This window comes from Chiloscyllium plagiosum, unplaced genomic scaffold, assembly GCF_037043375.1.
Source record: "Chiloscyllium plagiosum isolate Xiang-an unplaced genomic scaffold, Cpla_swu_hap1 HiC_scaffold_20, whole genome shotgun sequence".
Classification (NCBI taxonomy): Eukaryota; Metazoa; Chordata; class Chondrichthyes; order Orectolobiformes; family Hemiscylliidae; genus Chiloscyllium; species Chiloscyllium plagiosum.
In genome coordinates, this window is record NW_028270158.1 from 37,794,005 (window position 1) to 38,236,832 (window position 442,828).

A 442,828-nucleotide genomic window follows, 5' to 3' on the forward strand; every position below is an offset into this window, starting at 1 on the left:
TCTCTAATGCATTATGGGTGTGCCTATAGCTAACACACTTCTGTGGCTCAAGACTGCAGCTCACCACCACCTTCTCAAGGGCATCTAAGGATGATCAATGAATGCTGACCCAGGCAACAATGGCTACACCTTGTGAGTGAATTTTTTTAAAAATAGTTAATTGATGTAACAATCTGATTGACTGTGAGTAATCCTCCACACATTCCATCCTCCCCCTCTGAGAAAGTTTTCTAATTTCCTTACTCTTTTACTCCTCTCTTTTCTGCTTGATCATCATCCTCCTCCACCTTATATTTTTAGCCTCTCATCTAGTCTTTTCATGCCTTTCAGTACCATATCTCTTCATCCTTTATATCTCTTTCCTTCCCTAATACCTATTTCTCTTCTAATACTCCTCCTATCTCTCCACTCAATGTCTCTTTGTCATCTTGATCGTCTCTCCACTCTGTATCTCTCTCCTTCCATATAACTTGTCTTTGTCCCTTCAACCCCCTCCCTCACCCTCTCACTTTCTCTCTATATATATCTTTTATCTCCTGCTAACCTTTCTACCTCCTCCTCCTATCTTCATCTTCCTTGCTAATTCCTCTTCCCCTTTCCCATCTATTATTGGTTCAGTTATCCACATCACCCCACATTGTGATCCTTTCTGATTACTATAGTTGATTATAATTTGGGCGGCACGGTGGCACAGTGGTTAGCACTGCTGCCTCACAGCGCCAGAGACCCGGGTTCAATTCCCGCCTCAGGCGACTGACTGTGTGGAGTTTGCACGTTCTCCCCGTGTCTGCGTGGGTTTCCTCTGGGTGCTCCGGTTTCTTCCCACAGTCCAAAAGATGTGCAGGTCAGGTGAATTGGCCATGCTAAATTGCCCGTAGTGTTAGGTAAGGGGTAAAATGTAGGGGTATGGGTGGGTTACGCTTCGGTGGGTCGGTGTGGACTTGTTGGGCCGAAGGGCCTGTTTCCACACTGTAAGTAATCTAATCTAATCTAATTTGCCACATACATGGCTATGAGAGGGGGGCAAATATTGAAATATTCCAATGGCTTTCAAATTATATTTATTTAGTTCAGTGTTCCTTATTTATTTCATTTACACAAAGAAAATGGGTGGGAAATCTCAATTAATGAAATGTTTTCTGCCCACCTCCTAACCACTGCCCCATTGAGCTGGATAAACTCTATTTACCTTTAAGGCTCAGTATTTGGCAGCCTCACTCATGGACTTTGGAAAGAACATGGTGTTTGACACAGAACTAAGATCAAAGTCTACAGGGCAATGGTTCTTGTGTCTCTTGAGATACACTTGTGAGACTTGGACAATCTACATGTGTCACATAAAGCAGTGTTCTGTCTTCACTGTCCATAATTCATTTGGAACATCAAGTAGCAGGTGAAAACTCCCAGCACCAATGTTCTTTAAAGGCTTATGTGCATTTTTACTGGGTCGGTCATTTAGTTCACATGGTGGATTCCAGAAAAGAATTACCCTACAGTCAGCTGAGCATGGAAATTAGGCTTGGACAGACCTATATGAAGAAAATATTTCATCATTTGAGGGGAACAGAGTCAAATGCCTTCAGTACCATTGAGCCTGGGACAAAGTCAATGCCTCCATCCATCCCTTCAGCAATGATTGCATTTGCAGTACTTGCAACTGGCTATGCAAATGAAACTTAGTCTACCAACATACATGAGGTGACATCAACTTTGGGTGTAAACTGGACCTTGTTAAAAAAAAACTTGCTGAACCACTGAAGCAGAAACCATCACTTTCAAAATTTATGAAGTTGTTTGAAATGAAAAGAAGTTGAAATAGGCAATAATCATTGCAATCTTTCATGGATTTTTTGTTCTCTCCCTCTTGCTGACATACAAATGCTGATTGTACATTTTGCTTGAACAGCCAGATAACAGGAACTACTTTGAACTAACAAAATGATTCATCAAGGCAAAAATATTGTACCTAAGCCTAGGCTTGTTGAATAGTAATCCACTACCACGAAATATGTCTTTTTTTTTATTCTTATTTTAGTTTGTTTACAGATGGGAGAAATAAAAAGTGAAAACTTTTTTCCCAAGAGCATTCTAAGTTATTCCGCTGGTCAAAAAGCTGTGAGAATGAAAGGCATTTGATTCATATTTAGATAGGGTTTTGCTATTACGTTTATGGTAGCTAATTTAATGTATTGACATAAAATATATTACTGTAAATGTTAAATGCTTGGTGTTTACCTCAAACATTGTCTCAAATAAAGATTCCTGGTGACCTTCTATGCATGGCTTGAGCAGCCTATGTTCAATAATGCATATATTCTGTCCAATATCTAATAATCCTTCACTGTCACTGAGTCCAAATCCAGGAACTCTCTCCAAAATGCCATGTGGATCTCCCTATGGCACATGGACTGCAGCAGCTCACAACTGGAAAGACAACTGGGGACAGGCAATAAATGCTGGCCAGTCAGCAACATCTGTGTGATTATAAACAAGGATCCCATTTGATCAGAACTGACTATCTTGCCTTTTACTTGTGTCCTCAGCAACAGTTCTCCAATCACTTCAAAAGCTAGATTCGAATCCCTGAGCCATTTTATTTCATAATCATCGCTCATACAAAGTAACTGTCAAGCCTATGCCACTTCCTTGTATTAATCATGTAACAACTGAAGCACCCTCATCTCTGAATTGCTCCAGGATCCCAACACACAATCCCAGGTTAACATTCCAGATCATTAATGAGAGAATGTTACTGTAATGCAGGTGCCAGCTCCCAAATGAAGTGTTAAATCCAGGGACTATCTGTCCTCTCAGATGGATGTAAAAGTCCTATGGGCATATTTGGAGATAAGCTGGGAAATGATGTTCTAATCAATAGTTATTCAATCATCACAAAAATGGATTATTTTGTCTTTCTCGCGTTGCTATTTTAGGAAGCTAGCCGTGTGTATGTTAACTGCTAAATTTCTTACATTATAACTGATCATACTTCAAAAGTACTTATTTGGCTACAAAATGCTTTAAAGCGTCTAATGCTTATGAAAAACTCCATAGAAAATGCAAGTCTTTTCTTTTTATTTAACTTAATTTCACATCTCTCCTGAAAAATAATGTAACCAGCTATTTTAAGAAGCTTTTTCTTTTAAGCTCCAAATTTCTTTCAAAGCAATTATAACTTAAGAGTTTGATACCCACACGTTTCTCCTAAAACCTACACCTCACTACCCATGTTTCTTTTCCTGATCTCTCATGATTCAGCCAGTGTAAGACCTGTGCCACTCAATTCATTCTTGGAGTAATGATTCATTTGCGGGCCTATCAGTAAAACACTTATCTTTTGTCCATCATTGGGTTATGAGATTCAAGAAAAGATGGTCCCAAAACTGAACCATCCTGATGAATGGTCCTTGGATGAGATCATCATAGTAACAATTTGAAATGGCATGTGATCTATGCAATTCCATAAATTGATCCATGAAGCTTGTAAATTGTGCTGAATTCATTCTGTTCTAAAATGTAATAAGCCCATCCACCAATGTCAAGCTAGTACTTTTCTCTGACTTCTGTCTCCTAGTGACTGACTGTCATGTACAGGAAGTACAGAAGGGTGGCAGGGGGACATGGAAACTGAACGTGAGTCTGCTACTCCCAGAAAGCATTGAGGAAATCAAAGGTGATTTCAAAGGTAAGGGAAAGTAAAACTCTTCTTTGAGTCTCCAAAGCTTTGGTAGAAAGCAATCAAGACAAACACTTAAGAATTTCTTCATCTACAAAGAATATTCGGGAGGTCAGAATGTACAGAGGGAAATGTATGAGAAGGCAAAGCATACGGAGTGAGCTCCAGCTGCAGTCAATGAGCATTGAAGTCAAGCAGGAGGTCTACGAGGTGGAGAGCTGGCAAGCCTTGATCTTTGCCTCAGACATTTCCAATGCCATCTCCCAGTCCAGAGACCACTCTGTGGAGCAAGCAAGATGTGCTCATATTTCTTCCTCCAGTCGGTACACTGACAGAGCTCTGTGATCAGCAGCCTGGAGGAAGGAGAAAACTGAGTAAAGTCTTGGCAGTCTGACATTTTGACACAGGCTCTATTCAGCAATGATCAATGTCCTTGAGGCTGGGTTGGAAGAGGATATGGTAGCTACTAGGAGAAAGTGAGGACTGCAGATGCTGGAGAGTCAGAGTCGAAAAGTGTGATGCTGGAAAAACACATCAGGTTGGACAGCATTCGAGGAGCTTTAGACATAACCCCTTCATCAGAATGCTTTTGGTTGGTTCTCTGAGCAGACTGTCAAAATAATTATTAACAGGCATCAAAATGTAGCCTGGCTAATGTTGAGAAAGACCCTTCATTTCAGATCCTTTCTTCCTGCCCTTTTCACATTGCCATTGAAGTGGCTGTAATGGAGAGGAGATTGTTGTCCCACTCCTTGTGGAATGCTTTTGCAAAAAGGATCTGGAGGGAAATTATATTTTTTCGTTAGATTCAATCCAAGCAGCTCTGGGACTAGGATCCATGCTTTACAGGCAATTCCCAGGAAAGCTCACAGAAATAAACATAAACTGGAGTATCATCAACTCTATGAGATATACCCTTTGGTCTGATTAAAACTTGCTTGCCTTCCAGTGTGTGGAGCTACCCTTGACCAAAAATTGCAAACTGACACATTCCAAGGTTTATGTCAGTGTCTGAGGGATGCTTGAAGCAGCCGCCACAGAGGCACAATGGGGAAAGGTCGCTGCCTGTGGCCTTTCAGTCATTTCAGTATATGTTGAGAGGCTTCAAACTATAGAACCTCTCTGGTTGTGTGTCTCACAAAAAATGCATCGTGAATCAAACGTTGCAAGTGTATTGAGGCAATTCAGAGTGAACTTGGTGTATAGAGGATTTTTAAAAAATCTCTTGCATATTCTGTGATTTCCAATTTGAAATGTTTTTGATTTCAGGCTCTACATCTGAATGTGGAATGTAGCTTGTAAATATTAAGACAATTTCAATGATAATGAGTGGAATGTGCTTTCTTTTTGTTTCCTGTCTGTTTTCTTCTTCTCCTTGAAAGATAATCAATTGGGGTTAATTTCGAACAAATGCTAGAAGTTCTTTATACGTGCAGATAACTGGAAATTGTTGCTTCTTCTAACTAGCAGGACTAATCTGCTTGCAATTCAGTAAGTACAGAAATCATTGACCTTACTTCAATTTAACAGCCCACGTTATAAAATGACTGCGCATGGCTTTATCAAATTTTAACAAATGGCCATAATGATTTATACTGTAACTGATCAGATTTGTCGTCTCATGTCTTGAAGACGATGTTGCAATAACACATTGAAGCAAAGCAGGCCAGTATTTGCTGCATCATGCATTTTGCAAAAAAGTCAAATATGAACCATTCCATTTCTTTTTCCAGGGTAACCCTTGTAGAAGAGTAAAGACGTGCCAATACTCGCACAAATATGATTACATTTTCTTGCAAACGGGGATGATAAACATTTTCGAGAGGAAAGGAAGCAGTTTGTTGCAGCTCGCCACGTTTTGCATGGATAGATAATTGCATTTATCGTTTTGATGCACTGGGATGTGAAAATCTTGATAGATGTATACAATCTTCCGATATTGTTAAGGTAGCATTCACCTTAGTTTAGATAAACGGATGATAAAGTGAAATGTACTCAAGACTATTTTATGTTGAACCTGCGTTGTGGGACGGAGGAGACACAGCAGGCTATTTGTTACAAAAGCAGTGAAGTGACAGTGGGTTGTTTTGTCACTCACTGCAGATCTGAGATCTCATTGGCTAGGCTACTCTTCCGCCCAGCTCGTAGTTTGACAGTCGATTGAATATGTGCTGAGACTGGAAGCTAATCATTAAAAGGCGCTGGTTACAATAAATGCCGTCTTACACCTCGCACATTCTAATCTTTTTAGCAGCAAATGCTGCTGATTCACGCCGACAAGGTAAGCGCTGCCTGCTTTCTATGCTGCTAGGAATCTTTTCCTCGCTTCGTATGCAGCGATCATGTTCACGCAAGAAGCTGCTAAAAACATCAGCCGGGAACTGGTTATTGATGCTGACCTTTTCTTCTTTATTTTGGGGAGACGGCGGGGGGTGGGGGGGGGGAGGTCTTCAACCCGGCGCGCGTTAGGCTTTATCTCTCTCCAAGCAGCAGGATCTGGCTGATGGTGGTGCCAGGGAAAGGGGCGGACTGTGAGATGTGTACTCCTTAACAGCTCAGTTGCATTTCAGTTTTGTCGTTAACGTGAGCAGAGAATTCTGGCTAAGCCCTGCTGATGAAATGAAATTGGTGCGAGCCGCTGATGAAACCTTTTCCCCCGGCCAAACATGGGGAATGAGGGTAGCCCTGATCAGATCTAGGGAACCTTCAGTGTCCATGTGATAACATAACGCTTTAAAGAGACTTGATGTATGAACAGGATTGTTTGTTTTTAACATTCTTCCAAATGTATATCTAATGCGTTGTGGAAATGCTCGCTAAAGCACTGTCACATCACAGTTCGAGCTGTCCAAGTCTTCTTGCAAAGTGCCAAGCTTTCTTGAGGTTATTTACAAGGCTTAAACATCAAAATATCAGATAAAACCTCCATGGAGATGGTCGTGCAACCAATTCTGCCTTCAAAATGCACTTGTTTTTCTCAGCACGTCTCGACCCCATTTTGTACATAGCAAAAAAAATTCAAGTCATTTCTCTTTTCGCTCCCTATCTTCTCCAACTCCAAGTCCTGTCTGTCGGGGCCACTTCTTCACCCCATTCTCATGTTACCCAACTAGTTACCCAGCTTCCCTCATGGATCAACAGTGTGGGTTCGCATTGTTACTGATCTGCTTTGCTCAGGTGCCATCAATCCTCCCTTTCAAAACCTCAAACATCTCACCCTCCTCAAAAACATATCTGTCCACTCTTCTTGCCAACAGCCACATCATTTTAGTCTTCCTTTTCTCTCCAAACACTCTGAGCTGAATTTTACTAGCCCTCTCCTGATGGGCGGGGAAGGGGAAACTTTATAAAATGGCATCGGGAGAGATAGCTGGCACCTTCCTGCTGCCATGGGATATTCTCAGTGACGGAAGGAGAAGCTGTGGAGCTTCATGCCTCCATTTAACAGGCAGTCAATTAAACTGATTATGTGACCAATTAACGACCACTTCTCCCTCCACCAGTACTAGAAAAACTAGGGCCCTCTTGGAATAGAGCCTACAACACAAAAACAGATCTTTCAGTCCAACCAGTCCATGCGACCATAATCCCGAACTAAACTCATCCAATCTGCCTGTACTTGGTTCATACTTCTCCAAATATTTCTTATTAATGCATTTATCTAAATATCTTTTAAATATTGTAACTGTACCTGCATCCACCACTTCCTCTGGAAGTTCATTCCTCATATAAAATACTTTGTGTAAAAAAAAGTTGCCATCTTTTTAAAATCTTCAGCTGCTGGAATCCAAAACAGACAGGCAGGAAGCTGTAAGAACACAGCAAGTCAGGCAGCATCAGGAGGTGGAGAAGTCAACATTTCAGATATAATCCTTCTTAGTCCCAGCCTATTCAGCCTCTCCTTATAACTCAAAATCTTCATTCCTTGCAACATTTGGTAAATCTCTTCATTGCCCTCTCCCGCTTCTTATTTTCCTTCCTATAACAGGACGACCAGAACCTGACACAGTACTGCAGAAAAGGCCTTAACAACATCTTGTATACCCTCAACACAATGTTCTAATGCCTATATTCAGAGGTCTGAGCAATGAAGGCAAGTATGCTAAATGCCTTCTTAACCACTTTGTCTGTATGTGACTCAAACATCAAAGAATTATGCTCAGGTTCAAGAATTATGCTCAGGTTCAAGAGATGTGTGATAACATCTCTAGACAGGTTTGATGAGAAGAATAGGTTAAATAAAGAAAAACTATCTATTCCACTTCTGAAATGTTACCTGTCAGCTCTCTACCATCTGTTACAAAACCATTTATCCATGTTTTTATCATTACAGACTCAACTCTTCCAAAGTTCTTCCCATTTGCCTCCTGACTACCAGAATTCATAAATATTATCTAACCCAGATGTTATTGCTCATGTCTTAAGGATTAGATTTTTATTTTCAGAAATTTTCGGTTGACTTGTTTTCCTATTTCCACCCCATTTAACTCTGCGGCCTACGAATCTGTGCTTGGGTCCCACTTAATCTAATCTACATGCTACCTTTAGCTAACATCACGTAAAGGCACAGGCTTGGTTTCACATGGGTCGGTTAGCTCATTTGGCTGGGAGGCTAGTTTGCGATGCTAATAGTATGGATTCAATTCCTACATTAGCTGAGGTTACCATGAAGAGGTATTTTTTTCAACCTCTTCCCTAAAGTTGAACCACCACCATTCATCTCTCTTATGAGAGAGTAGCATTCTGGGATGACAGTACTTTACCTTTGTTTAAAGGCCAAGGCTGCCTTATCATTTCTTTGGACTCATCCACTGTTGTAAAATTATCAGTGTGCTTATCTGACATACAGTACTTGATAAGCAAAAATTTTCTTCAATTTAATATTGGAAAAATTGAGGTCATTGTGTTTGGTTGCTGCTCCAAACTCCAATTCCTAAATAGCAGTTCCATCCGGTCCCTGGCAGCTGTAGAAATGAAGCCAGTCTATTCAGAACTTTGCATCCCATTTAATCCTGCAACCAACTTCTAATCTCATATGTGCCATCTTGAAAACTGTCTTTTCCCACCTCCATAACATCACTCAACCTTTCCCTTGTCTCCGTTCATCTGCTTCTGAGATGCTCATCAATGTTATTGTTATCTCTAGACTTGATTATTCAAACGCACCTTGGATCAGTCTTCCACATTAACCCGTGTAAACATGAGATCAGCCAAAGCCTAGCCGCTCTTGCCTTAATGCAAGGCAAATCCTGTTCCCATATCATCGCTGTGTTTGTTGACCTTCATTTGCTACTGATCAAACAATGTCTTGATTTTGAAATTCTCAACTTTGATTTCAGATCCCTCTGTGACCTGGCCCTTCCCTGTATCTGTAATCTTTTACAGCACCACAGTCCCCTGAGATATCCTCGAATACTGGCCTTTTGTACATTCCCACTTTTCATTGCTGGACCGTTGGCTTAAATTGTTCAGTTCCAAGCTCTCCATCTAACTTCCCTCCTATAAGGCCCTTATCAAAATGTATGGGATGATCAAACGTCTGGTCATCTGACCAAGTATTTCCTAAAGTAACTGATCTTTTGTTTTATAATGCTGCTGGAGGTGCTTTGGAAAGGGAAATGTGCAATACAAAGTAGGTATCATGTCTTACTGTTTTGTTTGAAAGTAATGCCATAATACATTGTCAGGGAGGATGCTAAATTGGATTTTAAACAAAAGTAGATTATTTAACCCATGTCAGTTAGCTACAGTGAAGATTGCAAATCGACTTTGTAATGTCTGTTCATCTGTATCAAGTTCATCTCTTCACTGATTAAACAAACCAGCAGAGCCTGAATATTCAGTGGTTAGCATCGCTGAATGCACTACTTAAAACTAGCCTGCACCTCTTAAAAAGGAAGGTTCATTATAGTTGGAGCAGGCAGAAAGAGATGTAATGAAGCAAGTCTTGAAGAAAGGGAATGTGTGAGTAATGGCACAATAGGGTGTGAGGGTAAATCCATGGTTTTCAGGAACTGTACGAGGACTTAGAGGAGATGCTAAGAAGGAGAGATCCTTATATCTACAGTGAGAAAGAACCTCTATTAGATATATGGTCAGAAAACTTTGGAAGCAGGTGGCTTATGGCAGACAATTCCAGTAGAAAAATCTTAATGCAATGTCACAAGAAATTCAATGACCAATTGAGTAGTCAGAGATTAGTGAATGCACCCTTAAAAACCATATTCTACCACTAGCAGCAATAACAGTACTGTACAATTCATCACATTCACTACTAACAATCTCTATGAATCAGGCCTTAATCTAACATCCATTTGTACCAACTAACAGACATACATTTAGCACATTGCCAGCTGTTCAATAGTCACAGCCTTAGCAGCCAAACATATTGCACAACATTCACTGGCACAGTCCCCCTTCTTTTGCAGGAGAATCATAGTCATAGAGATATACAGCATGGAAACAGACCCTTCGGTCCAACCCGTCCATGCCGACCAGATATCCCAACCCAATCTAGTCCCACCTCCAGCACCCAGCCCATATCCATCCAAACCCTTCTTATTCATATACCCATCCAAATGCCTCTTAAATGTTGCAATTGTACCACCCTCCACCACTTCCTCTGGCAGCTCATTCCATACTCGTACCACCCTCTGTGTGAAAAAGTTGCCCCATGGGTTTCTTTTATATCTTTCCCCTCTCACCCTAAACTTATGCCCTCTAGTTCTGGACTCCTCGACCCCAGGGAAAAGACTTTGCCTATTTATCCTATCCATGCCCATCATAATTTTGTAAACCTCTATCAGGTCACCCCTCAGCCACTGACGCTTCAGGGAAAATAGCCCCAGCCTGTTCAGCCTCTCCCTATAGCTCAAATCCTCCAACCTTGGCAACATTCTTTCAATCTTTTCTGAACCCTTTCAAGTTTCACAACATCTTCCCGATAGGAAGGAGACCAGAATTGCACGCAATATTCCAGCAGTGGCCTTACCAATGATACCAAACAATGAGGCAGCAGGAGCTCTCATCCCAATGGAGGAAATACTTCTGGCCATTGTTGCGAGTGCATTAGTAAGATCAGGATCAATCTGTCCTCCAAGAGATCAATATGATTTTTATCTAATACTGTCTTCTGATTTACAAGCTGCTGATGGTATAATCATGCCTCTTTCACAGGTATAACCCCCCCCCCCCGCCCACTTTCCCAAACCTGTCTAGACCACAATCTTAACTCTTTGATCTTTTTCCTTTTTGATACCCCAAAATGCTTAATCACTTCAGGCAGTGGAGTAACATTAAGAAAAGAGTAGTGATGAAGGACGAGGGACTGAGGCTGTTTTCGTGAAAGAAATGGTTGAGAGGTGACTTAATTGAGACATAGAAGATAATCAGAGGATTAGATAGGTTGGACAGTGACAGCCATTTTCCTCGGATGGCGATGGCAAGCACGAGGGGATATAGCTTTAAATTGAGGGGTGATAGATATAGGACAGATGTCAGAGGTAGTTTCTTTACTCAGAGGGTAGTAGGGGCATGGAATGCACTGCCTGTAACAGTAGTAGACTCGCCAACTTTAAAGGCATTTAAATGTTCATTGGATAGGTATATGGACAAGAATGGAGTAGGGTAGGTTAGTTGTCCTTCAGATTGGATCCACAGGTCGGCGCAACATTGAGGGCCGAAGAGTCTGTACCATGCTGTAATGTTTTATGTTCTGTGTTCTATGTACGCATACTACCAGCACTTCAGTTCACACTCAAAGAGTGTGACCTTATAGATGTTTACAAAATTGTGAGGGGCATGGATAGGGTAAATAGGCAAACTCTTTTCCCTGGGGTCAGAGAGTCCAGAACTAGAGGGCATAGGTTTAGAGTGAGAGGGGAAAAATATAAAAGAGACCTAAGGGGCAACTTTTTCACACAGAGGGTGGTACGGGTATGGAATGAGCTGCCAGAAGAAGTGCAATATTTAAGAGACACTTGGATGGGTATATGAATAGGAAGGGCTTGGAGGGATATGGGCCGGGTGCTGGCAAGTGGGACTAGATTGGGTTGGGATATCTGGTCGGCATGGACGGGTTGGACTGAAGGGTCTGTTTCCATGCTGTACATCTCTATGACTATCTCCGTAAAATTCAGCCCAAAATAGATTGCTGTTTCCCCATTTTTTTAAATGTATTTTCTTGCATTGTTTTTCCTCCAAAGTATATCACTGCTCATTATATTGACCTGTACCTGCCATTTATCTCATTACTCCACAGTCCAAATTTTGTTCGAATATCTTGTATGCTTCCTCAATGTTCTTCATATTTTTTAACTGGTGTCATTCACAATCTCCAGCATCATACCTCCAGCTCTTTTGTTCAAATTATTTCTATAAATCGAAAACCCAAATGAAATCCTATCACAGGTCGTAGAGCCAGATCATATCCTTGGCTAATGTTAAAGGATAGGTATTAAACAGAATCTTGTCAGCTTAGCAGATGCCCCATCCCCAAGCCAGAAACCCTATTGCTTTATCTCCAAGAGCTGTCAACCAACTGGATATCCAGTAGGTCAGCAATCTCAGTAGTCCCACTTGAAGCAGAGGCCATTGTTGGGATTGTGTCTAGCACAAAGAATGCTATGACTGCAGGATGCTGTTCCATTAACGTAAGTGAAGTAAGTCAAGTAGGCTCTGGAGAGAGGAGTAGGTTTGGTCCGGGTAGGGTGAGAGGAATGTCCTCCATGGGCACAGACTGCCTGAGTTGGGAAGCCCTCTCCAACTCTGATCCAGCAGGAATGTGGTGAGGGATAATCAACTGCTCTCTCATGTAGTAGAGAGCCCACTCACCTGTAGCAGAATGTCACTGGAGGTGGGAAGACGCCCTTAATTGAGCAATTAAGTGACTCAGTTAGCCGCCAGCCTAGACAGTAGTCTTCACCTTCCCACTACTGAAAATTGCCATGGTAACAGGAGGATAAAGCACCTTCCCCCAGAGTTTTCTTTTGGCCTTCCTTCACCATTTTATACCCTTCCAGACCATCCAGAAAGCTGGTAAAACCCCACTTTTCAGGGTAGGAACCGTGATTAATCTAGACCAAGAATATTGAGGCTAATTTTAATACCTTCATTGTAGTTTTGGCCTGGGTCAGCCATCACAGCACACCGCAAATGTAGGATCTGATTGGTCTCAATGACCCAATAATACACTGGTGTACATTCTCTGTATCTCCTGCCACCACACTGGATCAGGAAGATTCAGTCACTGACCCCATTCAGATCTTGTGTACATTGGCGAACAGGACAATAGTAGCAAGTAAGGCAATGAGGAAAGGGCCACTTCAGCTGCCTGTAGTAAAATTGCCAAGCTTATCCTGCTGCTCTTGAGTGCAGGCTTGGAACAAGGAGTCTGTACCCAGCCCACCTGTAGGTGTTGCCGCTAATGTCATCATGGTGTGCCTGTTATCGCTTCAGTCTACTTACTTGCCCTAATCGAAACCCACCTTGCCATTTTGCGCAACGTCCTGCTTGCACATTTCCTCGACACAATGCTTGCTTGCCTGCTCATCATCCTGTCAAGCTCCTTTGGTGCAATAGTTGCTGCCCCCCTCGTGATTCCCTTGATGGCTGCTGCCATTGTCATCAAACCCATAGTGCTTCCCTCAACACTTATCTTGCTGGCCCATTATACCCATGATCTGAATATTTAAATAAACAAAGCTTGAACCTCAGTACATATAAATTATTTTCAAAAAAATCTCTGCTTTCTGCATTACAATGAGTAAAATTTCAGAATTCTTTAATGCAGGAAGCCACCTGTGACATCACTGATGTCACGGGGAGTGAAACAACATGGCAGGTGAGTACACTCGCTGCAGACGTGGTGGCAGCAAAATCAGCTCCAAAAATTTAATAATAACTGTTAATATCTATAGATAATAATTGTTATTATCTATAATGGAAATGTGACCTACCTCCTAATCTCAATAATTCTAAATGACATGAGCTGGTTAAAAAATGGAAAAGAGGCTTAGATCCCCAATATAAATAGGCAAACATATTGAAAATGTTATAAAACAAAACATGTTTAATTTTCATTAGCTCCTGGTAAAGGAAATAGAGCGTTATAACTGGATGATCCATCTTGAAGCTCTGGATCCTTTCTAAATATCACTTTGACTTTCAAATGTCAATGCACTAGTCTCCTGTCAGAATCTTAACTTCTAGACTGTGATGTTTCTGCTCCTGTGCCCTGATTCAACAAACATTGAACACATAAGAAAATGTATCTTCACATTTAAAAAAAAATCTATTTTCTATGCGCCATGACTATGCATTTGCACTTGCTACACAACATGCTTCGTCAATTTACACATTATTGGAGGCAGCATGATGTGAAATCACAAACTGTTGCTCATTTATTTCGGTTAAATTATTCCACATTTCATTTTGAAGTCTTCAAATTTAAAATATCCCTCATGCACAGGTTCTATTGATGATTTGATATGGGTGCTACAATAATTTCATGGTCTCTAATCTGGAGAGGAGGTAAAAGGCTTGAGTCCCAGCAAGAAAGCTGTCAGTTGACTCAGTTTGGATTGATAATGATGCACCACAACTGTAGTTTGTGTAGGAAGATGAAAATGACACTGCCAAAATGCCACTACAATTTCCATGCTCTGATTAGAATAATCTGACCACAGTATATGTGTGATATGAATGAATAATCATATTTCAGAATAGTATTGAAATTCTGCTCTGGCAATTTTTTGAGACTCATTCAACTTCCAGCTGGGTTTTAATTGTGCCACCTGATTTAGTTATCTGTTTTAACATCCCCGGAGGGTATTTTTCACAGCACTGCTTCAGGAGCAGCAGTCGACAATGTGAACATCAAATTCCATGTTAATAACTTTACTGTATTTTTTTTGATTGTGTGGCCTATTACAATCTCATCTTTTCCAAACCACAACAGTTGTAAATGTTCCTGACACAACTAGAGAATAAAGGAAGCTTCAGTGCTTACCTCTAGTGTCTGCTGGATGGATGTGCTGCTGTGTTTTCTGTCACGTTGTGTGCTCTGACCCGATGATACTTGAGAAAATCTTTGTCATTGTGTCCAATTAAGGAATCTGCAATTTGGCATAGACTATGATCGAGTTGCTATGCTGTGTATTCAAAATGAGTATGAACTTTGATACTGTTAAAGAGGTCATAGCACAACACAATGTCCTTGCCTAAGCTCAAGGCATAAGTTCCAAATGAAGCCACGTAAGAGCTCTGAATGAATGACAATTAGTTTGTAAAATATAGGATAATTTATGTTAGGTTGTATTATAATTAGTGTCAATGAGTTAAAATCGGCAGTGAAATCATGTATAATTTCCTAAGCTTGCCATCCATTCTCAAATGCACTGTGGTTCCATCCAGCTGAACATTGCTTTCATTTCAAGTCCCTACAATAAATTCCATTTCTTTTCTGTCAATTCCATTCTCTTCCTCAGACACCATCCTAGAAAGGGCTAATCTGTTTGTTATGCCTGAAGTGACTTCTAAACACATATTCTCATCCTTTCAAAAATGATCTATTTTCACCTCTGTGACTTTGCTCCCCTACTTCAGTCAATCAAAACAATCCATGCATTTATCAGTTCCAGCACAACTATTCTGATACATTTCTGTCCAATCACTTGTTCTCCACCTTCAGTAAACTTCAGTCCATCCAATAACGTTGAAGCTCAAATGATATGCCACACCAAATGCTCTTGTTCCATCTGTTCTTACCTTTCTACATATTTTTTGTTTACTTTTTGGTTCCAAATTTTCTTGTTTTTCACATTTAAAACTTTCATTCTTATTTTCAAATCTTTGGCAAGGCATGGTCATCCTCCAACTTTGTAACTTTATCCACAATTTCCAACAAATTCTATGAATCTGGCCTTTTGTGTACTCCTAATTTTTCAGTAAGTGCATTAATTATTCACCATTTTGTTTTAAGACTCAGTTGGCTAAACCACTGAATGCCGAGTAATGCAAACAGTATTCGTTCACTTCCATACCAACTGACCTGACCACGAAAGACTCACTTTCTCAACCTTGCCCCACTCCTGAGGTGTGATAACTCTCAGATTTTACTAGCACCAGTTATCTGTCTCTAATGAGAAAACTATGGTTGGATAGGACTATGGTGACTTTACCTTTCATTAAGAGACTCATACTGATTCAATGTTTTTAAGGGATTCCAAAATCTAATTGAAGTGATGATATTTTGACATCAGTATAATGCTCTTTCCAATGATATATGTCCAATTACTAAAAGAGTAATGTTCTTTATTTGGTGACAATTATGTATCAGTTGTATTGATTGGATAGAGATATAATGAAATAATTCAGTAAATGTGATCACCATACTGTATATAATTTGTTAAATTTATCTCATAGTCATATGGTAGTAAAAATCTTGAGTATTTCAGTAAAAATAAAATCCTATTGAAGATTTTTATTTTGCACTCAGGAGGATGGACGCAAGAATGCTGAATTTCAAAGGGAACAGTAATTCATATTACGAGTGGAAAAACTAGTTTGGCAAGTTTATTCTGAGTAATGGAGCTGTAACATTAGAGAATGTAGAAGGGAACAATTGTCTGCATTCTTGTGCTTAATTTTTTTCAAAAATAGTGCAATTCCTGGATAGTTTACTTCTGCCTGCAGAGGACATGAGTAAGGATGAATATATCTAGGGGCAATAATAAATGTGAGAGTAAGATTAAAAACTTATGGACGTTTGCAGTTTTCAAAACCAAATTTGCAGTTATTACATCTTTAATTCATGATTTGAAAGACTTAAATTGAACAAAATGTCTCGGTCTAACGACAGGATTAAGTGAAATATATAATCCAGTGCCTAAGATAGCATAATATATTTTTAAAAATAATATTATTTTGCAAACTGTGTTCAGAATAATGACAATTGTGTTCTACAAGTGAGCATAGTTGAGAGAATCCTGATGCTGACTGCATTCTTTAATAGTATTTTGATTTTTCACCAAAGAATTAACTAATTTGCACGTCTTACAAAGCTTTGATGTAATTGCAATTCTGATGACTGTAGCTTTTTCCTTGGGTTTTTCCATAATGTTTTTGTTACCATGGACACCATAGAATGACCTTGTCAGGAGTCACAATGTCAACTGGAAAACTTGTCTATGTATTTTTATGGTATATTATTTTTCCTCTTTGTGCTGTGGTCACCACAGTGATGCATTAGTGATACTGTCAGTTTCTGTCTCATTCCTCTGGGCACCAGTTAAAGGACCAAGATTTCCATTTTTCATATTACAGAAAATCTTTCTGGTGAGGAGGAAGAGCAAATTTGAGTTTTTGTTAAGAAAACCTAATCAAAATTCTCCTGTAGTTTTGAATTCTATAATGTTGCATTTGGTGTAAAGCAGTACAATATTTATGTAGTAACGTACATAGTTTGATACCTAGAGAAAGAGGTGTTTTATAGCAGTTTGCCAGTCATGTATTTTGACCATTTGTAAATACAGTTGTCACTATAAGATTCCTTGGCATTGCTCATGGTAAGGAACATAAGAAAGGAATATGTGAAACAACTCGGATCATGTAACCTCTCCTGTCTAATTGGACAGCAGCTTCAGTTTACATGAAGAAGGACTTTCTTTCATTTCTTTTATCTAATTTTAAAGTTTTTATTTACCCTTCTTCTGGATTCAAACCAAGGTTATGCAACCTGCTTTCATAATGTAACCCTTTTATCAAGACTGTCATTGTTGTGAATTTGCATAGCACCCACACCCAAGATAATATATTCTTCCTGAAGTGCATTGCTAAGTATTGACCAGAGCTCTGAACATAACTTCCAGCCTCGAAGCTAATGCTAACATTCTGTTCACCTTTTATATTATTTTTGTGCTTGTCCATACTTGTGCTTGTCCTCTGCTCCTCCACAGTTCCTAGCTTCTCACCCTTTAGAAAGTGTACTCATTTAACTTTCTCAGATCCAAAGCCTCACATTCCTATATTGACTCCCAGCTGTCACAATTTGGCCTGGTGATCTAATCTAACAATCTGCCTTTTCAACATTCTGATAGCTTCGACACTATTTATGGTTAGACCAACTTACTGGTATCAGTGAAGTTATATTTATATAAATCTGTCAGTAATAAATACTAAGGTCCCAGTATGGATCCTTTGAAAATGCACTGAATCACATTTATTTATTTGAGCATATAACCATTATGCTTAATCACTGTCTCCTTGCTCCTAGTCAGGCCAATAAGTTCTAAATACATAGGTGCTGGAGAAACTCAGAGATCTGGTACCATCTTTGGGGAGAGTAACAGAGTTCATGTTTCAAGTCCAAAGCTACTGCCCTTCTTGTTCTTCGATGTCATTCCCAGTATTATTTTCTTGTCAAGGCAGAACTATCTCTGTGCTTGCATATCCAAGGCAACATAATACAATTGCTGTAACTAAACATCCTGAGACTTAACTGCTTATGATGAAGAACATGAAAAAGAGTCCTACCAGACTCAGTTTTTCACTCCACAGGTACTGAGAGGCCTGCTGAGTTTCTCTGACAATATCTGTTTCTATTTCAGGTTTCTAGCCTCCACAATATTTTGATTTTATTTAAACCAGTAAGTTACCATCTATTGCATGCCATTTCACTTTTTGTTAAGTGTTTCTTATATATAATTTTATTGATTGTCTTCTAGAAGTCAATATAAATAACACCCATAGACACTACCTTTTCTATCACATTAGTTAACTATTGAAAAATCCAACTAGGTTCATTAAAAAAAAATTATGACTTAAAATCCCTGCTGAATCTCTGATCAGCTTATATTTGTTAAAATGCTCAGTGACTCTGTTGTTTAATAAGCAATTGTATTATTTTAAAATAAAACTTAACAAGTTAGACAGCCCACGGTAGGCATTAACAGATTCCAGGTTTTTTTTAAAATCAACTTGTTCAGACATGTTGTGACATTTCTAGAGTAGGTGGGACTTGAACTGAAGGAACACTGTTACTTCTGCCAGGAGACACTCCAATTTCAGATTCTAGACACATTTTCACAATGTATGTTATCCTAATGGGCCTATAATTTCTACTTTACCCCCTTACCCTCTTAAATAATAGAGTGCCACTTCTCCCAAATCAAATGGGACAGTTCCTAATCAAGAGTTTTGAAAGATCATGAGGCAGTTACCATGCCTACTTATTGTGTTACCCTGGGTGGAATCCAAATTGAGGATATGAATATTATTAATTAGAGGTCTTCTGGTATATCAATAGTAACATCTCTGAATAGGTCAGTTTAAGAATTTCTTTAAATCGCATTCAGTAAACCTTTTGGTTTTTTTTACAAGCAGAGAATTCTTATATCATGTCACTCACAATATTATTCTTCGCTGGCAAGATGGAACAATTTCTGTGCTTTCATATCAAAGGCAACATGATACAATTACTGTGACTAAACATCCTGAGACTCATTAGAAACTAATTGTTGTGAGTTATACTCTGAGATCAATCACAGGTGAATTGCTGCGAAAGCTTCCCTGCACATTGGCAATTGCTCAGGTCCCATCTGTGCCAGAGGTGCGTCATAATATATCTGAACAGGTTGTTTAAAAATATTGTTTGGGCTTTTGTGGTAAGTGGCAGTATCCCTACCTTAGGACTAGATGATTCAGGTTCATAATGCCAGATAGAGGGAGTGTACTGTTAACCTAGGCAATGTTCTGGGGGCCTGGGTTCAAATCCCCCCATAGCAGATGGTGGAATTTGAATTCAGTGGAAAAATGTCTGGAACTAAGATCCCCATCGTGACCACGAATCAACTGTTGGAAAAATCTATCTGGTCACTAATGTCCTTTAGGGAAGGAAACATGTGACTCTCTATACCCACAGTCATGTGACTGACTCATGGCTGACCTCTGGGCAATTAGGGATGGACAATAAATGTTGACCTAGTCAGTGCTGTATTAAAGTTGTAGTGACAAGGCAGTGGTGGGGGTCTTTTTGAAGATTCTTCTCTCCTACAACTGGAACTCATCTTGGTGGGCATTGAGAAGGTTTTTTAAAAAAAATCCTTCATCCTGCTGCTAGAATTATTCTAACTTTGGTCAGTTTGAATCCAATTCAGTGGTGAGGGGGCAAAAAGCATTGGCACAGTAACACATAATTTGTTTCTCCATTAGCAGTCTTCATTGATACGTGCTTTTGAGACTGAGGGAGTACTTTTTAATATTATAGGTGTGTGTTATTATAGAGTATTTTGAGGCAGTGTAAAGGAATCTTTATACTGGATCTGATCTGTGCATTATCCACACAAGAATATTTTGTGTTGATGCATCAGTGTTGACTTGTGGAGGAATGGCGTTCTGTCTCTGAAATTGATATATCCAACGTTGATGAAATCAAAAACTGGTTGAAGTATGTTTCATTCTCCTAATCTGTAATTTGAGGCATAACGTGTAGCAAGTAAGAAACAAAAACGCTGCAGAAACATAAATGTTAATCACTTGTCAAGCTACATTGCATTTAAAAATATGCACACTGATCTTAAAAATCTGCTGAATAATACAGTTATGCATAAGCATATGTATCTTTTGATGTGACGGTCTGTTTTCATTTTTTGTAACCATATAAAGCCGTTTTTCATACATCTTCCAAGGTTAATATACAATATGATTTGCACGTTTGTAATCATGTAAAAGTTAATTTTTTAAATTTATCTGATTTGCTAGAATATATGCTGGTTACCCCCAATTACTAATACTAATAAGGATGCAAGGGAGCTTGGTAGCAGGTGGTAAATGTTGCAAGCTGGGGGATGCAGAAGCCCATGCATCTTCATGGCTGAGCCTAGAAAAATTAAATGCAACATCACACAAGACATCTGGCCAATTGACAGTCAGGCGGGCAGTCCAGTGCAAATATTTGTGGCAAGATGCGTGGGTTAGTCAGGATGCGTGGGTTAGTCAGTGCGGAGATCTGTCCAGGTTTGGGTTAAAGATTGTAGCCAAGAGCAGATTGGCCAAGGCTTCCTTGTCGAAAGACAAAATAAAGGTGGAAGATGAAAGCCCTCAGCCCCATATCTGAGAAAACAAATCTGATAACTTCATCCAGAATAACAAAAAGATTCACACCCCGGCCCAATCAGGTATTTATGCAGGTATATATTAATCACATATCTTGTGATTAAAGCATGGAAAAGGTTCACTCCTGGTTCATAATTTGTCAATGAACTAATTGTTATTGTAATTGCAGGGAGATGAAAAGGTACCAGACCTCTGTCATAGAGTCATACAGCACTGAAACAGATCCTTCGGTCCAGCCATGTCGAATATAATCCCAACCTAAGCAGTCCCGCCTGCCTGCTCCTGACCCATATCCCTCCAAATCTTTCCTATTCATATATTTATCCCAATGTCTTTTAAACATTATAATTGTACCCACATCCATCCTCAGGAAGTTCATTCCACATACGAACCATCTTCTGTATAAAAATAATTGTCCCTCATGTCTTTTTTTTTAAATCTTCCTCCTCTCACCTTAAAGTTGTGCCCCTACTCTTGAAATCCAACATTCTGGGAAAAAGACAACTACCATTAACTGTATCTATACCCTTCATTATTTTATTAACTTGTATTGGCCTCTCAACCTCCTATGCACCAGTGAAAAATGTCCCAGCCTATCCAGCCTATTTTTATAACTCAAACCCTCCATTCCCAGCAACATCCTGGTAAAGCTCTTCCAAACCTACTCCAGCTTAATAATATACTTCCCACCACTGGGTGACCAGAACTGGACACACTATTCCAGAATAGGCCTCACCATTGTCCTGTACAACCTCAACAAGATTTCCTAACCCCGATAATCAAATGACTGAGCAATGAAGGCAAGCATGCCAAATGCCTTTTTAACTTTCCAGTCTATATGTATAGTTTTATTCATTCACAGGGTGAGGGCATTGCTGGCCGGACCAGCATTTATTGCCGGCCAGGCCAGCATTTATTGCCCATCCCAAACTATTAAAAGTCAACCACATTACTGAGCGTCTGGAATCACATGAAGGTCAGACCAGGTAAGGATGATAGTTTCCTTCCCTAAAGGACATTAGTGAACTAGATAGAGTTTTCCTACAATCAACAATGGATTCATGGTAATCATTAGATTCTTAATTCCAGATATTTGTTGAATTCAGCTTCCACTATCTGGCATGGCAAGATTTGAACACACCTCACCAAAATATTACCTGGGTCTCTCAATTAACAGCCCAGCAATAATACCATTAGGCTATCACCTAAATGACTCAAACTTCAAAGAATTATTTGCCTGAACCCCTAGGTCCCTCTGCTGTACAACACCACCCAAGGCTCTACCATTAATTGTATAAAAAGATACATCAGTCACCCAGCATCCATCCTACCTTGCTATAATATTAATCAAAGGTAGGAGATCATCCACCTTGCTTTAGAGCACTAAATGTCAACTTGCAAATCACTGTATGGATGTGCATTTTATTTCAAAGGTTGACAACCCCATGAAAAGAGAAATCTCTAACGTTGTAACTAGCTTTTTGTTTATGTAATTTATATGATCCCCTATCCTTCCTACCTGTCAATTAAAATTGCCTACAAATGTGAACTAAATCTAATCGATACATTACCTTAAAGGACTTAATCAATGTCTGCGTTTCCCTAAAACTGACCTGGCAATTTAAATTGCTGATCTACAGTTCTATCTACAACTTCTTTTTCCCCAGCTCATCTAGAGAAGATCCCATTTATTCATGTTTAGTCGAGTTCCTTTTTTATTTTTCTGTGACTATACTCAGCCTAATTAATGTTGTGCTCCCCTTTTAAATCTTTTTAGGGCTTCCAAATATTTTCCCTGATTATGATGTCCTCAGCTTAGCCCAGTTATATATTTATTGTTTCATCTAGATGTCATCTAGATGTGATTCCTTTCAGTGATGGAGTTCAGTGTCACACAGAGAATGTGTTATGAAATAGCACAGGAATTTAAGGAAAATGTTACTGGTTACATAATTTTACTTGAATTTATTTCATTACATATGTCTGTCTAGGAATAGATACAGGCTATTTAGCTTTACTAACTTGTTCTTCTATTCAATTAGATTGTAGCTGATTTGTCACTTAGCTTTGGTCCATGTCCCTTCATATCACTCCCTAACAAACGTCTATCAATCTCAGGCCTGAATTTTTGTAAAAATGGGAAGAGCCTTCAGCTTAATGAAAACCTCATTTCTGGAAGCCCTACCTGCAAATGTAGTGTCCATCATTTTCACAGCAGTGGAGATATGGGAGATAGAGAAAAATTTGTTGCTTGCACAGAAGTGATTTGTGGAGGCAACTGCACATGTTAATGTACATATGCCTTCAAAAAAATCCAGTTTTCAAAACTGGGATCTTTAAACCATGATTTAGTGATTTTAGACTTTAATAAGAGGTCTAAAGCTGCCTAAAGTATTTGGAGAGGTAGGGCACACTCTTGGAGGGTGACAGTATCCTTCTGAATAGGTCAGCGGACAACTTTGCAAGAGATCAAGTCCCCTTCAGGAGTATTAAAAGTATACATGACTGTATGTAAAAGGTGGATAAACTTATTGAAACTGATAAGCTGTTGGAACTCTCAAACTATCAAGGCGAATTATCATTGTTTCAAGCCATTGAAGTACTGCCAAGTTTAAAAAGATACTGCATCATATTTGCTATTTCACTCTTAAAGATGGCGTAAGCCAGGGAATAGGTTTAAAATATTTACGCTACATCACTGATTTCACATCCTATCATTATCACAATGGGACTATGAATGTAAATGCTTGCTTTTATAAGGGATTAAGTACACCAAATTTGTTTTTGATTTAGTAAGGGGCTATGTTAAGCTGAAGGAATGTAAATGTTGTGAATGGATTTCTTATGCATGAGTTACTTTTTATGATGAATAACTTAATCATGGACTCTTAGAACTTTATTTTGTTTAATCGCAGCATGGGTCCTGAGGTCTTCATTTGGAGCATATTGGGTGAGTTAGCATGAAGGATATAGTACCAAAAGGTGGTAGGTGGGAAGCATGGGTTGGCATGGTTTGATCTGTGGTCTGTAAAGGGTCATGAAGTAAGTGGGCACTTAGTTGACATGGAAGGTACTTTGGGCTGTGATGGTGGCATGGATAGAGCATGGGGAGGTGATCAAGTGTGACTGTTGAGGACTCAAGAGCTGTTTTTTAAGTTCAGATGAAATCCCAGATTGCCAAAGCAGGGCATTCACACTGACTGCCACCACCACACTTAGCAGACACTCTGACTGCCTCTGAACAAAGCTGGGCCCAGCTCAAGATAACATCTGATCTCCACTCCCCCCGAATGAAAATCCAAATGTTAGGGCATCTTTTCCTGAATCAGGTTTGCAGAGCTGGGAATTCTCATGGATCTATGCTACTGACTTGGGAATGAAAATTAAGGCCTTGGTATTGAATTTGAACGAGAGATTTCTAGATGCTCACAACCATTTGTTTTTGAAGCAGATCTTCCTGTTTTCACTCGTAAATGGTCTCGATCTAATTTTTATGATTCTTCCTTTATTTTCTGGATTCAGAGGAAATACTTTTTTTGAACTGATCTCTTCAAATCCCATTGCCATTTTCAGTATTTTTGAGTTCATCATTCTTAACCCTCTAAACGTAATGGAATGCAAATTATGTATATGCAATCTGTCTTCATAATTTGACCTTTTAAGCCATTGTATCAATCTAGTGAATCTGCTCTTTAACTTAAACTGAGATTTGTGTCTTAAACTTGCTGTCAGTGCTCGAGATAGCATCTGACTGAGACTCTGTACATCTGAAGGATCATTTCCTAATGTTTGTAATCCAACTACTTCAAATAAAAATCACATTACATTAGCATTTTTGCAGACTTTAAGTAGTGGGATGTGAGGTTTTAATTATTTGTTTACATATGCATCTAAATTCCTTTGTTTCTACACAGTTCCTAGTCTTTTGCCATGAAGAAAATATTATGATTTGTCTTCCCAAGGCTCAAAGTGGATGTCTTCACACTTCTCTACATAGAACACTGCCTGACAGTGTTCTGCCCACGCATGAGACTCTCGATCTCAATGTAACTTCATGCTATTACACAATTTACAATACCTCCTAACTTAGTGCAATCAGCAAACCTAGCTGTTTTAATCTCTATTCCTTAATTCAGGTCATTAATAGATAATGGCAAACAGCTGAGCTCCTATAGGATCCATTGGGAACATTTCCTAGTCACAAACATCAATCAGAGTAAATTCCTTTCATCCCTATTCATAGCTTTCCTCCTTCCCAACCCATTAATAAACAAGGTTACCTTGAATTTTATGATTTAGATGAGAAAATGGCAGGCATGGGCTGTAAGTTTGCAGATGAAACTGAGATTGGTAGTATATAGACAGTGAAGAAGATGATCGTGATCAACTGGATTCAATGTTCTGAGGAGTTGCAGATGGAGTTTAATTTGGATAAATGCGAGGCATAATAGTTTGATAAAATAAACAAGGCGGGACTTATACAATTAATATCGAGAGCGTGGTGCTGAAAAAGCACAGCAGCTCAGACAACATTCGAAGAGCAGGAGAGTCAACATTTCAGTCAAAAGCCCTTCATCAGGAATGAGGCTGTGAGCCAAGGGGTTGTGAGATAAATGAGAGGGGGGGGGGGGAGGGTAGCTGAGAGTGTGATAGGGAGATGGAGGTGGGAGTTTTGGTGATAGGTCGAAGAGGTGGATAGAGCAGATAGGTGGGAAGGAAGATGGACGGCTAGGACAGGTCATGAAGACGGTGCTGAGTTCGAAGGTTGGATCTGTGATAAGGTGGGTGGAGGGGAAATGAGGAAACTGGTGAAATCCACCTTGATGCCATGGAGTTGGAGAGTCCCGAGCTGGAAGATGAGGTGTTCTTCCTCCAGGTTTCAGGTGGTTAGGGAGTGGCAGTGGAAGTGGCCCAAGAGCTGCATGCCCTTGGCAGAATGGGAGGGGGAGTTGAAGTGTTCGGCCACGGTTCGGTGGGGTTGGTTGGTGTGAGTGTGCCAGAGATGTTCTCTGAAGCGCTGTGCGGGTAGGCGTCCTGTCTCCCCAATGTAGAGGAGACCACATTGGGAGCAATGGATGTAGTAAATGACATCTGTGGAAGTGCAAATGAAACTTTGGTGGATGTGGAAGGCTCCTTTGGGGCCTTGGATGGAAGGTGTGGGTGCAGGTTTTGCAATTCCTGCGATGGCAGGGGAAGATGCCAGGAGGGGAGAGTGGGTTGGTGGGGGGCCGTGGACGAGACGAGGGAGTCATGGAGGGAACATTCTTTATGGAAAGTGGATAGGGGTGGGGAGGGAAATATACCTCTGGTGGTGGGGTCTGTTTGTAGGTGGCAGAAATGGCGGAAGATGATGTGATGTATACCGAGGTTGATGCGGTGGAAGGTGAGGAGCGGGGGGGTTCTGTTCTTTTTGTAGTTGGAGGGTGGGGTTCGAGGGCGGAGGTGCGGGAAGTGGATAAGATGCACAGGAGGGCATCATCAACCACATGGGAGGGGAATTTGTGGTCTTTAAAGAAAGAGGTCATCTGGTGTGTTCTGTGGTGGAACTGGTCCTCCTGGGAGCAGATGTAGCAGAGGCGGAAGAATTGGGAATAAGGGATAGCATTTTTACAGGAGGCAGAGTGAGAGGAGGTGTTGTCCAGGTAGCTGTGGGAGTCAGTGGGTTTGTAGAGGATGTCAGTGTTGAGTCAGTCACTGTTGATGGAGATTCTAGGAAAGGGAGGGAGATGTCTGAGATGGTCCAGATGGTCCAGTCAGAATGGAATGTGTTGGTGAAGTTGATGAACTGTAATTATAGAAGCTGGACTGTTCCACGTAACCGACAAAGAGACTGGCAAAGCTGGGACCATGCAAGTGCCCATTGCCCACCCCTTTCGTCAGGAGGAAGTGGGAGGGTTCAAAGGCAAAATTAATGAGAGTGAGGACTAGTTCAGCTAAATGAATGAGAGTGTCAGTGGAAGGGTACTGTTGGGGATGTCAGGAGAGGAAGAAACAGAGGGCTTGGAGACATGGTCATGGTGGATGATGTGTATAGGGACTGGATGTCCATGGTGAAGATGAGTTGTGGGGGCCAGGGAAACAAAAGTCTTAGAGAAGGTGGAGGGCGTGGGTGGTGTCCCGAACTTCTGTAGTTACATCGGCACCCGTGGCCGAACACTTCAACAACCCCTCCCACTCCGCCAAGGACATGCAGGTCCTGGGCCTCCTCCATCGCCACACTCTAACTACCTGACACCTGGAGGAAGAATGCCTCATCTTCCGCCTTGGCACCCTCCAACTTCATGGCATCAATGTGAATTTCACTCATTTCCCCACCCCTCTCCCCCCACCTTATCCCAGATCCAATCTTCCAACCAGTCCTACTTGTCCATCTTCCTTCCCACCTATCCGCTCCACCCACCTCTCCAACCTATCACTGTTACCCCCACTTCCATCTACCTGTCACACTCTCAGCTATGTTCCCCCAGCCCCACCCACCCCTCCCATTTATCTCACCTCCCCCCACCAGCTCACAGCTTCATTCCTGATGAAGGGCTTTTGCCCGAAATGTCAACTCTCCTGCTCCTCGCTCGGATGCTGCCTGAGCTGCTGTGCTTTTCCAACACCACACTCTTGACTTTAATCTCCAGCACCTGCATTCCTCACTTTCGTCTTATACAATTAAAAGAAGAGCCTTGGGTGGTTAAGAAGGTGTTGGGCATGCTTGACTTCATTGCTCAGACTTTTGAGTATGTTCAAGTTGTACAGGACATTGGTGAGAACTCTTCTGGAGTTGTGTCCAGTTCTGATTGCCCTAATATAGGAAGGATATTATCAAGTTGGAGAGGATTCAGAAAAGATTTACCAGAATATTTGCCAGGAAAGGAAGGTTTGAGTTACAGGGAGAGGCTGGATAGGCTGGGAGTTGTTTCTCTGGAGGCTAGGAGGTTGAGGGGTGACCTTACAGACCTTTTTAAAATCATGAGATAGATAAGGTGTTAGCAGATGTGTTTTCCCGAATGTGATTTCAAGACTAGGGGGCATATGTTTGACTGAGAGTCTAAAAGCATGGTACTGGAAAAGCACAGCAGGTCAGGCACTGTCCAAGGAGTAGGAGAATCGACGTTTCGGAATAAGGCCAACACGACATGAGAGGCAACATTTTACATAGAGAGTGGTTCATGTGTGGAATAAAATTCTAGAAAATGTGGTGGATGCAGGTACACTTTAAAAGACATACTGATAAGTACATGAATGAGAAAGATTTGGAGGGATATGGGCCAAGCCCAGGTTTAGTTTTGAATTATGGTCAACATGGACCATGCTGTATGACTCCTTGACTCTGTAAATATCACCTGAAAAGCTTGTTGCCTGAAAAGAGTTAGTCTCTTGTGTGACAGACAAAAAGCCAGGAACTGACTCAGACCTTAATTAAACAAAACTTTCTTTATTTTAACTCTTTAAGTACCAATACTCAATGTAAAACATGCACTCATTGCAATATTATCACCTTATTCCATCAAGGTGCTCATTTTCTCTCCCCCCCACCTTATCAGAGAACCACCCTTCCAACTTGGCACTGCCCTCTTAAACTGTCCAACCTGTCCATTTTCCTTCCCACCTATTTGCTCCACCCTCCTCTCCGACCTATCATCTTCGCCCCCACCTTCATCTACCTATCGTATTCCTAGCTATCTTCACCCCAGCCCCCCATCCCCCATTTATCTCTCAGCCTCCTTCGGCCACTAGCCTTATTCCTGATGAAGAGCTTATGCTTGAAACATCAATTCTCGGGTGCTGCCTGACTGGCTGTGCTTTTCCAGCACCACACTCTTCGAACAAGTATGCCTAGAGACCACCATAACCCTTGACTTATTTGGTCAACACTGGGAAGCATAGGTCCCAACAGCTTTAACTGAGGCCAGAGTTTAAACCAGCTTGCTTCATTATAGCTCTTAACCACTCTCTTATGCATTCTGCTGCTGACCACCTGACCACAGTTTTGTAGACAACATCCAGAGAACTCTGTTGTTTGTAGAAATAAGTGATTTTCTCAAACAAGACATGGCCAACCTTTAGTCTATACTTACTTGCTTAAATCAGTTCATTGTTATTCAAATTCACTGTCATTCTGTCTCTGGTGATAGATCCCAGTAACCTCACCACAGGAAACAATAAATTGCTGGGTATGTAGTCTTGTGGTTGTCCTTCTCCCCTGTGAGACACATTTTAATATCAGCTGCAAGGAAGATGTTCCCTGTTGGCTCTGTGTTAGCGATCTTTTAGCCATTTTGAAACCAGTTTTAAGGACACTGTAAATCTTTTTAGAACGTATTTATGATTAACTCAAAAAAGCAAATACAGAAAATCATCTGTTGTTAACACATAGACTCTCTATTGAGCACCAATTTTCAAGTTTTGCACAGAAGGGCTGAAAAGTGATGAGCATCATGGCTAGTGGCCAGTTTGAATTCAGAAATTTGCAAATATGCAAGAAAGCATTTTTATACTGATCTAAGAGATTTTACAAGAGAAGAAAGTTCTGTTTATTGGCTTTAAAGGTCCTATTTAAATGGTTCCAAAACATAGTTATTCTGGTAACTGACAGTGAATAGGAAGGTGCCTTATTACTAATAGCATGGGGTATGAACAAGATATAAATTGCAATCAAATCTTTACTGCCTTAATTTTGAAAAGTTTGTGCTATTTTCTGTGGTGCTTAATTGTTATTTGCAAATATGCGAATTTGAGATGGCAGTCCTTTTTCAGAATTTAAACAAGGATAAAATCAGTTAAGTAGCTTTAACATGAACATGCACCAGTAACACCACAAAACAATTTATTTTATTCTGGAGCTGTTGTTGTGGCTACTTTCGTAAGTGTCATCTTCGGATAGGTCATTTCATGTCTGGGTGATTCTGGCTTAGATGGTAATCATCAATCAGTAATCTTTCAAAAATGTATTCTTACACAACACAAAAATCAATATCTGCTACAGATGCCAGTAAACTTCAAATCAAATAAATAGAATCTATGTAATATGGCATTCCATTGAAATTTCTCAGAACACTTTACACAATTATTTACTTCTGCAATGTTAGGATAAATTGAAGCTCATGACAGAAGGATCATGGTGAAAAACGTTTTCAAATGCCATCTTTCATGGTCTGTCACCCAGGAAGTTCATCATCAGTCCCCCAGTGGGCCAGCTTGACTCCAAAGCTAACCAAATTTCTAAAGGCTGTAATGGGCAAGATACAAGAGGTTGCCTCATAGTCGTTATAATAAGGTTTATATTTTTAAACCACATAAACTTATTTGAAAAAAAATGCAAGTCAAATTTACTGATTTAAAAAGCAAGCCATTGAATTGCAGAATGCTTTTGAGTTGTAATCTTAGTTTTCTGAGTTGTCATTTTAGATTAATTTTCTTTCCTTCTCATTATTAACATGCCTTAAAAAAATGTACGTACAAATTTGGATTTGGAGCAGAACTAGGATATTCAGTATCTGGAGATTTGTTTGTAACTTCAACTTCTCTTTGCTGTCTAGCCTCAATATCAGGAATCAATCTAACTCGCCCTTAAAAATGTCCAAAGACTCTGCCATCACTGCTTTCCAGATAAGAGAATTCCTCAGATCAGTGACCCTCTGTGAAAAAAAATGCTCGCCATCTTAAGTGGGAGAAATGTTATTTTTAAACTATGTACCCTAGTTCTATGCTCTCCCACAAGATGAAATATCCTCCTGGTATCCGCCCTATCTATTCTCCTCAGGATTTTACATATGTTGATACAATCACATCTCATTCTCCTCAACTCCAATGGATAAACACCTACAGCAAAGCATTCAACGCTTCTTCGTAAAATAAGCCCTTCAACCCAACAATAACTAAGTGATCCTTCTCAAAACTGCTTAAACCACAATTGTGTTATATACTTCTTTTCAGATAAGGAGATCAAATTGCATACCGTACTCTAGATGTGGTGTCATCAAGGACCTGTACAGCTGCAGTAAAGCTTTCCTACTTCTATATTAAATTTCACTTGTAGCAAAGGACAACAGTCCATTTGCCTTCATAGTTACTTGTTGTATTTGTTGTATACTAACTAAATGTGATTGATGTACAAGATCCCTCTGTACCACCATAGAATCATAGAGATGTACAGCACGGAAACAGATCCTTCAGTCCAACTCGTCCATACTGACTAGATATCCTACCTAATCTAGTCCCCCACTTGGCCCATATCCCTCTAAACCCTTCCAATTCATACAGCCACCCAAATGCCTTTTAAATGCTGTAATTGTGCCAGTCTCCACTACTTTCTCTGGCAGCTCATTCCATACATGCACCACCTTCTGTGTAAAATGTTGCCCCTTATGTCCCTTTTATATCTCTCCTTCTCTCACCCTAAACCTATGCCCTCTAGTTCTGCTCTCCCCCACCCCAGGGAAAGGACCTTGTCTATTTATCTTATCTATGCCCCTCGTGATTTTATAAACCCCTCAGCCTCCAACACTCCTGGAAAAACAGCCCCGGCCTCTCCCTATAGCTCAAATCCTCCAACCCTGGCAACATCCTTGTAAATCTTTTCTGAACCCTTACAAGTTTCAAAACATCCTTCTGATAGGAAGGAGACCAGAATTACACGCAATATTCCAAAAGTGGCTTAACGTAAATGTCCTATACAGCCGCAACATGACCTCCCAACGTCTATACTCAATGCTCTGGCCAATAAAGGAAAGCATACCAAACTCCTTCTTCACTATCCTATCTACCTGTGATCTACTTTCAAGGAACTTTGAACCTGCAATCCAAGGTTTCTTTGTTCAGCAACACTCCCCAGGACCTTAGCATTAAGGGTATTTGTCCTGCCCTGATTTGCTTTTCCAAAATGCAGCACCTCTCATTTATCTAAATTAAACTACGTTCTGCCACTCCTCAGCCCATTGGTCTATCTCAACAAGATCCTCTTGTACTTCTTCGCTGTCCACTACACCTCCAATTTTGGTGTCATCTGCAAACTTACTAACTATACCTCCTACGTTCAAATCCAAATGACACATTATATAAATGACAAAAAGCAGTGGACCCAGCACCAATCCTTGTGGTACACCACTGGTCACAGGCCTCCAGTCTGAAAAGCAACCCTCTACCATCACCACCTGACTTATACCTTCGAGCCAGTTCTGTATCCAAATGGCTAGTTCTCTCTGTATTCCATGAGATCTAACCAGGATTTGCAATATCCATTGAAATAGTAAACTGCTTTTCTACTCTTCTTTGAGGAGAAAGTGAGGTCTGCGGATGCTGGAGATCAGAGCTGAAAATGTGTTGCTGGAAAAGCGCAGCAGGTCAGGCAGCATCCAGGGAACAGGAGAATCGACGTTTCGGGCATAAGCCCTTCTTCCTGAAGAAGGGCTTATGCCCGAAACGTCGATTCTCCTGTTCCCTGGATGCTGCCTGACCTGCTGCGCTTTTCCAGCAACACATTTTCAGCAGTTTCTATTCTTCTTGTCAACTTCGACAAGTTCACATTTTTCCACGTAATACTTTAGCTGCCAATGTACTTAACCTATCCCTTTGCAGATTCTCTCCACCTACTCTTGATAAATTAATTTCCTTGTTACTTTTGTGCCATTAGCAAATTTAGCAATCATGCATTGAATCCCTTCATCCAAGTCATTTTTATAGATTGTGCATTGTTAAGGCCTAGTCACTACCTGCAAACCCAAACATAGGCTGGTGTTATTTTTCCTTCGAGCAGAGAAGGTTATGGTAGGAATAGATTGAGCAGTACAACGTTCTGAGGGGCATAGTGAGGGTAGATAGGGAAAAGCTTTTCCCCTTAGTAGAGGGTTAATAACCAGGAATCACAGTTTTAAGGTCAGGAGAAGGAGGTTTTGAGGGGATTTCACACAGATGGTTATGCTATCTGGATCTCACTGACTGAAGGGATGGTAGAGGTGAAAACCCTCAAAACATTGAAGAACTATTTAGGTGAACACTTGAAATGCTATACCATTCATGGCTATGGGCCAAGTGCTGGAAAATGGAATTAGAATTGATAGCTGACATGGAGATGCTGGACTGAAGGGCCTCTTTCTGTGCTGAAAAAGCCTTATGAATCTTTGATCCATTTCTCTATTTTCCGCTTCCTGCCAGCAAACCAATTTTTTATTCCTGCTATGGTATCACCACTCACACTGTCAGCTCGTACTTTGCGCAGTAACTTAGGTGTGGCACTTTATCATAGGCTGAAAATCCTGTACACCACCTCCACAGGTTTCCCTCTATTTACCTTGCTTCTTATTTCCCTAAAGCACTCTAATGACTTAGTTAAATATGATTTCCCTTTCACATGTTGACTCACCTAAACCTATTCTAAATTTCCAAATATCTCATAAAAACACAATTAATAATGGATGCGCAATTTCTTTATGGCAGCTATTAGGCTAAGTGGCCTGTAGTTTCCTCTTGCCTGTTTCCCTTTTTTCTTGAACAAAGGTGTTATAGTTGCTGTTTTCTAATCAACATGAATCCTTCCATAATCTAAAAATATTGTGACAACGTAATCAATGGTGTTACAATTTTTTTAGACTACAAGCATTCAGGCCACTCGATCCTGGAGACTTGTTAACATTTAGACATTATCATTTCTCAGTACCTTTTCCCTGGTAATGTTAATTGTTTTAATTTCCTCCCTCCTTTTTGTTTCTTGATATTCAAGAGCTTTGGAAAGTTTGCTAACTTCTAACTGCCTAATTAGTGTGGCTGGTTTCTGATACTGTTCCCATTTCCTGATGCATCATATTGTCTGTGCTCAACATCCAGCTCAATGACTCTGAGCTAAACCTCCTCAATCTGCCGCTGCTTACTGTTGATGTGGTTGCCTTGGATCTCACTGATATCCACATTCTCCTACATACTGCAGCAGCAACACATCATCTGACCTGCTATTTTTATTGCATTTCAATGAACAAATTAGCATTTATTTCTGAATTAAAAATAATGCATTGAGCCTGTTTGTACTTAAAATTTTATTATGTCCATAAATGTTCGACTTAACTGAACTACTCTAGTAAATATGATCAATTGGAAATACTCAGCAGCCGATCACCTACTGCTTCCAGTGATTTCACACCTTGATACTTGTCTTTCTATGTGGCTGTGAACCCACAGACTGTCTAACACCTCTGTCTGGTAAGCTCAATCAAACTCTCTTTGCTAGGCTTAATCAAATTCACTCCTTCTAAGCTCAACCAAACTTAACTTGCAAAGTTCAACCAAACTCTCCCTGCTAAGCTCAACCAAACCCACTTTCACTGCTTAAAGTCTTCAGCTATTTAAGAAAACAATTTGCTACCACATTCTTCAGGTCAATTAGGGATGGACAACAAAGACCAGCCTTACCAACTGTATCCACATTCAGTGAACAATTAAACAAAATCAGTAAGTAAGTTAGATATGATTACACACCAGCTGGACACTGAGGAATTCCTTTCAGGAATCCATCTGATGGATCACAGCATTAGTGCATAATACCCACAAAGTGGTTTGCAAGCAGTCAATGTTACCATGCATCATGAGGTAGCCTGTAATCTTGTAACACTACAGTCTCCTCTTCACTGCTTCTCTCTAGCAAGAGATAATTAAATGTATTTAGGTCTTGTGGAACACAGGGCCACATTGACCCTTCCCCCATTTTCCCCCACCCCACACATAACAGTACACAGCAAACAGTGGGATGTTGAAATATCATCAGATCCAGCATGGAAGGAGCCAGGCACACAAAAGTTCATGACCACAGTCAGCTTTATTGTCAATGCCATCCTTGTTCTCCATTGAGACCGTAGTTTTGCTCCCCAAGTTTTGCTGGGTGCATGTAGCCTCCTACAGTGAACCCTTTCCTTCCACCTTCTTCAATCACCTTGCCCTGCTTTGTGTTATTTGTGTTCATTGTTCTCTCCTACTATAGAGCAAGGGGGATACATCGATGAGTGGGAGCAAGTGCTGTGTACAGAATCTTTGATTTCAGGACAACATTCAGCAACGCATGACTCACCACTTGGCTTCAGCAACTTGAAGCAATTCTGGAAATCATCATATACTTTGATAAACTCAGCAAAAAACACAACAACCACCTTAGAGGTGGATTCCAAATTGCAAAGTTGCCATCAAATCAGCATAACAGGACTATCTTTGTTACAGTCTGCCTACTCTGAATACTTCTGGTGGTCTCTCCTTAAATGAACTACACCGTCAACTAAATGGTGCACAGGTTAGCTAGCACCAAAAGTGTGTTCATGTTGTGAATGTTTTATTTTAAGCAAGCACAACACCTGTATTGCTGAAAAATCACTTGTTGCTATGTTGCATTTCATGGCACAATCCTCTGAATACTTGGAACTAGCTAAATTTTATCTCTAACAGCAGTTGCCATAGGCTGGCTCTTCCATTATGGCTGAATGAAAACATTTGATATCTAACCTAACAGGCAGTTCTGGAATCCCGAGGAGATTACCCAGCTGGAGAACTTTATTTATGACGAGAGATTGGATAGATTGGGTTTGTTTTTCTAGGAGGAGAGGAAACTGAGTGTGAAGCATGGTTGAGATGTATAACATTATGAATGGCATAGATAAGCTAGGGACTTTTCCCCTTGGTGAAGGGATCAATGACCAGATACAAAGATTTAAGGTAAGGGGCAGAAGGAAGGTTCAGGGAGATGGGAGGATTTTTTTTTTACCCAGAGTGTTGTGGCTATCTGGAATCACGGCCTATAAGGATAGGAGAGCAAAACTTTTCTCAACACTTAAGAAGTATTTAGATGTGCACTTATGATGCCAAGGCATACATGGCTGTGGGCCAAGTGCTGAAAAATGGAATTAGAATAGCTAGATGGTTGTTTTTGGTGTAAACTCAATGGACCAAAGGGCTTTATTCTGTGCTATACTCCTCTATGGCTCAAAGCTAATGAAGGGACAGAGTTATGTGCCTACTGTTTTTCAAGATAAGAGAATTTTGTTGCTTTCATTTCTTAAGTTTTGTTTTATAAGCCTGGAATTTGTTTTGAAGCTGCTAACAGAATTAACAGCAAATGTTTAATACTTGTGAAAACTGAAGCTAATTAACATTTTAATGAGCTATGTGTAATCGCAAGGCATGCAGAGATATCTGTCTCAATAGTTACACTTTTCCAAAATATACCTATGAAAGATAAAGCCCAGTTCTCTTGCTGATGGAGGAATTTTTCTGACATGTCTTATGCAGTTTTTTGATTTCTTTCCTTGCCTGCACTTCATCTGAGGATGACAGCAACCGTCTCAGTGTGCTGCTTGTGTTATAATTTTCTAAGCCATTACATTGTACTCCGTTAAATCGTTTCCCAGCAGCACAGGAATCGTGTACACAGCTTGAATACAAAGCAGCCTGCTGTATCTTTTCGAACAGCAGCAATGCTTTTCTGTCACTTAGCTTTAACAGATTTTAACCAGGAGTAATCCAAAATCAGGTGATAGCATAAACATTTTTGCAGGATCTAGTGATATATTTGATATTCAGTGATTTTGCATTATCAGTGGACATGTAAGTGTTTCAATTATCACAATGGCTTTTTCGCATTGATTTATCACATGCCTCAGAATACCTCTACCTGTTCTGTCTGGAAAATCTGAATCTGTAAAAATGTTGGGGGTATAATCACTATTTACTCAATACTTAACAAATCTTAATTCATCCATAGTTAGCACTACCGAAGCAATACTTATCTATGCAATCATATGTGTGAGAAAATGAAATGTTATTCTGATGCATCATAGAATAGAATTTTGACAGGTATCTTGGAGTCCTCAATATGCCGTGTCAGTGGAATGTGTTTGTGATGTAGATACGATGTACTAAATTTCTCTATACTGTGAATTTTGATTCATAACCGGAACCAGTAACATTGAAGCTATTGTACATCATATATTGAATTTGTTTTCCAGTGTTTTTTTTGGATGTGTCCCTTTAGAAAATACCGATGTTCGACACCTTAATTTATGTGGTTTTTATTATCCAAATGCAGTCTCAGGATTTTACCACATAGGTGAGAGAATGCATCGCACAGGGCTGTATTTAATAAATCTAAAAGATAAGATGCATATTTTATTATATAGTATATTAGCATAGAAATACTTGCTTCTTGACTGTCACAATAAAACAGTAAATTTTTGATCACTGAATTTACTTTTGGTGATATTGGCATGATACTGTTTGATATTTGATATGTAAAATAGATTTACTTCGGAGTATTCTACAAATGCAATGAGGTGCCTGTGTTACTAGCAGTAATTTCAGATTAACATTGATGTCACAATCCAATGGTATAATGAAAAGATAACCTAGAATTACAGTAACTACCAAAAGGTGAATCTTTTAATTTTGAGAAAAACTATATATTTGGGTGATTTAAGGTCTCGTGTTCTTGGAGCCAGAATCTGATCAACTTCTTTAAATATGTATTATCTATACATCAAGAGAATTACGCTGAGGAATAGATAACGACTATCCATAGTTGTGGGATGGGACTGGAGTGAGGGGGACATTGCATGGAGGTTTTTCCAGATCTTGCAATCTCCACCATCACCTTTTGGTATACAAGTTTCTTCTAGCCCAGTGATCATTGATTAGAAAAGAGGAAGCCTTCACCCATTTGCTATCCTTCGAGTCTCTGCCTCATATTGAAATGTAAATTTATATAAGAACACAAACATGGATGACCCAAATGTTCCAATGGGTATCTATTGCCACTTGTTTTTCCTTTGCGCAGAAGCTCTCTAGCCATGTAATTGGAATTGGTTTGCTTCTTTGGAGGTCTTTGAAGCAGATCCTCAAAAGGTTACAATCTATACAGCACTCAAGAGCCAAGTAGAGGCTATCAATGCATTTTTCTTAATCTGTGCAAAATCCTTGTAACTTTAAGTACACTGTGCATGTATGTTGCTCTTGTCAACAAGAAGCTAGCAATGTAAATGTAACAGAGGTAATCTGTCTTGAACCTTCACTGACTGAAAGTCTATGAATCGGTGCAGAGAGAAGCAGAGCTAATATCTTTTATCCCTGTCTGATGATGCCATTGTACCTATAGTTTTTTTTGTCTATTCACTCATGGGACATGGACATAACTGGCTGGTCAGCATTTATTGCTTGTTCCTAGTTGTCCTTGAGAAGGTGTGGTGTTCTGCTGCTTTGAATCACTACAGTCCATATGCTGTAGGTTGACTCACAATGCCATTACGGAGGGAATTCAAGGATTTTGACCCAGTGACACTGAAGGAAATTTGATATATTTCCAAGTCAGGATGGTGAGTGGCTTCAAGGGCAACTTGAAGATGGTGGTGTTCCCATATATCTGCTGCACTTCTAAAATGTCATGGGCTTGGAAGGTGCTGTTTGAGGATCAATGGTGAATTTCTGCTGTGCATCGTGTAGATAGTGTACACTCCTTCTACTGAGCATTGGTGGTGAAGGGAGAGGATGCTTGTGAATGTGGTGCCAAATCAAATGGCCTGATTTGTCCTGGATGGTATCAGGCTTCTTGAGAGTTGTTGGAGCTGCACCCATCCAGGCACATGGGGTGTATTCCATCACACCGCTCTTCTTGTGCCTTGTAGATGGTGCATAGCCTTTGGGGAGTCAGGAGGTGAGTTATTTGCTGCAGTATTCCTAGCCTATGACTTGCTCTTGTGTCTATTGTGACAAGACCAATTGAGTTTTTGGTCAATGGTAACCCCCAGCATGTTGATCATAGAGGATTCATTGACGGGAATACCGTTGAATGTCAAGGGGTGGTGATTAGATTGTCTCTTATTGGAGATGATCATTGCCTGGCATTTGTGTGGTGCATATGCTACTTGCCACTTGTCAGCCCAAGCCTGGATATTGACCAAATCTTGTTACTGAAGCAGTCCATGTTCAAATGTATCTGAGGAGTCGCAAATGGTGCTGAACATTGTGCTATATTTGTGAACATCCTCACTTCTGACCTTATGAAAGAGGAAAGGTTATTCATAAAGCAGCTGAAGATAGTTGGGCTTAGGTCACTACACTGCGGGACTCCTGTAAAGATGTCCTGGAGCAGAGAATACATCTCCAACAACCATGACCCATCTCCTGTATATCAGGTATGACTCTAAGCAGCTGAGTGTTTTACCCCTGATACCCATTGATTCCAGTTTGCCATGTCTCCTTGATGCCACACTTGTCAATGCTGTCACTCCTTTCTGGAAAACAGATTTTTTGTCCATGTATGAACCAAGGGTGTAATGAAGTCAGGAGCTGAGTGGCCCTGGCGGAACCCAAACTGGTCATTACTGAGCAGGTTATTGCTGAGTGGGTGCTGCTTTGACTGGGTGATGCTTGATAGCACTGTTGATATTTTCCATCACTTTACTGATGATCGAGAGTAGATTGATGGGGTTGGATTTGTTCTGCTTTTCATTTACAGGACATATTGGGCAATTTTCCACATTGTTGGATAGATTCCAGTGTTGTAACTGTGCTAGAACAAGGGAATGGCAAGTTCTGGAGCACAAGTCTTCAGTACTATTGCTGGAATATCATTTCTTGATATCACATGGAGTGAATTGAATTTGCTGAAGACTGGTATCTGTAATGCTGGGGACTACTGGAGGAGGCTGAGGTGGATCATTCACTTGGCATTGTGGCTGAAGATTTCTGCATATGCTTCAGCGTTATCTTCTGCACTAATGTGTTTGGCGGGGGATATTTGTGGAGCCTTCTTCTGTAGTGAATTGCTTATTTGTCCACCACCATTTATGACTAGATGTGGCAGGATTGCAGAGCTTAGATCTGAGCCGACAGTTGTGGAATTGCTTATCTCTGTCTGTGACTTGCTGCTTATGCTGTTTGGCATGCCGGTAGTCGTGTTTTGTAGCTTCACCAGGTTGACACCTGGTTGAGTATTTCCTAAATATCCAATTTTTATTTGTATTTTGCATTTGTCTTTATGTCTTGACAACTGCTTTTGTGGTCAATGCAGCAATATGGACAAAGCAGGTAGTCTTATGCTTTCAGACTACCAACAATGTCGAATGGAGATGATTTCATCTGTAAACTTGCTTTTTCTCAAACATCCAGAATCTGCTTTACATCAGCACACCTAAATGGTCTTTTTTGGCAGTCCTTCATACAGATTTGTACAGTGTACTATCTCTACCCTTTAAAATGATGCATTAAATCCTCCCACTCTCAAGATCCAAATATGCCAATTTAGAAAAGGTTTCCAAAAAAAAAACTAGCTCAGAAGCTGATGGCATAAAAGCAATTTTAAATGTATGTTCATAACTTGAGAACTAGTTATTTAATATAATGCTATCACTTTGTATATAAGAGAAAATATACAGTACACAAACACACAATACTTGATTATACTTGATTTAAAATCTTTGCAGGTAATGCCTGAGCCAGGGGTTCCTAAAACTTTTGCTATTCCCCCTTTGGAAATTCATGGATGTTGCCAGGGTTGGAGGCTTTGTGCTCTAGGGAGAGGCTGAATAGGCTGGGACATTTTTTCCCCAGAGCGTAGAGGCTGAGGGATGACCTTATAAAGGTTTATAAAGTCATGAGGTGCACAGATAGGTGAATAGCAAAGGACATTTATCCCAGGGTAGGAGAGTCCAAAACTAGAGGGCATAGGTTTAAAGTTAGAGGGGAAACATTTGAAAGGGATCTGAGGGGCAACTGTTTCGCACAGAGGGTGGTACATGCATGGATTGAGCTGCAAGAGGAAGTGATAGAAGTGGGTACATTTACATCATTTAAACAGCACCTGGATGGATACGTGATTAGGAAGGGTTAGAGCGATATGGGCCAAATGCTAGCAAATAGAACCAGATCAGTTTAGGATACCTGGTCGACATGGATGAGTTGGACTGAAAGGTGTGTTTCTGTGCTGTATGACTCTGAGTCTATGGGATTTCTAATCAAACAGCGGCATTACACCAGACTGACTGTTTTATATTCTTACTAACACAATGTTGGTTAAAGATAACAGCTTTAACAAAACACTGCCGCTACACTACAGCAGTATAAACTTGAACTTCAAACAGTGCTCGATTCACTTTTGTCTTGGTGTGTAGGCATAAAAGCCTGCTTGTAACTACATAATACATGGCACTGCAGATTGAGTAGAGTTTCAACTTGTTTTGATTCAAATAAACAAAAGAAAACCCACCTTCTACTCTGATTTTGTTTTGGTAAAGCTCTATACTTTCCTTATACAGAAGTTCGTGCAGTACTTCTTTTGCATTCATTCAGCTAATGTGCAAATCACTTAGTAGTTGTAGACTAGCAATAGGGCCATGTGATCTTCTGTAGCTATTCTCGCTTTAACACCTCATCCAAAAGATAGCACCTTCATCTGTATTGTATTTCCATAGATTAGGCTTTTTCTGTGCTGAAATGTCTGGAAGGGAGTCTTGCACTGACCATGTTCTGATCAGAAGTGAGAATGCTGCTGACTGAGCCAAACCTGACAACATGGACTGGATTTTACATGTTCCTGCTGAGTTATTTTTGGCAGGATGAGATGCATATGAGGTATGTAGAACATGCCATTCCCTCCAACCCCAGTAGAAGGTGGATGGGCAGTCTGTCCGACATATGTAAGTAAATGATTAGGGTTCCAGCGAGTTAGTGGAGAACTCAGTCAATCCCAAAAGAATACACCAGAAAAGCCTTAAGACAGCTTGGGCAGCCCATTTTAAAAGAACAGTTTCTAAAAGGGCAGGAATGGGGAGGGTCCTATCACTAGGAGGTTCTCTGCACACATCAGCGGCAAGGATAAAGCCTCCCCACCCCTTGTGCACCCCTCTGTCCTCTGAAAATGCAGTTCATGTTACCATTTATCATTATGAGATTGAAACACTGCAAACATACTCTAACAAAGCTGTGTACCAATCTTGGTCCATTTTAATATTAACAATCAACATAGACTGAACAAATTTAACATCATTGCAAAGCTAAAGCCAATTAGTGCTAATACTAAACTTATTGTGTATAGTTTGTAAATGTTGTTTGTAAAGGTGAATGCCTCGCATTCACATTCACAAATACAGAAACTAATTTAGCTTCACATGTACAAACGTGCTGATGATCACTAACTGGGAAATGCTAATAGTTGCCATCTATGTCTGCTGTCTATAATTATGAATTATTTTTGTATATAAACCCTATATTTGTAATTTTGTATTTTAGTGACACTTTTTATATATATTCTAATACATTTTCTAATGTTCCTTCTATAAAGCGCACACTGTGTTCACAGTGTAAGTCATAAAAAACTGCAGCTCCTTCATCTCTCTCACTGAAGTTCGTAGACTGAATTAAAGCAGTTGCACCACATTTCTTGAAATATCCTTTATTTTTATTTTGATATGCCCTGTTAATTAGTATAAATCCTTTTGTATCAAGCATGGTATCCACAAAATGTTCTTTGCAGAATTGGTGGACTCATCATTCACAAGATTTGGAAGTCCCCTGAACTTCAAAGCATTTGCTGAAGAAATGTTAAGATTGGACAGGATTGTAAGTTAAAATATTAGGTGTAAATTTAGCTTGGTGCTTCCACAAAATTGGTAACAGTTACAGCAAATTTTCTTTACTATTAACATAACTGTAGTATTGGCTTTGTTCCAATGCTAACGTCTTTTGAGTCATTTTGACTTCAGATGATGATGAAGTCCACTGAAATCATTAGAAAGGAAAATTGGGCAGAATGTAAAGTGAGGGTCTGATTCGAGATTGCCCATATATTACTGTATGCATAATGTAAATGGAGTGCCATAGCGTGAATTGCCTCTGTGGTGGTTGAGTGAAACTATATTGATCAGACGATCTCCTTTCTTTGGGTTGAGTCACAACTCAAGATCTAAACAGTATTTAGACTGAATTTGCATTTGGAGTACAGAGCATAAGTGGGAAGCATCAATACTGCTTTTGCAGTGTGTACACAGCCTGACAGATATTGCAGATCAATTTTAATTTGTACCTCGCTGAGGATGTTTGAAATGGAGACTGGATGTAAACATTGTAAAATAGAATCCATTATAAGCATTAAAATATACATTACAGGATTTAAAAAAAATACATTATAGCAAAAAAAGCATGTGAAGAATGAAATTTGAGGAACCTTTTATCAGAAATGTATATGTGTCTGCACTTGTTTTGCTAAGAATACATTCATAAGATTTTGCACGAACAGGTTTCTTATCCAATAAAAATGTTTCCTCTGCTTAACCTTGTGACTGATCTTCATATATCTTTTATTCGTTTATTGAGAGCAAAGCAAGATCTGCAAATGTTTATTACAGTTTCTTCTTTTCTGTGTTGACTTTGCCAGATTATCTTGAATTTTTCTGAGTGCCCTACTATAATCTTTCCTAATAATCACTTCTAAGATTTTCCCTCTGCCAGATGTTGAGCTAACTAGTTTATAGTTTTTGTTTACTTATCCACCTTTTTTTGAACAAATGAGTTGTATTCACAAATTTCTGACATAATGGAAACTTCCCCAAATTTAGCGAATTTTTGAAAATTAAACATGACAGTCATCTCACTAGACATTTCATTTGAGACCCGAGAATGAAGTCCATCAGGACCTGGGGACTTGTCAATCTGCAACTCTGACAGTTTTCTCAGTACCTAGTAAATGTAATTATCTTGAGTTTCTATTTCTGAGTTGTTACTTTTATCGTCTATAATGAAGACTGATGAAAATAATCGGTTTAATTTGTCTGCCAACTCCTTATTTTCCATTATTAATCCCCAGATTCACTTTCCATAGTTCCGATACTCACTTCTGTTAACTCTTTTCTTTCTAAAATATGAACTCTCACTAATGTTTTCATATTTCTAGCTAGCTTTCTCTTGTACTGTAATTTTGCATTTCTTTTAATCTTTTACTCATTCTTTACTGCTTTTTTAAAATAGTCTGTCCAATTTTCTCACCTGCCAACCATTTTTGAGCAATTTGTTTTTTCTTAACAGTTTAATGCAATCTTTAATTTTTTTTAGGTAACCACAGTTGGTAGGTCCTTCCCTTGGACATTTTTCTTCTTGTTAGAATGTATTTATTCTGTGTATTTTAAAGTATCCCCTTAAATGCCTGCCGTTGAATCTCTATTAATGCACTCCTTGATGTAGTTCACTTTAGCTATCTCCACTTTGATGCCCTTATAATGGCCCTTATTTAGGTTTAAACTACGAGTGTTGGATCCACCTTATTCTCTCTCAGACTGCTTGTAAAATTCAGTTTTTTTGATCATTGCCACCTGGATTTGCCTTCACTATGAGGACATTAATTCATCTTACCTCACTGTACAATACTAGGTCATTTTTAGCCTGTTCTCTAGTTGGCTGCAGAATATGTTGTTTTAAGAAATTAGCCAGAAACTTTATGAACTCATCATCTAGGTTACCTGTATCCATCTGCTATTTCCTGTTTATCTATAGCATAAAAAGTTCCTCATGATTATCACCGCATAATTCTGACAAGCTCCCACTGTTTTTCCTTTACGTTACATCTTGTGTACTTACTGTGAGAGAGGTTATACACACCACTCCCTAAAAGTGACTCGTCTCACTATCCAAAAGCTTTTACATCCTTGTTACCTGAATTTAATATCATTAATTAACAGGCCCATCACTGCACCATTTTCCCAGCTTTATGTCCTTTCTAAATGCCATATACCTGTCATTAGTTACATCCCAATCTATTTCTGGATCAGTGGTGCTGGAAGAGCACAGCAATTCAGGCAGCATCCGACAAGCAGCAAAATCGACGTTTCGGGCAAAAGCCCTTCATCAGGAATAAAGGCAGAGAACCTGAAGCGTGGAGAGATAAGCTAAAGGAGGGTGGGGGTGAGGAGAAAGTAGCATAGAGTACAATAGGTGAGTGGGGGAGGGGATGAAGGTGATAGGTCAGGGAGGAGAGGGTGGAGTGGATAGGTGGAAAAGGAGCTAGGCAGGTAGGACAAGTCCGGACAGGTCAAGGGGACAGTGCGGGCTGGAAGTTTGAAACTAGGATGAGGTGGGGGAAGGGGAAATGAGGAAGCTGTTGAAGTCCACATTGATGCCCTGGGGTTGAAGTATTCCGAGGCGGAAGATGAGGCGTTCTTCCTCCAGGCGTCTGGTGGTGAGGGAGCGGCGGTGAAGGAGGCCCAGGACCTCCATGTCCTCGGCAGAGTGGGAGGGGGAGTTGAAATGTTGGGCCACGGGGCGGTTTGGTTGATTGGTGCGGGTGTCTCGGAGATGTTCCCTAAAGCGCTCTGCTAGGAGGTGCCCAGTCTCCCCAATGTAGAGGAGACCGCATCGGGAGCAACGGATACAATAAATGATATTAGTGGATGTGCAGGTAAAACTTTGATGGATGTGGAAGGCTCCTTTAGGGCCTTGGATAGAGGTTAGGGAGGAGGTGTGGGCACAGGTTTTACAGTTCCTGCGGTGGCAGGGGAAAGTGCCAGGATGGGAGGGTGGGTCATAGGGGGGCGTGGACCTGACCAGGTAGTCATGGAGGGAACGGTCTTTGCGGAAGGCGGAAAGGGGTGGGGAGGGAAATATATCCGTGGTGGTGGGGTCTTTTTGGAGGTGGCGGAAATGTCGGCGGATGATTTGGTTTATGCGGAGGTTTGTAGGGTGGAAGGTGAGCACCAGGGGCGTTCTGTCCTTGTTACGGTTGGAGGGGTGGGGTCTGAGGGCGGAGGTGCGGGATGTGGATGAGATGCGTTGGAGGGCATCTTTAACCACGTGGGAAGGGAAATTGCGGTCTCTAAAGAAGGAGGCCATCTGGTGTGTTCTATGGTGGAACTGGTCCTCCTGGGAGCAGATACGGCGGAGGCGGAGGAATTGGGAATACGGAATGGCATTTTTGCAAGAGATAGGGTGGGAAGAGGTGTAATCCAGGTAGCTGTGGGAGTCGGTGGGTTTGTAAAAAATGTCAGTGTCAAGTCGGTCGTCACTAATGGAGATGGAGAGGTCCAGGAAGGGGAAGGAGGTGTCAGAGATGGTCCAGGTAAATTTAAGGTCAGGGTGGAATGTGTTGGTGAAGTTGATGAATTGCTCAACCTCCTCGCGGGAGCACGACGTGGCACCAATGCAGTCATCAATGTAGCGGAGGAAGAGGTGGGGAGTGGTGCCGGTGTAATTACGGAAGATCGACTGTTCTACGTAGCCAACAAAGAGAAGGCATAGCTGCGGCCCATGCGTGTGCCCATGGCTACCCCTTTGGTCTGGAGGAAGTGGGAGGATTCAAAGGAGAAATTGTTAAGGGTGAAGACCAGTTCGGCCAAACGAATGAGAGTGTCGGTGGAAGGGTACTGTTGGGGACGTCTGGAGAGGAAAAACGGAGGGCTTGGAGGCCCTGGTCATGGCGGATGGAGGTGTAGAGGGTTTGGATATCCATGGTGAAGATGAGGCGTTGGGGACCGGGGAAACGGAAATCTTGGAGGAGGTGGAGGGTGTGGGTGGTGTCTCGAACGTATGTGGGGAGTTCCTAGACTAGGGGGGATAGGACAGTGTCGAGGTAGGTAGAGATGAGTTCAGTGGGGCAGGTGCATGCTGAGACAACGGGTCGGCTAGGGTGGTCAGGCTTGTGGATCTTGGGAAGGAGGTAGAACCGGGCAGTGCGGGGTTCCTGGACTATGAGGTTGGAAGAGGTAAAAACAATGACTGCAGATGCTGGAAACCAGATTCTGGATCAGTGGTGCTGGAAGAGCACAGCAATTCAGGCAGCATCCGAGGACAGGCAAGGATGCTGCCTGAATTGCTGTGCTCTTCCAGCACCACTGATCCAGAAGTATGAGGTTGGAAGCTGTAGGTGGGAGATCTCCTGAGGTGATGAGGTTCTGTATGGTCTGGGAGATGATGGTTGGGTGATGGGGGGTGGGGTCATGGTCGAGGGGCGGTAGGAAGAGGTTTCCTCGAGTTGGCGTTTGGCTTCAGCGGTGTAGAGGTCAGTGCGCCAGACTACCACTACGCCCCCTTTATCCGCTGGCTTAATGGTGAGGTTGGGATTAGAGCAGAGGGATTGGATGGCTGCGCGTTGTGAGGGTGAGAGGTTGGAGTGGGGGAGGGGGGTCGACAGGTTGAGGCGGTTAATGTCCCGGCGGCAGTTGGAAATGAAGAGGTCGAGGGCAGGTAATAGGCCAGCGCGGGGTGTCCCGGTGGATGCAGTGTGTTGGAGGTGGGCGAAGGGGTCCTCGGAAGGTGGGCGGGAGTCCTGATTGTGAAAGTAAGCTTGGAGGCGGAGGTGAGACGGAACATCCCAATCTATGTCATGCAATCATGTTTCTGTAATTGATATCAAATTGTAATTGCCTTATTTAAGTTTAATATACAAGTCTTGGACCCACTCTTCTCTTTTTAAACTCAAGGTAAAATTCAATTGTATATGATTGCTGTCCTTAAGAAGCACCTTCACCATTAGATCATTCATTAATTAATTAGGTTGGAAATTTTGAGTTGAATGTGTGAAAGAAATAAATTAATTAGTCCAGATTTGAAGCTATGGTTACTGAAGCAATCTGGATTAATCATTACTGCTGCATGAATATTAGTTTTCTAATAATCTAATAGTCATTCTTGGAAATGGTAATGTCATTCTGAAGCAGTATACAAGGGTTCATTAGGCATATAATTTTTCTTTCAACTTGAGCCAAAGGCTGCCAGACCTTTGTGCTCCCACTATGCTTCGTGGAATGCACTTGTGGAGCCAGGCTGCAGGATTTCACAGGGGACAATTACATCCTCCCAACCCAGTCTGTAGAAAGCAATGTTTGGACAAAGTAGAAGGAGGTTCATTCAGAATTCAACTCACTGGGAATGTTGCTTCTAAAATTAAATGGCTAAAGTGAAAAGGTATTTCTTTCTGTGCCTTCGATATCCCTAATGATTAATTCGAAAGTATTGCCTTTCCTTTTCACCAAAGATTGACGTTTATTTGTTCTTCACTGAGGACTTGCCTCAGTTAATTATTTTTGAAAATATTATATTAATTTACATCATCCTTGTGTGAACAAAATGTATAGTTATACTAAAATGGATAAAAAAAACTTGACAAGATGACCATCATTTTTAATAATTAGCTATAAATAATAAAACGTATTATGTTCTGATTTATTGTTGTTAAAAAAATTGATTATTTAACAAGCCAAAACAACTTCTGGTGCATTGATGGAAATAATTGTCATAGGCTTTTCTATAAATGTATTGTTAATGTGGAGGTTTATATGACTGCAATTCCAATTTCATTCTTGCCTAAAACATAAAATTGATGCATTTAGCATCAGGCTGCCACTGAACAGCATGGTTATGTAATTTACTTTGTTTTCTCTAATATAGGAATTATATGCAAAGTTTTTATTAGTAGAACTGCTTGAGGCACAAAGCCGTGTAGCACAAACAGCAGCAAAGTAACATGAATGGAAAATGAAAATCTTTCAGTGCAATACAGATAACTTAATGAGTCCCTCCTAAATTGATGTCTGTTTTCTCTTCTGCAGGAACTATTGGCTGGGAGTTTAAGTTGCATTTCCTGTGAACCTTCAATCCTTGAAATTTAAGATGGCTTCCACTCTCCTCTCTCGGCAACTAACTTACATACTGCAGCAGAACATAAAGTTTTCACTGCCCCGTGAGTATTCTGTCATTTAGACCTAAGGAATTATATAGGAACTAACTAATTGACATTTACAGTTCTTCCAGCTTCAACATTTAGATGGTCACTCCAGTGGTGTGTGCCACAATGGATATCTCAACTATTCATTCTTCCAGAGATTGCATTTTCTGTCTCATGGTTAATTACAGAGCTGAACTGACCTATATGCAAAACACAAGAAATGACAACATGAATACTTTCAGCAAAAGACAAGTGTTTTGTTCCCAGCACATTTTGTTAGTTGATCAAGAGTAGTAATAGAATGGTTTAAAATGGGCAAGAACTCAATATAATACAACAGCTACACTAGTCTGTTGTTGACTGCTGTATACTATATGACACATTTTAGTACCTGTTTAATTTTACTTTAAGCTTATGAATTATTTTACATTTTAAGTGACTATTTGGTAGATTTGGAAGAAAGGATACCAAATGTTTTTGTAACTATCGAATTTATTTGTTTGCGCCTAACTTTTCAATGTCATAAAATTCTGCTCTTAATGGTGAAGAAAATTAAGAATGTTGTGATGACTTGCTTTAAAATAGCACCTATCGCAAAACATATATTGCTTCATCGAGATGTTTGAGCAACAGATCTCAACAGAAGGAGAGGTTGGGGTGAGGGAATAAAACTTGATCAAAGTGGTAGGTTTTAGGCTCAGTCTTAAAGGGAGGGAGTTGAAGAACTCATTAAAGGAGTAGCAGTAATTGAGCTGAAGATAAATTCAGCTCAACTAAATTCTGATGTAAATTGAGATAACATCAAAGACTCTGTGCTGTTGAGAAGATTACTGTTATACTTAGAACTTGCTACATTTCAGAATAATTTATTTCTAACATTTCACAACATTGCACTATCCTTACAAGAGACATCGTGAGCCCTAATTTCCTTCTGCTTTTCTCTGGTTCAAGTAAAGACAATATTCAAAGAAGAGCAGGAAGCGTTCCAGATTTTCAGATCAATAATCCTCCTGCAAAAAAAATGGACCAAAAAGGGATTATATGGTTCTGGCTGTTGAGTTTTACTGTTAACATAGAATGCTTGCTGCATTTTCCTACATAGCATATCATCTTGAGTGTCACTAAAAGCAGCTATAGTGGGCTACAACACCCAACCCAAAGAAACTGGTGAGATCAGAGAAATACAGAGCTGCCAGGTTTATTTTGAACATTATTGTATTTGATCTTATAAATAAGCTGTTAGAACCGGCTCCACAACCACCTGATGAAGGAGCAGTGCTCTGAAAGCTAGTGCTTCCAAATAAACCTGTTGGACTATAGCCTGGTGTTGTGTGATTTTTAACTTTGCATACCCCAGTCCAACACCAGCACTTCCACATCACCTCCACCAGGCAGGGGCCCATTGTCATTGATAACTGGACAGTAGTCATAGAGATGTACAGCATTAAAACAGACCCTTTGGTCCAACTCGTCCATGCCGTCCAGATATACTAACCTAATCTAATCTCATTTGCCAGCACTTGGCTCATATCCATGTAAACCCTTCCTGTTTACATACCCATCCAGATGCCTTTTAAATGCTGTAATTGTACCAGCCTCCACCACTTCCTCTGGCAGCACATTCCATATACGCACCACCCTTTGCGTGAAAAAGTTGCCCCTTAAGTCCGTTTTAAATTTTTCCTCTCTCATCCTAAACCTATGCCCTCGAGATCTAGATCTCCCACCCCAGAGGAAAGACCTTGTCTATTTATCCATGTCCCTCATGATTTTACAAACCTCTGTAATGTCACCCCTCAGTCTCCGATGCTGCAGAGAAAACAGGCCCAGCCAATTGAGCTGTTTGTTGCCAGTCAACTGTCCATGCATCACACTCTAACTCATCTATAACTCGACCTTCCCCCACTGCTAGCACAAACAACTGTGTAAAACGCACTTACAATGAGTATCAGGTTACTTGCTTTTGAAAAGCACAATAATTCTTTAACAATCCTTAGCTTTTAAAACAGCTTTTTCCCATTTCAGTCCACAATCAAAAATATGGAAAAATAAAAAGATACGATCTTTAAATGGGAAAATTTGCCTCTAGTTCACAACTGTAACTTTTTCTGATACTACTCCAAAGTTCATGGAGTTCCTCAAGCACACTTCAGCAAATAGTCCAGTGATGCAAATAAAATAATTAAGGTTTAATTCATCATACCTTCTCTCATTGAGGCCAGACAATTTCAGGTTAGAAGATAATGTACTAATAACTTGAGGTCACTAATAAAACCTCTTTCACGGATATGTTTCCATGTCAGGAAATGTTCTTTTATTGTGGGCCTCAGAGGTGACAACCCATTCTTTTTCTGTTTCATTGTGTGGCCATGTCTCAATTATATATTCATGTTAGTCATATTTCTTCTATCTTTAGGTTGACTTAATAGACAGCCTGTTGAAACAGATATTCACCTGAACAAAGAGCACTGCCTATGCTTTCATGAAGGTCCCAATGGGTTTGGCAGACCTCTCTGAAATCAATGGATGGCATTCGTCCAAGACTAGATTGCATGGGAATGTTGGGAATGTGTCTTTATTCCTCATATTAAAGTTACCTAATAGATCATGGACATCTAAGATATGAAATTACACTTAGCTCATTTTTATATTGCATTTTCCACTAGGAATTGGAAGCATATGTTAATTTTCCCTGTCTTTTTGGATTTTTCTTAAAGTCTGTTAATGTAGAGGTAAATATGTTTCATAATACTTAGTTTAAGATGTATAGTTTCAGCATCTAAGGGAAGTATTGGTGTATGGAAGAAGAGTTTTGTTTTAAAGATACCTGGGTACATGTGCAGGTAAGGCTTGTATCATTTCTGGAAAGTGAGATGTTTCCAGTTAGAATCCAGCTCATTGATACCACTCCAACCCATAACTGGGTTGATAATGATGCTCATGAACCAGATTTATCAAAGGAAAGACCTTGTCCAATCAGAATGAGAAATGGGTAATCTGAAGGGAGAAGCCATCAGGAGGACTTTGCTCTGTCTTCCCAATTGTTTGTGCCAGGAAGCCTGGGTTCAACCCCCACCTGCTCCTGAGGTGTGTATGAACACCTCTGAAAAAGTTGATAAGGAAAATATGTAGATTTCAGATATCCCTTCATACCATATTAGATGATAACAGTATTTATTTAGTAGAGGTATTCAAATTCATGAGGGGCATGGACAAAACAGATAGAATAAAACTGTTGCCACAGGTGGAAGATTTGAGAGTCAGAGCCATTTTGCTGTTGTAAGGTAACTAGGAAAAGAACTAAAGGCAGTACGAGGTAAAGCTAATTAGTGAGCTGATAGAATCTGGAAGTCACTGGCTGAGAGCATAGTAAAGAGGGGTTTACAAAGAGAATTAGATCATTTTCCAACGAGAAATAGTTTGTAGGGTTACGGGGAGAGGATGGAAATGTTGGACTATTTCAGTTGCTCTTGCAGAAAGCTGGCAAGGGCACAATGAACCAAATGATTTTTTTCGTCATTGTAACCATTATATGACTTTCTGGGCTGGGGTTTATGTGGCACCAGGCTCCCACAATCCCCCTGGGGTTAATGATGGACAGGTGTAGCTTGCCCCAGGGTTTAAGGTGAGACTGTCATTGCCATCCGAGATCTGTTGAACAATCAGACAGCTGATTGCACTCCTGCCCCAGCAGTGCCAATGGGAATCACGACCACTACTAGAATTGCATCCAGCCCCCAAGAAGCCAGCGTGGAGTATGGGAGCCATATAAGTGTGGGGTTATTTCTGGGGCTAGGCTGACAGATTCTGTCGAGGGAGGAAAAGAGGTTTTGCGGACCACGCTAGATGGACCTTGTCATAGAGTCATAGAGATGTACAGCACGGAAACAGACCCTTCGGTCCAACCTGTCCACGCCGACCAGATATCCCAACCCAATCTAGTCCCACCTGCCAGCACCCGGCCCATATCCCTCCAAACCCTTCCTATTCATATACTCATCCAAATGCCTCTTAATTGTTGCAATTGCACCAGCTTCCACCACATCCTCTGGCAGCTCATTCCATACACATGCGTGAAAAAGTTGCCCCTTAGGTCTCTTTTATATCTTTCCCCTCTCACCCTAAACCTATGCCCTCTAGTTCTGGACTCCCCGACCCCAGGGAAAAGATTTTGCCTATTTATCCTATCCATGCCCTTCATAATTTTGTAAACCTCTATAAGGTCACCCCTCAGCCTCCGAAGCTCCAAGGAAAGCAGTCCCAGCCTGTTCAGCCTCTCTCTATACCAAATCCTCCAACCCTGGCAACATCCTTGTAAATCTTTTCTGAACCCTTTCAAGTTTCACAACATCTTTCCGATAGGAAGGAGACCAGAATTGCACGCAGTATTCCAACAGTGGTCTAACCAATGTCCTGTACAGCCGCAACATGACCTCCCAACTCCTGTACTCAATACTCTGACCAATTAAGGAAAGCATACCAAACACCTTCTTCACTATCCTATCTACCTGCGACTCCACTTTCAAGGAGCTATGAACCTGCACTCCAAGTTCTCTTTCTTCAGCAACCCTCCCTAGGACCTTACCATTAAGTGTATAAGTCCTGCTAAGATTTGCTTTCCCAAAATGCAGCACCTCGCATTTATCTGAATTAAACTCCATCTGCCACTTCTCAGCCCATTGGCCCATCTGGTCCAGATCCTGTTGTAATCTGAGGTAACCCTCTTCGCTGTCCACTACACCTCCAATTTTGGTGTCATCTGCAAACTTACTAACTGTACCTCTTATGCTCGCATCCAAATCATTTATGTAAATGACAAAAAGTAGAGGACCCAGCACCGATCCTTGTGGCACTCCACTGGTCACAGGCCTCCAGTCTGAACAACAACGCTCCACCACCACCCTCTGTCTTCTACCTTTGAGCCAGTTCTGTATTCAAATGGCTAGTTCTCCCTGTATTCCATGAGATCGAACTGCTAATCAGTCTCCCATGGGGAACCTTGTCAAACGCCTTACTGAAGTCCATATAGATCACATCTACTGCTCTGCCCTCATTAATCCTCTTTGTTACTTCTTCAAAAAACTCAATCAAGTTTGTGAGACATGATTTCCCATGCACAAAGCCATGTTGACTATCCTTAATCAGTCCTTGCCTTCCCAAATACATGTACATCCTGTCCCTCAGGATTCCCTCCAATATCTTGCCCACTACTGAGGTCAGGCTCACCGGTCTATAGTTCCCTGGCTTGTCTTTACCGCCCTTCTTAAACAGTGGCACCACATTTGCCAACCTCCAGTCTTCCAGCACCTCACCTGTGATTATCGATGATACAAATATCTCAGCAAGAGGCCCAGCTATCACTTCTCTAGCTTCCCATAGAGTTCTCAGGTACACCTGATCAAGTCCTGGGGATTTATCCACCTTTAACCATTTCAAGACATCCAGCACTTCCTCCTTTGTAATCTGGACATTTTGCAAGATGTCACCATCTACTTCCCTACAGTCTATATCTTCCATATCCTTTTTCACAGTAAACACTGATGCAAAATATTCATTTAGTATTTCAACCATTTTCTGTGGCTCCACGCAAAGGCCGCCTTCTGATCTTTGAGGGGCCCTATTCTCTCCCTGGTTACCCTTTTGTCCTTAATATATTTGTATAAACCCTTTGGATTCTCCTTAATTCTATTTGCCAACGCTATCTCATGTCCCCTTTTTGCCCTCCTGATTTCCCTCTTAAGAATACTCCTACTTCCTTTATAGTCTTCTAAGGATTCACTCGATCTATCCTGTCTATACTTGACACATGCTTCCTTCTTTTTCTTCACCAAACCCTCAATTTCTTTAGTCATCCAGCATTCCCTATACCTACCAGCCTTCCCTTTCACCCTGACAGGAATGAGGAACTGGGAAGGGTGTCGACGAAGTCTGAGAGCAGCACACTAGTTGGTTCAGTGTCAAAGTTATGGAAGCATTCCCCCATTCCCTGCCATTAGACCACCCAGTGAAAGCTGCAGGACTGGACATGTGGCATAGGCCTCTCCCAGTGAGTAAATCCCAACAACAGAGATGACCCCCCAAGTGCCCATTAATTCATCACTTAAGAGGCTCAATTAGCGCATGGTCAGATTGGTCTTCCAAAACCTTACCCCACTGCTGGACAGGTGGTAGCCAGTAGACACAGTACAGGTCCTCCACCTGTCCAGGGCAGGTGCCATAAAATTCAGCCCTGTTGCTGTATGATCTGTGCTCGATGTCAGTGCAAAAGTCACACTTGTTGCTTTAACTGCCTGTCCACCTGTGCAGTATGGTTCAAATCAACCATATTGACTTAGCCTTTCCGTAGTGCAATGAAACTTAGCTGTTCCCATTTTGATTTGTTGTTTGTTAATCTTGTTCAGTTATTACTGCAATATACTTATATAAAAACTGCCCACCAACTAAGCCCTTTGAAACTGAGAATTCTTGGTGCATCTTACATTGCTGTAAGTGTAAAGAAGGGAGTTGCAGAGATTTGAGCTGATGCAGCAGAAGCCGCAGCCGCCAATGGCAGAGTGATGAAAATACAAATGTATGAGAGAGACAAAAATGAAAGAAACTCAGTGATCCTGGAGGGTTTGCGTCTGAGTGAAAAGTTTAGGAAGGCAGGAGCTCATCGGTAGCTTTGAATACATGATGAGAATTTTAAAATCAAATTCTTGCAAATTAGGATTCACTACAGCTCATTGATCACAGGAACAACAAGTTAACAAAGGTTGGCATGAGTTTGGAGCTGGGCAGTTCCACTTTGAATGAGTTCACACTTACAGACAGTGGAAGGTTTTTGACTGGCCTCATGCTCCTTGGCATAACGAGTCTGAAGCAACAGAGGTGTGAAGAAGGGTTCATCAGCTGATCTCCAGCAGGCTGCAGACAAGAAATATTATGTAGATGGAATTAGGCAGTCTTGCTGATAGAGAGGAGATGGAATCAGTCTGAAGAATAGCATCTTCAAGGATCATTTGCATGCGTTTGATAGTTGGGCCCATTTTATGAAATATTCTCTCTATAACATATCAAAATTTCCCTTTGTTTCCAGTATTTAAAACATTGTAAAGTACCAGTCAACACAATGATGTTTACTCTACTCAGTCTTAAATCCTCAAAGATACTTACAGCACAGAAAGAGGCCAATTGGCCCATCATTTCTATGTCAGTCAACCAAGATCTGATGACAGTAATCCTAATTTCCAGCCCTTGGGCATATAAGGTTGGAACCTATGGCACTCCAAGTTGACATGAACATACTGCTTAAATGTTACAAGTGAGTCCATCTATCAAACATATTAAATGATCCTTCAAGATGTTCTGCTTGGGACTGGTTGAGACTGGATCCATATGTTTCCCAGTTTATAAAATTTGATTTTAAAATTCTCATTCTGTGTTCAAAGCCATCAATGACCTCTTGCCTCCCTAAATCTTCTACGTTTTCTAGCTCCACACTTTCTGGGATCACTGAGGTTTGTTAATTATTAGCTCTTACATGTACTTTTTTTGATCAGTCTACCATTTGGGACTTTACCTTCTGCTGCATCAGCTCAAATCTCTGGAACTCCCTTCCTTAAAACACTCTTCCTGTTTCTGCTCCTTTAAGATGCTCCATGAAATCTGACTTATCTGACCAAGATTTTGGACAACTTCTAATATCTCATTATAAGTTTCGATCTTGGAATTAATTTTACGACATTCCAATGAAATGATTTGGAATGTTCTTACCACAGTAACCATGCTAAGTAAATTCCAAGGTGTTAATTCACATAGACTCAGAGACAGACATAATGGAAATAGACACTTCGGTCCAACACATCCATGCTGACCAGATATCCTATCTAAATCTGGTCCCAAATGCTAACGTTTAGCCCATATCCCTGTAAACCCTTCCTAGTCATATACCCATCAAAATGCCTTTTAAATGTTGTAATCATCCCAGCCTCCACCACTTCCTCTGGCAGCTCATGCCATACACGCACCATCTTCTGCATGTAAAAGCTGCCCCTTAGGTTCCTTGCAAACCTTTCCTGTCTCACTTTAAACCTAAGCTCTCTAGTTTCCCCATGCCAGGGAAAAGACCTTGTATATTTACCTTATCCGTAAACCTTTATAAGGTCACCCCTCAGCCTCCGATGCTCCAGAGAAAATCTCTCTATGGCTCAAACCCTCCAACCCTGGCAACATTTTTGTAAATCTTTTCTGAACCCCTTCAAGTTTCACAGGAAGCCTTGTTAAAGAAAGCTCCAATGTCTACAGTGAAATTGTAATTAACTTTCTACTAAAGAAGTTCCTCCAGATACTTCCACAATATTGAAACTGTTGAATATTGGGGTCCCTTAAAAACTGAATTTTCCCGAGAATTCATTTAACAGCTATTACAGCAGTAATCAACTTCCCAAACATTGAGCATGGAAAATTAAAGGGAAGATTACAAGAAACATGGAGTTCATGATTCCCCCTACACCAAACACACCCTAATATAAACATATTGTTATTGAAAAGAAGAATGTTTTGTTCTTAGAAAGAATGCTAAACTAACCCTCAGATGAAGGTGTACAAGGGGACAACGATCATCCAACAGCATGAGTGGCTGTCCCATGGCCTACAGCCGAAAGGGTTCAAACAATTGATTGACACAGAGAAAATACCTGCCCTGAGAAATATGATATAACAATAAATGCCAAGGTAGAGAAAGTGCTCTCAGAGGGCAGTCTCATCAAACAAAACTTGTAAATATCAGTTCTCAAGTGGACCGCAGAGAGTAGTCTTCACCAGGCACAAGGATGACCCATAGAAAAGAGAGAGCAGGATATGCATCCACTAATTTAATAAGACCAAAACACTCCATATCAAAAGCCTGTGTCCCCTCTGGTATCAGTGAACCATCCTTAATTGTCATGGTTGGAATCACAGAATCCCTCCAATATATCGAGTCTGCACCAACCCTCCTACTCTTTACCCATAATCCAATTCCCATGGCTAATCCACTTAATCTGCATGTCTCTGGATATGATGGGCAATTAGCATGGCCAGCCCACCTAACCTGTGGGAGCAAACTGGAGTACCTGGAGGAAACCCACACAGACCTGGGGAAATGTGCAAACGCCATCACCCATTGGAATTGAACCTTGGTCCCTGGTGCTGTGAGGCAGCAGTGCTATCCACTGAGCCAACATGCCAAAGTTGTATATATTCTTTGTCTAATTAACTAATGTTTTCTATCTGAACACCATTTTCTTCATAAACTCAATGAACTTCCAGAAAATTATTAGCTAACCGTGAGAGCAAGCCCCTATAATGAACAAAATGGTGTGGCCGCACTTGGAGTATTGCGTACAGTTCTGGTTGTCACGCTGTAGGAAGAATGTGGAAGCATTGGAAAGGGTGCAGAGGAGATTAACCAGGATGTTGCCTGGTATGGAGGGAAGGTCTTATAAGGGTAGGATGAGGGAGTTGAGGCTGTTTTTGTAAGAGAGGAGAAGGTTGAGGAGTGACTTAATAGAGACATACAAGATGATCAGGGGATTAGAGAGAGTGGACAGTGAGAGCCTTTTTCCTCAGCTAGTGGTGGCTAGCACATGGGGACATAAGTTTAAATTGAGGGGTGATAGATATCGGATAGATATCAGAGGTAGGTTCTTTACTCAGAGAGTAGTAAGGGCGTGAAACGCCCTGCCTGCAAAAGTCGTAGACTCACCAACTTGAAGGGCATTTAAATGGCCATTGGATAAATATATGAATGATAATGAAATAGTGTCGGTTCGATGGGCTTCTGATTGGTTTCACAGATCGGCGCAACGTTGAGGCTGAAGGGCCAGCACTGCGCTATAATGTTCTATGTTCTAAAATAAATTTATTTTTCCAAGCACACTAAAGAAAGTGTCTTAGTAACTTTGTCATTGTTTATTCTGGGTAGGCATCACTCCCTGTTTCTATGATCCATTTGGGAAAGTGGCTGATTCGCAAATCTCACTAACTCCCGGAGTTGCCACAAAAGTTAAAGATTTTATTAAAATATATGAAGTTCCTAATTTACCTCTCTGATGGAATCAGGGTAGAAAGCACTGATAATTTTCCTGTACTTAACAGGAACAACTGTTTCTTACAAATAATCACCTTCACCATCACTTCTGGATTTAAGGTTAAAGCTGTTTTATTACTTGTTAAAAAGTTTAGTGCTTTGTCCATTTGTAGTTTGTAAATTTAAATTGCGATGTTTGTTTCTGTAGGCTAATTTTTCAGACTATATATCCTTGTATTCCCACCGACTGTCAGTTTTACTTTGCATAGTCATGCAATCTTGCTTTTAAAACAGATGCAGCAGCTCTGAATCAATTTTTATTGGTGATGATAATTTACCTGAACAGTATATTTAACAGAATTGCTGAATAAGAAGATTTGTTTTATACCAGAGTTTTATCAAAATACATTGCAGCTCAAAACTGAGTGACAGTAAAGATTTAAAACTTTTAAAAGTTATAATAATTGATAGACCTTATGTGGCATTCGCCATGGGTAAACTGGGATTTCAATAATAAACTTTGATATTTAGATATAGTTTAGCAACCAAAATATAACAGTATTTCACTTATTATTGTAATACAGAAAACATATTTAAGCAGCCACTGCTATCTCAGGGCAAAAATATTTGCTTTCCTTGTTGACACTGTAACATAGAGATCTCACTGCTGCAATTTTTGTGCGACCATTTACCAAGTACTTTGGAAAATTGAAAGTTCAAATAGTTTTCTTCTTCACTCTGGTTAGTGTATCTACATGTGCCCTCTACTTGAGCCTCATGCATATTTGCTCTTCTGGGAATATAGATTTTATTTGTCTGACAGGATAGTCCGGCAAATTTAGGCTAGTCAGTTTTATTTGATGCGGAAACTTGGAGAACCAACAATTCATTTCAAAACTATTGCTCCCCTGAACCAACATGGGTTGATTATAGAAAGCCAGTATTGATATATTAAGGGAAAATCACATTGACTAATCTGCTGGTGTTTGTTTGAAGAGAGAGCAAAGAAAATTGTCGTGAACAATGTAGTTGATGCAGTGAACACAGACTTTCAAAGGAGATTGAAAGAATGCCACATAATAGACTTATGGACAAAGTTATAGCTCATAGAGTGAAGGGATAGCAGCAACATGGCTATGGAATTGGCTGAGATTTACTGCATATTTTAAGGCTGGAGGGGTTCTCCATCCCAATATATGTAAATGACCCATATCTTATGTATAGGGAACAATTTCAATGTTTGTTCAGGACATTGATCCCAGAAGCATTGTGAATTGTGAAGAAGACAGTGAGGACTTCAAAAAAGCATACAAATGTTGGTGGTGTGGGCAGATGAAGTTCAATGCAGACAAATCTTAGTAAAACGAACACAGAGAGTCAACTTGAAAACGGTTGTAGGTGTGGAGGGACCTGAATATCTTTAACTGAATACAAAAAAACAGATTGAGACAGAATTTGATAAAGCATACAGTAACCTAAGCTTTGTTCATCATGACATAACATACAAGAGCAAGGAGGTTGTGTTGAACTTGTATAAAACTTATATAAAGCACTGTTTCGGCCTCAGCTACAGCATTATATCCAATTTATGGGCACTGCACTTTAGGGAAGATGTGAAGGGAATAGCGAAAATTCAGAAAAGACACAAGAATGCTTTGAGAGATGAAAAACTTCAGTCAAGAAGATTGATTGGAGAGGTTAGGACAGTGGAGAAAAAAATGCTGAGGGGATATTTGATAGAGTCAGTCAAAATCAAAAACAGAACAATAAAGAGAAAATGTTCCTGCTGGTAAAGGATCAGGAGCAAGAGTTTAGATTAAGATAATTGGTAAAAGAAGCAAACCAAACATTAGAAAACCCTTTTCATGCAGCTAGTCATGAGGGTCTGGAATGCACTGCTGAGGTTTTGGTGGAGGTACTTTAGTCAAGGCATTCAGAAAGGAATTAGATAGTTACCTGAAAGGAGATATATGCAGAGCTATGGGGAGAATGTGCAATTGATTTAGTGCCATTCAGTGAACTGCTGCAAACATGACAGGCCGAATGGTCTACTTTTGCTCTATAATATTTTGTAATAATAACTTGATCTTTTTTCACTTTGTAACACAGTCAACTGTAAATTTTATGCCCTATCTACCCCTTAGGTGGTAGAATACCTCATTCTTTTCTTCCTAGTTACACTATAAATTTGGCATTGCAGTTGCATTGGAGCAGAAGAAAGATTGCAGCACTCCTGATTCATACCTACTTTCTACTCATGCACGTGTTCATGTTATTTCTTGCTGAAGGTGCAATAAAATTTGGCAATGGTTTCCAAATTTACAAACTCATTATTTCTGGCATGTACATCGTCTAAGCAATGAAGAAAAACAATATTGAAGAAATGATTTAAATTATTTGATCACTTAACTTTCATCAACAGGACAAACACAAATAATAGCCTTACAGAGAAAAGGGTTAAGTCAGATAATGGAAATTGTTCATGCAGTTGTAGTGTTATATGTGTTTAAAAACCAAACCTTGAATTGGTCAGAATATTGAGTACAGGAGTTGGGAGGTCATGTGCAGCTGTACAGGACATTAGTTATACCACTGTTGGAATATTGCGTGCAATTCCGGTCTCCTTCCTATCGGAAAGATGTTGTGAAACTTGAAAGGGTTCAGAAAATATTTACAAGGATGTTGTCAGGGTTGGAGGATTTGAGCTATAGGGAGAGGCTGAACAGGCTGGGGCTGTTTTCCCTGGAGCATCGGAGGCTGAGGAATGACCTTATAGAGGTTTACAAAATTATGAGGGGCATGGATAGGATAAACAGGTAAAGTCTTTTCCCTGGGGTCAGGGAGTCCAGAACTCGAGGGCATAGGTTTAGAGTGAGAGGGGAAAGATATAAAAGAGATCTAATAGGCCACTGTTTTCACACTGAGGGTGGTACATGTATGGAATGAGCTGCCAGAGGAAGTGGTGGAGGCTGTTACAATTGCAATATTTAAAAGGCATCTGGATGGGTATATGAATAAGAAGGGTTTGGAGGGATATGGGCAGGGTGCTGGCAGGTGGGACGAGATTGGGTTGGGATATCTGGTCGGCATAGATGAGCTGGACCGAAGGGTCTGTTTCCATGTTGTACATCTCCATGACTCTATGACTCAAAACTTGTATGTGGTGTATAAGACAGTATTAGAAATTATCTTAATATTGCAATATGTAGCTGGTGGTTAAATGTTCAACCAGCTATGATAAAAGAGACCTTCAAAAATATTGATCTCAAGCATGGAATGAGATTTTAGGGTGTAACAAAAACAAATTGCTGGAGAAACTCAGCAGGTCTGGTAACATCTGTGGAGAGAAAAAGTCAAGTCGGGTTGCACCTGAACCAGAAGGGCACCAATATCCTGGGGGGGTAGGTTTGCTAGCAATCTTCGGGGGGGGGGTTTAAACTAATTTGGCAGGGGGATGGGATCCGGACTTGTAGTCCAGCAAGTTGACTAGCTGTTTGTCAGGATGTCCAAGAATGTAGGGAGGCTGTGAAGAAGGTAGTACTGACAGGGAATACTTGCGGATACAGAGATGGGTTCAAGTGCGTATACTTCAATGCAAGGAGTATCAAAAATAAAGTGGGTTAACTTAAGGCGTGGATCGGTACCTGGGACTACGATGTTGTGGCCATCACGGAAACGTGGATAGAAGAGGGACAGGAATGGTTGTTGGAGGTTCCTGATTACAGATGTTTCAGTAGGATTAGGAGGGTGGTAAAAAAGGAGGGGGGGTGGTGTTGCTAATTAGAAATGGTATAACGGCTGCAGAAAGGCAGTTTGAGGGGGATCTGCCTTTAGAGGTAGTATGGGCTGAGGTCAGAAATAGGAAAGGTGCAGTCACCTTGTTGGGTGTTTACTATATGCCCCCCAATAGCAGCAGAGATGTGGAGAAACAGATTGGGAAATAGATTTTGGAAAGGTGCAGAAGCCACAGGGTAGTAGTCATGGGCGATTTCAACTTCCCAAATATTGATTGGAAGCTCTTTAGATCAAGTAGATTGGATGGGGCGGTGTTTGTGCAGTGTGTCCAGGAAGCTTTTCTAACTCAGTATGCAGATTGTCCAAACAGAGGGGAGGCCATTTTGGATTTGGTACTCGGTAATGAACCGGGACAAGTGATGGGCTTGTTAGTGGGTGAGCATTTTGGTGATGGTGACCACAATTCTGTGACTTTCACCTTGGTTATGGAGAGAGATAGGTGCGTGCAACAGGGTAGGTTTTACAATTGGGGGAAGAGTAATTACGATGCTGTAAGACAGGATCTGAGGAGCATAAGTTGGGAGCATAGGCTGTCAGGGAAGGATGTCTTGGAAATGTGGAACTTTTTCTAGGAACAGATACGACGTGTCCTTGATATGTATGTACCTGTCAGGCAGGAAAGAAATGGTCGTGTGAGGGAACCTTGGTTGACGAGGGAGGTTGAATGTCTTGTAAGGAGGAAGAAGGAGGCTTACATAAGGTTGAGGAAAGAGGGTTCAGACAGAGCAGTGGAGGGATACAGGGTAGCCAGAAGGGAGCTGAAGAAAGGGATTAGGAGAGCTAAGAGAGGGCATGAAAAATCTTTGGCGGATAGGATCAAGGATAACCCAAAGGCCTTTTATGCGTATGTGAGAAACATGAGAATGACGAGAACGAGGGTAGGTCCAATCAAGGACAGTAGTGGGAGACTGTGTATTGAGTCGGAAGAGATAGGAGAGGTCTTGAATGAGTACTTTTCTTCAGTATTTACGAATGAGAGGGACCGTATTGTTGAAGAGGAGAGTGTGAAACGGACTGGTAAGCTAGAGGAGATACTTGTTAGGAAGGAAGATGTGTTGGACATTTTGAACAACTTGAGGATAGACAAGTCCCCCGGGCCTGATGGGATATATCCTAGGATTATGTGGGAAGCAAGAGAGGAAATTGCAGTACCGTTGGCAATAATCTTTTCATCTTCACTGTCAACGGGGGTGGTACCAGGGACTGGAGAGTGGCGAATGTTGTGCCCCTGTTCAAAAAAAGGGAATAGGGATAACCCCGGGAATTACAGGCCAGTAAGTCTTACTTCGGTGGTAGGTAAAGTAATGGAGAGGGTACTGAGGGATAGGATTTATGAGTATCTGGAAAGACACTGCTTGATTAGGGACAGCCAGCACGGATTTGTGAAGGGTAGGTCTTGCCTTACAAGTCTGATTGAATTCTTTGAGGAGGTGACCAAGCATGTGGATGAGGGTAGAGCAGTGGATATAGTATACATGGTTTTTAGTAAGGCATTTGATAAGGTTCCCCATGGTAGGCTTATGCGGGAAGTCAGGACGCATAGGATAGAGGGAAATTTGGCCAAGTGGATAGAAAACTGGCTAACCGGTCGAAGTCAGAGAGTGGTGGTAGATGGTAAATATTCAGCCTGGAGCCCAGTTACAAGTGGAGTTCCGCAGGGATCAGTTCTGGGTCCTCTGCTGTTTGTAATTTTTATTAATGACTTGGATGAGGGAGTCGAAGGGCGGGTCAGTAAATTTGCAGATGATATGAAGATTGGTGGAGTTGTGGATCGTGAGGAGGGCTGTTGTCGGCTGCAAAGGGACTTAGATATGATGCAGAGCTGGGCTGAGGAGTGGCAGATGGAGTTCAACCCTGCCAAGTGTGAGGTTGTCCATTTTGGAAAGACAAATAAGAATGCAGAATACAGGGTTAACGGTAGGGTTCTTAGTGAGGTGGAGGAACAGAGGGATCTTGGGGTCTATGTTCATAGATCTTTGAAAGTTGCCACTCAGGTGGATAGAGCTTGTAAGAAGGCCTATGGTGTATTAGCGTTCATTAGCAGAGGGATTGAATTCAAGAGTCGTGAAGTGATGTTGCAACTGTACAGGACTTTGGTAAGGCCACATTTGGAGTACTGTGTGCAGTTCTGGTCGCCTCACTTTAGGAAAGATGTGGAAGCTTTGGAGAGGGTGCAGAGAAGATTTACCAGGATGTTGCCTGGAATGGAGAATAGGTCGTACGAGGATAGGTTGAGAGTGCTCGGCCTTTTCTCGTTGGAACGGCGAAGGATGAGGGGTGACTTGATAGAGGTTTATAAGATGATCAGAGGAATAGATAGAGTAGACAGTCAGAAACTTTTTCCTCGGGTACAACAGAGTGTTACAAGGGGACATAAATTTAAGGTGAAGGGTGGAAGGTATAGGGGGGATGTTAGGGGTAGGTTCTTTACCCAGAGAGTGGTGGGGGCATGGAATGCGCTGCCTGTGGGAGTGGTAGAGTCAGAATCTTTGGTGACCTTTAAGCGGCAATTGGATAAGTACATGGATGGGTGCTTAAGCTGGGACAAATGTTCGGCACAACATCGTGGGCCGAAGGGCCTGTTCTGTGCTGTATTGTTCTATGTTCTATGTTCTAAGTCAAGGTTTGGATCTAATGACAGTTCTTCAGACTGTCAGCAATTTCTGTTTTTGCTTCACATTTCCAGCATCCGTAATTATTTTTTTTTGTTTAGATATGAGAATTTGTATTTTCATGTACAAAAATAATGCAGGCGCATTCTTCCTGCCTATATCTGGCCTGTCCAGCCCCATGAGGATTTTATATGTTTCTATGAGATCCTACCTCAATCTTCTAAATTCTCGCAAGTACAAGTCCAGCCGATCCAGTCTTTCTTTGTAAGTCAGTCCTGCCATCCTGAAATCAGTCTGGTGAACTTTCGCTGGTCTCCCTCAATAGCAAGAATGTTGTTCCTCAGACTAGGAAACCAAAACTGCACACGGTATTCAAGGTGTGGCCGCACCAACGCCCTGTACAACTGCAACAAGATATCCTTACTCCTATACTCAAATCCTCTCAGTATGAAGGCCAGTGTGCCATTAGCTTTCCTCACCTCCTGCTGCACCTGCATGCCGATCTTCAGTGGCTGTTGCACCATGACACCCAGGTCTCATTGCACCATATCTTTTCCTGCCACCATTCAGATAGTAATCTGCTTTCCTGTTTTTGTGACCAAAGTGGATAACTCCACATTTATCCACATCATATTGCATTTGCCAAGTACTTGCCCATGCAGTCAGCCTGTCTAAGTCACCTTGCAGCCTCTTAGCATCCTCCTCACAACACACACTGCCACCCAGCATAGTGTCATCTACAAATATAGAGATATTGCATTCAATTCATTTGTCCAAATGATTAATGTATGTTGTGAACAGCTGGGGTCCCAGTACTGAACCCTGCGGTACCCCACTCGTCACTGCCCGCCACTCTGAAAAGGACCCATTAATTCAAACTCTCTTGCTTCCTGTCTGCTAACCAGTCCTCTATCCATGTCAATACATTATCTTTGATACCATGAGCTTTGATTTTGCTTCCTAATCTCTTGTGTGGAACCTCATCAAAAGCCTTTTAAAAGTCAGATACACAGCATCCACTAAAAGGGTTCTGTCCTTGTGGTTTATGTGAAGGTTGATAGGGTGGAAGGTGAGGACCAGGGGGGACAGAATCCCCCCTAGTCCTCACCTTCCACCCTACCAACTTTCACATAAACCGCATCATCCGCTGACATTTCCGCCACCTACAAACGGACCCCACCTCCAGGGATATATTTCCCTCCCCACACCTTTCTGCTTTCCACAAAAACCGTTCCCTCCGTGACTACCTGGTCAGGTCCATGCCCCTAACAACCCACCCTCCCATCCTGGCATCTTCCCCTGCCACTGCAGGAATTGCAAAACTTGCACCCACACCTCCTCCCTCACATCCATCTAAGGCCCCAAAGGAGCCTTCCACATCCATCAAAGTTTCACTTGCACATCCACCAATGTCATTTATTGTATCCATTGCTCCCGATGCGGTCTCCTCTACACTGGGGAGACTGGGTGCCTTCTCGCAGAGCGCTTTAGGGAATATCTCCAGGACATCCGCACCAATCAACACCACCGCCCCGTGGCCAAACATTTCAACCCCCCCACCCCCACTCTGCTGAGGACATGCAGGTCCTGGGCCTCCTCCACCGCCACTCCCTCACCACTCGACGCCTGGAGGAAGAATGCCTCATCTTCCACCTCGGAACACTTCAACCCCAGGGCATCAATGTGGACTTCATCAGTTTCCTCATTTCCGCCCCCCCCCCCCCCCCCCCCCCCCCCCCCACCTTACCCCAGTTCCAACCTTCCAGCTCAGCACCATCCTCATGACCTGTACTACCTGCCAATCTTCCTTCCCACCTATCTGCTGCACCCTCCTCTCTGACCTATCACCTTCATCCCCCCCTCCATCCACCTATTATACTCTTGGCTACCTTCTCATCAGCACCCCCCACCCTCTATCTCTTCACCCCATAGGCTCCCTGTCTTCATTCCTTTGATTTGGAGATGCCGGTGTTGGACTAGGGTGTAAAAAGTTGAAAATCACACAACACCAGGTTATAGTCCAACAGGTTTAATTGGAAGCACACTAGCTTTCGGAGCGACGCTCCTTCATCAGGTGATAGTGGAGGGCTCGATCGTAACACAGAATTTATAGAAAAAATTTACAGTGTGATGTAACTGAAATTATGTATTGAAAAATTGATTGTCTGTTAAGCCTTTCATCTGTTAGAATACAGTGATAATTTCACTTCTATCATGTGTAAATCACAAAACGCCTTTTTTAAAAGTTGCATTCTCGGGTTAGCTGTTAACAATGGTGATATCTAGACAATATGTTGAAGGTGTTGGCCCCCTGTGTTCTCTGTCTATGCCATGATGTTTAGATTGATTTACGGGCGGCACGGTGGCACAGTGGTTAGCACTGCTGCCTCACACCCGGGTTCAATTCCCGACTCAGGCGACTGACTGTGTGGAGTTTGCACGTTCTCCCCGTGGCTCCGTGGGTTTCCTCCGGGTGCTCCGGTTTCCTCCCACAGTCCAAAAATGTGCAGGTCAGGTGAAGTGGCCATGCTAAATTGCCCGTAGTGTTAGGTATAGGGGTAAATGTAGGGGAATGGGTGGGTTGCGCTTCGGCGGGTCGGTGTGGACTTGTTGGGCTGAAGGGCCTGTTTCCACACTGTAAGTAATCTAATCTAATCACCATTGTTAACAGCTAACCCGAGAATGCAACTTTAAAAAAAGGGTTTTGTGATTTACACATGAAAGAAGTGAAACTATCACTGTATTCTAACAGATGAAAGGCTTAACAATCAATTCTTCAACGTATAATTTCAGTTAATTCACACTGTAAATTTTTGCTATAAATTCTGTGTTACGATCGAGCCCTCCACTATTACCTGATGAAGGAGCGTCGCTCCAAAAGCTAGTGTACTTCCAATTAAAGCTGTTGGACTATAACCTGGTGTTGTGTGATTTTTAACTTCATTCCTTTGAAGGGCTTTTGCCCGAAATGTCAATTTTCCTGCTCCTCGGATGCTGCCTGACTGGCTGTTTTTTTCCAGTACAACAGTTTTTGACTATTATCACATTATATGGGCTACATTGAGGCAGGCAGAAGTGAGTACTGCAGATGCTGGAAATCAGAGTCTAGATTAGAGTGGTGCTGGAAAAGCACAGCAGGTCAGGCAGCATCCGAGAAGCAGTAGAATCATGTTTCGAGCATAAGCTCTTCATCAGGAATGTTCCTGACTGCACTCATGTAGGATCACAGCAGCAGGCCTGGGATCACGATAGTGTGTTGGTGGCAGGTAACAGGCAGTGTTCCAGCAACCCTCAGTACAAGCTCAAAGAACAACATTTGATGCTTGGGGACCCTACAGCCCATTAAACAGAAGGGGTCAGGGCTGTAGATCACAGGGAACATTCGTGATGAAGAGTTTATGCCCGAAACGTCGACTCTCCAGCTCCTCGGACGCTGCCTGATTGGCTGTGCTTTTCCAGCACCATACTTTTTGACTCTGATCTCCAACGTCTGCAGTCCTCACTTTCTCCTAATGTGATAATGGATCTAGCGGTAGGTGAGAATGGGTAATTGTGCTAAAAGCAATCCATGGTGTAGCCAGACAAGATGTGGGATGGAATAAAAATCATAGAAGGATAGAGTCTGGCTCAAAAGTTATTGAACTCGATGTTGAGTCCTAAAGGCTGCAGGGTCCCCAAGCATAAAATATTGTTCTTTGACCTGGCACTTAAGGTTGCTGGAACACTGCCTATTGCCTGCTTCTTCAACACACTATCGTGCTGAAAAATGTGTTCGTGGAAAAGCGCAGCAGGTCAGGCAGCATCCAAGGAGCAGGGGAATCGACGTTTCAGGTATAAGCCCTTCTTCAGGAATGAGGTTGAGAGCCTCGGAAGGTGGGGGAGATGAATGGAAGGGGAGTGGGACTGGGGGGGAAGGTAGCGGAGAGTGCAATAGGTGGATGGAGGTGGAGGTAATGGTGATAGGTCGGAAGGGAGGGTGGAGCGGATTAGTGGGAAGGAAGATGGACAGGTGGGGCAGATCATGAGGCCGGTGCTAAGCTGGAAGGTTGGAACTGGGATAAGGTGGGGGGGATTGGGAAATAAGGAAACTTTTATTTGTTTATTTATTTGGTCAGGTCATGCACAAAACATGTACATTGTTCCACCTAACCAATGCTACATATTTTTCCTTATCTCTTCTAACTGTACAATCCCAGGATGGTTGAAGCACGTAGATGCTAATTATAAACGCACATAGGTTAAGACTCAGGTTTCTGACAATGTTTACTGCGTAACTCTTCTGCAAGTCTGTATTATTTGGTTTGCTGGATAGTTGAAATATTTTTAACTGATCACAAAGAAAGGGTATCGAGAATGAAATTTAGGCATTATTTTATTAGCTTTATTTTATTTAAATATATTTGCATACATCCTAAATTAATGGGCAAGGATTTGGTTTCTTCAGTCACAAGATTGTGCTCAGCAGTTATGGCCTTCTTGGATAGCAACCACGTAATGTCTTGGGGTTTTCTGTTTTCTGAGAAACTTAATTTGATATGAAAGGAGTCACTTTGCAGAAATGGCTGTAGTGTAAGAGTTTAACTGTATTCTCATGTTGTTACTATAAGTGCCAAGTAATTTGAAGAAAAATATGTTTACATTGATTTCTGTTAAAGTATTATCACAAAACTTATTTATGATGTACATTCTATGAAGAAACCAATGTTATTGATGTATTTTTGTACAGTATGTATGTATATGTATGGTTATATATTTCCAATGTGTATGTACATATGGAATTAGTCATATAACCTGGCTAGTATGTTGTCGTTATTGGTTATACTACAAGAGCTTTCTGTGTGTATGGTGTTTGTCTCTGGATCACTGCTAAATAGAGCATTTTATTTCACTCTGAGAAATTGTGGTAATGTGAGAGCAATAGAAACACAATCTGCCTGCTTTTAGAAATCAAGTGAAGTTATTTATTGAATATTTTTTATTACTTCTTAAACAGGGGCTTAAATCTCTTGTGGCATTGAACTGTGACTCAGATTAAGCTGGGAGATAAAAAGAATGTAAAATGGAAGGGGATTAAATATGAGTTCAAACACTCCAATGTTTTGCACTCATCATAACACTCAGCCACTCCAGCATCCCATGATTCTTATAGTTCAGCTAAGACCTTCTTATTACTTTATTGAGCAGGTATTTTTTAACTTTAAAAATATACTTTATTCCTAAAAATATTGTTGTGGGGAAAAACACCAGTCTCGGAGTCAAATGACAAAGTTTACTGCACAAGGAAATACCGGAGCTCCGGGGAGAGAAAGACACCAACAGCTCAGTGGTCAGCTGCAAGTCTTCTCACGACCCGGAGCACATGTCAAGAAACTTTTATACCTCTTGTGATACAATAGGTCAGTGATGAGATTATTGTCTTTATAACATGTTTTGTTTATGGCAGTCATTGCAGAATCTTTGATAGTTTTGATACAGTATTTGTCAGTTCCAATACAGCCTTTGTTAATTTCCAAGTGGTCATTGTCAGTTTCAGTGTAGACATTGTCAGTTTCAATGTCTGTACGGAAATCCTTTGCTGTAGTAATGGGTGCTAATTCCTCTTCTAGAGAAGGACGATTACTGCAGCCCTGGCTATTAGCATTTTGTATTGAGTCTGTATCAAGCTGTAATTATTTCTATCAAAGGTATTGGCTCATGTGTATTCTCTCCACCACCCGCCTGAAACTAATTAACTGGGTTGTGAGTGCATTGTGCTGGCCACAGGCAGTGTCTGTATCTTCTGTGCTGTTTCTCTCCATATTGTGATCCGGCGGCCATCAAGTGTGTCAAGTTGACCAACTGATGGCTCAGCGCACATCTTGTGTGGCCGTTTGCCTAGTGTCACCCTGTCCCGTGCCATCTCCCTCTTCAATATCTTTATATACATATAGTCACCAAAGCAATTCAGTTCTGTACAGTAGCATATGAAGAAACAACCAAAAAGTAGGGTTTCACTTTATCCAGCAAAGGCATTCCATAGTTGTATGAGACTATATTTACATATATTTGTGCCACCGGAGTCCGATAACTGAATGGACCCCCATTTACCTTCAGCAGAAAGACCTTAGATGGTGGTCTTTCCCCACTGCGCCTTGGTGGCAGCTGCCCCAAGCTTTAGTGTGTCTCACAGAACGTAGTCCTAGACCACGGAATGAGCTAGTCTGCAACTCTCTGTTGGGGTCAACTCCTTGATCTGGAAGACCAACAAGTTTTAGGCAGACCAAAGAGTGTCTTTCACTGAATTGATGGTCTTCAAGTGCAGTTGATGTTTGTCTCGGTGTATCCCTTGGAACAGATCATAGAGCATAGAGTCCTGCTTCATAGAGCTGCTCAGGATGAACCTCAACAAAATCCACTGCAGCTGCTTCAAGGACAACGTATGGTGGCATAGACTGACCAGGTATACATGAAGGACGTCACAGGTAATGCTTTTCACGAGCCAAGTGATGACCTGGTACTTTGTGAAAGGTTCTGGATGATGACGCATTCTGCAAAATGACTTTGACAGGCTGATCATGGAACAACTCGTCAAGATCCACCCGCTCCTTTTCCCTCAGGGTCTTGAGGATGCTACATGTTGACCTATTCCTGATAGCCATGTGAAAAAAGATGTTTTTCTTTGCAAATTTCTCCACGAAGGACAGGTGATATGGAATAGTCCAACTACTTGGAGTGTTCCATGACAACAAGGTGAGACCCATCCTTTGCAACATCAGGAACAAGTGAACCTTAGCACAAAATGATACTAAGTGGTTGCGTACTGAGGTTTAACGCACAGCCTGATGCAGCCACACACAAAGGTGGCCACCAGGATAAGGGCAGCACTGGGTACAGCCCTGCCCCCACCCCCGCCCCACATATCCAGAGTTTTGTGCATGGTGTCACTGCGGACACGACCCATCTTAGATCTTCAGATGAAGTGCAAGATTGCTTGGGTGATTGCAACAGCACCGGGAGTGAATTAATTTATGAGTAACGCAATTACAATTGTCCCACCTGTTTGTTGAAGTAACCCAGAAAAGATTGCTGGATAAGTCACATTACAGTATAGCTTAGTAATGTGCTTTACAAGAAAATAGACTGCAATAACCATGTAAGAAGAAGTATTTGTTAGAAATTATTTTAAAAATAGCTGATTTTCTAAACTCAAAAAATACTTGATATTTCCTCTTTATCTCTTTGTACATATTTTCTGCCCTCTCCTTTTCGGATCCCAGACTTGCTAGTAGCTTTTTGGTACCTCACCCAATTAGCTATTCTTGAGGAATAAAAAGGTTTATCAGTATTCGGTCATCCAATACCTTAGGCAGCTCTGCCACTGGAGACAAGGATGGTTTAATGTATTGTGGTTATTTAATTTACAAACAAATAATAAGGTATAGAATTTCTAAAGTACATTATGTGGATAAAAAAAGGCTCCAGAAAGTGTTAAAAAATAATTTCAGTATTCATCAGATACTATTTATTGATATGTTTATAATAAAGAAATGACAGTGATGTGATTTGTCTAATATTAGATGCCACCAGTTTATAGTTATTGAGAGAGGATTAACACAAAATTGACGAGAAACAATTAATCACGGTAAAACATCACAAAATTAGCTCTGAGGAAACCAGGAAATTTGGATTATTTTCACTTTCCCACGTATCACAGACATGTAGCGTCTCGCAATGCTCAGTAGATGGCAATTACGAGTCCAAATTGGGGTAAGCCCAGTTACAACTGAACTGGGAAAATACTGGATTCCATTAGCAGTGTACCAGGACATGCATTTGCCCACTAAGAGTTTCCATTTATCCCTCCAGGAAAGGCAATAATTTGTTTTTCTCCATAATGTTCCAACAAGATAAGAAGAATGGGTGTGGGTGGATTACTCTTCGGAAGGTCAGTGTGGATTTGTTGGGCCAAAGGGCTGTTTCCACACTGTAGGGATTCTATGATTCTATGAAAAGATTTCACTGTTGGTTTGGAATTTGACTGAAGTATAACCTGTAGTGTTTCCATTTGCCTAACAGAATTGATCTTAAGATGTCTGACCTGTGGGAAGCCCTCAGATTAAGCAGAAAATAACAGCTCCCTATTCTACTTCCACCCCAATCCATGCCATAGCCTCCCATCCATCAGCTAACATACATAGCTGTTTTGCCATCTAGTCATGAAGAGTCCATCGAGAATATTTCTGCACTTTATCCTCGTACTCCTGCAATTTTATTTATCTCAAGTGCCCACCCAATTTCCATTGATCGTCTCCACTTCTCATTGGCGCTGAGTTCCAGATTGTTACCACACTCTAATAAAAATTAAATCTTCCAGTTTGTGAATTGCAATTCATCTGATTATATGGTGGACGCCAGTCACTAAACAATACAATTGACACTGTCTCTGATTATTAAATCTTTTACATTTATGTTTTTGTTGGCAGGAGTAGTTGATCAGCAGGTGCCTGTTGAAACTTCTACTTTTTTTGGGTTTCTGAACTTAAGGAGGAGTCAGAAGCACATTTTCTAATGCAGCTGCCACCAGCGCAGTTAAGTTAGCTTTTCACCATTATTTGCCATGGCAGAAAGAGCTGCTCTTTTAAATTACATTCCATCCTTCATCCACAAAAAGTATGCATGCATTGGTGGTTGCATTCAAAATCACAAAATATAACATGGAAATGTCCAAAACCCAAATGTTGTCTGCTCTCGTGTGCCTTTTTATATATATTATTGTTAGTTATGTTTTCTAAACCTCAATGCAAGTGTTCCAGTAGGTATTATCAAAATATTACAATTGAGTTAAGAGACTATTATATTTAATTTTGTAAAGGATCTCGATATGTTAGTCAGCCTGCGAACAAGACAGACGTGGATGTCGAGTTTGAGGGACCATTGATGAAAACGGAAGTACCAGGACCGAAATCGCGGGTATGTCAATTAGACATATTCTGAAATTATAGCAAATAAATTTTCAAAAATTGATGCATTAGTGTCACAATATCATGCTTCGTATTATCTGTTCAATATGGAATTAAAATTCCAGAACTTCAGTTGGTTCTTGGTAATAAGTGATGGTGAAAGTCAGCTTTTAAAACTGTCATCTAGTTAAACTTGAAACTCTTAACTATTGCTGTAAGATTAATTTGAATCCACATTTGAATGTGTAAAGATACTTGGAGCACATTGATTAATAGAGTGATAATGAGATCACTGATTAATGCTACTTTCATGTCAATTTGCTGATTCCATTTGGTTGTTTGTATTTTTAAAGTATTTTTTATCTCTCAAGGTCGTTGACTCTCTTGCTGTAGTGGGATTGTATGTTTTTCATATATTGCAGGATCCATACATCTGGTGAGAATATGTTAGTGAATTAACTTTGACATGGCAGAGCTTCACAACATATATAGATTATATTTCATGTGTGATCTTTAAGTATCATCATGCTATTTGATCACAGGAACATCACAGATACATTTGATTTCTACCAGATATCCACACAAGATTCTCTTTAAGGAGACTTCAAATTCCACTTGTTTCCACTTGTTTTCTTTTCCATACTTAACCAAGTCACTTAACATTATTTCAAGTGAGATCAGGCAACTTCGCAAAGTCCAGGACTGAACCTGGGAACTTTCTAGTCAACACAGTGCAACAATTCACTGAATAAGTTCATTAGATCATGAGGGCAGCTGGTAAGTCACCTATTTATGGAATGAATTTTGATTCTGACAACAACAGAACCAGTGCTCATGTGCAAAGTGTTTGTTCCCACTTGTGGATCTAATTAACCTTCACTTATATTAGGAGAAAATGTCAGGAAGGCCAGCTGCATTGGTACAGCATCTTGTGACATTGTTGAAATATATGGAAGTGTCCCACATGGTAGACTACTTTTCTGAAATATTGTAGCAGATCTGACAGCGAATGCCCACAAACAAGAATAATCAGCTTGGTTGCGGGAAAGATGTTGGATGGGAAGAATGCCCTGTTCATTTTTTGTTAGTGCCACCGGATCCTTCAAGACCACCCTGATCAAGCAGCTAATACAGGGCTGCATTGTTGACTGAACACTGTGTGGACCTTGAAAACTAAAACATCTGACCCAGAGGCAAGGGTATTACCAACTGAGCCCAGCTGACACACTGTAGATGTCATCATTATTCAAAGCTGTTTTACAGTGTGACTGAGTTTGGCTGACTTGGTTTGAAATGCTGCCAGCCTATTCATTTAGCCATTTGGTGGCAGAAAATGAATCAGTTGGTGGCAGAAAATGAATCCCTGATCATTGACAGTACCACTACCTTTAACAACAATAGCACAGTGTTTTCACATATCTGATTTCCTCCCAGTGTGCTTTTAAGTTTTAATAACATTTAAATTTGTTATATGCTATTAAAACTTTTGCATCTGTTCTAGAAATTCTCTGTGCTATGCATCATTGTCTTTCCCATAAGTAAAGATTATGCCAATAATGACCAGGAGTTTCTTTAAAATAACTAACCTCTAAATGGAGAATCACATGGCTGGGAGCTGAATGGATGAGATCTCTCAGCTCTATGAACTAAGCTCTACAATCCTTCCTATCAATCTTCCAGTCTTCCAAAAGAATATGATGCAATAATAAATATGAAATAACATGTGGAGGTCTGGTTGGCTTAGCTAGCACGTGATTCACAATAATGCCCACAGCGTAGGTTCAGTTCCTGATCTGGCTGAGGCAGACTTAGGATCTGCCTCTTTGGCCTGTCCCTGAGCATGGAAAGCAATGGCACCCACCATTGACAAAAAAAAACAGTGCCATGGAAGCACGTCAGGCTGAAACCTCAGCAGGAAGTGAGCCAAAGACCTGCCTTTAGCTCCAGCACTCGTGAATGAATGAATCTCACATATAGAATATCAGTTATAGCAATTCTTCAACATAAATTCAGTTGCTACTTATAATATAAAACATTATAGGGTGCCTCATGACTACAGTCTCTGGATTTAAAATATTAATGAAACAGACAATCTGAGCTCGTTGATTGCTTAAATCCTTATACTATTTTATTCCAGCAGAACGTACCAATTTGACTGGGACAAGGATGGGGTTAGCAATTGACAGCCTTCTTGCCTTGAGGCAAGCCAGTAGATATTCAAATTAAATTAATTGTTCCTATAAGCCCTTGGTAACTAACTTGTGTTGATTTTGAAATAAATTGTTATTCTAAAACATCATCAAATAAGAAGACATCTTCTCCCCCATGCTCTTCGAGTATTGGCTGGACTGTGCACTCATTTGCGTGGAGCCCAGGCATTCTGGCAAAATGGCACGAAAAAAATCCTGAAGCATCGTATATGCATTGGAAGATTTAAAAAGCTGCATTAGTATCAGTGGCAATACTGTAATACCAAGCACTCCTTTGGAGGTATCAGGATTCAACTAAGAAGGAACATTGCTTGTAGTGAAATGGTAGTTAGCACCCCAACAGCAAATGTAGCAAGTACTGTTGGACCTGCAGCCACTCATTGCGCCTAAGCAATGTGGCCTGCTGCTGTTTGATATGTGCATATCTTCCAGGAAGGGCTGGTAGCTGGAAATAAACTTTGACAGAGGTACATTACAAAGCTATTGTTCTTTTGGGGCTGTTTGCAAAAAAACTGCTTGTGCAAGCAATCCACATTTTGCACACAAGCTATTTTTAAAAATTTACATATGTTTTCAATTCTCAGGAAATGGTTTCCTGAATAAATTTCAGCTGGGTTCTGAGGGCAATGCCTCCCAAACTAGTTCCCTCTATGGTCCCATTTTGAGGCTTGAAAGATGTTGCAGCTCCTCAGTGAGGGCTTTCAGAATGGGAGAATAGCCATAATAACTTGGTCAGATTTCCACAGTTGTACATTGCTACCTCAGAGTTCACCATCTCAAATTTTCAGCTTGGAACCCCTCTTGAAGTCCTGATCTACACCTCTCCTGGGCAATTCCTCAATAATTGCTTTAAAAGAAGACAAACAGGCTGGAATTTTATGCACCCATCCCAGGAGAGGTGGCTGGATTTTGAGGGGCAGGTGCCAGGGATCCATGAAATAGAGTGGCATCTGAGGGGTATGTGCCAGTTCACCACCACTTCCTCTGGAATTTTACCAGCAAGCGGGTAAGTTGTCACATACCTGCCCATGTTTGGGCCAATTAAGGCCCTTAACTAACCAGCTAATGCCCAATTGAAACCTCACCCCCCCCGCAACCACTGTTCCAGGGTTTTACACCTTGTATACAACAGAGGACACTACCCCTTCAACTCCTTCCAACCAGCAGTTGCCATCCCATTTTGTCCCTCATTAGGATCCCAGTAGTGGCCCCCCAGAACCTCGCTGGTGCCTGCATTTCCAGTTCCAGCAAAACCACCCTGTCTTCATGGTTATCTGCCCCTTCTATTTTAAATGACCAGTAGCTCAGGGCTTGTGGAGGTGGAATATCCGCCCACCTGGGACAAAAGGCGCATGCTCAGCCGGTTAACAACCCTACCCATTGTTAAATCTGAGCACAACTTGCTGGCCTGGCAGAGACAGGCCTTCCCAAATTTTTCCCACCTGGGGCCAGGCTTGGGAAACAAGGGAGGCGTTAGTGCAGATGGGTGGGGTGGAAGAGCCAATGCCTCCAATACAAATTCTTAAAATTTAAGAGAAATTTATACATTGTTTTTAAAAAATGTTTCCAAAGACATTAAGCTGATCGGCCATAACATTTTGTGTGTCTGACTAGTAATCTGCTGCACAAAGAGTACAGTCATACAGCCAAATGTTAGCTTTCCTGATGGACCCAGTGGGCAAATGATGAGAATGATGATATAGTATTAAATTCTGTGAGTCAGAAAAACTGGGTTCAACTGCTGGTCCTGTGTTTGTCTTTATGAAGCAAATGACCTCGAAGCTCAGTATGTAATAGCAGTGACCTGCACAGTTATAGGCAAGATGTCAGGTTTACTCTTACTCTGTGTTGTTGGCAAATCTCAGACTGGAAAAGAGTTGAGATTCAACTTAGAATGGTAACCTGAGACCTGAGCAAGGGAACGTTGGTATTCTCCCTGCCAGGCAGTCCTGCAAGGAATCGGAGTCAGGAAGAGAACAAGCTGATTAATTCACGTTGTTTATCATAATTTTAATTTCCTTTTAGACCAGGAGTACTTCTTTGAGATCGACAAGAAAGCTTTAAGCCTCCCCTACTCTGGATTCCTTCTCAGCCTGGGACATTTTCATGTCCCTTCTCCAAACCATATACTTTCTTTGGTGCTGGTCACTGATCCCTTTGGTTTTAACAGCCATATCATTGCCTCTCAGCTTCCCAGCTGCTTTGGTCATGAACTGAGCAGTTAAGTCAACCATATGGGTGCAAAATATGTCAGACCTGTCTACTGTCTCTCCTGAAGGCACACTTCACCTGCTACACTGTTTTCCCACCTGGAGTAAAGTTCAAGGCCAATTGTTGTACAACATGGGAGGTGACAAAAAGAAAAGTTGCAATTCCTCGGGTTACTCAAAGCAGAGACTTTGCATGAGACATGACTTTGCATGAGAAGTCTTTTAAGTAACTGTTCAGGAGATAACTTGTGTGAAGCAGGGTGATATGGAAGAGACCAGATTGCTGCCAGTGCCTAGAAAGCATAGTGTGTGTGCAGGCAAGGAAGGACTGTTCTATGTTGTTTCACATTTTTGTTATTTTCTGTACTGATGTTTTCTCAGTTCTATGATTTTTATGTGTGTGTCTGATTATTTACAGGAGTTAATGAAGAAGCTGAATGAGTTACAGGTGAGCTTATTGATGTTTTATAATGTTAATGATAACGTTATTTGCTTGGGAGAACTTTGGAATTGGGGAAAACTTTGCATAGTCATTATGTTTAATAGCTGACGTGAATCAAGGCTTTTGCATCAAAATGTCATGTGATTAATTAACCTGAAACTGTACAGTTAATTTAAAATGTTACTTCTAGCAACAATTTATTTCTCACAAAAATGTATTTTATTTTGCCACAGCGTATTAAGAATACAGCCATTGTTTTTAATACTCTAATTGTATTACAGCATATTTTCAGGAAATCAATTGATAATGTTCTTGGAGACTGCCAGTGGAGGCTATCTACCTTATTTATTTCTTTTAAGACTGAATACACAATAGAAAAGCAACAATATGGTTCTTTTAAGTCACAAATTTGGGTCTTCCATTTGCTCTCCCATTGTCAGTGCCTGGTGCATATCTGTATAGATAGTGAGTGATAAAGGACACTGCATTGTGCACAGGTGAGCTAAGTCATTCCCCTACTTGTGAAGATGGCAGATTGTGCTCCTCACGGGTCCATGTGATATCTGTGGGGAGATGGATGTTGCCGCCAATTCTCTCTGCTTGACTGGATCTAAGATTTTATTAGTTTAGAATGAATTTTAACAAAAAGAGCTCGTCTTAACAAGGTATAGTTTATTGTATAGTAACATGACAACTTGAGTGAAAACTAACTTTAATATATATGTGTACATTGTGACAGTTTTAAAAGCACATTAAACAGTTCAACAAAGATGGCTACTATAATAGCGTGACAAAACTGAGTACTAACCTTTCAGCATTCCATGTACTTTCTGATGTTTTGGAAATGCTAACTCTTGTGCTATAACCTACTACAAAGACAACTGTCTCCCACTGCAACAGAATTGCAGGTTACACACATCCTAGAAGATATGTTAACTTTTCACTTAACTACTGGTTACCTTAAAAATAGGGACATTGTTAATCTTAAATAGCAATAACTTGCATACTGTTTAATAATGTCCTGGTTTTCAGGAAGGAGTCCAAATTCCAAACCTTGAATTAGCGCTCTGACTTGTGAGGATTGTTAATTAACTAATCTGCAGTGGAGGAGCTGTAGACAGTTCTTCTCTTTAAAAATCTTTTCAAAAATCTTCTGAGGACCTTTTCCTCAAATGTAATTTCACTTCACTCAGTTTTACTAGCAGTGAATACAGATTGGTGGCTGTTTCTTAGACTGGAGGCTTTACTTTAGTAGCTTGAACTTAGAGGGGGTTGATTTTGTGATTTGCAGCAGCACTAACCCTAAATTGACTCCTGTTTCAAAATTTAAAACGGTGAACAATCACTTTACCTTCTTTGACTCTATCTCTCCTTGTATGTTTGTAATAGTGTCTATGTTGCAAATCATACACTCCATGTCAATGAGTGTGTGAAATTAACCATGCTCCTGGTTTAACTTTGTTGTAGTGTTGTAGTCAACAGACGAAGTGGGAGTAATACTATCCAACTGTTTAATGAAAGGGGAAAATTAAATCACAATCTGCTAACAGGTAGGTGGTGAAAACAGGGAGAGAGATTAATTTGAAAATGCACAATCTGTATATTACAACAAGCTACATTAGCCACTGAGAAATTATTACTAAAACTATGGGGAACTGTAGATGATACCTCTGTCCCCTTCATTAACCAGAACTATTCTCCTGATTTAAGATCTTAAATGTTAAGATCATCCCTGTTCTCTTTGAACAAGCTGTTGGTTACCTGTCCTAAAACCCCATCTTAGGCTCTGAATCCATTTCCTCGATTATTCTCCTTATCAAACTTTGGAATGGTTTCCTTTGTTGTGAAGAATATATCAGTTCAATTTCTTGTTGGAACAGAGAAGGCTGAGAGAAAATTTAATTTAGGTAATAACATTATGAAGCATTTTGATAGAGTGAATGGCAAAATGTTATTCTCTGTGGTGCAGGTGATAAAGTTTCATCTCTTTGAAATTAAAATTTAAAAGAGCTTGAGGAGAAAGGTTGGGACAGTACCAAAGCAAAATGTAGTGGATATTGAAAATGTAAAGCAAAAATGGAAAATTCTGAAATATATATGAAATAACTGCAGAGACTGACATCCTGTCACCAAGTCACCCTTTATTTATTTGTCCACAGTACACTGTCTGTGGCCAGCCAACTCAGAGTCAGTCCCTGAACTGAGGAGATTCTGAATCCCCTGTTTATATTTTTTTCTCTACTACAAATAGGGGATTCAGAATCTCCCATGTTTATGTTGGTTAGGCAGGGCTTCCTGATTGACCTAGGTTAACAACCCCAGTCAAGGATTTCCTCAATGAGATCCACCTGGTTCCAATTGCTACAATTCAGAGGGCCAGGCAGCATCTGAAATAAAAATTTAATGTTCCAGGCCAATACTTCTCCCTTTCAGAGTCTAAAATCCTGACATGAAGAAAATGTTTTTTCACAGAATGGCTAATGCAGAATCCATTTCCCATTTAAAGGGAAGATATTTGAGGTAATGGAAGATACAAAGCTGTAGAGACAAAGGGTATTGGAAGCTGTTTTAATTTTAATTCATCCTGGAATTACTGAAAGGTTTATAACAAAATATTTGCTATGTGATCGATAACCTTTCGCACAGGTGTAGTGTATTTGCACTGTTTCTAGAATGCACAACCTTGCTTTGTTGTTTTACTTATGGTTCATTTTCCAATCTTTAATAGGTTAATGATTTCTAGTTTGTAAGTTTGCCATTTGACCAAAGTAACTAAATACAGTTAATAGGTTTGAAGAACATTGAAAGAATCAACGTGTCTTGTCAGCATGTTGCAGAACTATTCCGATTGTGTAAAATGAGTACAGGGTCAAATTATTTTGTCATAATCATGAAGCAGGGACATGGCCAGGGTCATGTTTTTCCTCAGGAAAACATGATTAACATGTTTATGATGACAATAGCTACTCATGTTTTCGTTAATTTGTTATATTGCATAGTATGTATATTTCAGAAAATCATTTGGAAATTAAAATCCTTTCCAATATCCTTATGTCATTAGTTTAGCTGACATATTGTATATTGGGCTAGGATATGGATACATTCTCCAGTTTCCACAAGATGTTGTTTGAGGCCCAGCTTCCACTCAAACCAAACACAGTCCTTTGCACCAAATATGAAATGACTGGGAAAGGAATCCACTGGCATGTTCTTATGCAAACCCTTAAGCTCCAGCCTAGAAGGATCATAGAACATAGAACAGTACAGGCCCTTCGGCCCACGATGTTATGCTGAGCATTTACCTTAATCTAAGATCAGCCTAACCTACACACCCCTCAATTTACTGCCATCCATGTGCTTGTCCAGCAGTCACTTAAATGTCCCTCATGTCTCTGACCCTACTACCACCACTGGCAATACATTTCACCCACCCACCACTCTTTGCGCAAAGCACCTACCTCTGACGTCTCCTTTATATCGTCCTCCAGTGACCTTAAAATTATAACCACTAATTACAGCCATTTCTGCCTTGGGGAAAAATTTTTGGCTATCTACTCTATCTATGCCTCTCATTATCTTGTACACTGCTATCAAGTCACTTCTCTTTCTTCTTCGCTCTGGTGTGAAAAGCGCAGGGTCACTTAACCAGGCAGCAGTTTGTTAAATCTCCTCTCCACCCTCCCAAAAGCATCTGCATTCTCCCTATAATGCGTTTACCAGAACTGGGCACAATATTCCGTGTGGTCTAACCAGGGTTTTAGACAGCTGCAGCAAAACTTCATGGCTCTTAAACTTAATCCCCCGTTAATGAAAGCCAAAACACTCTACGCCTTCTTAAAAACCCTATCAACTTGGATGGCAACTTTGAGGGATCTATGTACATGGACCCCAAGAGTTTTCCCTGGAGCATCGGAGGCTGAGTGGTGACCTTATAGAGAGGTTTATAAAATCATGAGGGGTATGGATAGGATAAATAGACAAAGTCTTTTCCCTGGGGTAGTGGAATCCAGAACTGGAAGGCATAGGTTTAGGGTGAGAGGGGAAAGATATATAAAAGAGACCTAAGGGGCAACTTTTTTATGCAGGGGGTGGTATGTGCATGGAATGAGCTGCTAGAGGAAGTGGTGGAGGCTAGTACAATTGCAACATATAAAAGGCATCTGGATGGGTAAATAGGAAGGGTTCGGAGGGATATGGGCCGGATACTGGCAGGTGGGACTAGATTGGGTTGGGATAACTGGTCGGCATGGTTGAGTTGGACCGAAGGGTCTATTTCCATTTCTGTACATCTCTATGACTTGATAAGATCCCACTGCTCTTCCACACTACCAAGAATCTTGTCTTTAACCCTGTATTCAGCATTCAAATTCAACTTTCCAAAATGAATCACCTCTCATTTATCTAGGTTGAACTCCATCTGCCAATTCTAAAGCAGCTCTGCATCCTGTCAATGTCTTGTTGTAGTGTGCAACAGCTCTCAATGCTATCTATAACACCACAGACCTTTGTGACATCGGCAAAACCTACTAACCCACCCTTCCACTTCTTCATCCAAGTCATTTATAAAAGCTACAAAGAGCAGATCCCTGCAGTATGCCACTGGTCACTGATTTTCAGGCAGAATACTTTCCATCCACTACCACTTACTGTCTTCTTTCGGCCAGCCAATTCCATATCCAGACAGCCAAATTTTCCTGTATCCAATAGCTCCTAATTTTCTGAATGAGCCTACCCATGGGGAACCTTATCAAATGCCTTACTGAAATCCATATGCACTACAACCACAGCTCAAACTTTGTCAACTTGTCTCATTACACTGTCAAAGAACTCAATAAGGCTTGTGAGGTATGACCTGCCCCTCACAAAGCCATGCTGACTATCTTTAATCAAACTATGTTTAATCAAACTATGTTTTTCCAACTAGTCATAAATTCTATCTCTCAGAATCCTTTCCAGTACCTTGCTTACCACAGGCGTAAGGCTGACTGGTCTGTAATTCCCAGGGATTTCCCTATTTCCTTTCTTGAACATAGGAGCAATATTCACTTCCCTCTAATCAGCCAGTACTACTCCTGTAGAGATTGAGGATACAATGATCATTGCCAGAGTAGCAGCAATCTCATTCCTCGCTTCCTGTGGTAACCTTGGATATACCTGGTCTGGCCCTGGGGACTTATCTATCTTGATGCTTCCCAGAATTACCAGCACATCCACTTCCTTAATATCAATCTGTTCAAGCATACTAACTTGGTCCATGGTGTTCTCACTATCGATAAGGTCCCCCTCTCTCGTGAATACTGAAGCAAAAAGTTCATTTATGGCCTCCTCTAATACTTCAGATTCCAAGCCCAAGTTCCCTCCACTATCCCTGATCAGCCCTAACCTCTCTCTGATCATTCTCTTATTCCTCGTGTACATGTAGACTGCCTTTAGGGTTTTCCCTAACCCTTCCCGCCAAGTCTTTTTCATGCCCCTTCCTAGCTCTCCTCAGTCCATTTTTGAGTTCTTTCCTAGCTCCCCTGTAATCCTCTAAAGCTGTGCTAGATCCTTGCTTCCTCAACCTGAAGTAAGCTTCTTTCTTCCTTTTGATGAGAAGCTCCTCCACTCTTGTCATTCAAGACTCCTTCACCTTACTATTCCTTGCCTGTCTCAGTGGGACAAAGTTATCCAGTGCTCCTTAAACAGCATCCACATTTCTCTTGTGCCTTTCCCGTAGAACAGTTGTTCCCAATTTATACTCCATAGCTCCTGTCTAATAGAAGTATAATTTCCCTTCCCCCAATTAAATACCTTCCCATACTGTCTGCTCCTATCCCTCTCCATGGCTGTGGTAAAGGTGAGGCAGTTGTGGTCACTGTCACCGAAATGCTGCCCACCGAGTGATCTGATACCTGGGCCTGGCTCATTGCCTAGCACCAAATCCAATATGGCCTCCCTCCTCATTGACCTATCTATGTTATTGAATCAGGAATCCCTGCTGGACACACCTGACAAAATCAGCTCCATCCAGACCATCTGCACTAAGGAGGTTCCAATCAATATTTGGGAAGTTGAAGTCACACATAACAACAACTCTGTTACACCTGTACCTTTCCAAGATCTGCTGTCCAACCTGTTCTTCCAGCTCTCTGCTGCTATTGGGGAGTCTATAGAAAACACCCAATAAAGTGACTGTTCCTTTCCTATTACTGATTTCCACCCATACTGATTCAGTGGACATACCCTCCTCAACAACCTCTATTCTGTAGCTGTGATGTGCTCTCTAATTAACAATGTTTCTCCCCCTCCTTTTTTAACCCCCTCCCTGTTCTTTTTAAAAATACTAAACCCTGGAACATCCAGCAACCATTCCTGCCCTGTGATATCCATGTCTCCGTTATGGCCACAACATCATTGTTCCAAGATCCATGCTCTAAGTTCATCACTCTTATTTCTGACACTCCTTGCATTGAAACAGGCACACTTTAATTCATCCCTTTGCCCTACCAACTGTGTTTCCTTCCTGACAGACTACCCTCTGCAGCTCTGGTTCCCATTCCCTGCCAAACTAGTTTAAACTCTCATAAAGTGCCCGAGCAAATCTCCCACCCCGGACATTGTTGCCCTTCTAGTTAAGTGCAACCTGTCCTTCAAGTACAGGTCCCATCTTCCCCAAAAATTTTTCCCAATGATTTACGTATCTGAAGCCCTCCCTCCTGCACCAGCCCTGGAGCCATGTGTTTAGCTGCATTCGCTCCCTGTTCCTCGCCTCACTAGCACGTGGCACCAGTAGTAATCCTGAGATTGCTACTGTGCTCGTCCTGTTTTTAGTTTCCAACCTAACTCCCTGAAATCACTTTTTAGATCCTCATCCCTTTTTCTGGCTACATCATTGGTGCCAATGTACACCATGACTTTTGCCTGCTCATCCTTCCCCTTCAGAATCTTTGGATTTGATCAGAGGCATCTCGGATTCTGGCACCTGGGAGGCAACCGTTTTCTATTCTCCACCACCCTACCTTCCCTTCTGAGCCACAGAGTCAGGCTCACTGCTAGAGATCTGGCCGCTATGGCTTTCAGAGATGGAAATGTGTTGCTGGAAAAGCGCAGCAGGTCAGGCAGCATCTAGGGAACAGGAGAATCGACGTTTCGGGCATTAGCCCTTCTTCAGGAATGAGGAAAGTTGGTCCAGCAGGCTAAGATAAAAGATAGGGAGGAGGGACTTGGGGGAGGTGCGTCGGAAATGTGATAGGTGGAAAGAGGTCAAGGTGAGGGTGATAGGTCAGACTGGGGTGGGGGCGGAGAGGTCGGGAAGAAGATTGCAGATTCCACCCCGACCTCAAATTTACCTGGACAGTCTCAGATTCCTCCCTCCCCTTCCTCGACCTTTCTATTTCTATCTCAGGCGACCGAATCAACACGGACATCTACTACAAACCAACCGACTCCCACAGCTACCTGGACTACACCTCCTCCCATCCTGCCCCCTGTAAAAACGCCATCCCATTCTCCCAATTCCTTCGACTCCGCCGCATCTGCTCCCAGGAGGACCAGTTCCAAAAACGCACATCCCAGATGGCCTCCTTCTTCAAGGACCGCAATTTCCCCCCCGACGTGGTCAACGATGCCCTCCACCGCATCTCTTCCACTTCCCGATCCTCCGCCCTTGAACCCCGCCCCTCCAACTGCCACTAGGACAGAACCCCACTGGTCCTCACCTACCACCCCACTAACCTCCATGTACAGCGCATCATCCGCCGCCATTTCCGCCACCTCCAAACGGACCCCACCACCAAGGATATATTTCCCTCCCCTCCCCTATCAGCATTCCGTAAAGACCACTCCCTCCGTGACTCCCTCGTCAGATCCACACCCCCCCACCAACCCAACCTCCACTCCCGGCACCTTCCCCTGCAACCGCAGGAGGTGCAAGACTTGCGCCCACACCTCCCCCCTCACCTCCCTCCAAGGCCCCAAAGGAAACTTCCATATCCGCCACAGATTCACCTGTACCTCCACACATATCATCTATTGCATCCTTTGCACCCGATGTGGCCTCCTCTATATTGGGGAGACGGGCCGCCTACTTGCGGAGCGTTTCAGGGAACATCTCTGGGACACCCGGACCAACCAACCCAACCACCCTGTAGCTCAACATTTCAATTCCCCCTCCCACTCCACCAAGGATATGCTGGTCTTTGGACTCCTCCATCGTCAGACCACAGCGAAACGACGGTTGGAGGAAGAACGCCTCATCTTCCGGCTAGGAACCCTCCAACCACAAGGGATGAACTCAGATTTCACCAGTTTCCTCATTTCCCCTCCCCCCAGCCTGTCTCAGTCAAATCCATCAAATTCAGCACCGCCTTCCTAACCTGCAATCTTCTTCCCGACCTCTCCGCCCCCACCCCAGTCTGACCTATCACCCTCACCTTGACCTCTTTCCACCTATCACATTTCCGACGCCCCTCCCCCAAATCCCTCCTCCCTATCTTTTATCTTAGCCTGCTGGACCAACTTTCCTCATTCCTGAAGAAGGGCTAATGCCCGAAACGTCGATTCTCCTGTTCCCTAGATGCTGCCTGACCTGCTGCGCTTTTCCAGCAACACATTTCCATCTCTGATCTCCAGCATCTGCAGACCTCACTTTCTCCACTATGGCTTTCCCCTGGTAGGTCATCCCCCCAAACAGTATCCAGAACAGTATACGTATTATTGAGGGGAATAGCCAAAGGGGATCCCTGCACTGTCTGCCTGTTCCCTTTCCATCCCCTAACTGTAACCCATCTACATATCTCCTGTACTTGAGGTGCAACTACCTCGCTGTAACTCCTCTCAATTACCCCCTCAGCCTCCCGAATGATCTGAAGTTCATTCAGCTCCAGCCCCAGCTTCCCTAATGCGGTTTCTGAGCAGCTGGGCTTGGGTGCATTTCCCGCAGATGAAATCAGTGGGGACACTAGTGATGACCCTTACCTCCCACATTCGACAGAAGGAGCATGCAACTGCTCTAACATTCATTCCCACTGTTCTGAACTCCCAAAGAGACCATTGAAATTAAAAAAACTAGTAACCTTACCAAATCGGCGCACAGAACCTTTTCTTGAAGTGAAGCAAGTCATGGCCATGGTCACCTTCACAGCCATCAAAACGCAATACCACTACTATGCTTTGAGGCTGCAGATCTGCCTGAAAAAGGTGGCAGATTATTACAAATGACTTGTTCATGAAGTAGAAATGACACACATACTGCTCCTGGGTGAGTTGAGATAAGAGCAATGCTCCCTGATGATTCAGGTGACAAGGCCTCCTCTGAGATGCCTCCTCCCCTTCAGTCCATATCCTGTCCATATCCCTCTGCTCCTCCTCCTTCTTCTGATTGTCCTCCTCTATACTGTCTCTGCTCAGTGTCCCTTTCAGTCTTCAGACCAGGGCAAATAATGAATGGTCTGACCACTCACTGAAAACTTGCTGAACAGCAGTAGAAAACTGACAGCACTTTACAAACTCAATTATTAAACATCAGCCGGCAAATAACCTGACAATAGTTGATGACCCTTCTAAATTGTGCTAGCGTGGCAGAGGTGGTGGAAGAAGTGTCTGTCTTGCTGCTGAATACATGGTTAAGAGAAAGTGTGTAAGATAGACATTAAATTTGGGAGTCATATATTTAAAATTGGGTTTGAAGTTATAAGTAGTTTAAAATTAGTTTATCGAGTATTAAGTGGTTTGTTAACCAGGAGCAGATTAAATATGATGTATAAGCTAAATAGGCAGGAAAGCATAGTACTTGTGCCAGGTAAAAGCAATCTTGGTGGACAAATAGATTGATGGCAACAGATTGAGTGCTTGTTCTGTGTGGCATGTGGCAGCAGCCATCTGCTCTCTAATTGAAGTGTTTAGAAGCTCTTACCTTACTGTTCCTCACACTCTTTGGGGCGGCACGGTGGCACAGTGGTTAGCACTGCTGCCTCACAGCGCCAGAGACCTGGGTTCAATTCCCACCTCAGGTGACTGACTGTGTGGAGTTTGGACATTCTCCCCATGTCTGCGTGGGTTTCCTCCGGGTCCTCCGGTTTTCTCCCACAATACAAAAATGTGCAGGTTAGGTGAATTGGCTATGCTAAATTGCCCGTAGGTGAATGGGTCTGGGTGGGTTGCGGGTTGGTGTGGACTTGTTGGGCAGAAGGGCCTGTTTCCACACTGTAAGTAATCTAATCTCTTATTCTGGTCTTCATCCATCTGAGGAAGGCAGCTACCTGACCAGCACTGACCCCTCTAACCTCAAGCATCCACTAGAATCACAGAATCCCTACAGCATGGAAACAAGCCATTCGGCCCATCAAGGAGAAGAAAGCGAGGACTCTATGCCTGAAACATCGATTCTTCTGCGCCTCGGCCTGACCTGCTGTGCTTTTCCAGCAACACACATTCAGCTCATCGGGTTCACACCGACCCTCCGAAGAGCATCCACTCAGAACCATCCCCCTACCCTGCAACCCTGCATTTCCCCTGGTTAATCCTGAACACTATGGGCAATTTAGCCGAGCCAGTGCACCTAACCTGCACATCTTTGGACTGTGGGAGAAAATCAGAGCACCCAAATAAATCCCACACTGACACAGAGAGGATGTTCAAACTCTGTACAGTCACCTGAGGGTGGAATTGAACCAGAGTCCCTGGCACTGTGAGGCAGCAGTGCTAACCACTGAGCTATCTGCTGCCACTAATATATTTTATTTCTAGGGCTCAGTTGTTCATCCTGTGTCAACCTTTCTTCCACTCCATCTGACCAAACACCGCTAAATAGCTCCTTAAGTCGTCCCAGGCAGTCCACCACACATTCTCTCTCACTCTAGGAGAAAGTGAGGACTGCAGATGCTGGAGATCAGAGTCGGGAGTGTGTTGCTTGGAAAGCACAGCAGGTCAGGCAGCATCTGAGGAGCAGGAGAATCAACATTTCGGGCATAAGACCTTCAACAGAAATTAAGAAAGGTGAAGGGCTTATGCCCAAAATGTCGATTCTCCTGCTCCTCAGATGATACCTGACCTGCTGTGTTTTCCTAGCAACAGACTCTCACACACAGACCCACCACTGTGACTGAGGTCACCTTTTATCCTACTTCAGGCTTGGTGCCAGACAGGTACTAATAAGAAGATACACAACATGAGAGCATGATTCTTCTTGGTTACTTCCTTTGTTATACCCAATTGTCTGGCTGCAAAAAATGCTTTCTTCGTTTGTGAACTAGTTCCAAGAGAATTCATCACACTTAGATAAACATCAAATGATGCCAGAGGTATGTATGCTTTCAAGATGTGACATTAAAGTTGAAAACCCTATGGAGGCAAAGTGTATGGCTTTTGTATCTATCTGTTTGCCTCTAGGGCTGTCTTAACTCTCATCTGTTATAAAACTGGTAACTGGTCAGATTTATGTCAAGTCATTGGATTTGATGATTCTTAAAGCAACAAGAAAGGAAATCTTACAGTGAGAATATTTAACCTAGCAGATAGTTGTAGAGTGCATTGAGAAAAACCATCAGTTACAGAAGGACTGAAGTATTGAAATTTTGCAATTTCTGCTTTGGGTTTTGTTTATCAATTTCAGTAAAAATGATCTGAACTATGAGATTTATGATACAATCAGTTAATTGTTAGATAAAGATCAAAGTTCAATCTCATTAAATCCCAACTTTCATTCTGGATTTGCAACAGCATAATTCAATAGTACAAAGGTGTCTTTGTCAAAAGTTGGCAGTGCATCAAAATTACGCAACACGCCTTCCCAAGTTTTGATGAACTAGTTATTTTATGTTAAATAAAATCTGCAAGAATAAGTACCTGATCATCTGAAATGCAAAGTTTAAAAAAATGTTGGTAACACCATTACGAGTGGGTACTGTGTGTAAACAATCTATTGTCCTGGCTTGAGCTTGTTCACAATACTTCTACAGATTTCCCTAACCTATCTGGGCAACTGATTTGGGATCATCAATTCTGAGTAATGTTTGGCAAAATACTGAAAGGTCACATACATAGATACAATTCTGGTGATAAATATCACAGATCTTTTTATTGGGTGGAAATACTTTGTTAATCTTTACTATCTGCTGTCACCGCCAATTTTGTAAAGACATAATGAGCTTTACTATCAACGCAGAACTAGAATAGAGGAGTAGAAGGACGGGAAGGAATAGGAGGTCTTGGTGTTCATGTGCAAGCTGGAGTATAGATTGGATGTACAAATGGTTGAAATAAACATGGATTGGAAGAGAATTAAGAAAAGAGATAGAGAGAGAAGAGTGAGAATTAAACTAAAGTGGCACATCTCAAGCAGTGGAATGGAAAAGAGGCTAAGTGAGGAATGGTGCAGGAGACCAAAGAGCAGGTTTGACCATTAGACAAACTGTAGTCAGGCTGAGAACAGACGAAGAGGACTAAGTCGGGAAAAAGGTGGCAAATTGGGATATTGAGATCAAGGTAAATGGCCTGACTGGGGACAGCAATGCAGAGGGACAGACATTGTATTTGGAATGGAACAGAAGGTCAGAGATTGGCTTGGGGAGTAATATTTACTGTAAACTTTACTGTAGTTCCAGCCTGACCATTAAAAGTCTATTTGTTCCGGCAGAACTTTATTTTAAGGAAATATAGATCAAAACCATTTGCAGACTGAACTGCAAGTTATCTCTGGCTCGTCAAATGAAACACTTCTGTACATCAATTTGATTGAACCAATTTAAACAGAAACTGTGAAATAGTAAAATGACTTTTAAAATGAGAGTAGCATGTCTTGATATTACAAAATAAATCTTTTTAAAATGATGCGGTACTAATTAATTAAACATACAAATCTTTGTATGTACCAGTTGAATGTGATGCTCGCTAGCTGGTAATTTTCGATTTGGGTTTCCCAGTATAGCAGGATCACAGTAGAATTGGTCAGCAAGGCAGGGCATCAGCATAATCCGATTGCAAGGTTAAAACTGAAGCCAGCTGTACTTCGATGGTAATGTGAACTTACATTTTTAGGCAGCTGTCTGACCGATTTTCACTTGTTTGACTGTGTCATGTCTCTGGTGCTTGTATCCAACAGCAGGGTGTAAGTAACAGCCTCCATGCTGCATATTGCAGTTTGAAAAACACATTTTATAAAAGCAGTGCTTATGTGCAAGCAATCAATCCCTCTGCAGTGATTGTGAATGCCTTTTCTTTTAAATCTCTTCACATTTATTGTAAATCTGGATTGTCTGTACAAACCACAATCAAGTCCAGCTGTGGTGCAAACAAGAGAAATGTCAGAGGATTCAATTCTATCTGTGAAATAATGATGTTTGGGTGCATTCTCCAGATGGAATTCTTGGATATGTTGTAGGAAATGTGATTCAGAAAAAATCCTACCTCCATCCTCTCGGGTTATTGCTGGGGGGGGCCAAGTAATTCAAGCAGAAAATGTTAACTTTTTAAAGCATTTAGTCAATGTGATTGTTCCAATCTCATTAAAAAGCGACAGTTGGCCACAAATCTATGCAGGTTATTTGGCCTAAACCTTTCCCTAGTGGCTGAGGGATTTTTGCCCTCCTGACTCTCATGCAGATTTTACAGATCAAGATTCTGCCTGTGTTCTGTGGGCTCAGGATACCATCTGAGGTCCAAAATGGCATTTGTGATGCACTTGTCATCTCCTGACTGAAAATGCCGAAGTCTGCAAGTAATGGCATGTGCTGAAGATGTCAGCTCTGCCTCCAAATGTTTTGTTCAGACCCATGGTTCCTGTACATAACTGTAGGACAGGAAGAGCGACTAGAAGCATTACTAAGGAGGGCAAGCTGCTTGAAAGAGGAGGAAGAAGAAGAAGAAGAAGAAGAAGGACTCTCAGCAGTACTCCATATCTGCCATAATTTTTATCGGGGAAGTATCCAAGTTTAACCCAGCCTGAGGTAAAATGTTTCTGAACTCTCCACTTCACTAGGGAAATGTTCGTCGAAATGTGTCAGCTGTTGCAGCAAGCTGCCCCAGAGTGGGGGGGAAAGGACTGCTATTGCCTGCAAAGGTGACTGTTACCATGACCTTTCAAATATTGGGCTCATTCCAGAATGGTGCAGATGATATTTACGATATCTCCTAGGTGATTGTCCACGGTTACACTAGGGGGTTCACTGTGTTCTGTTCAGAAAGGGACAAAATCAACTTAATACAAAAGACTGCTGGAGAACACAAAAAAAAATTCCATTTAATGTGCCACTCTGAAGGGTCTCTGTAGTGTTTGGCAAAGTGTGTTCCAAGATTTGTTGTGATAAGCAGCATCCTGTGCAACAGTGCCATCATGAGGGCATAGCCCTCACAATGGGCAAAGCAGGAGGAGGCAGTGAACACATGCCTTTTGGGGCCTGGCTGTTCATGATTGATGCAGTGCTGGTGAAAGCGATCGTAATTCACCATCTACCAACAGTCCTAAACCTTAGCTTCCCTCTGTTTCCAACCTCATGGCTGCAATACCACCAGAAAAGCTGCCACGGGGCAATTATTCAGAACTCAATAATCAGAACCTTTCCATATTCCATTCAAAAGACACATAATCCCTTGTGCATTCGGCATGCTTGTTTTCTATGTGTCTTTTGCCTGTGCTACTGCTTCTGTGTAGTGCTAACCCAGTGGCTGCAACATGGCAGCTGCAAAGCTATTGACATTGCACATGGTCCTGCAGAATGATCTTGAGCAGGTTTGGCTATACAAAGCCCAATATTGATGTTAACAGTCTGGGCTGTCTGATGGACAACTGCAATGAGAATTGGAAGAGTTACAGTGCTGGGAGGACGGTGCTGTCATCCTTGCAAACTGTTATCTGCCATTATGTCAACAGTAAGGTGAGCTTACATGATTTCAGTTTCCCCAAATCACACAGACTTTGTGTATTTTCTGCCTGTATTCTGAATAAAGCTCAACTGCTGGCTGTCAGAAAAGGAGAGGGACATTAATCACAGGCCTTGTGCTGTTCCTGGCCCCTGGCCTTGCTCCCAGCCCCACTACCACTGGCCCTCTGAAGTTCCAAGCTGCAGTTATTGGGTGTGGATGTAGCATTGTCTCCCAGGTCCTGGCCATCAAATGCTGCATCTGTGTTTGATCTGCAAGTATTCCTGCGGAATTGGCTGCTATTTTCATGTTGAAATGGATGGGCATCAAAGCCTTGTTGAACACCCTGTACTAAGTTAGAGCCAGGCACCTCTCTGTTCCTTTAGTGGCCACAGGTTTTCTCTTAGGCCCAAGCATTTCAACGTGCAACATTTTCCAAAGAGAAGTCTGCAGTAGAAATCATAGACATCATTGCCCTCTGGTTAACTGGCACCTCAGCTACCCCAGCTGCTGATACTTGCGGCTGTTGTTTATCACATGGAAATCCTATCATTGAGCAACCCTCTAAACGACACAAGGCATCTGTATTTGGGAGAATGAGTGACAATTTCTCTTCATCATCATTGTCTTGCAGTTTGCTGACCCACTACTGGCTGTGTAGTATCCTTGGTTTCCTGAAATGTGACAGACATGGGTATAAAGGTGTTTTGAGGGAAGGAGAGTTGGGGTCAGTGATAAATACTCACACCAGCTGCAGCTGAACCGATTGAGAAAGGAGAAGTGAGTAGATTGAGAAAGAGTATTAGGTGTGAGTACACAGTCAGCTTTGATGGCTTTACTTAACCCCGCCATTGACCATGGCCTCAGTCATGCCCCCTTCAAAGATGGAGATTCCCCCATTAGGGTAAAGACGTATTGGGTTTTCTATCCCCTAGTCCTTAGGTGCTGTTCCCTCGAGTTATGAGCCAACATCTACTGGAGAGAGCAAAGTATGTCAGTGGGTGTTCTAAATCTCTTTCAGTGTGTGTGCAAGATGTGAACTGTAGCTTGGGGGCCTAGAGTAACAGTAAATGCACAGATGAAACAATGAATCCAATAATAAACCACAATTGATGGTGATTATTGGTAGATGAGGTTATTCTCTGATCTTGAGCATATAAGTCAAGTAACTTAACATCTTGTGGAACCAAATCTGGATCCTCGGGTTCTTTACTGTGATCACAATGTGCATCTGCCCCCATTCCTTCTCACAGTTTATCTCAAAGACCTCATGGTTCTCTGTGGATAGTACCTGCAAGAAGATCTTCAGTACTGCGATAGGAAAAACTTGATCACACTGTTGCACTATTTATCCTGCTCCAGATATCTTCCTCAGCTCTTCCATCACTTGCTGCAGCAATTGGACAACATAAAAATAAAGTCATTTGTTGTCTGTATTGTAATAAGCAAGAAGACCTGTGATGATATTTGTGTGTTAGAGTCATAGTCAGAACAACAACAGACAAAGTGCAGTTGCCAATTAGTGACTTATCCATTCACAATAGTAAATAGCACCACAGTCACCAGCACAATTTATAAGCCAACTCTATTGAGGTGAGTGGTGCATCTTCAGCATCCAGGTGGCAAACTTTAAAAAAGTTAAGTTGCATGCTGCCAAGAAGACTCATGGTGAATTAATGAGATGAAACAGGGAACCATTTTAAGGGAGAGCTTTCACTGCATCACCCAGTGCATTAATGTCAGACTAATACCATAAACTCTTGGTGCAGGTTACAACAGCTGTTTTTTTTTCTCAATCCCACACCAGCCCTTCATATAGATCACTCATACGATATTCCTGTTCTCCCACCTATCAGGGAAAGCTTGTGACAAAGGAATCAAAGTCATCATTTGATGGTAGCTTGTTGTCTCAGATGTTCTGGAATCAAGTAGCAATGCTGAAAGTCTATCTTCCATCACCAAAGAACATTCTGGAAATGCAACATTACCGATCAATGTAGATTTAAAATGAGAATTACTTCTGACTTACTGAAATCTTTGGCACAACCTGTAGGAGTTAAGAATCCTACACAATACATAAACATGTTTATATCTGGGAAGGTTAGCCATTTATTTAAAAGCTCCTCACACCTTGAACATTTAGGAGATTTATTTTGAGTAACTGTGCTGCCTAGAGTGCTAAACATTTCTCGCACCCTTTCCACAGATAATCAAAATCCTCAGTAAACTCTGTCAGTGTTGAAACGCTAATGAGTAAGTGAAACAAAATGATATCCTACCCTTGACCTTGAAGAATAAATAATTATTATTCAAGCTGCAGTCTGTCTCCAATAGACACAGCTGACAAGTCACACCAAGAATAGCAATGACAACTTAGTGAAACCCTAAGGCACTGCACTGGAGAATTCTAAATCTAGTATCATAGAATTATAGAATCTTACAGTCCAGAAGAGGCCCTTAAGCCCATTGAGTCTGCACCAACAGAAAAAAACTACTCCAGATCCGTACTGGTCAGGACCGAGGGTGGTGGTGGAGGGTTACTTTTCAGACTGGAGATCTGTGACCAGCGATATGCCACAAGGACCAGTGCTGGGTCCACTATTCATCATTTATATAAATAATTTGGATGTGAGCATAGAAGGTATGGTTAGTATGTTTGCAGGTGACACCGAAATTGGAGGTGTAGTGAACAGTGAGGAAGGTTACCTCAGAGTACAATGGAATCTTGATCAGCTGGGCCAGTGGGTCAAAGAGTGGCCGATGGAGTTTAATTTAGATAAATGTAAGGTATTGCATTTTGGAAAAGCAAATCAGGGCAGGACTTATACCTTAATGGTAAGATCCTAGGGAGTGTTGCTGAACAAAAAGATCTTGGAGTGCAGGTTCATAGTTCCTTGAAAGTTGAATTGCAGGTAGATAGGATAGTGAAGAAGGCATTTGGTATGCTTTGCCTTTATTGTTCAGAGCATTGAATATAGCAGTCGGGAGGTCATGTTGTACAGGACATTGGTTCAACCACTTTGGAGTATTACATGCAATTCTGGTATCCCTGCTATAGGAAGGATGTTGTGAAAGGGTTCAGAAAAGGTTTACGAGGAGTTGCTAGTTGAGCTATAAAGAGAGGTTGAATAGGCTGGGGCTGTTTTCTCTGGAATGTCGGAGGCTGAGGTGTGACCTTATAAACATTTATAAAATCATGAGGGGCATGGATAGGGTAAATGGATGAGGTCTTTTCCCCAGTGTGGGGGTGTCCAGAACTAGAAGGCATATGTTTAAGAGGAGAGGGGAAAGATACAAAAGACATCTCAGGGACAACGATTTCATGTATAGGGTGGTGCATGCACAGAATGAACTGCCAGAGGAAGTGATGGAGGCTGGTACAAGACAACATTTAAAAGGCATCTGGGTGGGTATATGAATAGAAAGGGTTTAGAGGGATATTAGTCAAATGCTGGCAAATGGGACTAGATTTATACAGGATATCTGGTCAGAATGGACGAGTTGGACCAAAGGGTTTGTTTTTATGCTGTATATCTATATGACTCTGGTCACACTTTCCAGCATTTGGCTCATAGCTTTGAATGTTATGACATTCAATGTCCATCCAGTACTTTTTAAAGGTTGTGAGGCTTCCTGCCTCAATTACCCTCCCATACTGTGCATTCCAAACTCCCAACACCCTTTGAGTGACGAAAGGTTTCTGCAAAACCTCCTACCTTTCACCTTAAAATTACATCCCTTGTTATTGATCTTTCAATTAAGGAGAACAGTTGCTTTCCATCCACCCTGTCAATGCCCCCATAACCTTATACACCTCAACCATGTGCCCCTCAGCCTTCTTTGCTCCAAAGAAAACAATCTAAGTTTATCCAGTCTCTTTTCATAGTTAAACTGCTGCATCCCAGGCAACATCCTGGTGAATCTCCCCTATACCCCTCTCGAACAGTGCAGTGACCAGAACTGTACAAAGTACTCCAGCTGTGCCCTAAACCTAACCAGATTTCTGGACAGCTCCAACATCATCTTCCTGATCTTATAATCTATATCACGATTGATAAAGGCAAGTGTCCTGTATGCCGCCTTAACCAGCCTAACATCCTGTCCTGCTGCCTTCAGGGATCTCTGGACAAGCACTCCAAGATCCCACTGTTCCTGGTGTGCTGCCATTCATTGAGTACTACCTTGATATGTTATTTGTTTCGAAGTGCATCACCTTGCACTTATCAGGGTTATTCCATCTGCTGCTGATCTGCCCATCTATATCCTCCTACAACCTAAGACCTTCTTGCTCACTGTCAACCACCTGGCCAATCTTTGTGTTACACAAATGTACTTATTATCCCTCTGATATTTTCTTCTATTTGGTTTATATCTATCACAAACAATTTGGAAACCAGCACTGATCTCTGTGGTATACTACTGCACACTAATAACACAAACAGCATTCTACCATCAGCCTCTGTTTCCTACCATTAAGCTAGTTTTGGATATAACTTGTCAAGTTCTCCTGGATCCACGTGCTTTTACCTTTTTTATCAATCCCCCATGTGGGACCTTGTCAAAGGCTTTATTGAAATCCACATAAGCAGCAACAACTGCACTACCCTCATCTATATGCCTGGCCACCTCCTTGAAAAATTCAATCAGATTTGTTAGGCATGATTCCTTCTGACACAGTCATGCTGACTATCCCTGATTTCCCTGCTCTATCTCAACCATCTTTCTTGAAGAGTAGAACTACAGTACCTGTCCTCCAGTCCTCTGGCACCTCCCTGAGACCAGAGAGAAGTTAAAAGTTTGGGTCAGAGCCCTTATAATTTCCTCCCTCATCTCCCACAGTAGCCTAAACCCCGTCACAGAAGGAGACATTGACATTGATGACCGAAACCTTGGTCAAAATAAGTTTCAAGGTGTGTCTGAAACTGAAAAGGGATGATAGAGAAGCAAAGATGTTTAGGAAGGGAATTCCAGAACTTAGGGCTGAATTTTACCAAAAATCAGCTAAGTGTTAACTTTGGGGAGCTTTGTGGAGTGTTACTCTCTATGAGCTCCATCAGGCTATCTCACAACCTTCTATGCAGCCATATGTCACTGTGGCACTGCACTCATGCTTCCTTGTGGGTGACAGTACTCAGCACTGCCAGGAGCTTATGATGTGACAATCTCAACGAAGTGTTTATACAAACTACAGTTGTCTGCACCTTGGGACAGCCAGCAATGCTGTCAAATTCCACTGTTTAAGCTGCATTGACATGGTCACAGGTAAACAAATGGAACAGTGTGATCTGATGCAAATTGCATCAGTAATGACCTTGATTCATATTCTAATTGAGAGATTCCACACAGGTACACAGTGGATCCTTGAAGCAGTCAGTTGCATACAAAGTTAGTGCAGCTGTTACCTTGATGGCCTTTGGTGGGATGGCCACCTACCCTTAAGGTCCTGATCCAGCAGATGATACCATTCTTTCACAATATCTTGGGTCATCCTCAGTCTGCAACAGAAACAGAGAAACTCTGAGCCCCATGTATCTCCTTGGCACCTAGAGGACCTTCTGCTATGATTTCTTCATTTGGAGACTAATCATCTGCCACTGGAAGTTCCTGCTGGTCCTCGTCTGTCTACCATAGTTGTTCATCCTCAATTTCTCTGCATCTTCAATGTTGCCTGAATGATGATAATCCTGTGACTGGATCCACAGGTCATGGATCCAGTGAACCTGTATGAGGAATATCAGAAACAGAACATGTTCTTAGTAATGTGGGCAGCAAACATTCTCAGAATACATGAGTGACAGTTAAACATAGTTCTCTATGCAGTGTGGCATGGAGGATTGTGATGAGGAGAGCCATAGAATGTGTCTATTTGGATTGTTGACATAGTGAATTGATTCTAATGGATGAATATAAGCCATAGCATGCAAATGTAGTCAGAGATTGTAAATACATTAGGATTACTGAAACTTTGATCCCCCTGCCACCCCTTGCATCACCCAAGAAAGACAGCTTTACAAAAGATCATTTGGCAAATACTTGCAGTCCAAAGTGAAAGTAAATCAGGCATAATCCTATTGGTACTGGATAATTGTTTGGATAGAAATAATGCGCAATGGTAAGGTGAAAAAAGCAGGAGACTGGCAATAGTAATGATGCTCATTTGAAGAACTGGTAGACTCACAATGGACTGAATGGCCGCTCTGCGCCAAAATACTTCATTGATCCTATGATTCAGTAAAAGGTGTCAATATTTGCTCGAAACTGCAGCATTAAAATGGATAACTGTATTCCAAGTGAGTCAGAAATGTGCTGTCATGGTGCGATGAGGCAGGTGCATGTGTGATTTCAATCTCTGAGGTAGGAGAGGGGTAGTGGTTGCTGTTCGTGGCCCATGTTTGAGGTATCAGGGAATGCTGGTCAAGGTGGAGACCCAGAGGCGTGACTGGTGAGTTGGAACCACTGGGTGTCTGCTTTCATGTCACAAATTGTCGTTGTCTAGACTCTCGGCCACATCGGAAAATAGCAACTGTATCTAAAAGAGGTTTTTCTCTCACCATCAAGAACCTAATTTTAATGATTTTCCCATATTTTATCAATGGATTAACTGTTGCCATGACATTTGGAGGCTGGGAAAATTCGACTCTTAATGTTCAGGCAGCTAAAAGGATGGTCACCAATGGTGGAGCAGTTAAAATTGGGAATGTTGAAGAGTCTAGGATTAGAGAAATACAAATATCTCAGAGGATTGTGGAAAGGGGGAAGATTATAGACATAGAGAAAAACCAGGCTATGGAGGGATTTGAAACAGGCGAACCTTAAAATCATGACTTTGCTTAACTGGGAACTATTCAGTTGGAAGAAAGTATGGGGGAAGGTAACGGGTCTCATGGGCTAAATGAATTGGACCGAGCCTGGAAAGAGAAACTGAAGAAAGATAAGAAGAATCATGGCTGTTAGTTATTTTTATTTTATGTAACATGCTGTTTTTTCTACTTCCTCTTGAAATGATTTGCAAGAAACACCTAACTTTCCTTAGATATCCCTTTTGATGCCTCATTAAAACCAATACTCTCCATATTTTATACTTAGGGGTTGGTTAACTCAGTTGACTGGAGAGCTGATCTGAGTAATGCCAACAGCAAGGGTTCAATTCCTGTACCCAGCTGGGGTCATCATGAAAGTCCAGCCTTCACAACATCACCTCCTACCTGAGTTGTGGTGAACCTCAGGTTAAACTCACTACCAATTCTCTCCCTACTAATTATTTTGTAAATTAAAATGATTAACTAATTTATGAAAGGACAGTGGCGACGTTACCTTTCATAACTGCACTAAATCTAGCTATTCCATTTTGCCCCCTTCAGAACATAGATGCCGTGAATTTCTTTTGTGACTACGAGGAAAGCCGGGGAAATTACTTGGTGGACGTTGATGGCAATAGGATGCTTGACCTTTACACACAGATCTCTTCAATCCCCATTGGTAAGGACTACATTTTATACTAGAAACTCCATTCAACAGAAGAGGTACTTTTAAATCTGATTTCTTAGATAAATGTCTTCAGGTAAAATATCATTATTCACGGAGATTACAAATGGGCTAATTTGCAGGGACTTAAATCAATGATGTACCTGTACCAACCATTGAAACTTTCATATACTGTTCTTCTATTTTTGGAACATGATTGAGATTACCAATTGTGCTGAATTGTTCTCAAGGGAGTATGACTATGAGAAACCATGGTGATTTTTCTGATTAACAACTGCTGGTAACCCATCAGGTGTCCATTGAAATTGGCCTGTAGACTATACTGGTATAGGAGGCAGCTATAGGGTTCTGGGCTAAAGTGTTTCTCATTTGTATTTCATTTCTTTGCCCATCTTCTCTACACTGCACAATACTTAGAATTGCCTGCCAGCCAAATCATGGGCTATTTAATGTTAATCTTGGTTTTAAATACTCACGTAGACCGTTAGTGACCTACCATGATCTCCTTCTAGTCTTTTAAACTAAAAAGACTTGACAGCGTACCCATCAAACACTGCCTGGACAGGGATAGCACGGTGTTAGATATAGAGTAAAGCTCCTTCCACTCGTTGAACTAAAAGTAAACTGAAAGTAAAGTTCTCTTGATTCTTACTAAAACAGGAAGTCAAAAATACTAATAATGAAGCTGTGCTGGGACACCGTATCGAAATCAAACATAAATTAATAGTTGAATGGAAGCTTTTATAGAATAAAACAGAAATGCACTAAATTAAAATAACAGTGTAGTGTGATGCTGCACTTCAGTCCCTGAGTGCACACCAGTCTCTAAAGGTCTCTTACCTTACCAGTGATCATCGCATGCTCCCTCTCCAGGGACACCAAGCAAAGTTGAGTTGATGAACTTTTCAACTAGGGAAATTCATGTATAGGATATGGGTGTCACCAACTAGGCCAACATTTATTGCCCATCCCTATAGCACAGCTAAGAGAAATCCACATTTCTGTGGGTCTGGAATCACCTATAGGCCAGACCAGGTAAGGGTGGCAGATTCCCTCCCTGAAGGACATTTGTTAACCAGATGGGTATTTCCCCCAACAATTCCATGGTCATCATTAGACTCTTAATTCCATATTTGTTATTGAATTCAAATTCCACCATCTGCCACCAGTCCCAGAACATTTCCTGCATCTCTGTATTAACAGTCTATTGATAATACCACTAGGCCATCACCTCTGCTGCTTTTGTTGTAGGTCTTTCTGCCCTGACACCACTAGCTGAAGTGTGAGCCACTCCATGAACATTTCAAAATGGCCATCACAGCAGCTGGGAGCAGGATACAGCCTGTCTTTCCCACCCCATTTGGATTATATAGTGTATTTCTAAATATACCCTTGCTTGTTACTGTAATTGCCAATGATAAAGGAGAAATAAAACAATGATCAAATCTGAGAACAAGCTCTGAACTGGCAAATATCCCACTATGACTAATTACTGGCTGTGGAAAAGTCAACTGCTGCAGCCTCCTGAAATAGTTATGATCAGATTTGACAGCCTGAGTCCAAATACTAAACCCTATGGCAGGTGCAAAAAATGTTTTTCTCTAAACATGTGTTTAACAAAACTGAGAGTATTTAAATATGTCCAAACTCACCATTTCTGTCAATCTTAGTACTTGGTTAAAAACACTCAAATTCTTCATTTGAGTCAATTCCATTTTTATTTAGAGAATGCAAACCTCTGAAGCCAGGTGATAACCTCCTCATTGGCAGAGTCTAACGTAATCCATAAAGGGTCTATTGCACATTATTGTTTGTGTCTTTCCACAAGTCTATGAGGGGTTTGCACTGAGTCCTGGTGGTGGAGGGTTGGATGCACAGAGACCCTGGGATTTTTGTACGAGTTGAATATGAATGTTAACATGAGGTTTTTCTCATTCTCATGGAAATCTGTCCAAACTTTGTGAAGAAAATCTGTTTTCACATCAATATCCAACACTGTCCATGACAGACAGGCAACATTAACTTTCTATAGAGTATAACTTTCTATAAAGTAGACCATATTCAGTTTCTGAATTTTGGAATTCCTGACGGATCATTTTTTTCAACTATTCATCTATCAACCTAAGCAGCACCATCAGTCTGTAACTGTCCATAATCATCAGTGTCATTCAGTCTGTCGTTATTCTGCAAATAAACAAAATAACTAATTAAATTCAAATCTTAAATAAAAATCCAAGATATAATAAAGTTCAACACCATCTCTCTTCATCCAAAATAAAATATTGATTGGAAAATCTTATAAGCAATGTGGTCTGTGGCAAGATCTGTGTTACAATCAGATAAGATGGTCCCTTTGCCCAAGCTGCATGAGATTCTCCCTTAGGCAGAGACAAGTTCTCAATTGACACTATGTTGCTTGTTAACAATCCCACGTGTCATAAACAGCAATCTTACCAAACCTGCGGTGGGAAAACTCAACATGAAATTCAGTGAGGCACAGCAGGTGGGAGAGAGGAGAAGAAGGGCTTGTAGGGCCCACAGCTGACATTCATGGACATGCTTTGACTTTTTCATGAAGGCTTGCTTGTCTCTGAGCTTGTTAATGAAATTCCTCATCACCAGGAACACAGGGTCATCTCCTGCCAGGGTCTGAGCAGGTACCGCCTGTCTGATTGCTAATAGCCTGAGGTGTTTATCCCTCAGCTATCCATGCAACTGTCGGTGTGAGTTTTTCAGCAGTCTCCTGTTCAACACTCCCTTCACCTATTGAGCCCACTGACATTTTGGTAATATCACTGGTGAGGAGTCTCATCCTTGCAATGGTTCCTCCATGCCTTGAATGGCGTCTTACTCTTGAAAAGATTGAGGAGGTCTCCCTCAAGGACATGGATGCCTCTTGGCTCATATCCATGGCACACTGACTGGAAACTGCAAAAGGCAGAAAGTGTCACAGCCAATGGTTAGAGATGGCAACCACTACAGATCGCTGTGTACCTGGAGAAAGTCAGCATTTCAGTATTGCTACAAGCTGTACTTATTCAGTGATAGGAACATAGATGTCAATACACTTCCACAAGACCCAGTCTTCTCCAGCTAGGGCAAGTATCCTCTCTCCATGAGGGAAAGGACTCTGAATTGGAACCTTTCCACCAGTTCATCTTCATTTGGTCAGTTGCTAGAATGACAATATGGGCAGAAAAATGGAAAGTGAATCAGTCTGCATTCTATGCTGTGATAATCATGTAAACTTTGGGTTCTACACAAGTGAAGGTGGCACATCTGTTAGTGGTGTTCTACATGAGGTGTTTGAGAGAGTGAAAGGGCAATGTAGAGGGTTATTAAAGTGGGAGGATTGGGGGTTAAGGGAAGTGAGTAAGGGAAGATGTTGCATGCAACAAAGAATGTGGCAGAGCAGAAGCCTTGGTGGGAGTCAAGTGTAGTAGCAGAAAAAAAAAGTGAATGTGAGGTAGCACAAAAATAAGTATGGCACTTACCATTGTAGAAGAGAAAAGGTCATTGATCTTCTTGAGGCACTGCTGTTCAGCCCTCCAAACTCTGGACAGGGTACTGACCTGGGTGGCAATACCTGACCAGGCAAACGTCATGTGGTAGTGCATGCTCCTCTGTCTGTCCTACAGGAAGAGGACAGCTCTCCTGAACATGATCCCATCAATCAGGACCTTCAGATCCCATCAGAGAAATTCAGGGCCACATTCCCCTGTCCAGTCACCAGCCACGAGCAAGGCACATGCCAGCATTCCTGCAGGTGCAAGCTCTTGCAGATGGTGCAGCCACAAGGAATGCTGGTATCTTGATGAATGTGCGATGAGTGGAAAGCTCTTGTAAGAGTGCATAGTAAGATGGAACAGAGGCAGCATTGTGATACACAGCATTGGATCAGCAGCAGCAACTAACTTGATGTGTTTGGTAAGACAGGTTGAGAAAACCCATCTGGCCTCACTCCTCCAAATCTGACAAGATTTTTACTGAGCCAAACGAAAATTAAGATTCCATCCGATGTCATAAGACTATCGTTACACAATCCTGAAATTTTGCTTGATTAGCACTGTATAGAATGCAGAATTGATTTATTTTCCATTTTGCATAGATGAGTGGAATCCTGCTGGAATTCACTCTCTCAGCCTCATACTGAATAATTTAAATAATTATTAAATTATTTACTAACTTTACTAATGTAAAAATCAAGAGATATTTATTTTGATCTTGAAATTCAAATCTTCCTGTACATTAACTTTGACTCAAAATATTTTATATCCCATAGTTCTGTTTTTTGCCACTATGTAGTGCATGATAGATAAGATATTCACCCAGAAATTGCACATTAGATGTTTGAACAAATCAGGCAGCATCATCATCTGATGGATCTAGTGGAACTCTAAACAACAATTTCTGCTACAGAAAGCACACATCTGGTTCAAGCTGAAAATAGGATCTCTTTGCTCCAAGTTGACAATTAAAAGTCAAATCAATTTGTTTTCAGTCCTGGTTATTTGAGGAGTGTGAATGGTGTATTCTTTGGATAAAATGTAATGTATGCCGATTGATAAGCAACATCTTGAATTTAATATTCTCATCAGTTTGCACATCCTTCCAATGCCTCACCTCACTCTACCTCTGCAATCTTCTCCAAAGCCAGTGACAGACATTTATCTTGACCACACCAAGATATCTGTACTCCTCCATTTCTGTCCTGAAGCCAGAGGTTTGCTGTAACTTTATTGTGTATGAAAATGTCCATTTTAGTTCACTCAGGATAAAATCGATAACATTTCATTTAAACATGCAAACAACATACAGGAATGATAAAGGGAATTCTGCACGCACTGTCACCTGTTGTCTGTTTTTAAAATGATCTCCACACTTTTTTTTATTCACTAGTGGGATATGGGTGTTGCAGGCTGGCGAGCAATTATTGCCTGTCTGTAGTTGCCCTTGAGAAGGTGCTGGTGAGATGCCTTCTTGAACCACTACAGTCCACATGCTGTAGGAAGACACACAATGTCATTCGCAGTGGATTCCAGGACTTTGACCTAGCAACACTGAAGGAACAGCAATTTATTTCCAAGTCAAAATGGTGAGTGGCTTGGAAGGGAATTTTCACATGGTGATGTTCCCGTGTATCTGCTGCCTGCAATGGAAGTGGGCATGGGTTTAGAAAGTGCTGTCTAAGGATCGTTAGTGAATTTCTACAGTGAATCATGTAGACAGTACACACTGGTGCTACTGAGCGTCAGTGGTGGTGTTAATCAAGCGGACAGCTTTGTCCTGGAAGGTGTTAAGCTTTTTGAGTATTATTAGAGCTCATCCAGGCATGTGGGAAGTATTCCAACACGTGCCTTGTAGTTGATGGACAGGCTTTGGGAGTCAGGAGATGAGTTATTTGCCACAGTATTCTTAGCCTCTGACTTGCTCTTCACGCCATTGTGTTTATGTGATGATTCCATTTGGGTTTCTGGTCAATGGTAATTCCAAGAATGTTGGTAATAGGGTATTCAGTGATAGTAGCACCATTGAATACCATGGGGCAGTGGTTAGATTGTCTTTTGTTGGAGATGATCATTGTCTGGCAATGCGTGTGGCATGAACGTTAGTTTCCTCTTGTCCACCCAAGCCTGGATATTGTCCAGGTATTACTGCATTTGAACATGGACTGCTTCAGTATCTGAGGAGTTATGAATGGTACTGAACATTATGCAATCATCAGTGAACATCCTCACTTCTGACCTAATGATAGAGGGAAGGTCATTGAAGCAGCTGAAGATGGTTGGGCCTAGGACACTACCCTAAGAACTCCAACAGAGGTGTTCTGGAGATGAGATGACTGACCTCTAACACCCACAACAATCTTCTTCTGTGCCAGGTATGACTTCAACCACTGGAGAGTTTGCCCCCTAATACTCATTAATTCCAGTTTTACTAGGGCTCCTTGATACCACACCCAGTCAAATGCAGTCTTGATGTCAAGGGCTGTTACTCTCAACTCACATCTGGAATTCAATTGTTTCACCCATATTTGAACCAAGGGCGGTTTGAACCAATGCAATGAGGTCAGGAGCTGAGTAGACCTGGCAGAACCCAAACTGGGCATCACTAAGCAAAAAAATCCCACAGTAGCCCTGTGGGTAAATGCAGTGTGTAATGTGCTATTGAGCCAAGAATTCAGCATTGTTCCTTGGTGGTCAGACTTGTCAAATGATCTCAACTATGTTAATAGAATGTAAAAGTTAGTTGCAGTATCATTTTGCTGAATGGGGAAAATCTGCTTAGGTTCTTGCATTTACTTATTATCTACATGTCCACTGCTAGTATATGTGCATGAATATAGGATTCAAGGATATTGAATTCATGCATTTTCTTTTAAAAATTAAAATGACAGGATAGATACTATAAGCTGAACATTCTTATGTAACTTAGACTAACTGAATCTGATAGGTGATGCTTCCAGTTTGTTATGTAATTTTAATCAGCTGGGAATGTTTTCAATGTTTACAGCATAATAGTTCCTGTTTCATGGATTGTTAAATAGAAAAGTCACCAGTGAAAGAGTAGGCAGTGACAATAAAAATAAAATCACTCACGCATCACAACTCAATGAGAGAGGACATGGTACACTGCACCAGAAGAAAAACACAGGAGAGAGCAGTGTCTAACATTAGGCTGGACTACAGAGAGGAAAACAGAGCATTGATAGACAAATGTTAGGCGTTTGGCAATATTAAATATTATGTATTCAGCCCTAGTATAATAAAGCATGGCAGGCCTATTGATAGATAATGCAACAAGCTGGTGTATGTTTCAATGCACTTTGTGTAGAGTTTGGAGTTTAGTCATTGGTGGACTTATTCTGTTTCATCATGTTGAATTCCTAATTACTACACACCTAAATCCAGCATAAAATTAAATAGAATAACTTACTGTAGTTATTTCTCCCACAGATATAGAACATCGTACTTTTCATGGTCATAATTAGTTGGCAAAGTGAAGCAGTGATAAATGTGATTCTTTTCTTTGGTAGTTATTGGCTTCACAAACATTACTCAACCAAGGTGAAAGTTCCTTCAGGCTGTCAGGTTTGCCTGATTTTCTTTTCTGGACTTACATCACATATTAGCCATGATCCCATTGAATGATAGGCTCGAGCTATCCCTCTCAAAAGTGGAACATGCTAACTGAGGATGAAGTAAAGAGACTCATGAAGCTGAGTTAAATGATTGCATAAGCTAGCTTGCCAAAGTTAAAACACAGTTGTTGAACCCAACAGTAGAGCTATGAGATTGCAGTGCAATGTTGCAACATTATACCTCCAGCTGTAGTCCAGTATTTTCCATAAGAAGAAAAGGTGGTCAAGATTCCCACTTAAAGGATAAGCACCAACGTATGAACTAGGAGATTAATCCATTCAGTTATATTCAATAAGATCATAACTGATCCCTGTTTGTATTTTGAATTCCAAATTCAGATATACATCAAATAGTTTTTGACTCCCTTACCTAACAAGGCTCTGCGACAATAATATAAAACTGCAGATGCTGGAGTTCTGAATCTTCTCTACCTCTGCATTGAAGATATTCAGTGACACCTTTGTCACCATCATCTAAAGTCACATAAACCTTGAATAGAATACTCTGTACATCTCCTTTCTGAAAGGGAGACCTCTAATTTTTAAATGCTGCCCCCCGCCCCCAGTTCTGTACTGCCTCAAGAAAAAACATCCATTCCATGTTCACCTTATCAAGACTGATCAGGATCTCACATTTCAATAGAGTCACCTCTCTTTCTAAACTCCAGTTGGAATAAATCCTATTGGTCCGACATTTTCTCATAACATAATCTATTCATAGAACCTAGAACTGTAAAACATAGGAATGGGCCGTTTTGCCTACGATGCTGTGCCAAACAAGATGCCAAATTAAATTTACCCCTTTTGCCTGCCCTTGTTCCATATCCCTCCATTCCTTGCATATTCATGCATTTATCTAAAAGTCCCTTAACCTCCCCTATCGTATCTGCCTCCACTACCACCTCTGGCAGCACGTTCCAGGTGTTCCAGCTATTAATCCAGTAAACCTCCTCTGCATTAACGGGAAATGGAAGAGGAGGGATCAAAGGAGGCAGAGGATTGGATTACTGTCAAAAGCAGAAAGAGGAAACCTCTCAAGGGCCCCAAAGCCACCCAGCGAAGGGGGAAGCGACACCTACACAACGAGGATACAGGCAGCTCTTCCGACGGTGAGGACGGGCGCAAGGAGGGTTGTCACCAGAGGAAGAGACAGAGCGCCGTAAAAAGGGAAAAAGGAGGGCAGCACTGCCCAAGCAGGAAAAGACGATCCCTCTGAGGGGATGGGTAAAGGCCTCCCCCCACCCGGTGAGAACCAAGAGGTACCCACCGGCCCACAGCTCCAGGTAACTGGGAGCAGTGGTCCTGTGACAGCCCCGCTGTCAGATGGAGAACTGGACCATGCGGACTCTGGGCCCGACTCAAAGACACCAGAGCGGGGAAATGGCTCCAGCGTGGAGCCGGACAGCTACCTCAGCCCTGGGAAGGTCTAGCAGTTTGCCGTGACCACGGGGATGCACACAGCCACACCAGAGGGGCAAGACCAGCAGCAAATGGACACTTAACCTCGTAAACTGTTAAAATGGGGTTAAAAATTGCCAGCATCAATGTGCGTAGCATCAAATCGGCTACGCGATGTGTTTCTACAATGGCCTTCCTGGCCAACATTAAACCCATGTCCTGTTTCTGCAGGAGTGTGGGATACCTCACCTCAGCAGCTACAGGAGATGTTCGAGCTTGTGGGCCCATGGGCCATCAGTTTGGTCGGGGGGAAACAATAGCCGTGCCTCCGGCCTGGGTATCCTGTTGCGAGGAGGCAACTTCACCATCTCTGAGGTTAAGGAGGTGCTGGGCGGGCGCCTCCTCGTCACCGACGTCATGTACAGGAATGCTCCCCTGAGACTGATTAATGTGTACGCCCCAGTGGGTAAGAGCGAACGGTTGGCCGTCCTGCAGCAGCTTCCACTGTTGCTGGCTACATCCAGGCCGGTCATTCCGGCCGGAGACTTCAACTATATTATTGATGCAGATGGACGATCTGGCGGGGGAGGGACAGTAAACTGGACGCCACGTCCAGAGCCCTGATGGACACAGTAAAAGATGCCAAGCTGCACGACATCTTCAGCACCCCTGCAGATGGAGCGTAGCGTAGATACACCTGGTCACGGGCAGACGGGTCTATCCGCTCAAGGATAGATTACCTGTTTGCGTCCCGATCGCTCTCCGTCAGATCCACCGACGTCAAGCCGGTGTTCTTCTCTGTCCACTGCCTCCTGCTGGCCGACTGTCACCTACAGGACGAGCAGCGGGCTGGTAAGGGAACGTGGAAGCTGAACACAAAGCTGTTGACCCCGGGAAACATTGAGGAGCTCAAGAGGGACAACGCAGGTTGGAGAACCGTGAAGCCCCTCTTTGAGTCCCCAGTGGACTGGTGGGAAACAGTAAAAGGGAACATCAAGAGGTTCTTCATCCTCAAAGGTGTTCAGGAGGCTAGAGAGTGGCGGGGAAAACTGTCCCAGCTCCAGGAAAGTGTGCAGAACTTGCTCCTGCTGCAGACGATGGGGGTGGAGGACCTCAAGGAGGTGAAGGGCCAGCAAGCCTCGCTCTTTGCCTCCGAGGCCTCCAAGATAATCTTCCGGTCCAGGGTCCGCTCGATGGAGCAGGGCGAGACGTGCTCACGTTTCTTCTTCCAGAAGGTTTCACAAAGAGAGCTCCGTGCTCAGCAGCCTGAAGGAAGAAGATGGCTCTATAATGTCATCTCAGGCTGACGTCATGAGGATCAGTAAATCCTTCTATGCCAGTCTGTATGACGCGAAGCTGACTGACAGTGCGGCCTCCCAGTCGTTCCTGTCCTCTATTATGGAGGTCTTAGACAACAGAACATGGGAGAGGCTGGATCAGCCACTATCTCTGGACGAGCTGACCAAGGCCCTCGAGTCCTTCGAAAAGAATAAAACTCCCGGAAGCGACGGCTTACCGGTCGAGCTCTATTCCGCTCTGTGGGACTTGATTGGCCAGGACCTGCTGGAGGTGTATGTCAGTATGCTTCGGGCAGGTACCATGAATGAATCCTTGAGGAAAGGCATCATCACCCTCATCTACAAGCGGAAAGGGGAGAGGGAGGAACTCAAAAATTGGAGACCAATCTCACTGTTGAATGCGGATTACAAAATTCTGTCAAAGGTGATCGCCAACCAGGTCAGGTCTGCTCTGGGGTCGGTGATTCACCCTTACCAAACCTGTGCTGTACCGGGCAGGAAGATTGCTGAGAGTCTCGCGCTCCTCAGGGATACGATCGCCTACGTGCAGGACAGAGGGTTGGTCACCTGCCTGATCAGCCTGGACCAGGAGAAAGCCTTTGACAGGATATCACACAGGTATATGAGAAATGTTCTCTCCAAAATGGGCTTTGGGGAGGGAATCTGCAATTGGATCAGACTGCTCTACACCAACATTGTCAGTGCAGTCTCAATCAATGGGTGGGAATCAGATAGCTTCCCAGTCAGATCTGGAGTCAGACAGGGCTGCCCTCTCTGTCCTGCCTTGTTTGTGTGCTGCATAGAGCCATTTGCCGAGTCCATCAGGAAGGATGCGAGCCTGAGATGGGTGACTATTCCTGGCAACGAGGCCCTGCAGGTTAAGGCCTCCCTGTACATGGATGATGTCGACATTTTCTGCTCGGATCCGCTGTCCGTGCGCAGACTCATGTGCATATGTGACCTCGGGGCCAAGGTAAACCGAGGCAAAAGCGAAGCCATGCTCTTCGGGAACTGGGCCGACCAACCCTCGATCCCCTTCACTGTCAGGACCGACCACCTGAAGGTGCTGGGTATTTAGTTCGGGGGGGCTGGGGCGTGCGCCAAGTCTTGGGAGGAGCGTATCAGCAAAGTGAGGCAGAAACTGGGCAGATGGAAGCTACAGTCGCACTCCGTCGCGGGAAAAAACCTGGTCATCAGGTGTGAGGCACTGTCATTGCTATTATACGTGGCACAGGTCTGGCCTATTCCCAGAACCTGTGCTGTTGCAGTCACCCGGGCCATCTTCCAGTTTATATGGAGGTCAAAGATGGACCGGGTCCAAAGGGACTCGCTGTACAAAGATCTGGGCAACAGGGGAAAAAATACACCCAATGCCACCCTCACCCTGATGGTCACCTTTGTGTGTGGCTGCATCAAGCTGTGCGTGGATCCCTGGTACGCAAACACCAAGTGTCACTACGTACTGAGGTTCTACCTGTTCCCGGTGTTGCGAAGGATGGGCCTGGCCTCGCTGCCGCGGAACACTCCGAGTAGTTGGACCGTTCCATATCACCTGTCCTTCGTGGAGAAGTTTATGAAGAAAAACACCTTTGACCACAAGTCCATCAGGAAGTGGTCAGCACGTAGTATCCTTGAGACCCTTTGGGAAAAGGAGAGGGCGGATCCTATTGAGCGGTTCCCTGAGCAGACTGTTAAAGCCATTTGGCAGAGTGCCTCATCGCCAGAACTTTCTAACAAGCACCAAGACATGGCTTGGCTGGTGGTGAGAAGGGCTCTGCCTGTGAAATCCTTTATGCACGCCCGGACTCTCAGCCGCACCGCACGCTGCCCTCGAAGCGGCTGCAGGGGGGACGAGACTGTCACACACCTCCTTCTGGAATGTGCCTACGCAGAAGAAGTCTGGAGAGGAATGCAGTGGTGTTTGTCGAGGTTCGTCCCGAGCAGCGCCATGACGCGGGACTCCGTGCTCTACGGCCTGTTCCCTGGGACGCACACCGAGACAAACATCAACTGTGCCTGGAGGATCATCAACTCGATGAAGGACGCTCTCTGAGCGGTCCGAAACCTGTTGATCTTCCAGCTGAAGGAGTTGACCCCGACTGAGTGTTGCAGACTGGCACATTCCAAGGTCCAGGACTACGTGTTGAGGGACGCGCTGAAGCTTGGAGCAGCTGCCGCCAAGGCGCGGTGGGGAAAGACCACTGTGTAACATCTGCCTGCCTAACAAAGAACAGGGGGCCCACGCAGTCATTTGGGCTCTACTGACGCCTCAGCTAAAAATGTAAATTGTGCTATCTCATTTGGTGACTAGGTCTTCATACTGTCTAAACAGAACCACTTTCCCTCTCCTGCCTATGTTATTGCTGTCTACATGACCCACAACAGCTGGATTCTTCCCATCTCTCTCCAAGTTTCTGACCAGCCCTGAGCAGATATCCGAGCATTGGCTCTAAGTAGGCAACATAACCTTCTAGATTCATGTTTTGGTTGCCCAGAATACAATCCCCCCTCACCATATTATCCTCTCCTACCACCACGTGATCCCTTTTCTCTCCTCCAATTGAATGGCTTCCTGTACCAAACTACCATGGTCAGTGAGCTCATCCATTCTCACTCCTATCCAAACAAGAACTTTAAAATAGACATTTTAAAAAGCTGCTGTTCCTATACTCCAGCCCCCTGGGCCCCCTTGCCTGTCTCACTGACATCACATCCTCATTTCCTTGTACACTGATTAAGTCAGGAGACCCTATCCTAAGGGGTGTGACTGCCTCCTGTTGCATGATATCAAGATAACTTTCTCCCTCCTTGATGTTTCCCAATGAGCTGGAGGCTGAACTACAGATATTAACTCCAACTGAAGCTCCGAGGCGTGAAACATTTGCAATAGATCTGTTTGCCTTGGATCATAATGGCAGCCAGGAGCTCCTACATACTGTAGCAGTGGCACATCACCTGTCTTGCCTGTGTTTCTTTAATTTAACCACTTAAATAATTTATTAAATTGGTCATTCCTTTTTAATAAATGTAAATATTATTAACCCTACCTTCAATTCTTGCATTGTTTTGAATATTAAGAATAGAATAGGCCATAACTACTTAATTGATGCTCAACACTATATATTCACAAAGTAGTACAGTAAGAACCATTTCCAAACTGCCAGTCCTCTACCAAATCCTCTTTTTGTTTGTTCTTCTAATTAATATTGACTATCTCCAGGTCTCCCTCACTCCATTTTCTAACTGTGTCATAGTATATTCAATATCGCCCCTGCAGTGATTGTAATGAGGTCAGCCAGGTGACCTCATGAATATGAGCTCCCTGGTTACGGCTGTTAATCTGGTCCAATCAGGGAGCCGGGCTGACAGATAATAACAGGAGTATCGCTCCTGGGCCTGGCCAAACTGGACATAAACCGGCCCAGGCTACGGGCTGTGGAGGGGATCATTAGGATTGAAAAGAAAAAGAAAAAGAACAGGAGTATCAGACATCCTATTCACTCTGAGAGCTGTAAAGGACTCTCCATGTGAAAACAAAGGATGACTCCGCTTGGTCTCTGATCCATCACTTACGATTGTTTGTCTAACCCCACTACACCTCACCTCTCCAACTTCCATTCTGTCTTGTGATCATTGCCAGTGAATGTGCCTAACTGCTGGGTGGGTAACAGAATATGGGAGGGATGGCAAGGTCCTTTTTTTTAATTCAGCAGGTGTTCACATACCGGGAATTTCCAGGTTTCTACCTTTACCGGTGTATTACACTGGAATCTGTGCTGCGAGAACATTGATTTATTTTTGCTAAGTTTGTAATATTACTGATAATCAGTTGATAACTACAAATTCTACCTGACAAATTATATTGAAGTTAATGTATTGAACTAATTTCAAAGTTTCACACTGGACATAACTGAAATCTATACACATGGAGGAGCTGGGCTAGGAGCTAGTATAAGGTAATGTGTTTTTCAGTGATGCTTTTATGTAAAATCAACATATGAGACATGATTCTTAGATAAATCTGAATGGAACTAAACTAACTATCAGTATGAGTAATCTATTTAGGGGAAAATGAGTACTTAAGATGCTGGAGATCAGGGTCAAGATTAGAGTGGTGCTGGAAAAGCACAGCAGGTCAGGCAGCATCTGAAGAGCAGGCTGGGAGCCTCCTATTTATCTCTCCACCGCTGAGGCTCCCAGCCTCATTCCTGATGAAGGGCTTTTGCCCAAAACATTGATTTTCCTGCTTCTCAGATGCTGCCTGACCTGCTGTGCTTTTCCAGCACCACTCTAATCTTGGGTAATCTAAGTGTAGAGACCAGTTATTGAGACTGCAGGTGCTAACGCTACAAGAACTGCTAGAAAATACAGGCTCCAAAAAATCCTTATGAGAGATGAATATTGTCTATGGAAAGATGACTTGAAGCAATGCAGGTTACCCTAACTCTATCAGAAAGCTGCTAAGGTTGCAATGAGATTAAGATTTGGATAGAAAGCGTGATTTGATTTTGCCATGGAGGACACACATCCCACAAATCAATTTTTCAAACAAAAAAAAGAACTTCGTCAACTCAGACCAGACCCATGCTAAATACTTCTCATTCTGTGTGAGTGTACAGCAATTTCATTGATAACTGAGCTGCTGGTCAACAACTAAAGCCAATCTAAAATCCAATAACACACCCACACGCTATCTCTAAGCCATTAAAGATCCTCAGGACGATAATATTTAGTGGGATATATATTGAGTCTCACTGGTATCAGTTTTCCAAAACATCTCTAACTAAGCTACTGTCAAGAAATGCCAATGATGCATGCCTGAATAATGTGAGACCAATATTAGTATGAAATATTTACAAGTGAATTTTAAATTTGAAATGCCACCCATGCCACTTGAGCTCTCAGTAATGCTATGTTTCTGGCAAGTTATGGCTGTGATACAGATTTTCACCAACAGAAAATTTAACAGCCACGATTCTTGCATATACCCCACAGGCACTTTCAGTTTCAATTCTAATCATGTGGAAACCACCAAAAAGCAACGGACTGGGAGGGATGCTCACTTCTGGCTCCACGAGCACAGTTAAATGCCAACCTATTGATAAGGGATAAACTTTTTTTTAGATTAGATTACTTTACAGTGTGGAAACAGGCCCTTTGGCCCAACAAGTCCACACCGACCCGCCGAAGCGTAACCCACCCATACCCCTAACCTAACACTACGGGCAATTTAGCATGGCCAATTCACCTGATGTGCACATCTTTGGACTGTGGGAGGAAACCGGAGCATCCGGAGGAAACCCACGCAGACACGGGGAGAATGTGCAAACTCCACACAGTCAGTCGCCTGAGTCGGGAATTGAACCCAGGTCTCTGACGCTGTGAGGCAGCAGTGCTAACCACTGTGCCACCGTGCCGCCCACTAGTTAGGGAGATTGTTAACTCTTTAACAATCTCCCTGAGTTTTCACGGACAGAATGGCCTTGCATTTTAACTTTGCTGGAGTCTCAGTTCTGGAAGTGCTGTCTCTGAGCCCAGCACCCAACAGTTTTCCACTCAGAGACTGTGGGAAAGTCATACTTTGCAAATCCATATTTCACAAAGGCAGCTGCACATGTGATAGAAGTTGGCTTCAAACAGATCCACTTTTCACTAATAGGATTTATAAACGCTTGGCTTTAGGTATTTGAAGAAGAGGTCTAAAGCAGTCAGTTATTTGGCAAGGTAAAGTACCCTTATGGAGAAATAAAGTGCCCCCTTTTGGAGACACAGAATGCGCTTTGGAAGAAGTAATGTGTCCTTCAGGACAAGTCAGCTAACTCTTTGGAATTATTCAGAGTAAGTAAAAGACCATAGGAGCAGAAATTAGGCCAATCAGCCCATCGTGTCTGCGTCACTGATAAATTTCTCAACCCCATTCTCCTGCTTTCTCCCCATAGCCCTTGATCCCCTTTACAATGAAGAACCTGTCTATCTCAATCTTAAATATACTCAATGATCTACCTCCACAGCTTTCTGTGGCAGTGAATTCCATAGACTCACCACTCTCCAGCTGAAGAAGTTTCTCTTTATCTCCATCCTTATCTCCTTTATTCTAAGGCTGTGCCCTCGGGTCCTAGTCTCTCCTAACAACGGATATTTTCCCAACATCCATTCTGTCCAGACCATAGTATTCTGTAAGTTTCAATTAGATCCCCCCTCGTCCTTCTAAACATCATCGTTTATAGACCCAGAGTCTTCAAATATCCCTTATATAATAAGCTATTCATTCCTGGGACCATTCTTGTGAATCTCCTCTGAACATGCTCCAGGACCAGTATATCCTTCCTGAGATATGGGGCCTAATACTCCACACAGTACTCCAAATGTGGTCTGACCAGAACCTTATAGAGCATCAGAAGTACATCCCTGCTTTTATATTCAAGTCCTCTCGAAATAAGTGAAATCATTGCATTTATCTTCATAACTACTGACTCAACCTGCACATTTACCTTGAGAGAATCCTGAACTAGAACTCCCAAGACTCTTCACACTTCAGACTTTTGAATTTTCTCCCCATTTAGAAAATAGTTCATGCCTCTATTCTTCCTACTGAAGTATATAACCTCACACTTTCCCACATTGTACTCCATCTGCCACTTCCTGACCTGTCCAAATCCTTCTGCAGCCTCATCACTTCCTCAATGCTACCTGTCCCTCTACCTATCTTTGTATCATCTGCAAACTTAGCCAGAATGCTCTCAGCTCTTTCATCTAGATTATTAGTGCACAAAGTGAAAAGTTGTAGTCCCAACACTGAGCCTTGCGAAACACAACTTGTCACTGGCTGCCACCCTGAGAAGGACCCTTTCATCCCCAGTCTTTGCTTTCTCCCAGACAGCCAAGCTTATATCCATGCTAGTGCCTCTAACACCTTGGGCCTTATCTTACTCAATAGCCTCCAGTGTGGCACCTTGTCAAAGGCCTTCTTGAAGTCCAGGTAGATAACATCCATTGATTCTCCTTAGTCTAATCTGCTCATTACTTCCTCAAAGAATTCTAGCAGATTTGTTAGGCATGATCTCCCCTTGATGAAACCATGCTGACTCTGCCCTATTTTCCCATACCCTTCCAAGTATACAAAAATGTCATCCGTCACAATGGATTCCAGGATCTTACCCACGACCAAGGCTAGGCTAATTGGTCTGTAATTTTCCATCTTCTGCCTTATTCCCTTTTTAAACAGGGGTGTCACATTAGCAATTTTCCAGTCCTCTGGGACCCTACCCGACCCTAGTGATTCCTGAAAGTTTACCACTAACCTCTCCACTACTTCTTCAGCTATCTCCCTTAGAACTCTGGGGTGTAATCCATCTGGTGATTTACCCACGTTCAGGCCATTCAGTGATTTATCCACATTCAGTTATTTCAGTTCAGGCCATCTGGTGATTTATCCACGTTCACGCCTCCTTCTTGGTGATGGCCACCATACTCAGCTCTGCCCCTTACTCTTGAATTTTTGGGATATCACTCGTGTCTTCCACTGTGAAGACTGATGTGAAGTAATTATTTTTAGTTCCTCAGCCACTTCCTTGTTCTCCACTGCTATCTCTCCTGCATCATTTTCCAGCGGCCCAATATCCACTATTGCCTCTCTTTTGCTCTTTATATATGTAAAGAAACTCTCACAGTCTTCCTTTATATTACTGGCTATTTTCCCTCATATTTAATCTTCTCCCTCCTTATTTCTTTTTTTGTTGCCCTCTGTTGGTCTTTGTAAGCTTCCTAATCCTCTGGTTTCCCATTGCCCTTGGCCACATTATATGCTTTCTCCTTTTCATTTATGCTATCCCTGATTTCCCTAGTCAGCCATGTTGCCTCATCTACCCTGTATCATGTTTCGCTTTCCTCAGGATGAATCTCTGCTGTCTCCTAAATTACACCCAGAAACTCCTGCCATTGATGTTCCACTGTTTTTCCTGCTAGGCTCCTCTCCCAATCAGTCCTACCCAGGTCCTCCCTCATGCCTCTTTAGTTGTCTTTATTCAGCTGAAATACTGTTACATCTGATTCTATTGTTTCTCTCTCAAATTCCAGAGTAAATGCAATTATGTTATGATCATTGCTTCCGAAGGGTTCCTTCACCTTAAGCTCCCTTATCAAGTCTGCCTCATTGCACAACATTAAATCCGGTATTGCTTGTTCGATAGTGGGCTCCATCTCAAACTGCTGCAAAAATCCATTCCATAGACATTCCACAAATTCCTTTTCTTGCGAACCACTACCAACCTGATTCTCCCAGTCCACCTGCACGTTGGAATCCTCCATGATCACTGTAACTTTGCCTTTCCTATCTCCTGGTGTATCTTGCACCCCAGCTCCTGACTACTGTTTGAAGGCCTATACATAACTCCAACTATGGTTTCTTTTATCTTTGCAGTTCCTCAATTCTACCTACATAGATTCTACATCATCTGACCCCACTTTATTTCTTACTACTGATTTAATTTTATTTCTTACAAATAGGGCAACCGCACCCTCCCTGCCCACCTATCTTTTCGAGAGGAAGTATCTCCTTGAATATTCAGTTTCCGATCCTGATCCCCTCGCAGCCACGTCTCTGTGATGCCCACCACGTCATACCTGCCGATTTCAATCTGCGCCACAAGCTCATTTACCTTATTCCTTATACTGCTTGCATTCTGATATAACACCTTCAGTCCTGTATTAACTGCCCTTCTTCGCATTGTCATTCATTTGTCCAGTGTACGTGAAGTTTGATTGCTAATCTTTTCCAGATACTCTGTCCTATTTGTATCAATGCTGGAGATTTTGATAACCTCTCCTGAGTTCTGCGCTCTTACCTCCTCTTTTAATTCAGGTTTTCTAATTTCCCCTATAACTGAACCCTTCCCCCTGCATTTAGTTTAAAGCCCTGTCTGCAGCCCGAGTTATGCAGTTTGTTAGGACTCTGGTCCCAGCACGGTTTAGATGAAGACCATTCTATCAGAACAGGTCCTTTCTTCGCCAGTTCTGGTGCCTTATGTCCCACGAATTCAAACCCATTTCTCCCACACCAATCTTTGAGCCACACATTTACTTGCTTAATCTTATTGACCCTGTGCCAATTAGCTCGTGGCTCAGGTAGTAACCCAGAGATTATTACCTTTTTAGTTTTGCTTTTCAATGTAGCTCCTACTTGTTCATACTCCCTTAGCAGAACCTCTGCCATAGTTTTATCTATGTTGTTGGTATCTATATGGACTACAACCACTGGGTCTCGACCCTCCCACTCCAAGTTCCTCTGCAGTCCAGATGAGATATCCCGAACCGAAGCACCAGGCAGGCAACACAACCTTCAAGACTCTCGATTCTGGTCACAGAGAACAGTGTCTATGCCCCTAACTATACTATCCCCAATTACAACAACATTTCTCTTCTGTCCTCCCACTTCAATGGTTCCCTGCACCATGGTACTGTGCTCAGTCGGCTCAGCATCCCTGCAGTCCCCATTCTCGTCCACACAAGGAGCAATACTCTTGAACCTGTTGGACAAGGATAAGGGCTAAGGCTCCTGAAACTCTACTTCCTGGATCCCTCTACTTGCCTCACTCACAGCCGTACCCTGCTGTTCCTGACCACTGGCCAAATTCAAGTTAGTTGGTCCAATGAGTGTGACTGTCTCCTGAAACACAGCATTGAGGTAACTCTTCCCCTGCCTGATGTGTTGCACTGTTCGAAGCTCAGACTCCAACTCATCGACTCTGAGCTGGAATTCTTCCAGCAACCAACATTTACTACAGACATGGTCACTGTGGACTACAATAGGGTCCACTAGCTACCACATCATGCAGAAACAACACATCACCTGAGCCTCCACCCTTATTTTATTTAATTAATTTTGAATTGTTTTTATTCATTTTTAATTGTTATATCTCCGCTTATTTTCTCAGTGTGAATGCAAGTTGTAATGAATAAACTAATAAGATTCAATTTAACACAGATTCAAACTTACCAGACCCCTTATTATCCAATCAAATCGCAGCCCTCCTGTGATGTCACCTGTCAGTTCCCCACTCAGAATTACTCACCTTCCCAAGTCGTTCTCTGGTCAGTTGATCTTGTGAAATGAAAGGCCTAAATCTACGCAGTAAGTTTTTATAACACCCACCTATCCAAGTTGTTCTCCAGTCAGCTGCCCTCCTGAAGTGAAGGTCCCAAATCCACATAGTAAATTTTTCTAACAAAATGGATAAGCTCTGTGATGCTATCTATTTATTTAAACCACTACACACTATGAATTTTTCAAATGAAAATCCAGGAGGTAGTTGAAATAAAAAAATCAGTGCAATAGAGATTATGCTGCCTAACTCCGTCCAAAACCTATCATTATCACAATGGGGGTTAGAAGAAATGGGATGTTGTTTGTTCACAGCTTATTGATAATTCCAAGTGGTTATAAAGAGTTCTCAAGTAATAAAGCTGTCTTTGATTTGGGGTTTTGGGTACAAATGGATGCTTTCATAAGAGCTTATGTGTTAGCTCAGTTGGCTGGACAGCTGGTTTGCATTACAGCTGAATGCCAACAACATGGGTTCAGTTCCTGCACCATCTCAGATTACCATGAGGGATTCTCTTCTCAAACTCTCCCCTTGCCTAAAGTGTGGTGACCCTCAGGTTAAAGCACCACCAGTTATCGCTCTCTAACAAGAGAATAGTCTTATGGTGCTGTAAAACCACAGTAACTTGAAATGTTTGTTTTCATATGGGATTAACAGTACTATGGACCACAACGGAGTTGAACATGAGACAGGTTTTTCGACCACAATGGCTGCCTCCACACATTTTCTAGGTTTAGTGGCGTGACTTCTGTTCACATCTGCCTTCGTAAATGAAAATCTGAAAAATCAGGCTTCCAGAATCAGGAATCTTCTTAATTGGGAAGTGAAAGTTTGGTCCTTTTTTGATGCTGATTCAATGCCTTCTGCCTGTCAGATAAGACATTTGATTTTGTTTTAGATATGCAGATTGAAATAATCACTGGAAACTCTAAATTTACAAGGGTTAACTGATTTTATTTTTTAAAGATTCAACCTTTCCTTATTTGGTGATTCTTTTCACTTCTTGTTTCAGGCTTCAGATCAAGTTTTTTGTAACATTGAACTTTCTATCCTTGAAATTGCAGAAGTGTTAGTGACACCATAGCTTTCAGAATCTTAACATGTTGTTTTCTGTTCCATTATAAATGGTATGTTATCTCTAGTTGCCATGGCTTTCCCCTTTTGTTGTAAATGGTTGTTAGTATAAAAGGAAAGAATGGAAAAGAAAGAAATTTGTGACTGAGAATGGAGACCATGAAACATCAGGTGTGTTCTAACAGAAATGCCATATTACAGTATCAAAGCCTTAAGCTTAATAAAATGGTACAAGATAGCATCACAAGGCTGAATCTTAGGTTTTGTTTTAGCTAAATCCAAGTTGGATGAAGTGTTTTTGAGGGTTTTTCACTGCAAGGCCCAGTGAGTGCTCTTGCTGCATCTTACCAAACCCACAATATTAATGAATCTTCCCTTATGGTATCTCTGTGTCCAATTTCCAGCCCATCTAACCACATCCTGTTCTGACTCTGGTCTGCTGTTGCTTCCGGCTGGATCTCCTGCATCTGCTTTCACTTCTTAAGAAGGCAGCGGCCGAGACCAAGATCCCATCAGCTGCAGGACTCCTCACTATCTGTGGAAAGGGTCTAAATTGAAAGAAGCAAAAGAGTGTCTTTGATCTCAGAACAGTCATCAGTGGCATACCCTCTCTGATGAGGGCTGGACACACTTCACACAATGAGACATCTGGATATGGATAACTGGAGACGCATTTCCATCATTCACCCACATTTTGCCTCAGCATGCAGAGTAATGTAATGAAGATGCCACACCAGCTGAGTGACCAGCACATAACAGCAAGAAAGGAGAGCCTGCAGGCACTACCACCCTCTCAATTCTACACTCACATCAAATGCCAAACTACCCAATGCATTCCACACAGGCAGTTTTTACATTTACATGATAGACAAGAACTGAAACCTGACAGGGAATCCTGGGAAATTGCACAAATAATATTCCACTTGGGCCACCACTGGCATTTTGTACTTCATTTTTACTTACTTCAACATTATTGTAATGGTCAGATTCAATATGCTAGCCCTAGTAGGATGTATCTAATTGCCTTTGAACAGCATCTGACCCCTGAGCACCCTCAAACTAAATGCAAGTTTAGGGACACTGCAATGATTGTAAATCTGCTGGTGCTTCACTTTGCAAATGGCTGCTTCATGTTTTTATTGCTACAGCTTCGTGGAATCCAGCAAGTATGGATCACGTACTTTTGGCCATTAAACTGACAGTTACTTTTGCTACCTTGAGTATTGTTCCAGCTATTTCCAAGAAGCAATTCAGATCCATAGAAGGGAAAGTTACGGCTAGCAATGCAGATTACACTGAGCACCATCAGCATTGGGGTCTGCCTGGTGGCCAGGTACCCCACCTGATCCTGCATGTCTGCTATTCCCACAATCCGTTTTCCAATGTGGAGACCAATGACATCGAACATCACTGACAACTGATCACCGACATCAGTCACCGATGCTCCTGCCGACTTCACCTGCAGGAAGTGCAGCCAGCTCCAGCTCCTCACAGACCGCGTTAGGGAACTGGAGCTGGAGTTGGATGAACTGAGGATTATTCGAGAGGCTGAGAGGGTGACAGATAGAAGCCACAGGGACATAGTTACGCCAGAGAACAGAGGTAGCTGGGTAACAGTTAGAGGTGGGAAGGGGAGGAAGCAGGCAGTGCAGGGATCCCCTGTGGTCGTTCCCCTCAACAATAAGTATACCGCTTTGGATACTGTTGGGGGGAACGGCCCAGCAGGGGTAAGCTGCAGTGACCGGGTCTCTGGCACGAGGTGCGGCTCCGAGGCCCAGAAGGGAAAGGGGGAGAGGAGGAAAGCGCTAGTTATTGGAGACTGTATAGTTAGAGAGACAGACAGGCGGTTCTGTGGACATGGGCGAGACTCTCGGATGGTTTGATGCCTCCCGGGTGCCAGGGTCCGAGATGTCTCGGACCGTGTCTTCAGAATCCTTAAGGGGGAGGGTGTGTAGCCTGAAGTCGTGGTACACATTGGCACTAACGACATAGGTATGAAGAGGGGTGGGAGCTCAGGGAGTTAGGCTGGAAGCTAAAAAGCTAGGACGGACAGAGTCGCCATCTCTGGGTTGTTTCCGGTGCCAAGTGACAGTGAGGCAAGGAATAGGGAGAGAGTGCAGTTGAACACGTGGCTACAAGGATGGTGTAGGAGGGAGGGCTTCAGGTATTTGGACAATTGGACTGCATTCTGGGGAAGGTGGGACCTGTACAAGCAGGACGGGTTGCACCTGAACCAGAAGGGCACCAATATCCTGGGAGGTAGGTTTGCTAGCACTCTTCGGGGGGGTTTAAACTAATTTGGCAGGGGGATGGGATCCGGACTTGTAGTCGAGCAAGTAGGTTAGCTGTTTTTCAGGATGTCCAAGAATGTAGGGAGGCTGTGGAGAAGGTAGCACTGACAGGGAATACTTGCGGACACAGAGATGGGCTCAAGTGTGTATACTTCAACGCAAGGAGTATCAGAAATAAGGTGGGTGAACTTAAGGCGTGGATCGGTACTTGGGACTACGATGTTGTGGCCATCAAGGAAATGTGGATAGAAGAGGGACAGGAATGGTTGTTGGAGGTTCCTGGTTACAGATGTTACAGATTGGGGGAGGTGGTAAAAAAGGAGGAGGGGGTGGCGTTGCTAATTAGAAATGGTATAACGGCTGCAGAAAGGCAGTTTGAGGGGGTTCTGCCTTTGGAGGTAGTATGGGCTGAAGTCAGAAATAGGAAAGGTGCAGTCACCTTGTTGGGTGTTTACTATAGGCCCCCCAATAGCAGCAGAGATGTGGAGAAACAGATTGGGAAACAGATTTTGGAAAGGTGCAGAAGTCATACGGTAGTAGTCATGGGCGATTTCAACTTCCCAAATATTGATTGGAAGCTCTTTAGATCAAGTAGATTGGACGGGGCGGTGTTTGTGCAGTGTGTCCAGGAAGCTTTTCTAACTCAGTATGTAGATTGTCCGACCAGAGGGGAGGCTACATTGGATTTGGTACTTGGTAACGAACTGGGACAAGTGATGGGCTTGTTAGTGGGTGAGCATTTTGGTGATGGTGACCACAATTCTGTGACTTTCACCTTGGTTATGGAGAGAGATAGGTGCGTGCAACAGGGCAGGTTTGACAATTGGGGGAAGGGTAAATACGATGCTGCAAGACAGGATCTGAGGAGCATTAATTGGGAGCACAGGCTGTCAGGGAAGGATGTTGTTGAAATGTGGAACTTTTTCAAGGATCAGATATGACGTGTCCTTGATATGTATGTACCTGTCAGGCAGGAAAGAGATGGTCGTGTGAGGGAACCTTGGTTGACGAGGGACGTTGAATGTCTTGTAAGGAGGAAGAAGGAGGCTAACATAAGGTTGAGCAAACAAGGTTCAGACAGAGCGTTGGAGGGATACAGGATAGCCAGAATGGAGCTGAGAAAGGGATTAGGAAAGCTAAGAGAGGGTATGAAAAATCTTTGGTGGGTAGGATCAAGGATAACCCCAAGGCCTTTTATGCGTATGTGAGAAACATGAGAATGACAAGAACGAGGGTAGGTCCGATCAAGGACAGTAGTGGGAGACTGTGTATTGAGTCGGAAGAAATAGGAGAGGACTTTTCTTCAGTATTTACAAATGAGAGGGACCATATTGTTGAAGAGGAGAGTATGAAACGGACTGGTAAGCTCGAGGAGATACTTGTTAGGAAGGAAGATGTGTTGGGCATTTTGAAACACTTGAGGATAGACAAGTCCCCCGGGCCTGACGGGATTATGTGGGAAGCAAGAGAGGAAATTGCAGAACCGTTGGCAATGATCTTTTCGTCTTCACTGTCAATGGGGGTGGTGCCAGAGTGGCGAATGTTGTGCCCCTGTTCAAAAAAGGGAATAGGGATAACCCTGGGAATTACAGGCCAGTTAGTCTTACCTCGGTGGTAGGCAAAGTAATGGAAAGGGTACTGAGGGATAGGATTTATGAGTATCTGGAAAGACACTGCTTGATTAGGGACAGCCAGCACGAGGGGTAGGTCTTGCCTTACAAATCTTATTGAATTCTTTGAGGAGGTGACCAAGCATGTGGATGAGGATAGAGCAGTGGATGTAGTGTACATGGATTTTAGTAAGGCATTTGATAAGGTTCCACCTTGGAAGGTTTATGCGGAAAGTCAGGAGGCATGGGAAAGTGGGACGTTTGGCCATTTGGATAGAGAACTGGCTAACCGATCGAAGTCAGAGAGTGGTGGTATATGGTAAATATTCAGCCTGGAGCCCAGTTACAAGTGGAGTTCCACAGGGATCAGTTCTGGGTCCTCTGCTGTTTGTAATTTTTATTAATGACTTGGAAGAGGGAGTCAAAGGGTGGGTCAGTAAATTTGCAGACGATACAAAGATTGGTGGAGTTGTGGATAGTGAGGAGGGCTGTTGTTGGCTGCAAAGGGACTTAGATATGATGCAGAGCTGGGCTGAGGAGTGGCAGATGGAGTTCAACCCTGTCAAGTGTGAGGTTGTCCATTTTGGAAGGACAAATAAGAATGCGGAATACAGGGTTAACGGTAGGGTTCTTAGTAAGGTGGACTAGCAGAGGGATCTTGGGGTCTATGTTCACAGATCTTTGAAAGTTGCCACTCAGGTGGATAGAGCTTGTAAGAAGGCCTATAGTGTATTAGCATTCATTAGCAGAGGGATTGAATTCAAGAGTCGTGAGGTGATGTTGCAGCTGTATAGAACCTTGGTAAGGCCATATTTGGAGTACTGTGTGCAGTTCTGGTCGCCTCACTTTAGGAAAGATGTGGAAGCTTTGGAGAGGGTGCAGAGGAGATTTATCAGAATGTTGCCTGGAATGGAGAATAGGTCGTACGAGGATAGGTTGAGAGTGCTAGGCCTTTTCTCATTGGAACGGCGAAGGATTAGGGGTGACTTGATAGAGGTTTATAAGATGATCAGGGGAATAGGTAGAGTAGACAGTCAGAGACTTTTTCCCTGGGTACAACAGAGTGTTACAAGGGGACATAAATTTAAGGTGAAGGGTGGAAGGTATAGGGGGGATGTCAGGGGTAGGTTCTTTACCCAGAGAATGGTGGGGGCATGGAATGCGCTGCCTGTGGGAGTGGCAGAGTCAGAATCATTGGTGACCTTTAAGTGGCAATTGGATAGGTACATGGATAGGTGCTTAAGCTAGGACAAATGTTTGGCACAACATTGTGGGCCGAAGGGCCTGTTCTGTGCTGTATTGTTCTGTGTTCTATGTTCTAACTGTTCTCCCTGTTCTGTGATTTGAGGCACCACACATCGCTGGGGCCCAACCTGCTCCTTTGTGCTCCTCCTGTGATGTCAGGGATGTGGCCACAGTTAGTAACACACCCCTCCCCATAGTCTTCCATTCCCTGTCAATGCTGTTCCATGTTTTCCCTGTTTACCTTGAGATTTATCCATCACTGTCTTTAACCCCCCCCCCCAAACACAAGTACCTCTGCTTCCCTCTGTCATCCTTTGTATCATTAATCTCTACGATGTCCCTACAGAGACCCACCACCCCTACATAAGATTGACAGCCAGACAACCAGGGCTGTATTCCTCCCAGACCTTTCACTGACTTCAATGAAAGCCCCGAGATATGACTGACCAGACCCTGGGGGGGTTTGCAGCTGCCCAACAAATAATATGCATCTTCCCGACTGCTAGAACTGACCCTACAACTGAGCACTGATCTGCAGTCAAACGGATCCCCTGATGACGAGCCTGCCAGCTTCACTTCTCAAAGTTCCTGCATTTTGTACAGACAGTGCCTGTCACTGACAGTCCTGGGACCCCTGACCAACACCAGACCCGTCCTACACCCGACTGTATTGAAGACCACACACACCTCAATACCAGTTTCCAACTTGGCCTTTTGGTTGAATAAACATGGTATGTTTGCTGCAAGATTTACATTGCTGTCTTGGTGTGCTGTTCACAATGCTGTGTCCCCACCCCAGTCCACCCCCAGGACAGATCAACATTGACAAGCAGCCTGTCTGTGTGTCTGCACTAAAGATGGCCTCAAAATGGCAGTGTGAAATCCTGTCTCTGGCTGAAGTAACAGTGCATTAAAGGGCATGATGCGTTTGGCATGTATGGTGCAAAAATGTACGTGGGCACAAAGTGGGTGAATGCTTAGACAGCAAGCAAGCAGCCCTGAGACACAGCTAGATCCAATCCTTTAGCTGGGCGCTTGTCCATGCAGCAAAGCTTAACTTTAGTTGAGAGATGGGATGCTGAGAAAAAACTTGGTATGACAAGGCCTCTCCCATTTTTCCATCTACTTTTATTTTCTGACTGAAACACCTGCAGAGGTGAATATATTTAAGTAAGTAGATGGTGTGGGTATGGTTAGGCAAGTCATATTTCTTCTCTGCAAAGTTGGGAGATAAAAGAATTCTTCACCAGAATAGGTGTGCAGCATTGCTAAATGTGGAACAGTGACAGAAAATGTTTGTAGAGCCAAAGCTCTTTATTCAAATGTGTAAAATGCTTTTGTCCCTCAATGCCTCTGCTCTTTTCAAATTGCAACATTCATTTAATACAACACTATGCTTCACCGATTGTATCAGGCTTTTCCCCTCTAGTGTTGGGTTCCCAAATGCAGTAAGAAATAACAGCTGAAAAATTAGTGACTGACTCAGAAAAATGTTCAGATAAATAGTCGGTGTGTTAGACATGCCTAGGCCCTATTTCTGCTGTTGATTGTAAAGAAAACCTCATCTTGTCTATCCAGATTGTGATGCAACCAAAGCAATGCTACAAGCAAACACATTTTCAACTGTGTGAGTTATTAATATATTGTGCAATTAAATTTTCAGGTGACTAATCGTTTCTCTAATCTCTGTAATTCAAGCAGTTCAGGGCCATTGATCTAGCTGGAGTCTGTCAACAAGATTGAATCTGTCAGACAGTTTTCACCCTAGATTTGCTTGTTTCCTTAAGACATTTATCAGTAATGACAGGAAGTTAATAGAAGATTGTGCAATGTGATAGAAGCTAGACTCCAGTTGCCTGGTGGCAGGAATGAAAGAATACATATGAATAGAATATTAAATCATTCATTCTATGCTTCTGCAAAATACTTTATTTGTTAAACTGTCAGTTTGCACAGATGTTTTGTAACCAAGTTGAATCATGATGAGATTTTCAAACTTCATTCACGGAAAGTGGATATCACTGACTAGACCAGAGGGCAGTTAAGAGTCACTGACACTTCTGTGAGTCCAGAGTTTCATGTAAGCCAAACCAGGTAAATATGGCAGATTTCCTTTCCTACAGGACATTAGAAAACTACATGTGTTTTTATGACAGTTGACAGAAATTGTCATTTGGTTAGCTTTTTATTCTAGATTTTATAGAACTCAAATTTCACTAGCTGTCATTGAATGTTTGCCTGGGGTCCTAGATTGCTAGTCCAGTGACATTGTCACGAGGCCACTGCCTCCACCATCTGGTACTCAAATAAGTAAAATGGTTGTGCAGGGATAAAGTATTTTGGTAATACACACAATTGAATAAGCTACATATCAGCAAAGAAACCTGATATAGCTTTCTGTTTATTGCCAACAAATTTTGAGTTTCCCTCCGGCCCCCACCTTAACCCACCAAATGGCGCTGTGAGTATGAGCAGCATCTAGAGTAAACCAAAGATGTATGATCATAATATTTCACGATTTGATTCTCCATCTGTGCTGAGTTACCTGCTCTCAGGTGGAACAGCAGGTCTGGCATGACATCAGTTCCCTCCCTACCTCGAGGCTCTAAGTACAAACAGCAAACCTCACATTCCTGGTAAGTACTTTGTTTGCCATGTTTAACAGGTCCACTGATGTGGGACTTATTTTCCATGGTAAAGTTACTTACTTTTAGGCAGTGTAAGCTGTGACAGGAATGATAGTAACTTGTATAACGTACAATGGATAGTCAGTGGCTGTGGAATTATATTTTCTGTGTGAGAGGACAAAACTGGTAACAACAAAAGTTTTGTTCCACTTGTGAAATAATTGGAAAACCACACACAAAAGACATCCGCACATAAAATCAAGTGGAGTTGAAAAGAAGTAAGGTACAGCTGTAAGGTTCATGGTTGTTGACCATTGAACTCTCACCTCGAGAGCTATATTTTTATTCAAATGTAAAAGCCTGTTCTCGACGAGACATCTGGTACAGGATAGCACTGATTTGGGTTGGTGATGGGAGAAAGGAGGTAAAATGAGGTGGGGTCAATTATTCCTTTGTGGAATTGAATTGCACTGCTGTGCTGGGGATCCACAGATGAATACCATACATGAATCAAACATTCTTTTACCAAGAGTGGACTCAATTAAATTGACAATGCCAGTGCTCTTATCAGATTTACAATTGAAATACAGATTCATATTACTTTGGGTGAATAATATTGAAGCAATATTATTCCTTAAACCTTTTTATTTAATGAGGCTTGTTAGCCATGCCCTTTGTAAAATATATGTCCTGACAATCTCTTTTTAAATTACGTTTCAATGATAAATTTATGACGCTTAAATCTGACGCTGTATGACCAGAGTGGCTATATCTCTGTTGTCTGCTGTTGTAAATCTGTTCAATTCAAGTGTTTTATGGCACTACTGGGAAGCTTATAGCAATCATTTCTGTGACTGCTACTGATTCCAACCACAGACCCATCACTGTCTCAGGCTGAGCCAGATTCCTTAAGACCCTGTTCACAGTGATGCTGATTTTTAGATGCCATTGCAGCCCATCACTATAATTACCAACTTTCAGTGCCCTACACCGTGGACTGCTGCTGCACTCCTTACACTAGAAAATCATTTCCAGTCCTATATTTCCTCACTACCCCACGTAATTCTGTGTTCCTTTATACTGGATTCTTACACATTCTCCCTGCTCTTTATCTATTGGTAACATAGTCTTCACCTGCCTGCATCTTATTTGCTGCAAATCTCTCCCTTAAGCTTTCTGCTTCGGCCTCTATCTGGTCCTTTACAAGCCCTTTTTTCAGAAAACCCTTTTTTCAACTAAGCTTTTAGTCATTCTTCCAATTTTCACTTTTCTCATTCAATATACTTGTAAAGTACTTGCTTCATAAGGAGTGTTGCCAAATCACAATATACAGCAAGCAGTTCACGTTAAAATGATACTTGAATGAAATAACCTGATCCATGAACTCATTCCTTTGAATAAGCTGCAAAATGGGGTTTCCCAGTCAAGATAATGGCATCAATTAACCCATACATACACTTGACAACTGATTGACTATTTCTGAAAGTTTAAAAAAATTTTAATTCACCAGTATATCATTGAAAATTAGTAATTTAGTAAACAGTGGCTGCTGTATTTTATGCAGCAGAGCAAATTTGAGGAAGATTTTCCATGTGGCGCAGAGGCTCACTGGCAGCAGTCTTCCCTCAGGCTATCAATCTCACATCCTTGATTTGCAGTACGGCCAGTCTTTCCGATGAGATTTTAAAGTCACTGTTCGGGACAGAATGAGAGAAAACTGCTGAAATCCAAGTTCCCCTCCCAACTATCCATAATCCTGATAGGAAGACATGTACATTCTGAATTCATAACTGCATCTCCTTTACCAAAATAGCCCCTTGAAATAGTAGCTAGTTGGTGCCTGGTGAGATTATGTTTTCAGGTTTGATGTTTGCCGGCAGGGCTTTCAATGGTGCAGTGAAGGAGTGTACAGAAGAGGTCAAAAATCTCTGCAGTCTGGATAGTGTAGGGCTGGAGGGGGCTGGAGAGATTTTTTTAAAATGAGGGCATAAAGGGAAATAAAATAGGGATAAGAATTTTGAGTCCTTATAAATCCAGAGCTAATGTTGACCAATGAGAACAGGATGAACTGCAAGCAGTACAATTGAATAAACTAATGTTTGTGTGAAGGGTGAAAGATGAAAAGCTGGCCAGGAAAATGTAAGCACATATTCAGAAAATGTAAATACTTTGAGAGAATTAGGCTAATCACAAGTACTTGGATAGATGTCAGAGTTAACTGTTCGGGTCAAGTGACCCTGCCTCAGAACTGAGGAAGGGTGACTCGACATAAAACATTAACTCTGATATCTATCCAAGTACTGTATTCATGATTTCTCTGCACAGATGTTGCCAGACCTGCTGATCTTTTCCAATAATTTCTGGTTTTGTTTCTGATTTATGGCATCCACAGTTCTTTTGTAGTTAGATTAGATTACCTACTGCATAGAAACAGGCCCTTCGGCCCAACAAATCCACACTGACCCTCCGAAGAGCAACCCACCCAGACCCCACATTTACCCCTGACCAATGCACCTGATACTACGGGCAATTTAGCATGGCCAATTCACCTGACTTGCACATCTTTGGATTGTGGGAGGAAACCAGAACACCCGGAGAAAACCACGCAGACACGGGGAGAATGTGCAAACTCCACACAAACAGTCGCCCGAGGCAGGAACCGAACCCAGATTCCTGGTGCTATGAGGCAGTAGTGCTAACCACTGAGCCACCGTGCATATTTGGATAAGCATCAGTGTCACTGCCTGATGTGATAATAAGATGTTCAGGAAGATCACAATTTTTTTATGGGTGCATTATATAAAGTGATGTAGATTGTAATTATTTAACCATGCTGCATTTGAGTAATTATACCTAGTTCTTGCTTGATTGCAGTTTCTGTTATAGAATGTATTTAGGGACAGATTGATTAAGATGACTACTACAGATGGTATTGGATTTCAGATTACATATGTAATGCCCTTTTTTTGCTTAATTAAAATTAAATTTGCAAGTCCTGAATTTAGTTGTATGTACTTAATGTAAAAAAAACCTGATAGAGACATATCAATAATTATATAGCTGCTCAGCATCTATTTTACCAATTATTAATGTTTGTTCATGTCTGAAACTTAAAGGGAATTAAATTATATTTTGTTGAAAACTGATTTTGCTTTGATGTATAAATTGCAGTTTCTTGATTCAAATTGTTTTTGAGCATTTAAAGCTAAAAAGCAAAATCAGTAATAAATAGAAATTCAAGACATATTGACAATTTGCCTTTGTTTTAATGTTCCAGGTTACAACCATCCTGCATTGATTAAAGTGCTGCAGAATCCACAGAATGTGGTATGTATGTGCTTTTATAAATTGCTCCTTTTTAAATTTCTTGTCCACTTTCATACGTAGCACATTACTGAGAGGCTGAACTGTCTAGTGTAATGCCGTGGCCAGTGAAGTGAATAATATAATAAGCACCATCTTTAGAATAAAATGACCTTCCAGCTTTTTTTGACTGTCTTCTTTTGATGTTCCGCATGAGTGTGGGAATGTACTATTTAGAGAAATGGATACATCCATGTATCCACTCTATGACGCGACAATAACATATTGTATCGCAATCTTTTTATATTTTGAATCAAAACAGACCTTAATCTTTTTGCAAGTTCAAAAACAATATTTGATTGCTTTCTTATGAGTGCAGAATAAAGATTGGACAGACTGGGTTTGTTTTCTCTGGAATTTAAAAGAATGAGGGATAATTTGCTTGAAGTTTATAGGATCCTGAGTGGACTTGACAAGATGGATGTTGATAAGATGTGGATGAGTCCAGAATTAGGGGGAACACTGTTTTAAAATTAGGGGTCACCATTGCTGGATAGATGAAGGTAAAAACATTTCTGAGGGTTGTGCAACTTTCAGACTCTGCCTCAGAAAGAGGTTGGGGATGGTCATTTAATATTTTTAAGGTGGAGGTAGATAGATTCTTGCTAGGCAGGGGATGCAAAGGTTATCAGCAATACAGAGTATGTGGGTTTCGAAATACAAACAGATCAACCTTGATCTTATTGAACGATGGACCTGGCTTGGAGGGGGAATGGCTTACTCATGTTACTAATTCATGTATTTATATGTTTGTGAGATATAAGTCATTCTGCTACAACGCACATTTCGTCAACACAAATTCGCTGTAATGTGATTGATGCGTTGGGGACACTGTTTCTAAGGTGCGATCTTTTAAAACGTGTTGACAGTAACGCGATTACATCACCAACATTTTAAGCGCTGTTTCTAAAGCGCGATTTTTCTCTAATGTGGGGTTGCACAAGAACACAACCAACGCATTATAGAAGTACTGCCTGTATGCCAGTTCAATGCATGTGTGTGAGTATCTTACTCCAAGTAATCACAGAATTTGCAACGTAGAAAATTTCAGAACATTTTCTTAACCAAGTTGGAGACTACAGTGTGAGTTTTAAAACTTCTTAAATTAGATGTGGTCAGATAGTGTTTGTGGCACTGGACTAGTAAAAGGAGGTCATGCTTATAACTCCCAGCATGTAATTTCAAATTGAATTTGGCCACTAACCTGTGGACTACCACCAGGATAAATAAATCTATCATGCTATCATTAAAAAATCAGATTGGTTTACTAATGTCCCCAGGGAAGGAAAGCTGCCACTCCTACACAATCTGAAAGATATATATCTCCATTCCAGCCTTCATGGTCAGGCAAATACTCGGGTGATTTTTAAATCTTTGGCAGAGTGAAAAAAAGTCCCTGTGTTACAGACCCATCATTAACACCCTTCGGGAATCCATTGTTCTGAATATTATCTACTTTACAGAGCTTGAAGTAAGGAACCCACTCAGAGCTGGAGGCTGCTCCTTTAACTCTGCAAATTGTAACTGGTTGCATGAATGAGACATATTGTCATTTTCAAGACTGCAGGAAACCAGGCTGTGGCCAGAAGAGGCCCAAGCAGGCACTCTCCAGGAAAGCTAAGACATCCTATTTTATGGACTTACCCAACTTTCCGAACAGAAGAATCGCATCACTCGCCCCAGAAGCTGAGGCTACCACCTACATTATATCAGTAGATAGTTGCTGGTCTGTGTCATTTTCCCCCTATTTCTGGCAGGGAGTTTATTAGCAGGATTTCAATTCTGGAAAGACCACTCCCTCCGTGACTCCCTCGTCAGATCCACAACCCCCACCAACCCAACCTCTACTCCCGGCACCTTCCCCTGCAACCGCAAGAAATGCAAACCTTGCACCCACACCTCCCCCCTCACTTCCCTCCAAGGCCCCAAGGGGTCCTTCCATATCCGCCACAAATTCATCCGGACCTCCACACACATCATTTACTGCATCCGCTGCACCCGATGTGGCCTCCTCTACATTGGGGAGACAGGCCGCCTACTAGCAGAACGTTTCAGAGAACACCTCTGGGACACCCGCACCAACCAACCCAACCACCCCGTGGCTGAACACTTTAACTCCCCCTCCCACTCCACCAAGGACATGCTGGTCCTTGGCCTCCTCCATCGCCAGACCATGGCAACACAACGCCCGGAGGAAGAGCGCCTCATCTTCCACTTAGGAACCCTCCAACCACAAGGGATGAATGCAGATTTCTCCAGCTTTCTCATTTCCCCTCCCCCCACCTTATCTCAGTCCCAACCCTTGGACTCAGCCCCGCCTTCTTGACCTGCAATCTTCTTCCCGACCTCTCCGCCCCCACCCCCTGTCCGGCCTATCACCCTCACCTTAACCTCCTTCTACCTATCGCATTCCCAACACCCCTCCCCCAAGTCCCTCCTCCCTACCTTTTATCTTAGCCTGCTTGGCACACCCTCCTCATTCCTGAAGAAGGGCTTATGCCCGAAACGTCGATTCTCCTGCTCCTTGGATGCTGCCTGACCTGCTGCGCTTTTCCAGCAACACATTTTTCAGCTCTGATCTCCAGCATCTGCAGTCCTCATTTTCTCCAAGTGGTTAAAATAGTCTGGACTTCAATTCTGGAGCTACGGATGAGTTTCTAACTTTCCTCACTATTCACATGCTCAAACCGTGCCCTGTATTAAAGCAAGAGTCACTGCTGACATAGTGTCATGCTCAGTTACAAAGCAATTTCAACGAGTGGTCAGGGTTCATGAAGTGAATGGCAATCAAGGTGGCAGCTGGGATGCAGAGAGGGTTTGTGATGGGGAAGCAGTGAGTGGGAGGATCAGGGAAGAGAAGCAGTGACTGAGAGCGGCGAATGACGGGAGCAATGAATGGGAGGATCAGGAGACAAAAGCAGTGGGAGGAAGACAAGAGAGAAGAGATGAGAATGAGGGCTGAGAGAGGGAAACTATAGAACATTGCAGTGCAGTACAGGCTCTTCGGGCCTCGATGTTGCGCCAACCTGTGAAACCACTCGGAAGCCTATCTATCCTATACGATTTCATTTTCATCCATATGTTTATCCAATGACCATCTAAATGCCTTTAAAGTTGGTGAGTCTACTACTGTTGGAGCCATGCCCCAACTACTCTGAGTCTATCACCGCTCAATTTAAAGCTATGTTCCCTCGTGCTAGCCATCGTCATCCAAGAAAAAAGCTCTCACTGTCCACCCTATCTAACTCTCTGATTATCTTACACGTCTCAATTAAGTCACTTCTCAACCTCTTCTCTCCAACGAAAACAGCCTCAAGTCCCTCAGTCTTTCCTCATAAGTCCTTCCCTCCATACCTGGCAACATCCTAGTAAATTTCCTGTGAACCCTTTCCAAAGCTTCCATATCCTTCCTATACTGCACTGACCAGAAATGTACGTAATACTCAAAGTGTGGCCACACCAGAGTTTCTTACAGCTGCAACATGAACTCTTGGCTCCGAAAGTCAATCCCTCTACAAATAGAAGCCAACACACTATATGCCTTCAATAATAACCCAATCAATCTGGGTGGCAACTTTCAGGGATCTATGCACATGGACATCTGCTCATCTACACTGCCAACAATCTTACCATTAGCCCAGTACTCTTTATTCCTGTTGCTCCTTCCAAAGTGAATCACCTCACATTGTTCCACATTAAACTTCATTTGCCACCTCTCAGCCCAGCTCTGCAGCTTATCCATTACCCTCTGTAGCCTCCAAATCCTTCGACACCATCCACAACTCCACTGACCTTAGTGTCATCAGCAAATTTACTAACCCATCCTTCTATGCCCTCATCCAGATCATTTATAAAAATGACAAACAGCAGTGGACCCAAAACAGATCCTTGCGGTACACCAACAGTAACTGAACTCCAGAATGAACAATTCCCATCAACCACCCACCCTCTCTCTATCTTCTTTTAGCTAGCCAATTTCTGATCCAAACAACTAACTCACCCTAAATCTCATGTCTCCGTATTTTGTGCAATAGCCCACCGTGGGGAACCTTATCAAATGCCTTACTGAAATCCATATACACCACATCAACCGCTTTACCCTCATCCATCTGTTTGGTCACCTTCTCAAAGAACTCAGTAAGGTTTGTGATGCACAATCTACGTTTCACAAAACCGTGTTCACTATCCCTAATCAACTTATTCCTCTCTAGATGATTATAAATCCTATCTCTTGTAACTTTTTCCAACACTTTACCCACAATTGAAGTAAAGCTCACTGGTCTATAATTTCCAGTGTTGTCTCTACTCCCCTTCTTGAATAAGGGGACAACATTTGCTATCCTCCAGTCTTCTGGCACTATTCCTGTAGATTATGAAGACATAAAGATCCAAGCCAAAGGCTCGGCAATCTCCTCCCTGGCCTCCCAGAAAATCTTAGGATAAATCCCATCCGGCCCAGGGAATTTATCTATTTTCACACTTTACAGAACTGCTAACACCTCCTCCTTATGAACTCAGTCCTCTCTAGCCTAATAGCCTGTATCTCAGTATTCTTTTTGAAAACATTGACTTTTTTTTTAGATTACTTACAGTGTGGAAACAGGCCCTTTGGCCCAACAAGTCCACACCGACCCACACCGAAGAGCAACCCACCCAGACCCATTCCCCTACATTAATCCCTTCACCTAACACAACGGGCAATTTAGCATGGCCAATGCACCTAACTTGCACATCTTTGGACTGTGGGAGGAAACCGGAGCACCTGGAGGAAACCCATGCAGACACTGGGAGAATGTGCAAACTCCACACAGACAGTTGCCTGAGACGGGAATTGAACCCGGGTCTCTGGCGCTGTGAGGCAGCAGTGCTAACCACTGTGCCACCGTGCCACCCCTTGCCAGTGTGAATACTGACGAAAAATATTTATTTAGAGTTTTTCCTATCTCCTCGGACTCCATGTACAACTTCCCACTAACGTCCTTAATTGGCCAAAACCTTCCTCTCATCATTCTTTTATTCTTGATATACCTATAGAAAGCTTTAGGGTTTTCCTTGATCCTAACTACCAATGACTTCTCATGTCCCCTCCTCACTCTTCTTATTTTTCCTTTTAGGTCTTCCCTGTCTAACTTATAACTCTCAAGCGCCCTTACTGAGCATTCACGTCTCATCTTTACATAAGCCTTCTTCTTCCTCTTGACAAGTGATTCAACTTCTTCTTTAAACCACGTCTCCCTCGCTCGACCCCATCCTCCCTGCCTGACAGTTACATACTTATCAAGGACACACAGAGGTTGCCGCTTGAATAAGCTCCACATTTCAAGTATGTCCATCCTATGCATCCTAAATCTTGCCTAATTGCATCATAATTCCCTTTCCCCCAGCTATAACTCTTCCTCTGTGGTATATACCTATCCCTTTCCATCGTTAAAGTGAACATAACCGATTTGTAGTCACTATCAACAAAATGCTTACCTACCTCCAAATCTAACACCTGGCCAAGTTCATTACCCAGTATCAAATCCAATGTGGCCTGCCTCTTGTTGGTCTGTCTATATAATATGTCAGGAAGCTCTCCCGCACACATGGGACAAAAACTGACCCATCTATAGTATTCCCAGTCAATATTTAGAAAGTTAAAGTCTCCCATAACAACTACCCTGTTACATTCACTCCCATTCAGATTCATCTTTGCTATCCTTTCCTCTACATCTCTTGAACTCTTCGGAGGCCTATAGAAAACTCCCAACAGGGTAACCTCTCCTTTCCTGTTTCTAATCTCAGCCCATATTACCTATGCAGACAAGTCCTCAAACGTCCTTTCTGCCACCGTAATACTGTCCTTAACTACCAATGCCACACCTCCTCCTCTTTTACCATCTTCTCTGTTCTTACTGAAGCATCTAAATCCCAGAACCAGCAACAATCATTCCTGTCCCTGCTCTATCTATGTCTCTGAAATGGCCAGAACATCGAAGTCCCAGGTACCAACCCATGCTGCAGGTTCACCCACTTTATTCCAGATGCTCCTGGCATTGAAGTAGAAACACTTCAAACCATCTTCCTGCTTGCCAGTGCACTCTTGTGACCTTGAAACCTCATTTCTGACCTCACCACTCTCAACCTCCTGGACACTGGAACTACAATTTAGGTTCCTATCCCCCTGCTGCATTAGTTTAAACCCTCCCAAAGAGCATTAGCAAATATTCCCCCCCCCCCCCCACCAAGATATTGGTACCCCTCTGGTTCAGATGAAGACCATCTTGTATGTAGAGGTGCCACCTACCTCAGAATGAGCCCCAATTATCCAGGTATCTGAAACCCTCCCTCCTGCGTAATCTATGTAGCCACATGTTTAATTCCTCCCTCTCCCTGTTCCTCACCTCGTGGACAGATTCATGGAGTGCTGTAGCTGTTGTCTGGGGTTTGAAAGAACCAGACACAACAACTGTTTGTTCTTGCTCTAAGCTTCCAATCTAGCTCCCTGAATTTCTGTCTTAAATGCCTATCCCTTTTCCTACCAATGTTGAAAGTGCCTATGTGGGCCATGACATGGGGCTGCTCCCCCCTCCCCCTCCAGCATCCTGCAAACACAATCTGAGACATCACGAACCCTGGAACCTGGGAGGCAACTCACCAACCATGAGTCTCTCTTGTTCCCACAGAATGTCTATCTGTCGTCCTAACAATGGAGTCCCCAATGACTAATGCTCTGATCATCTCCCCCCCCATTTCCTTTCTGAGCAACGGGAACAGAGTCTGTGCCAGAGACCTGTACCCCATGGCTTATCCCTGGTAAGACATCCCCCCCAACAGTATCCAAAAGGATATATTTGTTATTGAGGGGAAGGATCCCTGCACTGCCTGCCCGTTCCCTTTCTGTCCCCTTACTGTAACCCATCTGCCTTTTACTTGTACCTGAGATGTGACTACCTGCCTGTAACTCCTTTCAATAACCCCCTCCAACTCCCAAATGATTCGAAGTTCATCCAGCTCCAGTTCCCTAATGCAGTTTTTGAGGAACTGGAGTTGGGTGCACTTCCAGCAGATGAAGTCAGCAGGGACACTAATGGTGACCCTTACCTCTCACATTCTATGGGAGGAACATTCAACTGCCCTAACTGCCATTCCCACTATTCTAAATTCCTAAAGAGACTATTGAAAAATAAAGAATGGGAGTTGGAGGGTTGTGGGAGGGAAGTGGCAAGTGGGAAGGTTGAGGAACAGAAGAGGTGAATGTGAAGATTGGGAGACGGAAGTGTGAGTGGAGAGGCAGGAGAGGGAAATGGTGAACAGGAAACAGTTTGGTTGATAAAAAGGACTGAGCATGTTAGTAACTGCGTTAAAAGGGAGGTAGAGAGATTCTGGAGAAGGTACAAAACAGATTTTCAGGCAATTTTTCTTTCAAACCCAGACAACAGCTACAGCAGTCCATGAATCTGTCCACAAGCTGAATCCTGCAGATATGGTCTGTTTATATGGGGAAATGGTGAGCTGTCATAGTTTACCATCAAATGCCAAATTCCCTCCCCATCCTTTGCAAAATCTGGGCCAATATTCATCAATTAGTTTCCAACATCACAGTATTAGGTGGAGGAAGCTGGCGCTTCCAAGCCTGGATGTTAATCAACTTGTCTGTAAAGACAATGAAAGGCAGATAAAACTCAAAGACGGAATGTTGGTTCAAGAGGTAGAATGTAGGTGAGGAATACTGGTCAGCTAAGGATAATTGGGAGGCACGTTGGCACAGTGGTTAGCACTGCTGCCTCACAGCGCCAGAGACCAGGGTTCAATTCCCGCCTCAGGCGACTGACTGTGTGGAGTTTGCACGTTCTCCCTGTGTCTGTGTGGGTTTCCTCCAGGTGCTCCGGTTTCCTCCCACAGTCCAAAGATGTGCAGGTCAGGTGAATTGGCCATGCTAAATTGCCCGTAGTGTTAGGTAAGGGGTAAATGTAGGGGTATGGGTGGGTTGCGCTTCGGCGGGGCGGTGTGGACTTGTTGGGCCAGAGGGCCTGTTTCCACACTGTAAGTAATCTAATCTAACCACTGGAAAAAGTGGGAATATAAACCATTGAGAGAGATACACAATGTAGAAGCAAATGAGAACAGTCCCTGTAATGGTTAGGACAGTTTGTATTTCTGTTTATTTGCTGAATAAGACTGGTTCTCAATTGTCAGCAGGATATTGTCCTTAAATTTTTTTATTTACTGATTGACTAGTGCAAACAACTAGACTTATTTGAGATCTTGACTGTATTTCCTGTCTGGTCTCTATTTTCCATCGGTTACAGAAACCAGGTTCTAAATCAAAATGATTCACATTATGATGACTTTTATCTATTTGTCAGAATTATCTGTTTAATTAACCAACTGACTTCATTTAGGTGTTTGAACTTGTCACCAGTGATAAAGTATGATGTTGTAAATCAGAATGATATATTACAATTCAGACTGTGGTTACATTTTCTGCCAGAAATCTATCAACAGCATATTTATATCTAACAATTTAAACCATGTGACCTTTTAAGTTTCCTGTTAGGTTAAATGTATTTGATGCTTAAAATTTTGCTATTAAGTTTTTAATTATTTAAGTTATGATTTTTTTAATTTATGCAACCTCAATCAGAACTCATCCTGCTGCTCTTACCCTCCCACAGACATCAAATTGCCTAGTAACAGCGAATATATCGCTAGCCAGTTTGAGAACTTAGTGATCACTTTGCTGAATTTGAAAAAGTGATAGTTTACTGTTCTTTAAAAAGTGCCCAGGACAATTCCAAGTGCGGGGATAACCAATCAGTCATGGAATAATGGCAGCATGTACAAGCTGTGAAATCGTGAGATTTGCAGTAATGCTAAGCATATGATGATGAGACAATAGGTGCAGGAGTAGGCCATTCTGCCCTTCGAGCCTGCACCACCATTCAATATGATCATGGCTGATCATCCTTAATCAGTATCCTGTTCCTGCCTTATTTCCATAACCCTTGATTCCACTATCCTTGAGAGCTCTATCCAACTCTTTCTGAAATGAATCCAGAGACTAGGCCTCCACTGCCCTCTGGGGCAGAGCATTCCACACAGCCACCACTCTCTGGGTGAAGAAGGTAAGAACAATGACTGCAGATGCTGGAAACCAGATTCTGGATTAGTGGTGCTGGAAGAGCACAGCAGTTCAGGCAGTATCCAAGGAGCAGCGAAATTGACGTTTCGGGCAAAATCCCTTCATCAGGAATAAAGGCAGTGAGCCTGAAGCGTGGAGAGATAAGCTAGAGGAGGGTGGGGGTGGGGAGAAAGTAGCATAGAGTACAATGGGTGAGTGGGGGAGGGGATGAAGGTGATAGGTTAGGGAGGAGAGGGTGGAGTGGATAGGTGGAAAAGGAGATAGGTAGGTAGGACAAGTCCGGACAAGTCATGGGGACAGTGCGGAGCTGGAAGTTTGGAACTAGGGAGAAGTGGGGGAAGGGGAAATGAGGAAACTGTTGAAGTCCACATTGATGCCCTGACGTTGAAGTATTCCAAGGCGGAAGATGAGGCGTTCTTCCTCCAGGCATCTGGTGGTGAGGGAGCGGCGGTGAAGGAGGCCCAGGACCTCCATGTCCTCAGCAGAGTGGGAGGGGGAGTTGAAATGTTGGGCCACGGGGCAGTGTGTTGATTGGTGCGGGTGTCCGGGAGATGTTCCCTAAAGCGCTCTGCTAGGAGGCGCCCAGTCTCCCCAATGTAGAGGAGACCGCATCAGGAGCAACAGATACAATAAATTATATTAGTGGATGTGCAGGTAAAACTTTGATGGATGTGGAAGGCTCCTTTAGGGCCTTGGATAGAGGTGAGGGAAGAGGTGTGGGCGCAGGTTTTACAGTTCCTGCGGTGGCGGATAAAGGGGGCAGTAGGAAGAGGTGTCCCCAAGTTGGCGTTTGGCTTCAGCGGTGTAGAGGTCAGTGCGCCAGACTACCACTGTGTCCCCTTTATCGGCTGGCTTGATGGTGAGATTGGGATTGGAGCAGAGAGATTGGAGGGCTGCGCGTTGTGAGGGTGAGAGGTTGGAGTGGGTGAGGGGGTAGACAGGTTGAGGCAGTTAATGTCCCGGCGGCAGTTGGAAATGAAGAGTTCGAGGGCAGGTAATAGGCCAGCGCGGGGTGGTCGAGGGCAGGTAATAGGCCCCAGCTATGCCTGTCTCTGTGTTGGCTACGTAGAGCAGTTGATCTTCCGTAATTATACTGGCACCACTCCCCACCTCTTCCTCCGCTACATTGATGACTGCATTGGCGCCACCTCGTGCTCCCGCGAGGAGGTTGAGCAATTTATCAACTTTTCACCAACACAATCCACCCTGACCTTAAATTTACCTGGACCATCTCTGACACCTCCCTCCCCTTCCTGGACCTCTCCATCTCCATTAATGGCGACCAACTTGACACTGACATTTTTTACAAACCCACCGACTCCCACAGCTACCTGGATTACACCTCTTCCCACCCTACCTCTTGCAAAAATGCCACCCCATATTCCCAATTCCTTCGCCTCCGCCGTATCTGCTCCCAGGAGGACCAGTTCCACCACAGAACACACCAGATGGCCTCCTTCTTTAGAGACCGCAATTTCCCTTCCCATGTGGTTAAAGATGCCCTCCAACGCATCTCGTCCACATCCCGCATCTCCGCCCTCAGACTCCACCCCTCCAACCATAACAAGGTCAGAATGCCTCTGGTGCTCACCTTCCACCCTACCAACCTTCACATAAACCAAATCATCCGCCGACATTTCCGCCACCTCCAAAAAGACCCCACCACCAGGGATATATATTTCCCTCCCCTCCCCTTTCCGCCTTCCGCAAAGACCGTTCCCTCAATTACTACCTGGTCAGGTCCACGCCCCCCTACAACCCACCCTCCCATCCTGGCACTTTCCCCTGCCACCACAGGAACTGTAAAACCTGCACCCACACCTCTTCCCTCACCTCTATCTAAGGCCCTAAAGGAGCCTTCCACATCCATCAAAGTTTTACCTGCACATCCACGAATATCATTTATTGTATCTGTTGCTCCTGATACGGTCTCCTCTACATTGGGGAGACTGGGCGCCTCCTAGCAGAGCGCTTTAGGGAACATCTCCCGGACATCCGCACCAATCAACCACACCGCCCTGTGGCCCAACATTTCAACTCCCCCTCCCACTCTGCTGAGGACATGGAGGTCCTGGGCCTCCTTCACCGCCGCTCCCTCACCACCAGACGCCTGGAGGAAGAACACCTCATCTTCCACCTTGGAACACTTCAACCCCAGGGCATCAATGTGGACTTCAACAGTTCCCTCATTTCCCCTTTCCCCACCTCACCCTCGTTGCAAACTTCCAGCTCAGCACTGTCCCCATGACTTGTTTGGACTTGTCCTACCTGCCTATCTCCTTTTCCACCTATCCACTCCACCCTCTCCTGCCTGACCTATCACATTCATCCCCTCCCCCACTCACCCATTGTACTCTATGCTACTTTCTCCCCATCCCCACCCTCCTCTAGCTTATCTCTCCACGCTTCAGGCTCACTGCCTTTATTCCTGACGAAGGGTGTTTTCCCGAAACGTCGATTTCGCTGATCCTTGGATGCTGCCTGACCTGTTGTGCTCTTCCAGCACCACTAATCCAGAATCTGGGTGAAGAAGTTTCTCCTCATCTCTGTCCTAAATGGTTTACCCTGTATTTTTAAGCTGTGTCCTCTGGTTTGGCACTCACCCATGAGCGGAAACATGTTTCCTGCCTCCAGAGTGTCCAATCCTTTAATAATCTTATATGTCCCAATCAGATCCCCTCTCAGTCTTCTAAACTCAAGGGTATACAAGCCCAGTCGCTCCAGTCTTTCAGCATAAAGTAGTCCCGCAATTCCAGGAATTGACCTTGTGAACTTACGCTGCACTCCCTCAATAGCCAGAATGTCTTTCCTCATGGGGTTGGTGGGGGAGGGAGCTGTGAAAATCCAACTGCCAAATCTATATGCTGGTTGGTATGAATGGAGATGGAGAAGGGTGATAATCCAACATTGCAACCCCATTTGATATTGAAAAAGCTGAGAGAGAGCAACAGATCTCAATTGGGATTTTTTTCTGTATACAGAGCCAGAAAGAAAATCAATAATTTATTTATTTTTCATCTCAGTCAATCTAAAAGGAAATCCAACAGCAACTAGAATTTGTGTGTAATTGATACCATGATGTTCCTTTTATAAATCATGTGATCACAATAATGATAGAATAGGCTTAAAGAGACTACCAACTTTGCAATTAAATTGCTATTCATTCTCCAATAAGCACTGTTGCAGATGGTTAAATTATTTTATGAAACTGCAGTTGTCAAGTTGAAATGAATGTCAATATAACATTGAAGTGTATGGTAATTTTATAACTGCATTATAGAATCACATAGCACAAACAGAAGCAATTCAGCCCATCATGGCTGTGCAGCCATTTGAAGGTATTTGTTCGGTCCTACAAACTTGCTCCTTATCTAAAGCCCTGCACTCTTTCTCTCTTCAAATATTTATCCATCTACCTGTTTTGAAAATTACAACTGAATCTGCCCCCAACACTCTTATGTGAAGCATTCCAGATCATAACTCATCAAGGTGTTAAAACATTGTCTCCTCCTCCTCCCTTTTCTGGGTCATACCAAGTACTTGAAACCTCCTCTGCACCTTCATCAAGTCCTTGACACTTTTCCTAAAGTGTGATGCCCAGAATTGGACACAATATTCCAGCTGAGACCTAAGACCTAAAGGTATAGGATAACCTCCTGTCCTTTCTACTCCATACCTTGTATTTCTAAACCCCAGGATCACACATGCATTTTTGACATTTGTATCAATTTATCCTGCTATCTATAAAGATTTGTGTAATTACACACAGTTTTCTATTTCCATTGCCCTATAAAATTACCAGTTAGTTTTTGCTGCTTCTTCATCTCATTCTTCCCATTTCCTCTCATATAAAAAGTAACCTAAGCTTCTTGTTTGCACATATACTTGTTTTAACTGCATTACTTTTGAAAGGTCTATTAACTATTTCATGTTGTGTTCTGTCACAGAGTTCGTTCATAAACAGACCTGCCCTAGGATGCATGCCTCCTGAGAATTATGTTCAGAAACTATCTGACACTCTGCTTTCAGTGAGTTTAACTATGTTGCGGGAAGGAAAGGGACGGTAATGTATGACAGCATTTCAGGCTAGTTGGGGCATAATTTAATGGATTAAAAAATGTTGTTCTATTTAATCTCTCTTTGTGAATGCTGTGTAGCAGACAGTCATAGAGATGTACAGCATGGAAACAGACCCTTCGGTCCAACCCGTCCATGCTGACCAGATATCCCAACCCAATCTAGTCCCACCTGCCAGCACCCAGCCCATATCCCTCCAAACCCTTCCTATTCATATACCCATCCAAATGCCTCTTAAATATTGCAATTGTACCAACCTCCACCACATCCTCTGGTAGCTCATTCCATACATGTACCACCCTCTGCGTGAAAAAGTTGCCCTTAGGTCTCTTTTATATCTTTCCCCTCTCACCCTAAACCTATGCCCTCTAGTTCTGGACTCCCTCACCCCAGGGAAAAGACTTTGTCTATTTATCCTATCCATGCCCCTCATAATTTTGTAAACTTCTATAAGGTCACCCCTCAGCCTCCAATGCTCCAGGGAAAACAGCCCCAGCCTGTTCAGCCTCTCCCTGTAGCTCAGATCCTCCAACCCTGGCAACATTCTTGTAAATCTTTTCTGAACCCTTTCAAGTTACACAACATTTTTCCGATCAGAAGGAGACCAGAATTGCTCGCAATATTCCACCAGTGGCCTAACCAATGTCCTGTACAGCCACAACATGACCTCCCAACTGCTGTACTCAGTACTCTGACCAATAAAAGAAAACATACCAAACGCCTTCTTCACTATCCTATCTACCTGCGACTCCACCTTCAAGGAGCTATGAACTTGCACTCCAAAGGTCTTTTTATTCAGCAACACTCTCTAGGACCTTACCATTAAGTATATAAATCCCGCTAAGATTTGCTTTCCCATAATGCAGCACCTCACATTTATCTGAATTAAACTCCATCTGCCACTTCTCAGCCCATTGGCCCATCTGTTGTCACCTAAGGTAACCTTCTTCGCTGTCCACTACACCTCCAATTTTGATGTCACCTGCAAATTTGCTAGCAATACTTCTTATGCTCGCATCAAAATCATTTATGTAAATGACAAAAAAGAGAGGATCCAGTTCCGATCCTTGTGGCACTCCACTGGTCACAGGCCTCCAGTCTGAAAAACGACCTTCCACCACTACCACCCTCTGTCTTCTACCTTTAAGCCAGTTCCATATCCAAATGGCAAGTTCTCCCTGTATTCTGTCGAACGCCTTACTGAAGTCCATATAGATCACGTCTACCGCTCTGCCCTCATTGATCCTCTTTGTTACTTCTTCAAAAAGTTCAATCAAGTTTGTGAGACATGATTTCCCACGGACAAAGCCATGTTGACTATCCCTAATCAGTCATTGCCTTTCCAAATACATGTACATCCTTTCCCTCAGGATTCCCCCCAACTTGCCCCACACTAACATCAGGCTCACTGGTCTATAGTTTCCTGGCTTGTCCTTACCACCCTTCTTAAAGAGTGGCACCACGTTAGCCAACCTCCAGTCTTCCGGCACCTCACCTGTGACTATCGGTGATACAAAAGACTAATCCAAAATATGTGGAATTCTGAATACAGTAGTATTTGTGTTATCCAACACTGGACCTACCCGAACTTTCTACCAGCTGGCATTTCCAAACCTGGACTACTGTGTTTTGTTGCTTTAGCAAGAAAAGGTAATGTTGCTGGGCAATTAAAATTGAAGTACACATGAGTTATTATGAAAAGCTACTTGGATTCTGCTCAAGAATGTTTTTATTATTCAACCATAGGCCTGTAATAAAATTGAAATGCTATTTAAATAGTTAAAGGCAGCACTTCTGTGCTGCAAATTGCCCAGTGCTGGCCTCTCTGTCAGACCCTGGCTCCCAAGAGACGAAGAAGCCAGTGAGAGAGGGTGGGGGATTGAAGGAAACACAGGCTTGGGTTTGCTGCTCATGTATTGATTATTTTGGTACCTATTTTGTCACTAATGGCAGTAGCCAAAAGTATAACTGACAAATGTTCCAAGATTGTTCGATGCCTTTGCTATTTGTCTATTAACTATGAAAAGAAAACATCTGAGGTTTGAGACTAGAATGCCCAGGACATTGTTTATCCTACTGGACCTATTAAACATGTTCCCTTTGACAAGAAATCCCTTTAACCAGCATTTTGATTAGCTAGCACCACCAATTTTGAGACTGTGCTGGATAGTGCAAGTTTTAAAGTATTACGATGTGATTCAGTCTTTGTTACCTCTTACCATGCTACAATAGACCCTGTACACTAAGGATTAATTTGCTGCAGGTTTTATTTCATTTGGAAAATTGCATTGCTAACGCAGAGTAAATCAGAGTCATTAGGAGCCTGGATTTCATAACAATTTTTTCAAAAAAATATATAAGCCTCCACCAGAACCAACACCGATACCAGTGAAAACTAAAGTGTGCTATGAGGCAAAGCTAAGGCTAAGCACCTAAGTGGAAAGCTATGCCTAAGATGACTGTCTTTAAATTGTTTCAGACATTGGGATTTCGTTGATGCACAACCATGGTGAATATATTATTATTGAGGCCCAAAATTTGTTCCTAAACAGGTCGCTCCAAAAGGTTTGAAGCAGGTACAAACTATGTCATGTGGCTCCTGTTCCAATGAGAACGCCTTCAAAGCAGCTTGCATCTGGTATCGAGTAAGTCAAAACATTGCCACTTTATTTTCAAAATTTGTCCATGTAAAGGCAATATGTTAATACACTTGCATCTGCATCATACAGAAGTACTGAAAGAATCATTTTGACAACCCCTGTTTGGCATTTTGACAATGTAGTGAAAATTATGCAGTGAGCCATCATTAAAAATAAAGATCACATTCTGGATTCTGACAAGATTTTGGACGGGCCGATGGATATCTTCAAGGTGAAAATGGAGTTTCATTTATCGAAGGTAGCTGGTTACAGAGGAGCAACTCATAGAACCACAGGGGGGGGGGGGTGGAGAGGGATTCTGTTTCAAAAACTATCTGCGCGTTTTGTTAGAACATTTCAATAGTGAACAGCTTAGTTCTGCTCATTAAATTAGTTCTGGTTTTGAAGTTTGGTAAATTGTGCTTGAATATAGCACTGACTGAGATGAAAGCTTCCACTCTGTTGGTTTTAATGGTCCTAAATAAAATGAGATTGAGCAGCTACAATCCAACACAAAGTGAGCAACACCATCATTTGAGCAAAAGACTTTAAGCATCATCAGTGAGAGAAACATAAAATTGCATCTTCATTGTCCCCACATTTTTGTGCAATGGTTTTGGATGATGATTTTTCTATTGCTATTTGCACCGCCTTTACATTCATCTTTAATTTTGTCACTTGATCAATTACCATCTTCTTTCATTTTCCACCATTATCCCTTTAGTCATTTAATCTTGTCTGCCTTTCACTCTAGCATAGAACCTCCATGTAATGCTCTCTTCACCCTATCCACACCCACTCCCACCACTTTTTTCCTACCTCTGAATTTTGTTAGAAACTGTTACACCTGTTTCCTGTTCTGAAGAAAGATCACTAAACTGATACATTAATACTGTTTCTCTCTTTAAAGAAGCTGCCTGACCTGCTGAGTATTTCCAGCACATTGTGGTTTGAAAAAATGGAAGCACTGTTAAGAATATGCAGTTCCTTTGATGAAACTGGAATTGAAGGAGCTTTATTCTGGACCTGGTCATGTATTATCTGCGCTAAATATACTTGATGCTGAATCTATGTCAAAAGCAATAAAATATGTCATTTCCCAGCAGCTCAACAACATAATTATTCACCAGAAAATTCAATTCACGTTCCAAAATACATTCTAATAAAGTTGTGAAATCCTGATCAATAACAGATATGCATTGATCATGTCATTAAATGATTTCATGATTTACAGAATAGTGTGGAGAGAAGAAAACATTACACTTATTGGTCATCGGATGATAGAAAGGACACTAATTATTTTGTCTTTAATTGTGTCCATTTGCTTTAGAAATGTAAGAATCAATAGAAATATCGACACATTGCCTACTTTCTGATAAACTCCTAGAGTCACTTGAAAATCATAATCCAGAATATACTTAGAAAATAGGAACAGGAGTAGGTCATTTGGCCCATTGAGCCTGCTCCACCATTAGTGTGATCAAGGCTAGTCATCCCATAGTTTTACACCCCTTTAACCATAAAACCAATATCTATTTCCTTCTTGAAAACATTTAATGTTTTGACTTCAACCATTTTCCGGCAGAAAGTACCACAGCATCACCTCTCTCTGGGTGAAGAAGTTTCTGTATTCTCAGTTCTAAATGGCTTATCAGACTGTGACTTCTGGCTCTGTAATCTCTAGTCATTGGGAACATCCACCCCCTCCAGTTCTGTTAAAATTTGAAAGGTGTTTGAGATTCTCCCATCATTCTTCTCAAGTCCAGTGAATATTGTCCTAACTGATCCAGTCTTTCTTCATATGGCAGCCCTGCCATCTGAGGATTCAGTAAACCTTCAATGCATTTCATTCATAGCCAGAGCATCTTTTCTTAGATAAGGAGACCAGAACTGCACATAATACTTCAGGTGTGGTTGCACCAACATTCTGTACATTTGCAGCAAGACATTCCTGTTCCTGGACTCAAATCTTTAACTAATAAGGCCAATATACAATTTGCTTTTTTCACCACCTGCTGCATCTACATGTTTACTTTCAGCGACTGGTGTATAAGCACACCCAGGTTTCATTGAACCTCCCACTTTCCCAATCTATTGCCATTCAGTTAATAATCTGCATTCCTGTTTTTTGCTCCCAAAATGAATAGTCCCACATTTATCCACATTATACTTCATCTGCCATGCATTTGCCCATTCACTCAACTTCGCCAAATCACATTAGAACATCTCTGCATCCTCCTCCCAGCTAACCCTTCCACCCATCTGCAATATTTTGTAGATATTGCATTTAGTTCCCTCATCTAAATGATTAATATATATATTGTGAATAACTAGAGTCCAAGCACAGCGGTACCCACTCGTCACTGGCTACCTCTCAGAGTTTCCTGTATACCAACCAGTTTTCTATCTATGTCAATAAGCTAGCCCATGCACTTTAATTTTATATGCTAATCTCTTATCTGGGACTTTATCCAAACCATTCTGAGTGTCCAAGTAAACCACATCTACCTTATCACACTACAAGTTACAATCTTGAAAAAGATTTGATCTGTGGTTGGTGAAACTTTCTTAGTGAGTGAGAAAGGTTTATGGAGGTAGCATTTAAGAACTTACATCATTGGCTTGTACTGACCTTTCAACCCATTTAAAATCAAAAGTGGCAGTTGACACAGCAAAAGACAAAGCTTTTGTATAGCAGCTCCATCACTGTTACCTCTTTAGGCAGTTCTCAACAAATGTAACATCTGGAATATGCTGTTAATAGTCTGCTCTGACAGACCCTCCAATGCAGAAGATAAATGAGTCATTAGGTATCATTTTCCTTTTGCTCTGTAGAACAAAGAAAGAGGGAACGCTATACACACAAAGGAAGAGCTGGATTCTTGTATGGTCAACAAGGTAAGTGCTTAAGGTCTGAGGATATTCAACTTTAATGTTCCTTTCATGCCAACTCCTTAAAGCTGGTAGCTGATTTTTTTTTTCATTTTGTTTTTGTTATACTCTCCACTAGAAAAACTAAGTAAATAGGTGTTTCATTCCAGCTGTAAACTGTCTTATTAAACCATTATTTGTTGCTTTCCTGGTGTGTATTTTCCAGTGTTTTTGGTCTTTTTTTGTTCAATACATCTGAACAATCGTGAGAAATGGCACATATTCAAGACTTTCATTGATTGTGCATGTTAACAAATGTAGGCCTATAAATTTTTCCTCAGAGTCATAGCGTCATAGAGATGTACAGCAGGGAAACAGACCCTTCAGTCCAACTCGTCCATGCTGACTGGATATCCTAAACTAATCTAGTCCCATTTGCCAGCACTTGGCCCATATCCCTCTAAAACATTCCTATTCATATACCCATCCAGATGTCTTTTAAATGCTGTAATTGTACCAGCCTCCACCACTTCCTCTGGTAGCTCATTCCATAAACGCACCATTCTCTGTATGAAAAAGTTCCCCCTTAGGTCCGTTTTATATCTTTCCCCTCTCACCCTAAACTTATGCACTCTAGTTCTGGACTTCCCCCATCTCAGGGAAAAGACCTTGTCTATTTATCCTAATTTACACTGTGATGATTCTGCTGGATATTTTGTATTTTGACTATTCCTTTGAACTGCTGGTGCCCTCCCAATCTCAGCACTTATCAATATTTTATCCCACAACAAATCCCTCAAATCCACCATCCCAAGTGATTGCTGAACTATGTCAGCCCCTAACATTCCAAGACTTCAAAACTAAAATTTTCATCCTGATGTTTAAATCCTTCCAAAGCCTGAATCCTTCCAAACCACGAGAACCTTCCTTGGCCTGCTGCAATGTTCCAGTGAGGCTCAACGCAAACTGGAGGAACAGCATCTCATCTTCCGACTAGGCACGTTACAGCCTGCCGGTCTCAACATTGACTTCAACAACTTCAGATGATTATCCCATCTCGACCCCTCTGTTTTCATTCTGCTCGGTAATTTTATTTCATTTACTTTTTTTAAATTTTTTTTTCACTGTTCTGTTCCTCTTATTTCTTGATTATCTCTCTTTCTCTCGCTCCCCACTCTCTCATCACCTTTTTCCTCTCCTCTTCCCCCTTTGCTACCCTTCTCCCCATTTCCCATTTTTGCCTCTGCTTCACCCATCCCCCCATGCCCCACATATTTTGTCACATTGCACTGGCTTCAGCCTTGGTCATTCACAGCTCCTAATCTCCCTATAATCTCTCTACGCACTGTCATTATCACCTCTTTATTGCTACCTTTGCTTCTGGAGCCATGACTCACCTTCTCTCTGCCTCGTATAAATACCTCCCTATTTCTCCCCTTTTTTTAGCTTTGACAAAGGGTCGGTTAGACTTGAAATGTCAGCTCTTTTCTCTCCTTACAGATGCTGCCAGACCTGCTGAGATTTTCCAGCATTTTCTCTTTTGGCATGAGAATCTTCTCTTGTCCTAAACTACACCACCCCTACTCTGAATGGTCTGTGCCTCTAACTCTACTGTTGTAGTAGTGTCCATTAATTCACGGTACATTCGTTAAAAATAAATTGATAATGACCTGGTCATTAGACTTATGCTAATTGAAGATATAGCTGTCTCCTTTTGGAATATAGAAACTAACAAATGGGCTACTTGTCTCATACTGTAGAATAGTACAATGGGCAAAATGTAGAGTGAACTCTTGCCCCACCAACCCTCAAAGCTGAGTTTCCAGGTGGGGCTTGTGGTTTTATGGTGGGTGGGGGAGAGGGTGTGGAGTAGAGAAACCACCACCTTTCCAACTGGCCCCAAGTCAAACTTCAGGCAGGAAGGATGAGGGTTAGTTCAGCCCCTGAAACCATTGAGGGCCTTATTCTACCACCACTGGTATTCGACAGGCAGGACACTCTCCCTCCAGCAAGACTGAGCAGTAAACCTGTTGGGTTTGCCTGCAGCCTAGAAAGGGGAGTAGATCATTCTTCCTCTTCAGACACCTGTGCAGATCAAAGGACTGGCATTCTCCTGAAGGAAGAGTGATCAATGTTTTCACTCCCTCTGAAGGGGGAATATTACTGACAACTCAGTGTTACCAGCTTTCTGGTGCACCTCTGTGAACAGGTTGCATTCTAAACCTAGTTCCGTTAGGAATTGTGAGATGTGTAGAACCCAGTGAAAGTCTGGGAGGAAAAATAATTCACAAACTTTCAGCCTGGTTGCATAGTACTACCAATGAATCTGTTAGGCTGGCAATTGAAAATGGAGACAATCACTGGACCACAAGGGAGGGAAAAGGGGTTGTGATTGACATTTCCTCTTTCTCTGGCATCAGTTGAAATCCCTTTTCCTCAGTCCTTCAAAGTGGAAATATCCCCGGTTTCTTTTCTGTATGTAATTGTCAAAGTAGATAGATTGATAAACTCATATGTTATCGGATTTGCAATGAATACATTGAAAAGGATGTAAGGAGCCAAAAACCAGACCATTCAGGTGTCATGTGAAACAGTGTCACCTAGTGGTGATACATATCTAATCTTGCTGCTTCTTTCTTCAGGCACCTGGTAGCCCTGACATAACTATTCTATCCTTCATGGGCGGTTTTCATGGAAGAACATTTGGTAAGGAAAATGCTGTTAAATTAAAATTACAAAGAAACTATGGTCAGGAATAGGCCATTTGTCTTTGGAACCTACTTTGCCATTCAATATCATCCTGGCTGACTCCATATCTCAACGTCATACTCCTGCTTTCTCTCCATATCAACTGATGCCTTTCATTTCCAAAAATGTATCAATCTATTTCTTAAATGTAATTGGTCACCGGTCTCCACAGCCTTCTGTGGTAGCAAATTCCACAGGCTGATCACCTTTTGAGTGAAGAAATATTTCATCATCTCAGCCCTAAATGGCATACTCAGTATCCTGAGACTGTGATTCCTGGTTCTAGACTCCCCTATTAGAGGAAACATCCTCCCTTTCACTAGTCTGTCTAGCCCTGTTACAATTTTGCATGCTTCAAACTACTTCCCTCACATTCTTCTAAATTCTAGTTAATACAAGCCTATATGAACCAATCTCGCTTCATGGGACAGTCCTGCCAGCTTTGGTGTCAGCTGAGTGAACCTCCACTGCACTCTCTCTATGGCAGATATATCCTCCCTGAGGTAGGGAGAGCAAAACTGTGCACAATCCTGATGATTTGCCCCTTAATGGGCTTTGCATGTAAATTATTCAATTGGAAACATGGTTATTTACTGATCGTGGTTAATAGATGAAAAAAATACCATGGATGGTTTGGTAATGGGAACAAAAAAATGTTCAGTTGTATGTAAGAGCACTTTTGGATATGAAAATGAAAAAAACATTTAAAATGCTTCCAGGCCATCAGTGGTACAGTGGTTATGTGTACCAGAAGTACAATCCAGAAGTGTATAATCACATTTCTGAGCAAGCTGATTTGAAAATATTTTAAGCAGATATAAAGAGACAAGCACTGAAACTTGAAAGTTGCGTTTGAAAGTGGATGCTTGTAATGCTTTACACTACAAATTAATGTTGAATTGTGTAAAGATTAGCTCCAGTACTATCTTTTACCAACTAGCTTCCTTGAATTTAGGGTTGGTTAGCTCAGTTGGCTGGACAGCTGGTTTGTGATGTAGAGTAATGCCAACAGAGTGGGGTCAATTCTTACACTGGCTAAGATTACCATGAAGGACTCTCCTCCTCAACCTTTCCCCTTGTCTGAGGTGGGATGACCCTCAGGTTAAACCACCACCAATTGTGTCTCTCTAATGAGAGAGCAGCCCTGTGGTCTGGTAGGAGTATGGCAACGTTACCTTTTACCTTCTAATGTAACTTAGTGGAGGCAGATATCTATTAGGAGAACAGTGGAAATACTTTATAACTGGTCTCTTGTGGCAAAGTGGTAGTGTTGCTACCTCTGAACCAGGATGCTTGTGTTTAAATCCCACCTGTTCCAGTGGTGTGTAGTAACTTCTTTGAACAGGTTGATTCGAAAATATCTTTGTCCTAAATCTGCGGTAGTATTTTCAATGTGTTGATTCTTCAAGTCTGAATAGGAATGTGCAATAAATGCTGACCTTGCTAGTGACTTCCACATCTTACAAAAGGTAGGAGGGCTCTTGTCGTGCAATGGCAATGTCCCTGCATTCAAGTCCCACCAACTCTAACGGTGCGTACTAACAACCCTGAACAGGTTGATTATAAAATATTAACTTACAGCAGCTGTTGATGAGTCTAAATTAGGAAGTACCAAATACTGCATTACAATATATTAGAAGTTTTGTGGCCTTGTAGTATTGACCCCACCTCTGATCTAGGAAGCGCAGGTTCAAGTTCCACTGCTCCAGATGTGTACAATAGCAGGTCTGAGCACATTGAATTTGAAATGTCTCTCCACTGGGATCTTGAGCGAACCTCCTGTGTTCACCATCCAAGACTGATATCATCACATTGACTGAAGCTTAATGCAGCCTCCAACATTAATGATCTTTAAAGATACTTCCAATCATAACAATTGTGCAGACCTTATCCACTCTTCAAGAGCATTTAGATCTGCTCCATCATTTGTAACTCCTACATTGCAATTAAGACCCGTATGACTACCAAAATGGGCCCTATCTCAACTCTCAACTTCAAGTCAACCATCAAATTCATGCCTGTGTAAACGTGCCTTGGCCTCTTTTTCCTGCAGATTTTTTTACAGGAAATTAAAGGCAATACTTCCAAATATGAGTCCCACCTACCATTTCTAAAGATTTGCAGTCTTCCCTTCTCCTTAAAAATCCAGCACAGAACATTCAGGAAAGATAGAGAACCCAAGGAACCAGGCAAGATGAAAGTATTGATCAAGGAAAATATTAAAATGCTGGAGAGAGAGAATGTCCTAAAAAGGCAGTATCAGAATATGTTTGGTTAGAGTTAGGAAACAATTAAGATACCTTTACACTGGGTATATTCTATATGCCACTAATTAGTGGGAAAAAGATAACGGCAAATATGCAGGGATATTGAAGAGAACTGCAACAACTACAATGTAGTGATAATGGGTGAGCTTTCTTCCTAAAATGACACAAAATGTAGAGCTATTGTGAGGTAGATAACAATAAACTTCAAGAGGACTCATATGCTGGTGGAATGGATGGACATATCACCAATGAACTTTAATGCTAATAAGAGTGAAGTGACACTGTTTGTTGAGAAGAATGGAGAAAGATATTGTCAATTAAAGTGCACAGTTTTAATAGGAGAAGAGGAAAAGATGATCAAAAAGTGCACAAGTGATTGAAGATGACACAGCAGATTTAGAAATTCTTGAAATAGATAGATGGGATCCTGAGAATTATAATTAGGGCACAGATTCAAATTCAAGCAAGGTATATTGGGCCTTTAAAACACTGGTTTTGTCTAAAGTGTTCAACACAGCAGTGAGTTCAACGTGAGGACTTGATTGAAGTAAAGCTTAAGATGTCTGCTTCCAGTGTGTGTACCTTGTGGTAAGACTTCCCATGACTTCAGACTAGGATTGCATTGCACAAATAATTGCATTTCATTCCAAACATTCCTGATTTGTTACAAATAAAGAAAAATATTGGCATGCATTATCATGTACATACTTTAGTTATGCAAGCTATCAATTATACATAGCATTGTTCTCATGTTTTAGCAATTTGTTAATTCCATAAGTCACTGTATTTGCATTCGGCACACAGTCCTTAAATCATGTCGGTCTCTTAATGGTACACATACATGTTGCTTTCATTGGCTTTTCATCTGGTGAAGTTGCTTCTTCAGGGAGTTTCATTTCCATGTCATTTGTTGTTGCTGTGATAACTGTCATTGTTCTATTTCCATTGTTGGGCTCTTGAAGACCTCTTGGTCTGATGTTTGATGTATTATCTGCATTGGTGGTGCATTCACCTTTTACTGATCAGCTGCCTCAAGCTGAGGAACAGCTTCTGCAGTTCGCTGTTTTGCACCTGCTATTGCAGTTGTCCGTTTTTCTGGCCATTCACTTCCACAACGTATAATTGAGGTGACAGCTGCCCCGTGTAGGCGCCAAGTTAACATTAGAATTGGCTTTTGTTGAGATTGTTGAATATTTGTACCCTGATTATTTCTCCAACACTCAATATTGGCAATGGGTTTAGCAATTTTGTCAAAATGTAACTTGCCATGCTGCCATCGCATCCTTGAGTCTATCACTCGTACTTGTTACTACATCTGGATTCAGTAGATTTTGTTTTGCTTGTGTGCAGCATGATGTTAGTGTGTGTACTAGGTTACTTTCCATACTTTCAATATGTGTATTTCTCCATTTGAGGATGCCTTGTATACATCTGCTCAATATCTTTATGCTTCCTTTGACAATTTTCACTGATGTCTCAACCTTTCCGTTGAGTGGAGGTAGTGGGGAGATGATAAGACCGTAAGAAATAGGAGTGGAAGTAAGGCCATTTGGCCCGTCAAGTCCACTCCACCATTTAATCATGGCTGATGGGTATTTCAATGCCACTTACCCGCTCATCCCCGTATCCCTTAATTCTTTGCTAGATTAAGAATTTATCAATCTCTGCCTTGAAGACATTTAACATCCCGGCCTCCACTGCGCAGCATGGCACTGAATTCCACAGGCCCACTACTCTCTGGCTGAAGAAATGTCTCCTCATTTCCATTCTAAATTGACCCCCCTCTAGTTGTAAGGCTATGCCCACGAGTCCTAGTAGCCCTGCCTGACAGAAACAGTTTCCTAGCGTCTATCCTTCCTAAGCCATGCTGTGTGGTGTTGAATTTCCCAATCTTTCAGGAAATGACTGAATTCTTCACTTGTGAACTGAGGGTCATTGTTGCTCCTGACAATGTCAGGAAGGCCATAATGTCTGACATCTGCTTTTAGTTATTCGGTAGTCTCAACAGTAGTCATTGAGGTCTACCGGTCCACCTCTCAGTTGTCAGAATGGTCATCTAGTGTGACAAAATAATCAGTTCTTGCTAGGATTAAGAGATTTATTGCCCATCCTTATTGCCCTTGAGAAGGTGGTGGTGAGCTGACTTCTTGAACCACTGTCGATCATGTGCTGTAGGTAGACCGACAATGCAGTTAGGGGGGAATTCCAGGATTTTGACCCAGCAACAATGAAGGAAGAGCAATATATTTCTAAGTCAGGATGGTGAGTGGCTTGGAGGGGAATTTGCAAGTGGCAGTGTTCTCATCTATCTTATGTTATTCTTGTCCGTTAAGGTGAAAGTGCTCATGGATTGGGAAGGTACTTTGTAAGAAGTTTTGGAAAATTTCTGCAGTGCATCTTGTAGTTGGTATACTTCTGAGTGGTAGAGGAATTGAATGTTTGTTGATGTGGCAATCAAGCAGGCTGCTTTGAGCTGGATGCTGTCAAGTTGCTTGAGTGTCGTTGGAAACAGCATGGATCCAAAAATGTGGCGAGTATTCCACCATAGCTCATCAGCCTTTTAGATAGTGGATAAGCTTTGGGGAGACAGAAGGTGAGTTGCTTTCTGCAGGATTCTAGCCACTTATCTGCTTTTATAACCATAGTATTTATATGCCTAGTCCAATTCAGTTTCTGATTCAATAGTAATCCCAGAAATTAAGCGATAGCAGTGTCAAGAGGACTTGGTGAAATTCTCTCTTGCTAGAAATGATCATTGCCTGGCACATATGTGGCTCATCTTTTACCTGCCACCTGTCAGCCCAAAACAGGATTTTGTCTAGGTCTTTTTCTGTTTGTTGTCACATGATGCGGAGGTGCCAGTGTTGGACTAGGGTGGACAAGTCCAAAGTCACACACCAGATTATAGTCTACCAGGTTTATTTGAAATCACAAGCTTTCAGAGTGCTGCTCCTTCATCAGATGGAGATTTTGTGGAAACGTTAATGTGTTCTTCCCCCAACTAAATTTCGGACACTCTAAGTACTGTAACGACTTTAAGGATTGCCAGATATTCAAGATCTGTATATTCTTTTAAGTTGAACAGAAGCATACAATTTATATATTGGCATTGGATACTTCTGACTTGCAATATTTTTGTAATCATGTAATTGGATTTAAATTAATTTATTTGATTACTGAAGTAAAATGTTGGTGTGGACTATCTTAGAGCTGATTTTTGTTCATGTGTCTGCAGGTTGTTTGACAGCAACCCATTCTAAGGCTGTCCACAAATTGGACATTCCAGCATTTGATTGGCCCATAGCACCATTTCCAATACTGAAATATCCTCTGGAAGAGTTTGTGAGAGAGAACGCCCAGGAGGAAGCTCGGTGCTTGGAGGAGGTGGGTCACGATGCTCACTCTATTTGATATTTGTCAAAAATCTGCACTGGGATGTAACTTCTACTTGGCTACTTCTCGTCACGCAGAGTTTAGCTTTTATGCACCGACAATTCTTTCTAATGTAAACAGTTACTTAATTTAATATTTATTTATATTGTCTGTGACCTGGTCTATATTAATACAAGAAGTATTTGTGTTATTGATGAATGAATTCTGGGCCATTAAAAGTGAAACATTTGGTCAAAGCTTCAATTTCATCCTAACTCATAACATTAAAGAAATTTCTGCTGGATCCACCAGTAGAGTTTTCTCAGGTCTAGAAATGAGAGAGAAATCATAGGAATTCTGTTTGAAATTTCACATTCGACATGTTATTTATTTACACCTCTGTGTAGTCCTGAATTGGGTGTCATAGAACATAGAACATTACAGCACAGTACAGACCCTTTGGCCCTCGATGTTGCGCTGCCCTGTCATACTAATCTGAAGCCCATCCCACCTACACTATTCCATGTACCTCCATGTGCCTGTCCAATGACGACTTAAATGCACTTAAACTTGGCGAATCTACTACTGTTGCAGGCAAAGCATTCCATACCCTTGCTACTCTCTGAGTAAAGAAACTATCTCTGACATCTGTCTTATACCTATCTCCCCTCACTTTAAAGTTGTGTCCCCTCGTGTTTGCCGTCCCCATACTTGGAAAAGGCTCTCCCTGTCCACCCTATCTAACCCTCTGATTATCTTGTATGTCTCTATTAAGTCACCTCTCAACCTTCTTCTCTGTAACGAGAACAGCCTCACGGCCCTCAGCCTTTCCTCGTAAGACATTCCTTCCATACCAGGCAACATCCTAGTAAATCTCCTCTGCACCCTTTCCAAAGCTTCCACATCTTATAAAGCAGTGACCAGAACTGTACACAATACTCCAAGTGTGGCCGTACAGCTGCAGCATAACCTCCTGGTTCCGGAACTCAATCCCTCTATTAATAAAGGCCAAAACACTGTATGCCTTCTTAACAACCCTGTCAATCTGAGTGGCAACTTTCAGGGATCTGTGTACATGGACACCAAGATCTCTCTGCTCATCTGCACTCCCAAGAATCTTACCATTAGCCCGGTACTTTGCATTCCGATTACTCCATCCAAAGTGTATCACCTCACATTTGTCCACATTAAACTCCATTAGGCACCTCTCAGCCCAGCTCTGCATCCTCTGTATGTCTCTCTGCAACCTACTACATCCTTCCTCACTATCCACAACTCCACCGACCTTAGTGTCATCTGCAAATTTACTAGCCCACCCTTCTAAGCCCTCATCCAGGTCATTTATAAAAATGACGAACAGCAGTGGACCCAACACTGACCCTTGTGGTACGCCACTAGTAACTAGACACCAAGATGAACATGTTCCATCAACTACAACCCTCTGTTTTCTTTCAGCAAGCCAATTACTGATCCAAACTGCTATGTCTCCCACAATCCCATTCCTCCGCATTTTGTATAATAGCCTACTGTGGGGAACCTTATCGAACGCCTTGCTGAAATCCATATACACCACATCAACCGGTTTACTCCCATCTACCTGTTTGGTCACTTTGTCAAAAAACTCAATAAGATTCGTTAGGCACGACCTACCCTTCACAAAACCGTGCTGACTGTCCTTGATCAGATTATTCTTTTCTGGATGGTTATAAATCCTATCTCTTATAACCTTTTCCAACACTTTACCAACGACTGAAGTGAGACTCAATGGTCTATAATTACCAGGGTTGTCTCTACTACTCTTTTTGAACAAGGGAACCACATTTGCTATCCTCTAGTCCTCAGGCACTATTCCTGTAGACAATGATGATTTGAAGATCAATGCCAAAGGCTCGGCTATCTCTTCCCTTGCTTCCCCAAGGATCCTAGGATAGATCCCATCCGGCCCAGGGGACTTGTCTATTTTCACACTCTGCAGTATTTCTAATACCTCTTCCTTGTGAACCTCAATCTCTTCTAGTCTAGATACAAGTATCTCTGTATCTTCCTCACCAACATTTTCATTTTCTATAGTGAACACTGTCGAAAAATATTTATTTAGTGCTTCCCCTATCTCCTCTGACTCCACACACAACTTCCCACTATTATCCTTGATTGGCCCTAATTTAACTCTTGTCATTCTTTTATTCCTGACATACCTATGGAAAGCCTTAGGGTTAACCCTGATCCTATCTGCCAACAACTTCTCATGTCTCCTCCTGGGCCTTCTGAGCTCTCTTTTTAGGACTTTCCTGACTTCCTTGTAACCCTCAAGCGCCCTAACTGAGTTTTCACATTTTGTCCTAACATAAGCTTTCTTCTTCTTCTTGACCAGGGATTCCACTTCCTTGGTAAATCACGGCTCAGGCGTTCTATATCTTCCTCCCTGCTTGACAGGTACATACTTATCTGGACCCACAAGAGCTTTTCCTTGAATAAGCTCCACATTTTTAATGTGCTTATCCCCTGCAGATTCCTTCCCTATTCTACGCTTCCTAAATCTTTCCTAGTTGCATTGTAATTTCCCTTCCCCCAGCTGTAACTCTTGCTCGGTGGAGTACAGCTATCCCTTTCCATCACTAAAGTACGCAACCACGCAAATATAAACTGTTCTACTTACCCTTCCAGAAGTCCTTTGCTCGCTCCTCCCTCGCTGGCCTGAAGGTAAGAAGTTTAAATATACTTACCGGCCTTCCCAACAATCACCTCGCACCAATGTCACCTCCCGGCTCCTGCCTCTCGCTGCTCCAAAGTTGAAAAAATCCATTTATAAACGTTTTGTAGCTGATTGCTGATTGCCTGTCTCCGTGTCACTGTACTTGCCACCTGTCAGCCCAAAACAGGATTTTTTTGTCCAGTCTTTCTGCTTATAGTCACTGGAGGTGCCAGTGTTGGACTGGGATGGACAAAATGTGAAGTCACAGAACACCAGGTTATAGTCCATCACATTTATTTGAAATCATGAGCGTTCAAAATCTGAACAAAATAATTTGTCTGAATAATCAAATTAGGAGTAATTTCAATTAAAAAGTGCCTTTGAGCTTTATTCAATGCTTAGATATTCTGGTAGTGTAAACAACTGACCATCTGTTTCTATACTGAACAATCAGATTCCAACTCAGGAATAGAATCAACTATCACAGTTGGACTCAATTCACGGTAGTGTTCATCAGCTGAGCAAAGGAATACTGATACAGTATAAGAAATCAAAATATATATTAACAATTGATTCACTGCACGCTTTGCTGGTTGATCAATAAGGTTGAAGAGAGAAGTGAAGATGTTTCTTTGCAATCAGAGAGAAATTGATTTTTTTTAATAAAGGGAAGAGATAAGAATTTTCAGGCCAAGATTTAGAGGCTGCAGAATGTATTGAGCACCAGGAAATAATAGAAATTGGTTGTTGTGCCCAGACTAGATGTGTGGAGTTGTAGCCCTGAAACTCACTTGTTATTGGGCTTGGTTCTCATCTGCAAAAATTGGCAATTTGAGAGTGCCAATCAGCTGTCTAAATGCAGGTTGCAACTCAGCATCTCAATAAAATTGTTCAGCTTTTTTAATGAATTGGTCCATAGGATGTTCCTAGGTGGAGGTACACAAGAAATCACCACAGGAAATGACATCACCAACCCAAAGAAACCTAAATATATAAATAGAAAGCAGGAATTATCAGCAGCTTTGCCCAGAGGCCCGCTGAAGATGTTACCTAGTATGGTGATGAAACGTCTGTAGTGAGCAAACCTACATCCAGAACCTCAACCTGACCTACAATACTTCTCAAAACTCATGGAGGTAAAAGTTGGGATTTCTCGTTACAACTGCAGAGGGTGTTGTTTGGACCACACCCAGAGAACTGTGCACAGTCTTGGACTTCTTCGTTAAAAAGTGATATGCTTGAGTTGGAGGCAGATCAGTGAAGATGCAGTAGGCCAATTCCTGGGATAAAGAGATTGCCTTAAAGGAAAGGCTGAGCAGGTTGGATCTTTACTTATTGAATGTAGAAGAATGAAACATCTTATTGAAGATATATTTTAATCAACATGTTCAGTAATGTTATTACACACCTCTGAAGCAGGTGGGACTTGAACCATGCCTCCTATAGAACTCCAAGAAATTTTGATAAGTTAGATGCTGAGACAATGTTCCCCCTTGTGGGGGAATCTGAGAGGCACAGTTTCAAAGTAAGGGGTTTCCAGTTAAAGATGGAGATGAGGTTGATTTTGCTTTCTTAGAGAGTCATTAATCTTTGGAATTTTGTATCCCAGAAAGTGGTGAAAGCTGGGTCATTGTAAATACTCAAGGCTGAATTAAATAGATAAAAATCACACAACATCAGGTTATAGTCCAACAGTTTTAATTGGAAGCACACTAGCTTTCGGAGCGACGCTCCTTCATCAGGTGATAGGCATCCTTCATCAGGAGCGTCGCTCCGAAAGCTAGTGTGCTTCCAATTAAACCTATTGGACTATAACCTGGTGTTGTGTGATTTTTAACTTTGTACACCCCAGTCCAACACCGGCATCTCCAAATCAGAATTAAATAGAGGTTTGATCGACAAGACGGTGATGGTTTCTGAAGAGCAAGCAAGAAAGTAAAATCAAGGCCACAGTCAGACCAGCCATGTATTTATACAAATCTCTGAGCAGACTCAATGGGCCACATAGCCTACTTCTGATACTGTTTATTTTATTTTATTTTGTTCACATGATCATGAACAATGAAAGTTGTATATGGGTGTATATGGGTGGCTTGTGCTGTCAGAAACCTACAATATTGTTGTGGGACCAGGAGGAGGGCTTCCCGGTCCCACACAACAATTCACTTCAGGACAAAGTTTTCATCTGTGGCCTCCAGTGTTCACTTCAGCAACCTTTTGTTAGTCAAAGGAAGCCTCAGAAAACTGAGCAGAGCGTGTGCAGCAAATACTAGTTTCCTCAAATAGACATTAGAATCCCGACTAAAATATTCATAGCGTCCAGCATAGAGCTACACCTATCAGTCAGTAATGGGAACGCACAACAGACACAGGAGACAGATCAAATATTTGTTGCATATAAGTTATGGGCTGAGGGTTTGGAACTGAACAGTGTGATCAAAAGTGGGTACTAGAGAAAGTTAGAGTCAATTGGTTTTGCTAATTTAGCAGCACTGCCAATTTTATTTTTGTTCATACATGTGGGAATCACTGGTGAGGCCAGCATTTATTGCCCATCCCTAATTGCCCGGAGGGCAGTTAAGAGTCAGCCATATTACTGTGGATCTGGAGTCACATGTAGGCCAGTTCAATAAGGATGGCAGTTTCCTTCCCTAAAGGTTATTAGTGAACCAGTTGGGTTTTCCTGACAATCAACAATGGATTCATGGTCATCAATAAGACTCTTAACTCCTGATTTTTATTGGATTCAAATTCCACAATCTGTCATAGCAGCATTTGAACGTGGCTCCCCAGAACGTTATCTAATTCTCTGGATTAACAGTCCAGCATGGTTCAGAGGCAAGCATCTTTTCTGTACCCAGCCGCTGCAGTATAGAGCCAGTGGGTGCAGCCAATACTCCACCCAGCTGTCGATTAGTCCTGGTAGGGAGGAGATCAGGGATAGGGGTAGGATGTCGACTTTCAGTGTCCCCCAGTCTCTTGATTAGATAACAAGTGCCATTGAATGAGGAACCGCCCCTGGGAGCCCACAAGCAAACACACTGGGGTCTGTTTGTCATGTTTCCCACACCATGAGCCCCTGACCACTGGAGAAAGGTCACTGGACTCAAAATATTAACTCTGTTTACAGGGGACGAAACGTCTGCAAACAAATCCCAGCTCGGCGAACAGAACCACAACAACGAGCACCCGAGCTACAAATCTTCTCACAAACTTTGAACACTCCACAAATGCTTTCAAAGTTGCTGGGTTTCTCCAGCTGTTTGTGTTTTTGTTTGTTTCCTGATCAAAGGACACAAGGCAGGAAACTTATTCTCGGTCCTGCCCCACTAGACTGTCTGCAAAGATAGGAAAATGATGGGGGTTCCCCTAACTTGAAACTGGCCAGGAGAAGGCATAAGATTCCATCCTCATTTTTGCAGGATATCTATAAAATTACCCTAAACGTCCATGATCTATAAAATTACCCTAAACGTCCATGATTAATATGCATTTTTAGCCAGGTTTTAATTACATTTTTTCACTTTCAACCTACTTTTCATGCTTTACTAAACAATATGTTAATTGTATGAACTTTTGATTTTTTTTTTTGCATTAGGACTCTATGCATTTGACTCTTCCTCATTGACTAAATCTGCTTCTCACAGATTTCCACTGTTTATTTCAAATAATATGAGGTGTAAGTAGTAAATCTTGATGAGTGTTGCTCTGTCCTGGCCAGTAGGTGGAGACATTCAGCATAGCCAGTGGCTGGTTTAGAATGTGAGCTTGGAAGATATTTGCAATATTAAATAAGTTGATGACAAAACAAACGAAAGCAGACAGTACCAGAGTGGAGACCTACCTTGGTTAGCTAGGTTGGCGGTGCTTGATCCTGGCAAATTGAACACTGAGCAACTTAAGAAAGAACTAGCACATTATGTTTTGAAAAAAGCCCTGAGATTTTGGGCTAACTTACCAATTCTGCCTGGTATGAGCTGATATTATGCTGGTAAGTGCATAAGATGGGGCCATCCGTAAGAATGGATTCTACTTGTACTGACCCATGCTAGATATATCACAGCCCTCTAAAACAGATTTAATTGCTGTTGACACATTCGTTGGCAAGGTCAATATGGATTGAAGCTTCAGTTATAATTCGTCAATTGTTATCTTGTAAATGAATAGAAGTACCATTGGAAATGAAAATATATCATCAACTCTGAATAATGGAGTGCCCAGTAACCACTGTAACTTGGGCAAATGCTGGAGATGATGGTGTACAACTGAAGTGTTTATATCTGCAATACTCGTGCAGTATATAGTGTATCTATGTAGTGAAATGAAGGTACTTTCAGCAGTTGAGTTACAAAATTTGTAGTTTGTCAGTGGATCAAGAATGTAAAGATCCTCTACAGTAATTTTTTTTTAAACAAATGCATACTCTTACTCACTCCTAGGTGGAAGACTTAATAGTAAAGTTCAGAAAGAAGGGTAGAAACGTGGCTGCAGTTATCGTTGAGCCAATCCAGTCTGAGGGGGGAGACAACCATGCAACAGATGACTTTTTCCGGAAACTTCGTAACATTGCCAAAAAGGTAAAAAAATGCCAATAATTGCCATTTATTGAATCTATTCCTGAAAAACAGAAATCGAGTCAATTGTTTTCTGGATATTCATGTCAGGCATTATGACCACTCCGCAGAGATGGCAGAACTAGCAAAAATTCATGACAGGTGCCATCATCCTGCCAGCCGTGCCTTCTTCTGACGTTGGTATAAGATGGAGGGTTTGGGCACACTGTGGCTTTGATCAGAAATATTCACAAAGAGATGGAGACACTGTAGAACCAACTTGAACGCCAAATTTCTGCTTAGCTTTCCATGTACATGATCCAATATGTCCCCAAGACAAGGAACGTCAGGAGCTGAAAGTACAATTGAGGAAAATGATGCCGTGGATTTTAGTCTATCACTCAAGGTTGCAATCTTTTTATTCTTTAACCCAGTATTGTTGCACACACTTCACCGTTTTACTTTTGTGTACCAACAGTTTCAATCATTTTCTGATCTAGTCAGCATGATTCTGAATTACGTAAATTGTAAATTGAAAGTTTTTAAGGAAATCAGGTTACTCTGATGGCATCATGAGAAAGTTTCGTGATTAACTATGTTTTTTATAAAGAGTACTTACTTTTATTGATATCAGCTTTATTTAAAAATATATCTGGATAGTGAAATAAAGAAAAAAAAAACTATGTTTGCATTCTGCCTATCACAGTGTCAAACATTATAAATCTTTACAGAATGTAAAATATAGAAGCAGACATGAGTCACATTGTCCATTGAGCCTGCTTTACCATTCAATATGTTAATGTGACAATCTTTTCTATTTTTATTCATTTATGGAATGTGGATATTAACGGCTGACCCAGCAGTTATAGCAAGTCCCTAGTTACCCTTGAGAAGGAGTCTGTGAGCTGCCTTCTTAAGCTACTGCAGTCCATGTGCTGTGGGTAGACCCACATAGCTATTAGGGAGGGAGTTAAAAAATTTTGACCCATCAACTCTTAAGGAAATTGGCTTGGAGGAGAATTTCCAAATGATGGTGTTCCCATATATTGACAGCCCTCGTCCTCTGGACAAGCCATGTAAGTACGTGGGTACAGGAGCAGGTCAGAAGCTAGAATCCTGCAGCGAGTACTTACCTAAAAGCCTGTCCACCATCTACGAAGCACAGTCAGGAGTGTGTTGGAATACTGATCACTTGCCTAAATGAGTGCAACACTCAAGAAGCTTGACACCTTCCAAGATGAAGCAGCCTGCTTGATTTACATGACATTTTCAAAGCTCACTCCCTCTACCACTAATGCTCAGTAGCAGCAGTTTATACCATCTACTGATGCACTTCAGAAACTTACCATGGCTCCTTAGGTAGCACCTTCTATACCCATAACCACTTCTCACACCAGGGATTGCAGAACTGCTGGCCAATGAAATTGTCCCTTCCTGATCCAAATAAGGCTGTCCCCATTGCTGAGCAACGTGATTTCACTATCCTTTAGTTCAAATGGGGTGGTAACCTGTCACCCCTTTAAAATTCACTCTGTACCTCATTTCAGTAATTGATTTTTCTATTATCAATTTCATTTTATGTAACTTAATAATATGGAACCTCGTCAGACCCAGTCTGAATCCCCACATTAAGCTTTGGTCATTTCATCCTGGAGAGATTTACTGGCTTTGAGCAGGGTGTAGTATAGATTCACAAAACCTTCATGAGGGTTTAAAGGTTTAAATTATGAGAATCGGTTGTACAGTTTTAGCTTATATTGCTTTGAGTGTGTAAGGTCGATGAGTGATTAAGGTGCTGAAAATATTTTAAGGATTTGAAAGGTAGGTAGATAGGTACAGGAAAGGTATTACCTCTGGTGGGGGAATTAAGAATGAGGGAATATAATCTTAAAGTTAAAGCTACCCCATTTAGGAGTGAAATCAGGAAGCATTTTCTCACACCAACCATAGATAACTGCCACTTACTCCCAATCAGATTTGTGGTTTTGGGGACAATTGGGGCTTTCAAAAGGCTGAGGTTGAAAGATCTTGTTAAAGGTGATTACCAGGGGATGTGAGGCAAAGTGTGCAAGCTAGCCATGATCCAATTAAATGTTGGAGCAGATACTGGGGGCTGAAAGCCATGATGTGGAGATGCCGATGTTAGACTGGGGTGGACAAAGTTAAAAATCACACAATACCAGGTCATAGCCCAACAGGTTTATTTGGAAGTATTAGCTTTCAAAGCACTGCTCCTTCATCAGGTAACTAGTGGGGCAGGTTCATTAGACACAGCATTCATAGCAGAATTCATAGGGGGCTGAAAGGTCCACTGCTGTTATTATGCTCTGATTTCATAATGTAAATAACTAATGTTTTTTATTTGAAATATGGCATGTAATGAAATGTTCCAGTGTTCTACTTGTACCTCTGTAAACATTGATATTCTTGATCACTCAAAAATTGTAGAGCCTCATCCGATTTTATGAGCATCTTAACCTTGCAAAATAGAGATTTTGTTTAAACTGCTTAAGATTTAATTAATGTCTATATTCATAAACTTGGATTTATCACCTCCCTGACTAGTTAAGCATTTAATTGGATAGTCACTAGATATGTTAAGCTATTTGATTTCATTATACTTCAAGCGAGAGAGTAAATATTCTAATCATATCATAAAACAGTATTAGTGAATTTTGAGAAGCTTTGTAGCTCAGGTTGCATTTTGAATGGAAATTTGCTCACTGAGCTGGAAGGTTAGTCACCATACTAGTTAACATAATCACTGAGCCTCTGGTGAAGTGCTGGTGTTATGTCTCCCGCTTTCTATTTATTTGTTTAGGTTCCTTGGGTTGGTGATATCATTTGCTGGGTTGATGTAATTTCCTATGTTAGCGATGTCATTTCCTGTTCTTTTTCTCAAAGGGCGGTAGAATGTGTCCAAGCTGATGTGTTTGTTGATAGAGTTCCAGTTGGAATGCTGTGTTTCTAGGAATTGTTGTGCATGTCTCTATTTGGCTTGTCCTAGGATAGATGTGTTATCCCAGTTAAAGTCATTTTTCCTCATTTGTACCCACTATCACTTGTATCCTTACATACAGATGAGGAAAGACACCACTTTGACTGGGACAACACATCTATCCTCGTACAAGCTAAACAGAGACAATGAGAATTCCTAGAAGCATGGCATTCCAACCAAAACTCTTTCAACAAACACATCGACTTGGACCCCATCTAACACACTCTGAGAAAAAGAACAGGAAATGACATCAACACAGGGAATTACATCACCAACCCAAGGAAACCTAAACACAGAAATAGAAAGTAGGACTTAAAACAATCACTTCACCAGAGGCTCACTGATAATGTTACCTAGCATGGTGACGAAACATCTGAAAACAAACCTTCCAGCTCAGTGAGCAAACTTACATCCATAAAACAGTACAATGCCTATTATTACACAAATTGATATTCAATAAAACAAAATCACAAAACAACTTAACATAAATCATTCAAGTTTAGGGCGATATTTTGTAAACATTTCTACTGTTTACTTGCAGTAAGACAAATTATTACAATACTTATGTCTAAACCAGTGACTCTTTGAATCAAAAGCTTAAAGTTCATTGTAAATACCATTTGAAGACTAATTTTCTACTTCTAAGATTCCCTCTGAAAGTCAAAAGAAATGGACACTGAATAATGGAAAGGTTAAGGTACCGTCCCTTCACTTTCAGAACATTGCTGGAGTTTAATCTATCTTGATCTGGGCGAGTTTGTTTCCACGTGAAAAAAGGAGAAATAATGCCCAGAATACAGAATAAATGACAGATTCATAAGTGATAATGAGCACAGAAAACTCTGCCAAAGGTGTAGTGTTGAGAATTCAGTGGATATTTTCTAATCAGCTTCTGGAACAGGTGGTACTTGTACCTAGGTCATCATACTCAGAGGTAAAGACACTACCACCGCACCACAGGAGCCCCTTAGGAATTCAAATACGATAAACTGCCATACATCATCTGAAACCAGTTACAAGTAATTGTGACTGAGAAAAAGAAAACATTGTATCATTAAACTTAAAAATTGATCATGATTCTCAATTGTAGAATTATTTTGCGACTGTTCCCTCTGCAATGCTGGCCTAGACCAGTCTGAACCGCGGCTGACTGTATTTGGTGGCATTGTCTCCTGTGGCAGTCACAGGATAAACTTCTGCCACTGCATCCAACAACTTCTCCAGGTCCTTCTGCAGAAAGCAGGGAGCTAACTTCTCATGCCGCACAATACCACAAAGATGGCATCAAAGAATCTATTTGCATAATGAATGAGGTGGAAGAGCAATAGATTGCATGAGAAAAATAACCTTGAGCCACAGTGGACTGGGTGCCAGGAACCATACTAGACAATACACTAACTGAAAATTCAGTCCCATGTAGATTAACTATGTATCCCAATTAACTAAATCCTCAACTAAAATGTAAAGCCCAGATTTATGTATGCTCTCAAAACTCTGCATGAGTTTGAACATCATTAAATCTCCTTTCCATTCTTCCCTTGTCGACTTTCTCCATAAACTGAAATATTACATTCTACATTTTGATAGATCTGCTTTGTACCTGTTTGAAACCTTGAAATCCTTCGTAATATTGGATAGAGTATTCCAACTGAAACCAAACCAGTGATTAATAAAGGTTTTTGATTAATAGGTTTAATCTATTGGCTATTGTACTTCATGTACATCTTTATGAAACAAAAAATCCTGTATCTTTTTTAACAGCTTTCTCAACTTGCACTGTCCCCCTGGATATGTACACCTCCAGGTCCCTCAGTTTCTGGATCCTTAGGTCCTTTGATGGCTGCAGTATCTGTTTTAAATAAGATTAACACCTGAAAATGGATTTTGTCATTTAAGACTTTGCTATTGCCTTAGTTACTTTTGTGGGGTAAAGGGTCAAGGAAGAGGGTGGAGTGGGAAGGGTTGGTTTGAAGAGTATGGGGGATGTGTAGAGGTCAGTGAGAGGATGTTGTTCCATAAGTTATCTTGCTATGACAGAAACAAAAAGTTAGAAACTGTGATGTACTGCTGCATGCCCATGATGAGCAATTATTCAAAATGATAATTTCTATTAAGCTCATTCTATATACATACCACCCCCTGCGTGAAAACATAGCCTTTTAAATTTTTACCATCTCGCCTTAAACCTATGCCCCTGACTTACCTTTCCAAAATGCAGCACTTCACATTTATCTAACTTAAACTCCCATCTGCCACTCCTCAGCCCATTGGCCCATCTGATCAAGATCCCGTTGAGGGGTCCTTTTGAGGTAACCTTCTTCGCTGTCCACTACACCTCCAATTTTGGTGTCACCTGCAAACTTACTAGCTATAACTCATCTATTTACATGCAAATCATTTATATAAATCATGAAAACAGTGAACCCAACACCGATCCTTCTGGCACACCACTGGTGACATGCCTCCAGTCTGAAAGGCAACCTTCCACCACCACCCTCTGGCTTCTACCTTCAAACCGATTCTGTATCCAATTGCTACATTTGAAGAAATTAGTTTATTTGTGTTAAAAGGCCGAATTAAAGATCAGTATATATGCTTGCACTGTTGATGTAAAGTATGCATTATCGGTTACATACTCCATAAACAAAGCCTTCTTACTGAAAGACATCATTTTATTCCAAACAACAAGTAACCTCCTCTTTCTCTTTCATTGTCACGCACAAGGCAAAACCAGATAATATTCTACTTGAAGCTCGACTCCTGCTCACATAAGAGACTGCATGATCTCCCTACCATCAGTCAGCCCCACATATTCCTCAGCCCATTCGTTTGCCACTGATAATCTCACTTGTGCCTTTCTCAGCTCCAGATTCAACGTTTCTTGTCTCTTGTGGATAGCTTTCAATTCGCCACCTTTTTAACGTCAATTCATCCAAAATTCTAGTTTCAATTCTATACTACAAAAAGCCTAGCTGAGCATTCATCCTTGCCCCACGTTGGGGCCAGGTGAAAAAGCATACATTCATCGTCCCCTCGGATATTTCAGCCTGAGTCCGTGAAGTGGTGCCATACCAGTGTAAAGCTTAGAACTCTAAGAAAAGGCATCTGGAAGAGTATGTGAATAGGAAGGGTTTAGAGGGATATGGGCCAAATGCTGGCAAATAGGACTAGATTAGGTTGGGATATCTGGTTGGCATGGATGAGTTGGGCTAAAGGGTCTGTTTCCATGCTGTACATTTCTATGACTTTATGACTATTAATTTTTTAAAGAACATACTTTCTTAGAAAATGAGTGCCACTGGAATATATATGTTTTGTATCCTTTTGGTGAAAGTATACACTGTCACAATACAATGGCAACACTCTTCCGGAGAACAAAGGCACACCTATTAACCAGCCCATCCCAGCATTTGAACACCAAGTGACCACCTACACTCCATTTGCAAAGACAGAGGGTTCTATCCTGCACCAATCCACCCTCCTAAAGCAAACATTTTGAGACCATAACAATTCAAACTATCCAACTCAGGAGCAAAACTCCAGGCCTGTATCTTTCACAAAGACCATTGTGTACTTTGTTAGAACACATCACTGGAGCAGGTGGGACTTGAACCCTGCCTTCAATTCAGTGTACCACCAGAACCATAGCTTACTGAGAACTGGTAATATAAAGGTTTTTGCTACTTAATATGCTGTTGCATTGTGGAACAGTGAGCAAACAGATCATTAATTGAAGCAGATTTCACTCAATCAGACCTTTGACCTTAAAAATTATTGAAAACCATAAATGACTACTTCATGAATTGATTCTCTTGTTTTTGTTTTTATTGCACAGCCTCTATCTGGGAAAAAAAATTATCTCCCACCTATTAACATTCAGTTCCACGGTCCTGGTATAAAGCAGATCATTCAGTTCAGTTCGCCGGTTTGTGATGCAGACAAATACATGGGTTTAACTCCCACACCAGCTGAGGTTACTATGAAGGTCTGACCTTCTCAACCTCTCCCCTTCCCTGAGGCACAGTGATCCTGCAGTTAAACCACACCATTCATCTCTGACTTAATGAGAGAGCAATTCTACAGTCCAGTTACATTATGCTAACTTTATACATCTGAGTTTATACAGTCCAGTTACATTATGCTAACATCTGAGTTTCCTTTTATGAAATCTGGTTTATCTTGATTTCCGCCCACTCAGGAAGACCGAACAACATTATGACTTCAACTCTATCTCTATTCTCTCGGAGAACTTTATTCAATCGTAACCACCCTCTGTCTGATGTATTTACAGCAGACACCTTAAGCTAAGCTCACACAAAAAGATTTATCTCCTGTTTACTAGACATGATAGCTTTATGAGGCCATTACAGCTGAAATAACAAGTTGTTTAATGATATAGAAACGTTTCTGCATTAAAGGTTAAATTTGCTTTTAATACCAATGATAGTCGCATATTGTCCATTTTTGATACATGCTTTGCACTAGAAAATATTTTCAGTATACCATTTTTCGAAAATATATTTACCATTTGTAAAATGTGAGCTTCCATGCCTCCTAAATTATTATGGGTAGGTGATAGGAATTGATAATTACACTGATGGTGCCTTTATTTCACTTCCTTGCCTACCATTTTGTTTTCCTGTTGCTTGACCCCTGCCACATGCAGATCACCCATTGTCACGTTGTGTTTATCATTGCCACAAATTATGAAATTCTGGCTTTTTGTCCCTCACCTACCTTACCCTGTCTGCCTGAAACTGCTCAATCAGCATGGCTGTGCTTTCTTATGTGACGAAGTCCAGACGGGAGGTGGTGCCACTGGCAAGTTTTGGGCTCACGAACACTGGGGCCTGGATGATCCAGCAGATATCGTCACCTTCAGTAAGAAGTTGCTGTCAGGAGGCTACTTCTACAAGGATGAACTAAGGCCTGACATGGTGAGTGCATATGATAAGAAATTGGTTGAAATGGTTTATACAGTACTGTCCAAACAACGGAAGGAGCTTCTTTACTTGAAACATATGATCACATTCAATCATTAATTAGATTTCAAGTGAATTGTGTTAAAATATATCGCGGAGGGAGCTTTTAGCTCTTCATGAAACAAGCAGGGAGGTCGGCCAGTGAGAAAAGTTACATTGCCAGCACCATACTTGCCCCTGATCTATTTCTCATGGGTGGGGGGTGGGATGGAATCAGCAGGGGATAACAGGACGGCAGAGCTACCTGGCCAAAAGTTGCAGGTGGCCAACTGCGCTTACTAAAATTTGATAAGGCCTATTATCAGAGCTGGCCAGCAGCAGATCTGGGGGCTAATACTCAATCTTTAGGTCTTCCCCACCTGCTAGCTTCCAGCTGCAGCCACAAACTTCTTTTTAGATGGGTTCCACATCAATAATGGTAGCTGAGGGCATTTATGTAGGGCATTTATATTTTCATTATTTTATTATAGAATTAAAGAAGTTAGAGAGAAGGCATCTCCATCTTGGATGCCCTACCTGAAAAGACAACTTGCTGGAGAACATCCAACAGGTCCTTCAGCTTGAAGAATCTGCCTGTCATTCCTAGTTTCACGGAAAGCCGAACCTCTGTCATTAATTGTTCTGCTCAGGGAATCTGTTTACTGGGTGATTGTTCCTCTCACACTGTAACTTCTTACACTTGACCCTTACGTTGAGGGTCCTGAAGCCATGGCAAAAGTCCAGCCCCTAGTTATTTAAAATTCTATTCAAGGGTGTGGTGCTGGAAAAGCACAGCAGGTCAGACAGCATCTGACGAGCAGGAGAGTCAACGTTTCAGGCATAAGTCCTTCATCAGGACTGAGGCTTGTAGGCCATGGGGGGGGCTGAGAGATAAATGGGAGGGGGTGAGGCTGGGGGAAAGGTAGATAGGTCAGAGAGGAGGGTGGAGCAAATAGATGGAAAAGACAATGGACAGGTCAAGAGGGTGGTGCCAAGTTGTAGGGGAAATGAGGAAACTGGTGAAATCCAAATTATTCCATTGGGGTTGCAGGGTCCCAAGGTGGAAGATGAGATGTTCTTCCTCCAGGTGGTTGGGGTTTGGCGTCGGAGGAGGCCTAGGATCTGCATGTCCTTCAAAGAGTGGGATGGGGAGTTGAAGCATTGAGCCACAGGGCGGTGGGGTTGGTTGGTGCGGGTGTCCATGACGTGTTTTCGGAAACGATCCGCAAGTTGGTGTCCCGGCTCCCTCATGTACAGGAGACCACATCGGGTGCAACAGATACAATAGATGACATTTGTGGAGGTACAGGTAAATTTCTGTTGAATATGGAAGGATCATTTGGGGCTTTGGATGGAGGTGAAGGGGGAGGTGTGGACGCAGGCTTTGCACTTCCGGCAGTGGCAGGGGAACGTGCCGGGAATGGGGTGAGGACTGGTGGGGAGCGTGGATCTGACAAGGGAGTCGTGGAGGGAATGATCTCTCCGGAATGCTGATAGGAGTGGGAGGGAAATATATCCCTAGTGATGGGGTCCATTTGTAGGTGGCAGAGGGTGATGCGATGTATACAGAGGTTGGTGGGGTGAAAATGAGGACCGGGGGATTCTGTCCTTGTTACATTGGGATGGGTGGGGTTCAAGGACAGAGATGCAGGAAGTGGAGGAGATGTACTGGAGGGCATTGTCGACCACGTGGGAGGGGAAATTGTGGTCTTTGAAGACGGAGGCCATCTGGGATTTCCTTTGGTGAAATTGGTCAATTCTACACCCATTAAAAGGATTTAAAGGAGATAGGGATAACACTTAAAAGGAGAACCATTAACAATATCAAGTAAGATGTCAAGGTGCCAGTGTTGGACTGAGGTGGACAACGTTTAAAAATCACACAACACCAGGTTATAGTCCAACCGGTTTATTTGAAAGTACAAGTTTTCAGAGCGCTGCTCCTTTGTCAGACAGCTACCTAATGAAGGAGCAGTGCTCCGAAAGCTTGTACTTCCACATAAGCCTGTTGGACTATAGCCTTAATTGTGAATATCAATTAAGAGGAAGTCAGCACTTTACTGGGAAGAGTGAGCATAATGTAGATGGATCTCAGTGTCGAGAAAGCAAGAGGGAAGATAGGAGAGAAACTGGAGAAAGATTTGAGTTCTGAGCTAAGGTAGTGAGGAACTTTAGAGAAAGCGTGGTTCTAGGGCTAGTGAAAGGGAGAGAAGGGTAGAAGCTGCTAATTGGATGGTTTCAATTTTAATAACAAAGAAATTATTGAGTTCCTTATACTTACAGTTGAAATATGGGAGAGGAAGCAAGAGCAAGGGTAAGATGACAGCTTGCAATAGAAAAAAAGAAACTCCTATGGTTAACTATGCATTCCAGGATAATGTTGAAATAGTGAACAGTTTCAGCAGATGAAAGCAGGACCTGATCGTGCTTTACATGGTCCAGCCAAGTCTGACAGTGGATGGCCAAACAAGTATCTGCCATATCCGTTCAACTTTGCATCCCTTAGACTTAAAGGAGCAGAGTGACAGGCTGTACTGATGAAAATCAGCCACTGAACATCAACCAGGAGAGGAAATTCTTATTGATTTATGATTTGGATACGCTGGTGTTGGACTGGGGTGTACAAAGTTAAAAATCACACAATGCCAAGTTATAGTCCAACAGGTTTATTTGGAAGCACTAGCTTTCGGAGCACTGCTCCTTCACCCGACAATCACCTGATGAAGGAGCAGTGCTCCAAAAGCTAGTGCTTCCAAATAAACCTGATGGACTATAACCTGACGTTGTGTGATTTTTAACTTATTGATTTAGTCTGCCTCAAAATTGAAGTTAATTTCATTGTTAGTGGATCATTACAACTGAAATTAACTAACTCAACTCAGAGTTAGATCCAAGCCTTGGGTTTGCCTGCAATCTGTTGTCAGTTACTCATTCTTTACTCAGCTGAAGCTCCCTTCTAAATGGGAATAATTTACAATTTTTGGTTTTTAAAAGTACTTTCCATTTTTGGGAAGATAAAACAAACCCTGTTAATAATTAATAGTTACACGGAGCAGTGCACCCACACTACTATCTGGTGTGATTTACTGAAAGGTATGTGCATGCAACACGGATGCTAATCCAAATTTTCCACTATGTTAAACAAACCAATTATCAGTTCACTGTTATAATTATGCAATTTTAAAAATAGTTTATTTGCTTTAAAGAACCAACAATTCACTACAGTATGTTTCTAGGTTTTATTGTCTGCTGCTATCCTTAGTACTGAAAGCATTAAAATTAATTTAATTATAACAGGAAAAACTCTTTGCTGCATAGCCTTTGATCTTGAAAGTCAGAATGTGTATTTGCATGACAGTGAAAGGTGACATTCCTGCTTCTTCCTGCCATCTCCTGCCTAGCACCACCTCATTGGGATGCTCAGGTGATTGAACCTTTTGAAAGCTGCTGTGAGCTGTGGGATTGTACCCCTGCATAACCCACTGCTTCTAGAATAAAAGGAAAATGTCAAATAATAGAAAAAATTCATTTCTCTGAATTTTATACTTGTTAAAAAAGTTGTTGGAACCTTTTCTTGAAGATCTTTGATGTAGTTGCTTTTCAATATAGAACTCTGAATAAATTACAAATGTTAATGATAAATTCTACTGATTACTAAAACAAAGAAACTTACAAAGTAATGCATTTTATTTCTATTACAAGTTATAATCTGTATAATGCATCTTGTTACAGGCCTACAGGATTTTCAATACATGGCTTGGAGACCCTTCAAAGAATCTCATGTTTTCTGAAGTACTTAATGTTATTAGGAGAGAAAAACTCTTGGACAACGTCATTGAAAGTGGCAAGGTCCTATTACAGGGTCTTAAGGATTTACAGGTAATAATTAATTGGGTACTTGAAAACTTGCAAAAAATAATTGTTTTACTTTACAATTGGATTTCTTACCATGCCATTCTTTTTGCATCCAGCTCTTATTGTATTAAGATATAATTTGTATTCTTTACCTGAAATAATTTGAGAATTGATTTAATGACTGCTGGTGCGATTAATCAAATGAAGGTGTAATTTCAGTGGTAATGGAGCAATTCAATGGAACATCACATAGTGTCACAGAGTTGTCACAGACTGTGTGAAGTGATTAGGAACACAGCGTTGGTATGAAATATAGCCATTGCATATTTTCCAAAACCACTGTTAATGTTGTTGGGTTCATGAAGTCATCCACAAGCCAAATAGAAAAACCCTTTGACTCACTAAGACCCTTAGGAAACCCATTTTAGTACGGCAGTTCTGCATTTAACTTTGAACCGGTTGTTTGGAAATCTTGCATCTGGATTGCAACAATATTATGAAAGCACAGCAAGTCACAAAAACATTATTGCATTTAACAGAGGCCAGATTATTCCTGCAATTTCTCATCCCTTTTATGGCACTTCAGAGTAGTATTGTGGAATTCTAAAATCATTTTACACATAAATCGATCTGTTATGTTTTTGTATGTGGCCATCGGACATCCGGTAACTGGAAGGCACTATGTTAATAGTTGATTCTGAGATGAAATTAGAGAGGAGAGTCAGATCAAACATGGTCCTTTTTTTTAAACAATATTTTCACTCTTTTCCATAATAACCAGGTACCAACGTTTTTAGTTCTCTCTTAGCAACAGCAGTGAGAAATTATCAGAATAGACCTGGAAGTTGTCATTATTGACCCATTAAGTCATGTGGCTTTAAGTTCAACAGAGTACTGTAAATCAAATCTCCTGATAACCAACCAAATCATTCCATCACTTCCACCACCTGGACCAGCAAATCATGTTAAATATTATTTGGAGGAAGCTCTGTGGAAAGCAAATATATTAACTGGTCTCTAATGGGATGATTTAATGTGTGCCAGGCCTGACAAATGTCCAGGCAGATGTAAATTCCAATTGGGCATTGAGAGAATGGTGCAAGAACTAATACAGGGAGGTATTTCAATAAAAGCAAAATACTGTGATTGCTTGAGATCTCAAATAAAAACAAGGTGCCAAAGGAACTCAGCAGATCTGGAAAGAGAGAATTAATGCTTTGAGTGCCATGACACGTTTCCAGCATTCTGAACACCTACGTGACCTTACTGTAATTAATCTACCTGTCACAGATGTATCTGTACATGATAACATTGGAAGAAGTGGTCACCAATCATAATTCTTGTAAAGACTATGAAGACATCTGCATCATGTATACTACCATGTAGAACAAACTAAAGACAGATCTACAACCTAAAGCTGAGGGTAGCAATCCTTAAGCTCTTAATCAGCATCAAGGAAAGGGGAGCAAACCTCATCAGTAGTAGAACTGCATGTACTTGAGAATAAGGTATATAGTACAGTTATAGCATAGAGCGATCCACTACCATAAACAGGCGTATAAACAAATAAAATTGTCCCATACCAAGGGCCACAAAACTTTATTCTAACTCATGTCACAATCTCTTGGGAATGGCAGCAGACCACAAGAGAAAGAGATGCAGAAACATTTAAGTTCAAAGTACATCTCTAGTTCAAAACTGTACATTAACTTACATCAAAGACATATCAGAAATGACTTCCAGACTACTCAGACCCCTTGGCATCAAAGAAGCCCACAAACCTACTAACACACTTAAACAGCAACCAATGAACCTAAAAGATCCATTAGATACTACCAGCAAAGCTAATGTCGTTTACAAAATACCACGCAAGAACTGGAAAAAACATGACATCGAATAAACAAGCAGGAAACTTGCCACCAGGATACATGAACACCAACTAACCACTAAAGACATGACCCACTCTCATTAGTTTCCTTACATACAGACAAAGAAGGACACCACTTTGACTGGGACAACACACACATCCCAGGACAGGCGAAACAAAGACACACAAGAATTCTTAGAAAAATGGCATTCTAACCAGAACTCCATCAATAAACACATTGACTTAGACCCATCTACCTTCCCTTGAAAAAAAGAACTGGAAATGACTACCCACCTTAAGAAACCAAGACTTATAAATAGAGAGACAGGACATAGCACCAGCATTTCACTGGAGACTCTCACTGATGATGTTACCTAGTCATAGTGATGTTACCTAGTCATCTGAAAACAAACCTTCAAGCTCAGCGAGCTAACTTACATACTTATCATCAACCAGAGCTACAAATCTTCTCAAATATCGCTTACATCTCTATGTAAATAAAATCATACTCAAACGTGATAGGTACATCGGATGGGAGTACTGGCCACTTTTGTTCATGTGCAAATTGTACTTTTAAAATGAAAAAGAATTAACATTTCAATTGTTTAGAGGAATGCACAAAACATTTTCAGGATTAATTTCAGTGGAACTCTTGTAAAATATATTATTCTCATTATTTATTGCTATTTGTTATTGGCATCACATCAACACATTAACGGACTTTAATTCCTATGCTTCTTTACAGATTCTCTATCCACACGTTTTGAGTAGAGCCAGGGGGAAAGGTACATTCTGCTCTATAGATGCACCCAACGATGCAATAAGAAATAAACTTGTGTTGAAAATGAGAAATAAAGGTAAGATAGATCAGTATCAAATGCAAGACTAATTTATTCAATTTAATGTTTTAAAATTATAGCAATTATTCTGGCCTTGAGGTTGAGGTTCAAAAATGCAGTACAGTGACATTTAGTACTGCACAAAGTAGAGGCAGCTATATAATCTGACATTATAAATCAGTCTATATAGGGGTAACATTTCAACTGCCCTTGTCAATGGAATAGCATTGTAGATGGAGTAGAATTTTCTACCATCAAATTCCCTTTTCCTCCATTTGTCAGTTTCCAATCAATAGTAGAGGCATGAGCATCAGGCCAACAATGGGTGAGATTCTGGTGTTTGTAAATAAGGGGACCACAATGCAAATTTGCAGTATAAATATTACATTGCTAACAAATCAAGGGATAGATGTTAAAATGTAAAAGGTGAGTTGCTATGTTTAGACAAATGCAAAATGGAGCCCTTCTTCATATTAGAGGTGGGACAGCTAACACACAGCATGACGCCACTTGGAGTGAATGGTGTGGATGCCTGATCTTGTGAAGTAGAGCAAAATGGAATCTGTGAAGTGAAAGTTTGATTCCAAGCCACACTTGTTTAACCTCCTGAAAGCCATGCAGAATAATTTAAGCAGACTAGGCTAGACTAAGTAACTAGTTGATCTGGGAATTGATATTGATGGGTTTGACCACTCATTTTTCTCTCATTAGGTATTGTACTTGGAGGCTGTGGAGAAAAGTCTATTCGATTCCGTCCTGCTTTGATATTCAAGCCACACCATGCACACCTCTTCCTTAATGTTTTCAGTGATGTTCTGGCTGCCCACAAATAAATCCATGACACAGCAGGCAGCACAAAAGCATCCACAAGACACAACCTAGATTACATGATAGTGTAATTTCCCGACCATTTGTTCAACGTTGACATCAACCATTTTGCCAACTTTTTAAAAAATCAATAATGGCGAATTTGATCTCTACAACCCTTTCAAATGTGTAAATTGTGTATCATTTAACAATCTGTGAATAAAACAGCAAATAACATTACATATAATGTTAATTTTCCATCATAATATGCTTTGTGTATAATGTTGCAAGTTGAACAATACCACATTAATGTAACTTCAGTTTAATAAATAGTCACCATTGAAATTTTTACTGATATTTTGTATGTCACCTATGGCATTTATGACCTACAGTAGGGAATTTGTGATCTGTTCTAAAATGCTGCACACACTACCTTGTGAATTAATGGTGGATTATTTCAAAATAATTTCAGTTCAATTTGAAACATGTCATGCATTTACTATGTCAAAATAATCAGAAAGCCTAGTTGCTTGAGTAAGATGTCTTAAGCTTGGTCAGTTCACCGTATATAGAAATTGATATAAATTTATTCACCATGGCCATCTGTATCTTCCAATAAAACCTAGTTTCTTTAAATGATATATATTGTTGAAAAAGATGATCGACAATTTTACTCTATCATTAAACTAATAGGATACATTTTTGTTAGTGTCTTTTTGTGTAGGTGTGTGAAATGAATTAGTGTTGGAAAAAGGAACATTTTTTTGCTTCAAGCACTTTCCACTTCACATTATTGCAAAGGACATTATTGTCCTGTACAGCCGCAACATGACCTCCCAACTCCTGTACTCAATACTCTGACCAATAAAGGAAAGCATACCAAACTCCTACTTCACTATCCTATCTACCTGTGACTCCACTTTCAGGAGCTATGAACCTGCACTCCAAGGTCTCTTTGTTCAGCAACCATAAATGTAAGTTATATGCAGAATTTTAGAAAATAGCATTTACACTTTTGGGTCATGGTACAATTCAAGGGTCTAAGTGAAAGTAGTAATTTTTTTTTAAATGCAGTACTTGGATGTGGGCAACACCGTTTGGGCCCATTCTTAATTGCCCTTGAGTGGGTGGTAGTGAGCTGCCTTCTTGAACTGCTGCTGTCCATTTCCTATAGGTACACCCACAGCACCAGCAGGGGTGGGGGGGGGGGGGGGTGATGTTGGTGGTGGTGGGTTCTGGATTTTTACCCAACAACATTGTTCATTCAATAATATATTTTGAGATCAGGGAAGTTTATTATTTAGAGTCATAGAGACGTACAGCATGGAAACAGACCCTTCAGTCCAACTCGTCTATGCCAACCAGATATCCCAACCCAATCTAGTCCCACCTGCCAGCACCCGGCCCACATCCCTCCAAACCCTTCCTATTCATGTACCCATCCAAATGCCTCTTAAATGTTGCAATTGTACCAGCCTCCACCACTTCCTGTGGCAGCTCATTCCATACCCGTACCATCCTCTGTGTGAAAAAGTTGCCCCTTAGATCTATTTTATATCTTTCCCCTCTCACCCTAAACCTATGCCCTCTAGTTCTGGACTCCCTGACCTCAGGGAAAAGACTTTGCCTATTTACCCTATCCATGCCCCTCATAATTTTATGAACCTCTATAAGGCTCCGACACTCCAGGGAAAACAGTCCCAGCCTGTTCAGCCTCTCCCTATACCTCAAATCCTCCAACCCTGGCAACATCCTTATAAATCTTCTCTGAACCCGGTCAAGTTGCACAACATCTTTCCAATAGGAAGGAGACCAGAATTGCATGCAATATTCCAATAGTGGCCTAACCAATGTCCTGTACAGCCGCAACATGACCTCCCAACTCCTGTACTCAATACTCTGACCAATAAAGGAAAGCATACCAAACACCTTCTTCACTATTCTATCTACCTGCGACTCCACTTTCAAGGAGCTATGAACCTGCACTCCAAGTTCTCTTTCTTCAGCAACACTCTCTAGGACCTTACCATTAAGTGTACAAGTCCTGCTAAGATTTGCTTTCCCAAAATGCAGCACCTCACATTTATCGGAATTAAACTCCATCTTCCACTTCTCAGCCCATTGGCCCATCTGGTCAAGATCCTGTTATAATCTGTGGTAACCTTCTTTGCTGTCCACTACACCTCCAATTTTGGTGTCATCTGCAAACTTACTAACTGTACCTCTTATGCTCGCATCCAAATCATTTATGTAAATGACAAAAAGTAGAGGACCCAGCACCGATCCTTGTGGCACTCCACTGGTCACAGGTCTCCAGTCTTAAAAAACAACTTCCACCACCACCCTCTGTCTTCTACCTTTGAGCCAGTTCTGTATCCAAATGGCTAGTTCTCCCTGTATTCCATGAGATCTAACTTTGCTAATCAGTTTCCCATGGGAAACCTTGTCGAACGCCTTACTGAAGTCTATATAGATCACATTTACCGCTCTGCCCTTATCAATCCTCTTTGTTACTTCTTCAAAAAATTCAATCAATTTGGAGAACTTGCAGGTGGTGAGAATTTGACAAGTCACAATAGTTTAAACAAGAATTGAGAAATAAGACAACAACAAAGCTCAAATGAAACAGTACTATCTTTACTAGAATACTTGTTAACAATATAATTCACCTGTTACAGTATATATTAGCAATAAGCGCATTAGTCATAACTTACAAGAAATTATATATAAAATTCAACAATGAATAGTTAACCACCTGCTGATCATTCTAATTTGGGAAGGATGTTTTACTGACAAGATCATATCATCCTACAAAAAACCTCCAGTTGATTAATGAGACTTCCAATATTTTGTTCAAACCATAATGTAAGACACTTCTTGACAATATATTATGGCCAACACCTGCTTCAGTAATTTCCCATTCCTCATGACTGTTGCAGAGCTTTTCAGTCCTTCTTTCCGATCATTTGGCAATAGAGCAATTTAAGTTCCTTAAGTTTAGTGATTTCTTACAAACCATTCTTTGGAGAATTAAAATAAAGTACACCTGACAAAAGCCATAAACTAAAAATGGTCTGCTTTTTTCACTGTACATTTAAAAAGTGATGTTGTCAATCAATGCTAGCTTGTGTTCTCTTTTACAGGCTTCAAACACTTAAGGCTGATTTAATTAAGCCTTTAAAACATACCAATTCATTACCTTAATATCAGAGATAGGATTTCTCCAAAACTTGTAATATATAAAACTCTGCACAGTTCAAAACGTATATTAATGCAAAGCATAACTTTTAAACACGATCACGGTTTTCATTCCTTTTAGAACTTTTATACTTGTTGCTAATAATTATAAATTTTGGGTTTTATAGATCATTGTCTTATAATCAGTAATGGATGAAATCATCCTGCAGCTGTTGTACACTGCATGCAATATAGATTTCCATATTTAAACAAACACTTTTCCTGGCTGGAAAATCCCACTAGTTTTAGCCGTAAATTATGATTAAAATAATATTGCCAACTCATAACAGTTCAATAGCAGTACTGACATTTGGGTGAAATTCATTGTTAGCGGGTCATGGGTTCATTGATCATAGGACAAAAAAAAATTGGATTTTTATTAATCTGCTGTTTGTCTGTTCTAAAATACTGGAAACTTAATCCATATTCCCAGGCTCTCTTTGGTCATGGGTTAAAATTGGTAATGTAGGACTAGGCCCCTCAAACCTAATCCGCCATTCACTATATCATGGCTGATGGGTGGCCTAACCCCATATCCCTAAACGTCTATCTCAAATTTAAAACTAACAATTGATCCAGAATTCACTGCCATTTGTGAAAGAGTTCCAACATCAACCACTGTGTGTAGAAGTACTTCTTAACATCTCTCCTGAATGGTCTGGCCCCAATTCTCAAACTATGAACATACGAAACCACCTCCAAAAGATTTCTCATTGAGGCTTTTAAACATTTATGTTCATTTAGTCACTACACTGCTTTCTATTGCTCAAAACAGCATCTGAGATTTACATGCACACTTCTGATGGGCAGTGCATGAGACATCTTGACAAAGGGACATGCACAGTGAATGACTGCTAGCATCAGGTGGAGGTTGTAGACTGTCAGTGTATCTGAACCTCTCACAGGTCAGCATGTTAAATGTCATTAATGCCCCCAATAGGATTATTTAGGGGGTTTTTCATGATTTACATATTAGTCATTGGGTTATTGCTTTTGGCTGCTAGTACAATTGAATTGGGGCTTTCTATAATAAAAGGCTGAGTAAATGTGCAGGGCTTTCTGCTGTTTTTGGTCATGTAAGTATTCGTGGTGATACAATTGCTTCCAGGCACTTGTAGACCTTTCTCTGGCAATTGAGCATAACTTGAAAAAGAAACACCACCACAACTCAAAACAGAAAAAGATACTAGAAGAGGAAAGGAACAGTGGGAGATTGGATCAAAAATTGCCAACTGCTACAGCCTTAGAATAAAGGCAAAGCAGGCCAAGACTGCAAATGCTTACAGCTCCCAATGTTTATCCTTACAGCCCCTGGGCTGCTGCAAGAGACAGACATGACATCTTCACAGAATCGCTCCAGTGTGGAAGCAGGCCATTTCACCCAGGGTAGGGAGAGAAAGTTTGCATCTCAAAAAGGTTAACTCCAATAACTGAATTAGGAAATACATGAATCATAATGACAATGGGTCATACATTCATACTGCAGGAAAGTGTGGATCTAAATACTTAAGGTCAAGTGCCTGCTTTCACCATGTCTTGGTTTATTTCAACATTTAAGCATATGTTAAATTTGTCCAACATAATGTTACAAATTTCATCAGGACGCTAATGAGTGAAATGATTTAATTAATTATTACCAAATACTTGAAGGAATTTTTGCTTATCAACTACCTGCCCAAACTTAATTGTGAAATAAAAAACCTCAGTTTTATTATATTGTTTAAATTGTAGAATACTTTCATTTGCTGTGTCCCCTGTATCTCCAAGAGGCATGACATCTTGAACAGCAACATAAAAATCATTTCTTCTTCCCCAAAAAGTCAAATGTGAAACCTTTAGAGTGGTTCCAGAGTCATTTAGATACAGCATTCCTATGAATCGTCTTAAATAATAACTCATGAAATAAAGCATGACTACAGCAAAACCTGATAATCCGGTGATATAAGCAAGGAGAACATATTGCACTTGTTCCTGCAAGTAAAAATAATAAAACGTGGGTACAAGTGTGACAGTTATGCCAGTCTGAAGTACTTTTAGCTGTGAAACAGCTCTCAGAAACCTTATTCCATGAAACCTATATATCATTGTGAAGTGTTCATTATCTGGACATTTGGGCTTTGGCTCCATCCGGTGTTCCTGGACATTTACAGACATTTGCCTGTGTTGCATCTGTACTTGTGACATAATACATTTTTCATATGCTTTAAGATGAAGCTTCGTTGCTTGAAGATATTGTACAGCACAAGTCTTAAAACACCAACCAAAAATAGCAAACCTTTTCTGGGTACTTGATGTATACAGTGGTAATAAAGATTTTGTCTGGCAAGATGTTTGCCAATAACGGAGCAGGCTATTAAAAGTCAACACCTTCAAGAAAAAGAAAATCCATGTGAATGTTAAGCTTGAAAGTGCAATTCAACCTTCTACTTGTACAAATATCAAGAACCGTTACTTAAATAAATCACATCCCCATCATAACCAAGTACCAAGTAATTTACAAAATCTGAAAAGCAGAGACTGATAATGCATGAGTTTAAACTATTAATTTTGTCAATGGTGCAAGCAATTTCATGTTTTCCAAATGAAATTGTCAGTATGAAATTTGGAATAGATATTGGTTGTTCCTTTCATGGCCCAGATGTAATGCATTTGCGATAAGTCAAATTTCTTCTTTTCAAAACTATTTCAGTACACTACATCACCACTACTTTCACCGTACCGAAAACACAATAAGCCTCAGCTCATCAGACTTCTGTTTTCTATACAAAATTGTGGCGCTGGAAAAGCACAGCAGGTCAGTCAGTTTCAGAGAAGCAGGAGAGTCGATGTTTTGAGCATAAGGAGAGAGATACTCCTACTCCTAGGATGCTACCTGACCTGCTGTTCTTTTCCTACGCCACACTTTTGAGTCTGATCTCCAGTTCTCACTTTGTCCTTCTATTTTTTATGCACAGACCCCAGATGAGGGGCGGCACGATGGTTCAGTGTTAGCAATGCTGTCTTGGTTATTTTGTGCAGTTTGCATGTTTTCCCCGTGTCCACGTGGCTTTCCCCTGGGTGCTCCGGGCCTTAGGTTGATTGGCTGCAGTAAATACGAAGCTGTGCTGTCTAGAGATGATTTGGAGATGCCAGTGTTGGACTGGGGTGTACAAAGTTAAAAATCACACAACACCAGGTTATCGTCCAACAGATAAGACTATCACCTGATGAAGGAGCGTTGCTCCGAAAGCTAGTGTGCTTCCAATTAAACCTGTTGGACTATAACCTGGTGTTGTGTGATTTTTAACTTTGTCTAGAGATGTGCAGACGAAGTGGGTTAGCCATAGTAGGTGTGGTGTTACAGGGATGGGGTGCTGGCCAGAGAGTCAGTGCAGATTCGATAGGTCGAATGGCCTCTTTCCGCATTGTAAGAACGTCTGTAAGGTGTTAAACCTCTGGGAAATTGTCGTTAGACAAGTCACAACATGAATGCCTCAATAATCAAGTTTTTAGGTTCGATGAAATATATCTCCCCTTTAATCAATGTACTGGAATGTAGGGGATAGAGTAGATAACCATTAGAAATATTTAAATAATTTATATTACTATTAGCTACAAAGTTAACAAAAACGGAAAATGCGGAAAGGTGTATTTTTGTTTGTTTTAGCAGAATTAATTTACGATGGGCACATCTAAAGAGAAAGTGAGGACTTCAGATGCTGGAGATCAGAGCTTTAAAAAAATGTGTTGCTGGAAAAGCGCAGCAGGGGAGGAGAGCTTCTTCAAGTAAGGCATCCTTGCAAGAGGATTCGCAGTAGGTTAAAATCAACCAGGAGAAAGTGAGGACTGCAGATGCTGGAGATCAGAGCTTAAAAATGCTGCCTGACCTGCTGCGCTTTTCCAGCAACACATTTTTAAGCTCTGGAAGAGGCACAACGGCGAGTTACACGCTAGAATAAAACGGAGAATAATGCTGGAGAAACTCAAAAGGTAGAGATGTCACGGTCTGACCGGACTCCCGCAGGGCTGGTTCACACTCTGCGGTTCCCGCCTGAGCCTCAATGGGACAGGGACAGGGACAGGGACACACACGGAGGGGGGGAGGGGGGAAGAGCACTTACCCGGCTCGGCGACAGCGGCCTACAAACACCGCTCGTGGGAAACCGCAACATCGTGTTACAGCCGACAGCGACCCGGGATCGGACACTCCGGCCGGCGCGGTCACACCCGGGATCGGACACTCCGGCCGGCGCGGTCACCGACCCGGGATCGGACACTCCGGCCGGCGCGGTCACCGACCCGGGATCGGACACTCCGGCCGGCACGGTCACCGATCCGGCCCCAGCGACGCCATAACGGCCACTCATGTCCCACTTCTTCAGTAACGCCTCAAACACAGTGCATGCCGGGATTTGTAGTTCAGTGTCTCGGCGATGTCCCGCCCAGCTCATCGTCAGAGACTACAACTCCCAGGACTCAGCTTGATGGCGCTTACGCACTGAGCCTTTCCGGTGGGTAAACGAGCAGCAAAGATGGCAGCGGCGGAGAGGGGCGGTGATGGAGGTGGCAGGGTCCTGTGCCTCTTTGATGTGGATGGGACCCTCACGAAACCCCGGCAGGTAGGGCCTCAGACTGCAACAGTGTGCGGTGTCCTCGGTCAGACCAGTGGTGATAATAATCCCCCAACAGGTTTGTGACCGGGGGGAGAGAGGGAGGATCCCGGGGTCGGTCTGTGGCGGGGATTAGATCCATTCGTTTTGAGTTCCTCATAATTGATGCTTTCTCTTTAATGAAACCACAGGTATTGTCTAATAAATAAAATCCCTCTTTAGAAACAAAAAGCTAATGAAAAGAATTGAACTTAAGAAAAACTTTTAAAAATGAATTAAATGCCCTGTCTAACCTCCGGTGGATGTTTTGAGACGCATTTGTTTAAAGCCTTGTTTCAGAGAGCTTGCCATTTAAAATATGTGTCTATACGATGGATATGTATTTAGTTCGGGAATTATGGCCTTTTTATGCAGCATCTTTCATTTATTTACACCCTGCTGTTTCCTTACCCTAATGTCACCTTTAGAAAATCACTCCGGAGATGGATGAATATATACAACGTTTAAGGGAAAAGGTGAAAATTGGAGTTGTGGGCGGTTCTGATTTCGATAAAATCAAGGAGCAGCTCGGAGCTGATGGTGAGTCTTTGCTTTTGAACAAGACCATGGGCGAGAAGGAGTCCAGCGCTAGATTTTGTACACCTTGCTCCAGATCAAAAGGCGATCGCTGTAGAACTTGTTACTAACCCTAAACGCCTGTGACCTATCTATGACATTCGATTTTGAAAAGAAATCTCTCTGCCCTGTGCAAAACTGAAAGTTGGTTCCCCCTAAATGATGGTGAAAGCAGTGTGCTGATATAACCAATCAGAATAGCAAAGATGACGTGGCAATTCCGGGAGCTGGGTTTACAGTGTACTAATCAGTAAATAGGACATTTTGGAGGCACACTCCAGTTACAAGTGAAAACACCCTGGCAGACGGACACAGCTGTATGCTGTAATTATTCAGCATGAAGTTTCCAATTGGTCAGAGCCCAATTTGTGCTATCTGCCTCAAACTGCAGTTCTGCTTATCAAAGGTTCAGTTTTATCTGAATTTACCTTTCAGAGGTTACAATATGAATATGATAATAAGAAATAGGAGAAGGCTATTCAGCCTAAGCCTGCTCTGCCATTCGATAAGGTGGCTGATGTTGTTGCTGCAACCTCAAAGCGACTTTCTTGCCTATTCCCGTTACCCTGAATTCCATTGTAAATCCTAATTTCGCTAATATATTCAGCCTCCATAGCCGTCTGGGGAATAGAATTCCAAAGACTAGCATCTTTGTTTCCTCTAATTTCTCATGCCACTGTGCAGACCTCCCAATACATTGGTACATCAGTCAGCATACGGCTTTGAGGGAACATTGCTGACAGCCATCCTCATCATTGTCTTAAAAAGATGACCCTTTATCTTTAAGCCACTGTTCAATGTGGGAATTCTCTACTTATCAATATTTAAATTAATTTTGGCTCGAATTGAAATACATCGAGGACAAAATAGATGATTCAGTCTTTGAGAGAAAGTGAGGGCTGCAGATGCTGGAGATCAGAGCTGAAAATGTGTTGCTGGAAAAGCGCAGCAGGTCAGGCAGCATCCAAGGAACAGGAGAATCCGCGTTTCGGGCATAAGCCCTTCTTCAGGAATGAGGAAAGTGTGTTCAGCAGGCTAAGATAAAAGGTAGGGAGGAGGGACTTGGGGGAGGGGTTTTGGAAATGCGATAGGTGGAGGGAGGTCAAGGTGAGTGTGATAGGCCAGAGTGGGGTGGGGGCGGAGAGGTCAGGAAGATGATTGCAGGTTAGGAAGGCGGTGCTGAGTTTGAGGGATTTGACTGAGACAAGGTGGGGGGAGGGGAAATGAGGAAACTGGAGAAATCTGAGTTCATCCCTTGTGGTTGGAGGGTTCCCCGGCAGAAGATGAGGCGCTCTTCCTCCAACCGTCGTGTTGCCATCGTCTGGCGATAGAGGAGTCCAAGGACCTGCATGTCCTTGGTGGAGTGGGAGGGGGAGTTAAACTGTTGGGCTACGGGGTGGTTGGGTTGGTTGGTCCAGGTGTCCCAGAGGTGTTCTCTGAAAAGTTCCGCAAGTAGGCGGCCTGTCTCCCCAATATAGAGGAGGCCACATCGTGTGCAGCGGATGCAATAGATGATGTGTGTGGAGGTGCAGGTGAATTTGTGGCGGATATGGAAGTGTCCCTTGGGGGCCTTGGAGGGAAGTAAGGGGGGAGGTGTGGGCGCAAGTTTTGCATTTCTTGCGGTTGCAGGGGAAGGTGCCGGGAGTGGAGGTTGGGTTGGTGGGGGGTGTGGACCTGACGAGGGAGTCACGGAGGGAGTGGTCTTTTCGGAACGCTGATAGGGGAGGGGAGGGAAATATATCACTGGTGGTGGGGTCCGTTTGGAGGTGGCGGAAATGACGGCGGATGATACGTTGGTGGGGTGGTAGGTGAGGACCAGTGGGGTTCTGTCCTGGTGGCGGTTGGAGGGGCGGGGCTCAAGGGCGGAGGAGCGGAAAGTGGAAGAGATGCGGTGGAGGGCATCGTCGACTATGTCTGGTGGGAAATTGCGGTCCTTGAAGAAGGAGGCCATCTGGGTTGTACGGTTTTGGAACTGGTCCTCCTGGGAGCAGATGCGGCGGAGACGAAGGAATTGGGAATATGGGATGGCGTTTTTACAGGGGGCAGGGTGGGAGGAGGTGTAGTTTAGGTAGCTGTGGGAGGAGGTCGGTTTATAGTAGATGTCAGTGTTGATTCGGTCACCCGAGATAGAAATGGAAAGGTCTAGGAAGGGGAGGGAGGTGTCTGAGACGGTCCAGGTGAATTTGAGGTCGGGGTGTTGGTAAAGTGGATGAACTGTTCAACTTCCTCGTGGGAGCACGAGGCAGCGCCGATACAGTCATCGATGTAGCGGAGGAAAACGTGGGGGGTGGTGCCAGTGTAGCTGCGGAAGATGATTCAGTCCCAAGTCACCTGAGACATGCTTCCCCCAGAGGCCATGTGCCGCTTTGTTGTGGATTTTAGAGGAACAAAGCTTACATAACTTTAGTCCAGTATTGTGAAATCACTAAATTATGGTTCCTAATAATACACATATGGATCTCATAAATAACTAATTCAAAGATAAAGAGACATATACAATAAATAGTAGTTACTCTTCGTTATAGTCTTGGTAACTGAGTCTGCACTTAAAATATCTCATTAAAGATATCAAATATAGACTCATTGGTCTTGACATGATGCACCAAGTCAGGAGGTTAATACCAAGAGACCAACCCGTTCCCTCCTGTTCCAACTTTGAAGTTTACCTTCAGATACAGAGAAGCTGAAGCTTTAGGGGTGCCCAATTAGCCAACCAAAATTGTGATTCGATCAGTGAAACTTGAACAGAAATAGAGGTTACAAGACAATAAGATATTGGAGGAGGAGTAGGCCATTCAGCCATCTACTTTGCCAATCAATGGGTGATCTGATACTCCTCAACTCCAATTCCCCATAGCTCTTGTATCTATGCTTGGATATACAACTGATAACAACTGAGCATGTACAGCCTTCAGCAAAGAATTCCACATATTCACTACCCTCTGGGAGAAGAAATTCCTCCTCATGTGACTTAAATGTCCACTTTTGGAATCATAGAACCCCTACAGTCGACCAACACCCTGGAGTTGTTCAGGGAGAGGTGGGCGCCACAGGGAGTGGAGTGCATTATTTCTCCCTCCAACTCTATTTTGATTTAGTTCCTACCCTCCCCTTCACTGTTTTGATCACACAGCACTGCCCTTTGATGAGAAGGGCAGTGTTTGTCACTGGCCACCCGGGTGTTTTCCTGTCTTCCTGGTGGTGGAATTTGGATAAAGATTTGTGCACTTTGTGTCTTTCACTGTGTCTCACACCTGCACACACACACCATGGGTGCTGGGGAAAAAATAAGCACTACCGCACTTAGGTGGTAGTGTGGGAAAAAAAAAGAAAAAAAAATAGAACCCCTACAGTGTGGAAGCAGACCATTCGGCCCAATTGTGCCCTCTGATCATATACTCTGCCTTATGGGGAAACAACTCTCTGCATCCACCCTGTGAAATCCCTAAGAATCTTGTATGTTTCAATGAGGTGACCTCTCATTCTCCTAAGTTTCAATGAGTACAGGCTTACCCTTGCCGCACAAGAAGTTCCTTCCATGCCTGAGATCATTCTCATGAACCTTCTCTGGGCTGCCTCCTCTGCTGATGTATCTCCTCTGCTGGTGTATCTTTTATAGAAAAGAGGATCAAAATTGTTCATAGGATTCTAGGTGTGGTCTAACTAGTGCCTTGTATTCTTTTAGCAAGATTGCCCTGTTTATATACTCCATTCCATTTGAATTAAGGACCAACATTCTATTTGCCTCTCTGTTCCCTGCTGAACTTGTGTGGTTGCAGTTTCTATGCTGCAGATTTCTGCAGTCCTTCTCCATTTAACTAATATTCAAGTTGTCTATTCCTGTTCAAGTGCTTAACTGTACATTTTCCCAAATTATCTTCCACATGCCAATTTTTCCCACTCATTTTACCTGTCTACCCCTCCCTGTAGATTCTGTGTCATTCTCACTATTTGCCTTCCTACCTATTTTTGTCATATATAATTAGTACATTCACTTCCTTCATCCAAGTCATTAATCTCTATATTCCAGAAAAGTTTCAGGGGATTGGAAAACTACCAGCATGACACCCTTATTCAGAAAGGGAGGAGACAAAAACACATAATTATATGCCAATGAGCTTTGATTGCCCCAGCACTGATCCATGTGACACTCTGCTAGTTATAATCTGGCAACCTGAAAATGCTTTTTTTAATCCCACCGCTCTGTCTTCTATTAATTAGCCAATCCTTTGTCCATGTTAATTTACTATGCCCAACCCATTGGCTCTTATTAAGCAACATCAAAGCCCTCTTGGAAATCTAAATGTATTATGTCTACTGGTTCCCCTTTGTCTATTCTGCTTGGTATCTCTTCAAATAATTCAAAGAAATTTGTCAGGTATAGTTTCTGCTTCATGAAGCCATGCTGGCTCTACTTGATTATGTTACTTATTTCTAAATGCTCTGCTGTTATATCTTTTACAACAGACTTTAAAGGTTTATCAATGACAGAAGAGAGCTTATTTGCATATAATTATCTGTGTTTGTTTCCTCCCTTTCTGAATAAGAGTGTCACATTGGTAGTTTTCCAATCCCCTGGAACTTTCCTGGAATCTAAGGATTCCTTGAAGATTACTACCAGTGCACCCACTACATCTGCAGCTACTTCCTTTAACAAGATGCAATCTATAGCCCCATTAGGTTCCCTATTACATTTTCTGTAGCTATTACATTTTGTATTTATTTCATCTCCACCTTTTTCCCTTAGTCATTTAGTATTTTTGCTAGCAGAGATCTTCTCCTAGTTCCTGGTTTCTCATTATTATTTCTCCAGCCTTGTTGTCTGAGGGATATATGATCACTTTGGCTTCTCCCTTCCTTCTTTGTTTATCTTTAAAGAAGCTTTTATTGTATGTTTTTAAATTACTTGCTCAGTCAACCCAATCCACCACCTTTTCCTCCCTGGCTATCCTTTGAAAAAGTCACATATCCCAGAATGTTTAGCTCCCAGCTCTGATTCTAACAGTCTGAAGATCGTATTCATCAAGCTCTATTTGTGGCATTAGTTTATTTTATTCTGAAAACAATGTGCAATTAAATAAACAGCCATTAATTTTACCTTTCTAACCGTTTTTTGGCAGTGCAGCAATAACAAAAATAGGGAAAGGTAGGAAGAGAGGGAGAGGATTAAATTAATGCATTCCAACCTCTGAGGTGCCCACCTTCCTCTAAATGCTTTGAGGACGTTGGTGAAGAATTTAGCTTATTTTAAAATTTTTAAGAACTCACCTCTTAACACCAAATCACTTGTCTCCTTAATTAAATAAATTATTTAGATGGATATTAGTGAATCAGGTAGGTATTATGACAATCAATATGGTTACATTGTTGCCATTAGGCTGGCTTTTCAGATTTTTTATTGAATTTAGATTTCACCATTTGCCATGGTGGAAAAGCACCTTAAGTCCCCAGAGCCTTAGCTTGAGGCTCTGCATTACAAGTCCAGTAACATGACTGCTATGCCACTGTCTCCACTGAGAACTTGGGTCTTTTTTTATATTTTCTGATTCACCAGTTCAGAGTTGTTGTTGTTACATATCTCTTGAGGTGGGAATTGCTCCTAGGACTCCTGGCCCCATTGTAGGAACACTATCACTGTATCACGATCCCTCTAGAAATCAGCTTTTTTTTTTCCCCTGGAGCAGATCTGTTTGAACATTAAACAACCTAGTTTCTAAATCTTGGAAAAACTAGAATAGAAAGGCAGGCTGTCAAATCAAACCTCGATAGATTGCCTTCTTTGCCATACCCAACCTCGTTTATGCTACTGGCACTCAACAGGATATCTCCACAGTTTATACAATTTACATTCCTAGATAACTATGTGCAGCCAAATGTTTTTTCAATATATGCAATCAATATTTGTTGCTGTTATGGGGTTAATGGTGTAATTGGTTTTATTTCCCCTTGACTCAGGAAGCAGGATTATCAATCATTTCCTATATCTCATTACTTGCTAGTGACCATGGCATGGAAATGTTCGTGTGTGTCTTTGGGCAATTGCTTGATCTTCCACGCATCTTTGTAAACCTGAGTCTAGATTAGAGTGGTGCTGGAAAACTACCAACTTTACAAAGCTCAATTATATTGAACATAATGTGATTTAATTTGCAGTTGTATGTTACAGGATATTTTTAATGCAACGTATTTAGTGACTGGTCTAATTTTTTTGTATTTCATCTTTAAGTCACTGGTCAATAGGCGGTATGCTGTTCAGAGTTGAATCAACAACTGAAGCAAACTATGCCATTTAATTGGTCGTCTGTACAGAGACTTATTGCATTATGGCCTCAGAAAAATGAATGGCTCGGTTGTTATTCTAAAACATCTGTTCTATTTTCCTTTCAGTTGTTTGCAAAGTCGATTACGTATTCGCTGAAAATGGCTTAGTTGCATATAAAGCTGGCAAGTTTTTTGCGAAACAAGTACGTTTTCTCAATACTGAAATTCACCTGCATGTGTTTAGGGTGAAATAATGCCCTTTTTATTATTAATATATGCTTATCCCCAGGAGATACTTATTTTTGATTTGTTGAACTAGCTTATTCTGATCCTCTTTTCTCAAATACAGAAATGTAAAAGGAGTTTGTTTAATCTTTCACACTGACACAGCACTGGAAAATGTGTGTACAAAGCTTTCAGCTGAAAATATGCAGCAGCAATTTATGCACCCAGCATTACTGATCAGCTGGAAATTGAACGAATATTTTCTTTTGAAAACTCAGTTATGAAACTTTCAACATTTGTCCTATTTTAATAGACCACTTAATCTCTCTCATTCTTGAATGCCAATATTATTTTTGCTGCTGATCAAATTTTATTTGTCTCGTTCTCTTACTTTTGTTTTATTCATTATTGGAACATGGGTGTCGCCGGTTGGCCAGCATCTATTGTTCATATCAGGTTCCGCATAAATGAAATAAAAACAGCAAAAAATTGCTAGTGTAAATTAAAATCTAAAATTCGCCATATATTAGATTGTAACAAAAGTATATAATAATGATGTAAAATCTGTTTTCTAATTTTCATCTTCGTCACTAATTTTATATTCTCCTTCATTCAGTCGTGGCTGTAAGTTTCTCAGCACCATTCTCCTGCCTTCTCTATGTAACCCTTGGTCCCCTTACAAATCAATAACTTATCCATCTCTGTCTTAAAGGTACTCAATGACTTGGCCTCTATAGCCTCTGCGGCAATGAGTTCCACAGATTCATCACCCTTTGGCTGAAGAAATTCTTCTTCTTCTCAGTATTAAAGGGCCGTCCCTTCACTCCAAGGCTGTCCTGTCGTGTCCTTATCTCTCCAACTAGTGGAAACATTTTCTCCTCTTCCACTCTATCAAGGCCTCTCAGTATTCTGTAAGTTTCAATCAGACTCCCCTCTCATCCTTCTGAATTCTACTGACATAGACCCAGAGTGCTCAACTATTTCTCATGACAAGCCCTTCATCCCTGGGATCATTCTTTGTAAACCTTCTCTGGAACTTCTCCATGCCAGCACATCTTTCCTTAGATATAGGACCCAAAACTGCTCACAATATTCCAAATGTGGTCGAATCAGAACCTTATACAACCTCAGAAGTTCATCTCTTGCTCATGTCCTAGCAGTTTTGAAATGATGTTACACTGCATTTGCCATCCTAACTTCCAACTGAATCAGTATATAAACCTTAACAGAATCCTAAACTAGGCAGATAGGACCTTTGTGCTTCAGATTTCCAAAGCTTTTCCCTATTTATAAAATATTCTATGCCTCTATACTTCCTACCAAAGTGCATAACCACAGTTTCCCCAGGGAAGTAAAAACATTCATGACAACTGAAGCTAACACAGGTTCTGTTTTGAACCCCTGTTCATTAATGGTCAGGGGTGAGCCTGCACTGACACAGCCTGCCATCCAAGAACATCAGCGTCTTCCGATTGACTAAGAAGCCAGTGAAAGGAGGATATTCTGTTTGGAGCAAGATTACTGAGCTCTAATGAACACATTATCAGGATCAGAGGATGTCAAACAGGTTTTAGTTCAGATCACAAAAATGTGAAATGGAGAAGTATTACTCTGCTGGGCAACCTAAAGAGTTTTATTTTAACTGAATGGGAATCAAATTAGGAGACAATTTGCACACCTATTGTTTACATGTTGCACTGATAACTTTAAAAACAGCAAATTGTAACGGTAGATATATCTATTATACTGTTGTACTGTGTTTAAAACTGTGCTATTACCAGGGACCTGCTTACCAGGAGTCAAATCTTTTTAAAAATTTCATATGGAACTATTGAGTTGAATTCTAATTTGCAGCCATGAATGACCGATTAAAACCGTTGAAATTGACAGCATATGAAGAAGCCATCCCCACCTGCTGACTTGCAATTTGAACTGCAACACATTAGGCTATCTACAAGCGATGTCCTTGGAAGAGGTGGGAAGTCGATTACAGTATGCCAACAGGTCAATTCCAGCAATATTAAAAGGCTTCTGCAATTTTACTCAAATGCCAGGGGCTTTCCAGAACTTGCCATTGAAACCAAGTTAAAATACAACAACAGGTAAAGCAGTTAGGTGGGTTGCCCATGGTATTCTGGAAGTCTAGGTTAGATGGATTAGCCATGGGAAATGCAGGGTTACAGGGATAGGGTGAAATACTGTTTGGAAGGTTGGTGTGAACCTGATGTGCTCCCACACAGTAGAGATTCTATGATTTGGAACAAATATCAGGGAAATATGCCAGTAAATCCTGAATCCTCGCATGCTCTTTTGTATGATTGTATTAAAGGCTTTGCTCACAATACTTGTGCTGAGGGAGAACTTTGTTGATTTTGGAGATTTCCATGGACATCTTTGCAGATCCATTAGATCAGCATCAGAGTTTGGCTTATGTAGTGTTACTCTGCATCTCAAATGAGAATCAAGATTAGCAACACTAACAGCAGGAGGAGCGACAGCCTGACACTCGTAAAAGTGCAGCTCCGTAGAAGAGAGGAAATTTGAAAGGCATAACTTATAAGAGGTAATAACCACCTCGTAGGTCTGAAGGCAGAGGGTAAGCTTCCTCCGTTGGCACAACAATAGCTTGGTAGATCTATGATCTCGCATAAGATTTGTAGAAACAAATGCTAGAAATGAAAAACCTAAGCGAACTAGGTAACTATACTTTACTAGGCCTGTTGGAGATTAAAAGCGTGAAGTAAAACTGTCAGGGTAAGAATGTTTTAGGTGATCATTATTCACATGGTTATTGGCTATTGATGTCAAGCCATCATGAGTGGGTGTTCTTTGTCATGTGGCTGCCTTCAATTTAATTGTGTTACCATGGAAGCCTCTATTGCTGTTGCAAAGTATGCTGAGGCTCCACTAATGTCTGGCCTTCCCAGCAGTTTAGTTGAGGGATTGATGGAAAGCCACCTTTGCCCTTTACCTCCTGTAAATGTTCCTTCTCCGATAAGAGAGAAAAGGCCCATGAGTCAGAGTAATGTCGTTTGTTGACAGATGAATGGATGGGAAACATGGTCAAGAATGGTAATGAGGAAGGATTGTGACATTGGATAAGGATAACGTTGAATGGATAGTTGGGGATGTGAGAAAGGATGAATGATGTGCTGGACTAGGTTTGAGAAGGCAGAATGAGGGAGTTCAGGGGACACATATCAGCATGTAGTTGACTGTATCACTTTTCTGCCTTACGTATATCATTAAATGGCTTTCAGCATTGAATTCATGGGCAGCTGTCAACAATGTATTTCATGTTTCACTAGATTTTCTCCACCAGTCAGTGAGCAAGTGTATCTCTCTGGGACCTTAAGTGGGCCATTTAACAACTTCCAGCTTCACAAACAGGCATCACTAAAGTCAGATGCGTCCAAACCCCATTCTGCCAATTCCTTCAGTTGTGCTCTCAACTCCAGACTACATCAAATCCCATGTTTGCAATGTCTTTTTAAATACTTTAAACGGGGTAGTATAGTGGCTCAGTGGTGAGCACTGCTATCTCACAGTGCCAGGGACCCAGGATGACTGCCTGGTGTTTGCACATTCTCCCCATGTCTGTGTGGGTTTCCTACAGGCACTATCAGGCCTCTACCCACCCAGGTACTTTGAACCCAGCCCATTGTTTTTCAATGAAATAAAATATACTTCACGAGTACTTTTGTTTTATGTCATAATTTTTAGACCATCCAGAGCCTTGTTGGTGAGGATATTCTGCAAGACCTGATCAATTACTGTCTAAATTATATGGCCAAGATTAAGCTGCCTAAAAAAAGGTAAATGTTTTTTACCTAGAATAACCTTTTTCTCTCTAGTTTGCATTGTCTTCTTGTAGCAACATTAATTCAACCATTCTACATGAATTCTTACATTTTTATTATTAACTTTGTTGACAATGTATTCAAATGAATTCTAATGAATTAAAGAAAAGTAATAATCAGAACATAATGGAAATAGGAGTAAAAACTGGACCTCATTACAACTGTTATTGGCCTCTACGTTCCACCTTATTCTGTCTCATTATCTTTAAGTATAAGTTATATTTGACAATTTCCAGTTTTTTTATCCCTAACATGTTTGGAAGACTAGGATTATCCCAGAATCCTCAGACATAAATATGAAATTTATGTTGTTTAATTTTGACTAACTTCATTTGTACTGTATGACATTATACTCACCTACAAATTCTGAGTGATTGCACTTATTTATTATTTCTGGCAATCCCTCCCTTTCAATTACAAGCTTGTCACCATAATCTCTCGCTCACATATCGCTTCCTTGTTTATTGCCTGATGTGCTTAGCATTAGTGATTTTATCGCCCATTAAGTGCTAATTTACATTCATATTAGTTTTTCTAATCTCTTCTTCTGGAGGCTTTCTCCATTTATGTTTTTCTTTTTTAAATTAAAGTCCCTTTTAAGGGCTCAATTTTAAGTTTGAAATTATCTCGTCTCTATGCATCCAGAGAATCTCAACTTTCAAAACATCACTTTTATCGCCTACTGGAATATATTTAATTATATCTCTTTCCTCTCTATCCCTTTCCATCTTATTTAAATATTCCATTTTCTGATCCACAGTCATTTTACAAATGTTTAAACTGTGAATTGTTACTGTTGAACATTATAAATTATACTGTTATAATTCTTATCCTCAAACTTTCTGAGCAAATGTACATTGTAACCACTGATTTAGATGTTCTGTTAACTTTGGTTACCTGTTAACTCTACTTCATTATCTGGAAGCAGCACAAGTAGTGCTTTCTTTCCCTTGTTCAAGGATAAATATACTGACTGAGAAGACAGGCACAGACATTGAAAAACGTTCCTTTCTTTTCCAACCTCCCTATAATGGAATAATTAAAAGCCCCATAAATTGTACACTTTGTAAGTACATGTTTATTTAACTTGTCTATAAATAATATCTTTGATTTCTTCACTGGCAGTATATAATGTATTTAATGTGACTAAATCCTCACAATTTCTCAGTTCAGTCCAAATGAGTACTTATGGAATCATTTCTTTTATATATTCTTTATGTTCTAGTTCATGTCAGAATGGTCCTATTTCCTTGCTGAATATTTTATAACCTGGAATATTCCATTGCTAATCCTGACTGAGCAATAATTAGGATTCTGTAATTATTGTAATGCCATGATTTTCTATTTTAATGAGTCCAGTTCTCTGATTTTGAATCTTGGTAAACTTTAGTTTGGCTTCACTTATTGGACACTTAATTCATCCCATCTTAAATCCTGACCCATTTTTATTATCACGTTCTATATAACTATTTAGCCATTTAAATTTCAAATTATGCATAACTTTTTTTCCAAGCAACCAAGTCTTTTCCTTTACCCAATCCAATATGATATTAGTTCGATCTTCTCCCACAACTAATCACCCTCCTTTAGGCTTTCTCTTTAATATAATTAAGTTTTACCCAGTGCCAAAAGAGCCTGAACGCACTCCCTCCTGTCCCTAACCTATTCTGACACCATGCCACGGATAGATGTTCATTTTTGCTTTTTAATCTGCTCATTTCAGTGCTGTTTTGGATGTAGTTCTCCTTTTTTAAGTTCTTTGGTTGAATAATTTTGTAACAGACCAACTTTTAAGATTACATTTCCTGAATAGATTACAAATCTTTTTTTAAAATGTATTCAATATATTAATCTTAGGAGTTTTCAAAGTGTTTAAATCCCTCCTGGCCAATGAATTGATAATCTGTAATACAATAGTTTGATGTGCTATGCAATTAAAAAATTTCAATAATTTAAACACTAGTGATGATTAGTGACTTAATGATGCTACATTTCCTTCACAGAGGCACATTTATTGAATTCCGTAATGGAATGCTGAACATCAGTCCAATTGGGAGAAATTGCAGCCAAGAAGAACGTATTGAATTCTTCGAACTTGATAAGGTGGGTTCCTTGGAAACAATGCTTAATTCTTCAATAATTTAAATGAAGATGTAGAAAAGCGACTTGAGGACAGCCTGTTAATCTTTAGCAAATTAAAATAATTTCAGATTGAAATACTGGTTTAAAACTGCAGGGTTTCTTTTCACCAGTATGGTGAAACAAAAACGTGTTTATTGGATACAATGCTATTAGGCATTAAGTGGATACAATGCTGTTGAATATCTGGATTTATATTACAATTTTAGTCTTTATTGTTTATTCCCATGATTTTAACTTGCCTCCATGTACTAAACAAGACCTGCAGGTTTGGCTCCGAAATGCTAATTTGATATATTTTTTTATCGGCTCCTTTCATCCAATTCCACTGAAGAGGACTCTGGTTAACAGATGCAGTAAGATGCAGTTTGCTTAGAAATGGAAGATCTTCACTTTAATTTTGTTTTGCTTGTTTGGCAAGTTGGACCCTTTGAAACCTTCCCACAGACCTCCGGGCTTAAAGTATTCAATGGGAATCACCACCTTTAGTTTATTATACTTTTAACAACTTCCAAATTACCAAATGAGAAGATATATTTGAAATAGTAAAAAAAACTCATTAGCTATAAAATAATTTGTTCAAAAAATGTTAATCACCCCATAATTAAAATCCAAAATGGATACATCCATGTACTGTAAACAGTTGAAGACAAGTATTCAATTAATGCTGTCAAAACACCCAAGGATGAATTGAGCAAGGTCCAGTGCTCATATGGCCAATCAATGTGGCACATCAAGCAACAAAGCCAATAGAATGTAGAACTATATTGCTAGTAAAGGAGAGACCAATCATGTTCCAACTGTATCATGTTCTGATCAGATGACCCCTGGGTGATGCATTCATTTCTGGTCATGCAGGGGAAGGGAGATATTCAGCCTGGAAGTGTTTCTAAGAATAGCTGAATGTCAGAGAATTAGATACATTTTTAATTCAGACTTGCCTCTGGAACAGGTGATATTTTAGCTCTAGGACCAGAAGAACAACATTCAAAGGCTATGATTTGTCTACCTTGTAATTTTGTGCCAGCCAAAAATCTTACTCATGAAAATGTAACTTATCATACAGTATCTAGTCATTGCCACATGGTGGTGCTGTAGAACGGGACAATGAAAGTCTGCACTGTTTCAGTAAAGGATTAAATGTACTTTCAGCTGTTTCTGTTATTACTAAGTTTCTTAAAGCATCCGCTGCAGTTGAATACCAGAGCACTACAGTATTATCAGCCTTAAACAGCAATGTACGATATCTTTTGTATCGGTAATATTGGTGCCCAAGCATTGCAGCAAGCAATGATAATCTATGGATTTTTTTCCTTGGTCCAAACTTGGATTGGAACATTTTTTAGCTAAATATTTCACCTGTGGTTTTTCTTTTGTGAAGAAGCATTTCTCTTGATGTTTCAGGAGCTTGCAGTAACTGGACCTTATATTCTATGGTCTGGTTAATGTACTTTTTCTATAATTTGCTGTCCTGAAGTTGCTGATCTGTAAGGTTAACGGTATATTTGTCCACGTAAGAGTCATTGATATATCCAGCATAGAAACAGACCCTTTGGTCCAACTCATCCATGCTGACCAAATATCCTAAATAAATCTAGTCGTATTTGCCAGCATTTCGTCCATATCCCTCTAAACCCTTCCTATTCATATACCCAGCCAGATATCTTCTCAATGTTGTAATTGTACCAGCCTCCACCACTTCCTCTGGCAGCTCATTTTGTACACGCTCTGCATGAAAAAGTTGCCCCTGAGGTCTCTCTCATATCTTTCCCATCTCACTCTCTAGATTTGAACTCTCCCACTTTGGGGGAAAGACCTTACCTGTTCACCCTATCCATGCCCCTCATGATTTTATAAACCCCTATGTGGTCACCCTGAGCCTCTGACTCTCCTGGGAAAACAGCCTCAATCTATACAACCCTCTCCCTATACCTCAAACCTTCCAAACCTGGCAACATCCTTGTGAACCCTTTCCAAGTTTGACAACATCCAATAGCAGGGAGACCAGAATTGCATGCAGTTTTCCAATAGTGGCCTAACCAATATCCTGTACAGCTGCAACATGACCTCCCAACACCTATGCTTAATGCTATGACCAGTAAAGGAAAGCATACCAAATGCCGCCTTCACTATCCTATCTACCTGTGACTCCACTTCCAAGGAACTATGAACCTGCACTCCAAGGTCTATTTGTTCAGCAACACTCCCCAGGACCTTACCATTAAATATATAAGTCCTGCCCTGTTTTGCATTTCCAAAATGCAGCACCTCACATTTAATTAATCTCCATCTGCCATTCTCAGCCCATTGGCCAGTTTGATCAAGATCCAGTTGTAACTCTGAGGTAACCTTCTTCGCTGTCCACTACACCTCCAATTTTGGTGTCATCTGCAAAGTTACTAGTCATACCTCCTCATGTTCACATCTAAATCAGTTATACAAATGACAAAAAGTGGTGGACCCAGCACATAACAAATTGCAACGCAACAGGAATAGCTATTTAACCACTTGAACATATTCTGCTATTCATTTGACTAACTTGTGCCTCAGCTTGATTTTCACACCTTTGATTCATATCTCTTTATCCCTTCATGTTATGCGTAACAAAAAGAGTCATATAGGTTCAGACAGTAGGGAAACCGATCCTTCGGTTCAGCCAGTCCTTGCTGAGCATATGACCCAGTATACAAAGTCCTTCACTTTCAGATCCCCACTATCATTTATGTAGAACAAAATTCCTGATTTAATTCTTAAACAAGCTTAATTCATAAGCTGTTTCTTCTGGATTCCTTCTTCAGGAAATAGTTTTAGTTCTGGATCTACTCTATTAAATCCCTCATTCTGAAGTTCTGAACTTAGAGGAATATGAACCAAATTTAAGCAACAGTCCCCATAATTTAACTTTATACACTCTGGTTCATTCTGGTGAATGTGCACTGTACCTTTTGCTGGACTGGCCCCTAATCACTCATGTACCCTTGACCTGACTACTGCCTCACCCATCTACCACTTACCTACTTTACTCTCTCCCTCAGTCCCCAACAGTTCAATCATCCACTAACATTCAAATGAATCAATAAACTTGCCACACAGCAACTGCAGCTGTAAAAGTGGGTGTGTCCTCTCAACCCAGATTCCACTGCACTGTGCTGAAGCTCTCTGAGGGGGGGCCACACTCTCCCGTTTTTGGAAAAGCCAGCCTCCGAAGGTCCTGGAAGAAATGTGGAAATGTCATGTCGGGGAATGTTCGAACGGTGAGCCAATCCAACATTGATTGTCACTTCTCAGAAGATCCAGGCCAATGTATTATTTTGAGAAGGAGTATTTCTTGATAGAAACAAGCAAACATTTTTATCAATCACTGTGCTTCTACTGACAAAACAAAGTGGACATTTTAATGTTTTTTTAAAATACATATTATTAGAGGGGATAGCCTACAGAAAGTGATGTAAGTACTGATTAGTTTTGAACACAAATGTGCATGTCACTAGACAAACACATTGAAGAAGCATTACCTCATTCAAGCAATAGAAAACTGAATGCAAAAACAAGCATTAGCAAATTAGATCAGTAACAACAATCAGATCTTTATTTTCAATCAAGACAAATAAACCATGCACATTTGTAATGCTGTTTACAAATTCACTGCCAGCTTTTGGCAGGATTGGAAATCTGACTTTCAAACGGCTTTATTAAAGACACTAATGTATAGGTCATGATCATTTCCTAACATTTATTTCCTTTAAGTTTGCTTGTCATTTTTACATTTGTAACAGTCTACAGTGACTAGCCATTCCCACGTCTGTGTTGTACTGTACTCAAATTGTGAGAGTTTGTGTGGCTGCTTTTTTTCTTGCTGTTGCTCATGCTCCTATGAGAGACAGCACATTTTTCTTTCTTAGCAGTTCCTTCAAAGCTCTGACCACTGGATTGTGAACTTCTTAGTGAGAACTTGCACCATGTCAACTGCTTGTCACCATTTGTGGATCGACAAGTGTGTAGCTCCTACAAGACTCTTTTCTCAATGAACATAATGTTTTAAATCAAATTCAAAGAATAACCTAAAAGAATTATATCTGAATTAAAAACTGCAGCCATTTACAGATTCCATTTTGCTGCACAGATTTTTCTGAAGAACAGAAATAAAGTTGATGTGGAATTTTTTAGTTGTATGAGCTTTAATGATGTTTTAACAGATTATTCTTTCAAGTTAGTGCTCATTATGTGTGCCCATTTCTAAATGGAGAGTGAATGCTTTATATTGAATTGAATGATTTGTTGTCACTTGCATTTTAGTGAATAATACATTAAAATAGAGAAAAGCTTCAATTGTCACCACATCTGGTGCAATTTGAGTAATTTAAGTAACAAGATATAACTGAAAGAGTCTATCTTCGTTCTGCCACCTCCACCATGAATCCTGAGCCGGATTACCAGTGACATCGGTACCTCTGCCCCTCCTCCAAAGAGACCCACCAAAGTAGGAGTCACCATTCTTTAGATGCCATCTGTTTGCCGCTGGACCCATCTCACTGACACCGCCACCGAGTCCCATTGCTGAACCCACGTTCGCCCTGCAACCAGGAGCCTGTGGCTCCACTTCTGCCGCCACCACCACCACCACTTCACCGATAAGCAGGACTCCCCGGCCCCAATGCCGCCACCACCTCACCGAAAACCAGCAGTACCTGGTTCCACTGCTGCCTCAGTGACGCCAGGAGTTTCCACTCCTGAAATACTGCCTGCTGCTGCAGCAGCTGCCACCACGTTGCCAGGGCCAGGAGTGCCCACTCTGGGCCTGCTATAGCAGGCTCTGCTGCCAGGACAGGCCACGACTGCCCCAAATGCAGGGAGGGTCACCTTGCTGCCACAACCTCCAATCACCAAGACCTGCAGTGTCTCCACTGCCTCCAACCCCAATCACTGGGAAGCTGCTGCCACTCCACAGTGGCCAGCTGTCACGGCTGTGCTGCTGCTGCTGCCAACTAACCAGCCAAAGAAAAACTAAAGGAAAACAGCAGATGAAACCTGGGCAAGAGCCCACACACAGCCCTCCACCACTATCTTGAACTGCAAAGAAATATCTGCAGATGAGCAAATTGAATATCCATTTAATTTCATTGAATGATAAATGTCAAGTTTAAATTTATCAAGTGGACCAAATTATGAAGTGAAAAAATCTCCAAAGCTGTCAGTGCAACTGACACCAAACCCATATTTTGATCCAGTTTACTGACAACTATGGAAAACTTTTGATCCAATTAAATGTTTCTTACTGCGTGCATTTCGAAACTAGCGACAATTGTGCCTTGTTTTACAACAGGAGAAGATGATCAGAGAAAAATTTGTGGCCGATTTACAAAGAGAATTTGCAGGAAAGGGCCTCACTTTTTCTATAGGTAATTTCAATTCTTTTTCTATTAGCATGGTTGTGCAGTTGGGGGGTGCAGTAATGCAAAATGTTTGTATTTTCAGAAAAGCTGTTATAAGAAAAATTGAAAATTCTGTTGATTCTTTTACAGATTTTTATTTTATCAGTTATTCATTTTTTATGTTCAACAAAATTGAAGATCACACTGCAGTTCAATATGTTTGAGGTTTATATCTATCAGTTCGATATCAATGATCTTTTCACTATCTAGATAGCAACAGCAATGTGGGCAGATGTATTATTGAAGACCAGTTTGCTTTTACACAACAGAACTTTGTGCCATGTTCCAGAAGTAATGAAAATAATCCCAGTTAAAAATTAGTTTGGACTGGATTAATGTACTTTAATGTACTCTTATTAAATACATTTATGCACTCTGTTGTAATTCATCTACAAATGAGTTTTGAAACCTAACCTCCAGATGAAATTTCAGTTGTGCTTTTTGTCTCAAAACACCAGATACTAGAGTTTTAACATTCAGGTCGATAAGATATGAACTCACTTCAATCCTGTTTACACAACAACAGCAACTTCACTGCAGCATTAAGCAAGTAATTAGGAACTGCCTCTGGACTCCGCCATAACTTCCATCATAACTTCAAAAGAGTTTCAGAAATCCAATTTATCCATCTGTCCAGAATTTTGGCTGGTTGGAAAAGCCTTTGAAGAAATTCCAATTGGTTCTATATATATATATAGAACCTTATGAGATGCAGGTCTACATTAACTAATTTGCATAACCCTTGTAGTAGAGATTGGATAAGCAACTGAACTTGATCAGCAAGTAAGAAAGGAATATTGCTGACTTTAAAAGTTTGCTGCATTTGTTATTTATGTTTTCATCATACTTTACCTGGCAGCAATGTTTGGAACTGATTTAAAAGTCAACATTCCACACATTTTTTTGTTTTTATTTCTAAGATACTGGAGTTTCATGATTTGCTTTGTCAGGTGGAAATGTGTAACTAATTTTTAATATGTTTTCATCTCTCCTTTAGGTGGACAGATCAGTTTTGATGTATTTCCAAATGGGTGGGATAAGCGATACTGTCTGGGAATCCTGGAGAGTGACAACTACGAGACAATCCATTTCTTTGGTGATAAAACCTCACCGGTACATACGTAGGGAAGATTGGGGTACAAATGAGGGGTTGGGGATGAAATGCTTATCAGAATCTGAATATTTCCATATTTGTGACGGTAGGGCAAGGGACTTGATAATGAATCAACTGTTGGGAGGTGAGCGATCATTTAAACATTTTGATAAGGTCAACAGCTTGATTGAACCTGTTTTCTAGGTTTTTTTAGTGTTGAACATCTGAGTTTTCCAGGGAAGACAAGCTCAGCTTCAAGGAGAAGCAAGTACTTTTACTTTTTGTAGGACTGGAGGACAGGTCTGGCAGCTGGGAAGAGCATTCCTATCTTCTGATTTCCAGGCAAAGACCAATTAGGACCAAAGAACTCTACAGCATGTGGGGGAAATAGATCTTCCAACTCTGAATATCTACTCCATACGTAAGAAAGCAAGAGCCACCAAAAATTGATATTCTTGAAGTTAAAGTGACACTCCTTTCTCTCAAGTTTTTTTTTATTCGTTTAGGCAATGTGGATTTTGCTGGCTAGACAGCATTTATTGCTCATTTCAAAGTAGAGTACTATAGTGTAAATGAAATATAGCAGCAGCCATGGTCACAGAACAAAAGGGAGGGAAGCTGGTACAAAGTACTTTTAACATATGGTTTAACAAATATTTCAATTTCATTGCAATAGTGTATTGGAAACCTTTAAATGGTTTGGATGTTTCAGTGACTGCCATAGATTCACTTCATAAAAATAAATAATTCTTTAGTGCATTAGACCCCTGTTAAGAGCCTTTAGAGACGATCTACACGCCCTTATCTTTGGCCAGCTCAATTGCATATTGATTGCAGTAGAGATTGGATAAGGGACTGAACCTGTTCAGCACATACACTTCAACAGCAAGTAAAAAAGGATTACTGCTGACTTGAAGTTTGCTGCATTTATCAATATCTTCTTCACATTTTAATATGCAGGATTAGCAGCACATCACTCTAAAAATTTGCAAAGACATCACTCCTTCAGACCGCTGAGCCCTCCTGGGAATTGATGGAAGGATGAACAATTTCATTGTGCTCACTGTTAAACTACCCATATTATCTGGAGGTGCCACTACTGCCAATTTGCTCAACTCAAGTATTAACATGGGTGAATCTCTGTGCTGGAAAAGGTTGGCTCGAGGCTCAATACCAGTTGAGGCGCAGGCCATGTTTATATCAGACCTGTGAACTTCATACCTGCTGCAAGTTGAGAAGGGTGATTTAAAAAAAACAGTAGCAGTCATGTGGAGCTGGAAAGCACTGGTCTGTTCATTGTGGCTCCACCTTTGAAACTCATTCCATGTTTTTCAGACATTTTAATAAGTTGCTAGTAGAGTTTCCTTTAAGCCCGAAATGTCGATTCTCCTGCTCCTTGGATGCTGCCTGACCTGCGCTTTTCCAGCAACACATTTTCACCTAAATATAACCAGGTCATCTCAGACCTGGAAACTCATCTTCAGCATCCAACCCACGAACGTGAGAGAATTGGGGGGAGGGGGGGGAGGAAATCCCACATTAAACATTTCTTCTTGTCTTTTGTAAATTTCCTGCATTCTTATAAATAGCCCAGGAACCCACTGTAAAATATCACCAGCCAACCATGACTGGAAATGTTTTAACAATAAATTATTTCTTTTCTAAACAAATTAAATCTATTTTTTGTAGGGTGGGAATGATTATGAAATCTTCAATGATCCAAGAACTATAGGCCATTCTGTGACATCCCCAGAGGACACCAGGAGAATCTGTGATGGATTGTTTTTCCACTGAGCAATCAGCATTCCAACATAGTTGTGGACTTTTTTCCAAGTTCACATCATCTAGTTGAAGAATTATGTTCGAATTGAATATTTTTTCCTTCTGATTAAATTTTTTTTTTCCAGAGCACTCAGCAGTAATGCTGAAAACTGTTTTTAGTACAAATGCAACTTTTAATTTTTTTAATGGTGTAATACTGAATAACTAGGTGGGTTCTGAGTGTCATCTCAAAGTACAAGAAAAGATTAAATCTGAAAATAACCAGTAGATTTTTATGGCTGAATGGAGTCTAAAGATATTGTTACAATGATTCTGCAAATGCTGAAAATCTGAAACAAATACAGAGAATGTTGGAGAAACTCTGGCAGTTTCCGTGGAAAATGAAACAGTGTTGCGAGTCCAGTAGGACTTGACTTCAGACTTGAAGTCAGTTTTGAAGAAACAAGTCTCACTGGGCTGACTTGTTTCTCTTTTCACAGTTGCTACCTGATCTGCTGAGTTTCTCCAGCATTCTCTGCATTTGTTTGTACTGGAACTACTTACCTCAATGTACAATATTCAGGAAACTAATTTAGCATTTAGTGTACATAAAAATAAGGCAATTGACAAACAGTACTCTAGAAAGATGGTATTCCTTTTTTCAAGTTGATATCATCTGGTTAGCTAAATTACAAATAAAGAAGCTCTAATAGATACTTAATAATTGTACATTCATACGGGGCTTTATTTTATTGCTCAACTTTTGATTCAGTCAAGGACCTATACTCTGCATTTTCCCAATTGTGCTGGTCACTGAGATTTACAAGGATGTAGTAAGATATAACTGAACTAACAGTAGCAACCCTGCAGAGATTTTGCTAATTATATCACAGGTTCTGATTTTAGAATAATGTTCATAGCCCATCTACAGAACCATCTATTGGTGTGTAATCTTCATTTTTAATTATAACTGCAATTTTCCACAATGATGATTCATAATTATTAGATTTTTGGGAAGCCATAATGATCTATCTTTGAATTAATACATTTCCCAATTTGGAAATCATTACATTTCCATCTAAGGATAGCTGTTAATCATATTTACAGAATTATTCCTGCGCAAAAGGCTATTTGACCCATTGTGCCTTGCACCAACTCCACTTTCTAGCCTATTCCTCATATCATTGCATCACACTATCCCCAAAAGGTCCCATACCCTCTTGAATGCCTGAATTGAACCCCGTTTGAATAGTGATGAGCAATTGCTTTTTAGATTTCAAGAAGGTGAACAATATGGATTCCAGAGTTAATACCAGGACCAATGTTTCTCATAATCTATAATAGAGACATAAGAACATGGTACAATAACCTAACTTTCCTACCTCTAACCATATCTATTAAGATAGATACCGTACAAATTTTTTTAATCATAGATATTTATCAGTGTGGGCAAATCATTTTAAATGGTTGTAGCTTTTCTTGTGTTCATTAATTCGAAAAAGGCAGGAATGACAAAACTAGAACTGAATGAAAGACTTATTTTTTAAAAAAGCATCTAGTGAAACGTGCTGTCTTTTCTAACATTTTAATAATTTTGACATCATACAGCATTCAATTTTACATCTTCGTTGAAATTTCTTTATCATAATTGGACATGATCAAAGGTTTTTGTGCATTCTGATGTGATTCTGTACACTGCAAAGCATATTATACCTTTCAAATCAATAAAGCTGCGATCAAAGTTCTTTTAGAAAAAGCTGGCTATAGTCACATCTTTTTGAAAACCTGTTCAAGGACAGATCTACTCCCAGCGTTACATTGAGTTTGTCGTTATCAGACATCTTTTCATCTTCTGTGACTCTCTTCAACCTGTTGATGGCTTGGACTCTAATACATGGTCCAGTTTCTAAATGAAATGTTTGAGTGACCAAAATAGTTACTTACTAATTTAATACTGCAAAGAAAGATAAAGCATTCAGATCCATAAGATCACAATTTCCTCTAATTTGTTTTCATAATATATTAGCATGTTCAATTGTACATTTGAAATAAAAAAGATCAATGCAGTACTCAAAAACATACCTGTCTGGTTCTGTTGCCTTCATTTAAATGTTCTAAAAATATGTAGATTTGCTCCTTCAATCTTGCCAACTAGTCCCATTGACTTCAAAACGTGCATTTTGCAAAATAAATATTTGAAAACTGTGTACCAATTAGAAGGGGAGACTGGTTGTTTTTTACTGGAAAAATACTAAGGAATGAATGAATTCAGATATCAGAGTTACATTTGAGAAGTTAAATGTAGAACTAATAAAATGACAAATTTCTCACTTTGCTTCAAGTTATATTTGTAATGGATAAATTGAACCAGAGGTAATCTTTTATGCTATTTTTGATGTACAATTCTGATTTAGTACTAGTTTTGCGTGAGTAAATGATACACATTTTTTCCCTTTGGATCCCATTTTCTCTTTGAAATGCCTGCAGTTCAACATTTTAAAAAGTTCCATACATGTGTTTAAGCCTGTACAATTCACTGTCCATTAATTAGAATCTGGGGTTTAGTGCACACACCTGTCATGGCTACCTTTCAAGTCCCTCCTCGTTTCAACAGACTACAGCTAGGAAAAGGCTCAGAGGGCTTTAGCCTGTTGGTGAAGGAAATTGGAAACATTTAGAAAGGAAGCAGTATATGAAGGTTGAAGTTACTCACTAAAAGAGAAATTGGTATCAGAAACAGAAAGTGAAGTTAATCAAAATGGTGTAACAGCCAAGAAAGCCTTTTAAACTGGAAGCCCATCTGCAGAATACTCACAAGACACAGATGTCCTTTATTTAAACCTATACAGAGCAAAAAGGTGAAAAATTAACTTGAAATACTGTAACAGATCTATTTAAGAAGAAAGTTTACATCTTAAAGAAACATCACTGGATAGCATCTTTCACTACTAAGTGGATAATAAGTGGTTAAAAAACTCGACTTTTTAATATGGTGGTACTGCATAAATTATTTTTAAAGTTAAAATTATGATGTACAAAGAATGGCATTCTCAATTTGCCTTTATTAGTGATCCATTTGGGCTCTGTAATACTCATATCCAATATGTCAAATATTTCTCGTACTTATGTAAATGTAAAATCTTCAAGGAGACATAAATTCTGAAGAGCTTTGTTTTGTTTACTCAATTTGATGATCTGATGTAAAATCATCCATCCAGGTACGGAAATGATCATTCTCCAAATATAATTTTGATCTTTAACTATCTTGCTTTACTACCATCAGATATTATTGGTGCCCGAAAAGGGTATGTTGTTCAAAAAGTAATGTCAATATCTATAACATTTCATAATTTAAGTCCTGGTGTTTTTTTTAGTGAGTCAAAAACGGTTTCTTTAAATCAATGCAAGAATTGTCATTTATTCAAACATTTTATACTTTTATTTGCCCCAAATAATCAAATGCATGAATAGCAGTTTACACGTAAATATCAAAAGGCACGTTGCTCCTCAAAGTTAACTCAGATTCTAATTTTATAGTTCAAATGTAACGGATTGTAGCTGAAGTACAATGCACAATACATCAATACAATATTCATATGTATAAATATAAACTGAGGACTGATTTTGCCATGGGGGTAAAATGGATTCTGCTTCTGTTTTGTCCAAATAGTGTTAATCAGAGACTAAGGCACTGAAGAATAACCAAATTAAACATTCTTCACAAAAAGCAAGATGTTTGAAGAAGACACAGCAACATAATTAGTCTCTTCTACATCAGATGCCTTTTGCAGGCAGTGCAATAAATTCTGCCTTCACTGGTATTTTCCAATGAAAATACAGGAGGCATCCAGGATCCAGACCTTTTCTGGTAACAGCAATGATTTGGGTTTTAAATCAATATGCAGAGCAAGTTTTTCATTGCCTTCTACTCATGAATTGAGAGTTTTCTACATTTAATATTGACTTAGAGCAGTTTAAAAGAAAGGGAAGTGAGGGGGAGACTTGTGGAAAAAAAAAATCAGTCTCTAAACCGAAATCAGTTGACTAGAACCCTCGACTCTTAATATAGCAGAGAATTAAAGTCAAGAAGAATTTATTGAAATAGACTTTTAACCTGATCTTCTGGTAGACACTAACAGTTAGACACAAAATTGTAATGTTTAACCAGAAAAAATGGTAAAATTTTCTTTTCCAAATAGGTTCCACAACATGACAGTAACGTTTGTGCACAAATCCTTAAAAGCTTATCTTACACTACAAACCAAACATCTATTAATTTTAAATGTAAATTCATTTCTTCATTATACTGTTAAGCTTTTGGTAACTTTGAATAAGAAACAAAGGCAAATTTGACAAGGAATGCCTCACTAGCAGGATAAATACAAGTAATCAACCTCCATTTTTAATTAAATGGATATGAACATCAAGTGGAAATAATATTTTCCTATCTCAGACTGTCACTCACTATAATTCCACCACCCATTCGTTATCCATTTGAGAATCACAACATTGAACATAGTTTGGTTTGCTTGATTGATTATCTTGATGAAAGGTGTCAGATTTAAAAGTGTGCAAGACAATTACAGCACTGAAAAATTCAATTTTAATCACAGATTTGCAAGAGCTTATGTTGTCTTGTAAAAAGGCACAGGCAAAAAAAAATTGTCAAGCTATTTTTGCCATATCACTTATAAGGACAACTTTTTATTTTAAAAAGTTGCCCAGTTACTAATTACTGCAATATTCTAGATGGTTGACCAAAAATAAAAACTCATAAGAATGTGATGGGTGTGCCATATTTTCTTTAAAGCCAAATACCTTCCAGATATCTATGTGTATTTATACTAATAATCTCAGTTGGTATATGCAAGTTTCACAGCAGTGAACAGCCACCTTATTCATACTTGTATTCCCAATCAGGCAATACACCATAAAGTTATAGTAAGAATATCTGTTTTCTTTAAAACTGTACTGATTAAAAACATTATGTGCTGAGTGGTTAGATCCCAGCCAGCCAGAAATTAGCAGTGTTGAATTAATATGGGTACAACTGTCAAAGCGTTCTATGTATTGAAATATCATAAACCTTTTAACTAATGTACATTATAGAACATTGACAATACTGAGTGATAAAGCATGATCACATACTCCATTGAGTTCACATAAAGATTGAATTGAAAGAGGGGAAACCGTAGTGCTCTTTCATCTCCTGCTGGCTAGTTTGGAGAGGGTTATGGCACAGGCCGATTACCTGCTCACACGATGAACCTTGAGCAATGGATCATGCAGACCAGAGCAGAGCTAAGATGAAAATGTTAGAGGGTAAATACATTTTTAAATGATTAAATCAATAAATTACACGCATGATTGACTGTGTAAAAGATTCAAATGGAATTAAGGCTAACTAAGTGTGTAGGGCAATGCAGTTTGAAATACATTTCCAACTCACAGCTGCTTCATAATAAAATGCAGCTTCCAATGTGCTTATTTCTGAGTGACTTAACTATTCTCTGCACACATTCTTTAGATAGAGAGGGGACAAATCATGATTCCCTGATACAAAGTTCTATGTGTACATTCACCAGCTCAGAGACTGTAGTGGAAATTTTGGAAGGTGTGAGTGATGTTGAAACTGATAACCAATTGTCGTTTAATGAATAATTTTTATATGTTTAGAACACGCACCTTGTAAAAGAAAGTTTTAATCTTTCAAATACTCAGATAGAATGCCTACTGCTCAAACACTTAACTCTGATATTTGCTCATACTTAAACCTCCGTGCTGGATAGCAGGTTAGGATAGTTGACCATTCTTATAAGTTGACATGTCCAGACCATGTTTCATGCTTTGTTCCTGGTGCTTGGTGGGTGATGACCACTTCGACAGCCTGTACCTTCTCATTTTTGGGAGGAATGGAACAGAGCTTGTAAGAGACCTCATCCCCCTCCATTGGGACATATTCTCCTTCGATACTGACATGAAAAAGAAAGAACACATTCAACTTAAAGTGCCCACTTGCATGTTGTAATACATAAAAGTAGGGCCAGGAAACAATGTAGCCACTAGGCCTAGTCTGACTTTTCACATTCAAAAAGATGGGGACTCAGTAGCAGACTTCCAAGATTATCCACAAAATATTAGTCACACGATTAGTAAACACGCACTTCTTTATGCCACTGTCTATTACCATAGTTCCGCTTTCACAGCACCAGTCCCCATCTGAAGTCTTGTGCATTTAACAATAGAGAGACAAGCAGATTCTGATACAAACTGGAGCTCCTGTGACCACGATGAAAATATTTGAAATCGATTTGCTATGTAAAAGTGAAGGCACATGTGAACTAACTAGTGTGAAGTGTCCCAGATTAGGAAAAAATATCATTAGCAGGTTCTTCCCCCACCCTCTTTTCATTCCAAGCGAGAATACCAAAGTTAGCAACACACCCACACACACATTTATCTAGCTAATAATTTCAGTATTTGAAAACTGGAAAGTATCTGATTAGAGATGATAAGACCCTTTGGCCCAACAAGTCCACACCAACCCTCCGAAGAGTAACCCCACTCAGACCCATTCCCCTACCCCATATTTACCCCTGACTAATGCGCCTAACACTATGGGCAATTTAGCATGGACAATTCACCTGATCTGCACATCTTTGGATTGTGGGAGGAAACCAACAAAGACACAGGGAGAATGTGCAAACTCCACAGTCTGCCGAGGCAGGAATCAAACCCAGGTCCCTGGTGCTGTGAGGCAGCAGTGCTAGCCACTGAGCTATTGTGCTGCCTGGTCTCCTGAAATACTTTAAACATTTTTGGTCCCATTATCCAATGGAGAGACATAGTGACATTGAAGGAAGTCCAAAGAAGATTCATTGGGTTGATTCCAGGTATGAATGGATCTTCTTATGAGAAGTAGTTACATAGGTTGAGTTTGTGCTCATTGGAGTTTAGATGAATCAGAGATCTTATTGGAAGATACAGGATACTTTGGGGAACTGACAGAATAGATGCTGAGAGATTGTTTCCCCTTGTGGGACAGTGTAGGACCAAAGGGGTCAATCTCAAAGTAATCCAGTTAGGACAGAGATAAGGAAGAACATTTTCCTCTTTGCAGGGTAGTGAATGTATGGAATTATTTGCTGTAGACGTTAAGTCATTGAGTATAGTCAAGGTTAAGATAGACAGATTTCTGAAAAAGGGATCAAGGGTGATGGGAATAAGACAGGAAAGTGTAGTTGAGGATGATCAGATTAGCTATGATCTCGTTCAATGGCAGAGCAAACTCCATGAACCATATGGCCAACTTGTGCTTTTACACCTTATAGGAAGAGCAGGCCATTCAGCCCTTCAAACCTGCTCTGCCATTCATGGCTGATCATCCAATATTCTCCCATATTCTTTCATCCCTTTAGTTCCAAGTGCTAAATACAACTCCTTCTTTAAATCAAACAATGTTTTGGCCTTGACTCCTTTCTGTTGTAATGAATTCCACAAACTCAGCACTGTGTGAAAAGAATTTCTCAACTAAATGATTTATCCCATTGCCTTAGATTGTGACCCCCGGTTTTGGACTCCCCACTACCAGAAACAGCCTTGCTGCATTACCCTGTCTAGTCCTGTTAGAATTTCATAAGCTTCTATGTGATTCCCCACCCCCTTATCCTCCTGTGTGTTGGGTCTTATCAGTGGGTTAATGCACAAATGAAGATGCCCTGGTTAATGAAAATATAATGATCAGTGAAAGACAGCAGGTGTTAACTGACAATGGATGGCAAACATCAGAGATAAAAATCAGAAAATGAACTGACTGTTCAAACAAAATAAAAAGATAGTGAACAAACAAAATGTAAGCAGGAGATGTGGAGAACAGAGGGGTGGATTCTTCCCCAGTATGACTGTAATTCTGAGTGAACTGAATGGGTTATTTCTCTATGGTAACCACAGTATTAACACTGGCCTATTATATTTCTAAATTTGTAATGTCAACTTGGACCTTACAGACCAACATTTCTAAAAAGTAGCATTGGATTTCCACCTGACATTACAAAAGATGGTCATAAATATATAACCCACATTAGAGTACCTCCTCAGAATTCTACAATTAGAACCTGCTATTTGTTACAGTAAACTTCTTTTCTAGAAATTTCTTGCTATTAACAGGCCACTTTTTTTGCAGTAAGGACATACTTTAATTCTACTAATTTGTTGCATTGTTCTGGTTGTTTGTACAAAATCGATACCAAGGGAACATTCAAACGTTTGCTAACATTTATTAGCAGGAATGGCCAATATTTTGCAGCATCACAGAAATTGATCTTGTCATATGGTGCACCTTAGATTGAGCAATTACACTTGCATTAAATTTTATTACATTCTGAAAGAGCTAAATTATCCCTAACATTCACAACATAGGCCATTATGTAAAATATATTCTTCATTATTCTTCCCTGCAGACCAGACATTACACTTGCAAGTATTTCAACAAGATTAAACCATTTCCCTTCACCAACTAAAGGCACTTGAATGAAACAACTTTCTTTTATTAATAAAAATATTATTTTGAAGTTTGAAACATTAATGTCTTATTTATTGAATTAATTTCATCCTCTCTCTTTGCTGGAACAGAAACGTTTATCAAAGTTAAGTGCCTTATCCAAGATTGGCTAATATGGAGCTGGGTCGTGTGGGGATCTCGAGACTCTGTGGCTTTATGGAATTCAACTCTCGCAACCAGTTTTTCTCCTGTTCGCAGAACCACAGAAACCCTACCGTGTGGAAGCAGGCCATTCAGCCCTTCAAATCCACACCTCCTACAAGCTTCTGAGAAGAAACAAAATCAAAATTGCTGAAGAAACTGAGCAGGTCTGGCAGGATCTGTGGAGAAAGCAGAGTTAATGTTTAGGGTCCAGCAACCCTTCTCCCAAAGGTTCTGAGAGGGCTCTGACAGGGTAGATGTTGAGAAGATGTTTTCACTTGTGGGGACATCTTAAGCTAGGGGACATAGTTACAGAATAGATGCGTAGAATCAGAATCCCTACTGCTTGAAAGCAGGCCATTTGGCCCATTGAGTCTACACCAACACTCCGAAGGACATCCCTTCTAGACCGACTCCCCTACCCTATCCCTGTTACCCTTGCACTTTCCATGGCTAATCCACCTAACCTACACATCCCTTGACACTATGGGCAACTTAGTAAGGCCAATCCATCTAACCTGCATATCTTTGGATGAAACCAGTACACTCAGAGGAAAGCCACGGGGAGAATGTGCAAACTCCACACAGTCATCCAAGGCTGGAATTGAACCCAGCTCCCAGGTGTGGCAGCAGTGCTGACCATTGAGCCACTGTGCTGCCTTTGATAATTATACACAATAATTATAGGAGTTATTTATAAGGCAGTAGGCCCTGGGAAATGTTTTCAATGCATTCAGGACTGTTAACTAGGTCTGTACATTTCAAATCAAACAAAGAAAGTAGTTTGCTCAGTTCATCAGCTGTTAATGTGTGCACCACCCTTGCAAGGTCAGATTATGAGTGCAAACTCCAATGTAGAGACATAACACATAAACACACAATACAGGCAGACACCAGTCCACAAAAGAACCCTCATGGCAACATTTGCAATTCAACAGGGGAATTCTGATCAATATTTATCCTTTATTTGCATCAGCAAGTAGCTTATCATCAGACTGCCTGTGGAACCTTGTTGGCTGCTGATTTTCTGCATTAAAACAGTGACTTCATTTCAAAAATTACTTCAACGCTTCTAAATCATCTTGGTTTACAATCAGAGAAAATGATGGGCAATACATATAAATACAAGTCATTTCTTCCTCTTTAGTTTGGAAAATAAAGTGGAGCAAATAACAGGTCCAAGTAGGAGAACAATTGAGAAAGTGCAACTGCAAAAGTCCAATCCATGAAGATCGATGGGGTCATTAAGAGTCAAAGATAAAGGTGCTATCTAGAAAAAGGTGGTTTGTCTCTTTGAATATCTGGCTCAGCAAGAAAGTTAACAAATGTGGAATAGCATGAAAAAACTTAGGGGCACAAAATAAATATATTCTCAGAAGGCAAACAAAATGTTTAAAGAGTAGAGCTCATTGGTGGGTAGAAAGATTAAAATTAAACTGAATCTTTGAAATTCAATTAAATTATACTCATGACGCTTAGGATAATTCAAAAACGTAGTGGTAGAGTCCCTACCTCCAGACCAGGTTCAAGTTCCACCTGCTTCAGAAGTGTGTAATAACATATCTGAACAAGTTGTTTAGAAAACAAAAGGATAATTTGAAGTATGAAAAGTCGAGTAGCGAGGTGAAAATGAAGACTAAAAGGAAATACAAATCAGGCTAATGTACAACTTATGAGGAAGTTACTGGAATAAATAAGGACAGAGTCACTGGGCTCTTGATAAATTTGAGCTGATTACAGGAAGCTAACATGGGTTTGTAAGGGGCAATAAACTTCTTTGAAGCTTTTGGGGAAATAATTACAGAAATCTACAGGGAAATAAATGTCAACGGATGCAACTTATTGAGACTTTCTGAAGGCAGTCCACAACGTTCTACATGAGAGACTGAGGTAAAAAGGATAGTGCATGGAATTGAAAACAGATTTAGATCCGATTAGAAGTAGATCAGGTGATCAAAGTAATTACGGGTATGCACCTGAAATGGGATCTAAGTGACGAGAGTCCCACAATGATCTGTGCTGGGGCCTGACTATTCATTGGACGTGGAAGGAATGCAGTGCAGATACACAAGAATATCACCAGGGTTCAAGGGTTAGATCACGAAGAGTGATTGCATTTACAAGGCTTGTATTTCCTTGAGTAAAGAAAGTTATTGAGGGATTTGAAAACTTGAAATAGCTTAATTAATAATTTTAAATTGAGATTGGTAGAATGTTTCTTACCAAATATATTCAGTAATAAAGCCAAGACAGTTAAGATGGACTTCAGATACAGATCCATAATGATATTCAAAGATTGTAGAATCAGCTTGTGAGGTACTGAATGCCCAATCCTATTCTTCTAATGCTATGATGTGATCTTAAGCAGCATGATCCTGGTGGAACATAAACTGAGCATTGTCAGCAGACCATTAAGTGGGAGGCACTGACATAGTGGTACATTCACTGGACTAGTAATCCAGAATTTCAGGCTAATGGTCTGAGGGCATAGGTCCAAAATTGAAAAATGGTGGTGGAATTTGAATTCAATAAAATTCTGGAAAGAAGGCTAATCTATCAATGACCATGGAACTGCTGTTGATTGTCACAAAAACATATCTGATTCACAAATGTCCTTAAGGGAAGGAAATCTGTATTTACCTAGTCTGGGCTACAAGTGACTCCAGACCCACAGCAATATGGTGGACTTGTAAATGCCCTCTGGGCAATTACGAATGGATGATAAATGCTGGCCCCAGCCAATAACTCCCATGTCCCATGAATCAATATAAGCATATTGTAGTTTGACTATTGTTGAATCTTCCTTTCATTTCACTGATTATAGGGAGGTGGCCATTGGGTAGCATTTGGCCTTTTATTTTTATGTGAGATGTACATGGGCAATCTTCCATATTGTCAGGAAGATTCAAGACTCTGATGGATTGGAATACTTTCACTGGGGGACAGCTGGTTTGGACCATAGGTCTTAAGCACTGCAGGGTGGGATATTATCAGTGTTGAGCTTATGCTGTGTTTTGAGTGCTTCAGTGATCCTTAGTGCCTGAATCAAATTGAATAATCCACTTGGCAGGTTTGTCTGAAAACACTTGAAAAGGCTTGAACGTTGAGGTTTGCACCCACATGCTGGGCTCCCCTCTGGTGAAGAGTGGGTTTGTGCACAGAGCTGCCTTCTCTTGTTGGTTGTTGGTTTACTTTTCTCCAACCAGTCCTGTGAGGTATCATTTCAAACACCTTTGAAAAATTATTTCACACTCCTCTGAACATCAATATGTGGTGCATCTACTGCATTTCCTTCTGTAAGTCACTTGTCAAAAAAAGGTGTTAAATTTGTCAAACATTACTTTCTTTTAACAGGTTCATGCTGACTGTACGATTAATGTATGCAATTCTAAATGCTCACCAATTTTGAATTGGGTTTCCAGCGATTTTTCCCCCACAATCGCCCTTAGATTAGTTTACCTGTTCTTGCTTCTTTTTTGCTTCTTTTGTGAATAGGAGCAGTTCTTTTTCTGTGGTTCTCTTACTAGATAACTCTCTACTAGACTTGGATTTTTTTTCTTGATCATCATTTGTAAAAGAAAACAATGCAAGGTTTTTAGCATCTCCTTTATATTATCATAACTTTTTAAACTTCCTTCTTCATCTTGAGGTGCTTGTGAAACTCATATACACTAGTCAATCTCGTATTTCCTTGAAGACATTAAGGAACTTGAAGGGAGTCCTGGGACATGGGATTAGGACAGGAAAATTGAGTTGCGGTAAGTCAGCCTTGATCTTATTAAATGGCCATATTTTTCTTAAGTTCTTAGAACTGTCTTTATTTCTGGATTTGACGCTATCCTGCAAACAGCTGGTCACTTTCGCTCAAACTAAATTACCTTCCCTACAAATAATGAATTGCAAGTTGCTCCCTCTAAGATGAGGAGTGGCAGCAGTGCATGAATCGCTGATAAGCAGTGAGAGGAAGCAGCCTTGGTTGCAGAAGATGGTAGAAGTTATTTAAGAGGCCGCTGTTGTGTCAGAGGTTGTGGGAAGGGAAGTAATTGTTGGAAAAGTAGACCAGGTCATTGAATATTTTTAAGGCAGTGACAAAGTGACTGACCCCCTTGGTTTTAAAAAAAAAAGCAGAAGTTTCCTGGGGTCAATAGGAATTTGGAAGTGAAAACTGTTACGACACAACGTTGAACCCCCTCTGTTAATTGAACCAAACACCTAGAAAAGCTCACCTCACCTCGTTATCTGTTCAAATATGAATGACAGAGAACTCCCAAATTCTACTATTTTTTAAAAAATCAATTTTTTTAACTCTAAAAGTGAACATTAAACAACTATTCACAACTCTAAGCCCCTCATTCTCTGAACTGTTTATTACCTACCTCCAACTCTACAAAAATTTGCTGTTCCAATAAGACATTTATTAAAATTACATCAACTTAATTTCAAAATCACATAGCCGTTGTCATCTTCTGTAACTTCACTCTTCTGGCTTTTGAATTCCCTGAGTCATCATCTTTCTTTTTACTGTGAATATGTTTCATGTGAAAAGGTACCTTTGATACAGAGTGCTTCCTAATTTCTTGGATCTGTCTCGATGGCAGTTGCTCTCTCTCCAATTTTCAAAATGCTCACATTTCTATACTCCCAATGTCAGATTGTCTCATTGGTCTGATGTAGGCAAAACAACAAATTCAAACTCGATTGGGTTTTAGTATCCTGGGGCATAATTTAAACTGATTGGTTGAATTCGAATTGTTGTCAAAACAGCAATCAAAAATCAGGTACCCATTTCACACCAAATGTGACATATTTTCAATTTTACAGTACACTATGGGACTGCCATTTCATCATATACACAGGTGCTTGTATGCTCTCAGTTCAAAACAGCATTCACCCTCTCTTAAAGGTACAGTACACACCTTCAACTTTATAACAAAATGAACAGATTAATCTTGGTCTTAATGAAGTTGCAGCAGGTTTGAGGGACCAAACAACCTACTTCTGCACCTATTTTGAATGTTCGATGTCACAAAGGAAATGGCTCTTTTGTTCTACTGAAAGCAAATGGGAAGATGAACTTTGTGTCATTGAGCTACAGGTGACTGAAAATGACCTATTCAATGCTGAGGCCATTTGAGGCTGAGAGAGCTATTGAACAGCCTGGCTACCAAAGAGGTGATAATGGTTGCCTCTACAAAACCTACCTGAGGCTTGGTGTTGTTGATGGTCCCAGGCCACAGTGAATGATAGAAAGATGTCACTTACACCGCTTCTTATGAAGTCTTACGTTTTTAACCAATCTACCATGTGGGACCATGTCAAAATCTTGCTATAAATTATTTAGGAGTGCATCAAATGTGCCACACTCTTTGATCTTCTTTGTTGTGCTCCTCCTCAAAAGTTCAATAGCTAGTCAGACATGACCTTCACTTAACAAATCCATGCTGACTCTCCTTGATTAATTTGTCATTTTAATTTGATTTATCTTTGACTTTTTTCCAGTGATTTGTTGACCACTGAGATTACAGTGACTAGCCTATAATTGCTTGAATCATCTCTTCCTTTTTAAACAACAGTGTAATGTTGGCAGTCCTCTGGCATCATGCCTATCACCAGAGAGGATTATCTGGGCACTACATAATCAGGAAGAGCAAAAGAGGATCTTTTTATTTCTACATGAACTCAATGGGGCAACAGGTTGCAGCCAGAAATAACAGTAACATGAACAAATGTCTTGAGGATTTGATCATGGCGGTTGCTTACAGCACAAAAAGACAAGGAAACGTTGCACACCAGTCTCAATATCTGACCATCTAAAGATTGAACTCAATAAGCAGTAATTGCTAAAGATTTGCTGTTAATATTGTTAATCATGAAGTATCCAAACAAAACCTTATAAACCAATTGAAAATCTCTCACTTCTCATTTCACAGGTTAGTGCGTGACTAACATTCAACCTCATCATTAACATTATTGTTCTACAGTACTTTAAAAACACAAACAGGTTTGCCATACACGATCCTTGCAACCACGAGGGGTACATTTTGCTCACATATTCCATTTCCAATTTTTCCCACATCTAATAAGAAACACAGAACATGCATTCAGCAGATTTTTTTATAACTGCTCTCATGAGGAATAAATAGGAGCAGCCCATTTCCTCACAGTCTTTTCGCTCTCCTTTTGTCAAGGAAAAATTTAATTGTTTCCGTCTTCTCTTAGGTCACCTTACACAATCCACCATTTCCTTTCCAAATGGGTGGATAGGCCTACTGTCAATGTCACTCTACTTATGGCCACAAAATAGTAATTTACCCATTGGCTTTCCTTCCTATTCACCTTGTAAACACAAAACATTCTGCCATCACCTTCATACCAGCTTATCCCCAGTGTTCAATTATTCAGCGCGTGCACACACACAAACACACACAGGGACAACTTTGATGGTAATAGCAAAATAGAAGCTCATTTTCATAATGAATATAAAACAATTTTGTATAATTTCTTCAAGGCAAGAAATTATAATTCCTCCATTGTGAAAAGCAATAGACAATTAGTTTTTGCATTTATAAAAGAAATATCGAAAGCCTTTTGGATATTGAGGAACATGAAAGGTTTATGGGGATAGGACAGGAAAATTGAGTTGAGGTAAATCAGCCATGATTAGATTAGATTCCCTACAGATTGGAAACAGGCCCTTCAGCCCAACAAGTCCACACTGACCCTCTGAAGAGTAACCCACCCAGACCCATTCCCTTACCCAATATTTACCCCTGACTAACACACCTAACATTGTCGGCAATTTAGCATGGCCAATTCATCTAACCTGCGCAACTTTGGATTGTGGGAGGAAACCGGAGCACACGGAGGAAACCCCATGCAGGGACTGGGAGAATGTGCAAACTCCAAACAGACAGTTGCCTAAGGTGGGCCTCGGGTTCCTGGCGCTGTGAAGCAGCAGTGCTAACCACTGAGCCACCATGCCACTCCATGATCTTATTGAATGAAGTGCCATATTTTTTTATTTGATCTTAGAACGGTCTATATTTCTGGATTAGGTGCTACCCTGTGAACAATTGCTTACTTAATCTGAAATTAAATTGCCTTCACTAAATTTCTTCCTCCAAGGCAAGGAGTTCTATAGCATGCAGTATGAATCCAGAATATTCAGTAGAGTCTCTATAAATCTTTTGTTACATTTTTGCTCACTTCAAGAGTATTCTAAATATGAAGTTTCTTGAATGAAGTAAATCTTAAATTGTGGCAACAATTTGAAAATAAAGTACAACATGGCACTCTGACGGACACTCTGAGCTGAACCTCTTCCTTCATTGCGTTGCAAAGAAAACCCACAAATTAGATCCCTAAATCAAATTCAAAGAATTAAGTCTCTGCTCACTGACAGGCATAAGCTTACATGAACTAATTCCATAACAGTCCCTTATCCCCAGTATTTCACATTGTCTTATGGCCCTGATTTCTACTGATGACAACAATGTCACGCTATTTATTTCAGAGGCATATTGTCCTCAAATGCAGATCTCAAGCATAACTGGAGTCCTTCAACAGTTTCTACCATAAATCAGCAAAAAAAGTGCCATGATAAACTGGCAAGAAAATCACCCAATAGAGGCTTAATGAAAGCTTGAACATGACACAGACTATTTGCATTTGGAAAGTTCACTGCAGGATGCATCACACACTGCATCAGTATAGAAAACGTGATTAATTAGTTTGGAGTTCCTATCAAATCTGAAAAGTGTGCTTTAAAGAAGTCTTTATTCTCCCCAGAACATGGTGGATGCCAAATCTTTATTCAAAAACAGAGCATGACTATCAGCCATAGAGTTTTAACTGAAATCAAAATGTTGTGCCTCTTGCCTCATTATAAAATCCATTTTAATTGCTCTCCAATATAATTCTTAGGTTTTGACATTTTAACAATGGTATCATCTATTTTCACATGGAATCTTTCTTTGTGAATTGTAAATTACTGCACATTTTTGTTCCACGTGTAACATAGTCCACGTGTAACACAGTCTCTACAGTCACTGAACTCGACTAACGTCAGTACTTCAGTCATATTCACTGATTAGATTTCAGTGTACATCATTTGGTAGAGATTTTCCAGTACTCGACTTCATTTCCATCAAGATCAGCTTTGGAGCTAATCGACATGGAGGGGGAATAAATATCTTTGGACAGTCCGAATTTTGGTCTGCAGGTATTAGACAATGCTTGCTGAATAAATGTTAAATTTTCCTGCCCAGATCATGGGAGGTTCAGCGAATCTCAAAACACTGGCCATAATTTTGTTACTTCTAAAGAGAAATAGGAATATTATCCCTCTTCGTTGTTCCTTGCCTTTATTTTGTAAAAGTTAATAAACCCAAATTAACAGAACAATGTTTTTGCAAAGTTTGTATTTGGCAAACAAAGACAAGAAAATTTGATCTGATTGACATTGTCCATGTCAGTACCAAAAAGAGAGGCAAGGCAAGGAAAGAGGTTCTGCACAGTTAGTACGAGGAACTAGGCACTAAATTGAAACAGCAGAAAGTCAAACGCAATTCATTCTAGATTATTATCTGCACCACAAGCAAAATTGCACAAAGCAAAGCAGACTAGAGAAATGAATGTCTGCCTCTAATGGTAGTGGGGTAGAAGTGGTTTCTAGATGGTGCAGCAGTGCATCAATACAAGATCAAATATCATCTGTTCCTTTGGGACGGTCTACACTCGAACCTTGCTGGGACCAGTGTTCTACTGAGCTGCATAACTAGAGATGTATAAAAGGATTTTAAACTAAATAGTGGAGATAAGAGATCAAATTTGGGAAGATGCGGCAACTAAGAAAAAGTGTGACATGGGAAAAGAAACAATAAAGAGGGGATTTGATTGAAATGTGGAAGATCCTGGGGAGAATTGACAGGGTGGATGCCAAAAGGATGTTTCCTCTTGTAAGAGAATCTAGAACTCGGGGTCACATTTTAAAAATAAGGGGTTACCATTTAAAACAGATGAGAAGGATTTGTTTCAGGAAGTGCTGAGTCTTTGAAATTCTCTTCACTGATAGGTAGTGGAAGCAATGTCTTTGAATATCGTTTAGGCAGAGGCAGATAGATTCTTGATAAGGGAAATGAAGGTTATCAGGGATAGTCAGGAAGGTGGAGTAATCAGATCTATTATGATCTTTTTGGGTGACAGAGCAGGCTCAGGAAGCCGAACAGACTACTTCTGTTCCCACTTCTACGTTTATATATCCATATCATCAGCCATCACAGCCTCAGGAGCAGTTCAGAATAGGAATAAAGCAAATGCTACACGGCTCAGACCTGCAAATTTACCTGTAGCTTCTCACATCAGCCTTCTGCAGATTAAACATTTAGAATGTCTGCTGTCATGTGTGGCAGCAATTGCATAACTTGTAACCAAAATGCAGCTCATTAAGTATCTGCAGCCATGGCAACGAACATAAACCACTCGTCAGAGCAAAAAGGCTGCACTACAGTTCAAACATTTATTGAAACTTGGTACAATTATTACTTGAACGATCAGAAAAAAATGTTAGTTCCTGCCTTGGTAAACAGAACAAAGTTTATAAAAGATATTGCTGGAAAAGCGCAGCAGGTCAGGCAGGATCCAAGGAGCAGGAGAATCGACGTTTCGGGCATAAGCCCTACTTCAGGCTTATGCCCGAAACGTCGATTCTCCTGCTCCTTGGATCCTGCCTGACCTACTGCACTTTTCCAGCAACACATTTTTCAGCTCTGATCTCCAGCATCTGCAGTCCTCACTTTCTCCTTATAAAAGAGATTGTCCAAGGGGTGCTCATCCTTGTATTTTTCAGGGTTAACATTGATCTCAAGCGTTTGTCAACAAACGTGTTTTAATGATTTGTCCAGCAGCAACTGAGGGAGACAAATTAAGAGGATTGAAATAATGTAGAACACTGCAGAAATTCAACAGGCAGCATTACAACTTTTCCAGTGTTCTCAGTTTTTGTTTCACTCTTCCAGCATCCACAGTATTTCGCCTACATTAAAATGCTTGTTTTAAACTGAGGAGATCTGAGGAATGTTTTAAGCAAACATAGACAAGGTGGCTGTTATGGCTGCTTAAAAATATCTGTGTTGGTGACTCAAGCTTTCATTTCGTGATGGGAACATATAAAATAGTTAGTTCCAGGCCTTTCTGTAAACTCAAATGGAGCATCTGCACTCTGTGGTAAATCTGATCTTCTTCTTAGATACTCACCAGTAAATATATTCAGGTGAAAGCATTAAATAGAGGAGGACCTGGTCACATTAATTATAAAGCTCCAAACATAATATTACTTACACATAGAGATTTAAGAAGAAGCCTATGAGGACCTATGTTGTGACTTCAGTTGTTTCCCATACACATAAATGATGTGTATTTCCATAAACATAAATGATTTCAGGGAAAATCATTCTCATAGAATCCCTACAGTGTGGAAACAGGCCCTTTGGCCCAACAAGTCCACACCGACCCTCCAAAGAGTAACCCACCCAGACCCTTTCCCCTACCCTGACTAATGCACCTAACCTACACATCCCTGAATACTATGGGCAATTTAGCACACCAATTTACCTAACCTGCACATCTTTGGACTGAAGGAGGAAACCCTAAGACCCGAAGGAAACCCATGCAGACACAGGGAAAATGTGCAAACTCCACTAAGCCAGTCGCTCAACGCTAGAATCCAACCCAGGTCCCTGGTGCTGTGAGGCAGCAGTGCTAACCACTGAGCCACTGTGTCACCCTGCTTTTTTTTGATTGACTTCTTGAAGTTGAGACAGTAGCAAGCAACATAGATAAAGGGGAACCTGTAGATGTGCTGCAATATGGCCTCCAAAGACATTTGATAAGTTGCCACACCCAATGGTTACTTTTCAAAATAAGACTTCATTACGTAGGATCCAGCACAATATTATGGAGAGAGAATAGGTTATTTAGCACGAGGCAGAGAATAGGCAGGAAGGGATCATTTTCAGGTTAGCAGGATGTGATGGATGGATTGCCATAGGGATCAGTGCTGGGATCTCAACAATCTACAATTTATATCAATGACGTGACTGAAGGTACCAAATGTATGGTTGCTAAATTTCTAGATGATATCAAATTGGATTATGATACAGAGAAACGCACCAAAATACAGAAAGATAATCCCAGCTTGCAGAGTGAATCGGAAAATTATATTCAACATGGCAAAGTATTTTTTGTTCAAGAAAATGAGGAGACCACATGCATGAATGGCATGAAACTAAAATGAGGAAAGAGACAGCAACAGAGATCTGGGAATACATAAGACAGCATCAGCTGGTAAGGAATCAAATGGAGAATTTAGAAGGAATTTCTTCACACATAGTTGTGAGGAAGTGGAATTCACTGTCATATAGATTGATTGAAGAAGCAAGCAGCACCACACTAAAAGGAAAGATTTGATGGATGTGTGAGGAAAAGACAGGGTCAGGAGCTGAGTGGCCATTGTGGAAACAAAACTGAGCAACAGTAAACAAGCTAGTGCTGCTTGATAACACTATCGACAACTCCTTCAGCACACTGCTGTTGATCAAGAGAAGACTAATGTGATGGTGACAGATTGGAGTTCTCCAGTTATTTGCAGGAGGACACGCCTGGGCAATTCTTCACACAGCAGGTTGGATACCAGTATTGTCACTCTACTTTCATGGCATTGCTAGGGTGGGCTACTTATTCTGCAGCATGCCTTCAATACCATTGTCAAAATATTCTGAATACCCATACTATTGACTCTACCAGCTGAAATATGACCTCCAAGAGCGAAAGAGAAGGGGGGGAGGGGGAGAGAGAGAGTCAGACAGTGTGCGAGAGTGAGTGTGAAATAAACAAAGTGAGTTTTATGGGTGGAAGTAACAAAAACTGGGAACCATAGTTTACCAGCACCAATCCTTAGGGTTCCCTGAGGTGACCCTATTGACTTGACAGGACTTCTGGTTCTTCAATCTCATTTCTCCAGGTTTCTTCACTGCAGGGCAATAGGTACCCAACTAGGAACTATGATACTTTGCAGTCAAAGGCTACAGTTGATAGCAACTGGTGGTTTTCTTCAGAATGCAGGTAAGCTTACTACAGGAAGAGAGAGACACACCACCTTCCCTTACAGCAGTTCCAAGGCTTCTCCCTGTATTGTTCACACCCATGAGCAGTTCAGCTGGCCAGGAACCGTACAGGGAGTGCTCACCACGGTATTGACTTTTGCCATCCACGGCTGGTCATATTTGCACAACCTGCATGCTGCTTGCTGAATCTCACTCGATAAATACCTTGACCCCTCCACCATCAAGCCCGTCACAAACACCTTTCCCGACTGCTTGAACAAAGTAGTTGTATAAACATTGTATAAATGAGTTTCAAAAGCTTGTTTTTATAATAATGTGGCAATTCCCTCCACAATCCTTGGTTTTAAAATAGTTGCTGCTTTTCCCCCTAATTAGTCCACAATCAATAATACAGGGAAAAAAAGTATGGTCTTTATAACATGTGAAGAATTTTACCTGTTTCTGCCCCCCAAGGCACCAACTCAACTTCTATTATTTCCAAATATTTGAGTCTTTCTAATTTCCCCCAATAAATATGTACTGTTTAAAAGTACTGAATCAGTTTTTTTAACATTTCTCCTATTTACCCAATCTTAAGCTGGCTTTCTATTCACACCTACGGAATTGTACTTAAGTTTTAAGATTCTTGCTTTGGACTCTGCTAATGCCACTTTCAAAAATTTAAGATGGAATTAAATAGTGTTTTGATCACCTCCCCTGCCCCAGGATGCTTCATTGAGAGACTACAGATTAACCCCATCTCATTACATAATACCAGAACTAAGACAGTTTCATCCTAGCTGGTTTTGCAACTTATTGTTTTAAGAAACTGTCATGACAGCACTCTGCAAGGTCATCGTCCACACATCGTTCACCATCTCATTTGTTCAGTTGTTATGATTAAAGCTACCCATGTTTATTACACTGCTTTGTTAGAAGCTCTAATTATTTCTTGCTTAATGCTGTGTTAACAACTCTTAGGGGGTGAATATACAGATTCTACCAATGCTTCCTGAATGCAACCATTTGACTGATTTTTTTTTTCATAACAGTACACATAAGGACCATTTTAAAAATAGGAATATCTATAAGATGATGTCAGTCCAAGATGCCTATCGCTACTGAACTGACTGGTTATCAATCAATGAGTCACTAATTTGGCCTAGGTTTAAAGGAATTCTCTTTCTTTCATTCTCTTAATAATATTTGTTTACGTTAGCCTCATCATATAATTCAGACAAACATACTGAAGACAACTTACTCAGAGATGTGAACAAAGATATCTGGTCCTCCATCCACAGGGGTGATAAATCCATGACCTTTCGAACGTGAAAAGCATTTACAAGTTCCTTTGAAGACTGGTCCTTCTGCTGCTCGAGCAGTTCTGTAACAGAATTAGGAATAATGATAGCTCTTTAGCTGCATTATTTAGACTGTGAAGCAATCCTATTAACATGATACAAAACTTATGCTCCATAATACATAATTACTATGCTATTTTGCAATTTCATTATCGGTCACATTTTCACTGGTAACAAATTTGTAGCGAGTGGATCAGAGCCCTGCTCTGAAACTCAGATCAGACTCCATTGTATAAAATATTCACCAAGAGTCAATTGCTATGCTGCAGTATGTTTACATAAACCCAACAAAGGAGTATTCAGTATGAGATACTTAGATTAGATTAGATTAGATTACAGTGTGGAAACAGGCCCTTCGGCCCAACAAGTCCACACCGACCCGCCGAAGCGAAACCCACCCATACCCCTACATTTACCCCTTACCTAACACTACGGGCAATTTAGTATGGCCAATTCACCTGACCCTGCACATCTTTGTGACTGTGGGAGGAAACCGGAGCACCCGGAGGAAACCCACGCAGACACGGGGAGAACGTGCAAACTCCACACAGTCAGTCACCTGAGGCGGGAATTGAACCCGGGTCTCTGGCGCTGTGAAGCAGCAGTGCTAACCACTGTGCCACCGTGCCGCCCACTGTGCCACCGTGCCGCCCACTTGCAAACACGTTTTTTAAAAAATTTGGAGCTTACTGATTAGGGTTTAAATTTAACATCAGCTAAAAACTGAAGGGGAAGGCAAAAAAATTATCTAAAATGTGCAACACAAAGGCTGGTGATTTGGCTCCAGTGGCTCATTTTCACAGTATTCTCCTCCCATTTGACTTTGTCTCACCTTATTGGAATATTCTGTACTCCTTTATCCCTCACATACCTATCTGGATTCCTCTAAAATGCACTCTGTGATAATTGCCTCAACTACTCTATGTGGTAATGAGTTGCAATTTAGAACCTCTATTTGTGGAAGACTTTTCCTCATCATCTGTTATTAGTTATAAGTTATATTAAAGAATGCTCCAAACCTCAGCTAATTGTACAATAACTTGGTTAAAAATTACACAACACCATGTTATAGTCCAACAGGTTTATTTGGAAGCACTAGCTTTCAGAGTGCTCGTCCTTCTTCAGGTAGTTGTCTAACACCAGCTCCTCCACATCATTGCTACAATAAGTTGCACCAGCGTCCATTCACCCTGTGCTCACCAATATACACTAGCTCCCTCTGGTAATGCACATCAATTTTGAATTTTTAATTCTGGGTTTCAAATCCTTCTTGGCTGCTGGTCAACTCTGTAATCTTTTCCAACTGTAGAAACCGCACTTCTCTGCACTACATCAACTCTGCCCTCCTCCTATCCCTGTCCCTGTGTAAAAAATGAGGAATTAACATTATACAGAGTTTTTTAAAAAACACTTAATTGACATTTCAGAGTTTTAAGGAGTGAAACTATTTACAAAACAACAAAATACAGAAAAATTAGAACTAGTAATGACTTCTGAAAGCAAAAGGATCAGATTTTGCGATTTCTGTCAAGTTATGAATTAAGGGACTGTAAACAACTCAAAAGTAGCAGACATATTAGGTCAATGCATATTACAGTACAAATGTCATTCTGGTCACTTTTCAACTGTTAGTTTGTTATTGTCCATGTTAACTTAGAGACACATCTAGGGGTTCTCTCGCAACAAACTTTTTTAGTCAATAAAACAATGTCCTGCATATCATTTTCTTCAATGCCCAAAATATCTCATTTTGTCATTTGACTCCACCACTGCCATTGACAAGAGCTTTGACAGTACTTTGCATTGCAAATTGTCCTCAACTATTATCAACTCAACAAACATCAAACACAACAGCACATTTTGCAAACACACCCCAAATTCAAGCTAGCCCAACCAAAGACTGGCCTAACTGAGCAAACTATGGTCCCCATTCAGGCCACATGGAGGCCTGAAAATATTTATGGCATCTCAAGTCCTCTTCCAAACTCTGCTCAAGCAGTACATGCACAGTTCTCACAACTACTGGCCAGATGGACTGTGGTTCTCCCCAAGCCCAACTTCCCACAGAAACAACACAAGCAGCAGTTGGTGCTGGAGTTATCCCAAATGTGAGGATGCCCTTCCTATGACTGCAATTCAGCTGGTTCATTAGTCAGTACTTATATCAGGGCACAACAAGGATTAAATTTTTACGCAAGCTTTCCACTTTGTTGTAATCATCTGACACACTTTGTAAATAACATCACTTTCTACAACATTATTTCTGACCAGTGAAATTGCTCACAGGTGGTCTGGGTCATCAACTTAGCTGCCATGTTACCTGGTAAACTTTACTTTTCTATTTTGGTCACTGCTCAAAGACTCACCCTTAGATTCAGAGGTTCCAAAACACATGCCATCAGGTTGGACAATGGTAAACATCAACAGAATGTGAGGTGTGTGGATCAGGATCTGAGGGCTTTATTACGTGCCAGTGAAATCAAGAGTGAAAGTGTCTCAAGTGGACCACAGTGAGAACAAAAGTGAGCACAGGAGCAAACAAACCCAAACTCATCATACTCTGGTTTTTGCCACATTTTGTCAGCAGCTGCAGCAGAGACTTTGAATGCTAGCCCGCTAGCCTCAACAATGCTGATTAAAATACTAATCCCAAACTGACAAAATGGAGTTTGTAACATTTAATCGGTTTTTATTGTGTGTATTGTTACTTAAATGAAGCATCTTTTTTTCTCAAAAAAGAAGTTTGAGGCCTCTTACTTTCTTGAATCTAACAGTAATCCATATAGTGACTGTACTCAAAGAACAATGCAGTTGTATACAAGAAACAGCACAGCACAGGAACAGGCCCTTTGGCCCACCAAGGCTATGCTGACACATGGCACCTTTCTAAACTTTAAATCGTTTGCCTCTATAGGGTCTGTATTTCCTGCCTAGTCATATATTTTTCAAGATGCTCTTAAACATTGCTATTATATCCGCCTCCGCACCTCCAACGGCAGTGCATTTCAATCACTTAGCACACTCTGTGTAAAACAACTTGCCTCATCCATTTCCTTTAAACTTCCCCCTTTTACCTTAAAACTTATGTCCCTTTTTAACTGACATTTCTACCCTGGGAAAAAGGCTCCAATTATCCATTCTATCCCATGCCTCTCATAATTTGGTAAACTTCTACGAGATCAACCCTCATCCTTCAATGCTCAAATGAAAACAAATCAAGTTTGCCCAATCTCTGCTCATAGCTAGTAACTTCCAACCAGGTGACACCCTGGTAAATGGTTTCTATACTGTCCCCAAAGCCTTCACATCCTTCTGGTAGTGTAGCGACAAAAACTGTACACAATATTCCAAATGTGGCCTGACGCCCTGACCGATGAAGGCAAGCATGCTGTATGTCGGCTTGACCACCTTATCCATTTGTGTTGCTATTTTCTTGGAACTATGGACCTGTACACTTAGATCCCTCTGTATGGTGATGTTACTACGAGTTCCGCCATTAGATCTCCCAAAATACATCACCTCACATTTGTCCAGATTTAAATCCTTCTGCCATTTCTCCGCCCAAGTCACTTGCCTGTCCGTATCCTGTTGTATTCTCCGGCAATCCTCCTCAGTATCTGCAGCTCCCCGGATCAATGTGTTCTCTGCAAACTTACTAATCAGGCCACCTACATTCCCCTCAAAGTCATTTATATATTTCACAAACAACAGCGGTCGCAGCACTGATCCCTGCAGAACACCACTGGTCACAGATCTCCAGTCAGAAAAACACCCTCTCACTGCTACATTCTGTCTGCTATGTCTAAGCCCGGTCTGTATTCATCTTATCCATTTACTGTGGATTCAATGTGACTTCTACTTTGTGTATCACCCTGTGTTGAGGAACCTTATCAAAGGCCTTGTGAGTCCCAACAGACAATCAATTGCCCTTCCCTTAATCATCTTTGTCACTTCCTCAATGAACTCAATCAAGTTTGAGACACACCTACTTCCCCACACAAAACCATGCTGCCTATTGCTAATAAGTCCATTTTTTCCCCCAAATGTGAGTAAATCCTATCCCTAAAAATCACCTCCAATAATTTTCCTACCACTGACATAAAATCCACTGGCCTGTAATTTCCTGGATTATCCCAGTAAAACATTTTCAAAGTCCTTAACTGTTGGTGTTTAACATCATCAAACCCTTCCTTTCAACCTGACCCTACCTTGAAAACTGTGACCACATTGCAGATTTTCACTGAATTAAAGAAAGCTTCTTATATTCAGGTTATTGTATTTGTGATCTTTAGACTTGTGACTTCTTTGCATTTTATTGATTTCAAATCAAACAATTTTCAAAAAAATTGTTAAATTGAATAAGTAAACAGAAATTAAACCTGGCATTGTCTGCATATTTAAAGTGGCCAGCGCAGCAAGATCAGTTGTCTGAGCATGGAAGGGGCTAACTTGAAATTGGAATCCATCTTTAATTGCCTGTTATTGTTTGGCAGGTCCAAGCCTTAAGCATTGACAAGCAAACATCTTTCATTGGTACAGCAGTGGCAATGTGCTGTTTATACTATAAGCAAGATGTTATGTTAGCCAAGACTTTCTGCACTGTAGGGATTATGATTGTATGATAAAATAAAAACATCGTAACTAATACAGAAGTATTGTTTCTTATTAAGAGGGGGCACAAATTGCTGAGTTCTATTCCATACTCAAAGCAGTTTTGGGAACCTCTGATCAAAACAGGTCTTGGGGATCATTTATCTAAAGTCATTAATTAGTGTTAGATGTTGCTCAGTTTGTCAGATGTTGGCTATCTCAGTTTTTTGTCAATAATCTCTCCTGTTGCCGCTACGTTAGAAACACAGCAGGAAATGTGGATATCTCTCTCCCGTCTGTACTTCTAATGATTCCTTAGCTGTTGAGCTATACAAGATGCAATATTCAAATGGGAGATGGGACATAAATTCAATAAAACATGCAAAGCTATTTGCTTCAATCGATTCTCAAATGATCTATCACAAGGATACTTTTCAAATAAAATTGACTTTCCTTATGACTCATCCCATGGTGGACTTTTTTTTTAAATCTATCAAGCCACACAAGACCAGGAAAACCCTAAGGAAGCAGCGAGGCAATAGTGGTAGATATGGTGGAATAGAGTCCCCTCAGTAAGCTTGGCAATTAGAGAAAGGGGAAAGTGAAAATAAACATCAATCAGAATCCTGCTCCTGTTTCCCATCTGATGACTCACGGAAAATTGCTGTCAGTAATGATTCACGTCAGCTCTGTTGTTACGAAAAGAATAAGACTTAGGCATTGACTTCAAGTATAGCAAAGATGATTAATTGTCACAATAGGCCAAGTGCATCAAAAGAACAGAGATCCAATGATAAAGAAAAGTTTCCTTTTATTCTAAAGCCATGCACCAACTGATGTGAAACAAGATTTCAACTGTTGTTACATGTTCTGCGTGTTAATTATAGCTTGATTACAATTGAGAGATCAGCATTCCAACATTAAAATGATGTTATTTCGGGAAGTATTTAGCACTGCTTGTTAACCTGTTCTTAAACAGGGTTTAATATTAAAGATTTGCATGACCAGCCGAAACGCCAGTTACACTACACTAAAAGATGGCTACCACGCAAATAACAAACCAACCCAAGCAATTTAACTTCTACAACTCAGTTGAAGGATCAAATGCAAAAGTGTAAACTTTGCTACTCTCGCAATTAATTTCAGAAGTTTCCCTCAGAAAAGTACACAAATCATAAACATTCCCAAAATAGATCAAAACGTAGATCCAAAACTCAACAATTTACATAAATTATTATTATTTTGAGTTATGTTTATAGTTTAGCTTTGCTTTATTCTAAGCACAGGTATACAATCCTTTATCCGAAATTCTGAAGTCTGAAAACCTCCAAAATCCGAAGTTTCTTTTGTGAAGTATTTTTCTGTATAACAAGGTTGTTTGGCATGTGAACAGGTGACCCACCTCCACGAAGATGTGACATGGCACAGCATTGGCAGGCCTCAATGCTTGTACTGTTCACACATGGGTCTGCTGTTTGGTAAGTTTTTTTTTATTTCACTGAAAACGTCATTTATTCTGAAATTTGAAAAATTCCAAATTCCAAAAAACTGGCTCCAAGGACTTCAGATAAAGGATTGTGTGCCTGTAGTTATGGGAAATGATGATCCTAAAAAGCTCCTCACTAACTCAATTACAACATTATTTCTAATTAAGCCTCCAACATCTGAAAACATGCTGATGGGTTAAAAAAAAAGTCTATATGTGTTAGACTGTTTATGCTCCACAAACCAGGTTAGCAAATACTATCCAAGTACATATTGGGTTCTACAACCAAACTATTGACATTCCTCGAAGGAAACTTCACTGTTATCGAATCTCTAAAATAAAAGGGCTCAGACCTGGGCATCGGATTCAGACTCAAAGGCAACCCACCGCCTGGTCAACCTTGCAAAGTCATTCTCAGGGCTACCTGGAACCAAGTGCAGAGCTGTTCCAGTAACAGGAAGAGTGACTATCTGATCGGTGATGGGTCAGTGCTCCATGATGAACACCACTTGAAAAAAAGTGTTAAGTAGCTGGCAATATGACCACTAACTGAGCTGGCAGAGTCAAAAAGTCATTGTTGCCAAATTGCCATGGAGCAGGTAGGGAGACAAATAGTGCGAGGGAGTAACCTTGCTATCTTTGTCATCCCCCATCTAATTGTCACACAAGTAATCTGGCCATGTTGGTGTTGGATAGAAGTGACCAGCAATTCACGTGCAGTTCACAACTTATCTTTATATAGTGTCAACAGTGTTGTGTTGGGGCAGATGACGAGCTCATTTAAATCATAGGCAACAGCAAAAATGCAATTCATTACAATCACACCCATTACATACCTCAGTCCTCCATCAAAAAATAATGTTAATTCTGGTTCAATGACAGCATAGAAATGCTTCCAGCAGCAGCAGCAGGCATAGCTGAAAATGAAGTGTCACCCTGATGAAGCGTCACCCTGATGAAGCTACAACGCAGTTTTTCTAATTTGGTTGTATGCACTCCTATCAATAAAGTCACGTGGTTCCTGAAATCATTCCAGAGGCCAGAATCTCATCACAAGTCACCCCATATTTACAAGTGGAGAGTCCTCACACTGATCCAAGTCCCCTTAGAGTGAACAGGATGTCTGACACTCCTGTTCTTACCTGTCAGCCCGGGCTCTCTGATTAGATCAAATTAACAGCCCCAATCAGGAAACTCATATTCTATTAAGTCCATCTGACTCACCTCATTACAATCACTGCAGTTGCATGACCAGCAAATCAGAGCAAGGCTTTGCAATCTGCATCTGTTTCATGATGCTGCCCACAAAAAGGAAAAATCTCATTTGCCCAATTACCACTCATAGTTCAGCAAAGTGACTGAAAGAAGAGTTGACAGTACTATCAAAGGAATTTATTCAGAAGTACTTTGCTCACTGATGGCCAGTTTGGGGACAAAGTGGGCAAGGATTACAACATGTCAGGTGCTGGTGTTTGTCATTGCTTAGACATAGGAATGCCGTGGTAGAGCCCCCATCTCTGAGCCAGGTGGCCTGGGTTCAAGTCCCACCTGTTCCAGACGTGTGTAATAACATCTCTGAAGAGACGGATATAGAAATATCAATAGGAATTCAGGGGATGGCTCATGTAGTCTGAGCAAGGAGGCCTGGGTTCAGGTCTAACCCTGCTCCTGAGGTGTGAAATAACATCTTGCACAGGTTCATTGGAAAATATTTTTTGGTTCAGTGATAGTGCGTTGACTAGACCAGCATTTATTGTCCACCCAAACTGCCCAGAGGGCAATTCAGAGTCAATCATATTGCTGTGGGTCTGGAGTCACATGTCGACCAGACTAGGTAAGGATGACAGTTTTCTTCCCTTAAGGGCATCAGTGAACCAAATGGGTTTTATCCAATAATCGACAATGGATTCATGGTCATCATTAGACTCTTCATTCCATATCTTTACTGGATTCAAATTCCACCATCGGCCATGGCAGTATTCAAACCTGGCTCACTAGATTAATAGTCCAACGATAATACCACTAGGCCATTGCCTCCCCTAATACTTCTCTCCCCTTCTTTTAACTTAGTGTGCACGCGAATATGTGTTAAATGTGATGTTTTACTATTTTCTTCAAGTTAGTAGGTAATATAATTCCTCTTTCTTTCACTCAAGAAACCTCTTGAGTAGGGGAAACACGGTAGGGCACTGTAGGTCTAGAAGCTGCTATAGGGTTAGAGGAGGATAAGGCATTACAGGTTTAACCACGAGCTTGAGAATTTTAAATAGGTGGTGTTAAGGAATGAGGATGATGTGATTGAATTGAATTGAATTGAATTGAATTGAATTTATTGTCAGATGTACTGTGGTACATTGAAAAGCTCTGTCTTGCGAGCAATACAGGCAGATCACATAATTAACTAGCATAGATAGGCAAATAATAGGTAAACTGCAGCAAAAACAAAAACACAGGGACAGGCGAATGTTAAAGAGTTTCTGAGTCCATTCAGTACTCTAACAGTTGGGTAGAAACTGTTTTGAAACCAGCAGGTGCATGTGTTCAGACTTCTGTACCTTCTCCCCAAAGGCAGAGGTTGTAGAAAAATATTGCCAGAGTGGGATGGATCGTGGAGAATGCTGGTGGTCTTTCCTTGACAGTGACCCTGGTAGATGGATTCTATAGTTGGGAGGTTGGCCTATGTGATTGTCCGGGCCGAGTTCACCACTCTCTGTAACTGTCTCTGATCTTAAATAGTACAGTTGCCATACCAGGTAGTGATACATCCAGACAGAATGCTCTCAATGATGCACAAACAAAAGTTGGCAAGGATATTCGCGGTCATGCCAAATTTCCTCAGCTGCCTGAGAAAGAGACGTTGTTAGGCCTTTGTAACCAGTGCATCCACATGAAGAATCCAATAAAGCTTGTTGTGGATGACCTTTCCACTCGTTCCATCTCTGTGCTGTTAATTCGTAGGGGGGCATGAGTAACATCCTGCTGAAAGTCAATAATGAGTTCCTTGATTTTGCCAGATTTGAGAGCTAGTTTGTTCTCAGTGCACCATTTTTCCAGGTCTTTCACTTCCCAACTGCAGTCTGTTTCATCGCCATCTGAGATTCGACCAACTATGGTGGTGTCATCAGCGAATTTGTAAATGACATTAGTCTGGTATTTGGCAACGCAGTCATGGGTATACAGTGAGTACAGTAGGGGGCTGAGTATGCACCCCTGGGGTCTCCAGTGTTGATTGTTAGTGAGGATGAAATATTGTTCCCAATCTTCACCGATTGTGGCCTGTGGGTCAGCAAACTGAGGATCCAGTTGCAGAGAGTGGGGCTTAGTCTGAGATCACTAAGTTTAGTAATCAGTCTCGAGGGGATAGTAGTGTTGAAGGCTGAACTGTAGTCAATGAGTAGGATTCTTATGTAGCTGTTCTTGGTGTCAACATGTGGAGGAGTGAAGGGCAAGTGATGTGGATCAGTTGGTCCGACAGGTAAATTGGAGTGGGTCAAGAGTAGTGGGGAGGCTGGAGTTGATTATTGCTATGACCAGCCTTTCAAAGCGCTTCATGACCATCAAAATTAGGGCCACTGGACAGTAGTCATTGAGACATGTTGCATGAGCCTTCTTGAAACAGGCAGGAACAATGGGAAACATCACAGAAGCGCTTCACAGGAGGCTCCCAAGCACTGAGGATGTCACCTAGACAGGAGACGAAACATCTGCAACACAAATTCCCAGCTCGGCGAACAGAACCACAAAAACGAGCACCCGAGCTACAAATCTTCTCCCAAACTTTGAACAATGGGAAGAGTTTGAAGATGTCTGAGAAGGATAGTAAAGAAGGCATTTGGTATGCTTTCCTTTATTGGTCAAGAGTATTGAGTACAGGAGTTGGGAGGTCATGTTGCGGCTGTACAGGACATTGGTTAGGCCACTGTTGGAATATTGCGTGCAATTCTGGTCTCCTTCCCATCAGAAAGATGTTGTGAAACTTGAAAGGGTTCAGAAAAGATTTACAAGGATGGGAGTCCAGAACTAGAGAGCATAGGTTTAGGGAGAGAGGGGAAAGATATAAAAGAGACCTAAGGGGCAACGTTTTCACACAGAGGATGGTACGTGTATGGAATGAGCTGCCAGAGGATGTGGTGAAGGCTAGTACAATTGCAACATTTAAGAGGCATTTGGATAGGTATATGAATAGGAAAGGTTTGGAGGGATATGGGCCGGGTGCTGGCAGGTGGGACTAGATTGAGTTGGGATATCTGGTCGGCATGGATAGGTTGGACGGAAGGGTCTGTTTCCATGCTGTAGATCTCTATGACTCTAAGACCTCTGCCAGTTGATCTGCGCATGCTCTGAGTGCACGGCCTGGTACTCCGTCTGGTCATGTCGCTTTCCTTGGATTCACATGAAGGAATACTGATCTGACCTCTCGTGCAGTGACTGTTAGGATAGGTTCGTCAGGACTGGTCGGAACAGGTGTTACCTCTCTGTCAAAATTCTGATGAGTGGTACAACACAGGAGACATAGAGCAGATTTTGAATAACCTGAAATTCACAGAACATGGGAGGACAGCACTGAACTAGAGGAGCTAAGAAATGAATGACAGTTGAAGGAGCACACAGGAGGAGGTTGCACTAGAAACAGATGTTAGCATTGCAAGTTGGTAGTGCTTGTGAGTGAGAATATTTAGATTAGGAGCTCAGCACAGTTCACATTCAAATAGAATGCCAACAGGTCATGAACTGCCTGTTTCAACCCACAGTCAATAACTGGGGTCAAGCACAGAATAGGGAGAAAAAGTAGAGTTTGTGATGGCTTCACCTACCAAACATTTACTTGAAGGAAACTGTATCTGGACCAAGCCTTGATATCAGACAAGCAAATGGAACAAGTGGTAAAGGTACAGAATCATTGGATAGTGACAACACAAAGGAGGGCACTCAGTCCATCATTTCCTTGCCAGCTGTCGAGAAGAATTCACACCTGCCTGCTCTTCCTCACAGCAGTATCATAATTATAATTGTAATATGGCTGGATATTAGATTAGATTACTTACAGTGTGGAAACAGGCCCTTTGGCCCAACAAGTCCACACCGACCCACCCAGATGCATTCCCCTACACCTAACACTACAGGCAATTTAGCATGGCCAATTAATCTAACCTGCACATTTTTGGACTGTGGGAGGAAACCGGAGCACCCAGAGGAAACCCACGCAGACACAGGGAGAATGTGCAAACTCAATACAGTCAGTCGCTGAGGCGGGAGTTGAACCCAGGACCCTGGCACTGTGAGGCAGCAGTGCTAACCACTGTGCCACCCATTAAGATATGACTGTCAGGAGTGGGATCTTCAATGTATGTAAGAAACTTAATCCTGTGTCTTTATATGATGCCAAATGTTAAATGGATGAGAGCCAAGGATGGATATGGAGTGGACTTGTCTAGTTTTGACAAATTGGATTTGAAGCAAACCAATTGATTGCTCTTAAGCTTTGTAACAAAGGAACTCCTCAAATTTCTTAGAAATACAAGAATCACATTTTACAGCACAAGCCAAAATACCTGGAAGCTCAAATCTCACTAAGGTTTCTCCAAGCCACAGACTAGAAAGGAAAATTAGCACAATCTGCACATAACCTTCAGACCATCGCTTCCTTTTAGAAGCGATGCTGCTATTTACCAAGCTTCTTTGTGCCCTCTCTACGTCATCAATGTCATTCTGTAATGTTTTGGCACTAGCTTACACTTTTATTAAAGAAAGGATTTAGATGAATTAAATGAGTCATCAATTACACTGTCAGTTTCTTCAACAGGGAGAAACTCTAACCGTTTTGTCTCTCTGTTATGCTGATTACTGCCTAAGACAAGTGACTGTTTTAAGAGAGTATAGCTTACTGTTAACAAATTATTTTCAAGCAGTTTTTAAGGGCACATAAAATTTTATTTTATTCAGGAATTTTTCTGTCAGAATGTTTTCTTTACGAATTTCATTTCGTAATCAAACTTATAAATCAGGAGAACTGCTAAAATGCACCTCTTTGCCCTGTAAATAAAGGCGAGGGGAAGAAAATTGGCCTGGTATCAAAATTTGCCATTCCCCATTTATATTGAACATCCCTGAGGGGAAAGCATAGACACATCAACCAGATGGGAGAAGACAAAGTGATATTTCCTATGATTAAATAGCTGAACAATTACAGTCTATACTGCTGCATGAATAGCGGTCACTTGAGCAAGATATTGATTGCAGAGTTTGTGTCTGCAATTCAAGAGCTGGTAATTTCAAAGGAAACAAGACCAGTGGTGTAAAAAACAAAAGCAGTAGTAATTTAATTAGCACGTCTAATATTGAATTTAAATAAATAACACACAAAAGGAACCTCAAATTAGCTCTCTTGACAACTAGAACAGACCGTGCGTTTCATGTACAGAATTGATGTCTTTGTTCACAAAAGATTGTTTTGCCATTTTAGAAGATGGATAAACTCAACTGTTTTTAAAGAATGAAAACCAGTAAGAGACAGATAATTTTACATCAGCACTTACATCCTTCCAATAGGAAGGATGTTGTGAAACTTGAAAGGGTTCAGAAAAGATTTACAAGGATGTTGCCAAGGTTGGAGGATTTGAGCTATAGGGAGAAGTTGAATGGGCTGGGGCTATTTTCCCTGGAGCATTGGAGGCTGAAGGGTGACCTTTATAGAGGTTTATAAAATCATGAGGGGCATGGAAAGGATAAATAAACGGTCTTTTTCCTGGGGTGGGGGAGTCCAGAACTAGAGGGCATAGGTTTAGGGTGAGAGTGGAAAGATATAAAAGAGACCGAATGGGAAACCTTTTCACGCAGAGGGTGGTACGTGTATGGAATGAGTTGCCAGAGAAAGTGGTGGAGGCTGGTACAATTGCAGCATTTAAAAGGCATTTAAAAGAATAGGAAGGGTTTGGAGGGATATGGGCTGGGTGCTAGCAGGTGGGACTAGATTGGTTTGGGATATCTGGTCGGCATGGACAAGTTGGACTGAAAAGTCTCTTTCCGTGCTGTACATCTCTATGACTCTGTGACCTGCTGCAGGGCCACTCACACACACACACTCATGCTCTCTTCCAGACTCTCTCACATGCTCGCTCGCTTACTCTAACTCCCTCTCTCTCTCTCGCTCTCCATCTCTCTGTCTATCTTCTTGTAGAGCACTACATTGTCAATGTACAGATGAAATTTTGTGGTGGATATGTTATTTTTGTGAAAGGATAAAATCAAACAGGTTTGAAGTGTTGTCTTCATTCAAGATTATATTGATTTTGTGACTATTCCTATCAGTACAAAATCAGTAGGATTCATAGAGTCAGAGAGAAGTACAGCACAGAAACAGACCCTTACCGACCAGATATCCCAAACTAATCTAGTCCCATTTGTCAGCACTTGGCCCATATCCCTTTAAGCCCTTCCTATTCATGTACCCATCCAGATGCCTTTTGAATATTGCAATTGTACCAGCCTTCCTCTGGCAGCTCATTCCATACATGTACCATCCTCTGCGTGAAAATGTTGCCTCTTAGGTCCCTTTTATATATTGCCCCTCTCACCATAAACGTCTGTCCTCTCGTTCTGTACTCCCCCACCCCAGGGAAAAGACTTTGTCTGTTTATCCTATCCATGCCCCTCATGATTGTATAAGCTTCTATGAGGTCACCCCTCAGCCTTCGACGCTCCAGGGAAAACAGCCCCAGCCTATTTAACCTCTCTCTACAGCTCAAATCCTCCAACCCTGGCAACATCCTTCTAAATCTTTTCTGAACCCTTTCAAGTTTCACAACAAATATAGGAAGGAGTCTGGAATTGCATGCAAAATTCCAAAAATGGCCTAATCAATGTCCTGTACAGCCACAAAATGACCTTCCAAACCCTATACTCAGTGCTCTGACCAATAAAGGAAAGCATACCAAACGCCGCCTTCACTCTCCTATCTACCTACGACTCCACTTTCAAGGAGCTATGAACCTGCACTCCAAGGTCTCTTTGTCTAGGACCTTACCATTAAGTGTATAAGTCCTGCTAAGACTTGCTTTCCAAAAAATGCAGCACCTCGCATTTGTTTAAATTAAACTCCATCTGACATCTCTCAGCCCATTGCCCCATCTGACCTGAGGTAACCTTCTTCATTGTCCACTACACCTCCAATTCTGGTGTCATCTGCAAACCTACTAACTATACCTCTTATGGTCACATCCAAATCATTTATGTAAATGATGAAAAGTAATGGACCCAGCAATGATCCTTGTGGCACTCCACTGGTCACAGACCTCCAGTTTGAAAAACAACATTCCATCACCACCCTCTGTCTTCTCCCTTTGAGGACACAGCAGGCAGCAGTGAAACACAACACCTTCCCCAATTCACACATGCCCAAAGGACAGGGACATCAGGCAGGGTAAGTAACCATTGGCCAATACACTACTGCCTGCTCTAAACCCCTGGAACTGAATTTTAACACCATGTTCCCAGAATAATATCTTACAATGTTTTGCAGACATTTCCAGCAAATCAGCCTATTCCACAGATGTCAATTTGCCATCATCTTCGGAATCCAGGTTAACCCCACAAACTGCAATGAAAAAGCAGTCCAAAAGGTTGATCTCCACACTTCTAAAATTCTCATCTACCTGCCTCCTCCCGCACCCATGCATGTCAGAAAAAATGATGAAAAGCTTATGGGGGTTACTAGCAAGACATCATTCACTGGGGAAACTGCGCTTCGCGAGGCTGGACAGTGAGGTGAAGAGGATAACTAAGATACAAGAACGGAGCAGGAATTGGAATTAGTTTGGGATGCTCTAGCAGTAGAACCAAATTACCTCCTCGATGCTGTAAAGTCCAAGATTTTTACAACTGATTTTGCTGCTGCTGTTTCTAGACAATGAACTGCCTGTCAGCTTATCTAATGTTGTTGCATTGAAGTTGTATATTGATTCTGCCAATCATTCCTTATGAAGTAAAACAAGGGACTGTGGATGCTGGATGCCTGAAATTAACAAAAACAGAAATTGCTATGATCGAGAGACAGGAGAGATATGAAGAAAAGGCAAGCAGACAAAGGGATTGTTGATAGGAATTCAGGGAAGAAGACGTTACAATGGAGTCTGAAAATGTGTTGCTGGAAAAGCGCAGCAGGTCAGACAGCATCCAGGGAACAGGAGAATCGACGTTTCGGGCATAAGCCCTTCTTCAGGAAGGGCTTATGCCCGAAACGTCGATTCTCCTGTTCCCTGGATGCTGCCTGACCTGCTGCGCTTTTCCAGCAACACATTTTCAGCTCTGATCTCCAGCATTTGCAGACCTCACTTTCTCCTACTTGAAAATGGGTTGGCCGTGCTGAGAGCAACCCATTCACAGGGCAGGGAGTGGGGGCATGGGGTTAGATAACTGATATGGAGGGAGGTGTTCACGTTCTGAAATTGTTAAACTCAGTGTTGAGTCCTGAAGGCTGTAAGATACCTATGCAAAAGAGGAGGGGATTGTTCTTCCAGCTTGTATTGAGCTGGATCACTGTAGCAGGCCTGAGACAGAAACGCTGATATGGTAACATGGTGGCGTGCTCAAGTGGCAAGCAACTGGAAGCTTTGAGTGACTTTTTTTTTAAAACAGACAGAACGTAGGTGTTAAGTAAAACTGTCACCCAGTTTGTGTTTCGTCTCCCCAGCGTAGAGGAGATCACTTTGTGAGCAGCGAATACAAGACAAGATTGAGTGAAGTCACTGCTTCACCTGGAAGGTGTATGGAGCCTTGAATAATGAGAAGGGAAGAGGTAATTGGGCAAGTGTTGCACAGACATGTTGCAAGCAACAGTAGTTGCTCCACTGTTGCCAGCAACCTGCTCCATTAGTAAAACTAAGGACCCCCTGCAATGGATATCAGTGGGCAGCCCAGCCCCAGAAACTGAAACAGAGATACCATAGAGAGTTGGAGAGGTGTACAGCACAGAAACAGCCCCTTCAGTCCAATTCATTCATTCCAACCAGATATCTTAACCTAATCTAGTCCCATTTGTCAGCACTTGGTGCATATTCCTCTAAACCCTTCCTATTCATATGCCCATCCAGATGCCTTTTAAATGCTGTAATTGTACCAGCCTCCACCAGTTCCTCTGGCAGCTCATTCCAGCCACGCACCACTCTCTGTATGAAAAAGTTGCCCCTTAGGTCCCTTTTAAATTTTTCCCCTCTCACCCTAAACTCTAGCCCTCTAGTTCTGTAATCTCCCACTCCAGGAAAAGGACTTTGTCTATTTATCCCATTCATGCCCCAGGAAAGGGAGGTGATGGACAAGGGGAAGGTGAGGGAAAGATGGGAACTGGAAACAAAATTGATATTTCTTTCCAATTCCAACTGAAGGGAAGGAGCACCAATGATTGCATCAACATGCCAAAGAAAAGAGCTGTGGAGAGGGATCTGAGTCAAACTGAAACAAGGAATGTTCCACGTACCCTACAAAGAGTCAGGCATTACTGGTGCACTTTTTGAAATGGACCTTGGAGTGTAAACACTACACCTCTACACGTTCAGAAAGCTGTGCCTGTTGCTAAATAATCACAATTTTTATTACATTGCTACGTTTTCTTCATAATTGTTTTTCCCCATCCAACAATAACCAAAGCATTCCATTTCCTAGTCTGACTTAATTTAGCACCAACCCAGAAAACAGCTTCCAAAAAGATCCAATAACCAATAAGAGTCAGTCTCTTCTAACCATCAGCCAACATGAACCTCACCCCAAATCCTACGGATTTGGTTTACCACATCATCTTACATAAACCAAAGGAAGCAGATGGCGAATCACAGCCTACGGCAGAAACTGTCATTCTCAGAAATTCCAAGGTCTTCTCTTTGCATCTGCTTCAAAAATATTTGTTCAATTTTCATGGGGCAGATTTCTTCATTTGTATAACTCTCACTGGCTTAAGCACATAATTCTCCTCAAAATCTAATGGATGAGGATTTTGAAGTTCCTGATATCTGAAATTTATAACATGAATGTCTCTTTACAAAGCAGAACACATTGTTAAAACCAGTTTATCTACCATCGACGTTATCATGCATTTCCTGTACTTGGTGATGAGTGTTATGATGCCACCTGACAGCAAGACTGGGTAAATCAGATCCAGAGGGGAAACTGGCTGGATTGAGCATAGATTTTATTTTTCTTTTTGTTTACAATAAGGTCAGTCTCTGAACATATTCACAAGAGGCTGTTCAAGTCATTTTAACCAAAGAATGTAAAGGTTTATTACATAAACGATAAATACAAGTAATTTTAAATTTCATAAGAACCACAGGAAAGATCATGCGACAATCATCATAAAGAAAAATATAGCCCTTTTCCCTCAGCAATAACATTACAGAGCCTCAAGTAAAGAGTTATCCTTATCTTCAAGCTAAAGCTTCTAGTTCAGTTGGAATGGCTGTAACTGGTTTTCTTTAGACATGTTTCTGAACACTCAACATTGTTTTTTTCAGTTAAATGTCCATCTACAGGACCCTTAAAAGAAACTGCTAACTCAGCTGGCTTACTACTGAACATTGGTTCCCTAAACTAATGTCTTCAACAATCTTGTTCTGACAGTTCCACAACCTTCTGCTTTGGCAAATTTCTTTTTCTCTCTCTTTCTCTCTCGTAACATTCTCCTCAGCAAACAACCTAACAACCATTGCCCCAGTGGCTTGTTGATCATTTGACTGAAACCATGTGACTTCCTGTAAGTAAAAGATGTTGAAGTTCTGAAATAAACAGCAAGTGTTGGAGAAACTTAATGGGATTGACAGCATTTGTGAAGAGACAAATAGAGTTAACATTTCAAGTCCAAATATGACTCTTCCTCGGAGCTGTATTATTTGCAGTTTGAATTCAAAATTCAAAATTACTTTTTAAAAGAAAGGTTAAATTTTCACGGGACTGAAGAGCTAAAATCCTTCACTTTAGAACTCAAATTCTCAAAAATACTACATTGTAAACTGGCTATACACTGGACGGGTTCAGTTCATTTTACAACTTGCATGCCTCAATTCAGAAGAAAGAATAATGCCACTAGAGATTACTATCTGTATCTTGCACATGCTGATCTTCCTGTACAAGTCATCCAAACCTTCTATCAGATTCCCTACAGCATTTTGTTGATAACACGCCAATTGTTACAAAACAGGAACTCCTCCATCTCCACTAGCAACACCACATATATCATGCTAAAACATACTGCATTATATTGGTTAAGATCAATCAAGAATTCTGTATGCACTGACCCAGTCATCACCATGGGAGCTGTATTCCCAGGTATTATTTCGATAATGGGATGCTGTGTTATTAAACAATGCCCTCTACGTTTGCTACTGCAAAAAATAACTGATCAGACCACTAATCAAAAAATAAATAAATAAATAAATAAATAAATAAATAAATACAATCCTCAATGTTAAAGAAGCTTTTCACACCAGGAATTTGGATATAATCATTTAAATTTTATTAAGATGTAACTGTAAACACAGTCTTCAACTAAAGAAAAATTCCAGGTTGCTGACTGATCCTTTATAAAAGGTTTAACTGCAGCAGAGTTATGTAGTTTTAGAAAAGGTGCATGTTTCCCACCTTGTGTACTTCCACAATATGTACTTACGCAGATTTAGTCCGGGCCCTCCTGGTTGGTAAAGGGCTGGGGATAAGGAACCCCCTCATTGGCGAAGGAGAACGCTCCCTCATCTTAGTATCTTCGGGAGAGTGGAGAACTGCAGACGACGGTGATAATGGGGCTGACTGGGAAGGTGCAGCAGACTGTGGTGATGTCGAATGAGAGGCCATTTCCAAAGGACCAGGGATCGCAGGTCTTACTTAAATGTTTGGAAACTGGAAAGGAAAAAAATACAGTTACGATGTATATAGGACACGTCACAGGTCAATGAATGATATACAGGCTGTCTTTCTTTAGAGTATGTGGATTTGAAATCTGCACCAAGGACCCTGAAAATATCACCTAAATAAATGCATGCATAGCTGACATTTGAAACATGGCAAGCTAACAACAACAGCATCAGAGAGAATGGACACAGCACAGAGGATGCCTGATCTCAGAGAAAAATGGAATCATCTGACAGCCTTCAGTCTTTGAAAGCTCATGTTTGGAAAAACTAAAAGTACAGAAATTATTGGCATACTGTTAATGAAAATACATTCAAACAAGAACTTTGAATGACTAGCTTAAAAAAAACTCAGACTGGACTACAGTTGATGTTGATACTGTAATTAGACATAATCCAGTGCATTAATGATCATTATCAATGCGAGTCTCAAAGGCAGAACCAGTTAATATTCACATTGATTCTTTCATGAATTTATTTCACCCCAGTGTTCCGTGACCAACGAATTACTTTGCAGTCCAATGCTGTTGGGTTAGCAGCCAACATGGCAGTTAATTTGCATATACCAGAATCCCACAATGTAAAGGTAAATAGTTCGTCAGTTGAATTTTAATGCTAACAAAAACAACTTTGTGGCTGCTCTTAAAAGTAGTGCCACAGGACCTTGAGCAGGCAAGCCCAGTGTAATCTCTCTCTCCTGAAACATGGCCTTTGTCTTCAATGCAACTCTTCCTGAGCACACACTCAGTCTTCCAATTCAAACAAAAATGAGAATATTACCATTGGTCTTAAACCTATCTCCAATCAGGATAACTTGGGTCACTTAATTCATTATTCAACAGGGAAGGACAATGGTGAATCAATTAAATACCCAGTTTCACTACACACATTAGGGTAAGGCTAAGACAGGGCAAAGGATATGGCTGGAGTACCATACTATACTTCAAAACTGGCAATATTGCCTGCCAACAGTTCACAAATTGACACAGTACAAACAATGGATCGATGGTCTCCTGTCTACAAAAAGCAGAAAGAAATGCAACCGAGCCAAATACCTCTTATCAGCCGAGTACCAATCAGCAGCAAAGTGATGGAATGACGCATCAGGCGTGGGTTCAAGTCCCACCTGCTCCAGAGATGTATAGTATCATCAGAACACATTGATTGGAAAATATTGACACAGCAAGCAGCACTGAATCCCAGCTTCTTTAACTTCAGCCAAAAGCACTCAGCTTGACTAGACCACTACCTTAGTACAACCAAACAGAAGATCTGAGCCATAGAAATTTGTTTCAAAACACTAAGACAGTTTCTGGATGCATTACCAAATGACCCCAATAAAGGAAGCTATTGAGGAAAAATCATGGAATGGCTGTAATTATATTTGGTGCAAAGACGGACAGCTGCAGTTGGTTACAGACATCTCAGCCCCATAGACATGCCTGCAGAAAAATCCCTCAGGGTCAATATCTCTCATCAACCCGTTCAGAGATGTTATTACACACCTTCAGATCAGCTGGGACTTGAATCCTGGCCTCATGGTCAGAGTTAAGTACACTACCATGCCTTCAGATATTAGGCTAGGTATCATACCAGTTGCTTCATCAATGAGTTTCCACACAAACACAAGGTCAGAAGAGGTGCAGCTGTTTGCTACTGACTGATGATCCATTCATAAGTTCTCAGATAAAGAAGCAATTCGCACCCACATGTAGCCAGAGAGACATTATCCAGGTTGGAGCTGATAAATGACAAATAGCATCTGCGATGTGACTCCAGTCTCCTTCTCTCATTACAGACTCACACACCACGGAAACACTTCAGTTTCCCAAAGTAAACTAGTCCAATCTGCCTGCATTTGGCCCATATCCCTCTGAACCCTTCCTATCATGTACCTGTCCAAATGTCTCTTAAATGTTGTAACTGCCTCTACCTTCTTAATAAAATCCCCTGAAAATAAAAAAAACACACAAACACACCACAGGACAACTATTTAAAATATTTAACTAATAAAATTACCAGACATATTACTAATAATAGAGGGACTTGAAAGGAAATTGGACACACCACGTAAACGCCATGGTTACCAGAGTAAAACAGATATTGGATATTCTGTGATAAATGGTCATTTCCCCTTTCCTGAAAGCTTCCACTACTTAAACAGTATAAGACATAAATATAATGGATGGCAACAACATACAAGAAGCTTGACACTCTGCAGAACTAAACAATCCACGCAACTGGCAGCCTCTCCATCTCTACAATCACTGACGTACCATAGCTCCAGTCCTCTAGCATCCACAGAATTCACTGCAGCAACTAATCACCTTCAACGGCACCTCCCTCATGTACAGTTTAAAGGTAAATTAGACTTCTGCGGTATTCCATACTTATTTTTATCCAGGTTAATCAATAGCTGACATTAATACAGTACTTTGAACGTTTAAATAAAACAACGTAAGCACACAAAATGTGACTGCTAAGCAAAGATGGTATCAAGAGAGGCAGCTAGAAGCTTGGTCAAAAGTAGGTTTAGAACAGAGAGGCAGTGTTAGTTTAATGCAAGAATTTCAGAATTTAAAGCATGGCAGGAATGGTGAAACATTCTGAGGAAGGGCCCCTGGACTCAAAACGGTAACTTTAATTTCTCTTGTCAGATGCTGCCACACCTTCTGAGCTTTTCCAGTAACTTCTGTTTTTGATGGTGAAACGAAGGTCATTGAAGTGTGACTCCTGTCTTATTCTCCATAGATGCAGTCTGATCAACAGACTGTTTGTAATATTTTCTCAATAATATCAGCAGCATTTAGACGCAATTGTATTTTTCAATTCAATGCCACTTTTTAAAATCCTGATCCATGTTTCTCAGCAGAGCGTTCCCCTAGAGCTGAACTCACACAGCCCTTTACTGTGATCATCCATTTCCTGCTCTGGCGTCATTACCTTTCTGTCTCTCTCAGAATCACGACTGGATCATCCTTGTCCATACACCATACCATTTGACAGACGTCCATGCCATCATGGTTCAGAAGGGACTGTCCCCTTAAGCAAAACTATACTTTTCCATCAAGCAACCAACCCGTTAGAAAAGTTTCAATACTGGCATAACTTACTCAGTTACGTACAGGAAGTTCTTTATGTTGCTCCCATAGCCTTGGAAATGTCTGTACAATTGTCAGCTACTTACTGACTGTTGACTGATTAACACAAATAACGTAGAAAAGTCCAACTGGTGGTGCTTGCTCACTTTTTCAGCTCAACTCATTCAAAATTTGCCAAACCAACATACGAAAAATTAAGGAACTGAAAATACAAATCACGCCCGGCACAAACTATGTTTCCTCAATCCTCTGACTGAGTTTGGCAGTGTTTGTTATTTGTTTAATCGGGTTAATTAGTAAATGGACGATGGGATTTAAAGGCTGATTTTCTCCAGTAATGGGGGAGGAAGATCAGGAAGGAGAAAGAACAAACCAGTGTTTGTATTGAACTAAGTTTATAAACAGAGTTTTTCAAACAAAGATGATGGTGATGACAATCTGAAATAAGAACAGAAATTGCTGGAGAAACATTTCAGGTCTAGTGATCCTTCAGAGCTTTTGAAAGACAGATCAACTCTTGCTTCCTTCTTTAATGAGTGGCTGACTAGCAGTTCAACATGTGGTACTATTCCTACAATGGTTAAGTATGTTGAACAAGGCTTGTTGAATTAATGCAGTGAATCACGTACACATCAGAGTGTATTATTTATAAGATGCATTGCAGGACCTTGGCAAGGTTCCTGCACAGCACTTTCCAAATCTGCCACCATCCCCACCTAAAAGGGCAAGCACAGCAGAAAAGTGAGAACACCACCATCTGCAGTTCCCCTCCAAGCCATCGACCACCCTAGCTAGGAAATATATATCATCATTCCTTCACTATCACTGGATCAAACACTGGAACTCCCTTGCAACAGCATCTTGAGGGTACCAACACCCCAGGGACTATAATAGTACAAGAAAGCAGGCCATCAACCCCTTCTCAAGGGCAAATAGGAATAGGAAGAAAATGCTGGCCTAAACAGCAATATCCACATCTCAGGAATGAATAAGTTAAATAAAAACTTCAAGCGTATGCAAACATAGTAAAATTTAGACAAGTTCTGAAGTGCACTTCATCTGTTCATCCTGTGAATACTGAGTCATAACCATGGAAAGCTGCTGTCAGGTGGACCCAAAAGATCAGGTTGATATGTAAATAAAGCTAAATTTCCATGCAGGCTTTCATAATCATCTAGTGTAAACAAGTCTCATTCAAAAGACTGGATCAAAGGTTCTCGAAATTACACTTTAAGCATTGGCTCCCCCATTAGGGGCTTGTTCCTATTCTGCCTTGCCTTGTGTATGATGCTCCAGCTCTAATGAATGAAGTCTTCCACATCCATAACAACAAAACTCTGACTGACACCACCAAACACAGCTCTCCTCACAAGTCACAAGCATGAAAAGAGGGCCCGTCAAATCTGGCACTTACTACTCGACCAATTACTGCTGTCCTGCCCAAAGCACCAACCAATCTAGAGCATAGAGCATGCTTGACTGCCTGGTTGCCCTTCCGACAACTGTTGTGCTGGTAGTCTCCAAAGAAACAAATGAGTATAGTAATGGGCAAGAGACGAATATAACTTGCACTGGACTCTGGACACAAGCAGCAAAATGAAAATTATTATGGATGGGACAAATGGACAATAGCAAAACATTAGAAAAGGTTCAAATCCTCCCATATTCTGTAGAGTCTAATCCAGTCCTTATAAATGTCTGTGGTTCTTCAAGGAATTGGGCTTCTTTTAGAAATTTCCATTTAGAAAGTTCTTTTAGAACTTTTGCAGGTTTCATAATCATACAGAAACCATGCTGATCTGCTTCCCCAATAATACATCCATTCTATTAACTTCAACTTCATGTCATAACAAGTTCCACATTCTCAACACTTTATCAGCAAAGACAGCTCTTCTGAATTCCCCACTGGATTTCTTGATGACTATTTTGATCGTCTCTAGTTACTTGCTTTCATTCTCTGTGCCATTTTAACAAATCGTTCATAATTTTGAAGGCTACTATTAGATCACTCCTCTTGGTTGCAAACTCCCAAAGAAATTAATCTAACAATTTGTGAAGATACCCTGGACCTCTCTTTCTGCTTATGATGTCAGCTCTTCCAGTTTCTAAGCAGATCCCAAAGCAGGTCAACAGTTTTTTTTGGGAGTACCAGTCATCCACAACTGGGTGAATTCCTCTGTTAGTCTAAATCAGACATCATAAATGAGCCTTAACCCATTGCAAGTGCAACCGCTCCTTCAACTCTCGTCGCCACCACTCCCCCCATTCCCAACCAATGCATATAGTCCAAAAATTCCTGCTGACGTTCAGTGGTGGAGGCATTTACAATACAGGAGGCCATTTGCCCCACACTACCTACACTGGCTCTCCACACATCAACAGCAAGTCCTACTCCCGAACATTCCCATTCTCTCCCTCCCCAACCCAGCATGTCAATTTCCTTCCCATTTAATTTCCTTTTGAAATCATAGGTTGCTCCTGCCATTTTCCAGGTCATTCTCGCGCAGACTCGCTCCCCATCTCTGCCCAAGATTTGATCCTTGTCTACCTTGTTAAAAACTGTACACCTATTCTTTAATCTCCAACCTGACCCAATAACTAAAATCCACCATTTGCAGGAACTATTCTGGTAATCTCCTTTAGCGCCCACTCAAGGATTCTCCTGGAACTGAACAGTCTTCCTTATCTTTTCAAATTCTGTGAGAAAGAGAAGTTTTATCATTAGCTAGGTCACAAAGAAAGGATTCTGCAAATTTAATTTGGAATAGTTTCTGACAGGGAAGCCTGTTGCCACTGAGCCTGTGCAGTGTATTACTGATTTGGAGATGCCGGTGTTGGACTGGGGTGTACAAAGTTACAAATCACACAACACCAGGTTATAGTCCAACAGGCTTAATTGGTAGCACTAGCTTTCGGAGCGACGCTCCTTCACCAGGTGGTTGTAGAGGATACAATTGTAAGACACAGAATTTACAGCAAACGTTTACAGTGTGATGTCACTGAAATTATACATTGAAAAATACCTTGATTGTTTGTTAAGTCTCTCATCTGTTAGAATGACCATGATAGTTTCACTTCTTTCATGTGTAAATCACAAAACATTTTTAAAAGGATACATTTTCAGGTTAACTCTAACAATTGGTGTCAGCGCAGATAAGATGCTGTGATATTGAAGGTGTTAGCCCCCTGTGTTCCCTGTCTGTGCCATCATGTTTAGACTGATTGTAATCTAAAAAGTGAGTTAACAGAGTCTTACATGGATTCATGCAGTTTTTGAGCAAAGTACAATGTAAACTCTGCAAGTACAAATTCACCCCACAACCGTACGTATGTGTGTGTGTCTGTCTGTCTGTCTGTCTCTGGGGGGTGGAGATTTGAGTGTGTCTGTGAGGGAGAGTGCATATATGTATGTGTGTGAGTGAAAAGTGGTCTAAGTCTGTGAGAGGATTCATGTGACAGTATGGGAGTGTGTGTCTGTAGGGGGTGTATGTGCGCGCGAGCATGCGCGTGTGTGTGGGGGTTGAGAGTGTCTGTGAGAGAGTATATATGTGTGTGTGAGTGTAAAGTGTCTAAGACTGTGAGAGGATGCATGTGAGAGTGTGGGAGTGTATGTGAGTGTCTGTGTGCATGTCTGTGTATAAGAGTGCCTGCATACATGTGTGCGTGTGCGCGCACGTAGGAGTTTCTCTGTTTGTGTGTATAGTGCAATGGTGGTCACCTGTAGTGTGAAATGAACCCAAGGTCCCGGTTTAGGCCCTCCCTGTGAGTGCCGAACTTAGCTATCAGCCTCTCCTCGGCCACTTTTCGCTGCTACCTGTCCCGAAGTCCGTCTTGGAAGATGGTCACCTGAAGGTCTAAGGTTGAATGTCCTGGACCACTGAAGTGTTCTCCAACTGGGAGTGAACACTCCTGTCTGTCGATGACTGTGCAGTGCTTATTCATCCGTTGCCGTAGCCTTTGCTTGGTTTCACCAATGTACCATGCTTCAGGGCATCCTTGCCTGCAGCGTATGAGATAGACAACGTTGGCTGAGTCGCATGAGTACCTGCCGTGTACAAGGTGGGAGATGTCCCCACGCATAATGGTGGTATCCATGTCTACACTCTGACAAGTCTTGCAGCGCCTACCATGACAGGGTTGTATGGGGTTGTTCTGAAAGTGGAGTTTGCTACGAACAATGATCTGTTTGAGGTTTGGCGGTTATTTAAAGGCGAGCAGTAGAGGTGGGTCCTCAGCTTCTGTCACGACACTACGGATGTTATAGAGTCATAGAGATGTACAGCATGGAAACAGACCCTTCGGTCCAACCCGTCCATGCCGACCAGATATTCCAATCCAACCTAGTCCCACCTGCTAGCACCCGGCCCATATCCCTCCAAACCCTTCCTATTCATATACCCATCCAAATACCTGTCAAATGTTGCAATTGTACCAGCCTCCACCACTTCCTCCGGCAGCTCATTCCATACACGCACCATCCTCCATGTGAAAGAATCGCCCCCCAGATCCCTGCTACACCTTTCCCCTCCCACCACAAATCTATGCCCTCTAGTTCTGGACTCCCCCGCCACAGGGAAAAGACTTTGTCTATTTATCCCATCCATGCCCCTCATGATTCTACAAACCTCTCCAAGGTCACCCCTCAGCCTCAGATGCTCCAGAGAGAACAACACAGCCTGTTCAGCCTCTCCCCATAGCTTAAATCCTCCAGCCCTGGCAACATCCTTGTAAATCTTTTCTGAACCCTTTCAAGTTTCACAACATCTTTCCGAATGGAAGGAGACCAGAATTGCACGCTGAACCAATGTCCTGTCCAGCCGCAACTTGACCTCCCAACTCCTGTACTCGGTACTCTGACCAATAAAGGAAAGCATACCAAACACCTTCTTCACTATCCTACCTACCTGTGACTCCACTTTCAAGGAGCTATGAACCTGCACTCCAAGGTCTCTTTCTTCAGCAACACTCCCTAGGACCTTACCATTAAGTGTATAAGTCCTGCTCAGATTTGCTTTCCCAAAATGCAGCACCTCGCATTTATCTGAATTAAATTCCATCTGCCACTTCTCAGCCCATTGGCCCATCTGATCAAGATCCTGTTGTAATGTGAGGTAACCTTTCTCGATCTCCACTACACCTCCAATTTTGGTGTCATCTGCAAACTTACTAACTGTACCTCTTATGCTCGCATACAAATCATTTATATACATGGCAAAAAGTAGAGGGCCCAGCACCGATCCTTGTGGCACTCCACTGGTCACAGGCCTCCAGTCTGAAAAATAACCCTCCACCACCACCCTCTGTCTTCTACCTTTGAGCTAGTTCTGTATCCAAATGGCTAGTTCTCCCTGTATTTCGTGAGATCTAACCTTGCTAACCAGTCTCCCATGGGGAACCTTGTCGAACACCATCTATCGCTCTGCCCTCATCAATCCTCTTTGTTACTTCTTCAAAAAACTCAATCAAGTATGTGAGACATGACTTCCCATGCACAAAGCCATGCAGACTATCCCTAATCAGTCCTTGCCTTTCCAAATACATATACATCCTGTCCCTCAGGATTCCCTTCAACAACATGTCCACCACCGACATCAGACTAACTGGTCTATACTTCCCTGGCTTGTCTTTACCACCCTTCTTAAACAGTGGCACCACGTTAGCCAACCTCCAGTCTTCCAGCACTTCACCTGTGACTATCGATGATACAAATATCTCAGCGAGGGGCCCAGCAATCATTTCTCTGGCTTCCCACAGAGTTCTCGGGTACACCTCATCAGGTCCTGGGGATTTACCCACCTTTATGCGTTTCAAGACATCTAGCACTTCCTTCTCTGTAATATCGACATTTTGCAAGGTTATACCATCTATTCTTACAGAAACTCAGCACCCACGGACTAGTCGAACCAGGAACATTCCATGTCACAATGGACGTTTCAGCACTCTACACCAGCATCACCCACAATGATGGCATTGCAACAACAGCCTCAGTACTCAACACTAATAACTGCCAATCTCCAAACACCGTCCTACAACTCATCAGTTTTATCCTCGATCACCTTTGACAACCAGTTCTTCATCCAGACACATGGAACAGCCATGGGGACCAAATTTGCACCCCAATATGCCAACATCTTCATGCACAGGTTCAAATAAGACTTCTACTCTATGCAGGACCTCCAACCAACATTACACACCAGGTACGTTGATGACATTTTCTTCCTCTGGACCCATGGCGAGGAGTCACTGATAAAACTACACAGTGACATCAACAAGTTTCATCCCACCATCGAACTCACCATGGACTACTCTCAACTGTCTGTCTCATTCTTGGACACATGCAGCTCCATCAAGGATGGACACATCAGGACCACACTCTACCGCAAACCCACAGACAACCTCACAATGCTACACTTCTCCAGCTTCCACCCAAAACATATTAAAACAGCCATCCCCTATGGACAAGCCCTATGCGTACACCGGATCTGCTCAAATAAGGAGGAATATGACGGGCACCTGGAAGTACTCAAGGATGCCGTCACAAGAACGGGGTACGATGCCCAACTCATCGACCGCCAGTTCCGACGTGCCACAGCAAGGAACCGTAATGACCTCCTCAGGAGACAGACATACTGCAACCGACAGTGTACCCTTCATTGTCCAGTTGATCCCAGGAGCTAAAAAAACCACGCCATGTTCTTTGCGACCTGCAACACATTATCCATGCGGATGAGCACCTTGCCAAGACCTTCCCCACACCTCCACAGTTCACCTTTAAACAACCGCTAAACCTCGAACTGATCATTGATCGCAGCAAGCTGCCCAGCTCTCAGGACAACTCCATACAACCCTGTCATGGTAGGCGCTGCAAGACGTGTCAGAGTGTGGACATGGATACCACCATTATGCGTGGGGACATCTCCCACCTTGTACATGGCAAGTACTCATGCAACTCAGCCAACGTTGTCTATCTTATACGTTGCAGGCAGGGATGCCCGGAGGCATGGTATATTGGGGAAACCGAGCAAAGGCTACAGCAACGGATGAATGGGCACCGCATAACAAACAACAGACAGGAGGGTTCCCTCCCTCTTCAGTGGTCCAGGACATTCGACCTTAGACCTTTGGGTGACCATCCTCCAAGGCGGACTTCGGGACAGGCAGCAGCTAAAAGTGGCCGAGCAGAGGCTGATAGCTAAGTTCAGTACCCATAGGGAGGGCCTCAACCGGGACCTTGGGTTCATGACACATTACAGGTGACCACCATTGCACTATACACACACACACACACAGACACTCTTACACACACGTATACACAGACACTCTCACACGCACCCTCTCACAGACTTAGACCACTTTACACTCTCTCTCTCTCTCTCTCACACACACACACACACACACACACACACACACACACACACGGTTGTGGGGTGAATTTGTACTTGCAGAGTTTACATTGTACTTTGCTCAAAAACTGCATGAATCCATGGAAGACTCTGTTAACTCACTTTTTAGATTACAATCAGTCTAAACATTATGGCACAGACAGGGAACACAGGGGGCTAACACCTTCAATATCACGGCATCTTATCTGCACTGACACCAATTGTTAGAGTTAACCTGAAAATGTAACCTTTAAAAAAAAGCTTTGTGATTTACACATGAAAGAGAAACTATCATGGTCATTCTAACAGATGAGAGACTTAAACAATCAAGGTATTTTTCAATGTACAATTTCAGCGACATCACACTGTAAACTTTTGCTATAAATTCTGTGTCTTACAATTGTATCCTCTACAACCACCTGAAGGAGCAGCGCTCCGAAAACTAGTGCTTCCAATTAAACCTGTTGGACTATAACCTGTCGTTGTGCCATACGTATTACACTCATGATGGAGACAGAACAGGAACAAATTGAGATAAAGGAAATAAAAAATGGCTACATGTTGCAAGCTAACCAAAAAGATTGCTTTGTGCTTGAATCCATACATCATGTTGTTCCCTCAGTTACACTGGCTTGAAATGCAATCACTCATTTTTTAACATTTTCTTTTCTTCAGGCTGGCAATGGGAATGGAGCAGGGAAGGTATAGAATCCATCAACTCTACTTCAGGAATATGTTTTGTAACACCAACCTGACAATCACCACCCATTAAGCAAGTCTGGAATTCCTATTTCCCACTATAACCTGTGGTTCGTGAAGTCAATGCAACAAGTCATCCTTTATAAAAATGTGTTCAGAAACCTCTTCCATGCAGAGGGAAGGGCAGAGGGCAATCTATACACATCTAGTCTTGGTTTAGCAAAGCTTCAACCCATACTGTTAATTTTTAAAAATGATTTTGCCAAAATTAAAATTTGTAATTAATGCATTCATCAGAAGTCTAAAGTAAATGCCCAGCTGAGAGCATGTGTCAGATATAACAACTTAACACCCTACCACCTTCTTACACAAACACATCAAATACCATGCACAGCCACAGCTGATGCCCTGCTCTTTGCAGACATGCTTCTAACAGAGCAAGAAAGGTGGGGGAGGGGGGTAAAAGTTACCATCATCATTAAGATTATTATAACGTGGAGGTGCTGCCGTTGGATTGGAGTGAACGAAGTCAGAGGTCACACGACACCAGGTTATAGTTCAACAGGTTTATTTGAAATCACAAGCTTTCAGAGCACAGCTCCTTTGCCTACACTCTGAAAGCTCGTGACTTCAAATAAACCTGTTGGACTATAACTTGGTGTCATGTGACTTCAGATTATTATAAACAGCACAGAGCATTCAAATTACTTGTGTGATTTAAACCTATTTTTAAACAAGTTATTTTGACACAATGGCTTGAACAATGAAAGAAACAGGAGGGATTTCCCCAAATGGGAAGAACTGTGGGTTGTAGCTAGAGACTTTGCCCAGTTGGAATAACACTTGGAATCATGTCCAGTCACGAACAAAAACTACTTACCACACTGTTCCAGGACATTGCAAAGCCCTGTCTGGCCTCACCAAAGTTTTGAGAGGCAAGACCTTCTTCATAGCCACATTCATCCCCCTCCATCGAGTGAGTTTGGGGTTGAAAAACCAAACAAGCAGCTGTGCCTGATAGACTACAGCTCACCATTGATGAAAGGCCAATACGGGGAGTAGTGTAATGGCTCCAACATTTAATGTCATGATGAACTCAGCACTTACCTGCTTCACTTTCTCACTTAAATTCGGGTTTTGAAAGGCAAACCACCTTTGAATCCAAAGATGACTCAGTTTCTCCTGCCTTTCCTGAAACAGGAAATGCATTGTAACACACAGTGACATCCTCATGGTTATTTGCCATGGATCTACAAAACAATGAAGGAACAAGCACAGACAAATAATCTGTCCCAAGCATCAAGCTGTTAGGAACCAAGTCACATTAGTCTGTTGCTGCCGGAGCTGACAGACCAAGAGATGACGTGAAAATAGTTGAGAGCAATTATCTGCGTCAATGATGGGAGGTGGATCCGTTGAGGCATTGTCCTCTTACATCATTCACACGTTCATCACTCTACAAAAGAATTAGATGAAATGCCAGAGAATAGGCCAGTGTTGACAGCCTTGCCCTCAGATGTAAGGTGTGATATGAATCTGCCCCAGAGTTTCAATATCAGAAGCATCCCAACAGGTTACATCACTCAACAACCCACCCACATGTTATGCTCTCAGAAAGGTGTATATTGTAAAGTCACAGTAATAAAGCATGAGTGAAGAGCTAAGGTAGCAACGGGTAATACATCAAATTCAATACTTTCAAATCTTGTTTTTGCACAGAACCCACTTCCTGTTCAAGACCATGGAAGGGTTTTAATTGCTGGCAGAAAGCTGAAAGATGTGTGGACTGATGGTGGTGAAGGTGGGGTTTCGTATGCTTGCCTCCATTGGTCAGAACATCGTATAGGAGTTGGGATATCATGGTGCGGCTGTACAGGTCATTGGTGAGGCCACTTTTAGAATTTGTGTTCAATTCTGGCCACCCTTTGACAGGAAACATGTCGAACTTGAGTGGGTGCAGAAAAGATTTACAAGGATATTCCCAGACCTGGAGGGTTTGAGCTATAAGGAGGTGTTGTACAGGCTGGGGCTTTTTCTCCCTGGAGCATTGGAGGCTGAGGGGTGACCTTATAGAGGATTACAAAATCAAGAGGGGCATGAATAGGATAAATAGCCAAATGTCTTTTCCCTAGGGTACAGGATTCCAAAACTAGAGGACAAAGGTTTAAGGTGAGAGGGGAAAGATTTTTAAAAAAGGGCCTATGGGGTAACTTTTTCACGCAGAGGTTGGTGCGTGTATGGAATGAACTACCTGAGAAAGTGATGGAGGTTGGTACAATTACAACATTTAAAAGGTATCTGGATGGGTACATGAATAGGAAGGGTTTAAGGAGGATATGTATCAAATGCTGACAAATGGGACTGGGTCAGATTGGGATGTCTGATCAGCACGGAAGTGTCTGTTTCCGTGCTGTATGACTCTATGATGGTTTTAGCGTCACAACAATTAAGCAAATTCTTTGCACCAACTGGTCTGCAGGTGAAAGCTAATTTTGCATTTCTTACACAAACAATTCTGAACTATGATGCTCCCATTGATATTGATATGGTACCTTCCAGCTCACACTTCCTAAACTTATAATTCATCAGCTAAAAGGGCTTTTGTGGCACAATGGCATTGTCCCCACCTTGGAACAAGGAGGCTCAGGTTCAAGCCTTACCTGCATGGAAACGATCTCATCTCTGAACATGTTGATTCAAAATACTTCTGCTTTGAGCATTCAGGTGGCACTGTGACTACCTTTGGCATCAAAGACCTGGGTTCAAATCCCACCTGCTCCAGAGGTGCGTCAAATGCTAATGAAAAGCCATAACCTGCTGGGTGTATGCATAATTGGAACTCTGCAGCAGGCCAAGGTCAGAGTAGGAGCAGGATGGAAAATTAAAGCAACAAAAGACAGAAAGGCAAGGGTTCCCCTTATGGAATGAACAGAAGTGTTCCTCAAATCAATCCCCCGTCTGTGCTTGGCATCCACACCATGAAGGAGACCACATCAATAGAAGAATTGCAAGTGTCTGTGTGTTGGGTTACGTGGAAAGGTGTCATAGGATAGCAGCAATACAGCAGGGGGGACAGATTTGGGGCGATTGTAGAAGTTAAGTGGGAGGGTGGGGGAGAGGAAGTGCATACATTGACAAAAAGAGGGTGACCTCTCAAAAGCACCGATATTGGAGAAACTGGAGATTTTTTAAAAGTTCTTACATGGAATGGAGTGTTACAAAGTGAAGTCAAAGAAGGGGTTAGAATCCATGGTTTTAAATGATTTGTGCTCCAGAACTTGCTGCTCTCCTAGCCAAGCTGTTCCAGTGCAGTTACAACACTTGCATCTCCCCGACAATGTACAAAATTGCCCATGTATGGCTTGCACACAAAAAGCAGGACAAATCCAACCCATCCAATTACCAACCAACCAGTCCACTGTCAATCATCTGTAAAGTGATGGAAGGAGTCATTAACACTGCTATCAAGCAGCACCTGCTCAACAAACACCAGTTTGGATTGTGCCAGGGCCACTCAGCTCCTGACCTCATTACAGCCTTGGTTCAAACACGGACAGAAGAGCTGAATTCCAGAGACGAGGTCAAAGTGACAGCCCTTGACTTCGAGGCCACATTTGAGAAAGTGTGGTATAAAGGAGCCCCAGCAAAACTGGACTCAATGGGTATCAGGGAGCAAACTGTCTGCTGGTGGAGACAGACTTGGCACATAGGAAGATGGTTGTGGTTGTTGAAGATCAGTCAGTCAGTCATTGCAGAGCCATGATTCCTCTGCAAGAGTTCCTCAGGGTACTGTCCTAGGCCTAACCATTTTTAGCTGCTTCATCAATGACTTTCCTTTCATCATAAGATCAGAAATGGGAATGTTCACCAATAATTGCACAACGTTCAGCATCATTTGTGACTCCTCAGATACTGAAGCAGTCCATGCACAAATGCAGCAAGTCTTGGGCAATATCCAGGCTTGGGCTGAAAAGTGGCAAGTGGCACTTGTGCTATACAATTGCCAGGCAATGACCATCACCAATATGAGACACAATCTAACCACTACCCCTTGTCATTCAATGGTGGTACCATCACTGAATCCCCCACTATCAACATCTTGGGGGTTACCATTGGCCAAAAACTCAAATGGACTCGCCATATAAATACAGTGGCTACAAGAGCAGGTCAGAGGTTAGGAACACTGCATCAAATAACTCACCTCCTGAATACCCAAAGCCTATCTACATCTACAAGGCACAAGCCAGGAATGTGATGAAATACTGCACAATTGCCTGCATGTGTACATTTGCTTCTCACAGCAGAGAGCGGCACGAGCTGGGCGGAAGTGAGGTTGGAGCGCAGAGCTGGTCGGGAAGGTAAGTGACTGATATATAAAGAACTTACCTCGACGCCAACGGTCTTCTCACAGCAGAGAGCGGCGCGAGCTGGGCGGAAGTGAGGTTGGAGCGCAGAGCTGGTCGGGAAGGTAAGTGATTGATATTTGAGTGGGTGTGTTCTAGACCCCAGGCCCTACATAGTAGGGCCTCCCTCCCATCCTCCTCCTCTAACCTAATTTTAAAGTCCACAGGTAAGCTACTCAGTGTTCTTGTTTTCGGAGGCGAGGTGTAGAGTAATGGCAGTGGAATGTTCCTCCTGCAGGATGTTCGAGGTAGGGGTGACCACCGATACTCCTGCCGACTTCATCTGCAGGAAATGCAGTCAGATCCTGCTCCTCACAGAACGTGTTAGGGAACTGGAACTGGAATTGGATGAACTGAGGATTATTCGAGAGGCTGAGAGGGTGATAGATAGAAGCTACAGGGACATAGCTACGCCAGAGAACAGAGGTAGCTGGGTAACAGTTAGAGGTGGGATGGGGAGGAAACAGGCAGTGGAGGGATCCCCTGTGGTCGTTTCCCTAAACAATAGGTATACCGCTTTGGATACTGATGGGGTAGCAGGGGTAAGCTGCAGTGACCGGGTCTGTGGCGCGAGGTCTGGCTCTGAGACTCAGAAGGAAAAGGGGGAGAGGAGGAGAGCGCTAGTTATAGGAGACTCTCTAGTTAGAGGGATGGACAGGCGGTTCTGTGGACATGAGCGAGACTCTCGGATGGTTTGTTGCCTCCCGGGTGCCAAGGTCCGAGATGTCTCGGACCGTGTCTTCAGAATCCTTAAGGGGGAGGGTGTGCAGCCAGAAGTCGTGGTGCACATTGGCACCAACGACGTAGGTAGGAAGAGGGGTGGGGAGGTCATTCAGGAGCTCAGGGAGTTAGGCTGGAAGCTAAAAGCTAGGACGGACAGAGTAGTCATCTCTGGGTTGTTGCCGGTGCCACGTGACAGTGAGGCAAGGATTAGGGAGAGAGTGCAGTTGAACACGTGGCTGCAAGGATGGTGTAGGAGGGAGGGCTTCAGGTATTTGGACAATTGGACTGCATTCTGGGGAAGGTGGGACCTGTACAAGCAGGACGGGTTGCACCTGAACCAGAAGGGCACCAATATCCTGGGAGGTAGGTTTGCTAGCACTCTTCGGGGGGGTTTAAACTAATTTGGCAGGGGGTGGGATCCGGACTTGTAGTCCAGCAAGTAGGTTAGCTGTTTTTCAGGATGTCCAAGAATGTAGGGAGGCGGTGGAGAAGATAGCACTGACAGGGAATACTTGCGGACACAGAGATGGGTTCAAGTGTGTATACTTCAACGCAAGGAGTATCAGAAATAAGGTGGGTGAACTTAAGGCGTGGATCGGTACCTGGGACTACGATGTTGTGGCCATCACGGAAACGTGGATAGAAGAGGGACAGGAATGGTTGTTGGAGGTTCCTGGTTACAGATGCTTCAGTAAGATTAGGGAGGGTGGTAAAAAAGGAGGGGGGGTGGCGTTGCTAATTAGAAATGGTATAACGGCTGCAGAAAGGCAGTTCGAGGGAGATCTGCCTTTGGCGGTAGTATGGGCTGAAGTCAGAAATAGGAATGGTGCAGTCACCTTGTTGGGTGTTTACTATAGACCCCCCAATAGCAGCAGAGATTAGATTAGATTACATTCCAGTGTGGAAACAGGCCCTTCGGCCCAACAAGTCCACATTGACCCGCCGAAGCAGATGCGGAGAAACAGATTGGGAAACAGATTGGAAAGGTGCAGAAGCCGCAGGGTAGTAGTCATGCAGGGAACCTTGGTTGACGAGGGAGGTTGAATGTCTTGTAAAGAGGAAGGAGGCGGCTTACATAAGGTTGAGGAAACAGGGTTCAGACAGAGCAGTGGAGGGATACAGCCAGAAGGGAGCTGAAGAAAGGGATTAGGAGAGCTAAGAGAGGGCATGAAAAATCTTTGGCAGATAGGATCAAGGATAACCCAAAGGCATTTTATGCGTATGTGAGAAGCATGAGAATGACGAGAACGAGGGTAGGTCCGATCAAGGACAGTAGTGGAGACTGTGTATTGAGTCGGAAGAGATAGGAGAGGTTTTGAATGAGTACTTTTCTTCAGTATTTACGAACGAGAAGGACCGTATTGTTGAAGAGGAGAGTGTGAAACGGACTGGTAAGCTAGAGGAGATACTTGTTAGGAAGGAAGATGTGTTGGGCATTTTGAACAACTTGAGGATAGACAAGTCCCCCGGGCCTGATGGGATATATCCTAGGATTATGTGGGAAGCAAGAGAGGAAATTGCAGTCTTCACTGTTAACGGGGTTGTACCAGGGGACTGGAGAGTGGCGAATGTTGTGCCCCTGTTCAAAAAAGGGAATAGGGATAACCCCGGGAATTACAGGCCAGTTAGTCTTACTTCGGTGGTAGGCAAAGTAATGGAAAGGGTACTGAGGGATAGGATTTATGAGTATCTGGAAAGACACTGCTTGATTAGGGACAGCCAGCACGGATTTGTGAAGGGTAGGTCTTGCCTTACAAGTCTTATTGAATTCTTTGAGGAGGTGACCAAGCATGTGGATGAGGGTAGAGCAGTGGATGTAGTATACATGGATTTTAGTAAGGCATTTGATAAGGTTCCCCATGGTAGGTTTATGCGGAAAGTCAGGAGGCATGGGATAGAGGGAAATTTGGCCAATTGGATAGAAAACTGGCTAACCGGTCGAAGTCAGAGAGTGGTGGTAGATGGCAAATATTCAGCCTGGAGCCCAGTTACAAGTGGAGTTCCGCAGGGATCAGTTCTGGGTCCTCTGATGTTTGTAATTTTTATTAATGACTTGGATGAGGGAGTCGAAGGGTGGGTCAGTAAATTTGCAGATGATACAAAGATTGGTGGAGTTGTGGATAGTGAGGAGGGCTGTTGTCGGCTGCAAAGGGACTTAGATATGATGCAGAGCTGGGCTGAGGAGTGGCAGATGGAGTTCAACCCTGCCAAGTGTGAGGTTGTCCATTTTGGAAAGACAAATAAGAATGCGGAATACAGGGTTAACGGTAGGGTTCTTAGTGAGGTGGAGGAACAGAGGGATCTTGGGGTCTATGTTCATAGATCTTTGAAAGTTGCCACTCAGGTGGATAGAGCTTGTAAGAAGGCCTATGGTGTATTCAAGAGTCGTGAAGTGATGTTGCAACTGTACAGGACTTTGGTTAGGCCTCATTTGGAGTACTGTGTGCAGTTCTGGTCGCCTCACTTTAGGAAAGATGTGGAAGCTTTGGAGAGGGTGCAGAGAAGATTTACCAGGATGTTGCCTGGAATGGAGAATAGGTCGTACGAGGATAGGTTGAGAGTGCTAGGCCTTTTCTCGTTGGAACGGCGAAGGATGAGGGGTGACTTGATAGAGGTTTATAAGATGATCAGAGGAATAGATAGAGTAGGCAGTCAGAAACTTTTTCGCCGGGTGCAACAGAGTGTTACATGGGGACATAAATGTAAGGTGAAGGGTGGAAGGTATAGGGGCGATGTCAGGGGTGGGTTCTTTACCCAGAGAGTGGTGGGGGCATGGAATGCGCTGCCTGTGGGAGTGGTAGAGTCAGAATCTTTGGTGACCATTAAGCGGCAATTGGATAGGTACATGGATGGGTGCTTAAGCTAGGACAAATGTTTGGCACAATATCGTGGGCCGAAGGGCCTGTTCTGTGCTGTATTGTTCTATGTTCTATGTTCTAACCCTTACAACAATCAAGATGCTCGACACCATCCACGACAAGGCAGCCCACTTGCCTAGCACAACTGGGGCAGCATGGTAGCTCAGTGGTTAGCACTGCTGTCTCACAGCACCAGAGACCCGGGTTCAAGTCCTAACTTGGGTGACCGTCTGTGTGGAGTTTGCACATTCTCCCCATGTTTGCATGGGTTTCCTCTGGGTGCTCCAGTTTCCTCCCACAATCCAAAGGTGTGCAGATTAGGTGAATTGCCCATAGCATTAAGTGCATTATTCAGAGGGAAATGGGTCTGGGTGGGTTACTCTTCAGAGGGTTGGTGTGGACTTATTGGGCCGAATGGTGTGATTCCACACCTTAGATAATCTAATCTAATCTACATTCACCCCCTCTCCAAACGATGCATGGTAGCAGCAATGTGTACTATCTACAAAATGCGCTGCAGAAATTCGAAGATCCTCACCCAGCAGCTTCGAAATCCACAACCACTTCCATTTATAAGGACAAGGGGAGCAGGTACAGGGGAACACCACCAATAGCAAGTTCCCCTCCAAGCCACTCACCATCTGACTTGGAAATATATCACTATGCCTTCACTGTCACTGGATTCAAATCCTGTAACTCTGTTCCAGTGATATTGTGGGTACAGTATATAGACTGCAGTATCCCACCACCACTTCTCAAGGGCAGCTTGGGACAGGCAATACATGTTGGCCAACCAGCAATGTCCCCATCCAAGGCGATATTTAAAAAAAAGTGATCATTGGTTTATCACCTCTCCCTAGACATCTATTATTCTGCTTAAATAGCTAGATCCCAGAAAACATTGATTGATTGATTGATAGTTCTTGCTTTGTGATCTACTCTGTCAATTGCACAGTTTCAATTTCACTTACACAAGATTAAGCAAGTATCAGGTTGTCGTGGTTTCTGTTATTGATAACTGAAATCATCTGGATGATCAATGCTCAGAGGTGTGGTTAAAAGCAGTTTTTTTTAAAGGAAATAGACAGTTAGGAATGAATTACTTTTTAAAAAGTTTTATTTCCCCCTACATCCTGTCTTTACTGTAGGGTCATTAGTTCTGTCCAGAGTGCAAAGTTGGTGACTGGATATGGAAATGCCAGAGTTTGGCAAAGAGTGTATTATATATAAAATGTATTAATATCAATATACATGGGATGGTGGTGTTAGAGGGGCACAGGGAGCATGGGCAAGATCTTCTGAACTTACCTTACAAACAAAGGTTCTTCATCCAGACTGTGGTACACAACACGTGTGAGGAGATGTGCATCACAAGTCCTTTAAAAACTGACCTAACTCCATGAAAAATGCAGGGAATTAGGAGATGCCTCTCCAGGATAAATGGAGCTGGCCAGATAGGAAGTGCAGGGTGGGTGGGCTCGGGATTTTCTCCACTGCACCCTTAACCAATAATGGTAAAGTGATAGGGGTGCCAGGGACATAAACAGGAGTCACAGAATTCAGTGCTAACCACTGATTTTTCCCAAGTCCATGAAAATCCTGCTCAACAGGTTCGAGTGGCTGGATACTCTCAGTCCTCCTGTGCTAAAAATTACATTGTAACAGACCAAGAGAATAAATTGATCTCCAGAAGACACTGATGCAGTTATACTGCAAATTACTCACAATATACTTTTGGGAAAGTAGTTACAGAAATATCTTCTGTAAATTCAGACGTCGATAACCCTACTTTACGCACATTCTTCCAAATTTTATTGATAGCACCTTAAATTGCTTCACCTTTGTTCTGTTCCCTTGTAGAATGGGCACAGTTGCTAATAATTGCTTATATCCTACAACGAACACCCAGTTGAAATCCCTTACATGACTGTCACTCAGCTTTCTGTACAAGTGACTCCCCTACTGGAACTGAAATTTCACTACAGAAATTTCAAAACCAAATGAAACGTTCTATGCAAATAGTGAGCTTGGAAGTAACATGGTAGGTTTGCTCATTTTCAAGAAATAAAATTCAAGGACGTTAATTGCCAGAGGTGAGGAGATTAATGGAAGCTTTACCAAAGCTGCAGCACCATCAGTTGAGGTTCTCACCTTGAGGTCTGAACACTTATTTGCGTGACCTACTTTTTGTTTTTTTTGTCCTGGGTTTTCCTGACCTGAGCTAGTGGCATGGTAAGCAGCAGTCAGAAAGCCCCACCGACTTTAAGATTTATTTGATAGTTGTAAAAATCTTTGCAGAGCTGCTGCAACTGCTCAGGCTATTCAAGTCTGAAGGGGATTCCAAGACCAACACCTTCGCTGTAGGTATCTCATAGCATTTGCGCCAGGTGGACACATAAAACACTTCAAGTGATACCCTCAAGAGCTCACTGGCAAAGGACAGCATTCCCACAGACACCTGGGAATCACTGGCCCAAGATCATCCAAAGTGGAGGGGCAGCATCCGGGAAGGCACCGAGACCTCAAGACTTGCCATTGGGAAAAAATAGAAGCCAGGCGAAAACAGTGAAAGGATCATGCTGCCATATCAACTGCCCCCCTTCCCATGACCACCTGAAGCCCCAAGCATAACAGAACCTGTGGTAGTCGTAGCGGTCTGTACAGCCGTCTACGGACTCACCTGGAGAGTGAAGAGAGCCACCCTCATCTGCGGGGAACTGTCAATGAATGAATGATGAATGACTAGAGAATGACAGCAGGCACAGATATGCAAATTTCAGAGGTTGAGTTGTGAAAACCACTTCAACTGAAAGCTCTAAGATCTCAGATTATAACAACAGGGTTCTCATTTATGTCTAACCTAGCAAGGTTGAAACAAATCATTATTTGTAAATCAATCAATTTATTAAACTTATTTTATTACCTCAGATTACAATGCGATCTTGACCAGATGGGCCAATAGGCTGAGAAGTGGCAAATGGAGTTTAATTTAGATAAATGCGAGGTGCTGCATTTTGGGAAAGCAAATCTTAGCAGGAATTATACACTTAATGGTAGGGTCCTAGGGAGTGTTGCTGAACAAAGAGACCTTGAAGTGCAGGTTCATAGCTCCTTGAAAGTGGAGTCGCAGGTAGATAGGATAGTGAAGGCAGCGTTTGGTATGCTTTCCTTTATTGGTCAGAGTATAGAGTACAGGAGTTGGGAAGTCATGATGTGCCTGTACAGGACATTAGTTAGACCACTGTTGGAATATTGCGTGCAATTCTGGTCTCCTTCCTTTCAGAAAGATTTTGAGAAACTTGAAAGAGTTCAGAAAAGATTTACAAGGATGTTGCCAGGGTTGGAGGATTTGAACTATAGGGAGAGGTTGAACAGGCTGGGACTGTTTTCCTTGGAGTGTTGGAGGCTGAGGGGTGACCTTAGAGAGGTTTACAAAATTATGAGCGGCAATAGAATTATGAATAGACAAAGTCTTTTCCCTGGGTTCGGGGAGTCCAGAACTAGAGGGCATAAGTTTAGGGTGAGAGGGGAGGGATATAAAAGAGAACTAAGGGGAAACTTTTTCACACAGGGTGTGTTATGTGTATGGAATGAGCTGCCAGAGGAAGTGGTGGAGGCTAGTACAATTGCAACATTTAAAAGGCATATGAATAGGAAGGGTTTGGAGGGATATGCGCTGAGTGCTGGTATGTGGGACTAGATTGGGATGGGATATCTGGTTGGTATGGACGGGTTGGACCGAAGGGTCGGTTTCTGTGCTGTACATCTCTATGACTCTATAACTCTAAAAACTTCTCGAAAACAGTGAAAGCAAATGTGGAAGTTTCTCATCTCTCAAAGACTAAAGATTCCTGGAAATGTTGCTGCACGGACAATACCCAGCTTCAGTTTCTAACAGGAGGTTACCTCGAACTGCGTCTCAGAACAATTGCTCCACAAAACTGGGCTGGAGAATATTCAATTTTCCAACTTGCATTCCTAAGTCTTAAGGTTTTCTCATGTCTTATTAGAAACTAGTCCAAATTAACTCTGCTGAGTTTGTTTTTGGGCGGGGGCGGTCGGTGTGTTATTGAAGTCTCAGAAGCAAGACAAATGTCCATCTCTTTTTTTTTTCGTCCCCAGAAGTTATATTCACGGTGAACAAACAAATATATTCTTGTACAATGTTATGTTCTCTTATGAAACTGATTCATAAACCATGTACCTAAACATTACCATAATTACTAAAGCTATTAAAAACAAAACATTCCGAGTGGAATATTAGGAGCTAACTTTTTTAAATTACGTATTACGTAGGTGTTCTGTCCCAGAGATACAATATAGATCAAGGCAGTCCATAAACTAACACCCATTTAAAAAGCACCGTTCTTGTTTGAGAAACAGTGATACTAAATTCAAGCAAACAAAGGTTTTGAATTATGACAACTTTAAAACAAAGAAACAAAGAAAATACTGCAGCTTCTCACCTAGCAGACAGCAGGCCTTTATCAGTGCACAGTAGAATTACAACAAATGTGGCGGTTTTGAAGTAGACAAGCTGACACCAGGCTGCAATGACTGCTGTCAGCCTGCTTTTCACTGGTTCATTATCTCACCTCGGCAAACGGAAACTCAGAACATGGCTACTTAAAAACTTGCTAAAGAGTGAAAATCTTACTTCAAAACTCATACACAACCCTAAAACCAAGTGGTATTGTCAAATCTCACACTCTCCTTGCCTAATTCAAATGGTATTTTGAGCTGCATCAGTTCTAGTCATGAATATTAACCAGTCTGGAAAACCCCAAAAATGCCCACACAATGTAAAAAGAGTAGAGATCCAGTTTAATAAGTCTTTCTCACCCTTCATCCTAATCTCTGGGTGCAAGAAATAGCCATCATTTCTATTTATTTGTTTGTCAGATGTTGGCATGACAGGTTGGGCCAGCATTTGTTGTTCACTCCTAATTACGCTTGAGCCACGTCTCTTGAACCGCTGCAGTCCATGGGATGGTTATAACTGGGGAAGTCCAGGATTTTGACCCAAATCGTATTAGATTTCCAAGTTAGGTGAGTGGTTGAAGGGAAACTCGCAGGTGTTGGTGTTCCCATGTATCTGCTGTCTTTGTTCCTCCAGGGACATGGATTTGGAAGGTACTGTCAGAGGATCATCACTAAGTTACTAAATTGCATCTCACACATGGTACACACGGGCACCAGTGGTCGATGGAATGCCAACCAATGGGCTGCCTGGACAATGCCAAACGTGTTGAGACAGCAGACTTGAAGGTGCACTTACCTGAGCGAATGGAGGGGATTCCACCACACTCCTGCCTTCTAGACAGAGGAGAGATGTTGGGGAGTCAAAAGGTGAGGTACTAACTACATTCCCAGCCTCTGACTTGCTCATGTAGCCACACGCTGGCCAGTCACGCTGTAGTCAGTAGGAAACCTCAGAGTAATACATAAATGGGAAATGCTTAGATTTCTTCTCCTTGGAGACTGTCCAACATTTGTGTAGCAAAATTGTTATTTAACACTTATCAACCAAAGCCTGGAATATGTCCAGTATTCCTGTATGTAAACAGATTGCTTTAATATCTGAGGAGTTGCAAATGGTAAACATTGATTAATCCTCAGAGAACACTCTCAATTTTGACCTAATGATAGTGACAGAGAGAAGACCGTTGATAAAGCAGCTGAAGATGGTTGGGCTGCGGACACTAACCTGGGGATCGGGGACCCTTTGGTGCAGTGCAAGTGTTCCTACATCGGAACCAGGAGGCCGGGCTCAAGACCAACCTACACCATTGGCATTTAATAACATTGATCAAAAGGCTGGTTCAGAAATATCTGTCCTAATGACCTTCTGCACTGCTGTCCTGGGATTGAGACGATTGAACTTGAATGACCAACACCATCATCCTTTTGGCTAGGTGCAACTACAACCAGTATGGAGCTTTTCACCCCAATACCCTTGGACTTCAGTTTTATGGGGGTCCTTGGGTGTGAATTGAATTTAATTTATTGGCACGTGTACAGAGGAACAGTGAAAAGCTTTGTCTTGCAAGCAATGCAGGCAGATCACAGTTAACTAGCAAAGATAGGCAAATAAAAGGTAAACAGCAGCAAAAACCAAAATACAGGTAATGGTATGCTAAGAGTTTGAAAGTCCATTCAGCATTCTAACAACAGTAGGGTGGAAACTGTTTCAAAACCAGTTCAGGTGTGTGTGTGTGTTCAGGCTTCTATACCTTCTCCCCAATGGTAGAGGTTTTAGAAAAACATTGCCAGGGTGGGATGGATCTTTGAGAAGGCAGGTGGCCTTTCCTTGACAGCTGGACTGGTAGATGGATTCTACAGATGGGAGGTTGGCCTTTATGATTGTCCGGGCCGAGTTCACCACTCTCTGTAACCGTCTCCGATCTTGAATGGTATGGTTGCCATACCAGGTAGTGATACATCAAGACAGAATGCTCTCAGTGGTGCACCTATAGACATTAGCAAGGGTATTCGCATTCATGCCAAATTTTCTCCACTGCCTGAGGAAGAGGAGACGTTGTTGGGCCTTTTTAACCAGTGCATCCACATAAAGTGTCCAACAAAGCTTGTTGTTGATGACCACTCCCAGGAGCTTGACATTCTCCACTCATTCCATCTCTGTGCTGTTAATGCGTAAGGAGGCATGAATAACATCCTGCTGAAAGTCAATAATGAGTTCCTTGGTTTTGTGGGCATTGAGTGCTAGGCTGTTCTCAGTGCACCATTTTTCCACGTCTTCCACATCCCATCTGCAGTTTGCTTCATTGCCATCTGAGATTCAACTGACTATGGTGGTGTCATCAGCGAACTTGTAAATGGCATTAGTCTGGTATTTGGCAACGCAGTTATGGGTATACAATGAGTACAGTAGGGGGCTGAGTATGCACCCCTGGGGTCTCCAGTGTTGAGTGTTAGTGAGGATGAATATTGATCCTAATCTTCACCAATTGCTTAGTCCGAGATCACTAAGTTTAGTAATCAGTCTCGAGGGAATAATAGCGTTGAAGGCTGAACTGTAGTCAATGAGTCGGATTCTTACGTAGCTGTTCTTGGTGTCAAGATGTTTTAGGGCGGAGTGAAGGGCAAGTGATATGGTATCTGACATGGATCTGTTGGTCCGACAGGCAAATTGGAGTGGGTCAAAAGTAGTGGGGATGCTGGTGTTGATTAATACCACGACCAGCCTTTCAAACCATGTCATGACCACCGAAGTTAAGACCACTGGGCGGTAGTCATTGAGACATGCTGCATGAGCTTTCTTAGGCACAGAGATGACGTTGGCCTTCTTGAAACAGGCAGGGACAGTGGCCTGCTGCAAGAAGAGTTTGATGATGTCCGAGAAGACCTCTGCCAGTTGATCTGCGCATGCTCCGAGTGCACGGCCTGGTACTCCGTCTGATCACATCGCTTTCCTTGGATTCTCATGAAGGAAAACCATCTTACCTCTAATGCAGTGACTGTTGGGATAGGTTTGTCAGACTTGTTGGAATAGGTGTTACTTCTCCGCCGCAATTCTGCTCAAAGCGAGCATAGAAGGCATTGAGATGATCTGGGAAGGATATGTCATTGTCTACTATCTTGCACTGTCCCTGTTTAGAACCTGTGATGTCATTCAGTCCTTGCCATAGTCGCCAGGCATCTGTCTGGTTCTCTAGCTTGGATCGGTATAGGTCCTTGTCTGTTTTAATGGCTCTGCGAAGGTCATACTTGGATTCCTTTATCTCCTGATCGAAAGACCTCACCTAGTGTGACACTAAAATGGTGCCTTGAGGTCATGGGCCGACACCATCATCTCTTGAGGCTAATACTTCTGTAAATATTTGGACCAAGGTTGGAAGGAGGTCAGGAAAGGAGAGGCTCTGAAAGAATGTAAACAGAGCATCAATAAGCGGGTTACTGTTATACGCCTATCAACAGCTCTGTTGATGACCGCTTCCATCATTTCTGCTGATAATTTTGAGTAGACGGATGAGGTGTAACTGTCCAGATCTGATTTTTTTTTGTGGATAGTACAGACCTGGGCAATTTTTCCATTACCAACAGATGCTGGTGTTGTAGCTGTATGGCAGCAAGCAGTCAATTCAGGAGCACAGGAACTTAGTGCTATTGCCAGAACGTTAATCAGTGCCCATAGCGTTTGTAGCATCTAATCCTGTCAGTTTCTTTCTTAATGGAGCAGTTTAGCTATGGAGAGAGGCTGTTTTCTCCAGAGCAGAGAAGGTCATGAGGAGAGCTGTTAGAGGCAGTGACAGAGTGGAGAGAAAGCAGCAATTCCCTTCAGTTGAAGGATCAATAATGAGGGGCACAATTGTAAGATGAAAGGCAGAAGGTTTATAATGAATTCAAGGAAAGCATTTTTTCAGCCAGAGAATGGTGGGAATCTGGAATGCATTGCCTGTAGAGCCAGGAAACCTCACAACCTTTAAAACTATTTAGATGAATAGAGTCATAGAGATGTACATCATGGAAACAGACCCTTCGGTCCAACCTGTCCATGCCGACCAGAAATCCCAACCCAATCTAGTCCCACCTGTCAGCACCTGGCCCATATCCCTCCAAACCTTTCTTATTCATATACCCATCCAAATGCCTCCTCAATGTTGCAATTGTACCAGCCTCCACTACTTCCTCTGGCAGCTCATTCCATACACGTACCACCCTCTGCATGAAAATGTTGCCCACTAGGTCTCTTTTATATCTTTCCCCTCTCACCTAAACCTATGCCCTCTAGTTCTGGACTCCCCGACCACAGGGAAATGACTTTGTGTATTTGTCCTATCCATAGCCCTCAATTTTGTAAACCTCTGTAACGTCAGCCCTCAGCCTCCGACGCTCCAGGGAAAACAGCACCAGTCTGTTCAGCATCTCCCTGTAGCTCAGATCCTCCAACCCTGGCAACATCCTTGGTCTATAATTCCCTGGCTTGTTTTTACCGCCTTTCTTAATCAGTGGCACATTTGCCAACTTCCAGTCTTCCGGCACCTCACCTGTGACTATCGATGATACAACTAACTCAGCAAAAGGCCCAGCAATCACTTCTCTAGCTTCCCACAGAGTTCTTGGGTACACCTGATCAGGTCTTGGGGATTTATCCACCTTTAACCGTTTCGAGACATCCAGCACTTCCTCCTCTGTAATAAGGACATTTTGCAAGACGTCACCATTTATTTCCCTACAGTCTACATCTTCCATTTCCTTTCCACAGTAAACACTGATGCAAAGTACCCATTTAGTATCTCCCCCATTTTCTGTGACTCCACACAAAAGCCGCCTTGCTGATTTTTGACGGGTTAAAAATGTGTTGCGGGAAAAGCGCAGCAGGTCAGGCCACATCAAAGCAGCAGGAGAATTGACGTTTCGGGCATAAGCCCTTCTTCAAGAAACCCCCTTTCCTGAAGAAGGGCTTATGCCCAAAACGTCAATTCTCCTGTTCCTTTTATGCTGCCTGACCTGCTGCGCTTTTCCAGCAACACATTTTTAAGCTCTGATCTCCAGCATCTGCAGTCCTCACTTTCTCCTAGTTGATCTTTGAGGGGCCCTATTCTCTCCCTAGTTACCCTTTTGTCCTTAATATATTAGTAAAAACCCTTTGGATTCTCCTGAATTCTATTTGCCAAAGCTATCTCATATCCTCTTTTTGCCTTCCTGATTTCCCTCTTAAGTATACTCCTACTTCTTTTATACTCGTCTAAGGATTCACTCGATCTATCCTGTCTATACCTGACATGTGCTTCCTTCTTTTCCTTCATCAAACCCTCTATTTCTTTAATCACCCAGCATTCCCTATACCTACCAGCCTTCTCTTTCACCCTGACAGGAAAATGCTTTCTCTGGATTCTTGTTATCTTATTTCTGAAGGTTTCCCATTTTCCAGCCGTCCCTTTACCTGCGAACATCTGCCTCCAATCAGCTTTCGAAAGTTCTTGCCTAATATCATCAAAATTGGCCTTTCTCCAATTTAGAACTTCAATTTTTAGATCTGGTCTATCTTTTTCCATCACTATTTTAAAACGAATAGAATTATGGTCGCTGGCCCCAAAGTGCTCCCCCACTGACACCTCAGTCACCTGCCCTGCCTTATTTCCCAAGAGTAGGTCAAGTTTTACACCTTCTTTAGTAGGTACATCCACATACTGAATCAGAAAATTGTCTTGTACGCACTTAAGAAATTCCTCTCCATGTAAACCTTTAACACTATGGCAGTCCCAGTCAAATGTTTGGAAAGTTAAAATCCCCTACCATAACTATCCTATTATTCTTACAGATAGCTGAGATCTCCTTACAAGTTTGTTTCTCAATTTCCCTTCGACTATTGGGGGGGGGGTCTATAATACAATCCCAATAAGGTGATCATCCCTTTCTTATTTCTCAGTTCCACCCAAATAACTTCCCTGGATGAATGCCTGAAATGTCATAACCTTCAAGACCATGAGTCAAGTGCTGGAAAGTGGAACTAGCATAGATTTAGAGTAGTTTTTGTTGTTGTGGACATGATGGGCAAAAGGGCTTCTTGTGTACTATTTGATTCTGTGACCAAAGTGAAGCCAGAGATGGATTCACACCCCTGACTGAAGATGGATTTAAATATTTCAAGACTGGACTTTTCCATTGATTTGCTGGGCTGCCCCATCATTGAGAAGCAGGGTATTTGTCAGACTGCCTGCTAGAATTTGTTGTTCAATTGTCCACAACCATTCACAACTGGATGTGGCAGGATTGCAGAGCTCGGATCTGATTCACTGGTTGTGGGATCGTTTAGCCCCATCTCCCACATGCTGCTCTCACCTGTTTGACATTGAGGTAATCCTGTGCTGTAGTTGTACCAAGTTGATATCTCACTTTGTGATATACCTGATACCGATCCTGACAGGCTCTTCAGCATCTTTCATTAAAAACCCACAGATCTACAGATAAAAAAAAAGTGTGGCAAAGCTGTCTAAACTGTTACAAACACTGACTGCTGAGAAGCCACAGTTTAGATTTCTAAAAAAATCTGGTCATGAGAATGCCGCTGGAACCCCCATATTATGTGGTAGAAACAAAAGAAAAACTATATACCAAATGACTTTTAGTTGTGGTGCAGCACAATAGGAATTCCATTATGAACCAGTTCATTTGGATCTACATAGTAGTACATCTTACATCATGTCAAAGAACACCACAAAACTAAAATGAAACAATCAAAAAGCAAACAAACCAGAAAAAATTTAACTTAAATTTATGTCTTTCATGGATATATGAATGCTATGATCTAAATGATGAGCTTTGTGTTTAATTGACACCTCTATTAACATATGTGCCAAAAGCAAATTAGGCAGGATGTTATTCCCAAAGAGAATAATGGATCCGGGCAGGATTTGTGCAGTTATGCGGAAATATTAGATAAACACCAGAACTTGGAATGAAAGCTGCCTTTTAACATTCAGTGTAGCAAGATTAATCTCATTACTGCAATCAGAAAGGTCATGCTGACCAGACTGTTTTTTCATATGGATTGTTTAGACTCTCCAGCAATAATTGCTAACTGCCACTCAGTGCAAACAAAACGGTGGTTATTAATCAGGGCTGCAAATGTGCATCAGCAAACAGAGCTATAAAGCAAACAATCATTTAAAATTTTATTTTAATACTCCACAATTTTAACATGGTAAAATGCCAAATCACAGTCCTGCTGACATTTTACTAAGTATTAGTCAATGTAGGAATATATAGCTCTACATCTTAATACTTCAGGATACTGACATAGCCACAAATGGTTTATCTGAAATTCATTTCATATTGTATAACAAGTTAAGTGAAATAAGATCTAACCAGCTATTCTTCCAGTTTCCAAGAAAATCAAATTCAACTCTCAAAATGTCCAATGTAGTTGAAACATTTCTGCAATTGAAACACCTCATGTTTACAACATTATCCACCTGCTAAATCAGGTCTTCTGGTGGATGCTATGGGAAGCTTCCCTACCTCTGAGCCAGAGACGAGATGGTCAAGAAATGGGCAATCAAATGGGTTTTGAGTATCAATTGGTAAACTTTTCCAACACACACCAACTGCCAATACCAAGAGTGGTTCTGGAGCGATTTTGAGTCAACCACGATACAGAAAGAATGTCAGTACATCAAACGTCTTGGCTCCAGTGTAAAACAATCGTGAATTAGAGAGTGTTCCCACAGCAACACACGCAACCTGACATGACCCATAAGATGCCACCATCACTGCACCAATTCAATAATGGCCCAGTTATAGCCCCAGCTATGTCCACAATTTACCAAGATGAACCTCAACTTTTTATCAAACAATTCATTCATATCAGAAGATATTCTAAAATACAAATTCAAGCAGTAAACAGATTACAAACACCACTGTTGCTGGAAGCTCTCAGATCTGTGCAGAGAACAGGAAAATATGAACACAGGACTCCCCAATTTCAAGGAGCTCTGAGGCACCAATGGCTACCAGGGGGCTCTGAACAAATGAAGAGCTGAGAACCTCACCCAGTTTTCATCCAGAGGCCAGGGCAACCTACAGCCCTGAAATGTAGTCAAGTGGGAAATAGTAAGGGAACCCCTGGAATGAACAGTTCAAACGCTGACAAACTCTTGCTCACAATGGCTCCACATGTAAAACATCAACTCCTCAGGTTTTTCCATCTAACCTGCCAGACCAGAATCCTGCTTTATTTATGCTCAAAACACTTGCAATTTTTTTTTTAAAACCCACTTTCATCTCAAGCAGTGCAGAAACTATGATTCCATACTACTTCCTTAGTAACTCTTTCCACAACAAAACTCACCATCGTGAAAACGGACTTGGGCGACATGGTGGCTCAGTGGTTAGCACTGCTGCCTCACAGCGGCAGGGACCTGTGTTCGACTGCAGCTTCAGGCGACTGTCTATGTGGAGTTTGCACATTCTCCCTGTGTCTGTGAGAGTTTCCTCCCACATTCCGAAAGATGTGCAGGTTAGGTGAATTGGCCATGCTAAATTGCCCACAATGTTCAGGGATGTGTAGGTTAGGTGCATTAATCATGGGAAAATGTAGGATAATACGATAGAGGAATGGGTCTGAGTGGGTTACTCTTTGGAGTGTCAGTGTGGACTTGTTGGGCTGAAGGGCCCATTTCCATATTGTAGCCATTCTATCAACTCTTTCGGCACTGATTCTAATTTTCAAACAGATGCTTGGCAAGTCTTTGTTGCATTCTTTCATCAATACTCCAGAAGATGATGCAAATATTTATGTTTCAGTTCACATAACGGTCACAATACAGAACAGAAAAGGAGACTAGCACACGCTTTTAAAAATTGGCATTCTGCATCATTGTTATGGTACCTTTCCCCTGCCAAAATAAGATTTTTTTTTAAAAGTTTGAAATATTTAGAACTAAACATTTCATTTGTATTATAAATTATTTCATGACTCCAAAAAAGGTAGTATCTTCTTTAATAACTTTTAAAATAAAGGGGGAAGAGGAATTATCCAACGACTGGTTGACTGATTTGATAATTAGTTAGATCAAAGAACAGTCTTTCTTGGCGTCAACTGAATTACACATGATCGAGGGATTATGATGGCAAATGATGCACTACCTATCACAATGCGTTCGGATCTCAGAGTTATTTTTAACATGGTTTCTCCAAGTATGGCTGATGAATAGGTTATACAATTCTGACCCTGAATCACTGCAGGAAATACATGGAAGCAACAATAAGCACTCACTTCAAAGTTTAAATTCAAATTTTCAGTTTCTTAAGTCAAGGAAAGGGACGTAATATGAAAAGTATCATGCATATTCATGTAAAAGTTGTTTCTTGGACTAAATTGTGAGCTGAAAGTGGTAGTAATGGAGGGTCAATTTTCAAAGGAGTAAAGTTTGTGGAGACTGAAATCCCCTCATTCCCACCACTTCACTATCACAGCTGTCAGAGACTGTCCCACCAACCCCGTCCTTCTGAAGCAACGGAAAATACTTTAATTAATTGTCCATTTATAAATGAATAGTAACCATCTGGAGACGGTAAATTTTTTAAAAATTAGTGCACGGAAGTAAAATTCAAAAATAACCATTATTTATACAAAACTTCAGTCAAATTTTTCACAGTATAGAAAAAGGTTTCTTACCAGCAGAGCATGCACTGAATATGTATAATCCATAAAACTCACCCCTCGCCTTCACAGCCAAATAACACGTACTAATCTGTTTTTTGAATGGCATTATTGAGATCATGTTCATAGCATTCACATTATCAACTACACCATTCCACAAATAATGACCTTTGTGTTTTCAAGGACATTGGATAGTCCACATCTCATGAATGATATAACAACAATCTCCATCCCGATTTCATCCTAGGCCTCAACCAACCTTTCACACAGGATTGCTAACATCTGAGCCCATGTACTGCCTCTTCTGGTGAGTGTCTTCTCTCCTCTGATCATCGAGTCCATGATTGAATAAAGCCAGTTAGACCTCCAGGATTAGTGGCAATATCACATTTTGCAAACGAAATTCAGCAACAAAAGTACAATCTGATCATGGACAAGAAGCCTTTTTATCTTTTACATGATCCAGCTGATTAGATGTTACAAACTGTTCTCTGCCATATTTTCAACGCATCCTTTAATCACCAGAAACACAGCAACCACTCCTCTTGGAAACTGCACTTTATGAAGAGCTTTTCCTTACATATTACTGCTGACTTAGGCTTTGTCCCATCGACATACACAACTATCTACTCTTTCAAAGGCCAATTCTCTTCACAAACACTTCTTCCTCTGATCTTGCTCACTTTATTTATTTAAACAATAAACAATATAAACAATATTTATGAAAGACTCCTCTTTGTTTTCAATACCTCTTTATCCATTCAACTGCTGACATTTAATTATAAACCAGCAAAATACAGTCAGCCTGTTAGGGGGATGCTGTGAAATACTGGTATAATGTCACAGTGCAACATTGTTTCTCTTTATAAATATTGAAGACCAACTAGGACTACCTTAAAAAATGGTTTTGGTAAAGATTCGGGCAGCTCCTCAAGTAATTGAGAGTCACTTTGGGTAATTTTCATGAAAAATTTCACAACTTCATTTCTGACTAGGGTTATATGGTGGATGCTTGGGCATCAGCTTAAGCTGTATCAAGAGCTTGTTCCCACCTCGAACATTCTTCTCCAATATCTTGAATTCTCCAGCAGCTGCACCATTATGGTCTACTCTGCAATCTCGACAACTTCAAACAACTTTTAAATTGAGCAACATATCTACCAAACCTTCTTGATAAGCTTCTGCTATATTAGAACAAGTGAGTGGCAGGAATGCAGCGTGCCCAGTGAGTTCATAGCTTTAACATCGCGTGTTGACATATGTTTAAAAAAACCTGAACAGCCACTAATGGTGTACTGTTCCATGATTCTAACAAGTAGAACTGCACAAAGATGGTAAGTAAGATAAAAGTTCTCAAATTTGTTGACTCAAAGTTGGGGAGGGGCATGGAGGCTTAATTTGCACAAAAGGCATATATCAACAAAAACAAATACACTTTTGGCCAAAAGAGAAGGGCCAACCTTGACACAAGATCAAACATTACTCGAGTATATTCAGCATAAATCTCTCAAACTTTAGTCCTGGTATTTTTATCTGAGGGGAACTAAAATTCCTATCAGGTAACAAACGGGCCTTCATTCAGGTGTTCGCCACAATCCGCTCTATAAAAGGAGACCCTAACTCCCTCTAGGCACAAATAATTTTTCAGAGCTTGTTAACTCTGTGTACTGACTCATACAAGAATCTAATGGAACAGCTCATTGTTCTGTTGAAATGACTTGGTCCACCTTTTCACAAGAGTTGGAATGGAGTGATATGACCACTATCCCATTTGATCTCATGCAAATAATGTCCAATGATTAAAGCTGCACAGGTTAACCCAGAATCAGGAGCGCAGGAGGGCAGATTTTTGGCAGACAGGACATTTGGCTTATAGGAACTTCAAACAATGAACATTTACATGGGTCGAAGCTTGAACTGCATCATCTGATACAGATACAGTGGAATAAATATCAAGCGTATTCCAAATATTAAAATCCAAGTTTTATCAAAAGCATGCAACAGTTAACTCAAGCATATGTTCAACTATCAAGTTTGACTGTTGTTTCTTCCAGTCTGGTTTCAGCACTTAGTTTCAAGAGAATGTGAATAATGGGAATGTATATTAGCCCAAAGTACTGAAACAGGAAATTAGAAAAGCCAACCCAGTCTCAGGAGATTCCTTTAATCTGAACCCCAAAGTAACTCTGATTATTCGATGAAAAGGAGTGGAGCGCCCACATTCATTCATGACATTTCATTCTGAAAGCTCTTCAGCAACTCTCTCTCAATTTGCTCTCCCACGGTGGAGTCAAACATGCTTTGAACAGGTGACTAAAATCAGAAAGAAGAGATTCCAAAGAAGGATGGATAAAACAAGTTTTTTTTTAAGATCCCACATTAGGTAAAGTAAACATCTGACTTGAAAATGATTAACATGAGACAAAGTTCAATTTTTTTAACCAAAATAAATCTGCCATTATCTGCCACTGGGAAGCTTAGAGAGCGTTCAAGAATCACAGAGACCCATACTAGGACACAAGAAATGTGGAGATGGATGAAGCTATCGATCGACTAGGAAACTTTTATTCTTATTTAGGACTGAGCATATAAAAAATGGGAAAAATAAATACAGCACTCGCTAGTACAACATTATCAAAACATTTGCTGATGTGGTAAGGTAGACACTATCAGTACAACTGCCACATGCACACACAATGAATAGAATAAGAGAACAGAGAAGACCACTGATGGATGAAACACGTCACTGCATTCTGTTCCAACTCTAAAATTAAAGACTTGTTCAAACACCAGCAATTATCAGCACTTGTAAATTGTGGTAAACAACAGAAACGAACGTACAGATGCAGATCATGCTCAGATGGCTAATTCATCAGTTTGACATTGAGAACAACACGATCATAACTATACGCACCTCTCTTCAACATATTACATTAATTCAAAACCTAATTATAAAATTTTCCCTCGGGTCTTGTCCTTGTGAGTAATCATACTATCATAACAACAGTAACTGGATAGTAGGGCCTTCAACAGTCTATTAAGTATATTAAAAAATTAACATTTATTAGCATATTAGGCCACAGATAGAAACTTAATATAGTCATTAAATGTTTCCATTTCCTGTAGTAACTCAAGTCTTGTAGGAATCTAAATATTAAACTAAATCAATGCAGATTTTTGCTTAATGGAGGCAAACTTATGATTCAGCAAACAGATTAATTCATAGTTTCAAACAGCCCTTAAGTATAATGCTACACAAGACCATCACAAAGTTAAGGACAAATAAAAGGTCATTAGAACATCCACGCTCACCTCTCCAATATCTTATTTTTGTCTTATTCTAGTAGCAATCAGCTTTTCGATTGTTGAGAATATTCAATGGCAGGATGTCAACCTGAGACTAAGATCAAAGCACTAAATCTGTTGTATGGGTGATGGTGTTCTGAAGCCTGACACCAGACTTCACCATGTATTCAGAATGCAGTTGCAGCAGCAAACTCCCAGGTTCTCAAAAACATCCTTGAAGAAGCCAACCATCCCCAAACTATGGGAGACCGCAACTTGCGACATTACAAAACGGAGGGAGAAGGCTCACTTAGGATAGCACTAAGCACAGCACAAGTCTTCAGGACAATATGCAAAATCAAAACATTGAAGAGAGTGCACCAATGTCCAAAACAACTCATCTATCCAAAGCCTGCTCACACCGATGTCCAGATTACAGAGGAGGAAGTGCTGGATGTCTCGAAACAGTTAAAAGTGGATAAATCCCTAGGACCTGATCAGGTGTACCCGAGAACTCTGTGGGAAGGTACAGAAGTGATTGCTGGGCCTCTTGCTGAGATATTTGTATCATCGGTAGTCACAGGTGAGGTGCTGGAAGACTGGAGGTTGGCAAACGTGGTGCCACTGTTTAAGAAGGACGGTAAAGACAAGCCAGGGAACTATCAACCGGTGAGCCTGACCTCGGTGGTAGGCAAGTTGTTGGAGGGAATCCTGAGGGACAGGATGTGCATGCATTTGGAAAGGCAAGGACTGACTAGGGATAATCAACATGGTTTTGTGCATGGGAAATCATGACACACAAACTTGATTGAGTTTTTTGAAGAAGTAACAAAGAAGATTGATGAGGTCAGAGCAGTAGATGTGATCTATATGGACTTCAGTAAGGCGTTCGACAAGGTTCCCCATGGGAGACTGATTAGCAAGGTTAGATCTCATGGAATATAGGGAGAACTAGCCATTTGGATACAGAATGGCTCAAAGGTAGAAGACAGAGGGTGGTGGTGGAGGGTTGTTTTCAGACTGGAGGTCTGTGACCAGTGGAGTGCCACAAGGTTCGGTGCTGGGCCCTCTACGTTTTGTCATTTACATGAATGATTTGGATGTGAGCATAAGAGGTACAGTTAGTAAGTTTGCAGATGACACCAAAACTGGAGGTGTAGTGGACAGCGAAGAGGGTTACCTCAGATTACAACAGGGTCTGGACCAGATGGGCCAATGGGCTGAGAAGTGGCAGATAGAGTTTAATTCAGATAAATGTGAGGTGCTGCATTTTGGGAAAGCAAATCTTAGCAGGACTTATACACTTAATGGTAAGCTCCTAGGGAGTGTTGCTGAACCAAGAGACCTTGGAGTGCAGCTTCTTAGCTCCTTGAAAGTGGAGTCGCAGGTAGATAGGATAGTGAAGGCGGCGTTTGGTATGCTTTCCTTTATTGGTCAGAGTATTGAGTACAGGAGTTCGGAGGTCATGTTGCAGCTGTACAGGACATTGGTTAGGCCACTGTTGGAATATTGCATGCAATTCTGGTCTCCTTCCTATCAGAAAGATGTTGTGAAACTTGAAAGGGTTCAGAAAAGATGTACAAGGATGTTGCCAGGGTTGGAGGATCTGAGCTACAGGGAGAGGCTGAACAGGCTGGGGCTGTTTTCCCTGGAGCGTCGGAGGCTGAGGGGTGACCTTATGGAGGTTTACAAAATTATGAGGGGCATGGATAGGATAAATAGACAAAGTCCTTTCCCTAGAGTCGGGAGTCCAGAACTAGAGGGCATAGGTTTAGGGTGAGAGGGGAAAGATATAAAAGAGACCTAAGGGGCAACATTTTCATGCAGAGGGTGGAACGTGTATGAAATGAGCTGCCAGAGGATGTGGTGGAGGCTGGTACAATTGCAACATTTAAGAGGCATTTGGATGGGTATATGAATAGGAAGGGTTTGGAGGGATATGGGCCGGGTGCTGGCAGGTGGGACTAGATTGGGCTGGGATATCTGGTCGGCATGGACAGGTTGGACCAAAGGGTCTGTTTCCATGCTGTATATCTCTATGACTCTATGACCTGTAGATCACATATTGGGTCAACGAATTCTGCATTGGCGGACGAATTCAGGGTGGAAACTCAATGCTACAAAACTGCTGAAGATACCATTCCCTTACTCATGCCTGGCAGATTAATCCAAACATTTACCAATTTGCCAGGCAAAGATTTTTTTTTCTGATATCAGTTTTTGACCTGCATGGATACACATCTAACACCTCTGATTTCTAAAACAAGACTGCCTGTTTCTCAACCAACACGTGGATCTGTTTCTCAACCAACAGATAAGTACGAAATTTGAAAAAAAGGATCAAAATGCTGTTTCTGTTTGATAAAAGGTCTTTGAATTCAATGGAAATGTTTGAAGAGCTGAACACCAGATGAATTCAATATCAATGCACAATCCAGCTTAAAAGGGAAAAACAAAAAGGAGTGCTGCAAGGACTACAAATAACTTCTGAGCAAGTTGCTGGGAAATTAAAAAAAAAAGCTTTCAATCCAAACACAAACACTGAATAGTTTACTTAGGAAGGACTGGCAGCTCCTTTTAATTTTCAAGGTCTTCCACAAACAGCATTCAGTATACTTAAAAGGGTTACAGCATTTAGTTAAAGCTTTAAAGAGAAGGAACAGGTCAGTTACCTCCTGTCATCAGCAGGATTAAATGAACAGAGGAACTTTCTGTGCACATTTTAATACAAAAGTTAATCTTAAAATGACTTGATTAGAGATTGCTTCCTTGTTTCAAGGAGCAGACACAGACCAAAGTCTATGGTTAATCACTTATTCAATTTTTATTAACTTATTACATTTGAGACAGTTAAAGCATGAAATGCTACAATGCTTCTGTCTCCCACTACTAATGTAAGCACATCCTCAACTGTAATACCTTAGTATAAATCATTGCTTTTGTCCATTAGTTGCATTTCAAGCATATGTCAGATGGAAGATATATTCCATTGCGCAGTCACTCTGTTATGCCATTGACCGCAGTGACATTTTTAATTACAATTATTTCTCCTGTGCCAGCAGTCCAAAGGTCCTTCTTTGAAGAATTACAGTTCGTTAAAATAATTATGATTCCATCTGGACAAAAGTAATACTCATTTTCAGTTGCACATTAAATTTTGCAAGACTCAACGATCTGGGAAACAAGCACCATCACTGATGGAGGATGACAACTTGGAGAACTGCGTAGAAAATAACAGTCAAAACAGAGCATTGTAAAAGCAATAGAGAGTGCCGGATTTTCTTCTTAAGCAATTCCTTGGTCAGAGAACAACTTGCTTCCAACTCTGCAGTAATTGAACGGTGCAGTGCTGGGAAGGTTGGTGTTATAAGAGATGGATGGGAGGCAGATCTGCAATTCTTTCATGCTCTTTTCTAGGTTTGTGACTGGTTTCCACCCAGGTCTATCAGCAGATGCTGAAGAAGAGAGCGATGGTGCGATGGCACAACTTTACACCTATTGGGAATGTGTTGGATCTACTGATGATGATTAAGGCTAGTCTGCCATTGTGCAGCAGACAGTGGATAACATTGAATTTCTGTGGGCAGCCAAACAGCAGGAGGTCTCCATAATCCTACCCAAATGAGAGTCCTTTGTGAGGTCGAACATGCCATTTGAATGGTCTTGAACAAGAGTTTCCTATGAATCAATGAGAGAATTATATTTTTTTCAGTCAAGCTTTGAGGGTGTCTCCGAAGAAGTTTTATTCTTTCCTCCTGGTAACCACTTGTAGCAATGACGCTTAGAGTAGAGAATTGGTTTTAGAGGTCTCACCTCAGACATATGGACAATGTAGCCCACATAATGAAGTTGATTGGATATATCCAATGCCTCAATTCTGGCATACTGACCCAAGAGAAAACAATGATAAAACAGTACCTTTCCACACTGGATTTGCAAGAATTTTCTAAGTCATCACTGGTGATATTTCTCTAGGGACTTTATGTATTCTCTGTACATTATTTGTGTTTGTGTACAGATAGAAGGGTAGATGGCCCTGCAGACTATGAACTTGGTGCTGAGTGTAAGGCCTTTGTCATCAAACACGCACTGTTTCTCAGATGACCAAGGGTCATGTTGGTATACTGGAGGCAATGTTGAATTTCATCACTGTCTGGCCTCATTCGCAAGGTATGGAATTGATCCACACTGTCAGTGGTTCACTGTGGATCTTAATAGTCAGGGGACACCGTACGGTACAGCAAGAGCAGGCTGATAAAGAAACTGTCTTGATCGGATGTTGACCCAAGGCCCATTCTCTCCTATACTTCTGAGAACACATCACTGGCTTGAAGCTCAAACTCAGTGTACACAGAAGCATCAATTGAGTATTGTGGCTCAATGGTAGTGGTTGGTTCTGGACTGGGGGTGGTGCATCCTGAAAAGGAAGTCCACCGCAGTGGAGAGATTCATGGAGACATAATGGAGTGTTTATCAAGGAGCAGCACGGTGGCTCAGTGGTTAGCACTGCTGCCTCACAGCACCAGAAACCTGGGTTCGATTCCAGCCTCAGGCAACTGTCTGTGTGGAGCTTGCACATTCTCCTCGTGTCTGCGTGGGTTTCCTCCCACAGTCCAAAGATGTGTAGGTTAGGTGAACTGGCCATTCTAAATTGCCCGTAGTGTTAGGTGGATCAGTCAGGGGTAAATGTAGGGGAATGGGTCTTGATGGGTTGCTCTTCAGAGGGTCAGTGTGGACTTGTTGGGCTGAAGGGCCTGTTTCCACTCTGTAGGAAATCTAATCTAATCATGTTGAAGAAGAGAGTGATGGTGCGGTGGCACAACTTTACACCTATTGGGAATGTGCAGGATCCACTGGCGATCATTAAGGCTCGTCTGCCATTGTGCAGCAGGAATTGGATAGCATTGAATTTCTGTGGGCAGCCAAACAGCAAGAGGGTGCTCCATAATCTGACCCAAATGACAGAGTCAAATGCCTTTGTGAGGTTGAACATGCCATTTGAAGAGCTTGCTGCTGCTTTCTGTACTTTTGTTGGACTTGGATTGCTGTGTATGGCAAGAAAAAAAGCACTGTCAAAGAGGAGATTTCTGATGATGATAAAATGGAAAGAAAGAAGAGAGAGCAAGGGGAAGTATCAGGGCAGCTGGCATAGAGTAGAAGAGCTTCAGGTAGGGAAGCATTTTCAAACTAAAAAGCAGGGAACAGCATGAAGAGATTTAAAAACAAGAAGTAGAATGCTGTGAATCAACATCAGGACATAGGAAGCCAGGGGAACTTGGCATAAGAAAGCAACGAAATTTCATGTAGGTGACAATGTTGACTGCAATGTTTTGGATGAGTAGAAATGTGGTACATTGATATTGAGCTACAATGAACTGTGCCAACTGAGCCATTTGCTTGGATTGTCTACAGCACTCTCTGTTTAAAGTTAAAAATCACTCAAGACCAGGTTGCAGTCCAACAGGTTTATTTGGAAGTACAAACTTTCGGAGCGCTGCTCCTTCATCACATAGCTAGTGGGGCAAGATCATATGACACAGAATTTATAGCAAAAGGTCATAGTGTTACACACTAATGCAAAATATTGAACAAACCTAGATTGCTGTTGTTAGTCTTTCCTCTTTTCGGATGCGCTGCAGGTTTGGATTCATTAATATGTAAATCACAGAACTTCTTTCACATCACATTCTCCAGATAACTTAAAGTTTTATATTAAAATAAAGTGACATCTCAGCTCAGACAATGCATTAAAAAGTGCAAGGTTAGAGTCTGTAAGTTATCCAATCTTGAGTCAGACTGGTTCTATTTCCAAAGTAAGAGTTTATAAAATGTCACAGATTATTAAAAAATATTGAACTGCCTACAGATCCTGTGCTGAGACGTCACCCTAAGTTTTCTCGGGAATGTGACTTGAAAGTAGTTCTGGGATTTATAAATTAATTAATTCAAACCTGCAGCACTTAAAGATAAAAAGACTTAACAGCAATCTGGGTTTGTTCAATGTATCGCATCAGTGAATGACACAATGATTTTTTGCTATAAATTCTGTGACTCCACTAGCTACCTGACAAAGGAGCAGCCTTCTGAAAGCCTATACTTCCAAATAAACCTGTTGGTCTATAACCTGGTGTCATGTGATTTTTAACATTATCCACCCCAATCCAGCATCAGCTCCTCCACATCATCTCTCTGCTTAGAAAATCTTGACAGTGAGGCACCCCATCAGTCCACAAAAGGATTATGCTGAAGCACTAAAGTGTGCTTCAACCTACAATCATTTTAAAAAGTAGTTTTGCTTTGTTTTTACCACAGCAACTTCCAAATAAATCTCAACATGCAGGTTTTTCTGCCTGACAAGCCTGTTCCATCATTCAATTTAACTTAATCCTAATTTCCAAGTTAATGCACTCTCTCCCCCCATCCCAGCCCCCCAACCCCCAGAAGAAACAGATTCTCTCCATCCACCTTATTAAATCACTTGATCTTAAACAACTGCAATCATATCTTCCATATACGAGAGTAAGAAAAAAAAGTCTGTTCAACTCATCCTTATAAATTCAACCCTTATTATCTTAGTACCACTTTGCTAATTCTGCACTGCACATCCTTCAAGTACAACGAACTGAAAGTCAGAACTGAAGGTAGTAAACCAGATGGATTCTAACCAGAGCTTGATACAACTATACATAACTTTCACTTCTTTGTATTCAGGCCCTCAAGATAAAGCCCAACATTCTATCAGCTTTCTTTCAGATGGAATGTCCACAGGCCGAGTATTTTCTGCATTGGGAATCTCTTTGCTTTGGTCTTCTCACTGTTTGGATCAGTTTCTTAGGTCCAAAATGAGTAATCTCAGCTTTCCCACGTCAAATTCCAGCCACCATAGATTTTCTACAGCAGGCGCATATAGAGGGGAGCCGGAAGGTAAGCGGACACCATTTAAATTAACGTTTTTCTTTTCGCAGTCTGCGTTTTTTTTTCAACTAGGAGCGGGAACCTGGAAGTCGTCAACAGAGGCTTCTGGGAAGGTAAGAAGTTTGAGTGGAGAAGGAACCCGAGACACTACACGTGTAGTGTCTCCCACCTCCTTCCTCCTCTAACCTAAAACAAAGGACTCAGTCGGCTGAACAGGTAAGCTACTTAGTGTTCTTGTTTTGGAGACTAAGTGTAGAGTGATGGCAGCGCAGGCAGTGGAATGTTCCTCCTGCAGGATGTTTGAGGTAGGGGTGACCACCGATGCTCCTGCCGACTTCACCTGCAGGAAGTGCAGCCAGCTCCAGCTCCTCACAGACCGCGTTAGGGAACTGGAGCTGGAGTTGGATGAACTGAGGATTATTCGAGAGGCTGAGAGGGTGACAGATAGAAGCTACAGGGACGTAGTTACGCCAGAGAACAGAGGTAGCTGGGTAACAGTTAGAGGTGGGAAGGGGAGGAAGCAGGCAGTGCAGGGATCCCCTGTGGTCCCCTCAACAATAAGTATATCACTTTGGATACTGTTGGGGGGGACGGCCTAGCAGGGGTAAGCTGCAGTGACCGGGTCTCTGGCACGAGGTCCGGCTCAGAGGCACAGAAGGGAAAGGGGGAGAGGAGGAGAGCGCTAGTTATAGAAGACGCTTTAGTTAGAGGGACAGACAGGCGGTTCTGTGGACATGGACGAGACTCTCAGATGGTTTGTTGCCTCCCGGGTGCCAGGGTCCGAGACGTCTCAGACCGTGTCTTCAGAATCCTTAAGGGGGAGGGTGTGTAGCCAGAAGTCGTGGTGCACATTGGCACTAACGACATAGGTAGGAAGAAGGGTGGGAGCTCAGGGAGTTAGGCTGGAAGCTAAAAGCTAGGACGGACAGAGTCACCATCTCTGGGTTGTTTCCGGTGCCACGTGACAGTGAGGCAAGGAATAGAGAGAGAGTGCAGTTGAACACGTGGCTACAAGGATGGTGTAGGAGGGAGGGCTTCAGGTATTTGGACAATTGGACTGCATTCTGGGGAAGGTGGGACCTGTACAAACAGGACGGGTTGCACCTGAACCAGAAGGGCACCAATATCCTGGGGGGTAGGTTTGCTTGCACTCTTTGGGGGGGTTTAAACTAATTTGGCAGGGGGATGGGATCCGGACTTGTAGTCCAGCAAGTAGTTTAGCTGTTTTTCAGGATGTCCAAGAATGTAGGGAGGCTGTGGAGAAGGTAGCACTGACAGGGAATACTTGCGGACACAGAGATGGGCTCAAGTGTGTATACTTCAACGCAAGGAGTATCAGAAATAAGGTGGGTGAACTTAAGGTGTAGGTCGGTACTTGGGACTACGATGTTGTGGCCATCACGGAAATGTGGATAGAAGAGGGACAGGAATGGTTGTTGGAGGTTCCTGGTTACAGATGTTTCAGTAAGATTAGGGAGGGTGGTAAAAAAGGAGGAGGGGTGGCGTTGCTAATTAGAAATGGTATAACGGCTGCAGAAAGGCAGTTCAAGGGGTATCTGCCTTTGGAGGTAGTATGGGCTGAAGTCAGAAATAGGAAAGGTGCAGTCACCTTGTTGGGTGTTTACTATAGACCCCCCAATAGCAGCAGAGATGTGGAGAAACAGATTGGGAAACAGATTTTGGAAAGGTGCAGAAGCCACAGGGTAGTAGTCATGGGCGATTTCAACTTCCCAAATATTGATTGGAAGCTCTTTAGATCAAATAGATTAGATGGGGCGGTGTTTGTGCAGTGTGTCCAGGAAGCTTTTCTAACACAGTATGTAGATTGTCCGACCAGAGGGGAGGCCATATTGGATTTGGTACTTGGTAACGAACCGGAACAAGTGATGGGCTTGTTAGTGGGTGAGCATTTTGGTGATGGTGACCACAATTCTGTGACTTTCGCCTTGGTTATGGAGAGAGATAGGTGCGTGCAACAGGGCAGGTTTTACAATTGGGGGAAGGGTAAATACGATGCTGCAAGACAGGATCTGAGGAGCATAAATTGGGAGCATAAGCTGTCAGGGAAGGATGTCGTTGAAATGTGGAACTTTTTCAAGGAACAGATACGACGTGTCCTTGATATGTATGTACCTGTCAGACAGGAAAGAGATGGTCATGTGAGGGAACCTTGGTTGACAAGGGAGGTTTAATATCTTGTAAGGAGGAAGAAGGAGACTTACATAAGGTTGAGGAAACAAGGTTCAGAGCATTGGAGGGATACAGGATAGCCAGAAGGGAGCTGAAGAAAGAGATTAGGAGACCTAAGAGAGGGCACGAAAAATCTCTGGCGGGTAGGATCAAGGATAACCCCAAGGCCTTTTATGCGTATGTGAGAAACATGAGAATGACGAGAACGAGGGTAGGTCCGATCAAGGACAGTAGTGGGAGACTGTGTACTGAGTCGGAAGAGATAGGAGAGGTCTTGAATGAGTACTTTTCTTCAGTATTTACAAATGAGAGGGACCGTATTGTTGAAGAGGAGAGTATGAAACGGACTGGTAAGCTAGAGGAGATACTTGTTAGGAAGGAAGAGGTGTTGGACATTTTGAACAACTTGAGAATAGACAATTCCCCCGGGCCTGACGGGATATATCCTAGGATTATGTGGGAAGCAAGAGAGGAAATTACAGTACCGTTGGCAATGATCTTTTCGTCTTCACTGTCAATGAGGGTGGTGCCAGGGGACTGGAGAGTGGCGAATGTTGTGCCCCTGTTCAAAAAAGGGAATAGGGATAACCCCTGGAATTACAGGCCAGTTAGTCTTACTTCGGTGGTAGGCAAAGTAATGGAAAGGGTACTGAGGGATAGGATTTATGAGTATCTGGAAAGACACTGCTTGATTAGGGACAGCCAGCACGGATTTGTGAAGGGTAGGTCTTGCCTTACAAGTCTTATTGAATTCTTTGAGGAGGTGACCAAGCATGTGGATGAGGGTAGAGCAGTGGATGTAGTATACATGGATTTTAGTAAGGTATTTGATAAGGTTCCCCATGGTAGGCTTGTGCGGAAAGTCAGGAGGCATGGGAAAGTGGGAAGTTTGGCCAGTTGGATAGAGAACTGGCTAACCGATCGAAGTCAGAGAGTGGTGGTAGATGGTAAATATTCAGCCTGGAGCCCAGTTACAAGTGGAGTTCCGCAGAGATCAGTTCTGGGTCCTCTGCTGTTTGCAATTTTTATTAATGACTTGGAAGAGGGAGTCAAAGGGTGGGTCAGTAAATTTGCAGACGATACAAAGATTGGTGGAGTTGTGGACAGTGAGGAGGGCTGTTGTCGGCTGCAAAGGGACTTAGATATGATGCAGAGCTGGGCTGAGGAGTGGCAGATGGAGTTCAACCCTGTCGAGTTTGAGGTTGTCCATTTTGGAAGGACAAATAAGAATGCGAAATACAGGGTTAACGGTAGGGTTCTTAGTAAGGTGGAGGAACAGAGGGATCTTGGGGTCTATGTTCATATATCTTTGAAAGTTGCCACTCAGGTGGATAGAGCTTGTAAGAAGGCCTATGGTGTATTAGCATTCATTAGCAGAGGGATTGAATTCAAGGGTCATGAGGTGATGTTGCAGCTGTATAGGACCTTGGTAAGGCCACATTTGGAGTACCGTGTGCAGTTCTGGTCGCTTCATTTTAGGAAAGATGTGGAAGCTTTGGAGAAGGTGCAGAGGAGATTTACCAGGATGTTGCCTGGAATGGAGAATAGGTCGTACGAAGATAGGTTGAGAGTGCTAGGCCTTTTCTCATTGGAACGGCGAAGGATGAGGGGTGACTTGATAGAGGTTTATAAGATGATCAGGGGAATAGATAGAGTAGACAGTCAGAGACTTTTTCGCCGGGTACAACAGAGTGTTACAAAGGGACATAAATTGAAGGTGAAGGGTGGAAGGTATGGGGGTGATGCCAGGGGTATGTTCTTTACCCAGAGAGTTGGGGGGGGGGGGGGGGGGGGGGCATGGAATGCGCTGCCTGTGGGAGTGGCAGAGTCAGAATCATTGGTGACCTTTAAGTAGCAATTGGATAGGTACATGGATAGGTGCTTAAGCTAGGACAAATGCTCAGCACAACATCGTGGGCCGAAGGGCCTGTTCTGTGCTATATTGTTCTATGTTCTATGTTCTTATTCAATCAAAGTGATTGAGTAAGTGACGTCCTCTGATAATTTCCTGTCGTCACTTAGTATCATCAGTAAATTCATGAATAAAGGAATAATATGAAAAGCAGATCTCTGATCTTCAATAATTTCAAATTCGAAAATGAACATCACTTTTATTCTCCTAGATAACCATCTCACAAGGCAGGCTATTGCAACATGGCTCATAAAATCACTTTCAATGAGAACCGCCATTTTCCAAATGTGATAGGTTAAATTCCTACGTTCTGCAAGAACACATGATGAAGCCACAAAATATTGCTACATAATTATTGTATAGACAAAACCACAAGATATTGCATCATAATAACAGTATACAGCACTGTGACTCATCCCATAACAAAACTGGACTTATTTTCACCCAGGTCTCCACAGATCCATTTTAAAAAGCTGGATGTACTTTGATCGAAGGATCTTTAATCAAACTGGCAATGAGCACAAACTTTAATGAAGCTGTTTGAATTTGCCATTCACATGTTATTTACTCAAAGACTCACAGACTCATTTTCTCCAGATAAATATGGTTCATATAACAAATTACATATATACAGCCCTGTCAAAGAATAAAAATGTCTCGAGGCACTTAGCAATTAGAATGTTGCTTCTAATCTACAAAAATAACCCAGGTATTAAAACCAGCTCTACCCTGGTCATATACATTGGTAATGCTGACATTTTGAATTAGATTAGATTATTTACAGTGTGGAAACAGGCCCTTCGGCCCAACAAGTCCACACCAAGCCACCACCCACCCAGACCCATTCCCCTACATTTACCCCTTGACCTTACACCACGGGCAATTTAGCATGGCCAACTCACCTGACCTGCACATTTTTGGATTGTGGGAGGAAACCGGAGCAACCAGAGGAAACCCACGCAGACACGGGGTGAATGTGCAAACTCCACACAGTCAGTCGCCTGAGGCGAGAATTGAACCTGGGTCTCTGGCGCTATGAGGCAACAGTGCTAACCACTGTGCCACCGTGCCGCCCCAGACCAGTCACAACGCAGCAAATACAAAAGGACTTTTATGCAGGTTTGCAAAAATATATACACTCAATTTAACGTCAATAAATGTATGCTACATAAACTGGAAAAAACAGTGGAATATAATGACAAGAAATGGAACTGAATAAACAATCGATCACTCACACGAAGGAGACCACATGTGAAGTAATATATATATCCAAGACATGTACAGGCAGTTCCTGATTTACAAACATCTGACTTACCGACACTCATACTTACAAGCAGGATCCCATATTAATATTAAAAGGATTCTACATGCAAATGTTTTCTCATTCTTATAAATGGCTACTTTGTGTTGTGTTCCGACGTGTGCACAATTCAAGGATTTAGATTACTTACAGTGTGGAAACAGGCCCTTCGGCCCAACAAGTCCACACCGACCCGCCGAAGCATAACCCACCCAGACCCATTCCCCTACAGTTACCCCTTCACCTAACACTAAGGGCAATTTAGCATGGCCAATTCTGCACATTTTTGGATTGTGGGAGGAAACCGGAGCACCCGGAGGAAACCCACGCAGACATGGGGAGAATGTGCAAACTCCACACAAGAGAGTTGCCTGAGGCGGGAACTGAAACCGGGTCTCTAGCGCTGTGAGGCAGCAGTGCTAACCACTGTGCCACCGTGCCGCCCACAACTTACACTGTCACTTGGGAACAGAACACAGGAACGGATTGTAGACATCTTTTAAAGCTATACATCCAAACTGCTGCATTCAACTGTCTAATCTGTTACCAGTTCAGCATGAGGAAAATGATTAACTTTTTACATGTAGCGCTACAAATATACAGGAGAAACACAGAGCCTTCATAATACACTGATCAGCAATGGCCCAGATTTTCAGAGTCACAAATACTTGAAAAATGGTAGGTTGGATGCACTTCCAAGATTCCCAGTCCCATTTCCAGTGGCACACAATGAGGTCTGAAGAGTCAGGCCAACTTTTCCATGATGGCTCCTCAAAGCAGTCCTGAACCACAGGTTGGATTCTATGCGTCTTACATTCTCGAAGACACCTCCCTGCCATCTCAAACCCACTAAAGCAACCCGATAGCCAATTACTTCCTCCATTCCGAATTAAGCTTCTCACCCAATCACAATGGTCCCTTATGTTCATGCCAACTCATGTCTTTAAATCCCATTCATCCATTATACACCCTGTGTCGAACCAATCAACCTAATAAGTAACATAGTGGCATGTGTTGAACTGCTCAGAAATTTAAAAAAACTTTTTGTGAATCATTATTTTTTAAAAAGCTGTTCCTACAGTCAGGCAAAAGTGTCAAGAACACGATCGTCAAACACTTTGTATCTCAATTTTGTGCAAATGAATATTGAAACACCCAAAAAAAGAAAAATTTACAGAAGAAACAAATTATGAACATTTAAAAATGGCTGTCAAACAAGCAGTTCTCTCCTGCTGTAAAAACAGAAACACTTAAGAAATTACCTTCAGAAATCTGTCTTCTCAACAAGCTTTCAAAACAAGGCATGCAACTCTTGAACGGTTCATACCACCTACCCTTAGTACCACTAACATAGCATAATTTGTCTGTACCTTTACACATTTGCATATACATATTTTGAAATATGTTAAGTAGTCGGCTGACAATCAACTCTGTTCTAAAATGTTCTTTCTGTGCAAATGTATAAATTTGATTAACTACAATGGGGTAAGGAATCAAAAGAAAAAATTACATCAACTCTTCTAAATGTGCGACACTGTCTCCTAGACATGCCACTGGATTTCCATATCTAAAGGCTTGTTGTTAGCAAGTGTGGCCAACTGTTCACCCATCCTCCACAAACTTCAGTCCAAAAGGTTAGCTGTATCCTAACCCACACCAGTTTCTGACCTTTTAATACTTCTGAGCTCAGAGATACACCGACTGCCCAGACCTTTGGACTTTCATTATCTCATTGCTGAAGGCTTCCCATTTTCCAGCCATACCTTTTACCTGTGAACATCTGCTTTCAATCAGCTTTTGAAAGTTCTTGCCTAATTCTGTCAAAATTAGCCTTCCTTCATTTTAGAACTTCAACCTTTAGATCTGGTCTATCCTTTTCCATCACTATTTTAAAACTAATAGAATTATGGTCACTGGCCCCAAAATGCTCCCCACTGACACCTCAGCCCTGCCTTATTTCCCAAGAGTACGTCAAGTTTTGCACCTTCTATAGTAGGTACATCCACATACTGAATCAGAAAATTTTCTTGTACACAATTAACAAATTCCTCTCCATCTAAACCTTTAACACTATGGCAGTCCTAGTCTAAAACCCCTACCATAACCATTTATTTTTTACATGTGACTGAAATCTCCTGACAAATTTATTTCTCAATTTCCCGCTGATTATTAGGGGGTCTATAATACAATCCCAATAAAGGTGATCATCCTTTTCTTATTTCTCTGTTCTACCCAAATAACTTCCCTGGATGTATTTCTGGGAATATCCTCCATCCATTCCCTTATCAAAAATGCCACTCCCCCTTCCTCTCTTGCCTCTCTTTCTGTCCCTCCTGTAGCATTTGTATCCTGGAACATTCAGTTGCCAGTCCTATCAATCCCTGAGCCACGTTTCTGCAATTGCTATGATATTCCAGTCCCATGTTCCTAACCATGCCCTGAGTTAATCTGCCTTCCCTGTTAGGCATCTTGCATTGAAATAAATGCAGTTTAATTTATCAGTCCTACCTTGTTCTCTGCTTTGTCCCTGCCTGCCTTGATTGTTTGACTCACTTATTTTCTCATTTGTACGAGTCTCAACTTGACCTCTTTCCTCACTATCTCCCTTGGTCCCACCCAACAACCTTATCAGTTTAAATCCTCTCGAGCAACTCTAGCAAATTTCCCTGTCAGTATATTAGCCCCCTTCCAATTCAGGTGCAATCCATCCTTCTTGTACAGGTCACTTCTACCCCAGAAGAGATTCCAATGATCTAAAAATGTGAATCCTGCTCCCATACACCAGCTCCTCAGCCATGCATTCATCTGCTCTATCCTCCTATTCCTACCCTCATTAGCTTATAGCACCAGGAGTAATCCAGATATTACTATTGGAGGGTCTCCTTTTTAAATTCCTGCCTAAGTCTCTGTAATCACCCTTCAGAATCTCAGTCTTTTCCCTTCCTATATCATTATCCACATTGGAACCAATGACCTCCTGCTGGGCTCTTTCCCCTTTGAGAACATTCTGCACCCTCTCTGAGGCTCCCTTGACCCTGATGGAGGCAACACACCATTCTGATTTTTTGCTGCTGGCCACAGAAACATTTGTCTGTGCCTCAGATGAGAAAGTCTCAGAACATAATCGATCCCTTGGAACCTGACATACTCCTCATTACACTAGAGCCAGTCTCAATACCAGAAACTTGGCCGTTCATGCTACATTCCCCTGAAACCTGAAAAGGGTTCAGAAAAGATTTACAAGGATGTTGCCACGGTTGGAGGATTTGAGCTATACAGAGAGGTTGAATAGGCTGGGGCTGTTTTCCCCGCAGTGTTGGGGGCTGAGGGGTGACCTTATAAAATCATGAGGGGCATGGATAGGATAAATAGACAAAGTCTTTTCCCTGAGGTGGGAAAGTCCAGGCTAGTGTGAGAGGGGAAAGATATAAAAGAGACCTACGGGGCAACTTTTTCACGCAGAGGGTGTTCCATGTATGGAATGAGTTGCCAGAGGAAGTGATGGAGGCTAGTACAATTGCAACATTTAAAAGGCATCTGAATGGGTATATGAATAGGAAGGCTTTGGAGGAATATGGGCCGAGTGCTGGTAGGTGGGACTAGATTGGGTTGGGATATCTGATCGGCATGGATGTGTTGGACCGAAGGGTCTGTTTCTGTGCTGGACATCTCTATGACTCTAAGTACTTACAGACACTTCCTTTCTTATGAAGGCTAGATGTTCTTGGCATTGCCGTAGGCCAGACTACATATTTCTAGTAATGTTTTACAGAACATCAAATTATCAGTTCCTTGAATTTGTAACAATGGGGTGGAAAACGAAAGATAGCTGCAGCCTTATCTGTAGAAACTTTGGAGGCAATTTTAATCAGAAGACTGACAGCAATTGACTGGAGTGAGCAATGTAACACCTGCACCAATCAACCACACCGCCCTGTGACCCAACATTTCAACTCCCCCTCCCATTCTGCTGAGGACATGGAGGTCCTGGGCCTCCTTCACCACCCGACGCCTGGAGGAAGAACGCCTCATCTTCTGCCTCGGAACACTTCAACCCCCAGGGTATCAATGTGGACTTCAACAGTTTCCTCATTTCCCCTTCCCCCACCTCACCCCAGTTCCAAACTTCCAGCTCAGCACTGTCCCCATGACTTGTCTTACCTGCCTATCTTCTTTTCCACCTATCCACTCCACCCTCCTCCCTGACCTATCACCTTCATCCCCTCCCCCACTCACCTATTGTACTCTATGCTACTTTCTCCCCACCCCAACCCTCCTCTCATTTATCTCTCCACCCTTCAGGAAGTCTGCCTGTATTCCTGATGAAGGGCTTTTGCCCGAAACATCGATTTTACTGCTCCTCGGATGCTGCCTGAACTGCTGTGCTTTACCAGCACCTCTAATCCAGAATTTACCTTTTACCTGAGCAATGTAACACACAACCGTTAGATCAAGATCTCCAAGCCATTTCAATCTTTCAGACTCATTTATAAGGCCCAGCTCTAACATCTGCTCAAAAGACTAAAAGGATTGACCACTTAACCTAGAAACAAATTAAAATTGATGTTGATTAAAATATTTGGGTGAGTGAGGAAGAGGTTGGGAATTGTGGGCATGTGTTGCAATCAGAGGGCAATAAGTTACCGATTTGGTGGGGAGAAGAGTACAATTTGGGGTTTGGGGAGGTGATCCAGTTGAGGAGCATTCCTCCTTCTTCTGACCAACAACAAACATTGAGAAATTGCCTGGCCATCGTGTGACCATCCCCCTGGCAGTTGGCTCATGGGTTTGAGTTTGAGTGCACACAGGTAAAGTTAACACCTTATATCATATGAGATCTATTTTAATTTAAGCACCCACCACTCTGGCCAGATCAGCTTTCCTTTGCCTGAACATATTCAGGGAGTAAAACTGGGGAGGGAAAATACCACAAACTCCTACCAAGTGAAATTAATGTCAAAACAATTGAAGTGATGCATTTTGCAAGACAGAAAATAAAGCAGTTCCCGCAAGTGGTACTATTTCAAAGGGAGTGGTGAACAGAGAGACCCATTGGTTCATGGACACAAATATCTGAACATAACGGGACAAGTTGTTATTCAAAAACCCCAAGTTTGATTTTAATATTGAGGTAGGCAGCTCAACTTGCCAATGTTCTGATCTGCCAGTCCAACCTTGCTAAAAAGAACATATCGATACAAAGTTTTGGATCCTGGGAGGAGAATGCAGGGTAGAGTTGGGCCCACTGATCCCAGAAGCAGAGCACCAGTGAACACTGGGCAGTTGAGTGTTGAGTTAGGTTGGTTGGAAAACCTACTTTAGTTCTCGAGAACTTAGTCTTCGTAGAAGCGTATTGGAAGCAATTAGGCTTCCCAGACATCGCTCCTTACCCATCCCACAACCCATTATACTCTCCATGTCTACTCATGCTCCACAGCCATTCCCCATGGCCCCTCACACCATTCATGCCAACTGATAACCCTTCCATGCCCATTCACCTATAATTTACTTCATACATAGCCAACGGACCATACAATAAAAGCATGTGTTAAACTGCTGAGAAGGACAAAACACTAATTTGTGAACCTTCTTTTGAAATGACAATTTCTACAATCGTCTAAAAAAAAATGTTAGATAGCTAACTGAAATATCAGTAACAGAGGCTTCAAACACTTCACACCCATTAATCCTAACCAGAGAAATAGGAGACTCTGACAAAATAGAATCACAGAAAGAACTTGTGTTAACCACTTAAAAGTTTCAAATGAAGAAAAGTCTAGTGGTCACTCTAGTGATCAATAAAAGGAAACCCCTACTAAGTGAATGCATTTCCTGGTCTGGGCTCACAACCAAGCTTGAAGAATGAAGCTCAAAAGGTAGCTACATTTTAAGATTGAAAGATTTGGTTTGCTTTCAAAATGTCAACCTTACAGCAATTAAAAACCGGTCTGCATGCGGAGTATCTGATTCAAACCAACACATTTTCGTCATTAGCTGAAAGTAAGTCATTCCTGCAGATTAGAACTATTGTACCTTGCTCATTGGCAAACAACTTTTGAATTTTTGATTTAACCCAACCAGGAACTGGGAGGAATACACAAAATCAACACCCGCACCATCCAAATGGAAAAGCAACAGGTCATACTTTATGAATTAGACTCAAATCAGAAGATTAGATTAGATTCCTTACAGTGTCAGGGAAAGTGTCCATAACCTGCACATCTCTGAAAAAGTAAGAAGGCTAGTGAACACTGCTGGTAAATACGATGTGAGGAAAAGATGTAATAAAAGTATAACCCTATAATCTCATGAAACAAACACTTTGAAGATATTGGGGGAGAGGGGTAAATAGTGGACTATGATATACACATTACTGAAAATAACAGATTGGAAGATGACTGCTGGAAGTTGCGCATCTTGAAGATACAACAAACAGCTAATTATTGAAGTCACAGGAATATATACAGAAATAGAAACAGTCCATTACTAACAGATATAGAGATCACATTTTTACAGGGCAAATCTGGTCATACAACTGAAATTATAACTGCAAGGAGCCATTCCTATTTTAATCACAGCAGTGAAATGTCACCACTACTTTGATAAGAGCTGTTCTACTGATACTAAACCAAATACAAGTACAGGAGACTGTTTTAATTTTAAAAAACTATTAATAACAGAGGACTCCACTCATGCTACTCTGTAATCAGCTGCCAGCAGAGATAGATTTTACTTCCCACCCTCCGTATTTAGTGTCTTCCTGTCACAATAAAGTTAAAAGCAAAAACTTTTCACACAAGACATCGTGGGGATAAACTGATGTGTCACTACCTGGGCAGTAGGCCATGACTACATTAGCTAGAGTGTGCACAAAGACAGTTTTCATTAAAAATGAGAACAAACAAGTTTCTAAGAGAAAAATGTGACAAAAATTTTAAAAATAACCAGTAAGGTTTTGTGAACCAGCTCAATTAGTCAAATGCATGTTGTAGATACATTTCCCCCCGTCATTGAGTTTTTGAAGAACACTGGAAGATGTAACACACTCCAAACAATTTGCCTCTTCATTCAGAGTACAATTTAAAAAATGCCTGCTACTTATGAGCAACCACTTTAAAAGGATCACAGTTTAGTAGTAATAAGAGTAGAGAATAAAACAGCTTTCTATTTATGCAGAACCTTTCAATTCCTTAAGGCATCCAGAACTATTTTCCAATTCTGGCTATTTGCTGTTACTTGTCACAGAGCACACTATCTGTTGCATCCACCTAAGCCAAATTCCATCTGACCATTTAGGTGGAAAGCTAGAAACATTGGAAATCCAAAGACACTTGCAGGTCCAGTTAAAAAACAGACACAGAAAAAACGACAGAAAAACTCAAGAGGCTAATTGAATGCAAGTAGGGGTGGAGCGTCCACAGACACTAAACCCACCACCCCTCCTAGAATTCTACTACTAGCAGGGGAGACAGCGAGACATGTTCCCATCCACATAAGGGCCATGTTGAGGCCTGGAAATGGCTTTTTAAGGAGGCCATAAGGGGACAATTAACAGTCACTCCTCCCATCTCTGCTAGGATTAAATCAGTGGCAAGACAGTACACAGCAAGTATCCAGCTCAGCAGGTCTAACTGTGTGGCCTTCGAACAGGCCCAAAGAGCAAACCCCTTCCCAGTCAAGTTCATTGTTCTACCCCAGGTTCCCCTCACACCTGGCTGGTCAACCCCAGCTTGCCCATACTACTCACCTGACCTAACTCACCATTTAACCTGCCTGCAGCAATGTTAATTCTGAGCCCCATATGATCAGATTTACAGAAACTGCGTGCCTGAGGACAAAATGGCACTGGGAGCTCAGACTCAGAAGTCCCACCCACTTCTAACCAGCCCTATTTTCACCAAAGGAGGGGGGAATGGGGCAAGATGCACACATATGGGAAGACAAACCCAGTAGCACTTATCATTGCCCGAGTGAGGTCCATTTCTCACAGTGAGTAACCGAAGATGTGGACACAAATGTACACTGAAAGTACACAAAGTCTATGGAAAAGACAAGCTGTTTAAATCCTTTGTTCTTGAAAGTTTCAAGGAAGAAAAGACTGCCCGGGTCTCCAGGTTGAAAAGAAATCAACCATGCAGTTTAAAAGTTCTGAGGCAAATGCAATTAACACTGTAGTCTTCTTACACTTGGCTACTTACACTCTTCCATTGTCACAGTAGTTCAAAGGGCAATTGATGACTCCAAAATGGTTAGTAAGAGATTAACCATGTTTGTTGTGGGGCTACAAATGCAAATCTTTTAAGATAGTATCAAGCATCTTTTCTTATCCATGAAGATTTCTACATTCTCTATCAGAGAATGTGGGCATCGCTGTCCAGCCCTGTATGCATTGCCCATTCTCGATTATCCTAGAGAAGGTGGTCTTTGGACCACTGCAACCCATCTGGTTTGCGTATTCTTCCAATAATGTTAAAGAAGGGGGCTCCAGAATTTTGATCCAGAGACAATGAAAGAATAGCAATATAGTTAAAGTCAGATGGAGTGGGACCTGGTGAGGAACTTGGAGGTGGTAGTGTTCCCACATATCCTTTGGTAAATGATATAGGTTGTAGAGTTGGTAAGTGTTGCTGCAGTGCATCTTGTAGATCAGCCTTGTCCAACAGGGGACCCACTGAGGTGTTGTTAGGCAACAGACTCACCACCCCCTGACTATTTTACAGGGTGCTGCTATGATCTCAGTGCTCAGTTAAAACCAGCTCATGGAATGTGAGTGACTTTTCATTGTCACACCTCAGGATTCCCCCAGGGTTGGAGGATTTGAGCTATAGGGAGATGCTGAACAGGCTGGGGCTGTTTTGCTGGAGCGTCAGGGGCTGAGGGGTGACCTTATAGAGGTTCACAAAATTATGAGGGGCATGGATAGGCTAAATAGGCAAAGTCTTTTCCCTGGGGTCAGGGAGTCCAGAACTAAAGGGCATAGGTTTACGGTGAGAGGGGAAAGATACGAAAGAGACCTAAGGGGAAACTTTTTCCACACAAAGGGTGGTACGTGTATGGAATGAACTGCCAGAGGAAGTGGTGGAGGCTGGTACAATTGCAACATTTAAGAGGCATTTAGATGGGTATACGAATAGGAAGGGTTTGGAGGGATATGGGCCGGGTGCTGGCAGGTGGGACTAGATTGGGTTGGGATATCTGGTCGGCATGGACAGGTTGGACCGAAGGGTCTGTTCCCATACTGTACATCTCTATGACTCTATGGTGCTGAAGTGAGAACATAGAGTAGTTTTACCACAGTGATACTTATACTTGGATTTCAAGGGTTAATTTATAGAAACTAAAGCTTTTCCTATGATTAAGAGATGATTTGATTGAAATTTAAGAAATTGAGGGGGGAAAATGGGATAAATAAAATGAAACTATTTCTGGTGGGGTTTTTTTGGGGTGGATGTAGCCTAAAAATTGAAGTCAAAAATTTTTCAGTGAAATTAGGAAACAATTCTGGATACAAAAAGTCAAAAAAGTTGGAACACTTCCACAAATGGCAATTAACACATATCAATCGTGAATTTTAAAACAGACTTTTTTTGTTCATCAAAACTTATTAATGGATTTTGGAGCGAGACTGTAGCTCAGCCATGGTCACACAGAAAGCAGAAACTTCGGGGACTGAAGTGGTCTTTGTTTCTACATTCAACTTGAATGATGGCAGCTCAAGAATGTAGCCGTGCTACCCTGGATTGACACCCCAGAGTACAGGATCAACTCAAGAGTGGGGTTTGACCCACACGCAATTATCTCCAAATGAGAGCATACCACTGATGAGTCAAGCTGACTTATTGTCACAATAAAAAAAATGTTTGTAATTTAATTAATTTGGACTGCAAAAGGATGAGGACCAAAACTATTTTTAGCCAAATATGGTTCCAAAAAAATCTGTTGAAGTCAAGTTAAGAACATTACTGTATTCATACAGCAAATACTTTCATAATCCCAGATCCAATTATAGGATTCAACTGGGAATATTCTGTACAAGTATTTTGTATTTACCAATTTAGTGACGTTGATGATGGGACGAACTGGATCCCCAATTAGTTACAATTGTTTCAATAAGTGTTCAGTACAATAACTGGAAGCAAACACATGTAAGGAAGCAGAATAGTGGCTCATTTTCAAATCTTCTCTACGATGTCCTCTGCCCTTATGACCAATCATTTAGTTAACTAAATAACAACCAAGTGTAATTTTACAATTATTATTACTTTAAGACAAATCTGTCCAATAAGTTAAAAATATTTCCTTCCTTTAAAATTAAGTTCCTCCATCTCAGTTAAAAGAAATAAAAATTGTCGGAAGCTGTCGTGCTTTCTGGTTTAAACAACTGTGTGGGAACAGTCTGGGTGATCTCAATGAACAAGGGAGTAAAGCAGTCACAAAATCTGTCTCTAATTCGAAATACAACTCAGAGGCTATAGCAACAAATTAAGTTTACATAGCATCTTAATATCCCAAACAGCTTCACCAAGATCATTATAAAAAAATTATGATGCAGAGCCATATTAGGAGTTATTACCTCAGATCATCAAAAACGCTTGGGAGGAAGAGGTAGGCACATTTTAATAAATGTCTTAAATAAAGAGAGGAATGCAAGGTAAAGACGTGGAGACACATTGGTAGATACACAGGTGGGTAAGTGGGTGGCAGGGGGAAATTAAATTCCAGAGCTTGGAGCCGAGGCAAATGAAGGCATGGCCACTAATTGTGCAGCAATTATAAATGGCGTGAGTTTCAAGAATGAACAGTTCATTTTAATACTGTCTCATCATGTAATATCATGAAGTTCACACAAGCTATTTTTGAATGGCAGATACTGCAATATGGAGGGGGAGTTGCTGCACAGATGCAATTACAGCCCCTTCAGAGTTTGAGCTAAGTCATATTGTTGAACCGTATGAAACTTAGGTTCCCTTTGCAATTAACTGTTCTATAACTAAGCAGAGAGGCTCAATGTTGATATCAGATGCTGCAATAATAACATCCATTAGCCCAAGGAGTTTACTAAAACATTTATACATTGTCTGCAACTGCTTCTACTTAAGTTTGAAAGATGCCAGTTCCTCCCCTTTAAGCAATCTAACTTCTTGATTTTTATAAAACATATAGAAGAATTGGTTTCCACCCCCTCGTTTTCTTGTGTAGCAGAGAGAACTAGCAGTAGTAACAATGAACCTCACTCTTGATCTGGATGCAATCCATGTCTGCCTTACACATATCCCAAAATAGAAAAAGAATAACAATGGGGGAGAAATGCCTGGTTTCCTTCACAGTACATAGAACATACAGGCAGATTTTCCAATGGCCAGATATAGTCATGTTGTGGCTGCAGGTGGGAGTCACGCATGGGGACACTCCACCATATCACAGTCTGAAGGAATTGCCCAAGACATTGAATATTTCTGCTGGGTAATTCCTCTATGCCTGGGATCCTACACAAGTCTCCATTAAAAATAAAATCAGGTGATGACACATAAACCCGCCACCAACTCCCACTGTGCTGACACCCCAGCCTTATCCCATCCCAAATCTCCACTCCCCCTTCAGACTTTACCTTCCAGGATCTCCACAAGGCTTGGCCTGCACCCCCACCCCGACCAGAGGGAATTTTTTCATACCCACTCTAAACACTCAGCTGCCCCCATTGTCACTTTGCACGTTGCTCCCTCCCCTGCTGATATCTTACTTGGCACAATACCCCCTCCCCAGCTGGCACACTATTTACTGGCAACTAACCCCTTCCAACCCATCTGACACCCAACCCTCCTTGCACCTTATCATCATACCTTATATACTCACCCTTCGATAGTACTTGTCAAAGTGCGTGTCAGGACATGTACATTTCAGAATTTGGCAGCTGACTGTTGTTAAAAAGGGGTGGGACTTGCTTTCCCCTAACAGTTCTGGAATGTGAAAAGAACTGTCGGATTGGAAGTACGGCTCCACATTCCTGATGGAATCCTGGTTGAAATCTAGTCTCAGTAATGAGTCATTCCTCAGAAAATCTGATCCACTGATATCAAACATGAACAAAGTTACTTGGTACAATTAGTTCAACATCTGTTTATAACCATAGAGCCATAGAGATGTACAGCATGGAAACAGATCCTTTGGTCCAACCTATCCACGCCAACCAGATATCCCAACCCAATCTAGTCCCACCTGCCAGCACCTGGCCCATATCCCTCCAAACCCTTCCTATTCATATACTCATCCAAATGCCTCTTAAATATTGCAATTGTACCAGCCTCCATCACTTCCTCTGGCAGCTCATTCCATACACGTACCACCCTCTGTGTGAAAAAGCTGCCCCGTAGATCTCTTTTATATCTTTCCCCTCTCACTCTAAACCTATGCCCTCTAGTTCTGGACTCCCTGACCCCAGGGAAAAGACTTTGCCTATTTACCCTATCCATGCCCCTCATATTTGTGAAGGTTTGTAGCTCAGGTTGAGGTTTAGGGTGTAGGTTTGCTCGCTGAGCTGTAGTTTGATATCCAGATGTTTCATTACCTGGCTAGATAACATCATCAGTGGCGACCTCCAAGTGAAGGTCACTTCACTTGGAGATCACCACTGATGATGTTACCTAGCCAGGTAATGAAACGTCCAGATATCAAATCGACAGCTCAGCGAGCAAACCTACACCCTATGCCCCTCACAATTTTGTAAACCTCTATAAGGTCACCCCTCAGCCTCCAACGCTCCAGGGAAAACAGCCTGTTCAGCCTCTCCCTATAGCTCAAACCCTCCAACCCTGGCAACATCCTTGTAAATCTTTTCTGAACCCTTTCAAGTTTCACAACATCTTTCCAATAGGAAGGAGACCAGAACTGCACGCAATATTCCAACAGTGGCCTAACCAATGACCTGTACAGCCGCAACATGACCTGTTGTGACCTTCTTTGTCCACTACACCTCCAATTTTGGTGTCATCTGCAAACTTACTAACTGTACCTCTTATGCTCGCATCCAAATCATTTATGTAAATGACAAAAGGTAGAGGACCCAGCACCGATCCTTGTGGCACCCCACTGGTCACAGGCCTCCAGTCTGAAAAACAACCCTCCACCACCACCCTCTGCCTTCTACCTTTGAGCGAGTTCTGCATCGAAATGGCTCGTTCTCCCTGTATTCCATGAGATCTAACTTTGCTAATCAGTCTCCCATGGGGAACCTTGTCAAGCGCCTTACTGAAGTCCATATAGATCACATCTACCACTCTGCCCTCATCAATCCTCTTTGTTACTTCCTCAAAAAACTCAATCCAGTTTGTGAGACATGATTTCCCACACACAGTTTGCATAGCTGTACAACATAAGAACAATACTGTAAAAGGTTATTTCAAACTGATGAAGGAGTCAAACACAGAAAGCTAAAAGTTGCCATTGGCTCCAAAATAAGTAGGAACATACTGTCTGCTTTTTATTCATTCATCCAATGTGGGTTTCGCTAGCTGCCCATCCCCAGATGCTCTTCAGAAGGTGACAGTGAGCTGCCCTCTTGAATCACTGCACTTCTTTTTGGTAATAGGCACTCCCAGAATGCTGACTGTTGCATTGTCAAAGTTAAAGAGTCCACAGAGGATTTGAAAAAGGATATGACTGTTTTAGAAACAGTTCAGAAAAGGAAACAGAGTCAATCACATGAAAAATGATTGAACAGGGTAGACATATACAAATTAGCTCTTAGAAGAATGAGACATGAGCTATTGAAATAAAGAACACCCTAAGGGAACTTTACAGATCGCTGGACACTCTCAGCCTCATTTTTTCTCATGCAAGTCACACAACCAGAGGCAGGAGGAGCTAATGGAGGGGGAATAGACTACCTCCACGTCCATAATAGGAACAGGAGGCGGCAGTTTAGGCTCTCAAACCTTCTCTGTTGCTCAATAGGATCGTGGCTGATTCCATGAAGCAAATAGGACTGACTACTATTGGGAAAGCTATGGTCAATGGTAGAGATAAAACTAGCAAGCGCTGCTTTAATGCTGTGGGCAGGCATGGTCCGAAACTGAGTTCCCTTTTTCCCTTCCAGAATCTTGTGCTGCTCTGTTTTTTCTTCATTTTCCAAATCACATTGTATTTCTAAGGGAAATGGCTACTTCATTTCTGGGGACAACTGGTTTCTGCAGAGTGCAGAAGTCAGCAAACTACATGCTTTGGCACATCACTTCTTGATGATATTTACGGTTTGAAAGAACTATAGAAAAACACAGAATTCTTGTGGATTTTAAAAAACATTCAGAATAATTCAACCAGCAACTAATGAACTGAGAGAAAGCACATCCAATTAAATACTGCTGGTGTGAAAGGGTCTTGCCAGCTTCTGAATACATAGTCAGTTATGGGTGTGAAGAGAGTGCACTACCTGAAACGTGAAGTACCAAGAAAAGTACACCAATAGCAATAAATCAGCATTGCGTGCTGATTGACATGGTCATATGTCCATTCAACATTCTTGTGAAACCAGTTCACCCGAGTGTGCACCAATAGTCTCACCAAAATGGCATCTAGCACAATTCACTTCAAAAAGAACATGCTGTGTTTCAGATTGCTAATTTTGGTCTAAAGACACCCTTAGCTCCTGAATTTTAAAAAAAAAGGCAATGATCCTAATTTGTCAACCACAGTTAATGGATGTCAGGCTACATTTTATTGGAACTGTTTCACGCTGGAATTCCAGTGACCAAGAAGAAATAGGACACTCTATAGCTTGTGAGAAGATTTGTAGCTCGGGTGCTCGTTGTTGTGGTTCTGTTCGCCGAGCTGGGAATTTGTGTTGCAGACGTTTCGTCCCCTGTCTAGGTGACATCCTCAGTGCTTGGGAGCCTCCTGTGAAGCGCTTCTGTGTTGTTTCCTCCAGCATTTATAGTGGTTTGTCTCTATAAATGCCGGAGGAAACAACACAGAAGCGCTTCACAGGAGGCTCCCAAGCACTGAGAATGTCACCTAGACAGGGGACGAAACGTCTGCAACACAAATTCCCAGCTCGGCGAACAGAACCACAACAAGGAGACTCTATAGCCAAACATGTGTCACAGATTTCTCAAACTATTCTAAAAATATCCCCAATTTCACAGTGCTCTGGAAAATTCTAAGTAGCATTCTTCACCTTTTAAATTTGTGTTAGAAGAAATATGAAATCAGGTTCTATTTATGTTTACTTATTACTTAAGTCACCAAATAAAATATTTACATGGTGCATTAACAGGTTATTTTTCAACTATTGAATGTGTTCTTTCAAACCACAAAAGCTCCAGTGAATATTATAATATCAGAAATATTTGTGTTCTTCTTACAATTGCAATGGTGTGACTGGTAAAATAATAATTTAAAACTGTGAATTTGACATGGCTGCACAAGTATCAAGTGGTATTCATGATCTCAACTTCTCAACCATATTAACTGTGGTCAGGGTTTTTTTGCACTTTGGAGTTCCAGTCACCATGAAAAATAGGAAGCTTACACACTCACATTACTCAAATTTTTATTTCCATTCCTCCAGTTACTACCCATTTTAGAAATTCCAAAGTGTCCAAGCAAAGCAAACATCAGCACCTTAATTTACGTAATTCTCAGTGGAATCAATATTATAAGGCATTTTGTGTTTGATTTTGTCTGCAGTAGCATTGTCATAATCTGAAGAACTTTTGATGATTGACATGCCAATGCAAGAATGTGCTTATATAGCAGTTAAGAAACCAGACAAACTATTTTGCTTTCAGAGTTGAAATTCCACTAAGTTGTGAAATTGATCCTGTGGAGCAATATCAGAAAAACAAATAACCACAAAATCTAATATTTTGTTGGAAAAATCCAACTGTTCACCCATTTACTACAGGGAAGGGAATCTTCTATCCCTACGGGTGGACTCTTAACGTTCCCCAAAGTGGTCAATGTGCTATTCAATGACGAACAATCATGCAGATAGTGAAGGGTGTGTATATAATTCAGGTTGGGAGGGGGATGGCAGCAACATGTATTGTGTAGCCCTTAAGCTTAAAAACTGATAGAGACACGTTTCACATAAACATTAGGCTAAGAACACTCATCCAGCACCTCAATGACAGTGTCCAACGCTTTAATAATGTTATTGCAAAATAGATGTCGACTGTGAATAGTAAACTTATATCTAATGAGTACAATTTAACAAAATTTTTGAAAAAGAAACAGAGCATTCAATACCTTTCACATGTCCAAAATACTCTTCACAGTCAATGAATTATTTGAGAGCAATCACTTATGTCGGCCATGCAGGAGAGATATTGTGCACAGCGAGGACCTCTGACACTAATTTGGTGAAGAACCCCTTTTTTTCCAGTTGAGGGTTAAATAGTGTTCAAGGCTTCAAGGAAACTGACAGTCCTTTTATGAAGGACAACCAAAAGTGCTCCACTAATGACCATATAAATAATGTTCTAAAGTCCTGCAGCTGATCTTGAACAAACCAAAATTTAACTTTCAGCATGCTCGATTGTAATATTTAATCCGAAGTCATTCGGAGGAGGAAATCTACCCCCTCACCGAATGTGGCCTGTGTTCACCTGCAGATCCACAGCAGTGTGACTGACTCTTTGCTGCCCTCTGAAATGGCCTAGCAAACCACTCCATTGCATTAAACTACTAAAAAAAAAGCAGTGCAAGTTTCATCAACACAATACAGACTGTAACAATTCAAGAAGGCAACTCAGTTAGGAATGGACAATAAATGTTGGTCTTGACTACAATGCTCACAGACCAACAACAAAAATAACTAATATTGGTCTATCAAACAGAATGTAATTCAATAATGATAGTTTACTCAACTGTTGAGTTTACTTAAAATTGCTTCCACAAACCAATCATCAGAGCCCTTTTTCCCTGCTAAATCTAGACTTAAAGTCAATGCATTTTGCTTTATTAATGAAATTCTTTTAGTGAGCTTACCTGTTAGTTCTTTTATTAATTCATAAAGGACCTTAAAACTTATACCATGCAAAGACGACATTACTAACATTAATTTATTCTCAGAATTTCTTTTGTTAAATTAAAACATTAAATTATTACCAGATAGAAACATGGACTGATTAAATATGTACTTTTCATTTCTAATGCCCAGGAATCAAACTCGGCTGACTGATAAACCTCATGTAAAATGGCTATTCAAATGAGTGCTCAATCTCAGTCAGTTCCTTGTGGTCAGTGCCCAAAGAACAAAACTATTCCTGATTCAAAACTGATTAAAAGGTCCAACTCAAGAGGCAGCATAAGACTAGCAGAAATAGATACTCAAAACAAAAAAAAGGAATCCAAGATGGCGGCGACCTAGGAAGATCGTGTCGCAGAGCTCCGCAGCACAAGCGGGACAAACTTTTAACTCGCCCTACCCAGATCACCGCGATATCCTGGGACTCTGGAAAGGTCATAGAGTCCCAGAAAACTTAAAAATCAACTGATCTTGGTTTTCGCCATCCAGGGATTCCGAAGAAGGAGGAGCGTCTGAGGCCGAGCCCACTGCCCAGTCTGCAGGATCCTCGGACTTGATTATTTACCAGGCCCTGGTGAAGGAACTCGCGAAGTCTCACGAGATGTTGGGTAAGCAGATAGAGAAGCTGGCCCCAATATCTATTATGCTACAGACGCATGAACTTTAGCTGGCAGACCTGGAGAAAAGGACAGATCAGGTAGAACACAGAGTCGCAATGGTGGAAGCTGATACCGATTCCTCAAAGGATCGGATCCAGGCCCTGGAGACAGGTCCGTAATTTGCTTGACTAATAACAGAGGTAGGAGAAAAAATATTCGGATCATCAGTTTGAAGGAGGGTAAGGAATTTAAGGGGCTGGCAGAATTTATTCAGGACCGGTTGCCGAAATCCCTTAACTTGAAGCCTGGAATGAGAGGCTTGAAGATCGAGAGGGCTCACCTGGTCATGGCATGGAAGTCAGTTCTGGATCAATATCCTCGTCCTATCTTAGTGCAGTTTCATCATTATAGAGATAAGGAGAGAATTGTGGAAGCTTCCAGAATCCAGGGGAAAGATCCGAAGGCCCTAGTTTACAAGGACTCTTAGATCATATTCTTCCAGGACTTCTCAGCAGTGGTGATACAGAAAAAATCATATGACTGTGTCAAGAGAAGACTGAGGGAGCTTGGGATCCAGTACTCTCCAAGGTATCTGGCGGTGCTTCAGATCACCTTAAATGGATCTGTACATCTCTTTGACACGTCGGAGAAGGCAAGAGACTTTGTGGACAAATCTAACTTAATCTGAACAATTTAGTATGTACAAATACTAGTGTTGTTTGGGTATGTTTTTTTTTAATAAAAAAGAGAAAATCCAGTCAGGGCTTTCTTTTCCTATCTTTCTTATTGGTAATAATCTGGTCTAAACTATGTTTGGTGGCGGTTGAGATGTGTACTTTCAATTTCTAAGTTATACCAAAGGATGCGTGGGGTATTTACCTTTTTTTAAAAAAATTTTTTATTCACATTGCTATTCCATAGTGTATTGGGATGTGTAGATGCCCCCTTTGGTCAGGGGGTGAATTCCCCTATCCAGCACTGTGTGCACTTTATATGTTGATTTTGTTGTATATAGTCTTTGAAAGCTTTGTGGGTTTGTTAACTGTAGTGGTTTTAGTTTACTTTTGATGGATCTTGTGACACTAAGGCTCGGCGATCTGTGGTGCGAGTTCCTCCCATCTGGAATCTAAATGCTACTGCAGAAGGTTATGTCTAATGACTTGATTAAATGGTGTACCTGGAATATCAAGGGGAGTCACTCACCAATTACGAGGAAGAACGTATTTTTGAGTCTTAGAAAGGAGAAGGTGGATATTGCTTTGTTACAGGAGACACACTTGGATGATAGGGAGCATTTGAAACTACAGCAGAATGGCTTTGATCGGGTTTACTTTTCATCTTTTAATACCAGAAGTAGGGGAGTGGCTATGTTGGTGAGGAAGAAGCTTTCATTTAAGTTACTAATGTGTGTTAAAACACACACGGGAGATTTGTAATTGTCAAAGCCCTGAAAAGCAGGGAAGAATATAGTGTTTTAAATGTTTATTATCCTCCGGTTCATCCCCTCAAATTCCTGGTTGATGCGTTCTCTAAACTGATCAGTCTCGAGCCTCGGCATATCATCATGGGGGAGATTTTACTTGTCTCGTGGATCCCACAGTAGACAGGTTGCACAAAGGCCCCCCCGATACCTGCTGTACAAACTAAACAATTAGTGGATCTGTGTGTGGAGTTAGAGTTGGTGGACGTCTGGAGGAGGCTCCACCCTATAGGCAGGATTTTACATTTTTTTTCCAATCCACACAGATGTCACACCAGGATTGATTTTTTTTCTGACCCCTGTGGCAACCCTGGACTTGGTGACATCTTGTACAATTGGTAATATTACCATTTCCGATCACGCTCCAGTGCACCTGTTGGTTAAGATTAGGGATGTTACAGGGGGTTTGAGGCACTGGCGAATGGATCCCTTTATCCTTAAAGATAGTAAGTTTATGGAGTACTTCAAGAGAATTTTGGGCATTCCTAGACATTAGGCTCAGTTAGTAGCCTGTTGGTCCTTTTGGAAACTACCAAAGCATATGCAAGAGGGTTAGTTATGTCCATTGCTGCCAGTAGGAAGTGGCAGACAGGTGAACAGCAATGTCTCCTCGAAGCACAGTTAACAACAACCAAGAAGGCTTACTTTGACAGGCCCTCATTAGTCAAGCTACAGAGGATTACGGCGCTGCGGCCTGCATTGAATTACATGCTCACGCAGACAGCAAAGGAGCTTACTTTCGCAAAGCAAAGGTTATATGAGCATGGTGACAAGCCGGGCAAATACCTAGCATATCTCGCCAGGAAAAGGAGTGCCCCTCAGGCCATTATGTCTGGGAACCCAACATGTGATTCCAAAAAGATTAATATGGCATTCCAGAGATTTTACTTTAAGTTATACCAATCTGAGGGTTGGGAGGAGGAGTGGGCCAAGATGGAATCCTTTTTCAAGGATTTGAAGCTCCCAGGCATGACCCCCAAACAACAGTCTTTTCTCAATGCCCCTTATCAGAGCAAGAGGTGCAGGAGGCTGCAAAGCAGCTTCAGATTGGAAAGGTGCCCGGTCCTGATGGACTTCCCAGCAAATTTTATAAGGAATTTATTAGCATATTGTCAGGCCCAATGTTCAACACATCCAATGACTCATACAGTCATGATCGTCTCCCGCCAGCACTGAGGCCAATATTTCTCTTATTCTTAAAAAAGGGAAGGACTCAGAATACTGTGCTTCATACAGGCCCATCTCACTCTTAAATGTGGACTTTAAAATCCTCTCTAAGATTATTGCCTTAAGGCTGGTGATTGTGTTACCTTCTACTGGTAAAGAGGACCAGATGGGCTTCACAAAGGGCCGCAGATCCTCAAATAATATTAGGGGGCTGCTAAATGTAATTCAAGCTTGTCAACAACAGTCAATACAGGGATTGGTGATTTTTCTAGATGCAGAGAAGGCATTTGACTAAGTTGAATGGCTATACCTTTTCTATACTCTAGAGCAGTTTGGTTTGGGCAAAGCCTTTATAAGATGGGTAAAGGTTCTCTACAGTGACCCTCTCACAGCAGTCATCACCAATGGGGTACAATCAAGCAATTTTAACATTTTACACAGGTGATAGCCTCCACCAACGGTTCAATCTACAAAAGTTAATGCAAGTGTAGAATGTTGATACTTAGGTGCATAAAACTAAAATAAAATAAATGAATGTTTTAACTAATCAGGAGGTTATTCTGAAACTTAACACACACACACACACACACACACACACACACAGAAGAATGGAACCAGGTAAGGGCAGCCCCACCCAGATAACAGAGCAGAACACTGGAGCCGGATGACGTGGTTAACCATGTCAAAGACTGCAGGCTGATCAATAATCATGGAGGTGGTCATGGTCATGGCATATTTGACTTTGAATATTTATAGCAGACAGTCGGTTTAGCCAGTCAAAGTTAAAAATCACACAACACCAATTTATAGTCCAACAGGTTTATTTGGAAGCACTAGCTTTCAGAGCACTGCTCCTTCATCAAGTGGTTGTGGAGTATAAGATCATAAGACACAGAATTTATAATAAAAATGTATAGAATTTTTTGATATATAACTTCAGTTACATCACATTGTAAACTTTTGCTATAAATTCTGTATCTTATGACCTTATACTCCACAACCACCTGATGAAGGAGCAGCGCTCCGAAAGCTAGTGCTTCCAATTAAACCTGTTGGACTATAACCTAGTGTTGTGTGATTTTCAACTTTGTACACCCCGGTCCAACACCAGCATTTCCAAATCATAAATATTCAAGTCGATATCTCTCTGGTTCAGGGGAATAGAGGTCAGGACCGTGCCATGGCTACATGAGAATGTTATGGTTTTAAATGTGACAAGAAAAACCAAGATGAATATTTGGCTGAGATGGAGCAGTCTAGTAGCTGCACATAGTTGTAGTTACTTATTACAACAGAAAAATAGAGCAAAAATCTAATAAATCTAATGAAAAACAGCCTAATAAACCAAATGGATTGCACCAGTTCAAAAGGGCAGCTCACCACCTCCTTCAAGGGCAACCCAGGACAGGCAAGAAATGCTGCCCAGCCAGTGATGTCAGCATCCCATTAATGAAGAAAAAGATGCAGCTATTACAAACTGCTCTAATACATCCATTAACAAACTAAGAATATTTTAATGAGTGTAACTAGTTGAACTAATGCTTACACAAAAATTACAAATTGTGGTATTAAAATCTATGAAATACTAATGTATAAAATACCGTAATGCTCCAATTCTCTTTAGATACTATGTAATTACTCCATCATCTCTGAACAAAGAGGAACAACACATGTGCATCTTAAAACCTCAAAGCAACTATAAAGAAAACAAACAAATTAGATGGGATCTTGTGGGGCGATGGTAACATCCCTACCTCTGGATCATAAGGCATGGGTTCAAGTCACACCTGTTTCACAGATCTGTTAGATTAATTCTGAACAGCCTGATTAAATATCTAAACTAATGAGAAATGCACCAAGACATGTCCTGCTAACATATCTGCCATTACAATCTGACAAATTGTTTCATAACGTATCATTGTCTATAAATATTGAACCAGTGAAGAAAGCCTGATCATCTGCTGTAAAATCGAGAACCAAAATCCAATGCCCTGAACTAGAAATATTTGTTTTATTTTTACAAAGGATAGCAAGGTATGTTTATTTCTAGCTGCTCTGACGATGTGGTGAGCACCCTTCAAGGGCAGTTGCAGTTGTGTTCATGTTGCTCCCACAGTGTTGCTCGGTAGACTTCAAGGATGTGAACCCAGTGATTACAAAGGAATGTATGTATACAAGTCACGTCAGCGTTCCCATGCACATGCTACCCTTGTCTTTTTCAGTGGTGGAGGTCACAGGTATGAGGATGCTTTCTCGGAGAAGTCTTGGCAAATCAAAGCAATGAACCTGTGCATCAACAATATCCAGGTTATTAATGAGGGACTATTTGACGTAGTGGATCGGTTGACAATCAAACAACTGTTTTCGACCTTATTGGGCTGAATGGTCTATTTGCTCATTGTAAATTCATGTACTTCTATTTTTTAAATGTGTTGCAGCTACACCTATATTAATAAGTGAAGAATGCTCCCAGGTGAGGATCACTTCGCTATCATTTCTACACATTGAATCCACTGTTCATCAGACACCATTCTACGTTCAGGCTTCACCACAACAGCACCTCACTTTCACAATGGGTGTTCCTGGCATTACCAACTCTCCCCCTCCAGACCACTCCAAACTCCCTTAGCACTACTCAAATTCTGAGAGTTCTTTTTGTGTGGAAAAGTATTTGCAGATTTTTAAATGTTTTTCTTCAATCTAGCACCGAAAGGGAAATAAGGTAACTCCAGTGGGGAACTCGGCACTTCAGCTTCTGAAGTGAAGTTTCGAGGCTCCATAACAGCAGATTGCGTACAAATCCTACCCATTCTAATCCTATACTGGTGTTAATCAAAACCAACTATGTCAGGAGTGAGACACAGCTTCCCGCACTATCCAGCAAGTACTTTAAATGTTCTTTTAAAAAGGGGGGGGGACTATTTTGTTTTTTAATGCTGTAGAAAACAAACAAAAGTACTAAGCGCAATGTTAGTCCGAGCAGACATTTTCAATCGGGACTGCTCAGCTAAAGGACTGGAGTTTTAAAGGAGGTGCAGATACTGCTAACGTGAGGCGGTCAACCGAGGAAATAGATGCAGAATACCTTTCACAGAGACTTTTAAAAAACACACACACCAAGATTCAGGGCGAGGTTTTGTTGTGCTGAGGGATTAAGGAGAAGGTTGTAACTCAATGCCGAAGGTAGAGGAATGGCGAGTTATTCATTGCCCACGCATTGAGAACAACCCCCTGGGCAACGTCCCCCACTTCAGCTCCTCCACAAGCTGACTGGCTCGGGGAGGGGCAAGAATTTCTTCAACATTTCGCTGAAAGATTCAGGATCTCACGCGGGCTTCCCCCATTTGGGCGCGAAGAGCAGAGACTTGGGAACGAAGAAGAAAAGAAAGCACTCCACACACACCCCACCCCAATTTATAATTATCGATCCGCAACACACAACAAACCCCATTTCACTCGGGAGTCAATAAAAGACACAGTCACCGCTCGAACGAACTCGAAATCCGACAAAGGAACCAGACTCAAGTTTCACATTGTCAAAAGCAGACACCCAGCCCTTCCCTCTCCAAAAACAAAACAATTAAAAATAAAAGCAGTGGACTGCCCAATTCTGTCTGCTTACTGATGTCTATAGAGTGGGGGGGGAAGGAAGACATGGATAAGTGATTTTCTGGCGATTCCTACCTGAAGCTGCACAGACATAGAGACCGAAGCCGTTGAATGAAAGTGAGTGAGGACAAGTTACTGCTGCATCTTCTGCGCAGTCTCTCTCTCACACACATACACAGTCTGTCTCTGTTCCTGTGCTGACCTGACGTTAAAGGAAATCATCCCACGTTCCCCGGAGAGAGTATGTGTTCCCCTCACTTAGTCCACGAGGTGAAAATACATTGTGTAAACTTTGTTAGTGCTGCTTAGCCCTGCGTTCTGCTGATGTGACTGCACTTTAATGAGTTGTCTCCAATGCTGGAGAGAAACTGCTACATTTTGTGAAGCAGCCGCGCTTCTGTCCTCTGTGTTAGGGGAGGACGATATTTAGAACATGTATCTTTTGTTGTTTGAAAACTATCACGTTTAAAAAGTATTTCGATCTTTTAAAAAAAACTCACAATTCAAGCGTGTAATAAAAAGTTTTTATTCATTAAAAGAGGATGTGAGATAAGGATTAAAGATTTTTAACAAAATGCAGTAGGTTTCCAGGTGCTGAATGGTATAAAGTGTTTGTGTGTGTGTGTGTGTATATACAACCCTCACACTCCCTGCAGTCATCCCACTTCCGGTAATGCTTACATCGCACATGAAAGCAACATCATTTTGGTGACAATTTGAATCTCGTGCCTTTAACACATAACATGCTGACGCATTTCAGGGAGAATTAAGTTTAACAATTTGCCCAAAGACATGGGTTTCAAGGAACAGCTCATAGGAGAGAAAGGTGGAGTGGTGAAGAGTTTTTATGAAGAGGTTACACTGTACAGGTTGGTACAGAGGCAGATTCAGGGACGGCTGTCAGTAGTTACACAATAAAATCAAAGATATGAAGGGAAACGAGAACTACAAAAACTCAAGCTCTTTAGATTGTTACTTGGATCAATACCTCTTGATCCATCGTGAGCAATGCCACTAGTATTAAAATATGTGACAATACAGCTTTTCTTTCCATTATGTCACATATTTAATATATCATATTTTCTGAATGTTTTAAAACTTCAATCATACTCAACAGACCATAACTTACAGTTGGGGAAATCCACCAGTATAAAAAGATTAGGCAGAACTTCCTGAGGAAGTGGTGGATGTGGGTACAATTATAACGTATAAAAGATATTTGGATGGATGCATGAACAGAAAGGGTTTGGAGGGATGTGGGCCAGGAGCAGGCAGGTGGTTCTAGTTTAGTTCAGGATTATGTTCGGCTGGACTGGTTGGACCAAAGGATCTGTCTCCATACTGTATTTCTTCCATATAATAAGTAACCTGCCAAAATCTGTATGATGAATAGCACATTTTCCAAATCTTTCAATTGTTTGTGAAGGAGGAGTTATATAATTTGGTTATTTTTATTCATAATATCAATTTAACTGGACTGTGTATCAATATTACAGCATTTGAAGTACAACTGAACGGAAGTACTATTAGAATTTATGTAACACCTTTAACATGGTAAAACATCACAATTGTTAGATGTGGAAAGGAGTGGAGTTATCAAACAAAACTTCGGACAGCTAAATAAGGAGATATCGGGAAAGTGACCAAAGATTTGGTCAGAGGCGGATTTTAAGGAGTGCCTTTAAGGACAAAAAAGAGACAGAGGTTTAGGGTTTGATTTTGATTTTATTGTCACATATACTCAAGTACAAAGTTAAAAATCACACAACACCAGGTTATAGTCCCACAGGTTTAATTGGAAGCACACTAGCTTTCGGAGCGACGCTCCTTCATCAGGTGATTGTGGAGGGCTCGATCGTAACACAGAATATATAGCAAAAATTTGCAGTGTGATGTAACTGAAATAATACATTGAAGAATTGATTGTCTGTTAAGCCTTTCATCTGTTAGAATACAGTGATAGTTTCACTTCTTTCATGTGTAAATCACAAAACCCTTTTTTTTAAAGTTGCATTCTCGGGTTAGCTGTTAACAATGGTGATAGCTAGACAATATGTTGAAGGTGTTAGCCCCCTGTGTTCTCTGTCTATGACCTGATGTTTAGATTGATTCCAATCTAAAAAGTGAAATAACAGCATTTTACATAAATTCATGCAGTTTTTGAGCTCAGAGTTCGACATGAATCTATGTGGTTTTTGAGCAAAGTGCAATGTAACTCTGAAAGTACCAAAAAAATTTCACCACACACAATATATATGTGTGCATGTGGGTCTTTGTCTGTCTGTGTGTATGTCTGTCTGGGGTGGGGGTTGTGAGTGTGAGAAAGTGTTTGTGTGTGTGTGTGTGTAGTGAGTGCAGAGTGTCTTAAGTCTGTGAGGGGGTGCATGTGTGGGAGTCTGTGTGTCTATAAGGGTGTGTGTGGGTGTCTGTGTGCGCGACTGTGTGTATCTGTGTCCGTCTGCATGTGAGAGTATGTGTGTAGTGCAATGGTGATCACCTGTAATGTGACATGAACCCAAGGTCCCGGTTGAGGCCCTCCCTATGGGTACCGAAATTAGCTATCAGCCTCTGCTCAGCCACTTTCCTCTGCTGCCTGTCCTGAAGTCCATCTTGGAGGATGGTCACCCGAAGGTCCGAGGCTGAATGTCCTGGACCACTGAAGTGTTCCCCAACTGGGAGTGAACCCTCCTGTCTGTTGATTGTTGTGCGGTGCCCATTCATCCGCTTTCGTAGCCTTTGCTCGGTTTTCCCAATGTACCATGCCTCTGGGCATCCCTGCCTGCAACGTATAAGATAGACAATGTTGGCTGAGTCACATGAGTACCTGCCATGTACATGGTGGGAAGTGTTCCCACGCGTAATAGTGGTATCTATGTCCACAATCTGACACGTTTTGCAGCGTCCACCGTGACAGGGTTGTATGGAGTTGTCCTGAGAGCTGGGCAGTTTGCTACGAACAATGATCTGTTTGAGGTTTGGCGGTTGTTTAAAGGCAAGTAATGGAGGTGTGGGGAAGGTCTTGGTGAGGTGCTCATCTTCATTGATAATGTGTTGCAGGTCACGAAGAACATGGCGTAATTTTTCAGCCCCTAGGAAGTACTGAACAACGAAGGGTACCCTGAATACTCAAGTACAAAAGTATTGGAGTACAGAAGAAAGTGAATGATGTCACCACATAAGATACCATCTTAGGGACACGTACTTGGGTATAGAATCTTAAGAACAAGGTAGAAACAAAGAACAAAGTCAAAACTTTAAACATTGCAGTAATTGTAGTATAGTGACCCCTTCTTAGTTTTACGTAGAAAATAAAGAAATTCCACAGGGTAGTGCCTTTGCAGCTGAAGACATGGCATCAGCGGTAGTGTGATTAAAATTGAGATGCTCAAAAGGCCAGAATTGGAAGAACAAAAATATCTCAAAGATTTATGCTGGAAGACATTACAGAACTGGGGTAGGATGAGGCCATGGAGTAGTTTGTAAACAAGGATGAGAATTTTAAAATTAGAGCATTGTTTAGCTGGGTTCTGTGAACAGAAATTGCTTAAAGTTAAGACATACATAGCAGAATTTTGGATGACTTCAAGAGCTGGGCTGGATAAGCAGAGGTTGGCAATTTTTAAATTTGAAACGCTGTGACATTTGGAAGGCCATGACTGCTGCTGTATGGAACTCTACCAGATGTCCAGGATCAAGGAGCAACCCAAGCTACAGAAAGTCTTTGCTAGGATTATAAAGAAAGTAATTGGATACCATTTCGTCATTTTCTTTGTGGAGGTTTCACTGGAGTCAAATTGGTCGGAGCAGTGTCAGAGGTGACTCTTGCCAAGCAGCCCCAACATGTGGACACTTTCAGTGGCATCGGTCATTGACTGTGGCCGTGTTTGCCCAGAGCAGGGGCTCCTGGCTGTCGGACCAAGCTTAACTGGCTTATGGTTTTCTGTTATCTGCCTCTATCCCTTGATTGAGGGATTATGTTTGCTATTTTCTAGTCCAAGTGAATCTTTCGTGAATGAAATAATTTTGGAAAATTAGCATCAATGCACCTACTTCCTCATTAGCAACCTTTTTAAAGATCCTGGGATGATATCAATCAAGATCGGGACACTTGTCAGTCCAGAGTTCCATCAATTCTTTTGGTATCAGTTCCCTTATGATTAAAGTTTTGTTCCTCTCTTCCTCCCACCTTCTGATTTAGAACTATTAAAGAAATGCATGTTGTATCGTCTACAGTGAAAGCAGAAGCAACATATTTTACATGCCATTTCTTTACTACCTATCTTACCTCTCCATTCTCACTCTGTAGAGGTGAGATTTACTTACTCTTCCTTTTTTTAAAATATCTGGAGAAACTCTTGCTATCTGTTTTGACATTCCCAGACAGCTTGCTATCACAGTCTAATTTCTTCCTCCCTGATTAACCTTTTAGTCGTTTTCACTATCCTTCAAATTCTGACCAACCATCTGAACTGCCATTCATCTTTGCACAATTACTTGATTTATCCTTAATTTTGAAAACTTTTCTTAACTTCTGTAGTTAACCATAGATGAAGGATTCTTCATTTAGAATTTTTCTTTAATGTACAATATATTTATTCTGAATAATCTGAAATATCCATTGATCTAACTTCCCAGCCTAGTATGCCAATTCACTTCAGACAGCTCACCTTTCAAGCCCACATAATTGTTCTTATTTAGGTTTAATATATTAGTCTGAAGCCCAATCTTCTCCTTTCAAAGTGAATGTAAAATTCAATAATATGGTGGTCACTGCTACTTTAGGGTTCCTTAAGTCTGAGATCATTAATTGTGACCACATTTAGTTTTGTTTACTTTAGCAATGGAAAGGGATATGTATTTACTGCAGGGCAAGAGTTATAGCTGGGGGAAAGGCAATTATGATGCGATTAGGCAAGATTTAGATTGTATCGGATGGGGAAGGAAACTTCAAGGGATGGGCACAATTGAATTATGAAGCTTGTTCAAAGAAAAGCGACTGCGTATCTTTGGTAAGTAAAGTCAGACAGGGAGGACGTGGTCGAGCAAGGGAACCGTGGTTTACTAAAGAAGTTGAATCTCTTGTCAAGTGGAAGAAGGAGATTTATGGAAAGTTGAGACATGAAGGCTCAGTTAGGGCACTTGAGAGTTACAAATTAGCCAGGAAGGACCTAAAGAGAAAGCTAAGAAGAGCCAGGAGGGGATATCAGAGGTCTTTGGCAGGTAGGACCAAGGAAAATCCTAAAGCTTTCTATAAGTATGTCAGGAATAAAAGAATGACCAGTGTAAGATTAGGGCCAGTCAAGGACAGTAGTGGGAAGTTGTGCGTGGAGTCCAAAGAGATAGGAGAGGCACTAAATGAATATTTTTCAGCAATATTCACACAGGAAACAGACAATGTTGTTGAGGAGAATACTGAGATACAGGCTATTAGACTAGACAGGATTGAGGTTCATAAGAAGGAGGTGTTAGCAATTCAGGAAAATGTGAAAATAGATAAGTCCCCTGGGCCAGATGAGACTTATCCTAGGATTCTCTAGGAAGCCAGGGAGGAGATTGCAAACCTTTGGCTTTTCTTTATGTCGTCATTATCTACAGGAATAGTGCCAGAAGACTGGAGGAAGGCAAATGTCCCCTTATTCAAGAAGGGGAGAAGAGACAACACTGGTAATTATAGACCAGTGAGCTTTACTTCTCTTGTGGGCAAAGTTTTGGAAAGGATTAAAAGAGATAGGATTCATAATCGTCTAAAATTGAATAATTTGATTACGGGTAGTCAACATGGTTTTGTGAAGGGTAGGTCGTACCTCACAAACCTTATTAAGTTCTTTGAGAAGGTGACCAAACAGTTGGATGAGGTGTATATGGATTTCAGCAAACTGCTTGATAAGGTTCCCCATGGTAATCTATTGCAGAAAATACGGAGCTGTGGGATTGAGGGTGATTTAGCAGCTTGGATTAGAAATTGGCTAGCTATAAGAAGACAGAGGGTGGTGGTTGATAGGAAATGTTCATCCTAGAGATCAGTTACTACTGGCGTACTGCAAGGATCTGTTTTGGGGCCACTGCTGTTTGTCATTTTTATAAATGACCTGATTGAGAGTGTAGAAGGATGGGTTAGTAAATTTGTAGATGACACTAAGGGCAATGGAGTTGTGGATAGCGCTGAAGGATGTTGCAGTTTACAAAGGAACATAGATAGCTGCAGAGCTGGGCTGAGAGGTGGTAAATGGAGTTTAATGCGGAAAAGTGTGAGGTGATTCACTTTGGAAGCAGCAACAGGAATGCAGAGTACTGGGTTAATGGTAAGATTCTTGGTAGTGTAGATGAGCAGAGAGATCTCAATGTCCATGTGCATTTATCCTTGAAAGTTGCCACCCAGGTTGATAGGGTTGTTAAGAAGGCATATGGTGTGTTAGCTTTTATTGGTAGAGGGATTGAGTTTCAGAGCCATGAGGTTATGTTGCAGCTGTACAAAACTCTGCTGCGGCCACACTTGGAATATTGCGTACAGTTCTGGTTGCCGCATTATAGGAAGGATGTGGAAGCATTGGAAAGGGTGCAAAGGAGCTTTACCAGGATTTGCCTGGTAAGGAGGGACGGTCTTATGAGGAAAGTCTGATGGACTTGAGGCTTTTTCTTTAGAGAGAAGAACGTTAAGAGCCTTAATAGAGGCATACAAGATGATCAAAGGATTAGATAGCGTGTAAGTGAGAGCATTTTTCCTCGGATGGTGATGGCTATCACAAGGGGACATAGCTTTAAATTGAGGGTGATAGATAAAGGACAAATATCAGAGTAGGTTCTTTACTCAGAATAATAAGGGAGTGGAATGGCCTGCCTGTAGCAGTAGTAGACTCACTAACTTTAAGGCCATTTAAATGTCATTGGATAAACATATGGAGGAGAATAGAACAATGTAGGTTAGATGGGCTTTAGATTGGTTTCACAGGTTGGCGCAACATTGAGGGCCGGAGGGCTTGTACAGTGCCTTTATGTTCTATATTCTAATCCTGCCACATTACATAATACCAAGTCTAATATAACTGGCTCTCTGATCAATGCCAAAAATGCTGCTCCAAGAATCTATCTTGAAAGCATTCTATGAATTATATGATGATCATTGAGCTTTGAGGAGCTGGTAGAATAAACATTTCGACAGTCCATTCCATGGGTCATATTTAATATAGGGAATCACAGTAGCTTAGAATTCAATAACCAATCTCAGACTGAGAAAATGATAAGCAAAGACCTCCTTTCAATAATTTCTTCTATCATATAGTGTGCCTAGAGTAACTTGACAGAGCAATAATCTTAAGTAAAGATCTTGTCCTTGCTGTCGTGAGAGTCTCTAGCCCTAATATCAATAGTTTCGATATAACTAAGAGCACGCTCTTAGAGATAAACACTTTGTTCCCTTCAATGTTCCAACAGGCACAAATAAAATCAAAAAATGAATTTCCCAAAAAATATGCTGACAATCAAGCATAAACTTTTAGAGAAGGGGGAGGCTTTTTCCAGATGTGTGTCCTAGCTAATTCCTTTATTCTTAATGCATTGCTATCCAAAGTGTGAGTTGGGACCCATAATGGGATGCTGAGCTTAAACTTTAAGTCATGATCACCAAGGTTATAATGATTGTCTCCCATTCTGCTACCTTTATAGATCTTCTCTGACTCCTATTCCCTCAAATGCCACTAATCATTACAAGGTAAGGACAATTTTCAAGCCTTGAAATGTGGTCACAGTGTGCAATGATTCACAAAGCACTGCCTTAATGGATCCAGCACAGGACAAAACATTTATCAGGTATAGCTGGTATCCTGATAGCTACTTTCTTTGTTTCATAGATGGTTAAATAGCTTAGTGGATAGTCATCATAGTCACATCAAAATCAACTGTTGTCTGCTGTCTGTGAGTCCCTGCAAAGGAATTCACTGTCAGCTTCCTTTCTGACCAATGTTTTAACCCCCAAAAGATTTCAGTAGTCATCAATTTAAGAATGGCATCTAGTGGAGGTCAGGAGTTTTGCCCTGGTGACTACCATGTGACTGACCATACCAATTCCTGACCCATATATCTTTGAGCACACGGGCAGGATATCGCAGTCCATCCAAGTTGATTTTACAGGAGTTTTGCCTGAATACTTGTGGGACTGGCTCCAAGAAGGATGATAGTGTTCGTTTGTCAGAATTCTCCTTGAATCCCAACAGATTGTTGATAAATTTCCCATGCGCTCTTATGTAAAACTGCTACACAGTCCAGGTTTTCCCATTGTACAAGAATGTAGAATTACTGGTCTATACACTCAGCATTGAGCTAAACAAGGACACCATATCAAGACAAAATAGCATAAAAAAGCATCATAGACAAAATATAATGTGGAGTTCCTCATTTTTACAGAGGAAATATGATAATCTTAAAAAACTGAGTTTTGAGATCAGTTTTTTTTTCAAAGTCTTGTATTTTAAAAGGACCTTCTGTTTTGGAATATTGTTTGCATGGTATTTGCATGTGCATAGTTTGGGGCGGCACAGTTGCTCGGTGGTTCGCACCGATGCCTCACAGCGCCAGGGACCCAGGTTCAACTCCAGCCTCGGGCAACTGTCTGTCTGGAGTTTGCACAGTCTCCCTGTGTCTGCATGGGTTTCCTCTGGGTGCTCCGGTTTCCTCCCACAATCCAAAGATGTGCAGATTAGGTGAACTGGCCGTGCTAAATTGCCCATAGCGTTCAGAGATGTGTAGGTGAGGTGCATTAGTCAGGGGTAAATGTAGAGGAATAGATTTGGGTGAGATACTCTTCAGAGGGTCAGTGTGGACTTGTTGGGCTGAAGGGCCTGTTTCTATACTGTAGGTATTCTATGATCATGTGATGTAATTTACACATTGTGTTGTTGACGTTCTGAATAAATAACTTTATGTGATGTGGGATAGTGGGTTCTTCATCTGTGACTCAGTGGTAGTATTCTCACCTGTGAGCCACCAGATTGTGGTTTAAGTCCAGCTCCAGAGCCTACACATGATAGTTAGGGTAGCGTTACAGTGCAGTATGGAAGGGATCTTTGACCAGTTGTATGTAAAATTACGGCTGTCAATTTACACTGACTCAGAGCCAGCATAAATGCAGGAAGCTTGTCTTCTCCAGTCTTTTACCCTGGGTAGTGCAGAGTTAAGTGGAGCTCTGCCAGTTATAACTCAAGAAGAATGTAAATGATTAGGAAATTCACACATGTCAATATCCCAGAGCAGGCCCTGTGTTAATTAGTTACAAATGAATTTCTTCGGATAAAACAATGCAACTCCATTCTTACACAATGAAATGAAAGTTTATGGGAAATATTGGGCAAATGTGAACAGAGCAGTAAGGTCAGTGAGCTATGAAAAATTATCTTAGACTGTCCCCTAGTGTTAATGTTCAGGAATGTTTCATACATTTTTACTATTTGTTACAAAATTTTAAAAACTACACAACCATGTAGTTCAACCATGTGTTTCAAATAAAAGCAAAACACTGCAGATGCTTGAAATCTAAACAAAAACAGAAAGTATTGGAGAAAGTCAGCAGGAATTCTAGCAGCACCATGCAGAGATGAAAACAGAGTCAATGTTTAAAGGGCTGGATGGTCTACTCCTGCTCCTAGTTCTTCTTCAGAAGTGTAACGCTCCATGTCTTCCTGGAAATTCAGCTATTTATTTCAGCTTTACCTGTATATTTTGGCTCTATCCAACTGTTAACCCGACCCAACTTATCCAAGAGGTACAGATATAAAATACTTAGTGGGATAATCATTTGACTCACTGGTTTTTTGTAAAACTTTATGTTCTGGGCCCATATTGACTAGAAATTACTTTATATTTGTTCATTTAATTTTGGACTCATAACTAGAAGCAGAGAGAAGAAATCAAGTGCTGAATTTAAACATTAATTCAAAGATGAAAGTTTCTCTCTAAGCTATAGGCTCTGTAAGTCTCTAATTTTCTATTCTATCCCATGAGATTATTTTTCTGGAAAATGCACCATTTCTTAGAGGCATAGTAGTTGAATTTGGTTATATTCTGGTGTCTTCATGGTAGGATTTTCACTCTATGACTAGATCTTCCAATACTTAAATTCGGATATAGTACTTTTCATTCTGCATGTAATTTGTAAAATATGACTAACTTTGCAACATCAAACAGCTTAACAAAAAAAAATTCCATGAAGACACATTGTTGATAATAGATGTAAATTCCAATTGAGAAAATCTCACTTTAATAAGATAATGTTTTCAATCTGGTATATCCAGCCAGGAACTAGAGTTCAACCTGTGAATGTCTAGTCTGAGCAAAAAGACTCTCACTTGCCATCAAATAACTTTTTTTATACTTGGGGCTAAAGGCAAGGGTTGATTGTGAGAATATTCAATGATGTGTAGACAATCAAAACTGTGACATTAACCCTCTCATACATGTAGAAAATGTGTGCTTCTATCTTTCACCTACATTTAATAGCATGCTAAATTCCTGCTAAAAACTAGTGGTAGAACCAGTTTTAGCTGATTCCCTCAAGGCGTCATATTTGAGATATGGCAGGAGGGGGAGTGAAGCCCAGAGTGGGGAACTGGGAGGTGCCAAACATACTAAGTTAAAGGCCTCGGCATGAACCCACATGGAAGATGAGTGACAGACCTGCCTGGGAAAAAAAATGAAGAAAAGACTTCAATGGGCTCAAACCGGTCAGAGACCAGTTACTGTGGAGAGAGAAACAGAGTTAACACTTTGATTCTGAGTCATTAAATATGCTTCTCTGTCCACAGAGGCTGCTAGTCCTTTTGAGTTTCCCCAGTGCTTCTCCTTTGAAATGGGCCTGTACCTAGCTACCGAGCACTCTTGAATTACTTCTCCATTTTGTTCCCACAAGTTGGGATCCATAATACATCACTACCAATGTAACAAAATCTACTTTCTGCTTGAATGCAGCCAATACTGAGTACGTTCAATCACTTCTTTGTCCACATTATATCGTTTACTGGAGGAATTCTCCTTTTTGCCAACATTTCTTCCACTCTTAAATATATGTGGAATTCCATACATTTCTCTGCCTTTCTCTCCTGCTTAAAGACCTACCTTAAAACATACCTCTTTGACTAAGCTTTTGGTCATCTATCTTGAGGTTGTCATAGGTAGTAGCTCAGTGCCAACATTTTGGCTCTTTGGGTCAATATTCTACATCAAAGACTCAATATAAATCCAAGTGGTTTATTTTTTATTCTTCCAGTCTGTAGCTGCGTTTATGTGAAATCATTGCTTTCGGTTCCACAAGTGTATTTCCCAAAACCTGCACAATACATCTACAGTTGCAGCATTTGTGACTGTTTTAAAAACACAGACAATTCTGCTGTTTTTTTGCTCAAGCTAATAGTTATCTTGACTTTGGTATTTTTCCATTTTTATAATTTATCTTATTTTATATCTCTCTTACAAAATTACCTTTTGCATGAATATCTTCATCTATTTCTCCTTCATTATTAACTGTTCCTGGTGAGATTGATTTCCCCACTGCCTCTCCTTTCTACCTTGAATAGTTGCTTCCTTATTTGCATACTTTATCAGTGCATTAACACTCTCCCTGCTCATATGTACAAAATTGCTGTTCCTGACATATCTTTAATCAATAATTTTCTTGTTCTTCCCAAAAAAGTGACTGTTAAGTAATCTTGAGATTACCAGCTGAGAAGTAACGCTTAGAAGATGATTTCCTAATCATTTATAAGTTAATTTTACAGGAATCCAGACTTTATTTACCAAAGTCATTGACTCCTACAAGTACCACAACTGGCTGCCCTTATCTTTCTTGTTAGTCTGCTTTCAGTTAATACAATACATCTACCTGGAGAGCAATAACATATCTGTGAAACCAAAAGAGAAAATGCTGGAAAATCTCAGCAGGTCTGGCAGCATCTGTAAGGAGAGAAAAGAGCTGACGTTTCGAGTGTAACTGACCCTTTGTCAAAGCTAAAAAAAGTGGAGAAATAGGGAGATATTTATATGAGGCTGAGAGAAGGTGAGTCATGGCTCCAGAAGCAAAGGTAGCAATGAAGAGGTGACAATGACAGTGCATAGAGAGATTATAGGGAGATTAGGAGCTGTAAATGACCTATAATCTCTCTCTGCACTGTCATTATCATCTCTTTATTGCTACCTTTGCTTCTAGAGCCATGACTCACCTTCTCTCAGCCTCGTATAAATACCTCCCTATTTCTCCCCTTTTTTTTAGCTTTGACAAAGGGTCAGTTAGACTCGAAACATCAGCTCTTTTCTCTCCTTACAGAGGCTGCCAGACCTGCCTAGATTTTCCAGCATTTTCTCTTTTGGTTTCACAGATTCCAGCATCTGCAGTAATTTGCTTTTCTCCAAAATATCTGTGAATGTTGGCTTGAACTTTAATAGTGACCTAAACTACACTGGCAAACATTAAATTTGGCAGCCAATGACGTAAGTCATGTTAAGAGAAGTTTATAAGACAACAGTAGTAACAGAAAGATCATTACTTCTCAGTTGGTAATCTCAAGATTACTTAACAGTCACTTGCTTGGGAAGAACAAGAAAATTATTGATTAAAGATATGTCAGGAACAGCAATTTTGTACATATGAGCAGGGAGAGTGTTAATGTACTGATAAAATATGCAAGTAAGGAAGCAGGATGGTTCAAATGGTTTCCTGCCATAGGATAAGAATTCTGTGATGTTTGAGACCATGTCCAGAAGCCTTATATTTCCTGCAATTGTTCTGGGTGTGCCTGTGTTAGTTTCTTCATGCCTTTTCCTATCTGCTGTCTATCATTCAGCAAACTGAATTCTCTCAATATCTCATTGTCACCAAATAAAGGTCTAAATCACTGACAATTCCCATGGATGTGTATGAACATCTGGTGCTCAAATCTCTGACAAGATTGTTAACCATTTTGTGATGCTTTATTGAGTTTTCTTCATTTGTTCTTTGCATTTCCTGCCTGATCTACTTATCACTATTTGTGTCCATGTTCAAATGCAACAAGATCTGGCCAATATCCAGGTGTGGGCTACCATTGGCAAGTAACATTCATGCCACACAAATACCCGTACAAAGGAACCTCAATTATCTCAACGACACAGGCGGGGAGTATTTTGTTCGGATAATTGAAATTCGGATAATCGAATGCTGGATAATTGAGGTTCCTCTGTATCAGTCAATGATCATCTTCAATTAGAGATGATCCAACCACTGACCCTTGACATTGAATACCACCCCCAAATCCCACAACATCCTGGGGATTACCATTGACCAGAAATTCAACTGGACTCACCACAGAAACACAATGGCTACAAGAGTAAGTCAGAGGCTAGGAATACTGTGGCAAGGAACTCACTCCTGACTCCCCACAGCCTGTTCACTGTCTACAAGGCACAGGCCAGGAATGAAAGGGAGTACTCTCCACTTGCCGGATGTGTGCAAATCTAACAACACTCAAGAAGCTTGACACCATCCAGGACAAAGCAGTCCACTTAATTAGCCCCACATCCACAAAGATTCACTCCATCCGCCATCAACACTCAGTGGCAGCAGTGTGTACTATAAGATGCACTGCAGAAATTCACCAAAGATCCTTGGACAGCATCTTTGAAACCCTTGATCACTTCCATTTAGAAGGACACGGGCAGCGGACATATGGAAATACCCCACCTTCAAGTTCCCCTCCAAACCATTCACCATTCTGACTTATTAATTCACTGTCACTGAGTCAAAATCTTGGAATTCCCTCACAAAGCACATGGAGTGCAGCAGTTCAAGAAGATAGCTCACCACCACTTTCTCATGAGCAATTTGGGTGTGGCAATAAATGCCGTCCAGCCACAGATGCCTCTATCCCGTGAATTAATTTTAAAAAGCATTCGGAGACAAACAAATACAATATTATTGATTACTTGGGTGGAGGGAAATACTGGGAACCATAGTTCTATGGCACCAGTCCACAGGGTTTGTTGAGATGATTCTTTTAGCTTGTCACGACTTTCTGTTCTTCAATCACTTTTCTCCAGGTTACTTCACTCCTTCACAGGAGGCATAGGGTGATTGCTATGCTAACTACAAGGTCTCTTGTTACTGTCAAAAAGCAGAAACTGTAAGCACCAACAGCTTATAGCAACTGATGGAAGAAAATAGCTGGTTCTCTTCAGATTTCAGGTATTTTTACAGCACAAACACACCCTAACTCTTTAAGCAGTCCAAAGGCTCTGTGTCATTTAAACACACAAGCAGTTCAGCTGCCAGGAACTAGTTTAAAAGTTGTCATCAGGCTGATGACCTTTAGAATCCAAATTGGCCACAGCTGCACAAACCAATCAGCTACTCGTTGCCAGTCAAATCTGACTCTGAACACTGCCAAAAAGCATTTTTTTTTAAGTGTGGCAATTCCCTCCAGAAGGTCTAATTTTAAAACCGTCCTCTTTTGATTTTAGTCCATCATCAAAAATACAGAAAGGAAAATGATATGGAATTTCCAATAGAGGAGGAGTGAGGATTGCAATATTAATCAGGGAAACTATTAGAGCAGTGAGGAGAGATGATATCTTCAAACGAGGCCATATGGGAAGAAGTGAAAAAACACAAAAGTGGCAAATGCACTATTGGGTATGTACCAAAGGCCTTCAAATAGTCTGGGACAGACACAGGATCAAATATGTAATCAAATTCCGGTGAAGTGTAAAAATTGTGGGCGGCGCGGTGGCCCAGTAGTTAGCACTGCTGCCTTGCAGTGTCAGAGACCCGGGTTCAGTTCTAGGCTCAAGTGACTGTCTGTGTGGAGTTTGCACATTCTCCCTGTGTCGGCATGGGTTTCCTCTGGGTGCTGCGGTTTCCTCCCATAATCTAAAGATGCACAGGTTAGGTGAATTGGCTATGCTAAACTGCCCATGGTGTTCAAGGATGTGTGGGTTAGATGCATTAGTCAGGGGCAAATGTAAACCAGTAGGGGAATGTGTCTGGGTGGGTTAGTCTTCGTAGGGTTAGTGTGGACTTGTTGAGTCAAGGGGCCTGTTTCCACACTGTAGGGATTCTATGATAAATTTAAAGTGTGGCACAGTGGCTCAGTGGTTAGCACTGCTGTCTCACAGCACTAGGAAACCAGGTTCAATTCCAACCTTGGGCAACTGTCTGTGTGGAGTTTGCACCTTTCCCCTGTGTCTGCATGGGTTTCCTCCGGGTGCTCCAGTTTCCTCCAACAATCTAAAGACATGCGAAGGTTAGGTGAACTGGCCATCCTAAATTGCCCATAGTGTTCAGGGATGTGTAGGTTAGGTGTGTTAGTCAGGGGCAAATATAGGTTAGAGGAATGGTTCTGGGTGGGTTACTCTTTGGAGGGTCAGTGTGGACTTGTTGGGTTGAAGAGCCTGTTTCCACACTGTAAGGATTCTAGTCTCATAATAAGGCAATCGTAGTAGGAGATTTTAGCTACCCAAACATTAACTGTGATAGTTTAAATGTGCAAGGTCGATGGGAGCAAAAATCTTAAAATCTATGCAGGAAAACCTTTTTAGCCAGTGTATTGAATGCCTAACAAGGAAGCAGGCAGTTCTGGGCCTAACATTTGGAAATGAGTCTGGGCAGTTGATCAACCACTTGTAGCTAAAACTGTGTCAGCAACAGTGGGAAGCATTAAGGAGGAAAGAGCGACAATACAGGACAAATATTTTCCTGTAGAGACAATGGGTGGGACCAAGACCAAAGGATCCAGGATGCCAAGGGACATAAAGGTTAAGCATTAAAAACAGAAAGTGCTGGAGAAGCTCAGCAGGTCTGGCAGCATCTCTGGAGACAGAAACAGAGTGACTGTTTTGAGTCCCATATTACTCTTCTTTGAAAGCATTGCCTGATATGATCCTGAAGCCCCAGAGGGAAACAATAAACTACAATTTGCTGAGCTGTTTCCCCTATGGGCCCTGTTTTCAGCCACTTGACCTTTTCATTTCAGCTTGCCTCTTCCAATGTTCTCCTCGAGATTACGGCTATCAGCAACTACCTCCCCATTGTCAAGGTCAATGTCATCTACTTGTATATCTTTTATGCAGATTTACTAGCAGCAGAGGAATAGACAGATGACAAGTGACCAGTTCACTAAATGTGGGTAAGTGGCCATCGGCCATCTAATGAACTCGGCTGGGCTAGTGCTAGAAATAGCATTTAATATGTTGATATCAGCTAACATCTCCCATCTTTTTCAATGTTAGACTATTTGCAAATTAAAAGACACAAGCTCTGTTTATAACGAGTACAGTATAACCTATAACTAGCAAATCTGCACAAATTATGTAATTTCTCTCTGACCAAACTACAAAGACATCTTTCTGCATCCACAGAAAAAAATTCCAACAGAAGGCAAGTATTTTTTGATTAATAGAGAATTTCAGAGAAGTAACAAAAACAAAGAGAGCCTCTGTGTTATGTTAACTGGTGACCAGAAATGAGCTATTACTAACAGAAGTAAAGGTTAATGTGCCTGGAGAGTTCCATCCTGACTTTTATCAACAGTCTGAAACAAGTCAGTATATATGCTCAGAGGCTCTTAGTCCACTGAAGTGTAGATCTGAGATAAGTTTGCTCCAATCTTATAATAATCTTTACATTCCAATCTAGTCTTTAGTAAAGGTTCCCATACAAATATAAAGTGACATGACAGACTGAATCTTCCCATATTTTGGCAAAGTATTAATTTCAGAGAGTGATGATTAAAAATCTGTCTATCTCAGCCTTGGATATACTTAATCACCCACTCTTGTTTGTCCTGTGTGGTAAAGAATTTCACAGATTGAGTACCCTTTGAATGAAGAAATTCTTCCTCATCTCTGTCCTAATTGCATGATCCCTTACTGTGGTCTGAGACTCTCCCACAAGGGGAAACAACTTTTGCACATCTACCCTGTCAGCTCCTTAAATCTTGTATGTTACAATGAGGTTGCCTCTCATTCTTCCAAACTCTAATGAGTACATGCTCACAACTTCTCAATTTCTCTGTGGGGAATATAATTTGAATTGTGCAGGGTAGCAGCAGCTGTCAGCATTTGACGGGGGTGTGTGGCTGGGTTTTAAAGATGTCAGTGGTGGCAGTAATCCTGTGTGGTCCCAGCAGTGGCCAGTAGGTGGGAAAATACAAGAAGTCGGGTGGCATCAGTGCATGGTATATAGTTAATGAGATAAATTCAGTAAGATAACAGGAATAAACTTGCAAACATTCACTGAGAGAAACCTTTGATGAAAGTCACCAAAAAGGCACTTGAATGGCTTCTGGTCAGATTTGGGCTCAAGGGACTGTGGACAAAGATGATGTGGTTTTTTTCAACTTTATTTACTGGAATTTGTTGAGTGTTGTATCTTATTCAAACAGTTGTGGGGAGGCTGCTTGAGACCTGTGGATATGTGTCCAGGGTTGTTTTGCCCAATGAAAGCCTTTTGATTAGTTTTCCAAACCAGGACCAATTATACGTGAGCTCTGGCAGTTTTTCTCACCCAATTCTCTGTTGCTGATCTCATTAATTGAGCATCAGGCCTCCATGGACCAACTCCACTGCAGTCTGTAGTCTGAAGAGGCAAAAATGCTTGCCAATGCAGGGATCTTCCAGCATTCATGCCATGGCAGCCATATTTAAACCCACTCTGCACACCACTTAAAGTGCTGAAAGCCAGGGACTACCTTTAATGTGTTGCTGTACAATTCAAAACACCATGGCTGAAGGAGGGAAGATGGCATTCTGTTTCATCAACAAGGAACTGGAGGTGTCGATAGAAGGGGTAGATGGAAAGAAGGGCTGTCCTCTTTCCCCAGGACCAACAAAGGAGACCACAGCACCAGATGTCACCAACCTAGTCTGAAGTAGCAACCCAGGTCCATGCTACCTGGAGGAATGTGCAATAATATCACAAGAAGGTTGCGTCCTGCAAAATGCCATCATCTTCTGACTCTACCGCTACACCCTCCTACCAAGGCTCATGGTCTACCACTCTCACTACTGCATGCAGCATCTTTCCTCAATGACTCTCACCCATGCTATCCCCATAAACCACCAATCCTTTCTGCCCTCTGTACTTCATATTCATTCACTCTGGATGTCTCACCACCATTCCTGTTCCTGCATCATAACTAACAGCTCTTCCAGGTATTTCCATTTCACTCAATTCCTCCCTTTGTCTGAATTCAGGAACAATCAGCCTTTGTAAGGGGATTACAGGAAGGCCAACGTTTGTCTCCTTACCCTTTAGAGGAGAGAATCCTTGTGATTACTGAGGATGACCATGACTATTCATACTTCAACCTGAATGTCCTGGCAACCAAGAAATTTTCACTGTGCTGTGCTGCACTGGTCCCCTTTACCACTAGAGTAATAGAGATGTACAGCACGGAAACAGACCCTTTGGTCCAACTCCTGTCAACCAGATAACCTAAATTAATCTAGTCCCATTTTCTAGCATTTGGCCCATATCCCACTAAATCCTTTCTATTCATGTATTCAACCAGATGCCTTTTAAATATCATAATTGTACCAGCTTCCACCACATCCTCTGGCTGCTCATTCTATACATGTACCAGCTTGTGTGTGAAGAAGTTGCCTCTGATGTCCTGTTTAAAGCTTTCCCCTCTCACCTTAAACCTATGCCCTCTAGTTTTGGACTCACCGACACCAGGAAAAAGGCCTCATGATTTTAAAAACTTCTGTAAGGTCACCCCTCATCCTCCGACGCTCTAGGGAAAAAAGCCCCAGCCTATTCAGCCCGTCCTTATAGCTCAAACCTTCCAACCTTGGCAACTTCTTTGTAAATCTTTCCCGAACTCGTTTCACATGTTTCCTACGGTGGGGAGATCAGAATGGAACACAGTATTCCAAAAGTGGCCTAATGCTTTCTTAACTATCTTATGCTTTCTTAACTATCCTATGACTCTTCTCTAAACAATTTGTATGTGGAAGAATTAACACAAATGGTAGAGTTTATTGTGGGATCACTGCTCACATTCTCCACTTTTGGAGGGTAAGATAGTAGCTCAATTGTCTACCATTCCTATGTGCCATGCAATATTACAACTCTATCTGAAGGGCTACTACAATGTTGTCACTCTTGAATATGGGGCAATAGATGTTGTAAATCTTTCAAACAGTTTGTAATCTTAATTTTATTAAAAAACAAGAAAAGCAAAGCTCGGACAAACAAAAAAGTTGCAATTGTTTTTGAAACTACATTGTGGCTGCTTGCTTTTCAAGCAACAAGAAGTTTACAGTCAATGAATGATGACTTCACCCAACTCGGATTTATTGGAAGTGAATGTTAATTAAGTCCTGCATAGCTTGTTTTGCCTGGTGTTGCAGTGCTTAGTTATGGCGAGGGTGAAGTTCCTCCTTGGGAGACAGTGGCTGCTTTTCCAGTTCTTCATTATGTCCCTCTTTGGTTGCTCCAGTTACACAACAGCAAATTTCTACACAAAACAGAGTATGTAACACACTCTGTCAAGAGTGTACTGCAAGGTCCCCTACATATCAAAGGAGGAGATTTAGAGGTGTTTTGAGGAAAAGTCTTTTCACCCATTTTTTGTGGTGGTGGGGGGGGAGGTGGTGAGGGAATGGAATGCACTGTCTGGGGGGATAGTTGAGGTGAGAAATGTCATAATGTTTTAAAACTATTTGGATTAGCACTTGAAACGTCATGACATTCAAGGCTATGGGCTATCTGCTGGAACCTGCGACTTGTGTAGATTTAAAAGTTTTATTGGTGCAAACTTAAGGGGCCAAAAGGCCGAAGCCATACTGTACGATTCTATGATTTCTACCTGCACTAAATGGCAAGACAGAATCACTATGGACCTGCAACTTTTGAATAATACGGCACGGTGCAAAAAGCATGGCAAAATGCTGTGTGCATCCAGGGATGCACAAAGTAAGCCCTGCAACACACCCTTTGTGGACACATGAGACAGGTATGTGTCGCTGTACACAAAGCAACCTGGCAGTGACATTACAATCTTTAGTCGTAAAATGCTGAAGTCCCTTGAGTTTGGAAATATGGTGAGGCTGATGTTTTGCCGATGATATGTTTGTGGATAGAGAATGCAGGCAGTTGCTGCCCATGGCGTTTGCCCCATGATATTGGGGAATGATAGCCAACACAGGGGCCCAGACAGCATTCCAGTGAACTGCAATCATCAAGTAACTACTCTTTAAATTCAGGAATTAGTAACAGTAATCTACATAGCAATAAGGTGAGATTAGCTAATTGTGAGAAGCACACTTATGGAAGTAAATCCTCACAGTTTACTAGTGAGATTCGCATATTGCATTGGAACCTTAAGGGGAAAATCAAACTTTTGTCTCTCAACTTCAAGAGTCTATTTTTTTGAAATTCAAGCCACATTTTCCCAACTTTCTTGCCTTTGCCCATGTCATTTAGAGACTGGGAAAATTCCGCTCTAAATATTTCTAATTCAATGAATGTTTCTTACCTGGTGCATTTTAGGAAGTTATAGCTTTTAGGAAAAACATTAACAAGGTCTTTCTTTTTCAAAAGGGAAAGGTTCAGGATAGACTAAATCAGATCTTTTAAAACTACAAAGGGTGTTCATAAAGGTGGAGAAAATATGTTTCTATTTCAGTATAGTCCAAAAAAGTTAAAAGAAAAACAACATCTGTACCTTTCACCCAGCTCTTATTTTCCATTCAACACTGAATTCTGACTTAAAACTCTTTTTTTCTGCTGAAAGTCATTACTGTCAGCCTATGGTGTGCTCTTTGCTTGTCAATCCTATTTCTCCCACTCTTCTTACAGTTTCAACAGGCCACATGATTGCAATTTTGGAGAAGATTTGTAGCTCAGGTTATAGAGTCATAGAGATGTACAGCACAGAAACAGACCCTTCGGTCCAACTCATCCATGCCGACCAGATATCCCAACCTAATCTAGTCCCACTTGCCAGCACTCAGCCCATATCCCTTCAAACCCTTCCTATTCATAAACCCATCCAGATGCCTTTTAAATATTGCAATTGTACCAGCCTTCACTGCTTCCTCTGGCAGTTCATTCCATACACGTACCACCGTCTATGTGTGGTTGTGGATCAAGTTGTAAGTTAGCTCACTGAGCTGGTAGATTTGTTCTCAGACACCAGTTTGACTGGGACATACATCCATCCTGGCTAAACGGTGGCATGGGAATTCCTAGAGACCTGGCATTCAAACCGGAACTCCATTAACAAACATATTGATTTGGACTCCATTTACCAACCATTCAGAAAAAGAACCGGGAGTGATATCACCCATCACAACAGACCAAGACACATAAGTAGAAAGCGAGACAGAACACCAGTGCTTCATCGGAGGCTCACTGATGACGTTACCTAGCCTGGTGACGAAACATCAGAGAGTAAATCTACCAGCTCAGTGAGCAAACTTACAACTAGGTCACATGATGTTAGAGCTGCTCCTCACACCCAAATTCCTGTACTGTGTCTAGCTACATTATTTCCATTGGTTTGTGTTTATTTCATTTCAGTATAGTTAGTTTGCTCTGAAACCATTTAGCACCTTTCTTCTACTTCTCTTTCACAGAACTCTAACCTCTTCTTCCACCTCACCAAGACAGAAAGTTGGTCGACTAAAGCAGGAGAGCTTACACAACACAACTTGTCCTGCAACCATGCAATACATACAACACATATGCAGTCTCCTTCTGTATTGAAACATATTCCAGAGAAATAATGTTTTGAAATAGCACAATTTATTACAACTTCTGCTTACGATAGCAATAGGATAAAGGCTAAGTGTGTTAGGCTCCTTAACTTATCGAACATACATTGATGTAATTATGATTTATAGTTGTGAAGTATTACGTTCTAGTGAGAATGTTCCCTATCATTTTGCATCAATCATCTAACAGCAAAACTTTTATAATCTACTCAAAACAGAAGAAACAATGAATAATTTTGATGTAATATTTAATAGATTGAATAAGATTTCTTACAGTGTTGTGAACAGTAAATTTATGTATCCTAATTGTTTTAAAAAATAAATCCACACAAGAATTCAGATGTTTTGTTTCTTGCTTTACAAAATGTAATAATTCTATTTAAAAAATTTGAATGCAACTGCCACATTTCATAAATCAAATCAATACAGAAGTCCAGAAATCAACTGGTGGTTCAATATGAGAAATGCTGTTAATTTCTAGTGAGACAACAAATAATAAAAATTCCACAAAGCAAAATACAACTGATGCTACATTAATCGGAATCTCTAATATAGTGTTGATATATTTAACTGAAATTCTGAACATATTTGATCTTCATTTCAAACTATGGTTCTATTTCTTGCACAGCTTGGTGTCATATTTGATAATCAATGAATACTGGTTCTCAACAACATATCAGAATTCTAAGTGTATTAAGTCAAGACTGCTGCCCAGATAACAGGATGCCACTACATAATATACTTAACATTTACTATACATCTAAAGTGCAATTACCGTTTAAAAGTCTTACACTGATTGTCATTGATGCCAAAATTATTTTAAAAACCTGCGAAAACAGTGTAGGCATTTTTAAATAGCAAAACAGAATCATGGAATGAAGTTAAAAATGTTTAAACAGCTAGATCACTGAAGCCGAAAAAAAATCTGAAGTTCGTGTAGATTGACATATCACGTAGGAACACTTTTTTTTTAACAGTAGTTCTAATAGCTCATAATGATCTGTATTCCCATCTGTGACCTGCAACGCCATACACATTAGACCATTACAGTAATCATCAGGCATATAGAAAAACCAGATAAAAACATAGTAATATTTACACATTTGATTGTTACAGTGTGGCATATAGAGAAAGCCAAACAACTTCAGTCATAATTTATGCACTGCAAAGCAAATAAAAATTTAAATTCACTTCTAGAAAGGAAAATTAAATCTAAACTCAAGCTTGTTTTCTGAAACAGGGTTCAAGACAAATTTAGGTAGAAAATGTTCTGAATTTTGAAACATGTCTTTTCCTGATCTTGCAGGCTAAAATTTCCAATTCCAGATCAGAATGTAGTATGATACAACAAAATAATGAATAGCAGAACAAACAAGTATGGCAAATGGTAAAAATCATCTATCTTGGACTTTTATTACTCCCTTTATTTGAATCACTGAACACCTTGTGGCATTCCCACAAGGTGAGTCTTTCATGTGACTGAAAAGATGGCTGAACTGTCTGAGTATTTTGCCCCCATGTGGAAACAAGGTGAATCAAATACAATTCTGTTAAATAAAGTACATGCATATATAAACAGTTTACTACTATATATTGCAACTCAAAGCAGAATTTCTTTAAAACCAAAACATTGCTCAATCACAGAAGTAGGTTTTGTTTCACATCGTTACAAAATCAAACTTAATTAGATGAATAAAAATAGGTAAAGGTGACAAAATTAAGAATGTGCATAAACCAGTTCAACACTTTAAAACTCGAATACAATAAAATCCAAATACAGAATCTTTGCCATACACACAAGGTGTATAAAAAACTGAAATATCCAAACAAAATCTAAAGAAACTATGAAAATCAACAAATAGAATTTACATATAATTACAAGACAGACATACAGTGGTTTTCTAGATAGCAGCAAATTACAGAGTGTAAAAGTAATTAAAAGACATTAATGGAACAGATGAATCTTAACACAGTGCACTTGTTCCATTAACATATACATAACACTGTATTATAATACATTCCATATAGAATTCAAATTGCATCAGTGAGGGAGTGCCTCCAAGCATCTTAAAATACAGCATCCCCTTCTCCCTGCTTGGCATATAGACATCCAGAAGAAATACAAATTTAATCAGTGCAGACTGTCATTTTGTAGCTGAAAAGAAGAATATACATGCTAGTGAATTTAGAATATTAAACAGGAAAACACAACAGTATTTTTTTCCAACTATACTTTCAGAATTTTATAGCAGTTCTAAATCAGACATAGTCATACTCCAGCATCTGCAGTCCTCACTTTCTCCTATACTATATTGCTCCCCACCTAAACTAGATTATGGAAAGGGGGAATTTTCCAGGATTTCTTATTAAGAAATACAAGCAGGAGAAAGCTATATGGTTCCACTAATAAATCGATTTTTAAAAATTATTTGTCTTCTGAGCATATTTTCGATAGGATATCAAGATTTGTAGATGGTACAAAAGTAATAATAGAAAAGTATAATCTAACAGACATTCCAAGAATTGACTGCTGAACACAAAGCAAAATTCTGAAATGCATTTACAATCACAATATTGTTAAATTGAAACAAAAAAAACAGGAAGAATAGGTCACTCAGCCTTAATGGGCTGTTCCACCTTTCAATATGATCACGGCTGATCAGTCAAATCAGTACCCTGTTCCTGCTTTCTCCCTATACCTTTTGATCCTTTTAACCCCAAGAACTGTACCTAACTCAACTTTGAAAATTTCACAGGGTCACCATTCTCTGGATGAAGAAATTTATCAGTTGAATCCTAAATTGCCTACCTTGTATCTTTAGACGGTGACCCCTGGTTCTTGATACAGTGCAGGAGCCATCCGTCGCATTTTGCATGCACTAACTCTCCAAATGAACAATTCATCTATTGTTATTCCTTCCCCCCACCCCCACCCACCTTCCCCTCTGAATATTCTTCTTTCTCAGGTAACAGTCTAATTGTTTTAAATATCTCGATTGAATCTGGCTCAGTGACACTCTGAGCTAGTACATTCCAGACCTTTCTCATGTGTGTGAAAATATTCTTATTTTGTTTTTGATTCATTTGCAATTACTTTAAATCTGCACCCTCTTGTTATGAATTCTTTTGAGAGTGAGAACAGTTAACTTCCTATCTACTCTGTTCAGACCTTTCTTGATTTTGAATACTTCTATCACCATTCTTATCCAAGGAAAATTCCAAAATTCTCCAACTGTTATGTGAGGTTCCTTATCCCCAGAAGTACTCCTGAATCTTTCCTGCATTCTTTACAATGCTTTCATATCTTCCTAAAATGTGGGAGTCCAGAACTGGACACAATAGAAATTCAATATAACCATTTTGCTCTTGCACTCTATGCCTGTAAATTAAGTCTACACTTAATTCTGCTTTATTAGCCACTTATTCAACCTGCCCTGTCAGCTTCAATAATGTATGCAAGTACACATCACGGTGCCCGACTCCTGTATTTTTAACTTTACTGTTATTTTGTATCATCTCATGTTCTTCATACAAAAATGAATTTCTTTGCATTGAACTTCATCTGCCACCTGCCATTTTTTGAAGGTTTCCACCAACCTTGTCACAACTGACAATGATTTCAAGACTTACAGGTTATTGTATCACACTTAACCAAAACACAATAATTTTTTTTTCAATTAAACTTTATAAGCCAAAAATCACCAAACACACACAAGTTCAATTAAAACAGAAAAGAACAGAAAAACAAGTCAACAAATGAAATATATCAGAGATCTGGATTCCACATGAGGTTGTGAAGTGACAGTGCTTGCTGCTGGCCTCAAAGAAAGCTTCTTACAAAATTTGGCGATATTGGAGGTATGATTTCACCTATCCCAGAGCCAGTGTGAATAAAATGTTAGGTCAAGGGATCCATCAACATCGGTGCCATCAGATAGAGTAAACTGCCAATTTCACTGCAGTCTTCTTCCAGACAGGGAACCAGGGACCATACACTGTACTAATTTTTTCACTTTTGATTAAGTTATTGGGACACATATGGCATGAAGGAAAATATCTCAGATACACTTAGTTCAACAAGATGTAACCTCATAAGGATATTTTCGGCAAAACTAATACTATAAAGAAATAAGTTTTCATTAGTTCATTGAATTCCACTTAGAGTCAGAGATGTACAGCATGGAAACAGACCCTTTGGTCCAACCTGTCCATGCCGACCAGACATCCCAACCTAGTCCCACCTGCCAGCACCCGGCCCATATCCCTCCAAACCCTTCCTATTCATATACTCATCCAAATGCCTCTTAAATGTTGCAATTGGACCAGCCTCCACCACTTCCTCTGGCAGCTCATTCCATACACGTACCACCCTCTAAGTGAAAAAGTTGCCCCTTAGGTCTCTTTTATATCTTTCCCCTCTCACCCTAAACCTATGCCCTCTAGTTCTGGACTCCCCAACCCTAGGGAAAAGACTTTGCTTATTTATCCTATCCATGCCCCTCATAATTTTGTAGACCTCTATAAGGTCACCCCTCAGCCTCCAAAGCTCTAGGGAAAACAGTCCCAGCCTGTTCAGCCTCTCCCTGTAGCTCAGATCCTCCAACCCTGGCAACATCCTTGTAAATCTTTTCTGAACCCTTTCAAGCTTCACAACATCTTTCCGATAGGAAGGAGACCAGAATTGCACGCAATATTCCAATAGTGGCCTAACCAATGTCCTGTACAGCCGCAACATGACGTCCCAACTCCTGTATTCAATACTCTGACCAATAAAGGAAAGCATACCAAACGCCTTCTTCACTATCCTATCTACCTGCGACTCCACTTTCAAGGAGCTATAATCCTGCACTCCAAGGTCTCTTTGTTCAGCAACACTCCCTAGGATCTTACCATTAAGTGTATAAGTCCTGCTAAGATTTGCTTTCCCAAAATGCAGCACCTCGCATTTATCTGAATTAAACTCCATCTGCCACTTCTCAGCCCATTGGCCCATCTGGTCCAGATCCTGTTGTAATCTGAGGTAACCCTCTTCGTTGTCCACTACACCTCCAATTTTGGTGTCATCTGCAAACTTACTAACTGTACCTCTTATGCTCGCATCCAAATCATTTATGTAAATGACAAAAAGTAGAGGGCCCAGCACCGATCCTTGTGGCACTCCACTGGTCACAGGCCTCCAGTCTGAAAAACAACCCTCCACCACCACCCCCTGTCTTCTACCTTTGAGCCAGTTCTGTATCCAAATGGCTAGTTCACCCTGTATTCCATGAGATCTAACCTTGCTAATCAGTCTCCCATGGGGAACCTTGTCGAACGCCTTACTGAAGTAAGGAATCGAGGGTGTCTTCAGGACTGCATCATCTGAGGAAGTTTGGAAGCATTGACAATAAACTTCTGATTTCTGTATTGAATTGTGCATGTGCAGTCTTTAGAATTTATTGTTAACTTTATTGGAGTAATAATGGCAGACATGACACTTCTTTCAGCATAAGACCTGGCCAAGCTAAATATTAATGAAACAAATAAAAATGATGTAAACCATTAAGTCAAATGAAAATTCAAATATATTGCAATTTGCAATCTCACCAACTTTCAGAATAAGAAAATCCCAAATAAACACATTAAAAGAGCACTTCAACAGGATAGAAAAGTAACTAGTACCTAAAAACATACATAACTATTTTCAAAACAAATTGTTAGAAATGTAGCATCAAAATTTCAAGATTAGATTTCACAGTTGTAACAGAAAAGAAGAAAGTTTTAAATTGCTCACCTTTTCAAATTGTTTGCTTAAAAAATCAGCATCACATTGCCCTGCTGTACTCTATACCACCTTTCGCTGAGATACCAGGCCAGGGTAAAAAACTGCGAATAAGATTCTGTGCCTGACGATATATTCGCTGGGGAATGGAGCAAGGCCTCAAGTTCACCAGAGTTGAGCCAATGTGTTGAAGATAGTCAGTGAAGGTGCGTCAAGGACTACAATACAACTTTTTCAAATTATGGATTTGGACTACATTCTTAATTTAACAATGAAAAAGTGATAAAACAACAATGTTGCTTCACTTCAAATTTTCCAAAACTGCTGCTATTACACCAAGATAGGAGGAGGCACAAGAACATAATAAATAGGAGGAGGAGGAGGAGGAGGAGGAGGAGGAGGAGGAGGAGGATATTCAATGATCTCAAATTTGGAGATATCTTTACAGCTCCCAGGGACAAAGAATTTTAAAGATTCATTACTCTCCAAATGAAGAAACTCCCCTTCATTGCAGTTCTAACTGACCTGACCCTTACTGAGACTGTTTCCAGTTCTCGACCCTCATACCAGGGGAAACATCCTACCTGCAAATATCCTGTCAAGACTTGTAAGAGTTTCATTTGCAGATAACCCAGTTCCAGAAGCTCATTATAACCAGTTAGGTCGAGAAACAACAGCAGTCAACTATTGGAAGCTAGTGGTTTCTTGACCAGACGTTAAATCACTTAATAAGCAAATTTCTGATGATTGGCTATCTGATTTTTGTATTTGTTTACTTATAAGTACGTTATTCTTAATGCTGTACATACCACTACAAATCATCTTTTGAAATGTGACAGAATTTTTGTTCTACTTGGCAACCAGCACAGATCTTTGGAAAGGGATTCTCAAAAATATGGGTATTTGAAAGGAATTCCTTACACAAAACATTTGACAACCACTGTTTTACTCCAAGCTTAAATACATCATTGCATTTTACATTTATGGATGTCTGAGGCATTTATTTTACATCCATATATATTAGTTTTAGTGTCCTTTGTTTGCTGTCTTCAAATTTGTCACTGACAACTTTAATCTTACCTTTAACTCCCAAATCGTTAGTTCAAGACTCCTCCTATTCTTGCACAATTAATGTTCCACATGCTACAACTTACTTCATTTATTTTAATGTAATCATCCCCTACTGTTCTTTCTTAAAAGAAGATTAATAATTTGCAAGTTTAATGGTATTTCTCGTGCTGAAATGATCTTGTGTTCTTAATACATGTATTCTCCACTCTCTTCAAGAGCAGGCCAAATGAGAAAGGTTTTTATGATTTGTTAAGTTGCTTTACTTCAGCAAGTAAAAGTACAGAGCAACAGTTATTATCAGATTTACCCATCCAATCAATAATCTTTACCTTTATATAATGACACAAAACAAAGAATACTCCATACTTCCTCATACGTATGGATATGATCTAGACCTATCTTTCAAAATTGTCCTCTTGTTCACTTTAAAGGTTCTCACCTTTTACCAAAGCCTTCCTTTTTCAAAGGCTAAACTCTACTGTCATATCACTCAGCTCATCTGTTTTATGCATTTTTGTGCGAACCAAATTTAAGTAACTGATTACTTTAAAAAAAAATACATTTCAAGTCATGTTCCCTTATGCTAAAGTTCTGAACGTAACCAGCTGCTTAAAGCCTTTTTTGTTTTAAGAACTTCCAAAAGTTTGAGAAAGAAATTGCTTTTTCCTTCAGGTTAAGCATGACATACCTCAAGATTATTGTAGTTAATGAAGTCCCCACTCTATGGTTACCCAGACTATCATCACAAGGTTTAATGCAAAGATGCTTACAGGGAAGCAACTGAAAGAAAACATGTTTTCCAATTCTGCTTCAGGCCCATTTTTTTTCTCATTCCAGAGTATAAATTGTCTAGTATGATTGGTATTCCCTAACCTATCCCACAGGTATCTGGAAGAAGTATCAAGGCTCTCATTATTGTGGCTTGGCTATTTCCCACATGTCCCTCTGTTTTTTTTTACCCTTCTGAAAGATATGACCTAGTTATCAAAGCAGAGAACGAGATTCTTCATATATTTTTATCCATTTTTGAATTACATTTTAGGGTTTTAAAAGGGAAATATCCTTAAATCTGGGATGTTGTAATTAATCTCTTCAATTGTTTCAAAAAGGTATTTCTCCAAATGTAAAATAATTTCACTGAATTTCACCCATTGGACACATTAACTGCCAAACTTTCACATCTGAAAATTCAAATCCAGTTGTTTTCATGTTCAAGCAAGTTATTACTGTTTCCAAGTAGTTCTAGAAAGATTCTTGGAAACTTAGTGGCAATTTATCTTCAAATTCTTTAAGGCAAACTCTACATTAGTCTCCTTTCCCTACTCATAACATCCTACAGTATCTGTCTTTCGAGTTGATCATTTCTGGTCAAGTTCAGTCTCAAGTGTGAACATTGATTTTCATGGCAGTGAGTATCTCAATTACAGTGTGTCTCAGCCACAAGTTATCAAGTATCTCACTGAAAATAAATAAATTGTCCTGCAAATTAAATACAATTTCTTTTAAAAATGGCATCTTAAGTAATAATTTTATCAAACTGGACCGAGAATTTCACATTCTAAAACTACATCTACTGTAATCAAACAAGTAGGTAAAAGCAATTGTCCTGTTGTCGAACAGAAAGAGAAAGCTTTGAAATTGGAATAATTAACACTGCACTGGTCTTTGACAGAACACTCCTTCTATAGGCAATGGATGATTTTTTCCACTTGAAATTACTCAAACTCGGAGAAATTGCAATAAATTACATTATAACAATGATATGCTTCATAGCAATAATTGTGGTTTAACTGGACATCCATATGAAGCATAAAAAGAATTTTATTTTACCATTTCTACTGATTCTCACTTTAGTTCCTTAGGTCAGTTTTATATTTGATATTGACTAAACAACAAGGTTATTTAGCCACATTAACACTGATGTATAATTAACAAAATGCATGCAAATGGTGGGCCAAGATAAAGTGTCCTACACATCAGACAATGGAGCTCACTATACAAATAAGGGTTCCTCAATTCTAATACTGTACAGACCAAATAAATCCTTCACTAATGAACATGGAAATTCAGAAAAAAGCATTAAGCAATGTTGTGCAACAGACTTGTATACCAGAATTCATTATACAACCAAGTTTGCAAGAATCATTCAAGTAAACTTCTAGCCATATGAATTAGCAATCAACAGAAATTCAGCTACCGGGGAAACTAAGCTGCATATACGCAAAACAACTTATAGTTAACAATTTTCTCACAGCTCGCTCAATTACTTTTGCATTGCTTAATACAATATACAATAAATCATATATGCTACATGGAAGCTAACAATACATTATTTTAATGTTAAAAGAGACAAAGATTAAAATAAACTGTAACCACTGTAGTAAATTGCTTAACGTTTATTTTAATAATTTGTATTAGTCAATCAAATCTTTCAGATTGCATCATAATAGTTAAAAACTTGAAACCTACAAGTGATTAAATAATTCAACCAAAACTTTTATATGTAGGAAAAATGTATTCTGAGGGTTTAAGAGCTTAATGCTGTTTAAAGGATATAAGATTGTCCAAGGAGGATGTCCCCCATTGATATAAAGAACATAAGTGAAGCCATCCTTCAAAACACCACGTATAGAGTAATAATAGGGCAAGTAATGATGTTGTTTAAAGTCTCTATTTTCATAGAAGTGGATGGCAGTACTATTGGTAGTAAGGACATGCAAATAGATTGCTTTGCAATGGTCTTGAGCTGTGGTTGATATATGGTCCTTCAGGCTTTCAAGTAACAAAGAACCTTAAAAGTAAAACATGGAATAATCATTGAAATATACTTCAAGATTTGACATTTTAACAGTACATAGAAAGCATATCCCGATTTAAAGGACACAATTTTGAGGATCCATAATACAGGTACACAATCCTTTATCCAAAACGCTCAGGACGAGCTGGTTTTTGGAATTCAGAATTTTTCGACTTCCGGAATAAGTGACAGTTTGATGGCAAAATTTTTTAAAATCTTACAGAACAGCAGATTCACTGTGAGCAACAGTCCCTGAGAGAGAATTGAGACCTGCTAGTGCTGGGCCATGCCCCTCCCCCCCACCCCCTCCACATCACATCTGAGTGACATGCATCGAGTGGGTGTGGAGTTGGGTTAATTGTTTGCACGCCAAACAACCTTGTTAATGAGAGAAAAAAAAGGAAACACTTTCTGATTTCGGAGCTTTTCAGATTTTGGGATTTTGGATAAAAGGTTTTTTACCTGTACCATAAGGAATAGGAACAGGAACAGGAGTAGACCACTCAAGTCCTTGAGACTACTTCATCATTCAACAGGATCATAGCTGATCCAACACTCTTCATGTCCACTTTTCCACTCTTTCCATTTTTCCATAACAAAAAATTCCTGTACTGAGCAAGAATCGATTTCAGTGTCAAATATACACAAGGACTCTGCCCCCACAGCTCGCTTTGGCAAGGAGTTCGAAAGACACTCAATTATTTGAGAGTTGAATTCCTCTTCACCTCAGACTTTAACTGGCATCCCTTAAGACTATGCCCTCTAGTCCTTGATTTTCCCATGAGGGGAAATATCCTCTGAACATTAAATATATTGAGCCACTCGGCCCAGCCCTGAATGAATTTATTTCAAAAACAGAGGTATCTCAGTTCCACAAACATTTCCTTCCCGAGGATTCACCAAACTGTCTCACACATCAGCATGAAAATAAAGACCAGCAAGTACACAGCTGGTACTAAAATCATCCAATATGGAAACTGTAGACTTATCTTTAGACTAGTTATAAGTACCTCCTCACACTGGAATTCATATAACATACAGTTTAAATCACCATAGCTACCAATAATTTATTTTAAATTATCACTCCCGGAAACCAAAAACAAAGTCTACTTCTTTGAATTTTACTTCAGTTTTCTTCCCTGCTTCACATTTCCTCATTCCCATAGCATACACTATTCCACAAACAAGAGGCCTCTGTTTCTCTTAGTTATTTCCAGTAGTTTACTCAAGTAAAGAAGTGATTATAATTTAACCAATCTGTACTATTTTTCTCTTCATTTCAATGTAGCTTTCCTGCCTGCTATCTAGCCTGCTCTTCATCATCTTAAACAAAAACATTCATGTTACAAGTATTGACTTTTGTGCCTTCAAGTACAACTTAGCACCTATAATTCTCCAATTTCAATGAATCGAAGACAAGGGAACATACAAGATCCTGAGGGACCTTGACGCGGAGAGGTTTCCTCTTATGGAATTGGGGGTGTTACTCTTTAAAAATAAGGGGTCACCCATTTAAAACAGAGATGAGATAAAATCTGTTTTCACAGAAGGTTATGATCTTCAAAGCTCTTCCAGAAAAGGTAGTGGAAGCAAAGTCCTTGAATATGTTTAAGGCAGAGGTGGATAGATTTTTGGTAAGCAAAGAGGTGATAGATGATCATGGGTTGACCAGAATGTAGATTTGAGGTTACAATCAGATCAGTTATGATCTTACCAAATGCTGAAGGACGCTTGAGGGGCCAATGGCATTCTCCAGCTCCTTGTTTGTATAAGGGCAATACAAACTAGATAGTTCCCCACAATGAGAAGACTGGAGGTTCGTCAGCTCAAGAAATAATGTATACATTTTGTCAACATCTACAGTGATATAACAAATATAAAGCATACTTCCAATACTAAAGCTTTGTTTGAGAGCCCAATTATCTTCAAAATATCCCCTAGTGAATTCATACTTCACCTTCAAAATATACTGACAGAACATGATAAACCTTTGAATAACCTGCCAGAACTTGCATTTGTTGTATTTACTTTTCTACATCTGCCAATAACGTTAACTTCAAAGAAGTTACTACTTAAATTCATATGGCAAATTACTTTAATAATATTCACTACTTATATTAGTTTCAACGAGAGTAATTTCCACTGCACTCTCCATTTTTAAAACACATGAATCATGCTCTCCCCTTATGCCATTTTTACATAAATAATGAGAATGCATTCAGCTTACCTAACCATTCTTCAAAGCTGGGTAGTCTTTGATATTTTTCTTTGAATAATTTGTATTGTTTCTATGTATTTTCATAGGCATTACGGAGTTGAATCTAAATGGGGGTTCTCTCACTCACCCATTGTAGCTTTAGGACAAAGATCAGTGAGAATCCTGGAAAACATTGTGTTGCTTTTTATGCAAAGTCACCCCGCCCCCCCAACACAATCTCAATAGCACAAAATATACCAGCTGTTTTTTTTCACTAAATATGCACAAATTAAGAGGAATTGATTGTTTGAGACTGGTCCACAGTTTGGTAATATTAGTGGCTGATATGATTGTGACTTCAACTCTTCTTTCCTATATACCTCCTATAATGTTTGGCATGTCAGTCAAGAATCTATCTAAATTAGCCTTAAAAATATTCAATGACCCTGCCTCCACTCCTCTCTGGTGAAAAGAATTCCACAGACTAACAATCCTCAAAGATAAAAAATCCTAATCCTAACCGCTTAAAAGGAAGACCTCTTGCTCTAAAACTGTGTCCACTAGTTTTAGTCTCTCTCACTAGAAGTAACATCCTCTTGTCATCCAATCTGTTAAGACCCCTCAAGATCTTAGTTGTTTTAATATGATCACTTCTGACTCTTATCAGCTCCAAAAGATGTAGACCCAACCTGTCCAAGACTTTCTAGTAAGACAGTCCCTTCATCCCATGAATTTGCATAAATCAGTTGAGTCAGCCTTCTCTGAATAGCTTCTAATGTTGTATCCAGGATGAAGACCAAAATTGCACACAACACTCCAGATGTTACTAAGCCCTTTACAACTATACAAAACCTCCCTACTTTTATACCTGAACCCCCCTTATAAACCAATTTTATGTGATTCATATACCAAGACAACCTATTTAACTTTGCTAACTTTGCTCAACTCTGTCTTGCTGTAGCAGATCTGCTGCTGAAATCCTCATCCTCTTTATTTGTTACCTTTAGACACAAATAACTAGTTCACTCCATTGCCCATTTCCTTGCTTGAACAAAGTTTCATTCACCTAGCACCTCTGCATTCACTGACTTATCTTGGCACCTGGCTAAACAATATTTTATTTTAAAAATAATTATCCTTGTTTTCAAGTCCCCTTGTATAAACCTTAAAGAGGTTAACCACTTAAATGCATACAGTAACTTACTGTAATTTCACATTCACTAGATATTTACATTAAATATGTCCAAAATACATTCCAGTTATATTTTACATTTTTAAAATGTGCGAATCATGTCCACCTTTTTTTAACCTCAATAAAGAGAATTAGTTCAGTTTATCTACCATTCTTCACTGCTTTATGTCTTGCCTCTCCCAGTCTCTAATCTGCTCCAGCCCAGAAATCTCCAAGATATCAGTACTTGCCTAATTCTAAACTTTTGTACATCCCTAACCTTAACTACTCCACTTGTGCTGGCCATTCTTTCTGCTGTCAAGTCCTAAGCTCTGGAATAAAATAAAGAACTATGGACGCTGAAGATCTGAAACAAGCAAAACCATAAATTGCTGGAGAAACTAAGCAAGTCTGGCAGCATCTATTAACTCTGTTTCTCCTCCTTAAATGCTGCCAGATGGTTGATTGTTCCACTAGCTCTGGTATTCTTTCTATAAACCTTGAGCCTCTCTTTCTTTAAGTCCCTCCCTAAAACTGGTCTGCCCCAATAATACCTTAAACAGCTCAAGTTTAGCTTTTAAAAATAAAAAAAACACTTTTGTGAAGCATTCAGGACTATTTCCTTACCTTTCAGGTGCTAAATAATTACAAGCAATTATTTATTCATTACCTAATTCACTGTGATGTAACCAATCAAAAGTGAATTTAATGCTGTGTGTTATTGGAAGGTGGATACCAGAGGCACTTTTCTTTTGATTGTGTTTCCACCTTGCTGAGAGACACTACTGCCTTTATTCAGCATCTTCTCATTAAAAACCAAAACTAGATGAAAGAAATTTGACCCTACATCATGCCACTATAAGCTCCACCTGAAATAGGGTTTCACTGCCATATTGCTCTTCAGTTGATAGCAGCAATTTGGTATACCAATGCATTGTATCACATGTGAAATTGCTTATTTTCTCCTCTTTTTTAATAGTTCCTTTGAGCATTGACAGCTTTCACTTGTATTGAAAGGTTAAGCTTATTCCACACAGTATCTCTTATTGGCATAATATGGTTTGGGGAAATGGGGTGGGAATGATACCTCCAAAGGTAGTCAACTGTTATTGCTCTTGGTCAAGAGGATCTTTTACACACAAGCACAATCTTACCACATTGCCATCCCAAAAGAAATGACAAGACAGAGAACAATGGATCTGCAGAGTAAAATTCCCAGCAGGTTAATGACAGCAAACTCACAACTGCAAAATGTATGACAAGTAAAAGGCATAATTTTGCCATGACATTGCTCATTCACTGCAGAAGGATTTCACTGGAACCCACCATGTAATTTTCCCTAGGTGACCAGAGCTCTAATCCCCAGGGTGAAGAAAGCACATTGAGAGTTCATCTGCCATATTTCCACCAGAGTATTCTGCAGCAAACCGAGTAACGAAATTAAATTGCATCAGAGATTTAGGAGTATTGGTTGTATCACTACCATTTCATTTACATTTACTTTAGTCCAGAAATCAAACCAGAATCAAACAGAACTTTGTCAGATTTTGTAAATATCAAACATGATCCCTATGAATGGGAAAAGTTTGCAGCTATTATTCACAACTACAGACAAATGAGGATGATGGTTTTGGAGTGAGTGTGTTGATATTTTTGCATAAAATGTACATGTAATGATAAGATTTTAATATATTTAATACCATAGATTTGATAGAAATGATATAAAAACATAAATGAACAGAATTTTTGAAATTAACCTTATTTTTATCATTCACAAACTTCATCAATGAGCCAATGATCCTAATAATTCATTCAATCAATCAATCATTCATTCATTCATAAACTGTCTGAAATGCATGAAGTACAAACAATGCCTCAATCTTGACAAACCTATTATCACTTTATTTCTAATACAAGATATTGTTTGAATGTATTAGTTAATACACTTACCTATTCCATGTTTCCTGAATTCTTTTACAACCCCTAGACTTAAAATGTAAGCAACTTGTGTTTCTATGGGAAAACTTGAGGCCAAAATATCTCCATCCTATAGGAAGAGAGAATATTGTTTAACTGCAACACATTATTATAGAAGAAAAACTCAATTTTGAGTTTTTCAATTTTGATTGATAATTTAATATACAGTGAGTTCAGTACATTTTAAGAGTTTTGCTCAGAAATAAATACACAAGTCAATTCTCATCTTCACAGATGTTGTCTAACCCGTTGAGTATTTCAGGCTTTTTTATTTCATATTCCAAGCATTTGTAGCTTTAAATTTCCTCATTTTGACTTTTGATTCTACAAACTGAAATTATTTCTTATTGAAATATACAATTGTAAGCAAGCTCGCAACAGGCATCTTTCAATCTAACTTCCAACTTTGTAATCAATGAAATACTGTAGTTCAGTGCATTAGAAACTTAAATCTTGCTCTGCAAAAGGACTTACTGAATTTAGTTTGTAACTAATTGTGCTCAAGTAATTTTTCTTCATTTTGTGATCTTAATAGAAAGCATCACTGAACTAATCTGCTTGATCTGGCCTTTTTAAAATATTTTTTCATAGGATGTGGGCATCACTGGCTGAAATATATTGCCCATTCCTCATTGCTGGCAAGGGTGGCAATGAATAGCCTTCCTGAATGTAACTTTAGAGGTTGCTTTCCTAGTTCAGTGGCAGATAAATCTAAAGACACATACAGGACAAGAAGGTTTATTTTCTTGAAGCATATTAATGAACAAGACTGGTTTTAATGACAATTTGGTGTTTCATGTTCATTCCTACTGACATTAATATTATAATTCCAGATTTATTAAATTAATTTAATTTCAATATCACAGTAGCTGTGATAGGATTTTAACTCATCCCAGGAATCATTAAGCCACGATTTTTATAATGAGTCAAATACCATAACCGCTGCAGCATTAACTCACCGCTCACATACGTGAACACCTACTAAGAATTATGGAACAGCAATGAGAATGGGAAAGCTGTTGATTTTTTCTCTGCTTCCCACTGTTCAGGCTGAAATCAGCTAATCAAACCTGAGCTTCCTGCTTCGTACAATTGAGTGTTGCACAACAATGTATGTAATTACCCACTGATCCAGCAACATAATTCCTCAAGTCATTTTAGTAACAATATTAAAAAAGAGAAATCATTATTTCCCTCTTTGATATTTTCCCTTGGTTACAAAAAAGACGAAAATGGGACATACCAGTGCTTTGAATTGTAAATTGCTTCAAATCATTCTTGAATCACTATAGCCCTTTTCACTTTCATCATATACCACTGTAATAATTTTACTGCAAATGAAGAATATCAAATCTTGTTTGTATGTTGTCTTCATTTAATAACAAGTTTAAGTCCCTTCGGCCCTTATTATTTACAATGATCTACTACGTCAATTTTGTAGTTCCCCTCAAACAAAAATAATTTGCTGCTAGATTGTTTAGGATTGTTGCATTAAACAAATGCAAGTTAATAGCTGCAGGACTTCCTTTTAATCTTAAGGAAAGATATTGCTAAAAGAAAACTCCTTTTGTCAAAGCTTTTGCAATCATCAGATCATTTTGCAAACATACAAAAACAACATTTGAAATTGAACATGCCAGACTTGTCTGTAGAACTTGGTGTGTCGACCTACCTCTTTATGTACCTTTGATCGACTTTTTATTTCTGCTACTATCATCCCCACAATACCACATTTATATGTGGCTGCCAAGGAAAAAAATTTTTTGTTGGATGTGATGTCCCGGTACCATGAATCTGGGTACCTGGTCAAAGCAGAAGACAAGATCAACCTTCTTTCCACAAGATGTCAACTAGTCCCTACGTTCTAATTGCAACACCAATGCATTACAAATGTGGATTTTGCTGATATTTTCAGGACACCGTATAATTTCATAGTTTGTAATTAGACCTAAATCCAGTATGACAATAAAATGAAGTTCTTCTAAAGCAAAGTAAGAATTATTTTTTCTCTTAAAGACTGTAAACAACAAACAATGTATTGGTAGGATTAACTGGGGAAAGGCAAGGAAATATCTGTATGAAGTTTGTAGTTCCTTGGAATATTAAAGGAGGCTCCAACGCTTACTCTGAAGAATCTATAGAAACAAAAGAAACTTAAATGCTAGTAATACTCACTCTATTGGGAACCAGTCACCACATAGAAGCTTCACTGTATCTATGTCATCATGACAGAGTAACCGAAGTTGTATTTCACTAAGTATGGTGGAGGATACGATGTCTGTCATTCACAGCTGAAAAGAAAATCAAATCACCCATAACACACTGCAATTATTATTGAGTAGATTAAGTCACACTCCTTAAAAAGATTCCTTATAAAATCTCAAGTTATCTCGAGAATGTCACTGAGGAAGTTCTGAGATTTACATATTAATGAACTGAAATGTGCAATCCATTCTAAAAGATGAAAGATTTAACAGCAAACTAGGTTCATCCAATATATCATTTCAGTTGCATAACACTGTAATCTTTGGCTATAAATGCTGTGTGTTATGGCCCTGCTCCACAGCTGCTTGATGAAGGAGTATCTCTCCAAAAGCTAGTGCTTCCAAATAAACCTGTTGGACTATAACCTGATGTTGTGTGATTTTTAACTTTGTTCACCCAAGTCCAACACTGGCTCCTCCACATCCTTTAAAAGATACAGAGAAATAGATATATTACATGGTCCTGCTAAACCAATACAGGGTAAGTTAGCTGGATGGCAGATTCACAATGCAGAATGTGGGTTCAATTCCTGTATAGGCCGAGGTTATCATAAAGGACTCTCCAATTCACCCTTTCCCTCGACTGAGGCATGGTGATCCCCAGGTTAAACCACCAGTCATATCTCTCTCTCTCTAAGACAGAGCAGCTGTCTGGGCTAGTGGGACTATGGTGACTTTACCTTAATCAGTCGTCCTCTGCTGGCCAAGCTGCAATGGTGTTTAGGTGTTGACATTTCTCTGCCTGATTCAGTTCCAGATTAGTCCCAAGGTCAGTCTGAATTACTAGGAACCATCAAGGTCAGAATGTGCAGTCTGTGTGACTAAAATAACTCTGAAATTTGCATCCCTCTCCATAGATGCTGCCAGACCTGCTGAGATTTGGCAGCATTTTCTATTTTTATTTCAGATTTCCAGCATCTGTGATATTTTGATTTCATAAGACTTCGGCCACATTGATGTGGAATTAGTTCTCTTATACAGCTTTGGCTTGGTAAGGATGGCAGATATCATTCCCAAGAAACGCACTGAAACAGTTGAATTTTCTTCGTTGCTAATGTCAGATTTTTAAAAACCAAATTCAGATTTTTAAACTGACATGGTGGGATTCAAACTCTCATGCTCCTAAGCAAATGCTAAGGATTCTGAGTTACAAGTTTAGTAATATAACTACTACATAATAAATCTTCCCTTTATCTTAATTTGGGGAAAAATGTTGTGGACCATGTATTGTATTAGAAATTATCATCTATCATTAAAAATAACGTCTGTGCATTTATTGCAGTCTGTGATTATTTATTAATAACATTAGAATACTTTTATAATCTGAGTGTTTAAACTGAAAATAAAGATTGGTGTCTGTTAAAATGTTATTCTTCATACCATTCACAAAATTCATAAGTTTTACTATGTTCTAGGAAATATGTTTCATATTGCAAGTTATTTTACTGTTGCAGGGACTCAAACATGCTTTAACATTTTCCTGAGTTAACTCTAATTCAAATTTGACTCTTATTCAGCTTGGAATTCTGCAGAAGAATCCTGGCAGACTTCAAATATTAACTCTGCTTCTCTATCCACAGAAGCTGGCAGTCTGGCTGTTTCTTTATTATTTTCAGGTTTAACTCACACACATAACCTTCGACATACCAGAAGTGTGTTCTGCAAAAAACTGCATTACAGAATTGCGGTTACTGGCAATTTTGATTTCACCCATTCACACAATGCACTCGTAACAAGTTGGAAACGAATCAGTTGGAAAGTAGCACCAACACAATACCTTTTAGAGTAAGATACACTGCATTTGTTACAAATGTATCATTTTACAACTGATACTGGGTGAATACATTGTTTTACATTATTACTTCACTGATCATCAACATCTGGCAAACCCAAGGATGCACAAATGTATTTATGAGACTATAATCTCCCATATTTGATCAACTGAAATTTAAGGATGTGATTGCACTAAATATGGTGCAAAGGAGATTCACCAGGACATTGCCTGGGTTGGAGTGATTCAGCTATGCAGAGACGCTAAATAGGTTAGGGCTGTTTTCTATGGAGCAGAGAAGACTGAGGGGGAACTTGATTCAGGAGTATAAAGTTATGAGAAACATAGATAGGGAGAGATATTTCCCCTGAGCAGACAGGTCAATAACAAGCAGGCATGACTTAAAATGAGGAGCATGAGGTTTAGTGGGGATTTGAGGGAAAATAAATTGTGTAGTTAGACTTGCTACTAAGGAAGCTGAGAGCCCTCAAGACAGTTAATAAGCAGGAATACAAGGTTACAGGCCAAACACTGGAAAACAGAGTCAGAATAGTTGAATATATGCTTGTTAATCAGAGTGGACTCTTTGTGTGCTGTAAAAACTCTATGATATTGTGCAGCTGAAAAATTAAAATAGAGCCTTGCCGAATATTAAAGTTCAACTGGCAGCAGGCTAAGAAGGGTTAAAAAAAAACCAACCTGCTCAGGCATGTTACAATACACATCAGAGCAGGCAGATCTTGATCGCAGTCCTCCTGGCCCAAAGGTAAAAGGTTCCTACAAAATTACCAGATCATAAGGCTTAGAGAGATGTTCAACCTGAGGGACACCAGGCCTCAGGTGAGGGGTTAGGTTTAGAAGGAGAATTATTCATGGTAACCTCAGCCAATGTGGTTATTGAATTCATGTTGTTTATGTCATTCTGCATCACAAATCCGCCGTCCAGCCAACTAAGTTAACTGACCCCCTGGCCCACAGATAGGGATGCTACTACTGCTGCATGAGTCTTTTAATTAAAAAAAGTCTCATGCAGCAACATGTCTAGAGTTGCCAACAGTGTAAACATTGGGTATTAACACTCAAAATCCAAACAAGTACTCAGCCATCAATGACACCTCCCAAATACGGGAAAATAAAAAGCTGCATCCCAACATCACTCATCCATTCACGAATTCGGATTCCTTTGACCTCGCTATCCCGCCCCATGGTAATCTGGTTGGTTCTCAATAGCCAGTCACAACACAAACTGGGAGTGCTCTCTTTCGATTGATTGGTCCACATGCCAATCATCGCAATCGGCCCGCCCCTCCACCAAGGCGCGCAGACGCAGTGACTGCAGCCGGCCTTACAGCTGGTGCCGCCTGCAAAAGCCTGGAGCTGCCCCGGGCGTTATCCTCGGGCACCGGCGGCCCCATCACAGACACCCGGCGCTCACCTCGGTTCCTCGGCGTGCGGGGGGAGAAAGAGAAGGCGGTTGCTGCTCCGTCCGCCAGTGGAGTCAGGGCAGGAGTACGCTCATTCTAGTCACCGTCAAGAAACGGCTTCCCGGACACAATCAACTGTCTCGCAGCCTCTCGCCAGGCAACTTCCGCTCTCGAGGAACTCTCGCGAGATCTCACAGGACCAACATCTTGACATCATCCACTGACTGGCTCAAAGCCCTGAATATTACAATAACGTTGTTTGGCTGAATGTGGTTATACCGAGTAGATAATATTACACTGGTGTGTTTGACGAATAGAAAAATGGAGTAATGCATCTGAATGAATGCAAATAAGATTTTACTGACACACATACTCGAGTATAGCATACATATAGAAAGTCGCTATTCTCCAGTGCCCTCTTGATACATGACTGAATGGAAAATATGTGATACTGGTTCAAGGAAGTGAATTAATGCTGCCCTTGGTGCACTACTTTTGTCTTCATGCAATATGGGTAGCGCTGGCTAAGAGAGTGGTCATTTCAGAAGCCAGTTTCTGCAATAGACATTATGGAGTTGGTGTTCCAATGTTGCCAGCTTTGAAAAATGTTCACTTTCTTCCTGAACTGAGAATTCCCCACCACTGTGGTTGACAGGGCCCTCAAGTTGCATCTAACCAATCTTCTCAGCCCCTCATCCCTTCTCTTCCCTCTCACAACAACAGAATTCCCCTGATCCTCACTTACCACCCCACCATAGGGATGTACAGCACGGAAACAGACCCTTCAGTCCAACTCTCCATGCCGACCAGATATCCCAACCCAATCTAGTCCCACCTGCCAGCACCCGGCCCATATCCCTCCAAATCCTTCCTATTCATATACCCATCCTTTCAAATGTTGCAATTGTACTAGCTTCCACCACTTTCTCTGGCAGCTCATTCCATACACGTACCACACTCTGCGTGAAAACGTTGCCCCTTAGGTCTCTTTTATACCTTTCCCCTCTCACCTAAACCTATGCCCTCTAGTTCTGGACTCGTCCACCCCAAGAAAAAGACTTTGTCTATTTATCCTATCCATGCCCCTTGTATTTTATAAACCTCTATAAGGTCACCCCTCAGCCTCTGACGCTCCAGAGAAAACAGCCCTAGCCTATTCAACCTCTCCCTATAGCTCAAATCCTCCAACCCTGGCAACATCCTTGTAAATCTTTTCTGAACCCTTTCAAGTTTCACAACATCTTTCCGATATGAAGAAGACCGGAATTGCATGCAAAATTCCAATAGTGGCCTAACCAATGTCCTGTTCAGCTGCAACATGACCTCCCAACTCCCATTCTCAATACTCTGACCAATAAAAGAAAGCATACCAAATGCCTTCTTCACTATACTATCTACCTGTGACTTTACTTTCAAGGAGCTATGAAGTTGAACTCCAAGGTCTCTTTGTTCAGCAACACTCCCTCGGACCTTACCATTAACTGTATAAGCCTGCTAAGATTTGCTTTCCCAAAATGCAGCACCTCACACTTATCTAAATTAAACTCCATCTGCCACTTCTCGGCCCATTGTGCATTCACATCCAAAGGATCATTAGCTGCCAAATCCACCATCTCCAGCACAATAAGACCACTTTGGCACATATTTTGCTGCCCTCCTTATTGGCCTTCTATAAGGACCATTCACTCTCGGAACATCTACCCATACAATTGAAGTAAGTATGACATCTGCACATTTACTTCCTCCCTCCTCACTATCCAAGGCCCCAGACATGCCTTCCAGGTGAAGTGATTTTTTAAATTCATTCATGAGATTAGGGCATCGCAGGCTATGCCTGCTTTTATGGCCCAAAGGGCAGTTTAAGAGTCAATATGTTGCTGTGGGTCTGGAGTCATTTGTGGGCCAGACCAGGTAAGAATGGTGGTTTCCCTCCGAAAGGACATTAGTGAACCAGATGGGTTTTTCTAACAATTCACAATTGATTCATGGTCATCATTTGACTCTTAATTCCAGATTTTTTTATTGAATTAAAAGTTAACCATTGGTTGTGGCAGGATTCAAACCCAGATTCTCATGACATTACCCAGGTCTCTGTATTAATGGTCCAGTAATAATACCACTTCACCCATATCCCTCCAAACCCTTCCTATTCATATACCTATCCAAATGCCTCTTAAATGTTGCAATTGAACCAGCCTCCACCACATCCTCGAGCAGCTTATTCCACACACATACCACCCTCTGCGTGAAAACGTTGCCCCTTAGGTCCCTTTTATATCTTTCCCCTCTCACCCTAAACCTATGCCCTCTAGTTTGGGACTCCCCCACCCCAGGGAAATGACTGTTTATTTATCCTATCCATGCCCCTCATGATTTTGTAAACCTCTATAAGGTCACCCCTCAGCCTCCAACGCTCCAGGGAAAACCACCCTAGCCTGTTCAGCCTCTCCCTGTAGCTCAAATCCTCCAATCCTGGCAACATTCATGTAAATCTTTTCTGAACCCTTTCAAGTTTCACAAAATCTTTCCAATAGGAAGGAGACCAGAATCGCACACAATATTCCAACAGTGGCCTAACCAGTGTCCTGTACAGCCACAACATGATGTCCCAATCCTGTACTCAATACTCTGACCAATAAAAGAAAGCATACCAAATGCCTTCTTCACTATCCTATCTACCTGCGACTCCACTTTCAAGGAGCTATGAATCTGGACTCCAAGGTCTCTTTGTTCAGCAACACTCCCTAGGACCTTACCATTAAGTGTATAATTCCTGCTAAGATTTGCTTTCCCAAAATGCAGCACCTCGCATTCATCTGAATTAAACTCCATCTGCCACTTCTCGGCACATTGGCCCATCTGGTCAAGATCCTGTTTGAATCTGAGGTAACCTTCTTCGCTGTCCATTACACCTCCAATGGTGGTGTTATCTGCCAAGCAGTAGGCTGGAAGAACACAGCAAACCAAGCAGCATCAAGAGATGGAGAAGTTGACATTTCAGGTGTAACCCTTCTTCAGGATTGGGGTGGGCATAGGGAGAGCTGCAGCTAAAGAGGGTGGCAGGGTCAGGGTGGTGAAGGAATAGGCAAAAACAGATAGAGGTTACGACCTGGTTGGTCGATGGAAGGAATTCGGTTGGTAGCAGGGAAGAGTGGAAGGAAGTGGGAAGGGAGTCGGGGAAGGGAATGGAGGTTATTTGAAATTGGAGAACTCGATGCTGAGTCCTCCGGGCTGTAGGCTGACCAGGTGGAAGATGAGGTGTTGTTCCTCCAATTTGCGGTGTACTTAATTGCAGCAATGGAGGAGGCCAAGGATGGTTATTTCAGAAAGGGAGTGGGAAGGTAAATTAAAATGGACGGTGACTGGGAGGTCTGGTCAGCCCCTGCAGACCAGACTGCGATGCTTGGCGAACCATTCCCTAAATTTACACTCAGTCTCCCCTATGTAGAGAAGATCACATTGGAAGCATCTGATGCAGTAAACTAGGTTGGAAGAGAGGCAGGTGAACCTCTGTCTCACCTGGAAGGACTGTTTGGGGTCCTGAATGGAGCGGAGGAGGGTGGTGTACCGGCATTTTTTGCATCTTTTCTGGTTGCAGGGGAAGGTACCTGGGAGGCCAGAGGGGTCAGTGGAAGAGTGGTATCAATCAAGGACTGACAAAGGGAACGGTCCTTGCGAAAGGCAGAAAGAGGTGGGGAGGGGAAGTTGTTCTTGGTGATGGGGTCAAGTTGGAGTTAGTGGAAGTGTTTAAGGATGATGCGTTGGATGCGGAGTCTCGTGAAGTAGTAGGTGAGGACAAGGGTGACTCTGTCTTAATTGTGTTGGGAGGGGGGAATTAGAGCAGTGGGACGCGGAATGGAGGGCTGTCTGAATGACAGAGGGAGGAAAAGCACTTTGCTCGAAATAAGTGGACCTCTGGAATAGTCATGAGTGGAATGTGTCAGCGTCCAAGGAAATGGTGAAGTCAAGGAAGGGGAAGGAGGTGTCCGAGATGGAGCAAGTGAATTTGAGGGCAGGGCAGAAGTTGTGGGTGAAATCAATGAACTGCTCCAGTTCAGCCTGGATGCAGGATGCAGCACCAATGCAGTCATCAATGTAATGGCAGAAAAGTTGGGGCATAGTGCCTGTGTAGGTACTGAAGAGGGACTGTTCGATACACCCAACAAAGGGGCAAGCATAGCTGGGTCCCATCCAGGTGCCCATTGCCACCCCCTTGATTTGGAGGAAATGGGAGGAGTTAAAGGAGACATCATCGAGAGTGAGGACCAGTTCAGTGAGGCGGAGGAGAGTATTGGTGGAGGGGAACTGGATGGGTCTGTTGGAGGTGAAGCAGCAAGGGCCTGGAGGCCATCCTTGTGGATGTGTACAGAGGAACCTCAATTATCTGAGCGCCTCAGGCGGGGAGTATTTTGTTTGGATAATCGAATGTTCAGATAATCAAATGCCGGATAACAAGTTTAGCCAAGCATCGGGACCTTGTGATCTTGTGCAGATAATATGAAATTTGGATAACTGAATGCCAGATAATTGAGGTTCTGCTGCATAAGGACTGCACGTCCATAGTGAAGATAATGCATTGGGAGCTGGGCCTCCTTTGAAAAAAAACTCCAGCCTCCCTTTGAGGTCCCCTTCTCCTGACTCCAACCTTCCTCGTCCACTTGGTCACCACCCCGTCAGCCTTGTACCCATCCCAGACCTCTTCATTGCAGACTGCCGAAGTGACATCGGCCACCTCAATTTCTCCACCACCTCAACCACTCCAACCTCACCCCCTCCTAACGTGCAGCACTCCACTGAGTCCATAAGCCCAACTATTGCGGCCGACCCATTATCTCAGCATGCCCCTGCCCTACAGAACTCATATTCATCCTACCTCAACTCCATCCTCTCATTAGTTCAGACACTCCCCACCTACACCCGCGACATCAACCATGCTCTCCATCTCTTCAGCAACTTCCAGTTCCCCGGCCCCCAGTGCTTTGTCTTCACTATGCAAGTGCAGTCCTCATACACATCCATACCCCACAAGGACGGCCTCCAGGTCCTCCACTTCTTTCTCTCCAACAGACTCATTCAGTCCCTCTCCACTAATACCCTTCTCTGCCTCGCCAAACTGATCCTCACCCTCAACAAATTTTCCTTTAACTCTTCCCATTTCCTCCAAATCAAGGGGGTGGTCAAGGGCACCTGGATGGGCCCCAGCCATGCCTGCCTCTTTGTTAGGTATATTGAACAGTCCCTCTTCAGTACCAACACAGGCACTGTGCCCCAACTCTTCTGCCATTACATTGATGACTGCATTGATGCAGCAGCCTGCACGTGGGCTGAACTGGAGCAGTTCATTGGCTTCACTCCAACTTCAAATTCACTTGGTCGATCTCGGACACCTTCCTCCCCTTTCTAGACCTACCATCTCCATCTCTGGCAACATTCTCTAGACGGATGTTTACAATGCTTCCAGGTGAGACAGAGGTTCACTTGCCTCTCTTCCAACCCAGTTTACTGCATCAGGTGCTTCTGATGTGATCTTCTCTACATCAGGGAGACCAAATGTAAACTTAGGGAATGGTTCACCGAGCATCACAGTCAGGTCTGCAGGGGCTGACCAGACGTCCCAGTCATCGCCCATTTTAATTTCCCTTTCCACATGGCTATCCTTGGCCTCCTCCATTGCTGCAATGAAGCACACCACAAATTGTAGGAACAATCCAATTGTGGGTGGCACAGTGGTTAGCACTGCTGCCTCACAGCGCCAGAGACCAGGGTTCATTTCCCGCCTCAGGCGACTGTGTGAAGTTTGCACATTCTCCCCGTGTCTGCGTGAGTTTCCTCCGGGTGCTCCGGTTTCCTCCCACAGTCCAAAAATGTGCAGGCTAGGTGAATTGGCTATGCTAAATTGCCCATAGTGTTAGGTGAAGGGGTAAGTGTAGGGGAATGGGTCTGGGTGGGTTGTGCTTTGGCAGGTCGGTGTGGACTTGTTGGGCCGAAGGGCCTGTTTCCACACTGTAAGTAATCGAATCTAAGTAATCAAATCTAATCTATAATTCTCATCTTCTACCTGGGCAGCTTACAGCCCAAAGGACTGAACATTGAGTTCTCCAATTTCAAATAACCTCCCTTCTTATCCCATGACCGCCTCCTCAGCCCTTCCCCATTCCTTCCACCCCTCCCTGACACCAACCAGATTGATGCCTCCCACTGACCAACCAGGTCATACCCTCTACCTATCTTCACCTACCCCCACTTCACCACCCTGCCCTCACCCCCCACCTTTTCTGCAGATCCCCTACTCCCACGCCCCGTCCTGAAGAAGGGTTACACCCAAAACGTCAACTTCTCCAACTCCTGATGCTGCCTAGCTTGATGTGTTCTTCCAGCCTCCTGCCTGTCTATTTTGGATTCCAGCATCTGCAGTTTTTTTTGTCACTAGCCTTCAATCAAAGGCAGTCACTCTCACTTCACTTTGAGAGTTCAATACTTTTGTCGTATTTGGACCAAGGCTGTAACAAGGTCAGGAGTTGAGTGGCCCTGCTACAAACAAAACAGATCCAGTGCTGCTTGGTAAATTGTTGACGACCCCATGCATTGCTTTGCTGATGATTGAGAGCAGGCAGGATATCAATTAGCTGGGTTGGATATAAATGTTGCTAAATATGTTTATTTCCTATGAACCCTGAGAAAAGTATTGGAGACACAAACTACCAAGCTCAGGCTCCTGTCAGTTTCGCACATGCACAAATACAAACTAAAAGGGCTAGTACTCAGTATGGAAGGAAGACAAATTAGTATTGTTGTTTCAATTATGTTGGGGGTCATTAAGGAAAAGGTTTTAATGTTGATCATAGTTTGTCTGTTTGCCAGGACCATCAGCATGGGAGAATATTAGTTATCTTGTAAATTATGGGATTTCCTTATCTTTCTTCCCTGTCAATGTTGTCACCGGTTTTCCTTTCTCTCTGCCCCTCAAGAGGGAGGGAGGAGATCTCTGGGAAATTGATGTTTAATTGTAGGCAAGGTTTCATCTCCAATATATGAACATTTCTCTAGAGATTTAATCATGAAAGGAGATTAGGGTCTTCTTGCATCTCTCCTGAGGGTGTTTCATTACCTTTGGATAAAATGTTAATTTCAGCTCAGCTGTCTCGTCTAATCCACCTTCGTTTCAGGAAATTTACTCTCACATGCAGATAATGCGTATGGTTGGTTTAAGTCAGTGATTTTGATCCCATTTTAAAACCATTTCAGTCCATGTGATTACTACTAGAGGATCTCACTCTTTAGTACCTTGCAGCGGGCCGTTGCTGGGGTCACACTTAAAGAATGTAGGACATATGAACATAGATCAAGGAGCTGGATTCATCCATTTGGCCCTTCGAGCCTACTCTGTCACTTATTAGGATCTTTCCTGATCATCTAAAGCAATAGCTTGTTCCTGTCTTTCCCCTACATTCCCTTTAGTCCCAAGTGACATATCCATCTCCTTGAAATCATATAACCTTTTGACCTCAACTGCTTTCTGTGATCATGAATTTCACAGGCTCACCCCTCCTCATCTGGGTGAAGAAATTTTTCATCTCAGTCCTAAATACTTTACCCTTTATCCTCAGACTGATCCTTGGTCTGGACTCCCCCAGCATTTGGAATCTCATTCCTGCATCTACCTTGTCTAATTCATCTACTTGAAGACAAGTAGACCTGATCTTTACGTACACCAACTGTAAAAGAAGAGCAAATGGGTCAGACATCAGTATTTCCAATCTATCAAGAATTAAAGCAAAAACAAAGTGTGACTTGTAACACAGATGAGGCTTTGCTAGTCACACACAAAACTTACATACAAAAGGTTGACAGACCGTTTCTCCCACACCTGAACCTGTTTTCCCTGACTATAAGTATAAAAAAAAATTACCTTGAGAACTTTGTTGCACCTTTGGCCCGATCACACCAAGTGTTTGGAAGTGGTTAGGAGGTCCTTCTAAATTAATTCCATGACATATGATCTGTTGCCTGGTACATGTGTCAGAAAGGTGGCTACCATCTTTAGTTGATTCAAAATGTGAATGAAAATAATATCATGTTTACGATTAGAACCAAAGTGATAGCCTGTAAGGCTTGAGATCAGCACCTCACCTTATGATTGTGAAACATTGGTGACTTTCTGTTATCAAAAGCAGCTGAACAATTTTCACCTATTGTGCCTGCTTTGCATAGTGGATACACTTTGTAAGAACATGAATATGGCAGCCATCTCAAAGGCAGAGGTCTTAAATCTGTTAGCATTCATCTACTGAGGCCACTTTGGTGGTTTGAGGATGTCCATAGGTTGGAAGGTATTCGTATACCCATGGACTGTGTGTGGTAATATAGCAGGAGCCAAACAGCCAGTAAAACACACAAAGTTTCCCTTCAAGGATGCTTGACACGAAGTCCCTAGATATCAATTGCGACACACAGAAGTTAGAAGTTAATGTCAGAAGAAAAAGTCAACACTTAGTCTAGGCTGGCGAGCACCACTGCACTGACCAATACCATAGTAGTTTGGAAAGTGCCCATGACAAAAAGAAAAATCAACATTACTACGCTCCATGTGCAGCAGCACCAGAGGCAGAACCAGAGATTGGTCTTCCCAGTCATTAGCAAAATGTGCCAGGTGAACTCATTTGAAATTGATCTGTTTACCACTTGTCCAACCTCTTTCACAGGTGGAAAGATGCTGGTCAAAATGAAGTGACAGGACTGAGCAAAGTAATTGATAATCCATAAAAGTTGGTGTAATTTAGTTGTGTGAAAGCCAGAAATTGCAGCTTTATTTGGACAGAGCTTCATTTCATTCCCACTAACACTATTTAACATATTTCACACTTACTCAGTTGGTATTTGTTAGAATTTTTAAAAACAGATGTCTTCAATACTGGCTGCATTTGCAATGATGAAATTAAAAGTTTAATAGTATTTTTGATCTAATTGGTTGTACTTCAGCATTTGAAGTAATTGATTGTGAAACAGCTGAACAATTCTTTAAATAATTAGGTAACCTGCTAACACCTGATGTGATAATCAAAACTACACGAGAGATGTGTTTTTCTCGTTTCAATTGCTTTTCAGAAATCATGAGTATGAATTAAAAATAGTCTAGTGAAGTGGGTGATGGCATGGGGCTGGGTGAGACGAGGCACATGGACACACAAGATGGCCGCCAGACCACAATACAGAGAGAGTCAACAGGGCAAATACAGACACTGACTGGAGCCACCAGAATGTCAGCACAATGCATTCACAATCTAGTTGATTAATTTAAGGCGGGTGGGAGAAAGAATACATGAGTACCGTATACAGGGGAACCTCGATTATCCAAACGAGATAGGCGGAGCAGTATTTCATTCAGGCTAATCGATTATTCGGTTAATCGATTAAATGCCTTTCCTCTGGGTCTCTGAGTTTTTAAAGTCTGCTCCCTATTCAGGAGACTACAGCAGCACACAGTGTGCGAAGCCCTGCTCCCAACACCACCTCCCTGCCCTGCCCCCAAACCCATTCCAAAACCATCCCCTGCGACACAAAACTGTCCAAAACCGCCCCCCAAGCACATCCAACACCAACCCCTGCCCCCAACACCAACCCCTTCCAACACCACCCCCACACCCCAGCCCCGTCCAACACTGCCCCCGGCCCCCGCACCCGTCCAACACTGCTCCCCAGCCCCCGCACCAGTCCAACACTGCTCCCCAACTCCGTTCAACACAGACACCGACCCCAGCCCCATCCAACAATGCCCCCTGCACCTGCCCGTCCAACCCCGCCCGTCCAACACCGCCCCCCCAACCCCGTCCAACACCGCCCCCCCAACCCCGTCCAACACCGCCCCCCCAATCCCGTCCAACACCACCCTCCACCACCCCCCCAACCCCGTCCAACACCACCCTCCACCACCCCCCCAACCCCGTCCAACACCACCCTCCACCACCCCCCCAACCCCGTCCAACACCACCCTCCACCACCCCCCCAACCCCGTCCAACACCACCCTCCACCACCCCCCCAACCCCGTCCAACACCACCCTCCATCACCCCCAACCCCGTCCAACACCACCCTCCATCACCCCCAACCCCATCCAACACCAACACTGCCCCCAACACCGCCCTCCCCCCCCCAACCCCATCCAACAGCAACACTGCCCCCAACCCCATCCAACACCGCCCTCCGCCCTGGTCTAACACCGACACTGCCCCCAACACCATCCAACACTGCCCCCCAACCCCGTCCAACACCATCCACCTCCCCCCCCCCCCATCCTGGTCCAACACAGCCCCTGTCCAGCATCACCTCCCACCATCCCTTCTCCACGCAGCTGGACTGTACACAAACAACAAGACTGCTGCTGCCTTTGTGAGGTAAGTCTCCAAATAGCACACGCACACTCGCTCACACACACACACAACTTTTTGACAGATTTCACCTCTGCCCTGTACAGGACAATGTTGGAGAGATTATCTGGGGAAGTGGGGGGGAGGGGTTAGGGTACACCCATCTGTAGAACTTCAGGGAAAGTGTGGGGAGAGTGGGGGCGGGAGGTCAGTCATTTGGAGACTATGCTTGTTTAATCACTGTAAACAAAAGACACGATCACTTTTGGAAACACGTCTTTCATGTAACGTTTCTGTCGGGACCTCGAGATCTCCTTCGGATAATCCGATTTTTGCATAATTGGTATTTGGATAATCGAGGTTCCTCTGTACTGCCCGCTGAAGTGTCTGGGTCCAACCAACACCTTTGATAGAAACGCTAACAGTTTGATATGGACTCAATACAAAAAGTGCTAATAGCCAGGGCTGCAGTAATCGTCCTTCTCAGGAAAAGCGATTAGCGCCTATTACTACAGCAATGGACTTTCGCACAGACATTGAAATTGATAATGTCTGCACTGAAACTGACAATGACAGCGCTGAAATTAACAAAGACTGTGCTGGAACTGACAATGACCGCACTGAAACTATCAATGATTCTACAATGTTTACAATAAACAAACTATGTTACAGAGACAAGAAGCTAATCACTGACCTATTACATTACAAAATGTATAAAAGTATTTTGACATGTGCTCCTGATGGAGAGAAGACTTGCAGCTGACCACTGTGCTGTAGTATCTGCGGAAAGTAGCATGTTCTGATAGGTTCAAATTTCAATTAAGAGACTTCACAGTCTCACTAGATTGTTTTATTGTGCCAAAGGATCATGCCAGAGACACTACTTCAGAAAACCATTACTTTGCTTGTTTCTGGGGTAATTGATTCTGCTCATTTTGTGCAAGTCCTGCGATTAATAAAGATTAGGTCTTCAGAACTGTCATCTCCAAAATCTTCCTTTATTCCAAAACTACAGCATTACTTACTACTTTCATCAGAGTATGTATTGTAACTCATGTATCCTCTCAATCTATTTTCTTCCTAGATAAGAGTGACAAATTCATTGCTATTTATATAGTCAAAAAGCAATGCACTCTCCAATGACAGGAGTTATGAAACACTCAACAGCAACCAATACAGATTAATCCACAAAGAATTAGTCAAAGAGAACACAGAACATTTTTTAATTCATTCCTTTATAAAAAGGTTTTGTAGACAATGTAATTTAACAATATAGGCAAGTAAACAATATTAAGTTACAGATAATTAACAAATGGATACAATTAAAAACCTTCGCTTTTTTAAAATTGTGGTAGCTTCCTAAATGTGAAAAAGTCTCAGTCGTGTTACTTTTGGAAATAAAAGTTGGTAAATATTCTTACGAAATATAAATGCGCAGGTTTCAATCAATCCATTTTATCTTCACTGATAATACAAATTTTCAGTTTTAAAAAAAGGTACTGAAACTATTTTCCACAATTGGTTTGAATCCATAAGTCTATATTCCAAAGGGAGGTATATGCAATCAAATTCAGTGTAATGGCCAATCCTTTATCGCATTGGTCTATATGAAAAAGCCATACCCGGCATATATGTCTGCACTGGATGGGTTGAATACATGGGATATCCAGCAGATGATGCGTGGATGTGTGGATAGAACCCTGGTGGCAATGTTGTATGTGGGGACTGTTGTACTGGTCCCGTAAGGACCAACTGAAGCAAGCTGTTAAGAAAACAAAGTGAAGTTTAAAACAACAGTATTTGGAGGTCTTTCTTCTTGACAACTTAATTAGCTATTCTTTGAATTGGAAATTTTAACAATAACTATAAAGAGTAAGCGATGAAATATATCTAATGCATTTGGTAAAAATCAGTATCGCGGAATACATTAACTACAACGAATTTCTGGTTCGTAAATAAAAATCAGGAATTGATACTGTCATTACATATGCGATACCAATTCTTTGTGGAGCATACACAGATCTACTGTAACATGTATTTGTTAGTAAAAAGGAAAGGTGAGCTGCAGGATGGTTTTCAATCATTCAGTTCTTTACTTGGCAACTCTATTTTGGGAAAGTTTTTTTCAGCAAATGCACATTTACACGTATGAAGTTTTCCACTAAAGTTTGTATGTTGGCTAAAACAGCATCACTGTAGCCACAATGGTTAGTCAGCAATTTGTATTGGATAATTTTGTATGTATAACATGTTAAATTCATACTTATTTACAATTTTAATGCTAATTATGTTCAAATTTATAGTGTAGTAAACTGACACTTCACAAACAGAAGTGCTTTAAATGCAAATAATATGGAACAGGGACTCAAAAGGGACAGTACATTAAAAATACATCATTGGTAACCGAATCAATCATTGTAAAGTTGACCTTATTTTTTAGGAAATCCACACAAATCCACTGGGAATTTTTAATACCATACAAAGAAAAGTAAAGCCTCCAATGATCACTTGGATATTAAAGTATTAGAGTGAACTCCTGGAGTCTGAGACCACTGGGTTTGGGCTCCAAAGAACAAAAACAGAGATTCTAGGAATACAGTATGCTTTGGATCTGGAACCAGTGGAAGAAACATTTGCAATCCAGGAGCAATATGAAAGGAATTCTCAAGCTCTGGAAGCGTTTCAGGGTTTGGCTTAGGTAGCCCTATCAAGGCTTTCCGATCACCAGCTGGTTCCCATCATTAGGATTTTAGGTGTACATCTTCTGTTTATAAAATTTAAGACAGAAATTCATAATTTTGGGGTCAGCAATGTACTGATACACAATCCTGATGTACATTATGAGCATAGTTACTGTGACTTCTGACTTATACAGTCTTAAATGAACACAAATTGCCATAAAGGAGTATAAATTATGCCACAAAAATCCAATGTTCATTGTTTACAATTTCTAAATTTTATGAAAAATGTTATAAGCCTCAAATGATTCATTATCTCAATATACATAATGAAAAGTAATTATTGACTAAAACAATCCACACAAACAGACTTGGTTTCCTTCACAACCAACAGAAAAATATGAAAAGCTGTTCTTTGGACTTACTTCTCACGTAACAGCTGTTTCTGCTCACAGATATTGCTTTTTTATGGAGTTCACAGTAAAGAAACATACTAGTTAAAGTATTAAAGTTCGTCCAATTATGTTTCAGAACTGTAACTTTAATTTTGGAATAAAAGATGATAGTCGTGTGACCTGTTTTGTATTCTGCCTGACAGGAAGATTAAGTTATTTGAGATCAAAGGAAGGCTCAAACTTGCTTTACTAATAAGCTGCTGCACTGTATTGACACTTGGGAGACAATTGCAGCAATGTGCATTTTAAACAAGCAGATCTATAACTAATATGCCAGACTATATTACAACGAGAAGCTGAGCATTTAAATCCATATGTCCCAAAAATCACAAAGGTGATTTTTGAGATCAGGTTACAGGTTTCCTTATAATCAATGAATATTATTGACAGTAGTGCTCTGAGTGCAGCAGAGAGAAAAGGCTGCTTGGCTTTGCAAGCTGTCACAGATCTGTGAGGGAGGAAGACGGTTTCCAGTTCCATAAATACATTCAGCAGCTATCTAAAGACTCAGACATTCACCCAGCAGGCACAGGGATGAATAATAGGAACAGCTTTACTGCTGGTGGTCGATTTAAGAAACTGTCAAAAGAGCCTGAGAGAGTCATTTGAAGTCACAACTTGGCAAAACATAGATGCAAGAACCCATTAGAAGCTGGAAGCAACCGGAGATGGTTTGCTAAAGGAACAGGAATTCTGGAGAGTGCAATAGGTGAAAAGTATACGAGTGTCACTTTATGCAGTTTAAATTAAAAGTTATCTACAAAGGAAAATAAGTATTCAATCAAGTGGGAGCTTTTTTGGTCATTTGTTACAGCAAGTTTTAAAACTTTTAATTTTTTTCATCTCATGCTTTTCAGTTCTTAGCTAGAAGTTTGAATTCCTTTTTAAATGTTATGGTTTCAATGAATTGCAATAAAATTCTAATATATTCAAATTCATTTATTTAAACCTATCCTAATACCTGAGAATTCCATCTCTAGTTATCCTTTAGAAAAAGCAAAGAAACCAACATAACAGAATAAGATCCACACACAGTATACTGAACTAATTAAGAAATCACTCAACATAATGGTGTAAGGTAATCAGATGAAAGGTATGAAAGACAAAGAAAAAAACTTTAATGAATGCATTCATTAGCCAATAAAGTCAATTCAATACCACTGGTCTAAACAAAAACTATTATTTTGAACTTATTAATCAAAGAACCTAAAGTCTTAGATTTAAAAAAATACTCAGTTTGACAAATTTCATCCACACATCACTTGGTGACTAAAGTGTGGAACAATCATAACTATGGTACTAGCTCAGAGGAAATAGTATCTTTGAACAAAACAATACTGTCAATGACAGGACATACTGTTTTTAATCATGAAGGCTATACATAGAAGAGTTTTAACATTTTCTTTGCTCAGCATGTTCATTTGAACTTATTCTTTTAACAGTTATTGGTCTAATTGAAATGATTATTATTAAGACTGTGGGGAAAATTATATATGTACTTGTTTAGAGTTACATTCCCACAGGGAATTCAAGATTTTTGGAACTGAGAACGTTGCTTAGCTGGGAGATGATTAGATTCATTAAACTTCAATATTAAAATATTGACATACTTACTTGTTATGTGGAAGCACAGAGCAGATTGATCGTAAGTCATCTGTAAAATTAAGGAGGCAAATGCAACTTAATATAGAACAACCCAAATTCAGTTAGCCAGCAAGCAATAACATTTTAAATTGACATATTTTGCAATGACTGAACTTTATAAACAGAGTTTGTGTTTTCTCTGTTTTCCATTTGAAAATAAATTAAGTTTTACAAGAGCAAGGTTTAACTATGTATTTTATGAATATAACTCACTGAAAATAATAAACTGGTTTTCAGATTTAGACTGAAAATATGTTCTAAAATATTACTTCACAAAAGTCTACTCCAGTTCATCTATTAACATGCTTGATTCTGCTATATTGAGAAGCTCAGCATTTATATTAAGAATTTTCCTATTTTACAACTATTGCCAGTAGAACTTTAAGTTCCAGTTGTAATCTGAAATAGTATCATATCACAGAAAGACTTAAAAATAAAATTTGGATAAATTATAAATTTTTTGTTTTAGTTTTTTGCACAATCTTACTCTCCTCCCCTTTGTCTATGAAATTAAATATCCTGACACCAAAGTATGTACTTCATAACATTATCCCATTCATAATCGGGCTTAAACTGCAAATAGAAATCCACTATTTCTATTGTTAAACAATGTTGAGCTTTATCAGCCTTCAAATTTTATTCCAGTCAATAAAAAATTTTATCTCCTTAATAAATTAGTACATAATAAGCTAGAGCCCAAAGACGGAACAAAATACCTTTAAATTGGAACATATGAAACTTAAGTCAAAATCAAACTAAATAGTTAAAAAGAACCACATGTCTGCCAGAATGCTAAATCTGGAGAAATATGAAATCTAACAACCTAAGAGGGAGTGAATAATTTGTAGTGATGACTCAAATCTAAGTCCTGTTTAATGCAGCAATTAGTGGAAAATTTACTATACAAGTAATATTTACATTTGAACCAGTTTCTTCACTAGCTTTTATTTACTCTACCATATACATTCTTGGTAGTGAATGGAAATAGTTTCTGTAATTGGTACCAATGTAACTGAAGCTAACCATTGAAAATGGATAATTGCTCTTTCAGTTCTCTGGGGAAGAAAAATAGCTTATTCCTACTCAATAAAAACTCAATTCATCATTAAGGAAAATTCTGACAATTTGACATTATATCCTTTATATTACATCAAACTGTGGTAAAGCATTGTAAACACTGTTTCTCACTTTAATTCAGTCAAGAGTCAAGTAAAAGACTGAATGAATGGAACTCAACTTGTTACAATTATTTTAGTTAATTATCTGAAACAAAGATTCTACGTTTTAGGATGCCTAGCTATGAATCTTTTGCAGATAACTTGCTTACCTCGAGTACACAATAGTGCTCCTGATGCAATACCGACTTGCAGGGCTTGAGCTAATCTATCTAATGCAAGTTCAACCTCCTTCACAGGATTTGAAAGATTGAGTTCTTTAACAAGTTTGTTAATGTCTTCAACGAGCCGATCTACATGATCAAACATGATAAGCTCCAAACGTCCATACAAGTTCTTTTCTGTCAAATGGCCCTGAAGTATCATAAGGACCTGAAGAACACTCAGATGCAACTTTGAATAAAGAATTTTGAAGTCATCATTTTCGAACTCCTTGCACATTTTATTACTGTTGCCATTTGTCAAGGACTGAGCTGAAGAAATTTTGTGGTTCCTTCTGTAGGCCAAAGGTGCGAGTACACACCAACGAATCAGGCCTGGAAGTGGCGTGAGTTCCAAAAAACCACGTGGTAGACTTGCTGGACTGTTCAAAAATGTAATCAGTGTCAGACGTGGATCATCATACACCCAAGATACAACCATCTCCAGTAGATCATAAGGAGGTATTAGATCATCTGTAATAAAATGTGAAAATATATTTTAAGAAACACTCCTTAAAAACCATTGTCCTTCTTTCAAAATACAGCAGGAATCAGAGTAAGAACGAACTGCCATGGGGTACAATGGACACAATAGACAAACTCAAACAAAACAAACACAAATACAGACAACAAATGAGAAGATAAGACAAATGCTGCCTAATGAGACAATTATTGGAAAAAACAGTATAATTATTATAGAATAGCAAAAGAACAAGGATGTAAATCATATGGGAAAAAGTCACATTTCAACTTTTCGAAAATAAAGCTATATTCAGCCACGTAAAAATATATACCAATTTTTTAAAAAAATCGTACCTGTTGAAAGGTCATACAATGCAGTAACTGCAGTGATCAACTGACAGCAGAATCGAGGGCTGGCATGAACAATTCGTTTTAAGGTCTGAACTGATCCTGGTACCAAAATGCAGTAATCCTCAGTCAGGACCTTAGCAAGTCTTACACAGAATACTGCATGTGTTCTCTACAAAACCAGTTACAGATATAAATGTTAGAGCAAATCTATAAAATAATACCATAGACTGTGATTTAATTTCAAACATTTCAGACAAAAGATTAAACAAATAAATTATAATGATATGTGATATTTCATTTCAATTATATTTATATCAAAATTAAAGTTTGAAATAAATAAAGTTAGAAAATAATGAAAAACAGTGGCCAACAAATCCAGAGGTATTTTTGGCCATTTATTTATGAGCGAAGCAGAAATGAAGATACAAGTCACTAATTTTATATGCTCGAAACCAGAACTTTCCTCATTTATACAATCAACAAACCCAATGTGAGACTAGCAGTTTATTCCTCCACCATTTACCCCAAATAATAAAAACTAAACAGTACAAACATGACAAAAAATTGCACTTCTGCCATTCATTGTGATGGAATAACATATTACTTTGAAACATATTGAACTGCTTTTAAATAGAAATCCCAATTATAGATCATACCTGCAACCATAATGCAGTACATTCCAAAATGGGAACTCGACAGATTGCTATTGCCATGGATACAAGTTTTCCCAACATAGCCAATCTGTTTTCATCTGCTTTATTACCCTGAGGAGCAAACAGCGCAGAGAAAATGATCTGTCGAACTGCATCTTTATTTTGTTCTTGGAAATAGCTACACATGATCTCCAGCAGTTGCAACTCCTGTAAGGAGCTCAACCTCTTTCATGAGAAAAAGAAAAAGTAAGTAATTAATAGAGAACAAATAAAGCTTTTTCAGAAAGTAACACAGCAAATAAGTGGAAAAGAATATGCACTGCTGGAAATATAACAAGTTGATCAGCACATGTGGAAAAAAACCTAGCTGAATGGTTTGACCCACACCCATTTCATAACAAATATGAAGACAGTTCTGATCAAACCATTTACCTGATACTATATTTCCCATTTTAATGGGAAACTTCCATAGCAGAAAACTTTTCTAAAAAAAAAGCTTGCCATAAATACATACTTTAAGAAAATACTCTTTGAAGGGACTATTTTCCATGTTTATACAAACAGTTTTCGATAATGATTGGCAAAAAATTCTCTATTAACACAGGTGCACTTTCCCACACAAGTATAATCAAATAATTGATGTGATCATAAGGTTGAGTTAAAAAGTTCATGCCATTAGAACTACAGATAAACAGGTTATGAAGTAACATGCATGTGTTTTATTGCCAAGCTTAAATTATCCAACAAGGAATCTGAATACCATATTTCTCTCAATGGAAAATCTAAATCTGTATCCTTAACTTACTTTTGGTTGAATATTACGTTCTTTTGAAAGCTGGAATATAAATTCCTCCACAAGCTCAATGGTGGACTTGTCAACAAGTGGACCAGGTACATTCTGCAGTTGGCTGCTAAAGATGATGTCCAAATGGTAAAGGAGTTCTTTTGCTGCACTTAAAGCATCCCGCCTCAAAAGAGAATGGCGAATATCAGTCATTCTGTCCTGCAAGCCAGAAAAATACATTTGCAATTATATAGGTTCTAAATAATTGTGCATTACCTTTTTATTCTCTAGTTAGGTTTCATACCACATCAAAAAGACTAAAAACAGCAATTTCTGACTACTTTTGTAATAGTTTTTCTCACAGTTTAAACATACATCTTCATGTCTATAACATTTGGAATTTAAATTTAGTTCAAATCATTTTTATAAATTTCCATTTTATTTTCAACCACCGTCAGATCAAATTGTTCTAAAATAGGTTTCCATGTAACAGCTGTTCAGCAGTATTGAACGGTAACATACTCTGCTAATATGAAAGAGATTTCGGCTATTTATCTACACTTCTCAGTGAGAATTGAATCTGATGACCTCTCAGGCTTTCCTTCTGTCGAGCTAATGCTAGTCTTTTAAATGAGCGCTGGATCTATTCCACACAATCCAGTACAACAAATAATAGACATCAGAAATTTTCAATGCAAGTAAATAATAGTTATTTGAAATGTTCTGATGAAGCATTTAAAAAACAAAATTCTTATAAATATTCCCATTTCCCCCATGCTGTACTTTTGCTGAACACATAAGAAAACATCTAAACTTTGCTAGTTTACTAAGTGTATTACATAACCATTTAACATAATTGCAAATTATACAGGATTCCCTCCTAACTAGACTGCATGGTGTTTAACGTACAAATTAGTACACAAGTAAACCTAATTGCGGCTCTCAAACTCAATGCTTCAAATTAACTACTAAGCTAAAATTAAACTTTTTAAAAGTCAAAGCTAATATGTTGAGATGGTGTGTTTCTGCAATTGAAGTTAACATTTGAAAGAGCAAAAGTGGTATCCTTAGATTGCCTGCAGTCCAACTCAACAAACATAAGGGGCAAAAGGCAAAGATATATTGGATAAGGCCATATTGCTTTAATCATTAAAAGCTGCATTAGAAACTGATCATTCATCAACAAAAACATACCATAAAATGAGGTTTTTTTTGAAAAGGTACTAATGCAGTTAACACAGTTCATTTAAAAATCAATACAGCTGTACTAATATCATGGATTAAAAGGATAATTTTGATCTACTGATGTGTCACTGTACTGAATCACTAGTTAATACATTCAGTGTAGAAAACAGAGTAGCTGCCAATGTTTTGCACAGGGAGAGCAAAATTATTCTATAAAGAGTCTCATTCAGGGATACACACACACTTAATATTAGCCAAAGATGATAGCCCATTGCCAGTTGTTCAAGATACTGGACCCACATAATCAGAGAAGAACTAACAAGAAGATAAACTGACAGTACTATATTTTACTTCATCATAAAGATATCCTATAAGGTTTTAATTTTCTATGTTGATTTACATTGCTAACTGTCAATCAAGCTTGGTGAAAAAAGACAAGGTGAGAACACAACTAATTTTGAGGGGTGGTCAGAGACAAAATACGCCTGTTTAATCACAAAAAGTGATTTCTTACATTTAGGAAACAAAATAAACGAACAGCAATGACAATGAGTTAGTTTTCTTTGCACAGACCTGTCCAAAATCTCACTTTCTAATGACACTGATGATTTTCAGAAATGGGTTCTATCCATTTTTTGAGATACTTCTACTCTATTCAGGAACTGTTTTAATAAATTGAGTATGTTGATTAATAATACACCACTATTGAAGCAGACAATATCTGACCGTAGATGCAAGAGGGATGTTACCCAAGATGGGGGTGAGGGTGGGTAGAACCAGGGAACAATATTTAAAAATACGATGCAGGCTATTTAAGACTGAAAAATGGAGGAATTTGTTCACTTAGACAGGGGTGAATCTTTGGCATGCTCTTCCCCCAGAGAATTGCAGAGGATCACTTACCTGAATATATTCAAGAAAGATATGGGCAGATTTTGAGATAATATAGTCCTGCCTTTTGTTTGCATGCCATGTATAAATTTGTTTCTGTGCCAAGCATTCTGTACAAATTATCACCTTCCAGTTTAATTTTGTGGTTTTAAAGAAGAACCTTTGAGCCGTAGAAACTGCTCACTGTGCATGCAGTCTGCTTTATTTACCATTTATTAATTTTGAGATTCTCTTCCAACATTACCTTCACAAAGGGCAGGATTTTGCTATACAAAAGATATCAAAGGTTGTGGAAATAGCACACTAAAACAGTATTTAAACAGACGATCAGCCTTGATCTTGGTGGAGATGACTCAAGGATTCAAATAACCTCAGTCCTGCTCATATTGCCTACATTCAAGTTATACAAAAACTTGCAGAACTTGTGTTTGAAATGCCTCATGTCAACAAGAGGAAGTAAGCGAGGGATGTCTTGCCCACTTCAGGAGTTGTATCATTCACTTTGCAGAGTCAGCAATTATTTCAATCTCAAACTTGACAAAGAATCCTTCAGTTACACATTCTTAACCCAACTACTTCCACAAAGGACGGGTCACCAAACCCAAAATACTGATTTCTCTCCACAAATGCTGCTAGACCTGTGGAGCTTTTCCAACAATTTTTGTTTCCATTTCTGTTTTTCAACATCAATTCAGTGAAATAATCTTCAGCCACATCAAACTGAATCTTGTAAATCAAATGATGAAAATGTAATAACCAGTCTTTCAGCTTCCAGTCTGATCTACAAATTATTTTTTCTGAGGGGGCAGAAACTGGTTTAACCTTAAACCCAGCCCGAGACAAACCGGCTGGATAGATGGAGAGGTTAAAGCCACTTATGGAAATGTTATGCCTTTAGAAAGGGGTCAATAAGAAACATCGCGGGGGGGTAACCTGAGAGATCAGGTAGTTGCCAAGATCAGTCGATTGATAAAGTGAGAACAAGAGTGAGGCCATCAGTACATTTCAATATCATTACCAATCTCTAATACCCCACCCCTGGATAATGTTACATCCTCAGGTAGTTCAGAGGCTCCTCGGCCCAGCATCGTGATGCTCCAAGACAAATGGTCTAGGCCCAGGCCCACAGCCTGAGCACAGCCACATTAACGTTACTCCCAGGCCCGGCGTTTCTACTAACGCCATCTCGGTTTCATCCTCTTCAACCACCCAGCCCCATTCTCTCCTCTATCCCGGGTATCCGCTCTCCCGAGTCCCCTCTCCCCTAGACCCCGCTCTCACCGCCTCATCTCCTCGGCCTGACGGCGGCAGGAGCAAGGCGTGACGTGTACTGACAACGCCGAAGCCGCAGGATCACATGGACCAACACCCGCCCCGCCCCCCCGGAAGGGGGCAGATGGAGGGGGCGGGGCCTCCTGTGAAGAAGGTAGCGGAGGGTCAAAGAGCAATGAGGGGGCGTGGCTCTACAAAGAGCTGTGCGAGGGGACGGGGCTCGACAAGGAGTTGTGAGGGGGCGGGGCTCTACAAGGAGCATTGTGAGGGGGCGGGGCTCTACAAGGAGCAGTGTGAGGGGGCGGGGCTCTACAAAGAGCAGTGAGGGGGCGGGGCTCTACAAAGAGCAGTGTGAGGGGGAGGGGCTCTATAAGGAGCAGAGTGAGGAGGCGGGGCTCTACAAAGAGCTGTGTGAGGGGGCGGGGCTCTACAAAGAGCAGTGTGAGGGGGTGGGGCTTTACAAGGAGCAGTGTGAGGGGGCGGGGCTGTACAAGGAGCAGCGTGAGGGGGCGGATCTCTACAAGGAGCAGTGTGAGGGGGCGGATCTCTACAAGGAGCAGTGTGAGGGGGTGGGGCTTTACAAGGAGCAGTGTGAGGGGGTGGGGCTTTACACGGAGCAGCGTGAGGGGGCGGGGCTCGACAAGGAGCAGTGTGAGGGGGAGGGGGTCTACAAGGAGCAGTGTGAGGGGGAGGGGGTCTACAAGGAGCAGTGTGAGGGGGCAGAGCTCTACAAGGAGCAGTGTGACGGGGTGGTGCTCTACAAGGAGCAGTGTGAGGGGGAGGGGGTTTACAAGGAGCAGTGTGAGGGGGCGGAGCTCTACAAGGAGCAGTGTGAGGGGAGGAGGTCTACAAGGAGCAGTGTGAGGGGGAGGGGGTCTACAAGGAGCAGTGTGAGGGGGAGGGGGTTTACAAGGAGCAGTGTGAGGGGGCGGAGCTCTACAAGGAGCAGTGTGAGGGGAGGAGGTCTACAAGGAGCAGTGTGAGGGGAGGGGGTCTACAAGGAGCAGTGTGAGGGGGAGGGGGTCTACAAGGAGCAGTGTGAGGGGGTGGTGCTCTACAAGGTGCAGTGTGAGGGGAGGAGGTCTACAAGGAGCAGTGTGAGGGGGAGGGGGTCTACAAGGAGCAGTGTGAGGGGGAGGGGGTCTACAAGGAGCAGTGTGAGGGGGCGGAGCTCTACAAGGAGCAGTGTGAGGGGGTGGTGCTCTACAAGGAGCAGTGTGAGGGGAGGAGGTCTACAAGGAGCAGTGTGAGGGGGAGGGGTCTACAAGGAGCAGTGTGAGGGGGCGGAACTCTACAAGGAGCAGTGTGAGGGGGTGGTGCTCTACAAGGAGCAGTGTGAGGGGAGGGGGTCTACAAGGAGCAGTGTGAGGGGGAGGGGTTCTACAAGGAGCAGTGTGAGGGGGCGGAACTCTACAAGGAGCTGTGTGAGGGGGCGGGGCTCTACAAGGAGCAGTGTGAGGGGGAGGGGGTCTACTAGGAGTAGTGTGAGGGGGTGGAGCTCTACAAAGAGCAGTGTGAGGGGGTGGTGCTCTACAAGGAGCAGTGTGAGGGGAGGGGGTCTACAAGGAGCAGTGTGAGGGGGAGGGGGTCTACAAGGAGCAGTGTGAGGGGGAGGGGGTCTACAAGGAGCAGTGTGAGGGGGCGGAACTCTACAAGGAGCAGTGTGAGCGGCTGGTGCTCTACAAGAAGCAGTGTGAGGGGAGGGGGTCTACAAGGAGCAGTGTGAGGGGGAGGGGGTCTACAAGGAGCAGTGTGAGGGGGCGGAACTCTACAAGGAGCAGTGTGATGGGGCGGGGCTCTACAAGGAGCAGTGTGAGGGGGAGGGGGTCTACAAGGAGTAGTGTGAGGGTGAGGGGGTCTACAAGGAGCAGTGTGAGGGGGCGGGGCTCTACAAAGAGCAGTGTGAGGGGGAGGGAGTCTACAAGGAGCAGTGTGAGGGGAAGGGGGAATACAAGGAGCTCTGTGAGGTGCATGAATTGGAGGTGCTGGTGTTGGACAGGGGTGTATATCCACGCACAGCTTGCTGCAGCCACACACAAAGGTGGCCATCAGGGTGAGGGTGGCATTGGGTGTATTTTTTTCCCCCGTTGCCCAGATCTTTGTACAGCGAGTCCCTCGGACCCGGTCCATCTTTGACCTCCATATGAACTGGAAGATGGCCCGGGTGACTGCAGCGGCACAGCTTCTGGGAATAGGCCAGACCTGTACTATGTATAATAGCAATGACAGTGCCTCACACCTGATGACCAGGTGTTTTCCCGCGATGGAGAGCGACCGTAGCGTCCATCTGCCCAGTTTCTGCCTCACTTTGCTGATACTCTCCTCCCAAGACTTGGCGCACGCCCCAGCCCCCCCCCAAACCAAATACCCAGCACCTTCAGGTGGTCGGTCCTGACGGTGAAGGGAATCCAGGATTGGTTGGCCCAGTTCCCAAAGAGCATGGCCTCGCTCTTGCCTCGGTTTACCTTGGCCCCCGAGGCCCGTTCGAACTGGTCACATATGCACATGAGTCTGTGCACGGACAGCGGATCCAAGCAGAAAACGGCGACGTCATCCATGTACAGGGAGGCCTTAACCTGCAGGCCCCCGCTGCCAGGAATAGTCACCCCTCTCAGGCTCGCATCCTTCCTGATGAACTCGGCAAATGGCTCTATGCAACACACAAACAAGGCAGGAGGGAGAGGGCAGCCCTGCCTGACTCCAGATCTGACTGGGAAGCTATCTGATTCCCACCCATTGATTGAGACTGCACTGACAATGTTGGTGTAGAGCAGTCTGATCCAATTGCAGATTCCCTCGCCAAAGCCCATTTTGGAGAGAACATCTCTCATATATGTGTGTGATATCCTGTCAAAGACTTTCTCCTGGTCCAGGCTGATCAGGCAGGTGTCCAACCCTCTGTCCTGCACGTAGGCGATCGTATCCCTGAGGAGTGCGAGACTCTCAGCGATCTTCCTGCCCGGCACAGCACAGGTTTGGTCAGGGTGAATCACCGACCCCAGAGCAGACCTGACCCGGTTGGCAATTACCTTTGACAGAATTTTGTAATCCGCATTCAACAGTGAGATTGGTCTCCAATTTTTGAGTTCCTCCCTCTCCCCCTTCCGCTTGTAGATGAGGGTGATGATGCTTTTCCTGATGGATTCGCACATGATACCTGCCCGAAGCATACTGACATACACCTCCAGCAGGTCCTGGCCAATCAAGTCCCACAGAGCGGAATAGAGCTCGACCGGTGAGCTGTCGCTTCCTGGAGTTTTATTCTTTTCGAAGGACACGAGGGCCTTGGTCAGCTCGTCCAGAGATAGCGGCTGGTCCAGCCTCTCCCGTGTTCTGTTGTCTAAGACCTCCGTGATAGAGGACAGGAACGACTGGGAGGCCGTGCTGTCGGTCGGCATTGCGTCGGACCGCCCAGAGAGCGTCCTTCACCGAGTTGATGATCCTCCAGGCACAGTTGAAGTTCGTCTCGGTGTGCGTCCCGGGGAACAGGCCGTAGAGCACGGAGTCCCGCGTCACGGCGCTGCTCGGGACGAACCTCGACAAACACCACTGCATTCCTCTCCAGACTTCCTCTGCATAGGCACATTCCAGAAGGAGGTGTGTGACAGTCTCGTCCCACCCGCAGCCACTTCGAGGGCAGCGTGCGGTGCGGCTGAGAGTCTGGGCGTGCATAAAGGATCTCAAAGGCAGAGCCCTTCTCACCACCAGCCAAGCCATGTCTTGGTGCTTGTTGGAAAGTTCTGGCGATGAGGCATTCTGCCAAATGGCTTTGACAGTCTGCTCAGGGAACCGCTCGATAGGATCCGCCCTCTCCTTTTCCCGAAGGGTCTCAAAGACACTACGTGCTGACCACTTCCTGATGGACTTGTGGTCAAAGGTGTTTTTCTTTATAAAGTTCTCCACGAAGGACAGGTGATACGGAACGGTCCAACTACTCGGAGCATTCCGCGGCAGCGAGGCCAGGCCCATCCTTCGCAACATCGGGGACAGGTAGAACCTCAGTACGTAGTGACACTTGGTGTTTGCGTACCGGGGATCCACGCACAGCTTGATGCAGCCACACACAAAGGTGGCCATCAGGGTGAGGGTGGCACTGGGTGTGTTTTTTCCTCTGTTGCCCAGATCTTTATACAGTGTCCCTTCGGACTCGGTCCATCTTTGACCTCCAAATAAACTGGAAGATGGCCCGGGTGACTGCAGCGGCACAAGTTCTGGGAATAGGCCAGACCTGTGCTATGTATAATAGCAATGACAGTGCCTCACACCTGATGACCAGGGTTTTTTCCCGCGATGGAGAGCGACCGTAGCTTCCATCTGCCCAGTTTCTGCCTCACTTTGCTGATACGCTCCTCCCAAGACTTGGCGCATGCCCCAGCCCCTCCGAACCAAATACCCAGCACCTTCAGGTGGTTGGTCCTGACGGTGTAGGGGATCGAGGATTGGTCGGCCCAGTTCCCGAAGAGCATGGCCTCGCTCTTGCCACGGTTTACCTTGGCCCTCGAGGCCCGTTCGAACTGGTCACATATGCACATCAGTCTGCGCACGGACAGCGGATCCGAGCAGAAAACGGCGACGTCATCCATGTACAGGGAGGCCTTAACCTGCAGGCCCCCGCTCAGGCTCGCATCCTTCCTGATGGACTCGGCAAATGGCTCTATGCAGCACACAAACAAGGCAGGAGAGAGGGGGCAGCCCTGCCTGACTCCAGATCTGACTGGGAAGCTATCTGATTCCCACCCATTGATTGAGACTGCACTGACAATGTTGGTGTAGAGCAGTCTGATCCAATTGCAGATTCCCTCCCCAAAGCCCATTTTGGAGAGAACATTTCTCATATACATGTGTGATATCCTGTCAAAGGCTTTCTCCTGGTCTAGGCTGATCAGGCAGGTGACCAACTCTCTGGCCTGCATGTAGGCGATCGTATCCCTGAGGAGTGCGAGACTCTCAGCGATCTTCCTGCCCGGCACAGCACAGGTTTGGTCAGGGTGAATCACCGACCCTAGAGCAGACCTGACCCGGTTGGCAATTACCTTTGACAGAATTTTGTAATCTGCATTCAACAGTGAGATTGGTCTCCAATTTTTGAGTTCCTCCCTCTCCATCTTCCGCTTGTAGACGAGGGTGATGATGCCTTTCCTCATGGATTCACTCATGGTACCTGCCCGAAGCATACTGACATACACCTCCAGCAGGTCCTGGCCAATCAAGTCCCACAGAGCGGAATAGAGCTCGACCGGTAAGCCGTCGCTTCCGGGAGTTTTATTCTTTTCGAAGGACTCGAGGGCCTTGGTCAGCTCGTCCAGAGATAGTGGCTGGTCCAGCCTCTCCCGTGTTCTGTCATCTAAGACCTCCGTGATAGAGGACAGGAACGACTGGGAGGCCGCGCTGTCGGTCGGCTTCGCGTCATACAGACTGGCGTAGAAGGATTTACTGATCCTCATGACGTCAGCCTGAGATGACGTTAGCGAGCCATCTTCTTCCTTCAGGCTGCTGAGCACAGAGCTCTCTTTGTGCACCTTCTGGAAGAAGAAACGTGAGCACGTCTCGTCCTGCTCCACCGAGCGGACTCTGGACCGGAAGATTATCTTGGAGGCCTCCGAAGCAAAGAGCGAGGCTTGCTGGACCTTCACCTCCTTGAGGTCCTCCCTGACATCCACCCCCATCGTCTGCAGCAGGAGCAGGTTCTGCATACTTTCCTGGAGCTGGGACAGTTTTCCCCGCCTCTCTCTCGCCTCCTGAACACCTTTGAGGATGAAGAACCTCTTGATGTTCCCTTTTACTGTTTCTCACCAGTCCGCTGGGGACTCAAAGAGGGGCTTCACGGTTCTCCAACCTGCGTAATCTCTCTTGAGCTCCTCAATGTTTCCCGGGGTCAACAGCTTGGTGTTCAGTTTCCACGTTCCCTTACCAGCCCGCTGCTCGTCCTGTAGGTGACAGTCGGCCAGCAGGAGGCAGTGGTCAGAGAAGAATACCGGCTTGACGTCGGTGGATCTGACCGAGAGCATTCGGGACACAAACAGGTAATCTATCCTTCAGCGGATAGACCCGTCTGCCCGTGACCATGTATATCTACGCTGCGCTCCGTCTGCAGGGGCGCTGAAGACGTCGTGCAGCTTGGCGTCTTTGACCGTGTCCATCAGGGCTCTGGACGTGGCATCCAGTTTACTGTCCCCCCCGCCAGATCGTCCATCTGCATCAATGATACAGTTGAAGTCTCCGGCTAGAATGACCGGCCTGGACGTAGCCAGCAACAGTGGAAGCTGTTGCAGGACGGCCAGCCGTTCACTCTTACCCACTGGGGCGTACACGTTGATTAGTCTCACGGGAGCGTTTCTGTATGTAACATCAGCAACGAGGAGGCGCCCGCCCACCACCTCCTTAACCTCGGAGATGGTGAAGTTGCCTCCCCGTAACAGAATACCCAGGCCCGAGGAGCGGTTATCGTTGCCCCCCGACCACACTGACGGCCCATGGGCCCACAAGCTCGACCATCTCCTGTAACTGCTGAGGTGCGGTATCCCACACTCCTGCAGAAACAGGACATCGGCTTTCACGTTGGCCAGGAAGGCCAGAGTTGAAACACATCGCGCAGCAGATTTTATGCTGCGCACATTGATGGTTGCAATTTTAAACCCCATTTTGTTAACAGGTTGTAAGGTTACCCATGTCCGATTGCTGCTGGTCCTGCCCCTCTGGGGTAGCTGTCTGCATCCCCATGCAGTACGCAAACTGCTGGACCCTCGCTGGGCTGAGGTAGCTGTCCAGTTCCTCACTCGGCCCATTTGCCCGCTCCGGTGTCATCGGGCCGAGACCAGGGTCCACGCTGTCTGTTTCTATATCTGACAGCGGGGCTGTCAGAGGGTCGCTGCTCCCAGTCACCTGGAGCTGTGGGGCGGTGGGGCCCTCCTGGCTTTCACCTGGTGGGGGGTGGTGGTTTCCCATTTCCTCAGGAGGCTCGTCCCTTGGTTGGCAGTTGCTGCTCTCCTTTCTCCTCGCAGCGCTCTGCCTCTTCTTTTGGTGACGACCCTCCTTTCTTCCGTCCTCACCCTCCGAAGAGCTGTCCGTGTCTTCCACCTGCAGCTGCCTTTTCCCCTTTTTCTGGGAGGTCTTGGTGACCGGGTGGGTTTTCCTCTTCCTGTTTTTCACCACGGTCCATTCCTCTGCCTCCTTCTTTCCCTTCTCCGCCTCCTCCTCCTGTCCTGTTGGAGCTTCGCTCGGCAGCTGTACCTCTCCGGTAGCTGTCATCTGCTCTGCTCCGGCCTGTCCTTCCTGTTGCATGCCTCCTGCCACCATTTCCTTGCCGGTTTGCGGTGCCTTGCCGTCCTTTTGTGGCCCGCCTCCGGCCATCTGCGCGTAGGTGGCGGCCCCTCGTCTTGGGCAGGCCCTGTACACGTGGCCCGCCTCCCCGCACAGATTGCAGTTCTTTTCCTCCTTGCACTCTTTGGTCGGGTGGCCCTCCTTCTTGCAATTGCGACAGATCGTGACCTTGCAGTCTGCCGCCATGTGGCCTGACCTCCCACAGGTTCGGCACACTTTCGGCTGCCCTGCATAAGTCAGGTACCCTCTGCTCCCTCCGATAGCAAAGCTGGAGGGTGGGTGGAGGATATTCCCGCTGGCGTCCACCCTCAGGGTTACCTTGACCTGTCGTTTGCTGGTCCAGATCCCGAAAGGGTCAACCACGTCGGTGCTTTGACCCTCGACCTGCACATATCTTCCCAGGAACGTCAGGACATCAGTTGCTGGCACGTAGGGGTTGTACATGTGGATTGTAACAACCCGACTCCTCTGTGCAGGAAGCACACACAATGGGACCGCCGACAAGATGGAGAACAGCGGCTCCCCTTCCTTCTCTTTGAAGACCTTCAGGAGCTGCTCACATTGCTTCACGCTCCTGAAGGTGACATCGAAGTAGCCTGCCCCAGGGAAATCCTGCAGGCAGTACACGTCTGCTGCGGCGAATCCACAGCACTCGAACAACACCTTCTTGACGAACACCGTCCGATCGACTGGTGTCCGCTCCTCCACCTTCTTCACAGACACCCGGACGGTGTTTCGAACCCCCTGCCCAGGGCTGCACGCAGCTGTTGAGGCCATAGCTCGGAGGTTGGCTGGTACCTGAATTGGCGTTAGGCCGAAGCCAGCATAAAGATCCACCAAGAGCAGGTCAGCACAACCAAACGATCCTCCAACGTCCAATCACGATCCAGCGATGGTCTCCAGCAGCTCTGACAACTCCCAACACGATCCCCGTGGCCTCTCCAATGCCAGCACAGGTCCGCTGCGTCGAACCAACAGCACTCGAGCAGAATCTCTTCCTCTGGTCCTCAGGAACTACACATATTCCGAGCCGAAAGGCCGTTGGACTGGGGCATATAAAATTAAAAATTACACAACACCAGGTTACTCTGTAGTCCAAGTGGTTTATTTGGAAGCACTAGCTTTCAGAGCGCAGCTCCTTCAGGTGGTTGTGGAGTATAAGATCGTAGGACATAGAATTTATAGCAAAAGTTTACAGTGTGATGTAACTGAAATTATATATTGAAAAAGGCCTGGATTGTTGTTAAGTGTCATCTTTTAGAATGGGCATGTTGGTTTCAATTCTTTCATATGTAAATCCCAGAACTGATGAATGGACACAGCACAACAATCAACAGACAGGAATGTTCCCTCCCAGTCTGAGAACACTTCAGCAGTCTGGGATATTCAACCTCAGATCTTCAGATGACCATCCTCCAAGGCAGACTTCAGGACAGGCAATAGCGCAAAGTGGCCAAGCAGAGGCTGATAGCTATGTTCGGTAACCATAGGGATGGCCTCAACCAGGACCTTGAGTTCATGTCACACTAGAGGTGACTCCACTGCACTACACACACATGCACACACACACAAACACTCCTACAGACCCATACACTCACGCAGAGCACCCTCTCACACATTTTCATGCCCTCACCCCCCTCCCCAATCCGGCCCCCCCACACACTAACATCCATATGCACACACACATATAAATTTGTGGGGTGAATTTGTACTCGCAGAATTACATTTTATTTTGCTCAAAAACTGCAAGAATCCATGTAAGATTCTGTAAATCCCTTTTTTAGATTAGAATCAGTCTGAACATTGGGGCACAGATAGCCTCACACAGGGCACCTCACACCTTCAATGTATTATCTGAGCCAACATGACATCTATTGTTCAACATGATTTGGAGATGCCCTATTGTTAAAGTTCACTTGAGAATGTAACTTCAATAAAGTTCTTGTAATTACCAATATGCCCATTCTAAAAGATGAGAGACTTAACAAACAATTCAAGTCTTTTTCAATATATAATTTCAGTTATATTACACTATTAACTTTTGTTATAAATTCTATGTCCTGCAATCTTATACTTCACAACTACCTGATGAAGGAGCAGCGCTCCGAAAGGTGGTGCCTCCAAATAAACCAGTTGGACTATAACCTCGTGTTGTGTGATTTTTAAAAGTGAGGGGAACAGGCTCTACAAGGAGCAGGGTATGTGACGGGGGGATGGGCTCTCCAAGGAGCAGATTTAGTGAGGGAGTGGAGTTGCTGTCATGATCATCATCATGACCACCATTAACTCCAAGAACATCAAAAATACTCTACACATATCTGCTTTTATCTGTTAAATTGCTGGGATCTCTTCAGATTTACTTTGTTATTAAAACATTAAATGCAAGACGTTTTCAAACACAAATTGGAAATCATTTTCGAAATCCTGATGAAATACATTTGAAAACAACTGAAGCACTGTCTTGAATTTTCTCAGCATTTTTTCCAAATAAAAGGTAGAAGACAGAGAGTGGTAGTGGAGGGTTGCTTTTCAGACTGGAAGTCTGTGATCAGTGGTGTGCCACAATGATCGGTGCTGGGTTCACTGCTTTTCATCATTTATACAAATGATTTGGATGTGAACATAAGAGGTATAGTTAGTATGTATGCAGATGACACCAAAATTGGAGGTGTAGTGGACAGCGAAGAAGGTCACCTCAGAGGACAATGGTATCTTGGTGAGATGGCCCAAAGAGCTGAGCAGTGGCAGATGGAGTTTAATTTAGGTTAATGTGAGATGCTGCACTTTGGAAAGGCAAATCAAAGCAGAACTTATACACTTAATGGTAAAGTCCTGGGGAGTGTTGCTGAACAAAGACACCTTACGTTCATAGTACTTTTAAAAAGTCACAGGTAGATAGGATAGTGAAGAAGGCGTTTGGTATGCTTTCCTTCATTGGTCAAAGTATTGAGTACAGGAGTTGGATTGTCATGTTGCAGCCATACAGGACAATCGTTAGCCCACTTTTGGAATATTGTGTGTAATTCTGTTCTCCCTCCTACCAGAAGGATGTTGTGAAACTTGAAAGGGTTCAGAAAAAATTTATAAGGGTATTGCCAGGGTTGGAGGTTTTGATTTATAGGGAGAGGCTGAATAGTCTGGGGCTGTTTTCCCTAGAGTCGGAGGGTGAGGGATGACCTTATAGAGGTTTGTAATATAATGAGGGGCATGGTAGGGTAAATAGACAAGGTCATTTCCCTGGGGTGGGGAAGTCTAGAACTGAAGATCATAGGTTAGGGGGAGAGGGGAAAAATTTAAAAGATACCAAAGGGGCAACTTTTTCACGCAGAAGGTGGTGCATGTATGGAATGAGCTGCCATAGGAAGTGGTGGAGGCTGGTACAATGACAACATTTAAAAGGCATCTGGATGGGTATATGAATAAGAAGGGTTTAGAGGGATATGGGCCGGGTGCTGACAGATGGGACTAGTTTAGGTTAAAATATCTGGACGGCATGGATGAGTTGAACCGAACGGTCTGTTTCTATGCTGTACATTTCTATTACTCCGTGCCTCTATCACTCAAACAGCACCCCACCAATGTGGTTAACATATAAAACACTGACAATTGCTAAAAGCATGCCTCGAAAAGGCAGGAATTTAAAATAGTTTTGGTACTGATATCAAATGAGGAATTGCAGTAAATGTAGTGAGACAAATGGAAGTAATTTTTGTTTAGAAAAAGTTTTTAGGTATATTCACGCTGAGTAGCCCAGAAGGAGGAAAGACAGCAGCACCAGACTGATAGAATTAGTACTGTGTAGTGGTGGTAACAGTATCAGACTAGTAATTCAAAGTTCTAGACTAATATTCTGGGTTCATATTCCACCATAGCAGATGGCCAAATTCAATTAAATCTGGAGTTTAAAAATAGCTTAGCAATGACCACTGTTAATTGTCATAAATACCTATCTGGTTCACTAAGAGCTTTAGAGAAGGAAATCTGCTGCCCTCACCTGTCTACATGTGACTCCAGAACCATAGCAATGTGGTTGATTCTTAATTGTCTTCACTTACTGTACCATTTACCTCCATGCTCTGAACACTATTGTGTGTACTGCTTGCTATTTTTTCAGCTAAGTGACACTCCTGTCTCAATCCCCAGGGGGCAGCACTAATCACATCATACAAAAGATTGAATCAAGTCATTCAATCAAGTCCACACTGACCCCTCAAAGGGCATCCCATCTAGACTCACCCCCACCTCCCCCCACAATCTAACCCTTCATTTCCATTGGCTAATCTACCTAGTCTAGGCATCCCTGGACAATGGGCAATTTAGTATGGCCAATTCACCCTAATGTACACATCTTTCCATGGGATGGGTTTAAAACATCGAGAGGAAAACTATGGAGATATGAGAGAATTTGCAAACTTCCACACAGGCAGTTGTCAAAGGCTGGAATTGAATTCAGGTCCCTGGTACTGTAAGACAACAGTGCTAACCACTGAGCCACAATGCCACCTCAAACACTCAGTTTGCTATCTCCTCACCAATTCTTTCCGTTTGCCTCCAATTCCATGTTATGATCTCAGCTGATGTGATTACTAGACAACTCAGATCCCAGGTGGTAATCTGGTTTAATAGATTTTTTTGTTTTTAATAAGGTAGATTTTCACTGAAACACAATGCATGCAGAAGTTTATTACATAAAATACATGAAAATAATACAGTATAAATGAAACTATTCATATAAACACAGATTTAAATATTTCAAAACACAGTAAAATGTAAGCCCATAATCCCAAAAGGACAATTTTACAGTGCTTGATTTGAGGAGTTTAAAATCACACAATACCAGGTTATAGTCCAACAGGTTTAATTGGAAGCACACTAGCTTTCGGAGCGACGCTCCTTCATCAGGTGATTGTAGAGGGCTCGATCGTAACACAGAATTTATAGCAAAAATTTGCAGTGTGATGTAACTGAAATAATACATTGAAGAATTGATTGTCTGTTAAGCCTTTCATCTGTTAGAATACAGTGATAGTTTCACTTCTCCGAATCATGATTTGAGGAGGATTCCCTTTTCTTACACATCTGTAGGGCTTATTTTAACTGAATTCAATTACCCTTCCTGAAAATCTGGTAGCTCCTTCCTAGAGCCTACTTACAAATGAGCTAAGCATGAAGTAATTCCTTCAAGGATATAACCAAACGCTTCTGGTCTGGAACATTCAAAACAAAAAGACTTATATTGAGGTACCAATTTTCAAACAGTTTTACTCCATGTCTTTTCATAAGGAACAGCAGTTTACATATTCATCTTCAGCCCTGCAAAACTGCCAGTCTGAAAACCAAAACCTTTCTTTCCAAGTTGTGGATGTTTCCCTAATCATAAGGAAAATATTAACTCTGATCTTCAAATGCAAGAGCCTGATGTATACATTTCCTTTGTTTACTTTGTTTATTTGTAAAAACTCTCCTAATGAAAACAAAAAAAAAATTCCATGGCAGGAACTCTCTCTCATCATGTGTTTAATAGAAAGCACCATGCCCACAAAAATACTCACAAGTTAATCATTAAACCTTTTCAGACACAGAGACCTAAGCCCTCGTGGCATTAGCTGAAATCCAAACCCCAAAATAAATTATACTATATTTTAATAAAAATCTTGCACCTTACAACACATCCTTTTGCTTCCATTTCACAAATAATCTTTATTATAGAATTGTATTGAATTACATCTGGAAGTATATACAATCTAATATCCACAGAGATTTGCTTTTCTACCTCTTCAGTTACATTAAAATATTCAACCAGATTCCCAGATATGATTCACCTGTTACAGATATATGTTAGCATTTTCTCATCCATTCGTTGTTTTTCGAAGTGTTCAATCAGTCTGTCCCTAATAACAGGTTCAAGTAACCTTCCTGCACCAAACATGAAACTAAGAGGCCTGTACATTTCTACTTTCCCACTTACACATTTCTTAAAGTGGCCATAACGGAGACGTGTGTTTCACAGGGGCAGGAATGATTGCTTGATGTTCCAGGGTTTAGAACGTTTAAAAAGAACAGGGAGGATGGAAAAAAGAGGAGGGTGCTAATCAGAGGGTGCATCACAGCTACAGAAACGAAGATTGTTGAGGATGGTTTGTCTACTGAGTCAGGAGGAGAAAGTGAGGTCTGCAGATGCTGGAGATCAGAGCTGGAAATGTGTTGCTGGAAAAGCGCAGCAGGTCAGGCAGCATCCAGGGAACAGGAGAATCGACGTTTCAGGCATAAGCCCTTCTTCCTGAAGAAGGGCTTATGCCCGAAACGTCGATTCTCCTGTTCCCTGGATGCTGCCTGACCTGCTGCGCTTTTCCAGCAACACATTTCCAGCGCTGTCTACTGAGTCAGTATGGGTGGAAGTTAGGAACAGCAAGGGAACAGCCACCGCATTGGGGTTTTCTACAGACCACCTAATAGCAGTACAGAGATTGAAGATCTTATAGGCTGGCAGATTCTGGAAAAATGCAGAAGGAGCAGGGTTGTTGTTATGGGTGATTTCAACTTTCCCAATATCAACTGGAACCTCCTAAGTGCAGATGGTTTGGATGGAGCTGTTTTTGTCAGGTGTGTTCAGGAGGGTTTCCTTACTCAGTATGTAAGTAAAAACAATGACTGCAGATGCTGGAAACCAGAGTTTAGATTAGAGTGGTGCTGGAAAAGCACAGCAGTTCAGGCAGCATCCAAGGAGCAGTAAAATCGACATTTAGGGCAAAAGCCCTTCATCAGGAATACAGGCAGAGTGCCTGAAGGGTGGAAAGATAAATGAGAGGAGGGTGGGGGTTGGGAGAAAGTAGCATAGAGGACAATAGGTGAGTGGGGGAGGGGATGAAGGTGATAGGTCAGGGAGGAGGGTGGAGTGGATAGGTGGAAAGGAAGATAAGCAGGTAAGACAAGTGCTGAACTGGAAGTTTGGAACTGGGGTGAGGTAGGGGAAGGGGAAATGAGGAAACTGGTGAAGTCCACATTGATGCCCTGGGGTTGAAGTGTTCCGAGGTGGAAGATGAGGTGTTCTTCCTCCAGGCGTCGGGTGGTGAGGGAATGGCGGTGAAGGAGGCCCAGGACCTCCATGTCCTCAGCTGAGTGGGAGGGGGAGTTGAAATGTTGGGCCACAGGGCGGTGTGGTTGATTGGTGCGGGTGTCCCGAAGATGTTCCCTAAAGCGCTCTGCCAGGAGGCGCATCGGGAGCAACGGATACAATAAATGATATTGGTGGATGTGCAGGTAAAACTTTGATGGATGTGGAAGGCTCCCTTGGGGCCTTGGATGGAGGCGAGGGAGGAGGTGTGGGTGCAGGTTTTACAATTCCTGCGGTGGCAGGGGAGGGTGCCAGGACAGGAGGGTGGGTTGTTGAGGGGCGTGGACCTGACCAGGTAGTCACAGAGGGAATGGTCTGTGCGGAAGGTGGAAAGGGATGGGGAGGGAAATATATCCCTGGTGGTGGGGTCCGTTTGGAGGTGGCAGAAATATCGGCGGATGATTTGGTTTATGCGAAGGTTGGTAGGGTGGAAGGTGAGCACCAGGGGGGTTCTGTCCTTGTTATGGTTGGAGGGGTGGAGTCTGAGGGCGGAGGTGCAGGATGTGGACGAGATGCATTGGAGGGCATCTTTAACCACGTGGGAAGGGAAATTGCAATCTCTAAAGAAGGAGGCCATCTGGTGTGTTCTGTGGTGGAACTGGTCCTCCTGGGAGCAGATATGGCGGAGGCGGAGGAATTGGGAATAGGGGATGGCATTTTTGCAGGAGGTAGGGTGGGAAGAGGTGTAATCCAGGTAGCTGTGGGAGTTGGTGGGTTTGTAAAAAATGTTGGTGTCAAGTCGGTCGTCATTAATGGAGATGGAGAGGTCCAGGAAGGGGAGGGAGATGTCGGAGATAGTCCAGGTAAATTTAAGGTCAGGGTGGAATGTATTGGTGAAGTTGATGAATTGCTCAACCTCCTCGCGGGAGCACGAGGTGGCGCCAATGCAGTCATCAATGTTACGGAGGAAGAGGTGGGGAGTGGTGCCGGTGTAATTACAGAAGATGGACTGTTCTACGTCGCCAACAAAGAGACAGGCATAGCTGAGGCCCATACGTGTGCCCATGGCTACCCCTTTGGTCTGGAGGAAGTGGGAAGTAGTATGTAGACAGACTGAGGAGGGGAGAGGCCATTTTGGATATGGTGCTCGGCAACGACACAGGTGTCAGATCTCAAGGTGGGAGTGCACTTTGGTGAAAGTGAGCACAACTGCCTCACATTTAGCATAGCCTTGGAGATGGAAAGGAGCAGTTACCAAGGGAAGATATTTAATTGGGGAAAAGCAAATTATGACACTATCAGACAGGAGTTGGGAAGTACAGACTGGGAGCAATTGTTCCACAGAAAGGGCACAGCAGACAGAGACTATTTAAGGAGTAGTTGATGCAAGTGATGCACAAATTTGTTCCTCTGAGACAGGTAAGAAGGGGTAAGATTAAGGAATTTTGGATGATGAGAACAGAGGAAATTCTCGTCAAAAGGAAGAAGGCAGCTTACGTAAGGTGGAGGAAGTAAGGATCTAGCACAGCTTTAGAGGATTACAGGCTTGCTAGAAAGGAGCTCAGAAATGGACTGAGGAATGCCAGGAAGGGGCACGAAAAAGGCTTGGCAAGAAGGATTAGGGAGAACCCAAAGACATTTTACTCATACGTGAGGAATAAGAGAGTGATTAGGGCAAAGTTAAAAATCACACAACACCAGGTTATAGTCCAACAGGTTTAATTGGAAGCACTAGCTTTTGGAGCAACGCTCCATCATCAGGTGATTGTGGAGGGCTCGATCGTAACACAGACTTTATAGCAAAAATTTGCAGTGTGATGTAACTGAAATTATACATTGAAAAATTGATTGTCTGTTAAGCCTTTCATCTGTTAGAATACAGTGATAGTTTCACTTCTTTCATGTGTAAATCACAAAATCCTTTTTTTTAAAGTTGCATTCTCGGGTTAGCTGTTAACAATGGTGATAACTAGACAATATGTTGAAGATGTTAGCCCCCTGTGTTCTCTGTCTATGACCTGATGTTTAGATTGATTCCAATCTAAAAAGTGAGATAACAGAGTTTTACATAAATTCATGCAGTTTTGAGCTCAGAGTTCTACATGAATGTATGTGGTTTTTGAGCAAAGTGCAATGTAACTCTGAAAGTACCAAAAAAATTCACCACACAAAATATATGTGTGCATGTGGGTCTTTGTCTGTCTGTGTGTGTGTCTGTCTGGGGTCGGGGTTGTGAGTGTGCGAAAGTGTGTGTGTGTGTGTAGTGAGTGCAGAGTGTCTTAACTGGGAGTCTGTGTGTCTATAAGGGTGTGTGTGGGTGTCTGTGTGCGTGTCTGTGTGTATCTGTGTCCATGTGTATGTGAGAGTGTGTGTGTGTAGGAATATCTGTGTGTGTGTGTGTGTGTAGTGCAATGGTGATCACCTGGTTGTAGATGGAAAGTTTTCTGCCTGGAGGTCAGTGTTGAGTGGGGTCCCGCAGGGCTCTGTTCTTGGGCCTCTGCCCTTTGTAGTTTTTATAAATGACTTGGATGAGGAGGTTGAGGGGTGGGTTAGTAAATTTACAGATGACACAAAGGTTGGAGATGTCGTCGATAGTATAGAGGGCTATTGCAGGCTGCAGCGTGACATAGACAGGATGCAGAGCTGGGCTGAGAAATGGCAGATGGAGTTCAACCTGGATAAATGCGAAGTGATGCAGTTTGGAAGGTCAAACTCAAATGCTGAATATAGGATTAAAGACAGTATTCTTGGCAGTGTGGAGGAACAGAGGGATCTGGGTATGCAAGTACATAGATCCCTCAAAGTTGCCACCCAAGTGGATAGGGTTGTTAAGAAAGCATATGGTGCTTTGGCATTCATTAACAGGAGGTTCAAATTTAAGAGCCGTGAGGTTTTGCTGCAGCTCTACAAGTCCCTGGTGAGACCACACTTGGAATATTGTGTCCAGTTCTGGTCGCCCTACTATAGGAAAGATAAAGAGGCTTTGGAGAGGGTGCAAAGAAGGTTTACCAGGATGCTGCTTGGATTGGAGGGCTTGCCTTATGAAGAAAGGTTGAATAAGCTCGGACTTTTCTCTCTGGAGAGAAGGAAGAAGAGAGGAGACCTGATCGAGGTATACAAGATAATGAGTGGAATAGATAGATCAACGACCAGAGACTTCTCCCTAGGGCAGGATTGACTGGTACGAGGAGTCATAGTTTGAAGATATTAGGAGGAAGGTATAAAGGAGACATCAGAGGTAGATTCTTTACGCAGAGAGTTGTGAATGCATGGAATGCGTTGCCAGCTGTTGTGATGGAAGCAGAGTCATTGGGGACATTTAAGTGACTGCTGGACATGCACATGAATAGCAGTGAGTTGAGGGGTGCGTAGGTTAAGTTACTATATTTTACATTAGGATTAAACCTCGGTACAACATCGTGGGCCTAAGGGTCTGTTCTGTGCTGTACTTTTCTATGTTCTAAACAATGGACTGACATTGGCAATTTTCCAATCCAAAGTGACATTCCTGAATCAAGAGAGTTTGCAAATCATGAATAAATGTCCTCACTTACTGGAAGACTTTTCTATCTTTCATCTCATTGTTTTCTCTATTACCAAGGACTTTGATTTCTGGCTTATATTGTTCTTCAGAACTGGTCAAATGGAGTTATTTCCTTTTTCTGACAATAAAAACAGTTTGATCACACTTTGCAATCATTAAAAAAAAGTGTACTGTCAATTCAATTGAATGTCTATGGGTGAGGTGCAGCACAGAGTATGTAATGAGTTTCCTTGGATAAAGGCATCTACTAAATTCTTAAATAATAAGTAGTATATCAACCAGAGAGAAATATCCAGAACATGTTACTAAAACTTTTGATACTAACACTTTTGACACTAATGTTGATACGAAAACACCAGTGCTTTGTTCTTTCTATTTGTCTGTCTGTCTAACTGTCTGTCTATCTATCTATTCCAATTAGCTGATTTGTTTAATAGAAATGATATGCAAAATTATAGGGAAAAAGCAGGAGAATGACACTCAGCCATCGTACATTATGTTTAATTATCATTACTATCAAGTTGTAATAATCATTAATCAGACTGCCAGTGCAGACCATAAGACCATAAGATATAGGATCGAAATTAGGCCATTCAGCCCATCGAATCTGCTCCACCATTCAATTATGGGTGATAAGTTTCTCAACTCCATCCTTCGCTTTCTCCCCATAACCCTTGGTTCCTTGATATTCAAGAACCTATCTATCTCAGTCTTAAATATACTCAATGACCTGGCCTCCACAGCCTTCTGTGACAGTGAATTCCATAGATTCACCACTCTCTGGTTGAAAACATTTCTCCCTGTCTCCATTCTAAAAGATCTTTCCTTTACTCTAAGGCTGTGCCCTCGGGTCCTATTCTCTCCATTTTCTGTGAACATTGTTGCCAGAGTTAGGATGCTGACTAAATGAATACACGCAAGATTTGAAATTCAATGTAATATGAAAGTAGCACTATCAAAAAAAGTGTAATGGGAACTTTAACAACACGTTTTAATCATAACATTTTCTATGTTTACATCCAAACAGAAAAGATGATCTGTACTATGTTCAAAATGCAAGCCATTGTTTTCTTTTTGAGTGCATCTACAAGGAACGTAAAAATGCCACTGAATGTAAAACAGCTCTTACAGGATGTGCAATTTCAAATTCTGTTCCTTTTTGGCAATGCTAAGCCAAAGCGTAGGTCAAATAGTTAGCAGGTGTAAGAAAATAACACCCCTGAGTGGTGTCATTTAAATGCACCTCAATATTTTGATATTATATCTCTGGTAATTGCATATTGTTTTGTACTCGTACTACAACTATTAAAATATTAACTGCTAAAGTAATTTTGCCTCACAATGCTGTAAAACCGATATTTTCCACTCTGATAACTTCGTTGTGTCCTTTGTGACTTCCTACTCCTATATGGTCACCTTATCTTCAGGCCTTGGATTTCTAATGAGGAACAGCCTTTTATCTTCTCCTGTACCTTAATGAGTCAGCAAAATAATGTTCAAACAATTTGATTTAAACTGTCTGAAGATCATCACAAAATGAATAACTGACTTTCACAGTAAGTATGTAACCTGATAGTCTGGTTAGAATTATTCCAACACAAAAACGTAGGTAGGATGAGTTAAGACGAATACCAGAAAATGGGTCAGAGAGCTGCCTGTGATTGTAAACAAGCTGGCATCTGAGATATTGGAACTGCATCTTATTCGGCAAAAAGCCAAGATTGTAATGGAAAATACAAAGCAATGTGCATTCAGCTCCTGGACCTGGGAATGTATGTAATATCGGTGAAACCTTCTGCTATTTCACATTGACCATAAATGAAGAAATCCAGGTATTTCTCAAAGTGCAGGGAGGTTTGTTAAACTGCCTAATGCAAGAATGAAATTATTCTAGGAGATGCCACTGATCTTGCCCACTGCAATTTGGAACCCCTTCGATACCCCTTTGTGCCTTGAGAATGAGGGAGACCAACTAAGAACATAAAGGCACAAAGGACAACAGGAGCACCGCAGTCAATAAGGAGAAATAGGACTTTGCCCAGAAAAATATTTCTACAGCAACGTAAGGGGCACTTTCCTGACCTCAACACTACCAAGGATCAATGTCAGAGGCTGTGTTTCATCAACAGAGCGATAGCATCTGTTGCAGCCACAACTTGCACCTCAAAAGTCAGCACAATGGCCTTGCTCCCAAGGAGTCAAAATGGTTTTTAACTGGTTAGATTTGTCCTGCTTTTACTAGACAGGACATACCTGGGCAATTCTCCACATTGCTGCGTAGATACCAGTGTTGTTGGCAGAAGGCTTCAGTACTATGGCTGGAATGTTGTCAGGGCCCATAGCCTTTGCAGTATCCAGTGAATTCAGCTGTTTTTTAATATCAAATCAGTGGAAGACTGACATCTATGATACTGGGGCCTCTGGAGAAGGTTGTAGGTCAGAATGGTAATTGTAGAAGAGAGAAAACAGAGAACAAATGGTCGAATGTCAGGCAGCAGTAGAAAAGGGCAAACCTGCAACAATCCTGGTCATGACCTTTTTAAACAGCCCTGCTGATACATTCTTAATACCTGTTAGTGTCATGAGTTGCTGAACAGGTTTGCAAAGTTTCACAGAAGAGTCTGACAGGAAGCAGTGCATGCTCAATTACATACTTAATTCCTGCTCTGAATGTCTGTGGATCATGCACTGCGTGCACACAGAGGAACCTAATCAAATGTGATATGTAAAATACTTTTGACATTAAATGGGCATGTGTGCACATGACATTGTTCACTATTAGCGTGGCAGCAATACATTTCTAGGCCGTTTAGTTTAAGACTAACCGTGATATGTTCAACTTCTTTGAATGTTAACTGTGAAATTTATTGAATGATGTAACGAATAGAATAATTATTCTTTATTTTACTTTACTGCCAAATAATGAAACTTAATAATTAATATGTATCATTATCCTGTAGGCAGCATAGTTTGGTATACCAATGAAAAGTTTGGACAAGTACCTGCACCTTTGATTTAGACCATTGCAGAAGCAGCCATTGGGTATATGAGTCTTCAGAGGCCCAAAAAGGATTTGGGATCTATCTGTGTAATTGACTGCTATCATGGAGTTTTAAATCCAAGATTGCAACAGTGCTGAAGAAGGGCTTATGCCCGAAACGTCGATTCTCCTGCTCCTTTGATGCTGCCTGACCTGCTGCGCTTTTCCAGCAGCACATTTTTCAGCTGCAGCTCATCTAAGAGCAGTGTCTAAAAATATTGATCTGAGGCAGTCTGGAAGCAGATAATGTTATTGAGTGTCTCCAGTTATTGACAACGAAATCCCTCTCATAGCATGCCATGTCGTCCCAGCCAGTAACATATATCCCCCTTAAACTTTCACTTTCCCTCATCAGTGTCACTTGTCCCACCTCGGCACATGCCTCTGATTTCTCTCTTGCCTTGATCATCTCACCCTCTTTTCGGGAAAGAGCCTATCCCCTTTTTCCTCAGCAGCACCCATTCCACCCTCCTCCCCACTCAATGCTTAGATCTCCATAACTGTAATCATTGACTAACTTTTGACAAACATCTCCTAGATATGACTGAGCAGAAATGACCACTCGCATTGCAGCCCCCTGACTGGTGACATATGTCACCATAAATTTCTGAAGGAAGCTAGCCTTGGATGCAGAGACTTGAAGAAACTTTTTTCTCTGTTAGCAAGAAGATTAGAACAACAAGAAAACCTTGTAAGAGTACCAATAGACAAATAATGTAGCAAGGGGGCAGAAACAATTTTGAAACGGTCACTATGACCTTGAGAGAATAAACAACTGGCACTTTGCAAGTCAGATTGGAGGGAAGCTGCTCCCAAAATTGTTAGCTATGTCACAGAATCGTAGTATTAGGTTTAACTGTACATTAGAGTTCATATTACAAATATTATAAAAATTGATATAAATTAACACCCCTTTTTAATCTTCTGTATAATATCAGTAAGGGATATGAATTGCATGACTGAATTTGAAAAGTCATTAGTAATTATACAATGTGTCTCAACCCCCTAAACATGCTGCAAGTGGCGAGGTGCCACGAGGATCCTGAAGGGTTGACAATTATTAGATACCACTGACAATCATTGAACACAAACATCCATGGACAATGGTACATGCAGCTGGTGCCCATGGATCATGCCCTGAGATATTGTTGTGGTGATTGTGGAGGCTGTTTACCAGCAGCAAGAGGAAGTCAGATGGTACCCAATCTGGCTTCCATGTCCAGATTCTCAATGTCTAGTTGGTTTGTAACAGATGGGATGAGAGACTGCTGTATATTAATAATGAGAAGGTCACTTAAAGTCAATAATTTCTCTTAATAAAAAATCGATCACTGCACAGTGAAAATCTCACCTTGATGCCTGGAACTGAGTGAAAAGATGCAACAAGTTGCTTCTGGCTTCAATATATGCTTCACCTTTCTTCAGGGGCGAATTTGCTTCATTACCCACCATAGCCCATGTTGCTCAGGCCCCTACAAGTTTCTGCTCTTTGCTCTTTTTTCCTAGACTTCAGCGACCCATATTCAGTTTTCCACTACAATAGCTCCCTGTCTGCAAAAATATCTAAATTAAACTCTTAGTTTTCATCTTGAACTTTTCCCACAACCTCTTACACGTTCATGTCCTTCCTGCGCCCTTCAACCAGCTCGTTCTGACCTTTGGCAAATTCCCTCTCATTTCTTTCAATGTTAGAATCTTCAGCTGCCTCAGCCCAACTCTCTGGATTCATCGCAAATTTCTTTCACCTCCCTTTCTGCAATGCTTCTCAAAAGATGTGAACATAATCTATTTTGTATTCCATTATGAATTGACCATTCCTTCATTTCAGTAACTATTTCTTTTTGATCTTTTCAGTTCTGAACTTGTGTATATTTTATATGTTACAAGTATTTTATAAATATATGTTATAATGCAATTTTATGGCAATCTTGATAGTTATGATTTTAAAACTATTTTCTGTACTATTGTGTTATGTGTCGCGGTCTAAGAGATACAATTAGGATATCATCTCTACATCATAGTATGTGACCCGAGGGTAACATGATCTCACACTCCATCATATCTCAGATCACTTGTAGGGCAAAATGTCCATATTACAGAGGAGGAAGTGCTGGACATCTCGAAATACATAAAAGTGGATAAATCCCCAGGACCTGATCAGGTGTACCCTAGAACTCTGTGGAAGCGAGAAAAGTGATTGCTGTGCCTCTTGCTGAAATATTTGTATTATCTATAGTTACAGGTGAGGTGCTGGAAGACTGGAGGTTGGCTAATGTGGTGCCACTGTTTAAGAAGGGTGATAAGGACAAGCCAGGGAACTATAGTGAGCCTGACGTCGGTGGTGGGCAAGTTGTTGGAGGGAATCCTAAGGGACAGGATGTACATATATTTGGAAAGGCAAGGACTGATTAGGGATAGTCAACATGGCTTTGTGTGTGGGAAATCATGTCTCACAAACTTGATTGAGTTTTTTGAAGAAGTAACAAAGAGGATTGATGAGGGCAGAGTGGTACATGTGATCTATGTGGACTTCAGTAAGGCATTGTGGTGTAAAATTATGTCCCAATACATGTGTGAATCATAATGTAACACATGTATTGGGCCAAGCAGTGGAATGTGGTGAAACGGTTAAAAATTATGTCCCAATACATGTGTGAATCTAACCGGAATGGAGGTGTTGCTTAGTCCCGTGTGAATCTTATTACACACCTCCCCGTGTGAATCTTCTTATCTGTATGTAACCAGAATGGAATGTGTTTTTTAGCCTTGCTCTGCTGTTCACATGAATGTTTATATCTGGAAAAGAGTATATCAGCTGGAAAAGTCTCCAGTTCGGAGAGTCTGCTCCGGGGTTACGTTTAACCGCCGAGCGTGGGTTGTTGGCAACCGCTCTACGAGAACTGACGGCTCCCAGTTCCGGTAACATGTAGAGTGAGTATAAGCCAGACCCGGGAGTCTGCTCCGGGGTTACGTTTAACCGCCGAGCGTGGGTTGTTGGCAACCGCTCTACGAGAACTGACGGCTCCCAGTTCCGGTAACATGTAGAGTGAGTATAAGCCAGACCCGTTGTAAGTATGAGACCTGGTTGTGGCGACGCTGCGGGGAATAAAATGCTCATATTCTAGCAGACTCGCCTCTTGGTCGTTTGTTCTGTGTCAGACTACTCTCCTACGAACCTGACCTTGAGAATTTTTTAAAACATTTGGCGCTGCGAGCAGGGTCAATCGCAATTGAGGAGAGATTTTGATACAGAACAATGTTTTGGAAAAAGACTAAGAAACCAGAAGAACAAACTGTGGAGGTCCTGACCGTCCCGGGATGGCATGGACCGTGGCATGACGTGGCAGTTTGTTTGAGAAATGGTGGGGGGCGACCGGAGGAACCCCAGGGTCGCTGCTGTCCACCCTTGAGAGGATCCCAGTCCTGCCGAAGAACCCCTTGCCTGGGGTACAGCGGAGGATGTGGGCATGTCCAAAAAGCTGAAGCGGAGTTAACAGAATTGAATGGGATTGAACTGAACTGAACTGAGTGGAACTGAAGTGAATCAAATTGAACGGAACAAAATGAAACTGAGCTAAATTGAATTGAAATGGACGGAACTGAATTGAACACAATTGAATTGAACTGAACAGACCTGAACTGAGCTGAATTGAACTACACTGAATTGACTGAACTGAAATTAACTGAAATGAATTGAACTGAATTAAGCATAATGTAACACATGTATTGGGCCAAGCAGTGGAATGTGGTGTAAAATTATGTCCCAATACATGTGTGAATCATAATGTAACACATGTATTGGGCCAAGCAGTGGAATGTGGTGAAACGGTTAAAAATTATGTCCCAATACATGTGTGAATCTAACCGGAATGGAAGTGTTGCTTAGTCCCGTGTGAATCTTATTACACACCTCCCCATGTGAATCTTCTTATCTGTATGTAACCAGAATGGAATGTGTTTTTTAGCCTTGCTCTGCTGTTCACATGAATGTTTATATCTGGAAAAGAGTATATCAGCTGGAAAAGTCTCCAGTTCGGAGAGTCTGCTCCGGGGTTACGTTTAACCGCCGAGCGTGGGTTGTTGGCAACCGCTCTACGAGAACTGACGGCTCCCAGTTCCGGTAACATGTAGAGTGAGTATAAGCCAGACCCGGGAGTCTGCTCCGGGGTTACGTTTAACCGCCGAGCGTGGGTTGTTGGCAACCGCTCTACGAGAACTGACGGCTCCCAGTTCCGGTAACATGTAGAGTAGTATAAGCCAGACCCGTTGTAAGTATGAGACCTGGTTGTGGCGACGCTGCGGGGAATAAAATGCTCATATTCTAGCAGACTCGCCTCTTGGTCGTTTGTTCTGTGTCAGACTACTCTCCTACGAACCTGACCTTGAGAATTTTTTAAAACAGGCATTCAACAAGATTCCCCATGGGAGACTGATTAGCAAGGTTAGATCTCACGGAATACAGGGAGAACTAGCCATTTGGATACAGAACTGGCTCAAAGGTAGAAGACAGAGTGTGGTGATGGAGGGTTGTTTTTCAGACTAAAGGCCTGAGACCAGTGGAGTGCCACAGGGATCGGTGCTGGGTCTCTACTTTTTGTCATTTACATAAATGATTTGGATGCTAGCATAAGAGGTACAGTTAGTAAGTTTGCAGATGACACCACAATTGGAGGTGTAGTGGACAGCGAAGAGGGTTACCTCAGATTACAACAGGATCTTGACCAGATGGGCCAATGGGCTGAGAAGTGGCAGATGGAGTTTAATTCAGATAAATGCGAGGTGCTGCATTTTGGGAAAGCAAATCTTAGCAGGACTTATACACTTAATGGTAAGGTCCTAGGGAGGGTTGCTAAACAAAGACACCTTGGAGTGCAAGTTCATAGCTCCTTGAAAGTGGATTAGCAGGTAGATAGGATAGTGAAGAAGGCATTTGGTATGCTTTCCTTTATTGGTCAGAGTATTGAGTACAGGAGTTGGGAGGTCATGTTGCAACTGTACAGGACATTGGTTAGGCCACTGTTGGAATATTGCGTGCAATTCTGGTCTCCTTCCTATTGGAAAGATGTTGTGAAACTTGAAAGGGTTCAGAAAAGATTTACAAGGATGTTGCCAGGGTTGGAGGATTTGAGCTACAGGGAGAGGCTGAACAGGCTGGGGCTGTTTTCCCTGGAACGTTGGAGGCTGAGGGGTGACCTTATAGAGGTTTACAAAATTATGAGGGGCATGGATAGGGTAAATATGCAAAGTCTTTTCCCTGGGGTAGGGGAGTCCAGAACTAGAGGGCATAGGTTTAGGGTGAGAGGGGAAAGATATAAAAGAGACCTACGGCGTAACGTTTTCACACAGAAGGTGGTACGTGTGTGGAATGAACTTCCAGAGGAAGTGGTGGAGGCTGGTACAATTGCCACATTTAAGAGGCATTTGGATGGTTATACGAATAGGAAAGGTTTGGAGGGATATGGGCCGGGTGCGGGCAGGTGGGACTAGATTGGGTTGGGATATCTGGTCAGCATGGACGAGTTGGACTGAAAGGTCTGTTTCCATGCTGTACATCTCTATGACTCTATGACTTTATGAATGACACTGTACTATAAGGAGGCTCCTATATCATAACTAATAAATATGTCAGTTTTAATGTCAGTAAGCTTTGTCACATCAGGTAAACACCCTGCTGGAAGCAAACTCTCACATAGTAGCAGCAACTGAATATGGAATAACTTCAATATCTTAGTGGCAGTTATTTGAAAAATTAACTGAAGGTGAACCAGACAACAGCTTTGGACAAAAGAGAACATGGACAAAGTCAGACATTCTCTCCTTTAAGTAGCATTAGTTTCTGTAAGTACAGAGAGCTGTTCAGATCTGTAGATAGGGCATTAACCACCAAAAAAAAAATATTTTTGATTAGAATATAAATTAATTAAAGACGAAATAGATTTCTGAGATTTCCTTACATAAATAAAGGAGAAGAAAATGTTGAAGTGTATTTGTGAGATTCTTTTTCTGTCATTCATGGAATGGCAAGACAATCATTTATTTCCCATCCCTAATTACCCAGAGGGCAGTTAAGAGTCAACCACATTGTTGTGGGTCTGGAATCAAATGTAGACTAGACCAGCTAAGGATGGCAGTTACCTTCTCTTGTTGGCATTAGTGAAGTGGGTGGGGGTTCTGATAATTGACAATGGTGATGAGACTTTTAATTTCAGAGCTATTTTTTGCAGGACAAAGCCAGTGCAATGCCATTCAGAATCTGAGGCTAGAACACTCAGTTCCCTTAGCAACGAACATGAGTAACAGTTTGTCAGAACAGCAGTTGCAAAGTGAGTATTTTTAATCATGCAGACAGAAGTCAGAGGCCCACAGTTTAAGATGGTACAGTCTATAATTATTAAAGTGGAATCATAAATAGCAGAAACCCCATTACGGAGTGGTTTTACAGTGACAACCTTACAAAATTATAACTGTTCAAATAATGTATGCAATGCTATTTTATAGATCAAATGATAAAAGAGCTCTAAAAATCTTTCTTGCCATCGGCAAAAAAAGGGCTTCACAAAATAAACATATCTGGTCTTTCCATCAATGATCAGAAAGATTCAGAAAAGATCTGGAAGATTCTTAAAGATCAGCTCAAAGTAATAATTAACTCAGGAGTAACAGACTCTCTCTCATGTCAGACTGACAGAAATTCTAAAGGTCTATTGACTAGTTTGTCAGAAGCTGTATGGTGATTGTACAGATATCTATTAAGGTAGTCCTGCCACTGCTGGTCCTTTGGTACCTGCCAGCTAGAAGATTTTTGGAAGTCAAGATGAGCTTGCCTTTTGGCACTGCAGTGAGATTATGCCAATGCACAGTATTGGTGATCTCTAGTGCACTGTGAGATGGTCTGTCATAGGCTATATCATGGAGGCCCTCTTGCTGAAGTACATACTTTTTGATTGGTACCACCTCCCAATGTTGACTTTAGCTTTTAGTGTGTATCATCATGCCTTTCCAGGACACACAATATTAAAAGTTGTAAAAGCTTTTGATAACTTATTCCGTCAATGTATATGTGAGCTAAACAATATGGAAGGCATTGTCGTCTTTTGAAATTTGCCGTTCACGGTTAACTATGATGTCAAGGATGTGTTTGTATTTGTGAACATTTTTAACACTTGATGTTGTGGTGTGTACAGTCTTGTTGATCACCTTCGTTTTGTTCTGGAGCCTGGCTTGACTGTTAGAACCAGATTCCTGCACACACATCCCCAATGTTCCTTGGTACCACTTACTTTCCTGAAAAGCTTCGGGGCAGATATGCCAAACCACTACTATTAGAGATTTTGATGGTTTGGTGTATTTTAGTAACCGTGTCACGTAAAACATGTAATTGCTGTTAGCTTGCTATGACTTCATACTGTGTCCATCTTTAATTAATGCATCAATGATATTGCCCCTTTCTTGTTCCAGAGTCCCTTCCTAAAGACTTTAATTAGTACTGAGGGAATGACTAACTCATTGAGTTCCACTTTGGAAATGTATTGAGCAACAAAGCAAGATTTCCACATTGCCATCTCATGCAAAACTAGTGGAGAAAGGATTACCATTCCCAGTACAAATTATGCTCAAAAGGCAAGAATGAACAACTTTATCAGCAAACAATTGTCTAATAGGACAGAGAAGACAGAAAAGAGTGAAAGATACACGACAAGTGAGCAAGTAGATAACGACCAAAACTGCCCAAAGGTAGAGAATGCAAGTTAGAAATCCAAAGGTTCTTGTAAAGTAAAGCTATCTAAAATATGCAAACAGCCCAAATCATATTAATGACTGTGGAGCAACATTGCAAAGCAACAAAAGCCAACTCAGATGAGTATTCAGCATACCAATCATGCACCGCAAGTAAGGAAGAACACCCAAGGATGTATGGTGATGTGGAGTGATAACACCCAGCTGCAAGAAAAACACGTTGTCAAACATAGAGTCATAGTCATAGAGTCATAGAGATGTACAGCATGGAAACAGACCCTTCGGTCCAACCAGTCCATGCCGACCAGATATCCCAACCCAATCTAGTCCCACCTGCCAGCACCCGGCCCATATCCCTCCAAACCCTTCCTATTCATATACCCATTTAGCCTCTTAAATGTGGCAATTGTACCAGCCTCCCCCACAACTGCAACACATACCTCTTCAGACAGATACACAATCACCAGATTTTATTGAATTGATTAAATTGAAACACATACCTAGATACAACAATATATATCCATTTGGGATAAAGCTTTATTGTTAGAAAAGAAGGAAGGATATTTTACATTTTATTCACCTTATTTATGATATGTGCTAATGATATAATCACTTCATTAAAGCATGTGATCTGAAGACATAAAGATATCATTTTCCATTTTGCTCAGATCACTTGATGTATGGTACTGTACTGGAAGTAAGCTCATCAACTGTAACCTAATAGTTTAATATTAGCCCAGATACTTATGTGTCTTAGGAATGGTAATTTTAACATAAAATTACTATTTCTAAGACATGTTAGAATCTGGGCTAATGTTAAACTATTAGGTTACAGTTGATGAGCTTACTTCCAGTACAGTACCACACATCAAGTGACCTGATTAAAATTGCTGCATCAGGTAAAACACCCTTCTGGAGACAAACTCACATCCTTCCACTCTGTACAACTTGTAGGTATTATCATATATTTCACTTCTCTCTGCAATTTTAACATTGCTATTTAACTTCAATGAGTTGTTTGTCTCAGGTTCCCTCCATTCTCTTTATGAGTACAGTGAAGTATTATGTTCAAACATTTTTAGGTGTGGTTTATACCTTACCAAGATATTTGATATCATTCTCACATATTGCCAATAGATAATAATTCTGTTCATTGACAAAAGCCAAAAAGGTCATTCACAGCTGTCAAGTAGCAAATTTGTAATATTACACCTGTCACCAGGATGAAAGACTATGAAAAATGCTGTTCTTACCACTAATTATTACCAGTACTTATGTATAATTACCATACAGTTACCAATCATATACTATCGATATGTGCATGCACAATAATTTCATCCAATGTGTTTGAAACAAAATTTTAAAGTTATTTGTAAATATATTAAAAGATGCCAATTTTCCTGTAATGTGATTAAATGAATAGGTGAATGTTGAATGTAAAATGTGAACATTCGCATACGTGTATTGGCTATTATGCAATTCCATCCCCAGCACTTAAAGTGTCACTTAATTGCACAATTTTCTATAGCACAAGGTCACACAAGAACACAACTATCGCATTGTAGCAGAAAAAAACTATTCTTAACTGTTCAAACTAATGCCGTTCTTCAATTACTCAAGACAGTTTCTTCTATGTTTTATGTGAAATGATATTATGAAAACATTCCTTTTTTATCCAAAATTTGCTTAAAATGTATTTATATGCTTGCCAATGATTTTCTACAACAACAATTTCCACCTTCCAAGTGTCTTTCTTCACATTGCTGGAATTCCCAATCCTATGGGATATTCCAATCTACTTTCACAAGTGTTGATAAGTACCAATTTATTGCTTGCTAACAAGCCCTTGAGGGGTGCTGAGAGGATGTGTGTGTATGTGTTACTGTTTCACTGTATATCTCCTCTCACAACTTCCAAGTTTAGAATGTTATAGCATGCGAAATAACAACAGTAAAGTCATGTCCTATCTTACTCACCAATTTGTTGTAGCTTCCAAACAAAAAAATTAGAAAACTACATTTATTGTAACAAAATCCATTAGAGGAGGAAATAAATAAAATAAATTTTGACAATTAAATTGATTCTAAAAAAGCTGCAAAGTATTAAAGTAAATAATGAATGTGTTACATTACTTTGTTCCCCGTCACAGCTTTGATTATATTACCTGTTGACATGGTTACTATAACTCCCATTGACTAAGCCAGCCTAACTCCCGGTTTCATTTTTTTCTAATCTACTGACAGTTACAGATCTCATCATTTGTTTGTGGTGGGGCAGATACCTGACTTCTACAGAAAGAAAACCTTTTAACTCTCTTACAGTGATCACTGGTAAAGTAACAGTATTTTCTGCATTTGTGCAACGGAGACTAATATCTATGAATAAAATGTAAGTAATTGTTACCTGTTTGAACAGAAAATGGCATTGAATAAAAATATCGACAGGCTTTTTTTTCTGTACAACAATTGGCCTCTGTTTAGTCTTAGTCAACTAGAAATGAAAGACTGAATGTAGTCATGAAAAATTCAATACACTTCAAATATTAATTTTCATTGTTTGTTTTTCCCTTATTCATTTAGTAATTAGATCCTGGTTAGATTTTTGTTTTGCTGGTGATTTTGTTTCTGATGCACTTTTTGTACTTTATTTCTGGTTACTTTTCACTATTTTGACAACTATACTGCTGAGAGTGAACTTAGCATTAGTTTTGTGAATCTCAAGACAAAGCTTATCTATTTCACTTTGTCAGCTTTGCAATGCAAGATTAATGTAATTAAGAATGTTCTTGTGGGTAATTGACAATTCAATCAGGGGCTGGTTGGTCACACAAGAGGAAGTTGGGTCGTTTCAGACAGAGGAAACAAGTTGAGTATGTGAGGGTATAAAGATTGGACCCTTGGGATGATTGTGAGTGAGAGCTCTGGGAACCAACTCTCAAACGGGAAACCCTGAGACAGGGGCATAGTGACAGAATTGGCTAGTCCAAGACCGTTCAGCTTAGCTGGACACGGATAATACTAAATTAGATTAGATTAGATTAGATTAGATTACTTACAGTGTGGAAACAGGCCCTTCAGCCCAACAAGTCCACACCGACCCGCCGAGGCGCAACCCACCCAGACCCATTCCCCTACATTTACCCCTTCACCTAACACTACGGGCAATTTAGCATGGCCAATTCATCTAATCTGCACATTTTTGAACTGTGGGAGGAAACTGGAGCACCCGGAGGAAACCCACACAGACACAAGGAGAATGTGCAAACTCCACACAATCAGTCGCTTGAGGCGGGAATTGAACCCAGGTCTCTGGCGCTGTGAGGCTTGTGAATTGTGAGTCTGCATATTTTTTTGTAACTGGTTTATTATGTGATTTATTAATAAAACCTTGTACATGCTGTTGGTGTCTGTAATAATTTCTGCTGTTACCTTGTTGGCCCTTGACACTGTTGACTAGACATTGGATAACAATTCTATGGAGTAGCAGTCTAGGAACTGAAGAAATGCAAAGATTTAAAAACAGAAATTGCTCGAAAAACTTAGCAGGTCTGGCAGCACCTGTGCAGAGAAAGCACAATTAATGTTTCGGAAACTGACTCTCCTTGAGAATAATGCAAAGGTGAAGAGGGCTTGTTTGAAGAATATGCTGCAAAGGTAGACTTGTGTTGTACTTAGTACAATTTGTGGGTATGGCAAGAATGAGCGGGATAATTGTCTTAAATGCATTTTTTTTAAAATGTGCACAAGAGACAATTTATCTTTACAGATAACTTTGACTGAAGGAGTCTTCCCAGCTAGATTTGAATTATACAGGACAAATTGTTTTAAAGATAAGCAGCTAAAGATTTTAAGTGCAAAAAATGCAAGAGTATAATTTGGAGTCACCGAAAGTAGAACTGTAAAGGAAGGGATTAATACTTTTGAAAAATAATGTGCAGTATACAGAAATCATAAACAATAAATATGAACAAGAGAAAAGAAATAATGTTTGGCATAAGTACATTTTTAAAGGTGAAAGTAGAAAAAGGAACACATTGAAAAATAAGTAACTCCATTATGCGATATGGAATCTGCTAACAAAAATTCTGTACTATATGTTTATCATGGAAAATAAATGACTGAATCACTACAATAAGTTATATGGAATTAAATGCTTTATTATTCATTCATTTCATGCATTAACATTTGACAACAGCTGTCATCAATAATTCATTATTTCACTGTGGATCTTAAGGAAGTAATTGGAACAAAGAAAGTTAAGAACAATCCAGCTTCCTTGTAAGGGCTTCTGTTGTGTGTTATTGATTTAAGACTCGTAGACTCTTGTTCTCAATTCTTCCATGTTATTGTATTTTTTGACCTAATGTAACATTTTTTGCAATACATAAATTTCCGGGCTGCCAGGGACTGTTATAATAATGTGTATCCTAATTTAGCAGAAGAAAGGCTTATATTTGAAAGGAAACAGAACTTAAATGTCTGAATTCAATGCTTTATTTTTCAATATGTGAAAAGTGCAAACTGGAAATTTGTCCAAAGCCTCTTCCATGCAATTTTCCATCCATTAGAATGATATCTTGCAAAAGCAGTGATTTCTTGTGTGTCTGCTCTCCATGTCTGTAAGCAACAACTGAGCATCGATCCTTCCCGTGACCTGTACAATATCAATCTCTCAACTTTACTATCTCATATAGCCATTCTACTTTGGTCATTTCGATCACAGATTTTTGGTGTCTTCCTTTTGTCCCTCATTAGTCCCTCGCAAATCTATTTGCACACTGCAGAAGGACTTGGACAGGCTAGGAGAGTAGCCATAGAAGTGGCAGATGGAAAACAATGTTGGAAAGTGTGAGGTTATGCACTTTGGTAGGAAGAATGGAGGCATTTGCTTTCCTTACCATCAACTGAACTGACTCACATGTTAACCTTAAGGAAATTCTGATCAAGAACGCCTAAGTCCTTTGCTCTTACAGATTTCTTTCCCCATTACATTAGGGTAATCAAACATCAGAGAGAATTCTCTTCTGCATCATATTTGCAGGTTTGACTTCAATATTTCTTTAAGTTCCCACTCTTAAGAATATGATAGCCTTTTCTTCAAGTATTCACCTGACTGAATGTCAGGTTTCTCACCTTCAAATAACCCCTCGAAGGTTCTAACCAAACATTTCTGGTCTGGAATTTCTAACTGAAACCATACGGAGGTAACCTATTTCCTAAATATTTCCTAAACTCTTTTCTCTAGAAGAAACTATTTCATCCATCTAAATTCAACTAAGTTTCTGAAAACAGAAGCTTTTTGAATGTGTTTTTTTTTCCCAAATGAAAAAAAACCCTGAGTTTTCTAACTGAAAGAAAGCTAACGCACTTCAATGTGAACTCTGCCACAACCGGAACTGACCATAAATCAAGCTGAGTGGATTCATCAATGCAAGACTGACTTATTTGGACCACACAATACAACAAGGTTGAACATAGAAAAGTGAAAGCAAGAGCTGTTTTGAAATATCTCATGCCTTGGAGAAAATGTGAATATTTGCATGATATTGTTTATATAAAAAGGATTTAATTTAATTTAATTTCAAATGCACTGTCATTGCACATTTTATTGATTTATTGTAGAAAGACTGAAAATTTGAGTCAATGCAAGAATGCCAAGGTGCCTTTAAAAATGAGAAATCTATGCAGACAACTGCATTGGTTTCAGCTGTGCTGCACTAAGAGAAGCCAACTCGATCTGGCTGTCGATGCCAGAGACCTGGGCCTGTCAGTCAATTTTCAAATAAACCTAATGCATGTTAATTAAATATTCAACAATTTAGAAGGCCACATTAAGTCTTGTGCTGTTTTACATAATTTTGAACTATATATCATCAGAAACATGCAAAAAACATATTTATACAAATCACAAACCTTTGATTTTCTTGTAAACATTTCAAGACAAGAACTTATGATTATTTCAGTGGAAATTAATTCTCAAAACATATAATTTGAAACTTAGTCATGTACCTGGAAAAGAAAATATAATAGTGAATACTTTGTCAACAGCACATATGAAGGATTACATGCTGTACTGCCCATGGATTCAATGCTGTGGTGCCCATGGATTTATATAAAATATTGTTCAAACAAAAACAGAAATTGCTGGAGAAATTCAGCAGGTCTAGCTGCATTTGTAAAGTGAAAACTGTGTTAAAGTTTCAAGTCCAGTGATCCTTTCTCAGAACTGCAAAATCCATCAGAATGTAACTTTAGAATCTGTATATTATGGTTGTTGTGTAACTCATTGTAAGTTTAATGTTAATATGCTGCTACTGTTAATGTTACACATCATGGTGGGCGGCACGGTGGCATAGTGGTTAGCACTGCTGCCTCGCAGCGCCAGAGACCCGGGTTCAATTCCCGACTCAGGCGACTGACTGTGTGGAGTTTGCACGTTCTCCCCGTGTCTGCGTGGGTTTCCTCCGGGGGCTCCGGTTTCCCCCCACAGTCCAAAGATGTGCAGGTCAGGTGAATTTGCCATGCTAAATTGCCCGTAGTGTTAGGTAAAGGTAGCGGTATGGGTGGGTTACGCTTCGGCGGGTCGGTGTGGACTTGTTGGGCCGAAGGGCCTGTTTCCACACTGTAAGTAATCTAATCTAATCTAATCAAAATAATATTAATAAAAATTCTGTGAGACATTGAAAAAGCCTCTCTAACATGCATTTTTATGTATATTTAGAAAAAAAAAAGAAAATATATCTTAGAATGGTATTTTCACTATTTCGCAAAAAAATCTCAATATTATTTTGATATGTAACATTAACAGTAACTTTTTTAGAGAAAGGTGTGATTAAAGGTATGTGATTTATATATGCATTAATATTATTTATTTTAGGTTTTAGATTTTAATGATTAATTTATTAGTATTTCTGAGCCCATGATTTTTTAAAAACCAGTATGGGAGAGATAGTTCTTGAGGTGATACAATTAAGTTGTTTGAACTGAGAGGGTTTTACAAGTGTTTTTTTTAAAGTTGGAATGATAGAAGCCGCTTGAATGGATGGGGTCAAACACCCACAGTACCAAGATTTTTAGATTTTAGCTTTTTGTGACTTCTGGGGTCTTGAATCTGGATGTGGAAGCTCTTGTTCCTCTGTTACAGCTAGAAGCTGGGCTTCTGTTTCTGCTAATAGAATTGCATATGAGACAATCTGAATTTGCCTTTGCCAAGAGTGCATTTATGGGATTTTGATGTTATTGGAACAGCTAATTAGTAGTAGTTATATATATTATTTTGTTTAGTAGTTTGATAGATTTATAGTTATGCCGATTCTTTTATTTTATTTTGTCTGTATTTTAACTGTTGTATAAAAATAAAATATATTTTGCTTTAAAAAGCCGAAGGCCCCACAAGCTGTTTACTTTACTGGCTTTGAGCAAACAGCCTGCTAACTCTATCTCAACGTTTCTTCATAAAGATATCAGGACAAAATACACCTCATAAAGCCACAGAATTGTCACAATATACATAGCTGATGACTACCATCTGTAATTCACCATGCAAGTCTAGTTAGTATCTAATGTGAGCAACAACATCAGTCAGAACAACATCGTGCAGGTAATCGTCCTCATTAAACAATCGGTCCACTGCTTAGATTGCTTGGTGGAGTAGTGCTGTACAGTCCAGAGAGGGTGTCCAGGTTTGTGGAGATCTGCTACATCCCTCATAACTCACCATAATGAGAATGCAACCCTTACTTCCTGGGAACCAGAGGCCATTTCAAAAGGAAGACAAGGAGGATCAAAAGATGCATCTTGAATCACACGAAACAGGATAGGTTCTTGGTGAGACCATTATGAGGCTTCACATCCAAAGAGATGACTTCTTCAGATAAGCATGACCCATTATTTCCTACTGGTATAGCCAGCTGGGACACCTTATCATTCTTGGCCTTTATCCTAGACTGAAAAGCACGAGCTGAAACATTGACACAAAATCTTTCTTCAACAACACATCTAATTGTACATACTAAAATGAGCTATTTGCCCTTGTGCAATTGCCTAATTGCCTGCCTTGTAGATGCCCTTGTCTTAGTGCTCATGTTCAGCTCTACCACAATCGTTGGTGACTTGCAATGGAGATTACTGCAGATGATCTTACCTGAAGCACTGAGTACTCTTGGGCCTGGCTTTAGATTGCACGCACTTGGCATGGGTAGCAGCAACCTGGACATTGGGCATCATTTTTCTTGACCTTCCTTACTTCAAAATCATTTTCTGTCAATCTTTGTTCAGTGCTACAGTGTTTCCCTAAGAGGGATAGTCTACCTTTAAGAGCTGAGTGCCAACTGTAATGCATGCTGCTTTTGTGCACTGTTGTGTTTTCTATTGGGTGGTCAGGCCACTGGTAATACAGTCAATGTTTGGTTCCCCCACTATAAGAAGAGTAATGATGTGGCAGCACAAAACTTACCCGATGCCCATCTCCAATGGAACCAGCAAAGGTAGGTTGCAAATCATGACTTGCTCCAATAAAGCAGAGTAAGCATTTGCAGCCTTTACTGTTTGCATTATGGTTGGCTTTGGACACAGATGTTGAATTTACACACTTATCAGATATTGCTTTTATTTACAGTCTAATTTTTCAAAATTTCCAAAACAAAGGTTGTTATTTTATAAGGTTTCCAAATGCATATCAGGACATTTGAAGGACAAGGGTCATAATAAAGGTTTAGCATAATTGTAGCATTGCAAGCAATTCTGTGACCACAAGGACCAGGAGCTCCAGTCAGGTAATACGAGTTATTTTGAATACTTTATAACTACAGTAGCATAGCAATGAACACAATAACAAGTTGAGAAATAATTATATTTACTTTTTTTTGTTTTATGCATTGTGGCCAGCTTATAGATTTCCAAAAAGCACACCTGGCATTTCCATTTTAAGATGTTTAAACGAATGTTAATCCATATGGTTTTTATTATAGTGGCATATTTCAGGCAGAATACTGAGACTGTGTCATGGTCCACTAATTACTATTCAAACACAATACTGGAGAAATAAAGATGAGTGGAAAATGAAAATAGATAACAGTTAAACAAGATTAAAAAAGATTGTTCTGTTGACTGAAAAAGAAAGTGCCTTGTATTTGAGATGGCAGCATCTATGTTTTGTACTGTGAAAGAACATTACTATTTCACATAGTAACATACACAAAACAATTTTGTTGCTGCATTACTGGTGCCTTTATCTTGAGCTGCTGATGCCCTATGTTCTGAGATTTCCTTAATAAACCTGATTCTTTTCACTTCTCTCTAATCACTCTTAAAAATCGACCTCAATTAGAAGAATACAATATAAAAGTAGGGAAGTGTTGATGCCATTGTACAAGGCATTAATGAGACCTCACCTGGAGTATTGTGTGAAGTTTTGTCCCCTTACTTGAGGGATGTAGTTGCATTGGAGGCAGCCGCTATATGATTCAACATTAAATTTTATGCCGAAAACAGTCTATGTAGCAACTTGGATGCTTTTATTATATTAAAGTTGCTTTTCACTTGTCAGTTGCTGTTTGGAGTTTTCTATTACATGTAAGTTGATTCTGACACACAAATCTCTCCTCTGCAGTTTTCCAACCATGCAGCAGTTAATCACATTATTAATCCTGGCCTGTGCAGTGAATATAGTCAGCTCAATTAAAATTTCTGCTTTCAACATTAAAGCCTTTGGAGACAGCAAAATGTCAAATGCCACCATTGCTGACATCATTGTTAATGTAAGTATCACAATATCAAACTAAATGTGTGTATCATTCAAAATTTAGAGCACAGATAATATGACTGAACTAGAACTACTGAAAATGTTTATCAGATTAGGCAGCAACTGTGAAGATAGGAACTGAGTTAATGTTGTCACAGCCAAATGAGAAGAGGTGAATCGATCATTTTTGATCAACCAATAGTAGAGCCTTTTTGCATTTCAGTTCACAAACCCTTGTCGCTGCTCTGCTAAAAGCATTTCCCTGAAATACAACTCATTTGTGTATTACCATGTCTGGGTTCATTGTCTCCAAGTTGGATAATTGCAGGTAATGCCTTTCATATCCAATATGTGAAATATATCATACAGGTATGTATCCAAACAGGAGATACAAGTTTCTTTGTGTCTGACTGGTTTCAGTCTCTTTTGATGAAAATGTAATTTTAGTTCTGACTGATTTCTTGTTTTTGATGGTTTCATAAAGATGAGCTCGATCTGTGGTCTGATGATTATATTTTAAGTGAGTGTTTTTCTTTTTTAAAATAATTTCAGTTCATGTAAATCCCAGGTATTAACACCACATGATCGAAGTCAAAAGTTGATAGTTCATATTTTATCAAAATCATAGCAATGTTTCAGTTGATGATCTTTTGTCAAAACTGAATACTATTGAAATCCTGCAATAAAGACTCATAATCCTAACTAGTGGTAATTTTCAAAGACAAGTGTTGAAAAAGTAAAAATGGCCTCCACAAAATCAATTCCCTTTATATGTTAAATATTTCTAATTTCATCCTTAATTCTCAATTCTCTGCTAAGCTTAAGTGTGTAAAAAGATCTGAATATCTTTTCTTTAGATGGAAACCTATACCTTGTGTGATACAGAGATTTCTGGACAAAATGCAAGATAAAGTTTGCTATCTAAGAGATGATCATTCTAAGTGATCAGTACTAAAATATATCTTATTCAATTGCTTCTTTCAAGTTCAAAATGCACTGTGTTACATGGTCATAGCATTACACTTAAGACCCCAAGACACTTTTCAAACTTAGTTTCAATGTATTTAAAACTGTAATTTTCTTTGCTCCTCTCATGTTTACTTCTTCCCATATGCTTCACACTTGTAAAAGTCAAGTCTGGGAACACTCATTCCTGAGTTACTTTAGCATTTTGACTATGGTATTTAGCATTTTGTCTATTATAGATCTCGAGAAGATGAACTTTAATCTCTAAATAAAACAGAATTCTATAATCACCTGAAATCTCATAACAGAGTCTCAAAAATGTACAGCATGGAAACAGACCCTTTGGTTCAACTCATTCATGCTGACCAGATATCCTAAACAAATCTAATCACATTTGCCAGCATGTGGCCCATATCACTCTAAATCCTTCCTATTCATATACCCATCCAGATGTCTTTTAAATGTAATTGTATAAGCCTCCACCATTTCCTCTGGCAGCACATTCCATCCATGCACCATCCTCTGTATAAAAAAAGTTGCTCTTTAGGTCCCTTTTAAATCTTTCCCTCTCTCTTAAACTTATGCCCTCTAGTTTTGGACTCCCTTACCCTGGGGGAAAGATCTTGGCTATGCACCCTCTCCATGCCCCTCATGAGTTTATAAATCGCTATAAGATCACCCCTCAGCATCCGACACTCCCGAGAAAATAGCCTCAGCCTATTCAGCCTCGCCCTATACCTCAAGCCCTCCAACCCTAGCGAATCTTTGTAAATCTTTTCTGAACCCTTTCAAGCTTCACAACAGCCTTCCTACAGCAGGGAGACCAGAATTGAATGCAGTATTCCAAAAGTGGCCTAACCAATGTTCTGTATAGCTGCAACATGACCTCCCAACTCCTAATCTCAATGCACTTAACAATAAAGGCAAGAGTACCAAATGGCTTCTTCACTCCCCAGTCTACCTGTGACTCTGCTTTCAAGAAACTATGAACTTACACTTCAAGGTCTCTTTGTTCACAATACTTCCCAGAACCCTATTATTATGTGTACAAATCCTACCTTGATTTGCCTTACGAAAATGCAGCAACTCACATTTATCTAAATTAATCTCAGTCTCCCACTCTCGGCCTTTCTGATCATGTTCCTGTTGTATTCTGAGTTGACTACACTACTGATTTTGGTGTCATCTGCAAACATAGCAACCATACCTCCTATGTTCACATTCAAATCACTTATATAAATGACAAAAAAACATATTTTTATGTTTTGTGAATATTGTTTATGTTGCTATTAGCCATTTGGTTTGAACTTCTGATTTTGGGAGTTGTTCTTGCCTCACTACGATGTTCTTAGTCGATCATGTGATGCTTATTCTTTGAAGACTTTTAGCAGCAGTTAACCTTTTGCAACATGCTTCTGAGATATCTACTTTTCAGCTTATATCTATTTCTAATTTGTTATTTCTTAACATATTGATATTATGTGATTACATCTACATTCTACTTCAGTGATTTTATAAACAACAAATACAAAACAACATAGAATCATTGAGTCCCTAGTGTGGAAGGGGCCATTCAGCCTATTGAGTCCACACTGACCCTCTGAAAAGCATCCCATCCACCTAACTTTCAGTTCTTTGGACTGTGGGAGGTGAGAAAATCTATAGCCTTAAAACTTGTCTTTAAACATTTAGACTAAACTGTAATGCTGAATTATAGAACACATTTACTGCACTAGAAAATAAACAGGCAGGAAGGCTCAGAAAAATGGGGGTAATTAAGGAATGCAAATGATAGGGACACCTATGCTCACCAAGTGATAACAGGATGCTGTGAGACAATTAAGAACATTTGCCTTAGCATCGGTGAATCTGTGTGAACAGGACACCAAGTGATAACATTCACAGCCGCTCCCTTGTGAAACTAATAACAGTGTTCGATTCTGACCCTGAAACGAGACTCGATACTATTAAAAACTTTGCAATTAACGGTCAGATGCTGCCAATTATAATGGGTTCTTATTATCCCTTGCAAGTGGGGCAGACACAGAGAGAAAAAAAAATCTTTGCTGTTACAAAACCCTGACTTGAGAGTTCAAAAGAACACGAGAGAGAGAGAGAGAGAGACCATTTCAGTGCTAAGGCTGTTGAAGCCAGTAGAAAACTCTTGGTGCTTATCTGCTATGGACTGAATTTAATTGCATTTTGGGACTTTATGATGATATTGAGCAGCCATTACCAGTTATTAAATATAGACTCTGTAAAAGGTAATATTGATGAAGCCTTAACTTACTTGCTGTTCTTGCAGACCACTCTACAGACCTTACAGACTGTCCCACTGTCAATTCTAACTAATCAGATCTTATGTCTTATTTGAATTTGAATCACAAACTTGAAAAGAAGGCATGTTAAATTTGAGACTAATTGATTATTTTAAATACAACCTTGCAGTAACATTTTAGCCTCAGGTACAGAATGATTCTGTGCTTAAGATAAAAAGTAGGAATCTGCTCCCAGCTTAAAATTATTCTAAACCTGACATTGAAGAGATTCTGACACAATGTGTCGGGAAGCCATTTTATGGTCAAATGTTTGCCCTCCTTGCTAAGAAGTCTTTCGCAAAACAGTTGTATCAGACAGCGAGCTGTGCAAGGTTACTTTATGAACTCTCCAATTAGCTCAGACTGGACCTCTTTATGATAGGAGTTTATCTCGCTAGCAAACTGGGTATGTTTTTCCCACCTGATGGGAAAGGCCTGTAGGAGTGATCAGTCAAGCGTACACAGATCTGTCAATTAACTTCTCTTCCATATGAATTATTGTCTTTCACTGTTAACTGTCTAATTAAGAACATGTGGTGTTTTTTAAAAACGTTTGTATAAAGGCAGCCACTTTGTATCAGTACACCGGTGTAGCTTGCTAGGGCACTTGAATAGCTGGTACCCTACTCTCCTAGATTATTAGAACCTAGTTAGTTTAGCTTATAGGTATCAGTGTTATCTTGTAACATTGATACTTTAGTGAATAAAGGGGATGACTAAAATTAAACTAATCTGTCTGTAAGAGGTTTTTATTCCAGACTTCCAAAGAGTATGATCTCTGGGACAAACCGAGAGAGGCTTTACAGGTCTGACTCCACAAGGGATTCCCTGGGCCGTCTCAAATCTGTACTTTAACAGACGAAACCAGAGAACTCGGAGGAAACCCATGCAGACAAGGGAGAATGTGGAATAAGTAACATTGTGGCAAATTATATTACCCTTCAAGCTTTTTACGCATAAATATAGCTCTAATTACCAGCATTGATCCAATTTTCACTACTGAGTCAGAAGGGCAGAGTCAGAAAAATTAAAAACTCCACAATTCTGACTCAAGAAAAAGTTTGTTACGGGTTTCTTTCTGGATGGGAGGTGGGTGACAATTGGAATCTGGTCCATTGACCCTAAAAATTGTGCAAAAATAGCTACAAGGGTTGCCAGATGCTGAAGTGGACTGAATTTCACCTCAGTGTTCCTGGATTTCATCCCAGCTGTTACAAAAATCAAGAAGAACCCCTCACATCCCCTTACTTTCCCCAAAGTCTCCATGTTGATTAGTACCCAAAATAGTCAAAAAAATCAGCTATAAGAATGTGCAATGTATTGAGCATAAACCATCCATGTCTTTAAAATTGCAACATATTTGTAAAAGGTTTGCTATGAGCAACAAATTAGCAGACACTGGTATAAAATTAGTGTGATACATGTGTAACTGCAGCTTAGCAGGGTCCTTCTATTCAGACTGTTGCAAATGTACAGTTGATTACTGACAGATGTAGCTAATGCTAATTCTTCAATTGAAGATTAATAAGCAAACAAAAAGTGGACTGAAAGGTTACATATGTATAAACACAAATGATCAAATACTGAATTAGAGTGCTTGTTTTGTGTTTTTAGATATCATTAGGTTAGTCTCACCATTTTTGTACTTTAATAGCAACAAAAGAAATGATAATTAAATTGGTTTTAACTTGTTCTAAATAACTGACTGAATCAGAGTCAATGATGGCTTGTCTACAATAGCGGTTATGCCATAGTTCCTAAATATTTAGTTGTAATTTAACTAGTCAAGTCATGGGAATGAAGCCAATTCTAGAGAATGGGAGACTATAGTAAATTAAGAATGGAACCAAACATGTACTTTCCAGTTCACTGACATTACTATTCCCATCGGCTGAAAAAATAATGCCCTCGAACTCTAATTCAGGATTTAGAAACTGTTATGAAAGAGGACACCTATTCTTCTGAATTCAAAATCTCTATAATTACTGGATAATTCAACTTTTCTTATGGAAGAAATTACTTTGAATTACTAATAGATTGTAAACTACACGCCAAACTACAAACAGTCAATATATTATCAGCACATGCACTTTGTAGTAAAAATTAAATTGTTGCGTTAATCTCTTGGCCTGTTCATACATTCTTTATACTTATTGATGAAGCATTTGAAAAGTAAAATTGAGTGGCAGGCTTGAACTTTTCACCAATATTGCTTGATTTTAAAAATGCCTTGGCTAACCAGCTGCTTCAGTAGTGCAATATGTTACAGAATTGTTTGGGGAATGTTTGAGTTTGTTCTCAGCTGGGTATTATGCACCCTGGCATCTGCCATCCACCAAAAGTAACATTCAGCCAATTAATGTAACTATTTTAGGAAAATCCATTTTGTACAGATTATCTGCCAGAGATTAAATCATCTTTGAATCAATTCAGTTCAGCAGATGAGTTTATTCTTCCCTGATCATTTCAATTCACCCATGAAAATCTGCTTCATTTTTCTCTGCAAGTTATGAATGAGATCTTAAACAGCAAAACCATTTTAAAAACTTGTTTTCTGTCACTGAAGAGGAAACGTTAGGAACATAGAAAGACACAAAAGTGCAAGTTTCAGATTGTTGCTGACTTATCTGTCATTTCAATCCCTCATCTTTACAATTAGAAAATAAGAATACACATTTTGCTTTTCGTACTGAAAAGAACATGGAATAACCTTGCTGAATTTTCCAGCGGGTGGTAACATGCAGCGACAAAGTAGAACCTTTTCAATGAAGATCGATTCAAATATCTGCTCTTAACATTCTATTATTAATTCTCCTTTTATGAAAAAAATGCAAGAAATGGGTTTCATTTCAAAATATACGGCTGAGTCAGAAAATACAATTCTTCTTGAGCCATGCCAAATGAATTAAATTTCTACATTTTATTTCTTTGTAGCTTGTTCAAAGGTACGACATTATCCTAATACAAGAAGTCCGTGATGCTGACTTGAGTGCTGTCAAGACCCTAATGAATAAACTCAACAGGTACAGTCATGTGGTACTGAGATGATACGTTTGTGAATGTTTTAGTTATATTGCACCCTGTGATTCTGGACAGAGTTGACAGAATCAAATACTGACCTTCCTTTTTCCTGGAGTTAATGTACAGATCAGCCATGATCTGATAAATTGTTAGAAGAGGATGGACACCAACAGTTCTAACAGTCCTATGAAAGAATTTGTAAATATTGTATAAAACCAGAAAAAACATTACTGCTAATGTTAAGCTGCTTGAGGAACTTAGTCTGTTGCAAATTATTTGTCATTTTGTAAACACTAATATGTTAATGAAGTACACGTAAGTGGTAATATTTGGGGGAAATCTTTGAAGGACCAAAAATAAATTGGACAATCAATAAGGTTTTACATGAAGTTTGATAGTGAAATGACATCAAACAGTAACTGTTTGATCCTTACTATTAGTTTGTGGTTTGCGCAGGATCCAAAACTATATTGCAATGTGGTTAATGAGTACACGGGTATAAACTCTCTTGAATTATAATGGGAATGGCAAATTATAGTTATAGGGAAGATTTAAGATTATTTATACTCAAGCAGAGAAGGCTAAGAGATTTAGTGGAGGTATGTAAACTTCTCATGAGCTTTGACAGTTTGACAACTGTAATTCTATGTCCTCTGGTTGAGGAGTCAGTGATGATGATTCATCAATTCAAAGTTGTCACCAATGATGAGAAGTGGTGAAGGAAACTTCTTTCTGCAGACACTTGGTGGTGCATAGCATTTCAACCACAGTCGGTTGAGGCAGACATAATGACATTTTAAGTAAACTGTACATGACATATTGAAGAATATATAGAGTTATCAAGAGGATGGATGAATGGGATAATGTAAGATGCATTCCAGTCAAAAGCCAGCATTGACTGGATGGAGCAACTAGATTCCTTACGTGCTGAAAACCTGTATGATTCTAAGATGAAAATCACTTGGCTTAATAAGATTCTCAACACTATCATTTTGAAAATGTCCATTCCTTCATCCAAGTTATCAAAATAAATACTGATAGGTGAAATTCCAATGGCGAATGCGACTTATAATATCCCATCAATAAAAGGATGAACATTTTATCCTTAGTCTTCTTTTCTTACCGTCAAACCAATTATTAAGCCACAAGGTTACAACCAGTTTAGTATGCTGTCATTTTTGCCAATAATTTCTGTATGAAATGTTTGACCAAATCCATGTCGATTCTCTTTATCTGATAGTTTGCAGTAAATGAGTATAGATTCTGATAACTAATAACTGATGAAGAATGCGTTACACTTATCTCCCATTGTTTTCAAGTTATTGAGTTACATTTGCAATTTTCCAATCCAAAGGCAACATTCCTGAATGTAGAGAGTTTTGAAAAATTACAACTGAAAACTCCAAAATTTCCTTGCTTAATTCATCATACACTAGGCAGAGACAATCAGGTATCTATTCATTGAACTGTCCGCCTAACATCCAGAGATAAATCAGGCAAATTTCTTCCTAGTAATGCGAAGGTTGAAGCCACTTGTCTACAGTCTATGCCTCAAACTTGTTTCCTTAGTCACTTCTTCCATCCTTTTCCTTGGCAAGTGTCTGACACTGAATTGTGTTATGGATTGCCTGATTTGTTACAGGTATTTTCTACCTCAACTTATGCAGAGATGTTACTACACACCTCTGGAGCAGCATCCTGGGTAGAGCTATTGTTACACACTTCTGAAGTACGTGAGACTTCAGTCAGAGGTAGGGACACTACCACTGCACCCCAAGACCCCTTTGGAGCTGTTAATTTTTATTCTAATCAACCTGTTCAGAGATGTCATGGTACACCTCTGATACAGGTGAACCCAGGCCAACAGAGCTGTTCTATTAAAAGAGAAAGCAGCTGATTCACCTGCCAACACATGCAAGTTGTGATGACTGCATGATAATCCTAATCAGCAAACAAAAGTGTTCCAAAAAGAATGGGATGATTTCATTTATTGTGCCACATGTTTCTTTGGTTATTTATTATTCAATTTAATAACCAGCCACTGAAAACACATTTACTGGCCAAAAACACGGGAACCACCCATTGCAAGTGTTGATTTCTTTTGAAGTTTGATTTTTGAATCATCGCTGTTGAATTTGTCACAAAGATCTCCAGCAATGTAACTTAATCAATCTACACATGTGTAAGTGCTTGTTAACTTTAAGCTTTCTCTGCACATTACTAACTTACTGATATTTCTCTAGCCCCTCTAAAGAAATCTATTCGTACATTGTCAGTGATCCACTTGGACATAGCACCTATAAAGAAAGATACCTCTTTGTGTACAGGTACAGTCATGACTGTTGCACCAGAAAATTATTTTGAGAAGTTGTTTTCATTGAAATATAAACATTTCTTCACATGACTTTTTAATGACAACTATTCTCATCTCAACAGAAACTCAAAAGTGTCTGTGGTCAACAGTTATCTCTACAATGATGGTTCTGAAAAGACTGGTCATGATATTTTCAGTCGGGAACCATTTCTTGTGAAGTTTTCTTTACCCTATTCAGGTAAAGCATTTCAGCACTGCAACTCAAATAAGTTCTTCAATGTAGAATGTTTTGGTAACTTCAAGCCTCAAATCTAGGATGGTTGGAGAGACAAGCCAAGAGTTTTCACTTTGGGCACTACTGGTAAACCAAGTGCAAAGTACTCTCAAAATTATATCTGCTTTCAGAAGCAATTTTTTTGTTATTCATGGTTACATTCTAAGTTTTACATTGCTGAAGGTAAAATCTGTCAAGGATCAGTCCAATCAGGCAACATTTTTGCCCATTTAAAAAAATTTCCTTGAATAATTAGCATTAAATGTATGCATTAATTTAATACAGTTAATACATTAGTGTTGATGCAAACATCTTTAGTCAACATCTTGTTTCCTTTGAGAAACTAAATGTATTCTGTTTGAAAATGACATTTAAAAACAATCAAGGATCATATGCTAGTTTCATTGTATACAATGATCAATTTTTCAGTTTTGTTTGTAATATTAAGATTTTAATTAATGCCTATTTGAGCTCCTGAACCTATAAAAGGTTAATTTTAAGAGCTTTTGCTGAAAATTGGCAACGAGGATTAATTTGATCTGGGAACATAGTTTTGCAAACAGGCCCATTTAACTAGATGATTTAAAAATAAACACGTTTTGTGCTAGGCACAATTTGCATTCAAAATATATCCCTCTTTCATGCTGCTTTGGTCAATTTCTGGTGAATTGATCTAAGAAAACTACAACTTGGAAGGAACTGCAGGCCATGTTGCCTGAGAAACAGCAGCCCAAGTCTCCCAGTGAACAAGATGGGGTAAAGATTATTTTTCAGAATGTTATTTCATATTATACTCGCAGAAGTTTATTTTAAACACCAGGAACCAGATGGATCATTTTCTTCATCAGCTGTTCCTGCCACAATTTCAAAGAAAGTAATGATTTTTTTTTCAAAAGTGAGGATGGTTAAATGCTCAGTCTTAAGTGTACTTTATTTACATTTTCCCTTTGACATTCTTTTTCCTTCTTCAGCCATTTGTGATTTCATTATCATACCGCAGCACACATCGCCTTCATCAGCAGTAAAGGAAATAGATGCCCTGTATGATGTCTTTCTTGATGCTAAGACGAAGTTGGGAACTGACGTAAGCAATAAAACATGGAGATGTCAACGACAGAAAAATTATTGTTTTAATTGCCATGCGTTTAAATAAAGTACTTTCATTTGTGGCCTACACAGAACATGCTGATCATGGGTGATCTAAATGCAGATTGTTCTTACGTCAAACCAAGTGACTGGGCTTATATTCGCTTACGCAAGGACAACCAATTCCAATGGCTTATTCCAGATTCTGCAGATACTACTTCTGCCATTACAACAAACTGCGCTTATGACAGGTAAAAGATAATTCTGACAAAAATGTTTTGTTACATCTCTAGCTATATGTCATGACAATGGCATTATCTTACACATCCTGTTATCCAAAGCATTTTCTTTCTCATTGTTAGTTTCAATGATTTATGTGATGTGCTTGTGATCCCATCAAAAATTTAGCATTGTTCAACATGAAGGCGATTATGTCAAAGACTATTAAACAGTCACTGTAAGCTCATCAATCCTCAAGACTTGAATAGAAACATAGAAAATTCAGCTCTTTGAACCTGCTCCGCCATTCAATATGATCATGCAACTCGGTATCCTGTTCCCGCTTGCTCCTCACACTCTCTGATTTCTCTCGCCCTAGGAACTACATTCAGCTGCTTCTTGAAAACATTGACTGCTTTGTCTTCAACAGTTTTCTTTAGCTTAAAGTACTTATTCGCTCCAATTCCTCCCTTGCACAAGACCCTCCTTTATGAAGATGGAACCAAGTTATGTGTTTGTTTAATGTGCCATCTCTTTGTTCCCCATTATAACTTCCTTTGTTTCTGTCTGTAAGGAACCTATATTTGTCTTCATTCATCCTTTCTCAAACAACAAGCAGATGAATTGAAACAATTAAATTTCTCTCTATTCTGTTAATCTCCTATTTTAATGCCGTAGGCTTTGACCACAGAGGATGAGGCCAAGGGACTCAAGCAGCCTTATATATGTACCCATCAAGGTCTTATGACATCAAATGACCTATATCTTCTGCGCCTCTCCATTGCAGCATGTAATGGAACACAAATAACATCCTCTGTAATGGCCAAACATCCGGTGGCTCATGTTGCCATTACTTCATAAGAATATTACATTTATATACAGCACTCTTCCTTACGAAACTCTCACCATCCTATTCATCTAAACTGATGGTGTATTGTTGACACCTTTTGACCCATCACACATTTGGTTGCTGGTTTCACTGCAGAAAATTTAAATATTATTTTCCATCATCTCTGCTAGATTTTAACAAGTACTTTATCAATGCTGTTACTGTTTTTGTAGTACTTCCATCATTTTGGATGCTGAACTTCTCCCATACCTCTTTTTCTACAATTTCCACATGGACCATCAAAAGTACTTAATTGGCTGTCAGGCACTTTGGGGTGTCTTGACGTTATAAAAGGTGCTGCATAAAAAGAGATTGCTTTCAAGCGCTAATGCTTCAAAGGCTGCATGAAATAAAGTTCCTGGAAGAAAAACATGTAGAACATGCTTAATTAGAACTCTCTGCAATGACAAACACCAGGTATATAAAGTACATTTTGTAATATTCATTTCCATTATGTCATGAATATATTTCCTCCCCTTTCCAGAATCATAGCTGTTGGCTCAGAAATGAACAATGCTGTAATTGATGGATCAGCTGGTATTTATAATTTCAGTAAAGTTTTCAATTTCAACAATAAAATGGTAAGTTTAGATTTACAAACATGAACTATAAATATCAGTCATGGCAGTCTGTAGAATTTTACAGAAAAGATTCTATTGTGGCATTTGCCAAGGCCATAGCAATGGTTCCGAACAAATTTGAGATATTGATCAAATCAAATCAGCTGGAAATGTTGATTTTTTAAAAAAATGTGATTTTGCAACATTTAGTGAAGTGGCTCTAAAAGAATACTTCTTCAAAGGAAGTTTTCTTAGTGGGATATTTGTAAACATATGATTATCAATTTACCGAATTATCAAAATAAGACAAAGCATCAGAAATAGCTTTCAATATTTTGGAATATATTTGTATCTGATAAAATAGTCTGTTAACCATTATCTAATGCCTTGAGAGATGTGGTTACAGGATATCTAATTCTCATTCACCAAGTATAATATTAACTTGCAGCTTTGACTGAGATTTGACCTCAATCATTCTGTCAAGCGAGCTTCATCAGTCGTCTAAGTTGTTAAATGAAAATGTCTATGACAGTACAGTTAAGTGTTCTATCTCAAGATAAAGGAACAGTTATTTCTGAGAAAACTACCTTACTTGAAAAGCCAGTACCAATTAGCTAGAGTAATACTAAAATCTAGACTTCTATGTACTCAACATTCTAAACAGGGAGGCCGGGGTGGATGCAATCAACTAAGAGACTGGAATCACAATTTGCTATTTTTATTTTTACAGACTCTTGCAGTTAGTGACCATTATCCAGTGGAAGTAAGTCTTGGTACTGCATAAGGAAGTAATTAACAGTGCAAGTTCATGACCTAAGCATCATCAACCTAAGTTAACATGATGCTTTATAACAAATACATTGTCAAGATATATATCTCAATTTAAGCTAATGATTTCTATTGACATTGTAGTCATAATTATTTAAAATGATATCGCCATTATTATAACCTCTACCATCAAATATTTTTATTAAGTGATGTAATTTTCTATCCATGCCCCTATCACTTTTTTAAGATCATTGCCCTCTCCCTTCCTAATTTGTTCCATGGCAGTCATCCATATTCATTATTTTTCTTGGTAGTGACATTTCTGTTGTATGAGGAATGGGGGTCACTGGAGTAATGATTTATGGAAAGGGGGCTTCAATACCAGGGATCTTCAAAAATTTTAAGAAATGTTATATGATTTAGATCTTTATTGTCTCTGATTTTTAATTAAACATGCTTAATCAGTCACATTTGTGATGTAATTCTTGCTTCTCATTGTTAGCTATTACTTTGTGATTTTTCAATGAAAAAGCAATGTATCCTCATTGAATTTACGAATACTCAATAAAAGTTTAACAGAATTTAATGCATTATTGCTTGACATTTGGCATAAAATCCTTCTAGAAATAGCAAACTATGGAAAGTCATTGCTATATTCATGTTTAGAATAAGAATTTTTCCAAACTTAGACATGTTGTTAGAGTGCTGCTTAAGAGAAAAACACAACTATGCCCTTTTAAGCTTACTTTTGCTGGATAATCTTTGTTCTTATTCAACATAAAGTATGACTCATTTCTCTCAAATAATATCACTTGTATAGTGATATTAATAATATCAATTGTTATTATGGGCAATGTGTTTAGGCAAATATTCTGAAGAAAAGCAGTTATTTAATACCTGAAGTTCCTTGATCATTTAAAATGCGTCCTTATGAATTGATCTGTCCAAAATTAAAGGCATGCTTACAGATACCTGAATATAAACAAAACCTGGATTATGTTATTCTTTGCATAAATCTAAATAAGTTTAGATCTCCATGTTTGTGTTGATTTATTTCCTTTGTTTATTGGATCAGCTATATTGCCCAACTCTGATCTTTTCAAACCCTTCTGGAGTATAGTTATCAAAATCATATAATACTCCCAGTGTGGTCTGTCCAGTAGCTTTTGCAAGGTAAAATGCCTCAAAAATATTGATACCTATCAATTATTAATGTAGCTTGGTCAATGGTCTGCAACTCTGAATAAACAAATGTATGTAAAATAGTGGGTGTACTGGGCACTTGCTTGCCATAATAAAAACTCTCAGCTCTCAACCCTCATCATATACAAAAACAAGGAAGCTTCAGGCAACCATTGTTAAAAACACCAGCTCAACTTCAACTGGAATATTGTATCCAATTTTGGGCACCACACTTTAGGACTGATATGACAGCATGCATTTAAGAGTGAAGAAAAGTCTTCCAGGAATGGTTTTACAGACTTCAGTTATTTAAGTAGATTGGAGAAGCTGGACGCACTCTCCTTAGAGAAGATCTGATAATTTTCAACATTGAGGGGCCTGGACACAGTAGATAGATAAATAATGTTCCAACTGACAGAAAAGTGGAGACAGAGATCATCAATTTAAGCTAAAAGCAAAATGCAGAAAAACTTGTCTTTGTAGACAGCAAGTGGCTGTGATCTGGAAAGCTTTGCCTAAGCATATGGCTAATTTGGATTTAATCACAACTTTTAAAA

General features: G+C 41.3%; 7 protein-coding genes across 18 annotated transcripts; 3 read left to right on the forward strand and 4 right to left on the reverse strand.

The window, feature by feature from the left end:
- The first annotated feature begins 5,813 nt into the window (after window positions 1-5,813).
- On the forward strand, window positions 5,814-183,541 carry abat (4-aminobutyrate aminotransferase). The gene is made up of 16 exons (XM_043711576.2): window positions 5,814-5,957; window positions 48,331-48,461; window positions 73,756-73,853; window positions 78,682-78,711; window positions 100,902-101,019; window positions 133,087-133,136; window positions 146,244-146,324; window positions 148,926-149,018; window positions 151,848-151,910; window positions 154,526-154,589; window positions 160,134-160,282; window positions 167,402-167,539; window positions 175,283-175,450; window positions 179,207-179,353; window positions 181,942-182,053; window positions 182,747-183,541. Exons 2-16 carry the CDS (start codon window positions 48,392-48,394, stop codon window positions 182,866-182,868), a joined length of 1,503 nt encoding a protein of 500 aa, XP_043567511.1. The 5' UTR covers window positions 5,814-5,957; window positions 48,331-48,391; the 3' UTR covers window positions 182,869-183,541.
- Window positions 167,728-190,607, reverse strand: LOC122560682 (transmembrane protein 186-like). Of its 4 annotated transcripts, none has more exons than XM_043711587.2 (3): window positions 190,284-190,607; window positions 190,180-190,249; window positions 167,728-167,868 (listed from the first exon to the last, which is right to left on the reverse strand). In XM_043711587.2, exons 1-3 carry the CDS (start codon window positions 190,507-190,509, stop codon window positions 167,862-167,864), a joined length of 303 nt encoding a protein of 100 aa, XP_043567522.2. In that variant the 5' UTR covers window positions 190,510-190,607; the 3' UTR covers window positions 167,728-167,861. The 4 variants fall into 4 exon arrangements, with proteins under 4 accessions (XP_043567522.2, XP_087853941.1, XP_087853940.1 ...); XM_087997815.1 differs by lacking the exon at window positions 167,728-167,868 and adding an exon at window positions 185,459-188,446 and having other exon boundaries at window positions 190,284-190,385; XM_087997814.1 differs by lacking the exon at window positions 167,728-167,868 and adding an exon at window positions 185,459-188,446 and having other exon boundaries at window positions 190,180-190,244; window positions 190,315-190,378.
- On the forward strand, window positions 190,536-213,657 carry pmm2 (phosphomannomutase 2). Its single transcript, XM_043711588.2, has 8 exons — window positions 190,536-190,677; window positions 191,136-191,247; window positions 197,671-197,747; window positions 201,493-201,584; window positions 203,633-203,732; window positions 209,092-209,167; window positions 210,198-210,313; window positions 211,983-213,657. The coding sequence occupies exons 1-8, from the start codon at window positions 190,591-190,593 to the stop codon at window positions 212,085-212,087; spliced, it is 765 nt and encodes a 254-aa protein (XP_043567523.2). The 5' UTR covers window positions 190,536-190,590; the 3' UTR covers window positions 212,088-213,657.
- A 1,821-nt stretch (window positions 213,658-215,478) lies between these two features.
- Window positions 215,479-326,188, reverse strand: carhsp1 (calcium regulated heat stable protein 1). Of its 3 annotated transcripts, XM_087997817.1 has the most exons (5): window positions 326,033-326,188; window positions 252,946-253,172; window positions 234,118-234,240; window positions 217,823-218,026; window positions 215,479-217,355 (listed from the first exon to the last, which is right to left on the reverse strand). In XM_087997817.1, exons 2-4 carry the CDS (start codon window positions 253,125-253,127, stop codon window positions 217,867-217,869), a joined length of 465 nt encoding a protein of 154 aa, XP_087853943.1. In that variant the 5' UTR covers window positions 253,128-253,172; window positions 326,033-326,188; the 3' UTR covers window positions 215,479-217,355; window positions 217,823-217,866. The 3 variants fall into 3 exon arrangements, with proteins under 3 accessions (XP_087853943.1, XP_043567527.1, XP_043567531.1); XM_043711592.2 differs by having other exon boundaries at window positions 215,479-218,026; XM_043711596.2 differs by lacking the exon at window positions 326,033-326,188 and adding an exon at window positions 256,297-256,405 and having other exon boundaries at window positions 215,479-218,026.
- A 21,513-nt stretch (window positions 326,189-347,701) lies between these two features.
- On the reverse strand, window positions 347,702-368,288 carry naa60 (N-alpha-acetyltransferase 60, NatF catalytic subunit). Of its 2 annotated transcripts, none has more exons than XM_043711574.2 (7): window positions 368,137-368,288; window positions 364,842-364,957; window positions 364,339-364,468; window positions 362,640-362,736; window positions 357,081-357,315; window positions 353,466-353,653; window positions 347,702-349,847 (listed from the first exon to the last, which is right to left on the reverse strand). In XM_043711574.2, the coding sequence occupies exons 2-6, from the start codon at window positions 364,949-364,951 to the stop codon at window positions 353,497-353,499; spliced, it is 729 nt and encodes a 242-aa protein (XP_043567509.1). In that variant the 5' UTR covers window positions 364,952-364,957; window positions 368,137-368,288; the 3' UTR covers window positions 347,702-349,847; window positions 353,466-353,496. The 2 variants fall into 2 exon arrangements, with proteins under 2 accessions (XP_043567509.1, XP_087853944.1); XM_087997818.1 differs by lacking the exon at window positions 368,137-368,288 and adding an exon at window positions 367,401-367,419.
- Window positions 368,289-379,702: 11,414 nt separating this feature from the next.
- Window positions 379,703-390,384, reverse strand: ints15 (integrator complex subunit 15). Of its 6 annotated transcripts, none has more exons than XM_043711573.2 (7): window positions 390,248-390,384; window positions 386,912-387,109; window positions 386,110-386,331; window positions 385,457-385,622; window positions 384,593-385,114; window positions 383,236-383,275; window positions 379,703-380,250 (listed from the first exon to the last, which is right to left on the reverse strand). In XM_043711573.2, exons 2-7 carry the CDS (start codon window positions 387,101-387,103, stop codon window positions 380,079-380,081), a joined length of 1,314 nt encoding a protein of 437 aa, XP_043567508.1. In that variant the 5' UTR covers window positions 387,104-387,109; window positions 390,248-390,384; the 3' UTR covers window positions 379,703-380,078. The 6 variants fall into 6 exon arrangements, with proteins under 6 accessions (XP_043567508.1, XP_087853946.1, XP_087853947.1 ...); XM_087997820.1 differs by lacking the exon at window positions 390,248-390,384 and adding an exon at window positions 390,003-390,166; XM_087997821.1 differs by lacking the exon at window positions 390,248-390,384 and adding an exon at window positions 389,985-390,166.
- A 37,228-nt stretch (window positions 390,385-427,612) lies between these two features.
- dnase1 (deoxyribonuclease I) lies at window positions 427,613-441,188 on the forward strand. The gene is made up of 9 exons (XM_043711572.2): window positions 427,613-427,706; window positions 428,543-428,690; window positions 434,893-434,981; window positions 437,223-437,306; window positions 437,416-437,531; window positions 438,539-438,651; window positions 438,747-438,904; window positions 440,246-440,342; window positions 441,052-441,188. Exons 2-9 carry the CDS (start codon window positions 428,553-428,555, stop codon window positions 441,103-441,105), a joined length of 849 nt encoding a protein of 282 aa, XP_043567507.1. The 5' UTR covers window positions 427,613-427,706; window positions 428,543-428,552; the 3' UTR covers window positions 441,106-441,188.
- The last annotated feature ends 1,640 nt before the right edge of the window (window positions 441,189-442,828 follow it).

Bases quoted from the DNA above. Each gene is read 5' to 3' on its own strand.
- LOC122560682 (XM_043711586.2), bottom strand. From the start codon at position 190,230: ATGTTGCGGTTTCCCACGAGCGGTGTTTGTAGGCCGCTGTCGCCGAGC. The intron at 188,447-190,179 runs GTAAGTGCTCTT...TTTTTCTTGAAG, and splicing joins GGCCGCTGTCGCCGAGCCGG to GTGTTGACTTTTAATAGCCT.
- pmm2 (XM_043711588.2), top strand. From the start codon at position 190,591: ATGGCAGCGGCGGAGAGGGGCGGTGATGGAGGTGGCAGGGTCCTGTGC. The intron at 197,748-201,492 runs GTACGTTTTCTC...CATAATTTTTAG, and splicing joins GCAAGTTTTTTGCGAAACAA to ACCATCCAGAGCCTTGTTGG. The intron at 210,314-211,982 runs GTACATACGTAG...TATTTTTTGTAG, and splicing joins TTGGTGATAAAACCTCACCG to GGTGGGAATGATTATGAAAT.
- dnase1 (XM_043711572.2), top strand. From the start codon at position 428,553: ATGCAGCAGTTAATCACATTATTAATCCTGGCCTGTGCAGTGAATATA. The intron at 437,307-437,415 runs GTACAGTCATGA...TCATCTCAACAG, and splicing joins AGATACCTCTTTGTGTACAG to AAACTCAAAAGTGTCTGTGG. The intron at 440,343-441,051 runs GTAAGTTTAGAT...TTATTTTTACAG, and splicing joins TCAATTTCAACAATAAAATG to ACTCTTGCAGTTAGTGACCA.
- carhsp1 (XM_087997817.1), bottom strand. From the start codon at position 253,127: ATGGCCTCTCATTCGACATCACCACAGTCTGCTGCACCTTCCCAGTCA. The intron at 234,241-252,945 runs GTAAGTACATAT...ATTCTGTTACAG, and splicing joins AGGGCCCGGACTAAATCTGC to AACTGCTCGAGCAGCAGAAG. The intron at 218,027-234,117 runs GTAAGTTGTCTT...TTTTCATGTCAG, and splicing joins ATCTTTGTTCACATCTCTGA to TATCGAAGGAGAATATGTCC.
- naa60 (XM_043711574.2), bottom strand. From the start codon at position 364,951: ATGACAGACATCGTATCCTCCACCATACTTAGTGAAATACAACTTCGG. The intron at 362,737-364,338 runs GTAGGTCGACAC...CTCTTCCTATAG, and splicing joins GATCAAAGGTACATAAAGAG to GATGGAGATATTTTGGCCTC. The intron at 357,316-362,639 runs GTAAGTGTATTA...TTTACTTTTAAG, and splicing joins ATTCAGGAAACATGGAATAG to GTTCTTTGTTACTTGAAAGC.
- abat (XM_043711576.2), top strand. From the start codon at position 48,392: ATGGCTTCCACTCTCCTCTCTCGGCAACTAACTTACATACTGCAGCAG. The intron at 101,020-133,086 runs GTAAGGACTACA...TTAATGTTCCAG, and splicing joins GATCTCTTCAATCCCCATTG to GTTACAACCATCCTGCATTG. The intron at 160,283-167,401 runs GTGGGTCACGAT...ACTCACTCCTAG, and splicing joins AAGCTCGGTGCTTGGAGGAG to GTGGAAGACTTAATAGTAAA.
- ints15 (XM_087997819.1), bottom strand. From the start codon at position 387,130: ATGTATTTTTCTGGCTTGCAGGACAGAATGACTGATATTCGCCATTCT. The intron at 385,115-385,456 runs GTACGATTTTTT...ATTTTATTACAG, and splicing joins ATTGTATGACCTTTCAACAG to ATGATCTAATACCTCCTTAT. The intron at 383,276-384,592 runs GTAAGCAAGTTA...TTAATTTTACAG, and splicing joins AGCACTATTGTGTACTCGAG to ATGACTTACGATCAATCTGC.